The sequence below is a fragment of the Panulirus ornatus genome, chromosome 52 (genome assembly GCF_036320965.1).
Source record: "Panulirus ornatus isolate Po-2019 chromosome 52, ASM3632096v1, whole genome shotgun sequence".
Classification (NCBI taxonomy): domain Eukaryota; kingdom Metazoa; phylum Arthropoda; class Malacostraca; order Decapoda; family Palinuridae; genus Panulirus; species Panulirus ornatus.
This window is the reverse complement of record NC_092275.1, coordinates 13,923,832-14,440,558: the sequence shown is the minus strand read 5'-3', so window position 1 is coordinate 14,440,558 and position 516,727 is coordinate 13,923,832. Positions and strand designations below refer to the sequence as shown.

The window sequence follows — 516,727 nt, the reverse complement described above, 5'->3', positions numbered from 1 at the left end:
GTGTGAGAGTGATGGCGCTTGAAGGTTTTTATAAATTACTTAACCATCGACATAGTTAATATTGTCTGAGTGATGATAATGTCGACGCCATGACTCGACCGTCGTCATGAGGCTCACTCGACCGTCACAGCGACTCACTAACTGGTTTACCAGGACGAAGCTGTCGACGAGGAGACGACGACTATCATCATAAGACGGTGGTGGTCAAGACTGGGTATCCCTATAAGGCTCAGTGTCGTCAAGAGGACTTCATAGGGATCGTTGTCACCCAGATGGCTGTATATAAGACTGTATAAGGCTGGCTGACGCCCTCAAGACTGCATTAAGGCTGCACAGAGTTTTATGTCCCTGGTTGCACCATTAGTATAATTTGGTCTGGTGTAAAGTTACATGCTATTGGACGCTGTGGTAAAGTTTGAGGTTTGGTTTAGTTCTAACATTTTTCTTTGGTTCGATATGATAGACAGACCATATGTATGACAGTATGGGTAAAGAGTTTATGGTCAAGGGTAGGTAAGTGGAGCCAAGTATAGGCCATGTAGTGGGCACAGTGCAGTGATACAGAAGCGAGACATGTGGGTCCCAGTGACCCAGAGGTTCCTCTACCCGTCATAGGATATGAAATACAGATAACCAGGGTTCGATCCTCGATGCTCCGTACCAATATTGCGATGGAGCAGATCATATACTGGGTCTATAGTGTACACGTAAACCTGACGCAGTTATGGGTCAGGAGAAGGACGAGGGGACATAAAGTACATGATACATGATAATCTACAGAACGATGTGTAATGCTGACGGTTACATGTGAACAGTTATATGATCTCGGTAATCACAACACCAGTCATGTTGGCATGAATGAAGGGTACGTGGCTGGCAACAGGTGGAGGTCAACACAGGACGTGTACAGTGAGGTGGTGGTGCAACATAACTGGGGGAGGAAGGCTCATGTGTGTGGTCTGCCATCTAAATAAAGTATTTCACCATCAGGAAAATAGTCTCCAAGTTCTCAAAACCTCAGTCCTTAAACTGGAGACCACAAGCTTTATGGACTGTTTTATGAATCATACAACTAAGAATGTTAGACCATAAAAGCTCAGAACAGTGTTATCTTGAGGCAATGTCCGTACAAAGTACTTTGATAACCCAGGATGATTTAGCTGCCAAGTTATCGTATCATCACAACCAAACCTCTACATCGTCGTGGACCTAAAATCTAACAACAATTTGTGAGAGGTTATGGTTTGTGTGACGGGACGTCATGTGTGACGGGGCGTCATGTGTGACGGGACGTCATGTATCACGGGGGTATATAAGTGTGACGGGGCGTCAGTGTGTGACGTGGGTACATAAGTGTGACGTGGGTACATGAGTGTGACGGGGGGTCATGTGTGACTCCAGACCTCATCCAGGGCTGGGTCGTGACCACCCGCCTTAGAGATGTCATGAGGGGTCACAGGTCACGTATCCCCCTGCCCAGGAAGACAGACATACTTCCAGCAACAGCTGAACATAGATATCCATCAGTGATGTTAACAGTTATCATATTCAAGATAGTTAACGAACATAAATTAGTTCTGACCTAACTCGACCCAGCCATAAGTAGGTCACTTCACAATACAGGGTAGTCAGGAACACTCTAACGAGCGTCGTTTGTAAAAATACTGGAAAGGCCAATCGGGAAACAGATGGATGCCTTCTTGTGAAAGAGAACCACATTAGTGGGAGACAACACCATCTCAGGAAATGCCACGAATAACGAACTTCTAATGAGAAAGTAAGGTCCATGTTCAAGAAGGCTGGAGGATCATGTGTATCTGGAATACCAAAAGCATTCGATGCTGTACCAAACAGGAGGTTAAGGAGTTCCACTTTGCCTCCTGGCAAATGCTAGATTGCATTGGATTACATGATTGAGAAGATATTCAGCAACTCTTCCCATCCTACTTTATACAAAACCCTAAAATATGTTTCGCAGGTTCGGGCACGGCTTTTAAAGAGGAGAAGGTCTAGAGAAGAGACTCAAAGATGCTACCAAAAGTTGAGTTACACGGGAAGACTAAAAGTCTTAAATTAGCCCACAATGAAAGTTCTTAAACCATCTCAGTGACGTAGATATTGAAAAGTTCTTCAACCTGAGGACATAACATGAAAGTAAGCAAGAAACTTGTTGGGAAATATCTAAAGAAGTTCTTAGATAGTGTATAAGAACAGCGGATGATTGGAATAAACTGAGTTATGGGACTGTGAATGTAGAGAACATGGAGAAGTTTGAAAAGTTGTATGATTGAGAAAGTTTATAGATGGGGCCCCACGAGAGAACTCTCTCCCTCATACAAACCCGACACAACTCAGCCTAGCATACGTCATGTAAGTCGCTGTGATCAAGAACATATCATGGAGAGAATCTGAACAATAATAGCCAAAAAGTTCATAATGAATATTTGAAAACGAACAACATACTGGTAATGTGTCTGATTATTTTGAAAGCGATTAATTCAGTTTTATTATCATTTCATTAACAGAAAGAATACTCATCATAATGCCGTATATATAGGTGTTGCGTTTGTAGATGTTCATAATGTCCGTATGTAAAACAATTATTGATACTTCAACAGTTGGATATAGGATTTATGCCAAAAGTCACTACAAATGATTGCTATTTCCTTGGTAAACGTGTTCATCTTTCTTGTTGATTGTGATGTAACGTATGTTAACGTTACGGCAATCATAGAAGGAATCTATTTCTTCTACTTACAATTCAATTCTATATGAAAGAACAACTTCAATATCAATATCAAGAACTAAAGTAGCTTTTAAAGAAATACTTATGTTTACCCGGTAAGATTTTACATTTTCTCTCATTCTTATTCGTTTTTTATGATACTCTCTCTGGCCAAGGTTATATGTTGTGTAACTAACAAGGGTCGTTCGTATAATGTTTACAATCACTAAAATCAAACTGTTGCTCACTTTCAATGATTTTCTGGTTGGCAGTTGATGTTGATCGAAAATCCAGCAAATAGAACGTAATAGCACATTATGATTTTTTCTTTATATAGTAAAGACTAGAGAGTACTTGTCCAAGAATCTGATCTCTACACGTAAAACCTTAGTTTCTGTGGGTTCAGGATGAATAATTAATGGATACTTAGGTAGTATTGTTGTAATTAGGAAAAGATAAGAATCAAGAAGGATATGTAATGTGATGAAAGCACTGGAATGAAAAGTGGATGAAAAACTTTCAAGATTCCATGGTCATGTGAAACACATGGCATACGTACAGTTATTTTGCTTTAATATACAAGTAGAGGAGGTAGACAACCGACGACATGAACAGCTGCAATTAGAGACTTATTTAAGCTAGGGATAACTGAGATAGCGTTAAACGAAAGAGTTTGGATGGGATGCGATGGAGTAGTCTGATTGAATACTTGTATACAATGATCTGCCTTATGTATATGGAAACTGAATTGAGAATAGACTGATAGATAGAAATATGAGTTGATGCAATAGGTATACAGACAGACAGACAGACAGATTAATAGATAGATAGATATAGATAGATGATAGATTAGAAAGGATTACTGAACTTTATATATCTATTTGGCGTTGATTTCTATAGTTTGTCGAGAAGAGGACACTATTAATCTAAAAACACTTTTTAAGCTCCTGTTTCATCAGCTGTAAGATATTCAGATACCTGAGTTTTAAGATATTGTGAACGAGCTCGGTAATAAAATGTGAACGCGTCCACAAAAACACGAGTCCCACTAGTATAGGCTCATGGCTAGCTTAACTGAGAAGAAACTGACACAACTATATAATTCTGATTTACTTAAAAAAGAACGGATAAATTATATGGATAATTTTAGAATAGACAAGTAAAATTTTCATGTTAAAGGGAAGAGAATGTAGATAGTTTCAGAAGACATAACAACGAGTCTATCGCGGCTAGTGTGGCGGGAAGCAGCGAATTGTTTACAAGCTCACAATGGCAGCCACGCAAACCAACCTCCATCAGTATTTCAAAGCTAGAAAGAGTGCTCGAGAGAAAAATTCAATTAAGAATGTTAAGAAGACTATTGTCAGTGATGGATCCGAGAATCGAAGGCTATTGGGGATCTCCAGGAGGAAAGAGGTGGAGAGTGTTGAAGAGGACAGGCCGGGTGTGCTGGGCTTGTTAGTGTCTAAACCCTTGGCCCACAGCCAGGATCAACTTGACAGTGGACTGTTGGCCACCAGAACCTCGGCCCACAACCGAAGTCAACCTAAAGATGGGTTGTTAGCTCCCAGGACCTCGACGCATCCCCTTGATCAATCTGACGGTGGTCAGCTGACCACCAGAACCTCGACCCACCACCACCATGATGCTCCTACAGATGATGATCAGGTATGCCAGGGCCTTATTAAATACAGTTAGTATCCAACTTCGTGCCCTTTTGTTTGTACAGAGACTGCAAAGTTTATGAACACTCCTGGGTAAATATTTCACTTTCAACCATTTGTAAGAGCCTCTTAATTCTTACCAGAGGGAAAGACTGACTTTGTCACCGTGTAGGACATTGGTCATTACTGATTTGTTTTAGTTGGTGTTTATATCAAGATATAAAAAGCGTGAGTTGTTTCATTTCATATCTTTGATAAATACTTTATATTGTTTCATGTATAAGATCAAGATTTTCTGACGGTTTGATTTTTAAAGATTTTGGTTTTTAGTATGCATATTACTGTACATGTTTTTCGTTTGTTTACCCTTTTAAAATGTTTGTAAGGTGTTTACTTGAGATACGAAACAGAAATAGGCAATATTACAAATGTATTGTACGTCTTCAGTGATTTTTTGATAAACTCTTTTTAGGACTTTCAGAGCTAGGATTTGGGCACTTAGTGGATATTGTTTGGGGTCTTATAAATTTACACTCGATTATGCTTGGAAAATAGTTCTGGACTTCATCATCTGTGGTTTTTAAAGATATGTATATTTTCACAGAGTGAAGCAGAAGAGAACTCATGCACTCCAACCAGACATTTGAAAGTGGAAGAAAGTGAAACACTGCCTTTAACGCCTAAACGAAAAAGGGACGAGGATGAGGAAACCAAGAGAAAAAAGAGAAAGCAGGTTGAAGAGAATGATGGATCTCAAACTCCTAAGGATTCAGAGAGCAGAATTAGTGTACATCCACAAACTGCTCCAAGATCAGCAAAGAAGAGGCTCATCATGGGGTCTGAAGGGGAAGAAACAACAGCAACTAGTATAATTAAGGTGGTGTTCGAGTTCTTATACTGTTTGCTAATATGGTAGATGCAAGACTTTCAAAGCTGCATATATTTTTTCTTTTCTTAGAGACTCATTGTGAGAGAATTAGCAAGTGTCATGTCTTTTGGTATGTATTCCTGAGAAAATTTTCTTTCATAGATGTTTTTCATTTGTTCTGTGGCTTGATTCATAGTGCTGTGGAATTTTGTTTATTCGTTAAGGGTACCTGTAAACTAACTTAGGGATGAATTAGTTCACAGGTTGATCCATTGTATGATATGTTTTATATAAAATTTAGGTTACCCAGTGATAAGATACTATAGACAGCCTTTGCTGGGGACACTTGCTTGTGTTTATATTGTCTTGAGTTACTAGTGTATTTCTAGTTGGCTGCTCTCATTAGTTCTGAACTTTATTAGAAAGAATGCTATCCCTCATGTTACCAATAACAGTTAATGTGCATGTATAGGTTGACCATGAAGCAAAATCATGTGGTAAGTATTTAGAAGAGAATTAACATAATAAAGTGTGGTGAAAAACGATGAGCCTAGTGCTGAAATATGCTTTGGGCTTGACATAAGTAAGAAAATTTTGGGTAGTAGTTGGTAGGCAGCTAATGACTGGGGAGATATATTACCAGTACTCCCCACCTGGGTATCAGGAGTGACATCTGCTTAGTGCACCAGCACTTTAGTGGTTGTCAAGTTGCACTCGTCTGACCCGGGTAGCTGCCTTTTCATTCTGTCTTACTAACATGGGGACTATTGGCATTCTGTCCACAAACATACAATCTCTCCTTGTCATATGTAACACTTGACAACACTTTACTCTCACAGTTCATTCTTCGTAACTAGATTTTCCTGTGGTGAGCACTATGTGCTACCTCTGCCTTTTGGCAAAATGGTTGGAGCAGTAGATAGAAGTAGTTGGTAGGAACATTTAGGCATAATTATTAGGTAGGAACATTAGGTAGAAGCCGTAGGTAGGAGCATTAGATAGAAGTAGTCATTACAAGCATTAAATAGGATCCTCTACAAACTCTGTGCTTGACTTGCCCTGTGCTAGTGACCTGTTAAGGGTGAGGCACTGAAGGCTAAGTGGCAGAGGAGTTCTTTAGTTATGTAGACTGTTGCCATTGCAGTCATTTAGAATACTCCAGTTATTCTTCACTTTTTCTTTGCCTATTGCCAGTTCCCCATCCACTTCCATTCATTCTCTTGGTCTTTCAATATATTCATCTATGGCAAAACATTTTCTTGCTCTCACGCTATGACTCATGTACCCTCTTTTTCAGCCCTTGCAAAGAAAAATTCTAATTTTTTTTTCAAAATATGTACTCAGACTTTTCTTTTGCTCAAGTCTGAATTTCTTCTACAGAAGCTTACACCAGAGGAGATCAAAGGGCACTTGGGGAAATGTGGTAGACTGGATGAACTACGTGCAAAACTTCTCAAAGTAAATCAGTGTGCTGAGAAACTTCGACAATTCAAGGAAAGTGCAGTTGATGATCCACGTTTAATTGAGCCACCTTCTCCACGTAGAGGGGTTGCAAGCTTGCAGTTAGAGAAGTTTACTTCGCTAGATGTTGAAGTTCTTGTTAGGTAAGAGAACTTTTGGTGTTCTTCAAAATGAAAAATGTCACAGTAAATCCTGTGAAGAGTACTATATAAGCATTAATTCTGTATATGAAGTGTCACTTCAGATGAACATCTTAGGGACAAAGTGTGAGATAACAGGGAGAGTGAGAGATAGTCATGATGAATGGGATGGCAAAAGTTCAGGAGAGGATGAGATTGCAGTTGCTACTCAAGCAAGTGATAATATTATTGTTTGTCAGGCTGTTCAGCATATGTATGGCATATGCATGATGTTCATTGAAATATTTTATGATCCTCACCAGCCCACAGAAAACTCCTGTGAAGACACCTTGCAAGACACCTGTGAAAACTCCTGCCTGTGAGCGTTATCGACACCTGGTTGAGAAGCCATCTGAGGAGTTGGTGTTACCTTTTAAGTACCGCTTTGTGAAGGAAGTGTTTAGAGCTGTGGATACGGTTGTCTCTCTTCTCCATAACAGACAAGAAGTTATTACCTACAGCAAGCTAAAACCAGCAGTCCAGGAAATGTTGAGAAGGTATGTAATGTATGTTAGAGAAAATTAGCTTTGGAGTTACAAGACTTATTTTTGTAGTGAAGGATTTTTGTGTTACATGTGCTTATTATTTCTGTTGTCATAGCAGTTGTTTCAGAACACACAGTTTCCAGCTATTACAGTAAAATATCCACATCCAAAAGTACTTCATTCAGGGTCAGTCAGTCAAGGCTTTCATTTTGCTTGCATATGTTTGTTATTCTTGTATATGATATCTTTTTTAGAAATATAAAGGTAAGAAGATTTAGTTTCTCAGATTTACTGTAAGTTGAAGCTCAGTGTATTACACACCCTGATTCTAAAATGCCATAAGTTCTAATTGTTCATAATGTTCTAAATGGGTAAATAGAGTGGAAGTGAAATAGTACTGAAGGGAGAGAAAAAGGGGGAAAAATGTATTCAAGAGGTGTGTAGAGACAAACATTAAAGGTATGGAGGATTCTGCATATACTGCCTAGCTGAGTTGATTGGAAAAATGCATAAATGATACAGATAGAAAGATTTCTGTCATTGGTTTTTGTATCATTCACTTATCGTTAACTTATTCCCAATTTCAAAGGGTGGATAAAGTGCATGAAGTATATTAAACAAATATTGGAATATAGTTAGATTTATATTACTGGAAGGAAGATCCCATGGTTAATTAAACTGTACAAAGGTTTTCTTTTTTACTGTATTATTTTTTCCTATATTTGGTACTCCAACAGAACACTACATGAAAGGCACCTTGGACAGATCAAGACTGTGTTTCCACTTGCATATATCTTCAAGCAAGAATGCAATAAGAATAAGATAAATGCAGGTACAGTTATCAGCAATTATATTGTATGCTTGCCATGGTTAGGGCATAATCTGTTTTTTTTTTTTTTTTTTTTTTTTTTTATACTTTGTCGCTGTCTCCCACGTTTGCGAGGTAGTGCAAGGAAACAGACGAAAGAAATGGCCCAACCCCCCCCCCCCCATACACATGTACATACACACGTCCACACACGCAAATATACATACCTACACAGCTTTCCATGGTTTACCCCAGACGCTTCACATGCCTTGCTTCAATCCACTGACAGCACGTCAACCCCGGTATACCACATCGCTCCAATTCACTCTATTCCTTGCCCTCCTTTCACCCTCCTGCATGTTCAGGCCCCGATCACACAAAATCTTTTTCACTCCATCTTTCCACCTCCAATTTAGTCTCCCTCTTCTCCTTGTTCCCTCCACCTCCGACACATATATCCTCTTGGTCAATCTTTCCTCACTCATCCTCTCCATGTGCCCAAACCACTTCAAAACACCCTCTTCTGCTCTCTCAACCACGCTCTTTTTATTTCCACACATCTCTCTTACCCTTACGTTACTCACTCGATCAAACCACCTCACACCACACATTGTCCTCAAACATCTCATTTCCAGCACATCCATCCTCCTGCGCACAACTCTATCCATAGCCCACGCCTCGCAACCATACAACATTGTTGGAACCACTATTCCTTCAAACATACCCATTTTTGCTTTCCGAGATAATGTTCTCGACTTCCACACATTCTTCAAGGCCCCCAGGATTTTCGCCCCCTCCCCCACCCTATGATCCACTTCCGCTTCCATGGTTCCATCCGCTGCCAGATCCACTCCCAGATATCTAAAACACTTCACTTCCTCCAGTTTTTCTCCATTCAAACTCACCTCCCAATTGACTTGACCCTCAACCCTACTGTACCTAATAACCTTGCTCTTATTCACATTTACTCTTAACTTTCTTCTTCCACACACTTTTCCAAACTCAGTCACCAGCTTCTGCAGTTTCTCACATGAATCAGCTACCAGCGCTGTATCATCAGCGAACAACAACTGACTCACTTCCCAAGCTCTCTCATCCCCAACAGACTTCATACTTGCCCCTCTTTCCAAAACTCTTGCATTTACCTCCCTAACAACCCCATCCATAAACAAATTAAACAACCATGGAGACATCACACACCCCTGCCGCAAACCTACATTCACTGAGAACCAATCACTTTCCTCTCTTCCTACACGTACACATGCCTAACATCCTCGATAAAAACTTTTCACTGCTTCTAACAACTTTCCTCCCACACCATATATTCTTAATACCTTCCACAGAGCATCTCTATCAACTCTATCATATGCCTTCTCCAGATCCATAAATGCTACATACAAATCCATTTGCTTTTCTAAGTATTTCTCACATACATTCTTCAAAGCAAACACCTGATCCACACATCCTCTACCACTTCTGAAACCACACTGCTCTTCCCCAATCTGATGCTTTTTACATGCCTTCACCCTCTCGATCAATACCCTCCCATATAATTTACCAGGAATACTCAACAAACTTATACCTCTGTAATTTGAGCACTCACTCTTATCCCCTTTGCCTTTGTACAATGGCACTATGCACGCATTCCGCCAATCCTCAGGCACCTCACCATGAGTCATACATACATTAAATAACCTTACCAACCAGTCAACAATACAGTCACCCCCTTTTTTAATAAATTCCACTGCAATACCATCCAAACCTGCTGCCTTGCCGGCTTTCATCTTCCGCAAAGCTTTCACTGTGTGAAAAAATGTCAAATTTAGTTAGGTTCTTTTAAACTTTTTATGCTGATTGAAGCAATACTTTCACAGGAACTAGAGATGGATCCAAGAATTCTTATGAGTTATCAGTTGCTGCTAATTTGGATTACAAGCCAGCGTCCACCCAAAATCTTACAAAGAAGTTTGACAGCATTTTAAATCCTCAGACTCCAAAGGTTGGTGTACTGCTGTATTGTAGGAAGCAGATGGTGTCTCGGACTGTACATGAAGACTCATGGGAGAAATTTAGGGATAGAAGAAAAGTTTAAAGCCTTCCTTTATCAACTCTTAGTTTATTTTTGTCGTTTGTATTGCCATTACAGTTACACTTGTGTGTCCCATTAGTTATGAAACCTTTACCATGAATAACATAAATGTAGATATTAGGCATGAAAACCTGACTATAGATAATGTAAATGTAGAAATTTTGTCATATATATTTAAGCCATTTTTCTTCAAAACTCACCCCCATGTTTCCTTTGTCTACATTGATGGGTCCAGTTCTTTTTGTACACTTCATTATTCATAAGCTTAACACTAGATAATCCTTTCCTGTTAGAGCAATTGAATCTAAATGCAGAAACTACAGACCAAGAAACTAAACTAATGCATTAAGCCTAATTTCTGTAAGGCTGTACCCTGCCTGTCAGAAAGTAGTAACAAGCTGTTGTTGCTTTATATTTTGAAATAGATATAGAAGAATATAAACATTTGATTACTTTTTGTATGTATGTATGTATGACTCACGGTGAGGTGCCTGAGGATTGGCGGAATGCGTGCATAGTGCCATTGTACAAAGGCAAAGGGGATAAGAGTGAGTGCTCAAATTACAGAGGTATAAGTTTGTTGAGTATTCCTGGTAAATTATATGGGAGGGTATTGATTGAGAGGGTGAAGGCATGTACAGAGCATCAGATTGGGGAAGAGCAGTGTGGTTTCAGAAGTGGTAGAGGATGTGTGGATCAGGTGTTTGCTTTGAAGAATGTATGTGAGAAATACTTATAAAAGCAAATGGATTTGTATGTAGCATTTATGGATCTGGAGAAGGCATATGATAGAGTTGATAGAGATGCTCTGTGGAAGGTATTAAGAATATATGGTGTGGGAGGCAAGTTGTTAGAAGCAGTGAAAAGTTTTTATCGAGGATGTAAGGCATGTGTACGTGTAGGAAGAGAGGAAAGTGATTGGTTCTCAGTGAATGTAGGTTTGCGGCAGGGGTGTGTGATGTCTCCATGGTTGTTTAATTTGTTTATGGATGGGGTTGTTAGGGAGGTGAATGCAAGAGTTTTGGAAAGAGGGGCAAGTATGAAGTCTGTTGGGGATGAGAGAGCTTGGGAAGTGAGTCAGTTGTTGTTCGCTGATGATACAGCGCTGGTGGCTGATTCATGTGAGAAACTGCAGAAGCTGGTGACTGAGTTTGGTAAAGTGTGTGAAAGAAGAAAGTTAAGAGTAAATGTGAATAAGAGCAAGGTTATTAGGTACAGTAGGGTTGAGGGTCAAGTCAATTGGGAGGTGAGTTTGAATGGAGAAAAACTGGAGGAAGTGAAGTGTTTTAGATATCTGGGAGTGGATCTGGCAGCGGATGGAACCATGGAAGCGGAAGTGGATCATAGGGTGGGGGGAGGGGGCGAAAATTTTGGGAGCCTTGAAGAATGTGTGGAAGTCGAGAACATTATCTCAGAAAGCAAAAATGGGTATGTTTGAAGGAATAGTGGTTCCAACAATGTTGTATGGTTGCGAGGCGTGGGCTATGGATAGAGTTGTGCGCAGGAGGATGGATGTGCTGGAAATGAGAAGTTTGAGGACAATGTGTGGTGTGAGGTGGTTTGATCGAGTAAGTAACGTAAGGGTAAGAGAGATGTGTGGAAATAAAAAGAGCGTGGTTGAGAGAGCAGAAGAGGGTGTTTTGAAATGGTTTGGGCACATGGAGAGAATGAGTGAGGAAAGATTGACCAAGAGGATATATGTGTCGGAGGTGGAGGGAACGAGGAGAAGAGGGAGACCAAATTGGAGGTGGAAAGATGGAGTGAAAAAGATTTTGTGTGATCGGGGCCTGAACATGCAGGAGGGTGAAAGGAGGGCAAGGAAAAGAGTGAATTGGAGCGATGTGGTATACCGGGGTTGACGTGCTGTCAGTGGATTGAATCGGGGCATGTGAAGCGTCTGGGGTATACCATGGAAAGCTGTGTAGGTATGTATATTTGCGTGTGTGGACGTGTGTATATACATGTGTGTGGGGGTGGGTTGGGCCATTTCTTTCGTCTGTTTCCTTGCGCTACCTCGCAAACGCGGGAGACAGCGACAAAGCAAAAAAAAAAAAAAAAAAAAAAAAAATCTAGTAGCTTTCTTGAGATGTTGGTTTTCCTGTGTGCTTTGGGCTCATATTGTTAGGCATGTTTAGCAAGGTGGCTGCTGTGTTGAATAGGTTTAGGTACATATTATTTATGTTCAATTCTGACAGGTCAGGATACTTTAGTGTTCAAATGAGAAGTAATTTGGTAAAATTTTCTTTTTCATGTTTGCTTTGTTACTTGTTTGCAAAAGTTAAAGGTCTATAATTCTGTGGCAGCATGTAGTTTAAAGAACCTGATTTAGGAAAACTTGCATAGGTATTTTTGTTTATTAATATCATTTGATAATCATTCATTCTTTTCAAAGATAAATGTTTGCTGGTGCAGCACTGTTAAGCTTGGATAATTATGCAGTTGTTATATTTTCACAGAAGCAGTGATTAACGTAAACTTGTTTTCCAGTTTCGCAAAATGGATTCCATTGTGTTGGTGGAGCGTCGTAACATATTCCACAACTCTTTAGTGGGTATCGTACAGGATCATCACGACCACTTTCTTCAGGTAAATATGAAAATGTTAAAGATTTTTAGTAGAATTCATGAATTTCTACCTATAACACGGTTATTCCTTTCATGGAATCACTGTTATCAGAATACTTCAAAAATAACTTTCTTTTTAGCCATAGTATTATCTCATTACCATTAAAGGTTTGCTACATTCAAGCTCTACACCATCATTGATTAATTTTTTTTTCAATTGTCCCTTTCAAATGGGGAGGGTAAGCATGCTACTTACATGTCTGTTTGTCATATGAGGCAACTGACATGGGCAGGATTAGGGAGCTGGAAGCCATTCTCTCCAGTATTATTTCTTCATAAAATAGGAACAGGAGCCAAGTGAGGATTCAACTTCATGGGCTCAGGCTGGGGTATCTTAGTGTGCATGATTGTAATCAGATTGAAAAGAAGGGAGAAATAGTGTTGTTTTTATTGAAAGAAACCTGGTTGCTATGGCACTGAATGAAAGGGGAAGGTACAATGGTTCAGGGGTTAAAGTTTGGGGTTAGTGAAGTGAGGAACTGTGTGACTTTTTCAAAGAGTGTAAGAAAATGAGTTCAAGAGTTAAGTGAATCACTAAGTGGGTGATAGCCATCAGGTGACTGAGTCATGAATGTGTGAAGTTTCAGCCAGCAACTGCATTAGTGCAGCATCTTGCAGGTCCCTGCTGCTATTTGATGGTTGAGGCCGGGATGGCAAATTGTGTGTACAGAGCTTGAAAAGTTTTTGATTTTTCCTGCTATCATGGTGAAACAATTAATTTATTTATGTAGAATAATTGGTAAAAGTAATGATTTTTCGTCGTTACAGTCCCTAGACCCTCCCATCATGAACTCCTCTGGCATGAATATTAAGAGATGGCATCCAGCATTCCCACTAGAAGATGTACCAGATATTGAGCCATCTGCCTTACCCCAGCCACCCATTACTGAAAAATTTGAAACTGCTAGAGATATTCTTGGTGAGTGTATTATTTTGTTTGCTTTGATGGATAACAGTTGTCTCCATGTGCATTACGTTTATGACTTTAGATCAAGACTGTTGATCCCTGTGTACTTGAAAATACATTATTGAATGTATTAATTGATATTATTTTGTATTTGCTATTTTGCAGACCTTTAGATTAGTAATTTGTTGTAGTTGCATATTGATATTTTTTATTTAAACAAAATGGAAAGAGGTTTCCACATAGGGCATCTCATGATTATTTGTTTTACCTTCAGAGGAGAATTATAAGGTTAGATTTGCATTTATGTTAACCTTTCATCCTTGTTTTCAAGACGGTTCCACTGCAGATTTTCATGTCAGCCTGGAAATGAAATATATGTATTCTTTGAGTGTTTATACTCTGTCCATTCTTCCTTGTCTTCACATCTCCCTCTCATACTTTCATCAATACTACCATGAATTTTCACTTACTTATCATCTGCCTTAGCATCTTTAAAAGTTCTCATTTATGTGTCTTTCAAATGAGGCACTCAATATCTCATTTTTATAGTCTGATTCACTAACTTTTCTTTTAACTACCAGTGTTGACAGTTTTGTCTTATCTTTTGATTTCTGAACTGTTATTTCTACCTGAGAATACTTTGGTGTAATGCCAGTACTGTAAGGGTGAGAAAATTTTTCCATCATATTGACTTACTGAACACTGTAACACTTTACCAGTCCATTCCATGAAACCTCTTAGAGATTTTCATACTGTTTTATTGTATGCTCAGGTTTTGCTTTTCCAATTCTGTTTTGCCTTTAACTGTTAGATAGTTAAACACCTTTACAGCTTCAAATTATTGATCCAGAAGTACACTGAGATTGATGATTTTTTTTTTTTTTTTTTTATACTTTGTCGCTGTCTCCCGCGTTTGCGAGGTAGCGCAAGGAAACAGACGAAAGAAATGGCCCAACCCCCCCCATACACATGTATATACATACGTCCACACACGCAAATATACATACCTACACAGCTTTCCATGGTTTACCCCAGACGCTTCACATGCCCTGATTCAATCCACTGACAGCACGTCAACCCCGGTATACCACATCGCTCCAATTCACTCTATTCCTTGCCCTCCTTTCACCCTCCTGCATGTTCAGGCCCCGATCACACAAAATCTTTTTCACTCCATCTTTCCACCTCCAATTTGGTCTCCCTCTTCTCCTCGTTCCCTCCACCTCCGACACATATATCCTCTTGGTCAATCTTTCCTCACTCATTCTCTCCATGTGCCCAAACCACTTCAAAACACCCTCTTCTGCTCTCTCAACCACGCTCTTTTTATTTCCACACATCTCTCTTACCCTTACGTTACTCACTCGATCAAACCACCTCACACCACACATTGTCCTCAAACATCTCATTTCCAGCACATCCATCCTCCTGCGCACAACTCTATCCATAGCCCACGCCTCACAACCATACAACATTGTTGGAACCACTATTCCTTCAAACATACCCATTTTTGCTTTCCGAGATAATGTTCTTGACTTCCACACATTCTTCAAGGCTCCCAGAATTTTCGCCCCCTCCCCCACCCTATGATCCACTTCCGCTTCCATGGTTCCATCCGCTGCCAGATCCACTCCCAGATATCTAAAACACTTCACTTCCTCCAGTTTTTCTCCATTCAAACTCACCTCCCAATTGACTTGACCCTTATTGATTGATGATTGATGATATCTTAGATATTAGGGGTATACTTCTTAATCGAGGATGTAAGGCATGTGTACGTGTAGGAAGAGAGGAAAGTGATTGGTTCTCAGTGAATGTAGGTTTGCGGCAGGGGTGTGTGATGTCTCCATGGTTGTTTAATTTGTTTATGGATGGGGTTGTTAGGGAGGTGAATGCAAGAGTTTTGGAAAGAGGAGCAAGTATGAAGTCTGTTGGGGATGAGAGAGCTTGGGAAGTGAGTCAGTTGTTGTTCGCTGATGATACAGCGCTGGTGGCTGATTCATGTGAGAAACTGCAGAAGCTGGTGACTGAGTTTGGTAAAGTGTGTGAAAGAAGAAAGTTAAGAGTAAATGTGAATAAGAGCAAGGTTATTAGGTACAGTAGGGTTGAGGGTCAAGTCAATTGGGAGGTGAGTTTGAATGGAGAAAAACTGGAGGAAGTGAAGTGTTTTAGATATCTGGGAGTGGATCTGGCAGCGGATGGAACCATGGAAGCGGAAGTGGATCATAGGGTGGGGGAGGGGGCGAAAATTCTGGGAGCCTTGAAGAATGTGTGGAAGTCAAGAACATTATCTCGGAAAGCAAAAATGGGTATGTTTGAAGGAATAGTGGTTCCAACAATGTTGTATGGTTGTGAGGCGTGGGCTATGGATAGAGTTGTGCGCAGGAGGATGGATGTGCTGGAAATGAGATGTTTGAGGACAATGTGTGGTGTGAGGTGGTTTGATCGAGTAAGTAACGTAAGGGTAAGAGAGATGTGTGGAAATAAAAAGAGCGTGGTTGAGAGAGCAGAAGAGGGTGTTTTGAAATGGTTTGGGCACATGGAGAGAATGAGTGAGGAAAGATTGACCAAGAGGATATATGTGTTGGAGGTGGAGGGAACGAGGAGAAGAGGGAGACCAAATTGGAGGTGGAAAGATGGAGTGAAAAAGATTTTGTGTGATCGGGGCCTGAACATGCAGGAGGGTGAAAGGAGGGCAAGGAATAGAGTGAATTGGAGCGATGTGGTATACCGGGGTTGACGTGCTGTCAGTGGATTGAATCGGGGCATGTGAAGCGTCTGGGGTAAACCATGGAAAGCTGTGTAGGTATGTATATTTGCGTGTGTGGACGTATGTATATACATGTGTATGGGGGTGGGTTGGGCCATTTCTTTCGTCTGTTTCCTTGCGCTACCTCGCAAACGCGGGAGACAGCGGCAAAAAAAAAAAAAAACTTAATGGAATTTACTCATGAACATAAAAGTGTCGTGCAATTTTTTCCTGTCTCCCGATGATTCAAGGTGTGTAGCAGTATATTATGCATAGTGACTTTGGTAACATTTGGTACATATCATCATGTTCATTTGTACCCCGTAAACTCACTACCTTTTTCTTCGTATTGAGATAGCTCAGTGGTGGTGATTATCATGTGAAGGTAAGGTCTTTGTTTCATTTTAACCCACTGGACATGAGTTGAGGCTTTTCTTGAGTGACTATATTTACCTGTTCCTACAAATGGAATTTGAAATGGTTGCTAATTCAGTAAGTAGATTCTCCATCAAAAGTGTTGCCTTAGAATTGTTTTCAACATACTTAATTTTGGTGTACTTTCAGTACTGATACGAATGAAGGAAATTTTCATAGCAAATTGTGTTAGTACCTTAACCTATTTCTCCACTTTTCATGGAGCATTGAAAAGTTTGTTTTCATGTTTTGAAGATAAACATATTTGTTCTTACTTTATTTAGTTATTTTCTGTAGCTCCTTTAAGAACTTTAGACACATTGAACAGAAGCATCTTTCTGATGTGAAATATCTTATATATATTCTATCACTGAATTTGTTATGCTAAGGTTTATGAGGATTTCTCTTTATTTTAGACAAAGCACAAGACCTTTTCTCTGTCAACTCTCGTTTAGAACGAGCTGTTGTAGAGGCAGCAGCTAAGACACCAGTCAAAGTTGATGCAAAATCACAAACAGCTCCATCGTCGCAACCAGCTGATATCACTGCAGCCTTGAAGGGTGTTTCAAGTTCACTGCTTGAAAAGGTTTGTCTTACCCGTAATGTTTTTAAAATGCTATTCATATTGGAAACTGTACAGAAATCTGTTAGTGTGGAGAGTCTAGTTTACACATTCTAACTTGAGAATGTACTATTTTTGTCACTTAGGCTGAAGGAAGTGTTGGATGTGAAGGCAGGAAGAGGATGTTGTTAAGAGATAATTTTATTATTGTTATGATAGTGAAGGTGAAGATTATTTCAAGGGAGGAGCATATATCTAGGGAATAGGAAAGGTGGAGGTGTGGGTTAGCTATGGAGAGACCGTTCAAACTGCATATAAGGCTTGATTACCTTAAGAAAAAATTGCAGAGAATGGATACAAAATGAGGATAATGTGGAGGGTATATGAGATTGTTGTAGGAGGAAAGTTCATGGATGTAGGAAAAAAATTATGAAGTCTTTGTGAAGTGGATGATATGTCAAGTGCAAGTTTTGAGATTTGCTTGGGCATGAAACAGGATGATGTAACTGACTTTTAAAAGTAATGTATGGATGGGACAGTTGAAAATTAGTTACCACCATCTTATGAAACTGTCTTCTCCAGTTATGAAATTATGATAACGATTTCTTACTGAGCTTTACTTATGGACTCGGAAGTACTCTTGGAAACACAAGTTAACAAATCCCTTTAGTGATACTGTAGTTTTATTAACTTTCAGCTTCATTACCATTGTGCTTCCTTATGGTATGTCACTGCATCCATCCAATCCTTCAGTACGGTATATTGAATTTTTTCCAGAGATCTTACATGCATTACTTGAAAACAGTTTATGCAATGTTGCCTCTATCTCAGTGCAAGACAAAGTGAGTTCATTTACTTAGTACCTGCTCTTTTGTTTTTAGGTGTTGATTGGTTATTAACAAATGTTGAAGATGTTGCATTAACCTTACTTGTAGTGTAGTAAGAAAGGTTATAAATAGCCTTGTTTGATATTGTTTTACTTTTGATGAGATTTTGAGAATTGCAGAAACTAAGTTCTTATCATGATTCTTTAGATTCGTGCACGAGAAGCAGCAAAAAGTGCAAGGGACATGATGAGAAGCAGGGTTGAAAACAAGGAGTTAGAGATGCTCTCAAGGTTGCCTGAAATATCCAGAATCATCCGCAACATTTTCATCACAGAAAAGAAGGCTGCCTTACCGTGGGAGCTTGTGGCTGCTAAAGTTGCTGCTAGCTATACATCTATGATTGGTGGAAGTATGTTTGGTTTCAGTTTTCAGGCTCATGTTGTTTCTTTGCTATAGGTAATGTTATGTTTAAACTACATCTTTCTTTGTACTTTTTTCTTTCTGAGCAGGGTTTGATTTATCAGTTAATTTTTTATGTTGGTGCAGTGACTATCACTGTTAGGCCTCCTGATTTATTTACTTACAATAGTGAAAAGAAAGAAAGCAAAAGTTTATGAAAGTTCAGTAACCCAGGTTTTTTATTTACAGAATTATCTTGTACTTTTCAGGTGAGGTTGACAACCACTTGCATCTGCTGATAAAGGAAATTCCAGGGTTTTGTACTATCCATAAAGTACGCAGTGGCACATTTTTGAAAATTAACAAGAATGAACAGCTAAGCTGTGTAATGGACAAACTTCAGGCAATTATTAAACAGCGAAGGTGATTTACTTTTGTGAACTGTGGCATTTTTGTATCCTGCCAATGTTGAGAACAATTTGTTTAGATTACAGTAGGAACATTACAACTAAAATTTTTGTAATGTTTTGCAAGTGAATGATAGCATACATAAGGTACTGTTGCATGTTTGCAAGGTTTTAGTTGGAGTACATCAGTGTAATCATAAATTTTCAACTGGAATTGCTTGGACGTGGTACTCCATTGTACCAAAGATTTGTTACTTTTATGATTTTTAGCTTATTTGAATTTTTAGCCCAAGGTAAATTTATACAGCATATTGTGCTCAGACAAAAAGTATTCCATTTAACCATTATACAATAGTCCTTATATATGTTTGTTTCTCAGTAGAGCTATTTTTGTGTTGAGAATTTGTTTAATTACTTTATTAGTTCTCTGAGAGGGTATCAAACTATCCCTCCAACCAAAATGCAAGCCATTTTATGTCATTGTGGTATTTTTGTTCATTATTTGGCATTTCTGTGATGTGACTTGGGGAAGATCAGTGTTAAACTTTAGTGTATAAATAAGCTACTGGAGACCTCTCACTGTAGCTCCATTTGCCAAAGTATAGCATTAGTAAGAAAGTTTTTATGTTATTTCATTCCCAGTGGTAAAGGATATGTAAAGAGTAGTACTGCGATTTATGGTTCTTTGAATACAAGGGGTTTTCTTGTATGGTATGGTGAATAGATTATAGATACCCTATGCATATGATTAACAGTGTTCTTATCTGTCAGTGTAGGATTATTAGTCATGCAGTGTGTGTAGTCAGCCTCCTGAAGTGTTACGAGAAGTGCTGATATCTCCTTACTTTAAGGGATGTTTTATCAGTGGATGAGAAATTGTCAGAATTGCACAAATTTTATTATTGAGATTATTGGTAAATGATGTTGAAAAATGGGAAATTGAAAAAATCAGTGCACTTTATTTTTTGCCTTTATGGAATTGATCTCTTTATCTAAACTTTTACTTTTCATTTCTGTGAAATGTTCATAATCTATGCTCCAGAATTTTTTTTGTTTTAACATTTGTTGAAGTAAGACAGCTTTTAGGTGTGAGCACAAGAACAAAATATGTAGAAGTGTAGAATGGTATTGAGAGTATGCAAGAATCCCCTTACTTAGTAATAGAGCTATATTAGATGAATCTTATTTAATGTATATGGATTATTCAGTTTGCTCTTATAGCTTTTCAGTTTTACTGGGAATTTTAATGCATTATAAAAACTTCTGTCCTTTTTTACTACTGAACTGGTTTATGTCCACAAGTCATAAGTTGAAAAAAGTATGGTTAAGTGATATTATAGGAAAATGAGGGTGCTGAATTTGATATAAAGATTATTATAATTTGCTACATTGAAATTTGCACGCAAGATTCTTTGATGAAGAAGCATATTTTATGTAATTGTTATTACTTTTTCAGTTGCTCCCTCATATTTATTTTTCTTGGAGGAGTTTGCAAATAAAAAGTTGTTTATTGCATACATATTTTCAGTACAGGGAGTGCCTTCAAATAGTGCAAGATGAACCATGTAGTTTTTGTGACCTGGCTGTGGCTGCTAGGTGCTGGTTTCATTACATTATACAGGACATAATCCTTCTGCTATTTGGTGGTGTTGCTTAGAAAAACCAAAATACAGTCTACGTAACAGATTTCATATACATAGTATGACTTTCTCCCCTATCCCTAGGGATAGGGGAGAAAGAATACTTCTCACGTATTCCCTGCGTGTCGTAGAAGGCGACTAAAAGGGGAGGGAGCGGGGGGGCTGGAAATCCTCCCCTCTCTTTTTTTTTTAATTTTCCAAAAGAAGGAACAGAGAATTGGGCCAGGTGAGGGTATTCCCTCAAAGGCCCAGTCCTCTGTTCTTAACGCTACCTCGCTAATGCGGGAAATGGCGAATAGTTTGAAAGAAAGAAAAGTATGACTTTTGGATGTTAATGTGCTGAGAGGTGCAACTGGAGGGATGTCTGTTCATTATCTTATGGAGGCGAAGGTGAAGATTTGTAGAGGTTTTCAGGAAAAAAGAGAGAATGTTGGGATGAACAGAGTGGCAAGAGTAAGTGAGCTTGGGAAGGAGACTTGTGTGAGGAAGTACCAGGAGAGACTGAGTACAGAAAGGAAAAAGGTGAAAACAAAGGACGTAAGGGGAATGGGGGAGGAATGGGATGTATTTAGGGAAGCAGTGATGGCTTGCGCTAAAGATGCTTGTGGCATGAGAAGTGTGGGAGGTGGGAAGATTAGAAAGGGTAATGAGTGGTGGGGTGAAGAAGTAAGATTATCAGTGAAAGAGAAGATAGAGGCATTTGGACGATGTTTGCAGGGAAATAATGTAAATGACTGGTAGATGTATAAAAGGAAGAGGCAGTAGGTCAAGAGAAGGGTGCAAGAGGTGAAAAAAAAGGCAAATGAGAGTTGGGGTGAGAGAGTATCATTAAATTTTAGGTAGAATAAAAAGATGTTTTGGAAGGAGGTAAATAAAGTGCGTAAGACAAGGGAACAAATGGGAACATCAGTGAAAGGGGCTTATGGGGAGGTGATAACAAGTGGTGGTGATGTGAGAAGGAGATGGAGTAAGTATTTTGAAGGTTTGTTGAATGTGTTTGATGATAGAGTGGCAGATATAGGGTATTTTGGTCGAGGTGGTGTGCAAAGTGAGAGGGTTACGGAGATTGATTTGGTAAACAGAGAAGAGGTACTAAAAGCTTTGCGGAAGATGAAAGCTGGCAAGGCAGCGGGCTTGGATGGTATTGCAGTGGAATTTATTAAAAAAGGGGGATGACTATTGATGACTGGTTGGTAAGGTTATTTTATGTATGTATGACTCATGGTGAGGTGCCTGAGGATTGGCAGAATGCTTGCATAGTGACTTTGTACAAAGGCAAAGGGGATAAAAGTGATTGCTCAAATGACAGGGATAAGTTTGTTGAGTATTCCTAGTAAATTATATGGGAGGGTGTTGATTGAGAGGGTGAAGGCATGTACAGAGCATCAGATTAGGAAGAGCAGTGCAGTTTCAGAAGTGGTGGGGGATGTGTGGATCAGGTGTTTGCATTGAAGAATGTATGTGAGAAATACTTAGAAAAGCAAATGGATTTGTATGTAGCATTTATGGATCTGGAGAAGGCATATGACAGAGTTGGTAGAGATGCTCTATGGAAGGTATTAAGAATATATGGTGTGGGAGGCAAGTTGTTAGAAGCAGTGAAAAGTTTTTATCGAGGATGTAAGGCATGTGTACAAGTAGGGCACCAGGGCATGTGAAGCGTCTGGGGTAAACCATGGAAAGTTCTGTGGGGCCTGGATGTGGAAAGGGAGCTGTGGTTTCAGTGCATTATTACATGACAGCTAGAGACTGAGTGTGAACAAATGAGGCCTTTATTGTCTTTTCCTAGCGCTACCTCGCACACATGAAGGGGGAGGGGGTTGTTATTTCATGTGTAGCGAGGTGGCGATGGGAATGAATAAAGGCAGACAGTATGAATTATGTACATGTGTATATATGTATATGTCTGTGTGTGTGTATATATATATATATATATATATATATATATATATATATATATATATATATATATATATATATATATATATATGTATACGTTGAGATGTATAGGTATTTATATTTGCGTATGTGGACGTATGTATATACATGTGTATGTGGGTGGGTTGGGCCATTCTTTCGTCTGTTTCCTTGCGCTACCTCGCTAATGCAGGAGACAGCGACAAAGCAAAATAGATAAATAAATATTATTTTTTTTATTATTTTGCTTTGTCGCTGTCTCCTGCGTTTGTGAGGTAGCGCAAGGAAACAGATGAAAGATATGGCCCAACCCACCCCCATACACATGTATATACATACGTCCACACACGCAAATATACATACCTATACATCTCAATGTACACATATATATACACACACAGACATATACATATATACACATGTACATAATTCATACTGTCTGCCTTTATTTATTCCCATCGCCACCTCGCCACACATGGAATAACATCCCTCTCCCCCTCATGTGTGCGAGGTAGCGCTAGGAAAAGACAACAAAGGCCCCATTCGTTCACACTTAGTCTCTAGCTGTCATGTAATAATGCCCGAAACCACAGCTCCCTTTCCACATCCAGGCCCCACAGAACTTTCCATGGTTTACCCCAGATGCTTCACATGCCCTGATTCAATCCATTGACAGCACGTCGACCCCGGTATACCATATCGATCCAATTCACTCTATTCCTTGCCCACCTTTCACTCTCCTGCATCTTCAGGCCCCGATCACTCAAAATCTTTTTCACTCCATCTTTCCACCTCCAATTTGGTCTCCCACTTCTCGTTCCCTCCACCTCTGACACATATATCCTCTTGGTCAATCTTTCCTCATTCATTCTCTCCATGTGCCCAAACCATTTCAAAACACCCCCATGTGCTCTCTCAACCATGCTCTTTTTACTTCCACACATCTCTCTTACCCTTACATGACTTACTCGATGAAACCACCTCACACCACATATTGTCCTGAAACATATCATTTCCAGCACATCCATCCTCCTGCGCACAACTCTATCCATAGCCCATGCCTCGCGACCATACAACATTATTGGAACCACTATTCCTTCAAACATACCCATTTTTGCTTTCCGAGATAATGTTCTCGACTTCCACACATTCTTCAAGGCTCCCAGGATTTTCGCCCCCTCCCCCACCCTATGATTCACTTTCGCTTCCATGGTTCCATCCGCTGCCAGATCCACTCCCAGATATCTAAAACACTTTACTTCCTTCAGTTTTTCTCCATTTAAACTTCCCTCCCAATTGACTTGACCCTCAACCCTACTGTACCTAATAACCTTGCTCTTATTCACATTTACTCTTAACTTTCTTCTTTCACACACTTTACCAAATAAATAAATAAATATATTCTTCAAAGCAAACATCTGATCCACACATCCTCTACCACTTCTGGAATCACATTCCTCTTCCCCAATCTGATGCTCTGTACATCCCTTCACCCTTTCTATCAATACCCTCCCATATAACTTCCCATGAATACTCAACAACTTATACCTCTGTAATTTGAGCACTCATCTTTATCCCCTTTGCCTTTGTACAATGGCACAATGATACATTCCGCCAATCCTCAGGCACCTCACCATGAGTTATACATACATTAAGTATCCTTACCAACCAGTCAACAAAGCGGACCCTCTTTTTTAATAAATTCCACTGCAATACCATCCAAACCGACTGCCTTGCCAGCTTTCATCTTCTGCAAAGCTTTTACTACCTCTTCTCTGTTTACCAAATCATTCTCTCTAACCTTCTCACTTTGCACACCACCTCGACCAAAACACCCTATATCTGCCACTCTTATCATCTAACACGTTCAAGAAACCTTCAAAATACTCACTCCATCTCCTTCTAACATCACCACTACTTGTTATCACTTCCCCATTTGCCCCCTTCACCGATGTTCCCATTTGTTCTCTTGTCTTATACACTTTATTAACCCCCTTCCAAAACATCTTTTTATTCTACCTAAAATTTAATGATACTCTCAACCCAACTCTCATTTGCCCTCTTTTTCACCTCTTGCACCTTTCTCTTGACCTCCTGCCTCTTTCTTTTATACATCTCCCAGTTATTTGCACTATTTCCCTCAAAACTCATCCAAATGCCTCTCTCTTCTCTTTCATTGATAATCTTACTTCTTCATCCCACCACTCACTACCCTTTCTAATCTGCCCACCTCCCACATTTCTCATGCACAAGCATCTTTTGTGCAAGCCATCACTGCTTCCCTAAATACATCCCATTCCTCCCCCACTCCCCTTACGTCCTTTGCTCTCACCTTTTTCTATTCTGCACTCAGTCTCTCCTGGTACTTCCTCACACAAATCTCCTTCCCAAGCTCACTTACCCTTACCACTCTCTTCACCCCAACATTCTCTTTTTTTTCTGAAAACCTCTACAAATCTTCGCATTTGCCTCCACAAGATAATGATCAGACATCCCTCTAGTTGCACCTCTTGGCACATTAACATCCAAAAGTCTCTCTTTCGAATGGCTATCAATTAACACGTAATCCAATAACGCTCTCTGGCCTTCTCTCCTACTTACGTGTATATACTTATGCATAACTCTTTTGAAACCAGATATTCCTAATCACCAGTCTTTTTTCAGTACACAAATCTACAAGCTCTTCACCATTTCCATTCACAACACTGAACACCCCATGTACACCAATTATTCCGTCAACTGCCACATTACTCACCATTGCATTCAAATCACCCTTCACTATAACCTGGTCTCGTGCATCAAAACTACTAACACACTCACTCAGCTGCTCACAGAACACTTGCCTCTCATGATCTTTCTTCTCATGCCCAGGTGCATATGCACCAATAATCACTCATCTCTCTCCATCCACTTTCAGTTTTACCCATATCAATCTAGAGTTTACTTTCTAAGACTCTATCACACTCCCACCACTCCTGTTTCAGTAGTGCTACTCCTTCCCTTGCTCTTGTCCTCTCACCAACCCCTGACTTTACTCCCAAAACATTCCCAAACACACTTCCCCTTTACCCTTGAGCTTCGTTTCACTCAGAACCAAAACATTCAGGTTCCTTTCCTCAAACATACTACCTATTTCTCCTTTTTACTGATCTTGGTTGCATCAACCCTCATTTAGACACCCCAATCTGAGCCTTCGAGGAGGATGAGCACTCCCCGCGTGACTCCTTCTTCTGTTTCACCTTTCAGAAAATTAGAATACAAGGAGGGGAGGGTTTCTAGCCCCCTGCACCCATCCCCTTTAGTCGCCTTCTACGACATATGAGGACTGCGTGGAAGTATTCTTTCTCCCCAATCCCCAGGGATAAAGAATATGTGGAGAGAATTTTATCTCGGAGAGCAAAAATGGGAATGTTTGAACGAATAGTAGGTCTAACAATATTAAACAACCATGGGTACATCACACTCCCCTGCCACAGACCGACCTTCACTAGGAACCAATTACTCCTATCTTCCTATTTGTACACATGCCTTACACATGATAAAACTTCTCTGCTTCTAGCAGCTTACCTCCCACACCATATACTTTTAAAACCTTCCATAAAGCATCTCTATCAACCCTCTCATATGCCTTCTCCAGATCCATAAATGCAATATACAAATACATCTCTTTTCTAAGTATTTCTAACGCATTCTTGAAAGCAAACACCTGATCCACACATCCTCTACCACTTTTGAATCCACATTGCTCTTCCTCAATCTGATGCTCTGTAGAGGCCTTCACCCTCTCAGTCAATACTTTCCAATGCAATTTTTCAGGAATACTCGACAAACTTATGCCTCTGTAATTTGAACACTCACTTTTATCTCCTTTTCCTTTGTACAATGGCACCATACATGCATTCTGCCAATTGTCAGGCACTTATCTATGATCCATACATATACTGAATATTCTTACCAACCAATGAAAAACAGTCACCCCCTTTCTTAACAAATTCCACTGCAATACTACCCAAACCTACTGCCTTGCTGGATTTTATCATCTGCAAGGCTTTCACCTCTACATATATATATATATATTCTATTTATTTGTGTCAGCAAGATAGTGCCAGGAAACAGACGATAAGAATGGCTCATCCACCCCTATGCATGTATATGTACATAAACACCCATACACACATATACATATCAACATATATACATACACAGACATTCATATATACACATGTACATATGCTTGCCTTCATTCATTCATGGTGCTATCTTGCCCCACAGGAAACAGCATTGCGTTAGCGAGGTAGCATCAATAACAGAGGACTGAGCCTTATATGTGTGTTTATATGTACCTTTACATGTATTTATATATGTATTTAACTTGAGAATTCCTTCCAGAGAGAACAAGTCTCAGGGGAAAACACTTATAGTCACTGACAGAATATTTAGCATAATTTTGTAAAACAGCATGTGAAACTTCACTCTCATATGAAGACTCCAGGCACTGGCCAAGGAATTTTTCATGTGAAACTCCTGTTCAAGGGTTAACAAAGTTCCCTTTTCACACCGGAATGCACCCAGGACTTTAACTCCCTCTTCTATCATATGACTCACTTCAGCGCTCATGGTTCTGTCCACTGTCATTCGCTCTCAGTTACCTAGAGCATTCCACATTCTCCATGTCTTCCCAACTGAAATTTGCACTTGTACCATCCCGTCTCACTCCTCCCCTCCCTTTATAACTCACTACCTTATGTTCATGTATGATCTCAGATTTCTCCTTTCATATGCTGTCTCAAACTCGTCACCGGCTTCTGGGGTTTCTTCAGTCTCTTACTAGAATCATGTCATCCTCAAATGATAATTGATTTACTTACCATATATTCCCAACCCCAACACACTGTAGATCTACCCTTCACTCCCAAAATCCTCACATTTACCTCTTCCACTACCCTGTCCATGAACATCCATATATGATACAGACTTTACTGCGAATGACTTTTCATACCTTCCTGCTCATATATATGCCTTATTCTCTTGGTAAAAGCAACTTGCTGGATTTAGTAACTGTGCTTTTTTGCTTCATGTATCTGTAGCACCTTCCATATTGCATCTCTGTCAACACATGTTTTCTCCATATCCATAAATATCACAAACCACTCTCTCCAAGGATATCATAAGTTCTAGGCAAACACCTGGTTCACACATCCTGTAACTTTTCTAAAACACATTGCTACTTCACGTAAACTGCTCTGGGCATGACACCATCCCTTTTTAACCCTAAAACAATTTGAATTGGGTATGCCTTGCAGGATACGCCACTCCCATACTCCTTACAAAATATATTTAACAGGCTTATACCTCGGTAATTTTAATTTATTTGTACCTTTATTTTATGCAAGGGCAGTATATATGCACCTTGCCTGTCCTTGCGCACCTCATAATGGTTGGTCCTTGTGTGGCCAACTTCCAAACAAACTTGGGAAGGTCCGGTGTGTGCCATGGGTCCAATCTGTGGTGGTAGGAAGACAAGCAAGCATCTCATGAGAACAGCAGTTGAAATAATACCTGCAAAATATGGAGATTGCATAATGTTGTGCCAGACAGAGGGATGGATGGAGAAGGATAATGCAAGGAGGATGAATGAGATTGAAGTTGTCTGTGCTCCACCGGCTACTAGAGAGATCGAGAAAACCACTCCAGATATACATGCATTACTTCATACTGGAACACAAAACTAGTGGATACGAGATAGCTGCTCACAAAAGTAATTATGTCTTGTCTAACACCCTTAGGATTTAGGAAGATTTTGTGATGATTGGGCAAGAGAGGATGTAGGTATTCCCAATGTGTGTATGTCATTGCAGGGATGAGTTATGGTGTTTTGAGTTAAGGTCCAAAATTAAGAGATGGTATATTCTCGGTGTAAGAAAGAATAGACACACTTTGAGGAGAGAAGGGAAAGTAAGATTAAGAATGTGGAGTGGAAGCACTTGCATAAGAGTGAGTAGGGTTAGAAGTTGCGAGATCATTTATGGAGAGAAGAGTCAATAAGACAGAACTCGGAGGGACACCATTGTAGGTAGGATAAGTGGGGGAAGATGGACCATTGCAATGGAATGACTTGATAGGAACCTGTATATTAAAGCAAGAGAACCAAAGGAAGAAAATTTATAAAGCAGACATTCCACACTGAAGTGCTATGATGTTAGGACTACTTCAAAAGATTCATCTACATCCTTGATAGAGGAGGACCATATCCGAGTTCCAAGGAAGAGATCACCAGGGGAGAGGAGAAGGAAGGTTTGGCAGGACTTCATCCCAGCCTCGATAATTGCTATAGGGTTAGCACATCTGGGGTCACCCAGACTAGTCAAGTAGTACCTGTTCTAAGGAAAGTTAGTAAAGGAAACGTGCAAAGATGACCACTAAGCTCTCCCAAAGTGCCGGAGTTGGCACTTTGAGTGGGAGATACAAGGTGGACATGCTCAATCAGGAGTGACAGAGATGAGACTGGTTGGAGGACCCAAAGATGGCTGAAATAGTGAGAAAGTAAATGTCTTGACGTTTGACTTCATGCTGGGTGCTTGATTATTTGCTTCAGATTGTTTAGGAAGGAAAGAGAAAGAGCCTTGAACGTCTTAAGTAAGGCCTTATCAATCCTCGTAGTGTACGCTGAAATCCTCTGTACAGGGAAGAGTGGGAAGCAATGTATGGAGTAGAACATTCAATATGCACAGATGGAGTACATACAATCATAGATGGATGGGGAGGTACATATACCTGAGGATACAGTACACACGATAGGCGGACTTTTGGAAAAAAATACAGTGGAAAAAAAAATATTTTGCTCTGACACTGTATGTAAACAAAGTCAAGTCAATATTTTGTACAGCAGGTTAGGGAATGCACCAGTGGTAGCACGACTGTTCCTTTATGTAAGTGAAATGTGAAGTGTCTGGACAGTAGAGTTATGGGGCATAATCTTTCCCTCGACCATTTCTTTCACTTCTCTTCCATCATTTCACTATATATCCTGTAAATACCTATCCTTTAAATGTTCATATACTTGTTGGCGTAATCCTGTCACACACACACATATATATATATATATATATATATATATATATATATATATATATATATATATATATATATATATATCCTTATTACTCTATCGTTGTTTCCATCGATGACTATCTTTCCTTTCCATGTCATTATTTACACATTTGCCTGTGTGTACCTTTCTAACTCGTCAACGCACACACACACACACACAAGGCAGGTCTTGGTGTACGTGTACAAGTGGAAGGTCTCCTGCTCCAGGTGGTTGTGGAGTGGGTCTTTGTTCTTACTTTTCTGTACCGCTACACACTCGTCTACACCCACTCTCTCAACACACCATCTCGAAAGCTTCAGTATTATGTAGGCGTATATGATCTCTGCAATTAACATCTGTTTTTACTGTTTATATATATAGTTTGTACCATGATACACTAAATCAACAACCATCTTTACATCTCCCTACAACCTTTGTACCCACTATCTTATATAATAATTAACATTTTTGAGATCTTTAATCCACAACCTGCACTCCTCGTTACTACACATGAACTATAACACAGCCACAACCTGGCCACCACTAACACAATGACGACCGTGTACAATTATTGTAAATTTCTCCACATTATCTGCAGGTGCTTAAGTCTGGAATGTAAAGGATCTCATAGCAATTCATTTTGTCTACCATATTTTTTGTAACGTTAAGAGTTTCACAAAGTCTTGTTGACCTTCATTCCCAATGTTCAACTAGAAAGCACAAACACTGCTAAAGCTAAACCTACACATAGTTGACATAAGAGTTCCAACCTCGACCGTATAACACCAAGACTTAGTCGAAAACATCTAAGGCGAAATAAGAAACTATGAACCATAAGCCATATTATTCAAAGGCCACAGGTAACCGTAGGTAAACCATGGTATACTATAAAGGAGGTTTTATACAACGAAAAACATATCAAACCAGAGTGAATGTCTATAATATTTGAAGCAAACGACAAGTCTGTAGAACCAAAATGTTTTAGTCAAGAAAAACGTATAATCAGTCAAAAGTAAAAGACATTATTCTACCAACTGAAGGGTAATCAGAATATGATTTAACGATTTTTTCTTTTTGAGTTTTTTTCGTTAGAGAGGCAAATTCTCTTGATAATAACCTACGATCAAAGACCAGAGTAATATAGAAGACATTAATCATCGCTATTTATGGTCAGACTATATAAGAATCTCACACTCGTGATCAAGTGGCTGCTTTCCGTGTTCACTTTACTAGAAACAAGTTTGAAGTCAACATCTTCCTATTACATAACCCCCTGAACACGACAGTACGACCCTTGAATACGACAGTACGACTGTTCAGTACGACCTTATGAGTACGACGGTAAAACCCTTTAATATGTCAGTGCGACTCTTCAGCAGTACGACCCTTGAGTAGGGCATAACGACGCTTGAATGCAACGGTGGCAACCCTTGAACAAAACGCACAACCCTTGGGTACGACGATTCGAGAACTGTGATCACATCTCCAAGTGTTGAGCATCAGATGTTATGTTGTGAACAGTTTCCTAACAACGTGCGACTCGATGCTTCACTACGATCCTTGTACCCAGCTGAAGCTCGGGCTGTCGGCTTAAGGGTCATACCGTCTTCTTCAAGTGTCGTAAGACTGTGTTAATTAGTCGTGCCGTCATGTTCAAGGGTCGTACACCTTTAGAATACACTGGTCAGTAGAATTCAAGAGTTTTTTTTAAAAAATCCAATTACATTCAAGCATGAACAGTTCGTTATCGTAACCTACTAACATTTTGTATCCGTTCCTTATCAATATGTTCGTTTCTCTTACCCTTTTATCAGTTTCTACGTCGTCTTTGACTATCATCTTATTCCTTTCTCTATCATCCATGGTCATCCTCCCTCCTGCAATATATCATCTTTGTGTGCGAGTCGTTCTTGCTGTTTCCGTGGTAGGTGTCCTCGTGAGGTGGGTATTCCTCAGTAACGCAAGGAGGAGAGCGACAGCCTCTCCAGGGACGTGGGTCCGCATCTCTGGACTCCAACAACTCACTTATCCTCATCTCCAAAAAACTTTTCAGGCCGTCTGAAAAAAAGAACTCAAGTGACACGTACCTGACAATTAATATTAAGAAAAAAGTTATAAACAAGAATGAAAAAGAATGAATTACTCCGCGTCTTTAATATATTCCCGGGGAAATGTCCATCGCCAGGGAGTATTCCCATTAGGCCAATTCATAAGGGTCGGCGGCGAGATTAACATCAATCAAACGGGGGAAAGTCCACTTGAATGCACTTTTCGCTGCAAAAACGGCGTAAGTGAACAGCCATCAAAGCGACCGGCGCTCAATAAGCGTGCAGGAGCTCAGCTCAATGGTTTAAACCAAGTAGATGAGAGGATATAGTTTACTGAAGATCAAACTGCCAATTAATGTCGTCGGGACGTAATGCCGCCAATTACAATCAGGCTTGTATTCAGAGCAGTCCCTGAGTGGCTGCTTTCAGCTGGCGCTGTGGGCGGGGCGGAGCGGCGGGGCGGGCGCGTGGGCCCGGGGAGGTTACTCAGTGAGGCTCCCCGGGGGTAGGAAGGCCCGTCAGGCGCGGCCTTACCATTATTTTTCTACGACAAAATTTAAACATTTTCTGTAGAAAAAAAATATATATAATGAAAACAGAGTCCTCCTCCCCTCCTCCTCCTCCTCCCATCGATGTAGATGATATAAATACGGACGAAAAGCGAGGCTTTACCCTACGATGGATGAACGTTGCCTTGATGTCAACAATGAAACAAAAGAGCGCGGAGCAGATTGACGTGAGAGAGGTCTAGTTTGTCAACACGGGGAGGAGTCGTACTTTGAGGGTCCTTCCCGGCGGATGTATGGTGGAGGGCGGGTGAGTGGCTCCTCTTGTCCAGATCAAAGGCCAGCCCGACGTAAATTAACTATTTGTTCAGAGATCTTACCCTCCTTCACGAGTTAGGGCGCCAATTTACCAACTCGGTGTTGTCTGGTAGCGCTACTCCCGCCTGCGGATATACGCTGTTCACTCTTACGCATTATTCTCCTTTCCCTTTTTATATTCACTACAACGTATGGAGATGATGACGTGTTGCAGTATACAATGCGTACCGAATTTACCGCGGTGTGAAGGGCTTGCATGTCTTGCGTTAGTTTCATACAAGCATTGTTCTCTTCTGTATGGCTGAACATTGTTCTTCTCTGTATGGCTGAACATTATTCTCTTCTATATGGCTGAACATAAAGTTTCTGTTCATCTTTTTCATAACCATCATTACGTCTTCTCACCTGACACAGACACAGAAGGAACAGAAAAGGGGACCAAGTGAGGATATTCCCTCAAAGGCTCAGTCCTCTGTTCTTACCGCTACCTCGCTAGCCTCATGAAGAATATATAATCAAGCTGTTCTATAAACGTGTTACACTTGAACTGATGTCACATTTATCGTCTTTAACAGATGAGAATCATCTTACGAAAGCTTACGACAACATTTTAGCCAATAGGTAGGACCAGCGCGTACGACTCACCGCATAAGAATGTAAAATCACGACGGAGTAGTGCGAGTAACGTGTGGTAAAACAGGATCATATGTTTGCGGACTGAGATCCAACGGCAGAACAAAAAGACGTCTACCTGGGTCAAAGGAAAGACACTTAACAGTCACTGAAGTACTGGCTAACCGCGCAGCCGTCATGAATCCACACCGGGACCGAGGAGCCCAACCACAGAAGGACAGACTGTGGGACGTTCTCTCTCTCTCTCTCTCTCGCTCTCTCTCTCTCTCTCTCTCTCTCTCTCTCTCTCTCTCTCTCTCTCTCTCTCTCTCTCTCTCTCTCTCTCTCCAGGATAGTAATCCCTTGACTCTCAGGTGCTTCTCCCTACTCCTTGATGAGATCTAGACCATATCACATCCCACTAAATGAGGAAACATAAATCTTCTGCAAATATTGGGACGAGCAGCTCCTCTCCAGCCCCCAGGCGTGATCAAGATGGTGTACATGAGACCCACAACTGCGGGAGTCGTCGTCCACAGCCTGGGAGAGGCAGCCTAGAGGACAAAGGAGCCGCCCTACTCCCCGGGAGGGCTCCGTCAACCCTCTGCTGATCCGATCACAAGGAGAACAGACACACATCCACACATCCTGGGAAAGGGTGAGGAACCTCTCGTCGCTTCAGACTCTCCTGCCACCTGGACGATATATCTGTGTGGTAAAGGGAACAAGATCATCGTCAGGATGATTCTATCCACTGGATGAGGATGCGACCAGACAACAGGAGCTACAAACAGAGCCAACAGGACGGGCGTTGGTGAATACAACAGATGACGTTTTCTGTAGAGGCGATCATATACACACTAGAGGGAACATCATTTCCAGCCATCACGACGGAGTGAAACTTCTATAACATCTTCCTATACTCTCAAAACTTACTGTAGCAAAGAAAACATTTTGTGAAGCAACACTTCAGGTCTCCTCCTTGATGAAACGTAAGATATACAACCATATCACCACAGCAGCAGCGAGACTAAGAGGGCGCTCCTGTGTGAGGCCTGGCTAGTCTACATTCCTGAATGAACCCATGTTTACCTCCACCAGGATGACAGACCCTCCTGCCTACCTCCACCAGGATGACAGACCCTCCTGCCTACCACTACCAGGATGACAGACCCTCCTGCCCACCACTACCAGGATAACACCCCCTCCTGCCCACCACTACCAGGATAACAGACCCTCCTGCCCACCACTACCAGGATAACAGACCCTCCTGCCCACTACTACCAGAATAACAGACCCTCCTGCCCACCACTACCAGAATAACAGACCCTCCTGCCCACCTCCACCAGGATACCACACACACACACACACACACACACACACACACACACACACACACACACACATACACACACACACACGCATGAGAGGGAATGTGGATGAGAGTCGTTCGATGGATAAAAAAATGACATCACTGGAAGGAGGGTACAAAGGACGCATGCCAGAGAGCTCTTTGGAAATGGGGTGTTGTCAGCAGGGGAGTGGGCCAGCCCTGGGACCACTGCTCTTCTTCATCTATATGAATGACTCACCAGGTTGACAGGACCACCCCTCACCCCACCCTCACCTGGATGTGATGCAAGGGAGGTAAAACATGGGGTGGGTTTCCTCAACATACGTGAGAACATAAACAATATCACAAAGTCTGTACGTGTGATACATGGAGGATGAAACTGAATTACTGTAGATGAAGAGGAACGTGAATGGGATTCGATACGACTGCACTGCCATGTGTAATGATATGTAGGAATCTGTGTGGGACAGGGACTTGGGATTGGGATGTATATTTAAACGTACAGTGTTGTAATAACATAAGGTGTGACAACCACACAACATAAGGTGTGACAACCAATAACATACAGCATACATTACCAAAACAGCAGAAAATACACCATAGAGTGTTAGAACAACTGAACATACAATATTAGAAAAACAGAACATACAAGATACAGTGTTCCAATTGAACATATACAACATACAGTGTTCCAACAGAACATACAATATACAGTGTTCCAACAGAACATACAACATACAGTGATACAACATAAAATGCAACATACAGTGTTACAACAAAACATACAACATACGTTGGTATACCAGCGAGAGAACACAGGCACCAGTCTGAAGATCAATGAACTCAGGAAACTTAAGAAAAACTTTACAACTTAATAAAGATGTTGTAGAACTTTCTTGAACGTCTTCACAACCACCAAGTGTACAGGGACGAGGTAGACGTGCAGACGTACAAGTGTACAGGGACGAGGTAGACGTGCAGACGTACAAGTGTACAGGGACGAGGTAGACGTGCAGATGTACAAGTGTACAGGGACGAGGTAGACGTGCAGACGTACAAGTGTACAGGGACGAGGTAGACGTGCAGATGTACAAGTGTACAGGGACGAGGTAGACGTGCAGACATACAAGTGTACAGGGACGAGGTAGACGTGCAGACGTACAATAACCATCCTGAAGAAAGAGAACACATGTGCCAGACATCCCACACGGAAGCTAGCGTGCACCAGTAACACACGGGAAATAATTAGTTTGGTATCCACCGTACACGGGAGGGAACGAACACGGGAATCACCGTCAGACAAAATGCCATCAAGAAGCACCGTATGCATACGGGAGGAAAACGTCTACCTGTTATACCGCTGGTGGGGAGTGATGACACGGTTGATGAGACAAACGGATGGATCAGTACACGGTAAAGTACGTGTACGTAGAGCAAAGTACGTGAATCTCAGACAACAAGTACACCAAACCTCCGGATGTAAACAACACGTCACCAGGTTACTACGAACACGGCGAGGAACACACGGGAGGAGCACACACGGACGACGGCGAACAAAGGAAACGATCTCCATGAAAAATGTATACGGGAAATTACGCACGCTGTGTACGCATGAGGGAAACCATGCACACGTAGAACTACCATGTACTATGGACGCATGTGGGAAAGTATGCGCCTACACGGGAAACAACGATGACGTCAAACTACGAATGAATTAATCTACTCTGCAAACTATCTTCACGAAGGCCTTGGAAGCCCTCGGTAGCGGAACTATGTCTTCTTAGACCATCAGCGCCTCCGCTCTCCCTCCCTCCCTGAAGAACTAACAGACAAAGACGGTCCGCCATCTTGGATCACCACATCAAAACAACATGACAAAAAACTGATACAAATAACCGTAAACCTGCTTCTCTCCAGCTTCCAACATGAACCTAAATACATGAGAGGTAGGAGCGGTTCACGCAACACAACCTGATCAATTCGCATCAAATTCACGACTACGAACGCAAGCGGCGAAGGTTAAAAATCCGGGGGGGTGTTGGCGGCGGCAAACTGCCAGCCAATAGGAGGCCACACTTGCGGGCCCGGCCAATGAGCGGCGAGGGATTGAGTGGAACGGCTGGCCAATCAGACGCCGCCACCGAGAGGGTCCCGATGGCCCCCGGGCCACTTGAGGCTAATTGTAAGAAATTTCTGGAAATGTCGGCGTGTTGAGAGATGTGAGCCCCGACATTGTTAGTGTTCAAGTGAGCGCTAGAGCGCGCGCCCGCCCGCCACACCCCTAACTGCGTGCCGGTACGGTCGTGACGGTACAGTGCGGCTGGTCCACTAGCGGTACAGTGAGTTGCTAAGGGAATGTGATACAATGTGCTCAAGAGAACGACTGTACAATGTGCTCAAGAGAACGACTGTACAATGTGCTCTTTAAGGAGACTACGGTACAATGTGCTCCTCAAGGGAAGGTCTGTACAATGTGTTACATGAGGAAAATACGTTGATAACCAGGAAATAATAAGCACAAAATATAATAAAAACACACAACAGGCCGAGACTACAAGTGAATATTGTGGATTTTACTGTAAAAGTGTAGAACTGAAAAATGAATAACTGATGAGAACAGTGACCAAAAATATTTTGCACGATGCGCATAAAATACAGTTGTAGTTTGTGTTGTTGTTGTGAATAATACAAGGAAGGTGATGATTATAACGCGGTTATGTAAGATGATGATGAGTTTTACGGGGTCTTCAACAGCCAAAGAATTATTATTATTATTATTATTATTATTATTATTATCATTATCACTATTCTATCTTTTTTGTTAGCGAATGTATTATGTTAGATGTGAGTGAGATCTGTAATGGTAAACTACATATGAACTAAGAATATGTAAGCCACTCACATATAGACATGTGCTCGCAGAGGTACATATCTGTACACAACACCAAAACTCATGGTTACATAACTCCAGTTTGTTCTCCCACCACTCTGCACTACACTGTACTACACTGTACTATTCTGTACTACACTGTACTATTCTGTACTACACTGTACTATAACTTCCGTCAACTGACGATGATACAGCCTCGACCATGGCGCCTGTATCAGAGTTGTACCCACAAGCAGGCGGAACCCCAGTGTACATGTATGTGCGTATGTGGGCGGTTATGTATATACATGTGTAGGTGGGTGGGTTGGGCCATTCATTCGTCTGTTTCCTTGCGCTACTTCGCTAACGCGGGAGACGGTGATTAAGAATGACAGAAGATAATATATATATACATATATATATATATATATATATATATATATATATATATATATATATATATATATATACCTGTTCATCGTTTTTTGCGTTAGGGAGGTAGCGCCACGACCAGGCCAGACTGATTCCCTCACATCAGTTCTCTCGCTGTCATGTATAATGCACTGACGCCAGAGACCCTTGTCCTCACTCGAGCCCCGCTGACCTTTCCGTGGTTTCCCCAGAGCACGTCATAAGCCCTGGTTGAGCACGCTGACAGTACGTACATAGACCCCTGTATACCACACAGTGCATAGCCCCCTGTTTACTACACAGTGCATAGCCCCCTGTATACCACACAGTACATAGCCCCCTGTATACCACACAGTGCATAGCCCCCTGTATACCACACAGTACATAGCCCCCTGTATACCACACAGTACATAGCCCCCTGTATACCACACAGTACATGGCCCCTGTATGCCAAACAACACACAGCCCTCCTTTATACCACGCCGCTTCAAATATATTTGGTGTTCCACTTGTAGGCAGAGTGCAGGAGGAAACATACATATATACATGTGTACACATTCATGTGTATATTAGTGTTATCTGACTCTGTCTGCACGAGGTTACACCGCGAGTGAAAAGTTACCTATAGCGAGGCTGTACTGTTGGCTATACAGAACTTCTCATTCCAAAGTACTCAGTCATTTCCCTGCTAGTGTAAGTAGCTCAGTCTTGAGCTGCACATGATCTTGGAAAGAGATACTGGTTAACACAAAGACTCTTAGATCCTGAGCTGTTTATAAACACACACACACACACACACACACACACACACACACACATATATATATATATATATATATATATATATATATATATATATATATATATATATATATATATACTACGGACTGGCTTGTGGGGCCTGAATGTAGACTGGCTTCGGTGCATTACACATGACAGCTAGAGGATGCATGTGAGCGAATGAGACCATTTTTCCCTCTGTTCCTGACACCATCTTGTGAACGCGGAAAATGGCAAACGTGTATGAAAAAAAATGATTACATAGCCCCAAGACGCCTTTCACAGGGTTCCTGCAGCTTCAAGGCTGCGCTACAATCAGTAGCAGTTGAATGATGGGCTCCTTTGCAGTGAGAAGTTCCTGGACTGATTGTAATTCTTTTCGTTCCTTGACGGTGACACAAGTGTCCGGACAGACAAACTTCTGGTCAACATAGCCATTAAGTCCCCCGACTCATACTCGAGTCCTATAAGGATATGACGATCGTGGCCGTCACACTGAAGTCTGACCTGGTCTCTTGAGTGACGTCGTACGTGATCACATATCCTAACTCGACGTGGGATGTTATTATTGAAAAAGCGGCGACTTTTTATTTATTCTTATTCTAGAAAACAAATTCTCCGGGTCTTGTGTGGAGCAGTGTGTGTGTGTGTGATGAGGTGGAGCAGTTGTGGGTGCGTGTGTTATGAGGTGGAGCAGTGTGTGGGTGCGTGTGTTATGAGGTGAAGCAGTGTGTGGGTGCGTGTGTTATGAGGTGGAGCAGTGTGTGGGTGCGTGTGTTGTGAGGTGGAGCAGTGTGTGGGTGCGTGTGTGGTGTTGCGAGAAGAAGCAGTGTGTATGTGTGGTGTGAGGTGGGTAAAGAGGCACTTACACGACGCGCGTGAGTATCTCTGGAGACACAGCTGAGTGTATTGTGTACGAGTTACCCGACCCAGTTTCAACCAACCCCCATACACATCTATCATTATAATTCAACTACTTTCCTGGTACAACAGAAATAGGCTTCTGGTGGGGTTATATATATTTCTGGAAACATTAGCACTGAGCGGGGACGTTGTGCCGGCAATACGTAAGGTCTGAAGAGGGAAAAATAACGGAAGTGAGTCGCTGGACGACTGAACGGTTGGGGTTTATTTGTGGTGCGAGAGAGCTATGGCAGCCCTGGGCACGATCGAACAGACAAGGGCACAATTTGTTAGTTTTCCTAAGTTTCGTAGCGATATCACAACATTGTTACTCTATCAAGCTGGTTCAAACACAAGTCGAAATGATCCTTTTCTCGCTTTTGCATGTGCCATAACTCGACATTAGTGGGTGGAGTTGGCATACGGCCTGGCCCAGCAAGATGATGCTCAGGCAGGGAGACAAGTATGTACCTACACACTACCAGGATTCTGGTGTTCAAGCAAGGAAGACTGCAAGTCTACCTGTGGCCAAATTTCTTAATCTTCTTTGGTCAAGCAAAATGTAATATAAAGAACCAGAAGCAGTGGAAAAAAAATAAACGTACGATGATATAAGGGGGTGGACGTGCTTATGAATATGGAGGAGTCGCGTTGATACAACGATGGAAGGATCATTAGTCTATGGCATGTTGTGTTTTGTTGCTCAGACCTGCCCATCTGTATGACAGAATCGTCCTGGCATTGATCTCTCAAGATCAATATCATATATAGTCATGTTATCACATGTTCTGTTGCTCTCGTCCTTCCATCGCGTTGCAGCTAGTGAATGTTCCTTATCATTTGTATATCTCAGTCGACGGTAAAATGTCCCAGAATATACTACTACTACTACTACTACTATTACTACTACTACCACTAACAATAATGATAATAATAATAAAGATAAATCAACAATAATGAATGATAATAATAAATGATAATGATACACGCCATCTGCCCTGGGTTGACCACCACCCACACATCAACTTAATACCAGTTTATTTAATAAATTTTGCCCGGCTTGATGTGAGTCACTTTCTCTTGCACGCTACGCTGGCTTCTTAATGGTCAAAGGTTTATGCTCGATACTTTCCATTGTTCCTAATCATATATATATATATATATATATATATATATATATATATATATATATATATATATATATATATATACACACACACACTCGTATCTACTGTGTCCTAGAGAGACTATAATCGGCATGAGTGGATTTAGGAGTGAGATGTGCTGCGAATGTTTTGGTATTTTCTCTGTAAAGAATCAAGTCATCGTACTATGGGATCTGAAGGTAAGACTGGGGCATGTGGCATGTGTGTGTATAACTGTGGGGCATCGGCTCACTGGTGTATACAGGAACATGCTCGTTATGTGCTGACAGGAGGATGGATGCACGGAGGACAACGTGTGAGAAAAGAGGATATTAATATACGTGTGTGGATGGGTGGGTGGGTCAAGGATCAAGGGGCGTTAGTGCATTGTGTTGGTCAATAGGCGTGCAAGGGACACAGCGTTAGTTATGAGTGAGAGGAGCGGTAGGTGGAGTTTCTCATCATTTCTTGGTGGAGGTGAGGGTGAAAATCAGCGGCACTTGAAGACAAGGAGAAAATGACGTGTCGAAGAATTGGTGAAGTTGAGTGGGATCAGAAAAATACTTTTTGTACAGACACAACAGGAGAGAGGATAGGTGGAGCCGGGCGCGGGTTGAAACCAAATGAAACTATGGATTATGAAGGATAAGGGTAATTTTTGAGGAGGACATAGCGTGAGTCGGCCTGATCGTGCCAGAAATGGTTGTGTCACAGCGAAGTGCGGTAGCGAGTGTGGTCTAAGAGAGCCGATAAGGGCCTGTTGAGACGGCATAGCCAAATTGAGAGGACAAGTGTAGAGACTAACGTAGTGGATCTATGTGTCACAAACAGAGGAAACGACCAGGAGGCGAACCGAAGGTGAGGCTGCAAGGATGGAGGAAAGAAAACTTTGAGGCATCGGGTCTGAACGTTGCAGAGGGCGAAGAAGCGCGCTTTGAACAAAAAGATTGGGGTATTATGGTATACAGGGAACGACTTACTATCACCGGGTGAACCAGAAAATAAGAAGCGGTTTAGGTAAACTATGGAATAGTCTGCGGGGCTTGGCTGTGGACAGTAAGCTCTGGATTTGGTATTCTATACATAACAGCCAGAGTGTAGTGGATGAGTGCAAGGGAAATCACTATTCGTCCGTTCCTGACGCTACCTCGCGAGTGTGGGAATGATCACATTCTAAGGTAATAACCAAACCCAAAAAGAATTAGAAGTAACAAAACTGTTGACGATTAAGTAATTTTATGAACGTGACACGATGACTTCTTCTTGAATGCTCTAAGGTGTTCTGAAGCTTTGGAAAAGAGACGAAGCAACATCTTCGTGGATAAAGGTTCAGAGGATTCAGAAAGGACCTTTACTGACCCGTATGACAAGAGGTGAACCACATAACATTAAGGTTCCCGACCATCTTGAAGATACAGCCTCAGGAGGAACAGAAAAGTGGTACACAGACATAAATGACGCAAACAGACGACACAAACATACACATTACGGACGACACACAGACATACACATTATGGACGACACCCAGACATACACATTATGGACGACACCCAGACTTACACATTACGGACGACACTCAGACATACACATTATGGACGACACCCAGACATATACATTATGGACGACACCCAGACATACACATTATGGACGACACCCAGACATACACATTATGGACGACAGACAGACATACACATTGTGGACGACACACAGATACACACATTCCTCAAACTATGAGCATCTTTCTTTGAAGAGAAGAACCTTCCTCAGTTACTTTCAAATGCCTTCCACAGATACGAAAGTTCCTCCACAAAGACGTCTTCAGAAACCTTCATCTTCAGAAACATGAGACCTTACCAAAACACTTTAGACCCTCCACAGAAACTTTATACATTACAAAGACTTTCTACACGTTTCGTCAGTATCCAACTCTTCCCCTAACCGCTCAAAACTCTCAGCAGACACTTAACACCTTAGAAACTCCACCCTCAAATCTGGGAAATCCATAAACGTTAGATTCTTTTACGAACCAAACTCAAACTGACCCAACTTACGAACCTAAGACGAGGCACTCTACACCTTTATGACTCCATTACGTCGTGTCTCTACCTTGTAATAAGGCCAGTAAATGTATCTCGTTTGCCCTGAACTTCAAGTCTCTTCCTGTCTATACTCAACGTTCATATTACCTTGCCGGTAAATCTTTTTAGCAAGTCTCAATTTTCATTATAATTTTTAGTACCTTGTCTTCCTCACCTCCTCTCCTACCTCACACCATCTCTCTCTCTCTCTCTCTCTCTCTCTCTCTCTCTCTCTCTCTCTCTCTCTCTCTCTCTCTCTCTCTCTGGATTCTTTCTCCTCCTTCCCCTCACACGAGTCGATGTATTCAAGGTTCAGTTATCGTACTTAAGAGCTCACGTCAAGGACTTACGTCATCGTATTTGTGTGGCTACGTCAGCATACTGAATAGATTGTGTCATCATACTTAACGAGTTATTGGAGAGGCCGAGTATGAGACGTTCAGGGAATGAAGACAGAGTATGGTAGGAAATGAAGGCAGAATATGTTGGTGGTCAATGTATTGTTTTAAACGTCCTTAATGTCCACTACACTCGGCTGGTTGCTGAAGGGGTTGAAATGGTTCCAGGGTTGTTGATAACCCTTTGACCACTGGTTCGACCAAAGTATTTGAACTCCAATTAAATTACGGAGCAAGATCCGCACACCGGAAGCCAAACACAGTGATTAACTTTACCCGGGAATCTTGTGTCTTACAGCCAACGGGAATAAGGTCCAGGCGTCCATAATGTTCTGGTAGGGGGTGAAGACTGGTGAAACCCAGAGCAACACTCGCAATGCTCAATAAGTCATACATAATTGAACAGGTTGCATGAGCGGTACACGTGGAGGCAAAAACCACAGGATAGCAATTATCATATGCGGATGCCCGGCTTCCAATACAAAAAGGAACCCTGGCTGGAAAGGCAAAAACAGAAAGCTTAAATAATCTTGAATTGTGGAGAGGTTGGTCGTTCATTTGCATTTTCCTGTCACTCGGGTTGTGATCGCGTTTGTTGATGTCAAAACAGCAGCGGCTCATGATAGCCTCCTTGGGGAGCTCCAGGCCGGTCAGGACCTGCTCAACGTATCATAACACTTACAAATCTCTTCATGATAAATCATCTTTTCATACCCACGCATAATGAGCCGAGGGACGGTATGATGAGACTAGCCAAGCTGGTCATTATCCCGTAAAACAGAACGAAACAAAAGCTAACAGATGAGCTGGTCTGAGGAGGTCCATTACTGTGGCAAGCAGCTGGGCGCTGGAGGGCTCAGTGATGCTGGTGGTGGTGGTGGTGGTGGTGGCAGTAAAGGCGGATCCTCGTGCTCCGGGTTAGGGCTGCCTGACAGCTTGGTCTTGGCATGCTGCTGCTCCTCTCTAGGAGTGGCTCAAAGGTAAAGAAAATATATTTTTCATGGAGACGAGACATATACTAAATCATAAAGGTCATTGTCGCGCCCGTGGTCTGAAATTTGTATACGTCTGAGTCGCAGGGGACCTGATGATGCGAGGGTGGATGGCGGGTGTTGATGGTGGTAGACAGAGATGGTGGCGAGGATGGTGAGAGAGTGCGGAGGTAGGGAGTAATGGCGGGGGGTACTGAGTGAGCAGGAGGAGTGAGTGAGAGCGGGGGTGATGAGTGAGGGAGGAGGTGGTGAGTGAGGGAGGGATGGGATGGTCAGAAGAGTGAGGGGTAGTGGGTAAAGGTGTGGGTAATGAGTGAAGGTGGGAGGAGTGAGTGAGTGGGTCGGTCGTAAGTGAGGGAAGGAACAGTAGGTTTGAATGGGGGTCCTACGTTAAATTGGGGGTCGTACGTGAGAGTAAGGGTCGTACGTCAAGTTGGAGGGCAGTGACTGAGCGGGGTTAAGGTGCGGTCAGCGGGCGCTGAGATAATACGGTCATGCTCAGGTGGTACCCTTGGCCTGCCCGCACGGTCGCACACGCGGCTCCGACAGTGATGAGCAACGGTACACATTAGGCTCAATTAAGTGGCCGGATCGGGGGCGTCATCTCCTTGCGGTCGGCCGCACTTCGAGCGCCAATTATTTGCGGTACCGTGGCGGACTACGGCGTGTCAGGGGCGTCCAAGTGTGGATATTTCACGCCGGTTGGCTAGAAGGTGTTGTCGGCAAGGATGAATGTGTCGGAAAAGTGCGTCGTTACGAGCAGGTGTGTGTGTGTGTGTGTGTGTGTGTGTGTGTGTGTGTGGGTGTGGTGGCTACTCCCAGACGTCCTACGGACACAGGCTACACTCCTCCAGTATGCTTCCAGGTGAGGCGAAGGTGTAACGCGGTGCGGAAGCGTCCTCACCGACCGCCCCCGAGGACCTGTCTGTACAGTGCACGTCGCAAAGTGTGTGTTTAGTCGAGAGTGAGTGAGTTAAGGTCATGATGTGTGCTGGTGTAGCGCCCTCTCTGGGCTTCTAAAACCGAATATATCCTCTCCAAACAGTGCCCCGGGAAAATCATAATCTTCCAGCTCATCCAGATCTTCTGCCAGGGTTTTGGAATGTCTCTTGGACTCAAGAAGAGGAAGAGACCGTAAGAGGCTGCAGACGAGGAGGGCAAGACCTGACGTAGCTCAAGACGATCCCGTCAACCCTTAAGGAGGCCGCCCAGGTCCCCAGCGCCCGTCCAGCTCCCCAGCGCCCGATCCTCTGCTGGCCAGCATTTCCGTGGCTCTCGGACATGAGTGTGGGAGGAGCGAGGCCCTCTGAGGGCGTCCGGGAGCCTGGCTCAAGTGGACGCTGAGGAGGATAAGTCGCGGCATGTAAGGCGGACGGCATCATGTGGTGGTGGGAGGCTAGGGCGGCAGGTCTGGCCGTCCTGCAGGTGCTGGCCTTGCTGCTCCTCTCCCTACACCCCGCACACGCTACCTGGTGGTGAGTACCGCCTCTCTCTCTCTCTCTCTCTCTCTCTCTCTCTCTCTCTCTCTCTCTCTCTCTCTCTCTCTCTCTCATGGCAAGCTCCACGCGCTTATCCTTACTCATGGCATAATTTTGTGAGCGTTTGTAGGTAGGCAGCTAGGTAGGTAGCCTCTCTTGCCCTGCCATCATGGCATAAGTACTGGTAGTACACACACACACACACACACACACACAGGCCGCTGTTAATGGTGATAATGATGAGTGTTGGGATTCAAATGACCGCGACGGCGTTTGCTAATGGTTGTGGTGGTGCAGGGTGTGGACGTAATGGTTGTGGTGGTAATGATGGCGTGGTTATGATGGTGGTGGTAAATAGTTTATTGCTTTATATGATGGTGGTGGTGCTCGTGGGTGATGGTGGTGCTAGTCCGTAGTGGTCGTGATGAGAGCCACTGTTGTTGGTGATGTGGTGGTGATGAGAGCCACTGTTGTTGGTGATGTGGTGGTGATGAGAGCCACTGTTGATGTGGTGGTGATGAGAGCCACTGTTGATGTGGTGGAAGTGGTGGTGGTTGTCTGTACTCCTGGGTGAGGTGGTTCAGGGGAGTGGTCAAGAGAGTGTGGTGGCGGGTTGCGTCAGTGCGGTCGGGGTTGTCGGTGATGGCGTCATCACCACCTCCAGCAGGTGTTGGGGCGATGACCATGATGATGATGGTGATGGTGGTGGACATGGCAGGTCTTTAAACACGACCGTAGCGACAACAGGAGAAGGTAGGCGGCAGTGTAGCATCTCCCTCACTTATGTTGCGAGGAACAGGAGACTCACTGACCAGAGGAGGACAAGATGGAAGTCTTGCTAGGCATGTAGTGGCACCGCGCTACGTCTGCCCGCTGGGGACGGGTGGGGAAGTGAACTGGAACATGTAAGACTATGAAAGACAGAAGGACCTGGAATGTTGATGTTTGTTGATGATGTCGACGGAGGAGGATGGCAGGAACGTCGTGGTAGCCGGTGTGTGAGGAGGAATGTTGGGAGGTCCTGACCACGGCGGAGGATCGCGAGCCTTGTTGTTGTTGTTGTGGTTGTGCGTGCAAGAATGTTGTAGCAAGTTGTGGATGATCTCTACGAGGAGGAGGAGGACGCACGGCAGGGGTGGAGGAGGCGGTCCAGGGGAACGACGGTGTTGGGGGGGCGAGGGGCATGTTGAGAGCAAATGAGACCAGTCTTCCTATGCTGGGGGTAGCGCTGGGGTGGTGGGGTCGCTGGGGGTAGCGCTGGGGTGGTTGGGGGTGGTGGTGGGGTGGTTGGGGGTGTTGGTGGGGTGGTGGAGTGTTGGTGGGGTGGTAGCGGGAGGGAGGTGGGATCGTGCGGGGTGGTGGTGGTGGTGGGTGAGGAGTGGGGGAGGAACCTGTTTGAGTCGGCGTCTTGTAAGATCTGGCCGGATCCCTGGCTTGACGGCCATGATGGTATGTTCAGATATGCTGAGCCCGACCGCTGATGTGCCCAGATATGCCGCAAAGTAGGACTTATTTACCGGATAAGGAGGAATAGGTTGAAGTATACTGAGGTATGCTCAGGCAACAGCAATAAGACCAAAAGTATAATATGCTCTACAAAAACTCCGTTGAAACATACCCAAGAAACCACTGATGTACCATGATACAGCGGTGTAGCGTGATGTAGATATACGTTATATCAGGAGACAGATAACCAAGATCCTGGGCTACGACACTACGACTCTGACAAGCTGTTGGCCAGACTGGCCAGGTACACGTCGTGATCAACGCACGTCTCCTGCTGGTGGTGCGCTCTCAAGCGATGCACATCTTGAGATCTGGCTCAAGTTAAAATCACCTCCGCATATTTGCTCCTCATTAAACATTATATCGACTTCTCAACAAAACATTATTCTCAATATATCTCACAACACAGAGATAATGAAGGTGATCTTCAGGATATTATCTTATATATTCCTTGGCTAAGTTTCTGATCAGACGACCATAGTGACAAGAGACTCTTAATGAACCTTCACTCTACTGTAATTATCAAATATTTTCGCCAGCAGTTTTACTTTGAGACTTTTAGAAGTGCATATTTCAGGATGGAACAGCTTCGTTGAACTACGGGTATGATGTGGGGGAAGGGTGTTGTTGTGGTCAGGTTGTGTGGTTGTGAATATGTGGAGATGTTACAGGATAAGTGCTATAAAGAGGGGTCTAAAATATTATTGTAGTGCTGTGCTTCTCGTAGTGTCTTATTGTAGGGTTGTAGTGGTGTTGTATGTTTGTTAGTGGCTTTTTTGTATGAGTGTAGTGGTGCTGTATGTCTTGTAGTGGCTTGATTTGTATTTCATGGTAATCATTTGAATGGATGATGCATTTGCTTATACTATTGGCCCATTGTTGACCGTCTCTCTCGTAGTAACGAAGGCATGCATGTTGTGGTGATATACGCTACAGATGTAGGAGTTCTGGAAGCGTCACCCAGCGTACGGTAGTGTTGTGCATCCCTCTTATATCGTTGGTAAAAGACCTATTTACTAGTATTGCGTAGTGGTTGTGAGAGGTAGATATGGTGCCATGTTGTAGGTAGTTATGATGCCTGTTGTGGGCAGTTATGGTGCCATGTTGTATGTACTAACTGTTCTATATTATATGTACTTATTGTGCCATGATGTAGATAGTTATGATGTCCTATTGTGCACAGTTATACAACCCAGTGGTATGAAGTTATAATGCAGTGTTGAGTCAGTTATGGTGTCATGTTTTAAGTAGTTATAAGCCCTACAATAGATAGTCACATTGCCGTGTTCAAGGTTGATGTAGTGCCCTATTATATGTAGTTGTCGTGCCCTTTTGTAGGTAGTTGTGGTATGACACCTGTTGTAACGACGATAGAGTTGGTTGTGGTGTCATGTTGATCATGTGTTACACAAACATTGTTATGTTGAAGGGGGAACAACGCAGATTTGCGTCAACATTTTCCCTCGTCGTAAAACTACTGTGGCTTTGACAACTTGTGGAATGTGAGGGTGGAGGAGAGCGAGCCTCAGTCTCCTGTATCTGACACTGTTGTCACCAGTTGATGACACTCTGCCCTTTAATGATGTCTGTGCCGCAGGCGTTGGAACTGCTCATACTAACTTTTAAATCATAGCTTAACGTGCTATACATGGTCGAAAGTCTTGTGGTATAATGATATATTCTGAACTGTACTGCTATGTGGTACTGAGCACTGAACTGGCCATTTTTCATAACAGATGAACTGAAGTAATACTAGTATGTACTGAAGTAACACTAGTATGTACAGATGTACTGAGGTAATACTATGCACTGATGTACTTCTCCACTGTTATCATACGTATGTTCTGGTCAACTGTTATGTACCTTTAAAGAAATACTATGATTTACTGGTGAAAACGTAGACGGGTTTCAGGTCGATAGTTCGATATTAAATTTCATATTACAAATTATGCAAAGCACAACTAATTAACCTGCTAATCAATAAGTATCCTGTACGTCATTAACTTCTAAACATTTTCCATGAAGCTTTGGTACGCAACCATACAGGTGGTATAGAGCATTACAGAATACAGCGTTGTTACAGCGTAACTTATATACATAATTAACATAATGTAATCTGAGGTGTGTAAGACACTATGGTATATGGAATCTTCTTTTGACTCTTGGTCATTAATGACAGCCTGGAAGATTATATACCATAATAAATATAACTCTTCCTTCTTCTTCTTCTTACAACCATGTGGTGTTATAATCGACCCAAGAAAAGTTATATCATTTTATTCCAAAATGTCTGAATTTCTGTTTCATTTCTCGTTTTCTTCAGTATCTTGACTTCCAGTCTCACTTCATGTATGTGGTTCTAGAGAGACTGGATCAACATCTCATATCCGTTGGTCGTCAGCACCTCGTACGAAGAGAGGAATGTTCTGATTTCAAACCTAACTGATATTTCGAAGACTCTCATAAGCAATAAGTGATCATAAAGAATTATGATGCAGGTTTAAGATCATTAGAAGAAAGTTACACATAGTTCCAGGACAGTTCCAGACCTGCCAACAGTCAGCTTTCAACACTTCCAGTACGTAAGCAAAGAACAACAACGAAAAGTGTGACATGGAAGTTTAGGAAGGTGGAGAGAGTCCGCCTCAACCCAGCTATGAAGGTAATAGTCTCCAGCGACAACACACACACATGAACTCGCTGCCAGATGCCGCCAAATCTCCCGCTCAAGAAACCCTCTATTTCTTCTCGTTAACCTTCCAGCTCTCATAACACTTCCAATATTTACGAAACCAGTTTCACTCAAACCACATCCAGTTCCTTTCAACTTAATTCTGTTCCTCTCAAACCCCTTCCAGTACATCTCAATCCCGTTCGTACCTTTCAAACCCCTTCAGTAACTGCATCATACTGGTACAAAAGTTACCAACACAGACTTGAGGGACAACGACCCACAATAAGTGGTAGAATTGTTGGTCTCCTACCGCCAACTGCTTCTACCTCACAAATATTTTTTCTACATTAATAATAATAATAATAATAATAATAATAATAATAATAATAATAATAATAATAATAATTAAAATAATAATAATGATAATGATAATAATGATAATAATAATTAATAATAATAATAATTATAATATTACTACATTTGTTCTTAACCTACATTCTCCTGAATGCTGGGACAAAAATGAAAAAACCCCAATAAGACACTGTTGTGATGAGGGGCACCGTCCTCCGGGGTACTGATGTGCAGTGTTTAAAATAAGAGGAATAATATACGACAACCCACAGACGACCTGCCTGAAGTTGGGGCACCTGCCTGAGGGTGGGGCACAAGCCCCCTGTACACTGCATCCAAACATAGTCGACGCTGGGATGACGAGTTTCCATCATTTCTCACTAGATAAAGACTTACAAATGGAAGCATGAACTCACTGGCAATGACCTGGACGCGAGAGAGAGAGAGAGAGAGAGAGCGGCACTCACAGCATCATTCTCCTGGCGTGGCCTCCTTCAAGCACACCTCACATCACATACATAACTCACAGACTTATATATATACACCCATACAGACATTGAGCTAACTGTCGTCCAAATAGTAACTTCACGGAGACCTGGAAGGGAAATGTGTGTTATGGTCGAGGGGGAGAGAGACGCGGCAGCCAGCCTGTAGCGAGCTAGGGACCTTCCAACCCCGTCCGTCCATCCATCACACCTCAGACATCTCAACCATTGACCAGGAACCTGATAATTCAACCTCCCACATGAATCAAGGCACAAAAAAAGACTATCCATTCACACGAGAAACCGTCGGGTTTCTAACGAGAACAACCGGCCCTTATCTAATATAGAAACTAGCTATCACTGGAGGGTTCCAGCCATCCCCAGAGGCTTCCAGGTATTACTGGAGGGTTCCAGTCATCACCTGAGGGTTCCAGGTATTACTGGAGGGTTCCAGTTATGACTGGAGGCTACCAGCTATCACCAGGGGGTTCTAGCTTTCACTGTAGCTTTCCAGCTATCACTGGGGGATTCCAGTCCTCCAATCAGTGAAGATATGCAACCTTCAGTCATTGTCACTGGCGCGTCGTACAAAGAATACAAAGAAATACGAACAACAACAGACCACTGGGTCTTTTCCAGGTTGCCTCTGACAGTGGCAAAGGTCAGGAAGACAGAACTTAGTGAGGACAGAGTAAAACCACAAAAAAAGGAAACAAAGGAAAAATGTCTGGAATTACGCTGCCTCACCAGAGCTCATAGTGGAGTTTGTATTTTCGTTTCTGTTGCCGGTGTCCAAAGATTTACTCTTATCGATATGAAAATTCAATTGCCACCTGCGGGTCCAATGTACCGGTTTGTCTATGTCCACTTGCAGCTGTGGATGTTCAGTCTCTGTTGTCGCTTATTTTCCAGCTTTGTGTTGTCTCGAGTCTACGGCTCATCCCATCACCAGTGTCACTGGCTTGCATCAGAAAGACAACTCGCTCCAGGAGTAACCCTTGTGGCACGCCACTTGTTACGTCTATCCATTCAGAGACCTGATCACCGATCACTACGCTATGTTCACGGCCACTCAACCATCGTTATAAACCTCAACGTAAAGCTCATCTCTACCATGTACCTTGATTGTTGTTGATAATCTATGATAAGAAAATTTGACGAATAATTTCTGATAACTGATATAAATGACGTCAACCGCTTTGCTTCCACCATCCAAATTCCTGATATCAAGAGAGAGATCAAGCTGACGTGTCAGATATGAACGATTGCATCGAAATCTGGGCTGTGAATCGAATCGTTAATTAGATGGTGATCATGAGCCTCATTTATAATCTCGTCTCGAACGATGGTTTCCATAAGTTTAATAATAACTCCGGACGTCAAGCTAATTGGGCAATTTCCCAGCAGGGCATTATCATCATTTTTGAATGACTGTATCATAATGTCAGATTTCCATTCCGGTGGAACTTTCCCTGTGGAGAGTGACTTATCTAAAACAGACGTCAAGGACTCAATCATCTTAGACTTTACTTTTTTCTTTGTTCTCGGATAAAACTTATCATGTCCTTACGAGCTGTTAGCTTACCCTGCAGTGAACGATGACAGTTTATCTTGATTGTGTCTGTCAGTATGTGGCAAACTGGGACTGGAGCCAGGTGGGACATGAGCTGCGTCTGCAGTGGTTGATATAGATTGCAAAAAATCACTTAAGATATTTATCATTTCTTCATTGCCATGAGGAAAGTTGCAGTTTTTTAAGAATAATGAACCAGTTGTTTGGATAATGAATCTTTTGACTGTAACATAACTATGATGTTCTTCAGCGTCTCTGTTGACATTTCTAACACTCTACATATTGACGTACTTTTTAAGGTATATATGTTTTTCCTACGCATATTTACCAGATTTTTCTTGACCCAGTTGGTTCTTTGAATGTCTTGTGTGTTGTACCTCGGACGTGGAGACAGACATCCTCCTCCGAGACAGGAAGAAGAGCCGTGGTTCTCTAGGAGGAGGTCATGCTCTTCCTCCCGTCCTGAGGCGGAGTGAGCCAGTTGGGACGTGAGTTTCTTGCAGTAAATCTTGTAGTGGTCGGAGTCGTTAGCTCAGCATGATGGATCTGACAGGTAAATGATTCTTATAAGTGTTGCCAGCCGGATGGCCACTAGTCTTCACATTCAAACTCCAGACGTCAACTGAATGACGCAGTTAAGAATAGCTCTTAATGCAAGACCTGAACAGACGCCAAGATTGAGTTTATCGTCTCGGATTTATATTGTAGTCTGGACCGTAATGGATCAGACGGAGGATAGTTGGATTTTGCGTGGAGGCGGCTTCCCTCGCCCACTTCAGGTACAGGAGCTACGTATGCAACACAGCGGGACTCTGGGCACAAGGGAGGCGTCCGCATGCTGTGAACACTTGCCTTAGGAGGTCATGGATGATTCCCTGAGCATGGCGGTAAGTCCCTTGTGTAGGAAGGCCTGACCTTTAACCTTAAACTCAAAGGTCGTATCGTCGTGTTTACTGGTCGCACCGTCGTGCTCAGGAGATTATGTGTCGTCAAGGGAGTCCAAGATTTATTCTTCCACAAGCCTTTAGGTCCAGGAGATGTTCTTCCATTGTGAGTTCTCCTTTGTGATGCAAATCAAGATCTGAGGAAAAGTCAGTCGGGTTTTGTTCAGTCCAGCGCTTGTTCTCGACGGTGCGTGAGTTGTGGTTGGTCGAACTGCTTGTTGGAGGGAAGGTCCTGGTCGGAGGCGTCGTCTATATGTGCCCTGTATCAGCAGATGTACTTTGATCCACCGTGAAACTATGTTTATGGGCCCGTTTGCATGTTTGGTGGGAATCATTGTACTGGTGGGTCAGAGTGGGCATTATGGTGTAGACTCGTTCATAATGGCAACATCAATCTGTCAGGGATCACCTTTACTTATCTAATCAGTCTTCTTGCATGAGTCAAACTTTTCTTCATACAAAAGATAAGACTTTGTAAGGATTATTTTGCCTGATTTCATGCATCACACTCACTCGTTTCTCCTCGCAATTCTGGTGTGCATCAGGTGAGGTAACTCACTCTCGTCCTCCAGCGAGAACAACTCGAAGGTACAGTAACCCACAAACCTTCTCTCTCTCTGTGTGTGTGTGTGTGGGATTCTAATAACGGAGTCTATATACGTCCCAGTTATAGCCAACCCGGTGATGCCTGGGGCAGATCCCTACTATGGGTTGAACCTGAACGTAGTAAGTCAGGAAGGAGCCAAACTCTGGTCGCAGTGACGTGTCCACCAACCACAGAGACCAAGTCTTCCCACTGGCGCGCGAGACCAGATGGAACTTGGTGTCGACAGGTGGAGGAAACACTCGAGACTAATCATGTAGACCACAGAGGATGGGCCAGGTACGTGGGGGCAGCCCATCCTCCTCGGGTGTTAGCGTCTGAAGGAGTATTTCAAGTCCTTCCGTCTGTGGTGGTGTCTTCCTGCCGTGATGTGGTCTTCCTCGATGGACTGTGGTGTTCCGACGTGTTACGTCATAAACTCTCCGGCAGAGAGAGAGAGAGAGAGAGAGAGAGAGAGAGAGAGAGAGAGAGAGAGAGGCGCGGATAGACAAGATTTTACACGAATTTTGGAAGAAATCCTTTAATGTCGTTGTATAAGCAGACGTAACAAATATTCGGTCACAGTGTTACACAATTTACTACAACCCTTTACACAGGTTACTACAACCCTCTACACAGGTTACTACAACCCTCTACACAGATTTCCTCTCAGTTGAGCCACAATCTCCCTGGTTCATGCCCGGTGCATGGAGACAATTAGTAAAGTGTTTATCATGCTATCCAGACTGCTGGGTTTTTATATTCCGTCGATATATTCAAAGCAAATAATCAAGATTACAGGAGCATCCTTCTTGGATTATCGTGGTAATTACAGGTTGTCAGGGGACGTGATAGCCATGCTTTCAAAACAGGTTTCCTGGTGGGTGAAAACTTCGAAAGATTGAACGTGGATGTTACGGTATGGGTGGGAATGTTGAACTTCTCTGATCATACGTACAGCTAAGAGTTCAGAAATAGAAAATATATTCCAACTGTACTAAACCTCACATATGGGATTTTTATGTATATAACATATATCTAGACAGAAAATCTCGTAAGAACTGATAAAAGTTAATATATATCATACAGCGAGACGTTGTTATAGTCTTTACAGCAATACTGACTTGCTCCTAGTACAAAATATAGGATACTTAATCACTCAACTGTTCAGAGCCATTAAACTAACCAATAGATATACGTCAGAGAAGACTTCAATACTGTAGTTATGTGGGAAGAAGGTAGATGTTGTACCGAAGACCGTTATTTTCCCCCCCTCGCTTAGCTATCAACAACACAGCACCCGACATCACTGGACTCAAATGAAAGCCCATACAACAGCCATCACTGACGACCCGGTTAATAAACTGCTGACCAGTTCATCAAAGTACCGGAGAACCTGACTGACTAGCTACAGGAACGTTCAGTTGATCCACTGACATCTCGAACAACACAGTTCTGGTAGGGTGTTCCTCATGGTCCAGAAAGGTAAAAACCAGTCAAAGTTTCTGTAATAGACTGGAATCACGAGGCAATAATGTATACCATTAGAAACAACGTCATTGATCCTCTCACCTCGCCACAACGTCTCCACCAACAAGACTCCAGGAAAATGTCTTTATGGACCAGACGACACTACCTGACCTCTTGAGCAGGTCGGTACGACCCTTGAGGTCGATGACACGACCATGGAGCACGAGAGGAAGACCTTTGACCACTGTGGTACGACTGTCCAGACTTTGGCGACCCTTGAACCCGACGATACAGCCCTTGAGCACGATGGTACGATCCTTGGGCAAAACAGTGTGACCCTTGCGTGTGACCCGACCATACAGGTCACGTCAAAGACCACACCATCATATCTAATGGTGGTATCATTGTGTTCATAGAGTCCACTACGCCATACTGCACGTTGCCTGACTTGGTATCCTGGGAAGCAGGCACCACATACAGAGAACAATGAAGCTGTGAGATAACCATTATGAACATCACTAACGAGTGTCATTATGAAAGTGATGATTACGTGTGGTTGGCGTCGCATCTGATAAAGTACCTGGATTAAGTTGCCAGCTACAGTTAGTGTACACCCTGGTAGGTAGAGCATATCGTACCCTGTGTACCTGTAGCGATGTAGCAATGTAGTAATGTCTGTATGTTAGGTGCAGGATGGGGAACGCCATGTGTGAACGGTACCATCTTTTCCCTACCATGAACAATATGAACAACGTACTACTACCATAACGAACAGGGAAGAACATGAAGGAGAACTGTACCGTGTAACACCTGAACCTTACCTGTAGAATAATACATAACCTTAGTGGTAAGGTTAGGTCCATTAACACACACACACACACACACACACACACACCACTGGACTGCCCTGCCCTCTGTACCATTTCCTACACCTCTGTATAAATAACCCAGAATATATTGTCCAGACTCACATATGTATATCCGCTCGTACATCTCCAGTAAACAGGCTTAAGGTATCTTAAGGTATGGTAACAAGTGGTAAGGAGTTGAGAATAGTGATGGATTACTTAAAAAGATCCTTACATATAGATATCACAACAAACAGATCTATAACAACTTAGATTATCAGCAACAGATACTTTTCATTAAAAGTAGATTATCAACAGTGGATGAGATGGTTGCATAAAGTGGACAAGGTTCACCACTGTGATATAGAGAAGTAGAATGAATGAAGAGGAATCAGAAGGTCAAAGAAAACGAAAAAGCCAAAGAACGAAGAAGAAGAAGAAGAAGAAGAAGAAGAAGAAGAAGAAGAAGAAGAAGAAGAAGGAAAACTATGATGAAAACGGGTAAGAAAAAGTTTATTGAACGAGACGAGCAATGAAAACGATGATGACAAAGAACGAAAGAGAGAGAGAGAGAGAGAGAGAGAGAGAGAGAGAGAGAGAGAGAGAGAGAGAGAGAGAGAGAGAGAGAGAGAGAGAGAGAGAGAGAGAGAGAGGCGTCTGGTAAAGGCTGAAGAAGCCTTGAAGGAATAAAAGTGTTAAGGGATTACAGACTTTTTTATCATGGTCGATAATCCTCTTTAAAGTCACACTTTACTCATCTTTACGAGGGAGGCGGTCACCCCACCTGCCTAAACAACGGGTCAGGATCTTCATCAGTCCAGCTGGCAGGTTCACCACATAAGGAATGATGGTAATTAGCGATTACCTGAAGCTTACCACCGCTCCCTCTGCCCTCCCTTCCCCTGGGATAACTACCCTCCCCTCCATTATCTCCTCCCACCTAACCCTCTCCCACACTCCCACAGTCTCCCACACTCCCCGAGAGACCAGCCCCGCCGCGTTGGCCTGTGACTTTTGGGTAATAAACAATATATTTATGATGGAGAAATCCTTGCTGGTGGTAAGGGGTGAGGGGTGGTGGGTGAGGGAGAATAGCAGTGGTGGTGGTGGTGGAGAGTGGTGGTGATGGTGAGATGATAGCAGTGGTGGTGGTGGTGGAGAAGGGAGAGTGGTGGTGATGGTGGTGGAGAGTGGTGGTGATGGTGAGATGATAGTGTTGTGGTTGATGGTGACGGTAGCTACGTTAGGTCATCATGATGGTGACCGTAAGACGTAAGTGATACATAACTCTGATGGTGACTTGCTGTGGGGGAAGTGATGGTGACTGGCTTGTTTAGGGGGGGAGGGAGGTTGATGATTGGCTATGGGGGAAGGGATAATGACTGGTTGTGGGAGGGAGGAAGGGATTCCTACAATCAAAATGTTATTAGTTTCTTAAACTAAAGAACATTCGCATTAAGATAAGACTATACTTACGAATGATAATTCTAAGTTATTCTTACAGTCAAACATATATTGAAAACCAATTGACGGTAAAGAAAACAGAGTCTGGTTCATTCGCAATTTCAGCAGTGTCTCCTAATGATGTTTTCTGTGACAGGAGAAAATGATTTAAAAGCCACAGGGTTTACTGACCCATGTGTTTGAATCTAACCATTTTTAACTTTATTGTTTCCGCGTCAAGTTTTGTCATATTCACATGGAAGAAAATGCAACGTGCACTTCAACGGAACATAAACCAAAAGATTAGAACATGTGAACACGTTTGACGATATGATAACAAACGTGACGAAATTACAACTTAACATCTTATTCGACTAGAAATCTCAACTCGTTATATCTTTTTCTTTTTCAAATGATCAACAGAAAGTATAATTGTGAATGGTATAAATATACTACTGAAGTACCATATGTTGACTTGAAAACCATTCTTCATGGTATGGAACCAAAGGTTTGTGTCTCTTGTTTCACACGTCAGACGAGTTATATATATACATATACATACATATATATATATATATATATATATATATATATATATATATATATATATATATATATATATATATATATATATATATATATCTGCTTATTTATCCGTTTTTCTATAATCAAAGAAATACAAGACCTTTACATGTGTACATATGTCAAGGATAACTGGTACTTCTCATGTAAACAACTTCGTTGGATACATGGGGCTCGAACCCACGTTGAGAACTGCCGAGTGAGGTGGAGGGACTTGTTTATTTGAATATGTATTAGGACTAGCTCTCACTCGTCTGTGTATCTTAACTTTATCAGTAAACCATCTCTTGTTTACGTAAATCCAAAATTATTATTCATGAGTGATGCACAGGTAAAAGAACGTAGCATAATTTAACACTATGTAGGAGATGTATGTGTACATCTATATATCTACTTATCTCATTTTCTGTTCATTCATTCATCTATTCGTCAATGTATTCAGACATGTCTTTCTATCCATTTATCTATCTATTTACCACTTCTGTATCTCGCTACTAACAGATTTGTACCACTAGTCCTGTACATCCATCCCCGAACCTTTACACCCAGACCTGTACACCCACACGAGCAGCACTGTACAGTGTTCTGGTGAAGATGGCGAGGTGAGGTTGTACGTGGCGCTGTGTGAGGTTTGATGATCGGTCGTGAGGTGGGTGAGGCTGGGTGGACACCACCTCGTCGTCAACCCCAAACCCCAGCTTCAATATACATCACAGGAATTATATGAAAACTTGAAATATAATTTTTCCTTCCTCTCTCCGCCTGTAACCTGGAAAAATCTGAGTCAGACGCCTGTAAGGTCTCACATTAAAAGATCCACTTCATCTTTTTTTATCTGTCTTCAGTGGAAGGTAAAGATTCTGAGATTATACCCGTCCAGCGCACCGGCCGGTCTTTGATCTCGACCGAAGTGGAAAATGTTAGAGTTGCTGTACAGACGGTCCACACCTGGGGAGTGATTTCATTAGCAAGACCAGCTCACGTATCATCCAGCAAGCAATCTTCACTCATAACAAACTGGACATTGCCAGATCTACGGTCAGTTGAGGCGCAACACCATCTTCATCAACGCGGCGGAGTCTGCTCCAGTCTCCATCTATCTACTTAATACAACGACTCCTACTTTCCTCATCACCATCAGCCGAGAGACGTAAGACCTCCTCTAATCAGTATGATTCCCGACTCAAAAGGTGCGACTAAATGGATGCGAACCAGAGATTCAAATATTCACCACAGGTTCAAACTGCAATTGTTTTTTTTTTTTTTTTGCCGTTTGATTTAACTTTTTGCAACGATATAGGTAGGGTGTTGGCCATGCTAAGAACGAAGAGTTAGTCTTAATCTGTTTATCCCACACATTATATTGTAATTAATCTAGATATGAAAAACGATTTATAATTGCTTATAATTATGTAATGATAGGTGCTGGGTATTGCAGCGGCCATAATTCATTTCTAGTCATTTAAATATTAACGAGATTTTATCTATCTGAATTATGTAGCCAGGCAGCCTAGACTCTACGTAACATATTGCGCAATAAAAAGATATTAAATTGATTTAATGGAGTAAGATAAATGGTTAGTACTCCATGTCGTGGATCTGGGATGGGCCCAAATATATCACCCACGGATTCAAAGCCATATTACATTACACCAAGAATTTATCGAAGACTCAAATCTACGCAGGGAAAGAAAGAATCTAGAAATGATGTTCTCTTGTAAGAGTATCAGTAATACAGACTCTGACGTCTTGCGTCCCGTACAACTCTCGGTGAAGGAGAGCTCGTGAGTGACTGGAACAGTCCAGCTATGATGCGCGACAACTGCCACATGCAAGACAACGTCGGAGAATTGGATTTCGAAAAGTATGAGGGAATCACTTGGCGCCTCCCTCACCCCACCGTATGTGACTAGCTCTCTGCAGCGTCTTCTGCTTCACTGTATCCATCTATGAGTTGGAGGGAGCGGTGCGTGGCACGAGGCAAATGCTTGAACATCCCGTATCTGCCCATATGGATTAAGAATCTGGCTTACGATTACTGTCCTGCAGCACATATTCTCGCAAGTGACCCTCTGGTATCTGGCTCCAGCCTTGTGTTTTACCAGCCTCCAGGATACGTCGATGCTTGGGTTCACACGGCCGCCTTAGCTACACTGGCCGCCCGGACGCACGTATCGAGGCGAGGACACGGTCCCACCGTCATAGGTCTGGGGTGAGGGTGACCAGGAAACACTACATTCAGATATGTTGTCACAGGCTGGGAGGCCATCTTGCCGAGCCACGTACATGGCGAGAACAGTAGATAAACCACTCTCATTGGATTACATCTTAACCCCTCCACTCGAGGCACACAGCCAAGCGATGATGCGTAACTAAGACACCGGAAAACTCTTGGTGTGATTGGCCTTTACTTTGACGAGATAATAACGGAAGGGACATATATCATACGATAAACTTCAGCCGGGAGCACTCGGTGAGATCCACCCAGAACAGGTCTGTCAAGATATGAGCGAGGCGCGACACCACGGTTATCTTGTAATGATAAGCGGACACCAAGACATCACTATATTCGGACGCACTCGGTCTCAAGATCTGAGACACTTGCTAAAGATCGCTTGACATCGCACCAAGCTGCTGAAGACGAGATTTAAGCTGGTGATTACTAGTGAAGGTAGACTACTGTTTCACATAAATACGACGTCTTGTGCTCATCACAAGAACAGAAATCAAAGTTAAGCTTGTAACCACATCATAAGGGTCTGGCAAGGACGTAGTCAGGGGTACAACAACTTCCTCACTGCTGTGGACATGACACACAAAACAACTCTCCCCAGACCTCACACAGTAAACGGCCCATCATCACCAGCGAAATGTCAGCCGTACACCCAAGACCTCCACACATCGTCAGGCTCAGCATGTCTTTGGAAACTCGCCCCATCTTAGTGACCCTCCCGCTTACTGGAAGCAAAATGTGTGATAAGTGAGCGGATATGTATAAACCACAGAAATAACTGTCTGTATTAAATGAAAATAATTCTTTTTGAACGTACCCAAGGTCTATACTTAGTGCTGATGAGTCAGATAATGACTTATAGGGTAATGATCATCAGGGATTGCTGCCAGTGTGTTGTCATGCATCTTATCTGGGAAACTGATAGTTGACATCTGTTTATCAAGAATCCCTATCCATTCTTCCCTATCTAACATCCACTGTCTTCCTCAATACATTTAGCTCTCCACCATCCACCATTTATCCATGCAACTCCTATCTATCTAGTAGACCCAACTCGTTAACCACACCTTACGTATCAATCAACAGTAAAACTTTCCACCAAAGTCTCATCCATCCACCTGAACTTCGTCCCTCTACCACTAACGACTTCATCATCATCTGAAAAACCTCAAACGAAAACACACGCATCATGTCTTCAGCTTACCAGAGCAACACAGCGCGGCAACGAACAGTTGTGTGATTTATATCTGGCGTGCTGATGAATTACTCTGGCACCCTCTGGTTCGTTGCCAAATGCCAGACTAATTAGGGCACGAAAAACTCATGGTAATCAGCTCAGCCGATGTCCACTTCATTAGCCCAGTAGACGAGCAAACCAGTTTTTTGGGGGCACTTGCGAACATCCCTCTAATGACGGACTCACTAATGGGTCGACTGCAGCGCTACAACGCATGAGTGACGGAAATATGAAGCAGCACATGTACTCTGCTAAGACTGTACCATGACAACCTCAAGGCAGACAAAGGAAATGATAAGTGTAGTATATGTGAAGATATAAGTAATTGACACATGTGAAGTAGACGGATTAATGGTCGAAGATGCTGTCACACACACACACACACACACACACACACACACACACACACACACACACACACGCACACACACATACATACACACATACACACACAGTGAGGATGCGGGTGTAGTGAGATGAAGTTTGATCTACCCTCCAGCATGATCCAGGCTAAGTACTAACTCGGCTGCATAACATAACGACAATAGTGGAGGTTTATAACGTTAGTATATAACGAATACCACCTATCGGAATATCGTTGAAGGCCAATCAGATTATCGTAATATGAAAGGCTATCAGGAAATATAAACCATGAAGGTATATTAGACTATTAGATAATGAAGATCCTCTGATTAAGTTACAAAGGCCAACCAAATCACCATAGTCATTGTCTATCAGATTATTACACGATGAAAACCCATCATATTATATGACGAAGTCTATCAAAGCATCACACAGTCAAGGTCTATCAGCCTGTATGATACCGGACCATCATACTGTAGGATGAAGCCATGTCAGACTGTGTGAAAAAGGATGTATAATGAAGACATACTAAGGCCTAATAGACTGCATAATGAGTGCCCATCAGACTGAGTAAGAATGGTTTATAAGACTGTAATGAAGGTATATCAGACCATATGATATAGTCCGATTAGACTGTAAAATGGAGCCCTGTCAGACTATATAAGAACAGCTTCTCATATGATATAATGAAGGACTACTATATTGTGTAATGATATCCTATCAGACATCCTACGATGAGATCCTACAATCAAGGTGTTCAGGTGGACGGGTTTTGGTAGACTGGGAGACCGTAGCAGAGAACTGTGACGTTGATAACTTCTTCAATCTTAGCCACTCAACTTGTCCAAGTTGATCATCAACTTGTTAAACTTGATCATCATCAATTCGTCAGACTTTAATACGATTGTTGGCTTGTCTTGCTCATCTGATCCTTAACTTCATCGGTTAATCTGTCACGCTCTGGCCAGTAAGACTGTAATAGAGTTTGAACTGGCTAGTAATAGCCCTCAGGTAGCTACTGACAGTGTTCAATTGGCTAGTAACAGAGTTTGATTGGCTAGGGGGGGTATTCATTTGGCTAGCGAGAATGTTCAATTGGCTAGTGATTGTTTAACTATCAAGTAATAACGTTCAATTAGCTAGTAATAGTAATACAAACAAAGCCTTCTCATGGGTCAGGGGCGTCTGGGGTCAGGGGCGTTTAGGGTCAGGGTCATCTGGGGTCAGAATCACCTGGGGTATGGGTCGTTGGGGTCAGGGTCACCTGGGGTCAGAGTCGTGTAGATCCAGGTCGACCGACGCAGAGGGTTCCAACCCTGTACACAACCTCAACTTGTACAGGGGAACCCCTTCCCCCTCCCCCAGGAGCGCCCCCCCCTCCCCCCCGACAAGCTACGGTCACGCCTCACTGGCAAAGTTATTTTAATCTTTTTTTTTTTTTTTTCTGGCGCGCTGGGAGGACCTGGCGAGCAGCGGACAGCCAATCCCAGCCTGGGATGCTGCTCCGTTGTATCCAATGAAAAGCCTGCTTGATGGTCTTATTCAGCCAATAAGAAATCGATAACGACATGCAATTGCCTTAACCAGTTCTCAAACAGTCGTCATGTATATTATATTTATATACGACTTTCAACAATATATATTTTTCCTATTAATCAAGTTTTATTTTCAAGTGTAGAGTCGGCTGGCTGGTTGGCTGGCTGGCTGGTGTTGAGTGTACGTCGGTCGGGTTGTCGTCTGTTATCGCACGATAGATTACGTTATCTTATCGTCCAGTAGCTATCATTATGTTTATATTGGATTGGTTATATATTGGGTTACTGCAGAGATAAGCATTCATTTCTCTCATGTGCCTCACACACACACACACACACACACACACACACACACACACACACACAGACACATATACATATATATATATATATATATATATATATATATATATATATATATATATATATAGCGTTAATGAGGCGGCCTTGATTAGGACCTTAGTTGCCCTTGCCATTTCAGATAACATAAAAAAGAATAAATATAAACACAAGGAACCACGAGAACTCATCATGTACACAGTAAAACAAGATGTTCCAATCCAGTCACAGGTGAACACGCTCGGCACTCACTGCTCTGCAACAGCGTTAGATCATTCTCATCCAGGCTTCTCCATGTCTGACCTAAGTACATATAATAAGCTTACCTTCCGGCTCACACCTCAAGAACTTATTCTCACACATCCCCCTCCTCCTTACCCACCCACTCAACAAACACAAGGCTGTCATAATATACATATCCTGAGATGACACAAAACAACGACCCTCCCACATCGATCCCAAACACCATCCCACCAGACATATGACCACCTGAAACTATGTTCCCAAGACAGCCTTACACTTGTCCCAGTTACACTTGTGGTTGCTTGCCCCCCTGCGCCTCACCTTACCAGAGATAATTCCTCTTCTAAGAACCTACTTCCGAGATCAAGAGGACCAACAAGGGATTGGGAAGGCTTTCGGGGAATCGAGAACGTTGTCAGGGGATCGAGAACGCTTCTGGGAGATTCTGAGGGATTCCAGAGATTGAACGAGTTTCCAGGTGACTGAGAGGACTTCCAGGAAAGTATGGGGGCCTTCAGGAGACTGTGAGGCTTCCAGAGAGTGGGAGGGTTTCCGGAGACTGAGAGTCGTCAGGGATTGGATTAATAGTTGGTTCGAATCACTTCAATTTAGCATCTGCCTGTCACATCTCCTGCAATGTCCTTTCCTTATGTATAACTGACTCCAAATCTGCAACTGTCAAGCAGCGGTCATCGTGGTCAGACCTTTGGAATTGTTCTTGAAAGCTAAAGGCATGTTCTTCAAGGCTGAGGGCATTTTCTCCCAAAGGCTAAAGGCATGTTCTCAGAGGCTGAGGACATGTTCTCAGAAGTTGGAGGTAATGTCTTCAAGAGCTGAGGAATAAATCTTCACACACACACACAAGAATCCTTGACATCTTAATATCTTATAAAGTTTTGGTCGTCCAAATATACGAGTTAGAGAACAGGTCTCACAACTCTGACTGGGACTTTGTGTAAACAATCGAGGAAATCTTTAAGGCGGATCCTTGAACATATAATAAATGCGGTCCAGATAAGATTATGAATGTAGGTAAATAGATAATAGGATAACGATTGCAGAATATATATATATATATATATATAACCTATACTGGACAAAACATATATTGCTGATCACAGATCTTCCTCATCTTTGACTATAATTGGAAGATTATGACATCACCAAATTTACCGAAGTATTCGTCATAAACAAAGGTACAGAAATCGTATGAGAGCCGGCCAGACGACTTAACCTTATCTAGCTAAATAATGATAAAGTTAAGCGGTGATTCTAATGCAGATATCAAAATCATCAAAGGATTTGATAATCTTGATCAAACAAGCTGCTTGAGGCTACATTTTTCTGATCACCTTCGAAGCAATAGATACAAACTCGTGGGCCAACATTTTACGTCGAATGACAAGAAGTGATTATGTTTCAGTAGTACTGTTGATAACTGAAATGGTGATGTACCAGCCACAGTAGCTGATAACGCCACTATAAATACTTTTAAGAATAAACGACAAATTATCTTCCACTCTGAGTCCACGACCGACATTATCTGTGCGTCTGTAGTTACATGTGAGGTGAACAGGTATTTCTCCACATATCACCTGTTCGCTTCTGTACTCGTACCACATCAATCTGCGTTTCTGATCTGTACCACCATCACAAACTGCCTCTAAATGACCCACTGACCTGGCTGCTCGTATTCCTTTGTATTGTCTTTATTCAGGAGTATGTAACATACACCTGACGCTATAAGATACACTTGAAGCGTACAAGATACACCTGAGGCATATACGGTATACCTGACGCAAATACGATATACCTGACGTTTGTAAGGTACACCTGACGCGTATAAGATACACCTGACGCGTATAAGATACACCTGACGCGTATATGATACACCAGACATTTGTGGTGGTATGGTGTGTGGCAGACAGCTGGTGGTCGGGCCCTGGTTTTCTCTGAGGTTTACTCAGGTTTACGGAATACCACAGTTTACGAGCAGGCGGGGAGGTAAGTGGTGCTTACTCCCCACCCACGTAACATCATCATTAACCAGCTAACGACGCCACTAATTGCTGTATCTCGTATCTCGACTCACACTCATTAGACAACAATGGGAATAACATTGTGTAATTATCATCATAAAGTACTCATTAAGACGTCATTGACAATTAAGACCTAATCCATTAAAACATCATTGACAATTAAGATCTAATCCATTTTTCGACAAAATACTTTACACTAAGACCTTAGGATTCGTTGCCATGGTGTCTATAGATGATAGGACAAAAATATCATCAGGTTTTGCTCCTATTGAAAATGTCTTGTCCTCATGAGACGAAACGATGAGGCACAGTATGAGAACTGGAGTTTATATCTTACACTCGAGTCTAATGTTTATGGTAAGTCTTCCGTGTATACAAGCCCAGCCTTTTATCTACTTATATTCAACGTAAAATGTCTTCGTTGCATCGGTAAACACTATCATATTGCGCCAGACCTACTGTGTCTGTTGATCACTTGTCTGTACAGATCCACCACCTCAATATCAACATGTACCTCTTGTCACTAGCCATCCTCCTCATGTAGATTAATATCGGCTACTTGTGTGTAGAACATATCGGACATTTACATATAAACATGGGCCACAGGTAAATAGTTTTTGATGCTGTATCAACAACATGGAATCGCAGAGTTTTAGCTGAGTTTTGGGATTCTGTTATTTTGGTAAGGTTTTGTGTGTTTGCTAGTCTTGAGGTTTTTAACTTTCGAAGGAGTTTTTTTGTTTATTTTCCGTACAGTTTGGTAATTATGTTAATTTCAGTGGAATGTATATAATTATCTACTGACGAAATTATCATTTTGTTCCTTAATACAGAACTTTAGCAAGTTTCGCATTGGTTACTTTCGTCGTAATTTTGTACTTTGACAATTTCTTGGTCATTTTGAATTTCTGTAATTCAGGATTTTATATTTTCACAAAGTTTCAGGCGAGTTCTGTGTTTCTGTAACTCTCTCTGAAGGTCTGGATATTTTGTAACTTGCAGCGATCACACCTGAAGTGTCTAACTTGTTCTGCTTCAAAATTTTCGTGATTTCCGGTAGAGTTGTCTGTATCTGTACTGTTATAATGGTAGAATTATCACCTGTACCGTTAAAACGGTGGAATTATCTGTACCGTTAAAACGGTAGAATTATCTATACCGTTATAACGGTGGGATTATCTGTTTGTCTTGTGGCCACAGCTGGGCATATCAATCAATCCACTGGTGGGAAAGATCAATATTTGGTCGTCTTCACTGAACTTTTACTTTATTGTGTCAAGAATGTGAATATTGTCTTTCTTATACAAAACAAGTTTTAGTTCTCAAAATGTCTAGTAATTAATGTATTACGTATTATCATTATCACCGATTATTATTATCATTATTACCATTACTATTATTATTATTATTATCATTATTATCATTATTATTATTATTATCATTATCATCACCACTACTAGCATTATTGTTTTTGTGTTTGTAGTATTCCTATGATCATTATAAACATTGGTAGAGCCGTCATATACAAACACAAGAACCTGTTTCTGTCTTGCTGGCAGTGAAGGCTTCGTGGCGCGCACACAGCCATACACTGTGTCTGGCGGTATGTAGTGACGCACTTCACAATGTCTTAATACACAAGTAACGAGGCTTTAATGGACGACATGGTGTATGCCTTCGCCAGCCTGATCATCACGAGAATCTAGGACCTTCCAGGTGTTTAGAGGGACGGGTATGGTACCTTTGTGACAAGCAACACGAAATTCATGTTGTACACAGTGAATACTGGCTGGTAGATGTCCATGTTCTTGACTGCCTCCAAATCTGGATTTCTCGTTTGTGAGCCTCGTTACATATGGTTCTGATGTGATTGTTTATGTGGGATGTTTTCAGTCACCTTGGAATGATGAAGGTAAAGGAACCCCATAGAGAATGGGCGGCATGTTTGCCCCACCCATGTTGTGGTGGGTTAGTGAGGCCCCCGGCCGGGGGTGGGTGGTGGGCTGGCTATTACCATACCCTCCTATAATGGTCCTGGGCTGACCCTGTAATTATGAGTGTACTCCCATGTCAGACGCCACACGGACGGGTTCGAACCGCTGCGCTAGCCAGCAGCAGCAGCGCCGCCGATCATACGTGGATTACACTGTGATCATCTCCTTATATTCACACCGCTGGCCTCTACAAACATGAACACTCTCATGGTTTACCAGTAGGTCACATGGTGGTTACCGAGTGGCTCTTGGCAGCTCATAGGTTCTCTGTACCTTCTCATGTCTTCCTTGACAATCACAATCTGAACCTCTTTCCAAAAGTCTTAGATTATTTTCCTCTCGCTCTCTTTACCTCTGTCTTTCCATATCTTGTTATATTTCACTAACAGTTTGGACTTGACGAGGAACCGTCTTCCGGACCAGGGCTGTTCACGTAGGAAAAAAGTAACCTGTGAGAGAGAGAGGGGCAGAACAGCGCCATAAATTTGTAATTCATTTCTCAGTCATCTGGTTACATGGCGGTACCTGGGATAACCAGACAACACAAGACCTGATCCTCTATGAAGAGGTCTTCTGCAAGGCAGAAAATAATAGCATCATAAATTCTTAATCTATAGAGATGTAGGTAGGATAGTAAAGCAGAAGGTTCCTCCCTCCTTACGCACCACTGCCCCCCGGCACGTAGATGTAGGCACGATAGTAAAGCAGAGGGCTCCTCCCCACCCATCACTCCCTCCAGCACACGGATGGCGAAAGGATAGTAAAGTACGAGACTCCTCCCCATCCACCACTCCCTCAGCACATCAACCAGCAGGGATACAGCTAGGAAGGAACACAATGTGGCGGGCTGGAGACGCAATATACACACATAGCAACTGCTTCCTCAGAATGTCTCTCTTTGTTTTCATATTCTTGTGATAAATAAACTACCGAGATCATAAGAATTCAGATTTTTTTCTACAAGTCACTAGCGCGAGTTCCGCGGTTAATACTCGGAAAAACATTACTGAATTAGGAGGAGAATGATGCAATTTGCATAGTAATGTGACCCGGAGATAATGGCCGACACACTAGCTGGAGGCTAGTACCACTCCGGCTATGTTACGGTTCCTGCGAATATTTTACCATCTAAAAGACAATGATTAGTTTTATATCTTCAATCTTTATATCGTAGATGATTTCCGCAAACAAAATTCAATTTGTGACGTACATTCAAATGCTGTTTTCTGAATGTTTGCGAATTTTCACTGAAGGAATGACGTAAGGTGATCGGAGGAACTTCACACACTTTCGCAAGTCTATTTATTTCCCTTGTTATTGTTACGATTTGAAGAAAATATCGTAAATACTCGACAATAACGATTAACTCTTAGAATATCGCAGTGTCTAGCCATGTATATCGGGAGTTTGAACTTCACCAGCACTTGAAAATAACCTGCCAAACACTCGACATTAAGTCACCCAAATCTCGACATTAACTTGGTAATTATCAAAAATTGTCATGGTTTAAAAGCACGGCTCAAATGCTGTAAATACTTTATCATTTCTATGAATAAAGATCACAAGGTGTAACAAGTCTGTTCTTAGCTATCTTCATGATCAGATGCCGGGGGTCTGCCCTTTTGACAACAACAGTGGTGGTGGTGATAGTGAAGTGGTGGTGGTGGTGTGTAGTAGTAGTAGTGGTGGTGGTGGTGTGGTAGTAGTAGTGGTGGTGGTGGTGTGGTAGTAGTAGTGGTGGTGGTGGTGTGGTAGTAGTAGTGGTGGTGGTGGGTGGTGGTAGTTGGAACCTTTAAGAACCCGTTGCCTCATCGTTGAGCAATGGTCGTACATCAAAGATCACACCTTAACCCGAGTTCAGGGTCACATCTTGAAGGTCAGACGGTGTACACAGTGTGGTCAGTATTGCGTGACCACACCACTGAACAGTGGTACGCTGTACGCAGTACTGACCGTATATACGTCACTATAATGCGTTACAGTTGTATGGTAAAACCAGAAAACGATCATAGCTCATACGTTTCTGAGCATGATGGTACAAGGTCATTTATGTCATTAGACAAGTAATGACAACCACGAGTGGTACCATCGTCCTCTAGGGTCGTAACGTCTTGCGTACGGGTCGTAACGTCTTGCCTACGGGTCGTAACGTCTTGCGTACGGGTCGTAACGTCTTGCCTACGGGTCGTAGTACCTAAGCTCGCAAGTATCCCAGAATCTTCCCGTCAGGCCCAGAGGGGTCGTGGGTCGTGCTTCATGGTCGTATCATCGTACCCCAGATCCGTGCGGTCGTCCTGGAGGGTCGGTCCGTCCGTCGTACGTGGGACTCCGACCACCCCAGGAAGCAACATGATACAACGCCACGTATTCTAACACCGACGTTTATGACATTTTTTGTGTGAGTAATGTTGGCGGTAAGAGCATGATGGTGGCTATGTGGAACATCTGGGGACCCCAAGTTTATGGCTCCTCCAGACGTTCTTCGTCGCTCTGGGGTAAAATACGAGCATGAGCGGAGCACGAAGTGTTGCGCCTCTCCATAAAGGTATCTACGTCTGATATATTCAGAATATACTCTGAATATGTTGAATGGCATTATACTACGTAACAGCCATCTGGACTACAGAAGAACATAAAAGCGGAACTCGAAAAGAAGTTTTGTTGTATATTAGTCAAAGGAGGATTTTGATACCGTAAATGTCAAGTTTAGTGGTAAGGCTAAGGTCCAGTGGTAAGGCTAAGGTCCAGTGGTAAGGCTAAGGTCCAGTGGTAAGGCTAAGGTCCAGTGGTAAGGCTATATACATCAAAATTACTAATTCAAAATAATTTTCCATGTATGAAAACAACTGCGCATCGCTTGTACGATGGTTGATCATAAAGAAGACGGTGAACTCGAATTTCGAAGTCGTTTCGGAATGGTTGCTGTAGCGCATCAGCGGCGGATGATGGTGTATCATCCTCAGTCTACACACAGGATGATCAGCATCCGTTATTCGTCCGGACAGATATCTGCGCGTTGATGGCAACACAAGTAAGGATGTACCAACATGTGTGTGTGTGTGTGTGTGTGTGTGTGTGTGTGTTGTGGGGGTCGGGGGTTGATGACGCAAGGACCTCCCGAGTAAGCGTGGTATGATATAGCTATCATACCTGGATCATGAACAAGCGGATGGTAGGACAATACCTTCTGGAATCTAACACAAACATCATCATCTGTTTGTCACAGATTACATCAATCATCCTGGAAATATTGGTGGTGGTGCGTGAGAGCCACAATCATCCTGGAAGGATTGGTGGTGGTGTGAGAGAGCCACAATCATCCTGGAAGGATTGGTGTTGGTGTGAGAGAGCCACAATCATCCTGGAAATATTGGTGGTGGTGTGAGAGAGCCACAATCATCCTGGAAGGATTGGTGGTGGTGTGAGAGAGCCACAATCATCCTGGATTGACAGGACGAACCCCAGCGTTGCCAACAATGTCTGATGGAATGTAATCATTCTAATACGATTACTCCAGAATACTAATTTCTTGAAGATAGAATGAAATGCTCTGGAATAATAGACAGTTCCTGGAATTATATATCATAATCTTCGAGACCTTTAAGATTCCATAGGGACGACTTAAAACACCCTAGAAGGAGAGAAGCTCTCAAAGAACATACCAAAATATCCTAGAAATTCTTAAGAATAATAAAAGAAATGTCTTGAAAATACACACAGGAAACCTCGATTTACAGGAAGTTTGAGACACAAACATGGATGGATGATATGAGAGTCTACGAGAGGCTCAGTCATAAACATAGTGGCGTTCCAAGATCGGCCACAGACGAACAAAGGAGGAAGTCAGACCAAGTAATCAGTGCATAAAAGCGGCCATTCTTATGCCTGGTGTGGCAGCCTGAAGTATTATTGGAGAGCTTGAGGAGAGTCGTTCAGGGAGAACCACATGGCCATCCTGGCTTAGTTAGTGGTCATTTGTAAGCTGGTGTTCTGGTAGAGCGGAGGGGCACCGCCAAGGTCGGCTGGGCTCGCGACACGTACGTACATATATCGTTGGAAGGTTCGAAGCCTCGGTCTTCGGGTTTGGAACGGAGAGTCGCGAGGTATGACCCAATGCGCCATCAATGTTTGGTTAGCTGCTTATCTTGGGCTCTGGTCCCATCAGTAGACCACGTCTTTACGGGCATCACTGCCATGTTATGACCAACATCAGGAAAACCTTCAACACCGTCTTATGTGTTATTGGTAAACATACACGAAAATACGAGGGAATATCTATATCGATGAATACAAAGTTTTATCCGCCGGCAATAAGAAACATAAGACGAATTATATTATGAACCTTATTATTTACATAATGTAAATGACGTGAAATACATATGGGAACACCAATGAAGCAACACATGGGAGCAGTGGAAAAGACGAACAAAATTGTAGGCTTCAGAGAAACGAAGGATATTTGAGCTGCAGGTTAAGTTGCTGGTCCGTTCCCACGTTAGTTACTGTGTTCAGTTTTGGTCACTGTGCTGAGAACACTGAATAGATCGGCGAACTACCAAGATGATTCCCTGACTGATCTACAAATCATGTAAGAGCCGGACAGACAACTTCAGCTTATCTAAGTTCGACATGAAAAGGATCAGAGACGTTCTAATTCAGGTATTTAAGATTATGAAAGGTTTGGATATGCTTGACTTAAGCAACTATGTGAGGCTGGATCAGTCTGATATCACTCGTAGTGATGGAATACAAATTCGTGGGCAAACGTTTTACCTGGTATGAGACAAAATACGTTTACATGAACAAGACTGCAGTAGGTCAGACCAGCGGTGACCACACAAACTTTGCCTCAGCTTCACGACTGATGTTATTATTTACACTTCGTACTGTAAATAGTTTACATTTATATCTCGTCAAATCACCTGTCTGCCTTCCCACTTCCTGAAGACTGAACTATATATTTCTGATTTTCTGTTATCATGAACTAACTGCAAAGAGCATTCCTTTGGAAGCGTGTGTGTGATTGATATTTGTGTTACGGAAAGTTCTACACTCGCGTGTGTGTGTGTGTGTGTGTGTGTGTGTGTGTGTTATGAGTGGGTGCGTGTACACGTTCCAGGGAAGATAAAACGGACCTAGTCTCGCCACGCCTCCAGCGGCTGTCCACTGCACACACGCCATCACGCGCACACACACACACAAAAACACGCACATGAAAACATACAAACATGTATCTAGGATCGAACCCCGACCTTCATTCATCATTGAGTTAGATAAACACGAACTGACATACGCACGCACATGCTGATACTGACACACACACACACACACACACACACACACGGTGTGGACCGCGAGGGTCTTCCAGAGTTCCCGGGGTGGAACAACCAGACGGCGTAACATGAAAATGAATAAGAAATTTGTTTACAAAGTTTGATGAAGTACATCTGTGATGTAGAAGGTAGTCGTCTGGTGGAGTCAACGGAGGTAGATCATGTTGTGAACGTGGACAACACACACAAGTTTCAAAAGTTGTTCGATACCCGAGATCGTTCAAGATATGGTCCGGCCCCATGAGGGTAGAACTCCTTCCCCGTACACTACACATGAGGGTAGAACTCCTGCCCCGTACACTACACATGAGGGTAGAACTCCTTCCCCGTACACTACACATGAGGGTAGAACTCCTGCCCCGTACACTACACATGAGGGTAGAACTCCTTCCCCGTACACTACACATGAGGGTAGAACTCCTGCCCCGTACACAACACATGAGGGTAGAACTCCTTCCCCGTACACTACACATGAGGGTAGAACTCCTGCCCCGTACACTACACATGAGGGTAGAACTCCTTCCCCGTACACTACACATGAGGGTAGAACTCCTGCCCCGTACACTACACATAGATATTGAACTAAGAAAACCACCACAAATCTAGTGAGAGTTAAACATGCACTGGTCTACAACAAACACTTTACCCTGTTTGAGCGTACAACACAACTTACAAGCTGCAGAAAGCGGTCCAGAGGTTGTGAATCTCTCAGCGTTATTTTGCATCTTCCGTGCCACAACCAGTGTGTTGGGAAATGGTCGTCCTACCATGACATGAGGAAGACCCCGCAGGTTTACATACATTCTGACATTATCTTGATCATTAACGGGAAATTTAAGGCGATGAAGAATGCGATGATTTTCCTGCATTTGAATTTTACTTTTGTACTTGAATAATCATAAAGTCTAATAGCAAAAATGAGACGACCACGTAATTAATCAGTCACTATCTTGTGGTTGTATTCTATTCGTACGCAGGTAAAAATTATTGAAGTAATGTTTGAGTCGCGATTGAAAGAAGTATTTGGTCTCTCTCCTTCGTTCTTAAACTCACTGTGATGGGAAACATTGTTTACTTAGAAACGTGAAAGAAAGTATTGTATTTGTTATAAGTTTCATTGCCATGTTGTTCATATCTTGTCTCCACTTTAAGCCTGTATCTGAAGGAGACACTTCTATGGTATTCTTGTTGTCAAAACATTTATAAAGAAAATCTACAACCCTCAGCAACACAACCACTGATTTACAACATTTTGTAGTTATGGAAACTTTGTGTTCCACGTCGCCGACCTGTATGTTCTACCAAAAGCACGCGTCCCACAGGTACAGAAACACAGGCTTACAGCAACACTACTACTACTACTATCAAAAGCTTTAGCGACCACTTTAGATGGCTCTTGCTGTTTCGAGGTAACTCTCCACACAGGAGCAGGGTAAGGCGAGCACTTCATACGCGAAAAAGTTCAAGACGACGCGAAATTTTGCTGTTGGTTGACGATGGTACGGCCCCAGCCTAGGTGGCCTCCTCTCGCTCTTGGTGTCAACACTCGTAGGTGGAGTCCGGTAACACCGTCATGTAGCTACCCCAGGGCCTCCTCCTTAAAGGTCCTGTCATTACCCAGGAATCTTTTTTCAGGGTTCCTGCAGCACAAAGGCTGCGCTACACTCAGTAGCAGGGAGAGGATGGGCTCCGCTGAAGCGAAGTGTTCCTAGGCGAGATTACTCTCATCATCATCTAACGATGACATGGCCTCAGCCAAGGTGCTTTTCACAATCCGTTTTCATATTTCACTTCCACAGTTTTCTTCTTTTGGCTTCGACCGCCCAAGGTAATGTTTTGATTTCTACCACCATCACCGACGCCCGAGGTGGGCCTCATCTTGTGAGATTTGTCAGTAAGAAAAGGTTTTATCTCCTGAATGACTCGGAAAAAAAACTCTAAAAATTGTGTTCAATCTTGTGGGCAGCGAACGTTGTGGAAAGCAATTTTCCCGCTGGGTCGTATATCATGACTTGTGGGTAAAGCAGTGAGGATTTACGTGGGGGTTTGCTGGCGACCTGTACAAATATAATTTATGACCTAGCGGCCGTCCTCGTAGCAGCCGTCCATAAAAGACTTAAGATGTTCCTTGATGTTATCTTGAAGGTAAGCAAAATAATCGATACGTAGAAAAACCCAGGGTTGGCCGATCATGCCATTGGTTTTTCGTCGATGTAATATTACGTTTGGTGTCGGTTGTAGGTTCTTGTGGGACCCCTGAGGGCATCTGGGGCTTGTAATTGTCCCTTGTAACAAGCCGTGACGGGGAGAGTGTGACTGTAGTACAATCAGCGACTTCGATAAGAAAGATTTCCTCGTGGGTCGCTAACAGATCACTCTCGTGTGCTGACGGACCCCCACGATTACTCGTGCACGGAGGCCAGCCATTACCGCTTGTGTATTGTAAGGCTTCGTCTCGTACAAGTGAAGAAATTGCGGATAATTAAGCCATGTTTTACGACGCTTTATGAACGATTACACGGCATTTGCATAGGAAATCATAGGATAAGAGGGATGGCTTTTTGTTTAGTTTCTGCTGAGCGAGGCACGGCGTCGCTGCCGAGATGCTGTTTCGCGCATCAGCGACTCTCCCAAATATTTTCGTCGGAGTAATATAATATATTCATACTCATAATCCCCGGACCTGCTTAGTGTGTAATCTGGTGAATATAAAGACAAGATATAAAACCTGCCAGTCGTGCCAGCACATACACACGAGTGGTCGAGACAAGGTCAGTGTTTGGCTCGGGTTCCCACCAGGCAGGAAAAGTGCCGCGCGAGAAGCGAATGAATTCGCTTCTCGTCCTGGCCTGTTGCCATCTGACCTGACGCCGTAAATTGCGTGTTTAAACAATACTGATCACATAAGTTGACTGAGGAAATACAAGGTTGGGAGGTGATTAAATGGCTGGGTTACACCCGGAAGCGTTTGATGAAACCATTCCTGTGGTTAGCCAGCCAGTAGCCGGCCTGCTGGACCAGGTTGGGGTCGGCACTTCAGTCGTCCACGCCACCTGACTCAATTTGCATCAATCGGTGGGTCAGTCAATCTTCCCCAGTGATAATTTTCGTCTTAAAAGCCATTAAGAAGACCAAAGAGACCATCATGGCGGCATAACCCATAAAACGTGATTAATAACTCATAATTTGCCTTGATTACAACCCACTACCACAATATGCTTTGAAGTTTTGCGCCTCCGCCTATAACACCTAAATACACATACGAATTTTTCATCGAGATAAATGAGCCAGATATTCAGGCACTCTCATTTTGTGTATTTATTAACAGCATTAACGTGCCATCATTTCAGGGCATGTAAACATAGGATTCTTAAGCTCATAAATTGTATGTGAGAACATGACTCATTCCTCCTGACCGCTTCGGTTTCACATCTGTGTCTCGTTCAAAACTTTCCCCGTTATCTTTATCTTTACATCTTTTCTACGGAACTACTTTCATCCATTTATAGGATCAAGATGTAAAATATAGATATTGATAGATATACGATGAAATAATTTGATATACATCAAGATATGCGTTGAAATATCATTACAATAAACCATTTATCATCGTCATGAATATTCGAAAATTGTTCGTTTACATGGTATTGCTCATGTCTTCTCCTGGGTTACCACCGGCCCCAGTATACTAAACTTCACGAGAACAGCGGTTCGACTCCCCCTGGGTATGGCGTCTTTTTACCTTTAACCTGACCATTGAGGTTCGGGTCAAAGGTCATGCTATCAGACCCACGGGTCATATCATTGTGCTTCAGGGGGTCATCTGCCCTATACTCTTAGTAGTATAAGATGTCTATGTTTGTATCTACCGTTCCGATTTCTTAATTCATTACACTATAAGTCATGCAACATTTACTGACTGTCTCGCGAGGTAGATATGACTTACGAATATAAGTTTAGTCGACCAAGGTGTCCAAATGGTCAACATGTCATAATAAATCTACCTTTACATCTACCAGTTTTCTCTCTTCCATTCTTCATACGTTCACTGTAACTAATTCATCTAATATTTTTTTCGTTGCTTACTTATATTGTACATATGTTTACATGTTAACAAGCTAAGTCTTATCAGTCTTCGGGAATGTTAAATTTCCCCAGCTTACTCCGGCTTCTTCGGAAGTGTGATTGTTGCTGTCACAGTTGTCCTGGTATGTAGTAAGAGAAGTTGGAATAGGTTTACTATATTCACATCATTGTGCCACTGTAAGCTGTGACAACAGGATTGAAATGCGATCTATTTCCCTTGAACTTACGTGGACAGTCACCTGGCATCACTGCTGCGTGTCATCGCTTTCTAAAAATACTTTTGTGAATATATCAAACTAGAGAACAAGTTTCTTTGTCTGTAACTTGACTATACTTCAATAGTTCTTCACGTCGTATGACACCGTGCCCAAGATTGCTCTCTCTCTGCTTGTTCAATTATCGTATCAGTTGTTCTTGCCAGCCATGTAGGTGCACAGCGAGAACGTGTTATGTTCTACGATCCTCATGAACGCCGGAGGAAGTGTTCAAGTTCTCGACTGGTGGACATAACGAGACGTTTTGACCTGACTGACCCTAACAGCTGATGGATTTAACCCTCATAACCGACCAGCCCAACAACCCTCACCCTGCCAACCCTGTGCCCTCACCCTGCCAACCCTGTGCCCTCACCCTGCTAGCCCTATGACCTTAATCTTGCCAGCTCTGTGGCCCTTACCATACCAGTTCTATGGCCCTCACCCTACTAACCCTGTGCCCTCACCCTGCCACCATGCATACCAACGAGCCGCTCAGTCCAGCCCATACCCCTGAGGGCTAACGCCATTACCCACTCACCTTCGCAGCCGCTGGCCTCCAGAACACAGGCCTTAAATTACCTTAATGTTATGATTATATGGATTACGTTTTACTGTATGACAGTGTAGTGTGCATACGATTACCGGAGAGAGAGAGAGAGAGAGAGAGAGAGAGAGAGAGAGAGAGAGAGAGAGAGAGAGAGAGAGAGAGAGAGAGAGAGAGAGAAACTTTTTCTCTGATGAATATGACAGACACTCATACCACATCCAAGTCAATGGTCCTACGCCAGACTGAGCGGGTGACATAGATTCTACACCTGAAGATAAAGTAACAGTTAACAAGACTGACCGATCAGCAGGACTGTGTGTGTGTGGGCGCTGCTGCCACCGACCTGGGGAGGAGGAACGTCATCTTCGCGGGGGAAACTGGCCAACACTTCCACCTCCTCAACAACAACTTTGTAGTAGTGTGGAAAGACGCCTCCACCACGGTAGTGTGGACAGACGCCTCCACCACAGTAGTGTGGACAGACGCCTCCACCACGGTAGTGTGGACAGACGCCTCCACCACGGTAGTGTGGACAGACGCCTCCACCACAGTAGTGTGGTCTGACGCCTCCACCACAGTAGTGTGGACAGACGCCTCCACCACAGTAGTGTGGTCTGACGCCTCCACCACAGTAGTGTGGACAGACGCCTCCACCACAGTAGTGTGGACAGACGCCTCCACCACAGTAGTGTGGTCTGACGCCTCCACCACAGTAGTGTGGACAGACGCCTCCACCACAGTAGTGTGGTCTGACGCCTCCACCACAGTAGTGTGGACAGACGCCTCCACCACAGTAGTGTGGACAGACGCCTCCACCACAGTAGTGTGGTCTGACGCCTCCACCTCCACCGCAGTAACACTGTCGTCTGAAAAAGAGATTTTAGCGCCATGACAAATCATGATTACAAAATGTTTGTTTACAAAAAAACCTGTTTACAAACGATCTGTAAGTTGAATGTTCAGTTAGGATCATTTACACAAGTAAGTACGTATTACTGTCGCTCTTATTTTCGAGTACATCCCACCCACAGTGGATGTCTAGTTTCACACAGCCAGACCCACGTTAAGGGGTCAAGCCTCTGCCACCTCTGGAAGGAACAGATTAATGTTATTGTTCAAACTGTTCTTATGTTGACTCTTGTCTCATTACTACCAACTACACCAACAACAACAACAACAATAATGGTATTAATAACAATAATGATAATAATAATAATAATAATAATAATAATAATAATAATAATAATAATAATAATAATAATAATAATAATAATTATGATAATAATCTATGAAGACATACCCAATCTATCGATAGATACATTATGTAATAGTATTGTCTTATGAATTGATATCGTCATAGAAGGAAGTCTGGGTCACTATAGGTATACAAGGACTTTTGAATTTCTATATATCTATGATTTGGAAGTATTCATTTCAGACTTACAAGTGTATACATACTGAGTATATTCCTATACTCCTACAGGATATACAGAAATCCAAAGGATTTTATAAATCCTTATATACTTTAAGTGTCACTTCCATACACAATACACTTAGTAAGACTATGCTCAATGTAAAGGTTTTGAATTTGTTTATAACTTCGCAATAATGCGCGCGCGCGCACACCTACACACTGTCTCGGGTGAAAACATACAACACACGAACACACGAACCACGAATATCCCAACCTAATCTTGTATTCTCCTCATGCGTTTATTTTCGTTTATATAAAACTCTGACGAAATTAAAGTATTGGACACAGAAAATACAGGTATTGAGCCAAGTTGAAGAAAATCGCGAGACATCATATTATTCGGTCGAGAGGAAATTCAGTCATTATGCAAATGGACTTTTTTCTTATATCTAAATTTACCAAAATTACAAGTCCATATGATTATATATGATAAAGTTATTATGTATCATTATTCATATTAAACAATCATGAGACGAAGGAAAGAATTTACCTTAATGTTACTGATAATATTACAACTATAATTATCATATAACTATAATATTACAACTATGATTATCATATAACTATTTCCACAAGAATTATCAGTGTATCAGTCATGATATAAATGTACTCATACATGATCATGTTATAAAGTTATCATTGTGTAATGTGGCGTACGATAACAAACATTTAATACACAATTCTTTAATCCAACTAAATCTCTGATACATATCATTGAAAAATAATATTTTTGAAACAAAATGGTTAATAGATATAAGTAAATGATTTTTGAATCAACGAAAATTTTTGATGGGAGTTAATGATAGATGAGAAAAAGTGAATGAAATGTGAGATAGACATAAATATCATAAAATCTCTAAGTCAAATGATATCTGATAGACATTGATAATATGCAGAACTTTTTGACATATTCATCCATAATGTGCCGCTTGTGTTAGACGTAACACTGATAATAATCAACACTAATTCATTCTTATGACATCTGCATTAACGTAAATTAGTAAGAAAGGTTTAGGAACACTTAAGTCTACTGTCAATATAATTTTTTTCCAGAAAATTAACATGAGGGAAATCAGTAAACTTGGGGATTTTATTTCGGTGCTGTGTGTGAGGTGCATAATGATCATACTATATGTAACTACGAATCTTGAGATAAGACATTACGATGAAGGACAATTATGTACCACATATTACGATGCAGGATAGTTATGTACCACATATTACGATGCAGGATAGTTATGTACCATATATTACGATGCAGGACAATTATGTACCACATATTACGATGCAGGATAGTTATGTACCACATATTACGATGCAGGATAGTTATGTACCACATATTACGATGCAGGATAGTTATGTACCACATATTACGATGCAGGATAGTTATGTACCACATATTACGATGCAGGATAGTTATGTACCATATATTACGATGCAGGATAGTTATGTACCACATATTACGATGCAGGATAGTTATGTACCACATATTACGATGCAGGATAGTTATGTACCACATATTACGATGCAGGATAGTTATGTACCACATATTACGATGCAGGATAGTTATGTACCACATATTACGATGCAGGATAGTTATGTACCACATATGTAGCATAATGTGGCTGAGTGATTGATCATCACATTACCCGACATGACGAAATTTCAGGATAAAGTCTTGGCCTCTCAAATTATCATCGATTTTGTGGAGAAATTCCGTCGTTTCAAAATGAATCACATTCAGATGATCTGTAACGTCGCTACGTCTATGTTTCCAACGAGTCCTCCAGCTCCGCCACCACCGCCGCCGGGACTCTATCATACACATTATGTCATGATACAGTTAGCTCGTGAGTACGTGGACCTAACTTAACCAGAGGTTCAGCTCTCTATGAAATGAAAAATAAACTGAAGGATTTCAGAGTATCAAAGCGATTCGAATTCTATTTCGGGGCGTGTAACGTAGTTTCGAATACAGGGGTCCCGGGTTCGATCCTGGCTGTTGGAGGTTTGTATGATATATATACATAATGGGACATAGAGAGGTGTATCAAGAATTCTGACTTAGAAAAATCGTTAAAGGCTTTGCTATTTCCGTATCTGTTGAAGACAAAGTAAGATCCGTACCATATAATCACACTGATCTAGGCAATAAACACATTCGAAAGTAGAAAACTTCTGGTATGACAAAGAAAAAACAAAAACGGGGAGTAGGAGGAGGAGAAGGAAAAGGAAGAAGAATCCATACGTTTTCTTCAAGAGAAAATGCCATATTAAGAAGACAATAAAAACGGTTCACAAGAACGTTCGTTGATGAACAATCATAGAACTATCTGATTTCCTGATGGATCACGTTTCCCCTGTACACAGGGGAGTAGGGGGCAGGGGGCAGGGGTAGGTTAGGTCTCATTTTACACACACGACCATTCAGATCACAGCTGCCGGGGGTCCTCTGTGATCTCTGAACGACGCGCTCTTTTGGTGCTGTGTGACGGTTGCTGTGTGACGGTTGCTGTGTGTTGGGTGCTGTGTGACGGTTGCTGTGTGACGGTTGCTGCGTGTTGGGTGCTGTGTGACGGTTGCTGTGTGACGGTTGCTGCGTGTTGGGTGCTGTGTGACGGTTGCTGTGTGACGGTTGCTGCGTGTTGGGTGCTGTGCGACGGTTGCTGTGTGACAGATGGGGTGTTAGGCTGTGCATTTCCGCCATCATGAATCTGTTGTGATGATATTCCTCCAGTGTTCAGCAGGACTTAGTGTTGGCCGGCGGATATACTGCCATGTTTTCGTGTCATTTTGATGAGTTTTAGATTCCTCTTACCGCATCTGTAGTCTCCTAAACCCTTTCTGCTCTGCTTTCCTCTCAAAAACCTTCTTTCTTGCTCACAAAGAACGGTTATATGTATATAGTATTTTCCATCTATCAGCACAGCCCGCCACTCGCAGTCGACCAACTTTGCCGACGTTTTATCTTATGCAGAGATTCATTAACTGTACGAGAACAACCAACGTGTGACCCTTGAGCACGACCGCAACACCTTCATATATCATCGCCCTCAAGGGTCGTACCATCATGCTTAAAGGTCGTACCATCATGATCAAGGGTCGTACCATCATGCTTAAAGGTCGTACCATCATGATCAAAGGTCATACCATCATGATCAAGGGTCGTACCATCATGATCAAGCGTCGTACCATCATGCTCAAGGGTCGTACTATCATGTTCAAGGGTCGTACCATCATTTTCAAGGAGTTAAAACTCATTCTTTTATCTCATCCCTTAAACAGAAAATGAGCGTCACCATCCACCCCCAGCACCGCCTTACAATTCTTCGTCCACATATGACACCCTAACAACTTCCCTCTGCGTCTTTGTGACACCCTAAGACCCTCTTCTCCGTCTCCTTCCTCAGGTTTGTGTCACAGCTGAGCGCATCGTACTCCTCGACACGGATCCACTGTGAGAACATCCCGGGCCTGGTGCGTCGCCAGCGGGTGCTCTGCAAGAGGTACCCGGACGCCATGCTTGCGGTCACCGAAGGCGCCATCCAGGGCGTCCGACACTGCCAGAAGCAGTTCCAGGATTCCCGCTGGAATTGTTCCACCATCCCCCGCGACGCCTCAGTCTTCGGCAGGCACGTCCTAAGAAGTACGTCTTGAAAGTCTCTCTCTCTCTCTCTCTCTCTCTCTCTCTCTCTCTCTCTCTCTCTCTCTCTCTCTCTCTCTTCTCTGGACTAGTCTCTAACTTCCCAGCTCCTGACTGGAGAGCAGCCTCGAAGCTGCAGGAATCCTCTGGAGTTGTATAGCTACACTGACAATATATACTTACATGACCAAGGTATCCCTTCAGTGGGGGTCCAGCAGCGAACAGGAAGCTGGCCAAGTCCACCGGATTGGACCACAGATCAAGAAGTTTGGTGATGCTGTATGTTTGTGTTCGACTGTGTGACGTGAATGCAGGATGGTCAAGAAGTGTTCAGTGTCTCCAGAATCGAAGTTGCAACTCAGGAGAGACAAGCCCAAAGGTACACTAAATGTGTGTGCGGTGTTGTCCTCATGGCTGATGCCTAGAATGCACAGAAGAGTCACTCGTGCATGCCTGAGGAGTGAAGTTTCAGATGGGTGTATGTGTGGTGGGGTTGTTTAGTTATTGTTGGGCCATCACCACTGTTACCACATCACGACCCAACTATTACCACCATGACACGAACATTACCATCAAGACCACTGACACCATAACATGACCACTGCCACCATAACATGACACCACTGCCACCACGACCTAACCTCACGAAAACAAATGCCATCATGGTCTCTCTACTTCATAACAACAACAACACCAACATCTGCCCCACACAGCAGGCATTGAGGTCTCGGCTGCGGCAGCGCGTAGCGACGCCCGACCCCTCCTCCCTGCACCTCCGTCGTTTGACAAAGTCTTCCACGTTTCAGCAGGTACCCGGGAGTCTGCCTTCGTGTACTCCATCAACAGTGCGGGCGTGGTGCACGCCATCACCCGCGCCTGCAGCCGTGGAGCCATCACCAACTGCGCCTGTGACCTGACCAAAGAGGTAAGAGGTCTCCTCCCTCTGGTGAAGCCGAAGAGCTGTTGTTAGCTGACGTAAGGATGGTTGTGATGGCTAGCTGACATTGTAAGTATGAGTGTGATGGTTAGCTGGAGCTACAGCACGTGAGACACAGCTATAATAATAGGCGAGAAGCTTATCTTGCCTTCAGTTATAACTGAATAACAAACAGCCTTCATCTACAAGGGGACAAAGCTCAGCTTTCAGTTATAAAGGAACAAAGTTCAGCCTTCAGCGATATGGAAACAATGCTCAGCTATCTGTTGTTAAGGAGACGAAGCTCAGCTTTCCACGCTGTTTAGCTACTGTGTGTCCTGCATATCACATAGCCATGTATTACTCACTGGGGAACCACAGAACCCTATGTATATCATGTCTATGCACGTATCTTCCTACAGGGAACCACCCTCTGTATCCTCGTGTTTTCCCACAGGGGAGCCACCGGGACCGGGCGGGACAGTTCACGTGGGGCGGCTGCTCGGACAACATCCGCTACGGCACCGCCTTCGCCCGCAAGTTCATCGACGCTCGAGACCGACGTCAGCGGGACGCACGAGCCCTCATGAACCTGCACAACAACCGGGCAGGACGTAAGGTGAGGGGCGGCAGGCGGCGAGGGGCGGTAGTGGGCGGCGAGAGACGGTAGTGGGTGGAGAGGAACGGTAGAGGGTGTAGAGGGGCTGTAGTGGACGGTGAGGGGCTGTAGTGGACGGTGAGGGACGGTAGTGGTTGGAGAGGGACGGCAGTGGGTGGAGAGGGAGGGTAGTGGGTGGAGAGGGACGGCAGTGGGTGGAGAGGGACGGTAGTGGGTGGAGAGGGACGGTAGTGGGTGGAGAGGGACGGCAGTGGGTGGAGAGGGACGGTAGTGGGTGGAGAGGGACGGTAGTGGGCGGTGAGGGGCTGTAGTGGACGGTGAGGGACGGTAGTGGTTGGAGAGGGACGGCAGTGGGTGGAGAGGGACGGTAGTGGGTGGAGAGGGACGGCAGTGGGTGGAGAGGGACGGTTGTGGGTGGAGAGGGACGGTAGTGGGTGGAGAGGGATTGTAGTGAGTGGCACAGAAGGGTGGGTGACAAGGGGAGGGTAGTAACATCAGTCATTACACCAACACCATCATGACCCGTCAGGCCACACGGGGCGTCTTACCAGTGTTCCTCCCTCCCCCGCGTCAGGGTGTACGGAAGAAGATGCGTCTAGAGTGCAAGTGCCACGGGGTATCTGGCTCCTGCACCGTCCGCACCTGCTGGCAGACCATGGCGCCCTTTGGAGCCACGGCACGCTGGCTCAAGAGCCGCTACGACGGTGCCACGGAGGTCACCGTCTTGCCCAACGGCGCCGGCCTGGTTCCCCGACACGGCGACCACAAGAAGCCGAGGAAGAAGGACCTCGTGTACCTGGAGGCTTCGCCCGACTACTGCGAGGCTGACTCCACGTCCGGTAAGTCGAGAGAGATAGAGAGAGAGAGAGAGAGAGAGAGAGAGAGAGAGAGAGAGAGAGAGAGAGAGAGAGAGAGAGAGGGAGAAGAGCCAGCCTCACCCTCAGCACGTCTACTAACATTCCTCTCCCGCAGGATTCACGGGTACCGGCGGCCGCCAGTGTAACCTCACGTCGCAGGGGATGGGTGGGTGCGACCTGCTGTGTTGCGGCCGCGGGTACGATACCCGCAGGCGGCTCATCACCAGCAAGTGTGAGTGTAAGTTCCAGTGGTGCTGCTCCGTCGACTGTAAGACCTGTGAGACCTGGAGGGACCTGCACTTCTGCAAGGCATGGCAGGAGCCCTCTCCGCGCCTTTGACCTGGCTCTGTGTAATCATGTCATTACTAGGACTCGTGCTAGTGGTATCTAACCTGGCACCAGCAGGTCAGGTCATCACTGTGACCCCCGCTAGTGGTGCTGCACCTCTGACCTGGTACCATTTAGTCAGGTCATCACTGGGACTTCTGAAAGTCATTTCCTCGAAGCATGTGGAAGGATGTGCTTTTCTCAGTGCGCTAGTTGGCACCAACGCCAGAACCAGGTACTGGCTCTCCCCTCCACTGATGTCCATGATACTCGGTGCTGTAGGCGAGTCTGATCACGTTACCACAGACTGGAACACGGTAACCACGGTGACACATTTCTCTGTGGTCCGTTGAAGCCAGCAGGAGCCAAGACGTGACAATGTGAGAAAATTGATACTAATTTCTCACTGTGAAGCAACAGAAGGAAAAACTTTTTACGAATAATGATAGAAACTATAATTCCTGTGTCTTTAGTGAGTCTACAACCTACAACTTCCCTTTATCAGTGATGTCTTGAAGGAAATAACAAAACTGAACGTGTACCTACACGCTAGCAGGAAGAGATGGGTTACCGTTCAACGGGGAATTCATTCCACTCTCAGTACACTGTTGGAAATATACCGTTACCAAGAAAGAAAACGAACCGATTCTCTGTATCTGCTGCCCTGTACTGGAATCAGATGATCACACTTTTTGTATTAATAACGCGTTTCCAAACAAAAGAAAAAAAGAAAAAGGAATTGAAAGGCTGACGGTCCAGTTTGGTGATGTAGATGTGATAAAGAGTATAATAATGTTTCATGGACGTTGAGAAAATCAAGAATGGTTGTTATGGAAGCCATCGTGGTTCCACAACTTTGTCTTTCGCTTTTAAAATTTCCACATCTGTTCCGGAAATGATAAATTACAACACCAAATCCGAGATTCATTCACAGAAATTTTTGAATATTGCCATTATCATAAAACCTATATTTGTATCACTAAATCAAATCTTCAACATGAAGTAAACATTAAAAAAAGGGCCAAATATGAACAAATACCATCAAAAACTGAATTACCTGAACATGAGTGTCAAATATTCCATCATATCTCTATAATGACCACAGTATATCATTACATAATCGCTACCAAAATTTCGAAACCAGTATTGATAAATAACATTGAATGATAAATTTGTTGTCAACTTTACTCTTACACTTTTTAAACACACGAGCCCTTCCTCCACTACACACGTAATGCATGAATCAAAGACTTTCATAGTGCAAGATACATGTGCAAGACTTTCATAATGCAAGATACATGTGCAAGACTTCAAGACTAACAAACCCACAGAAAATGCACATCACAGGCCACCGATGGCCAGTCTGCTCCGCCATGACCTTCGTCAGGACACACCCTCCTGAGGGAGCAAGGAAGGTCGGGAGAACAACACAAGTTATCATCCACTACTAAAGGGCTGAGGGAAGTTGTCCTCAATCCCAAGGGAGACTACGAAACAGTAGCGCCTTGTACACCCTTTCCCTTAGTGGGAACAGTAGGTAGTACATCCCTTAATGGGAACAGTAGGTAGCACACCCCCTAGTGGGAAGAGAAGGTAGTACACCCCTTAATGGGAACAGTAGGTAGTACATCCCTTAGTGGGAACAATAGATAGTACATCCCTTAATGGGAACAGTAGGTAGTATATCCCTTAATGGGAACAGTACGTAGTACATCCCTTAATGGGAAAAGTAGATAGTACATCCCTTAATGGGAATAGTAGATAGTACTTCCCTTAATGGGAACAGTAGGTAGTACATCCCTTAATGGGAACAGTACGTAGTACATCCCTTAATGGGAACAGTAGGTAGTATATCCCTTAATGGGAGCAGTAGGTAATACATCCCTTAATGGGAGCAGTAGGTAGTACATCCCTTAATGGGAGCAGTAGGTAGTACATCCCTTAAAAGATAGAATGGCCACATATGAAATCATGTCACGTATGTGTACAAATGTGAAGAACATTATCATACAGGTGCATGCGTGCATGAGAGATAGACCATGCAAATCATCATGCAGGTGTACTGTAATGTCTTAAAGACACAATTACTCCACTTTAGCAGTGGCGTTACTTATCAACTGTTTCATAAAAAGATAAAACCACAAATAAGTCTGATTTTAATTTCTCAGTACACAATACACAGACTAAGTCAGAACTCAGTAATGAACCACACGAGAGCTGGCCTAGTAACGATGCCCATGACAGCTCACAGAAGCCAATTATCTCGTTCAGACTGATCACGAGTTGAACACTGAATCCTAGATAGAGTGGATGGTTTCGACCTGCTTCGAAGCGATGCCCCACATTACTCCAGTGTAAATATCATTTATTCCATCAAGAATATAACTGTCAAGTTACAACAGTGTTGTGCTTATGTGAAGTTACAACAGTGTTGTGCTTATGTGAAGTTACAACAGTGTTGTGCTTATGTGAAGTTACAACAGTGTTGTGCTTATGTGAAGTTACAACAGTGTTGTGCTTATGTGAAGCTACAACAGTGTTGTGCTTATGTGAAGCTACAACAGTGTTGTGCTTATGTGAATAACTTGACTGAATATCTTAGAAACTAATGTTCTCACCTCCTCTCGTCTCTGGTCTGCCTACGTCTATATGTGAGCCAAGATAATGGTGTCCTTACGTGCGTGTCCTGTGAATTCCCCGTCTTATTATGCATATGTAAATAGCTTAGTGATCTCCAGAGATGTACATATATAAAAATGTATATATGTGTGTGTGCTCTATAATCAGTGTATTATAGAATGTGGAAGTATAATTTCCCTCGAGTATGATGGTACGACCCTTGAGCACGACGGTATGACCCTTGGGCACGACGGTACGACTCTTGAGCACGACTGTACGACCCTTGAGCACGACGGTACGACCCTTAAGCACGACGACACGACCCTTGAACACGACATTCAAATTCTATGTCGTCATACCCAAGACTCGCACCATCGGTCAAAGGTCGTACCGTCGTGCTCAAGGGTCGCACCGTCGTGCTCAAGGGTCGCACCGTCGTGCTAAAGGGTCGTACCGTCGTGCCTAAAGATATTAAGATAATAATTATATGTACCTTACGGATAAAACTGTATAATGTAACCAATGACAGATATGTTTACAGTTGGTTCCATTATATGTCTAACTTATGTCTTTATATAATTAACTTATTACTTATGTTGTTGGGTCTGTGTTATTACATACATCCAGCTAAGATCATTTCAATTGGTTGAACTACAACCACATCTTGTAAGAGGGGTTCGGTTCCCCAAGTTACTTCTAAGGTATACATACGTACATACAACAGTGTATATACAGATACAAATATACATTACCAGATAGACAGGTAGAAAGACTTACACCACTAATACACATAATATAAACCCAAGATGAAGTACGCATATGCTACGGATAGATTAATCCTTTGGTCACACAGGAAGAAGATATATCTGTTGTGAGAAATATCTTACAAATGGTTATTTAGAGAACTAGTAATGGTTGTCAACTTTGCACTTCTGAACTTACGATACAGAACTTCTTGGCTGAACACCAGTTTCTCAGTTCATAAGTTCAGTGGTGAAGTTAACGGTATACGCTTTTCGTCCATGGTCGAAGGATTTTACTTACAATTATAAAGTACATTCCTTATTGCCATAAAGTGATCCTTAAGATGTTGCTCACAACTGTAAGCTAAGGATACACTTACAACCATACATAAATCATACATAGATCCTTAGAACTTTACTGACAAGAAGAAACAATTCTCAAAAACTTACAATCATAAATAGATCCTTAAAATGTTATAGTCATAAAGTAATACTTAGACATCTACACAAGTAACCCTTCACTTTACAGTCAGCTCTTACGATCATGCACTTAACCTCACCTAAGTATTTACCAACACCAAAATAGAGATGATATCTACACTTTGGTCTGTACAATCATAAAATATTTCTAAGGTAAAATTTCCACACATGAACAACATACAAACAAAAACATCGTCACCTCGTTTCGTACATACGTTACACAAAATCATTGTAGTGGTAATTCCTCCTTCTCCTCTCATGTCGTTTTCTTTTTTCTGTTTTTGAGAAATCGTTCTTCTGCCCCTGAGAAATTCGTGTATAATTTATTGTTTTCCCTCTACAAATCTCACTAAGATAAGATCTTCATCTTTACTTCTTAAGCTAAAGCTTTCTACCTTATCTACTGAAGGATGTAGAGATAACTTCTTATCTACTGAAGGATGTAGAGATAACTTCTTATCTACTGAAAGATGCAGAGATAACTTCTTATCTACTGAAGGATGAAAAGATAACTTCATATTCTTTTCTCTCTGAAGGAAACCTATGCTTCTCCTACAACCGAATTATGAACTAACTTAACAATGTCAGATTTACTTCTCTGTTGAGGAGTATGTAAGCAATTTCATCTTTGATTCAAAATTTCTTTCTTCCGCTATAGATTGTAAAGATAACACTTTATCTGCGAGATAAAGTTTTTATCAATTACTGAAGATCATCACAATAATTTCACATGCTGATTAATGCAAGAATGATTTCATCATCATCTCGAAATAAAAAGATTTCAATTACGTATAAAAGTATAAAGGTAATTTTACCTTTACATCTGAACTATATTCTACTTTCCAGCATCAGCAGAATATAGAATTTATTTCAAAAATATGTCTGAAGCAAAACTTTCTTCCTTCGTCTAGAAAGTTATCGTCTGAAGCAAAGGTTTTCTTCACCTGAAGAAGAATATGAAGATAATATCATCTTCATCACTGAAAGAAAATTTCTTTCTCCATTTATTGAGGAAAAGCATTTCTTTCTTCATTCATTGAAGGAAAGAATTTTCTCTCAGCGTCCGCAGGGGGTGTTCCCCTCAGCTCACAAAACTAGTCAGCCCCTACTTAGCCCCAGTAGCCTTCCCTCTCAGGACTACTACTGTTATAGCCCCGTAGCCTCAGCCCATCCTAGGCTACAACAACCAGTATAGTGAACCCCTACATAGCCCATTATCATCTACCATCCAGACTACAACTACTTTACTCCTGCTTTGTAGAGTCCGGTAGCCTTAACCCCAGCCAGGCTACAACTTTATAGTCGGTGTTAAAGAAGTATAGGTAGAGCCCAGTAGCCCTACCCCAGCCAGGCTACAGCAGTACAGTCGGTGTTACAGATCCACATTGTCAACAGCTTTTGTGTTGTGAGGTTGACTGAAACAGGACAGACTTGAAAACAATTTTTGTTTAGCAAAACTCGAAGGATCAATACTGTATCGAAGGATCAATACTGTATCGAAGGATCAATACTGTATCGAAGGATCAATACTGTATTTCCTGAAACATGAACTTGATGTATGTATAACTGATATAATAAATCAAACATGAAATCTGGTCTTATAAGTAGATCTGTCCTGTCAACGTTCCAAACCTTACAAAAATCAAAAGTTTTGTCATTGTGGTCGATTATGTGTTGTATTTGATAGGTTCTTCGTCTTTAAGACGAAGAGAATGTCTGATCAAGATTCTCCCTAATGGGCCTTATACATGTAAGTCATAAGGCACACTTCAATGTATTGTAATAAATATGCAGAATGGGTCCATTATTTTGTGTTACTCCTTATGTGCATCATGACGTCAGAAGACTGACACACATATACATACATACATACACACTAACTGAGCTATACACACACACACACACACACACACACACACACACACACACACACACACACACACACACATACAAAGTGTTACCGGACCCCGCCTGCACTAGATTACACTGAGAACGAAAAGTCATCTTTAGCAAGGGTGTCTCACTGGTAGTACTGTCTCAAAGATCATCTGTCTTTAATGGAATCCATCATTTCCCTGCTACTGGAAGTAACGCAGCCTTGGAGCAGCAGGAACTCCAGGAAAGAGGACTTGGGTAACATCCATCCCACTCCACCTCATCAACCCCGTCCCACCTCCTCATCCACTCCGTCCCACCTCCTCATCCAGCCCACTCCACCTCCTCATCCATCCCCCGCCCCACCTCCTCATCCACCCTTGTTCTGTTTTCTTTCAACCCAATTTTTTTTGGCATAAATTGTTTCTACACAATTACAAACATGTTTTATGTCACTTTTTACTTACGTTTTTCCTTTGGTTTTTCGAGGATGAAATTGTGCGATGAACCGGTTCCTCTTGTATGATGTGGTCAGGCGCGGGGGACGTATGGCTCCTGCCTGCCTGGAGGAAGATAAAAAGCTCACTTGACAAACGTTCTTTGCTTCCTTTCAACATAGGAACAAAAATGCAGATGTATCCAAGTATTTGTGCTCGGCAAAACAATCAAGAGACTAACCTCAGACCAAAATGTGACCAGTGATAGTAATCTAAGTCAGAAATGCATATAAGAAAAAAATATCGAAAAGATAAGTTAGTCTTTCAGAGAGAGTGTGGCAAGGTGAGCGTCCAGTCCTGTTTGGCGGAACCCAAGACGAGAGGTGTGGGGGTTGGGGTGGCCTCCCGATAAGCCCCACACACACGTCAGACACTCACGTCGGGACCGATTACACACCTGGGCTCACCTGCCGACCCGACCACGGTAATTACCTGGCAAGGTAACATTTACATCACTTGGCCGGGCATTACGAAAGCCTCTTATCGTAGAGTTATCACTGCGAATCAATCCAGCAGAGGCTGGCTGCGAGGCGTCTGGGTGGCTGCACGTGTGGCCAAGGAGGAGGATTAATGTGCAAGGCTGACTGTGGCTGCTGAGAGTTGGCCTGCTATTATGACCCGACCCCACCACATCATCAACCTGGTCTCACAGCATGGTCCTGACCCCTCTACCACAACATGGTCTTGACCCCTCTACCACAACATGATCCTGACCCCTCTACCACAACATGGTCTTGACCCCTCTACCACAACATGGTCCTGATCCTTCTGACACATGACACTGACCTCTCGACCTCATCATAACCCCAATCTCTCTACCACAACATGAAACTGATACCTATACCACAACATACTAATCACTCTACTACAACATGACACTGATCCCCTACACAACCGTGCATGAGGAGGACCCCTGCCTCCACAACCACAACATACCCACACCATGACTATTAATGGTCGTGTCAACCAGGGTGAACACTTCTCTGTAATTTTCCAGCCACCGTCCAGTATGGTCGACGCAGATGTACTACCCCTGACCAGCCATCGACACGCACTCTAACCACCTCCTCCAGTTCCACGGTAAATCCACCCAAGACACGAACTCACTACTGGTATATAGAGTGTGTGTGAACTCATACCACCCCAAACATACACACTTCACCCCTACCACCACACACACCTAACTACCACACACCCCAACCATACACACTTCACCACTACCACCACACACATCCAGCTACCACATACACCCTACTAACACCATTACATTCACACACACCTCAGTACTACAGTCTTCATACCAAGCATTTCATAACTACCACACATTTCTCTGCACACTATTCACTTCACCACCACTACCACAACAACCACATCCTCTCTCCCACCACCACCACACAAGCCTCAACCTCTTCACCACACACACATACATCTCACCACCACCAACACATAAATTCCTTGCCGCATCACCACACACGCCTCGCCATTACTAGCACATCCCCTCCACCCCCCACACAGCCCTCCTCGCCACGTCTCACCTGCCAACCAACCACTCCAATGATTCTCACCAGACACGAGGGTCCTGATGTAATGGTAGGTGCCGAGACGTGTAACAAAATACATAATAAGCACATATGTACATGTTTGACTGGAGAGCAGCAGCAGCCAGCTGGTGGGGCTGGGTCGTGAGCTGTTCGTATGATGAGTATTCCAACCTCACCAGAGATAACTTGAAGGCCACCAGCAGCCAGCTCTCCTGTTTTAACGCCTTGAGCGCTACGGTACGACCCCTGGTATGATGATGATGCCCTGCACGACGACGGTACGACCCTTGGGAACGATGGTGCGACCCTTGAGTACGATTGTACTACCCTTGAATACGATGGTACGACCCTTGAGTACGATGGTGCGACCCTTGAGTACGATGGTACGACCATTGAGTACGATGGTGCGACCCTTGAGTACGATGATACGACCCTTGAGTACGACGATACGATCCCTTGGATATGATGGCACGGCCTTTGTCTTGATACCTTAAGATGATGTCAAGGATACGCCATCATATATCTGAGAGTCATATGGTCGTGCTCAAGGAGATTAAACGCGGTCTGGGAAGGAGACATTACCATGTCGACCAGGTATCGTCTGGTTGGGTCGACCATAGGTAAGGCCTCTGCTAAACAATGTGACTCATTGACAAAACACAGACACGTCAATTTGACCTATGCTGTACTGTTTGTTTCTTCTGTTTCAAGAATAAACAAAACGCGGTTCGGTCAAGGGAAACATCATATAAGATGGAATAAGGACATAATACTACAAGCCAAATAATATACATTATATGAGAAATGATAATCAAATGTCTAGCCAAGCACACAAACAAGCTTTAATTATTGAGTAATTTTGTTCTGAAATGGTATTGTTATGTTTGAACAATATTACAAGAATCACAAAACGCGATTCGGAGCATCATAGTCTGCATTATTAGGCACAGCGATAGTGGTGAGGGTTAGGCGAGGGAACAAGTGAGGATAATGAATAAAAAAGAGGATGTAAAACACTTGTAATAAATCAACAGAGATTATGTAAACTTCACCTAACCCTCACAACAGTCGAGATTTACTGTAATGTTCCAAAATCATTATCGAGTTAAACCAGTATTACCCATCGTTAAGCATCGCGCTAACTGCAAACTACGTTAACACACAGCTGACAGACAGACACACCACCTCCCTCAATGCTGGCATTCCATGTTATTCCCAGCAGCATCACAGTAACTTAATGTTGGTTTACGTCACCGACACACCTCGGCCACCAGCTGAGGTGATCACAGGACAGATCAATTTCTCACAAGTGTATTACCTACTCTTACATTAGTTCAACCCACATTTTTCCTTGATATATATAACTCTACTTGTGTCACATCTAACATCGCACAACAACATATGATGCCCCAAATTACGCCAAACAACTGTTGTTGTTCACTTTAAACGCTAAACGAACGTTGCAAGACGAAAACATTCAATATCCAATGTTACGTTTCGATGCACAGCTAAACGGATCATTTAGCAGATAATGATTACGAACGTTGTCCACAAGAAGAGGATGACGAATTGGGTTGGCTGGTGAAGGGGGTCGAACCCCTGGTCCGTAAAATTCATTACATCCGTGACCGGCATCTTCAACGTATAAACAAGGAAAACTATGTAAACAAAACTGAGGAGAAGCGGGAAGCGCAGGGACCCGTGACCATGGTTGACCAACCTGCTGTATGTAACCTGGCGAACGCGTCACGAGCACCGTCACGTCACGTCACCAGCATCGTCACATCACGGCGGTGAGGACCAGATGTGACCAGCCCTCGCCGCTGGTGACATGGGGGTGTGTGTGTGTCTACCCTGCACAGGGGCCGGCTGGTGACTGAGGCAAGACCAGCGGAGGGCAGTTTGTATGGTAGTTTGAGCGGGTAGCACACTCACTCACCACGTTCACAGTACACTTGAGAAGCACATAACGTTATACATACTCGAGATCTGAGGAGTAATAGTGAGCCAGACGCACTTAATAACAAAAACATAGAGAAATTGCACGAACTACGTAATGATCGTTTGTGATGTTTACAGATGAAATTCTCTATATCTTACGGACACCGCTCGACAGATCTGAGAATATATATATATATATATATATATATATATATATATATATATATATATATATTGTTTTTTCATACTATTCGCCATTTCCCGCTTTAGCGAGATAGCGTTAAGAAACGTGAGAAATATGGAGGGAGGTTCATAACTGTGCGTCATGTGTCATTCCTGGCGACGTAGTAGCATCGCCTGCGTCGTTATAACAACAACTACGTCATGTTATAACAGCAACTGCGTCATGTTATAACAACAACTGCGTCATGTAAGGTGATGGAGTCTTATTAAGGTTTTGGGCACTAACGCTGAAGCTACGGGAAGAATACACTGCAGAGGAGACTAAATAGTGGGGAGGGTACAGTATGGGGAGACTGCAGTGAGGAGACTACAGCGCAGGGAGATTACTGTGGAGGAGAGATTACTGTGTGGGGAGAGTACTGTGTGAGGAGACAGCAGTGTGGGGAGATTACTGTGTGGGGGAGACTTCTTCATACGAAGACTATAATGTGGGGAGAGTAAATATCAAGGGTAATACACTATGGGGGGAGGGGAGAGGAGGGGAGACCGCTACCAGGAACATTCAATCATTGGGAAACACTTTCTAGAGAGAACAGATGCTGTGAACACATCATGTTCAGTGAACAATGAGTACGTCATGGGATGAACACATCCTGGTAACAAATATAGAACAATCATACCAAAACTTTACGTACGCAAGGGGTACAACTAGACTTACCGACAATGTCTTTACGGTTGCTCAGTAACAGGAATTAGTGCAGGAGTGTCGCACTTACCGCCTTTTGTGATCGGATGGCAAAAACCTAACACAGTGGTCATGCATGGATGGCACCACTGCAGGTGGGGAGGGACTGGGGGAAGGGAGGCTATGGAGCACTGAGGTCTGTTCTGATGTTGTTGTGATGGTGTGTGGTGGTGATGGTGTGTGGTGGCGATGGTGTGTGGTGGTGATGGTGTGTGGTAGTGATGGTGTGTGGTGGTGATGGTGTGTGGTGGTAATGGTGTGTGGTGGTAATGGTGTGTGGTGGTAATGGTGTGTGGTGGTAATGGTGTGTGGTGGTGATGGTGTGTGGTGGTGATGGTGTGTGGTGGCGATGGTGTGTGGTGGTGATGGTGTCTGGTGGTAATGGTGTGTGGTGTTGTGTGTCATGTATGTTGACGGGTTGTGTGGTATAATTCATACCATGGCATGTTGTGTGGTATAACTTGCCTTTCGTTCTGTCCTGTTAAATTCCACGCAGGATTACTCAACAAATACATGGCTTTTCTTCCATTTTCTTTTGTTCTGCTAAATGTTGTTGTAGTCTGGGGGCTGGGGAGAGACATCTAGCATCCTGTCTTATCCTTATCTCATGCAGCTCAGATAAGAAACACGAATATATCTCAGCTATAAACAGATAACCAAAACCTGGACTATCTCTCCTTGTGTCATTTGTTTTTCCCATGTATTGCCTCGTACCCTAAGCCCACACCACCCCCTCTCCCTCCTGCACTCTATCAACTCTCCCTCCCTCTCACGAATGCTCTCCCTCCCTCTCACGAGTGCTCTCCCTCCCTCTCACAACAAACCATGTGAAAAACTCCGTCTTTTTTTTTCTTCTCAGTTTCATTTAAACCTTTACTTGGTCGTATCAGTCCTGGGCGTCGTCGCTCATCGCGTCCGTCCGACGTTATCTCTCTCATCAAAGCGGCCGCCATTGTATCTCCCAGTCAGCTGATACGTTCCTCCGACGTCCCTTAAGCCTGGTATTCTCCCTGGAAAATCAGGGAACATCGCCCATATTGGTGGAGGGAAAAAGGGTCCCTCTGAGTCAGTATTGCGTCGGACAAGCAATGGATTGGTGGACAGTTTCCGCCTGGCTGGCTGGTCCGGACCATCAATGGTCTGACGATGGTATCTTGTTGGTCCGTCCCCTACCCCCCCACCCCACCCTCCCTCCAGCCAGCAGGGGAGGGGGAGTGGGGGGGGGGGGGGGACCTGCTCAATGCCTCACTAGAAATAATCCCTCCATCAAACGTCCCAGTGGATGAAGGACCCCAGGTCCCCCATGCCACGTCCCGTCTCCCCCATGGCCCGTCCCCAGGTCATCCCGAGCCCCGTCCTCAGGTCATCCCGCGTCCTGGCACAGGGTTCCGCAGTAACCCGTCACCAGGTCTCACTGTGCCCCTTCACCGCGTCAACCCCGTGCCCCATCACCGCCCCCTCGTGCCCCGTTTCCAGGGCCTCCAGTCTCAAGAAACCCGCCCCTGAGGGCTGTCCGCCCCGACCCTCCTGCTCTATAGGCTCTGAACAGACAGACTCCGCCCAAGGGGCGTCCGCCTTTGGATCCCTGTATTCAGTAAGGGTTCGGTTTACACAACCTGACTGTAAACATGTACTTACACATTTGCACAAAACGCGACCAGGTGGAGAGGTCATTGTAAATGGGTACTGTCTGTGGGGTTACTGGTTTACAGGTTATGGCAGGATGTCCTCCGTGTTTCCTTCCAGAAATGGGACGAGATCTGGCTGATTAGATGTGGGAGAGAGAGAGAGAGAGAGAGAGAGAGAGAGAGAGAGAGAGAGAGAGAGAGAGAGAGAGAGAGAGAGAGAGAGGAGACTATTCCACTACCATGCCCTGCAACTTTACCAACCTACCTACCTACTCTAAGCAACATTTTCCTGTAGAAAAAATATAACAGAAATGTCATGAACATAAACCTCTCTCACATCATGAAGGTTGACAATTATTGAAAGTTTATTATTCTAATTTTTTTTTTCCTCGCTGTATCTCTCCAGGATGTTAGATCAACATGATGAGGCAAGACCAGTGTGAAGGTTTCTCTAGCTGCCTCTGTGTACCGTGTGGCTGCCTGTGTCGTATCTTTCAGCCGTCTCTGTTGTACCTTCCTTGTGACTCACTTAACGTGCAGTCTATCAGTGGGAAAACTTCGTGCTTTAGAAAACGTATTATCTCAGCGTCTAACAAGCGGTGTGTAATCCTTGACCTGCAGAATACAGACACGTCACATTTATCTGATAAATGAGTCAAGGAAATATCATATATTCATACGATACCTACATAATGAGAGCAAGGCTACAGGGGTTTGGTGATCCCGTATGTGAAGCCTGGTATCGAACACTGCTATCATCTTATTTTCTTAGTAGTCACTTGTTGAGTATATCGTACTCTGGTGACTATATTGTTGTGCTCACTGGGAGACGATCACTTGCGTAAAGAATTTAGTTTTTGCTCCAGTGGGAGTGACTAATGTCGGTACAGTGCGGGGTAATGATGATTCATTGATTACCTTCGTTTAAGGAGTTTTTCGTTCTTGTTAACAACTCTTGTTCATTTGTCTACTGAAGACTGACATGTTCCTCGTTATCATTTGTCCCTTATCTCCCCAGGGAAGCTATATTCTTTTCTGCTGACGATGAGAGACTCTCTTCCTACACCACAGGTTCTGCCAGGGGATCTAACTTTACTCTCCTGATGCAGGAGCGCCAACTGCCGGAGTCGCCAGGGTTTGAACCCCGCCCGTGGGGGAACCTGGTGACGGAAATAATCCCAGGACGATTATAAACCTTTTAGTTACAAGAGGTCGATCAGCGGAGGAGCGGTACTCAGGCAGGGCCCCTGGAGCTGAGGCAGCTGGGAAACAGGATAAGTTCCCACCTGCAGACCCGCCATAGGGAACACCAGTTCTGAGGGATGCTACGTCTAAATGACCGAGTCTTCTCGTGTTCCATGCTCAGCCTCGCGTTATAATCTCACTATAATTACTTGATGAAGCAAATATAATCTTATGATGAACCCGTTAACGAAAATCATAGCACATCAGTTGTGGATTCCTTTATAAGTATGAATAAGGGGCAAAGAAATGGGAAGAACATAGACATATAGATTAAGTATATAAAAAATCAGAAAAAATGAACTATGTATAATTCTCCAGGGGGTGTGAGAGCAAATGCCACCAGTCATCAACCAGTGCAGGTGTTACAACGATCCTTACATCACTAACAACTTAAGCGAGCAATGACCAATCGTCTTGATAACTACATATAAACATCATCATTACGGACATTCATCACAACAATTACAACCAGCCAGGGGGTTTCTGCTATTATGATATAGCGTGTTACCATCCAGTATACAATGCGTGAGACAGCATGGTGATTTAAAGCAACGAATAGAATTTTATTAACCAAGAATTTACGTATAATGTGACGATATTCTTTGGAAAAAATAAAGTATATGTGATGAGGTTGCATATGCAAATGAGACCGCATTTACATAACAATATTATTATTAACACTTACGACAGAAAGATAAATCTTAATTGCTATTTCTTACACTACTTCTGAGGACTAGAATATAAAGCAAGGATAACTTCATATTATATATATATATATATATATATATATATATATATATATATATATATATATATATATATATATATATATACATCAGCACACGTGTGAGGGTAATTACCTTTTATTATAAGCTTCAGATAATCGCTACTTGAACCATGAAGGTTAATTAAGACCTAACCAGTTTTTGACCACACGACCAAATCTGACCAATTATAATTTTTTTTGTCACTCTCTCTCTCTCTGTCTAGTAGAGAGAGAGAGAGAGAGAGAGAGAGAGAGAGAGAGAGAGAGAGAGAGAGAGAGAGAGAGAGAGAGAGAGAGAGAGAGAGAGAGAGACTCACAAAACTACCAACGTGTTTTTTTTTTTTGTGTGTGTGTGTGGTAAAATCATGATGGCAAGATGCGTTGTGAACACTGGTGGAGGAGATGGCCAGTGTAGGCAGCAGCCTCCAGACCTGCAGGTGGTGCACACCTCCTACCTCCGTGAACGATACAATATGTCAACATTCTCCTAAAGTTTCAAATCTTTCTTTATCATTTTGACTCTTTCCTGTCTTACGTTTTCTTTAATATATATTTTGTTCGACGTTTCCTCTACTTTGAATTCATGAATTTCAGAGATATTTGAAAACAAAATGATCAAATCATCTTTTGTTATTTCTTTTTAGTAATTCATTTGAGGAAATTGTTTTATAATTCTTTGACCAAGCATGTGCCGAGCCCACAATATATATATTCATATATATACATTTTTTTTACAGAATATAATTAGAAGTTGATATATTCATGATATCAGCCTCCATCGCACCATAAATATTCATCTTCAAAAACTATTTCCTTAACTTTTATAATATTTGCTAACCTTCACTCTGATGTTTTTGTTGATCCTAGATAAAAAAACAGAATCATTTCTCCGTTTGAAGACGTGAGATAAATTGTCGAGATATAACACGTCGGTTATATGATGTTTTCCCCGTAGGATGAAGGAAGAAGCTTGTTCTGTCCAGCTCTTAATGATTACGATGGAAATTGAGATTGATGGAGTAATTAGTTGAGGCCAACGCCCGGCTCAGCTTACCTGACCCTCACCGTCTAACCTGACCTGCCCTTCAAATTCAAATGTGTCAAGGGTCTCTAAACTGTTCTAATCCACTGGTACTAACGCTTCACACATCAAAGGTGTCAACATACTTCTAATTCAAAGTTGCTAATGTGCAGGTTCAAGGATGATAAGCGTAACCCGAGTATGTCATACGAGTGTGAGGATCTTGTATATATCCAAGTTGTATATACCCAAGTTGACGATATTCTCGTACAAATGTACTAATGATCTGGCTCAAAGGTGATATGGGTCTATTTCAAAAGTATCAATGGTCCACCTATGCTCTAATTCAAAGCTGCATGATATCTGATCCTAGGATTTTTTATCCTCTAAATCTTATGTGCTAATGGCATAGTTCTGAGAGAGAGAGAGAGAGAGAGAGAGAGAGAGAGAGAGAGAGAGAGAGAGAGAGAGAGAGAGAGAGAGAGTGGGAAAGGAGAGGGCAACTTACCTCCTGCTCGAGGGCGACTCAGGCCTCTAGGATCGGCCTCCACACCTGCTCGAGAAACCTTAAGATGTTGAAGCAGATGCCGGTTATCGACCCATGAGCCACACCTGAGGGGCAGGAAGAAGGTGTATAAGCGAATATACGATACACACACACACACTCTCTCTGTGAGCTGTACGACCCATGGCCATCACCCTCACCCTCAGCTGTCTATGAAACAGGTTTGTAAGTATCTAGGTTCGACAGACATTGTTAGCTGTACAGCATTTCAACAGTGGGGCAGAATAAGTATTTCTTCTACTATCACCAGCCTCGTTAGCTTCCTAGACTTTATTTACGACAACCTGGGGAGATTTTAAGACCTTTTTCGTTCTCCGTTGATACAACAAAGCTTTGGACCTAGTCAGACATACCAATCATCAACAAAGCTACCACCCCTGGGCTGCAGGGAAGTCTCATTCTATGGCTTGACTTCCTCTGTGGGTCATGCTAGGCTGTAGGCTTCCACCCTCCAGTCCCGCACCTGCAGCGTTCCAGGGGACACACTGGTCCGATAGAAACACACAAACGACTCTACCACATCTGCCTCCAGCAGACATCTACTAGTCTCTTGACCTGGACTATCGCCAACCAAGTCACTATCAACCAAATCAAGATCTTTGCTATGTACGTTCTCCTCCCATCCTCTGTGTTCCTTCCATCACTATCTGGCTACACACAAGCCTCTACCTACCCTCTTCCTCCAGGCTGGTCAATCCATCAAACTTCTCAGAGTTATTCTGAACACTAAACTGTTGCCTGAAGGAACAGGTCAGCGTCATCATCAGGTACTCCACGTTCTTTGTCGACTCAAAACACTTGGGCTCCCACCACCTGAACGTTCAGTATTTACAGGTTCAGTGGACAAGAAATATACCAGTTTTGAAAATGTATTATGGACAGCTACAGATTATGGACAGCTACAGATTATGGACAGCTACAGATTATGGACAGCTACAGATTATGGACAGCTACAGATGATGGACAGCTACAGATTATGGACAGCTACAGATTATGGACAGCTACAGATTATGGACAGCTACAGATGATGGACAGCTACAGATTATGGACAGCTACAGATTATGGACAGCTACAGATGATGGACAGCTACAGATTATGGACAGCTACAGATTATGGACAGCTACAGATGATGGACAGCTACAGATGATGGACAGCTACAGATTATGGACAGCTACAGATTATGGACAGCTACAGATTATGGACAGCTACAGATTATGGACAGCTACAGATTATGGACAGCTACAGATTATGGACAGCTACAGATGATGGACAGCTACAGATTATGGACAGCTACAGATTATGGACAGCTACAGATTATGGACAGCTACAGATTATGGACAGCTACAGATTATGGACAGCTACAGATGATGGACAGCTACAGATTATGGACAGCTACAGATGATGGACAGCTACAGATTATGGACAGCTACAGATTATGGACAGCTACAGATGATGGACAGCTACAGATTATGGACAGCTACAGATTATGGACAGCTACAGATGATGGACAGCTACAGATGATGGACAGCTACAGATGATGGACAGCTACAGATGATGGACAGCTACAGATGATGGACAGCTACAGATGATGGACAGCTACAGATTATGGACAGCTACAGATTATGGACAGCTACAGATTATGGACAGCTACAGATTATGGACAGCTACAGATTATGGACAGCTACAGATTATGGACAGCTACAGATTATGGACAGCTACAGATGATGGACAGCTACAGATGATGGACAGCTACAGATGATGGACAGCTACAGATTATGGACAGCTACAGATGATGGACAGCTACAGATGATGGACAGCTACAGATTATGGACAGCTACAGATTATGGACAGCTACAGATGATGGACAGCTACAGATGATGGACAGCTACAGATTATGGACAGCTACAGATTATGGACAGCTACAGATGATGGACAGCTACAGATTATGGACAGCTACAGATTATGGACAGCTACAGATTATGGACAGCTACAGATGATGGACAGCTACAGATGATGGACAGCTACAGATGATGGACAGCTACAGATTATGGACAGCTACAGATTATGGACAGCTACAGATTATGGACAGCTACAGATGATGGACAGCTACAGATTATGGACAGCTACAGATTATGGACAGCTACAGATTATGGACAGCTACAGATTATGGACAGCTACAGATTATGGACAGCTACAGATTATGGACAGCTACAGATTATGGACAGCTACAGATGATGGACAGCTACAGATGATGGACAGCTACAGATGATGGACAGCTACAGATGATGGACAGCTACAGATGATGGACAGCTACAGATGATGGACAGCTACAGATGATGGACAGCTACAGATGATGGACAGCTACAGATTATGGACAGCTACAGATGATGGACAGCTACAGATTATGGACAGCTACAGATGATGGACAGCTACAGATTATGGACAGCTACAGATTATGGACAGCTACAGATGATGGACAGCTACAGATGATGGACAGCTACAGATTATGGACAGCTACAGATGATGGACAGCTACAGATGATGGACAGCTACAGATTATGGACAGCTACAGATTATGGACAGCTACAGATGATGGACAGCTACAGATTATGGACAGCTACAGATGATGGACAGCTACAGATTATGGACAGCTACAGATTATGGACAGCTACAGATTATGGACAGCTACAGATTATGGACAGCTACAGATTATGGACAGCTACAGATTATGGACAGCTACAGATGATGGACAGCTACAGATTATGGACAGCTACAGATTATGGACAGCTACAGATTATGGACAGCTACAGATTATGGACAGCTACAGATTATGGACAGCTACAGATTATGGACAGCTACAGATGATGGACAGCTACAGATTATGGACAGCTACAGATTATGGACAGCTACAGATGATGGACAGCTACAGATTATGGACAGCTACAGATTATGGACAGCTACAGATGATGGACAGCTACAGATTATGGACAGCTACAGATTATGGACAGCTACAGATTATGGACAGCTACAGATTATGGACAGCTACAGATTATGGACAGCTACAGATGATGGACAGCTACAGATGATGGACAGCTACAGATGATGGACAGCTACAGATTATGGACAGCTACAGATTATGGACAGCTACAGATGATGGACAGCTACAGATTATGGACAGCTACAGATTATGGACAGCTACAGATTATGGACAGCTACAGATTATGGACAGCTACAGATGATGGACAGCTACAGATTATGGACAGCTACAGATTATGGACAGCTACAGATTATGGACAGCTACAGATTATGGACAGCTACAGATGATGGACAGCTACAGATGATGGACAGCTACAGATTATGGACAGCTACAGATTATGGACAGCTACAGATGATGGACAGCTACAGATGATGGACAGCTACAGATTATGGACAGCTACAGATTATGGACAGCTACAGATTATGGACAGCTACAGATTATGGACAGCTACAGATTATGGACAGCTACAGATGATGGACAGCTACAGATTATGGACAGCTACAGATGATGGACAGCTACAGATTATGGACAGCTACAGATGATGGACAGCTACAGATTATGGACAGCTACAGATGATGGACAGCTACAGATTATGGACAGCTACAGATTATGGACAGCTACAGATTATGGACAGCTACAGATTATGGACAGCTACAGATGATGGACAGCTACAGATTATGGACAGCTACAGATTATGGACAGCTACAGATGATGGACAGCTACAGATTATGGACAGCTACAGATTATGGACAGCTACAGATGATGGACAGCTACAGATGATGGACAGCTACAGATGATGGACAGCTACAGATTATGGACAGCTACAGATTATGGACAGCTACAGATTATGGACAGCTACAGATGATGGACAGCTACAGATTATGGACAGCTACAGATGATGGACAGCTACAGATTATGGACAGCTACAGATTATGGACAGCTACAGATTATGGACAGCTACAGATTATGGACAGCTACAGATGATGGACAGCTACAGATGATGGACAGCTACAGATGATGGACAGCTACAGATTATGGACAGCTACAGATTATGGACAGCTACAGATTATGGACAGCTACAGATTATGGACAGCTACAGATGATGGACAGCTACAGATTATGGACAGCTACAGATGATGGACAGCTACAGATTATGGACAGCTACAGATTATGGACAGCTACAGATTATGGACAGCTACAGATGATGGACAGCTACAGATTATGGACAGCTACAGATGATGGACAGCTACAGATGATGGACAGCTACAGATGATGGACAGCTACAGATTATGGACAGCTACAGATGATGGACAGCTACAGATTATGGACAGCTACAGATGATGGACAGCTACAGATGATGGACAGCTACAGATGATGGACAGCTACAGATGATGGACAGCTACAGATTATGGACAGCTACAGATGATGGACAGCTACAGATTATGGACAGCTACAGATGATGGACAGCTACAGATTATGGACAGCTACAGATTATGGACAGCTACAGATTATGGACAGCTACAGATTATGGACAGCTACAGATGATGGACAGCTACAGATTATGGACAGCTACAGATTATGGACAGCTACAGATGATGGACAGCTACAGATGATGGACAGCTACAGATGATGGACAGCTACAGATGATGGACAGCTACAGATTATGGACAGCTACAGATTATGGACAGCTACAGATTATGGACAGCTACAGATTATGGACAGCTACAGATGATGGACAGCTACAGATGATGGACAGCTACAGATGATGGACAGCTACAGATGATGGACAGCTACAGATGATGGACAGCTACAGATGATGGACAGCTACAGATGATGGACAGCTACAGATGATGGACAGCTACAGATGATGGACAGCTACAGATGATGGACAGCTACAGATGATGGACAGCTACAGATGATGGACAGCTACAGATGATGGACAGCTACAGATGATGGACAGCTACAGATTATGGACAGCTACAGATTATGGACAGCTACAGATTATGGACAGCTACAGATTATGGACAGCTACAGATGATGGACAGCTACAGATGATGGACAGCTACAGATGATGGACAGCTACAGATTATGGACAGCTACAGATGATGGACAGCTACAGATGATGGACAGCTACAGATGATGGACAGCTACAGATTATGGACAGCTACAGATGATGGACAGCTACAGATGATGGACAGCTACAGATTATGGACAGCTACAGATGATGGACAGCTACAGATTATGGACAGCTACAGATGATGGACAGCTACAGATGATGGACAGCTACAGATGATGGACAGCTACAGATGATGGACAGCTACAGATTATGGACAGCTACAGATTATGGACAGCTACAGATTATGGACAGCTACAGATTATGGACAGCTACAGATGATGGACAGCTACAGATTATGGACAGCTACAGATGATGGACAGCTACAGATGATGGACAGCTACAGATTATGGACAGCTACAGATTATGGACAGCTACAGATTATGGACAGCTACAGATTATGGACAGCTACAGATTATGGACAGCTACAGATGATGGACAGCTACAGATTATGGACAGCTACAGATTATGGACAGCTACAGATTATGGACAGCTACAGATTATGGACAGCTACAGATTATGGACAGCTACAGATTATGGACAGCTACAGATTATGGACAGCTACAGATTATGGACAGCTACAGATTATGGACAGCTACAGATTATGGACAGCTACAGATGATGGACAGCTACAGATGATGGACAGCTACAGATGATGGACAGCTACAGATTATGGACAGCTACAGATTATGGACAGCTACAGATTATGGACAGCTACAGATTATGGACAGCTACAGATTATGGACAGCTACAGATGATGGACAGCTACAGATTATGGACAGCTACAGATTATGGACAGCTACAGATTATGGACAGCTACAGATGATGGACAGCTACAGATTATGGACAGCTACAGATTATGGACAGCTACAGATTATGGACAGCTACAGATTATGGACAGCTACAGATGATGGACAGCTACAGATTATGGACAGCTACAGATTATGGACAGCTACAGATTATGGACAGCTACAGATTATGGACAGCTACAGATTATGGACAGCTACAGATTATGGACAGCTACAGATGATGGACAGCTACAGATTATGGACAGCTACAGATGATGGACAGCTACAGATGATGGACAGCTACAGATGATGGACAGCTACAGATTATGGACAGCTACAGATTATGGACAGCTACAGATTATGGACAGCTACAGATTATGGACAGCTACAGATTATGGACAGCTACAGATTATGGACAGCTACAGATTATGGACAGCTACAGATGATGGACAGCTACAGATTATGGACAGCTACAGATGATGGACAGCTACAGATTATGGACAGCTACAGATTATGGACAGCTACAGATGATGGACAGCTACAGATGATGGACAGCTACAGATGATGGACAGCTACAGATTATGGACAGCTACAGATTATGGACAGCTACAGATGATGGACAGCTACAGATGATGGACAGCTACAGATTATGGACAGCTACAGATTATGGACAGCTACAGATTATGGACAGCTACAGATGATGGACAGCTACAGATTATGGACAGCTACAGATGATGGACAGCTACAGATTATGGACAGCTACAGATGATGGACAGCTACAGATTATGGACAGCTACAGATTATGGACAGCTACAGATGATGGACAGCTACAGATTATGGACAGCTACAGATTATGGACAGCTACAGATTATGGACAGCTACAGATTATGGACAGCTACAGATGATGGAAAACTACGATTATGGCGCTACAGATTAGGACGCTACGATGATGGACACTGTAACTATAACAGCTAGGTCATTGGTCTCCCCCAATTACATAACTGGAGAGAGGAGAGGAGAGTAGCATGTGACAGGATATGGGGAAGCCAGAGGACAGGCGGCCTGATGGTGTAGGATAAGGTCACCTGCTGGGGAAAGAAACAATCGGGAATAAAACCCAGGATTTTAAGGGATGAAATATCCGGTGAGAGAAAAAGATACATCTGAACTTACAATCACAGTATTCATGTTCCTTCAGAATATACATATGTATTACTGGTTAGGGCAGACTGGTGACGTGTCTGTAGGTCCAGTGTGTGTGTGTGTGTGTGTGTGTGTGTGTGTGTGTGTGTGTGTGTGTGTGTGTTTTGTCTCTCCTTATCACGTCACTTGAAGGTTAAGAGTCATTTAGAAAGTATTATTATGATATTTGTTTCTCTGGCTTATTATCAGAATAAACACACGACGATAACTGACAGAAACACAGGTTAGTGTATTCAATAACATGATAAATATAATAATGAATATTACATGATTGAGTTCATTATACATTACATAGTTTCGATGCAAATGACATGAACATTATTTCACAGGAATGAACATGAACTATATTTCACAATAATGGTTTACCAGAGATGAGTCAGAAGTTACATCTATAAAATACAATGAATATGTTGACTTCTCCGGAAACTATCCTCATTTGACACCATAATAACACCACATCTCCAAAGTTGCTGACATCAATTTCGTTTATATGTTACTACATTGTAAACACCTCATTACCTGGCCTACATGATGATTTTTTTCTTTGTGTGTGTAGGACAGAGAAGTGCCAGTCATACATCTTGGATTTTGTTCTGAGAGACAGTGGCAGCGTTGGTGATGATGACAACACATGCAAAGAGGATTCCTACCATTTCGTATTCATTTCCTTGGACAGATTAGCTCACCTTTGAATGAACAGATTATCAAACAGTGTGAGCCCATAAGCAGGTAGAGTGAACCCTTAAGCATGACATCACACCTTGAATACGAAGACAAACCACGAAATGTGAGTTAATCTTGAGGTTATCGTTCTAACATTAATGATCCAACAGGTACAAGCCTGGCACGCGCGCTCGATTTCTGAAGTCCAGTCTCTGGACTGGATGGATCTCTGTTTATGATCAAGATTTACGTTCTAGTTTTGGAGTTTGACGAACTTTCAAGTAACTCAGAAACCTCCAGGTGAGCTCACCGTCCTCCTACTGACGCGTAGGAGCACGAGAGGTTCAGGCAAGGATGCAGGGAGCAGCACCACGGTGGGGCAGAGCCTCCTGGACGAGTGGGGTTAGTGAAGTCTCTTTCTCTGTCGGACATGACTGGAGTATATGGTATGGGTCAAAGCTTTCTCACTGGGAATGAGATCTCGGTTTTGCTTTCTGCTGGCAACAGGTGAGGATCCTGGTGAGGTTCAGTGTTCCTCTGTGTGGTTCAGGCTTCGGTTCTGCCCTCTGGTGGTGCGGAGTGTAGAAGCTCCTGCCGGGCGTCAGGAGCGAGGGTGTCCGTATCGATGATCTCAGGGGCGGAGGCAGAACGCTCCGCCGGGACCACTTCCTCCCTCAGAGGGGAGTGCGGGACAGCTGGGACTGGGGTAGAAGGCTGCAAAGACAAAAACAATTTCATCACGGGACTTAACAAGGAGAGACGCTACCCACCCAGAAAAAAAGAGAGAACAGAACCAAGATTATTAGCGCATGCGATCATGCAGTATGAGAGGCGAGACAAAGTACATTCGCACATGAGAGGGAAGCATGCAAGGAACTAGAGACAGACCTTGATGCTGAAGGTGAGGTGGTACTTCTTGTTCTTATCGAGGATGTCAGTTGGCAAGACGATCTGCTGTCGCGCCAGCCCATGCTGTCCAGGGAGGGAGACGAGGGCATTACAGCCTCGGAAAGGCCTCGAACGTGTAAGTGTTTGTCGATCTTAACCCAGCCTCACTACACCTCTCCCCTATACCTACACAGCAAGTGTCTAGCGACGCAGACAAACCCTAAAGGAAGCTTCATCCTAGGGAGGATTTCGCTGCCAGATATACAACAACAACAGTCTGATCTGCGCTGCCAGACTTTCACATCTAACAGATATGTTTGTCCCCAGCCACTGGCAGCGCAAAAGACAACCATCAAATTTCCGACAACTACAGCTCTGGCGACTACATATGGCCAGCAATGATACGTTATCATTCATGATAGTGCTAACTCATATCGTGCTTGGTGCTGTGCCTCTCGTGCAGTGTTATCGTTAGCATTCTAAGGAGATAAATGGTCCGATTTAGAGAACCTGTCAGACTTCTTTAATACACGAATAATCAAACAGAGAATGATGGGTGCTGTCCACAAATGAAGATCAAGACTTTGATACAGAGTGCTCATTCAACTGTACTTTGAGGCTAGACCTCAGTGGGCCGGCGCTGACGTTACGACCCTTGGATACAATGGACTGGCCTTTGACCTAGCTTGCCTGACGTTCACATATCACTCCACCGATGGATGAAGAGGAGGAGGAGGGGTTCTGGACGAGGAGGAGGAGGGGTTCTGGAGGAGGAGGAGGAGGAGGAGGGGATCTGGACGAGGAGGAGGAGGGGTTCTGGACGAGGAGGAGGAGGAGGGGTTCTGGACGAGGAGGAGGAGGAGGGGTTCTGGACGAGGAGGAGGAGGAGGGGTTCTGGACTAGGAGGAGGAGGGCGGGTTCTGGACGAAGAGGAGGAGGGGGGGTTCTGGACGAAGAGGAGGAGGAGGAAGGAGGAGGAGGAGGAGGGGCTCTGGACGAAGAGCAGGAGGAGGGGTTCTGGCGTTCCTTGGTTAGGTTATGAGCAGAGCCAGACTCTACTTGAGGGTATGCACCTGACGCAGAGTCAAGCCCATTAGCTCTGGAATGTACGTGTCTCCTTGTTCACCCAGGGTAAGTGGAGATGTCAGTGTCTAGGGTTCTGCACTGGCGGGATCTCTCAGCTGTCAGTATATAAATGACACAATATACGCAATCAGCCGCGAAACTGTTAAGTGCCACGTCAAATGCCAGACCATCACACCAAGGGTGGTCGTGCTCGATGGATTAACGTACTCCTCAGGTTTAAGATAAAAACAAATAATTATCCTAGTTCTCCTTCCTTGTAAGGAACTGCCTGAGGTGCTTCGGTGTGATGAATGTCGGGGTAAGGAAGCCAGCAAGACGCGTTTAAAATAAATATTAAACGTTGTAATTGGTTTCTAATGATTTCGCATTCTTCCTACTGTCTGATGTAGTTACAGGCAATTGTAGGTAGCAAATGGAAACAGTATCATAAAAGGAAAATTGCCCAAAACATTTCATATTCAAACCCTTGTGACACCTTCACAAGACATTGATATATATATCGTGGTGCTTCCATAGCCAACCCTCACTAAGGTGCTCAAGACCAACTCTCAATGACGTGTTCAAGTGGAAGTGGTTTACTTCTTACTGACACTACAACCAGCTCCATTACGTTCATATATCTATACATCATTACTCACAAGACGACGAGGATGATATTCCTGTTGGGATAGAAGAGAATTAGATCTCTATGTGCCAGACTTTACCCTCTTACACATCCAAGAACAGCTGACACTCAGAGGTGATCTTGTGCCTTGAAAACATAATCAGAAAATAACATCAGTGTAAGATAACGTGACCAAGGCATGGAAAGTGTTATTATCAGAATGCACGTGTTATCCGTCATGTGATCACGCAAAGAAATTATCCCATAAGATAAGGATTTTCTCATACACTAACAACCACACTTGTGTTTATCTCATCTTCAACTGACTTTTGAGTTTCATGACCTGGTTGTCTGGAGGAGCATGTCTAATGAGCCATGCAGAGGATGTTGACATGCAGTAAATACACATTCGACAGCTGAACATCCACATACGCCAGACATACTGTGGCTAAAGGGAAGGATAAGAGTGTCTGGTGGAAGTGTCCCTTGACTTGTCTGCTGTGGTGCATGTAACAAACCAGTGTACATTATGTTCAAATGTGATGGATAATATAAGAATCCCTGAAACATTTTGAATCACGAGATTATCACCTTTAAAGCGTGTATTATTTCACTGGTAAGATAAAGCTATGTACAAACTTAGAGATGGGGGGGTGTAAGTGCTTAAAAACCATATATTTCTTTGTGTCTATGTTCAAAGAAACTATAGCTTTTGTGTTTGTACATGGAGTCTGTCAAGTCCCATTATGAGGTAACTCTTCTCTATATATGTAAAAGGCACCTTAGAACCTAGTGAGAATCTTATTTAAGACTACAGAGTACATTATTTAACGCCCCTTTTGACAAAATCCAACTCCAAATTATATTTGCGATGAAATGTTTAGTTTTATCTACTTAGACTGAATGACTCATAAAGAATTTTAACCTTTAAAAGTTTTCACCTTTAACAAACCCAAAAAAGTTTTTCCTCTCACTGTAGCAATATTTATACGAGATACAATGTGTTTACAGCAAGAGCTGATGTTATAATGTCTCAAATCATAACACATTTTAACCTTAAAAAGCCTCAGGTTGGAAAGCAATATAGATTTGATTCATATTTTATTGATTATATCATACCTGGTCATCTTTCCTGCTTTACCAGATTGCGTCAGGAACAGACGAATAATGGCTTCATTTGCACACATTTACTCTACCAGTCATGTATAATTTATCGAACCAGGAAACTATCATGCTATACCACATCATAGGCCTTGGTTGACAGCACGTCGGCCCCCATCTATCATACTACTCCAGTTCTTTCCACTCTATGCACGCCCTTTACCCTCCTTCTTCTAGGTCTTCCGCTCCTCCTGCTCCCTCTGCTTTGGACACACGAATCCTCTCTGTTAGTATCTCATCACTCATCCTCTCCATCTGTCCGAACCACACCAGCACACCCTGGTCGGCGCTACCATGCATAACATTCACCATGACACCTTTGTAGCAGTGTTACTTCGTATGGTCAGACTTCCTCATGTCACATAACGTCCTCAGGTATTTCACTTCCATGACATTCATTCTCTTCGGATCCTTAGCATCTGCAGCCCAAGACTCACATACCTACACTACTGTCAACACTACTGTACCTTCATGTATGCTTATGTCTTTCCTTATAGACAGTGACCTCTCCATCTTGCAACTCACTTCAGTTCCCATACCAGCACGTCCCCCACATTTATCACAGCAGCTCTCCCTATATCCTCCTGAATTGAAACTCACAGTCAACTCGTCCTGGCTTACCTTCCTCTACAGCATTTCATAACCTTCCATTTTATCATATCACTTCTCAACTTTCTCCTTTGGCACACTCATACCCTGTCATCCACCTCCGGAGTATCTCTGGAGAGTCTGCCACAACAGACAGCAGCGCCATCTATGATGCTCTTCAACATACAGTCCACACATTACATGACCAGGAATCAGCTCCCACACTGATGATGACATTGAAGACCTCGCCATCAGCTTCCCTGTACTAACCTGGCCAGAGGGACACCCAACATGACCACGCTTCATGACCTTTGGTGTCCAACGGTGGACGTGGATGACTTCCCAAGCACTGCGAGAGTTCCTTGAAAGGGAACTTGGTGTTGTAAAGTTCAAAGTTCAATGTTCTCCACTATACTAACGCAAGAACAATTCACACCCGCACAAGTCATTTCACACGAACTACAAGCCCTACAAGCAACCAACCCTCCTCAGGTTTACCTGTAGCTCTACGGTGAGGGGCTTCTTAGGGTCATAGTTCCTGAGACCAATGGGTTCCCCGGGGGCGACCCTGGCACCATCTTGCGGCGGCGCAGGGGAGGCGCCTGCGGTCCCTCCTGCGGTGCCTCCGCCTGCGGTGCTGCCCGCTATCCTCGGGAGGGACACCTGCTTGTTGTTGTTGTTATTGTTGTTGTTGTTGCTGGCTTTTCTCCTCCTGTGGTAGCCAACTGTGGCAGAGAAGATGGTTGAGTGTGAGGAGGACGCGTCGGGTGCAACACATGACGACAGATGTAAGATAGTAGAACATCTAGACAGACAGGAGGACCAGAGGACGAGCTGAGGTAAGAATGACACTTGAGGCCACAGCTGAGTGACCAGCCAGTCAGGCTTGCTGTGTGAGGGGAGAAGATATCGTTCGGGGAAGAGAAGGAAAGAAGATGGATAAACAGTGATAGGAAGAAATGGGTCATAAAGTACAGAGATGGGGAAATAAAGAAGTAAAGAGATTGGCAAACAATGAGGTAGGGAGGTAATGGACGAGGTAAACTATGCTCTAAAGAGACAGGTAAACAAAGATATAAAGAGATAGGTAAACCATGAACGACAGAGCTGCACGGGTGACTCACTGTAGGCGGCGCAGGGGACGCCCGTGTAGGCGTGGGCTGCGTGGTGGCAGCGGTGGGTGGTGTGGTTGCAGACGGAGGGGTCCCGGTGAGTCATCAAGGGTTCAGGAAGTTCCTTGATCTCGGCCCTGCGGATGGCTCTGCTCAGCTTCTCCACGTCGTCGGAGGGGCGGAAGGCTGGGATCTTGACACCCTGGGAGCTCTGCAGGAACCTCAGCTGGTCTGCCGGAGGAGAGGAAGGAAGGTAAGATATGTTCCTCTGGGGTCCGACGAAGAAAATGAACTCATGGACACCAAGTTAGGGCCAGATTATTTGATATGAAGATAAAGAGAGACGTTCTAGCAAACAAAATGTAGATAAATGAGGCGTCCTTGATACTAGCCATATTGAGAAGTGGGGATGCACACATCCCAAAAGTACGTCAGGGTCAAGATGATGCAAAAGACCAAATGAACATACTGAGTACCTCAAAAACATGTAAAAGAACGTCATTAAGAAAACCACGGTAAAGTGGGATTCTCAGAAACAATAAAACTAATTCAGATCTCCCGATGCATGCAACAACAACAACATCTACGAATAAAAAGTAAAGGAAAAAACTGATTTCTTTCTAACTTTTATTCCAAACCCATGAAAATAGTGGAACGAAAGGTCTAAGCAACGCCTTACGGCTGAACTGACCGTACAGGTACTTCTCGTAGCTGGAGAAGCTATAAGGGCCACCGTAGCCTCTTATCCCGAGTAGATTTCCTTCCTTATGGAACGAGTCCACCATCCTCTTGATGAGGACGTGCTCGTTGGCTCGTGTGTTGCGGATCTGCATTCGCTTCAGCTCCAGTAGTTGCTGGAACAGCCTCCGCTCCAGCGCGTACCTACGACAGACACAAAAAAGTCTCAACAGCTTGGAGAGCGAGGGAAATATTTGGTACCAAGAGGCGAAACTTTTATCAATGTGAGTTCAGGAAAATCCTGTGACTTTCAAATGTTGCTAAGATGTCAACCTTTCATAGATTTGTTTTCCTTGAAATTCGCCTGATTTTATTATGTAAAACAAGACGTATGAAGACGGATACTTTGCATAATGATAAACTGAACATGTTTAAAAACATGGGTGTTTGTTGATATAGAATTTGAAAGTGGATTATTTAGACATTATGCAAAGACAATTCAAAATATTATTAACATTCTTTATTTACATATGAAATACTCATCACAAAATAGTTAGCATAATACTTGCTTAAGTTATAACAATCTGACTTACGGTCCAACCTGCAGGGCCTTATGGTGCCAGTCCTCAGTGAAAAGACGCAGAGCCATCATTAGTTGGCCTCAGGACCCTCAGTGCTGCAGGTCTCAGGACCCTCAGTGCTGCAGGTCTCAGCACCCTCAGTGCTGCAAGTCTAAGTTCCAAGACTCGAACCAGCCAGCACTCGGGGTCCTTCCGTTCCAGTACCTACCCGAGCGTTGGAACTAAGCCTCCTAGTACCTACATATGGACGGGAGCCATGCATTGTATTACCTACCTGGGCACAAGACCCCTACGTTCTACTGTCTACATAGGCATGGTACCCATGCCATCAAGAACCTACTTGCGCATAGTGTTCTGCATGGCCTGAGTGATGGACACCTCGGTGGAAGGCGAGGCGGCCTTGCGGGATCGTCGTCTTAGGCTCGACTCCATGTTCTCCACCTGAGGCACAGGAACAAGTGTCACCTCCAGCGGTGGTACAGAAAAATACAAAAGACACGAAATGTGAGCAGTAGACATACTGGCTGAGGGTATGGCTTTGAGTGAGGACTACAGATCAGGATGTCTCCACTTTGTTAGAGTTGTTACACTCAAAGTAAGAGTGATAATGTGAGGTTCATTATATATATACGGTAAGTATGTAAGGGTAAGACAATGCAGCAGAATCTATCAGTCTCTTACAATTGGAGAAAAGACAAAATACCGTGAAATCTACTTACAGAAAATAAAGTTTATCATAGAGAGATTTGAAGAATAAGAAAAAGGCTGTACAGATATGTGTGTAAATGGTGATTAACAGAATAGTAAATTGGTAAACAGATTGCAAGGTATAAGTATCTTTGTTCCTACCTATCTGTGTATCTATCTGTTTGTTTGTCTGTCTATCTTTCTATCTATCTATCTATCTATCTATCTATCTATCTATATCTATCTATCTATCTATCTATCTATCTATCTATCTATCTATCTATCTATATATATATATATATATATATATATATATATATATATATATATATATATATATATATATATATATATATATATATATCATTATCATAATACACACTAGGGCTCTTCATACTGGGCTGCTACGGCTCTAGGTTGCGCTCCACGCAGTAGCAGGGTAGCTATAGACTCCTCGGGCGACAAGGTCTTTGACCAAACTGTACTCCTTCCCGTCCATCTGAGATGATGCAGCCATGCATCTGCAAGGCTGTGTCATAGGCTAAGGACCTTTTCGCTCCAAAGGAGTCTTTCATTACCCTGCTCCTGTCTGGAGTTCTTTCATTACCCTGCTCCTGTCTGGAGTGCTGCAGAAGCCCCATAATAAGGGTCGTGGGACTGTATAATCACATTTACATTAGAGATACAAAACATCAGAATACAGTAGCTATATACAGTGACATACAGTCAAGCTTACATTCCAGCTTCGCCAGTCAAGCAAAATACGTCATTCCACAACCACAATAACATTGATCTCCCTGTAAGCTTCACAACCACGTAAGTAACTACACATTACAGTCTGTGGCTTGTTAGTCAGATAATGATGACATAACTGAAAGCTAAGAGTACCATAGAGTGCTGCAGGGAACGATGGTTACAGAGAAACGGGGTACAGAAATACAGTTAGAAATGAATATACGAAAAGTTATATAAACAGGAATATTAAGGTCATGCAGTTCTCATAAATGTAAACAACTGTTCTCGTGTTATCATGTTGCATAAGTTTAGGTATGGCGTCGACTGTAAATGTTTTGTAAATGTGTTAAAAAGAAAGAATGTGTAAATCTTTGTGATGATCTCTTAATAGCTAGAGCACTACGAGGCTTGTGCCAACTGTGTTCATCAAGTACTTAGTGATGATAATGTTATGTGAGGTTGGGCTTCTGACCTACTAACTCAGCTGGCATTAAAGTTATCATTTCCTTATCGTCTTACCTTCTTCGGGCCGCCACTCATGGCCCCGCTCCTGACCTGACCTCTCCTAACTCCGGGCCGCCTGTGTGACGTGACCCCGAGCTTTCGTAGGGCGTCTTCGTCGGCCTCCTCGTCGTCTTCGTCTTCGTCAAAAGTACCGGGAGGAGAGTCGTCCGTTCCCCTACCAGCCTCGTCTGTGGCGTCGACTCCCTCCTGACGGGCCCTGAGGTCACGTTTCTTACGAGGTCCTCTCTCCTGCAGGATGCAGAAGGACAAGGTGAAGGGACAAGAGAAGGACTGATCACAGGAGACCTAATGGTTCATGGCAAGGTTATCTGATGGAGGATAGTAACAGTGTCGTGAAGTCAGCCTTATTTCTGGAAGAGGCAGGTTAAGATGGCACTGGGCTCCTCCTCGCCCACCACCCCTTCCGGCTCAACAGCCAGCGGGGAAATAAACTGAAAAGGATGACCATGTCCTACAGAGAGTAAAGTGCTACTGAAATGTTGATGGGGAGTGTAACTGGAAAAGTGCCCTACTCTAGTGGAAGGTAAGGTGGACAAAAGGAAGGTGATGGAGAGAAATGTGGTGAAAGGAAAGATGAGAGAAATTGAATATAAAGGAAGAGAAGACAAAACAATGATGGGGAAGGACATGAGAAGAAAAATCATGGAGAAATATGAGAGAGAATAAGCTGATGGTGAAGAAAGGCGGATAAAGACGATCACAAGATGATGGGAAAAAAATAAGGAGGCAAGATTGAAGTGGGCAACGAACTCATCAGAGTGGAGGTAAAGCAGGAGTTATTATCATATTTTCTTACTCTAGCAATAAGTACTTTTACTATGACTTACTCTTTCGAAATCATGTCGTGCTGTGGCGATACCCAGAGAGCTACATCTAACCAAAGAAGCTGACGACATGTAAAAGCCAGTAGAACTTACTCTGTTGCCAACACGATATCCTTTAAAGTCAGTAAAACTTACTCTGTAACTGAAACTTTCATGTACCTGTCAGTCTGCATAGGTCACGGAACTTTCTATAGAGTTTCTGGCACTTACCGTGTCACCTTTTGAACCTATCGCTTCTCACAACGTACATAGAACTTAGTTCATTTTTCATGGATCTTACCGCTTGATCCGTGACAGTACCGTATTGCCCGTGGAACTTGATACCTTTTTAAACTTGGTGTGTGTAACCTGCAGAACTTACTAGCCTTTGGAGATGACTGTGTTACCTGTGGAACTTTCTACCCTGCAACTGTTGACTGTGAACTTAACACATACTCTCACGTGCGTTACTTACGTCATCGTCGTCTCCGACGCCGTCGCCCCTGCCCGTGCGTGCAGCGCGCCCGTCCTCTGGCACGGCGCCAGCGCCGTACCTCTCCTCCCGCTCCTTGTTCCGTCTCCGTCTCGTCTTTGTCTTCTTCCTTGAAGCCTGGGGAGTGTCCTCGTCCTCGGTGTGTCTCTCGGGGTCCGTCGGGCCGTCTACATCGGAGTCTCGCTCGACGGCCAGAGTATCGCTGTAGCCCGACTCCTGTAGAGGACGCTGCGTGAGAGGGATAGGAAACGTGGTGTTGGCCTGACCATTCAGACAGTAAAGTGCCTCAGACGTGCATAAGCTCAGTGATATCCAAACTCTACAGACTTCTACCATTATCATCAAGGAACAAAATCATGCGGAAAGACTTGTATGCATGCATGACCAGGAACACTGGGTTGCTCTACATGACTACAAGTATTTGTGTCCAAAACTGATTTGCATACTGGGTTTCCACGAAGGGTCTCATGACTCGAGGTAGGGGAGGGAGATCGAGGGGCAGTATGAGAGTATGGCTCAGAGGACGACCGTACCTTGAAGCCAGAGTCGCCGGTGTCCCTGCCGTGGGTCGAGCTTGGCGAGGACAGCCCCGGCGGTGCGGCGTCCACCGTCAGGAAGTCTCGCCCGCTCGACTCCAGCAGCATCTCGTGACTTCGCTCCTCCGAGGCGGTCCCCGGAGGCCTCTCAACACCTTCCTCATCGTCCTCCTGTGTGTCACGTAGGCTGCCCAAGTGGGGCAGGTCCCTCGAGATACTAACACGTCGGGTAGTGTTCTTGTGTACGGGTTCGCCATTATCGCCTCTAGAGTCGTCTTGTGTCGATCTTCTCTTCAGGACTGAGGCCCTCTTCCCGGCGCCTCCTCCCTTGGTCTTCCTGTTCCCTACCTTCTTGCTTAGGGTTCCTGGGCGAACTGCTGACTTTGGGCGCGCTCGCACCCCGGCCGCTCTGGTGGCTCGTTGGCCATTCTGACCTTCCTCGGTCTCCTGACCATCATCTTCTTGATCTTCATATCCTTCTTCATCGCCCTCCTCTTCATCGAAGCTTACATCTTTACCTGATAATTCCTTGTCTCCATCATCACCTTCATTGTTGGCCTGTTTGCCCGCACTTTCCTCCTGTTCAGTTGCACTTCCTCCGTCTACTTCGGTCTCGTCCTCGTCAACTTCAATCGTTTTTCCATGTTCTCCGAGCATTGATTTCTTACTCTTAATCTTGGAGCTTCCCTCTTGCTCCTCCTCCAGCGATGACTGTTGCTTGGAGGTGTTGCTGATGACGGTGTTCTGTGCGGACGAGGCGCTGCCTTCTTCTCCAGGGCTGAGGCTGGCGTCCTGATCCAGGGATCCTCCTTCTCCGGATCCTTCACTCCCACTCTTGGCGATGCTAACTTTCCTGTCGCTTGTCTTGACCTTCCCATCTTTAGTGTCTTCTTCATCACCATTTTCTTTGTTGCTGTCTTGTACACTTTGGTCAGACTCAATATTCTTATTATCTTCGTTCCCGTCGACACTATCTTGTGTTTCTTGGTTGCTGTCTTTCTTATCGCCATCAGTTTCATTATCTTCAGCTTCTTCTCCGTCTTTCTTACCTTGTTCAGCCTCTGCGTTCTCGGGCACAGAGGCGTCAACATCATTGTCATTGTCTTTAGCATCTCCCACGTTCTGTTCTGCTGAGCCGTCACCCTCACCGGCCTTGTCTTCCTCACCCACCTGTGTCTGGCCTCCCTCCTCTCCCTCCTCTTCACTTTTCCTCTGCAGTGCTTCCTGAGACGTCCTGTTGGTGTCCTCACTTTCCTCTGTCTTTTCGTTCTTTCCGGCATCTTCACCGTCACCATCATCAGCTCCTTCGTTCTTACTTCCTTTGGTCTTCTCCTTTGCTCCTTCCTCCTCCACGTTACCATCGCTGTCTATGGACCCTTCGCGTGATGACGCTTTACCGCCAGGCTCACCGGAGGCATCCTCTGGCACGCTTCCACTGGCGTCTGGGTCCTCCCCACCCTTTTCCTCCGACCCTGATGCGCCGGCACCATCTTCTGATTCCTCCTTCTTTACTGAGTCTCTTTTACTCTCATCTATTTCCTCTTCATCTGCCGACGCTTTTTTGTTTCCCTCTGCGTCTCCCTCCGTCTGTGACTCCTCTTTATCTACAGACTGTTTTCTCTTGTTCTCTTCCTCGTCTGTTTCCTTGTCTGTAGTCTTCTGTTTTCCCTGTTCTTCCTCCTCTTCATTCTTTTCCTCGGCTATCCTCTGTTCCTCCGCCTTCTTTCTCGCCAGTTCTGCCGCCTCCTCTTCCAGTACCAACTTCCTGATGTTGACCTCGGAAGTTCCAGTCTAGCAGGTGGTGGTGGTGTGTCGGGTCAGGTCAGGTCAGGTCCCAGCCGACCGGGAGAGGTCACACAAGGTCAGGTACACATAATTCAACTTTGAAGCAAAGCTGGGAGGATATTCATTCTTTCTATACTCTACAAAGAAACTGTGGGATGTTGTGGCCAATTTCTCAGTAGGAAAGACTTGCATATCTTCTATTATTGATATTTTCTTAATAAGAGGTAAAGATACACGATTGGGGAAGGTGGGGGCAACTGGAGGGTTTGATCAGAATAGTCAAAAATCACAAGAAGCCAATCAGAAGGTTATGGTCTAGATGCTAAACTTATCAGTAACAAAGAATACAAAATCTGTGGCAGGGTCGGGGAGGAATGACGCGTTCGTCAAATATCAGATACACAGTCGGGGCGTAACTGGAGTCACTCACCAGTGGAAAACGGTGCTTGTGGCTTTACGTACGTATGACTGCTCTAGATTCCCTGGAACGTATGATTAGGAAGAACTGGATGCTGAAGCAGAAGCACCATTTTCCCTGAGGAGGAAATCCTCGTACATGACCACAATGATTATCAAAGAAAAATAACAGTAAAGTAAGTGTGAGTGAGTTCAACCAGGGCGGCGTGACATCTGCGGGAAGGGAGGGAGGCACAGACAGGGTGTCAGGGGAGGGGATGTCAGGGCAGGGGAGGAGATGTCAGGGCAGGGGAGGAGATGTAAGGGTAGGGGAGGAGATGTAAGGTCAGGGGAGAAGATGTAAGGGTAGGGAAGGACACGGTGAGCAGCAGGAGTGGGTGGGGAGATAATACCCAACATTGATGCTACACAGAACCAGCCAGGGACATCATCAGGCCCTGGTGTTGTCCTCTTAGTTAAGTGCTGGGCTGACCACGTGGGACTAACCTACCCACTCCCCACGTGGGTGAGTGGGGAGTGGGTAGTGCTGGGGGACTAACCTAAGGGGAACTTGTCTATTCACTCCCCACAAGAGTGAGGAGGTGAGTGCTGAGGGGGACTGACATATGGGGTTTTACCTACCCACTCCCCCTGCAGGGTAGTGGGTAGGTAGGGAGACCTGTGAAAGGAAATGGGTCATGACTTTTTGATGAAGTCGGTCATGATGTTGATATTGATCTGGAACGAGACTAAATAACTCCAGGACCAAATGTGAGGGATGTATCAAAACCTCACTGAAGCTCAACACGTATGAAAACGGAATGTGGTGAAAATGATACATATAGTTCCTTGTAAAAAAAATGGAAAAGAAAAAAGCTCTGGCAGTATGTGTATTGAATTATGTACTACTTGAACAACAGGGCAGTTCAAGAACCACGACACATCTAGAAACCAGACCACTGCTTAGAACCAGGACACGTCTAAATTCCGGGTCACTTCCAAACTCCGAGGCTCGTTTGAAACCCATGACACGTCTAGAAGGACTAGGTCACGTCTCAGAACCAAGTCTTGCCTCACAACCAGGGCACATGTTAAAACTGGGGCACATGTAGAAAACAGGACACATGGAAAACCAGGGCAGTTGTAAGAACCACGGCACAATAAAAGACAAGGTACATAGGCACATGTAAAAAAACTAGAGTACTAATGAAAACCAGGACACACGTAATTCTTAAGACCAGGGCACACAAAAATAAAAAGTCGTAAAAACTGTCACACATAAAAACCAGGACTCATAAAAACCAGGGCACATGAAAACCAGGACACATAAAAACCAGGGCACATAAAACCAGGCCATATAAAAAACAGGGCACATAAAAAACAGGGCACATAAAACCAGGCCATATAAAACCAGACCACAAAAAAACAGGGCACATAAAACAAGGCCATATCAAACTAGGGCACATAAAGACCAGGGCACATAAAACCAGACCATATAAAACCAGGCCACATAAAAACCAGGGCACTCACTTGTCAAAACCAAATCATAAAACCATAGCAAGTTTTTGACAGTAATGTCCCTTCCCTTAATACCATTTTTTGTTGTTACTGAGAATTAGATTGTGATCATCATCTTGAATGCAATAATAAAAATGATATTAATAATGATATTTCATTCTACATTCGCCCTATTGTTCTACTTTTCTACCTTTCATTTGACTTCCTGCAGCTTTCTCTTGTAATTGCTGCAACAGTTTGGACTCTGTTCCTTCGGAAACCGTCCATTTACCTTTCTTTCCTCATTCACTAGTAAGTTAATTTCCTCATCCAGCCATTCACTAACCCATCCACATCCCATCTACCTGCTACACTGCTTCTCCAGATACCTTTCACTCATCATTTGCCTGGTTTCATTTGCTCACATCCTTCACTCAGTCCTTTTTGGTATCTCTATACACAGACCAGTTTACCAACCTTGCTCACTTTCACTACTTGCTTTCACGCATATATCATATCTTCTTTCCCTGAGCCCACCACAAACTGTCACAATCACCTCCAACAAAAAAAACTGATTAGATCTCCCACAAGCTGCCCCTCAGCACAGCCAGCACCCACCAACCTCCCGTTTTCTCGTCTGTCACTGACCACAGCCTCCAATAACCCCAGATCATCCCGAACTCTCCTCACCAGCGTATACTTAAGTATACATTACTTCCTTTTAATAATGTATTCCCGATTATCATTTCCCTCTCAGCAAACAATTCACCAAACTCTTCCCCAATAACTTATAAAAGGAGCAGGGCATAAATCAAGGTTCAGGAAAACAATCAGAACTGTTCTTGTTTCTTACCCTACACCTTGAAGCTTTGGAACCCGTTACCCTCTCATCTCTTTCCCAATCACTATGGTCTGTCACTTTTTAAATGACAGGTTTTTCACTTCATCCAGAATTCATGAACACTTTCCCTTGTCTCTTTTTCTTTCATCAACCTCTCTATATTTCAGTTAAGGCCCGGCCTTGATGTGGACTTTGGTCTGTGCTTGGCGCCTCTAACGTAACAAAACAAGTCAGCAACTATCAACTACCACCACAGACAGAAAACAAGAAGCGGACTGACCTGTGCATCCCTCTGAGTGACCTTCCTCTCCATATTTTCTTTGTTCTTGAGGTCGACTGTGTCCGTCTGAGCCTCTGTGTTGACCGGCGAAGCAGTCATAGTCGATCTATTAGACTTGAGGGCTGAGGAAGCCGACGAACTCACCAGGTCGTCGGCTGTGAGCTCGGAGGGCGTGGCTCCCGTGTTGGAGTGTTGCTTGGTCTCCAGCGCCCTGAGGGAGTACGGCAGCCATGATGATCTGCGTCTGGACGCAAGAATGGTGTTTAGGAACACATGATGTTGTCATTGATGTGCTCTGTTATGAACTTTTGATCTGAAACATCTCTCTCATCACCACTGGTGAGTGAGGTAAACCAGACAGCTGTCTAGTCACGATGCGAACGTTAGAAGACACACGTGTGGCTGAAGTTAGAGGTGTGGTACACTAAATTTAGGTTAGGACAGTAAAGATGGATATACGAATATTCGAATACTCTCATAGCCAAGGGAAGATATTCCTAGCTGAGTCTGATGAAGGTGGAATTTCAAGGATCATCGTAAAAAGTGGTTTAAATCTGCTTCTTGAAATATTTGTAGAGAAAAACATGAATCATGTGGTCCTCGGATGTGAGGAAACGAGAGTGCAATGTCTGGAGGGCAGCGTGACCCTGCATGACCACTTGCATTACCTCAGCTGATTTCCCTCACTATAGTTTCATGACCTTTTGTTCCGCCTATGCTACCCCGTGACCTGTCTCTACATGACCTGTTGTCCTTCTTCAGCTTGACATTTTCCCCTGTTGACCTATCTCTGCCTCACCTGACCTGCCTTGCGTGACCTTCTCCTCCACTGCCTGACCCACCTGCAGTTCACCCTGTGCATGACCTCCTTCCTCACCTCTGCATAGCCTTCTGGAGGGCGTGCTTGTCCGTGAGCTTGGAGGCAGCCACTCCTCCGTGCAGCTGAAGGTACTTGGCGCAGCCGCGGTTGCCCCGCGCCACACCGGCGTCCAGCGGGGTCAGCAGCTGACCTCGGGAGTTCCTCATAATGGGGTTGACGGCTGCCTGTAGCAGAGAGGGAGGGAAGGTGGTGACAAGACAACAACATCTCAATACGACCTACACACACACACACACCTCGACCAACCCTACCAACTGCTCCTCCCATCACAGTACGACCTAAGTCGTGCTTAACCAGTCGAATAAAATTCTTAATATAATAACTGGTAGTTCAGACTATCCTCAGACTGTTATGCACTTAGACTTTCAAAAAGCCTCTGACGCAGCAGCAAAGACAAGATTACTAATTACTGTTATCAAACTTCACGACCAGCGAGACCGGATCTGCTGTGGGAAGCAGACTGATTGGATACAACGAGTCTCCTGTTATTTGTCCCTCTCATGTACTCTCCCATCCACCCTCCCAACTGTTCCCAGGACTTCAACACATCGCTGCTATCCTCCTCACCACGACCACCCCGCCCTCCCTCCCTCCCTCCCTCCCGTCTTACCCGCGCTTCATACCTGTTTATCCATCAGTATTTTGCACATCTCGATGTTGTTGTTGATAGCAGCTATATGCAGGGGGCAGCGGCCGTCCAGGTTGGGGGCGTTCACGGTATCCGGTCGCATGGACAGTAGCCACCTGGAGCGACACGAGGCGTGAGAACACCAGCTCTCGGGCGATCAAAACCAGAGGTGAGTAAATCAAGGTGTATGACCACCACAGCTACACAGGTATCCTAGACTAGGCTGAGTGTGGCTAGGGGAGGTGACAGTATTAGGGGACTGTAGATATGGTAAGATATAGGGCCAACCATCGCTAAAGAGGTTTAATGATCGGGTCAGGTCAACAGTCGTTAAATGCAACAAGGTGTACAAGAACAGATCATGAGTCAGGTCAGAGGTCGGTTTGTCTAACAGGACAGTAAGGAAAGGACAGGTCAGCAGAGGTTAATGGTCAAGTTAGTACTTACAGGACGAGGTCTTTACGGCCGGACTGGCATGCCTCGTGGAGAGGGAGGTCACCCTTGACGTTACGCTTCCAGAGGTCAGCGCCCTTACGGTGCAGCAGCTTGAGGGTCTCCAGTTGACCCTTGGCTGCCCCGCAGTGGGCAGGCCTGCAGGAGCAGGGGAGCAGGAGGAGGAGGAGGAGGAGGATCGGTATGGTGAAGGATGAAGGAAGAGAAGAAAGAATAGGGTAAATAATCCACATAAGCTTCCTTGCGTTTGTATGTGTAGTGTATGAGATACATACACTTGAACATACACTCACGTTATACACATGTTAGTGTTGTATAGGTTCATGTTATCAATGATCATACAATAATGAGTCATGAACAAATACAGTTCATTGTTCTCATACATCATGGATTTATCACACAGTTCATTGCTCTCATACATCATGGATTTATTACAGTTATCAAGAAATATATAAAGATCCAGCTGTAGATGTCTCACTGTTATTAGTTATTAGTTATTAGATGATAATATTAAGAATGACTAAACTTAGCAGCTTTAGCTTTGTCCCTAGCGACATCTATCGTCCCTATCTTTCTATCCTTTGCCCGTAGACAGACCCCCAGTATCCTACTATCCTTACGTCCGTCCTTTGCGATCCTGCTTGTCAGGATGAGCGCCGTGGTGGAGGAGGAGCTGCGTGCAGTCGGCGTGGCCCAGGGTCACGGCGTAGAAGAGAGGAGTACACCCGTTCGAGTCCAGAGTGTCGACCTCGGCCCCGCAGAAGTTAACGAGGCAATCCAGGCAGTCCAGGTGACCACGTGAAGCGGCGCAGTGTAGCGCTGGTGATGAGGAGCAGGTGTGGGTGGTGGCCAGCAGGTGTTACGGTGGGCAGGTGTAGTGTGGCGGGCAGGTATGGTGCTGTGGACAGGTGTAGTGTGGCAGGCAGGTATAGTGTGGTGGGCATTGTAGTGTGGTGGGCAGTGTAGTGTGGTGGGCAGTGAAGTGTGGTGGGCAGTGTAGTGTGGTGGGCAGTGTAGTGTGGTGGGCAGTGTAGTGTGGTGGGCAGTGAAGTGTGGTGGGCATTGTAGTGTGGTGGGCAGTGTAGTGTGGTGGGCAGGTGTAGTGTGGTAGGAATGTATAGTGTAGTGGGCAGGTGTAGGGTGGTGCTTGGCGGGTGTAGTGTGATGGACAGGTGTAGTGGAGTGAGGCAGGTGTAACGAGCAGGTAGGTGTTCAATGCAAATGTTACATCCTGTACAATACACACATATGGTAACAATGTGAGAAATCGACCTGAATCTTCTAAGAAACAAGTGTAACCACCTGTACAGGTGTGCAAACCACCTGTACAGGTGTGCAAACCACCTGTACAGGTGTGGATACCACCTGTACAGACGTGGAAACTCCTGCAGTTGTTTGCTTGCATTTGTGCAGATGTGAAGTGGAAGTTCCTACAGGTGTCTTACATGATACGTGAAAGATACTGACGTGTTATAGAGGAGAACAACAACAATAATAACAACAACAACAACAACAACAACAACATGTTAGGTATGATATTGACATTCCAGCAGCAGATGTTGTGAATCATTATAGAATAAAGGTAATGCAGGAAGGTCGTTACTGGAATAAGGATATAAAAGTTAATGAATGTGTTAGGCATAGACACACACATACACACACACACACACACACACACACACACACACACACGTACACACACACACACACACACACACACACACACACACACACACACACACACACACACACACACACACACACACAGGTAGAGATATCTTTCTCTGTCGCTCAGTAATGTTACTACTATCAATTCCTTGCAGTCTCAAGAGGAAAATTAGGGTTAGTAACCTGTTACACCTTACATACTGGATGAGCGAATACTGAAAATAACAGAGGCAAAACATGTAATATTTGATGAGGGTAACTGTATGGGGGAGAGAGAGAGAGAGAGAGAGAGAGAGAGAGAGAGAGAGAGAGAGAGAGAGAGAGAGAGAGAGAGAGAGAGAGAGAGAGAGAGAGAGAGAGAGAGAGAGAAGTACTGATGAAATTACAAGATTTTACCAAAATGTAGGAGTAACGCGTAGCGCACAACGCAGTGAAATGGAGTTGCAAGAAAGATGTTATGTGTTTTATCATTTATGTGTGAGACAGAAGGCGGAAAATAAAGATAAGAAAATATCTGCTTCATTAGGGATAATGTAAAGATGAGAAGTTTTCGTTAAAGATACTGTATTGATATCTGAGGATATGACAGCTAGTAATCTTAACAGAACACAAGGTAACAACTCACTGCACCTGTCATTATTAGCAAACCAATTTTCCTGTAATGTGTTAGAACAGTCAAGGAAAAAGGTTGTAATTCATCTGTGGAACAAAGATATGGTACAAATCGTAGCTTCCTTGTGGAACAGAATGATCACGTACAGGTCACACTTCCCCTGTGGAACTAAATAGTCAAGACAAAGGATCTGTGTTACGTATGGGACAAATCATAGTCACACGCTACACTATTGCTGTGGGACCTGCGTCACACGACACACTTCTGCTGTGGGACCTGTGGAGTGCAAGAGTCAAGACACACAACATGAATCACCGTCGTACTGGAACAAGACGTTGCCTACCTGTAAGTCCATCCTTGTCCTCGGCACTGACACTGGCGCCAGCGTTGATGAGGGCCAGGATGGCGTCGGCGCTGCCTGAAGGACAGTACACGTGAGACGGCCGCACCTCTGCCAAGACAACAGCGGCTGCGCCTCAACACACACACACACACACGGGCCCCTCCCTCCCTCCGTCCACCATGCAGCCCCAACCCTGGCCCTCCCTCAGGTCTGACTAAGGGTCACCATGCAAGCCCAACCTCAGCCCCCTCAGACCGGCCAGCAGGCCGTCATACAGACCCAGTTCTGACCCTCCCCCTCACATATTGCATATTGGGCCCTTACACGGCTAAGACGCAGGGCCATCCCTAGTCCCCTGAAACCAGCCTGTGGGCCATCATGCTGGCCTAACTGTAGCTCCCTTAAACCAGCTCAGGGGCCTTCATGCAGACCTACCCCTTCCCTCATGACCGGCCCCCTGGCTACCATCATGTTTCAACTGAACAATAATCATGCAGGCCAACCAATACCGCAGACCGAGCTGTTTCCAAATACCGAGTCATGCAGCACCGAAATGAATGCATGCACGAGTTATGCACAAGGGAAGCGGGGCGGGGACGACAGATCACAGGTACACAGGTGCGAGGGACGCGAGAAGACGACAAGTGATGTACGCACGATGGTGAGGGGGGAGAAGGGTCGAGCAACACGGACAAAGGGAGGGTCGTGCAATACGGGCAAGGGAGGGTCGTGCAATACGGGCAAGGGAGGGTCGTGCAATACGGGGAAAGGAGGGTCGTGCAACACGGGGACGACAGCATGTTATGTCCAGCAGCAGACGAGAACCTGGCGGGTTATGTTTATAACAGGGGTGAAGGTGGAGCACACGTGTTAGCAGGTCACCCCACACACACACCCTCAACACAGACGTGTACACATGATGCGCACGTGAGGAAGGAGGAGTTCTTGAATCAAATCAACACGTGAAGAAGTCCAGTGTCATGGAACAGCGAATCAAAACATCTCAATCATCTTGTGAACTCCAATTTTTCGAGTCAAAATGATGTTCTGTCTTAAGATAGGAATAGACTTTCGTCCAGAGATAAATTCATCTCGTTCATGCTCAGTGTCTCGCGGTAAATAAATCTACGAAAGTGTTTCTTTTTGAAGATAATCACAAATTTGTGATAAAACGGAGTGAATCTGTTGGATGAGACTGGGGTCCATTGGCATATTTCCGTCTTTACAGCATTAATGTTACATAGAAATCACTGGCTACGTCACACATAAGGTTGAAGAAGGATGGTTGGTGGTGACGGTCGTAACAAAGTTTCTGGTTAATGGTGACGAAGATTTCGTTATCTTATGATAACGAGGTCAAAGGTAATGTTGCTGCGAGGTCAAAGATAGAAAACGTGTGATGTCTCAGGCTGATGTGAATTATGATGGCTTTTTGTTTATGGAAGATTCCGGGTGTTGCAAGCTGGGCAGGCACTGCTGATGGACGGCTCGTCCAGTGCAAACACTGAAGGCACTGCTGCTGTATTGATTTATGGCACTGAGGGAAGGCCAACAACACTGGCACTGCTTGGAAGGTGGAGCTGCATGGTGGACACTACCTCCTAGTCTTAACATTAATATCTTAGAGAATATCAGAGCATGGGAAGTGTGCAGTGAAAATGTAAACAGACTGGTCATTGCCATGACGCTGCCTGGCAGTGAAGTACCACCGAACAGGCCGAGCCAAGGACGCCACTGGCTGCATCCTTGGGTGAAGGGAAGGATAGGAGGACGTGATGTTTGGAGGGGGAGTTGAAGGAGCTGGAGGAGCGGCGGAGAAAATCTGGTGGAGAATGTAGGGGAGCAGGGTGAGGAGATAGAGTTGTGGATTAAGGTGGGAGGTAGAGCGTGTGTGGCGGAGGGCGCTGGTGGAGATGGATTGGCTGGTGGTGTTGCCAAGGACGTGACGGTACTAATTATGAGGGCCAGCCGTGTGGTAGTGAGGATTAGGGAGCATGTGGTAGTGGTGGTGATGGTGCTGAGGTTAGTGATAGTGATGGTGGTGGTGATGGTGGTGGTGGTAGTGATGGTGAAGGCAATGGTGACGGTGGTTTAGAGAGTAAGGATGAAGGTGGAGTTGGGGGTGTCCATGGTGTTGGTGAGGATCGTGGCACCTGGTGGTGATGCTGGTGTGAGAGTGAACACAGTGGCACTCCACTCAGTGGTGTGAGAGTGGCTCTCCCTGGATGGGTGTGGGGAGAGGAAGGTTCAACACTGTAGTCATGAATGCTTAACGTGGGATCAAGTGCTACGGCAACACCAGGTGTGATCAAGACGACAGTAATATAGACACGTCTCCTGGTTAGGTTCTTGTCACGTATGTAACATCGTCTGTATGTATACACGTCTAGCTAAGTGTGTATGTGTGTATCATCAAGGAGGATCAGTTCAAGTATTTTTCAGGTATGACCCATGTGTTATTCTGGTCTTCCTTCAGATTATATAGACACTTATCCTATCGAGGAACATATGAATAAAATATAAGCCAAGGAACTTCTGCTTCGTGACAGTCAGAAGTGGGGACAGAATTACCTAGGAAGACTCCTTGTCGTTGTTCACAGCCAAACTGCTCTGCAGAGTAAGGAGTGTAAATGAGGTCACGCGAAGTAAGGTTATAGAACAAGGCTACTGAAGAGTGACGTCAGAGGTCACTCATAAAGCTATATATAAGATGCTGAACTGTGTCACAGTATAGATTTTCAATAATATCCACTCTCACAGCGGCTTCAAATTACTGGCATATAGCAGTGCCAATTAAGTCTAATTCGTACAGCATATTTTAGGCAATCAATAAATCTGTGTGTGAAAGTGATGCAAGTTCCTTTCTATGAAGTAGTGTGCATGTTTCAGTGTGAAGGGAAGGTAACAATTCCAAACGTGTTGAGAACGTGTACTGAAACGTGACTACCTGGATGAAATACGAAAAATACTTATTTCAGGTTAGGCCCAGGAAGCAGCGTGCTTACAGAGAAGGTCAGGTCAGGTTAGAACACTCATGGACAGATAAGGTCAGGTTAGGTTACACAGGTTTATGCTTACATAGGTCGGGTCTATTTAGGGCAGGGGTGCAGCGTGCTCATAAAGTCAGGTCAATTCAGGCCAGAGCCAGGGCGTGCTTGGCAGCCCAGAGAAGGTGGTCTTGAGGGCAAAATGCAGCCCCAAATTGCAGTGAAAGGGTTGAGCACTCACACTCACGTTCATAACACGTCAAAACCAGATTATTAGGAAAGTCTTTTTATATACTAACAAAGTATCACATTCAAAGTGCTGTGGAGATTTTAGATGGGTATTTAGAGACACATTTTAGAGATTATTCAAAGTGCTTACAGCTTTTACACAAGGCAATACATACAGTGTCATAGTAACATAAATCTGTTATCTTATGATGCTGATACTTTGACAGAACAGGCATACAATGGAGAATATATATATATATATATATATATATATATATATATATATATATATATATATATATATATATATATATATATATATATATATATATATATATATATATATATATATTGTGCATTTTGAGTGATATATTATCAAATTCAAGACAACAATTTCATCTGAACATAGTGATGTCCTGTCGCTCTACTTATCAAGTAATTTCATGACCACAAAACGAATTTTGTGACTTTCTCTATTGATCAGTAAATCCTTCAGTGACCCTGTGAGGTCTGGAGTAAGGTTAGGACCACTTAAATGAACCTCTTCAGTAACGCATGGCGTACTGGAGTAATCCTGTGAGAAATGGAGTAAAGCACAACTCTTTGAATGACCTAAACATTCTAGAGTAATCCCATGATCCCTCTAGTAACTCATGTAAATCCCAAGGATTACATTCTAAAGTAAATTTGGGATTAAGATTGTAATCCTAAAATCTTATCCTTTCATCCCATGACATCAGATTATCTCTGTAATTCCCAAGGAGGAGGATGGGGAGGGGAGATCCTAAATCACGAGTAGGATGGTCACAGGAGACCGTGGGAGATATCCTACCGGCGCTGGCCGCCCACAGGAGGGGCTGACGACCATCGTGGTCGGTAACAGAGACGTCGACGCCTCGCTGGAGCAACTTGCGGAGCACCATCAGCCCCACACGAACATCGTTACCCATCTCGCTGTTTGGGCCACACATCTGAGGCGGTGGGAGACAAGGAGTTAGAGAATCATAGAGAAAATACTATAGATACATGTGGCAGGTGTTGAACATGCCATCTCTCGAACACGACGGTACGACTCTTGAGCACAAGAGAAACGACCTTCAGGACGACCTCGTGAATCTTAAGCACAGAGGAACGACCCTAGAGCACGACAGCACGACTCTTGGATATGAGAAGCCTTTGGTTTTGAACCTGGCCCCATCAAAGGCCAGGGTAGTCATGTTTACGGGTCATCGGTCGTGCTCAGGGTCACCGTCGACCCTAGGATCGTACCGACATGTTCAGTGACTTACACTATCAACATTCAGAAGGGGAATGGGTCTGGTATCAGTGTGAGGGAGGCCAGGCAGGTCAACAGGTGATGTGAACGAGGTCAGGGGAAGATAATAGGAAGCGATCACCGAGCATGTTGAGGCGGCATCTTGGAAACAGTTTCTGATACAGAGGGGACAGGTAGAGACTGGTGAAGACAGAGGAAAAGCCAGGAGGTGTGTAGGTAGAGGCAGGAGGTGTGTGGGTAGAGGCAGGAGTGTGTAGGTAGAGGCAGGATGTGTGTAGGTAGAGGCAGGAGTGTGTAGGGAGAGGTAGGAGGTATGTAGGTAGAGGTAGGAGGTATGTAGGTAGAGGTAGGAGGTGTGTAGGTAGAGGCAGGATGTGTGTAGGTAGAGGCAGGAGTGTGTAGGGAGAGGTAGGAGGTATGTAGGTAGAGGTAGGAAGTATGTAGGTAGAGGTAGGAGGTATGTAGGTAGAGGTAGGAGGTGTGTAGGTAGAGGCAGGAGGAGCGCAGGTCGGTCCTGGTGTTGAGGACAGCTCACCTGGGCAGCGTAGTGTAGGGGGTAGGCACCATGGATGTCTGGGGTGCTGGGGTCAGCTCCAGCCTCGATCAGAAGGTCCAGCAGCTCCACCTCCCCACACACTGCAAGTACACCATCAGGATATAGCAACACACACATGAGTACACCATCATACAGACGTGTCCCAGCAGTGACCATCTGGGATGTAAGGTAAACTAATTAGAGATGGAATACAGTTGAGGTCACCTGGGCTGGCGGCAATGTCCACAGTTAAACAGTATCAACTCTGACCTCCAAGTAGCCAAGCTACAGTACATTTTCAGGTCATGGTCAGAGGTCAAGGTCAGAGGATCGATTAAGGGTAATAATGATGATGATACCACTACTAATCTATGATTAACAATGATGATGATGATTATGATGATGATGATCATCATCATCATCATGATAATAACAGTTTCTCAGTTAGCCACCACTTCTCTACTACAACCCTTGCTCCATTATCAGCATTTTTTTTTCACACTTCTCGTTTTCTCTACCTCTCGAATGTAAAAATGGTTGTGGCGTCACGTGAACCTCGTAAAGTAGGCTAACCAGAGACCAGGAGGCCTTTGACGAGAGTGTAAACATTGGTGTGTGGGGAACCCAGGTGAGGAAGGGCAGGAGTGGTAAGTGTATGTGATGGTTCTGTGGTGAGCGTTTCTGCCTACTACTGGGTCATGACACGCCACATTGCCTCCAGCACTACCTCCACCAGGTCCCCTACCCCCAAACACACACACACACACACACACACACACACAAACCTCCTGCTCCTTCGTCTGTAAGTAATGATAATAACAGTTCAAAAAGTAAACCAACTGGAACATGTTACTGCAGGGTAAGACCTTACACTTGCAAAACAGTCACCGTCCCCTGCAACCTTGCAAACCCGAGCTACAGACAGACTATATACTGCAACAGCAAACCCACCAGAGCGATCCAAGATTTGACACACTCATTTGCATACCTCAGACCACTCAGCCAGCCCCAGGCGACTCATATAACCTCTCAGACTTGGACGAGACAAGCAAGAACATTCTACCATGGTGCCACGCCTCCATAAGTCAGTGACGGCAGCCACTGCCCACGTGTTGACCTAATATAACGAACTCCTTAGGAATGAAAGGTCATGGAGAGGTTTGCGTGACTCTGATTGGCTGAGGAGTCGACACCGTTCGTCCAGTCACATGCACCCAGGAACTAGAGGTTCTCAGAAGTACCTGTACATCATACAAATGACAAAGGACAAATTAACTTCCAGACTTACGCCTCTGTGGCAGGAAAATATGAACAAATCTCAAAGACTGCAAGATAATGATTGCATAATGCACGACCAACTCACTGTTACTTAACACTTGTTGCTTGTTAAGTCAGTAAAGTAGCTGAAAATTGGTAGTAATCATTGGTGATAATTTCTTGCTGCTGCTGCAGTAATACCCCCACCCCACTCCCGGGTGTGTAGGAGTTTCCTAACCTCTCACTCGAACGTGAACACAACATACAAAATGGGATTTGATCAATCGATCAAACTTTCATAACAGAATCAAGATTGTCTCCTGTGGGCGACTGGCCATCATGAACATGGTCACACGTCCACAATGACTTAACTTGGGACGTTCTGTTCTGTCCTACAAGGTTGGCACTGTATAAACTTACCTGCGGAGGAGTTTAGGTTTTGGGTCAGTGTTGTAACTTGGTGAGAAGAAGGTTAAAAGTGGTGTGTGTCAGCTGGAAAGTGTTTAAGTTCGAATGTAAGAATCTAATTCCTACTTCAGATTCCAGGAAGTAATAAAGGAACTGGATGAAAATAGAGTTTGATAGAGGAATAACATCAAATAAATCTATGCTGGAAATTTTTTTCTTTAACAGAAAGAAGACTTTATTTGTCTCTTGCGAAATTTGATTACGATTATGTAGGAACATGGAGCAATAGCTGAGATTGATCGTCTGTACACCAAGAAGTGGTGAGACACCCAGTTCTTCGTATGATTTATGAATCAATTCGGAGAAAGTTTAAAGTTCTTTGACGTGACACAGGAGGGTCACAGATACGATACCGGGCGAGTCACCAAGTGAACTGTCAACGGTAATGACTGGTTCAGTACATAACAGGAGACCTGGACATGGGCCAGGTGGGGGTCAAGAGGACAAGGGAGGAGACATTCAAGAACTGAAGAAATGGGAAGCAGAACTTGGTGAAGATTTGATAGAAAGTTAAATATCTTTTGGGTCAAAAACATTTTATATGGACCTAAACCAACACACAGACACATGCATACATACATAAACAAATGCACATCCAAACACTTACAAGTATAGACTTACATTCTCATCCAAACAATGACAAACAACATAGATAATCCACAAGCATACACAGACGTGCAAGTGTTTACATACTCATACACATCTGAACGAAAACACACACACACACACACACACACACACACACACACACACACAGAGCCAACACTAAGCCATTACTACGTTCTTCCGTCGTTCGTTAGTGGTGTCTGTTTTATCGATAACGCAGCAGCTGGCGGGGTGTCCCTGCTGGACAGCTCACGTTACTGTCTTGATAACGGAACGTGAAGCCTCGTTACTACCTTCATAACGATACACGTCACTGGGGCCGTAATAACACTTCGTGGTTTGCATAAGAATAAACGGGTAATTTCGCTTATAACGACCTGTGTCTTAAGGGCCAAATTACACTATCGCTCGTTCTGTAACAAGAATAATTTTGTCCACAACAAACTACGTCGTAATGGCCAATAATACTCCTCAGCTTTGGCGATCATTTGATGATTCTCTTCAATTTCCTGATTTACGACATTTAACGAGGAATCAGATAACATATTCCTCTCTTATCATCATGTAAACAAGTAATTAAAATCCCAATTAGAGCTAGCGCATCCAAAGAACTTAATTTTCTTTTGTGTTTTGTGGTGGTGATTGTGGTAGAGTGCGTGAGACATGGAGAAACATACTTATGATAAGTCATTACCACAAGGTACTCACAGTGATAAAAAAGAGGTCGTGTTTTAAGTGCGTCGCTACCTGACATGACAGAAGAAAATGCATGTTATAGATGGAACAGGAAATGATAGAGACAGCGAATCTGTTATGAAGTTGCATGGTTTTAGGGACTTAGATCAAGTTGATTTATGATGAATATTAAGTCAAAGTGCAGCACTGGAATACTGGACTTATGATGCCATAGATACGACTGTACGACCCTTGACAACGACAGTACGACCCTTGAGCACGATGACACGATCCTTGGGTACCTATGACCCACGACCTGACCCAAGGATTGCACCGTCGTGTTTCAGGGTCGTATAGAGGCGTTGAAGGGGTCAAACCCACGTTCCAGGCAGGGGGCTGGAACAGACGGTGGCCAGACTTTCAACAGGAAGAGTCCGAGCCAAGTGCTGGAAGGACAGTTCATGTATCCAGTCAGCGCCCAACGCTGGAATGGTCAGGGCCAGATCCTTCCCTGTGATTCCTTATCTCTGATCAACACAACCAGTGAAAATGAAGGTCTTAGGACATAATGATACGTTATGTGAGGGGCGGCGATTGTGGCGGGCTGGAGGAAAGGGAGAGTTTCAGGTTTGTTGTGTTCCAAGAAGAAAAGAAAATGTTTTGTGTATAAACCAGAAGCTACAGTGTTGATGGTAAGATAACCAGAAGCTACAGCGTTGATGGTAAGATAACCAGAGGCTACAGTGTTGATGGTAAGATAACCAGAAGCTACAGTGTTGATGGTAAGATAACCAGAGGCTACAGTGTTGATGGTAAGATAACCAGAGGCTACAGTGGTGATGGTAAGAGAACCCGAGGCTACAGTGTTGATGGTAAGATAACCAGAGGCTACAGTGTTGATGGTAAGATAACCAGAGGCTACAGTGTTGATGTTACATCCCTAAAGTCTTTACCGCCAGGCTGGATGTGACTATCGCACGTTAATCATCAAACATGTAACAAGCACCACTTTCGTCTGGAGTATCACCCTTAAGGTACGTATAACACTTTCTTGTCAGATAAAACGAAGGCTGTCATGAACCCTTGACACGAATTCTGATGCTATAAATTCTCTTACAAATTCTCAAACAAATAAATGCTCCAGAAATTTACAAGAAATTTTCTTAACCTGGAGGAGCGTGTATCAGGGAAATTTAAGATTCTTTATTTCTCATAAATTCTTGATACATTTCGTTGAAAAATTTTGAAATAGATGTTTTTTCTGTAAGTCCAGATATATTTCTTTGCCCAACCGCATCACAGGTTCCTCCATACAAATACTCGACCTTTTTCTTTGTAACTTCTCATACGAATTCTTGGTGACATGGGAGACTGCCTCCAGGTCAGCTTGGAGAAGGAGGTCAACAATTGTGTCGCATTACATATTTGTAAGGTCATTCACACGCACTCCCGCCACCTACACATTTTAATAGGTCAACACAAGTATGTAAGAAGTGTGTGTGTGTGTGTGTGTGTGTGTGTGTGTGTGTGTGTGTGTGTGTGTACAGTCCACTGTTTTACAGTAAACATTGATGCAAGTAACAAGGTGTAAAAAAGATATTAGTGTTTTTTTACACTCCTGTGACTACTATTTGCGCGTTACTGGGAGTGTTTTACACCAGTGTTGCCCAGTCTCTTAATATTGTATATACGCTCCATGTCTTTACTACTATGTGTACACACACACACACACACACACACACACACCAGTACAAGCTATGTACATGTTTATCAAGTATCCCTACGGGAAGGATAAACACCTAAGTTGGATGCGGCCGACTCCCGCTCTCATAATCCGAACCCATGGTCAGTAAAGTGGTTGTCAGTAACACTAACCACTTCACCACGGAGGCCCGCATGAGAGTGGTTTATATCTTTCCTCACTGTGTGTTAACCTCGCGTCAACACGTTCGCTATTTCTGGACGTTATCAATATTTTACAGATGCCATGACTCACGCCACACAGGTCTGTCCGTGGAAGGGAAAAAATTGAGGTTAAAAACGCTCTGTTACCAGTCAGCTTCACAGAGCATGAAGAGCGAGTCTGGGTTTTGTTGTGACGACGTCGTGAGGTCTGGTTTAAATCTGTACTGAAATCATATGTTATACGACCGAAATGTCGTTGACACACACACACACAAACATAAATATGTATATATATATATATATATATATATATATATATATATATATATATATATATATATATATATATATATATATATATATATATTGTTAAATACAGATGCAGTGTAGTGACGTCATGTGTCAACATAAGTATTGATCCAGGGCGTAACAGCGACACAGTCAAGATAACTGTGCAATCTCCCGCCAGGGTTGACAGCACCTCCAGCGGTGGTAATTTTCCCCCAGGGTTGTCTTATCTTTCCTCTCTCCCCCTGAACACCCCAGTGGCAGCTGGCGGTGCAGAGTGTCTCTGTGTTCGTCAGTGGACACACATGGAGAAGTGTGAGTGAGGCTGGACAACAGACACTGGTCAAATGAAGTAATACAAATAACAATGTTTTTCCTCAGGTCAGCGGGGCGAGCTGGGAGATACACACCCTGTCCTACACGTGCCCAGGGCTGGGAAAGATACCCACCCTGCCATACACACACATATATACATAGGCAGAATTACACACACACACACACACACACACACACACACACACACACACGCTTTGATCATAAGAACGAAATCCCAGCTCTCCCTCCCTCAAGCAGTGGCCAATTATTGAGCGCAGACCAGCCCTTGCTTCCCACATGATCAGCGACGACAATGCTGGCCCCTGAGAACCTGCACCCCCCAACCCCCCCACCTCCTTAAGATGACGTCTTAAAACTTTCTCTTATTTACGTCCTGGATTTAGATTTTCGTCTCGTTCATCAACAACATTCCCGAGAGTGTAAAGGTTCACATCACATATTCTTCACAGTTTATATGTTATGGTATTTTGGTTAACTTGGTCTTTAATACGAGTAGACATAATCACAAGATAATTATATAACATTGCATTCTTCCATAACGTAGATAATATGGCAAAGACACGTCTCACATGCCCGAATGTGTCACTGATGTAGACCACAAGACATTGTGTCAGGCGTCGCGTGGTTCTTCAACAATACAGACAACTGTATCATGTCCCGACCTTCAGTGAACTTGAACACTATCATTGTTGGTCAGTTCAAGATGAAAACGTTTTATTTCTCTAGTTGATTCTGATTCAGTAGTTTTTTCTTTTATCTCATACCTCTTGGCTTCCCTCCATTAATGATCTCTGTCTTGTGTTTCTCTTCCTCTGCGTTTTGTGTTTCTCATATTTTTACTAATTTTTTTTTCTTCTCTCCCTCATCCTATTACTCCTTCTCCTCCTCCTACTTCTCTTCCATTTTCTCTTTCTCCTTCACTCTTCCATCTTTCCTCACCCCCTCCTTCCCCCATCAACACACCACAAAGCCACCCCTCACCAATGATGGCGTCTTATGAAAGAGGGTCAAGGTCACTTCTCTCTCTCTCTCTCTCTCTCTCTCTCTCTCTCTCTCTCTCTCTCTCTCTCTCTCTCTCTCTCTCTCTCTATGCCTTACCCCTGCTGCAGGCGAAATCCTGTTGTAGGTATTAGGAGATATCTATCTATTTATCTATCTATCTATCCATGCTGCTCCCGAAACCATGAAAGATAGACTTAGCAGCAGTAACCTTCTTGTCGCCAGTGCGACCCACAGACACCACCAGATGGTTGACGTCAAACCACACAGGTTCCAACACTTCCCGTAATGCCATAACTTAAGTTGTTCTTCATAAAGGAAGGCAGAAGTCTCGCTTATGTTTACCTGACTTGGTAAATCTATATATAGTTCTGCATGAAACTTCCTCATCGTCAGTTTTCATATGATTTGCTAAAATGAAGTTACATTTTGGTATGAAATTCTTTCATTATATTCCGTAGATTTTGCGTACAGTTCTTATTATCATGGTTGGAGTGTCGAAAATCTGTGGTGTTTTGGTTCGCAAGTCTGTGTCTCTTATTTTGGGTGAGAGAGAGAGAGAGAGAGAAAGAGAGAGAGAGAGAGAGAGAGAGAGAGAGAGAGAGAGAGAGAGAGAGAGAGAGAGAGAGAGAGAGAGAGAGAGAGAACAGGGGGGTGGGGGGTTGCCTCAAGATGACAGTAAAGGTCTCGTGACGAGGTTGTGGTCCAATCCTCTGCTCGTCTTGGCTCCGACAGAACCAGAGTTGCCTCGCGTGCTGATACCGACCTTGTCTTACCTATACTGAAAACACCACACCCACCCTGACACCAGTGACGTGCTACATACTCCCTCTCTCGCTCCCACCCACGTCAGTGCCACATACTCCCTCCCTGTCTTCCACTCTACAGTCCAACGCACCTTTTACATCCGGCACATTGAACATAACGCTACCGCACCACCGCACCACACACACACACACACACACACACACACACACACACACACATCTCCCATGAAATGCTAACAAAGTAGCGAATAAACAAACTAAACTCTTGGTCTTCCTTGACCTTGACACTGGCGGAATTCGATTGACGAACCAGAATTGGCGACACAGTAACCTCAGCTCCTGCTTCTCTGTCGCATTCGTGCTGTCTATCGTGCTAAGCTGAGGATAAGCTGTCCATCGTGCTAAGCTGAGGATAAGCTGTCTATCGTGCTAAGCTGAGGATAAGCTGCAGGGCTTTGAGAAAAGCTTAGCTTTAAATAAGAAGGTAGAATACGGATTAACTCGTCATAGAAATTTGGAAAAGGACCTAAAAACTTAGGAGACTAAATTCTTTTGAACTTTTACGTTTGCCAATCTTAGATAAGGCAAGTTAGGCACAATTACCAATCAAAGAGATCATTAATCAAGATGATTAACATATGATACTTTATATATATGTTTGACATACATTACTGACTGTGGCTGAATGACCTCACATTGTTGGCAGCCATCACATCCAACAACGTACACAATTCTTGTTTACTGAGCTTTGAAATATGTGATAATTCGATTCAAAATTGGATTCGGATATCAAAGTAAAGGTGACATGTTTCTGGATCATTTCTGGTTAAAAAGTTCGACTAACTGGGTGTTAGTCGTACCCCATTACAGCTGGGCGAACAATAAGCTGCGGCTGTTAGTTCTGGTAGTTACGTGTGGTCGTTCCGTCAGAAGAGGCTAACTGTTCTGCACGACAGTTACATGATGAGGAGGTCGTGCTCGAGATAACGACCCGCCTGCACGACAGAGTCAGGAGTTCGTCGTGTAAGAGAGGCTGACCATCGCTTGAGAGGATGACTTCCCGCATAACACGACTGTCGTGTTGACGACACAGTCTGCGTGTGATGCGTCGTGGCCGTTGTGAGGGACATGTTGCTCACCAGATAAGCAGAGTGTGGGAGGTGTGCGTGGGAGGGAGAGGGAGAGTACAGCACGGCAGGAAGAGTGGGGGAAGCCAGAGGGAGAGGAAGATCACGAGGGAGTCTGTATGAAATGCCAGGCGAGATGTGAAGGTCAACCTCAGGTCTAAAGTCACACAGTTAGTGACGCAACGCGCTGCCACGACGGAGGCCTCCATACCTGAAGAAGTCTGGCTGGTGGCGTGTGTGCGTGAGATGCCTGTACGTATAGACGCATGCGCAGTACACCACGTCACAATTTCTCCAGTTAATTTCAGTCATCAAGAAATATGATTCATCAAGAATACATCTACACATTCTTGCAAGGTTCTTGTATAATTCCATGTCATGGTCTCTGGTTTTGTTATGTCCTTGTGCCTCTCAAAGAACTGGTTACTGATGACACCCAGAAGTTTATTTGTAAACAAAAGTTATGCTCAATGCACCACTTACTCCTCTCTCTTCCATGATAGACATATCTATGGCTTCTAACCTCACAAAGTCAGTTAGTTTAGGTACCATCTTTGTTGTCCTCCTCTTGACCTTCTCAGTCAGAAGTTTGTGCGTCTTAAGTTCGGTGACCAAGCGTCATCTTGTGCCAGTAGTGTGAGGTGAGAACAGTGTGTTCAGTTCTACGTTATCTTCACAGTGTACATCAGTGTCCATCATTCTGGTGGTATTAACCAGCAGACACTTTGTCTTCCTTGCTGCTCCCTTGCACTGGCAATATTGGCGACAGGTTCGGCATGATGTCGACTTCCAAGTTCCATCCCAGACATTCCTGCAGCTCGGGTGATTACCCTTGTATGTGTTGCGGAGAGTTTGACATTCACACAGCCTCGTGAATCAACCTTGTATATGTGCACCAGACACACACACACACACACACACACACACACACACACACACACACACACAGGAATGATAACAACACACACGACCCAACAATTTAACATATTGGAGGGAGTCATAGTTAAGAGGACCTGCCTCTCCTAAATCATACTCTACGTGGGAATTACAGTGCTATTCTCAGATATGCAGGGGAATTACGGTCATATACCGAAATATATATGTAACATTCTTGCCCCCAGGTATATTATATGCAGATATATACTCTACGTTCAGATGTGTTTTGGTGGTCAGTGTCTCGTGGTGTAAGAGACCCGTGTGGGGAAAAGTGCTGTGGATTGCTCTAATTTGTGTGTGTGTGTGTGTGTGGGAGAGAAAGAGATAGATAGATAGATAGATAGAGAGAGAGAGAGAGAGAGAGAGAGAGAGAGAGAGAGAGAGAGAGAGAGAGAGAGAGAGAGAGAGAGAGAGAGCCACCTACATATTTCATCCACCAATATGATATTCACGAACATTATCCATAAAAAATTGAAACCCAAGATCCTGAGTGTGGTGCCTCTGCTGCTTGTGAAGCGATGTGTTACACAACCATAACAGTACAAGTGTTGTGAGTGTAGACCTAAGGGTTGCCACTGACAGGTCAAGTAGGGAATGAATTATATGATTACATTAAACGATATGATTACATTAAACGATATGATTACATTAAACGATATGATTACATTAAACGATATGATTACATTAAACGATATGATTACATTAAACGATATGATTACATTAAACGATATGATTACATTAAACAATATGATTACATTGATGTACAAAGTGAAATGTTTGGGTTCAGGGATGGTGCATCTCCTGCCGCCAATCCCAGTCCCTCTTCATCTCCCAATTCTAATCCCTCTTCCTCTCTAGATTCATTCCCTCTCACTCCTCCCTCCTCTCCCAGGCGCTACTCTTCCCCGAATCCCTGCCTCCCTGGCCACCCACACATCCATCACCTTGCCAACCACCACCACCAGCTGATCTCCTCACCTCCCCCCACAGGCCAGACGTCGCTTCCAGGAATCTTGTCTTTATTTCTTTTTTCCTCAACACGTCTCTTGCACTCAACCGTTACCTCACATTTTCTGTTCCCTACGACGCTTGCTATTTTCCCCATTTCTATTTCTTTTAAATCCAAGGTGTGTTCTGTTCTTCTATGTCCCCATATTGTAAATCATCTATATTTTTCTGAGAATTCTTCATAATGGTTTTCAATTTTCCATGACTTTCTTCCATGACATTATCATAGGATCCAATCTTCCTTCAGTACCACTTATGTTATCATTATCTTCTTCCAACGACATTATTTTCTGAAACTCATCATTCTAAGATCATTAGTCGTTCTCTTTACTGTATCATTCCCTCACTCTATCCACATGCATCATTTCCTTCCTCTATCTATATGTATCATTCCCTCCTGCTATCCATCTATGTTTATCTATTCTCTAAGCCTGTCACTTCATTACGTCTTTTTTCTGTATTTTCTTCCATATTCTCTAGCTCCTTATATCAACCCAACGTAAAATATTCCTCTTCTTCCCTTATCCACTTTCGTTCTTTTGTCCTTCTATTATCTCCCTCAATATTCTACCTTCTCTATTCTATCCTCTGTCCCCTCCCTCCCACTCCTCACACCACAGCTTTTCCATCCCTTCCATCACAATCGATCCATCAATCGATCTTGTCATTCCTGCTGGCCATTACCGTGTGTGTGTGTGTGCGCGCGCGCGCCGCTGTGCGTCTCTGTTTGCCCTCTAATGTAATGGGAGTTCCGTGAAGAGGTCGATGGTATGGTGGTGCTGGGTAACCAAGTGGAATGACACTGATGATCCTCTCTCTCTCTCTCTCTCACCTGCACAGAACCTCTCACTGTGTTTACAACCCCACCTCTGTATGTTGTACGTCGCTTATGGTTGATCTAGACGATGATGATGATGATTATAATGAGTACCCGATGTTGTAACTTAGGACATGACAGACCACGTATGGAGAGAGACATTCTCTACGGTGTTGTGGTCTGACTGGCGGTTCAGACGGGTTCCTGCCGCCGCAAATGAGTGGCTGGCAGCTCAGGTGTGGAAACAGTCGTGAGAAAACGACACACCAGTACTGACCTGTGGCCCAGTGGACGACCGTGTGCTTCTCATTGTCGAGGGCTTTCACGTCAGCGTCCTTGGTCAGCAGATACTTGACTACGGTCCTGTTGCCCGCGATGGTGGCCAGGTGCAGGGGCGTGTACCCATCCTCGTCCCTGGCCTTCAGCAGCGACGGGTCTGCCTCCACAACCTGCGGGAGGAACGTGGCTATAACCCAGGCACGACATGCAAGGAATCCTTAAAAGACGATTGAGGGATCTGTACAGGATACGAGGAGCTGTGGGGATTCTAAACACATGAAGTACTATGAGGAATGTTAAAAACAACACATACACACAAAGAACTGTGAAAAGCGCTTAAGTGAGGCATGAGAAGCTGCATGGAGTCCCGTCAAGAGACACATGGTATCCTCACAGCACACATGAGAAACAATGAGGAATACTTACAGAGTAAAGAAGGGAGGGAGTGTGGAGAATCCCCAGTGGAAAAATGAGGAAGTGAGGAATTATTACGAGGAAAATGAGGAACTCTGAGGAATCCCGGAGCAAAATGACGATTCCTTAAACAAATATGAAAAAACAAATGTAAATGTATGAAAAGTGAAATAAAATGAGAGAGAGAGAGAGAGAGAGAGAGAGAGAGAGAGAGAGAGAACAGTACCATGTACCCCTGCACAAAGTGTACTTTTATAAAAACAAAAATCCATTAGCACTTTAGATGTTTCGTGAACAAAGTTGATGTACCTGAAGGAAGGCTTGTGACCAGTGTACGTTTTTCCTTTTTTTCTTGGAGTGTATGATAAAGTTCTTCACTAAATGTATTTTATTTATATGTGAGCGACAACTACAGTTATATATCGTAAGGTATTAAGGATATACGAACGTTTTGACTTGGGTCGTGTGATGACTATCATCTGGAGGCACTCGGTCGACGATGACCATCGTACATGCTAACTATTATTGTTGTGTAACGTACGATATAAACAACATATACCCTGGCAATAATTAGAGTCTCTACCTTACATGTCGCTCTGTAATAAGTATAAAAGAACAAAAAAAAAGTAAAAAAACAATCTAGTGATGATCAAACTTGTAGCAGTCCAAATCAACCGTGAAATAAATGGTTCGAACCAGCAAATATTTGCTCGTATCTCACAAACAACACGTGAGACGCCAGCACGGAAAGGCGCGCAAATGAATCCGTGGAAGTGTACGTGGCTGGCGTTCCTCTTTAACGAGGGCGTCATCACTGGAGTCGTTATGATAACAGACCAGTCTGAATAACGAACAATGTTCACGACTATGACGCTGTGGGTTGTGAGACACAAACAAGTTGAGGAGAACTTGTTAAGATGTTATGATAAAGTTGGATCAAGAGATACGACTTAATCACTCCTAACAGTGTGTAACGACGAGGAGGACTTGGTGTCCCTCACATATGTAAGACAGATGACGAGAACAGACACTATGTTCTTTATGAGAAGGTCAACCACTGAATCCAGTAAATGGAGCGTCCTTCAGCAATGTGGTAGACGAGTTTATTACCGAAACACAGGCAAGACACAGGCCTTAATGATAATGTCCCAAGCAGTTCAAAGAAGGTAAGCAACTAAGGGAGAGAGAGAGAGAGAGAAATAAAAGGCCGAACAGGAGATACAGACGTTAATAAATGTCCCCAACACGAACAGTCAATCTCCTCCTGACGTGAAGCAGACGTACAGCAGTTGATATCAGCAGATAATTCCACGACGGTATAACACCATGGTCACAAGATGGCAAAAGATAATATGACTATACCTTAAGAAAAATAAACTGTCTTAAGAAACTATATAAACACGAGACTTGAACAAAGAACCGATAGACTTGGAGTAGCTTTCCCTCAGAAGTAGCTAAAGGTATATGACACAAAGCTAAACTGGTTTCTTAAAACCCCCATCAAACAGCCCTACCAAAACGCACCTTAGGCTTCACAGACCAGGTAGGAATAACACCCTAACGTTAAGCTTTTGGTCCATAGTGGCTCAGGTGGGTTAGCACTGTCTGCCCTCTCGTAGTCATGAATATTGTAGCACTAGTGTTGGCTGGGTGAGGCAGCTGGGCTGGTCAGGAGAATCAATAGTCCAGGCTCCAGGCTTCCTCCTACCTGGCCCCAGGCTTCCTCCCACCTGGCCCCAGGCTTCCTCCTACCTGGCCTCAGGCTTCCTCCCACCTGGCCCCAGGCTTCCTCCTACCTGGCCTCAGGCTTCCTCCCACCTGGCCCCAGGCTTCCTCCCACCTGGCTCCAGGCTTCCTCCCACCTGGCCCCAGGCTTCCTCCCACCTGGCCCCAGGCTTCCTCCCACCTGGCCCCAGGCTTCCTCCCACCTGGCCCCAGGCTTCCTCCCACCTGGCTCCAGGCTTCCTCCCACCTGGCCCCAGGCTTCCTCCCACCTGGCTCCAGGCTTCCTCCCACCTGGCCCCAGGCTTCCTCCCACCTGGCCCCAGGCTTCCTCCTACCTGGCCCCAGGCGTCTGTGGACGGAGATCGAGTCTGTGGCTCTACAGAGTCTGTTGTTCTTGCTGGTGCCTCTTGTCTTCTACAGGTGTACGTATATCAGCCGTGTTCACCAGGTTCACTGAGGTACCTAGTGGTACCATCAGTAGTACTTAGCATCATGAGGACTTTGTATTGTGATCGTTCAAGGTCATGTGACTGTGAAGGGGCGTCATTATCATTCTGTGGTATTACAATTCTATTGATTCACGTTCGTGGTATAACTCTTGATATTTTTGCATTTCAATCCGTTAAAGGTAAAGTTTTTTTTGCATCTCCTGCCTCATCTTATCTAGATACCATGAAAGCCCTTGGTATCAGCCAGGTCTCTGGGTGCCGTAACCCTGACCTTACCTCTGTACGATACGGAATTTCTTGCAATTTTCGACAGCGTCTGAGTCATTACTGAGGGTTAACACTTTGTGGATGACGATGCGACCCTATTGATGAAGACACCACCCTTGAGCACGAGGGAACGACCCTTATGAGTCAAGCCAAAGCCCATGCCATTATGCCCAATGGTCGTATCATCGTGTTCAATGGTCGTACGGTCGTTCTGAAGGGTCGTACCGTCGTTCTGAAAAGGTTAAGTACATATACCCGAGCTAACATAACAATCATGGAACTCTTGTGACCACCAGATCAATGGGACTCGAACCCAGGTGCTCCTCAGGTTCTAGTGAGATCTGCCTGACACTGAGGAGGGAGGGTCTTCAAGGTCGAGTGTCATCTGGCTCAACTTTCAGAGTCGATTGTCAGGGTCCAGTGTTGGGGTCGAGTGTTTGCTTCAAGTGACTGACAGCAATTTTTCCTTTTATTCTTTCGCCTCCATCACGCTGTCGATCATTACAGTCTGTGTTACGTTGCAGTTATTTTCCTGTCGTCTTTCTTCCGTCTTCCTGTTGGTCGTCGTGTCTTAAGCATCGTCATATTCCTTGGCATCGTCTTCACTCTCCTAATGCTCACTATTTCTGTTTTTTCCTTGTCTGTGAAACGGCTTAATTGTTCTCTTGTTCGCCTGTTTGTTTCCTCTGGCTCCCCTATTTGTTCGTACCTGTCATTGTTTGCCTTCTAGTTCGTCTGTTTGATAGTGTTTGTCTGTATTTGTTTCTGTAGTTGTATATTTTCATTCTGCCAGTCTTTTCTGTAAAGGGCGAGGATCACTTTTTTAAAACTTGAATTTGAAATCCTTATCTATGAATCTTTTCAGTGCTGTTGTGCACCGCTAACTTGACTCTAGGTCACGAGAGATTATTATTACACCTTAATCTCTTCTCTTTCCATACCTTTAGTGGCTCGAGGTAATGATTCATAGTGCAGCCTACCTTCTTGTGTTTGCTGCCAGTGTGTACAACTTTGCTCTTACTGATGTTGACAATCATTTACCAACCGTGAACACAAGTCCATCACTTTGTATACGTCAGTTGCAGCTGCAGATATTCAGACTATGTTTAGCTACCTTTCCCAGCTTAGAATCGTCTGCGAAGTTTAATATCTTACAACACAACACATTCATGTTATTGTGTTTAGCTTAGCTTGGATTACTTTACCTTTGGCTTATTGAGCCAAGCTTATCTACAGTTAGTATTACCTAAAAGGCAAACTTGATGTTAATGGAACCAAAGTTGACCCAAGTAGGTTAGGTTACGTTAATTTTTTTCTCAGTAAAGTTAAGCGTGAGTGAAGGTCGTATCATTGACCAGGTAGAGAAAATCACCGCTGCTGGTGTCAATATCAAATGATTTATGCTCAACTTTGTTATAATAAATTGTGTCTATGTTTCTTTCTCCTCTATGTCGGCTTCCTCTTTCCTTGATTACTTTCTGTTAGAAACAAACAGACAACTGAAGGAGGAAATAGCAAAGAGTAACAGTAAGGCTCACACAAGCACATAGTAAACAGAGACAATATGAGAAAACCTTAGGACTATAATCACAATTCAGGTCCAAAACCTTCTGTTGTAACGAACAATATGAACATCAGCTTCACCCTTAATCACTTTCACCTACGATCACTTTCCCCTGTAATCACTTTCAACTACAATTATCTTCACCTATAATAACCTTCACCTAAATTCACCTTCAGCTATAATCAGAGGTCATACCTTCCCTATAATTGCCCCCAGACACCAATTACACTTTCCAATTATGGCGAAACCCAATCTTGGTGTCTCCCGTTACACAGGCGATGGATCGTTTGGTGAAGAATGTAAAGTTAATTAGGAGAATGGATGGGTTCAGAGTGAAGGGATAATGACGAAGGTACAGTCAACTCTTGGTGAAGAAATAACCCATGGAAATTGTATTTTCAGAAGCTGAGATTCAGAAAACTATTACTAAAGTTGTTAGTGAAGATTGTTGTCTGGGAAATGGAGATGAGGGAATGGCTGATCAGTGTTGGAAAAGCAGGAGAGGCGGTTGTGTACTGCTGCTGAGGTGAGGTTGGTGAAGAATTTTTTTATTCTATGATATATTATGGATTTTTTCGTGTATCAACTAAATGTTTTGTGGTATTGTGGATTTTGTAGGGTGTAGACTGAGTTTTGTGTTGTGTATTGTGGGTATTGTTGGGTTTTGTGTAGTGAGCTATGTAAGTTTTCCGTACATAAGTTATAAGATAAACCATGTATGACAGTCATTCTTGAAGTGTTGTTATAAGATGATACAGCCTTTCCTACAGAACTCTTATAACGTGTATAAAGCAGTAAGTAGTACACATATAATTCACAAGTACAGAGTAAACAGGAAATCAACATAATGATGTAATACAGGAACCTAACAACATGTTCAAAAGTTTACAAGAAAACTGTGCAAACATATTACTATGATGAAAGATTCCAAGAGAGATCTTAATTACAGTAAGCTAATCATCGCTAATGACGTTATTTCTCACCTATTAACACATAATAACTCTAGATTATAATGAAATAAGCAGAGGAATATCAACGTCTTAATGTATCGCAGTGAAGAAGGAGCCACACGAGTGTAGGATGCCCTCGAAGGCTCCTCAGTCGTCTGTTCCTGACGCTACCTCATTGATGCGGGAAACGGTGACTGGTTATTTAAATAGATGAGAGTATAAGAACTGACCTGGTCTATACAGGCGAGGGTGGGGTTCTCAGCGCAGTAATGTAGAGCAGTTTTACCCGTCCTGTCCCTCTCCTGGATGCTGTTTGGCTGTTCCAGGAGAAGTGAGAGAGTAAGTGACCCAGATGAGAAAGTGATCAAGGTCAACACAGTCACGTGATCAAGGTCAACACAGTCACGTGATCAATGATAAATGATAAACACACAGGAGGAATGTATAGTGTATGGTTATACAAGACGTGTTAGGTAAACTGTGTATGAACAATGGTAACTGATTAATATAGAAATATAAATTGCAAGAAATCAGAAAGGCAATGCTGAATGAATAAGCTATATATATATATATATATATATGAGAGGGTGAAGGCATGTACAGAGCATCAGATTGGGGAAGAGCAGTGTGGTTTCAGAAGTGGTAGAGGATGTGTGGATCAGGTGTTTGCTTTGAAGAATGTATGTGAGAAATACTTAGAAAAGCAAATGGATTTGTATGTAGCATTTATGGATCTGGAGAAGGCATATGATAGAGTTGATAGAGATGCTCTGTGGAAGGTATTAAGAATATATGGTGTGGGAGGCAAGTTGTTGGAAGCAGTGAAAAGTTTTTATCGAGGATGTAAGGCATGTGTACGTGTAGGAAGAGAGGAAAGTGATTGGTTCTCAGTGAATGTAGGTTTGCGGCAGGGGTGTGTGATGTCTCCATGGTTGTTTAATTTGTTTATGGATGGGGTTGTTAGGGAGGTAAATGCAAGAGTCTTGGAAAGAGGGGCAAGTATGAGGTCTGTTGGGGATGAGAGAGCTTGGGAAGTGAGTCAGTTGTTGTTCGCTGATGATACAGCGCTGGTGGCGGATTCATGTGAGAAACTGCAGAAGCTGGTGACGGAGTTTGGTAAAGTGTGTGGAAGAAGAAAGTTAAGAGTAAATGTGAATAAGAGCAAGGTTATTAGGTACAGTAGGGTTGAGGGTCAAGTCAATTGGGAGGTGAGTTTGAATGGAGAAAAACTGGAGGAAGTGAAGTGTTTTAGATATCTGGGAGTGGATCTGTCAGCGGATGGAACCATGGAAGCGGAAGTGGATCATAGGGTGGGGGAGGGGGCGAAAATTTTGGGAGCCTTGAAAAATGTGTGGAAGTCGAGAACATTATCCCGGAAAGCAAAAATGGGTATGTTTGAAGGAATAGTAGTTCCAACAATGTTGTATGGTTGCGAGGCGTGGGCTATGGATAGAGTTGTGCGCAGGAGGATGGATGTGCTGGAAATGAGATGTTTGAGGACAATGTGTGGTGTGAGGTGGTTTGATCGAGTAAGTAACGTAAGGGTAAGAGAGATGTGTGGAAATAAAAAGAGCGTGGTTGAGAGAGCAGAAGAGGGTGTTTTGAAATGGTTTGGGCACATGGAGAGAATGAGTGAGGAAAGATTGACCAAGAGGATATATGTGTCGGAGGTGGAGGGAACGAGGAGAAGAGGGAGACCAAATTGGAGGTGGAAAGATGGAGTGAAAAGGATTTTGTGTGATCGGGGCCTGAACATGCAGGAGGGTGAAAGGCGGGCAAGGAATAGAGTGAATTGGAGCGATGTGGTATACAGGGGTTGACGTGCTGTCAGTGGATTGAATCAAGGCATGTGAAGCGTCCGGGGTAAACCATGGAAAGCTGTGTAGGTATGTATATTTGCGTGTGTGGACGTGTGTATGTACATGTGTATGGGGAGGGTTGGGCCATTTCTTTCGTCTGTTTCCTTGCGCTACCTCGCAAACGCGGGAGACAGCGACAAAGTATAAAAAAAAAAAAAAAAAAAAAAAAAAAAAAAAAATATATATATATATATATATATATATATATATATATATATATATATATATATATATATGTGTGTGTGTGTGTGTGTGTGTGTGTGTGTGTGTGTGTGTGTGTGTGTGTGTGTGTGTGTGTGTGTTGCATATGATATTTGGAACAACAACAATAAAATATTTATTAAACATATTTCCACATGCCAAAGACGCCAAAACTAACATCATTCAAAGACCAAGGAAATTATTCTATAAATATCTAAACATAAAAGAGACAATCATTAGTAAAATTATTAGAATTTTCTGTTGCATATAGAAAACGGACCGAGGGTCATTTTCAAGATCATTTTACAGTTGTTCCACCTGGTAATTAACGCAGCACCTGTGGTCATTTGAGGTTAATGGTCTTGATCCAAAATTGGTAACTATGGCAGATATTCTTTATCTGTTTCTCAGTAAATTTTGGCCGAACAGAAAGATATCATTATCTCATACATTTACCTTACAGTTATTTCCTCTCATAACTCACATAACAAAAAAGAAAAAAAATCCAATTCGTAAATAAAATTTTCTGGAATTTTGTCTTGTGATTTTTTTTTTTGGAAAATGCATTTGTTTTTAAGTCTTATTGTGTGATGATCTTCATCCACTGGATGAAAAATAATGACCATTATTCTCAAGATAATTATAATCATTATTACATCATCACGTCAGGTATATGACTATAAAATCCTATCAATATATATTTTCCGGTACATTTTTGGCACATTTGTTTAATGATATAAATCGTTGATAATGAGCACAGTTTATGTACTCTCTTACATCAAACTACAAGTCTTGATATGAAGTTTGCGTGAATCTTAATTACGGGTTGTGCAGGAGAGGCGACGCTTGAGGCATGATATATCAGAATTATACTTTCTCGTTTACGTCACAGGAGTCGTACATACATATGACATGACCTTGAAAGTCACCTCAAGCAAAATTACAGTCTCGTATCTTTTGCCTTAAATGCTTCTGATATTCATAATATGACGAAAGTACGCCCTGGATATAAATCTTTCGTGAATGTTCATTTAAATATTCAGATTTTCCAAAGGCACAACTTCTGTCCCCATCTGACTATGAGCCAACATGAAGGTTAAATATACCTTACTTTCAGCCCAAGGTTCCTGGTCACGTGCCAAGATGGATGATAAGAACATAATGAAACACGTAACATATGACTGATCAGCTGGATGATTGCGGTAGCAAGAGAGAGAGTGGGAGAGAGAGAGAGTGAGGACGTAGACTGTCATGCTACACATTTAAGGACAGCAAGGTTCTCTTTCTTGCTTGGGGAAGATCCTGGACTCAGACGTAAACCTAAATTATAATTTCTTGGGCAAAAATGTGGTCAATATTGTACGACGACGAGGGGATTTAATATTCGTATTTTGTCCAATAATTTCTCTTTACGAGCAGAGGGGAGCGGGGGGTGATTACAGGAGAAATTATCGGGGAGGAGAGGGACAAAGAGAGAGAGAGAGAGAGAGAGAGAGAGAGAGAGAGAGAGAGAGAGAGAGAGAGAGAGAGAGAGAGAGAGAGAGTGTACCTACAATCATATCACATCAGGCAAGACTTGCACACACAAACTATGACGTCATTTATTCCCTCATTTTGTGTTCTAAGAAAAACCTTTATGTCCACTAATGGACATTTATGAGCCACAACACCGTCGTATTAATAAAGCACTTCAACCCAACTGCGCCCTAGGGTATACTTTAAGCATTACAGTGTTATGTAACCATTACAGACTACTGGCCTTAGAATAATTGCAACCGGGAAAAATATATGAATTTCAATACATATATACATAACCGCTTGCTTACATGTGTGGATATACAGACCCATCTCGTGGGAACAGTTTTCTGTATGTAACTTACGTATATGTGCATTTATAAGATTATATTTATGAGTATGTTTTTATTATTAACATATGTGAATGTGTATGTTATCATCTACTTTTGTGTGCGTCTGTCCCATGATGTGCGTGCGTATATATGATCGTATACAATGTAGAGAGGCGTATGCTCATGCTCCTCCCGCCACACGTGGAAAATCCATAGAACGTTACTGAAAGATGGATGGCTGTGGAAGGTGAGGGAGGGAGGGGGGGGGGGGGGGTGGGAGAGGTAAAGGGGGGGAAGTGGAGCAGGAGGGGTTGGGGGAGGGGGAGGGAAGGAGGGTGGTAATACCAATTTTGGAAGCGTCCACTTAACGAGTCGTGGGAGTCCCTTGATGCGAAGATAATTGTCTCTTTCTGTAAGGTTGACCTTGAAGCTAAGGTCCTCCTTAGGTGTGGTGATGGAAGGTGGATAAGTGATGGAAATGGAAGGATGGGCCAAGAGGTTGACGTGGAAGGGGGTTGCTGGTGGAGGATGAAAGGAGAGGGTGGAAGAGGAGGAGGTATATAGCCGGGAGGACTTAACACAGTTGTGCCAGAAGTAAGAGAGAAGAGTAAGTGTGATACAGGTATATATATATACAGGTATATATATATACTTTGGGAGACAGAATACCTAATATTACCTAACATTACCTGTGTACCAACGTGTATGTGTCAGGCATTACTTCATGTACAGGGAACTGCTGTATACACACACACACACACACACACACACACACACACACACACACACACACACACACACAGCCAACAAACTAACCAATGGTAGATATTGAAAAATAAAGAACATTGATGAAAGACGAAAATTATATAAAAATATCTGAATCTAAATTTTTGTCTGGGTAATAGTTTTAGTCCTACCAGGTAACCACATGTCTATCTTCCAGTATGTCTACCTTCCAGTACGTCTACCTTCCAGTACGTCTACCTTCCAGTACGTCTACCTTCCAGTACGTCTACCTTCCAGTACGTCTACCTTCCAGTACGTCTACCTTCCAGTATCAGGCTCTTTCGTCAGCCATAACAAAGTTATATAGAGCTTTACACACGCACTACTACCACGAGGCACATATATATATCCCATACTAACACTATGTGATGCTTGGTCACATGTTTCACTCAGTAAGGACACTTGGGAGTTGGTTGTTTTCGAAGACTTCCTGATACGCGACGTCACATCCACTATGTTGTTTCCAAAGTTCACACACAGTTGCTTGAAGAACATCTTGGCGGTCTGGTTTTGGCAACACTGCTGTCTTCTTTATGGTTATTCTCATCTGGTTGTGGTAACACTGAGTCTTGAGGGGAAGGGAGATTAATCCGATGTTTGGCTATGATGAGGCAACTTTGTGGCTGGAGATAAGGAGAGTATAACAAAATAGATGTCTAATGCGACGATGTGTTAAACTGTTCCTATATAGTTATATGAATATAGACATGAATAACTGTGTCTACATAGAAATATAACAAGGCAGGTGTGTAAGTGTATCTAGATAGATCTACGGCACAACGAAGGTGTGTAGATATATCTAGAAAGACGTACGGCTGTAGCTAGACAGATATGTAAGTTAACAGATGTGTGACTGGAGGCAAAAGGGTAAATGGCTGTAACTAAGCAGGTGTGTGGGTCTAAATATACATGACTGTGTCCAGATGGATGTGTATTCTGTAGGCATGTGTACACAGGATGGTGTTCTTATGATGTGGCTATGTGGAAATGTGTGCGGCTGACATGTATAAAAGTGTATGCATGTTTGAAGACACGTAGGACTGTGTATGTACAGTTGTGTGTGTGTGTGTGTGTGTGTGTGTGTGTGTGTGTGTAGCAAGTCACAGCCCCAGCACCTATGAACACTCCAGGGTAACTGCCTCGTTCCTCAGGCCCACCACAGCTTGTTCGTCCGCAAAGTCTATTGATAGGCTGCCAGGATTATTGGCCACTCCCTGGTCCTGTGGAGGGGGTTTGGGGGTTCTCTGGCATGTTCCAACCCCCCCACCCACCTCCTACATTCCTCTGTAGTCAGCTTCATTGCTTCCTGACATGGAGAGTGTGCAAAGATGCTCAGAGGTCCGACTATATGCTGTTGCATATTGTCAAATTGACATCAGGGCTCAGGGTTCGATACCCGATCTCCGTCTCCATGTTGTTAGGAAGTGTTTTAACCAGCAAGGGTTGCCTCCGGACCCGTGTGGACGTAGCTGGTCGTATTCTATCGCCACACTGGGAGTAACTTTGATAAAGAACAAGAAATCCGATTTGAGGCTTCGTCAACAGGACGCACCGACCCAACGTGTGGCATCAGAGTACGACGGACGAAGCAGGAAACACGGTACAGTGAGGTAGGTACGTGCGGGCGGGGGGACATGCCAGACGACGAAGAAAAGAATCTGAAATCGGATTCTGGGTCGAACTTAGCACCCACATGCAACCGGATTCACTCCCTGGAAACCCAGCGTCCCACAGCATCTGTGGACGTCTGTGGCTCACTCTGGGTGTGTTGCTCTGCAGACATTTGGAAATGTTTTCCAGACGTCTTGTTAACCTCAATGATCCACACCGTATGTGGTCGACTTGAGAAAATAGAAGAATTCTACAGTAATGCAGGAATTTCACATACAGAGCAATATACATACATACATATATATATATATATATATATATATATATATATATATATATATATATATATATATATATATATATATATATATATATATATAAAAGCACTAGATTCACAAAAATTTTCCCCAAAGAGAATTTCAAACTATTGAATTGTTGTATTTATCTATCATTTAACTAAAAATATAAGATTAATCATATGGTAATGTTAATAACAGTATGGTGAAGGACATATTGTAAGGAATTTACAAAGTGCATTATAAGCCACCAGGTTTCTAACCCTCCCGTAAGAAGCATACACAACTTACATCATTCTTTACATAAGCAATTTCTGCAATTTTGGCCAATTTTGTAGTCGACTGACCTTGAATATCATGGCTAACTTGCCCAGTTTTTCACTGGTAAGTCTCTCTCTCTCTCTCTCTCTCTCTCTCTCTCTCTCTCTCTCTCTCTCTCTCTCTCTCTCTCTCTCTCTCTCTCTCTCTCTTCTGTCATGAAAATCGTAGGTTGATCTTTTTCTTTGCATAGTGGTTGGCATGAGACGTGTATGACTATGCTCCACTCGAAGCTATGAAGCTTAAAAAGGCTAAATTATGGGTTTATCAAAAAAGAATATTAAAATGGAGATTAATTTGAGCTCCCAGGTGACTGTAGACCAGACTCTTGAATATGGAAAGGTTATAGGAAGAAGGTTAGACCAGGATGGCGTATCATAAAGGTCACTTCTCGTGTGGCTGGTCGCTACACAGAAATTATGGGAAGAAGCTGCCAGTCGAGTGCTGAGGGTCCAGGTGTTAGGGATAAGGACACACAGAAACCCTTCATGAGGAGAAAGACCCATAGAACACGAGCGAGCGAGCGAGCGAGAGAGAGAGAGAGAGAGAGAGAGAGAGAGAGAGAGAGAGAGAGAGAGAGAGAGAGAGAGAGAGAGAGAGAGAGAAAGCAACATCAAAGTGGACAGAGATGGATGCCTGAAAAGAGGTGACAACAGGAGACTTAATAAAGTGCTGAAAAGGGGAGAGGTGACGAAAGCTTTGCATACGATGAAGTGTGGCAAAGCGGCTGGAGTGGATGGGACTACATGTGGGGTAATCTTCTTACCTTCCTGTGGAGTATTTGTCTGACGGTGTGGTCGCGGCCTTGCTGGCAGGCATACATCAGGGGGGTGACGCCCTCGCTGGCCCCAGGACCCCCCGGATCCTGGGGTTGCTCCTCCTTCCCCAGCCCTCCCCCAGGCATACCCGCAACAGCCGCCGTCATCCTCCGACCTGCGAAGAGAAGTGGTGAGAGTTAAGGAGAGGAACAGTGGGGGGGAGAGTGGAAGACGCACTGAGGGTATTATCTTTGGAGAGAGAGAGAGAGAGAGAGAGAGAGAGAGAGAGAGAGAGAGAGAGAGAGAGAGAGAGAGAGAGAGAGATTTATTTTTCACTCTCTCTCTCTCTCTCTCTCTCTCTCTCTCTCTCTCTCTCTCTCTCTCTCTCTGTCTCTCTCTCTCTCTCTCTCTCTCTCTCTCTCTCTCTCTCTCTCTCTCTCTCTCTCTCGTACGTCCAGCAATGCGCAGGTTTGACAGTTAAGCCGTCAAGACCAGTTATCTAACTCTGGTATAAAAAACAAATCAGCAAAAAGCGCCAATCATTTCGTTGCAAGGACAACTATTTCAAAATTCACCAGCTCGTCGTGGCAATGCTCATACTAACATTTTCTAAGCATTTCAACTGCATTTCAAGAACAAATAACATATTCCTAAGACATAATATGGTATTGCACAGCATTTTGTCAAAGACTGCAATGTCTCGACACTCTGCATCATTATAGAGTCATTTGCTAAATCGTATGTCCGAATGATTCCAGTCTGTGGTCATCTGGGCTACATAGTATATCTTTATAAAATAATAAAACATTATCATCACTTACTTCAAAACTGATAAACAGATGAAGTGGTTCACTTAAACCCCATGTGTGCAACAGTTTGACCCTTAAGCATGTCGGTACGACCCGTATGCGCAACAAAACTACTTATGAGTACGACGGCACGACCCTTAACCATGCCAGCACGACCCTCATGCACGTCCTTGGGTATGAGGGATCTCGCCGTTGAGCTGAGGCTGAAGGATCCACTCATTCATACCTGCTGGTCATACCGTCAGAGGCGTACTGCCATGCTCTCTGGTCGAGGGATCATGCACAATAATATTGACATCTCATGATGGAGACACAGACCATTATCATCACGCAACATAGTATGACCAAGTGCTATAAATGTAAAACAAAAATTGTTGCCTGTTAAATATTATTGGTTTTAAGACGTCGTACAATTCAGCTGTAAATTTAAGCCTCGAGTTACGCGGAACTCAGCAACACATCTGTGGCTTCGGAAACTTTGACCACATCCAGATGTCTTCGAAAGCTTTGCCTGGTCATAACGTGGGTCAGAGGTCATGACAGAGGATCAGGTGAAGTCCTTGTATGAGTCAGGTTTTCTAAACAACCTGCACATTTATTTTTCACTGGTGTATGACCGAAGGTATTATGACGGGAAGGAATACATCATTGTGTGTGTTGATGCTACAGCTGTGGTCCTGCCACTGACGTACTAACTCCTTATCATCGTGTCATACATGCTCTTCATTCTTGAAGGCAAACTCCGTTTTCCATTCGTATTCTTCAGTCCTATACCTTCAATATAAACAACGGAAATCATGAAAGTAAATCTTTCTTTCACCTTTTCCAGTGAGAGGCAAGGCTTGGGAAGTACTTCGCTGCTGACGCCTTCGATACTGCCGTGTTGCTATGCTGTACCTGCTGTGCTCAGCACTTGGGGTCTCCATGGTCACCAGCAACCTGCACTGCCAGAAACTCCACGCTACCTCTGCTTCCTAACTCCCTCGTACACGTCGTCAGCCACGTCTCGTACGTCCTCGACAAGAAACTTGAGTAGAATCTGATCCAGGATTATCGTCTGTGGTTCCTCGGCGAAGGAGTGGGTATGGCCTGACCTATGTAGCTACGAGGCATTGATTAATGGTCTGTCCCTGTGAGGGCTTGCCTGATCTTACAGAACAAAAGGTCAAAGTGCAATCATCTACATTAGCCTCACGGAACAGGTTTAGGAAATGATTGAAGTGGACAGTTCATAACAGAGGCTCGAACGCAACTTTGCTACTTGCAAATTTCACCTCCTGCAAAAGGATTACTCTATTCTCCTTCATCAGGCATCCTTCTGAGAGGAGCTTCTCGAGCACGCTCACCAAGGAAGCGTCAAACGTTCCATCATGATAGCTGAGGAGGTGAAGATGTCTTGAGCCTCCAAGATCTGAGGTGTCCAATCACTCCAAGAACTGGCTCTTCCTGGTTCCTTGGGCGTCAACGAGAGCCAGGTGTGGGACGACCTGACTGACTGCATACCTGGCGCTGCACGTCTTAAAGGTTCAAGAGGACATCATTGCCTCTTCTACAATTCGTACTGCCAAACTCTCCTCACAACAAAGTTCATACAGAAATCTTCTTATCACATCCTGAGGGATGACCTGTTCCAGGATTCTGCCAGCAACAGATGGCGAAGATGTGATTCTGTGAACGATTACAACTGCTGCAATGTTTTTCCTGTGAACGGGACTACGTCTGGTAATGTTTACACGACTGTGTCCTTCAGCCGTAACAATGGATCACCTGAGAGCATTGTTAAAAGCAGTCATCTATAGTTTTTTCTGTATTCAAAAACCCGATCATTCCCATAATGTTAGAGAGAGAGAGAGAGAGAGAGAGAGAGAGAGAGAGAGAGAGAGAGAGAGAGAGAGAGAGAGAGAGAGAGAGTGCATCAGACATCGTCATTTTTTATTGAGCTATTGTCAGTGCCTCTGTCAATATCCGCTGGCTCCGTCCTTTTCCATTAACGCCACACCCATTCTCTCTCTCTCTCTCTCTCTCTCTCTCTCTCTCTCTCTCTCTCTCTCTCTCTCTCTCTCACACTTAAGAGCTAGAGTTAGGAACAAAGAGTCGTGTGAGTTACGTATCGTGGAGTTTTGGACGTAAGGTGGAAGGAGCGTGTGTTTGTGGGGTGAATTCCAGCAACCCACGTGTACATGAGACAGAAAGAAAAGACAGTGGCTTTAGCCAAAAAGAGGAACCTGACAGCCACTGCAGTGTTGGCTCACTGTCACCAACGCTTTCAATACCTGGATGGTAATCCCTCCCTGGTCGATGGTTGCCTGGTACCTCCTGGTATATTGCTTCTGTTTGTGACATGTTTACAGTCTTCATAAATGAAATATGAATATCAGATTTTCTCCATTATGAACAGTCTTACTTCAGCTTTAAAACTCTAATAAAGTGTTGTAATCAGCAGGTACAATGTACATAGTTGCTTTGATTCTGTGTAAATTGCTGATTTAATAAAAGTGATCACGTGGGCCTGACGTCCATACCGTTGTGTTCAAGGGTCGTTCCATCATGCTGATGGTTCGTGTCGCTTGGATTAAGGGTCGTTTGGTCGGGGTCAGAGGTTAAATCTTTGTGTTCAGTGGTCGTACCATCTTGCTGAAGGACCGTACCGTCATGCCGAAGTATAGACTTCAGAAAAAATTCAATGAGGAAGTCTGTGAGAGCCTGGAAGATTCCAGCTACTGGAAGCTGTTCCAGTACGTGCAAGGAACACACCGAGTCATTAGGACTCTCTGGTGTCCGCTTCCTGAGGAACCTCCTGCAGGAGACTGAGTTCATGAAGCCAGACACTGGAGGCATTCAGGAGGGAGCCGGGTACTTCGTGGCTTCTCCTTAATCTCTGTCATTAATGAAACTTCAGCCGGAGTTCAATTATTCAACTTTCAATTGCTACTGTCCTCTGTCTGTTTTTGGAGGACGGATGGAGTAACATTTGGTCGTGGTGATGATTTTTTCATGAGTTCGTCTATTGACCCAAACATTCATTATGAATATTTCAAATAACATCATCAACTCCTCGACCCAACACTATACCACCAGCGTCACCCACACTCAACCATACTGCCCTACACAACATTCTCTACCACACACAACACACTGTGCTGACATCGTAGTCTTATCACAACAGTCTTGTCTGTATAGGGAAACACTTTCTCTCATCACTGTAGGTCTATTGTACTATAGGTCTAAAAAGTCTCATATGTTCAACAGATTTGTTCATTCATTCTTAACACACCATTTTTTTTTCTGAAGTTTTACTAATTGAATTAAAAAAAAAAAAACCGTCCATTCTGGGAAAGTTGTTCTGCAAAGAATAAATTTTCGCAAACATCGATGATGGAACAGAATCCAGAAGTCATATTACTCCATGTCTTTCTCCGTCATGATAAGAGAGACTAATATGGCAGGAGAAAACATGGAGAGCCAACGAGGCGGCCCAACACGCTACACAAATCCGTGGAAGGCTTTTGTGACCTAAATGGTGATGTGTGGCCCAGATGGTGATCAGTTATGGCTGAAGGTGTGATCCAGATGGTGATGGGTCATGTCTGAAGGTGTGGCCCAGATGGTGATCGGTCATGGCTGAAGGTGTGGCCCAGATGGTGATCGGTCATGGTTAAAGATGTGGCCCAGATGGTGATCAGTCATGGCTGAAGATGTGGCCCAGATCGTGATGGGTCATGTCTAAAGGTGTGGCCCAAATGGTGATGGATTATGGTTGAAGGTGTGGCCCAGATGGTGATGTGGTTGGGATGGGCTATGTTGTGGTGAGGTGGGCTGTGTTGTGATGGGGGTGGGTTGTGATGTGACGATCAAACCACTACTCACAACGTAGCTGCCTGTGTTCATCGTCTTAAGAATATCATACACAATCAATATGATCATCTGGTCTACAACCACTGACGAGTTCGTGTTATTTACTTACATAACAACCTGGCTGGATGTTATGATTGGTCCTGAAGACTGTGTGGGTGGGCAGCTGGTTGAGCCGACCCCACAGGATATGTGGGTAGTTTGTGGGCTTCCATACCCCGTAGTGTTTGGCTAGCTTTGGCTACTTGTGTTATGACCACAATGCTTTGTTAGCTTAAGGCACCTGTGTTATAATTACAGGGTGTATGGTAAGCTTAGGACGGCTGTGTTATAATTACAGGGTGTGTGGTAAGCTTACGAAGGCTGTGTTACAGCGACATAGAGCGCTTGCCTTGTTAAAAGAACGGCTATGCTATAGCCACAGACAGTGCCTGGTTTGTTTAGGGCCACATAAAGTGCTTGGTTACCCAAAGGCAGCTGAGTTATAGCCACATAGAATGCTTAATGAACATATAGCGACTGTGTTAACGCCAGGCAGTTGTGTGGGTGGGTCAGTGTGTGTCTTGGTCAATTGTAAAAATCTATTTTGCAAAGACAAACAAGTATTTGTTATCTGACCTACTGTCCCACTTGTCCGAATAGGTCTTGTTGTGGTTTTATGAGTAGTTATTGATTTACTCTCTCTCTCTCTCTCTCTCTCTCTCTCTCTCTCTCTCTCTCTCATGGGTCGCCATGAATCATGAATGCTACGCTCTATTCCTTTGTGTACATATCACTAGGGAGCCCATGGTCTGCGCATGTGCGGCCCACTTTCCTCTTTTTCACACACGTACTTCTCTCTCTCTCTCTCTCTCTCTCTCTCTCTCTCTCTCTCTCTCTCTCTCTCTCTCTCTCTCTCTCTCAAAAGTGAGCGAGTTGACCTGATCGAAGGTTTACCTGTGGCGCGGGGGCGAAGGAAGGTAATTAGTCGTCATTACTGAGAGGAGTAATAAAGTAAGGAGGGAGAGAGAGAGAGAGAGAGAGAGAGAGAGAGAGAGAGAGAGAGAGAGAGAGAGAGAGAGAGAGAGAGAGAGAGAGACTCATCTAAGGCTGGTCTTAACGTGCAACAGATGACAATCATACATACATTCACAACTATGGTCACAAACTTCCACCTACCCTACCTTACGATCTCCTCCAGGCTCCCTACCTTACCTTACGATCTCCCCCAGGCTCCCTACCCTACCTTACGATCTCCTCCAGGCTCCCTACCCTACCTTACGATCTCCTCCAGGCTCCCTACCCTACCTTACGATCTCCTCCAGGCTCCCTACCCTACCTTACGATCTCCTCCAGGCTCCCTACCCTACCTTACGATCTCCTCCAGGCTCCCTACCCTGCCTTACGATCTCCTCGAGGACACGTAAATAAAGGTCTCCTCCTTCGGGCTGTTTACCCCGCCTGGGAGATCGACTTAAGGATCCACATCTAATCACTGACTATTACCCAGTGAGAAGAGAGGGGATCCTTCCACCCCCAACCCGACCCCACGCCCAGCGCCTCCTCTCCCCTCGTAACATCAAGTGCCTCCCACAAGAGTTGTTAGAAACCAGAAACGGAAAAAAAAAGATCAAATGTAACATTTACTGGAATAAGAGGAGTTAACAACTATAACATGTTAACCTTTGGCGTTCAGATCCTAAGTCATCGATAAAACCAGATATTACCAAGTTTATATATGGAGCTCAGGACACGTCCCCCAGTGTAGATCTGTCTAATCATAAAGGACGAGATAAGATAACTGGAACAGAGAAACACTTTGTGATAACTGGAACAGAGGAACACTTTGTGATAACTGGAACAGTGGAACACTTTGTGATAAGAGAACTGGAACAGAGGAACAATTTGAGACCGGAAACGACAATTGTCACTAACCCTGTAGGCACAGACTCATGTCCAGGTCTTGGTCTGGTGTCTGTCTGTACCTCACCTTCTGTCTCTCTGGCTCCATCAATCTGTTTTTCTGTCCACCACCATCATAACTATCCATCAGTCTACCCATATTCCTACTCATTCATCCATACCATACATGCGTGTGTGCGTGTGTACAAGCTTTATATACCTCCTTACATACTTAGCTACCTGTCAATTTACTTATCTATCCATACATCTGTCTAATTACTCCCTACTTCACCTTCCATATGTCTGTTTACCTACCTACCTATCCACCTATCTGACTAAATTTATGCTCCTTACCTATCCCCCTGTTGATTTCCTTGCCTATCCACCTGCCTCCCTCACGTCACATCCACCTGTACATTCCTCTTGCGCTCTGGGCGACCATCGGGTTTGTAGACCAGGTTGTGTGTTTCGTTCGTGATGATTCGTGTCGCAATGCACCACACTGACAGATGACTGACGAAATGATAATAATAATTCCAGCTTTCCCTTGATTCCATGACGGATTTTGGAACCTTTAGGAAATGATAAATCTGATGATGGTAAATTTTTTAGGCATCTATAGTTATATTCTAGGTTGAGGGGAGTGGATATCTTATGTGGCTGGGTGAATCCGGATTCTGACTGTTTGTGACTCCAAACGTGACGTCATCTTTCAAAACATTCCGTGTTAGGAGAACATAAACAATGTCGTGTTTTACTTTGTGTACGTCTCGTCTCATCACACACACACACACACACACACACACACACACACACACACACTATTTTCATCTAATCAACTTCGTGTTTATGACAGTAAGTCAGGTCAGGAGAGATATATGGAAATAGATTTTTTCAAAGACTTGCAAAATCCAAACTCCAAAATCTGTCTGTAATTATCTTTACATAAACACTTTCCTTGCTACACAAAGACTTCCGGGAATACTCAAAATATATGTTGAGGGCAATGTATGAGAGGGATTGATGGAGGCAATGTATGAGAGGGATTGAGAGAAGGCAATGTATAAGAGGGATTGATGAAGGCAATGTATGAGAGGGATTGATGAAGGCTACCCACAAGATTGTAATCTTGATATATGCGACTGCTACACAGGTGTATGAAGATGTATGCGTTATCCTGTTATCATACATTGACCTACATTATATAATCATAATAACACGAGGGACGAGGTCACCCAGTTGTCCGACGGAGCATGAGTTACACAAACCTAGATGACTGGCCAAGGTAATTACTTTCTGCATCGTAATCAAAGAGGCAGAGACCACAGGCCAACGTAATTACCATGAGGTACATGTGACCCAGGGACACACACGACCTGATCCCCCTCCCCTCACATCAAGCCACGTAAGCGTCCTGAGAATTGTGGTGCACAGAGCCAGACCAGACGGGTTAGGTGCACAGAGCCAGACCAGGTGGGAGTGGTGCACAGTGCCAGACCAGGTGGGTGTGGTGCACAGAGCCAGACCAGGCGGGTGTGGTGCACAGTGCCAGACCAGGTGGGTGTGGTGCACAGAGCCAGACCAGGTGGGTGTGGTGCACAGTGCCAGACCAGGTGGGTCGGCAGTAATGAGACACGAACTGCTCATCAGGATTTAATTCTCAAGGATTCGCTCGTTGTCTTCCTCAAGACAATATCCTGCCGGGGAAGACAACCTAACCAAACCTTGGGAATTGAATCTTGATTACCAGCTCGCGCTCGTCTCATTCCTGCCCTACTCCGTGTCTCACAGGAGGCGGAGCATGCAAGACCAGGTCCTTCATGTCACAAACGCTCATCATGGATACGTTCTTGGAAATGACTGGCTCTCGCTGTGCCTCTGTATCTGTGGATGAATCGACTTACCCTGAGGAAGGAGAATACTGGAGTCATCATGACTCTTACAATTATATAATGACACAACCATAAGCAGGATTTTTCCTTTTCATTAGATATTTGGAGTTCAACAGCATTCGTTAACTCTTAGGAAAACGTATTCTTCTTTGCAAACATTTGACCAAAGAAACGTTTCAATCTTGATGCTGGCAACTTCTCTGACACTAAGGTTAGGTGATACAAATGAAACTAAAAGAGACAAGTGGGGATGGGTTTGAAGTATGGGATAAATGGGGGGATTAAAGCAAGAGAGAGAGAGAGAGAGAGAGAGAGAGAGAGAGAGAGAGAGAGAGAGAGAGAGAGAGAAGAGAGAGAGAGAGAGAATGTGTAATCACTAATCATGAAAACCTATTTGTACTATACAGGGATGGAAATCTATACTCGTAGAACCCCCGTCTGTTGAACCTTATCATACAGCTTATAAAACTAACATTCACATGTTCATCATCATACTGTTTACTCCATACATCCACAGTGTCAAATGCTTTCTGGCTGTCCAGACACGTACATAAACGCTGTTTTACAAAAGAAGGAACAGAGAAGCGAACCAAGTGAGGTGGATTTTTAGGCCCAGTCATCTCTTTTTCATGCTACCTCGCTAACGCAGGAAATGGCGAATATATATATATATATATATATATATATATATGATGGGACGGCCGGTGAACATGACAGTGATCATGGTTTGAACGCGATTGCCTTGCCTGTGACCCGACCTACAAGGGTCAGGTTACAAGTTAGGTCCACGTCACAGCTCAGCTCAAGTGTCGTACTGATGTGTTCCCCGGGTGAGACGCAGTTATCGCCTGATCATTAAACTCTAATGGCTTATAGTAACGAGAGAAATTGATCGTAGAACAAACAAGTCTGGTTCTCAGTAAGGAGGTGACCGCTATAAACGAGAGACCGCTGTAGATAAATGGTCGCTATAAACATGTGGTCGCTGGAAGCATATGATGGGTACAGAAAGGTGTTCATTACTGACAGGGGGTCGTTATAGAGACGTATCTCACACGGAGAGACACCAATAGGGAAAAATATCCCTTGAAAGCAATCTGGCCGCTATAGAGAGGTGGCCTCTGCAGCGAGCGTCCACTGGAAGCAAGTGTCTGCAGTACAGGGTCGTCTGTTGTATTCTATCCACCTTCAACTATGTTAGAGCGGCCGCTATGCAGCGCCAACACCTACATCACTAATTCAACCATGATTACCCATTATATTATTAACTTATAATCTTACATTATCATCACAAGACACTACTATCAAATATGTTCTACAAGTATTCGCTACACAGGGAAATATAGAAGCTTTCTATACATATAGAACTATGACAACCTGATATTTGCATCCATAAACAACTGAGTATAGACCGTTCTTCTCAGCCCAACATAGGCAACCATCAGTGAACGATATACAAAATATATAGACATATATCACTTATACAACATCAGGTCCCAGCTTCATACATATCATTAGAATACATATATGATAGTTACTATGTATACGTTTTGCTCATATACTGATGGTTCTGACGACATTCATATATGACTCATAGTCCATCAAAATATTAGAAATCTTACAGTCATCGTTGGGCCTACCTGTGTCTACGGGTACATATCTTCCGTGGAGACCATCACTGGTGGAAGTCTTATAGTAGTTTAATTATTAATGACACTTGTGTTTATTGGCTTTTCTCGCCCCTCCAGAGCAAACCACTCGTTAACCTTCTTCTTAACGCACTGACGAATGTCTGTTGTCTGTACCCCATCCACGCACTGCTAACTCGGCCCACCATTTCTTGGATCTGGACGTCTGTACTCGACAGAACCAAACCTGGCAAAGGAGAACATGTACCCGAACGTGGGTTACTCGTTCTTATACATATAAACCGTAAATGGAAGAAGTGATGATAATGCTTTGGTGACAGTGTCTGTTGAATCGTACGTCTGACACGGTGATACCTGGTCGCGTCTATTCGTTGCCATGGAAACTACACTTCACCAACACGTCGTAACGAGCGAAGTCGTGAATAAGTAATCGCATTGCCGGGAGTACCTGTGCTGCATACAGGTGATGACACAGGATTCTATGGGAGATCCATCTGAAGTATGAGTAATAACCCATCTCTCACTCTGAGGTAAAGCTCCGGCATACATTGGTTGTGAGACTATGGCATGACGAAGGATAGTGTAGATCACCATCATCACAAACACGATAGTTCTATGACAAATAAGCCTCGTACTCTCTAATACCATCAGATCCATCACTCCAAACTAAATACACAACAAGTGTGGACATTCAGCTACGCCTGTGTAGGTCATGAATTCAGACTAGACGTAAGCAGGACAAACGCTGGGGTTGAATTCATATCCAAACATGCAGGTTTACTTGATGTGCAGAAACCGAAATAAAAAAGGTTTTATGGAAATACAGAAGTATTGATTCATGTGACTACAGAACCAAATACTATATACATTGCTTCTTGTAGTCACAGAAAGCAAGAGTAGTACAAGTGGTGACACAGTTAAGTAGTTTTATCTGTAATGGTATCCACGTAACCCGTCTATACCGTCAGCGTTTAAATACCCGCAGTTTAAATGTCTTCCCGCGTTTTGTTTACATTTGTGCCACGCTTACTATACTACCTAGACTCGGTAATATTGCGAGACGTGTCATCATTAATGTTACCATTTATTAATGCAACTCTTCATTGGTACAGAGGACACCTCATGCCGACATGGATTCCCGTGGTCAAAATGTTTTATGCAACATGATGCAAGAAAGAAAACAATTTTCTTTCGCGCGTTCAATTTGTACACATAACGATTATCATGGTGTTGATAGGTTAGCCTCTCTCATGGTTAATTAACAGATTTGGCAATGATGATAATAGATATCACTCGTCCCTTACTGGAAGAGGAGCTTCTAACCAACCCATTACCATCGTAACAATAGAACTGCCCTAACTAGACGAGGTATCTATTGTTGCATTAAAGTTTCGTCTTTTTAGAGGACAAATGACACATTGCCACACAGACACACTGATTTTCCAGGATGACCACATTTTGGCAAAACTGGCCTTTCAACTCTGGTTATATGGGAAATACAGAAATGCTCCGACCATCTTATATATTCTTTTATTAATATAAGTAAACCTAAAAATAGTTGATGTAAAACAGGAGAATAAAGAGCTTTACTCAGTTCTATAAACATTCACTCACGAAACACAAAGATGTGAATCATAAAATATAGAAAAAGATGTAAAGTGTTCATAGAATATAGACTCTTAGAATGTGCACATAGTACACAATCAAAACATACAGTGAATAAAAACAAGGGTATAAAACCATAGTACATAAAGTACACGTACACCAAGTACTATATCACATACAGAGTACATAAAATACACATACACTAAGTGCTATATCACATAAAATTACATAATGTACACATGCAACGCCACTGGTGATCGTCGCAGCCAATGACGTGGGGATCAGGTGATCGCTGCGTCACCAGCTGGACTGAATGCTCCAGTACAGCTGGCCACCCGCTCCATCTGTAGAGCGGTTGTTCTCAGAGAGGATGAGAGGCGTCAGCGGCGAGGTGCCTGGCCTGACCAGCGTCTGTGGGTCCCACGTGTGGCGTCGTACACACTGCGTTGTGGGTCCGACGTGTGGCGTCGTACGCACTGTGTTGTGGGTCCGACGTGTGGCGTCGTACGCACTGCGTTGTGGGTCCCACGTGTGGCGTCGTACAGACTGCCTTGTGGGTCCGACGTGTGGCGTCTGCTGTGTGGCGTCGTACAGACTGCGGTGATGGTGGCAGTGTGGCGTCTGCTGTGTGGCGTCGTACAGACTGCGGTGATGGTGGCAGTGTGGCGTCTGCTGTGTGGCGTTAACTGAGCTTGTTGCTGTAGTGTACTGTGTGCTTGATGCTGTCGTGTCGCTTGTGGTTGTTGTGTCGCTTGTGGTTGTCGTGTCGCTTGTGGTTGTCGTGTCGCTTGTGGTTGTCTTGTCGCTTGTGGTTGTTGCTGAGATGTAGTGCGTGGCTGGTGCTGTGCTGTCGTGTGTGGTTGCCACTGTGGTGTCGATTTCTGTTGTTGCTATGCTGTCGAATGCTGTTGTTGCCGTGGTCTCGACGGTTGGTGTTGACTGTGTCGACGGTGTCGACTTTAGTTGATGTTCTCCTCACTTGTGGTTCCTGTGTTACGTTAATGGGTGATGCTGTGTTGATCATATCTGGTGTGCTGCTGTGTTGACTAGCTTTGTTGTTGTGGTGTCGATGTTTGGTGCTGTTGTGGTGTTGGTGACTGGCGTTACGTCGAACGCGGCTAATACTGTGGTGGGGAGTGATGTTATGGTGGGGAGTGATGTTATGGTGGGGAGTGATGTTATGGTGGGGAGTGATGTTATGGTGGGGAGTGATGTTATGGTGGGGAGTGATGGGGTGGTGGGGAGTGATGTTATGGTGGGGAGTGATGTTATGGTGGGGAGTGATGTTATGGTGGGGAGTGATGGGGTGGTGGGGAGTGATGGGGTGGTGGGGAGTGATGTTATGGTGGGGAGTGATGGGGTGGTGGTGGTGGTGTTGACATATTCTCCGGTGATGATTGATGTGGTGGTGATGGTGGTGACGTATGCTTTGGTGGAGACGTTTGCTCTGGTGGTGATGGTGGAGACGTTTGCTCTGGTGGTGATGGTGAGAGCAGATAAAACTTCAGTACAGACAGCGACTGAAGTTCTGGTGGAAACAGTGGCTGAAGTTCTGACGTCAGAGACTCCAGCTCTGGTGGTAGTGGTGGGTCTGCTGGTGGTGCGGGTGACGGTCGATCTGGCCGAAAGGAAAGCTCTGGTGTCGACTTGACCTGGTGCTCTGGTGTCGACTTGACCCGGTGCTCTGGTGTCGACTTGACCTGGTGCTCTGGTGTCGACTTGACCCGGTGCTCTGGTGTCAACTCAACCTGGTGCTCTGGTGTCGACTTGACCCGGTGCTCTGGTGTCGACTTGACCCGGTGCTCTGGTGTCGACTTAGCCTGGTGCTCTGGTGTCGACTTGACCTGGTGCTCTGGTGTCGACTTGACCCGGTGCTCTGGTGTCGACTTGACCCGGTGCTCTGGTGTCGACTTGACCCGGTGCTCTGGTGTCGACTTGACCCGGTGCTCTGGTGTCGACTTGACCCGGTGCTCTGGTGTCGACTTGACCCGGTGCTCTGGTGTCGACTTGACCCAGTGCTCTGGTGTCGACTTGACCCGGTGCTCTGGTGTCGACTTGACCCGGTGCTCTGGTGTCGACTTGACCCGGTGCTCTGGTGTCGACTTGACCCGGTGCTCTGGTGTCGACTTGACCCGGTGCTCTGGTGTCGACTTGACCTGGTGCTCTGGTGTCGACTTGACCTGGTGCTCTGGTGTCGACTTGACCTGGTGCTCTGGTGTCGACTTGACCTGGTGCTCTGGTGTCGACTTGACCTGGTGTTCTGGTGTCGACCTAACCTGGTGCTCTGGTGTCGACCGAGGATAAATAATAGGCATCGACAATGGTTGGTCTTCTGGTGTAGACTGGGTTTGGTGCTGTGGTGTCGACTGGGTCTTTTGCTCTAGTGTTGGCTTAGGCTGGTGGTGTGGTGTCGACCGGCCGCGGTGCCCTGGTGTCGACCGGCCGCGGTGCCCTGGTGTCGATCGGCCGCGGTGCCCTGGTGTCGATCGGCCGCGGTGCCCTGGTGTCGACCGGCCGCGGTGCCCTGGTGTCGATCGGCCGCGGTGCCCTGGTGTAAACTGGGTGCGATTCCTTGGTGTCAGCTGGGTGCGGTGCTCTGGTGCTGACTGGGTACGGTGTTCTTGTGTTGATTGGGTGCGGTTTCTTGGTGTCAGCTGGGTGCGGTTCCTTGGTGTAAGCTGGGTGCGGTTCCTTGGTGTCAGCTGGGTGCGGTTCCTTGGTGTCGATTGGGTGCGGTGCTCTGGTGTCGACTGGGTGCGTTGGTCTGGTGTTGACTGGGTGCGGTGCTCTGGTGTCGACTGGGTGCGGTGCTCTGGTGTCGACTGGGTGCGGTGCTCTGGTGTTGACTGGGTGCGGTGCTCTGGTGTCGACTGGGTGCGGTGCTCTGGTGTTGACTGGGTGCGGTGCTCTGGTGTTGACTGGGGTGTGTTTTGAGATGACGGCTCTGGATAGATGAGGGGCATAGACAGTGGGTGGTTTTGTGTTGGTGATGTATGTTGAGGCTTTGATGGAGAGAGTGAGTGATATAGACGACCTGTTGGTGTTGGTGGCTGAGGGGAGTGTCGTGATGGGGATGGTGACTCTAGTGTTGGAGGTCGAAGACTTCGACTGTATGATGATGGATGAGAGTGATGTCGTGGACGTGATGACGTCTTGGGCAGATATGGTAGCGCTGCTGTTGGCTGGCGACGAGAGACGGACCTTCCCCCCTCCGCTGGTGAGGAGTCGACTTCAGATGGCGTTGGTTGTGGTGGTGGTGGCATGGACTGCGCACCAGGTCGAAGACGTCGACCCTCTACTCGTTTTGGTCGACTATGACGTGGTGATAAACGAGTTGGAAATGGTGGTGGTGATGGTGGTGGTTCGCGTCGAGGACCTGATCGTGGTAACAGTCGAGTCGGAGTTGTTAAGAGTTTGACAATGTTTGGGTGTGCGAGTGCGAGGCTGCCAGGAGGGGTGAGTTGCCGTGGTGATGTTGGCGAGGGAATGGGTCGATTTTGGCGTGGTGGCGATCGTTTCTGATGACAGGTGGAGGTTTTTTGCTCATGATGAATCTCAGGAAAGTGTAGACCTTCTGTCGGAGATAGCTGTTGAAGGCCCCTTGGTGGGGTTAACTGATGCTGTTCTGATGGCGGGAGTTTACCTTGAGCCAAAGATAGCCTTTGTAGCATCATTGGTGGCGACTGATCGCAATCCAATTTTTGTCGTGGTAGACCTTTCGCTGACGATAGTTGCTGGGGCCGCCGTTGTGGCGGTACTCGTCGGTTCAGAGACGGTGAAGTAGGCGGCAGTTGTGGCGAGGTTAGCTGACGACGCTTCGATGGTGACGTTTGTTTATATGTTGCTTGTGGTGAGAGATGGACGCCTTCTAATGTTGAGATCTGTGAACACTGCGTGGGTGATGAGGGTCGATCATCTGGCGAGGATTCCTGACGACGCTTTGATGGTGATGACTGACTGTGCGTGGGTGATGACAGGGGCTCAAGTGGTGGAGGATTCTCTCTCTTTGGTGAGAGGAGGCGAGACTGTGATGACTCCCAGGTGGTCGATGGGTCGCTGGGGCATTGTGGTGAATGAGAGGGTTGTCCTCCCTCGATCTTCCTTCCTCCTGTGGTAGCGTTTGGTTTGCGATCACGTAGCTGTGGTTCTCGCAAACCTTGGCCTGGAGAACGGCGGGACGAAGTGGCCTCAGATGTTACATGGCGCCAGACATCCTCCCAGTATGGACCCGCCAGCGCCTGTAGTGGCCACCGGACGGGCTGCAGTGCGATGACTCTGAGAAAAGCTTCTTGCTGGGACGTCGGGTAGGTGGCTCGTCGTCGGTGAAAGTATCGAGACGCGACAGGCATGGAAAAAGCGTGTTGGAATATCGAGGAGGCGGTGGCTGTGGCGAGGGTAGGGTCCCGGCGTCGTGTTGGGAAGTCCAGCACGTTCAGGTGGTTGTGGGTGGTTGTCGAAGAACCTGCCTTGGTCCCTGTGTGAAGAGACTTGGCTGTTAAAGGAGCCGTCCTTGAACGGAGGAACATCAGTGGTCGTGTTCGAGCGGCTGTCGTGGTGATTCTCTGCCGACTCCAACTCGAGAAATTTAGATTCACCGAGGTATGTGAGGCTGGGATCTTGACCCTCGTTGCCCTGGCTGACGGGAGGAGACACAGCAGGCTCCTCTGGCAGTGTGAACCCCCCCAGCGGTTCTGGCGAGTCGCTCCAATCTTCATCGTCACCTGACAACGAGAGCAGCTGCATTATGATGATGACGAGGGAAGAATTACAACGAATCTAGCTAGTTTATGATGACAAGGGGAAGAATTACAACGAGTGCAGCTGGTATATGATGACGATGACGAGGGGAAGAATGACAACGAATCTAGCTGGTTTATGATGACGAGGGGAAGAATGACAACGAGTCTAGCTGGTTTATGATGATGATGACGCGGGAAGAAATGTGCAAACTGTCTCAATGGTCCCCTCTGGCTCTTGGCATCACACCCTACCTTACAGCCCCGTCCGTCCCACCATGTGTGTGTACAGTGTAGATTAAGGCAAATGGAGCGACTTGCTCTGCTACTACACCAAGTTTGTTACTATAATGATAAAACAAATCAGCCAGTTGACATGTATGTCTTTTGTGGTTTCAACTAGTATAAGTACATTAAAAATCTTTATAGTAAAATCATTTAAGAGTTCTCAGTTATGTTAGAAGTAATTATCCAATCATTTATTTACGGGAAGCAATGGTGAAGCTTGTAAAAGATTTTTTGCATTTCTATTTATGATCAAAGATACAACTCATGTCCTGAATCTAATTCCATAGCTAAGAAGTGAAGAGTTCCAGCATATCAAACAATGAAGATATACTGTCAAGACACTGTGGAATGATGACTAGATTAAACAGCCACTGAAGATATGTTTTATCAGTGGACAATGAAAGTTAAAGATCAGTCGGGACCTTAACTGCACATTTCAACATTGCTCTGCTGCTGCTGCACTAGATATTCCAGTGGAATGCACGTTTGACAATACACCACCAATATACGAAAATGTAATGAATCATGACCAGGAAATTATGGAAACCATCTTTCTGGATAAGATTGTATACCACATAAAGAACCACCACTTGAACGACTCTGGTGTTGGAAGAAATCGTTCATGTCTGACCAATCTGCTTGATTTACGATATAATCAACGTACAAGAAAGTCTGATTAGGTTTTCAAAAAACCAGTTGATGAAGTTCCTTATCAAACGTTACTAACAAAAATTACATGGTATAAATGAGTTGGGCTTCGTCGGTCAGGATATTGATTGGATGGTCGTAAATAAAAGTAGTGATTAATGGTCAAACTACAATGGTTAGACGTAACAAACGGTGCGCCACAAGATTGTCTTACAACCGGTTGTCTTCTTCATGTAGGTACATTAACGATATTGATAACGTTGTAATATAGCGAAATTTGCGGACGATATTAAGTTGGGAAATATATATACAACACAACCTGAACCTCTTCATACTGAGACAGATTGATGGGTCGGGGTCCAAAGTGGCAAGTTAATGTAATTACCAATAATTAGAAAGTTTGACATACCAGTAGTAAAACATGAAAAGGCAAGCTACAAAATGCACTCAGATAACCTGCAAAAGATAAACGAGGGAAAGATAAGATACGTAGACTTGTAGCAAGATCTTTTTACCATGATTTCTGTTGACAAGTATAATAATGTGTTCCGTAGAACCAAAGGTTGCTGGAGGCTGTGTGTGGCTGGCGGCTGTACATATAATTACCCTGTATCGCAAACGGTCGTTTGAACCATTGGGCTTCGAGGCCCGTCCGTTGACATTTCGTACAGGGAATATCACCGTTTATTTACGGTAATTCCAAAGGTTTAGTCAATCTTATTAATGTTGATTAATGATATGGACGGAAGCAGTTACCATCACATCGGGTTGGTGGCAGGGGTGAGGGAGTGGTGATAGTGGTGTGTCTGCACTTACTGCCGTCATAATCACATACAAACATATGTTTATCGATCATTCTGGTAATGATGATGCAACAGGGATATATAAAAACAAATCTGTGGATGGGGGTAAAATCTCTGAGCACGACGGTACGACCCTTGAACACGACGGTACGATCTTTGAGCAGAACGGTACGACCCTTGTGCACGACGTTACGACCTTTGAGTATGACTGCCTGACCTATGACCTGACCCCTGGGGGTTACGTCATCTATGAAGTCTTGCTAAACAACTCACTGAAAAAAAATAAATCCTTCACAAAACTCTTACCACAGTTCTATACATGTTAATGAACCTAAACAAAAATGATCCAAATTGTTATTTTTCTACAGTGAATGACACGAGAGGCGTAACATTCTTTGAAAGAAATAGCTAACCATCACAAGGTAAATCCTTGAAAAATAAACCAGAATAAACCAGCATGTCGATGACATGGTCAGGGTAGGTCGCGCTACCGTCTGGGGTGAGGCAGGGTGGAGACGCGGCTGGTCCACCGGTCACCAGGCAGCCGAGGTAATGTCCTGCAGTCCCTGCAGAAGGACGTGAACTTCTTAGTGGAGGAAACCATGCCTACACTGGGGCAACTTTGTCCCTAAACATCGACAGAAACCTCGCGATCACTGAAGAACCTGCAGCACATTTTCTCGTCCAAGAAACAAACACCAATTCGCCACTTAAGTCTACGAGACGACTCACCTACACCACTCTCGTCCACTAGTCCTGGCGGCGTCTGCAGGTCTTGAAGATACGGGTCCTTATCATTCCCACTGTCTCTGTTGTCACTCATGGTCGGATGTGAGGAACTCGGCCACAAAACTTTGATGTCTTGACGCCAATAGCCAACTCCAGAAGAGCCGGGAGTTAGTGGACAGCCCTGAGCGCGAGACACCCGTGCTGTCAGCAGACTCAAGAATAATTCCACTAAGACACGAAACTTTGCTTAAGATCTAGGAAGTAAAGGTTATACTAATATCGTTCTACTTGGTCAGTTTGGGTTTCAGTCGCTGGATGGCGTTGGTGGTGGGTTACAGTGTCTCCGTCACCATCCGCTGTACATTTGATCACTAATCAGCCAATCACAATGACACTCATTATAGAGGCATGATGAAGACTCTTAATGCAATACAATTGGTTGATTTGAAATGAAGGTTGACATATCTGGTAGGTGCTTCTCCTGGGATGTTCTGCTGTACTGAAATGGGAACTAGAAATGTACATTACTGTTGAGGAATCTCAGACTCTGAACCAGCTATACAGGAGGCTGCAGGTAACCAGATGCAAGCACCATGATTGCCGATATTACTGACCCTCCTCCTGATGCTAGATCTTCTCCCAGAAACATTAGGGAAAACATATAAGTGTGACGACCTCGACCAAGACCTCTTACGACGGCGTTAGATCAATGGTCCTGCTGCAGTATTGGTCTACACCAGCTGCTGGTGGACCTAACACCACCTCCATACCACGTGCTGTACATATAAAGAAATATCATACTTTTATAATTCATCACTTAAAACTTAGTTGTGGTAAAGGGATGACTGAGATGTGGTACAGTTGTGGTAGAGGGATGACTGAGAACATTGTGGTACAGTTGTGGTAGAGGGATGACTGAGGTGTGGTACAGTTGTGGTAGAGGGATGACTGAGGTGTGGTATAAATATATGTAATAATGAGTTGGGAGGCTAAGATGTTTCTATTTACTCTGTCTCAAAGTGATAAGAATATTCACATACATGTGTGCTGAATACATAGTAAAAGTACGACTATGATAGGCCGAGGCTGGGGAAGTAATGTGGGAAGGAGATACGAACGTGGGTCACCAGATTCTGGACATTTAGTCGGTTGAAACCCAGCGGACACACTGGGCACGCCAGGAAAGCGGAGTCAGGATAAGCTGGCAGGAAGATTTACCCATACAAGACGTGGGTTGGTAGAGGAAAGGTTGTACAGCCAGTGAGGGTGTGGGGACTTGCGACACTTGGAGGGAGGATACCATACGTTAAGGTAGGATACCTGATCAGCAGCCAGCCCGAGGTACAGTAGTTCCTGTGCTGAGGTTACGTCTCTCACTCCGAGCTGAGACCGTTTCCCGAGAGATGGACCTGGGGATATGATGACATGAGCAGTGTCATCCTCCAGAGGACGTATCGAGGTATACTGTAGTAAAGTCTCAGCTCCTGAGTCTGGGTTGGGTCGGTCCCTTCGCTCTGCAGTACCGGAGTTCGACGAGTCTGAGTTCTGGTTGAGGCTGGTGGAGGCTGGCAGGCCCGGTGGAGGGCCGAGTCTGGTGGGCGGATCTGGAGGTGGGTGACGGGGATGTTCCAGCTCCCACGCCACACGGAGGAAGGCACACCATAGCTGCCACCTGCCAAGGAGAGAGAAAGGAAATATACCATTGTTCACTACAAGAATACGACTCTAGAGCACAACGTTACGATCTTTGGGTATGATGGCGTGACCTTTGACCTGACACGTACGGGTTCAGGTCACAGGTCAAAGCATCAAATCCAAGTGTCGTAACATCGTACTCACGGATCTTACCATTGAGGAAGACGCAGTAGTCTTGAGGCCCATCATCGCCGAAACCTTGATTACTATGTTGATGAAAGGTCGGTACTATGATTAACATTATCTGTCTTTTGTATGAAAAAAAATATTTCCAGGAGCCATACTTACCAATCATGGGAAAGTTCCGTTACACAAACACTGATCACAAGGGACAAGATCAATGTAGAAGCTCAAATATGATATCATTTACTAAAACTAGGAGAACATTACCTGTTGACGCACACGCTCAGGAATACCCGTACACGTAGCACACGTTCATGAAAAGGTCCGACATGAACCAACAGGAACACTAACACCTTCCCTGTGTCTGCGGCGTCTACTATAGATCTTCTAACACCGTCTGGTTGGCAACATTAAAGTCAACATGTGTCACTGCCAGTGGCTCACCCATTTGTAAATCATACCACTAACATGACTGCAATCCACGAGAACTGGACACTATCCTAGGCAGCGGTGAGCAAGTGCAACTCCCGGTCAAGGAAAGCTGACGATGAACCAACCATATTAGTTATGAACGAGATCGTATCAAAATGTTTTGAGGCCAGACACAAACCTGCTCTCTAAGTCATGTAGACACCATCTGTGTCCCTCCATAAATTCTGTTACTTTAGAACTGATAAGTTAAAAATAACTTTGAAGTGCAACAGGGGTTACTCCCAGCCTTGTACTGCTCAGAGGGGAGGAAATCAAAAGTGACAGCACTACGCTGGATATATTGGTACTTATTTTGTACACAGTGTAAACAAACAGCTATTTCATTTCGTACAAAAATAGTGGTTGAAGTGCTGTCCTGCCATCTATACGACAAACTTTCACTTATTGGAATGACATTACTAATCAAGATTATCTAACTATTACTGTAGTCTCCCATCAAAACAACGTTTTCTTTAAGAGTTGTATAAGAGAGAATGTTCGTGGTGGCTATCTTATGTAAGTTGTCTTGAAAACATTGTGAACTTTTGTCCCTTTTCACTATTTTCATTATTAATCTGTCTTTGAAGGACAGCAGTACTAGCAATAATAACCTTATTTTGTTCCTCTGATACTATGGTTCTCTTTATCATTCATGTGTTTACATCATTTGCATTGCGAGAAGCAGACCACAGCGTCAATTAAAGCTTAGTGTAACTATTGACTGATATATCTAAGTTTTGATGTGACGAATGGAGAAATTAGGATGAAGTTACAGAACAACAGTCACTCACTCGGTATATATATATATATAAAGAGAAAAGGAGATAGAGAGTTAGCGAGTCGATGGAGAGAAAAGCAAATATACAGAATGTGTTAAAATCATTTAGATCCAGTCAAATCAACTTCATTAGATTTTATTCCATAACTTCCTCGTGTCGAGGCACGTACTGGCAACCTCCCCGGCGGCCAGCGGCAACCTTCCCTCCCTCCTCCTCCTTCTCCTCCTCCTCTTGTGCTCTGCTATTCACCAGGTTCAGTTACACAGGTCTAACTCTAACCTGTATTCAACCTTCCCTTCATGAATTCATAGCTTCTCCCGAACTTAACGCCATTTAACTGAGATTTTTCCTTTCCTATCGTCAACGTCTGTCCTCATCTCCCTCACATATTCCAGCAAACTTCCTGATAATATTTGGAATCTTTTTCCTGTGATCACCATACTCGTGGTCAGTTCACTTGTGTGACGCCTCCTCTGAGGCACGGGAACTCCCCTGTGTGTAGTTTACATCGGTGTGAACACTATCAAAACATGAGGCATTCCCACGTGGTAGGCGTAGTTCTGAGTGCCTCAAGGGCTGCAGTGTTGGCTGGTATAGTGTGTACGTTGGTGCTCGTCTCTACCGGAGGCCAGAACCAGAAGTGAGCCTCACCTCTCCCTTGACACTACACACCTCCCGTGGCAGCCACACACCCTCCCGCCAGGCGTGCCAAGCTATGTTTAGTATTGACAAGGGTAATTCCGAAACTGTATGGAACTCAGGTATGTTGATACCCAGGTTGTATTGTGTACAGAGTTAGACTCGTAAGATGAAATAGAAAAAGGTTGAGAAAGAGGCAGAAGTTGAGGCTAAGAGAAGGTACCAAGGTCAGGAGGGAAGGTGTTACCCACTGTTGACATGGCTGGTATCGGAGTGAGAATGCTTACTGTGGATGACAAGAACCAGGTTTCATAAAGATAGATTTCCAAGAAACATGCAGGGCCTAGATGTACCAGGTACTAGTTGTGAACCATCAGGGTTTGAATACCAGGTCCTAGTTGAGAGGAATAGGAGTTTGAATACGAGGCAGTAGTTGTGAAGATTCAGGGAATGAATACCAGGTACTAGTTGAGAGGTATCAGGGTTTGAATATTGGATAACACTGTTCATAATGACAAGTTTCAGCCGTACCAGGAGTCCTGGTAGTTCTGGATGAAGTACACAGATATTGTACGGGAACAGAACATATCTTTCGTACGTCTAGTGAGGTCAATATATGATGGTTTATCAGTCAAGACACGTCCGGGATCGTTAAGAAACTAGAGATGTGGATAGTTTAGTGACTCACCGGCGATGTGTGAGCCATTACGCAAGTGTGCCCAGTGGCTTGGAAATTCTCAAGTTGGAGGTGGGAGTCAGGAGGTCATGAGCCAGCCACTAACATGGTCTTATAAGATATAACTCTAGGATGAACTTGTGTGGGAAGCCTACGGTGTATACACTGTTCCTTATCAACATGGGGAGATCCATGGTCTGTGGCACGACAGCTTCAGCTCAGGTATTTGGTTTTGTCAAATCTGATGTTTCTTGTTCGGGGACCACAACAGATGCGACGCTTATTTCTCATATTCGTCCACCAGACGCGCCTTACACACACCTGAGCCACAAGCTTCCACCTCTGCTGCCTGCTTCCCAGGTAGTAGTCAACACCTCCATCAACACGGCACTCGTCGCTATGTACCCGGGAACAAGACTCCAGCTCCTGGGTGGCTCCGTCCCTTACATCCCCTGTCAGGTAGGTGTACGTCCCCAGGTGACCTGGTCTTCATCTCTGTATTGGTAACTTTCAGATGTCAACAGTATGGCCTCACCCTCACCCTGCCCGCCATGCCAGTCTGATAATCCAGCTTCAGTACTAAACACACCAACTGTATACCGTGTCTAATCACGTTTCAGGTCCCGTATGAACAAGTGTTCCTCTATCATATCTCTGAGTAACATAACTACAATACCAACGTGCTGTCTGGCTGTTTCGCTAGCCGCCATTTCAAATCGATTTTCATTCTCCCATGTTGACATAAACATTAGATAAAGATATTGATGACATCTTTTACTGATTCATCATAACCATATACGTATACGACCATGTCAAGCTTCCATCTTCTTCATTCACCTGACGTACTTCCTAAACGACACTTCTTTTGTTTCTCTGCTGTCTGAGGGTATGATATTATCATCCTTGACCACGTCTGACAGAAGCTTTAGCTCTTTATTCTAGTATTGTGTGATACAGTACGTCAGTGCGAGGAATGATGTATATCTGTGTGTACTGTTCCCGTCTGTCTGGTTCTTCTGTTCCCGTCTGTCTGGTTCTTCTGTTCCCGTCTGTCTGGTTCTTCTGTTCCCGTCTGTCTGGTTCTTCTGTTCCCGTCTGTCTGGTTCTTCTGTTCAAGTATGTGTGGTTCTGTTTGTTGGTTCCTCGCAGATGCAACCTCATCCTCGTCAGAGGACTGATTTAACAAATTCAAATAAAACAATTTCATGTTATGAGTTTTGTTCTTACGAACTTTTCTCAACATCAGCAGCATTTTCTGTACTGTCTTGTAATTCTTGTTATTATATGGTAATAGCTCATGTCTCATAACGTTGCAAAGACCAATATCTAAGTATACGGTCATCATATGAGTGTGGGTGGCTGCTGTCCTAAGCTGACATATATATTCACCTGGTGTGTGGACATCCAGGTTCGGCAGTACAACGCTACTGACGCTGGGAGATGCACGACGGCCAGGGCAGTCGAGGGACGCAAGACGTGGATCGCTTTCGTCGGTGACTCCAACCAGAGGCAGAAAACCCATTCATTCCTGGACTTCTTACCTTCTGATCTGATGTACACGTATTATCTCGGCAACAAGAAGGTAAGCATGAGAACGTGCAACAGATATTTATCTAAATTCTATTTTTCAAGTAACCTACTTAGAGTAGGGAGGGACCTCGTGTGTTAAATGTAACTGGATTAAATCAGATGATATGAGTGTGTGGCAGAGATGAATCTGAGGATAGCTGGAGATGTAACCTATCTTAGATAATGTTCAGCAGTTTACAATGAATTTATAGTTAGGAAGAAAGCAAATAATCTGTTGGATTTACATAAGAAATGCATACGAAGAAAAGATATTTCAAATGCCGTTATCAGGCATACTTTCATTAAGGTTTACCTATAGAAAGTATGTCTGACCTTCATGCTCCTGTCTTTTAATGTTTTGATGCATAAAAACAAGATGAGAAATAAATGTTTGCACGAAACTGAACGAGACATATTAACGCTACTGATACCGGAATGAGCATTACTGGATCAACATATAGCGGCCATATTGCCTATACTAGAGTCAAGAACGGTTGATGTATCTATAATACCTTCCCACCAGGTCGCATGGTGACCATAAGGGGTTCAGGAGATGACAGCTCCTCAGTCGCCTCACAGATGAAAGATCCAACCCACTTCCTAAGTCTATTACGTCTAGCCAGATGTGTCTCCTTGTTTCCCCAGGTGACTTTGGAGGACTTCACGTATGCTGTGGCTCATCACAAACATCGACCTCCAACATTTGACGTCATCGGTCGGCGACCTACCAGGAGGACCACTTGGCGTCACTCACCTGAGACGAGCGATGATTCTCACGGTGATGCAGGCGGTCCCTCTCCTGATGAAGCACTGAGTGATGGTGACCATGACGCGTACAACAAGCAGGAGGACAGGGACAAAGCAAACAGCAGTACTAAGGAACACAATCCTGATTCCAAACTTGATCAGCAGCTGTCGGCAGCCCAGGATGATAACGGGAGAGTCTTGAGTGACAATAATGATGGACATCCGACGGAAAGTTCCGATGAATCACTACTGGAGGAAGACATTTCGTGGGAGAACATTGAGGTGCGGGTCACGCTGGTGTGGGCACCGGCCGCCTCTGTGAGGGAACCTAATTTCGTGGAATCTAACACCAACCAGCCACGGGTGACCCAGCTGGAGGAGTGGGTGGTGGCAGAGGTCATCCCTGACGTCATTGTTTTAGGTGAGCATCTGACATGTAAATAATAGATACGTTATCGTCCATTTCTCACATATGTTGAAGTACTTGCTTGTTTCATAGACTTTCTGTTGATATACTTCAGTTTTCAGTGATCCTCACAGACCCAGTGTTAAGCTGCAACATTCACCAATATATGTGGGAGACAATGTGAATGTGAGTGCCACTCAGTCGAATGAGAAGGTTGCTTCTTGACACTGGGAGTCATTTAAACAGAGGTTTGAGGTCTTTGACATGGGTGAACTATATCACTTCTTGGATCATGATATCCTCATTCAACCTTCAACAGGTTTTGGGACGTGGATGTTGTTGATGCGACAATACCACGATGAGTTGGCCCCCTTCACTGAGCTAGACAATCTGGTTCAGCCCTTGGTGAAGCCTCTTACACTCCTCGCCAGCAGGACGCACCTTCTGGTCTGGTCTCAGAGTCGGTAAGTTGACAGTTTACCTAATCATATATAGTGGAAGGTACTTGTGTATGCTGCTCAGTGTAGATGTACAGATAACAGAGAATAGTCTCTGTTTGTACGGAATACAACCTTCTCATATATTTCTTCACTATACTGAAGAAAGTAATCTGAAAAACCTGGATGAAGAGGTTGTAGCTATTCCTTAACAGACCAAATTAACAAAGAGACAAATCGTGCTGGTCCAACTGTTGTTACTGTAGAGGTGGACAGTATGGGAGGGATCTGGGTCTGAACAGTGGACCCCGGGTATACGTTCTGCTGGGTCTAGAGTCTGTCCTCTGCCTCTACAACTCAATGAGCCCTCAAGCTTCCTTCATGCTGCTGTAACTCTGCTTTCATCATCTGCTGTACATCCTGGTTCCTCTGGTATTCCCTCCTTACTCTGTGTGAATACTATACTTATCGAGACAGACACTGACTGGCAAGTCGCTTTTTTTTCGTCTTTCAGTATTGTCATCACAGATCTGAAATATATTTGTTAAACAGTTTACTTGCATGGCGAAGGATAGACAGGCGCAAGATAGGGAGTCACAGGGGCTAGAACACCGTCATTTAACAGCAAATGACATCTTCATGACCACTATCTTCAACAAAATACATTGTTCCGTTAGATTTAAGATAACATATAAGATCTACAAAATTCTTTTACAGTTACCGTTGGTTTAACTTCGAAGGTGAAGTAGCTCCTGTCGAGACAGAGTACAAGGAGTTCTGGAAGCAGACACTTTACCTGAACCAGTTCCGCGACGCCATCCCCACCCTGGACACCTGGTTGTGGAGGATTCTTGGGTACGTATGTTTCAGGTTGCCCTCACCTTGCACGTCCAGACACACCACGGGGGTGGTGGTGAAGGTGGCGAACACACGTACAGAGAGTGTCATTACCCAGCAAAACATAACAAACTAATCAGTCTATCTGAGATACATAGATCTTTGATTATCTAATGATTATCTACTTTTATTCACTCACGGTTATTAGGAAGAAGTTTAGAAAATGTATATGATTTGTAACTTTCTCTCTACTGTGTCGAAGACATGGTGTACGTAATGTTACAAATGAACTTACACTTGATAACATTTTCCTCCTTCATATATTGGTTATCTTAATCTTATTCATAACTTTTAGGTCAGTAAGATCATTCACATCACCCAGGTAATTTCCTAATAATTATGAGTTTAAACTTTCTTCTCTTGTTCCGTTTTTCGACCAAAAGATTTTCATATTCATTGAGGATAGTTTAGCATTTATCATTCTCTCTATTTATCAACAGTACTATCTTGCACTATTCCTTTTCTAAACATTATTCATTTCACATTCTTATTCTTATCTTTGGCTAATAATCCTTTATTCAATTACCTTATCTTCTTAAAGAATGCAACTTGCTCACAGATGTCCATTTTGTTACTTCATGTATTTGGCTTAAGTCACCTTTAGTATGAGTAACAACTGAACACTTCCTCCAGTATCTGTCTAGGAAATTACCATCAGTAGTGAGGTAGATGTAGATGTCCGAGGTGGCTCGTGGACATCTAGTTTGGTGCACAGACGATGCTCACAACATCTGGTTCACAGGTCCACAGGGGCTTGGCGCTGGGATTCCACCTTACCCTTCAACCTGGCCAACATACAGGAGTGCCTTTTGCTGAAGGATGCCATGTTATGGGATAACCCAATCTACACAGGTAGAGTAACATGAATTACGAGGTTTGACAAGTAATGATCAAAATAGCTCATAAAATGAACGGTTTTATGATTAAGTTTGAACTGGTTATTCTCATCATATTAGAGATGAGTTCAATCCATACTTCCGAGCTACATAACACGATTCTTTCACCTGAAGTTGTTTACACACGTTGAGGATTGCTGTAGATGGGGGAGGTGTAGCTGAGGGTGGTTGTAGATGGAGGTATTGCAGATGAGGGTTGTTACAATAGTAGGTGGAGCAGACAGAGAATTCTTGAAAGGCTTACCATATCTGGAGGGTAAGAGTAAGACTGGCATCATCAAATATTTCTAATCACTTACTGTTGTTTCCTGCACAGGTACTTGGTGGAACTGTGCTGACGTTCATCATTCATCATACGAAACCAACAGTGTTGAGATCCAGATGTTACTCAACCTGCTGTGTAACTCATACTTGGCCGACGATCGTGAGTACTGCTGCTCAGGTAAGTAAATCGTCTGTGTCATCCCAGTGCGGCCACCTCTCATCAGTACTGCTGCTTAGGAAAAGGATTCGGTTTTGACAGACTAGTGAAGCCTGTCCTCTTGATTATGTCTGATGCCTACTGAAGCATAGCAGCATGTATGCTCAGAAAGGTCCCGAGGAACACGTACATAACTGCCTCAATGCATCAGCGGATTTCTTTGGCTGTGTTAAAAGGTAAAGTCTATCAAATTGTCGATCTGAATGAATTTGTGAAACGATGATGGATCTAGCGGGACTGTAAGATAATGATGGTACCGCGCTACTTATACCAAATCAGAAACCAAAAAGGAAAATGATGAGATGTAGTCAACACTATCATTTCATGATGAAGCAGAGATGGTTATGGTTACCACCCCATGACCTGAGTGTGGCCCTCAGCATCACAGACGGAGAATCATTCGGGCAGTCGGCTTGTCTCAGGCCACAAGTGTGCCGGTAGACGTTAGAAATTCTGGCAATGTGACTCCCAACTAGAAGCAGACCTTAGGGCGCCTCAACCATCAGTGGCATTCCATTACGTGACTCCTAACTTTCCACCATCTGCTTGGCACATTTCTGCGTTGCCTTATCACCCATGGCCTCCTTCGGTAGGATTTTAATGGGATTTCGTTTCCGCCCTTTAGGAGATGCAGCTGAAACTGCAGGACGTATGGCCACGCCTGTGGCGTTCCTTTACCACAAGCACAAGCAGAAACCGCCACTCACTCAGGACTTGCCTCGCACTACACTTTCCTCCTGCAGAAGCTCCACGAAGACTTTGCAGCTATGCACCTCTCTCGTGGACTCCTGACTCACCTCTTGCACCTTCACCAGCACCGCGGGACTCCTGCCAAACCTTGCTCCCCATTTCATCCTACCCACTCGACCCCTCTTTCTTACCACAGTCTTACTCCTCTACTATATCCTTGCCCGTGGGCTTCATCATGTCTGTGTATCATCCAATAAAACAGTTATTGTTATTTGTGTTTCCGTATCCTCCTCTCAGGTCCAACAGTAAACATGACTAGGAAGAGCACTGCCAGACTGATGACCCCTAAAGTTATTGAGAGGGACTTTTGGACGCGTTTATACAGAGCTGCTTGTAAACCTTCCTGAACCCCGTGTTGTCATAATCCTGCTCCCAACACCCACTCAGCGGCAATCCAAACCTGCCTTTCTATCCTCTTGTTTCTTTGTCAGATCCAGCCTGCTTCTCCAGCAGCCCCCCATATGACTCTAATGGTTCTCTCTGCCAGCAAAGGTCCAGCTGGGCATCGTCAAGTCTGTCTTCTGCCGTAGTACCTACAGGATCTTGGGTGATAGTAACTGACGTTAGCCGATGACTGATGTTGTGGGATGGTGATGGGTGATGGCTGATGTGTGGATGGTGATGGGTGATGACTGATGTTGTGGGATGGTGATGGTTGATGACTGATGTTGTGGGATGGTGATGGGTGATGACTGATGTTGTGGGATGGTGATGGGTGATGGCTGATGTTGTGGGATGGTGATGGGTGATGACTGATGTTGTGGGATGGTGATGGTTGATGACTGATGTTGTGGGATGGTGATGGTTGATGACTGATGTTGTGGGATGGTGATGGGTGATGGCCGTCTTTGCGGGATACTGATAGGTGATGGTGGTCGTTGCGGGATGGTAATGGCTGCGTCTGGTCGATGGTTTGTGGTTGTGGCTGCTCAAGGTTGTTGGTGGTTGATGGTGACAGGTGTCTATCAGGGGTGGCTGGAGGTGGGTGGTGGTGGTAGACAGCGGCACATCTGTCCTGGTAAGCTTGTGCTGCGGGCATGACGAGCCATAAGAGGAAGCAGGTGAACATGAAGGCCGCCAGTACCCACATTGCGGCCGCGTAACTGCCGGTTCTGTCGCGTGTGTATCCTGCGGCCCAGGAGAGGAAGCCATCAGAACCAGACATTGTTTGCTGGAGATGTCAACAAAATATTACGTACAATTACGCATCTCTCTAGATGATACTCTCTAGATGAGGTACACACTCACACATATAATTCTGTACAATTGTCACCTTCATGTGTCATTTACCTGGCAATATTGCTCAAAGATGTTGCCATAGTGTCTTCTCAGTGAAGCAAGAGACAGTCATCATATTGGAAATGTCTTTATCTACATACATACAGACGGAAAACTAGGATTAAGAAAGCAATAATAAAACGATATGAAATGGAGAGTGACCTTTTTAAGTCTTAAGCAAAGAGCTTCCATACACTATCAAACTGCCACTTTATATTACGTAATAAGCCTGTAAGTCTTCTACCACTATATAGCATGGCTGACGACGTGAGACCAGCCATCAGAATCTTAGATGTGGTTCACATACCTGCGAGAGGGCCGATAATAATGAAGGCAACACCGGTGAGCATCTGTGTAGTGCCCATGGTGGCCTGGAAGTATTCCAGACCCATGTACTTCACCATGAGCAGGTGTACTAGGCTGAAGCAGACACCACTCCCACATCCAATCAGCCCCATCGTCACGGTGATGACGGTGATGTCCCTCAGGAAAGTGAACGCTGAAAAACAATAATAAATTCGAAAACTGAAAGTAAAATAGTCTTATGATTGAGATGCTAAGGAATAGAAGACCAAAGGTATTTGGTTATGGTCTCAGATACTCTTTTTCAACCTGCCCGAGTCCATTTTCCTGTCTTAACTGAGTCTTTATTCCCGTCTTACATCTGTCAATCTTTCTTGTTTGAAACATTGTCGCTACCTCGTCCTACTCTGCCTCAGTCAGTCTCCCTGCCTTACCTTACCCAGTTTTCCTGCCCCAGTCTGCATCAGTATTCCTGACCCGTCTAAGGTAATGTCTCTCACCAGAACCCGTCTTCCCGCCCCGTCTACCATAGTATACCGGCTGCCGTGTGTAGAGTTTTCCCTCCTGGTCCGCAGATCATATATGACTTGGTCTTGTGTATTCTGGAGAATCTGTGGACATTGCGAGAGACTTCATTGATACATGTCTTCTTGTCTTCTACTGACACTTATCTCATGAGCTAAAATTTCTCCTCAAGTTTACCTTTTAATCTACCAGCAGACAATGTGGTAGAAGGTATCTATTTTGAAGAGCTGCAGTTTGGACTGAATGTCAGCTTTATTCAAACTGAAGGTTCTTGTTCATACTTTACCCATCATTTTGCGTCATATAATTTCCTTTTCCATCGTTCCAGTTCTAGCTCCTCAACCTATCTGTTCTACATTCTTGGTCATATAATCCTTTTCTTATGGCCACAGTTGGATATGTCATGTAAATATGGTGAAGGGTTGTTACTGGTCCATTAGAGCGTCTGGTCATGTCTTCCGTATGTACAGGTGACCCGTAGAAACATAGACGACCAAACAAGAGGACAAGAACCTTTACTCTCCACATGAGGCCAAGAACCCAGTCATCGACCAAGCTTGGTGGTACACAGACTCACTAGATCCTGTACTGGAGGATCCGGAATCACCTTTACGTATAACCTTATAAATCTATATCGCAGGCAAAAAAAAAAAAATCTCTTAAAGTGTATCAAACAGATTAGATCAAATTGGATTATCTTACAAATACATCTATAATTATTTTCACTTTCTCCGTAGAAGAAAGTAACATACAGTGATAACGTTTGACCCTCACTTATTATCCCTGAAGTTATTATGACGACTCCAGTCATGTAGCAGAGTCTCATGCTGAACATGGGCCAGTCAGACAGGATGGATACAGCCACCCGCATCACCAGGTTGCACACGGCCAGGGCTGATAAGCACAGTACTGTCTCCTCCTCTGAGTGGTCTCCCTCCTGCATGGCAAAGGGAACTAAGTTCAGGAAGTTGACGTAGCCACTTAAAACAAATGAAGCACCAAAAGCTATGATGACAGCCTTCGGTGACTTAAGGACGCTAAAGTTTACAATTATCGAGCGAACAATTCGAGTGAACTGATTGCACTGACGTCCTTCATGTTTTGTACTGGAGGAAGGCCCTTGAATCACTTCTTGGGGGACTTTGGCTCCCTTTTGACAAGGTTTCAGATGCCTCTTAACGGGATGGAACACAGCTGCCCCGACAAAGAAGTTAAGGAAGAGAGCCGCCAGCACAAGAGTACCTCCCACAAAGCCGTACTCCTCCTGCAGGAACTGAATCACTGGTGGTCCCAGGATCTGTCCCAGACCATCCCCTGCCATTACGATGGAGTTGGCGAGTCCTCGACGCCGTGTGAAGTAGAATGGGACGATCATGATGCTAATGTTGCTCAACAGCCCACACCCTATACCTGAAACGATCGTTTGAAACGTATGTAACTGAACATGATCAAAATACATGTATGAAACCAAATCTTGCAGCTTAGTACAATAATTGATCACATCCCACCATACATCTGTTACCACACTTATCTGTCTTCCCCCCCCCCCCCCACCACACACACACACACACACGCACACACACACACACACACACACACACACACACACACACACACTTCGTATGAATTTGCCGTGTCTTTACTCCTATGTGTAAGCCAGGTACTCATCCATGAACCAGCTCAGAAGGAAGGATTCGAATCGAAGCGGGTACGATCCCGGGTTAGCCTGTGCTGACTCATGGTCAGTAATGCTAAGCACTACAACAGTGGATATGATTATAGAGATCACTGAATTACTCACCAACGAGAAGAGAGAACGAGAACAGAAGAGAGACGGCAGAGACAGCGAAAGCAGAGAATATGAAGCCGGCCACTGGCAGGGTGGAGGTGACCATTGCTAGGGTCCGCCAGCCCATCTGTGTCACCAGAGGGCCCGTCAGGACGCCAGACGACGCCCAGAGCAACAGCGTCGTGTTCAGCACCCACGTGATGGTCGTCGACGCCGTCCTCAGCTGCAGCAACAGGTCCAGGAAGATGATCCCGAAGCAGTTGCCAACCATGGCGCTCAGCATCTGCTGGAGGAAGACCAAGACTTCATGGCAGACAAACACTCTTGTTATCATGTATTAGACACCGCAAACCACAGCCAAAACCCACAGACTTCTCCAGGTTTCACCTTGACCATAAGTGTATGTTTACATTCAACTGTTTGCAAAGAGCAACTTAATCCATGGTTTAAAGTGTGATGATGACCAAGTAGAAAAATATCAGAACTGCAAGTCATATCACCACAAGTGTAGTGACAGTTTACTAACTCCCACACCTCCATTGGTCCTCTTGCCGCATAATCCTCCCGTCTATCTCTTTTCCCTTCCTTCTTGTTTCTCCTGCCTTAGTTTCTAACTTCCTGCATGTACACAACTCCTGCAGTGGTTCTGATCTACCTGAGTCTCCTCAACCAGCCCTCCAGACTCAGCAACTCTGAGTGTATCACGACGAGTGGGGCCGCGTCTGGTGAGGCGTGGCATCATGTAAGCCATGACACCTTGTGATATTTGCTATTGCTGTGGCGTACATATTGCTACGTCACGCGTCAAGCAGTGTACATGATTCTATAGCCACACACACGATAGATGTCGTACACAACATCCCAAACTCGGAGGTGATTAACTATACCGTAACTGGCGCCTTGAACATTTCTGTCGCATTATTGTCATACGTCAAGAAAAAGTCAGAATCTATTCCTCATCTTGGAAGGGGACTGTTATCTTCTATTTCACTGTGACTTTATAACAGACTCTTGTGTTTTCTTTCCTACATTCTCAGTGATCACGAACCACACAGTTTTCCGTGTCCCAGAAAGTTCTGCAGAGAGACATGCATTGCCTCCACCGTCAAGTCATATTCTGAGTTTTATTGTTTTTCGATCAAACCGTTTTCTCGTCGCCGAAGATACAGTGAGCAACCCTTTCAAAACAAACTGTAAACACTAACTGGAAAATCTCATTTTCTCTCCAACTTCCTCCAGTGAGGGAAGATGGAATGTGTCAGTCTGTGTGAGGAAGATGATTAAACTCGGCCATTCTGGCCACGCCTTACACCTCCTCCCTGTAAGTATCTCCTCTGTGGTCGTGCCATGTGTGACGACTCTGTGAAGGACGTGTACTACAACTCTGCAAATAAAGATGACACGACAGATTTCTGGTGTTCGAACGCTCGACAATGTCACCTCTGCTTTTGATTGGCCCTCAAGTAACCAGTCCCAGTTTGATCATTATCTAATCTCGATTACCTTATTTACGTCAGCCAAATGTAAGTCGCCCAACAAGACTCTCACCAACCTAACCAAATGTTGGCATTGCCTGACCTGTTTACATCAAACGTTGTTCCGATGATAACCTAAATTAAACTACCTAATCTTGATGTAACCATCAGAAGTAAGCAAGAAGATATCTTAGCGAAACAACACTGTCACTTTCAACCATTTCAGACACGACCAGTTCATTCCTGTCAGCCTAACCTCTCAAGATCATCCAAACTATTCTGATCTGTCTCACAACATTTGTGGTACTCATTTTGACCGACCCATTAACAGTATCATCTGCTCCCAGCCACATACACCCATCCTCCAAGGTTGGCCATATTCACATAAGGTGACAGATGATGAAGTACAAGATAGTGGAAGTACACTAGAGATGTACTACAACGGGAGATGAGTGTAAGGTTACTCACCATTATGAGTGCTGCTCCACTTACGACGACCCAATCCCAGCCACCATCTGGCGTCCGGCTCTCCGCTTTCTCATCTCCTGTATTCTTGGCTGAAGTTGTCGCGTCTTCCTGTGTTCTATCATCTGTGGTCAGATCCTGTACACTGATGTCTTCCTCACGCGCAGCACATCTGCCTCCTTGCTCTAGGGTCCCATCACCTGCAGACTTGGTCCTCACTCCCGAGGTATGATGAGTCTTTGCTTCAGTAAGGGAACACACTAGCCAGCCTGAGTCTGAGACCTGCGTCTTTGTTTCTACATCTTCAGAGTAACTTTCATTGACGTACACGCACGACATTTTCACCTGCCAACAGTTACAACATCGCTGTCATGATGACGACACAAAATGGCGAACTTTTACTTGAAGGAACATTGCTGCTGTGACAGTCTTAATTTTTTTATTATGATTGTGTCGACTCTCGTCATGATCACTACCACAACCAAGGCATGGGAGAGAGTGGACCTTGTTCATGACCCACCATGTGCTCCACCTGTGACTGAGTCTCTAACATCAAAACTGATCAAAACGAAGGAGATTCAAGCATGAAAATGATAGTGTCATTCACAAAGCACTGCTTGCTGTGTGTTTCATCAAAGTTAACACAAAGTTAATGACGTCAAGGCATAGCAATCATTCATATTCATTTTCATCTAAGTTAATGCATATTCATAGTATGTAATCGATCAAGATATAATGGGACTAGCATGACTATGTTATTCTCTCTTAATTTTCTTTTTATCATATTTCTTATGTAAGGATGAGGAGAGGCGGAAACGAGGCTAAGCACCACCACTGTGTGAAATACATATTTACTCTAAGTTCACGTCAGCAATGTACGAATCATGAGTGCCCTCCAACAACAACAACAACAACAACAACAACAAAATGGAAAATTATTTTTCCTAAAATATTGAGCTGGAGTGACGTCACGCTGCACACAGGGCACAGGAATGGGTTGAGCCACAAAGACCTTACGTTGCTTTACCTTACCTTACGTGGCAGAAGCCAGACCCCAGCCAGCAGGTGTAGAGGGACGTGACGTGTGGACACGACGACCGTCACTTGAACACTAAGTTCTTCAGATGAGACGCCTGGCGGAGGTCGTGTCACGCCGGTACCTGACCCTGAGCTGGTGTATGCTAAATGTTTATGACTTGTTTACGTATTCTTTGGCTTTCGCAAGTGGTTAGCCGGCATCTGTGAAAGAAGCTTCGTGGATAATTTTATCCGCTGATCTCTGGGCTCTCCACGTGCTGTCTCCCAGGGGAAGAAAATAGAGTCCAAACACAAAGGTATCGTCCCTGGTCCACGATAGGAGCTTCGTACGAATCATTATGATCTCGAACGCAGACACGAAGCTTTTGAATTACCAATTTGCTCTACAGGTCACACAACGAAATGGAGAAAAGATGTTCATGTGACCTTCGTATGGTAATGGACTTCCGTGGTGTATCGGTTAGCGGTCCTGACCGGGTCGCATTCACGGACGCCAAGGGTCGAGCGCATAGGTTCGAATCTTGCTTACGACTGTCGGTTCACTGTCAAACCAGCTGTTCAGCTGTTCAGCCACCAATAGAGATCGGTCGAAAAAATTGGGTACCTGGCTGAGGCTGGTGTATATATGAATATGTATATAATGTTAATAGGATGACCTTGATTAGGGCTTCATATCCTCGTGTCGTCTCTGCTAACATGAAAAAGAAAAAGCAAAACTCGCACACGCTGGATGGAACGGAGACCGTGAAACAAACATTGAGTTTCCATAGGATTAACTATACAACATTTTCCTACTGGTCTCACGTGAGCTTGGCGACTTATCCTCCACAAGAAATGATTCAAATGTCTGCTGACCAGTTAACCTGAGAATAGTGTTACATGATTCGGCAATTCCATTTTCAAATATAAATTGTTACCATTACATTTGAATTTTGAATATCAAAGATTAAGATTCAAAATGATTTCTTTTGTATCTGTTCATATTAGATCTCTGATAAGCTTTTTCCATTATGATTAGTAAAACTGTAATATGTCAGATGCTGGAGTAGTTAACAAGTAATGAATCCATGAAACAAAGAATAAAGAAACAAGTGTCAAGTATGCAGCACAAAAACAGATAAACTTCCCCAACGAATCCTTGATCTAACTCTTGCCTCAAGTCTGGCAATGCTAACTGACTTCTTCAATGAAGAATATTTAAAATGTAAACATTGGGTGATCTGTTCATGTTTTCCTATTGTTCCTTCACCTCACTGCTTGGTTCCTTACAATCTGGTGTGGATAAAGCAATCTATATGGATAAGATACCTTGTGTTTCATTATTGCTTCACGAGTGTAAAGTGCAATAGCTTGGTATTATCATTTTGTCACAAGCAAATTTGAGGACGTTGGTGCATATTTCAAGTAAAAGTATGTCAGTATTCAGTATCAGCTGTCGAATGCAATATCCCAGTCATTATCATGCAATATCCCAGTCATTATCATGAAATGTCCAAGTTATTATCAATGACATGACGGGTGTAGATGTTGCTCATGTTCAGCAACAAACTTAGATATATTAACAAGACTGATTTTACACCAGGTACAGGCAGCTAACAGTAGTGAGAAACAATTGCTTGCTTAACGCTGAGGTGTGAGTGTGTTACGTTTTTGGTCAGAATTAGTCTTGGGACGTTTGATGAGGGATCAGATGGGAATTGTGAGGAGCGACGTCCTGGAGAAGGTGATTCTGGCAAGGTGAATCTGACCACTCATGTGGCAGTCTACCATACGGGGTGAGGTGTGCTAATCCTCCCTGATCACAACACGCTAGCAGCAGCCTGTGAATGGATTGCGCTATTCGAAGGCATACAAACAGCATCGGAAAGGTTGGGTCCTGTTGAGTTTGTGCTAACAAAAGAAATCAGAAGCAAAGTGTGGAATGCGCCTAGAGTAGAAAGTTAATAGATCAGTATGGAGAAGTGCTTTTCTTTTTTAACAGGTGGAGTCGGTGACATTATCATTGGAGGAATGCCGCTAACGGGTAGTTCATGAATTAGTTCATATGCTCATACAAGGTGACTATCTTTTGTCTTAGAAAGGATCGAATTCTATTCTATCATCTTCTTATCTATGATCATGTATTCTATTTTGTAATCTATCTATGTTGATCATAATTAATCGCCGTCTCCCGTATCAGCGAGGGAGCGCAAGGAAAAAGACGAAGAATAACCCATCCACTCATATGCACATATATGTACATAAACGCCCTTACACGCACATATACATACGTATACATATACATATCAACATATACACGTATACATACATATACATACACACGTACAGACATATACATGTGTGCACATGTACATACATACTTGCTTGACTTCATCCATTCCTGGCACTAACCTGCCCCATAGGAAACAGCATCGCTACCTCCCGCTTCAGCGAGGTAGCGCCAGGAAAACAGACAAGAAAGGCCTCATTCGTTCACACTCAGTCTCTCGCTGTCGTGGTCATATATTCAAATTTTTCGAACATTTTCAACTTTGAATGTGTGAGAATCACACGCAAGTATGAAAAGAAAAGAAAGAAGAAAAAATTAGGTTCTCGGTGTCGTCAAATGACTACACACAATGGACAACATGAAACTTGAGGAGGAGAGTTGGGCCTGTGTGACTTTCTGATCTTTACCTGTGGCTGTGTGTGAGGAGGATCTCACCTGTGCTCTCGCTGTGGTAGTACTCAGCTGTGTGATAACCTTGACCCAGCCACAACACACACACACACACACACACACACACACACACACACACATGTATCTCGACTTTCACATGTGGTAAGGCCACGGTAAACACCGACTCTCCAGCAAAACATACAGCTAATGTATCATCCATCAGTACACCTGCTGCAGCCTTCTGGAACACGTTGACAGCAATGGTTTAGTAAGACATACAGTAGGATGGTTTAGTAAGACATACAGTAGGATGGTTTAGTAAGACATACAGTAGGATGGTTTAGTAAGACATACAGTAGGATGGTTTAGTAAGACATACAGTAGGATGGTTTAGTAAGACATACAGTAGGATGGTTTAGTAAGACATACAGTAGGATGGTTTAGTAAGACATACAGTAGGCTGGTTCAGTAAGACATACAGTAGGATGGTTTAGTAAGACATACAGTAGGATGGTTCAGTAGGACATACCGGTGGCTGGTTAGCAGGGCATACTGTGAGACGGAGGCTCCTCAGTGCTGGTGTAATGTTCTCACACTGCAACACTTGCGCCAGGTTTGAGAGCCCCTTGTCTTACGTTAGAGGTCTGCATTATGGGAAATTCAGTTCGAATCTGAGTATGTATAGGTTGGTCCTTGTGACGATACATGATGTTGATCTGGCATATAAAGAAGAAAGGGTTTGACAGAGGATGGATGCAGCAGTGTGGGTAGTCAGGGTATGTATGAGAGCACTGTGCGTTATAGAAAGGAATTCGCTGACAGAAATACGGAAGAACATAATAGCCAGTGTATATCCCTGAGGAACATCACTGTTTGTAGGGAGGGTAAGTTTCATCCATCAACAGTAAAGTGCTTCACAATAGGGTGGTCCCTCCTAACATATCCCATACAAAATTTACCTCAGATTATATATATATTGTTCCTCTACTTTGCCAGAGTTAGTATCATGAAAACAATTGAGAATGGCCCACGATGATCCACTTAGCAGCCAAGCACGGTCCCAAGATAGTAAAACAATGTCCAATCTGAATACTTTACTACAAGGATATCATCTGTTCAATACAGCAATAGAAAACTATTCAGGTTCAATGTTTCATATGATTACAGTGAGCATTATCATTAAAGATGTGAACGTTACAAGTATAATGATATGATTCTGTCGAACGTTTTTTAAGGCTTTTGTGACAGTTTGTGCTAACCCCATCCCTCTCTATTGGCAAAAAGAAAATACACTCTTGAACCACTGGATGTTTTGAGAAGCATATATTACAAACAGTCTTCCAACCATCACATACATTGCTTCCAGAATACTCATACATTCCACTTACACAGATATCAAAACCATAAAAGTCATTCTGCTGAGAAAATCAAAATGATATTCGTGAGCGAAATCTTCGCTACTTATTATTTGAGCAAACCTTCAAAGCACATCTATTTCCCTGGAAGATAATGCAAATCCATAATCACTCTACTGATCTATTCAGATGTGTCACTACTGACTACTTTCTTATAAACTCAAGTAAGTTTCTTACTGAAGCTAAGAGGACGATCACCTGCGGGTAGAGATCTATCCACAATTTCAGGAATCAGGACTGCGCCATCTGTTCCACTCGACCTAAGCACGACGCTCAGGATCATTGATTTGTCGACCACATTTCCCAGGTGGTGACTAAACTCTTCCACATTCCTTGAAGACTGGCCAATACTCCATCAAATCCAGGAGACTCCACTGGCTTACACTTTTGGTCCTTCATATCAACAACAACAATTTTACGTACGTATATCCCTCGCTTGCTGTAAGATGTTGGTTACCTGGAGTAAAATATGATAGAATGTAGTTATCATTAATGTTTTACCCAGGTCTTCGTGACTCAATAACCTGCTCTAAGTTAGGTATTGTAGTTATAGATCTGAAACTACCTAGTAAATCCTCGGCAGCTTCCCCGTCCTTCACCTAACAACTTATAATTTCTGCTCTGCCTGAAATTACCCTTCCCAGCACTGAACTTGATTCATACACACAATCATTTTAACCTTTCGTGAGTATATGTTGTACGCTCTTTGGTCTCCATATGTGTCTATTTTCTAGCAGAGTAACATTCTTTTTCTAATCTCTCTTTTTCTTTTTCACCAACTTTCTTAATTCTTTATTCCTCCATGTTGTACCTCTCTCTCTCCCTACACACCTGCATGGCAGCTTCTGATGATGCATTTCTATACTGCCCCCACAAGACCTAAGCCTCATCTCGTACCGTGTTGAATCACGCCAGATTTGACCTCAACTTTTCCTGAAGGTTAAAGTTCACAGTTCGATCCCTCAACTTTTCTACCAATATCCTCTTTTGTTTTCATTCACATTTCTAGCGTACAACTCATCTACAACAGTCACCTACACTCGCCTTCTCCCTTACGTTTCCATAAACAATAACATGAACTGCACTCCCGAGTTGTACATGGGAATTATCAGGAGGAGGATGGGATCATCTTTGGCTTCTTGCAGATCCCCTGGTGGCAGCCTTCGCACATATGGGAGTTGTGTTCGTGCCGGGGACGCCCATGGCGACGGTCCTTGATGAGCGGTGGCGTCCGTAGCTTGTAGATGCGGCCGGCTACCTCGTGGTATAGGTTGGTCATCACCTGCGTAACACAACGACATGAAGATCACAGTCTCCTCCTCCTCCTCCTCCTCCTCCTCTCCCGCTTTCAACAGACGTTACAACATACGTGGCAGATACTAGGTTTTGTGAAATATCCACGACTGACAGATCTACATTAATGCAAGGAGTGTTCATAGATTTAATGATGGTCAGTTTAATCATGAATAAGATACTGTCAAGATGAATGACATGTCTTCATCAGATGATAATGATCGGATACTTAGACACGAACACCTCAAGAGGAGCTGTGTCGTCGACCTCACCTTCTGCGCCTCCTCCGGGTACCACATGGGCGTCTCGAAGCGACCAGAGGAGCAGTGGTTACACTTCTGTCCAGTGAGTAAGAAGCGGACGTATCCCTGGTTGGTGGTGGGGCTCCACTGGTAGTAGAAGACCACCAGACCATACATGCTGGTCCACCCGTGTGAGCAGTGCTGTAGACCAAGGGAATCCTCAGGGTCACCTCTGTCTCTCACTAAACATGAATTTCTATATATGAGAAAACCAACACACACACACACACACACACACACACACACACACACACACTTTCACAACCTAATGCACTGTACACAACAAAACAGAACATTTATATCATTCGTCAGACACCGTGGGGAAGATGCAGCTTACATATTGCTAGGAGGTTGTAAGGAATGTTAATCAAGTCCTTGAATGAATTAGTTCTTGTGAAGATATGTATTTCATATATGTGAGATAATTCTGGCTATGGTGTGTCTATGTAGAACCCCCTGTTTGTAGATAGAATGGAAAGAGTACAAAATGTATAACCAAAATAATGTTCGGAGTTGTGGGTTTATGTTGTACCGAGTGACTGAGAATACTGCTTCCCTTCTCTGAAATGTGGAAGGGAAAGAGGATGTCAAGTTGGGAGTTACCGTGACTCTGGTCAGACTAATCTAATCCGGAGAAGTTTTTCAGAACTGGTGTGGAAAGGACTAGAGGATTTGCTGATATATGATGATGGTCACGCTGGAGAGAGAGAGAGAGAGAGAGAGAGAGAGAGAGAGAGAGAGAGAGAGAGAGAGAGAGAGAGAGAGAGAGAGGAGAGAGAGAGATTTAAGGAAACAATAAATGACATTAATTATGTGAGGGGTCTAGTATGCACAAGGTCTCTGTATGTTTTCATAACAAGGCTGGGGCAACGTATGTGTCTGATGGAAGAGAAGTTGACATTCTCTCCAATGTATTGACTCTCAGTGTGGTTGACGGGTTGCCCTCCCCCTCTCTCTCTCCCTCCCTAGTGGTGTCGCGCCACTGTGGTCATGTCTCAGGAGCAGCCTTACCTCCCCCATGCGATCATACAGTAACATCTGCATGTCGCTGTGATCATGTGCATCTCCACCTTCATTTTACTGACATAACCTAACATGGGTGGAAGTTTCACACACACACACACACACACACACACACACACACAGCTTTTATAATATAAATCACATGTCAGTCCAAACTGTGAGCCTGGGACTTCGGGTGCATAAATAAAGCTGATTGTGAGGCAAATATTTCAGAACTGCCAAGTGAGGTCTTTTCACCTTCATGTTTTGCTTACGTTGTCAGTGAACCTGGCGATGCTAAACTAACGGTAACGTAACAAACGAAGTTACCGTTACAGGTGGTGTTCAGAACACTGATCATAACATAATATCACATAACCAAGAGAGTATTGTGTTACGTTGATCACTCACATCAGAACATAAGACAGTATGTTTACATAGGAATTTGTTTCTGGAAGATAATTCAACATCGTCAGTGAACTAGTGGCTTCCACTTCTTTAATTAAACAGAAAAAAATAACATTAGATTGTCTAGTGTTGCCTCTGCAGTATATAGTATGATACATCTGTGTACAGAGTTAGAGGGCAAAATGATGCATATTCAGTTGAGCTGTATAGTATGGTAGCAATAAAGAGCATAATAGAAAAAGAACACGATTGCAGAATTACGTGTAAACAGCACATTCACTGAAGACTGAGTCTCTCTACATGTAAAATGACCATTGAACAACTGCATAAAGATGAATTTTGAACTTTGACATTTGACCTCTACGTTGTGACTAACCTGGCAGGAGAAACGGACTTTGGCCATGTCTTTGAAGGTTATCCAGCCGACCGGGGTGGTTTCCATGGGGCCAAACGACCACAAGCTGGGCAGGTTACTGAAGAGTAGCTCGAAATGCTGCTTCCAGACCTGCTGGAGACCCCTGCGGAGAAAGCATGAGGTCAGGCAGGGAGATACATGAGGGCTGGACGTGGGAAGGATAGAAAACGGAAGACCTGATGGTCTGTGACATCATATGTTGAAGGATATCAATGGGATCCTGAATTCCTAATGTATATAGATGGAGACAGAGAGGTAAAGTACATGGCTCCTCTCCACCCACCACTCCCTCAGGTGACATATAGATGGAAACAGGATGGTAAAGAAGAAATTTTCCTCCCATCCCAACACCACCCTCAGGAGCACCATACACATCACATTTTCTATAGTACAGGGTGAATAGAGAACACTGGTCTGCGCATTATCCCCTCAGGGATGGTCAATGACTAGGCACCTGACTCACGCTGGCGTGTGTGTGTGTGTGTGTGTGTGTGTGTACATTCTTGTCCTCCTAGTTGTGAGGATAGGTGGTGGGTGGGTGGATGATAAGTAATGTTTGTGGGTTTCCTCAGAGGCTGGATTGGACGGGGAGCTAGAGAGGCGCCAACGCCTCCTGTGGGATGTTCTTGACGCTGCCTCCTCCTGCCTGGCCACCGGCAAGTTACTGTTAGCATATCTCTCTTGCAGGTAAGAAAACGACTTCTTGTAAATCAGATTTGAGAATATAGTCAGTATAGGTACCTCACCTGCAGAGATCGCCACACTGCTGCTGTTAACTTTGCTACCTATTGCAGACGTGGTTCTCCCATGCCCACAGTCGCTCCAGACAGCCTGCAGGAGACGTGACTGCGTCGTACACACGAGCAAGGTAATGAATGTAACATGTGACACCATCCTGGCCTTGAGCTGGAACATACTCACGTTGTTTTGCTCTAGTGTCACGCCTGGTGGCAGGTCCCAGGCAGGTCCCACGCTTGGTGGCAGGTCCCAGGCAGGTCCCACGCCTGGTGGCAGGTCCCAGGCAGGTCCCACGCCTGGTGGCAGGTCCCAGGCAGGTCCCACGCTTGGTGGCAGGTCCCAGGCAGGTCCCACGCCTGGTGGCAGGTCCCAGGCAGGTCCCACGCTTGGTGGCAGGTCCCAGGCAGGTCCCACGCCTGGTGGCAGGTCCCAACTAGAATTCAGCTTTCAGTTCCTCACTTAACATATTTTCCCTTCGCCAAAAACCTCACGAATTTCCCTTGGGTATGAGTATTGTTCAGCTCGTTCGTAGATCTTTGTTTAGTTACGTTTTCGTTACACGTTTCACTTCTCTGAGACAAACCTGGAGGAGAATCCAGACACTACTAGATGGGGAGTGAGGATGGCTCCTTCCCTACACTCACACACAACTTTGCTTCGTCAACTACACCTCCACAGAAGTCAAATGTTGTTTCCTCATAAGGTGGTCTAACCCGAATGTAATTACCGTGCAAATCTCCACTTAATAATAAAGAAACTGTGTTTGAAACATATCTTGTTTACCTGTTGATATAGATATATATACGAGGAGTTATGGTTCAAAGAAACGGTTCACTTCATAAGAATTTCTCATGGGACTGCAATAGGTTTCTCAAGTTTTCCTTTTATCTGGTATCTTCAATACATTATCATCTTGCATTATATAATTATCCAGTATATCAGTACGGGATGATAAAAGATTTTTCGGTGTTTATCTGGAACTTCCTGACCTAAGAGAACAGGATGCTTTGCGTTCACAGCTGTCAGTGTTCCTTTGACTGAAAAAGACAGGAAGACTCAGACATGAACAGCGAACATCTATCAATATGTTATCCAGACTGAGGAAAGAAGGTCGTTTAACTTATGTAGTTCAGACAATAATACGATAAGAAGAGATTTCATAAAAGCTATTTAAGTTTATCAAAAGTTTCGACATCTTAATCTAAGCAACTGTGTTCTAAATCTAAGTCAGACTGATTACACCCTTATCAATGGATACAGACTTGGGGTGAATGGTTCTACGTGAGGTGAGGTACTTTTTCCCCAGTACTATTATCAACATATAAAATGACTTGCTGTCAGGAGGAACTGAAAAGCACATACTGTCACCTCTGGTAAGTATCTGTTCCACGTGGTCTATTGAAAGTCCTCATGGCCAGGCGGTCGGTGGAACATGATGTCTCTAGATTCCAGGGTTAGAGTAAAGAGGGTATGTAGTGTGAAAGAAGGACACTAACGAGATGTCTAATATTAAGAAGAACGTCGTAAACAAAGTGGAAGATGGTTTCCTTAAGGATCTAAGACATCGTAGCAAGAATGTATAGGGGAAGAATTTTTGGATGAGTTGAATTTGTAAAAGTGATATGTTAAGGTTGAGGTGAGAGGGATGTGCAGGGGTGAGGCGTGAGGGATGTGTGGGAACGTAGAGGTATGTGTTAGAGGTGACTGTTTACGAGAGAGATGGGAAGCACGTGGGCTTGTATATAGATGTAAACATATGAACAGATCAAGAGAACTTAACGTGTATTCTTTATCTATTTCATCACAATCACGCAAATACTGATGACGAAGTTCGCTCTTGTTCTCTGTAAAGACTGACCTCAAATATTGACCTCATGGGCTGGTGGCGATGTCAGGTGTTGCTTCAGATAACTACCTCAGAGTATAGCATTAATTTGCGATGCCAGGTAATAAGGGGCAATTATCTAAAGTGTAGTATAGATTGATGATTCCTCGTGATAACTAGCATCATCCCTGACAATGTACTGGTTATGGGTATTAACATGTAAATGACTTACACTGTAGATACGAGCGGTAATCCCAGGTGATAGAAGGTAATAATGATAATCAGGCGAGGTAACTAATGTCACTCACTCACGACACATACTAAGGTTATTCAGCCAGGGAAGGCACCAGGGACGCTGACATACAAGGATCATCAGAGACACTACTAACCCAGGGATCTCACGAAGGATCCTCAGTCACAAGGCTCACCTGGGACACTGGTCCACACCGATCACCTGGGACACTGGTCCACACCGATCACCAGGGACACTGGTCCACACCGATCACCTGGGACACTGGTCCACACCGATCACCAGGGACACTGGTCCACACCGATCACCTGGGACACTGGTCCACACCGATCACCAGGGACACTGGTCCACACCGATCACCTGGGACACTGGTCCACACCGATCACCTGGGACACTGGTCCACACCGATCACCAGGGACACTGGTCCATACCGATCACCTGGGACACTGGTCCACACCGATCACCAGGGACACTGGTCCACACCGATCACCTGGGACACTGGTCCACACCGATCACCTGGGACACTGGTCCACACCGATCACCTGGGACACTGGTCCACACCGATCACCTGGGATTCTCACTCAAGGGTCACCCACGAGGGTAAACAGGACACTCACCCATAAGGGTCGCCAGGCTTCACAGAGGGCGGGACGTAGTAGCCGACATGGAAGGAGGCGCGAGAGAGCTGCGGCATCGGCACCGTCGGGCAATGAACGGTGTGACAGTGGGCGTCCGAGGGGGCACTCCTCCCTGTCTTCTGCAGGAGACTGACCACTGGGGCCCCGGACACGCTGACTGTTCTGTAGGGGCTGTGGTGGTGCGGATGTAGGTTTCGGTGTGTGATTGTGGCGGACCAGGAGGTGAGGGCATTGGGCCAGCTGGTGTGGCTGGTGACTGCCTGGCCTACAGCAGGAGGAGGCGGCAGCTGTGGCGGTAAGTAGGGTAGGGATATCATCTGGCAGCTCATCCCGCCCATCACTACTCGCCCGCCCATAGACATACTTCCTCCTCCCGGCAAGACCAAAGTAAGAACACGGACGAGTATGGACGCTGCCCACACCGCACTGTGGCTGCTTGCGTTCTTAGTACTCAATATGCTCACATCGCTTTTCTCACCGCACTTGCATATTCAGGGTAAACACTGCTGGCTCCACGGTCTCGCTGGAGTGTTAGATCTCAGGGGGAACGTCTTCCTGGGAGCTACCGTCGACGCCTGAGGAGTTAGCCGCCAGAGTGGAAGTCACCAGCCGACGGGTTACCTGCGGACGCTCGTAGGAACAGCGGGGAGGTACATACATCTGGAGCACGACTCGTGTGCTTCCCACACTAGGGAGGTGTGCGTTACAGGTCGACGCAACCTCACACTCGTCAGAAGGTGAAGCTAAGCAAGCAGACGGAGGCCTTAGTGCTTGTGGCGGCCAGCATGACGGGTGGCGGGATATTTGCTCTTGTCGACGGTGGCAACGTGAGGCGTAAGGGTCGAGTTCCGCTGCCGTGTTGACGATAGCAGCGATAACACAAGCATGACGTAGTGAGGCTCGCACACTGTGTGGACGTGTTGGCTCCCTGCTCCCCCGCCTTAGTATGATGTCACCTCTGGTTCCTTCACGCTGCTCCTGTGTCCCCGGGACAACATACTGTCACCTCTGGCAACTTTCTGTTCACGTGGTGTATCGAAAGTCCTTAAGATCTTACATGCAGAAGATGCTATGATCTTTTCTTCTCTCTTCATCTGATCTTAGAAAAAAAAAAAGAAATCAAGACTTCATTTTCTGACATCTTTAAAAAAACATGTATACAGGAGTTATGGTATCTATACAGGAGTAATAATGGTATGTATACAGGAGCAATGGTATGTATACAAGGGTTTGTGTCAAACTTAACAACTAGTCATTCGAAAACTGGTCGTTATGATGTCTCCTTTTCCCTCGTATACTGAAGCTCTGGGATCCTCTCCTTGCTTGTGTCTTTCCCTCTTCCTTTAAAAGCTAAGTCTGCGAACACCTGAGAGGGTCAAATGTTTACCAGATGGCGTCCTAGCTACGTCTCTTCGTTGTATATCAACTGACTGTTATATTTCTCTCTTGTGTCTCCCTTGATGATGTGATTATTACACGAAAGTGCACTTGGGAGCTTATAGTGTTTCATTTTCCCCGTGGATTGGATGGCAAGTAAACACAGGTGTGAGGAGCTTCTGAGTTTTATTCTTTTGTTCTCCTGCACAGATATATTGTCCGCCGTCTCTATCAAGTGCAAGATTATGACATAGGTCATAATTTCAAAGGTCGTGAACAAGACTGATTCACCAAATTTTGGGCGTGAATTTTTGATAAGGTCGGTGAATATCATTCAAGATACGAGGTAAAACACCTGTCGAAGGTCGGTAATAAAGATGATTAGTTATCTGAACTAATTATTCAAAGGATCACTGAGAGTTATGAAGTATTAATCATCTCCACCATTAGAAATGATCAGCACAGTAATGATCAATGTTCAACTCCCCATGAGTCGATGATCACCTCCCATGAGACAGTTGATCAGCGCTTCATATGAGGCATCGAGCAGCTGCTGGCCACAGTCGAGCTCAAACATCATAACCTGAGTGAGGCAGACCGGCGACGTTCACCTGGACGAAGGAGACGCTTTTATTATCTTTATCTTGTGATGGATAAAGGTGATGCACCAGGCTGGGGCAGGATGGAGGAGGAGGACCTGTACATCTTCTCCACGAGGAAAGCGAGGCAGGCGACACCTGACCCCAACACATACATGAAGAAGGCGCCCTGCAGGTGCTTGATGGTGATGGCTCCTGGCCCCACTCCACGTCTGGCCTGGTCGAGCCTGCCCGCCAAGGACGCAGCTTGACCCAGCTTGATGATCTCATCCTTCTTCCATTTGTCAACCAGCCCGGCTTCCACTATACGCTCCAGGCTACTGGTTGGAGAGAGCATTAGTGTTGTGCAAGTGGGGAGGGTGTTGGGTGTGGCTGGGGGCAGTGAGGTAAGACGGGGCCTGGGCAGGTTGGCCAGAAGAGGACGGGGTAGGTCTGTCAGGAGGCAGTTTGTGGATAAGGGCATGATAGGTGTGTGATGAGGATTGGCCCTCTTCTATGAGAAAGAATGGAGAATGTGACGAAGTAGGGGTAGTTCTGGTGTGTAAGATGAGTAATCAAAGGTATGCAGCGGGGCTACGAATGTGTGAAACTGTGTGGATAGGAGGTAAGGTAAGTGTGTGAGTAGGTGTGGTAGGTTTTTAAGCAGAAGCCAGGGCAGGTATATGAGAAGGGGTACGGACAGATATGTGAGAATGGTTGGACATATGTGTCAATAAGATGATCGAGCAGGTGTGTGGAGCTAGTGAGTGGAGAAGGTGTGTGGAGTAGGTGTGTGGAGTAAGTGCGTCAGCATTAAGCCGTGTTGTGTTTAAGTCCATGGATGAGGTCATCCACATCAAAGACTTCAGGTGATCTGGAATGGTGGGCTCACCTGCGTCTGCACTGTTTATCACTTGTGTCGTTCAGTAATATTGACAGACTTCAGGGGTTTGACACATCAGTAACCAGCAACCTCTCGTTTGATCAGTTGACATTCATAGTACGGAACAAATCTCCAAGACGTGGTAACTAGAGGCACATCCACAGTCTCACATCCTACACGTAAAAAATCAAGTTAAACGCCCCATAAAACAGCAGCTGCTATACACCTGTCTGAGGACGTAATACCTTCCCTTCGTTCTCAGTGATCATCCCCTAAACTGGCACATTTGCAGGACGTCTTACATGAACCAATCATTTTATCACTAAAACCACTTTAACACTACAACTGTTACCCAGGAAATAAGCATGTAAACCAGTTCCCTGTGACGTAATGCAATATATTCCAGAAGCCCCCATGGTACCCGAGACAGGACGGGCATTCTATAAAACCCCAACATCACCAGCAACACTTACGCAGTAATACTATGACTGATGTTCCACAAACCAACACTTACACTCGGTCGAAGATGGCCCTATGTGAGGTGCCTTTACTGCACGCGATCCCGTAGCTCTGAGGGAAGAAGCTCTGTCGACCGATGAAGAAATTATCTCGTCCTAGTGAGGAGACAAAGAGGCGGTGGTCAGTGGTGTGAGGCATCGGTGTTCACTGCGTTGTGAGAAACACAGAATGATAGTCTTAAAACCTTAGGAGTCATTCATGCATTTCAACAACAAATGTCCCGATCAGTAAGATGCAGTCCATCATTTATTCTTTCTAAAAGTACTTCAGTGTCATACATAGTCTCATGAGACGTCAGGTAAGACTCTTCATCTGCACCTTTCTCCCGGCACACACACACACAGCGCTGGCCACCAGTGGTCACCTGCCATATTTTCCTGGTAGAGTCTGGTTATCATCACACGTCCCGGCACACACATGATTCATCAAGCCACTCAACGTCTGTATCCTTTTTTATTATCTGTTTTTCCTCTGTTTCCGCAACATCATCATAACAAACCCTCAGCTTCTTCGTTAAACACTCTGTATGTTTACATCATCTTTACAGGTTTGGTCCTAATGTTTCTCTAAATGTATCAACATCACAAACATACACATTCTCTTCCCTAGCTGAGAGCAGTGACACCATACAGTGAAGGTGAGAGAAGTGACCAGAGTGGAGTCGAGAGTAAGACAGGAACTTGGCCCAGCAAAGATACCTTGTATTATGGTCTGTATCTCCGAGCTCAGACGAGCGTCGATGTAGGCAGCCTTGCCTTCCAGTACCTGCAGGGAGAAACGTAGTCAGTTTACTCTTCAGTTGTAAAGTTCTCGTCTGGTTCTTTCCTCTGACTGTCTTCTCTAGTTCATAATCTATTTTAATTTACAAATTTAATGTTAATAGTACAGTAGTGTTCCTTAACACTCCATCAGACTGAGTTTAAACTTGCATGAGTCTTACTGATATGCATGTGCATCTCTGTGGTCATTCCGGATGTTTTAGAACTTACATTTACCAAAACACACTACAGAAATGAGTCACTTATTGAGATCAGATCACAAATCAAGTTACATAACAAGTTCGCATGATCTGGGGGACTGGTCTATCTAGACCACGATGCATGAGGAGGAACCATCTGAAGGAATGGCACCACAGACAGAAGGTTTATGTTAGAGTTACTCGTAGGATGGAGCCATCTGGTGGAGCCAAACTACTGAAGAAAGCGTCCACTGAGAAATGACACATCGAAGCTACGTAACGTCTCCCCAGATCATCCTACAGGAAATCATCTACTACTACAACACTGAGTAACCTTCCCCCGGGGCCTGGCCATGAGAGGGAGCCATCCTCCCACACAAGACCAAAACAAAGAATCACGTATTATGGCTACGTATCGAGGACTGGGCAACCCTCTAAGGTCAATGAACTGGACGACACCAAGGTTACCGACCGAAGCCAGACTATAAAAGGAAAGCAACCACGAGGCTATACCACTGGGGTAGCCTGCCTCACAGGCCAACCACAGATAAGAGCCACCTACCGAGGCTACCCCGCTGGGTGGGGCGTCGACGTAGTTTCTGTCGCCAGTAATAAGTCGCCCAACGTCGTGGTAGATGCCAGAGGTGGCCATCTGTGGGGCAGATTATTTCCTCACATCAGACAATATATATATATATATATATATATATATATATATATATATATATATATATATATATATATATATATATATATACACATATATGTGTGCGTGTGTGTGTGTGTGTGTGTGTGTGAGTCCTTCACTTTGCTTACGATTCAGTTTCCATGTTTTTGTTTGTGAGTGTTATATTGCATGTGTATGTGTACGAGTCATGCACATGCACACTGGATCAAGACCCCCCCACCTGGAACATGTAGTCGACGCTGCTCTCCCTGATCACGACCGGGTAGAGGCCGTGTCGAGCGGCGGCCTGCAAGACGTCCAGCAACGTGTCGATGGGTTTCTCAAACACCGGGATGGCCAGGACCGCAGTCAGCCGCCCTGCATACACCGCTGAGGAGAGTCAACACACCATGCTACCAGCACCAGACGACCACGTCAGATACAGACATTAGCCACGTTGCCTCCACCAGAGCGAGAGCGTCGGCACGAGATACACACATGCAACCGACAACAGAGGAGCTAACAGCCCAACCAGGGCAAGCTTGTTCTCTCTGGCAGTTAGTGTCACGTTCATGAAGTTTAACTATCTTAGATTGTTTTCGTAACTGGTTTCTATATAAGAGCTATCTAAAGCAAAGTAACGCAGCATAGCCAAGCCTGTCATATGTGTGCGTCAGGTTTCTAGTGTGGCTACAGTTTGTGCTATCAAGTATGACGCGCATGACCCTGTTATTGTCACCCACAACAGCCACCACCTCTGCATTACCTTAACATCTTGTGGTCAGTTGTTGTTGGCCTAGCGACCACCGTCACTGGTATCCACATGAGGCACCACAGTACAGGGAGACTCACCGTAGATGTAGTAACAGAAGAAGTACCAAGCAAGGAGAACACAGCGGAGTGGCCACTCCTCCGTCGATAGTCTGTTGCCCTGGATGACCAGGCTGCGGTATGTGTTGAAAGTTAGATCATGGAGGGAGAAGGTTACGCCTACTTCCAGATACTGACCAATCAGGGAGCTCACCAGGAAGAGCACTAGACCAATCCCAATCACGTTGAGACCTATGATTATCCATACCTAGAGGAAATGAAGAGTTTACGCAGGTTCTTAAACATTTCGTATGAGAAACTATATCATACATATATATATATATATATATATATATATATATATATATATATATGTGTGTGTGTGTGTGTGTGTGTGTGTGTGTGTGTGTGTGTGTGTGTGTTATCCCTGGGGATAGGGGAGAAAGAAAACTTTCCAAGTATTCCCTGCGTGTCGTAGAAGGCGACTAAAAGGGAAGGGAGCGGGGGGCTGGAAATCCTCCCCTCTCATTTTTTTTTAATTTTCCAAAAGAAGGAACAGAGAAGGGGGCCAGGTGAGGATATTCCCTCAAAGGCCCAGTCCTCTGTTCTTAATGCTACCTCGCTAACGCGGGAAATGACGAATAGTATGAAAGAAAGATGTGTGTGTGTGTGTGTTTGTGTGTGTGTGTGTGTGTGTGTCTCACCCTGTAAGTGGTGGCATGTTGAGAAAGAAATTAGCGTGTCGTACCTGTGTGGTGAAGGGTGTGAGGACAGCGAAGGCCTGGTTTTCCTCCCTGGGAGCCTGGCTGACACAGGCTGACGACTCCATGAAGTAAGGGCGAGTGAAATCCACGACCCTGGCCCGCGCCGCTGTGAGGCAGGCAACACACAACATGAGGACGTGTGGTCCTCACTCCCTCACTACATTAGCTTCTCTTGTTTTGATTTTGACTATCTAAGTTCCGACTTTGATTTTGACTCGATTCTACATCAATGAATTTGATTTCATTTCATATCTTAGATTTAACTTCTGATCTTAATTTCTGTTTATTCACACTTGTTCTCTTTTGATATCAGTCATCTGGCAATGACAGCTTACGACAAAGCCTGGCAAGAGAGTACCATGGTGACTGGTGATGGTGGTGACTTAGCAGTGAGGGTGACTTACCAGTGATGGTGATCTCGTCAATAGCCAGGTGAACCTCCTGCCTGGCCACCATCCCTAACATCCCAGTCACGGTACCATTGGCCTGGGGTCCACCCCACTGACCGTCCTCCTGTACCACCACGCTGTACCTGCAACAACCGTACCTCCTCACAACACTATGGTGGTACCTCCTCACAACACTATGGTGGTACCTCCTCACAACACTATGGTGGTACCTCCTCACAACACTATGGTGGTACCTCCTCACAACACTATGGTGGTACCTCCTCACAACACTATGGTGGTACCTCCTCACAACACTATGGTGGTACCTCCTCACAACACTATGGCGGTCCCTTCTTCAACATAAGTACGTTTGAACACCAACTGGTGCAACGGTACCTTCCCATTTTATAAGCAATACCTCAGCTACACCTGAAGCTACAGCAACCGTACGACCATCAATGGTAAGGTAGTAAGACAACAAACGGTACACCAGTTAATGGTACGCTTTCACGGCGTCCATCATCCTATACAGAAAAGTAAATCAAGAGACCAACACATCTTTACACAAGCATATATATTGTCGTGGATGCAGCCCAGCCGGAGGTATACCCGAAGTGTGACCATGTCGACTGAAAGGTAAATTAGACATCATAAATGAAGGAAAAGAGCGTGAGAAGAGACCACAACATACACGGGTCTTATCTCCACAGGAGTTTGTAGAGTCGAGTCTTGAAGACGAGAAGGTTATAGGAAAGACGGAAGAAGGTAGAGAGTTTCACAGCTTCGCTGGACGTGGAAAGAAGGAGGCATCATAAAGTGAACCAGCCAAGAAGCGCCAAGAAAAAGGTAAAGGAACGTTTGAACGAGAAACTCTAATTGCTTCCTTGCTGCAGGAGAGGTCTGGGGGCAGTTATGTACATTACCAGACAACTTCTAACTCGCGTGGGAATCATTCCTGGAGATTCGCTGTGTGTACGATTCTATCCGACACTAATGCAGACGAAATGTGGGCCTAAAAGCACAGGATTTTTGAACACGAGAACAGAGGTGTGTTCAGTCTGGATATGAAGACAACCACTGGTGCAAATTTATGATAACTTTCTTTTTAATTCTACAAAATGTAATTATGTTATCAAGACAGTTGAGGCTTCCAGCAGAGAAATATCAAATGATGGAATATCCTAAAAATGGAATCAAAAGAAGGAACTGTATTACAAGCCCATCACAAACTAAACCATTAAAATGTATATAAAACATATATCGTGGTTACTTTAAACTAGCTCACAAGAACTTGAATAAGAAGCCATTACATATGCCGGACACAGACAACCTACTGTAATGACACAACGATAGAATCCCCTCGTATCACGTAAAGGCAAGCCTTACGGTGGCTGCTTGTTGGGCTGTGATGGTGTGTCTGGGAAGACCAACAGTGTATGGTGAGAGTAGCAGAACACATGGTAGGTCTGTGAGGTCAGACATGAGGCCGGGGTCATGGTACAGCTATGAGGCTAGAGTCATTGAGTCAGGGTCATAGAACTAGTCGTGTGGACTCACGTGAAGTTGAGGACGTGGCCCAGGGTGTTGAGGATGCTCACGTCTATACCGGAGTCCGCCACAGCAGATCCGTCATCCCTCACTCCCAACCCGAACCACGGCCAGTTGTCCACCGCAGCCACCTGGGGACACAACCACGTCATCATCACACGGAATAGTCAACTACGGTTAGCTACCTAGAGAGACACAACCAAGACATATTATCATCATATGACGCACACTGTCACGCCCAGTTGTCTTCAGCTGCAGGCTAAGGGTATGACTGAGTCGATCTCGGCTTTAGTGAGACATGAAGATGAGACATAAACTCCTGAACTCCATCAGCGTAACACATGTGTGATGTTGTTGGTGTTCGAAGACCATGTCTGCCAGTGTAGCTCCTCGTCTTAGTCGTGTGTAGCGCAACTCATAATGTATCATCTGAGGCAAATACTCGTGAAACTTGTGTACATTTCTATATTGTCATCGTCAGGTATTATTTGGATGAAGTTTTGGAAACATTTACGATAAGGAATTTCTTAAAGATCAGGTAAAACATGTTATATATATAGAGAGAAAGTCTCAGGCTTAGGAAAATAGAAATATCAGACAAGGAGGATTATCATGCACACAAGACTGCCAAATTAAGTGACGTTTCCACAAAAGGAACTGTGGTGTTGTGGGGCGCATGCGCACCCACCAGCAAGATCCCTGTGGCTGAGGTGCTGTGTATTGGGTGGATCTCAGAGGCTCAGTACATCTCGAGGGTCAGGTCATCCCCTCGCAGGAATATTAGTAAGTCTGTCATTACACACACACACACACACACACACACACACACACACACACACACAAACACACGCCCTTGGCCAGGGACGCACCTTGAGGTGGTTGCCATGCAGGTCAGTCTGGAGGTGATGGTGGAGTAGTGGATGCTCCAGCTGAGGCATCCAGCCTCTCTGGCCCGACCGTCGCCATCCAGCCACAACCTCGAGCCTGCACAACACAACAACACACAACACCTGATCATGATATAGACATTCTCTGGGTCTTTACATGAAAAAACTTATCAATAACCTAATTTCCTTTATTTTGTTAAGAAAGAAAAAAAAAAAAACAAAGAAATATGTACACTAATATGTCACATGATAAACAGACAACCACAAGTTGAACACATACAGCTCAGGGAAATTTCGCTTTGAACTTTAGGTTCCTTTCTCAAATATATTCTTCATTCAGCTCAGAGACAAGGAGGAATAAATGCTGGCATCCCACAACCATCCACTCGACCCACACTCGCCCGTAGCTCGCCTCCCCAGCCTCTGTCATGGTACAGTAGCTGTTGTTTACGCTGTAGCTGAAGCTTACAGTTTACCGTGATGATATGATGGCAGTTTTAGTCTCTGCTACACAACTCAGTATGAAACACATTTCATCACGTTTAATCAGGGAACAGTACACGTTCTCACCGGAGGAGAGGTCATCATAAGCCATCACCAGGTCACCTGCGGGTCATACTTGCTTGAGGAAAGTTAACAGTGAAGTCAGGAAGCCGAGGGAGGTCACGTCATCGCCCACACTGCAGAGGGCAGCACAATAGCAGTGAAATATGTAAACAAAGCGAGATTAGTCGACGTTACATATGAACTGCTGATGACCACTTCCTGGAACGTTCAGAGCTTCAGACACACCGACTCACTGATTCACGAGTCAAGAAACCATTTGATTCTCTCAATCCTTTATACTGTACAGAACAATGTCAACTCACTGAGACGCCGCTGGAGGCATAAAGCTATGGTTAGTCTTGAGTGTCTGGTAACCGTTAGCCAGCATTACTGAGCTGTGAGGAGAGGACGAGATCCATGTTTCTTCTGTCGGAGGTTGAAGGTCGTGGTCTAGTCTTCCCAGACTCCGCCGGGCAACTGGTGAAAACAAGATCAACATTAATACAGTGAATGAACCTCTATGCATCTGAAGTTAAAGATCAGAGCTAAGCACAACATATTATGACTATGATCTTTACGACTGGGGCTACATACTACATGTTATGACCATAATTTCTACCCTACGGCTCAGGTGGGGTGTAAGTGTTGAGATGAAGACGCGGGTGTTTTGATGGTCTGGATTTGCATGTGACGAGAAATTAGTTTGGTATGAACAGGAAAAATGATTTATGAAGTTTTGATCTAGATCCGTAAACTGCGAACTCACTCCAGATATGTTGGCTGGTACCCAGGATCCTCACCTCATTACCAGATGGCAGAGGTGTACTACTGAGGCACCACAAGTACTTACCAGCCCACCACAGTGCCAGCAACAAGGGTTTCAGGGTAAACATGTCTTGCTCCTCGTCAGCTTCTCTCTCGCACCTGAGACGAGAGAACAAAATAATAATAGAGTCTGTACATCACATGACGTGTGGAACATGTGTGGTTACGACAGCCATAGTCCTGGGTGACCTGTACTCACAAGAGTGTCAGCTTCGACTGGTGCGATGCTGAAGCTAGGTGGAGCTGGGACGTTTGTTATATACACATATATATGCCAGAGCCTCGCCTGCTCACGGGCAAGGCGACGCGTTATTTAGTTTGGTGGGGTCGTGAAGCAAAAGAACAACCGCTCGATAAGCTCTTGTCCAGTGACTTATTCAAAACGATCCGCTGCGGTACACATCCATCATTGTGATCATCAAATACGCATAGACTGAAGGAGGGCAGGAGCAATGATGGTCCAGTCACGAGTGAACGATTCACTGAATATGAATAAACTGGTCTGGCTAGTGTGAGGCTGGCCTGATGCTGTGTGAGGCGAGTCATGCAAGGCACCGCCAGGGTCGGCAGGGCCAGTGGTGAAAATATGATGAGGAGGAAGGAAGAAAACTGCGAGCCCCAAGGCGTAGCCTTCATCACACATGCACACGGTGATTATAGCAATATTGGTGCTGGGGTTAGGGGTTGGATGGGGCATGTTAGAGGTGGTGGGTGGATGGGAGGTTCGGTTGAGGTATTATCAGCACATTGCACTGATTTCATTTCCCAGGTATTTATATTCAAGAATGTAAAATGCTTTCCAATTCTAGCGTAAGACATAATGTGATAAGTAATGTTTGATTGAAAATTGAGTTATCTTTATGTTATTGCTGTTTATTTCATTACTGCATATACCAACATTCTTATTATTATAGCCTGGTGCATGGCCTCCCACAGTGTGGTCCACAATAACTGTGACTGTATAATCACAACATATTGCAGATCTACCACAGTTCCCAGGTATCTGGAGATACGATGATGGATACCTTTCTTGACTGTTAACTGAAGGGAATGGCTCAGGTTGAAGGGCATTACCATTACCATAATTAGTAGTATTATCACACATCATTGTTCTTAATCATACTGAATGCTGCAATAGGATCACAGGGGGGTTTTTTGTGTGTTTGCCTATTTTGTAATAGTTTCCCTTAAAACAATCTTCATTTTCTCTGGACCAAAAGGTGTCCATTTAATGATAAACTTGTCTATTTCTCCAAACTGTCCTCACGATGAGCACTAATACTATGTTTAGCCATCAGCTCTACTATCTGTGGTTACCCATCATAGCTTTAGCTTTTCAGATACACTCCTACATCAAATTACTTTAAGTTAAGAAGACGTCATCTCGAAAATATTGGTTTTATCATCTCTATCAACACCATTTTTTGGCCAGACAGGTCAAGGCACAATCATTTACAGATCAGTCAGCATTCCTTCGTCAAATAGCATATTGCGTCTGGTATTACTATACGTGTATTTTCATATACTGACACATGAACACTCACACATATAATTCCTGCAGCTAAACACAGATCAGGATAAACATGAGGGACAAGTCATCATTGATGTAAGTAGTATGAACACTATACACTTATAAGGAGACTTACAAGGACATTCACCCTAACGTCTGAAGAATGATAATAGTTCTGATGTAGCTGGACACCAGGGTGTTTGCATATATGCCTTAGGTATATGATAGAAAATACTACAACTGTGATAACTGGACTCTGAGTTCTAAAATGAACATTCCATTTAGTACTTTAAGATATAGTCTTCTGGATCACGAGATAATGATTTACAAGTGTTATTAAAAACTTAAACATCTAGAAAGAAAATTTCAGTGTATGATATCACATGACAGGGAACGGTGACTGTCTGCTGAAGCTACTGTAACATTACAGAAATTTCAGAAACCATAACTTATGTAAGAATCCCTCATGTATGATATGACGGAATATTACATTATGAAACTTTCTTATTTTATGATACCAACTCCTGGAGTCACTGAGTTACATACACTGTAGCGTGAATAAGAATTGCTTGTGGAGGTTCATGCCTTATACTGACCTACAAGTCTCGTACAGTGATGGATGGTACAAACTACATGTCACCTCAGACAGCAGTAGATGACTTCAACATGTCCTGTGTATGTCCAAGATACGGTATACAGACGACTTATGTCTCTAAATATGATCTCAGAGAGATAAGAAGCTATCTTTCAGATAATAAGGTGTTGAAAATTTTCCCTTCCTAAGGTACAGTAACTGGATCTTCCATCATCATTTACTTAACTTTATTTGAACACCATACTTAAATTTCTCCGTATTCTTTGAGATATTCTAACCAACTTCAAGACATTAGCGGAAGCAGAATAAGATGAATGACAACCTGTTGCTTTACGAATATTTTGGAACTCGCATCATTCTCTCTCTCTAACTAGATTCCTATTCACTTTGTCCCTCTTTGAATCCCCACATGCGCACTGCTTTTGTTCGACACTCGACAAAATTCATCCTCGTCGCTTACATTATTCATGTCCCGCCTTCCTTCATATTCCACTCACGCTCTCTGTTAAACAGGTTCTCACTATTTTCCTTTTCGTTACTTCTAAACCGCTCTTAGCACAGCACGACCCAAACTACCTGCTTGTATCTATAACTCAAACTCCTTGGATGTAATTATCCTGCAAAACTGCTGGGTTATATATATACCCTGCAAACTGTCGTCAAAAATCTAAAAGAAAATTCTATCAAGTGGTCTCCATTCTGTCTCATGATCAGCCGAGACTTGGTATAATCTGGTTTTACAGCGTGACCTCCGTGCTGTTCTCTGGTGCTGACATGTTGAACAAAACGAACATTGTGATGCTGCTCAAGGTCCTCCAGTACCTGCGTCTGTAACCTTGATAGGAGTACCAATGGGAGGCAGAAAGTCGACAGCAAGACACGAGTTTCGAGTAACTGGGACAAAGCTACAGTTACTGTATCTTTACCTACACGAAAATCTATGTGTACAATACCTGTCTTCAGAAATGTATCTCATTATCGTCGGTGTTTATGAACTTAGGGAAGTAAATATAGCATTTTGTTTTGAAGTTTTTTTTTCTCCTGAGACCCGCCTCTTGGTATACGAATACACTACATTAAGCGCCTCACGTGACATGGCTTACATCTGGGAGGAACAATGGCCGGGAACACGTCGCGAGACACACACTTGAATGAGGGACTTGGTTTACCTCAAACTTAAAGAAGTAAATTTGTGATGATTCTGTCTTGCATTATTGTTTCTCTTCCAAGTGAAATAGCTAGATACCAACCTTTTCTTCGATAGATTCTCTCTCCATAATAACATTAGTCACCAGTTATTCATCAACGTCTAAATCAAATGCGACAAACAGAAAAGCCCATCGATCTATCAAAGTGTGTCATCCTCTCACTCGTGAGGAAGCTGATGTGAGAGAGGTAAGTTGCAGTACCTCTCTCTCTCTCTCTCTCTCTCTCTCTCTCTCTCTCTCTCTCTCTCTCTCTCTCTCTCTCTCTCTCTCTCTCTCTCTCTCTCTCTCTCTCTCTCTCTCTCTCTCTTTCTCTCTCTCTCTCTCTCTCTGGCTGCTTTCGTCACCCATTTCTTGTCTCTTCTGTACTGTACTTGTATTTGTGGCGAGTACTTCATCCTAGACCCGCTATCATGGCAGAATCTCATAGTAGGTACTGGTAGGTAGGTAGGTAGGTAGGTAGGTCGGTACTCTCTCTTTCCCCTAACATGCCACCTCCGTCGCCTCCCCTCAGCTTTGCAATTACAGAGTGTAAATATTGTGCTGGAGGGAAGTCCATTAATCCATATAATCAAATATTGATTATGGATGAGAGATGCGTTCTATCTCATCACCTAACGAATGATGCAGACGAGCCCCAAGTGTCCTGGTGTGGTGCTGTGTGGTACGGTGTGGTGTGGTGCGGTGTGGCGCGGTGTGGTGTGGAGCGGTGTGTGGTGCGGTGTGGTGTGGTGTGGTGTGGTGTGGTGTGGTGTGGAGCGGTGTGTGGTGCGGTGTGGTGCGTCCTGGTGTGGTGCTGTGTGGTGTGGTGTGGTGTGATGTCCAACTCTCCGTGTGGCAAGCTTCTCGTTCTGGGCTGGCGAGAAGCCCCACTGAACCTCTTCATCAACTTTCTAGATGATAAGTGAAGAGCCTCCCAAGCCTGTAAGGATCGCTGATTACCCTCCAAATTACACGGAAAGTTTCTAAGTCTGCAAAAGATTGAAGGAAATCAACCAGACACGTGTGGTAGATCCTAACTACAGGAGTTGTGAGCAAGATAGGAAATAGAAAGTTAGATATACTAATGGTTCTCACAATCCCTAACTCTCAAACAACCTCATATGATGAGTTACATCTTTCTGTGTGTTGCTTTATCTGTAGGTGCTTGATGGTTTTATTTAGAGTTAGCATTATCTTTAAACGTTCATTGATATTCTTCTGTGCTAATGGTGTGTAGTTGAAGATGGCTGAGAGAAGAGTGAGGAAGGGGCTTGAAACCTTTCCCTTCTTGCATTCCAATTTCTTAAAGATGGAACAGAAGAAGAAGCCAAGCCAGGAATGCTCATCCTCCTCGAAGGCTCTGGCTAAAGTGTCTGAATGTATTCGGATGTAACCAAGACAGAAGAAGAAAGAGATTGGTAGTGTGTTTGAGAACAGGAACCTTGATGTTCTCGCTCTGAGTGAAACAAAGAGTAGGAGAGAAGAGTTTGGGAATGGCTTAGGGGTAAAGTCAGGGGATAGTTTGAGGGAGACGGCGAGAGATACGGAAGGGATAGCACATTTGCTGAAGATAGAGTTGTGGAAGTGTTTAAGTGTAAAAAGGTGAGCGTCAACTGATGTGAGTAAAAATGAGAGTAGATCACAAGAGGTAGGTAATCATTAGTGCTAATCAACCTGGCTACGAGAAAGGTGACGAAGAGAGGAGTGTGTTTTGGGAGTAGTTGAATGAGTTTTGATGCGAGAGACCAGGTATAGTCATGAATGATTTGAATGCGAATGTGAGCAATGTGGCAGTTGATGGTATAATGAGGGGATAGAGGGGATTCAGTAATGTAAATCGAAAAGGCGAACAGCTTGTGCAGTTGTGTGTTAAAAAAGAACTGGTGACTGCGAATACCTGTTTTTGAAAATAGGAACGTACTTAAGTATGCATGGAGTTGGAAAGATGATAAGCGAGCTTGATTGGATTACGCACTGACTAACAGGCGTGCAAAACAGACTCTTGGATGTGAATGTACTGAGAAGGGCAGCTGGTGTTGTCTGATCATTGAGTGGTGGAGGCAAGGTAAAGATTTGTAGAGATTTTCGGAAAAGAGGAAATAATGTGGGTGAAAGAAAGGGGTGGTGAAAGTAAGCTTGGCAAATAGGCTCGTATGAAGAGATACCAGGGGAGACTGAGTGTAGAATGGCTAAAGGTGAGAATAGATAAAGTTAAGGGAGTGGGTGAATAATGGAAGGTGTCTATGGAGACACTGCTGGCTTGTGTGAGAGAAGTGAGTGGTATGTCGACGCTGGGAGGGTAGTGAATGGTGGGAAAACGATATAAAGTTGCTGGTGAAAGAGAAAAGAAATGTGTATGGGCGCTACTCACAGGGAAGGAGTGCGAGTGAGTGGGATATGTACAAGAGGAAGCGAGAGGAGATCAAGAGAAGGTGAAGAAGCTGAAAAACAGGAAAAATGAGATTTGAGATGAGTATCAAGAAAATCAAGTAAGTATAGGATGTTTTGTAAGAAGATTAGTAGCGTGTGGAAATCAAGAGAATAAAGGGGAAAAACAAATGAGGAAGTGGTAACAGGCAGAGATGAAGGGAAGAGGAGATGGATTGAGTATCCTGAAGGAGTGTTGAGTGTATTTGATGACAAGGGGAGAAGGGGGCGGGTGTACGATGTGTTGGTCGGGAAGATATGAGATGCGAGAGAGTCATGGCAAATACTGTAGTGAAAGGAGAAGTGGTGAAAGCCGTGTGTGAGATGAAATGTGGCGAGGAGGCTGGAGTGGATGATATTGCACTTGAATTTCTTAAGTAAGGAGGTGACTGTGTTGTTGACTGGTTGATTAAGATTTTCATGGATCATGGAGAGGTCCCAGAGGATTAGTGGAATGCATGTATAGTGCCATTGTATAAAGGCAATGCGGACAGAGGTGAGTGCTCGAATTAGGGAAGTAACTGAGTAAATTGTACGGAAGGGCGGTGATTGAGAGGGTTGTGGCATGCATCGAACATCAGATCGAGGAAGAATAATGTGGATTCAGTAGCACTAAAGGGTATGTTTTCTTTGGAGAATGTGCGTGAGGAATACTTAGAGACGCAGAGGGATTTGTGTGTGGCATTTATGGATCTGGAGAAAGCATATGATAGAGTTGGTAGAGAAGTCCTGAGGAAGGTGTTATGAATATATGGTGTGGCAAGAAAACTATTAGAAACAGTGAGGAGCTTTATCAAGAGAGTAAGGAAAGTGTGTAAGGGGATAGAGGAGGGTGAGGGGTTCATGAAGAAGCTGGGTCTGCGGCAGGGGTGTGCGGCAGGGCTGTGTGTGGCAGGGGTGTGCGGCAGGGGTGTGTGGCAGGGGTGTGCGGCAGGGGTGTGAGTGAGGCAGGTGAGTGCCTGGTTGGGTGTGTGTGTGTGTGTGTGTGTGTGTGTGTGTGTGTGTGTGTGTGTGAGGGAGATGAGTGCGTGCCGGGGTGTGTGTGTGTGCGTGAGGCAGGTGAGTGCCTGGCGGGGTGTGTGCGCGGCGTGGCGTGTGGAGGGCTGGCGGGCGGGGCGGCCAGTGTTGAGGTAGTCGTCAGGGTGGTGGGACAGCGCCGCCTCCATGCTCTGACCTGGCCATGCTGCACACGGCGGACACTCACAAGAACGGGTTCGTGCCCGGGGGGAACAAGGCTGACTCTCTGCCTGCCGCCCGCGACGCTGCCCACCCCAGCGAACTGCTGCCTCTCAACAAAGTCGACGGCAGCAACGGTGACGCACAAAACGATAGCGGCGAAGTGCGAGTGACGATCCACGAAAATCCCCTACAGGAGGTGGACGCCTGGGGCAGCACCAACCCCCAGCAGCAGCAACAACAACAACAACAACAGCAACAGCAACAACAACAACAACAACAACAGCCCGCTGTCTCTAAGGGATGTGGAATGAGAACTGGTCTGGAGCGTCACCTGCTGGCCCTCGTCCTCCTGCTTGGCCTGGCCTGTGTCGTCCTCTTCTTGCTGCTCTTCCTGCGCCCCTCACTCTCAGGTATGTTACGCACTCCCTTTCTTACGTACGTCACACTCCGTCATTGCCAGGTACGTCACACTTCCTCTCAGGTACGTCACGTTCCATAATTCTCAGGTACGTCACGTTCTATGATTCTCAGGTACGTCACGTTCCATCATTTCCAGGTACATCACGTTCGACCATTCCCAGGTACGTCACGCTCCATGATTCTCAGCAACTCCACACTTATAACATTCTTAGGCAGGTCAGGCACTCACCCCCCCTCAAGCAGGTCACGCACTCACCCCCCCCCCCTCAGGCAGGTCACGCACTCACCCTCTCAGGCAGGTCACGCACTCACCCTCTCAGGCAGGTCACGCACCCCTCTTGTCCGTATGAGGCAGATCAGGTGCCCATCATTGTCGGTATAGTCATATACTCACCTTCTCTCCTTCACTGTGTCCGTGTGTTGACCACACCTGTATAGCGTCCGTGTGGTGATAGTACCTGTGTTCGTGTAAGTGTAGGGACCTGTAGAGTGTTCATGTGGTGATAGCACTTGTGTCTGTGTACATGAGAAGACGGTACCTGTGTCTGTGTGCGAGTGATGATAACACCTGCCCAGTATGTGTGTGGTGATACCATCTGTGCAGTGTATGTGTGGTGAAAACACCTCTGCTTTTCATGTGTGATGACAATACTTGTAAGTGTATGTCTGGTACTACTCCCGTGTATGTGGAGTTGTCTGCGTATGGTCACAACACTTGTGACTATGTGGGTATGGCTATAGCAGTAGTATGGTGACGCAGGACGGTTGTGGCAGCCGTGTGGTTATAGCTGAAGGATAGGGAGCCAGGGTTGAGCAGGACCCTCCATTTCGTCCACACATGATCACTCACTAGTTGTTAACACCACAAACCTGCTCCTGCAATGGTGCATGATGTATTCAGCCTATCTGCTGTTGTCCATGGTCTGACCTCAAGGTAACAGGTGATACCCACACGTATATCATCTCCATTTTAGTGATTCTTTTTTATTGTTCATGAATTTATTTCATTAAGAATATGCATAATACTGAGCAGGTAGACCGACATACACTCCTCCATAATGTTGTAATCTGAAGTACGAAAAGGCAGGATAGACCAGAGGGAGGTACATAGGAGACTGCCTGAGACAGTATAAACTAGAGGATAATACTTAGGGCAGTGCCTGAGACAGTATAAAGCAGAGGGAAGTACCTGGGACACTGCCTGGGGTAGAGTCAGAGGGCGTAGCGGGCGGCAGTAGCAAGTTTGAGGAAGAACCACTGACCAGTGGCACTCGCGAGAGGCACATACCCCCCAGTTGGCTGCCTCTACAACGCGTGTCTCTCATTTGAATGATGTGGTGATGATGAGGGGCTAATCACAGCAGTGTACATACAGTTAATTGACAGAGCGTGTCAGGCAGACGTGATGGCGTGAGGAGAGTGGTATACTGGAGGTGTGGGGTGGCAGCAAGGCGGGGTCACGAAGCGCCAGGAAGTTGATAGCAACTCTGACTAGAGCACGCGTGGAAAAGTGCAATATGAGGAAGAGCTAATGCCTCCATATCCCCAGACCAAACTAAATAAATTTTAACATTTCCCACATTATGAGACACATTTCCCACATTATGAGACACATTTGCCACATTATGAGACATTTCCCACATTATGAGACACATTTCCCACATTATGAGACACATTTGCCACATTATGAGACATTTCCCACATTATGAGACACATTAAGAAAGGTACAGATAACCTGTTCTATGAGGACATGATAGATCCAGCAGGACTACCACCGTAGGGAGGAAGTGAGGACGGAAACTCGAGATGGATATTCAATGATTACGTCCTCCTTCCTCTCACCTGGCCTCTCCCTGAACGCTGAACATCATATTATTTCCTGTGTGTAAATCACGTTGTCTTTGTATATTTTCTCCAGTGTAGGATACTCCGTTGATAAGTTATTACTTACTTCGGTCATGTCAATATATATCTATGGCTCACACGTCGAAGCTGACGCTCAGGACGTTTGCACAAGAAAGGTCGAATTTCCGTCAAAATAAACTTTCGTATCAGAGCGTTTTATTAGGCTAGTTAGTGTGTACCTCGAGAAATAAACCTCTTTTCGAAACCGAGATAATTTACGTAAGTTCTTCAAGTATTTCGTGTGACTTTAACTTTTGATGGAAGGGTTGCATCAGAGGCGGACACTGACCCACCTCAGCGTAGCAGTCCACCAGTGCAGTAATGTCAACCTCACTACCTTCCACAGCAACATGTTACTGTTATTTTAATTATCTCTTAATGATAAATCAAGAATCAGGGAGAATGCATCTGATGTTGTTGGATTCGCGGAAATAATGCGTACTACAGAGATGAGATCTTACCTGTTCTGCGGTGAGGGAGGAGGAAGAGGAGGAAGCACTGGAATCATTGCTTATCTAGAGAAGACAAACAGAGTAAGGCTGTTGTTGTTCTATGTAGGGAGGAGCTCAGCTCGAGGCTCAGACAAGCAAAATGGACATGACTGTAGACCCCCTGACAATATGGACATAGTTACTTGACTTGATGGTTGTATCTCTCGGTGAGTCTTGCTCCTCCTCCAGCAGGGGACACACCATGTACAAGCTGCATCCTCCTGTGATATTCTTTTACGTGTTGAGGTCCTGGAGTAAACTGTCTTAGTAACCCGCTTGGATTAATGGACGTCTTAAAGGTGTTCTTGTCTTTTCAAAAGGCCACTAAAGTCGGACAGCCATAACTTCTATTTGTCGGTCTCAAGAAAACTTCCTCGCAGCTAACGAACCAGTTAACACTCGTAATTTCGCTCCTCAGAATGATTTCTGGGTCGGAGGGCGTTAGGTAAGGGTATGGTTGGCAATGTTGCTGGTGAGTGCGTGGGTCGCACCGGGAGAGGAGCCTGACGGGTACAGTGCAACTACTCAAAATCACTATCTATACAATCCTACTGTTTGAAAACATGAATATATATAGAAATTCACACCACACAGACGTCTGTACGTACTTGTACTGTCATCTACAAAGCGCTAGATACCGTATTGTCTGTTTCCTTAAGGTTTTACCTACATATATGGCTTTACATTTGTCAGTTTGTTCGCTGTTTATAACGATGGTCGGTCACGTTCACATGCAAAGGATATTACGCTCTAAATGCCTTGTCGGAGAAGAGGCAACCCCTCTCCCTGTTAACCAGGCCGTCACTCCTCCTGCAGACAGTTTATGTGTACTCTGGCTCACCACCGACTGAACAAATGGTGCCAATCAACCCTGGCTTGTTCCCTCCCCGAAACAGAAGATACCCGTCAACTTTGCCTTTTTCTCAACCTAGACAGAAGACATCCGTCAACTGTAGCTTGTCACAACCGTAGTAGACGGTACACATCAGTAATGAAATCACATCTGAGGAAGGTGGTACCCTTCAGAACTTCATTACATCCCAGCAGATGTTTCCTACCATCTGTCGCAGTTGCCCAATATGTTTGCCTAGTACAGATGGTGTCCGATGCGCCTGCTAACGGTGATGCTGCCACCATCTGTGGCAGACGGTAGATTATGATCTGATCATCCTGATGCTGAAAGTTGAAGCTTTCATATGTACGAGTAAATAAAGGTAAGCTAACAGCAAACTGGCACATTTATGTTACATACAACTTACTCACAGCTAATCACCAAACAATCACTCACATATACATGTAGACTTAATCACATAAGTTTCCGTATGTAACTAAACACAAAAGAAAGAGGGACGTTCATGCGATAAACTGTTGTGTAGCTGTAACACAGTTGGGTACGCAACAACGATAACACCTAAATCAAACAATGATGTAGTTACCTGGACCAGATTACAGTGGAGGAGAACCTCGTCATACATGGCAGTGGTAGCAGCTGGTAGCTTGATGATCATTAGCAACACTGAGGTGCCTGTTGCCCTAGCGTGCTGCAGTACAGCCAGAATAGACGACCCTTGCTGTCATGTGGTCGTATGTACACTGGTGCAGGGAGATCGGTGGTGATCATGACGGGTGAAGAGATTTGGCACGTGACCTTGGGTGTGAGAAACCCAGACGGAATGACCCATGTAGGAGTCTTCAGTTGTGTGAAGATGTTGTCCAATGTTATGTGTGGGAAGGAGGGACTGTGGGCCGTTTTCTCTCGCTCGGGAGCTCCTGGAGGACGTTGTTAACTATGTACCTCCCAAACTGAAATCAGTTTCTTTACAGCTAGAGATAGATAGATAGATAGATAGATAGATGATAGATAGATCAAAGGATTGAGGCTCGTTGTGATTTCTTGAGGACGCTGGCATCAGAGGCGTTACCACGTCTCCAGCTCTTCAAGACAAACTCTTATCTGGGACATGTCGTCGAGATGTTGCTGGCCGAACTTACCACATGTGTCGTCCTTAGTCTCGCCTGCATGATTCCACCCTTCATTAGGTGTGGATAATGCCAGAAACACGCACTAACATATGCACGTAAATAGACGACTAGATTCATTTCACTATTCTCCAGCTTGACGTAGAATCTAAGGCTGTGAGGTCAGGGTTGGTGGGAGGAAGAGAGAGCCGTGTGTTAGGCTACAAAGGCAACTTACCGAGTTCGCCTGCATCATCACAAGCTCCGTCTGTCTGGATCACCTAACTCTTTTTTCATGGACTCTATGTGGAAACAGAGCTATTCGTAACTCTACGTGGAAACAGAGCTATTCGTAACTCTACGTGGAAACAGCTATTCGTAACTCTACGTGGAAATAGAGCTATTCGTAACTCTACGTGGAAACAGAGCTATTCGTAACTCTACGTGGAAATAGAGCTATTCGTAACTCTACGTGGAAACAGAGCTATTCGTAACTCTATAGTTACATACGTAACATAATACCTGTTAAATATAAAGCTGAAAATGACCTTAAATAACTCCAGCCATGTTTTCATCAGCCTCTATACTAATGATTAACTGTATCAACTGCGTGGCCAATAAGGACGACAACATCAGAGACCCTTTGAACACCAACACAAGCTGATGCTTTGTTGTCTTCATAGAACAAAAGGACGCAATTAATGAGAATTATAACCTATGGTCATTGTTCAGCTCAACCTCATGAAATGTGGTCTATTAGTCCCTTATACTTGTTTACTTCAGAGGTCAGTACTGGAAGAAGTAAGACGAGTTGCAGGATTCTAGGACACCAGTGGGAGGAGCTGAAGCAAAGGGTCTCAGGTCCTTCTCTGGATGGGTGAAGGAAGAGGAGAACGGTCTTAATAAGTATGATTCTCTGGTTCACTTGCCTAGAGGTAAAACATCGCAGCAGTGAGGAGGTAGAAGAGCGTTAGCTTCAGAGATTCGTTAGTTAACACAGTTAAAACGTCTTAAAAAGTTTGAGGTGTTTTAAGGTAAACAATGCCTTAACATGTATGTGGAGAGCAGGTGAGAGTCTGCCAGTCTTGGCGAAGTCGTGACTAAAGCCACCGTAAAATCCAGCGTGGGACGGACCTTGCTTCATGTACAGACGTGAAGTGAGAAATCTCTCACTTGCCTTACCTTATCATCATATTATCGGACACCTTGATAATCAAATTCATGGCATTTATTCCAAGATGAAATATAATTATAAGCCTGAACTATCAACATGCCGGAGTTTACTTGTCAAAGAAATGATGTAGAAAGAAGAGGAGGTTGTCCAGGTAAACCTTCCAGTAACATCTACTTTTAAAGTCATTATTTGCGAGTCTAGAGAAAGGTACGGAAACATAAAGTCTCGGGGGCATGTGAAGTAATCCATAGTAGACACAAGGGATTTAACAAGAAGTTAACTGCTTGCAGGAGAATTATTTTCCAGGTATTAACAGAACGAAATATTCCCGCCAACATAAGAACTCTTGTGAGGGAAGCATTTCAAGAAGTACTAAGTGTAGTCACGAGAGTGTTAAGCATATCTTGTATTGATTGAACTGCTCCCTCAAGGCCAGAGTTTGGCAGTCGATAAGCGGGAATGTGGACGTGTTAATTATTCTTCACAGGTGGAATGATATACTCAGGAAATCCGGTCTTTCGCAAGGGTTCTCGAGGTCAAGTTATATTATGAAGGTACAATGAAATAGGCACAAAAACGTTTGCCCAACTTCAGTAGAGTCCGTTCCTGTAACAAACACCTTCAGGTGATTTTTGCTGATAGTTCTGCAGGTAAAACTGAACTTTCTATGAGGAAACAGTTGACGGTATTGTTGACAATGGACACCATAACTGGAATGAGATCAAATCAGAAACATTAAAGCGTTTAGAAAGAGGAATATCCATAATGTACGTGTTAACCGAGCAGGCTTGCATCTGAGGCAAAGAATGTACGATTTCATTGCGGTAGAAACAGTTCTGAAGAATACAGTTTTATCGGAAGATTTTACACGAAATCCTGAAGATAACAAGAGTAAGAAAAACGTCAAATAATCGAGAGTTCCCGGCCAGATCACCTCTGACTGTCTCCTTGCTCCTTAATGATTTACATAAGCTGTAAGAAGAGGAAGGGGAAGACTAAACCTGGAAGTATAAGAGGTAATAGGCATCATATTATCAGAATGTGGGGGGCTGAGTACAACGTAACTGTTCGGATACTTTACCGATGGAAACGAGTCAATCCGAACGATAAATTCTATGAGAAGGATGAGGGAAAGCTGCGATGGGAGACGTCAAGAAAGGACAAGATGTCTGTGTGTGTAACTCTGTGGCAAGCGTAGTGAGAGACTGGAGCAGCATAATCAGGGACATCTGTCGTAAGTACAAGAGAGGATCATGCTTTGATTTTGCACAGAACGAAACTCAAGGAGAACGTCACCTTTTGAAGGAACCTCAGGGATTATAATGAAGTTGTCTATTAGACAACAATTGCTCATGGGCAACATCAAGTGAACAGACTAGTAAACACAGAGGAGGGTACCGGAGACGCCACGAAGTGTATCATCATCCCAAGATGGGCTACTCTTTCTCCCGCCTTTTTTGTGAGCGTTTAGACTTTCCAGTGTGTGCCATAACAATTCACACCACAGATGAATAGTGACACAAAATAAGGGACACAAAGTGGAAGAAGTAAAAGTTGGTGAAAAACTTTTAGGGAGCGAAGCGTGGACAGACTAACAACAGGGGCAGATGTACTACTCGCAAGGCAGCTGTAATGACACCCCAGCAGTGCTGACTACAGGGGCAGCTGTAATGACACCCCAGCAGTGCTGACTACAGGGGCAGCTGTAATATCCGGCTGGGATATATAAACTGCAGCGTTCTGTGTTTAATCCCAGAGCAGTTACCAACAGATGGGACAGGTGTACTAACTCTCAGGTCAGTAGGAGTAGCAGGGGTAGCAGGGGCCGGTGAGCAAGCATCTACCAGCATGATCGGGGGAGGAGGAGGCAGGCCAGCCTTGTCGTTGGCACAGCAGTGCCAAGTGTTTTATGGTTCCACTGGTCCCCTGTTACCCACTCCCGTACCACCTGCTCTGCTCTGTGTTTATCTTTTCTTTAGTTTGTTATCATTTATCCCGGATGTGTGTCCCAAGTATACCTCTGACCGTGACTGATGTTTAGGCTGATCACAATAAAAAGAATAAAAACATTACCGTTGGAAATCCTCTTGAAAGACGCATCCACACAGCTTCATTTATCCGAAAACAATCGTCACGAACGAAAACCATTGTTCGCTTGCCTTAGTGTGTACAAATCAGGTCATAAGGTCACAGGTGTGTCATTTATCACGCAGATTAGTGTCAGCAAACTTAACGGTACACGAGACAGGATATCGCCAAGTACAGTCGTTGCTGATACACGTGTGTGACCTTAGGTGATGCTTGATCAATGATACAGTCATGGGCCGGTAATGCTGCCGGAATGATGTGAAGACACACACCACAGTAGAGCCAGATGATGCGGTAACAAATACAGTGGGAAGTGCAGGTATGAAGTGAAACTACGTGCCATAGGGAAGTGCAGGTATGAAGTGAAACTACGTGCCATAGGGAAGTGCAGGTATGAATGACACTACGTGCCATAGGGAAGCGCACTTTGAAGGAACATCACGTGCCAAAAAGCCAAGTGACAAAGACGGTAATGACCTGACTATCATCTGAACCCAAGGAAGATCATATCACAGCGAGGGAGGCAGACCCTTGCTGTGTATCAGTGAGCCTCTGTCATGCAGGTCGTGACCTTGAGGGTCGATATCTGGTCAGTACTGTGTCGTCGGAATTCCTACTGAACGTTGCTTCTATATAGACGAGACGACCTCATGAATCTTCTGGAATCAATCGCTTGTCGATTGCCTTCGCGTGATGGTTCACTACATGGTGGGACACAGCTAGTGTGGTACAGTCAAACGTGGAGCTCCACACCTGTACCAGCGACCTTAACATCACCCAACACACAAAATGTTTCTAGGACATGTGATTCCCCGTCGTTCGTCTAACCTCTTCGTCAGTAATAGCCTCAGTTCTAACCGATTCTCTCAGTACATGTCTCCAGGTCTTCTGTGGTCTGTCTCTTCTCCTTGTATCCTTTCTTGTACCACTCTGGTATTCAACAACGTCTCATCTGCCATAAGTTCTACGTGACTACACAATCCTGAAAGACTTCATTTCTGCGCCTTTCTATGATTTATCTACACAGTGTAATTACGATTCTCGCATCTTCCATCTTTATTTTGTCTATGCTCTTAAGTATAGCTACGCTACGCATATAATGAATAATGCCTTATTTCTTTCACTTATCTTGATCTATGTGAATGTGGACATTAGAGGTGGGACGAGCTTTCCCTCATGTAAACTTCGTGAACACGTATTACTTGAATCATTCCTGTTCTCCAGAGCTGTTAACGCACCTCCAAACTTTCTCCCTCGTGTGGTGTCTTTTTACACCTTCGGCTTTCCCCCTAACGTCCGTACTAATATAACCAATACATCCATGTCTTCCTCAGACATTTAACAACACAATGTCAGCTGTATATGGCAATTTTAGGATCTTCATCCCTCGTATCCATGGGTCAGTATGACACGGCTATCACCCCATTCCGTTCTCATCTCAGGTAATGCCCCATCCATACAAACATTAGATACCTGATGTAACGCCATACAACCTTGATGCATTCCTACATCATCTCAGGAAACTCAGTCATCCTCACACCAGTAACTCAATACTGCACGTCTTCCATTATGAAAGCTCTTGATAGCAGCAGCTAAGTCTTCCATACACATCATCTAAAGTCAGAACACTGGATCAGTTATTGCACTCGTCATAACCTCCTTACCTCTCCACTATGGATCAATGATTGCATTGATTAGATAATGATTACCATCCTTAGTCACGAGCATTTTCCCAGACTCGACTACATTTAGCGTTATCTTACCTAAGTATGATCTTGGTAGATCAAATGTAACTGATATAGCTACAGTCTGCTGTGTGTGGCCAGAGTCTCCTCAGGCTGAGTGGAGTTCTGGACTGGCTGGACGATCCGTCTGGAACAGATCTCAGGACCTCGGCCATGGTCAGGCTACAGACTTGTCACCCGCTCATTGAGGACTTAATGAAAATTAAAAGGAAAAAAAAATAATCCCAGAGACAGCCTCTTTTATACAAGAAACCAAACCCACTTGTTGTGAACTGCTATTATGGTGACGAGTTACATCAAGTAAGATCACTTAAGCCTACTCAGGAAGGCTGTAGTAGGGTCAGATTCAGCACACTAGAGGATCCGGTGACACGGAACGCGAGTGGTTCTCACCACAAGGTGGTTAGTTGATCCTCGCCTGATGTGCAACGCTTAGTGATAACTCACTGCGCGGTACAGGGCGAGCTATCATAACTTGTACCAAGAAACTACGTTAGTTCCAACTTGGTTTTTGTTATGAAAACCAAGAAAAGCAACTCTGATATATTGCATTTTGATACAGTACGGAAGTATACACATACAGGTACAGCTATGTATACCTAGCCAGCCTTGCAGATGCTATTACTGCCTGGTGTGTTAAAGATAAGGATGGACTTCACACTTTTAAGTCGCTTCTTCCTTTTCTATTTGCTCACTAACTTGATCAGTCAAGGGCGGGCATCGTCCCCATTCATGCGACCTCCACACACACACACACACACACACACACACACACACACACACACACACACACACACACACACACACACACACACGCACAAACTGCTTCCAGTGCGTCCGGTCCCCGGTCATACACCATGGCATCATGTGTAGCAGCTTCACCTCAAGCCACTTCCCTCACCACATCCATGTCGTACGTGGGTCTGTATGTCCAACTGCTACATCTCACCTTGACCGACCTATTTATCTATCATCTTCCTTATCGTTTGTATGATTTTTTCATGCCATCTCCATTCTTTATTCATTTTGCACTTACCTACACCTTCTACGTTAAGCAAGGTAGTCATCTCCATTGCTCTTATTGCTGACCTAACCTGTTTATACGTATGAACTGAAGCCTACGTTTCAGCTTTAGTTTGGCTCATCAGCAAGTTTCTGCTAAGACGAACACTATATGATTCATGATTGACCTACAGCATTGATTCCTAGGCAACTAGGTCATGGGCCATTGATCGCCAATTAAGCTAACAGCAATATCTATCATCACGTCGCACAGCATACCACCAACCTCTTCCGCTGTGCTGGCCCAGGTCTGGCCGTCACGCGACTGCTCCTCCCTCAAATACACTGAACAAATTTAGCGGATGACTTGTTGAAGGACCCCAAGTCATGCCACAGCAATCACCTCCAGCAACTCCCTCCTCCTGAATGGTGCAGAACTTAGACATCCTCCACCTTGAAGTGGATGAAACGAACATCATCATATCCTTGACTGAGTAATAGTTTGTGACTGGAGTGTAGTTCTGGGTGGCTCTCACCGAGAACTTATGGGTCAGTGGGTGCTGCTGACACACTAGTGGGTGCTGCTGACGGAGCAGTGGGTTGTACTGACAAAACAGTGGGTGGTGCTGACAGAGCAGTGGCTGGTGCTGACACACTAGTGGGTGGTGCTGACATATTAGGGGGTGCTGCTGACGGAGCAATAGGTGGTACTGACAAAGCAGCGGGTGGTGCAGACAGAGCAGTGGTTAGTGCTGACAGAGCAGTGGGTGGTGCTGAGAGATCAGTGGGTGGTGCTGACAGATCAATAGGTAGCGCTGACAGAGCAGTGGGTGGTGCTGAGAGATCAGTGGGTGGTGCTGAGAGATCAGTGGGTGGTATTAAGTGATATGTGAGGGTAAGCAGACATACATATATCAAACTCGTAAAATGCTCTTGTAATTGTATGTCGTCGTGTCATAACCAGATAATATAAGACAAGTCAAGCCAAGTCATGGGGTAAATTAGAGAGGAGAAGGTTGTTGTGGTGGTGGTGTGGTGGCGGTGGTGGCGGTGGGTGTACATAGCAGTGTGGTAGTGGCTGGCCACGGCTCTCGCCCACCCTTCACTGACCCGCTAAACAGGAAGATACAATAATCCTCCTTCAACACTTGTGCTCAGCCAAGGCTCTGCCTCACTGTCATCACCTTCACTCTTATCACCACTACAGCTGTCATCACCATCCCACTCACTATCACCACCACAGCTGTCATCACCATCCCACTCACTATCACCACCACAGCTGTCATCACCATCCCACTCACTATCACAGTCACTATAACCATAACTGTAGTCACAATCCCTCTCACCATCCCAGTCACTATCACTGTTACGAGTATCATTATCCTTACCACTTACGATGTCATTGAATACTATCATCACTATCGGCCCCAACACTATTGATATCATCACTATTACACTACTGTTTCTGTAACTACTACTACTATTACTACTGCTGCTGCTGCTACTACTACTATTACTACTGCTGCTGCTGCTACTACTACTATTACTATTACTACTACTACTACTACTACTGCTGCTGCTGCTACTGCTACTACTACTACTACTATTACTACTACTACTGCTACTACTACTACCAAAAAACACCAATATCAATTACCACCATTTCACCTCAGTAACCTCCCGTTAACCACCACATCGCGCCGAACACGTTCCCACCACCATCATCATCATCATCATCATCTCCACCACTATTACCACTCTCACACCACCACCAGCATTGCCACCATCATCACCGTCACCACCAACGCCACCATCACCACCACCATCACACAGCTCTGAGGCAGCAGTTCAAACTCCATTGTCGTATGGCCAGTACATCATTAGGGAACACGGGTCGTGAGGTAAGCAACCAGTGCCTTCCCTGCAAGGACATGGGTAGGGCAGTGTCAGGTACTTGGACAGTGTCAGGTACGTGGACACTGTCAGGTACATGGACAGTGTCAGGTGTAATAATAGACCATATATACATAAGAAATCACAATGGAGAGCCACCTCTACGTACAATCCTGGCTCCTAAGCTTGATGAGCGAAGCTTGCCATACTGGGTTGGTGCCCAGCCCGTACCAACCTGGCCCTCCCAGGTATGCTGGTCAGCTTCGCCCCTACCTGAGTGGCTTTAATCAAGGACGAACACACAGTGCAGGTGTTGGTCAGGGTTGGAGGGGACGCTGGTATGACCACCGCTCCCTGGTCATCATCATAATGACTGAAGCACTGCTAAGGTTGTCCCAAACAATAACTGAACCATTAGTAGAAATATTGTTGACTCGTCTCTTATCAAACGTAGCAGAAATATCCGTGCGAATCAAAATGTTGGTTTATATAACGATCGTAAACATGTTTCCCAGAACATAGGTTAGATTGCTTGTGTTCGTTGTGGGTGACACGTTCTGTAATCACTTTACCTGTCTCTACATTCACTAGTCTGTCTTGTCAGATGACGGTTAGCATATCACATTCTGGTTCTCTATACCTGCTCTCAGTCTTAATGATGTACCATACGAGACCTACTGACGCATCATGTGTGCTAGACATACGTTATGAATAAGATAATCAGGACAAGTACTGAGCGTTGCGGTGCACCATTAATCAATTTTACTAATACGGGTGAGCAGAAGGCTGGGCTGCCGTGAGGTGTGGATTTGGTGTTGATCTGAGAGACTGAGTGCGGACACCAGACGGCACGTTAGAGGTAAAGCTCAGGCCATAGCAAATACACCAGACGTTACGTTGCAGATGCGCGCTAAACTAGAAACCCAACTGTACACTTAGAGAGCCATGAGGCTAGAACACGTAGACCAGACTGTACACACGAGGGACACCACAGTACACACACCACACTGGGTGTACCTCTCGCTTACAGGTCCATATGCCATCATACGAGGGACTGAATGCAACTGTTATGAATCTATTGATTTCTGGGATATGAAATACCACGTAGACTTTGAGGATTTTTCTCAAGAAAGAACAAGAGCTGGTGGAGGAAGAACTCCCAGTCCACAATAGGTTCATTATTGTTTACTCCCTAGTAAGAAATATAAGATCCTCTTGTTACCACTGTTAGGATTATGAGGACTACTTTACCAACCATAGAAAGTGAAACATGCATGAAGTGTTGGAATCTCATAAGTTCTTTCTTTAAGCCATGTAATATGGTCCTGATTCTTGTCAAAGTGTAGTGTTATAATGAAGATACCTGTAGTACGGAAGATTACAACAACGTTTCTATGTTAACTTGTATCAAGACGTCAAGAGAGAGAGAGAGAGAGAGAGAGAGAGAGAGAGAGAGAGAGAGAGAGAGAGAGAGAGAGAGAGAGAGAGAGAGAGAGAGAGAGAGAGAGGAGCACTGCAGTTCACAGTCACTGACGGCGTATCCTAAACTCACCCAGTTTTCTGAGGAACATAAACCAAGATTCCCGCGCGTAATCTCATTAGATCTTGTCTGGTGTGTTGAGTTAAGGCGAGTGTTGAGTGACGAGGCTTATACGTGTTGCTCTTTGGCAGGTACGTAGGATGGGGTACCACAGTGGACGTGCGTGCCAACGGATCCAGACCAAGGTAAAGTTACCAGTATAAAAATCTTCATTTAGTATCTAGTTCTGAAACTCCACCAGAGAACTGACAACAGTTGTCTGGAAGTACCAGCGATACAACATCACGGAAGGAACAACATGGCTTGCTAACGCTTGGCCGATACACCACGGGGGCACTGAGCTGCAATTTTCAACTTGTTTATCTTCCTGTTATAGACTGTTTGTGCTGGTCTACTCAGTTGCATGCAAGAAATTCAAATATTTATTACAATTTTACATCCATTGCTCTTTTCCCAGTTTATCAGTTTTGTTACTTTTTATGCCTTGCCACAACAGCCTTGGGTATTTGATAATCTCTCCTCGTTGCACACAACACTCTCTTTAAAGGACTCGACGCCAAGTAGAACAGTTTTGTCATGCTTTACCCAGAAGATATTCAGGGTACAGACGTGACACATCAGGAGGAATTCTTGTATTTATTGTACGACAAGTTTGTCTCTGGGGATTCATTACGCTTCACGTCTCGTGAGGCACCTCGTCCTAAAAATCTTCAACTCTCGGAAACACTGATTACAGCATATCTACGAGTGTATACTGTACGAGTATACACTGTACGAGTATACACTGTACGAGTATACACTGTACGAGTGTACACTGTGCGAGTGTACATTGTGCTGACGTCTTCGTACTTTTTATTCTCGTCAGACATGTACTCAGCGTTGGTACGCAATACACTCTTCAAGAAGACCTTCTTTTTCGTACGAAAGAAAAAGCCACATCGATGGTATAATTAGGAAAATGCCTCAACGCTACAGTTGGATTCCTGTAAAGATTTTCACTTTTCAAAAATGTTAAAGAACCAAACAATCCGTAGTTGTTGTCCATGTGAGGAAGAGAACCTCATGTTGTCATAAGCAACAACAGATTAGTTTTAGCTTTGAGTAAACAAATTCTGTAAAGATATATTTCACTGATAAAGGAATTGTTTGCTGTAAATATTACCAACAGAGAAAAATACAATGACCATGGAGGAAACAAAGATACGTATCTTTGTTTATATATTTCTGATATGTATGACATACAGCAAAAGAAATACTGTGATATTACCCTTAAGTGAAACACGGACAATACTACGTCAGAGATGAAAAAGCAATATCCTCGTGTTGGTTATGACAACACGTAATATCCTTACCTTCATATAGCATTTGGGCGACATTGTCTGCTGGAGTCTATATCCCGTCTACGTCCCTGAGTCCAATATGTTGGGTCTGTCTATGAGGGAGAACGTCGTCCCACAACGGTGCCCTTCATACCTCATGGTGACTGCTCGTGTCTCCCTCCCTCACTGTACCTCAATCACCAACTTCTGTTCTCTCTCTCGTTTGGTATTTCACGTTCCCTGACGCACACGTTCTTCTGACCTTCTAAGTATACCATATCAGTTCCTAGTCCTTCAGTACATCGATTTCTCTCTCTCTCTCTCTCTCTCTCTCTCTCTCTCTCTCTCTCTCTCTCTCTCTCTCTCTCTCTCTCTCTCTCTCTCTCTCTCTCTCTCTCTCTCTCTCTCTCTCTCTCTCTCTCTCTCTCTCTCTCTCTCTCTCTCTCTCTCTCTCTCTCTCTCTCTCTCTCTCTCTCTCTCTCTCTCCTACCTGTCACCCTTGGCCTAATATGACCGTCCATCTCCCTCTGCCTCGCGTTTATGATGCCGGCATTGCTTCCGACTCTTACCTCCTGTCTCAGCTGAGAACCTCGTATTGGAACATTAGGTTTCCCTCCTTCCCACGTACTGCCTCATCCCTCAGTACCCTTCCTCACCCGCTCTGTCTCTTCATATAATGCCTAAGTGTCCTTCAGTCGCTGAGTCTGATCATATAACCCCTCAGAATCTTCCCTCAGCTGATGTGTTCCTGGATATAACCTCTCAGTATCCTCCTTCAGTCAGTGTGTCCCTGTCATAACACCTGACTGTTCCGGTTAAATCATTTGTTGAAGTTTATGTCACATTTCTCAAGCACTATTGCTGGTCACTTCTCGTCTCATCTTCAGCATTTCTGTTCTTATTTGTTCATCTTCTCTTCATATCACATCCGCCGAGCCGGTAGATAAGGATATAATGGTGCTTCTTGAATGATCCTTACACCATTCCTTTCTTATCTTGCTCATTTCTCTCTTCTGTCCTGCACAAGCCTCCTCTACCACACTTATAGCCAGACCTCACTCAAGGAGCTACTCATCCACCTAAATCTTGACCCTCGACCTTTACCTTAAAAAGAGCGCAACTATGATGTGAACATAGCTGGAAATTTTTCCAGGAAATAACTTGACCCGTCTTACCTTCTCTGTTAGTGTTCAGTTCTGATGCATTATTCACAAAGTGACCTTAACTCCTGAAGTTTGAAACTAAAGATTCTATGTTCAGACACACACACACACACACACACACACACACACACACACACACACACACACACACACACACACAAACACACACACACACACACACACACACACACACATACACACACACACATGTTCACACACACAGACATATATGAATGTGTGTGTGTGTGTGTGTGTGTGTGTGTGTGTGTGTGTATGTGTGTGTGACCATTTTTTCTGGAATGAATGACAATGTAACAAGAAGATTGGTCAGGGCAGCACTAGATGTCTCCACATACTGTTTACCTTTCCTCCTTATCTCTTATCTTGTCACGTCTTACTGAGCGCTTCGGGTTCCCCTTCTGTTGGCTGCTGTATCAGGTCCGGGTGCTGGCTTCCATACTGATGGGAATCTGCCAATATGAGCCCCGGGATGTCTGGGCCAAGTTATCCTCGCAAATAAATACTTACTAACTCTAGTCAGGGATGAACCATGGCATGTTGCAGGGAAGAACCTGTTCTGCGAGACAGTTCTGGGGAGCCATATCACACAACAGAGTGATCATCATAATGCTAAACATCTGTGTGATATTTGAGACAACATCGCACACGTGGGGGTTTCCACACACAAGGTACAGAATAGTCGAAATCGATATCCAACATAACACTGAGAACTGAGAGTTAAGCAAATCAGGAAGAAAAAAGAAAATGGATGTTCGCATAGATTAAGAAAACAAAATACCTTAAACTATACATATCATAAAACATTACGAAGTCTTCCCAATACATGGTGGAGTTAACCTTTACCCTGGTCTGGCATACGTGTGAGTGAAGGCTGAAAAGTGTGGTCGACACTAGGCAGGAGAGCGATCATAGGCATGCATACAGCTTCAGTGAACGGGACAAGTTTCATATGAATATTTGAGCAAGTAAATGTTTCTTTGGACGACACATATCTACGTTATGTAACTGTGAAGGGAAAGTATCTGGAGAGCTACTTCCCCTGCAATACATTCGCTTTTGTCACCTGATCTGTTCGTCCACCTGAGTCTCATACTAATTGAAAGAACATCCTGTACCCTGAGCCACGTCCTTATGGGTCTCAACCAACTCGTGTCTTCTCTTCCAGTTGCTGTAGAGTCTTCTTTTAGAACCTCACAATGACCCCATTTTCCCCAGTTATTCTCTCAATACTCTTCTAAAACTGCCAACAATCTTTCCTTTTACATCCATTTTCCTTGAGCGGGAAGTATCGGAGTCTCAGTCATTCATAGCCAACATCACATAACACATGTTGCAACCTCCACGTCTTACCAGGCTACAGTATTAGAGATTCTGTGTTCAGATCATCCACGAAGATACAACTGAAGAATAAAGAAATTCTGAAGAAAATCACGGGTGATAACTTCTCGGTTCAGTGTGGCAGGAGAAAGCTGTGTTGGGAGAGAGGGGGACGTGCAACGGGAAGTATTCAGTATCTCGTAGGAAGTTTAGAAAGATGCGTATCAAAGAAGCAGCGAGGGAGTTGAAACTACAGAGACAGGGAAAGCAAAACGAAGAAGAGATAACCTCAATAAACTTTGAAAAGAAAGCTTCAGGAAATGGTGAAACTGCGTCGATGAGGACGTCAGAAGATAGACATATGATCAGTCTGATAAAAATAACTGTGACATATTGAAATCTCACTGAGATAGCGTTTTACCTCAGCCATAAGTTGAATGCTGGAGTCCCTGGGAGGCTTGTCCATCGAAACAGTTTAGAGGAGGAAACCAGGAAACACTGGCACATTATGTGGTCGGTTAATGTTGGAGAAGTAGTTAGGTCAGGGTGAGAGGCTGGAGTGCAAGAACTGACCTAGAGAATGTTAAGGGTGACAGGCCAAGTGTTGCACGTATCTTTTCCTACACTATGTGCTACACTTGCAGCAACACCTGCAGCAACACCTGGGTATGGTCTGACTTTGAAGCCAGAAGTAAGACAGGAATATGTCATGCTCTCATGAATGTTTAACATCTACGTAGATCAACTGATAAGGGAGACACTACCATGAAATGTTGCGAGGTGTTCCAAGCCCCACAGGGACAGGGAAGAGGATACTTTAGCATGTAGTGTGAGGGACAATATTGTTCTGACGACGGAGGCACTGAAGGATATAACAAGGGATAGTTTAAAGAGGTGAAAGGATCGTATCACTTATTCTGCAAGTGATCATGAGAGTACCTGTGAGAGAATAACATATCGTAGTGTTGGAAAACCGTAAAGAAGTGAAAGGTTTCATGTTCTCGCTATGGAAAGAATGAGTCTGACTTTCAACTCACAGATCAGGTAGAGAATGTAAGACATCGAAGTTGTAACGAAATATAGACGAAAGTAAACGTAGCTGAATCCGACGATGATACGTGAATAGTGACAAGAGGTTATATGAAGATATATGGAAATGATTGGGGCCACCACAAACTGGCTCGTACATTCAGATGACGAACGGAAAATGTAGACAAAGAAGGAAATGGTTGATGAAGTAAGGAGGGGAACGAAGGTGGTCACTATATATACATGTCTACGGTTATCGTTCAGACACAACGTATAACATGGAAAGTAATTTTTCCAAAACGATGAGGAGAAGCAAAGAAGCAAGGAGAGAGAGAGACCGAGGGGTGAGGTGGCAGGAGAGGTTCGGGTGCGTGTCAGTAGGGGTGGTGGCATGCAGGAGTGCTGGGAGATGTGAATAAGACAGGATTCTGCAGGAGCCACCATGCTCCTCTACTGAACATGACCGAAATATCTCTGATACCCAAACAGTTCCTCTTTTTTTATCTGGTTTTGTTATCTTTTATGGTAATAACCTGAACCTTACTTCACACGACCTTTGTAGAATGATGCGGTGCTTGAGCTGGTCAATGCAAGGTGGCTATGGTCAGGAAAGAAAAAAGACTATGTTTAAAAACCTCTGGTGACGTTCATTTATTCATGTGCAGACGGACTCTCTTACAGGAACTTCTTAGATGCCTTGTTCTAAGTGGAACTGAGTAGCAATATCAGCTGCTCAGTGTTGGAGTATACCGGTCATGGAGTGCTAACTCCGGAGATGTACACCATGGCTGGGACCAAACTGGTTACCTCATGATGGACAACTCACTTCACAGCATCAAATGGAATCATACAGTGTCATGTAGCTTCCCAAAGTTGGTTTACGGATGTGTTTATACGAAATGTGGTAATATTTGGCATCATGTGTCATACAGCAGGGAAGACCTATCTTGGTAACATGCTATAACAATGTATTTTGTTGTCCTCGGCTGTAGGGGCAATTGAGCCTTGTGGTTTACGATTACTGAGCTGTTTTAATGACCACTTGGAGCATCACTGATGATTGAGTCTGTCATACCAAAGATCCTCCATACCTACATGCATTTGATAAGACTGTATATAGGAAAGGATAAGTTTCAGTTCTTACAAGGCAAAAATAGAATTCCTGCAGGTAAGTGTTAATGGCTGAGAGGGAACGTACCCTGGGGCAGCCAGCAACCATCCCCTGTGATAACAGGGACAATACACTCCACCCTGGGCGCCCTGGCAACACTTGGATGTTTATCTTCCCACGGCAGCAGTATCAGGGCCTCGCGCGCCTGCCATCTACTGCCATGGCTGTATTGTGGTCAACAGATCCCTCACTCCTCCTTGTCTAGGATATGTAGACGATGAAATTACATCAGTTTACTGATAGATGTATGATGGATGTTACGACGATGAGGAACGCGTGACATTGGAATATATCACATGACGTGAGTGTTGTAATGGCTCTCCCAGGTCACATTAGGCATTCCTAGAAAGAGAGATATTGATGCACGAGAATTGGATAACAAAAGTCTGTAATGAAAGATTTTCTTCACGAGAGGATGCAGAAGTTCGTCTCAATATGACAAATGTTAGTAAATGTTTGTAACTGTAACAAAAATATTAGACCATGTATGAATTAGTGTATATGATCAACATGGCACTACTGCAGGAAAGATGGAATAAATGAATCACTATTTATGATGACAATGATGTAATCTTGTCACTGGACGTCATATGTGTCTAAAAATTAATATAAATTGCTTGAAATTTTTCGGTAAAACAGAGTAAAGAACGAGTCTCCATTAATTTGTGAAATATGAGGCTGTCAACAGCTTGTCAAGGGAATCACTTCAGTAATCTATTGCAAACTGTATTTTGCCGGCTAGATGAAGAGAAATTCAGATTAGCAAGAGAGAGAGAGAGAGAGAGAGAGAGAGAGAGAGAGAGAGAGAGAGAGAGAGAGAGAGAGAGAGAGAGAGAGTGAGAGAGAGAGAAAGAGAGATGTGGGTGGTGGTACAGGTGTGTGGCTCACCAGTGGACATACTCAAGTCAGGGAAAGTGATATCCAGTTGTAACGTCGGCCTGGGTCCCTCCTGCCCAGCAGACGTGCCCCACATGATGGCCTCCCATCACTCCAGACCTGCTAACGTCCCACACTTCCCTCATCCCGCTCAGGACAACCACAACTCCAGCCGTAACCTACCCTACCCACCCACAACCTTGACCCCATAATGCGCTCCTCTCACAATTACTTACATCTCAGTATCCACTCCCTTGCCCACACACCACACTATAGATCATCACTCACGGTTCTATTTCTAACCAAACAGCCCACACCCTTGTCCGCCCATTTCATATTGCCAACGCAACCTGCTCCACTCACCCAACTCATCCTCATTTGTACCCATTCTTAGCATCATTTTTATATTTGTCATGATCATTACATTTATCATTATCATTGGCAATGATATTATCATAATCGTTTTGGTATTAGATTCCAGAGGGACACCACAGGTGCTGGTGTCATAGTCTGGCAGAGTGTGAGAGGTGTAAAGTGAGAGTAAACATGAACAAAAGTGAGGTAATGAGGTGCAGCGGAGTCCCACATGAGACAGGATAGTCTAAGTTTAAACTGGGGGAGCCTGGAGGAGGTGGAGTGCCTCACCTTCCTGGAACGGGACGTGGTAGTGGATGTAACTTGAGGACCGAAGTGAGTCGTGAGGTGAAAGAGCGGAATAAGTTTCTGGGTACATTGAAGAATGTGTGGAAGGTAAGGTTAGTGTCTGGAAACGCAGAGATGAACATGTTTGAAGGTACGGTTGTCTCAACAGTCAGGGAAGTCTTGGGCCATGAATACAAAGGCAAGGAAGTTAGGTTGAATGTGTTGGGCATGTGTTATGTGAAGGACTGAATCATCGAGTAAGGTGAATTGATGAGGCAGGTGGAGCAGTCTGTGTAGGCCGATCATCGGGTACTGATGGGGTTCGGTCACATTATGAGGATAAATGGAAGAAGAAGAAGGATTATGAGGATCTTTGCCTCCAAGGTGGAAAGAGCAAGGGTGAGGAGACACGGGAGGTGGAGGGATGGAGTAAAGGAGGCTTTGTGGTACTGGAACGTGAGCATTTAGGTGGATCGATGTGGCATTATGTGGTAAGTGTGGTGGATCGGGGGTGAGGGGGGGGGGAAGTGTTGTCAGTGGACTGAACCAGAGAATAGGCAGAAGTCAAGCTAACCATGGACGCCGCCCCTCAGGGCGGAAGAAGTTGTTAGGTACACATACATACGCCAAGTTATGAACACTACTTCTCCTCCTCCTCCTCTTCTTCTTCTTCTTCCTCTTCATAACGATCATTATCATCGTTAATAACATGATACTATAATACTAGTGCCCCCCCTAACTACCCACACCCCAGCCACCACCCCCCACATGCCCTTCATAACGCCGCTTTGACCAGTGTGGAGGAAGGCCAGCGGGTGGAAACTGTTCAGTTTCTATTCTAAACAATTTTGTTGCAACAATAAAGTTGCCGCGATGAAGGCTTTGCCTCAGTCCTTGAAAATTATTCGCGCATGAACTGGACAGAGAAATAATGGTCGGTTTAAAGATTCCAGGAAATCTGAGCGAAATTATAATACATTTTTAATTTGTGTACTGACATCCAGCAGACCTTCCAGCCCGTGTGTCTTACCCTGCCACACTCGTACTTGCTCAGGCACAGTCACTACACAGACTTGTTCCTCCAAGTCCACATGGAACCTCTCCTTCTTACCCTCCCTCCTCTCTGCCCTCGAGGAAAAGTGTAGCAGCGAAGGAATAAGATAACCAAAGGAAAATATCGCCGATAAAACCTTACTTCCGCTGGAAGTGAGGACGCATTAGGACGACCTTCCTGGAAACAGCAGCCAGTGTGACCTTAGTCACACATGCCAGACACGGTGGCCAACAGACAGGATGACAGTGGCCGGCACCATGACGGGGTTCCTGCGTAGTGTGGTCAACAGGTAGTAGAAGGATGCGGTGGATCCATTACTACTGATGATGGTAGTGATGATGTAGGTTGTAGTGATGGTGATGGTTGTAGTGATGGTGTAGGTTGTAGTGATGGTGTAGGTTGTAGTGATGATGTAGGTTGTAGTGATGGTGTAGGTTGTAGTGATGGTGATGGTTGTAGTGATGGTGTAGGTTGTAGTGATGGTGTAGGTTGTAGTGATGGTGTAGGTTGTAGTGATGGTGTAGGTTGTAGTGATGATGTAGGTTGTAGTGATGGTGTAGGTTGTAGTGATGGTGATGGTTGTAGTGATGGTGTAGGTTGTAGTGATGGTGTAGGTTGTAGTGATGGTGTAGGTTGTAGTGATGGTGTAGGTTGTAGTGACGGTGGTGGTTTGTAGTTATAGTGATGGTTGTAGTGATGGTGGTGGTTTGTAGTTATAGTGATGGTTGTAGTGATGGTGGTGGTTTGTAGTTATAGTGATGGTTGTAGTGATGGTGGTGGTTTGTAGTTATAGTGATGGTTGTAGTGATGGTGGTGGTTTGTAGTTATAGTGATGGTTGTAGTGATGGTGGTGGTTTGTAGTTATAGTGATGGTTGTAGTGATGGTGGTGGTTTGTAGTTATAGTGATGGTTGTAGTGATGGTGGTGGTTTGTAGTTATAGTGATGGTTGTAACTGTGTCAAGGATGATGGTGGCGGTGATGGCCGCCGTGGTGTTGTTGACGCTGTTGTGGGGATGGTTGTGATGGCTGTGGCAGTTGTGGTGCTACTGGTAATACAGACATTTGTGCCACCAACAATCCTCACGAGATAAAGTGATAAATTCACCCCAATAAGATCAAGGTCAACAACCGTCGACCGAGTAGTGAACCCGACGCGTTCAGGATGCGACACGTCCACACCACAACAAGAGCAAGAGTCGTGCCTTTAATAGTCGACAAACAGTTTAGATCGACACACTAAACGTTGAGTAAACCACAGATAGCTGTCCCGCTTCAACTGATACATTTAGGAATGTTCAAACGGATGAAAAAAGATTTCCTCTTTTGATAATACTGAACACTACTGCAATGGCTCAGGTCATCCACACTTTCCTTACTCAGTGAATGATGAAGCTTTTGGCTTGGCTGTGACACAGAGTATGTACTGCCCTGGGGTTGGCTTGGCTGTGACACAGAGTATGTACTGTCCTGAGGTTGGCTTGGCTGTGACACAGAGTATGTACTGTCCTGAGGTTGGCTTGGCTGTGACACAGAGTATGTACTGCCCTGGGGTTGGCTTGGCTGTGACACAGAGTATGTACTGTCCTGGGGTTGGCTTGGCTGTGACACAGAGTATGTACTGTCCTGGGGTTCAGCAGGTTATTGAAAGTCATTACCACAGATGTAACAAACTCAGATCTGGACACAAGAATACGGAGCTTGTTGAATGGTTCACTTTGGGCAGATCTCCCCCTCTCTTTGTGCTCTCGTTCGGATGACGCAGGAAAGGTACACACACACACACACACACACACACACACACACACACACACACACATACACACAAACACACACACACATGAATATAAGCATACTTACACAGGTGCGTGAGTATGGCCAGACGCACATGCATAAATCCTACACACAAAAATGGGTTTAGTCACACACTCTCCCAAAGTCGCCAACACAAAAGAACCAGGAAAAGATGATCATAATGATCATAATCATCACATCACAGTCATGTTTAGGAAAAGAAACGTGTGTCAAAGGGAACAAAGTTCTGTCTCTCAGATAATAATAATAGGAATATTATGGTGACTTGAAGCGTCTCCTTCAGTGGCCTTACACGAACACTAGAAGTAATTCACAGCGTAGTGTATAACGATATCATCATAGGCAACATGACCCTACGCTAGATAACAGACGAAACAAATGAAAGTATAAATGATAAGATTAGATTCCTGATTCAGATTATCAACACAAAAAATTTTTAGTCGTGCAAGAAATATAACCAAACTACAACGTTACACAGCCGAGGCATTGACAGTGGAGTCATGTGGTCTAAATATAGTCAGAGGAACATGTAATGATGAGCGTTACACACAGACATAAAGGAACACATTAGTTGCACCGTTGAAAACAGACAAAAAAAATTAGAACAGAGAAAAATTGGGTAATAACAAAAAGGCTAATAACACTATTTACACGAGTACATTACAAGGCAAAAATTGATTAATTATACACTATAATTCCTGCTTTTCTCCTGCAAAGGAAAGAAAGAGTAGAAATCATGGACAACCATAACACACAACCGAAGAACAACAAGTATAAACAACCAATTCACAATGTTACAAACATTGGCGTTTCTGCAGAGCTTTGAACGCCCCTTGTACATGTGTCTGAAGAATTAAGGCAAACTTTAGCAAGGTATGAAGACCACAGAAGAACCACACACTTGTGAATATTGTTTATATACAAACATTCGATGACCAGTCACTGTAAATGATCAAGTTCAAAGGGATTCCTGAAGGTTTTGTGAGTGTAAAAGAAAGAGAATTTATGATACGGAAGAAGTTGTGAGGAATAATAGTTCTGCACGTATGTAGACAAAGTAATGTTAAAAGTTTGAAAGAAAAGAACAGGGAAGTATAGGCTTCATTTACAGATTCAGAAAATGCAAATGATGATAAGAAAGCACAGCAGGAGGTCCTGACAGCAGAGTATTCAAGGCAAGACTTATTAATGATGTCAAGAATTTTTACGATGGGAGAAGTGTGAGGGTACACTTGATCCATTATCTTGTTTGGCCAATGTATCAGATAAATGAAGGAAAAAAAAAGACAACACGCAATTGGAGTACGAGCACGACAGCTAGAGTTAAGGACTGAGTGATGACTGGATGTACCGTGCATCGTAACTTCAAATTGTGGAGCCACGTAAAGTTGGCGAGGGTGTGATTTTCTCTTACCGTGTCATCCACGTCACTGAACCTGCATGGGTGATGTCAGCCTAGGGACACTCACAACGCCAGCCACCACAAGGACCCTGATGCCCGACCCTCGGGCACGGTGGCTATGGTCGGTCTCTCGCTCAGGATGGATCCTACATAAGTTCGAGGATAGCCACAGTTCTGGGACTACAGCGGGAAGTCACTCGACTAGTTTAGCTCCACTCCCTCATGATCTCGACTAAGTGTCTTCGATACGTTTGTATAGCATAACTGTCTCATTATTCTGTACACATGAGGCATTCCAGTAGCACTTGCGATGATGGTGACTCATGGTTCACAATTATGAGTGGATCAGGATAATAAAACAAGAGGAAAAGAATCTTCGTTTCTTGCACATTTTAGATCAGGAACGTGGGCTCTGTTGTGACCTTGTGGGCTGGAGAGGATGACAGAGGCTAATGAGGGAGCCTGGGTCCGCCTCGAGGCAAGGAGGATGTCAACTCGATCTTTAGCTTTTCTGTTTCTGCTGCAGGAGAAGACACACGTAGAGAGTAGCTTCAGATGTGGACAAGGACGTCAGAAATGTACAGGAAATGTCTCAACGGATCCCAGGCCACCGAGATGGATGGAGTTGAGTAGTAGCAGTAATGGCATCTCCTCAAACCCCACTCGGAGCGCTGGTACAATGCGACTCGTTTCCATTCGGTTTACCAAGATTTATTGTTATTCTATTAATCTTTTTTCTTATTCGTACTTCTTGTATCTCCTCCTTTCCTGGAACCACAACTGTCTCGTAATGTTTCTACAAGTTCTTCACATTATGACCTGTGACTTGCTCACTCTCACTCCTCCACCTCACGCGTCCTCCTAAGGAACACTTGCCAGAAGTGATAACATCAACGAAAACAATAATAAGTTCATTAGAAATCCAGGAACCGAGGTAATGAACGAAACACATTCGTCAAAGAGATCCGGAAAGGAAAATAGATCAAAGGTATGTGAACCTTGCAGGCGTCGTAATACTATATCTAACGTGAGATGTTAGGGAAAGGACAAAACTATTTCTGAACAACAAGGCCAATATTCTCCTTATTTGTCTTTCTTAATTCTCTCTTCGCCATCTGGGGTGATCTTAAGACCCATTTATCATCGGTTCTGTTCCCTCGCACTGCCCCTTCTAAACACCAACTTTGATAGTGATGTTTATCATTTCATTTTCATTAATTTTGTGAAGGTTAATGTGGTCTTCGTGATAGGCTTCCGTCTCCTTCAGAAGGACAGCAGGAATTATTGATGTGGGGATGGAGGCCCACAAGATGCAGTTACTTCTGTTGTAAGGCACTCCAGATGAAAGAACTGGCCTCGACCGACCAATGCTCGCACGGTAGACGCTCATTCAGCTTTGATCTCTGTCTGTGAATCTCTCCAGATCTGTTCAGTCTGCCGGGTCTACATCTACCTCCATGAGAGTATACATTTTCATAAACTTTTCAGGTGCGTCGTGCGCACATTGAACAGAACTTTTAACGTGGACAAACATCCTTTTTTGTCCTTCACTGCCGCTAGCAAACCGATCATCTGTATCAACATATTTATGTTATTTCTTTCTTCGCACAAGTGGCGACTTATCTGTCTTCTTTAACTCTGGAAGTCGTGCTTCACCTGACACATACGTTGTCGTGTTTATCACATTTAAAAATCTTACGATATTCTTGTCTTTTTTTTTTTACGTATGATCGTTAAATGAAATATTTTCTCGAGCAGCTAACAAGGGGGTACGACACGAGGCGTGCATTACTCCTCCAACCCAAGTTAACAAGCGAGTCCCACTGACACGGTAGGAGGTAGAGACGGTGAATATGTGCCGCAGGTTTAGGGAAGCAGGCAGGGGTAGTGTGTGCCGCAGGTTTAGGGAAGCAGGCAGGGGTAGTGTGCGCCGCAGGTCGGGGCAGCAGGTGGGGGTAGTGTGTGCCGCAGGTCGGGGCAGCAGGCAGGGGTAGTGTGCGCCGCAGGTCGGGGCAGCAGGTAGGGGTAGTGTGTGCCGCAGGTCGGGGCTGCAGGTAGGGGTAGTGTGTGCCGCAGGTCGGGGCAGCAGGTAGGGGTGGTGTGTGCCGCAGGTGGAGAAACATAATAGGGTCGCCAGCGACGTGCTATGTCTGGGTATATGTGGCATGTGTGACAAATGTTTGGGTTCAGTCACGTCAAAGAACATAACACTGAACTGGTTACTATTTTTCATAGCGTCACGGAAGTCCCACGCATGACTTACAGTGCCACGCGAGTCACATGCATGACTTACAGTGCCACGCGAGTCACATGCATGACTTACAGTGCCACAGGAATCACATGCATGGCCTGCCATGCCAAGAGAATCACATGCATGACCTACAGTGCCACGGGAGTCACATGCATGAACCACACTGAATCTCTTGGTATTCTGAGATTGTCACTAAAGATTTCCACGAAGTATTTCGAGGTTTCTGAACACAAACTTGTGTGTGATCTTGTTTGGCTCACGTGTCTGCTGAGTCACACGTGCTTGTGTAGACGCACGTCCTCTGTGTCAAGCAAGACGTCAGCTCATAGTTCTTTTACCCTCGACACAGATGTTTCGTCCTCGAGTTTACCCAGAATGACCGACCGGTTCACACCCTCATTCTTCCACACGTATTCCCTCACGTTCTCTGGACACATACGTATATAAATATGAACACAAGACGCAAGAATGTTTATCTATCATACGATAACACATGTGAGCAAATTTACCAAAATAAAACATGACTATTACGACCAAACATGGCATCTAACCAGAGTGCCTGGCAGCTGTGTAGCGGGGAGGGTAATGGGGCCATAATGGACCAGCTGCAGGAGAGCTACCATTACTGGCTTCCATAAATCAACACCACGCCAACACCATTCTCACGGTCTTTATCAACCTGAGAGGCCATTTGCTGAGGACAATTATTCCCCAGGATAGTACGCTGTGCAAGAATTACGGGATAATGTTGGCGTGTGTGTGTGTGTGTGTGTGTGTGTGTGTGTAAGTACCTATTGTGTACCGCACGAGGAAGGAGTTCCTCACTCGTGGGCCCTGTGTTTTGAACCTCCTCTACAATCATAAACCTTTTCAAGCTTTTGTTTGCTGTCGTTTATTATAGTTTCATTCAGCAGCTTATTCCATTTATCATTTGTTCTGATACCATACAAGAACTTCTTTACATCTTTTCTAACAAGTTTCTTTGTTCGAATGGCTCTCGTCACCGTGTCCTTGTGAGTTTTGAAGAATCGTCCGCAGTTGACATCGTCAAACTGGTTTAGCAAGTGAAGGTTGTGAACGTGTCACCCACTACTCTTCTCTCCTCCATGGATGGCAAGGGTCTTGCCTCAAGTCTCTCAGTGTAATTCATTTCCCATAATTCTGGTTCCATGTTTTTCTTGTCCTCTTTTGGAACTTTCCTGTTATGTATTCATGATTTTCCAGTGTGGTAACGAAACTTGAGAAACAAATTACACTTTTGTCTTATCATACACTGTGTATACTTATCATACGCTGTGCATACTTTGTTATCATACGCTGTGCATACTTTGTTAAACATTTTCTTATCTCTGTCCTTAATGCGCTTCTGTATCGGACTACAGACAGTTTGTATTCTTTTCTCTCCTCCTGAGGTGGAGTTCTTGCGACAGGATTGGCACAACGTCGACATTGAACTCCCTCTCACACACAGGTTAATGCAGTACAGTATTTCCAGCTGAATGATACTTTCACCGACTTTTTCTTATTCTGTTTTCCTTTGTCATTACTTCACCTTTAGTCGGGATGAATTCATGAAGCATGTATTACACCAACCTCGGACTCTGTCTTCATCTCCCTTATAATAATATGATGACATCCTGGCCTCCACCGTGAGCATCGTATCGTGCGTAAACATAATCAGGGTTGAATCCAGTCCTTCTGGAGAATCTTTGACGTGGATCAAGAGAATAATGATCTCAGGAGTCAGCCCTGTGGCGCGTTGCACCTTATCTCAACTCTTGCTGAGGATGGTTCTGGCATGCGTCCTGTTTTCCCTCATACTGAAGTAATTTTCTGTCCGTAGAAGTATAGTTTCCGGCCTGCAGATCCAGCTTCTCTACCAGTCTGCAGTGTGTGAAAATATCAAATGCTTTCTGGCAGTTCAGGAACATACTACAGTCCTTCTACTCTCCTTCGTGGTGTTGTGGTCAGCGTTTCTGACCGTGACGCGTTCATAGGCCACTCAGAGTCGAACACATAGGTTCGAATCCTCGTTGCAGCAGTCGGTCCAAACTCAACCCAGTGTGTGTGTGTGTGTGTGTGAAGAATGTTATGTTGAGAAATGATTATCTTGGTATGGGCTGCGAGTGGCTAATAATCAGGGACTTCAAATGAGACTGATGGATCCTGCATGGACATTATGATGAGACTGATAGAACTTACAGGAGCATTATAAGTGAGCTCGAGTGAGCTAGATTCATACCATTAGTGCAAACTGTGGCTGATTTATGTAGACAAGATTTGATCTGGACTGTAGGGAAGATGCTGTAGTTGGTACCAGCTCGAGGACGATATGTGGGAATGTAACCATTTGCCACATTGTGTTTTACCCTCACTCCGCCCACAGGGGCTACGTGCTAAAGGACAGACCCTCATACATAACAAACATATACGTTGGACATATAACCTGCCGCGGGAGGTCACATACACAAAGGAAACAAATGACAAAATTTCTCACCAAGAACTGGCAGACATCACGTTAACAGACGTGGACTAATTACTCGTCACTTACTCCAGACAGACGCAGACAGACACCCACCAAACACTTGTGTCCTGCAACAGACAGACATGACGTATAACAAACGTTTGTATCCAACGTTGGTTACGTCCAAATGATATAAATATTCTCATCCATCACCGTCATAATGACGAGAAAATGACAGACTTGTGGCACATGCTAGTCCTTTGTACACCTACTGAAAACCTGCTTGCGCGTCATGCAACCGTCTCCAGTCCCTCACATCCACTGCTGTCCTCCGTTCTGAGTATCATCGAAAACATCCTGTTGTCATATTGAGAGAAACTGTTTTACATTGTTTGGAAATGAGGAAACATGAGAGAAAATGTGAGAAAACAGGATAGCAGAATCCGCTAGTACCATCACTAAGATTTCTTCTCATCCTTTCCTCATATCATGAAAGATCTGAATATGACGTGTCTGAACGTGACTGTGCCTCCCTGCTGTGTTGTTCGTTGCCCGGGAAAATGCTCTGTCCTTGACCTGACTTGCTAATTAGAGCAGAAACGCGGTTAAAACCTGTACAAAACGCTGTGGTAAAGATAAGGGATTCTACCTATTAACTCGTGTACCGCCCTCAACTGATGTGCGTGTGTGTGTGTGTGTGTGTGTGTGTGTGTGTGTGTGTGTGTGTGGAGGGGGGGGGGAGAGAAAGCTGAAGGTAAAATATTCAAGCACTTTTGAGAACTGAGAAACGACTTGATACAAATCAGGTAAATGACTGGGAACACGGAAGTACAGTTTCTCTGTCTGTGTCTGTCTGTTTTATCCCTAACTCTCTTCTCTCTACTGCCATGTGTGGAACAGACTTCCTCCTTCTTGTTCATGTTAACTCTTCTCAACCAGAGTCATCCTCCTCACACCCATCCTTCTCATCCACACTCCTGTTCCTTTTATTCTCTTTTTCATAGATTTAGTTTTATGTTCCAACAGTCAGGCCAAGGCTAGTATTTTCGGCCAGTATCAAGGATCCTTGATAATTGCTTCAAGTACAGACGAAAACTTAGTTTCCATCATTATTTGTCCAGCAAACTTTCTTATATTCTTACCCTCCTCATTAACGTTCACTCTCCTCACACAAACACGTCCTCCTCATCCACACTCAGTGTGTCTTTCACACTCAGTATTGCCACCCACACTGGCCCTCCTTCCCGACACTGGCCAGCCTCACCCACACAGTCATGTGGTCCATCACCTTTAAATCCCCTGAGCAGTCCCTCGAACACATTCCCTTCAAGTGCGTGTGAATATGTGTAAAATAGTGAGGGAACTAAAGCTCTGCATCGGAGATATGTAGGTCAGGCAGGTGCCATGGACTCTGCTTGGCCTTTCCACTGTCCTCAGGCAAGTACTCATAAAAATTTCATGTGCATCCCATTTTCTATGTGTGCCTCCTCTCTCTCTCTCTCTCTCTCTCTCTCTCTCTCTCTCTCTCTCTCTCTCTCTCTCTCTCTCTCTCTCTCTCTCTCTCTCTCCCCCTCAACACCTGTGTCCACCTTCCACCATAACCTGCGCTTCGCCACTGTCATCTGGGAACTCTGACGTGGTCCAGTCCATAATACATCAACTTACGTGTATTCATTTTTCCCCTTGTTCTGCTTTCCTCATTCCTGTGTTCTGTCTGGAACCAAAGTTTCTGTTACCACTAAGATGTGCACATCACGCCGTCAACAGTGTGGCACAGTTTACCTCTCCAAACAGAAGCATATCTTAGGAATGTCAAAATGTCAACTGTTAAGGAATTTCGCTTTCCTTTATCGGCTTCAGTTGCAGACAAGACATGAATGATATTATGTTCTTGTGGTATTGGCAAGAGAATTCCATGACACACATGAACACACACACACACACACACACACACACACACACACACACACTCCATATTACGTTTCGTGAGTCTGTCCTGTGAACCAGAGGTTTGCTGAGTTCGTATGTGGCGAGATGTGCAACGTGAATGAAGTGCTCAGGATAAGAGGAAGACGTGTACCAGGAATACACGTCATTAGAGGTGGCTGAAGGTCCTCATTATAAGGCTAAGGCGTATCTCATGGCTGGCCTCATATATGTCTCCTTCTCTCTCTCTCTCTCTCTCTCTCTCTCTCTCTCTCTCTCTCTCTCTCTCTCTCTCTCTCTCTCTCTCTCTCTCTCTCTCTCTCTCTCTCTCTCTCTCTCTCTCTCTCTCTCTCTCTCTCTCTCTCTCTCTCTCTCTCTCAGAAAAAGCGTTTTGTGTATTTAGTTAACAAAAACATTTGAATATAAAAGTTATGCATAAATAATTCTAGAGTGTAAATTCATAGTTCCAACTGCAAGTAATACACTTCGCGGTTTTCCAGGAATATATCCGGCCTGGAATATATCCGGCCTGGAAAAATGTATATTTAACGCAGCAGCTGAAAGACAGGTCGGCCTCTCGTGAGGTCGGGTACTGGACCTCATTCTGTGAAGGAATTCATATTTACACTCAGCCTTATCCAGACCTTCCAGCATTACACTCAGCCTTATCCAGACCTTCCAGCATCTCAAAGTGGTGAAACTCTTACTGAAATATTTGACTTCCAGTGCATGTTGCCTCCGATAAGATATATCTTATCTGGTTATATCTGGTGTGGTTATATCTGGAGATGGTGACGGGAAGGACCGGAATATAAAAGAAAACACATCAATCAATAAACACAGGAGTAACCTAAGTCTCATGTGGTGTTGGAGAAGCTTTATGTGTACATGGTGTGAGAAACACAAGAATGAGGAAGATATGACTGAACGTCATGGTCGAATGAATAAACCCAGGAAACATTTGAATAAACATGAAGCACATTAGCTCATGAGGAAGCAGGTGAGTACTTGAGAGAAAATATGGCAACGAAAGATATACTTTGGGATATAGTAATTATAAAATATATTATGAATGCAATCATTAGACTGTGTACAGAGAATCATCAACTGGCACGTGTACACATGATTATCTACCGGCACGTGTACAGAGGAATATCTACTGGCACGTGTACAGAGGAATATCTACTGGCACGTGTTCAAAGTATTATTCTTAACGAATTTTTTTTTCCTTAGCAGAAAAACACTTCACCAGACCCACATGACCACCTTGCAGCACCACCTCACACGACCCATGCACGTCCCTCTCGTAGGCTGATGGCTTCCTCTTGTCATCGTCTTGCAACTTCTGGCTGCTTATGAATAGTTTGTTTACCATTTTTCTACTTCATCTCAGACACCAACTCCTGCCTGGTTTTCCTGCATGACTACGTTCAGTCGTATGTTCTAAGGTCGCCCATTGTTTCCATTACCTCTGGTTATCACGATATCAACAGAAGGCAACTACAAGTCTGTGGAGTCCTGCAGCATGTCACTACAACTGAGTCTGGGTGGCTGTGGGAGGCCGGGAGGAAGGGGTGGTTGAATGGACGCCCTGCCAACGATAGTCTGGTGTCCAAGGTAACCATGAGGGAAGGGACTGACACTGTGGGTGTCACATTGCCTCGTGTCGAGTGCCAAACAGTACCAGAAAGAAGTTGAATATTCACCTAGGCTCTAAATTTGCACAAACACGGTCGTGTCAGTTGCATGGAAATGTATCAACCAACTCCAAGGACGACATCCATTTCCATGAAGTGATTGAAGTGATTCGGTTTCATCACGAGTGAATACCACGGTCACGTTTCAACGAGGAGAGTGAGGGAAGGACCACAAGCAAGGCCACCACACACCACATGCTTCATATTGACATAAACTCGAGCATGAGGCATGGATAATTCATGGCAAGAGGCGAGCCCCTGAACGGCGAGGGACTGCCCTGAAAAATGACCTTAGAGCCAAGCTCACGGTACACATGCATCAAGTACACAGACGGGAAATTATCAAAACACCAAATCCTTGTAGATGACACCAGGTCATGGCAGGGCTTGGGTTAACAAGAGCTTGTTGCTTGAGTCGTCTTGGACTCTGGAAGTACTTCTAGTGGTGCTGGGGCGACGTGGTATATCACATCGTCTGGAACTTTGATAGTCATGCTATCTGGCAGTTACCATGACCTTTGCATAAATGGCAATACAATGAACTGATGTTTGTACAATTTGATATTCATCTGCCTGTTAAGGAGCAAGGCTAAGGATGAAGTATCATTATGGACAACATACTTAACATTCTACTGTCATCGTGTGCATGAAGTGGGTAAAATGGTGTTCCTGGTAGATGATTACGGGCCACGTTCACGTGCCAGGACCACAGAATCTGAGACTTATCGCTTAGGAGGACGGGAAGATAATGTTATGTCCTCAAATGTTGGTCAGACAAGTTGAAGGTTCTGAGGGTATGAAGCAAAGCTGTTGTTAACACTTCCACTTGTACGTACATCACAGATGATGAATCTCGAGTATTGTGAACACTGGTGAGAGAGTCCCTTGTAATGCTACTATTATGTGTATCAAAACAATGGTGGTGATGTGCCTTGATCATATTACACGAGAGGGTACAGTATTTTGAGGCATCTGTTGGATCACAGCATAGATAGTGTTGTGGAAGTGCTAATATTCCCGACGTGTCACGGATACTGTTCGTGTACTGGTAGTGTAAAGTACTGGATACTTTATTATGAAGTATCTGTGGTACGAACCACGTGTGGTAGTGGCGTGCTACAGTGCTAGTGGTGTCCTGCCACTGGCATTACTGATGGTACTGTGGCGATGGTACTGTTATGGAACTGCTGGAGGTGTTGTGGTCATGGAGGGGATGTTGTGGCATTAGTGGTGATGTTGTGGTACTGGTGGTGGTGTTGTCTTACTGGTTTTGTTGGTATTTTGTCGTTCCCAGCTGTGTCAAGCCCATCTGTGCCAGGCCCAGCTGTGCCAGGCCCAGCTGTGCCAGGCTCATCTGTGCCAGGCCCAGCTGTGCCAGGCCCAGCTGTGCCAGGCCCAGCTGTGCCAGGCCCAGCTGTGCCAGGCCCAGCTGTGCCAGGCCCAGCTGGACTCAAAGTCGCATAACTTAACCTCAAACTTGGATGGAAATTCACGGTCGTCAGCGTCTGGGGAAATGATTTTCTGGCCACAGATATGCAAGTGCCTGCAGTGTAGGAACGCTGAGGCCATCAAGCCTGCAGCGTTGGCACGATGAGGTCATCAAGCCCACAGAGGTTCTGTTGGCAGCTGAGGTTGTCCAGCCTGCAGTGTTGGCAGATGAGGTTCTCCAGCTCGCAGTGTTGCCAGCTGAGGCTCTCCAGCCTGCAGTGTTGGCAGCTGAGGTTCTCTAGCCTTTGGTGTTGGCAACTGAGGTTCTCCAGTCTGCTGCGTTGGCAGCTGTGGTTCTCAGACATGCAGTGTTGGTAATGAGTAATTCAAAAGTCACATACCATCTAGATCACTTGTCCTGGTAATGCATGACCTCATGTTGCAGAAATCACAAAGGTAACTACATAACATTGTGATATTGATCTTCTTCTTCATCTTCTTCCTCTTCTTCTTCTTCCTCTTCTTCTTCTTCTTCTTCTTCTCTCTCTCTCTCTCTCTCTCTCTCTCTCTCTCTCTCTCTCTCTCTCTCTCTCTCTCTCTCTCTCTCTCTCTCTCTCTCTCTCTCTCTCTCTCTCTCTCTCTCTCTCTCTCTCCTCTTGATCTTATCTCAGAGGGAATATTTTGGTCAGTGAGTGAGGACAGTTGGCTGGGACGGAGGATGTGTTCGGGATATGCGATCGAAGAATAACATGACGAGAGGAGAACTTAAAGGTGGCCAACAGCTGGAACTGAGAGCCTTGGTTTCTGTTGCGAGCATCCCAAGTTAACTTGGTGAAATTTTAAAATGTTTTCGTGCCATCGAGCAAGAGAGAGAGAGAGAGAGAGAGAGAGAGAGAGAGAGAGAGAGAGAGAGAGAGAGAGAGAGAGAGAGAGAGAGAGGATAAATTGATGGTGGGTAGAAGTAGCCAGTATCAAGGGAAGGTTGGGGAAATTGGTTTGGTATTTGGCGGCCCCCGCGAGGCGTGGGATGGTGGCCGCGTCAATATTTACTCCGCTTCGAATCATGCGACTCTAACCCAAAATTACTTTATGAGGAGGAAAGTGGCCGAGAAGAGCTAGTGAGGAGAGAGAGAGAGAGAGAGAGAGAGAGAGAGAGAGAGAGAGAGAGAGAGAGAGAGAGAGAGAGAGAGAGAGAGAGAGAGAGAGAGAGAGAGAGAGAGAGAGAGAGAGAGAGAGAGAGAGAGAGAGAGAGAGAGGCTGGGAAAATGCAGCAAAGAATATGATTCCTAAGGAATACAGAGGTAAAGAGAAATTAAAGAAACGAAACAGGAAGTGGAAAGATGTAAAGAACCAGTGAGAGAGGAGGAGAGCCACAGAAGAGGAGAGGAGGAGAGGGACAGAAGAGGAGAGGGGAAGAGCCACAGGAGAGGTGAGGAGGAGAGCCACAGAAGAAGAGAGGAGAGGAGGCACAGAAGAGGAGAGAAGAGGAGGCACAGAAGAGGAGAGAAGAGGAGGCACAGAAAAGGAGCAGAGACACACTGGTGGAAGCATAACATAAAAAAGTAAAATTCTCAGAAAGTTTGCCAAGTCATGATTTAAGAGGAAGACCAAAGACGACAAAATGAGAAGCAAACAGTTGAGGCAAATGTGTAAAGTGGAGTTTGTAAACTGGGGATCAGATGAAGACATTACGTGACGAGAACAAACAGTAAGACTTGTGTGGGTATCATTATCCCCAGCTGCCCACAACATCTTGATCTGATGAAGTGGCGGTAAAGACACGACCACTGAATAAGTGGGTAATTCACCGTGCTCAGTGAATAACATCTGAACGTATACAGTGACTCATCCTGGATGACGACTCACCTTCATCAGTGAATGGATCACCTGGAGTGTTGTGGGTCTCACCTGGCTGAAGCCAGCTCTCCTGAGGTACCCGGACCAAACTAATGCATAGTCAATGTTGACTGAATTTTTCCTGGTGGGGCGGGCCACTCCTGCCCCGAGGTGGCTGGCCACCCCTGCCCCGAGGTGGCTGGCCACCCCTGCCCCGAGGTGGCTGGCCACCCCTGCCTCGAGGTGGCTGGCCACCCCTGCCCCGAGGTGGCCACAACCATCAGGAGGTCGGGGAGGTAGACGGTCGGTTAACAACCAGAGATCAAATATGAAAATACTGGTGAGGAAGAAGGTCGCAGGAGAAGATACAGATGACGAAGAGGTGAGAGAGAGAGAGAGAGAGAGAGAGAGAGAGAGAGAGAGAGAGAGAGAGAGAGAGAGAGAGAGAGAGAGAGAGAGAGAGAGAGAGAGAGAGAGAGAGAGAGAGAGAGAGAGAGAGATGAGGAGGTATGAATGTCGAGGAAGAGACTGGAAGGAAAGGCAAGCGAGGATATAGGTCAGGGGAAAAAAGATAATTAAGGAAGTAAGCAAGATGGTTAACTAACATAAGAGGAAGCGCCACTCTCTCTCTCTCTCTCTCTCTCTCTCTCTCTCTCTCTCTCTCTCTCTCTCTCTCTCTCTCTCTCTCTCTCTCTCTCTCTCTCTCTCTCTCTCTCTCTCTCTCTCTCTCTCTCTCTCTCTCTCTCTCTCTCTCTCTCTCTCTCTCTCTCTCTCATCCCAGGCACAGCATTACCCTTCCCCCACACATCTCTCCTGACACGGCGTTTCTCACTTATCTCCAACGTCAGGTTCACCTTGCAAAACAATTACCACTCTTGTCTGTTCCACAGTTGTTTACAGACATGACGTTGTAATGTATTAACCTCCGTACAGCAAGACCGGCGTAGGTGTTTACATCTACGCATGATGTGGCGTCATGAGAACAGACAACCTAAACACAGCCAAATATGCGGCGTATCAAACAGGATAAACACATGAGTGAATTTTGAGGAAGGTCTGCTCAGTTTCAACATCCAGTCAGTAACACTGTTAACTGCTAATTTGTTGAACTGTCGAAACTACTGTGAACTATTTTAAACATTCCTCATAATGTTTTATCTGGTACATTGTTGTCGGAAATTTTGGTCCTGGATGATTCTGAACACAACAGGTATGGTTTGGTCTACAGTGCAATATCCCCTCGTACCTGGTCTACATAAATGGAGTCGTATATGTAATACAGAGATTTCCTGGCGCGGATTCTGATCACATTGCCCTCCACTCACAGCTTCTCTCTTCCCTTAGAAACCTTCCTTCCTTCCTTCCCTCCTTCCTGCCTTCCTTCCTTCCTTCCTTCAAACGTAAAGTGAAATATGTTTTCAGTCTCAAGACTTGACTTTCTCTCGATGCCAGTATTCATGAATCTAATTCATTATCATTCTTTATCTACGTGAAGCAGTGCTATGGTCAGATACGAGTTTCCTTTCAAACACGTACACGTTGAGGTATACCATTGCTAATCTATTTCCATGCATTTCTGTTTACATCTTCACAACCCAGGTAACCTACCCTGAGCGTCCTCCCTCCTGACGTAAGAAATCATTCATTTTTCCCGTTATTTCTGTTCTTCTCAGCTCTGCAGACCCTCGCAGTAATTGATTTCACTTTCCTTTCATCATCTGACAATGGAGGAGTTCCAGCCCTTTCTCCATCTTGAATTCTACAGTTTTATCGAACGTGACGTTTTGCTTGCTTCAGTGTCATGCTTTTTTTCATGACGTCACCATAAGCCAGCAGGCCTTTGACACTTCAGCACACACCTACACAACCAACATTATGAAATTTCTGGCTAAATGACCTTTAGCTGTTGGAAAGCATTATGTCCACCAACACATATGTACATACCACTATTGACGAAACGCCTTTATTGAACATCAAATGAATCAGACTAAGCTGCTCTTAGGTGTGAGAACAGCCACTAAACGGATCAGAATTATCAGAGTACTCATGAGTTTCTGATGAACATCTTCTATTACTTTACTGTACAGATCTAACACATATAATGTGTTAGTATCAACAAACTACAACACATTTTTCTCCTTATTTTTCTCCCGCGTTTCGCAGCACAACGCCAGTAGGACAATCTCCTCCACTGAGCTAAGTGGGTCACGTCAGCAAAGTCCCCAGTTGCTCCTATTCTAAGTGTGTCAATATTTGAAGGTAAACCCTTACACTTTGAGTCTGTTGACGCAAAGAACCTGCTCAAGTTTTTACAGGAAATTCATACAATGATGATATGAACGACGTCATCTTGTCTACAATCTGTGTGCTAAGCCCTCTTGTCTACAGTACGTTTATAGGTACTTTTGTTTACGAATAACTCGTGTCTACAGTGTCTATATAACGGACTTTGGTCTATAGTGTATCAGATGTTTATTGGTTTAAGATACTGTGTGGTTGATACATGAAGCCCAGAGAGAACATGTATCCATTGCCTGTGTTGAAAACCTCGACTATACATATATAATCCATTGTCGCTACCGCTTAGAGGATGACCCTGTGGTGTATAACAAATCAGCCACTGCTCGCGGCACAAATCAAAACGTTACAGTGAGGGTCTGGATGCATATACACTGGATCCGTCCGAAAGCCAACGTAGATAAGTTCGTTTTCATGATGTAACTATTCCAATGCCTCCCCTGTTATCATCTACACAACAGCGAAGCACGACCGAGAGAAATGATTCTGGTGGACCTTGTAGCCTACACAGGTCGGCATCTAGTCACAGCTCCACACACACTCCCTGCCTCAGTTAAGTAAACACTTGCTCTTCGATCCTTCCACCTTACCTCACGTACTCTAGTGCTTCCCTCACGTCACTTCAACTCAGTGGTACGTCCTCTCCTCCTCCTATCACCATCCATCCTTTTTTCGATGTTCCATCATCTCAAAATTCTTTCTTATTATTTTTTCTATGATTTCTGTCTCTCCTTTCGATGTCTCTATGCCATTTCTTTGTCTCTTACTTTACCCAGTTTGGTTTTTGCACTAGGCGAGTCTTGTGCCACCCACCTCCACTGCACGTGAACTCTTCCTGCAAACTCATTTTCCACCGTGATGCATCAAGCTAACCTGTACTGTTCCCTTTAGTCTCGCTTAAGTTTCAAACTCACATTTTTTTTCTCTGGTACTTTAACCAAAAGCTCTAACCATAAAATTACTTACTAACATTATATATCTAATTTCAGCATCACCCACTCCTCACTCCATCTTTAAACATACGTCCACGAAGTTTAAAACCCCATATTTCTTTGCCAGACTCCTACACACTAACTATTCTTTATCTACTTTCCAGTGCATTTTTTTTTCTGGTTTCTGTTAGTAGTCACTTTCAACCCCTCCTCCTGACTTAATGAACATCCTAACATGACTGTGTAAGTTTACTGTTACACTCATCAACACTGCTGCGTAAAAAGTTTTCCCCCAACCTGCACCCTCTTAATCTCTGTCAAACTTCAGCTGTAATAGTATCAACTAAAAAGACGTAAAGGAGATCTGTTTCAGTGTGAATGTGGTAAATGTTTGGAATAAACTGAGCAATGAAACTGCAAATGCCAATGGTATATACATCTTTAAAACGCTACCTCATGGTAAAGAAAATTTAAGAGATGGGGTCCCACTCTCTCCCTGTACTGTGAAAATTGCATTTACAGATAGGTAATGGCACACCGTCTTTGGGCCATTGCTCTTCTTGATCATATAAATGGCATGCTATAAAGGTTAGACTCGTACCTCAATATGCTTGTGGATGATCTCAAGAGCATGAAGGAAATAGAGTATAGTAGAGAATGCATCAACTAACAAGAACATCTAAATAAACTCCAAAGTTGGTCTGATACGTGGCTGATGAGATTCATCGCAGGTAATGTGAGGTGCTGTGGATGGGACACAGAGATATAAGGCGTCGATACAGTCATCATCCAGCAGGATATAAGCAGCAGGAATCTAAGGTATGGACTCGGGAGTCGACACTGTACCAAGCCAGCCTCTCAGCACAGTTCCCTCCCACTGGGGACTGTATGGCAAACAATGTTTTTGTTAACAAATATTCGATTCGGATTGAAGTCCAGGGATTAGGAAACGTTCAATATTTAATCTGCAGCAAATATTATGCCCATACTTGTATATACGCTGGGCCACTGCTCTCGTGAGCTTACTATATCCTTGGCACCTAGGCTCAGACCCGTGAGAGGGGCTTGAATACTATCCAAACTAGCAGTGACCATTGCGTCCCCTCCTTCTATCGTCAAACAGCCAAACTGTGGAATTATCTTCCTTCCGTCGTCTTTTCTTCTCCCAGTAGCCTCTCTGCCTTGAGTCAGGTCTGCAAACATCTGAGGAGATCTGATTACATTGATTACATTTTTCAAAATCTTTTTCTTTCCCTCTAGATGGCTATGGCTGTGGCATGTATACCGATGCTGTGTCGACCAACATAGAAGCAAAACAAAAGAAATACGCTTGGACTTCAATTAATCCTTAGTGACCAACACAATAAATGTAAGCTGGAGTCTGTATAGTCGTAGAGCCGGGACAACATCCCCATATAGCCATATGCGTCCAGCATACACAGCACACGTCAGTATACCCTGTCAGCGTACGTCAGTATACACTGCCAGCACACGTCATTATACCCAGCCAATACATGCAGCACACATGAGCACGTCTGTCCAGCATAAATCATACATCAGCATATTTTCCCGGACGCTAAAAATGTCATAAGTTCAGACATGAAAATATAGAGAGGGTCAGTCAGTTCTGTTTCAAGGCAATAATAACGTAACCTTGATTTAATGCGACCATCATTGTCTAAAGGCTAACAAGTCAAAGTCAGTCTTTCTAATATACATTATTTTCTGTCATTCTTAAATCTTTATTCGGATTATATAAACTTTGCTCATGTTTCACACAGCGGCCACACCCCAGACACACCAGTTTGAAGCTCGGGAAATAACGCACTGACATCAGAATCAAAATTCATCATTAACAGGAGAAACTAAAGTCTGGTAGACGGATGCACTGTACGGTGGTATAGTGCATGTCGCATGAGGGGCGTCTTAAGAGGGGAGAACGGTCATTGGGTTGGTGAGTGGATACAAAAAGTTCAGACCGATGAAATACAGAATAGTATATGTGTATTGTGATCTGAATGAACTATCAGAGTTAATGAAGGTACTAGGAAGGTAATGAAAGAAGCTGTTAGAGTTAGTAGAGAAACTGGGGTGGCAGATGGAACACCAAGTGGCCACAATGCCAGGCGGGAAGTGAGGTACAGACCGACCTTACGTACGTGTGTATGACGGGCGTCGGGCAGAAGGTGGTATACGACGGAGTCAGGTGATCGCTGCTGCCCGTCCTGGCTACTGACATTGTTTGTTTATGTTATGCTGAGGCATCCATGGGTGCGGGGAAGGAGGGCGTGTCGTGCTGAGGCATCCATGGGTGCGGGGAAGGAGGGCGTGTCGTGCTGAGGCATCCATGGGTGCGGGGAAGGAGGGCGTACGTGTCAGGTGGAGGATGTGGCTCTGCAGGCAGGGTTGACACAGAACCTGGAGGCAGATTTGCAAAACAAGAATATGGACCTGTTCATCGTTGACCATATGACCACATGTCTGTTATTCGCTTTGAATATAGTGTTAACCAACATTCAGGCAATATCTGGAGGCAGTATATTCCAATGATCTGGACGTCCACTGTTGAGGGAATGTCTGCCTGTGTTTGTATTGCCTAAAGTTGAAAAATAATCGTAAGTTATATTATCGAGGTCATTCAGTATTCTGTTACTTTTATCAGATTTCTCGCAAAATTGTACCTTTTCAGAAAAAAAGAAAAATAGATCCCCAGGTAATTTACTGCTATGAAATATTCATAAGTAAACTAAAAGCATTACAGAACTGAAGGATTGATTTCCAAAGCAACAATCTGATTGTAACCGATTACATTAACGGATTACGTGTGTGTGTGTGTGTGTGTGTGTGTGTGTGTGTGTTGATGCGATGTCTGTAGTGACGTGTTTTAGTTGGTAGACAATAGCATGTTCAGTCTTTAGTGGTGATGCAGCTGTTTGGTATGTGCGTGTGGTGTGGAGTGGTGTGGTGTGGCGTGGGTTTGCACGGCGACCATCAGCGGGAACACAATGACATTGCGCTCGTTTTCCATAGTGGAAAACATTACAACTCAACCTCTCTGTAACATAAACACGCTGGGCATAGCCATAACATCCTCACTCTGTCCTCGAGCTCCTATATCAGCATCATAAAATCTGCATCCCAGCCGGCCGGCCGGCGACGTCTTTGTGAGGATTCTGATAAGCGGTTTGGTGCAGCAGGATGTGGTGCAGTAGAGTGAGGTGCGGTATGGAGTGGTGCAGTAGAGTGAGGTGCGGTATGGAGTGGTGCAGTAGAGTGAGGTGCGGTATGGAGTGGTGCAGTAGAGTGAGGTGCGGTATGGAGTGGTGCAGTAGAGTGAGGTGCGGTATGGAGTGGTGCAGTAGAGTGAGGTGCGGTATGGAGTGGTGCAGTAGAGTGAGGTGCGGTATGGAGTGGTGCAGTAGAGTGAGGTGCGGTATGGAGTGGTGCAGTAGAGTGAGGTGCGGTATGGAGTGGTGCAGGAGGCTGTGTTGCAGGTGTGGTGCAGGCTGGCAGTCTACTCTCGCTCTCACCCTGAGAATATCTTTGCCGATGCCCGCCAACGCCAGGCTGGGATGACAGTACCTGGATCACACACTACCGTCGTCTATGAGCGCCAGACTGACGCCCTTCGTCCTCCTGCTGGGAGGTTGTTTATGTGGTCTGATTGTGGTTTGTTGCGTTAGTTGTAGGTTGTTAAGTCTGTCTTCTTTGTGTGGTGGAGGTGTTCTGTGATTGTCTAGTCTAGTCCTCTTTATTGTCTTCAGCGTTTTGCTTAAACTTGACCTCCTGTTGTCATTTTAGTCAAAAGCTTTCTGTACAGTTATATTTTGGCCTTCTGGTTTATTTGAAGCTGTTCTGTATCATGTGGTGTCGTTCATGGGCGATATTGTGTAATCTGATATGTTTGCGGTCTCCTATTGTTTGTCTGTTGTTGATTTCATACTGCGGTGCTATTTTGGTGGTCTATTGTTGGTTTGAACCCTGGTGTTTTTTTTTGTGTAATCTTTTGTTTCGTTTCTATGCTACCATATATTTGATGTACTCTTGTCTTTGTGGTCCATTGTTGTTTGTGAGATCTTGCTGTTTGTGACTCCCATTATCATTGATACTGCTGTATTTTGTGATCTATTGTTTATTCTGCTTGTTTTTCCAAGTATGATCCCGTCTTTGTGTGATCTATTTATGTGAGGTCTGTTTTTGTTGGCGTGGCCCGTTGCTCATACCATGCGTTGATGTGAATATAGCATGACATTCTTGTTGATCGATCAGTTGTGCTTTATTCTGTCGTGTTACGACAACAGCCTCGATTTTGTGACCTATACTTTCGAAGTGGTGACGCGCTGTTGTCTTGTGAAGTTTCATGTCTCTTCTCTGGTCTGAACGATATGATCTTTTATCATTCCTGTAACGCGGTGCTTGTCTGACGTTCGCTGCTTCAGTCTGCTTATGCTTTACCACTGGTAGATTTCCCTTGTGGTTGGTTGTTTCTAGATCTTACTTATTTTTGTGGTCCTGCTGTTGTATCTGCTGTTGGCCTCGGTTCTCCTTGATTGCTTGTGCAGTGCTCTCATGTATACTTTGTAGAGATTCTGACGCAACTTCTACTGACTATTATTTGTTGTGGGGTTAAGTCCTCTGTTGGTACTTTCGTAGTCTTTTGTTTATGCTTATGGTTTGCATGGCTCTGCTGTGGTATTGCTACCTCTTTGTTAATGTAGTTGTTGTTCCTGTGGTCATGCTGTTATTTCACTAGTGGTACTATGACTCTCCTGTTGTTTCTATAATTGTGATTAACCTGATTATGCTTTCGATTATTTGATGGTGCCATGGCTCTACTGTGATCTGCTTATGACAGCCTTTGTAAGACAAGAAAAGTTAGCAGTTTAAGCCACACTGTTTCAGTGCCTCTGACAGTCTGCTGAGTGAGCTGACTATGCTAAGTGTCAGCAAATATTGATGACTCTCCCATGGTATCAAGGATGACGACTCACTTCTGCGTTGTTCGACTTCAAGCATCAACTTCTGCTTGTATCTTGAGACGTTACTGATTACTGAACTCATCTTGAGGCACACCTGTCATACATATATTACAAGACGGATCGTCAAACCCGGGCTGTCACTGCTCGTAACACAATACAACAAGAGAACTGTTGTTATCAATAACAACTTGCTACACTCTGTAAACTGCTGGAAATTAAATTCTTGCCACTAGCAAAGGATTACACACTCCTCGTTCTCGCCCATGGAATATGTAATTGTAATCAGACATCTCTCATATCATTATCTCTACAGTTTTTGATGTAAAGTATATACATCGGTTACATATAATCTATTGAAAAAACATAATGTAAACTTCAGGAAAATTACACATCCTCCTAACTGTCTTGGTCCCCCGCCACAATCCATCATATCCGCAACATATCTGCTGACTCATTTGAATTCACAACAATGTATTAAAGGATTGCTTGAGGTGAGGGTCTTCCTGCTTCCTGTCCTCGTCGTCGTCTGGGTCAGGTGGAATTCTTGGAAATTCAAGACGTCAGGTCTGCTGACGGAGGCTCCTCGTCCCCTGACACAACAATCAGATTCTGATTCTTCCTCGTCTGATCCTCAGCTCTGGCTATCCCTGATTGCCTCACGTGTGAGGTTTTTTCAGAAGAGATTGTTGTGAATCTTACTCATTTGTTCACCCTCGTGCATATCAATCTGTTGATGAAGAGCATGAGTGAGTTACAGAGGCTGCTGAGGTTCACTGGCCAGATGATTTCGTGAGGCCTTTCTGACAGGCGACAGTGCTGACACCAACCAGACCCAAGCACTTCTCATTGGTCGGTGCTGACACCAGCCGGACCCGAGCACTGCTAACTATACTCAATATATGATGAATTCCTGGTCAGCAACACGAGAGGTCATGCAGGGTCGGGATATCATGCTGTCAGGCATGACTTAGGAAAGGTTTAATAACGAATGTGGACTAAAGGTGCCAGAAACATGGAGAGAGAGAGAGAGAGAGAGAGAGAGAGAGAGAGAGAGAGAGAGAGAGAGAGAGAGAGAGAGAGAGAGAGAGAGAGAGAGAGAGAGTCCTTTAGAAATGCTGTAGGCTGTTATCATGGCGAGAGTGAAATATACGCAGTTGATGTACAGAGCTGGTACACGGAAGACCAGTGACCGACGCACTCACTTTCTCTTGACTCCACTTGAAAATAGAGTCGCACTATCCTCACTATTTTCCCTTCATCTGTGAAACCTAAAACTGAACTCAGGGATAAAAACAGATACCAAGAACCGTCAGATGGTGTCCACAATTTGCCCAGCATTTCACCAATAGATCCACCTGCAAATGTTACATCCAACGTGTAATGACTGAGCATGAGGGAGAGTGAAGCTGGATGCTGAGACAGACATGTTGATAACCCTCCACCATCATAAGAAGGTTCTCATCTTGGTCCAGCAGGCACTACGCAGTCAACCTACACAGATCATGGTGTCTAATAACAATATCTTAACGGAGAATTTATCATCCGTCTTCGTGTAGCTGCTTAATTGTCTCACCTCCTCTCGTGTAAATGCTGGGTCTCACACGCTAAACGTCGCACTGGTCAGACACTGACATAACGCTGGCAAACAGTGGAGAAATTCTTGTTCTCTCTCTCGTAAATGATCTCTGCCATAGAGTCGAAAAAGATCTTGCCAGAGTGGCGCTGTTGCATACTAGGCGATACGGGTGACGCAACAATAGGAAAAAATAGAAGAAAAAACTCATAGTAGCAATTAGGAGTTTATTAGTAGTGACGAACGTTGATTGGCGGCACTTAAATGTGTCCATCATGTGTGGGGCGGCACACCCACTCACAGGGGGATCCCACGCCTCGCCCTGCCGTCCTGCCACCACGCACGCCACTGCCCTCCTTGCGACGGCCGGGTTCGCCCATACCGCAGGTGGGCCGCCAGCAGGAAGCCCCGTCTGGCCTGACGGAAGAGAAGAGTAGAGGTGATAGGTTGGATGCCCGGCCACACCATGGTCAGGAGAACACCGCTGCCCTCCACTGGTGGGACAGGAAGCTTGAGACACCCCATCCAGGGCGGTGAGGCAAGGAGGAGGCGGGAGGGCAAGCCTGAGAGAGAGCAAGGAAATGGCGGAAAGAGGGAGGCAGGAGGCCTGAGAACCGTGCTGGTGATGGAAGGATGGAAGGATGAAGGTTCTGTTGGTCATGTAACAGTGATAGACCTGTACACAGGACGCGAGTGAGCAAGCTACGTACTGCCGGTGACAAGCACTACGGTGTAGAAAGCCAGGAAGTGGATGCAGTAGATGGAGAAATGAGACAAGAGCGAGAGAAATGCTCTTATTTATCAGGGCGTACGGAATCGTGCTATCTGGAGGGATGAGAAGCAATACAGATAATGAGTTGCAATTAAAAGGAAATGGAGCGAATCACGGACGAAGATTAGAAACAGCAGAAGGTAAGAGTGACAGAGAAGCTCATGAAGGTGGTAATAACATATGGATGAAACGGGAAGAAACCATTTACCGACCTTTTCCATGAAGTATTGTACGTCGAGGTCAAAATTCATTGTATCATTAAAGAATTCCAACGTTTTGATGCCCAGGTACCCTGGCCGTGTGACCTGACCTGTTAGTTTGTCGAAACTTTACCATTTCTGACGCATCGAAAGACTTCACTGATCTCACTGGTTATGATCCCAACGAACTGAAACAGTTCGCAGCGTAGATCGTCCTCAGATAATGATCTTGTCTTGTTTACTGGTAACTCAGTCTAGTCTGGCGTGGGGGAGGGATGCACTCACGGCAGCACAGGCCACTCACTCCCCAGGGTCAAGTGTTGAGGACCATGTGGCTTCCACACTTATTGATTACACTGAAAGTATTGTAGATGAATTTCCAAGAAATAATCATTTTCTTACATTGCGTAGTTGAATCCTTTTCCTTCAAACTATATGTTTTGCAGGAAGGATGAAATTCAGCTTCTCAGCTATTACTTCCTGAGCTTTCTGCCTCCAGAAACTTATGAAACATTGTGGAGTAACAATATTTTCCTCCATCTCATGACCCCACAAGATCGATGATGTGAGAGCTCTACTGCCTCAGCGATCGAGTGACAACTTGTCTTCACTAAAAAAAAAAAAAAAACTCCAGACTCTCAGCTTACACGACCGCTTGCTCCCCTGACAGTCTGGCATTAGTGTGAACTCCCATGAGTCTCTTGTAGGGAGGGAGACCTGCTGTTTAGTAGAGAGGGAGACCCATTGTTTGTAGGTAGGGAGACCTGTTGTTTAAAAGGGGGACCTGCTGTTTTGCAAGGAGGGGGACCTGCTGTTTTGCGGGGAAGGGGACCTGTTGTCATGGCTGTCCTCGTGGGATGATCGACCTGAAGGTCATTGGTGACACACATCAGTGTTTCCTTCATTCTCAGATAACACTATTGAGAGGCTGAGGCGCCAAAGGTTATTGATCTTCTCTAGGTACGACAAAACTCTATGGCATCGAATGCGATGACTTCACAGTGAGGTACACTGGCGAGCTGTATATATCCCCTCACCTGTGTTGGCATAGCGTCACTGATGCCATCAAACTGCATCAATCAACCGAAAAAAATTCCTAAACATCTTCTTTAGGTATTGAGGATATTTCTAACCCCACCTGTGCTCACACCACCTGTGCTCACACCACCTATGCTCACACCACCTGTGCTCACACAACGACTGTATGTGAGCCATGTGTAGTGGTGTGAATATGGGAGGAGAAGGAGGAGGAGGAGGAGGAGAAGGAGAAGGAGAAGGAGGAGGAGGTCAAGCATTATTGTTGAGGAAATGGTCATATCTTCGCTTCATGTCTGACTTTTTTCCATGAAGAGGATTTGTCAGCTTTACATCGCAAACAAACTACATATCTTTTATGTCAATAATGATTATCTTATTGCCTATCTTTTATTGAAGTGATTATTGTTATTTCGAATTCATGTTATCAGTTTTATCATATACATCATATCTTGTGTAATGTGTTCCATACACACAATATTCTTGCGTCATATATTACATACACACAATATGCTTGCGTCATATATTACATACACACAATATTCTTGTATAACATACTTACCCTCAGACCTATGATGATGTTTGCTGTATTGTTAGGCTGTCATGTCATGCATTGTCATATCACGTTATGTATTGTCATATTATGTCATGAAGATGATACGCCGTTTCATCTCTTGTGCAAAATAACTTTATTGTTACTATTACCTACGAACAGTTCACCATGTGAAGAGTGGCGGTAGGAGGGCCAGCGTGGCACGTTCCCCAACACAAGCCTCCGGGAGTGAGTCTGAAACTTGTCTTCTAAACCTAAACTCAGACATCGAGGCTAACAAAAGCCAGTTCTGACAAGTGTGAGGGAGTCAGGTTACTGGCTTCCTCATTGAGTGGGTTGTTGACATGTGTTATGTTAATGAAACCTGACCACAGCCACAGCCAAAGAGGAGCTGTATCCTTGTTGTGTTGGGTTACGTTACCTGATTAACTACGCTACCTGGTCGACTTCGTCTCTCTCGCCTCTGGCAGATCCTTCCACCAGCCACAAGACCATTACTGATCTCAATCCTTTCTCTGTGTTCATCATCCCTAACCCGTGATCACCTCCTGCTTCATACACCTATGAGTCCAGCGCTTACCTGCAACACTTGGCTCTGAAATCTCATCCTAACATTCTCTAATGACAGCTAACATTCCAGGCAACACCGCCTGCTGTGGTCGGGTTTATCCTTCCTAGAATCATCAAAACAATATGAAAGATAATGATTACACGATACAGGAGCTCGCTGGGGCAACCACAATATAAGATTAATGGAGACGATCCCACAGATACATCACACAATGTTCTTGCAACAAGTAGAACATTGCGACACCAGGAATATTAGAAGAACCACGTACGTATGTCGCCCTCCACCGCCCCCTCAGTCAACCTCTCCCTGATACCAACACACAGATCATTAGAGGAACATGTCTGTAGGTCCGTCATGTCGGCGACCTTCACTGCTCGGTGAATATTAACTCCCGGAAATCTGTCTTTTATTTCATGAGCGACATGAACGTCGTGCGTTACATGGGCGTCATGAATTCCATGAGTGACGCATCTTGACGCGAGGAACGCCAACGTATGATGTACCTAAATATACCGACCCGGATCTTTGAGTCTGTTCCTGATACATTTTCCACTAGTCCTGGCGGAGGTACAGAGAGGTTTTCCACTAGTCCTGGCGGAGGTACACAGAGGTTTTCCACTAGTCCTGGCGGAGGTACAGAGAGGTTCCAGACCATTTTAAGCTTGACATTCTGTTGTTTTCCTGAGAGTCATGTTTGTCATGAAAAATCTGTCCAAATAGTACAAAGTTTCAGGACATCCTGTTCTGTATATGATCATTATTCTATTCCAGTTGACCTGGATCAAGTGCACAAGGCTCTACACTTCAGTTTTCCTCATCCTCACTTACCGTCCAGCGCAGAGAAGTAAACAAATTTTCCAGACAACTGGAGACCCATCATAGCTCACACTGGAGGCTTGGTTGCTTTGTCCGATGAGACGTCTCTGGAAACTTGCTTCCTTGTTTATAAGCCCTTCACCGCAAACGACCAAAAACCTCATGTGACATAATGACTCCCATGCAGTTTGTGATTCGCCCTCAGACTTTGTTCATCTGTCGTCCTACTTATCCTACTGCTTGACTTGCAAGCATCGCAACACAGACTTGTGCCAATCATTTATCCATCATTAAGTTCTACATGGCTGCACTATCTTGAAAAGGCTTTCGTCTATGACCATTTTCGGTGACTTCCATGACACATACCTCGTCACATTATTCTTTAGTCCAGACGTCCACTCTCTTCTTGCTCTGTACCAGGTCTTATCTGTCTTCACTGTGCACGTTACTTACCTCCTCCTTTCCAGGTACATTGTAGGTTGTCGTGATCTGTACATGAGAGTCTGGATAATGACTGCAACCTTCAGTGTAAGTTTTTGTATATTCTTCGACGACTTCCTCTTATACACCAAGGTTCTTAAACTTTAGCTCTCATCTGTAGCTACCGCAGTGGCCCGTGGCTCTCATCTGTGGCTTCAACAGACTGTGGCACTCGTCTGTGACTACCACAATCAGTAGGATTCCTCTGTGACTACCAGTCTGTGGCACTCGTCTGTGACTACCACAATCAGTAGGATTCCTCTGTGACCACCAGTCTGTGGCACTCATCTGTGACCAGCAAAGTCTGTGGTATTCTTTGTTGGTTACCACAGGCTTAACGCACCTTCCAGTCACAAGAAATCTCTGTGTTTCTCCTTGTGCAATATGATGACCCAGCGTTCGTGTGTCGCCAGGGAGTGTAGGTAACGACTGGAAACATGCCGACGAAGGAAAGGATCAGGTTCTTCACGAAATGTAACTTTAGCTTTTCTGGAAAGTGCCGGAATCTGTTCAGGTTTGTTAAGGCCGCATATTTCCTGGAGTTTCTCCTCTGTTGATATGATATATTTTTCTCTAGCCAGCTCGTCTCGTCTGAGCCTCAGACCTGACGGGTTTATGGTGAATATATTCCTGACTCTGGATCCTCTTTCACTTAGCGCCTGGGAGTCTCAGAACTGGACTCTTCTTCCTCTACATTCCTGTGTTCTGTGTTCAGATTATTACCTGTATCTACTACACTGTATCTCCCTCATACGGCAGTGTTCACTGTATACTCTCAATAGCCATCCATGTTAGTGTACGCCAGATACCATAATGGGTCACATAGATATGGAAGCTTACAGAGAATCCACAAGACCTATCGTGACAAGAATGAGCTTCAATCTTGTAGTAAATACAGTTTTGTAGTGTTGGCTTCCTTTTACGTGTGATGACAAACGAGAGAGAACAGGAAGGTAAGAGGTGAGGATCCCAGTGACAACCATGCTAACATTTCCTGGATCTTAAGTGAAACAGGATCGTGCAGAAGGAATATTATCACAACACAACCCGAGGCAGTACGAGCTGCGCTGAGAAAAATAGGAAGACGTTCGTCCGAAACTTGGTCGCCAGAATAATGATGCTTCCCATTAGTATCATTATGAAGACATAGGAATGTATATGGGTTAAGATTTTTAAAGAAACTGGGTTAAGATTTTCGAAGAAACGGAGATGAGAGTGTGTTTGCCATTGTAAGAGAAGACGTTTTAAGCCTTACCCGCCATTGTCCTCTTTCTTCTCTTCCTCCGTAGAGAAAGCTATCTTTAGTTCACTCTATTCTGCTAGTGTTCTTACTCAGCTGTGACTAATAATGTAGGGTGATCATCGAGTGTTCCCAGCCTCCCAGAATCCCTGGTACTCTCCTACCTCACTGCCGGCAAATATCCCACACCTCCGACCTCGTCAAATTGCTTTCAGTTCCATTAACCTCTGGAGAATTACCTGCGGGAGACCAGCAGTTCATGCCACTAATCTGTCACTCTCGCGTATGTCAATTTCTTCAGTTCGGAAGTTTTCCAGGAGTTGAAAGCAGGTCAGGGACGTGCTGTCCTATTTCTTCCTGTCATTCCCGCTGGAGTATCTTTCTTCATAAATTTTTTCCTGGTCTCGTGTTATCTTAATTCATTGCTCTATCAGCTTATCGTACCCTCAGAATTGTGTTTATTTCGCGTTCTTTTTTTTTTTTTATCTCAGTTCATTCTTAAATGCGCCCAGTCTTGCTTTAGCTGGACTACGTTCCCCTGAGCATGCCACCCTTGCTAAATGTGTCCTCAGTTATCTTCCCTCAGGTCGCGACTCATCTCAGTTCCCAGTCAGTTAATCCTTATTATTTACCGAGTTAAAACTTTGGTCATTTTTCAGGAGTCACTGAATCTCTGTCACACACCTAGACGAAAATCACCTTAAACGATTTGCCTCACTTAATGCAGCACTTTACACCATCGAAGTTCACTTTAAAGTAAGTTTAGTAATGCCATAGTAAGTGTCTAGGAAGTGGGAAGGACTTGGATGATTATAACGAATGGGAAGCTAAATTACGTAAACCAGACGACAATACATGAGAATGAACAAAGCCTACGAAAGCTTCATCTAACCTTCCCTCTGGCCACCATGGACCATACGTTCAGATTTTCATGAGCAAAACATCAGTGTTATTGTCATGTGTCTGGTCCACGTGATGCAGGTGTGTAAACAAGTTGTGTGATTAAAATGAATATTTCCGGAGAATTGTGTCGACTGAATGTTCATTGATGAAAGCAGACGAGCACACCAGTGAGCTACGTCTACAACAACGTTATAAAGAAGGTAAATGTCTCTCACTATGGAAAGTAGGTGAAGTTTACATTGGTTTTGGTCAAATGTAAACATGTCTGGTATTCTGGTTATGTGTAAACATATCTGGTATTGTCGCATTGTTTGCTGTCGTTGAGGAAGAGGAAAAACAATACTAACAACTACCCGGTGGTAGAGAGAGAGAGAGAGAGAGAGAGAGAGAGAGAGAGAGAGAGAGAGAGAGAGAGAGAGAGAGAGAGAGAGAGAGAGAGAGAGAGAGAGAGAGAGAGAGAGAGAGAGAGAAGGAATGTATATATATATATATATATATACACATACCACATCCTTACTCATTTATGTACACATGCGCACTGATCACCAGCTTAAAACAGGTAATCATTGATCGAGCAACACCTTCAGGAAGAAGAACACTTGGGTTGGCTGTGAATCAACTGCTGCACCCAGGATTCTAACTTGGATGTGGCCGTGGTCAAATCATGGTCAGGGACGCCAACCACTAAACCACGAAGACCTGTGCTTGTGTGTGTGTGTGTGTGTGTGTGTGTGTGTGTGTGTGTGTGTGTGTGTGTGTGTGTGTGTGTGTGGACCTGATACAGGTTCGCCTAAAACTTAAATCATTTAAAAAGAAGACCCAGAGCGAAGCAGGTGCTGACGTAGCCAGTGAACAAACACAGCATAATGAGTCGTGAGCCGTGAGGGTCCCTCCCGGCTCACTCTCTCTCCTGCTCTCCTTACACACTCACCAGACACTCAAGCACATGCACTCTAGACACACTCTCGAGCACTTACACACTCAGCACCTCTGACGTGCAAGTAACCAGTGCAAAATTTGGCCTAGGTTACGCCTCGGCACGGACGTGGGGGGCTTATGGGAAGCTGGGTAAGGCCTGGGGTGACTGGGACGTGGGGGTCGGGTGACGAGGCTGGGTAAGGCCTGGGGGGGATGAGGGACCAGAGACCAAGGCAAAGGGATAACGAGGAAGATGTACGTATGAGGAGGGTAAGGGGGAGCGGGCTGACGCAGGGCACATGTGAAGACTAACCGGGGCGCGTCAGGGTCTAGCAACACTGTGGATAATGGGGAAATGTTGAAAATGTCGATCTTGAGATACCAGGCTGTTTGTGGCTGAGATATGGTGCAGCACCAGACTGACACTCGGGAAGCTGATGAATGAGCAGGTTCGTCGAGTGAGTTTACTTCGCCAGCCTCCAGGTGGGTTGTGATGACCGACTGCACTCGATCTGGAATGGTTCGACTCCGTGTAGAGTACGAGAGACTGAGAAGTGCATGACTCCCAACTAAACCAAGATGATGACTGATCCAGCAGACTCAGGCTGGCTGGTGCTCGAACTTGGCGAGTGGCGCTGTCCAGTGCAACGAGGGAAGAAGCAGCTGGCGTCTTCCCATGGAGATATCGGTGTTAGGATGGTGGCATCAGGCGATGTATACTTCTGCCTAACTACTGTCGCCGGATCTTCCTGTAATACTTCTTGAGCATCTAAGATTTTCATGAAGGTTGTAGGGGACGACGCCCCGTGTTCTGCCAGCTATCACCATGAAGTGATGGAAGGTCAGTGACCGCGTATGTGGACGCCTGTTTGCCGAAGTGTATCAGAGAGGTCAAAGGTCGAACTCTATAATGCAGGCGTCTGTACAAGATATTTGGTCGAGATACCCACACACTTCCTGTGACCTGCTCTATGACCCGTTCTGTGACCTGCTCCGTGATATGTTCCAAACATGAAATGAAAGGATTAAGTATGAAAAATTGTACAGAGTGATATACCAATAAACATTGTTAACAAACATATTAGATGAAGAATAATATCACAATTAATATTGGATGACATAAACTGAAGCTCATCTTTGCATAAAGTGATCTCATCGATCCTTCGATAATAATCTTGTTCACTGTTTAACCCTTGCCAGACCTGCTCTGATAGTGTCTAGAATCATGGAGTGGGGTGTGTACTGCCGCTCCTGCTGGCCTGGGGTTCGTACTGCCGCGCTGTGCTGCCTGGAGTACGTACAGACGCCCCTGCTGGACTGGAGATAAATTAATATCACCCACGTGAGGGTAATGTCCAGGAAGGAATGGCATGATAAGACGTCTCTACGGCACTGTAATCACGTCTCTCAGAGAAATCCACTTGCGGATTTTCCTGGATTTGTGAAACAGAGAAAAGACATTAATTTGCAGTTGTCGGATATTTACTGGTGAGGAAGAGAAAGAAGACGCGAGCATAAACCTCTGTCTCACTACATCATCAAGAATGCAAGATACGTTCCACATACGAATATGTACATACATATGTACATACACAGGGTTTCTCTGTGCTCGCAAAAACATATATTCTGCAAGATAAATAAGAAGTAATCTCATTCCCATTTTATGTCGTTCATTTTCTCTGAGGAGGACGACGACAGACACATTCTTTACAGGAAATATAATGAGGAGAACCAGGAAAGTGAGGCGCGCAGCTTGTCACCATCCACCGCCACATCATCCACCGTACTCAAGTAATATTTTAAGTAACATGAACTTTAGACGTATATGAATTAGCAATGGTTTCCAGTGTGGCCATCACATCCGTCAGGTCAGACCAGAACCTGGCTGGTACAATCATCACACCTTCCAGGTCAGCCACCACACCAGCCAGGTCAGTTCAGGACCTGGCTGGTACGACCACCGGCACTCATAGCTGCCCTCCTCCCTCTCCCACCATGACAGTAACAATCAGAAACCCAGTAAAGTCACGTCAGCTCTCCAGGACGAGTGGAGGTACGTGTCTCTGGTGCACGCATCTACCTCCCTGACCAAGGTTTATAATTATCATTATCATCATAGTTATAATCAACATAATTATCATCATTATCATTACCATATCTATCAATAATCGTCTTTTGTTTTCGTTTTTCATATTTCCATTATGATCATCGTCGATTTTGCACATCACTTGAGGGAGCAGCAGCCACAGTGGTCACGAGAAGACTTGTGCCACAGTAACCTGGGAAGGCCATGCCTATGGCTGGATCAGTTGCCTCACACCTCAGCTATCAGTCGCCATGGTCAGCTTGTGGTGTACCAGAGTCTCCTAAGTTTATTCCATGATCTGTCGTCCTGCTGGGGTCACCTCAACATCGATCAACTTTCATAAGGGAAAACACTAGCATGGCGGATCACACATCATCTATACTAATAAAGGTGAATCATACTCCACACTATTTGAGGTCAAGAAAGGTCACACTGTAGTTTGGCCTGGTACTAACTACGAGTGTGGGTGTCAGAGGAGATCAGTACTTCAATTAATTTTGCTTCATTAGTGCACAGACCATATTTTGGTTTCAATTAATCTCGTCAAATGGTATAAAGGTCACAGGTCAGCGGCGGGAGGGCCAGATTTATGCTAGCATGTTATTATGATGGTTGAGTGTGTCCAGCAGTGTCGCAACCACCCACTCACTCACCATCTATGGCCGCACGGGGGAAGGTGGGAAACTTTATTTCAATTGTGTTATTAAACTTTTTGATCCAAAACTTGTCGTCTATAGAGTTTTAATTTCATTTTTGATGGAAGCTTCTCCTTCCTTCCAATACGTCGCAGATGAAAATGTTCTTGCCATCAGTAAGAAAATGACGCGCTGATGTTCTGTTCTATATGTAAGTTGTATCTATATTGATAGACAGTTGTACCTTTCTGAAGTAGACAGGTGTCCTTATATGAGGTAGATAGATACCTGAGAAAAGCAAATATCTAAGGTAGACAAGGACCTGAGAAATGTAGGAATTAAGGACGATGAATGTTTGAGGTCAAGATACCAGAGGAAGGTCAGTCAGGTCAAGATACCAGAGGAAGGTCAGTCAGGTCAAGATACCAGAGGAAGGTCAGTCAGGTCAAGATACCAGAGGAAGGTCAGTCAGGTCAAGATACCAGAGGAAGGTCAGTCAGGTATTAAGGTATTTAGGGAAAACAATTACCAGTTAATTACCATGATTATATTAAGGTTGCCCACTAGTCAGGTACACTTGAGCCAGACCACATGTGTCCAGTCCTGGTAACAGAAGTTTTCATAATCAAGTGTTTGAATTTGATCTTAAATATATATACACAGTCTGGAGTCACTTGGGTCTTACAAGTATTTGTCTTGATCCAGGAAGAGTAAGAATTTCCTGACAATTATGCAGACGTGGTGTGGCTACGGTCAGAACCAGTGTATGGGAGGCTGTGGCTACGGTCAGCACCAGTGTATGGGAGGCTGTGGCTACGGTCAGCACCAGTGTATGGGAGGCTGTGGCTACGGTCAGCACCAGTGTATGGGAGGCTGTGGCTACGGTCAGCACCAGTGTATGGGAAGCTGTGGCTACGGTCAGCACCAGTGTATGGGAGGCTGTGGCTACGGTCAGCACCAGTGTATGGGAAGCTGTGGCTACGGTCAGCACCAGTGTATGGGAGGCTGTGGCTACGGTCAGCACCAGTGTATGGGAGGCTGTGGCTACGGTCAGCACCAGTGTATGGGAAGCTGTAAAATGTTTAGCGTTGTGTTGGATTGGGGCCCAGGCGGCCAACCAGACCGACCGCACCAAACGCCACACAACTAAAAGGGTTTTGATGTTTGTGGCCCACAAATGGTCAGTCTGGCTGAGTAAGCCTGGACACCTGGAGACACCCGGGCTCGCTAGAAGCCGTCGGCAAGGGATAAGAAATCCTCGTACTTGAACAAAAAATTGTCGAAAAGAATTTGGAGAAAAAGTTTATAGACCAACGAGAAGGATGTTGACGATCATATCAGTATCATTTACATATTGCTGACGGTCTACTTGAAACGACTTCACTTTATTGAATGACGAATATAAAGTCTGTTATCAAACCTAGTGTGATCTACACCTCTTGTCCTGAATCCTATGATCACCTCTATCAAGTCTCGTATAACACAATCCTGGCTGGTAGCCTTCTTCATGTCACTCAAATTAGTTCTTCTGTTTCGTGAGAGTCATATCTGTTATGCTCCCTTATGTGAGTCATATTTATCATTCTACCTTATGTGACTCACACGTGTGATCTTGCCTTATGTGAGTCACATCTATCATCCAACCTTATGTGACTCACACCTGTTATCTTGCCTTATGTGAGTCACATCTATCATCCAACCTTATGTGACTCACACCTGTTATCTTGCCTTATGTGAGTCACATCTAACTTACGGCTTAGAATGATTCACATTTGTTGTTCTGTTTCTTGTGATATCAGTTATCGTGGTTAGTGTTATCTTCATCCCTCATTCTGTATATTATAGTTCATACCTGTCATCTTGCATCATGTGATCTGTATCTTATCATGAACCATCTGAGCCTCACTTATCGTGTGATCACACATGTAATGCTGCACCATGTGACCTGCACTTCTTATCTTAGTTCACGTGACATCTTCCTAGAACAACACACCACCACTCTGTCTAGTGCTCCTACATTATGAGCTACCACTGTACTTTTCCTTCCCTATGACCGCAGCTTACCACCACACTTTCCCTTATCACCGTCACCGGGGTGAGGCAGGCTGGGGTTCACACACCAGAGGCTGGGGTGAGGCAGGACTTGTGACACCAGCCAGAGGTTCACACACTCAAGAATATTACTTATCGACTCGGGTCTCCAGCTACGGTGCTGGACCCGTGGAACATCCTGGATAACTATGCTGTCGTGTGAGGTGTTTGCGTATCATTATGAGTCTATCTGTATGTTTTTATGGATGGTTGGTAAACATTACGACGGATGGTGTCTATGTGTATTCTGTGTAATATCGTCAGCGTACTTTGGTGAACGGACCTGTGGGCTGTGGTTGGTGGTGTCTGTTCACTGTGGTGGACGGTATCTGTAGTCTGACGATGCTGGTCACTGTAGTGTGTGGAAGCACACGTTTAGTTCCATACCAGCTGCCTGCTCCTGTTCCAGATATATGTGTATGTGGTGTGTCTTTTTCTTTTTAATGATATCACTGTCATTGAATGGTAGGGTCATACGCAACTCTCGGTTCGCTAAGCCCTCGGCGTCCGAAGCCCCGGTTCTCTCCCACTGCTTTTGTCTACTTCCTTTACACATGAATGTCTGCGCTCCAGCAGCTACAGTTCATGCAATCTCAGTTATCATCTACACCGAAATTCACAAATGTTTTACTGAGGTCCTTCTCCTCAGACTGCGTAAATCTAACTGTAAATTGGTAAAGCGTTTGGTCTATCATCCGTGTTTATCAGATAGGAAGCAAGATATTCATCACCGTCCTTGTGATGCTGTCAAGAGAAGAAGCGTAAACACGTTGACAGATCTTCGCCAGAACGCCAGCAACTCAGAGTCTTGCGCCATAAATCTTAGGTCTTCGCACGATGGTCTTCACACCACACGGTCATCATCAGTGATCAGGTACCCTGGGTTACCAAACATCTGCCGCTCAGTACCTTCTTCGTCACTCATTCGTCGGAACAGACACACTCTCCTCCTTGCCCCAGCCCTCACGCTCTTCCCCACTTATACTAGAGTATACATAGTTACCTCCTCACCCCCCCCCCCCCCAACTCCTCTCCTCTCTCGTACAGCAGGACATAAACATCTCCCTCCAACTGCCTCTTCCCTGGTGCCCCTCACGTCTAAGTGTTCCCCAGCACGCCTCCTGCCCGCCCCCCGGCACCTGACTATCGATCCAAGTCTTCCACCTCATTAGAAATTTTTGCTGGTGACTTTGGCCCCTCGTCCAGTGGTACTGCAAAATTTCCTGCTGAAAGCGAGTCTCTCCACGTCGCTCGCTGCTTCACGGGAAGTTGCCATTGTTAATCTTTTTCACCGCTGTATTTCTTTGCCGTTGACGTGATTAATGCTTCGCATGTCACTGTGCGTTGAGCGTAGGTTCCCTTCTCCTGAACGTAAAGATATGCTTATCTTCTGAACGTACAGCATCGTCCTTTGTTCCTCCTCACACCCGGTATCATGCAGTGTGCTGACACCGCCATCTGTGTAACAGGTCGGTGTGGACACCGGGCTTGAGGCAAGCGAGCAGAAACGTAATTCCAATATTCGAGATCCGGTTTGCCAGAAATGTGGTTATCTCTTATTCACTTAACTCCAACTTCAGCCAGCCAGGAGGCAGTCAGCCAGAATAACTTGTACCCACCACCTCCAGAGGCGTAACTCCTGTGGAATAACCTTTCTGGCTTGACTCTCATAGTCTCATATGTTGTCATGTAAAGCAACTTATCGAGTCTAGCGATGATGTGTATACAGATCAGAGTCGACTTAACCAGGTCACTGACAACTGTCGTGTTATCAGTATGACACTCGTATTTCAGGAGTCTGCCTGCACCTTACCTCAGGAAGGAGGGCAGTTAATGCCACAGCTGATGTCTGGATTAATCTGTATGGTACAAAGCTATGATTCACTGTCCATACTGTCATGACCAACCTCAGGTTCAGCCCATCATTCCCACACACACATCTCCTCCACATCATCTTCTACCATGTTCCTTCCACCTGTGTTTACACCGTCCGTTGTGTGTTTCCTGAGCCCCAGTGGACTGGACCCCATTTCTATTTCTCCTCTCAACCCGACCTTTCCTTTTTGTCTTATTACTCGCGTTCTTTCTTTGCCTGCTATTCCTGCTAGCTTCTGCTATACCTTCCAGCTCTTCCTAACTTATACTTATTTTTCATTCACTTATGTTTGCTTCACCTGTCCTTCACATCTTATTGATACTTTCTTTCATTCCCTTCTTGCTACGTTCTTATTTTACTCATCATAATTACCCAACATATGTCTTCGTGCACTATCTCCCTGCCATTCTATCTTTCACCACCCTGTCATCTGCTATTTGTCACATTCTTATTATTTTCTTTCATTTCTCTCCCTCTCACCCCAGTGTCCCCAGGTCCTCCTACATTCCACGTGCACATTGTACCTGTTACCTCTCTCTTACAACCTCCTCTTACTTTCTTTCCTCCTGCTGGATACCATCAGCTTTTCCTCTTTGTCAAGCTTCGTTTTTCCCCATCTCCCTGTATTCATCTCCTGATCTTTGACCTCTTACACTTCCTCCCTTTCAGCCTGCAGCTGTGACCCCTTCAAGTTTTCTCCTCTCCTTTCCTGTCCCTCTGACCCCTGTCCCGTCTCCCTCGTACTTCACCATCCACCGCCACCATCCTACCCGGAAGCAAGGTTGTACATCATGTTAGTTCCCTGTGGCACAACAACGGCGTCGCTCGGTAGGGGAATGCAATCCTGCGAGTCATTATAAGTGAACAACATTATCATTCTGGAGGGAAAATGTTGACTTGGTAAACATATTCTCAAGATGGAGAGATGGAAGGTTTTCCCAGAGAAGTTGACTATGACGTAAACATTAGTTAACAGGAAGTTACTGATGTAGACATTAATGGCCAAGGAATTGGATGGTAAGGAAGACATTAGTGGATAAGGGAGTTGTACTATCAAATGATTTAGTGAACAAACAACATACGTATATGACTTAAGAAAGAATTACTTGACTTGTTAAAACATTATGTATAAAACTATACTTAGATATACATCATGAGTACGATCAGACGTGTGTCTGAACACAAACTTCAAAGATCATCATCGTCCTCCAGAGGAAGAAACTGTGTCCTTCCTTTCCAATTTCTGTGGGACAACAAGACTGATCAGACCAGACTGGAAATGACAGAGGTTGACAAAGTGTTATTGGAATTTATTACGTGGACTGAGTTGTACCTGTGTTCAGTTTGGCTTACTGATTCCTGCTTTAGGGTCAACTGTTGTCATTTCTTATCTTTCTGAGAATATGGAACTCACATCTCTCTGTAGTGGGTCTTGCTGGGCAGTAGTTAGCTAGACGTACGAAAATGATCAGTGAACGAGAGAGCGACTACCTACCTACCTGACTTCAGGATGATCCTGGTCACCACTGCTGGTCAAACATGCCTCAAGTTTCATAATCTGTTGTGGAATTATATAAATGCACGTTCCTGATTTTCTATTTTGCATAATTAGATAATATATAATTCCAACAGCGCAGTTCGCTGACCCATTACCAGGGAAAACAAATAAAGGAAAAACCTAAATGAGACAAGATTGGAGCAGTTTGTCTGGTCCGGTGTGTGGATCAAGAGAATTTACTCTTCCGTCAAGAAAACACGAAAACAACAATGTTTCTTTCTTATCTTCGTGAGGTTGCTGCTCTTGCTTCCTGCCTCGACACAGGCTGAAGGACTCGGCTTTGAGGGTCGTCATTGTATCCTGTTTATACACTCACTAGGAAGATGCAGCTGACGGTTACAGAAGGCGGGAATGATAACGCTACATCCACGTGAGAATATGAATACATTCTTCATCATCTACCTAACGTGGGTCTCTGGTGTCAAGTTAGGGACTAAGTCTCCTCCCAGGTATCTCGCACTAGCTGGTGTCTCAAGCTTATTTCTTGCTACATCATATTCACATCGAAGTCATCATTCGCTGTGATCCATCTTTATTACTTTACATTTACTCAGGTTGTATTTTGTCAACAGTGTGTTGTGTGTGTGTGTGTGTGTGTGTGTGTGTGTGTGTGTGTGTGTGTGTGTGTCCAATTATTATACTGCATGACTTAACAATTTACAATCAAAGCTGCTACGTAGAGGTCTTGAACTTAATAGGTAATTCATTGCATTTGGTATTATGAATTCTGGTGGCCGGCCAGTTTGAAGGTACGTACGTACATACTAGTGGCAATCACTCTGACTCCTCATGTGTATCATCCATCCCTGTGGACATTGCTCTCCTCTCATCACGAGAGGTTCTATATGTAACAAACTATCCATCTAAACATGACTCAGAAACAAGTGAGTGATGGTTTCAGTATCGGCCTCGAACCTATCCCATGGGTCGAACTCCTTTCAAAGAAAATCAAATGATTTATGGGAAAGTATCTTACATCAGGATCCTACGTAGATCCAATTTTCTTGTACACTGATCACATTCACTGGCTGATGAATAATGATGGGTGGAGAGTGATGAATGGAAGCCGTGGGGTGAAGAATGGTGTACGGTTGGCGAGTGACGGGCTGCAGGTGACGGGTGACGGATGGCGCATGACGGGTGGCAAGTGACGGTTTATTACGCGTTTTGGACGGTGAATAACGTTGGCGTGTTACGGGTGGTGAGTGATGGGTGATGAGTCATGGCTGGAGGACCAGGGTGAAGGGTGGTGAGTGATGGGTGATGAGTTATGGCTGGAGGACCAGGGTGAAGGGTGGTGAGTGATGGGTGATGAGTCATGGCTGGAGGACCAGGGTGAAGGGTGGTGAGTGATGGGTGATGAGTCATGGCTGGAGGACCAGGGTGAAGGGTGGAAGCAGAGAAGTAAAGCGTAGCTTACGGGAACCTTGAGAGTTAGGAGGAGTGACGGAGGTAAGGTCGTGTGTGTAACGAGGAAGTGAGGGTGACGTGAGGTGGGTGACGGGAGGTGGGTGACAGGAGGTGGGTGACAGGAGGTGGGTGACAGGAGGTGGGTGACGTGAGGTAGGTAACGGGAGGTGGGTGACGGGAGGTGGGTGACGGGAGGTGGGTGACAGGAGGTGTGTAACGAGTTGAGACTTACAGGTGGGGAGAGAGGTGGAGGGTGAGAGCAATATGGACTCTGATTCTTTGGTAAGATGATCGCTGATGTTGCCCTATATTTCCTAAGATGCTGGTCATTATTGGCTCACTGTGGCAGGTTATATCCTTCCTCCCTCCTCCACCACCACTACATCTCTGACCCTCTGGTCTTGACTGTCAACAGTCCTCCCCTCCTGTGGTGATACATACATGAGGATACATGTGTAGAACTGAGGCGGTGAAACATCCTGGTGAGGTGGTGACAGGTGAGGTCGTGACGGGTGAGGTCGTGACGGGTGAGGTCGTGACGGGTGAGGTCGTGACGGGTGAGGTCGTGACGGGTGAGGTCGTGACGGGTGAGATCGTGGGTAATTACATCTACTGGTGTCTCGCTGATGAGGAGAGGAGACTGAAGAAGTGGAGGAAGAAGTATGGTAATAATCGAGGGAAGAAGAGAAAGGGGCAAGAGCGAAGAGCAATGTGAACAGAAGTAATCTCGTAAAGTGAATAAAGAGTAAATGAAATCAAACAAAATGAGAATACTCTTGAATATCAAGAGAGAAACACAGGAACATCCTGTACTTCATAAAGTCAGAGAAACACAGGAACATCCTGTACTCCATAGAGTAAGAGATAGAGTGAGGTGAGGGAAGGACCTAATGAGTAAGATACTCCTTCTGTACAAGGAGAATGGTTATGATGGTAGATATGGGGCAGAGAGAGAGAGAGAGAGAGAGAGAGGGTGTGTGTGTGTGTGTGTGTGTGTGTGTGTGTGTGTGTGTGTGTGTGTGTGTGTGTGTGTGTGAGCGTGCCTGGGCATGCATCACGCCTGGTAGACATCTGGTGCATAGTTAGAATTCAGATGGGATTTAGTGAAGTAACAAGTACACTGACACAGCTTCTCGCTATCTGTATTCCTGGCGCGGCACAGTTGATGACAAGGTACACAGAGGGGCGGGGTGAATTCAAATAAACTAGGCTGTATTACAGGCCGGGGATGCTGCTGTATGCTGATGAACTGTGCATCCAGTTGAATTCGAAATGTAAACACGAGCAGCTAACCCTTTGGTGAAAGAATTCACGAAATATGAGGCCGATATTGGAGGTTGAACATATCTGCATTGCTTTCTGTTCCGTGATGTCTACCAGCCCTTATGACCAGCCCTGGGCTGGATCCGTGTATCAGACTTAACCTTTCTCTTCACGTGGGTCATCTTGAGGCGCGACCTGTGGCTCGCACGTCCTGGGTCGAGTGCATGATAAGCAGGCCACTGACGGCCGGGCTGCAGGGTGCAGGGGGTGTTGTGTGACTCACAGCTCGGCACGTTACCTCCACCACCAGTAACGCTACACACACACACACACACACACACACACACACACACACATATCTGTGGGGCAGTGTGGGCATTCGCTGGTGTGGTGAGGGGTGTGTCGAGAGACAGTCTTGGCAGGGAGGTGAATGATGTAGCTGTAGGTGGTGCGGGTGTGAGGTTGACAACGGTGGGTGTAGGATGAATTGAGCGTGATGGTGTAGGTGTAATTTTAGCAGTGGCGGGTGTGAGGTGAGCTGAGCCTGGCAGCGTGGGTGTAAGTCATAGGCCATGAGCGGTGTGGGTGGAGGTAATGGAGGAACACTGTGCGTGTTGGGCTGCACTCAGTAACGATAGATCGTGATACAGTTAATGACTCCCACGCCCACATGTTTACAAGCTCATAACTACAGACACACACACACACACACACACACACACACACACACACACACACACACACACACACACACACACACACACACACACACACACACACACACACACACACACACACACACACACACACACACACACACACACACACACACACACACACAAGTAAATACATTATTTTGATTCTAAGAATAACTTTTCAGTGGTAATATGACAGATGTCTCAAGGTTGAGTATTGATAGATGACCAACAGTTGGCTTGCCGCCCCACATTGTGACCGATCAAGCTTGCTGTGGGTGGAGACGTGTGACGTGTGTCTGTAGGCTGCTTGTCAATACTATAATTAAAAAATAATTGGCATGGGTAAGTTCCAAACCACCTGTGTTATCATTTCAAGGTAATAAAAGAAAATTAAATGTCAAGCGCAGGGGTTCACGTATTTAGCATTGGTAGGGTAAACACAACTGGACGCAGGTGGGAGGAGAGAGTGTTCAAGCCTCATTGATGAGACAAGATGAACCATACGTTCGATCCTGCTCGGTGTGTGGGTCATCCCGAAACTTGTAACAGTAACACGTGACTTGAAATGAGGTTTTGACCTCAACCGAGTTCAGCATCTCTCAGTAACATCCGCTCACCAAGTAACACGTAACAAGAGGAGACGACACAACAATTATTATTGTTTTCTCTCCAAGAATCTGAAAAACATCGCGTGAGTAGCAGCTTTGATCAAGACGTATGTGAGTTTGTTAAGTAAGATTAACATGTATCTCATCGTATCACATGAAAATCTAGGTTAAAGTTTGTCGTGTATCAAATTGTTATGTATCAGAGGCCAAGCTGGGAGTAATGGCCTGGGATCAGAGGCGAGGCAGAGGGTTCGTGTTTACCATGAGCCCCAGGGTTGGTGTGTCAACAGAAGGGCCCCACAGCGTTGATCCGCGCCTCCCTCACTGACTCCAATACCCGGCTTCTGTAAACACTTACACAAAGTAAACAAGCTTTTCTTGACGAATGTTGAAACAGTGATTTTATATGAGTAATCACCTTGAATCGACTGCAACTCGTTGTCATGAAAATATATAGTTATGATGGAATTTGCCTCATATACCACTGGCATTATGCTTCACTTCTCACTGTTAACAAAACACAAGAGGAAGGAGCGGCCGTTCGCTCATCCTCGAGTCATTTAGTCCCACCATTATAGAGGGAGGCGTCTGTGCCACTCATTACAGGGGGAGCCGTCTGTGCCACACCTCTGGGCCACTGCTGATGAGCTGACGGTAGGAGCAAACACAGTGAAGCGGAGGTAGGAGTAGTTAGTCTACTCTGCTATTTGCCTTCTACCTTCTCAGTGATATTGTGCGTCAGTGTCCAACACCAGGAAAGTCACACTGAAGTTCACTTCTTTCATTCTACACAAGCAAGTACCACCTTGCTATGCTCTCGCAGCTGTCATGCCTTTTTCACCAAGGGTCAGATGCTCTACTGAAGACAAGTCCAGAGATGCGTTGCACATAGCAAGTAACTTCACCTGTAAGACATATCCAGCGTTGCTGTCCGTAACATGGAGAACAACGGCTTTATAACATCCCTCTTTATATATCCTCAACATGGAAAACTGTGGCTTTACAAAGTCTTTAAGTATATATATCATCATCACATACCATCACAGATATCATGACGACGCAAGCCATGTATGCAGTAGATTTGTATGTAGTCGTTTTCCCTCTATATACTTGAATGACGAAAGTTTCACCAACACATTTGTTATCCATCTGCCAGCTCAAGTCGTCCCCTGAACGCATTTATTTTCTTTAATTTTTTTCAGACACAATAGATATTTTTCGCACTATGCAAAAAAAAGTTTCTCTTGCAGTGTTGATCATTAGTGACTTATGCCACCATAATGATACACAGTGGATCAATTATTGCCTTTGATCATTAATCTCACATAAACCCACATTACTGAGGCAAACGACCCCACCTTGTGAAGAGAAACGCGACCATCGATCTTGCCATACACAGTCATCATGTACTCCATGTGTGACCAGAGGACGCGGCTGTGGAAGATAAACTGACCTCATCGACCACACAGGCAGCAGGTGGTACGGAAAGTGAGGGAGGGAACTACGTGGATTCAGGATTACTGACAGTGAGGAATCCTTCACTATGGACATTTTCATGTGGCTGTATCTATTGTTCCGGGACTACTGTTGATACTACTACTGTTGCTTGTGTGTGGAAAACTTCGTCTTGCGAGACACGTAAGACTGTCTCCAAGAAGGTATGAGTATTGCTCAGGCCTTCACCCTCAGCCCCTCTATCCAGATGAACTTTAGTATATAACAAGGTCGTCGATTTTCCTTTTTTCTTTCAGACAATGGTCAACGGGTCACCCCAGAGTCCCAGCCTTTCCTCCTCTTCAAGACTCGCGTCGTGCCATTAATCCCGACTTTCAATTCCTGTTCGCTCACTCTGAGTTCGACTCTCACTGGATATTTGCTGCTCAAATAACGGGTTGTGTGATGTGTCGCAGGGGACCAGCCTCTGCTCATGGTCAACACCTCAATGACGGGACACAGGACGCTCCCTCCTTCCCTGCACCTGTCGCAACCAGCATCCTACTTTACAGCAAACTGTTCTTACAATGACAGAGGGAAATCTACGTCCTAGATTCCTATTCAATGAAAAGTGACGTTATACTTTACAAAACGGACGGCAGATTCGGCCCAGTGAAAATCACATTTCGTTTCGTCATGCCAATCATTTCGATCAACTTCAGGAATTTGGTCGATAGATAAAAGAAAAATAAATTAAACTATAATTGATCTGCTCCAGTCACATGTTCCCCAGACCAATTAACGTCAGATGTACTCACAGTAATGATGTTTTTTATCAGTCCTCACTAACAAAGGGGAAGCCGATGATTAGCGTAGGTGTCACTTTACGTAAATCTTTAACATAAAGGCCAGAGAATCATCCACCCTAACTCCTCCATATTTTGCTACACTGACACTGCTACAGGAACACGTGAACCTCCTCTGGTGTCAGGTTCATCGTCCATGAAATAAAGAACATATCCCAGAGTAACATCTTGCAGTCTGCTGTTTGATATATCAACAACACGACGGGGGAATAGGTGGTGACGTTCACCCACTTGTTCGTGTTGGTGCCGTACGCAGGAGCAGTTGGCTGGTGCAGCGGTGGACCAGATACGTTGATAGATGATAGGGTAATGTTCAATGTAAACCTCTATGTAAACTACACACTTGCATTACACGTATAGATATTGTTGTTTACATCAGAGTAGGCTGCAACACTTATCTTTAGTCAACACTGCTAACGTTTGTTTTGATATGATTCTTTCCTTAAAGTCACTTCGTATCTGAGGACCAGTTTGAGTTATCATTTAGGCAGATATAAACACCAGCAACATCCTCAACTAACACACGTGATAATCCTCACCAGCATCATTACTTTCTGTCTTCTCAAGATCAACGCAACAACAAACAGGGAATTGTATTGCGAAATGTATTCAGAATCCAAGAATTAATATCTTATCTTTGGGCAGGAGACTTAGTCTGTAGCGTTCCTTGTCGTCCAGTGCACAGGAGTGTCAATAAGGTAATGAGTGTGTGGGCAGACAGAGACAGCATCATCAGGCAATCAAGACGTGTGTGCTCACCTGGCGCTGGCTTCGCCTATCGGAAGATCTCGTAGTCGGAACTCGCGCTCGTTAGCAACAGACCTGAAATAGCGCCTTCCCGTGGTATATAGATAGCGTTATGAGCATCCTTCCTCATCAGAGATAACAGGATCAAGCCTGTCTATCGCCCCTTATCCTCACACATACAGTATATGTGCCACACCTCCGTCTACAAGCAGAAGTGAGGTGGCCTCTGTCAAACCTCCCCTCACCAGGGGTGGCTTGTCTGGTGTAACTGGAACACACACCCCAGACATTCCAATTAAATCTCTCTCTCTCTCTCTCTCTCTCTCTCTCTCTCTCTCTCTCTCTCTCTCTCTCTCTCTCTCTCTCTCTCTCTCTCTTGCTCGCCCGCCCGCTCGCTAAAGTGTTAATAGGCTTAAACTGGCAGCGTTGACGAGGATCTGTACTGCCAGGCCCCACTCTGCCGGCAGTCTACTGACCCCGGGAGGTAAAAGGTCAACAGAACATGGCTGTTCCTCCCGCTGTCCTCACGTACCAGCATCATCATGTTACTACCATGTATGGTGCACCGACTTCCCTTAGTGGATATACAGATATCTACTTACCTATCTATTTACCTATCTGTCTGTCTCTCTCTCTCTCTGTTTGTCTGTCTGTTTGTCTGTCTGTCTATCTGTCTGTATGTTTGTTTAAATGTTTGTACATATAGAAGTAAAAGTGCAGGACTCGTGTGATCACCTCACTACAGCCAACACTCCAGCTGGGAACACCAACACATGGGGACACACAGCCAGCCACCACATGACCAACACATGGGGACACACAGACAGCCACCACATGACCAACACATGGGGACACACAGCCAGCCACCACATGACCAACACATGGGGACACACAGACAGCCACCACATGACCAACACATGGGGGCACACAGACAGCCACCACATGACCAACACATGGGGACACACAGACAGCCACCACATGACCAACACATGGGGGCACACAGACAGCCACCACATGACCAACACATGGGGACACACAGCCAGCCACCACATGACCAACACATGGGGGCACACAGACAGCCACCACATGACCAACACATGGGGACACACAGCCAGCCACCACATGACCAACACATGGGGGCACACAGACAGCCACCACATGACCAACACCCGAGATAGGAACACGAACACCCCAGACAGGAACACCAGCACATGGGGACACACAGCCAGCCAGCAGGGGTCGTGATCGAATTAGCCAACAGATCCACGAACACATTCTGTAAATAGGCCCGTGCCAGTTCCTGGTGCTAAATTAATTATAAGAGGCAAAGAAAGATGGGTGGACTAGTGATGAGATTACGTGGTAGGCGTTCAAGCTAAGGAGAAGAATTGACACTGATGGAAAATGAGTTTTGTACTGGGGAAGAGAAAGTATACAGTAGGAGGGGCAAATGTACTGGAAAGGGGAATTGCAGTGAAGTGTACTGGGGAAGGGCTAGTGTACTGGGGAAGGGCTGGTGTACTGGGGAATGCTAGTTTACTGAGTAAATAGCTAAGGAGAAGAGGAGGAAAGTTGACAGTGTGTTCCATTTTGACGGTGTCTGTTATCATCTTTCACTTACCAGATAATCATTCTTGTTTCCTTGTTACCTGGAATCATACGTGTGCATGTGATTAGCTGTTTATCATCGCTTCATTACGTGATATGAAGAGGGAGTAGTTCTCGAGTCCTTCCTTCAGTATCTCCCATCTTTATTGCTCTGAATTTTCTTGCGTTGAGTTTCAGTGGTATGGCAAAAGTCCATCATCAGACATTGTGGAGGTGATATTTATGTTCATTTCAGTATTTCTCAGGTCATCATCTGCCATTCCTATTAACACATTATTTGTTTTCGATTTATTTTCACAAACTCAGTTGCGCTTCAGCATCCAGTATTCCATTAAGGTTTCAAGTAGCGTCAATCTACGGTAATGGATTTATCTGGATTATCGCATCTGATGAAAAATGAATAAAGTATCCGGTCTGCGTTGGTGAATACCAATCAGGGAATTAAGTCCATCCGCTGCTGTGATTTTCCATCCGCCCTCCACCCAACTCTCCAACCCCATCATCCTACCCAGGATAGTCCAGGTCTAAGTCCAGGAAATCATTTCATGATTTCAATCCATGACAACGAGAGTGTTAACATTATATGCTTAGTCTGATACTGTCATGCTTTGTATATATCAGTGACATATGTGTGTGTGTGTCTGTGTCTGTGTGTGTGTGTGTGTGTGTGTGTGTGTGTGTGTGTGTGTGTGTGTGTGTGTGTGTGTGTGTGTGAATTATTAACATTTAGATGGATAAAGGCCAAACTTCTCTGTGTCCGAGACTTGACCATGTACAGGTCAACCTTCCAGGTCAGGGAACCAACCGTGCGACCTGGCGAGTAAACTGACCTGGTGCATCGTAAAATAACCTTAACAAATTTAACCTAATTTTCCCCATTGTGACCCAGCGTAACATAAGTTAATATACCTTAATTTAGCTCGGCCTGTTTTCTTTCATAAGTTGCATTCTTTCTGAAATAGATGATCTAGCTCAACATATAATCAGATAAAGAAGATTTGGGCTTTTCCTTCTTATTTCCTTTCTTTTCTAGCCGCTCAAACCAACACAGACGAAGGTGTTCAGTGATGGGAGTTGATTTGACTTTTGAGTATAATAATGTGAGCGCTGTACTGCGTCTTACACACATAATCCCACGCAGTTCCTCAGACGTCCTAAGACTGTGTTGGGCAGCAGGCTACAGGTGACCTCTTTCTGGTGTAGCTAAAGCCATTCGGCCCAGCTGCACTTCAGGACCAAATCGAGGGGAAATTGGCCCGATAACAAGCAATTCATTAACGTAATTAGACCCAGGGGGACGGGGTAGCAAAGCAGCAACTGTGATTATATAGGAGGGGAGTGAACTGCCAAGCTGGGTGAAGACAGAGGACGCCTGCTGGAGGACAAGGTCATGGTCATGGTCAGTAATCCTGTCGCATTCATTTGTCTGTCATGATCGCCACCAGACATACCGTGTTAGAGAGATAGGATCACATGTGACTGGGGAAGAGGGTTCCGGCCCTATACGGAAGCCTGGCCTGATCTAATCCCCAAACTAAAATAGGATCCAGCACTACCGGCGGCTCCTCACCCACTCCTCATCTCCCACGTTACGCAACCTGTTATTCGCTGGTGTTTTTGCGACTCACGGCCCGAGTGTGTCTCCCATTATGATGTTGTGGAACCATAGTGATACCTTAATTTGTCCAACTACAACTATAACTCGTGTTTCATTCGGTTACTTACTTTGTGTTTTACAACCATACCGATGTGTGTTTTGTTGTTTAACATCATTGTTATCTTGTGTTGTATATTGGAAAGGTGTTGTGCATCATGGTCACGTTCATGCGCCGTGTTGTGCGATGATGTGTTGTTGTGATGAACAGCCAAAGAAATGTGGTGTAGCGTAGAGTTATCCGAATTTGCTCTAAAACAAAGCCCAGGTGAAGTGTTGCAGTAACCATTACCTAAAGCCAAGGGCACCTGACCTTACGTGAGTGTCCCAAAGCTTTGTTGTTCTCCAGAGAGTCTCATTGGATCTAGTTTGTGCGTAATTCATAATATATGGAGTACACTAGTGGACACTAGTATACACTAGTGTACAGTGTTGTTATTCAATATTTCCTTAGGACTGATATGACTCAGGTATCCCGTCTGACAACACAGTAGATCAACACCGGAGATACTGGGGCCACTGTCATTGAGTTTCCAGTAATACACTCTAACCAGACCATCTCACTCGATGATGAGGCCTCTCTGCCATTCACAATCTGCGGTGTGCAGTAGGCATTTCAATCTTCACCAATTTCTTCACGTATGTTATACAAATACTCACACAAATATTTCCTCATCCATGATGAGTGTGATGTTACGAAGGACAGAAACCACCATTTTGCCGGCACTGACGGTGCTAGAGAGGGACATAATGCAAACCCTGGGAAGCAGTGAGGTTTGGGAATTGCTGCATCTGGCCCTATTGATTACTGTAAGTGCGCTACAGCAGGAGAGGAAGAGTCTTGGTAGATAAAAGGCAAGTGTTCACTACACCAGTGATGTCAAGTGAGAAAGAAGGAAGGGGAGGCTGAGGCATAATGTTAGAGAGTTCATAGTAAAGATTATAACTCCTGGTTGGCGAGATCACGTACTGTGGCGAGAGGAAACTGTTGTCAAGTTCGAGGACTTCCTTGTCTCCTGTCGTGGCCGACCTGTGGTTGAGGGAGGGAGGAAGTGAGGGAGGGAGGTTGCGACTGCTGCTGCGTGTCCCAGGCCGCCACACCATGGTTGCTGTGTGACCTCCACCACACCCGACACGTGCTGCTTCTTCACACATGTTTTTCATTATTGCTTCATTCTCACATTTTGTTAATCATGACGCTCGTTAGATCTTTCTCATTTTGCTGGCACACAGGCACTACTGAAGTAGATCTTCCACATGACTGGTGGTTCGACAAGGGTCTTAGCTCACTCTCTGAGTACAAGCGTTGTGCCGCCATTTGGTCTATGAGCTCTGGGTTGGTCTGGTTCCTTCATGAACCTACTTACCTCCATTTTGATATTTTCTGGGTCATGTTTCCACTCCTGACTGGTTGGAAGGGTAGCACTGGGTCTCACTGTGTAACCACCTTCCGAAACTGGGCGGTCACACTCTTCACGTAAATCTTCAACTTATCAAAAGTTTCCCCTCGTCATATTCGTCATCAGATCGTTTATTCCTTTCAATCTGTCCCTGGTCAATTTGTAGTACAATAGTTTGCGGTGTTCCTTCAGCTCATCACCCATATCCTTCATACCTCTCTTGTTCTAAATTACTAGTTTCCAATTAGTTATTTCAGACCTTCTTGAACCTTTCATATGGAGCCTGATTCCTGTGTCTCTTGCGATATCTTCGATGTTATGCCTCTGTACTCTTCCCTTTTTCCACCTGTTAAACACTGATTATTTTCCCTGTTCCCTCTCTCTGTAAGCCCTTGCTGGCCCACAGTATCCCAGTCACATTCTATAATCGCTTTATATTATTTGGAAAATGCTATTTTTGTCCAGGAATTACCTCTGGAAAAATCTTAATGGAAAGTGTTACATGTGCTTTCCATACGATCAGACACTGTGACCTGACCTGACCTGACCATAGATTCACAGTAGAGTTAGCATTCCAAACTTCACCAGGTATCGCGAGGATTTCCAGCTCTGAATACAATCATAAACTGCAAAGACCTGACCGAATATTGGAGAGATGGTTCGTGAAGAATATGGCTCACTGCTGGTGATGTATCAGAGTGTTGGTGATGTATCAGAGTGTTGCAGATGTATCAGAGTGTTGCAGATGTATCAGAGTGTTGCAGATGTCTCAGAGTGTTGGTGATGTATCAGAGTGTTGGTGATGTATCAGAGTGTTGGAGATGTATCAGAGTGTTGCAGATGTATCAGAGTGTTGGTGATGTATCAGTGCCGGAGATGTGGCTAGAGGGAAACTTGCACAGTATCAGTGGCAGCCACAAACTCCCACGGGAAACTTCTTGTAATTTCCCTAGGGAAATCTGCCCCGTCAGGAGACACGCTATACGTTCAGGCGATAAGTGACTCTACAGCATCATTCAAGTTTCCTCACGTGAGAGGCAAATGCGGAAGTGAATATATATATATATATATATATATATATATATATATATATATATATATATATATATATATATATATACATAAACCAATGCGTCTTAGCCAAACGTACCCAGGGATAATCCCTCAGCTCCAGGCTCTCTTGTCTGGTTGTATCGTGTTTATGCTGTGCTTGCAGAGCAACTGTCATTTTACTACGTAATGTTTGTTTCTGTCTTCGCCTTTAATCATATGGTTATTGTGTTGTGCGTGTGTAGTGCACGTGATCTCCTTGTGTTGTGCTTGTGTAGTTCACGTGATCTCCTTGTGTTGTGTTTGTGTAGTGCATGTGATCTTGTGTTGTACGTGTGTAGTGCACGTGATCTTGTGTTGTACGTGTGTAGTGCACGTGATCTTGTGTTATGCTCGTCATCTTGTGTTGTCGTCCTTTGTGTCTTACATCCAATTGGGTTTCTCTTGTGTTGACTTTCTCTTCATGTGTTACTTTCTAGTGTTTACTTTTTTGTTTTACTCTCGTGTTTTGTTTCTGTTGTGTTTTGTATTATCTTTACATTAACCTTTTCCTGTGTTGGGATCGTGTTCAGGTCGTACTTGTGTTTACGTTTTGTGTTTCTCGTTGTGTTGCGCTTTTGCTGTACATTTGTACTTTGTTCTTGTAGGCATCCTGTTCTTGTGGTGTGCATGTATAGCTATTATAGTGTACATCTACTGTTAATGTGACTTCATACGCCTTTGTGTTGCATTTTTTCTGTTTATTTTTATGATGGGGAAATGTTATCTCTTGATGTGTAATGTATGTAATCCCTTCCTGATAAGACTGGGTTGTAAAGTTGATCAGCATCGTTTACCCTTCTTGGCATTTTTGCTCGTGTTATACAAAATAATTTTCGTCTAAGAACTTGTAAAGAAATTAATATTTTTTCAGCAGCTGGTTGCTGTTCAGTACCAGCTGAGACGACTGGTTATTAACATCCAGCACCGGCTGAGACAGCTGAATGCTGGCGACTATACCAGCTGAGGCAGTAATATGAAGCTGGTGATGTATCTTGCAGGCAGAAAATGGAACAATGTGGCTGTTTAAACCCTGAAATTTATCCAAGAGAAGCGAACGTAAATCCTCTTAAAACTGATAAGGATTTCTGCTTATCCTTTAGAGCCTCGAAGAAGGGCGGCTGGTCTCCTACTTTAGGAAATTGTAGTGGAGGGAGATGGGGCTGGGGTTGAGTGGGGGGATGTGAGTGAACGAATACTTAACAATGATAATAGGAAACAGCTGAGCAGGGTAGATACGACTGTATATTGTCACATGAAAGTATGTGCAGTAAATAAATAACTCACTGGAAATAAGTTTGTCTTCATTTTTCCTGATGACCTTCTGGCCTACTGGAGAGATAAGACATATTGTTGCGTCTGAGGCAGACGATCCACCTCCCTGATGATAAAACTGTAGTGCCAAGGATGAGGAAGACAGAGGGAGAATGAGAACTACTGGCAGACTACGAGGACTAAGGGAACCGGGGAATAAGAGGGAACAGGAATAGTAGAAAATTCGGGGAAGTAGAGAGAACAGGAGAACAATGGGAAATAGAAAGTTGGGGAAACAGAATTACCGGAGGCAGAACTCCCTCGATCGATCCATTTATGTCTGTGTCTTTTCCTCTTTTCTGTTTCATTGTGGAACAAATCAAGAGAAAGACAGGCTAGGGATGACTGATATGGATATGGTTTTCATATAAGAAATTATATTCCTTAAGCTTCTTTTGACTGTCAACCCTTGAACAGTGTTGGAACCTGCTGAGGCCATAGTTCTTACAGGAACCTCTCATGTCGCGACCATAACATAGCCCCTTCGGTCCATTTGTCCTCAGAGCCACCATGAGGCCAGAAGCTATGTATAGGTACAGCAAAGACCCTCATCTATGTATATGTACTGAAACACCCGTTTTCTTTGGATCCTTAAGTTATTTCAAAGTTCTACAAAATCTGACTTATCGCTGACGCTCTACAGTACGTATTTCCTGTACTATGTACATAATACCATACCGAAAAATGGGGTCAGGTGGTAGGTCGTGGGAGAAGAATGACGAGATCATGACGAAATCAACTGATAAACAGATGAGGGTTACTGCAGTGGACATGGCTGAGGTGGCGGTATGTAGCGTGTCCTCCTGGATCATCAGGGCTTCCAGACACCATCCCCATCACCTCCAGCAATATGCAGCTGTGTCTATACTCCTTGTCCATCTGACATTCATTCACTCAGTCATAACGTGAGGTCAGTTCTGCCTCAGTAAGATGGCTCTAAAATTTACTTTCCACCTAGTATGACACCACTGTATATAAACAAATGAAAAATCACGACCCAGTATGGGCCTGGTAGTGTTCAGTGTTCGACCGTTCCTCCAGTAACAAATTTATCGTCCTCTGGAGGTGAGTCAGCGCCAGGTGTGACCTCGCTTGGGGTCAGAGGTACATAGTCTCCCCCGCTGTCCGTCCTTCACCGGAGAGGAGAGATAACATATCAGTGAGGTGCAAGTCATGCTGGGACCTACAGTTCTTGCCTACGCCAGTGATATATATATATATATATATATATATATATATATATATATATATATATATATATATATATATATATATATATATATATATATATATATATATATATATATATATATATATATATATATATATATATATATAGATAAGGACATCAAGAGAGTGAGAGCAGGAGATGGTGTGGTACAAACAAACTGACCACAACACAACGGTGCGTTGCTTCATAAGTCTCGGGTGACCACACCCCAGAGTTGACTGTCACTCCCCCTCCTTCCGAAAGCTGCCAGGGTGACATTACTACTTATCTCCCCCAACTCACACACCGTCTCCATCCTCCCCACTGACATCAACACTAGTGGCCTTTACACACACACACACGTTGGCTCCCATCTGACCTAGATCCACACTGTCACCGTGCCTCTATATCTGTAAGAATTGGGTTTACCGCAGAGTTAAGTTTCCTGCACTTTAACAAGTTTATCGTCTGTATGATTGGCTAGTTGTTTTTAAGACTATTTTTCCACGTTGCAAAATAAGATTTGTTCTAACTACATCGGAGAAGACTTCGTCAGGTTATGTATATATACATCTCTGTGGGCAGGCCCGAGTCTATGCTGCACCAAGTGTGTATTTTATGGTGAAAGAAATGTGTCGCTTCTTGGGTCCCCAGTGCACTGCTAACTCTCGATTACTCTTTCATTCTATCATTCATCATGTCGATGCCAAGGCCAGCTGACAGGCGCAAGAGGCGACCCAGGGTGACTGAGAACCGCCCAGCCACCCAACGCGGGCGGCGGGTGGGCAAGGCGTGAAAACAGAAGTCCGAGGTGCTCCCCTTTAACTGGCTGCTCCCAAGGGACGGCGTATCAAGCCGCCAGGAGGAGTCCCCCATCCACCCCTTCCCTAGTGCTCCTCCTGCGGCAGGCACTGCTCATCCAGGACACCAGGGGATTCCTGGGGACCGTGTTGACGCACGGACCGACCAAGGGCTCCGGGACTCTACTGAGAACAACGCTGACGATGGGGTTGACTGAGGGAACCTAACTCTTGCTCAGCACCAAGCTGACGCAGGGCACCTAAATGCTCACTAACAAGTTTGTGGACACAGTGGCTGTATCAGGACACCAGGAGTTCGCTGAGAACTGCAGTGGTGCAAGGATAGAAGGAACCTGCTGAGAACCATGTTGAACCAGACACAGGTTCAGGACACCACCAGGGTTCTGCTGAGGAACACAGTGGTGAGGCTGGAGGAGGAGGAAGAGGCTGATATCCTCCTGTACTGGACTGTACGTGACATTGGCTGATGGTGTGGTCCTACGTGGGGGTCGTCTGTGGTCGTGAGGGTAATGGCTGTCATGGTATGGACATGACGGTGCCTATATGGTTATGGTCATAGTGGTAGAAATAATAGTTCTGGTGTCAGTGTCTTGTTATGGTGGTGTCAGTATGATCATGGTGGTGTTTTCTTGGTATGTTCGTGGTAATGAAAGTAGTTCAGTAGTGGGGATAATGATGGTTTAAGTCTTTATGGAAGCATTTAAGTCGTTATGGAGGCGTTTTCTTGTAGTCATGAAAATCATGAAGGAATTGTAGGAAACGAAAAACAGAAAGATAAAACTCACTGACAGAATTGTGGTTGACTCTGTAGAGGTTTAACAGAGTAACAATTGGTGATCAACAACTGGTAACATTTACGTTCACATGACAACATTTGGCAAGGTTTTTTGTATATATTCTAAGGTGATTTTGATATAGTTATAAAATGAGGAAAAGGGATTGCACACGGTCAACCGCCATGGTACAAGATAAGTGGAGGCCACAGCCACGATAGATTAATCTTATGTTGTCGAAAGTAAAGCTTAACATCCTACTAAGGGCGACTCCATCGACACGACAGAGATAAAGATTAAACCCAACTTCTCTTATCTACAGCTCTGCAAAACGCACGTGCATGATTCAACTGGTTTTGAGAATGTTGTGTAAATCAAAGATTTGATTTCCACAAGTATTCAGCTTTACATCAGACTTGGTGGAAATAAGAGGAGGATCACTTTGGAACAGCATGGAAAACGTGGCCATCCACAGAATTCTTCATACAACTACGACTGAACGAACATGTCGAAGGCAGGGACACACTGAGGTATCCAGGAAAGCATTTAGCATGACACCAGATAGTCCGAGTGTGAGTGAGGAGAACCCAAAACATTAAAGATGATCTCGAGAAAAGATTATCTTCACCTACGGCAGAATAACAGCTTTACCTGGACAACATGGATGGCCAGGTTGTCAGGCAGGTGCTGATAGGATCTTTGGGCGGCTGATCACAAGATTAATAACCAGAATTAAAAGTGAAGTGATGCAGGAGTATCCTGAACTGGTAGCCACTGGATTGTAAACAACATTGGCTAAGGGAAGTAGTGCTCTCCTGACCAACGACGAATGTTGAAAGGATGGCCAGAACCATCTCACAGCCTCCGTGGCACGATATCTGGTCTTATCTCCCGGGCCATTAAAGATAAGATAACAGGATTGAATCAGTATCTCTTTTCTTCACAATCGTCGTCTTGCTTCTTATTCATTTAAGTGTTTTCCTTGAAAAGGAAAAATATCAATAACTGGAACCATTTTTGTTTAAAAGAAAAAGATCATTACAATATAAAGGTCCAGTAGAGCCAATCTTTAATTGGATTGGTCCAGATTCCTTACAGTTTCTTTCCTTCCCAATTTATTTCTTAGTTTTCAAAAGTTACAGAAAAACAAATCGTGGAAATTGAATACTTCAGAACGCGTTGGAGTCGCAACAGCCAGACGAATGATTAAAAGCCACTTGGTTAATTTCGAAATTTCTTTGTTTTGTGTCTAAAATTAGCCATCACATGTCTTTAGTGACACTTGTAATGAGTCCGTCGCAGGGCGTATGGGAAGGAAATGTTGTTCAGTCTTTCACCTTGAATATCCAATAATAGCAGGAATATAATTAGGTCGCAGCGTAGCCAAGTTTCGTCCTATGACTCGCGTTTCGTTCCTCTTGTTCACCTTCACACAGAAGCAAATTAAACAGAAATGTTTGAGTTCTAGAGCAAACGTTTGCTGCCATCTAACCTTAGATGCGATTTAGAGAAAATGACATCGATACTTATTTGACGGGAGAACTTAACAATTCCACATGTATCAAGGACCATCTTAAGGAAGCCATATCTTTAGGGTAAACCTTCCAGTTATAAACATCTGTAGAGGTAACTTGAGCGTTACACGGAGTGTTACAGTCATCATAATCAGTCACGTTCATCAGTGCGTGCAGCCAGTACCCTGCGGGCGTCTGCTGGTGTGAGGTAGAGCCAGGTACATGCAGTCTCGTGTGACAACACCTCACCATGTGTGTCAAGCATCCATCATCAGCGTCGTGAGGTATCGCTATCACCGACCCCAGGGCTTCACCCTGATGATTATTTCTCTCTCGATATTTGGTTGTGCAGAAACTTCCTCTACAGGTCAAAGTGTTTGAGAGAAATGTTTACTTCACTACTTAAATCACACTGTAATAGGTAAACCATGTCAAGGTTAATATACCACTAGAAATTGTTAGGTAAACCATGTAGAGGTAAATAAACCAACACACAGTGTTAGGTAAACCATACTGGCAAATATGAATCACATTGGAGTAGCTAACCACAATAGGTGAATAAACCACACATGGTCAAGTGAAGTCACCAGTACAAGTAAACTAAACCAGGCAGTTCTTGGTGCAGCGCCAGACTTAGAGCAGCAAGAGGCAGGACCTGGGCCAGGCTGAGGTCTTTGTGCTGCCAGCCTTTGTTCCTGGGCTCATGAGGAAGGACAACACTGATGACAATGAACCAGATTATGAGGGAGTTGCACCTTCATGATCTCATATAGCACCAGATTATGATGGCAGTAATATAGTGCCAGGCTTGGGTACTAGTGATATAGAACCAGGTTATGGTAGTGTTAACATAGCACCACGGTATGATGGTACTGATATAGCACCAGGAAATGGTGGCACTAGTAATACAGGTTATGGTACTAGTAATACAACATCAGGTTATGGTACTAGTACTATAATAGCAGGTGTTGGTACTGATATCATAGCAACCAGGTTTTGTAGGACCATAGTTCTTACCCAACTTTATCTTGAAGCAAACAAGGCAGGACGTGTCAGTAGAGTACACTAGTCTGGTTCTTAACTAGTCTCTATAATATGTTTTTGATCTTCCATTATGATATCTCTAGCGTAATTATGCCGTTGGGTGATGTTGGCTTAGGCTAATGATGAAGTCTTGGTTGCCTAAGTTCTCCTTGCATTGCCAGCGCGGGTTTAAAGACTCGGGTGTTTATACACTTGTGTGTATTCAAACTGACTGTGTGTTTTAAGTCTGCTTCTTTCGAAGAAAATATTTCGCTCGCTCGTAGACTTCCCTGAGCTTTATCCTCAGTCTTCTGTACTGGGTCTTGATGATGTCTTTCCCGTGTTCTTAGAGTTCAGGATCTTCTCTGAAGAGTCCACGACTGTTGTTGTCACCAAAACCACTGTGCCACCTTCTCTGTTACGGTCAGTCAAAACATATTCATTCTAATTTCTGATTATTGCTCAGACACACTATAATGCATACCAACTATCTCTCATTTTCAATATTTCTCATTCTAGTATATTCTCTTCTAATGATATTATTCCATACTTTCAGTACATATTAAAGCAGTATATGTTGTTCTAATTGATGATTATTTTTTCATTCCTTTTACTAATATGTATTTTTCTATTTCTTTTCAGATACATCAAAAATATGCTTAACCGAGGAATGTGTGAAAACAGGTATGTTTCAAGTCTTACTGTTTATATCTTAATGAATATCTAAACTATACTCAAATTACTCGAATCAAAATCTGGAAGACGAGAAGTGTTAGCTAGTTAGTGCTAAAGACCTCATACGAGCCATAACAGAGCATGTGATGCGCTGATGAATTATGGTGAAGCAATATATAATGAACATTTTTTTCGCGCGAAGTAAGTTACGTCAACATACGACAAGCACATCTCGCGTGAAACAGAAGAACAATGTATGACAAACAAAATATCTATAACAAAACAGTTTATCAACATATTGATGAATATATCTCAAATGTAACGTGTTAATACAACATATCATTAACGTATTGAACATGTAACATAGCAGATTAATGTGTATATGTTGCACCAAACCTAAGATGAACATATGTAGCATATTGTCAACGGCCGCACAAGTTTAGCATCTAGATGGCTAGCAGAATTTGCTGCTGGGTAGCTCACGGGCGTGGCCGCTAGGTGGCTGATGGCCCTGTTCTCTGGGTAGGGAATGGCTGGCTGCTGCGTCTTGCTCCTGGGTGCATTTGAGTCTTTACATTCGAGGTATATGATTGGTCTGTACATACGAGGTATGTGATTGGTCTGTACCGTCGAGGTATATGATTGGTTTGACTACTGGATGACTAAGGTTCCTAGATGTCGACGGGTATTCAGTCATGGTAGTGATGCAACCTCGACGTCATGTTGCTGAAGATTCTACAATCTTGGTTGTGGTACGTAAGACTCTGATGTTCCTACCATCTTGGTAGGTGGTGGGGCAGGCGATATTTGACCCGACGTCAGTCTTTATTACTGGCGGGGTGTTCCTAGCCATGTTGGACCCTGGGGGTGGTGGCGCTTGTCAAATCATGTGGGGTGACGGGCGGCCACATATTGCCTCCCCTTCCTGTTATTACTCTCGTAAATAACCCGCTGCTTGTATAATGCATGAGTTGCTTGCCTTGTCTTGACGCAGGACGACGGCTCATATTTATTTTATGGATGAGAGAAACACCGCATTTATATTTCCTATTCTTCACAGCTTTAATTTTAACAAAGCTTCGTCCTGCACTGTCATACCTCAGTCCAGGTCGTCGGGAGAGAATGTAGCGTACTGGCCTCTGGTACTTCCGACCTTGCTTACATCCCTTCAAGTTTCTCATCAATTTTTGTGGAAAACCACTGGTTTTAATCGCATTTGGTGAGGTTAAGTGATTTCATCGATCTTCGGCTTAAACTCGGGAATAAAGAGGAACCATGCATTCCTACGTTTGTGTATATAAACATTCCGAGCGTAACTTGCTAATGAAACGCCTCGTGGGTTCTTTGAGAGTTTTAATCCAACTTGTTGATATCATTATCTTCAGGAATGTAAACCCAAGTTTAATGATGAATGGAATTGATACCATAGATACCCTTGGACTGTTGACATATAATGTGACATCGTGACCAGGCTCCATTAGTTACCCATGACCCCAACCAGTTGGCCACCGTATTAAATGTAACTCATTCTCTTGATTCTAGTTGCTAACTACCTTATGATATGATCCTACTTTAGGAGGTTCTCATCTCCGTCGTTACCTACTGGATTCCACCACTAGATCCAAGGTCATGACCTGGTCCTTAACTTAGAACTCGAGACAAAGACTGTAACCCTCAGCGTGACCCTCAGCGTGACCCTCAGCGTGACCCTCAGACACTAATCACTTTCCCCTCAACAGCCGCGTCGCTGCTGGCAGCGATGGACCAGACGGCAGACCCTTGCACCGACTTCTTCCAGTTTGCGTGTGGCATGTGGAACAAGCAGCACGTCATCCCAGAGGATCGTTCCTCCATCAACACCTTCGAGGTTATGGCGGACCAGCTCCAGAAGATCCTTAGAGGTAGGTTTAACCCCACTCCCTACCGTGAGAGGTAGGTTCACCCTCGCCCCCTACCGTAAGAGGTAGGTTCACCCTCGCCCCCTACCGTAAGAGGTAGGTTCACCCTCGCCCCCTACCGTAAGAGGTAGGTTCACCCTCGCCCCTGACCGTAAGAGGTAGGTTCACCCTCGCCCCCTACCATAAAAGGTATGGTCACCCTTCACTGTCACCCTAAACAGCAGGCTGACCCTCATCATTACATCAAGAGACAGGTTGCTTTTAGCCTACATCCTATGAGGTGAGCTGCTCCTTAGTGAAATCAACAGAGGTAATGTTCACTTTACTATCACTGTACATATATAGCTTAGGCGAGGGTATACGTATATGGCATGAATATGATGTCCTTGATTAGGGCATTCAGCTAACATGAGAAGAAAAGATGATAACAATCAGAACCTTGACAAAGGAATATATAAATTGTGGATGCCTTGTTTACACCCTCGCCATCATAACGGGGTAAATGTCATATTTCTACATATCTAATTATGATGTAAAGTTCAGTCTTAACAAATATCTGTAAAAAGAGAAGACCCTCTTCTTCGTGGGAGTCTTAACCTCAGAGACAACAGTATAGAAAGAACCAAGAAAACCCTGGAAAAGTTAAGAGAAACACTGGTGCTCCAGACAGATAGAGACAGAGACTCAGACAGAGGAGTGAAGAAGGAATCAGGTCTTCGTAAATTTCATCTTTGCTGACACCAAAGTTTCTCATACCTGGGCAAATTACCACACAGTATATATGATAACAGCAACGTGATTAACGTTATGCATCTTAAAATGATTGTTTCCTTAAGCATGGATATTATATCGAAATACACATACCTCCTCCCCAGTCTTCTGGGTAAAGTCTAAGGCCTCTCTACTGCAAATACAATGTTAAATTGTACTCTGGGTCCCCTCTGCTTCAGGCTCAATGACTAAAAGTGGTGTGGGTTTTCAAGCAGCAGATGTACTGGCCTCTCAAGCTACGAGGGTGACCAAATATGCTGTGGGGTCGCCATGCTGATACCACAGTGACTGGACACGTCGTGGGGTATCCACGAAGTAGAAACAGCATATCAAAGTGCTGTGTGATCCTGCTCCTCCCACTATTACTACTGATACCATAACTAGACGTGCTGTGGAGGTTCTACATGCTGCTGGTACAACTGCAAGACAAACTACTTGTGTTACGCTGCATAATGACCGACCTTTTGATTTCCACAGGTTTGCTAGAGTCGCCAGTGACGCGAAATGAGGGCGAAGCAACAAAAAAGGCCAAGTTATTCTACGCTGCTTGTATGAACACAAGTAAGTTGTTTGTGGTGGTGGACTGGATGGGAGGCACTTGTAGGAGAGGTGTTGTGGTGGTGTGACGGGGGCACCAGTGTGAGGGAGAGGGACTGGAGACCTTGAAGGACTGAGGAAGGTGTAGGACGAAAGGTACCATGAGCATATGTTGCAGAACTCTGATTCTGAGGACAATGGGCAGGATTGTGCACTAAGATATTGCACAAAATTTAGAAGAGTGCATCTACCACCCATGAAAGGTGTGGTAGAGGATATGGTACAAAAGTGAGAACGTGTGGTTGGATTTCTGCACGGTATGCATGAGACATATCCCTGGTGTGGTGTAGGTATATGTGAGGTATGGCTGAGGTTCAAGTAGGATGCGATCCATGCATGGATAAGGCGAGGTAAAGACTTAAGCAACTTATAGCAGATATTAGTTGGGTGGGGTAAACACTTCAGTCAGGTGTAACAAGGCTATAACCAGGTATAGCAGGGATATAGCAAGGTTTTGCTTGGTGTGGTAAGGACCTCATCCAGGTGTGGTGGGGTCTTTGAACCAGAGACCTGAGTGTGGGTATGGCGAGGACCTGCGTCTGATGTATCAGCGACTGAGTAGTGTGTGTTGTGTCAGGTCAGATCGAGCACACAGGCGAGGGTCCGCTCGTGGCTGTGCTGGACTCCCTGGGAGGGTGGCCCGTCACCACGACCAACTGGACTTCGCCGGACTTCTCCGTTGAGACCCTTATCGGCAGACTCCGGGGAGAGCTGAACCAGGGCATCCTCATCGACCAGTGGGTGGGACCAGACGACAAGAACTCCTCCGTCAACATCATACAGGTGAGGAAGTCATCTGATAACACATGAATGGCACAAGGGATAATGTTAACATATGTACATGACTCAAAATAACAACATCTGACCGTAGCAGCTGGTAAGAGTCGGTCTACTGAATCTCAATTATTTTCATTTGATGTGGGAATACGAACAGCTATTGAGTAAGAAGGTAAGGTGGTGTGAGTTTGCGACCAAAGAACACATATCAAGATTACTGAACTTACAATGACTGTAGCAAGTGTATCACTGCTATTATCATCTATATGTTCATTCATTCATTGACAACATGTGTTCGTGTCAAGGTAGGTCAGTGGTCGTTATTTTGGTCCGCCTTCCACACATCACCATGGCCTTCTATCCTGGCTTAATACCAGTGATGAACGCGACCTCGTACTTCACTGTTGTTAGAGACAACATGAATCAGAGAATTCGTGTGAACCATTTCCAAATGTAAGATTAATGTATCTGACGCACAGTGTCCCAACAGCTGAAACTACATCAGACATGGGGAACTATTAGTCAAAATATTTTACCATCACCAATTTCATGGAATAGTGATATTACGTTTGCTTCAAACCAACCTTCAAACTAAGTTGATAAGTCAAATGAAAAAATCTACCAACTGATTCATTTCTGTTACGTCTTCATGGAAGGTGAGTGTGTGGTCACGAACCAAGACACTCACGTAAGGTCATACAAGTAGTGTAGACTCTATGATTGCCACACATTAGCCTCTCGTCCCCTCGTGAGTTCACGGTATGTTCGTCGTAAGTTCTCCTGGGCTGCTATGATTAATGACAAGTTCATGATATCCTGAGTGTATGATAACTACGGAAATGGAGAATTACAACTATGAGATATTTCATTCGATCTTAGATATGAATATTCTTTTGCAGAGTATACAAATATATAGATACAAATGTTCTTTAGTTACTTATAGATAAATCTACATATATATAGTGGTTTAGTTCTATGAGACCAGTTAGACTCCTGGTCAAGTACAATGGTATGCTTGCCGGTTCTGTTGGTCATGTCCAGGATCAACGGATCTGTCATCTTACATCTATCATAGTTGCTGGTTTCATACCATGTATTGTCCTTCTTGTGTCATTTGTAAGATCCTTCCATCATGAGTCTTCAAGACCAGTGGCAGCCACGAGAACCACTGACCGTGTCCTTGTGGTGTTTGTGCTTCCTGGTATATCCTCTTTATGATGGTGGCTACTGTTGGAGCCTGCTCCTTCCATGCGTATTTTAGGTTCGTTCCTACTGACTGACGTGGTGATACATACTCTTGGTAATGCTTGCTTTTGGTTATCTTGTACATAGTGCGATGTGTTTTCTATGGGATTCATTGCATAATACTTCTTGGAGACGTGTGTGGCTTGGTATAGATAGTGTACAGATGATAAAGCTTCATTACTGAGCCTTATACCATACTTTTCTTTCTTCTTCTTGATGTTGTCTCTTTTCGATGACTTGAATTCTTGGTGAAGTGTATCCATTTGAAGACCTCTCCTGTTGCTTAGTGTGTGTGTGTGTGTGTGTGTGTGTGTGTGTGTGTGTGTGTGTGTGTGTGTGTGTGTGTGTGTCTGTGTGTGTGTCTGTGTGTAAGGTCTTGGTGACCTGTGGTCCACGTGAGGAACTACTGGTGTAACTACCCGGCTATGAAGCAAGGGTCGAGATGGTTGCCGGTCGAAAGAAAATTTTTAAAACAAGATTGTGTTCAACAGACAAATTCTGCTTAACTTGATGCTCAATATCTCTAAATGTTTAGTAAGTGTTTTGCAAAGATGAGGTTAGTCTTATGAGTCTGGCTGGCGTCACAAAGACACAGGTACGGGAGGCTAACAAATGAGACCATTCCATGGACATTCAGCTCATTTCATTTTCCCCATATATTCATATTATCCTCCGTTGGAAATTTTTTGATAACAATGTAATCAATTGATCACATATGAATGGAGATTATGCTCCGCATTCTCTTTTTCATTTTGTATCTAATCTAGACATGAGCATGCTAATCATACAGTTGACTTGCAGTAACTTTAATACTGATAATTCTAAACTTAGATAAGCGTTTGTGGTAAAACTTATTCAACTTGTGGTCGCCTCATGTGACCTACGGTGTACTGATCTTGTCTTACTGTGGTAAACCTTCAAATGTTATGGTTTCCTTATATAAACTGTAGCAGCATTATTTCAACCTGCTAAAATTGTATGAACCTGGCCATTTCATATTACCAGCAGTGACCTGGTTTAACCTGGACTGACTATATTTCACCTGTATCGAGTATTATTGATCATATCCCCTTGACTGATCTTTATAGACGCTGTGTGAATGAGATAATCTTGTGTAAGTTTAGCGAGATGGGTCAATCCCTGCATCAGTTTACATGACTTGTAAACATCGATATTCCCCCTGCAGCATTCTACATGATCTGTGTGAGCATTAGTTGGTCATATGCTGCAGCACATGTGCCACACGTGGCAGTCTGTATGACCCGTGCAAGTATAACCTTATGTAACATCATGTGACCTCTAACAACCAAGTATCATGATTAATGCGACTGACCTCCACTGACTTTGTACGATTATGTTGAATTGGTGTCATGTTTCATTGTAATGAGCTATATTACTCTGAACGGCCGTGTGTGACCTGTAATGACCTGGGGGCGGCCCTGTTGTCCTTCTCTCCAGCTAGACCAGATGGTTCTGGGTCTCTCCAGCCGGGATTACTTCCTCCGAACCAACTCCTCCAGACGGGCGCTTGACGCCTACCTCAGGTACGTATCCTCCAGCAACCTTCCCGCTTAACATGTCGACATATATACCTCCAGCTCGCACGGCTGTTTTCTAAGGAAGAAGCTAATGAAAGAAATATACATCCACCAATATATAGCAGATCACATTATCATATGAACACGGGGAAGGGAATATGAGGCTGAGGAGTGTGTGTTGGCAGGTTCATGGCGGACGTGGCTGACTTGCTGGGAGCAGATACTGACGAGGCACAAGAGGAGCTGCAGGAGGTCCTGGCCCTGGAGACTCGTCTGGCTAATGTGAGTTACTTTTTTATACTTATGTATATAATATATATATATATATATATATATATATATATATATATATATATATATATATATATATATATATATATATATATATATATATATATATATATATATATATATATATATATATATATATATGGCTAATGTGAGTTACTTTTTTATACTTATGTATATAATATATATATATATATATATATATATATATATATATATATATATATATATATATATATATATATATATATATATATATATATATATATATATATATATGGCTAATGTGAGTTACTTTTTTATACTTATGTATATAATATATATATATATATATATATATATATATATATATATATATATATATATATATATATATATATATATATATATATATATATATATATATATATATATATATGTATATGTATTTGTATGTATATGTATATGCATGAATCTCAGTCAAAATCTCCGTGATATCTGTGTGAATTTTCCAATCTAAATACTGATGCACACACACACACACACACACACACACACACACGATCAGATCACTTTGGATCTTACGTCACCTGACATGGCCGACCAAGGGAGTCAGTGGCGTCCAGAGGTCATAACATGCACATATCGGGTTTATGGTCCGCCTCTCCTACCACGACCGGAGGTCTGGGGCAGAACGCCAGGACATATAGGCCGGTTACCGATACCGCAATGCGTCACTCCGGACAGTGTATTGCTCGGTGTCCCTGACCTTAAGATGACATCGTGGATAACAAAGAAACCAAATGGGATGGTTAGGTGTGTAGCGACACGGCCTTGAAATGGATCACATCAGGAGGCTGATGTAACACTGGGATCCGTCCTTCTAATTTCTCCCTCACAAGACACTTCATAAACTAATTCGCTATATATTCGCTGCAGAGTAATTTCATTACCTCACCAATTTCACTATCCTTCCAATCTGCAACACCTGGACCAAGATTTAAGCATAGTTTTGACGAAGGAAAGTCGAGGTAACGTTTTTAATGCACTAGTAAGTGAAACGTGGCAATGCGCGACCGTAGAGTTTTTCGCGGCCGAGCCACGGGAGGAGGTGGTGGCGGAGGGTGGGTGCTCCTACCTCGCCCTACACCGGCGCACGGATATTATTGTGAGGTAGGTCACTGTAGGACATCCTTACAACAGTAGTAGGCTGTAGTATTTTAGTGGACGATATGGACTGTAGTAGAGTGACCTATTGAAAGTGGCTCATGAAAAACAAAAGACAACAGTTGTCCACCATTATGGTAAACATGTACACGTGTTAAGATGGTCACACGGCAATGTTTCTACAGTTGTTACAATGAACAAGGTAAAGGTCAGTGTACGAACACCATGGTGATTATAGAAAATCTATTGCCAGGATTGTTAGTGTGATCACATACAGTAGACACCCCGATAGTCCGTGAGGTGAAGTGACCCAGAATTGTTAGGGTGACTTTTGCCGAGGTACTTAAGGTAAACATTGTTGGAACTGTTAAAATGAACCCCGGAAAGTGAGGCAGTAGTGGCGTCTAAGAAGGATGATGTTTCAAGCGAAAGCTGAGAATTATTTTGTTCTGAAGAACTTTGTATGTTGTGAACAAAGTTTCTTTTTTAGTATTGTGTATAATGTAAAGTGTCGTAATTGACGCTGTTTTGTTTTCATTTAACCACCCTCCCCGTGTACACACTAACAAGCTCATTCCAACAAACTGTCTAAGGTTCACCCAGACAGACATACGCCTCTCATTGATCACCTCAACAACCCCACTGATCTCACCAGCGTCACAGTTCTCATGTTAAGCGTCACCCTGCAGGCGACGATGCCCGAGGCTGACCGTCACGACACTGGCAGTAACTACGTGAAGCTGAGCCTGGCAGACCTGGAGGGTGAGGTGCCTGAGTTCAAGTGGTCCGACTACCTCTCAGCCTTCCTGCAGGAGGAGCTGACGCCAGAGGAACCCATCGTCGTTTACTCTATGCCTTACCTCAAGCGTCTGGCTAAGATCATGCTCAACACCGATAAAAGGTTGGTTGGTCATGAGGTGGGTAGGCCATGAAGTACATAGGCCATGATGTGGTTGGGTCATGGGGTGGATATACCATTGACTGGGTAAGTCACAGTATGGGTAGGTCATGAGGTGTACTGAGCCTACCATGTTGAGGTTACTGGCTTCAGGCTATCAATTCTACTTTGGTTATTGCTTATCATCTGTTGCCACAATGTACAGACGAGAATGAAGAAGCATAGGCCAGACACAAACGAGTAGTGAATATATGAGTGAGGGATGAAAGAACAATGCAAAAACCAAGAATATGGAGTGAGGAAAAAATGAGAATAATGAGGAACGAATGAGGCATGAGGGAGTACTGAATGATAATCAGGCATATGTAAGTGGTAAAGAAGTTGTTAGGTGGAAATATTGAAGATGATATGAAGCATAGAAGAAATTAAGTATGCAAGAATAACAAGGAATGAACTACCTTGAGACATTTGTGAGGTGTGTATGTGTGTGTGTGTGTGTGTGTGTGTGTGTGTGTGTGTGTGTGTGTGTGTGTGTGTGTGTGTGTGTGATGAGGAAGAAGTGAGGTGTAGCAGCGTCAGGAAGAGAGTGACGTGGATCTCTCTCATAGGGTACTATGGAACTACGTCCTCTGGCGGCTGATCATGGACATGACGCCGCACCTGAACAAAGCGTACCGGGCCAGCAGACACGAGTTCCAGAAGGTGCTGCTCGGGATCCAGTCTGACAGGAACCGCTGGAATCTCTGCGTCGACTGGACCAACAAACGTCTGGGCATGGCCGTGGGAGCCCTCTTCATCAAGGAGAACTTCAACCCAGAGAGCAAGGTGAGGAGAAATCCCCTATCACTTGCCTGTTGTTGCCAGTGGTGGCGGGGATCATATGCACATCCTTGCTAGTGTGAGAAGCTTCTATTGATGTAAACACAGGCGGCCCATCCAAACCTCCTTACAACACTAAAGAATTCAGAGATAAACAGACTAGACACGAGAATCATTCTATAGGGAAAGATAACCCACTGGTTATCAGATATCATGACTGTACAATATGTAAATACTTATACTTTTCTGTTTCTATACAAGTCTCTCATGTGATACATAACACCTTTTAGGAACGATTCGGATGATAAGATAACGGGTGGTTGACATACGCTTCCAACATGACCTCATCTGTTTTTCATCCAAACCTTACTTTTTCTTTCTGAAGCGTTTAACGTAAGTATTTTCCTCCTAGTATTGTTCTACATCTTTATACAACGAATCTGTTCTTCTTGTTACCAACTCCTGTCCCTTACAGGCACAGAACATTCTGTTCTTGCATCGACTGATGCGTTCTCCAGGGGTGTGTGTGTCATCATATTGGAGGTTGGACCTAATGAGGTCAGTGGTCAAGGAAGGGTCACCTATACTTTAGAGGGAATCATTCTAAATTTCCTGTTCGTCCTGTCTCTTACAGCCAACTAACACCGGTCATCCTTGCAGGAGACGGCACTGGAGATGATCCACACGCTGAGGTCTGCCTTCTCAGACCTGCTTGAGGAGAATGACTGGATGGACGATGAGACCCGCTCTGTGGCTCGGGAGAAAGCCAACGCCATGAACGAGAAAATTGGTTACCCGGAGATGCTCACGAAGCCGGAGGAATTGGCCAAAGAGTACCAGAACGTGAGTCCTTGTGCAGCCTGGCACCACTTGACGCATTAACAGGGAACCCGAGGAAGAATCTCTTAGATGTTTTGGATGTAACATAATCTAAATATTTTCTGCAAAAACTTCCTTAGACGAGCTCCAGATATACTTTATTCTACCATCCTTTACTCTATACAGACAGAAACAGCATCTGATTACCTTATATATTCACGTTCATCATCATAACGAAATGATGGTATGATCTCATGAAACATGTCTCAAGCATAAACCACAGACGACACAGTATGACTCGTGTTTATGTTGGGAGTGTAGTTTGAGGTGGGTACACGAGCGACTACCTTGGCGTGGTTGTTTAGCGTTTGTCAAGTCATTTTCGTATGAATGCTTTATTAATTACTGGGGAGGGAGGAGGGTATCTGTGACTACATGTGGTTGAAATATGAGGCTAGAGGGAGGTTAGAATGAGGCTAAAGTGAGTTTCTTTTATTTTGCTAGTGTTGGTGAGTGCTTATGAATTGACCCTAATGAGAAGCAGTGAATGCTGTTTCAGAGTACTGGATGTCAAACTGGTTGTTATGGGACTGTACTGGATGTACTTTTACTTCCTTGTGTAGCTGGTGGAATGTTGTGGTTGCTGAGCAGCCAATTATTGTTGTGAGTGCTGTTCTGTGGTTCTATGGTTATGTTATGTTTGCTTATAAAAAGTGGATGATGATGCAGGGGAGGCATAGTTTGGGAACTGGTTATTTGTAGTAGAGACTGAGGAATTCTTGTACTTTCACTACGTGTATGAAACAACTGCCTGGGTCACTGTGGTCACAAGTCTGACACCTTCCCATCATCAGTATCTACGACACAAGTCTTCAGATCTACGAGACGTGCGCTGTCATGAGAACTTCAGTTGCAGTCATTCACTTGCTGTGCGCCATGATCATATATCTTCTTATCAAGCAACGTATGTATGGTTTCCACTCTACATCAGTATGTTTACATGATGAACGGTATCGCCAACAGCAAGAGAGACATCCTGAGAGCATGATAGATGACATACACGTTGTTGTAACGTGTGTGTGTATGTATGTGTGTGTGTGTGTGTGTGTGTGTGTGTGTGTGTGTGTGTGTGTGTGTGTGTGTGTGTGTGTGTGTGTGTGTGTGTGTGTGTGTGTGTGTGTGTTTAGCGTCATGTCGTCAATAACGTGACCTAAAATGACCTTCCTCAGCTGACCATCGTGAAGAACCAGCACCTACAGAACGTCTTCAACTGGCTCAGGTTCGACGCCACCACGAACCTGGGTCGCCTGCGGGAGGATGTTAACAAAGCCAAGTGGTCGACGACTCCCGCTGTGCTCAACGCCTTCTATAATCCCAACTTCAATGACATTGGTGAGTCCTGACGACGGCAGCAGACGCCTCGGGTAAGGCGATACCTCCAGCACAGACGAAGGTGTATCGATGCTAGTTACTGTTTTAGATGGCTTGTAAGATGACCATATGGTATCAGAGGGATCCCTAGGAGGAGTACGAGGGAGTGTGACTGATCCTCACTGAGTTACAGGTGATTCATGTCGTCAGGGATGTGGGAGGTTGAACAGAAAACAGGTTGAAGGAACGCTATAAACATTTTCATTATCGAATCTATTAATAGGCATACCGCAACTTCGCTCATTAGTATACGAATATATAGCAGACATTGCAGATATGTGTACACTCCAGAAGGTTTTAATCTCTAAAAGCTCGTTAGCTAAGCTTTCGTATTGGATTGTGTAAGGTCCCGGATCTTCAAGCTTCCCATGTAATGCAAAATCTTATCAACACAAGTTGCTTGTGCTAGAGGGAAACACTACACAACACTACACTGTATAATGTAATCCTGGATCACAGTCGTGGTAGCATTTGTCTGGGATAACTTACAGTAAAGACGAAAAAATAAACGTAATTACGTATACATACAGAAGCATTCACAGTTCCACAGACAAAAGAAACAACACTTTGATTTAGTGAATCAAGATTATTTGAACAACGTTGGTGGAGGCAACACTCGCTAGATTAACTCCAGGTTGTAGGGCTCCTGTTATTTGTTCACTTAAACTTCCATTGAAAGCGAACTATTATACAAACGCATCAACTACAGCGGCTCATCTGCAGTTTACTAATCATAGTTTCCATAACGTGGAGGATGTAGGTCACGGAGGTCAGGGAAGCTCTGTCGCGTGTTTGTTATGGAGGTTAGAGTGTGTTGCAGGGGCGGACGCGTAATGGTAGGGCGTGTATAAAGGTGCAGGAACGGTGATTAGGAATGTGGGCTAAGCTGAGACACCTGACGTGGACAAAGCTCCTGGAGCAATCAGAGGGGACAGAGGAAAGGGAGAAGCTGGAGGGAGGGAGGGAGTGGTGAGGTAAAAGTTCTGTGGGGGGGGGAGTGGTGAGGCGAGAGGGCTGTTGGGAGGGAGTTAAAATGACAAGGCTTGAAGGAGAGGAGTTGTGGCGGTGCAGGAGAAAAGCACCTCCACGGGACAGTCAAGCAAGACCAGCTCGATAATACGTACAAAAGGTTGTGAAAAATAAAGCAGGAGCCTGAGGGTCGTTCGTTTAGTGAGTACAGCAGGAAACGTACGAGATGATGTGATCGGAATAATCAGGAGGATCGTAAATAATGATCGGTGAGATGAGTAAGCTGGAGTGGAGGTCAGGTTGGCCTGTGTGGACCACAAACTTGCTTTAATCAACTACATAAGACAAACTACTGTAGAAGAGATAAATATGTATCGTCAGTATTCATATATTTCTTAGAAACAGCATAGGATAGACTTCACAAATATGAGCCACAGATTGTACTGTATATCTTATGGAGTAAAGTTAACAGCTGGAAGCTACAATGGTCTGGACAGACAGAACACGAGAAAACATTTAACTTGATGACCTTATGGTCCACGGAGAGGTTGTCTGTTGGAGGCCAGTACCATCAAATTCCTAATTTATGTAGATGGAGACAGGACAGTAAGAGAGGGCAACGCCCAAGCCAGTCCTCCCTCCGGCACATCAGTCATCAGAAAAATATCTATGAAGAAACATTTGGGGAGGAAAGAAAATGGGAAGTGAGATCTGGGTGGCCGGAGGCAGGTTCCTAAACCCCTAATAGTTCAGAAATTCATGAAATATTCTCAACAAAGACGGAGAAAAGATTGATGGAAAATATAATTGGCTCGTAAAAACCCTACCAAAACAATAGGAACCTCGAGATCTTGGTTTTTAATCATTTCCTTCATAGGTGATCAGTCTGCTGGAATTATGGAATGTATTCTGAAGTTACGACGGTATGGTTGATGTTCACTCTGTACCCTGCTGGGTCCTCCACAGTGTTCCCGGCGGGGATTCTGCAGCCGCTCTTCTACTCCCAGCACCTCCCCAAATCCCTCAACTACGGTGGCATAGGAGTGGTTATCGGACATGAAATGACCCATGGTTTTGACGACAAGGGTCGCCAGTTCGACAAGGAAGGCAACCTCAAGCAGTGGTGGAACAACCGCACTATACAGGCTTTCAGGTGGGTTCTGAAACCTTCAGGTGGGTTCTGAAACCTTCAGGTGGGTTCTGAAACCTTCATTTGAGTTGTGAAACCTTCAGGTGGGTTCTCAAACCTTCAGGTGGGTTCTAAAACCTTCAGGTGGGTTCTAAAACCTTCAGGTGAGTGCTGAAACTCTCAGGTGGGTAGTTGAAATGATATGGAATTTATACATTTTCACTATATATTGAATAACTAAGTTGGTAATTCACCTTAGAAGGAGTTGAAGATTTTATCTTACCTCAGATAAGCTAAGGCATATGAAACGACTGATTGTAATTTGTTACTTAACTGATGATATGCTTCTGATGAATCTATGAACCTGCTCTGGATTTTCATTTGCCTTTCGCATCGTTCCTCTCATACAACTCTGTTTCTTCTTCCATATTCTAATGTATTAATTCCTTGTCATCTTATACTTCACAAAATAACCTGGAAGCTATTGTAACACTGATGTACACTCTAACTCCATATTGTGTATTTCTGTTTGTCTGTGTGTGCGTGTGTCTGAGTATGTTTCTATTTATGCATCTAGGTTGTGTGTATCCTTACGTATTTGTGTGTGTGTGTGTGTGTGTGTGTGTGTGTGTGTGTGTGTGTGTGTGTGTGTGTGTGTGTTCTTCATGGCAGGTAAACTAAATCATTTCGTGTTAATATCAAGTGTACTTGTGATGAAGTAAGTGCCTTGTTCACAGGGACCGAGCGCAGTGCATCATCGACCAGTACTCTGGTTACAAGGTCGACCAGGTCAACCAGTACATCAATGGGCGTATGACCCAAGGAGAGAACATTGCTGACAATGGTGGCATCAAACAAGCATACAGGGTAGGTCAAACACGGGTAAATAATTGGTCAAAGCTCTGCAAAATATATAAACTCAAAGGTCAAGTACGTGCAAAAGGTAGTATAAAATGTCTAAAGATGGATCTAATTCTAAGGTTCTTGAGTCTCATTCTGTCTCGACCTCATGCTCGGCAACCACACTTCAAAAATCACATCAACAGTGTCTGGACATTTTCTATCTTGCTGCTTGTGCAAGCTAACATTACATACAGCCATAACAGGATGTGAAATGTTCATTCTAACAAAATGTGTCACATTGTTGAATCACATTCATAATCCTAAACACCTTTCCTGTTCTCCAGTAGCTTTTTTAATGTCTCAGGATCCTTTGCGCTATATTCACAGCAATGTTTTTCAACTACTTGGAATTCCAAACCTTTTCAGTCCTTGGCCATCATTCCTAGTGTCCATATCTCACACACTTGTTCAGGTTTTCTAAAAATATCTGTAGTTAGGCTGTTCAATACTTGTTTGTCTTAACATTATGCACCTCAACAACTGGGTCTTCCACCTCCCACTCTTAACAAAATTTGTAAACAAACACATTCTGGTACATCTCTCATGTTCAGTCATGGTAAACCTTGAATCAACTCATTCTCTTGACCTAACATGTGGCTATCTTTCTCGACCAAAACTGTCAACTATCTTCTTAACCTTCCCCACTTACTCATAAAATTTCAACACTTTACTCACTTCGTTCCTATAAACACTGTACACACATAGTATTTCCACATAATCAGATGTTTAAAGCACGCTAATTTCTTATACGTAAGCTTTCTTGAGCAAGCTTGCACATTGATAATATATCCCGTGTGACTGAAACAGTAACATAGTGTTGGTCTTAATTCTGGTTGCATCTGGAGATCAGTAAAGTGTGTGTCATCATCATCCTGCTGTTATGTCGTCACTGGTGTGACAGAGTTTGCTTGATACTAACCACAGACTCAGTCTGGGCAGCAAGTGATGCAACACCAGCCACCGTCGGCACTAGAATGGCAGCCCAAATGTGATGACAGTCAGGAAGCGTAGTGTCATCAAATCTGATTTTCATTCTTAAACTCTCCATCTTCAGGCGAAGAAGAACATCAATGATTCAAAAAACACTGTTTCATGTGTTTAAGTCTAGTCATTTTAGATTCTGTAAGGTAAAACTTTCTCAGATTTCATTGTTAATTGGAAGGTAAAGTGTACAAGATTTATCTTAGACTGAGGTGTATTTGAAGGGATTATTCACAGGCCATCCTTCATTTCAGGCGTATCGGCAGTGGGTTGAGAGGAACGGAGAGGAGAAACTCCTGCCGGGTATAAAACTCAACCACGACCAGCTTTTCTTCTTGAACTACGCGAGGATCTGGTGTGGTACGATGCGCCCGGAGGATGCCCTCTCCAAGATCCGCTCCTCCGTGCATTCCCTGGGACCAATCCGCGTCCTTGGTCCCCTCTCCAACTCCGAGGATTTCGCCCGTTCCTACCACTGCCCCGCTGGGAGCAGAATGAACCCAGAGAAAAAATGTTCCGTGTGGTGAAGAATCAGGAGAAGGCAAATCTCACCTGTGTTCGTTTTATAAATCTCTTTAGTAGGAAAGGAGATGCGACTGAGAGTAAGTAAGCATCTAAGGCAGAGGCATAATGAAGGTAGTGAGCGAGGCAGCGGTCGCTGGGGGCCGTGAGAGAGAGAGAGGCAGGCTTGCCCAACCTTCTCGTGTCTCCTCAAGAATTTCAGGTGCAAGAGAACGGGAGAAAAAAAAATATTGTCTAAGGAAGGATGAATATTTGATAATGGTTTAGGGGAGAGAGAGAGAGAGAGAGAGAGAGAGAGAGAGAGAGAGAGAGAGAGAGAGAGAGAGAGATGGTAGCAGGTTATAGGAGCACTGGCAGGAGAGTAACCCATAGAGGGAACTCTAACAAGGCAGTGCAGGTTATCTCTGAGTCCGACCATCTCACAGGACAAGTGGAACATCTTAAGTCTAGCAATGCTGGGTGTGGTTAACGATACAAGTTTTCTCAACATTTATCGAGTTAGCATTTAGCACTCAACAATATGAAAGTATATTTCAGGGGCTAGGTTTTAACGATGTTAAACTAAGAATACAGAAACTATGATGATAAAAGCGTTTGCTCCTATTTAGCAGAATACTGAAAAAGAACCTTTCATTTTTCTCATCAGAGTTTTCATGAAAGAAACTTCTCGTGATTGAAACTAAGTGTGATCAATACTCTAAATGTGATCATCAATATTCAAAAATTATATTCTGAATAAAATCTTGCTGACTAAATGGGATCATACCTTTGTACATATACATATCTCACGGAGAAACATTTTCTATTTTTATGTAGTTATTTCTTCCAAATAAAGTTAAGTGTGTTGGCCATGATGTTGTGTGTCAGCTTTGTCTTGATGTAGTCCCACCAGCTGAGTTCTCCCACAGGTTCATTTCTCTCGTTGTGAGTTGGTTATTGTGACTTATTAGAAGTTAAGTGTTGGGCTGGTGTGGTCTCCGACTCCCATCTTCATGATCCCAACCGATATATTATTTTTCGCACATTTCTTCATACGGTTTTATCTTCAAAATCTATTGAATGTCTCAACAGAGTTTTACTGAAGATACATAATGATGATTTTAACAATAATATGTATAGTCTCCCTATCAGTTGACATATAAGTGAAAAAAAAAACATATTTTGTGAAACAGAATCAGTGTGTGGGAATGTTTTCCTGGGTCCATCTCAACCCACAAGTATTATGATATTGATAATTCCTCCCTCATCAGACGCTACTTCTGTGGCGCCTTTTCTCATATACCAGCACCCAGCCATGTCACCACCCATCACTATCCAGCCGTGTCCAAAATCTTGCCAAACATAATTTCCTTGATATTTTAACTGAAGTATAATCTTACATGGGTAACAGACAAATGGAAAAAACCGTAGATGTACATGTAACACACATCCTTAAGCTCGTTTGCAATGTCACTAATAACAAATGTTGAGTAAAAGAATATCAGAATAAAGACGCATTCATGAAGTAAACATTTCTCCAACTCCCTGCTCCAGGTCGGGCAGGGACAGGTGTAATGTGGCTGGGTGTCAGAGAGCACTCGCCACGCTTGGCCAAAACTTAACCCTCCCAACTGCCACCCAAGCCGCCCGGGACGATATTTACCTCCGTCTCTTACCATTCCACTGCATCTTCAGCAATGTCTTGTAACCCGTTGTACTCACCTCCTCGCCCCGTCGATCATGTCTGCACTGACGCTGTCTCGAGCTGGAGGACACGTAACTGGTGTATCCTTTTGATATTTTGTGTTAAGTGGGCGCAGTATATGGCCTCCTCGGCTGATGCAGTCAACAACATCTCTGGTTTAAAGGATGGATTGCATGGAACCTCCTCCCAGTTAGTTATATCAGTTGCTAGGTATTGTCAAACTTGGACAAATCTTTCCAGTTATCAGTTGTCCTCGTACTCTCAAATGAGGTCTGGCGTTACTTACCTCCTCCCTAACTCTGATATGCATACAAAAAATTGGTTGAGTTTATCAACCTAGAGCAAAGGATGCAGTCATGATGGAAGCTACATCCTCTCTCCCTACCTCGACATCACTCGCCACATATCCGAATGACTGAAAAGTCTTGTATTGCAAGACCATTGGTCACATATTGCTATCTTGTGAATTAAATCCATTTCTACCAGTATGGCAGCCACCGGGGTTCACTATGAAAGAGTGATGTGCTGACACTTCAGAAATGTGAGGAGAGGATAGTATGTGTGTAAGGGACTAGAGCTTTCATTGCTGCCACATGTCAACATACACGAATATAGACCTTACTTCCTCGCATTACTGTACGTTACGTTTTTCATAGAATTTCCTTGTATACCTACCTACATGATTTCGTTTTCGTTGTACAAAGGGAACACTATCGTCATTCTCATTCTGAAGAGCTCATACCCTCAGGGAGATAATGTATTGCAGTCAGAAGGATCTTCATACTTGAAATATGTAGTGTAATGCACTCAGAAAGGTCTATGCCCTTAAGGGAGGTAGTGTAGTGCAGTTAGAACGGTCTATATCCTTAAGGGAGATGATGTAAAGCAGTCAGAAAGAAAGGGATATTATATTTGTCTCAGGAAGACAGAAATATTTTCTTCCTTTTTCCATCTTCTTTTAAAATTTACTTTAGTAATAAGAAATATTACTCAATAAAAACATTTTGATTCATTGATTTGAATTATAGGTTATACGTTTCTCAAGTCTCCATTGCCAGACCACTGGTGACAGTGCTGCATCTTGCATTTCCTCTGTGAAGAGATTTGTTAAGTCACTGAAATTCAAGACTGGCTACTGTCTCATTCTTGATTAACCCAGGAACGAGGTCATTAGGCTACGGAAGGTCGTCGAGTCTCAAAATGGACTGGAATGAAAATGCACTGTGATTCAAGGGCCCCTACATTTTGTACATGCTTGCGGTTTCCAGTTTTTTTATAGTGCTGTCTTGATTGTCTGAAGTGCTTGCCATAAACATATCATCAGCCAACATATCACGTAAACAAGTATGTACAGTAAGGCAGGGAGGAGTACTGTTAACATTCGTGACGTCGCAACCCTGATATAGGGATTGGGATGATTCATTTTGTCACCTCATATAATGGTTCTCATTCCTTACCCACTAACCACTATACTCCATACTTCTTACTTGTTGCTCCCTCGATTTATCGCCTCTGATGAACACCGTCCTGAGTTCCTCCTTCCCAATTCTCTCTACAATACCTTAGGAACTGCACCTGGCATGTCACTGTCTCCTTTTCTACCCTTTCCCTGTGTGTGTGTGTGTGTGTGTGTGTGTGTGTGTGTGTGTGTGTGCGTAAAATGTTGAAACCATACTTTTTTCAACAAACTGAAATGATTGCAACTATGTATTTTAATCCTGTGACTGTGTTTATGTTCATACTGTTAAGATTTGATTGGCCAGATTCCCGTTGAAGCACATTTCTGCTGTGATAAATGTTCATGTGGGAAACATTAGGAACGGATGTTCACAGTAGTTCTGGCAAATCCACAGTTATTTTCTAATCATATTTCTTTTATTTTCTTGATTTCATTTTATTTCATTTATCTATTAATTCACTTATTTATCTACTCTTTTTTTTTTTGGGGGGGGAGCTGTCAGTGTGGGAAGGCCTTGTCTAGTCAACTCACCCCTCACTCCATCTCTCACCTCATGATCGCCTCATGTGGTAATCACAAGTTTATCGCTTGCACATTTTGCCTGGCTTCTGGCTTGTCTCTCCAGGTCAGGTGATACCCCTGCCTGGCCTGGCTCTCCAGGTCAGAGAACACACCCGTCTGGCCTGACATCTCTTTTCCTAGTTCAGTTTGTGGGGGTCTCATGTTAAGTACGTTTCTCTCAGGGTTTGCTTTGTACTCAGAGACGTGTCCCTCACGGTTCCGTCGTGTGCGGGATGATAATCCTGGGTGTGCTCTGACTGTCGCCGGTATCGCTTGACAGTCACGGATATAACATGGCACTCCAGACTCTCCTCAACACTGTTGAATGTGGCTTGATAATCCAGAACCAAACCTGACCATCACGGACATGGCAGCCCCCCCCCCCCCCCCCCGCTCCTGGGAACAACTTGGATTTCTTGGGCAGTGAATGACACCACTGGTCACTGTATGCCTTTATAGGTATGACATGACAGATATGATATGACACCGATGATAATAAAGTTACCTATCACACTTGCAGAAATGATGTGAGGTTGGCAGGCAGGCTTGACACCGCTCTCGGACGTAGCAAGAGACCAGCGGACATGACATGACATGACACCTCCTCTGATACGACACTCAGACTATTTAGGATTCCTGGAAATGACTTTACCTTAACGGAAGGATATCACAACCTGGCTTAACCCTGCTCTCCAGGTGTGGCATGATCTTCCCGGGCCCGGCTCCTCCTCCTCCTACTCTCGTCATAATGATATATTATAACCTGTTGTCACTAATGTAAGATGTCCTCTGCAACCTCCCTCCTCTCCTGCAGATTATCAATTTGTACAGTGAATTGAACTTCGTTGCTGTTATGATGTTTGCTCCATCTTGTACAATATCTTCGGTTAATTGGACCATTATAACCATGGGTGTGTTTTCATATATATGTATATATATATATATAAATATATATATATATATATATATATATATATATATATATATATATATATATATATATATATATATATATATATATATATATATATATATATATATATATATTCTCATTCGGATAATTCGCCTTCTGGTCACGAGCTCGCTGATTGGTCCAAGCACATCTCAGATGACCAATCAACAAGGCTCCCGACGTCATGGGCCCAGCAAGGGCGTCATGGATCAGGTGATCAGCTATCCATCATCCTAATCAAAACCACAGAGTCATAAGGTTGCCAGAGTCATAAGGTTGTCACGTCATTTTGGTCTTTGTTTACAATGATGCACTTGGTGACTGGTCTCTGTTGACGATAAACAGACTCTTAGGATCTAGTTATATGTGACGTCATAAAGAGTAATATTTTCATTTTATACTGATTTATATCATGAAAAAAAACATACAACAAAGATTTTTATTGCACAAATTACTGCTTTGTAAATATTTGATGCAATTATTGTCACCAGTTTAAAACATTCACAAAATAAAACGTCAGACTACTTAACCATTGTTTCATTGTCACCAACTTACCCAGCACCCGAGTGCTGCTTGGCAGGGCTGGCCCGGGGCTACGCTACCTCACTCCACACACACACACACACACACCAGCCAGGTGACCAGCCCTACAAGGACGCGTTCAGTGTAACAGGTGTTCTGGAAGTCGTCAGAACGGCATCAGAGGTTCTCGGACGTGAGGTGAGGGAGGCTGAGGGGGAGTAGCCAAGATGTTGACAGACGAACCTCCACATCGATCCACACTTGAGGACGGAGAGGCAGTCGTTGTTTCCCTGCCGACCCGCTGGCCGGGACAGAGCGCCACCAACCAGGCGACACACCACATATCATCATAGACCTGTGATAACACCCTCAAGACCTGCTTTGTGTACGTGTTTCCCATTGGCTACTGTATGCATCATGCCAATGTGTCTCCCACGTACACACAGTTCTTGAGTTGAAAACTGATGGATAGAGAGCGGGCAAGAGATAGCTGATATACAGTGAAGGAAACTGTTTTTGTCACTGCAAATTAGACCAATTTTCTCAGTGATTTCTCTACTGAGCGGCAAATTCACGTGCACTGATTTTTGGTCATTCAGAATTTCAGTGTTGTTTTGCAGTTGTGTATTGGTCATCCTTGGACTGCTGAAATCGACATCCACGAATTTACGCTTCAGCAACAAGAACGTTTGGCCAGACTGAGAAAGATCAAAGTCACAGGTGCCAGGAATGTGGAATTATCAGACGCTAGAATGTTTTAACGTCAGCAAGTCGTACATACGAAGAGCCAGAGCCATGTGCAGGGCTGAGTGTGGCATCAGTGATGACAACGCGCACCAAGTTAGTGGATACATGAAGGCATATCTGTGCTGGCAGTGACGATGGATGTCTGGCATCTCATTCCACTAGGTACAGGAGGTGGTACAGTACCTGGGCTTTGTGTTACGGTCGGCAGCTTTCACTAAATTACAGGATCTGGTTAGACTAGAAGAAGGTTCGGAACCTATGAAGCAGGAGTTACAGGTGTAGTTTAAGTAGCAGGTACAGCGGCAGGATCTGCAGGAAGAACAGGTGAAACAGAACAGAGGCACTAACCGTTCATCATCACCTGTTTAGAGATGATGATGATCAGTGAAATAGCTATTTTCTCATAGAACAAGGGATGAGCTTAGATAATCTGCATACGATGTATCATTCACCTTCACAGGTTGTGGAGCCATGTCTGCTGACGTTGTATCGCATTCTTGTAACGCAAGTGAGTATTTGTTATCACAAGTAAAATGACAAAAGATATCTACAACAGTTAGGCATTAAGATTTTGAGAGAGCTGTACAGTCTTATAGAAAATGATATCTTCTTTAGGCATGACTTATATATAGTTTTAGACTTCGACATCTTGGCGGATCCTCAGTTAAAATCAGTTTCTTTTATCATCGAAACCCTGAAGATAATGAAAGTCAGATACAAACAGTATTTTACTATTATAACAAAAGAGAGACAATATTTACATGTTTCACTACATGGATATGAAACAGCTGTTAGCTTAACAAGCAGTTAGCATATGTACAAGGCAAGCAGTATTTCACATGTTTACTGTTGCTTCGAAAATAACTATGAGGGCAATGACTGGCAGAACTTTTATCTATCATACAAACAAGAAAATAATTACAATCTATTGGGCATAAACAAGCTAATGTTGAAAAATATCTGTTCACTATCATCTTGAACGTCTCATACCCAGGAATACATGAACGTTCCGTACCCAGGAATACATGAACGTTCCGTACCCAGAAATATATGAACGTTTCGTACCCAGGAATACATGAACGTTCCGTACCCAGGAATACATGAACGTTCCGTACTCAGAAATGCATGAACGTTCAGTACCCAGGAATGCATGAGCGTTCCGTACCCAGGAATGCATGAACGTTCCGTACCTAGGAACTCATAAACGTTCTGTACTCAGGAATACATGAACTTTCTGTACTCGGGAGTACATGAACGTTCCGTACCCAGGAATACATGAACGTCCTGTGCCTGGGAATACATGACAACATCAAAAGGTGCAAACATAAGATAACTGTACAATATTTACAAACGAACAGTGTTCTGCTGGGCCGAGAAGTGGGCCGAACTGTGGGCCGGGCAGCAGGCCAGCAGCAGACCAGCAGTAGGTCTGCAGCAGACCAGCAGTAGGCCAGCAGCAGGCCAGTAGCAGGCCAGACGGCCGACAACAAGCCAGCAGCAGACCAGCAGCAGGCCAGCAGCAGGTCAGTAGCAGGCCAGACGGCCGACAACAAGCCAGCAGCAAGCCAGCAGCAAGCCAGCAGCAGGTCAGTAGCAGGCCAGTAGGAGAAGTGCCAGTCTGGAGTCCTGGCACTTCCTCAGCAGAGCCCTGGTCAGCCTGGCAGCCAGGGTTTACTGCTCGTACACATTATAAGAAAGTAACCAAAATATCGGCTTCCTGAGGTTTAGGTAAGTGTTTTATTATTCAATAAAGCAGTCAAGTTCTGAATCAAGCAGTCAATAAAGCAGTCAAGTTCTGACACTAAAATGAAAATAATTGTGTTAACCAGTGAGGAATGTCCGGACGTAGCTCTTGTACTGCCAGCTACCACAGCTGAGTTATGGTTGCTACCATGACTGAGGTATAGTAGCTACCATGGCTGAGGTATGGCTGCTACCATGGCAGAGGTGTAGCAGCTACCACGGCTGAGGTATGGCTGCTGCCATGGCTGGGGTGCAGCTGCTACCATGGCTGAGGTGTGGAAGCTGCCATGGCTGAGGTATAGCAGCTATCACTGCTGAGGTGTGACAGCAAATATGGCTGAAGTATGGCAGGCACCATTGCTGAGGAGTGGCTTCTACCATGGATGGGGTACGGCAGGTACCATGGCTGGGGAATGGCAGGTACCATGGCTGGGGTACGGCAGGTACCATGGCTGGGGTATGGCAGGTACAGTGGCTGAGATATGGCAGTTACCATGGCTAAGGTATGGTAAGTACCATGGCTGGGGCACAGGAGGTACCATGGCTGGGGTAAGACAGGTATCGTGGCTGGAGTATGGTAGGTACCATGGCTGGGGTATGGTAGGTACCATGGCTGGGGTATGGCAGGCAGGTAGAGAGCAGGTCTGTCAACATGTCAAGATTTCCTCAGCTTCACTGTTGGACAGCCCAAGTCACGACAGTTACCAGACTCCAGCTGAGCAGTGGTGCTCACTACACCACAGTGGTGCTCGCTATACCACAGTGGTGCTCACTACACCACAGTGGTGCTCACTACACCACAGTGGTGCTCACTACACCACAGTGGTGCTCGCTATACCACAGTGGTGCTCGCTATACCACAATGCAGCTCAGTAAACTAAAATAGTGGTCAATACACCACATTGCTGCTCAGTACACCACAGTGCTGCTCACTACACCACAGTATCCCCTGAAACAATGTGATAATATTAGTTTACACACAACATATACTTTGAGTTGGTAATTCTTATTTCTCTTCATTAGATATGTTGTGGATCTGATCACTCCTCCCTCATTTTCTAGACTTGTGTCATGAAGGTGAGCAACGTCCCAGTAATGTCGAAACACAAATCACATTCTCTTGTTAAGGTTTCGGCTACATGATAACCCAACTCTTAGTGATATGCATTACTTTATATGTTTATTTAGAATATAATGATCAACAACGTCGCCTGGATGACCCTTGCCCAGCAACGTAATTAATGTTGGAGGTCAGCTGGGCGATGCGTGGCACCAGAACCATGCAACATAAAGAGGTGTATAAAATGCTGACACACACACCAACATTTCAAAATGTTCGCGAAAATGAAAGAAAGTAACAATGTTCTGATACATCCAGGGTCAGCGTTCTAACGTACAGCATTAATACACCCAGCGAACCTCAGCAGCGTTCCCAGAGTTCTTATTATATCAGTAATATACAGTGGTTACCCCACACATACCATCACCCACTTTATCTTCCATCTTGTGACTCTCTCTCTCTCTCTCTCTCTCTCTCTCTCTCTCTCTCTCTCTCTCTCTCTCTCTCTCTCTCTCTCTCTCTCTCTCTCTCTCTCTCTCTCTCTCTCAAACTATGACAGTTCTTCGCTCTTATGATCCAGTTTCTGTGCCGGGTTAATCCTCTCCTTCATCACTTGGGCCGTTATGCACTTTTACTTTCCCAACATTCCGCCAAGAGTGACTGAACATTTTCGTGGTCACCGGGCTCAAAATGTTTCAGCAATGGACCGAAACAACGTGGTATTAGAAGAAGGATCAGAGACTTAGGTCAGCTACAGCGGCAACATGATTGTTGCCTGACGATGATGGAATAGATAGACGGTTCGGTATCTATGATACTGAAGACCATCCCAGGACCACATGCAGCACAGTGTGGTACTACACGCACCCTCGACTGCCTCCCTGACTTTCCCAGGACAGAGATGTCGGTTGAAGTCCGTGACCTGTGGATGGACTACACTGGAGGACTGTCTCAGAGACTCTCCCTGACTGATGGCGTTGGGTGATGTCCATAGGGGGTCTGTCTACACTTCGTTCCCAGACAATATGTGCTTTATGGACATCTTTCATATGTGGATGTTCTTCTGTTAGAGCTAAACCCGACCCCACTGATCATCTTGGACCACAACTGCCCTCGACCACAAAAACACTGAGCAGAGACCATAAGCAAACAGGGATCTGTTGTCCACAGACGCCCTTGACCAGGCAATCATCCCACAGATATCTCTTTGTTTCAGTGATATTCCTGGCTAAGGGTCACTTTTGGCTGATTGACACACAGTCCACGGACACCCTTCCGTCCCCAGACGTGTAAGACTCTTTGACACATAGACACAGCTGTACTCTCTTCCTACCCCGCCGTCCCCTCCCTCTTCTTACCCTTCCATCCTCTCTTCCTCTCACTACCATTTTTCTCCCTCTTCCTACCCTTCTGTTCCCTCCCAGTCCTCCCTCACTACGTCCTCCCTCCTACTGGTCATCACATGAAAATGGCTGAGGCCAGTTATTCACTATACTCGTTACTGGACGAGTTGTTTAGGGCCCTCGTTAGCCTGGACTTGGTCATTATTTTTGTTAGGTAAATCTGAAGAAGGAGCCACAAGTTGACGATGTTAACGTCTCCACGAGACTCCCTGGCCAGCACCAGCAGAGGACAGACGCTTCATCATTTGTGCAGGATGACAGACTTCAGATATCTGCTTTCTTACTAACCTCTCAACCACGGATACTCTCTCTCTCTCTCTCTCTCTCTCTCTCTCTCTCTCTCTCTCCCTTTGAAATATGAGTCAAAAATTAATAGTGTGATGATAAGAAGTTTCCCTACAGGAGGGAAAAATGTAGACGAAAGTGGTTAACTTATACACAAGAAGGAAAATTAAAACCAGTGTGTTGCATGGTTACCAGACAAACAAACTGAAACAAACATGGAGAAAAATTTGAAGTTCTTAACGAGCGAAACCGAGGGAACGGAACACATGAACCTTCATTAAAGGCTGAAAGAAAAACTTTACAACGAAGAAAGAAACGAGGAATACATGAGGGTTGAAGTACGATAATAATTTGAAGTAGTAAAGGAAGATATCATGGAATTATAAGCTTCTCAGTGAGGAAAACAAGGAAAAAATAGTTCATAAAGTCTACAAGAATATCTTAGACTATACCAAACAGATGTCAGACAAAACCACATGAGAGCACTGCAAAAAAAAGTCAGGGAGATGATTCACTGTACTTGTTCTTATGTAAAATCTCGACGTAAGTGTTTGTGGTTAAGCTCTCAAATACACTGTATCTCACACCAGTTTGTTGAAGTAAGTCTCACCTTTGTTCGCTGTTTGTCGCTTGTTGCAGAGGAAGAGTGTAGCCACGAGCACGGCCACGGTAACCAGAGCCACCACACCTCCTACCACCATCGCCACTGGAACTCTTCCTGCTGGAGATAAAGATGATCTCAAGAACACGTTCTCCTGACTTACCATCAGTCTCATAACCTATAACCCGTGTTCAGGTGTTGTCAAAACACATAACGTAAAAACAAAGGACATATCGAGTTTCTAGGTTCATATCTACGGGAACAGATGTTTATGGTCTAAAAGTAAAGAAAAATGATAGTCTGATGTAAGAGCTCCATGCACAGTCATTACTAACCAACTTTACACACGGATGTATGAGTAAAGTTTTTCTTATTGTTTCAAACAGTCAACAACTTGAGCATGTCAGGCAGCACGGTCTTCTGAAGAGGCGGTCAGCACCTCCGATGGCCAAAAAATCGACAGGAATAAAAGCGTATATAGAACATGGGATCCTTTAGACTCTGGCGCCCCAGTGAGGGTTCAAACTCCCTATACGATACCAGAGGATGAGGCCAGAGGATGAGGTAGACGAGGAACAATCGGGAGAACTTGGGAGAACAGGAGGAGGACACCGTATGAACCCATCATCCATTATACAGCATCACCTCACGAGGGATCAAATGGTGTAGAAAATCAAGAGGATCTGTGAGAGCAACACTTCCTCAAGGTGACACAGATCCCTAATCATCACCAGACCTTCCTACACACGTGGGAGTCGTAATCAAGCTCGTCAATTAACTTTATAAAGAGCGAGATGAGCTTCACGGACGGATGCTCGCCTTCGTTCGTCCAGAAGTTTAATGGAAATTTAATGGTGCTGAAGATTCAAGAGTTAGACTCAACAGATGACGGAGGAAAAGTTAAGATATAGGTGCGTGTGCGCGTCGCTGAGGTCCCCTGACGGGCGTTCTGTGGGCGCCCATGTCCTGAGGCTGGACCTGTGAGGACACGGGACATTTCCCGTGATCACGTCACTACCATATCCACGACACACCGACCATATTGTCACACTTCCTGATACGTGTTGATCTGAACGAAGACAAACAAATGACATGCCTGGGCTAACACCACAACCGTGCCCACAACACATGAAACAACCACACTATAACCAACACTTTTCTTCTCTTTATTGATAATATTTTCTCAAACAATAGTGTTACTCAATCTTTGCCAGTAACTCAACTCTGCCAGTAACTTAACCCAGTAACTCTACAATTTCCCTATTTTACGTTCTAACCTTAATTACTCCTCACCATGTATTGCTTTCTTTCCTCACTTTGCCTCAGGGTTGATATGTACTCAGCGGAGCAGATATCACATACTCACGTTTACCGGGTCTAGAACTAACCTTTCTCTCTTACTCTTCCTGAAATCCTCTTGACTTCGCTTTTTCTTTCATGATTCTGTTGTTCATCTTTTCGACTTGATCAACGTACCTGGCAGTCATCATTACTTTGATCTATCCTTGAACGTTAGCTCGGACAATCCGGGATCCCTCTCAGGTATCCAATGTATTCCTCTTCAGGGAAGCAATCTGAGCCGTCCTGCTGACCCACCCTTGTACAAGGTCCCACTCATTCGCTTGGAGGGCGACTCTTCCTTTTTCACAGAGTTTCGTCCACTGTATGGATAGGGTCGTCTGGGAACACCAAAATGGACTTAGTCGATGACTCCTTCTTTCCTTCCACTGCTACACTGTACAGCTGTTGATCTTATGTGTTTTTCTCGACCCTGACACTACGTATGTCTACCTCACCGAGGCAGGTCTTATGTTATCTGAGAATGGATGACGCATCTTGGATATCTGCAGTCCTCCTCAACGCTTCATGTTATCGCTACTCGTGATCGCTACTTAGAACAACATCGAACCATCTGATTCATCGGTACTTACCACCACGCACTAACAAACCACACCACAACGGTGCTCAAAACGCACCAACACACCACACCACTGCCGTACCCGCCACACACCAACAAAAAACATCACAACGGTAGCCACCACGCACTCCCGGACCACACCGATATGGTACCTACAACGTATCGATCATATTAATACCAATCACACCGACAGCTAAACAGGGTCTGGGACGACTGACCTCTTGTGAAATCCTGGGATATTGGTGTGAGGTGTGGTGACATCCAGCAGTGGGAGGCGAGAGTCAGGCGTCTCTCAAGTGTTATCTGATCATGACACAAACTGACCAGAGGCTTATAGCGTATACGTCAGCAGATGATGAATAATGTATTTAGTGTTGTGAGGCTCTCAGACCATATCTTTTGGGTACAGTCTTTCTATGAGGCGCAGGAAACACAAGTGTTATACAGAAGTAAACATATGACTCCCTAACGAGTTGTTGTTATTGTTGTTGTTGCAGAAAGAGTGGATATTTGTCTTCATGATGTTCGCTGACTCGATTATCATATGATTTCTAGTAAGCAAACGCTGGGGTTTTCCATATAATGTCTAGGTATAATGCAAACTGTACTTGAAAATACTGTATGTCAAAAAGATATGTCAAAACTTTATTTGGTTCAGTGGAACTTAAGGCAGAAGTGATAGTAATGGCAGAGGGAGAGAGAGAGAGAGAGAGAGAGAGAGAGAGAGAGAGAGAGAGAGAGAGAGAGAGAGAGAGAGAGAGAGAGAGAGAGATGGGAAGCAGATCATGGACACAGCAGAGGAGCTGGTCAGGCAGGCCTGGGCAAGGAGGGAGCAAGAGGGAGGGAGTCAAGACTAATCTTCTTGTGGTCATCCTGGCTGAGGAAAACGAGCCATCAGTCGACGTCTGGTAGCGAGGCGGATGCTGGCAGCAACGAAGAGAGGAAAAGGAGGTGAGGAAAACTCTAAGGAAGGAGCAGAAAAAGATTTATCACATTCATAGTGTGCATATTAGACTAAAGATGATAACAATAGATATGCTATAAATCAAATGTTGAGTAAAAAGAAAAAGATGAAAAAAAACCATGAAATTGCTTCAAGTGAGACTGATATCTGGTGACTACCATGTGATGCCTGATAACCTGACAACTGAACCAAACATTCAAGTGGTTGTTGAACGTAGTTTTCAAAGTATTTCATCTTCCAGAGATAACAACCTTACGATTAACCAGATCATGTCCGTAACTGAAGTGTGGGCGTGAACATAGAGGGATTTAAAATGGAAGGACGATGTACAGAATGACTATGGTAGATATTTAAAAAAGAGGAATTGTGATGAAGAATATGTAGAAGACGAGTCATCTAAAAGATGAAGGGGAGAGAACAGGACACCAGAACTTATGGATAAAATGGGAGCGTGTGACGTGACCCCTGGGAGCTACAGAGCTGGGGGAGTGAAGGTCAGAGCGAAATGCTGCAAAGGTCGGACGAAGGTTTGACCTCATTCACCAGAGGGAGGGGAAGGGGTGGAGCGAGGTGTAAGGGAGGGAGGGAGGGAGGGAGAGAGGGAGGGAGAGAGAGAAAAAAAAGGGAGACGGCAGAGTGAGAAAGCATGGGAATTGAATCTAAAAGGGGGAGCCACTCCTTCCCATCTGAAGGAGAAGATACAACATATATGTATTCTTCCTCGTGGCCAATATGAATATATATCAGATCTTCACAGGAATCATCCACTCGCCATATTGATGTACAGTATGTATGAAACACAGGAAAGATAAGAGATACTTACATACCTGTTGGACGTGAGCGATAAAGCTATAGATACGTTAACACCAAGAAGAAGACCTGAGTATAAGTTGATCTAAATCCACACGTATTTCATGAACACATTTCCTCTCTGGAATTATAGGAACAAGTGAATGTGAAACGCTCAGATCCAGCAGTAAATGGCCTATAGATTAATTCATTTGGAGAGTCAAGTTTGAGCTGCTCAGCTTAACGTTGGAAGGCATTGATCATTTGCATGAATGCCTCGGGTAAACTTCTGATGATCACAGCTTATAAATGAGTCCATTTTAGTTCGTCTCATTTAAAGGAAACACATAAAATGAGGCAGTTACGATGAAACGCCAATTACCGAGTCCATAACTTGCGTGCACAAGTAATAAACAGATTATAATTTCTCGTCTTCTGAGCGACATATTGTTCTCGAGCTCTGGCTGCCTTAATAACTTCCCAAATGAAACTCTCAACTCCCGGTGACCCGTTTTTGATAACCCATTCTGTTGATTACGAGAGGAAACATAACAATGTTACCTCAATAAACTCCGGAAAAATAACTTGCTTCTCAAGCGTGGACGGGGTCCGGACTGGCCTGGAGAACAGATCATAATCACATTCAACAAAGCTGGCGTAAAGCTTACCTTGGGCAAGATATATTAAAGCTTTTACAACGACGATCGTATAAAAGACTTTTAGATGAAGGAACGAAGTGGATAGGCTAAACCTGGCTAATGTGCAGAGTTCATTTTCTAAGATAAGTATAAAATCTAATGAAGTGAAAGATGAGAACATTACAGACGTGAGTGTCTGGGTTCGACAGTCATTCAATTTGGTTATGAAGGCAGAGGTGGGTAATTCTAAAGTCTATTTGGTGCTTTAAATGTTATCCCTGGCTTTGTGAACGACTGATGCACACGAAGTTTTCAGTATAAAACCATGATAATGAATATCTATGATAACACTACCACTAGTAACGCATCAGCACCACCAGCACCACGCCACCAACACTAGCACTACAACACTACCACTAGCACCACACCAGCACCACTAGCACCACGCCACCAACACTAGCACTACAACACTACCACTTGCACCACACCAGCACCACTAGCACTAGCACCACACCAGCACCACTAGCACCACGCCACCAACACTACCACCACATCACTACCACTTGCACCACACGAGCACCACTTGCATCAGCGCCACCAATACCTGTGGTACCAGTTCCACCAGCAGCACCACTCACAGCAGCAACAAAGCCTCCTCCTCCTCCTCCTCACCACCACCACACGCCACTACACACTAGGAGGCTGCCAGAGACGTGCCTCAGCCCTAAACATCCCACAGCCATCGGGTTGATCCCGTCTCCCCTCTCCTACCCCCGCCTACCAACACCCAGGTGGGGAACCACCAAGAAAATAAGCCTCGAGAATGACCAAAGAAGAGTAATCACTAAAAAATCTCCCCAGATTTCCACTGCTGGCGATCTAAGCCAATCAATTTCCTGACCACCGTGGTAAGGCAATTCTCTCCTTGAGCCTCACTGGGCGGCCTTCAAGGGCAAACTCACCAGAATTAACAATTTTCCACTAGCCTGCACTGGAATCCAAGTTGGTTGGTAAGTTCCTTCACTGCTGAGCGGGAACACGATGAGACGGGCCGCAGGAGCGGAGGGCTGCGCTGGAGGTTCCTCTCCGCGAAAAGTCCATAGTTTTGTTGGACGCAGAGAGGAGACATTCCAGTCCGGTGGCTGGAGAGGAGACATTCCAGTCCGGTGGCTGGAGAGGAGACATTCCAGTCCGGTGGCTGGAGAGGAGACATTCCAGTCCGGTGTCTGGAGAGGAGACATTCCAGCATCGTTAGCTTTCTCTAATACCTACTTACATGCAACCATTTATATATATATATATATATGTATATATATATATATATATATATATATATATATATATATATATATATAAATATATATATATATATATATATATATATATATATATATATATATATATATATATATATATATATATATATATATATATATATATATATATATATATATATATATATATATATATATATATATATATATATATATATATATATATATATATATGCTTGTACGTGTGCATGTAAGTAGGTATGAAACAAAGTCGTTGATGAAAATAGTCTTATGAGGGAAGGTGGAAGTAGTAGGAGGGAGGCCACAGGGGCCTTTGTTTGAGGTTTGATCTTTTATTCTTCTTGATGAGAAATTCCGTGGTCCGCTCTGAGCTACCTGGCAAGTGAATTACTGGTTGGGCGAGGGCCCGCTCACACTCCCCAACTGCCTGGGCGAGGGCCCGCTCACACTCCCCAACTGCCTGGGCGAGGGCCCGCTCACACTCCCCAGTTGTCACATGAAACGCAGGAAAACATCTGCTGCTGGAGGAGCTGAGGGGACAGAAAGAAAACGTTGGCTAGGACGTGAAACTATGAAGAATTCAAATGGAAGATATGCGTTGGTCTTTGTTTCTGAACAATCGTAAGTACGACGTACGTAAGATCACTAAGAAAGGAAGAAATGGAGGGAGGATTCGGAAATGGATGTGGGGAGTGAGTGGTGGGTGAGGGTGGTGAGTGAGAGGTGAGGACGAAATGAGAGAGGTGAGAGTGTCACTGGGAGATGGAAATTGTGAGGCAGAGTTCTGGACACCACTAGAGGCATGGATCTGGTGCTGGGAGGAGTGGGAGAGGGAGGTTGAGGCTGATAATGGATGATTGATAAGAGATGTGAAACAAGGGCAACAGTGTAAAAGTATGGGACGTGATGGCATAATGGAGAAGAGATGTCCCTGATAGGGAGGAGAGCACTTAGATTTGGAGGTTGGGAAGGAGGCAGGGAAGGTGGGGAGTTTGGTGGGACGTGCGGAGTAGTAAGGTGGGGGTGTGGATGGTGAAGGGACCGAGGTAAGATGAACACGGTCTGGTGACGGTGAACGATGATATGAAGGGCAGGAGGTGAGGCGAGGTGAGGTGACCGGCGTAAGAAATAGCGATGGAGTGACAGGAAGAGTGATGGAACTATAACGGTGGAGGTGTGGATGGTAGGATGGGTGAGGAGGGAGGGCATGTTGTGCGACGGTAGTGAGAAGTGAGAGGGAGGTGGGAACCATCCCCGGGAAAGAGGGACTGTGAGGAAGAGGTGAAAATAAACAATGAGGGGCGGGAAGTGCAAGGCAAAGGTAGACGATGAGGAGAATGTTGGGGCAATGAGGGGAAAAAAGGACTGGGAAGTAGGGGGTTAGCGAGGAGGAAGTGGATGAGGAGGCGTTGGAGGCAGGCGTGTGGAGTGGGAGGTGAGGCGATCGAGGCAGAGATGAGGCGATGCAGGAGGTGAGCTACGTGATCACAAGGTTAGGGCAGGGTGGGAACTACTAGGTGTAGGGGGTAGGGTCCTGGAAAAGGTAAGGCGAGTGAGTGGCGGGAAGGAGGGAGAAAGAGGAGGAGGAAGGTAGACAAGGTGAAGGAGACAACGGGACGGGAGATGGAGAAGACATTGAGACTAATGTCAGGGAGCGGCTGCCGGGGCTAGGACGCTGGGGGGACGCTGGGGGAGGGGGGAAGCATCAGGAGTTTTATTGCCCGTTTCAATTAAGGAGAAATTCGAGAACAGTTCTGGGAACGGCTGTGGGAGAGGGACCAGCAGCAGGAGGTACAGGGGAAGATTCCGACGACCATAAAAAGTAATGAAGACGTGAGGCACGATGTGAGCGGTGAAGGAAAGGAGACTTGAGGACCAGAAGAGAGGCAGTCGGTCGGAGGAAGGTAGATTAGAATATTATCTGTAGAGGAGGGTGGCGAGAGGATGGGGGAAGGAGTGTTGTAACTTGTAGCTCGTATAATCAGAACTTTGGCTGTGAACAACCAGCAGCCGTCCTTCCATTTCCAGAACCCAGGTGAAGTTCTGTCCACAAGAAGGTTTAACTGAGTAATAACACTTCGTGGCCAAGCAACATGTCCTGTACAAGATAGGGGTCTGTTCGTGAGAAGGTCCCCCAGTGCTCAGGCTAGGCGAACGCCCAACCCAAGAACAGAATCTTGCTAATAAATGACCCACCAAGTGAGAAAGACGAGGCAGAATGGAGTATTGAGCCCTGTGATGAGCCTCTCTCCTGAGAAGAAATTATGAGTTGATTCCTTTAGCCGCAGACGACAGTGGAACGGCGAGTGACAGAGGTCCAGTAAGGGTGAACATCGAAAAAAAAAAAATATTCCTGATCGGTACGATATTCTGGACCATAATCTACAGTCGAATATTCCACATGAATATCAAGTGTTGTTTTCAAGGTTTGGCCACATGATACGTCCACGCAAGGATGTGATAACGAAGTTTTTACTAGGATTTTCAAAGAAATTAACTAATGGGATTTTTACGATGATCCTGTACATTTAGATGATATGATCAGTCTGAAGAGAACTTTGTCATCATTATTATCATTATCATTATCACTCTTGAGGCTGTCAGTGATAATGTAATTGCTTTCACTATAATTAGAATATCATATGATTCCTATCAAATCATTACAATGATCACCAGTGTCATTTTGCAGAATCTCTGTTGTTCTGATAGATCCTCAGTGTTGTGTGTGGTCGACAGATCTGAATTTTTAGCTCTCAACTTTATCGGAACAACATTTCAATCCAGAACGAATAATATGGACTCACGATTTTTTTAGGGCATTTTTCTCTTGCCCCCGAGTAAACTTGGACATGTGCCTGGAAAATTCAGTGCTTAACAACCCATTTCAATACAAATGTTATATTTCCATGCGAGGGTTCGTGTTATGCAGGTGTTTGTGTACATAACGTGATACACTTGTCACGTTCACTTGACTCCCCTTCACCAAATGACCTTTATACACCAGAAATTAAACAGCATTTGTTTTCATTATGTGTTTCCTTTTCCATGCTATGTTGTTCTCTCTGAAGCTTCGTGAAGCTTATAAAACTTTATATAGTGTTGTACGTTAATCAAAAGTAGTGCAGTAATCTCCTTCTGTACTGTTCTACAGTCGTGTGGCAAAAATCTATACATAATTCATTAACTACATAAGAAAGATCATGTTATGGGGGTCTGACTTTCTGTTTTCCAGTATTGGTGACACAAGCATGTTACATAATGGCTGGGAAAAAAATGAGGAAATCCCCAAACAGCGAGTCCATCATTCCAACTGCTAGCTGCCAGTTCCAGCCATTGTCGTGGTCTAGAACAACGGTGATCATTGTATATAGAATAGCCAGAGACAGGTAGAGATTACCGGACCTTACTTGTTTATTTGTAAACAATATTTGTCCTCTTTTAACTCAAGGTTTTATGCTAAATTAACAAATAAGATATTGGCCGGTGCTACGAACAATCTACAGTTGCTAGCCAAGTGAGCTGTGAATCCATTGGTTCACGCTCGAAGCCTGGCCCGAACACCCGCCACACATGAATCCACACACTGTTTACTTTCCCGCATCAGAACAGTTCATAAATGATGATACGGATGTGTGTGTGTGGAGAAGTCCACCCACCCCCATGCTGACACCAGCTTCCATGATCCATGATCCTGGTGAGCAATAACCTCATTATTCTGGCACTGGATTTATGGATTTCTTCTTCTGGATGTGGAGTCGTTCCTGTCTCACACAGCATTCGGAGCAGCCTTGGTACCTCCTCACCAGCAGCGGTGGTGCAGCCTGATGGAGGCAGAGCAAGCAAACTGTGATCACTTCAGACTTCCCTGGCCAGCAGTCACCAGCACTCCTGCCTCTGGTGTGGGAGCCATACGAACAGTATCAATATTCCTGCGGTGTGGAACACGGGCCGAGCCTGGTGATAAGGACAGGAGGGTGCAGGAAATGTGACCCCTGAGGGGTGTGTGGCGGGCCATGTTTAGTGCATGACAAATATACAGTTCCCTCGTCGGCCATCACCAGCAGCGGCCCTCCAGCCACATGTGAATTGTTCGACCGCGATATGAGTTTTGAAGGAGTTGGAGTGAGAGGAGGAGAGCCGTGTACTGCTGCCAGTGTGGCTGCTAAGGTGTAGTTACTGGTGTTGCTTTGCTGAGGTGTGTGTGTTGTTTTGGGTGAGGGTGTCATCATGGGTGTTGGCGTTGGGTATGGATGTTGTTTAACGTGTGGGTGCCACTACAGAAATGGGTGTCATTAAAGAGGCGGGTGTCATGGGTGTAGTTTCTGGTTTGAGGTCTTTACCCTGGGTGTAGATGACGCCTTGCCTTCTACGAGCCAGATACCAGGGAGAACAATGACTTGTCATAATTCACAACCATGCATTATGTTACAGCGTGACGTGAGAAGAGATGCAGATATTCATATAGGCAGGAGAGAGAGGGATGAGGGATACATCTCCTGGTGGGTGGATCGTGGTCGATTATGGTCCACACGTCGTGGCGGAGGCCTCACACTAGGGACTCTGCCTCTACATCCTCACAACAGTACAGGAGGAAGTTATCCTTCGCTCCTGTGGTCTCGCGGTAAATTATTCAGGTAAGAGTCGCCCCAGCTGTCTCCTCGTGCCAGTGATGGATATGCAATGTTTTGATCACAGAAAATAAAGGCAAAGTAACGCCTGGATGAGTCGCCTCCACGAGTCTGTGCACTTCATGGCTTCCTCTGTCATGTTCATATATATAAGAACTAATTCAATCAATATCTGGGTGTCATCATACATTATTTACACTTATGTGTGTGCTAGCATGTATACATGCATATAGATATACACATGAATGACAAACAAAGATACATAAATACATATGCACAGACAGACAGACAGATGATACAAACATATACACAAGCACACAAAAAAATCCCACACACCAATTCACACACACACGAACAAAGACATACCTGAATGCACATTTATGCACACACACACACACACACACACACACACCACCCAATACAAAGTGCATAATAAATCATGGTGTAGGCGTGCAGACCTTAGCGAGAGAGAGTGTGTATAAGAAAGGTGTGGAGAGTGTGAATGAGACCAGCGCCAGGGACAGGTGTGGCGGTGTCGCGTGTTCCACCTCCTGTTTATCACCCACGGTTTGCCATGAAGCTATATTTACGGGCGTGTGAGGCAGGTTTACGAGCCTGTCTCCCGCGGGTGAAAAGCGCGGGGGACATACATCGCAGCCACCCACCTGACATTAGCCATTGCAGTTTGGAAAACGGCGTCCCTTTCGTGATGGTCCGTAGTGGTGCGGTACTTTGTGTGTCTGAGGGATCAACGTACGAGTTAGGGAAACTCAGAGTGTAGAGATCTGTCCAGGTTATGGGAGTGTGGCTCATCAGCTGGCTATCGGTGAGGTGGAGAGGTGAGTAGCGACCTTACTGACGTGAGGAACCTAGATTTAGTGTGAAGCAGAGCGGTAAGCAGTTGAAGCCAACATAAAGAATCCAGTTAAGAGGAGTAGAATAATGAGCAGAGAAGAAACTGATATCTTGCTTCACCTCAGGGTCTCGTGTCATCTTTACTGGTTGATATCAGGTATCAGTTCCGTTTCTGTTTAAAAACCAGAACTTTTTCTTCTTGGAAGCAAGTGTCATTTCATCCCATCCTTAAGAAGGGTGACTATTCTAACTCTCTAACTATCGTCCTGTTGCTCTGGCATCTACTATTTCCAGAATCTTTTAATCTGTCCACAACTCCATACCCTCAGACATCTTGAATCTCGCAGTCTTCTCTTTGATCGCGAGTTTGGCTTCCAGTGGTTCCGTTTATACAAAGGATTAATACGTCCTTGTATGGAGTACTGCTCTCACATTTAGGGTGGTTCTAGCTCCGCATCATTACATGACACTTAAGACGAAACTGGTCAGAGTTATAAACTCTCCCAGCCTAAATTCCAAACTTGACCATTTTGTCCAACGCAGCAATGTTTGTTCTCTTTCCCTCTTGTATAGGTATTACTCTGATTTTCACTCCCTGTAGCTGTCTGCTTGTGTGCTCCCACGACAAGCTACACCACGCAATGCTCGTTAAGCGGTTGCGTCACATGATCACTGTGCGGCCGTTGGCAGCTCAAAGGTGAGCTGTTTGGATTCTGTTTCTTTCCCAATACCTGAAAGCTTTGGAACTCTCTACCCTCTCATCTGTTTCCCAGTAACTATGACGATGCACATTCTAAAAGACAAGTTTTTCACTTCCCCAAAATTCGTAAATACTTTTCCTCGTCTCTTCTTTCTCCCTTTCCTTAACATCTTTATAATTCAGTTAAGGCTCGGCCTTCATGTGAGTTTTCCTGGTGAGGGAGACGTCTGCACATAGTAAACATGATGACCATCATTAATGTCATTAAATTGGGTTTTTCCTGCCTCACCACCAGCCGGTCAGACCCAACACCAACCATTCTGCTCCACCTGCCCTAAGTTTGGGTTAAAGGCTTATATCAAAGTGTCACAGCAACTTAATACTGAGGACGCTTAGGCTTGTCTGGTGAGAGAGAGAGAGAGAGAGAGAGAGAGAGAGAGAGAGAGAGAGAGAGAGAGAGAGAGAGAGAGAGAGAATTGGCTCTATCGGAAGTCGATTCGATAAGGGTCGACTAAAATGAAAGACAGAGCCCGTGTCCGGGTCTGGCTGGGAATGTGAGGCCTGTGGAGATAAGGAGTGGACCTGCTGCACGAGGACACAGATTCAGGATGGAGGAGATTTTTAGAGCTTTGGAAGATGTCACTTTACTGGGTATGGATGGTGACGCTACCACACACACACACACACACACACACACACGTGATTTGGTTGTTAGCGTTCCTGACCTTGAATTAGCACGGGCCCATTCGGGGCTTTGAAGAGGATTTTGCTAAACTGTCGAACGAGCTGATAAGATTAAATTCCCAGGAGAGGATAAAGCATCCCTCTGGGCAATGAAAGAGTGTGTGAGGGAATTTACCGAACGTTTAGAGATTATATTGGAAGAGTTGATCAGAAAGTAGGTCTTCCAAACGGCCTGGCAACACTGGGATAGCTTAGATGTACAATAAAATATAGTTCTCTATACCATGGAATGGTGTCACTGACCAGCAAAGTATACTGAGGTATTGAGAGTAGAAAAAAAATATTGAAGTTTCATGATAAAGATTTGATAAAAGTAAATCAGTCTCATAACATGTCACAAGGGGCCAATATGGTTTCTATATGTATAAAACCGCCTCGCGGAACCTATGTATACTGGCCCCTGTACATTGTGAGGAGCAGCTTCACGCGGAACATACATGGTCTGTAGCACACTACATACCCAGGTCCAGCCCCAAGGGGAACATAAATGGGGCCGCTATACTTACCAAGGAAGGTAAGAGATGTTAATATTTTTATTCGCTTAGCATTTTCCTGTGGTGCAGCCATAATCTCTGAAGCCGAGGACGTGTTGAGAGCCTTGCCAGAGAGACTATATCTGCTGCTGCCTCAGCCACAGCGGCTCAGATGTTTCCTGGTAACGTAGCTACACTGAAGATGGTGAAGAGGAAGGTAGTGGTGTCGGATAGGGTTGTGATGTACGCCTCTTCAGGTCAGCAGGAGATGAAGTCACACATCTACTTTCTTGAGGATGGAGAGTCGTTGGAGGATGGTGGTGAGGGGAGGGAAGATAGGCATAGGTTGTGGATAGGTACGACGAGGAGGATGGATGGTTGGTGGATAGAGGGAGAGGTGAGTGCTAGGGAGCGGGGAGAATGGGGGCTGGAGAGCAAAGCGGTGGTGAAAGGATAACTATGAGGCAAGAGTTAGTGACGGGAGTCTGTGATGCATGGACAGACGTAAAAGGCAAGGAGAGGGAGAGTACTTAGGAGGGATGGTAATGGAAAGGGAGGGAAGGTAAGGGACTGGGAGATGGGGAGAGGAGGCAGGAGGACGCCGTATATCAGTGTTGTTTACCGTGGCTGCGCCAGAGTTATATCCCAAGTTGCTAACTCGTAAACTTCCCCAGATACGGTTGCCAGGTTTTCTTTTTCCCGGTGACGAAATGCGTGTTTAAGGCGCCTTGTGGGAGGGCTCTCTATCTGTTTCATCCCGGCTCATGCTAATATGTCCGCTAGCAGACAGGTTGGCAAGACCACAACAGACAGTGGGGGCGAGAAGATTGGTATGTGGGTGACGACGAGCGATGGGGAAAGGACGGGCTTAACAGACGCGGGAAAACGGGAAGTGAGGACCTGACTCTGTGAACATGACGAGGAGGATGACGAGAGAGAGAGGGAGAGAGAGAGAGAGGGGGAGAGAGAGAGAGAGAGAGAGAGAGAGAGAGAGAGAGAGAGAAACTAAGGATTGTGTTGCCACCAAGGGTGTAAGAAGACAAGACGCATGACACAGAGGGCCTGCCCCTAGGGGTCTCCAGCTATTAGACTGATGAGGGCACCAGCAGCGGGGGTGGCTGGAGGCCCCGTCTGTCTGGTAAAACCTTTGATCAAAGCTGTAGACACAAGGGGTCCAGCCAGGGCCGTGCCCTGTTAACCTGATGCAGAGATAACCGTGTGCATGACCCAGGTTAACCCACTGATTATAGTGATGGCCTCTTGACCCCGCAAAGGAATCTAAGTGAATCAACATTTGATATGATTTGCTTTCAGAAATAGGTCAATGAGGCGGAGATAATGAATCTGCGGCTCAACATATCTGTTTATCTCGGTTACAAATTAATGGTTTCCTCCAACAGTGGCTCTGGTGTCTGCTGTTGACAGCCCTCACATCGCCCGGTGTATCGACGTATTCTACCTGTACAAAAACCGAGCATTTAAAACTAATGACACTCTCCTGCCCACGCCTGCAAACCTTTACCGGCGCGCCAGCCTCGCTCAACGTATAGTCTTTCAGAAAAATATTTGATTAATCTGCTGAGATAAATCCTGTAATTCTCTATGTAGTCACATGGAGAGAGAGAGAGAGAGAGAGAGAGAGAGAGAGAGAGAGAGAGAGAGAGAGAGAGAGAGAGAAGTAAACATGAATACAGGTCGTACAAACCGCTAATAAAAGCAGCCAAGTGGCTAGTTTATATCAATTCCCACAATTGGCTCTCACAAAAGACCGTTTTCCTGCCTGTTCTCTCCTGCTATACGCAGCCCTTGTTCAGAGCTGTAAATGTATATATATATATATATATATATATATATATATATATATATATATATATATTATATATATATATTCCACTCTCCTGTAGTAGTAACACTTTTACACGATACTTAAAAACGCATTTCAATCTACTACACACACACACACTCGTGGATGTTTATCGTCAAGATGTATTACAAGAGATCTTAACCTGGAACACCGATGCTTAGAAGTGAAGACACATGGCGACCCTCGCAGCCTTGCACTAGGACCTGTAGCATCTGAGCAAGTCTTACAGTGGGTGCAACTTGGGCGAGATATTTCTCCTGGACAGGCAGCTGGAATGGGTTCAGAAGACATCAGAGGAGCCTGAGAGGCCTCCCTCACATTGGTTCCAATCTCGTGTCAGCTGATGATGGCATTTTCCAATACTGCATCGTGAGCATTTCTTCAGATCATGACCCCATCATGCGATCACATTATGTGAGGATGCAAAGCACTGTCTCTTGGTGGCAAAGAATTCGGTTTGCCTGTCACTGGAAACTCGATATGCATCGCTGCGTCATCTGGATCTCCTCGGTTCATGTTGTAAAACTTTTCACACAAGCTTTTCACTTGGTCCTACATACGTTGCTGGGCCACGTCCCTAGGGCCATGACTGGCCACCTAGTGTGCCCAGGACGTGTCATCACGCCACGTTATGACACCAAGACTCAGCACAACTGACCCGTTTTTGTTTTCTTCGTTATGAGCGAATGATGATCGATGGGAATATGATCTCCCGTGACGTTATCCACATTATACGAGAGCAGGTGTCAGATTACCATCTGTGTGTACTATAGTTACAACTACTATATCTATAGTACTGCTCACGTCATATGTTCCAATTATGGCACCAACTGTCATTTCGATAATCAAACGTATGAACCGTTGTAAAGAAAATGGAAAAAAAAAGAAAATCTTTTGTGGTGCATTTGGAATCAGCTCCTCAGACAAGACTCAAGCAGGATCACCATTAGTCTCCAGTAAAGCCAAGAAAGTTTGCCACTTCTCAGACAGGGACACAGGAGGTCCCTCTGCCATACGTCTTGGCCTCGTAGTCTCAGTATTGTGCTCATCTTGACTTGCTCTTCTTTGTTTAGTTAAAATACCACACGTGTCGTCTGGCCAGGTGAGCCAATTGTTAACAATAACTCTAAGATTATTCTGTGAGAAATGACTGCCATCATATCTTCCCTCGAACACTTTAGCCTCGGGAATTCAATTTCTTCAGTTGTCTTTTTCTTTTCCTATAACACCTCTATTTTTCGGGGCAGATCTGCAAACACCTATGGAGCCATAGTTAACGTCTCTCTTTTCCTCTGGCTTTCTTCCACACAAGATGGCTTATGACAGAAGCATGTTATCCTTGTGTCAAGTTGATCGATATAAAAAAAAAAGATGTTATAACGTGGGTCATCACCGACATCCGATGATCAAACCTGATCTCTTATTCCATAACTCCTACCTGGACGCTGGGAAGACAAAGAAACCCTCAACAATGAACATGTTCAGCACAGACGATACTCATTTCGTCAACATATTTGCCTCGGATGTGTACACAACCTACCGTGGTAGGGACAGTGGGAAGCGTCTCGGAGATATTCACGATATTCGCTACTATTCAGCCAAGGAAGATCCTTAATTTCCTTTTTATATTTCTATTCATTATGCCCGGCCATGATATGTGACCCGCCGTCCACGAACGGTGCTACGGGCTGTCGCCTTACACCACTAGTGTTTCAGGAAGTTTTAAAGGGAGGTGCACACGTCCCGCGACGTGCAGTCCAGACTTTGCAATGATCAGTTGAACACTTCCACGATGGTGGATGTTTTCATTCCCTTCATGTGTAAGTCACATCCTCGTCATTTCTTCCTCAGTCTTTGATCGAACAACACAACCTGCCTTCAATCAGTTCAGCTTGGTTTAGTGTTTGTATAATGAACGTAATGTTTGAGGTTGACCAGCGTCATGGTTAGGTCGTGACCTGCACGACCTTGTGAGCCTGACCCCACACACATGGACCAGAGGCACCAGGCCTGACAGAGGATGTTCCATTTCTTGAAAAGATTACTTGATCCAAGATGGAGGATTTCTTATGTTTTTCATGATATTCTCTCAAAAATAAATAGTTCCCATCTCTTCCATAAGATGGAAATTCCCACAGACATAATTTATCATTTCCCTCCATCATACCAGCCAAGTTTCAGATTAATCTGATCTTCAGTCTAGTGATAGATTTTGAATATCTATATATCTCCAGTTCATGAAGTTCACCAAAACTCTGGCCATATCACCGTCACAACCCAGGAACCATCACTTCTAACAACCCTAACTAAACAGGAGGGAATTCGACTCAGTCGCTGTAGCAATTTTGAAATAATATTTTCCTTTACAAACATCTTGCAAAACAATACGAACAGAAATGTTCATAACGTAACAATAGAGTTCCCCCAACCCCCCCTCCCGCGGGCCAGCCATCTCTGATGATAACATGAACAACAACAAGAATGTTCCTTCCTCCCAGGCAGAAACACTAGCTATTGCAGCGAAGAATGATAATGAACAAATATATATATATATATATATATATATATATATATATATATATATATATATATATATATATGTTGGTACGTATGTTACACACGCAGATGACGTAGTAGAGCGAAGCGTGGGTATATGACAACCACAGAGGGTCGAGTTATGATACCTGAGCCTCAAGGTGAGGTAACCTAACCTAGGAGGACACGAGGACGGGAAGTGAATATATAGAATATATCTAGAATATCGGTTAAGAGAAATATAGATGGCCCTCTGAGTCATGCAGTTAAGCAGAAAACATGAGGATGAATGAGATGGATAAAGTCACCCCAGGAACGAAAACAGAGACATCATGTGGAGAGGGACTGACTCTCGAGCACCTACAGAGAGAATGAGGCAGGGCCGCAGCCCAGCACTCACCATACAGGCAAAGAATGAGAGAGAACGTGAACATGAGGAAGCCACATGAGCGATTTAAGGGATAGTAATGAGTGTCACTGAAATCCTGCCAGCTGGAAGCCAGGCAGGTTGGTGGAGGAAGCTCGGATTAGAAGACTCGGGAAGAAGGAGTTCCTCAGGTATCCTCAGGCACGCTTTTACTGACATATATTTGAACTACATCTTAGTGGGGCTGTGAGGCTGGTGGACGCTGATGCAGTCCACAGATGGTGAACTCTTTGATCCTGGACCGCCGGGGCTGAGCCTAGTAGCCACCTTAATGCTGCCAGAACCCACCCACTACCCCAGACTCCGACCCTCCCCCAGCCTCTGAGTGAGAGGTGGTGAGGGGGTATCATCACAGCTTCAGTCGATCTCGCTTCCCCCGCTGACCCTTGACCGGTTCAAAGCCAGGTCATCCAAGCGCTACATATGACCCCACCAGTCTCTCCTGATCTCCATGTGGTTGGTAGTCATACGTCAGCCAAAGGTTAGATTAACCTGGGTTGTGAGGGCGAGCGATGATGGCCCACCATATCATTCCATACTTCGAGAAATTAATTCTAAAATTCTTGTTTTTTCTACAAGTTTGAATTTTTTTTTTTTTCAACATCTTCAAGCGTATGTAATAAAGATCAAGTGACTTTTAAAAGACTACAACACAAAAGAAAAATTACACATATCTTCAAATATGAGAAGACCACACATTGCTTGTAATTCTTACACGTATGACCTGTTCTCCAGGTGATAATTTTCTTGGACACGATCAATATTTTCACTGCCACTCTGCTTTACCCAGGACGACCCCCACACCGGGGCTTCCACTTACCCTGTACGTACTACAGGCACAAGACGTGCACATCACACACGCTCTCAGCACTTTGAAGATAAAAAAGTGTTGATCTATATTTTGATATTCAGTAAGTAACGCCATATGAAGATGCTTTTAAAGAAAAAATTATTCGCAAAGTTCTAAAGTATATCAAATTTCATACAGCTTTACAAGATACAGGAATTTAGTGATTATAAGAGTCAATAACTCTTACACTATGAAACCTCTCTAAAACTACCTAATGTTTGCCTTTAGACCATGACAGCCACATTCATACTACAGGGACGGTAAATTAAATCTTATATTTCATTCTTGCATTAAACAGATACGACAACACAGAAGAGAATGTTAGATAAGGAGGACAATAACTGACGTAACCAATACTGAAGACATGGAGATGATGTTTGCTCAGAATGATGTAATGATGAACTTACTATAAGATTTGGGTGATATTTCATGTCCTACAATGAACTGTTGACAGACCAGAGACCGTTAGACTTACATATGGTTAGGTCTCTCTCTCTCTCTCTCTCTCTCTCTCTCTCTCTCTCTCTCTCTCTCTCTCTCTCTATCTATCTATCTATCTATCTATCTATATCTATCTATCTATCTATCTCTCTCTCTCTCTCTAGAGCGCCATGAACGCGAAGACCTTATTCCTTCATATTCAGTCTATAGCTCTCATGCATAATTCACCTCACAACCAGGCCCTGCAAACCTTTCAATGGTATCCCCTGACCTCTTCAAATGCCCTTGTTTAGCTCATTAATCGTACGTCGCCTCCTGTATACCACATCGCTCCAATTTGCTTTATCCCACGCAGGCCTCACACTTTCCATCACGTTCATTCCCCAACACCTCAAAGCATCTTCCACTCCACCCCTCCACCTTCGCCTCAGTTCCCCCTTTCCCCTGTTTCCTCCACTTCCGACATGTATATCCTCTCTGCCGTCCCCTCCATACGTCCGAACCATTTCAGACAGAAGCTTTCATTTTCTTAGAGTTTCTTTGTTTATTTCGTAGAAGCCGGTGATAATGGCGCACCGGCATGTGCATTCAAGCCTCTCCCCCCCCCTAACACACACACACACACACACACACACACACACACATATGTTCGTAAGGGTGAGAGTGCCCTACATAAATGTTCATAATTTTCTTTACCTCAACCTCTGAAAAACGAAGTTTCAGACGAAGAAAATATGTCCTTGTGGCAGGTCCCAGTCGAAGAAGTTTTTTAAAGTTGTTAGTTGTTCTCAGAGAAGAGTAATGCTCTAGATCTTCATAATACATATACTGGACATCTTACATGCAACCATGACACATATAATCGTTTCGAGAAAACTGTGAATAACGCACAGAGCAGATGAACGTATCATATCACACGAGGCACAGCTGAGGTGATGATCTGATATCGTAATGATAACCTTCATATTAAGGCAACATCGTTGTACACTTACTCTCCTCGTTCAGCCGGATCTGCTTCCTGGCTACGCCGTACTCGTTGACCACAGAGCAGTTGTACGCGCCAAAGTCGTCCGTGTCCGCGTCGTGGATAAGGAGCAGGTTGCGCAGACCTCCCTCTTGCTTGTCCTCCATCACCTCGTACCTCGGGTCACCTGACGGAACGCCAGTATCACCATCAGCAGGTGTAGGTGAAGGGAAGAGACAGGTTTGAGAGGTGAGTGTAGGAGCAGATGTAGGGGAAGTGAGTGTAGGGAACATGATGTAGGAGGTGAATGGAGGGACAGATGTGATGTATAGGGAATAAGTAAGAGCAGAGGAGACGGGAAAGGAGCATTATAAAGGTAGGTGTAGGTGAGTGTTCGTGTAGATCAATTGGGAGAGAACTTCATGTATGGGAGGTGAGCACACTCGACAAAGGGAATGTTAGAAGCATTCATGAAAGCACAGACACGAGTCGGGACACAGAGAGTGAAGCAGAAGGGAGGTGTTGGTATACCCGGGTGGCAAACCCCGGAGCGAGTGAGTGTATTAGAGAGAAGGAAGGACACAGACAAAGGCGAGGTTGCCGCCGTCCCCCCTGTCGTGTGGCCCAGGGGAAGCGGGAAGCAAGATGTGGAAGTAATTTTGGAGAGGCAGGGAGACGTAGGAGTAGCAACTGCTGGAAATATGGAGGGCCTCTGGAAAGAACAAAACGTTCCTAAATATTTCCCTCCTTACGCTGATGAAAACGTGATGAAGGAAAGAGAGAGAGAGAGAGAGAGAGAGAGAGAGAGAGAGAGAGAGAGAGAGAGAGAGAGAGAGAGAATGACGTACAGAAATGTACTTAGTGTTGGGTTTTTAGACCCATAACAGTGTCCCATACGGGTTTCTGCCTCAACCAGTTATAGATACCAAAGTTAGTGGCCTTTCCTCGCGAGCAGCGACCTTCATGATTGCGGTAAGTGAAAACCTTGTTATTTACAAATTCGCAGGGCCCCACTGCTGCTTGCCTGATCATGGCTGAACAACATCGGTGGTCGCTGGAGAAAATGTGAGAGCCAAGTAGCAGAATATTTCTGTTCAATCTAATTTATCATAAAGTGAACAATGCTTGATATAAAACTTTCCCCCTCAGTTTATGTATTATAGTGAGTCATGATAAAAAGGTTAGACTGTTTATATCATAAGTCATAATATAGAAGACTTACAGCAGGTCTAGGAAGAGAGATTCTGTTGCAGCAAATTGTCGTTAGCAGTTTACAGAACACCAGGCCATTCCCAGTTACTTTATTTAACGAAGCTCAAGTCTGTATCCTTAGCGAAGCACAAGGTCAGCAACACAGGCAAAATAAGAAGCTCCATCTACGTCACAGTTAAGGTTGGAGGTACATATGACCTGTATATCACCACATGAAACCGACTAGTGTGTACACACGCCCGTACTGGATTCAGAGTAGGTTGTGAGTCAGGTAGGAGGTAGTGAATGAGATAGTTAAATGGAAAGGGGAGCCATAAGAAGAAAGGCTATGGAAAGGACATGTACTCTCTTGAAAAAATATTTTCGTGTTATATGTTTGGAAAGTAATGATGTGTCGTACTGTGTTCAGGTCAGTGGATTAAAAGTGACTGTTAGAAACATTTCTAAGAAGATGGGATTGTGTACAGCCGGTATTTGTGCTTGCTTAGACTCCAGATAAAGCTTTCAGGGAAAAGACGAAACTATATGTAGCGTCTCTATTGTTGAAGTGGGTATATTGTTCTGTCAACAGTGGAGAACCTTGAGAAATTTGGACTCTTAATGGTGTGTTTACGACACAATTGAATGATTGTAGGCATCACTCTAATGGAGGCACAGCTTAAGGAAAAGTAAACAACACGTTTGGCTACATGATCTGAGGTAAATGTGTTGTTGCCTGAAGACTTTATGTGAACATGATGTTAGAGCCTGGGGACCTTATGTGAACATGATGTTAGAGTCTGAAGACCTTATGTGAACATGATGTTAGAGCCTGGGGACCTTATGTGAACATGATGTTAGAGCCTCAGGACTTTATGTGAACATAATGTTATGATACAAACCTTCAAGTGCCATTATGTAGCTTTACTTGCAAACTTGATATTTAGACAATTCTTAGACGAACACCGACACTTGCCTCTTCTCACACTTACATTACGTTCTTGCAAATGTGGCAATAGGTCACCATAAGGTACACAGTGTACTGTGGAGCAGTGTATGATGGATGTACTATCCTGGCCATGACCTGCCACCTGTATACAAGAGGTCAACTATACTTACTAAGGTCAATTTCCCTGCCCTTGTAGGTCCAGGTGATCCTGATGGGGCTGGGGATGGAGACAGTGCTACACTCGAGAGTGACGGTATCGCCCATCCTCCCTTGCTGTTCCCCGGCACTCACGATCATGGGAGGGCCCTTCACCAGCACCCTCAGGTGGCCCTGCAGGTCTGGAAAGCCTCTGACGGAGGCCAGGCAGGTGTACAGGCCGGCGGTGGACGGCCCCACTACCACCCGCAGCTCACGCCCGGATCCCAGGATCTGCCACACACAGGAGTAAGTATGTGTCACTGACACGGTCATCATGACACTGGCACGGTCATCATGACACTGGCACGGTCATCATGACACTGGCACGGTCATCATGACACTGGCACGGTCATCATGACACTGGCACAGTCATTATAACACTGGCATGCTCGTTATGACAAAGTCTTTGACACATTGTTTTGAGAAAACATAGAGCGGTAAACATTTAACATAATATTCATATCAGACAACAAATTTTACATTTTGTAATGTATAACGTACTATATATATATATATATATCATTATTTTCATGCACTATACTCGCCATTTCCCGCATTAGCGAGGTAGCGTTCAAGAACAGAGGTCTGAGCCTTAGAGGGAAAACTCCTCACTTGGCACCCTTCTCTGTTCCTTCTTTTGGAAAAACAGAACAGGAGGGGAGGATTTCCTGCATTTCTTTTCTCCCTCGTCCTCAGGGTGAAATTGTCGAAGAATTTGTACCCTTTTCGGCCATAAGTATATATTACAAACACCTGTAAGATGAGGTTCTCTTCAACCATAGCCCAAGGTGTGCCACTACCTTGTTAACACAGCCCCAGGTGTTGTGGTACCTACTAACATAGCCCTAGGTGTTGTGGTAGCTGTTAATACAGCCTAATGTGTTGTGGTGCCTGTTAACACAGCCCCAGGTGTTGTGGTACCTGCTAACATAGCCCTAGGTGTTGTGGTAGCTGTTAATACAGCCTAATGTGTTGTGGTGCCTGTTAACACAGCCCCAGGTGTTGTGGTACCTACTAACATAGCCCTAGGTGTTGTGGTAGCTGTTAATACAGCCTAATGTGTTGTGGTGCCTGTTAACACAGCCCCAGGTGTTGTGGTACCTACTAACATAGCCCTAGGTGTTGTGGTAGCTGTTAACACAGTCTAATGTGTTGTGGTGCCTGTTAACACAGCCCCAGGTGTTGTGGTGCCCTTCTAACACAACCGTGAATAATGAGGTTCCCCTCTACCATAACCACGGGTATTGAGGTGCCCCACTGACAGACGAGGGTGTTGGAATTTCTTAATAATACAATCTTGATGTCCTCCATTACTGCTGCTCCCTGTGTTATGGTGATCTACTGACAGTTGGCAATGTTAGTTGTGTTCTGAGTGCTCCACTACCTCACCAATACAACCATCGGGTGTTCTGAGTGCTCCACTACCTCACCAATACAACCATCGGGTGTTCTGAGTGCTCCACTACCCCACCAATACAACCATCGGGTGTTCTGAGTGCTCCACTGCCCCACCAATACAACCATCGGGTGTTCTGAGTGCTCCACTACCCCACCAATACAACCATCGGGTGTTCTGAGTGCTCCACTGCCCCACCAATACAACCATCGGGTGTTCTGAGTGCTCCACTACCCCACCAATACAACCATCGGGTGTTCTGAGTGCTCCACTACCCCACCAATACAACCATCAGGGATCATGATCCGGAGACACAGAGCTTTATGTGAAGACCTTCTCAGACCCGTTGCGGAGCCAGACTATGGAGGAGGGCGGGTTGGAGTCGACGTCGCACTTTAGAACCACCTTCTTGCCCGTCTCCGCCATGACGTCACGAGGTAGTTCATGGAAGACAGGGCCATATTGGACGTGTACCCCCTGGGTCTTTTTAGACGTGCCCACCTTGTTGGATACCTGTGAGAGATACGGGTTATAGTTGAGGGTGTTGTCTTCTAAAGGAAGTCAAGCCGTATAACATGAGTCTACATGTGTCGGCTACAACAAGAAGCCTAACTATAGACTGTTGTAAGAAGGATGAGATGCAACAAGATATCTGTGTTGTCTAGGATTCATATCTATGATATTTAGTACAAATGTAATCATCACTTTCAGGATACACACCAAATGTTGAATTCAGAACTTTGGAATTAATCCCGAAAAGAAAGTCATTTTGCTACCTACATCTTTCATGGAAAAGAAGAATGTTCATAGAGTCCTCGGCATTTAAACATACTCAAGCTTACTGTCAGGTTTATACGTTCATCCTCGCTGTTTCAAGTGTTGCAGGAAAACGGCGCAGTGTAAACACCGTAAACAACTTGTATAGTGTGTACACCCAGACTAACTTACAGCGGAATTTTCAAACAAGAGTAAACTCCACTTGCAACATGAAGATTAAACCATATCTGGTGAGGTCAGATCATACTGGCCTATTTACTGTACCACGCATACTGATGATTCTACATTCACGAAGATCAAAGATCTCTGTCTAAGGATGACAAAGATCCACTGCACTTGCCTCGAGCTTTTACCATACTTTGTTTACATTCAAGAATAAACAATGCTAACGTACAATGGAAACCTTATCCATTCAGTGCACTGACAGCCGTCTGACCAGCAGTACGGTAGCTGGTAAAGTAAATCTATATAGCACATTATCTTGCCTGGTGGCAGCCTGTGTTGTAGTGCTGCTCACGTACACAGACCCAGCCGTCCTCCCCTCTGGCAAGTGCACACAGTCAGCCTCTACCACCAGCTGACAGCTGGCACGTCCCATACACAATACTCAGTACATTGATGAAAGAACAACATAGCTACGACACGAGACAACTGTAAGGGTCATAGTTTGTACTGGATGAGTGGGTATCACAGGCCACCGTGGGGTCTGGGTCGAGCACTGTTCACCACCTAATATTTATTTCCAGTGGGAGCATTACACTGCAGCTACGTGTGTGGGTTGACTCCCCGCCTTAGTGGGAAAAGTGTGTGGAGGAAATGTGTCCGAATGTGTGGCGGGTTGCAGAAGGAGTGTGTCCGAATGTGTGTGTGGCTGGTGGTAGAGAAATTGTGTCCGAAAGTGTGGTAGGTGGTAGAGGAATTGTATGGCAGGTCAAGGGAGAGCGTGTGGCGGAATTGTTTACCGGCAATGTGTGGCAGGTAGGATGTGTGTGCGTGTGTGGCGTGTGGTGTGTGGAGGGAATGTGTGGCGGGTGTTGGTGCTGGTGGGGACAGCCGTGTTGGTGAGACACAGACACATAAGTAACGAGCACCAAGCATACTCTACTTGGTGCCTCATCCAAGTTGGTGACAGCTACCGGAAGGAAAGGCTCTCTCATCCCCCTCTGCACTATCCACACTTACCTCTCACAACCCCAGCAACACTGCCTCCTCCTCCTCACCTCCTCCTTCCACCACAACAACTCACATTCTAACGTCACTAAACTACCTCCCTCCCCCTTCCTAAAAACCCAACACCCCCTACATTCCCACCACCTCTCATAACCCCAGGAACCCCACTACTCTCGCCCTGCAACGTAAAAAAAACGATTTTAGCTGTGGTTTGCAGGACCATCAAGGGGAGTCTGAGCCCGGAACTCTCTCATGAAACACGTCTGAAAGTTTTGATTGAGTGTTGTTATTGTTGATATAATTCTTTAGTGTTGGTGGGCCGGGCGAGGCGAGGTGGGGGCAGCTGATGAAAGATTTGAATCACGAAACAGAATGGGTTCGTCGACTATTACTTCTTGTATATACTGATGAGTACCATGGTACTGTAGGATACGAGGACACATACTTTGCACATCATTAGATCAACATTTGCATCTTTCTTCTCTTTGTTAATCTTGTTGAAAAAAAAGTTTATCTTCCCGTGGCGTCATTTAAAAGTTGTTAGATATGTTTCAGGACAAGTTAGACAGTGAAAATCAACTAAGGAAAACATGTTCGAATCAGATTTTCCGGAGCTGGTTTTGAATACTTTGAGGTTGTATATATATAAATGTCTAGAGATTTAACTGATAGCCTGTCCTTGCTGATACAAGGATATCAGACACTGTTGATAAAACTCAGAAATAGATAAGTAGGTCAGGTTTTCTTCTGGTGAAATGTAGAAAGATGGAATCTGATTTTGTTGTCTTCTCACAATCCTGAGTTTACCCATGTATTTGTGTACTTATTCCACTAACATTCTTAACTATTTTCTTTTTCCTTTTATACAATTATTTCACTTTCATTGACGTCCAATTTTCCCCAAACCTTTCTTAAACCTTTGCGCCCAACATGTTGTCCTACATCTTGGTTTCTGATATATTGTGTGACATGTTGTACCCTAGACCTTGGTATGTGACATATCGGATCCTATCCTATATATGTGACATGACGTGCACCTATCCTTGATATGTGACATGTTGTGTCCAAACCTTGATATGTGAAATGCTGTGTCCTAACCTTGATATGTGACATGATGTGACCTATGTAAGTAATGTCAGTCAGTCACCTCAGAGCTTCTTCGTTCTGCTCTTCCTCACGTAAGGCTGATCCACAAAGCCAACACCAGGATCGCCACCTCTCCCGTACATCCTCGCAAATCAGTCACTTGCCCCGTGGTCACACTCAATACAGTGTTCCCAATTTTCCAGTCCTTGCTTTGTGTAATGAGTGAGAGTTTATATATATTGCACTGTTTTTGTGATATATGTTCCAAAGTTATAGTATACTGCAGCTATATAAAAATATGTAGTGCTATATATTTTGGTTGTTTGTTTCAGTACATCAAAACTTGATCACAGTGTCAAACTATTGGTGAGAGTAAACAAATATTTGTTGTCGTGAAATAACCTTAAATCACAAGCCAGATCAATGCTTATACATTCCTGTACACACACACACACACACACACACACACACACACACACACACACACACACACACACACACACACGTCCTCCAGCTGTACCTCACAGTCAGATGGTGGCAGCACCGGCAGCAGGACTCACCTCACACGATATTGTGTCTTGATGAAGACTCCTCGAGATCTTCTGTATCGTAAAGCTTCTCGAGGTCTCGTTCTGGAGCAGCTGGCCGTTGTGGTACCATCTGCAACATGAGACATGCAGTAAATAGTGAAGGACATTCATCATGAATCAGTTATAATTCATTTCTTATGGTCTTGGAAGCCATCACAACTCACCGAGTAGCATCAGTTAGCTTCAGGGCGTAACTCCCCTCCTCCCCAACCCCAACGTTATCACCGAGGGTCACGTTGACTACAGTACCCAGCAAGGTTGGTGTGTGGTGTGTGTGTGTGTGTGTGTGTGTGTGTGTGTGTGTGTGTGTGTGTGAAGTCATTACCCATGGTACCTACTTGCTTCCTGATCGCCCCTGTATAACAATAACCTCAAACTTCTCTTCGTCAGCTCCTCAGAAACATCGCTGACACATCTCTTCACTTGGTTAGTGCTGAGCTTCAAGCATCACGGATGAGATTCTGTAACTGTTTCTCTCTATTACCTTTCCTGATCCAGTCCTCTTACGTGTATACCCTGACACACTTGACAGATATGGTCACCACGTTCAGCTGCGGTAATCGTACATAAGCAGAGGACACAGTAAACTTCCATTTAACAAAGAACAAGTTGACGTCATGAGAGAAAACGTCTCCGGCACCTGCCGTCCTCAGGGTCACCTATCGTTATTAAGGATCAGTGTAGCAAAGAGAAATGTTTCCTTTTTATATATATATTATTCAGCCTCCTCTCGTGGTGCAGTGCGTCACACAGTGATGGGGGCCGTCACACGACATGTTCGTGTCGGGTCGACACCTGCAGATTCTAAGTGCAACAACAAAATGTCAGAATCGTATGCAGAAAACGTGTTGGGATACTTTTCTTAACCCTACGCAACGTAGTGATGATACCAGGGCATTGTGCCCCGGAGGAAACTACCATATACATTACATAGTTGTATCTTGATCCGTCATACATCTTGAAGTACCTAAGATGTCAGCATTTCATCCATCGTTTCCTGTTTTACCTGAAAGCCATTATTTTGAATCTTTGGCGATTATAGTCAATCCTTTTTCTTAGGTTTTGACCGTTCTGACCCGACCTTATGCATGAGACAATCATTATGACTAACTTTACACCAATAAGTATCATACTTCATATATAAGTGATAGGATATGAAACAACGCGTGGATATCTCAGATGCTCAGACGAATTCCTTCATCAAGATATCTATGATGTGACACAAGCAGCGGTGATCTCTCAGGCCCAGTAAAGTTCACCAGCACTGGTGTTAACCAGGGGACTCGACCTGCAGCACACTGGGTCTCTGAAAGGATCGCTTTGATGAAAGAAAGAAAAAGTGGGAATTACTCTGTACGAGAAGAATGTCGCTCCAAGGAGATAGTACCGTGGTACTTTACGTCACACGCTGACACCGCATGCCACATGGTGACACCACATGCCACATGGTGACACCACATGCCACATGGTGACACCACATGCCACATGGTGACACCACATACCGTATGGTTGCACTTCATGCCACATAGCAGGCGCCACATAGAGCCACAGTCACAAATTGTGTGTAATGACTTTTCACGGAGAAATATGATGTGTCGTAAAGGTGGTTGACGATTCTCCTCCCTCCTGCTCCCGCCACATTAAACACAAACCCAAAAACCAGTACGAACACAAGCCCCGGAATAATGTCCTCCAGTATGTGTTTATCTTCAGTCAGATAAACTGCGCCTCTCACTCTCTCCTCAACATACTTATTCTTATATCATTTATCGTTCTCTCAGCCTCCTCTTACTGCTTAAGACAATGGTCACTTTTACATTATTGACAGAGCAACATTATATATATATATATATATATATATATATATATATATATATATATATATATATATATATATATATATATATATATATATATATACAAATGTATGTGTGTGTGTGTTTGTATGTATTGCAAGATGTCAGTGGTGTGCGTGATCTAGTATATGCATAAAACCACGAGGAAAATGAAACACGGCAAGTTCCCAAGTGCACTTTCGTGTTATGATCACATCGTCAGGGGAGATACAAGAATGAGATGGAAAACGTAGAACAGTTGATATACAAGGATGAGACGTAGCTGCGACGCGATTGGTAAACAAACACGCATTGTTGACGCGTTACTTTCAATGACAACATATACTAAGGCGTATGATGAGGTAAGATGCAGGGGTTTATTAGATAAAGAAACGAAACAGAACATAAAAGAGAAGCTAGGGAGATGGATCACAGGATTTTAACAAACAGAAAATGCAAAGTATCTATAGACAGAACTATGTTTGGAGAGGCAGGTATTATATGAGCGGCTCCGCAGGACAGTGTTTATCTACAAGCTGGTCATTACTAATTTCATCTGCCATAAACAGTTAAGTAAAAGAAATCGTAGCCTGGTGTTCTGTCAACGAGCCAGTAAGAGCAGGAAAACTGTTTCAGGATATGGTATAGAGTCAGAGAGGAACGTAATGGAACTGAGTGAAGATATATATGAATGATACAGTCGAGTAAAGGTTGGCCACCTCATTGGTTACATCTTACTATAGACCAAAAAAAAAAATCTAAATGACAAAGTTAAAGACTTAGAAATACTCACGAACACCTTTAAACAACAATATCGAGGGAATAGAACATAAGAGGTTAATAGAACTTCAACTTCTACAGTTTAGACAGAAAAGAAAGACATGATAGATTTTGCATGGCAATAGATTGAAGGAATTAAAGAAGACGTGTCTCGTCTAAAACCTTCACAACTTGGAAGAAATTAATTAAGTCTGCCTCCAGGATCCCCAGGAACACAGCAGAAGATCCGGTGCTAAGATGTATGAGAGCAAGCAAGAGGAAAGTGACGAGGGGGCTCTTTAACACTGTGACTAATAATATAGAAGTAAGCTTGGAAAAAAGACAGACATATTGAGATGTACTCCAGATGAATGGCTATAAAGATTCTTAGATGAGATCCAGTATGGCAGCCTCGCTGTGTGTGTAGCTGCAGACAACACCAGCGTCGTGGAAGAAGTGCGTGTTGGTCCCAGTCCTCTGGTGGCTCCTTATAGGTATGCACTGCCAGCCATCCATCTTCCGCCCTCTCCCACTATCATCCTCCTCCTTCTCCCACCCTCATCCTTCTCCCCCTCCCCCATCCTCCTCCTTCCTCTCCCACCATCATCCTCCTCACGTCTACATAACTGAGAAGCGAAACAGAAACACCATTAAAACTTTAGAGCCCCATTTTCAAGTACGCTTTCAAAAAATTTCATATATATATATATATATATATATATATATATATATATATATATATATATATATATATATATATATATATATATATATAGATAGATAGATAGATAGATAGGTAGGTAGATATGCCCTTTCCTCCCAAAAGGAAGAGGGAGTCAGGTGTGATTGCTTTCCTCCCTCGCCCTCCACCCACCATTCGCAGTGTCATCCGTTGGCTTTCCCCTTTGCTATGGCCGGCCCTCCCCTGCACTCGAGCCATCTCATCGTCTTCAATGTCTCTTGTTATGTCAGTCGTCTGCATCAATTCCCCGTCAGGTCCAGCCTCTCCTGTGGCACACTGGCCTTCCTCACACCTCCATTATTCCCTTAGCTCCTTCACATCTTCTATGACTACGTCAACTCCTCCCTTACCTCTAACGTTATGAGCCCTTATTCCTTCCAATCATGTTACTATTTCTTTCTTAAGAATTATCCATCTGAATCATTTTAACACTTTAAGTCTCGTTCTGGAAACTGACGTTGTTCTAATATAATTCACGACAGAAATTTCTTCGTGTCAGAATTCATTTCGTATCTCTCACTGATCACAGTCCTACAAACCTCACGTGTGACACTCTACATTCAGACGACTGGTTCACTGTCTTAAGTTTCTTGATATGCATTAGCTAGGAGGTCAATCAGTCTTACGTAGATAGCACTTGGTGACTCTCGTATCCTTACTCTGGTTCCACGGACACAAACATTCATACAGATTCTGCAAAACACTTCAGTTTTAACTCCCATTGTGCTGCTGTTGTCTGCTGGGGACGAGAGGACACAGATCAGGCTCGCCCAGTGAGCATGGCTGTGGGTTATCCCGGATTCAGTTCCTCTTCAGCAGATGCACCGCCGCCCGACCCCAGGATAATGGCCTGGGGAGACCTTCCGTCCCTTGTTTACTTATTCAGGCAGCGTCAGCGGCCGCCCTGCTGGCCACATACTCCACTGGATTTCCACTGGGCTGGAAACAGAGATTTGTGGATGTTTTGTTCCCCGCAGAGAAAACTTTAAGATTTACTCAAGTGCGGATATCAATAAGATCAAGGCCGCTTTATCCGACAAGAATCGTTATTATTCATCCGGACATAAGAGAGACACGGAACAATTTTTGTCATCGTTATATTCTTGACGTGGAAGAATGATCTGCTCCTCTCCTGAAAATGCCATCATCAAAATAGATTTGTTGTTCAGCTGATATGGCGCTAACGATCCTTGTATGTCTCAGCAGGTCACCACGAGACACAGCTCTCAGTCTGTGTCTCAGCAGGTCACCACGAGACACAGCTCTCAGTCTGTGTCTCAGCAGGTCATCACGAGACACAGCTCTCAGTCTGTGTCTCAGCAGGTCACCACGAGACACAGCTCTCAGTCTGTGTCTCAGCAGGTCATCACGAGACACAGCTCTCAGTCTGTGTCTCAGCAGGTCACCACGAGACACAGCTCTCAGTCTGTGTCTCAGCAGGTCACCACGAGACACAGCTCCCAGACTGTGTCTCGCTGTCGTCACTGTCTGTTGAACATTATCTCCCTCACTTACCCTTTCTTCACCTCTCTCTCTCTCTCTCTCTCTCTCTCTCTCTCTCTCTCTCTCTCTCTCTCTCTCTCTCTCTCTCTCTCTCTCTCTCTCTCTCTCTCTCTCTATCTATCTCATTACAGAATAAGTTTATTTATTCAACAGTTGTGTTTGTTTACTATTTCAAGAAATGTATGCATGGTATGGTAAGCTGCTTGTTTGTCCGTCTGTGTCTGACAGTTAACGTAGTGACTTCAGAATGCCTAGAATTATGTGTTTCAGGATTGGCCGTACGCTGAACAGCGTCGTGTATCACTGAACCTGCTTCGCCTGGTCGGCCCTCGGATCAGATATTGCAACGTGTGAGCAATGCTGTCTCGAGAACGTATCGCTACAGACAGATCATGACACCAGCGGAGTGAGAGCCCCACTGTTCTCACATATTTAATCACCTGCTGAATCATTCAGTTGTGAGACTCCTTGTGTGAGTAGTTGCACAAAATGAACCGCGTAAAACCGTTCTGTCTGGGACGTTCGTCAAAGGCAATCTCAGGAGTAGTAGAGCAACGTGTGAAATCATTCGTATCAAAGACACTTTTAGATTACGGTCACCCATACCAGGTGACCGTAATCCTCGTCTCTTAACATTCAGTTGAGTTGGCATTATATAGAGACTCAACCCTCTTGTAAACGGGTTTACTAATGCTAATGTAGGATGAACACCTGTCCAGCGGTGGTAAGACCGTTCACTTCCTCACCTTAGGTCTGGACGGGTCCTCGTCAGAGCCCCGTCGTTACCCTCCGCTGTGAGGACCATACATGCCTGACAGGTAACGTGTGACAGGCGAACTCGGCCACACGGGTGGTGATGGTGGCTTTCAAACGATGCGTGATGATGGGTGGAAGCCGATGTGACTTGGGATGGGTCGTGTCTGGTCGTGATCTGTCGTCCCAGTAACCCCAGGTCTACTTGCGACCCCTCTTTCTGCAGCTCCTTCTGCTCCTACTTTTGAGAAATACAAGCACAGAATATTTTCCTATGTTTATTTCGACGAAAACTTGCATTCTCGTTTTAGATCTTCTCGATATCTTAAACTCTGCTTCAGACGAAGATTATTCTAAAAAGGAATAAGGTTTCTCGGGACTATATGTGGCGTCTTGATAACCGTCTGATACGATGAAATTGCAATGATGAGAAATTAGGACTATCATTTCTCTGTCTCTACAACAGGGCCGAGGCTGGATCTGCAGCGTTGCCAGTAAGGATACCCCGTGACCCTGGCCACACTGCCTGATGGATGAATCTGCTCTGTTTACCGTTCAATGTTTATGTCAGTCAGCTGATGGTGTCCTCGTTGAAGAAACGCTAGGATTAAATCTAAATCTCTACTCCAACCTCTGCGTATATATATATATATATTTTTTTTTTTTTTTTTTTTTTTTTTATACTTTGTCGCTGTCTCCCGCGTTTGCGAGGTAGCGCAAGGAAACAGACGAAAGAAATGGCCCAACCCCCCCCCCCCCCCCCATACACATGTACATACACACGTCCACACACGCAAATATACATACCTACACAGCTTTCCATGGTTTACCCCAGACGCTTCACATGCCTTGCTTCAATCCACTGACAGCACGTCAACCCCTGTATACCACATGACTCCAATTCACTCTATTTCTTGCCCTCCTTTCACCCTCCTGCATGTTCAGGCCCCGATCACACAAAATCTTTTTCACTCCATCTTTCCACCTCCAATTTGGTCTCCCTCTTCTCCTCGTTCCCTCCACCTCCGACACATATATCCTCTTGGTCAATCTCTCCTCACTCATTCTCTCCATGTGCCCAAACCATTTCAAAACACCCTCTTCTGCTCTCTCGACCACGCTCTTTTTATTTCCACACATCTCTCTTACCCTTACGTTACTTACTCGATCAAACCACCTCACACCACACATTGTCCTCAAACATCTCATTTCCAGCACATCCATCCTCCTGCGCACATCTCTATCCATAGCCCACGCCTCGCAACCATACAGCATTGTTGGAACCACTATTCCCTCAAACATACCCATTTTTGCTTTCCGAGATAATGTTCTCGACTTCCACACATTTTTCAAGGCTCCCAAAATTTCCCCCACCCTATGATCCACTTCCGCTTCCATGGTTCCATCCGCTGACAGATCCACTCCCAGATATCTAAAACACTTCACTTCCTCCAGTTTTTCTCCATATATATATATATATATATATATATATATATATATAAACCTCGTCCTGCAGAGAGAGTCTCCACCTGAAGGCTGCTTTACATCAGTGTCGGTAGGAGGGGTCTGCAGCCAGAGGCCCCCCCCCCCCATGTCAGTGACCACCACAATATATAGCGATTGTTTTGCGGGCTTCTTGGCATGCTCGGTGCGTATTAAGGCAGAAGTTGGTGTAATTTTTTCCCCCAACTTGGCGCTTGGTGTTAGAGTATTCGTGGCACGAGTTTGTGTCCTCGAAAATTTAGGCTTTAAGACGCCAAACTGCCTTAGTTTAGAAGTTTTGGATCTGTACAATTTCAGAACCATGAATTACCAACACTGAGGAGAAACTGTTCAAGAAAATACGCACCTTTTGTGAAGGGAACGAGGGTGTATTGTGGAGCTGACCGACAGACGGAGGAGGGTCTGGCTAGCCCAGTGACAGACGGAGGAGGGTCTGGCTAGCGCAGTGACAGACGGAGGAGGGTCTGGCTAGCCCAGTGACAGACGGAGGGTATGGCAAACCCACTGATGAACGGAGGGTATGGCTAGCCCACCTGAGGACGGAGCACCCAAGCTTCCTAGTAACAATAGCCATCAGGTTTGGCGGAAGACATCCAACTGTTGCCGACAAAATCCTCATCGACACAGTGGTCGCGAGCAGCCGAGGGTTGTGGTCGATGTCAGAAGATACGGCAGGTGAGAATTGCATGGCAATTAGGGTGCTGCAGTGCACAGCAGAGGGAGCTGGGTCATAGTTTAAGTCATTTCCCCTTTGTGTGGTAGCAGATCTATGCTAACTGGGTCCTCTGAATTCTTAGTAAGGTTTTCGGTATTGTAACTCATACAGCCCGACGCGTCGTGGAGGTCCAGAGTGTGTTATATGAGATAAAAGTTTTTCGTTCTCTTGCACAAGACGTAGAACTTGATTAATCATATGTTGAGAATAATCGTACGTCGAGACTAATCATATATTGAGTCTTTCAGCCTGTAAACACCTACAATACCTGGCCAGTAAAGTGATATCCAATAAGGCTTTCATCATTCAGTAGGTACTAAAAGATCCACAATTCTCTCTTTTCAACCAAGTAGAAATCCAGTATTGGCCAGCAGGGCGGCCGCTGACGTTGGTTGAATAAATAAACAAGGGTTGGGAAGGTCTCCGTGGGCCATTATCTTGAGGTCGGGCGGCGGTGCATCTGCTGAACACAAACTGAATCTACGACAACCCCCCAAGTGGTGAGTCTCCTCCTGCTTGGGGGGAGGCGACGACCACCACGGGTTATGATCCTCACACAAGAAAACTCACACATGAAGACTTGTACAGTGAGTCTTCATCCATCCACGATGTATAACCTCCCGTGCACGATGGTTAGAGAGCCATCTGTGCACGGTGTACGAATCAGTTATCAACTGATGCACGACATGTCAGTGCGTTATCAAAGACGTTCTGTATTGTGCTGTGTGTGTAGATTGAGCTGATGTACTCATTCATGATGTACTCATCATGTTGTCTAAGATACATCATATGTTCTGGATTACAACATCAGCGAACATCAGACAGTAATGCGTGACATCACACATCATCACTTGTGTCACCACATAACACCACTTCTTCCCTGAAATATTGTCTTTCAGTGAAATATATTCTCCTTAAGTCTCCTATGATTCTTGTTTTCTTTTTCCAGCATCTAAAGAGCAGCATATGAGAGGTCAGGCTTCACACCCAGAGTTCAGATGATCACCGAAAGGTCAAAAACTGCTGGCACTTTCCAGCCACACACCTAAACAAAGGCAGCAGTGAAAACATAAACATATCTGCTATTAATGACTTCTTCAGTGATATATATATATATATATATATATATATATATATATATATATATATATATATATATATATATATATATATATATATATATATATATATATATATATATATACGTATCCTTAGGTTTACTAAATCTGATTTGGAAAATAGTTGTCAATGACTTAAAAGAGACCGGATGGGATAACATGTCAAGGCAATACAGGTGGAAATGTCATGTAGCGATGATATGTGAATACAGAATGTGGTGCAGCCGTGCCCTGCAGAAGCAAGACAATCTTGTTATCATGTATAAATCTCCGGCGGTCTGGGGCTGCACCTCTGATGCTCCAGCTTCGCTAAGCTCCCACGAATATAAATGGATCCTTCACGAGCGCAGAGCCATCCATAATTCTTCAGATAGATGTGACGTTAAGTTTCAGAGAGACAGTCAAACAAATTCTTACCTGATTTTGTTAGATTTAGCTGAAAATCTTGATGTACTGCAGATCCGCTTGAAGACGACTATCTATAATGTTTACGAAAGATAATTAGGCCACAAAAACGATTTTAAGTAACTAGTTTCTCTAATCAACCTTGAGATGATTAGTCCAATTAAACATGTCAATTCCTGGCTACTTATACAACATCTGCATGTTTATTAGGATGCGAAAAATAGAATCAAGTGAAAAACTCCTTCAACAGCTAATTCTAGTTAAAAAAAAAAAAAATGATGGTTCTAAAATACTTTGAACCACTACTTCTTTGCTCGACATATTTCAAAACTTTGTTTTACCATAAAATCCCATCATACGTCCCGCTCAGCTTTCTTATTATAGATACCGGGGCCGGAGTTACACCTCAGATAATCACTCTTGCTAATGGATTCTGAAGCACATAGACCAGGAAATTAAAGGTGTTTATGACCTGCTACCAACGTATCACTGACACTATTTGTTTGAGGAAATTAAGGAGTAAATCAAGGATGAATACCAATCCAAGAAATTCACACCTTATGCTCCAGGTTCATTGAAAACTAGAGGAAATATGCCAGAGACCACACACACACACACACACACACACACACACACACACACACGCTGGTCTCTGCCTGCTCGTGGTTACAATATGATTACATAGTCACTCTGCCGATGTTGATTCATTGTCAGTGGACTTGAGGAGTACATTCCAATCGAAAAAATTCTTACCCCAAAGGAGTTACACTTCCCTGCTACTGAACGTAACATTGAAGGTGCAGGAGTCCCGTGAAAGGGATCCTGGGGACATATGATGAGTTATACACTCACAGCCAGCGCGCACTTAGATCCCATTAGTAAGATCAAGTATCAAAGCCTGTAGACGTATTGCTTGCCAATGTCAAAGCAAAAAAGATATATACATTTAAGATCCATTTTCTTGTGTTCTTCTTTCTATCCGTCATTTGACTGATGTTACAGTGGCATCATAGACGATATCTCTCTTGATTATCAAAGACGCCAAGACTGATGGTAGTATTCCAGGTCATCAATCTTTCCAATGTCTCTTGTAAGGATTTGTTTAGGTGATCTAGTCTTGATTACCAACGTCTTGCAAGTATTTGATAGCTCTCTTTTTTAGAATATAAAAACATTATAATAAAAGATAATGAACGCATATTACTTTATAATTTTAGGGGGAAAAATTCTAGGTCCTTCAGTACATGATTTCAAGTTTCAGTGCACGAACTATGTGCCAGTGCACGAACTATAACATGTGTCAGTGCGCGAACTACAACATGTGTCAGTGCACGAACTATAACATGTGTCAGTGCACGAACTACAACATGTGTCAGTTCACGAACTATAACATGTTTACAGAATCCAATATGGAGTGGGGCAGACGTCTTGACCTAGTTTCAATAATTAGGTGGCGCTGACTAATTGGGCTGTTATAATGACATCGATTTTATTAACGAATATATTCTTAGACTTATAAACATTATAGAATGGATCTAATTGAACCACATTTGTTCCTCGATCAATATTGTTTTACTTACCCTATCCCCCCACACACCTACGTTCCTTCTCTTTACTTTTATCATAGAACCTTTTTCAACCTTAGCCAGAATATTCTCTTTTCTTTTTCTTTCATTTTTCCTTCATTACTCAAGGCCTTGCTCCCACAAAGAAATTTTCTCATTATTAAGCATTAGACAAGAAAAATGAGGATCTTTTTCTTAACAATTCCTTTGAAAAAGGAATTTCTAAACAAAATGGCCAGGACATTTCTATGTTAATTCTTGAAAAGATTTGCATTATCAAAAGTTGGATACCTTAGGATCCCTAGCTCTGAAGCCAGGCTTACTGTATGCTAAAACATCTCTACAATGATCTTGGTCGTACAGGATGTATTGTAATGCAGTCATAAACGTCTCAGAATAAAGGTAAACATTAAGATGATCAGATGATGGGCTGCTGCTTCGTTTTCTGTAAACTTATTGTCTTAAAAGTTAATCGTTATGAACTGAGCACTATGATATGAAGAAGGAACATAGCTGTCTTGACACTGTCATATGTAAAGAGATCATATTTGTCATAGAAAATTCTGTTTAAAGAACTCTTCCTTACCAACCATTACGTTCTGAAGTCAATGATGTTAACATATTCAAAACATCTAACCTGTACTTATGAAGTGTGCAGTTCCTATGGCTCTTGTAACATCATAAGTTACCACTCTCACCAACGAATTCCATTTTCACTATACAGTGCACTTACATGTTGCGTTCCGTACGTATGAACACACTTCAGTATGCAAATGCTGCTGATTAAGCCAGCCTCGTTACTCAGACTTGATGTCTGCTTACGGAGTTTCCAGCAAGTCTGCATAAATGAAAGTAAATGTCGCAGTTTTTCACGTTTTCGGTGTATTGGATGGGTTACCTTGAGTCTACACACGCACACACACACACACACACACACACACACACGGGTGTTCCCGTCTGAGTGTCTAGTGTTCGTGAGGATGACGTAGTGAGCTAACATTAGTATAGTGGCTATCAAGTTAACGTTCTCTACCTGGTTGTGTTTCCTATCTATCTCACATGGACCTACAACCTACGGCCGTTCAACCTTATAAGTACATCAGACCTATTACTTGCCAGGTCATCATCACACGCTGTACGGGAATACGAATATCATTTTGACGAGGCGTAATGTCGGGTAGCGAGTATTCCACCCCACCATGACTGATGCTCAACCCTCCACTGCCCACCTCAGGTACTGTGATTGCGTCAGCCGACAAGTTCTGAATACGTCTTTAAGCTCAGTTGACTCAAGTCTCCTCACTTCTCTCAATCTACCCATGATAGTGATGGTCATCGATGGACATGCCAAGACTGCTGAACGAGTTAGAAAACTGTCAGGCGGTGACTTACTCATGAAAGTTAAGACGGTTTCCACACTACGACGTGGAGACTTCCTTTCTTACCACCAGGAGCCGCCCCTGCAGGAGGTGGGGGTCAACCACAGGAAAATGATGGACTTGAGTCAGAGCAACATTGTTGAGAAACTGTGGGGTGAAAAAGTGATAGTCGTCTGTTATCTCATTAACGGTGAGCGACGTACGTACAACTTTGTAACTTTGACCGTTAGAGGATCGAGACTCATTCAAGGAATTCTCTTTCATAAAATGCTCTGCTCCTCCAGACTACATCCCAACCCGCTGACATGTCAACTTCCTGGTGGCCGTGCAGCAAACTCCAGCCTACTCTACAACTCGGTGTGGTAGTAACACGGCGAAGACACCACCAGAGGGAACTGGTCGTTAGTGGCTGAACATTGTTTCCTGCGATCATCCAAGCAGGTATGAAGACAACTCTCACATCAGGTTGAGGGCGGAGATGTGTCCAACTGAGGTTACTCTCACATCAGGTTCAGGGCGGAGATGAGGTGAAGCAGAGGGAGGAGAGAACTCGCGAGGCTCTCGTACTCAGTGAGTCTCTGGCTTCAACTTTGAAAATTAAGCAGAAAGTTATGTATTAAGGCTATAGACTATGAACCTTCCTGAGCCACGTCCCGTAACACACACTGACCCGGTATCATTGGGGTCAGTGGATACACTAGTTATTTGTGTGTATATATATATATATATATATATATATATATATATATTTTTTTTTTTTTTTTTTTTTTTTATACTTTGTCGCTGTCTCCCGCGTTTGCGAGGTAGCGCAAGGAAACAGACGAAAGAAATGGCCCAACCCCCCCCCCCCCCATACACATGTACATACACACGTCCAGACACGCAAATATACATACCTACACAGCTTTCCATGGTTTACCCCAGACGCTTCACATGCCTTGCTTCAATCCACTGACAGCACGTCAACCCCTGTATACCACATGACTCCAATTCACTCTATTTCTTGCCCTCCTTTCACCCTCCTGCATGTTCAGGCCCCGATCACACAAAATCTTTTTCACTCCATCTTTCCACCTCCAATTTGGTCTCCCTCTTCTCCTCGTTCCCTCCACCTCCGACACATATATCCTCTTGGTCAATCTCTCCTCACTCATTCTCTCCATGTGCCCAAACCATTTCAAAACACCCTCTTCTGCTCTCTCGACCACGCTCTTTTTATTTCCACACATCTCTCTTACCCTTACGTTACTTACTCGATCAAACCACCTCACACCACACATTGTCCTCAAACATCTCATTTCCAGCACATCCATCCTCCTGCGCACATCTCTATCCATAGCCCACGCCTCGCAACCATACAGCATTGTTGGAACCACTATTCCCTCAAACATACCCATTTTTGATTTCCGAGATAATGTTCTCGACTTCCACACATTTTTCAAGGCTCCCAAAATTTTCGCCCCCTCCCCCACCCTATGATCCACTTCCGCTTCCATGGTTCCATCCGCTGACAGATCCACTCCCAGATATCTAAAACACTTCACTTCCTCCAGTTTTTCTCCATTCAAACTCACCTCCCAATTGACTTGACCCTCACCCCTACTGTACCTAATAACCTTGCTCTTATTCACATTTACTCTCAACTTTCTTCTTCCACACACTTTACCAAACTCAGTCACCAGCTTCTGCAGTTTCTCACATGAATCAGCCACCAGCGCTGTATCATCAGCGAACAACAATTGACTCACTTCCCAAGCTCTCTCATCCCCAACAGACTTCATACTTGCCCCTCTTTCCAGGACTCTTGCATTTACCTCCTTTACAACCCCATCCATAAACAAATTAAACAACCATGGAGACATCACACACCCCTGCCGCAAACCTACATTCACTGAGAACCAATCACTTTCCTCTCTTCCTACACGTACACATGCCTTACATCCTCGATAAAAACTTTTCACTGCTTCTAACAACTTGCCTCCCACACCATATATTCTTAATACCTTCCACAGAGCATCTCTATCAACTCTATCATATGCCTTCTCCAGATCCATAAATGCTACATACATATATATATATATATATATATATATATATATATATATATATACATATGAGAGCGTAGGCGGAGGAATTGATAAGAAGAATCTTTTCAAATCTTGTAGAGAAATGATGAGGTACAATATCTGGTCACAAGAGGAAGTGTGAAGCGTTAAGTAGAGCCACCGTCTGGTTGAGACCCTCATATGTGTGACAGCAACAGGTGGTGAGCGAGGAGCGCCTCAACGCTGGGTCATATCAGGTCGCAGGCACCACATAACGACACCTTCCCTTCCTGTACTTGTCTCGAGTATGAGACACTGGTCCTGCCTGTGGTGCGTGTGTGTGTGGGGGTGTCTGGGCTGTGTCGGGGATGGAAGGGGTGGTTGTTGATGTGTGAGAGGTGTTGTTATTGTTGTGGGTGGAGACGGTGACGTACGAGGAGGATGTTCATGTGACCAGGTTGATGGCAGTGTTGTTAAGAGGATGGTTATGTTCGTTGATGAGTGAATGGTATTGTAATGATGGTGGAGTGTGGCGATGCTACTGAGGTGGTGGCCGAAAGGATGCGTCATCATAGATAGAGGAAGACTTCATGTCGATTATAGGGGAGTTGGTGTTCACTCACCTGTAGGTAAGTAAGCTGGGGTTGGCGTGGGCGCTGCAGATGAAGGAGGCGTCATCTCCCTCCACCAGCTGCGGGGGACGAACTCTGAGTCTCACCTCCGGAGGGAAGAGAACACTGAGGCGCACCACACTGTGGAGGAGGCGGAATGTGGTAGTACATGTGCACGGTCGGAGTGTTGCTGGGCTGGGAGCGGTACTGCTGAGCTGGGGAAAACTCTCTCTCTCTCTCTCTCTCTCTCTCTCTCTCTCTCTCTCTCTCTCTCTCTCTCTCTCTCTCTCTCAAGTCAGTAAAACTTTCACACGAAAGATGCAAACATTGGTTAGGAAAACTCCAGTAAGGTAAACAAAGTCCAGAGCCTAAACAAACAACTACAGGTCCTTGGAACTGGTTAACCGAAGGTAAACTACCATAGATACTAACTACCAAGGTCATAGAAAATGGGAGAGCGTATGTAAACAGCCGTAGATTATACTAAAGTCCACATACCAAACAGGTCCGGCAATTACTAGTCCGTGAAATACATCACAGATCCAGCGATTACAAGTCAGTCACCTAACTACCTCAGGTCCTTAACCTTACGATAGCTGGGGCAGATTAGTCGAAGTTCGTGGGAAGGGCGGGGAATTACCAGGATGGCTGGGTAATTAGGGCGTGACTCACCTCGTTAGAGGGGAGCTGAGGGCCTGGTTGGAGGTGAGACAGGTGATGGAGGAGTTATGGTGGGACCTGCGTGGGGTGAAGATGAGGCGGGACCTCACTACTACACGCTTCCCATCCGCCATGCTCTGGGTCTCCACTGTGGAACCCGTCCGCACAGTCTCCCGCCGACTGTCGTCTACCCACTGGATCTGACGGAGGAGGAGGACCTTAAGCGAGGCATGTCGACAGATGGTCACGTTGAGTGAGGGGTGATGATGGCAGCGGGAGGCGCTCACCCAACTCCTCTCTAATGTCATCAACAAAAGCTTTACCCACATTGAAACAAACGAATGGCAAATATGAGGTAAATATGTGTGTGTGTGTGTGTGTGTGTGTGTGTGTGTGTGTGTGTGTGTGTGTATACTCAAGATCTGGACATGAGTGGAGTTTCTGAAATTAGAAAATACTAGACGTAGTGTCATGCGGTTGTCTGAGCATATTCTCCTGTTGCAGCTCTGCACCAACATCCACATTTACCATTAATCTGTTATGAAGAGGAACATATTGCCATCGGCACACTAAGATCTGACAATATCCTGCTGGAAACGTACTTGTGTACAGATACTGACAAGGGCGACAACACAGTCATTATAGCCAGACGAGCGAGAACCCCCCGACCCATGTGCTGGGGGCAAGCCTGACTGCCCCCGTGACGCTGTCATTTCTTTTATCTCTGTTATCATCATGACCTGCATGTCATGTGCAGGTATGAAGGCTGCTCGCTGTTGGTTATCCAGATGTACCATATTCAGTCCGGGTAAAGAAGTAGATATTGTAGTGCTTCATGTTTACTGTTTAACCGATCGTACCAATGTTTGGTCTTTGAGATCATCCAAGATTACCTCACAACAAACATGCCGTGCACAACACATACGCAGATGAGACTTTTGAGCAGTACTCACAACGTGATATCTTTCGGTTATAAAACATGGAATGATATATGTCAGTTTAGATTCATTTGCTTCGTAAAGAAATTACGGCATTGTGTTCTTCACCCGTACTTCACTGCTGGCGACAACATGAGTCGTGATGAAAAGCTGAACATTTGAAGAGACTGATATAACCCCTCGGAAATAGATACCAGTGTGATACTTAACATTAAGCACCGATAACTGTGTCACAACTGACAGTAGTAAATGACAGTATTGTAAGTGATGGTGCATCAGGTGAGAGTGAGTGACCAGACCAAAGCAACGAAGGACGGGAGCCGCGATGACATGGTTTGACGGTCGTCCTTTTTCCTTTACTTCCTTTGGCCATCCCTTTATGTTTGATCAGAACCTCATCCTCGATGAAGGCTGCTCTCCCTCACTAGACCCTTGATAGATAAAGATAAAGATATGAATTGGATGTGAGACCACTCGTGTGCAGTATAATTCATTTCCAACGAAAACACTCAGAAATCATACTCATATCTTGAGAGTGGAGGAAGTCGACCCATATTGTGCCAAGTCTAATCTACTTTATCTCTAACTACCACCTCTTCACCACAGACAAATATTAAGAACACCCAGGCCAATGCCGTAAACTTTTCTCTGTAAACTTCATCCCATCCAACCCAGTTCACTCCAGGTGTTAACTGACAACCTTGATCTCTCAGCCCTCTCCCTTCAGTACTGGACACTTTTGAACTGTTCTTTCTCTTGGACACAAGTTTTGATAGAGGTGGCCATTTAGCCTAGACTCATGAGTTCGACTTCACACTTTGTAGTATGCATCAGCTCTCTCTTTCTCTAGAGCCGTCCGCTCTCACGCTCTGTGCAGTTTTCTGGCATCCTCTCTCACTCTCATAATACTGCCTTTTCTTACGACTCCCATACTCTGCTCCGTCCTCATCTTTCTTGGTATCATCCATAAAAGTGACTCTCCAGTGGTGTTGGCATGTGTTAACCAGGAGCTCTATTCATATATGTTAGATTACCAGTTGGTATAACTCAGTTGTTACCTCGACTTTCCACACAAAGGAACACGTCGTTTACACTCTGCAACTTCCTCTCTGCCTTGCATGTGTGATTATCTTCATGCCTTTGTTACAGTTTTCAGTCCTTTTAGTCATCTTTCATTGTCATTGTGATGCTTCAGCTTCACTGAGAAATTGTTTTCTTAACTTCACCACCACTTGCGACTGTCCACAGCCTGATCAAGCCGTGCATCACGCTCCCATCTGACCCCAGATTAGACCACCGACACAGGAGCCTTCCCCTCGGGCCCTCCTGACACAGGGCTGTCCGCTGTCTGCCACTGCTGACATCTTGTGATCCCTGACGCTGGACACCGTACCTGATGATCCAACACGCGGGCCCACACCACTCAACAACACTTGGTAAGTGACTCTCACTATCAAACTTTGGTTACTAAACTTAGTTCTTCGAATCAACTTAATATTAATAATCGATTATCAGGTGAAATCGGAATCCAGCAGCCGATATCAGCGTTAAATGGCATCGGTTTACGTGTCAAGTTTGACGGATATTGATGTTTACAGTTTTCATGTCGATTTTTTTTCTGTACTGATGCTTTCTGAAATCCACTTCCCTTCTCAAGTTGGTTTCAGACGTTATGTCAGTTCTTATTAACAATTACTATATACTTATAAAAGTTTATTCATTGTATTTTGTTTCAGCAAACTGTCCAGTTTTCAGTAGACACTTGATTGCCTTATTGCCAATCCATGATCAATAACACACGACTGTGTAATTGTGTGTTTATTTGTGTCTGTAATTGTATTTGTGTATGTACGAGTGTATAAGGTTGCCTGTATATATCCCAGTCTGTTACTTCACTGTCTAGGTTCTCTTCCTGCCACTCAGTCTTTTTCATCCCAGTATCCAGCATTACTCACGACTCGAGAACCAACATTTACTCTGCCATATTCCTGAAACCAACAAATTCACATAATGTGAAGATAACGTATCTCTGTGTCGTATCTAGCTCCCTTGATATGTCCTATCTTACTAATCCTTCATCCTCCTTTCCCTCATTCCCTCCCGCTTCTATGTCCCTCACCCTCACTCACTTCTGGAGCAGGTCGTCCTCCAGTACTCTCGCACTTGAGGGTGACGGCGACGCCGGCGGTGGTAGTTAACGCAGGCGGCGTGACGGTGGGTGGTTCTGGCGGGACGTAGACGGTGAGGCGAGCAGCGTGGGACCTGATCCCAGGCACACCGTCGCTGGCACTCACCTGGCACTGGTACAGCCCATCGTCCTCCAGCAGCACAGGCTTGATCCTCAGGCTAAAGTCTCCTGCATCAACACCAGTGAACTCTGGGGTTAGTAAAGACGAAGAGAGAGAGAGAGAGAGAGAGACGGAAGGAATTGCAAACACACAGACAGACTCAAGAGAAAAGTTGAGAAAGAATGATATAGACAGACGGACAGATATATTACTAAAGTCATAAACAGAAAAACAGAAGTACATATCAATACACATATAGACAGATAAATAAAAAGTTCAGAGTAAACAGAGTAGGTAAACTACCAGATTAACATTTCATTCAACCATTTCAGTGATTTTAGTTATAGCATTGTTGACACAGCATCCCGAGTGCTCACCATCTGCCCCTGTGTGTTTCATGAGGCACGTTTAGTGTTTAAAGGCTAGTGACCCATTTAAGGCTGACTCGCAACGTTCCTGTGCCCCACGGCTCCCAACACATTGCAACAAATGCACATTCCTTCACATTCATGTCTACAAAGCTCAACTGTATTCCAATGAGATATACGCTTTTGATCACTTCCGTAACTAATTTCTCTCTACCCTCACATTTTCCCAACATTTTCCTCCTCTTTATGACAGGCAGGAATGCCTCATTCATTTCCTGATTCGTAGTTTTCTGTTAATCTCCTTGGCTACCCTCGCTAATCCCCACCCTCAGGACTTTGCCTTAGGCATTACGATCCTACTGCACTCCTGCAGGTGTATGTCCTCCTTCTCCCGCACCTCCTCCGTCTCAGTCTTCACCCTGAGTGACCTGAGTGAAGCTTCAGCCTCACAAGAAATGAGTTAAAAGAAACAGATAGAAATTCTTTTATGGAAATAGAGCAGTAAATGAGCAAAACACAGTAAACACAAAAGGTGATGAAATATATCAAAATATTCTGTTCAAAACATAGGATATCTATGAATGAGAAGGTGACGTGTGAGGTGTCAAATATACTCTTGGGGAATTGTAAAGTGCTCATAGCTCCTGAGAACAAAACCCTGGATGCATGGCAACCATGTTGTGGCTACGCCACACACGTACACGTACACGCACACGTACATATACACGCACACATACACGTACATGGACACGGACGCTAACGTTACAGGTACGTGTTCAAAATGATCCATACATTTTATAACATCGATGTAGGCCGCTATTTCAGGATATTTTTTCTCTAATTTCACTTGTATTGATGGATACGAACTTATAAACAAACGTACATGTACACACGGTAAAAAACTATCTTACCACTTTCAGTATGAAACAAAATGACACCATAGACAAAGGATTTTGAAAAATGACCATTGGTCTGGTTTCACATTTGTAAGCTCGCTTTCATGATATTGTAATATACAGATTGCTGGCGCCATTCCTGTCATTTACAATAAGAAATGTTGCTTTCATATTTCGATGATGATAACTATAAAGTGGGCTACCATCATTGTCAGGAAATTGATTTTACATTCAGGCTTACAAACCCCATCAAGACAACACTAGTCCTAGTGATCATTTTGAAATCAGTTAGACTCATCTGGGAAGACACGTCTTTTACCGGTTGTACATACACTCATACATTCATACATACATACATACATACATATGTACATATATACATACATGCATATACATAAATTCTGGTATTCTGTCGGGTCAGAAATCAGCGTTTCTGATGGAAATGAGGGAACAAAGCTTTATGCAAATCATACAGTGGCAACAATTTCCAAAAGCGGATTGTAATTGCAAAGGAGCGAAGGTTTTATTTCATCATTTCATTGGTAATAATAAGAGAGCTACGCACTTATATTTGCCGTCAGCCGACGACGTGTATGTCTACTGGGTCGTCTTATCTGCGATACCTGAACACCGTCGATGTAACATTCATAAATCTAGGTGTATGTGGGACAACACCAGGTTGTTTCACCGCTCGCCAATATAAACTTCCGCGCCAAAAGATTGTCAAAGTTGGCAAGTTAATTGAGTAGATCCTCAGGACGAAATGATTTAGGAAATTATGGTTTCTCTCTCCTGATATTACTTTTGATCAGTTGATTTGACATTCTTATGTTTTTCACTTACCCAAAATGTTTCGCTAACTTTTTAGGTTTTCATACTGTGGATCTCCCATTTTGATACTTAACTGTCTTTTCTCGTTATATCGAGGTAACGCCGGGAACGAACGAACACATTAACCTCAGTACATCTAGTCTCTCACTGTCTATACAGCGTCAGGAAACCTGAATCTACCGTCTACAGCACACTAGCAGCACGTAGCCCCGTGTGCCACACATCGCACCAACTCCCTCTATTCAACACACAACTCTTGTCCTCTTAAATGTTCACACCTCTCTACCATATGATCTCGTTTACTCTATTCTTCTATCCTTCTTTCCTGAGTCTCCCTCTCCATTGAGCCCTTCGCCTCCTATACCTAAGCTTCCTTTGTCAGTCTCTCTTCACTCATCCGCTCCATAAGTCCAAACCATTTCAGTACATACTGGTCGACCTCTTCAATAAGACTAAGCTCAATGCCACAACCTCTATATTCCACTAATACCCTTAATTCCCCCTTCACTAACTCCTACATAACGTAAATATGGTCAAGGTCGATGTTCAACAGTTTTTGAGACGTCGTATTAATGAATTATGAGAAACTAACATTCTATACCACATTCCACGTAAGATTATTATTGCCATGGTTTGCTGGGGATGGATTTTCTCTGCTACCTGGAAGTAGGTTGGTAATCTAGATTTAGCTCTTTATAGAAGTACCTATTTTTTGTGGTGAATAATATATGATGTATTGAATTCTTAGAGTTTCTCTCTCCTCTTTATAAACATCCAATGAATTAGGATATTACTTGGTACGAGACATATGTTCAAACACATTTGGCAGTAGAAGGGATTCTTTTGTATATTTCTGTAAAATAAATGTTAAAATCTCTGAGAACTGAGGAAGACAGGAGGGAGTGGAGTGATGAGGTGAGTGGCTGAGTTATTGACTAACCTTCGTCGTCGGAGCCGATCATAGCGTAGCGGGAGAAGCCGAAGAGGTCACGCTCTGTCCCCAGGCCGAACCCATCCTTGGTCCACTGTAGGTGGCCCACCTTGTTGATCACCCTGCGGAGCCGATGATGGAACGGAGGAAGGAATGAAGAGTATGTCAGAAGGATGAAAAGGAGAAAGATCATGAAAGAAAGGATCCTAGAAGAGCAAAGAAAGGGAGACACACGTAGATAGAGTTTTGTGATACGTAGGAATGGAAAGCAATGGACCATGGCTGAAGTAATAACGCAGATCATGTACTTTGAAATTTTGATTTATAGATTCTCGTTTAATGACCAATTGTTGATAGTACTTAGATAAAACCATATACAATATCCATGGCCATAGAGAGAAAACAAGGAGAAAAGAGTGGTAAGGAGAGAGAAAAAAGTGAATGTAAGGAATAAATGAAAGAAACGAAAGCTTCACGTATACTGAGGAAAGATGAGAAAATTTAACTCTAGAAGATACGGAAAACAATAAAATGAAGGAGAATTTAATACCAAAACCAGACCCCACTACTGATAACCAATCCCAACAGAGCATTCTGTGGTTTCCTCTGATCGTTACATATACCCTAGTTAAGCCCACTACGAACACTTGCCACCTGTCTGCCACTTTGATCCAGTTCTTTATCCTATGCACGTCTCTCACTCTCCTGCATGTCCAGGCACCAGTGACTCAAACCCTTTTTCATTCCATCTTTTTGTCTCCTTCTCAGCCTCCCTATCCCCCTGGCTTCCTTTACTTTTGACACGTATATCCTCCTCGCTCTTCCTCTCTCGATGTCTAAACCTTTACAGCACATCCTGTGCAGTTCTTTTAATCATGCTCAGCTTACCATCATATCTTCCTCTTACGTTGTCATTCTTTACTCGATTAACCTTCCTCACATCACACATATTGTACTTATGCATTTAAGTTCCGACGCATGCACCCTCTTCCGTCCTATAACTGTAATTCGAGCATTTGTATCATCCAACCACCTCAGATCGCGTTCATAGCACCTTAGATTAATCTCCTCGGATGGTCTATGTACATTCTTACCAGAGGTCTCACCTGCAGGGGAGCACCACAGTGGAGCCCACCACGGCAGTCTGTGGCGTGGGCTGTGTGGCGAAGTGCTGGGCTCCTTCCAGCCCCATCAACTGCACAGCCGAGCCGCCCATGCCAGGCCCCACATACACCTCTTTATGCCCTGCTGCAGGAGCCCCAGCCTCAAGACCTCGAGGAGGCTCCTGGTTTATTCCAGTCTCCCAGGCGGCTCCAACGCCCTCTCCTACACGCGTCCACGATGACGACCACAGTAGCCACACCCAGAGCCAGGAGATCCACCATGTGAACATGGCCTGTGGAAGATGAAAAAGGTTAGGATTCTAAACTATGTCATTGTAATATATGGTATCACATGTTGCTCTGATAGACTGAAAGGATTTTACTATTAGCGTCTCTCGTTTCCCTTGTTTCTACTTTTCGTATGATTCAAGTTGTGATTTTTCTTAGTTTTATCGAGGTATTATTGCAAGGCCTAGGCACACGTGTTGGTCTGGGCCACATCTACAAAAAGTGAAGTTTGGAAAGAGAAAAGTTATCGTGTTATAGATATATAAACGAGGAATCTGAATTTCAATGCTGCTTTTTTGTTGCGCTCAAGATTTATATACACTTTTTAAAGTTATCTCAAAACGAGAGAGAGAGAGAGAGAGAGAGAGAGAGAGAGAGAGAGAGAGAGAGAGAGAGAGAGAGAGAGAGAGAGAGAGAGAGAGAGAGAGAGAGAGAGAGAGAGAGGGAACAGATAAATCAGCAAGAAAAAATCTTATTTTACGGCCTTCATCTTCCATGACAGACGGCTGAAGACCCTCCACCTGTGACATGGTTGCAGACTCACCATCTGTGACGTGATTGCACACTCACTACCCCTTGTGACGTGGTTGCAGACTAACCATCTGTGACGTGCTAGCACACTCACCACCTGTGACGTGGTTGCAGACTAACCACCTGTTACATGGTTGTATACGAGTCACCTTCCAGTCATCTCAAGTCATGAAGACAGTGACGTTTGGTATAGTAGCAGTTGGAGACGTAGGTAGTGGGTCTTGGTACTCGACCTCACGACCCCTGATGAACCACCATCAGTAACCCCATGCATCATCAACTGACCTACGTTGATATACTTAGCTTCAAGACAACAGCTGATATACTTAGCTTCAAGACAACAGCTGATACACTTAGCTTCAAGACACCAGCTGATATACTTAGCTTCAAGACAACAGCTGATATACTTAGCTTCAAGACAACAGCTGATATACTTAGCTTCAAGACAACAGCTGATATGAATAGTCTGCATAATGTAAACAACATGGCAGGGATAAGATGGGGTAGAAATACGGGAGACGTATAGGGTGAGGATACCCTTTAATACCCGGATGCTTGAAATCCAATTGAGACGTTGTTGATATGTCGAGTGAATGACACACGACGACGTTTTATGATTCTACTTACGTTGAGCAGATGTGGACGGACGGTAGACGAGTGGCTGTCTCCGTGGAGGTGGTATAGATTGGTACATTAATAAAAGACGACGACTGCAGGGGGAGCAGTGATTACTGTGGCAGGCAGGGTGGCGTCTTGGAATAAGTAGGACGGACAGCTCGATGAAGATGCGAGTCTACCATGACAGATTGATCTAGTGTGCAATATGGCCAGATTTACAAACATGATGTTTAATATGGAATACTTGACTCATTTTGTCGCGCCGCAATATAATGCAATATACTTCTCATACTAAATGGTTGGAGCTACGGATAATCATAATGGAAAGTAACATTTTTTTGATATATGCCACAATTCTTCTGCGTTCGTGTGCAGGAACTGTAGAAAAACGAAGGAAGTGAGTGCTATGTGTCTGACACGGCGTTTTTTACACTCATGAGACGAAATACAAAATGTAGAGTTGTAAGTTCCTGACATGAACAGGAGAGGTGGATGTCATCAAGGTAACAGTCCCTCCTCTGGACGTAGTAAATGCACACGTCTTACCTCATCCGTCTCTTTGTATGGACTATCACAGAGCCACTTGCTGTACCCACTTATGTTTACATAGATCAAGATATTGAGGAATAGCTGGGAAGGAACACGAGCAAAGCAATAATGACCAGTTTCTCTTGTAAAATCTGACCACCTGCCTGTGTGTGTGTGTGTGTGTGTGTGTGTGTGTGTGTGTGTGTGTGTGTGTGTGTGTGTGTGTCTGTGTGTCTGTGTGTCGTTGTCTGAAGGGAGATGGTATAAGGAGAATCATATAATCGAGTCGGACGACCCTAGTCGATCTTCGTCGATAAAGTGAGTCAGTGAGTCAGTGGGTCACTGAGCAAACCAATGTGCAAACTTTTTCAGGTCAGGAATTCTATATCAGTAGATCGACCAGTCATACGCTTATGACCTGAGTCATATGACCACTGGTCACGTGCTTCATAGGCAATAAAAAAAGGTCATTTTATTATCTAGTTTATTCTACCTAATGATCCGACTGAAGACTTAGATTGGAAAATGTAAAATGAATCAAGTATCATGAAGGAATTGTGAACAATCAGCAGCTCCCTATCCTCAGTAAACAACAGAGTAAATAAATCATGAGCCAATAAAAATGTTAACCAAGATGTGCATCTCACAAACAGAGAAATGAAACATGTCCAACCATGGCTATGACCTTGAGGGTTTGGTTCATGCCATCAAGAATATATTCCATCAATCTTCGGTCAACGTCTGAGACCTCATGTTGGTCTCCGCCATCAAGGTACAGAACCTTCGTAAGGTACATCATCCTTGACTGAATCTTCACAATCTTACCTGAAAATCTTCAACACAATCCCTACCTACTGCTCTGTTAGTGGTCACAGATTCCCTTGATCTGATGGTCATCCTTAGTCACATTTCATTTATGTTTCCTGATCGTGAGCGAGTCTTCTGGTCACGCCAGAAACCTACCAGGCCTGGTCGCCGCTCGAACACATCGGAAAGGTCATTTGCAAGATTAAGGTTGGCGTGAGCACTGACTGCTGAGGACATGGTCATCCCCAGATGTTAGCCTGCAATAATGATGTGTGATATGCTTATAGCCTCTACATGAAAGGTTACCTAGTGATTAACGCAAAGCGACATGACAACTTGCAGCAGGGCATTATGGGGTCGAGATGCATCGACTGAACCAGAATTAATAGATTATCTTGAATGATTATCTGATACTGAGAAAAATGTTATACATCAAAAGTAATGTAATATATGGAGTATGTTTTCATCTTTATGCCAATCAAAGAAGAAGAAGATGACCAGGACAAAGGTATGGAATGCATACTGTCAAATCTGTTTCCGTGGAACAAGAGTGACCTGCAGTCTGCCACATAATGCAGATGACCTCGTCAGTAAGACCAGGTCGTCTGGGTGAGGGAAAACACGTTATTGTCGTCAGAATAGATTACAATTCTCCCATGATAAGGTTCATAAGTCAAGTACTGGTCATTTATTAGTTCACTAACCGGTCGTGTCTGAGCAGCACTGTATCCGGGCTGGAGACAGACAATCCATCATGTATACTTGTGTTTACTACCGTGGTCTACTTCCTCCTGTAGTAGGTTACTGGGTCACCCCGACCCACTGGCTAACTCTGACCAGGGAGAGTGGGAGAACCGGACATTAGTTACCTTCACAGTCAACCTCCTGTCTCCTTCCCACTCCCCACACTGCACAAGGTACCTTCCACAAACTGGTTGACAACTCTGGGACCTGTGGCAGGACCCTAACTACTGAAGCTGATTCGACTCGTCAGGTTTTGTGGGCAATTAGACCTAGTAATCAGTTGGACGTCAAAATATTGAAATCAAAATATTCAAAAAGCAAATATTCGTGAGGTAGGCAAGGTTCTGTGGTCGTATGTTGGATTTTACTGTCTGCCAGTGCCTCAGGCCGGGCCTCGTTGGCCACTTAACTGGTACATTATCGGTCCACCTGGCCACTGTGTTGGCATTTAGCCACTCAGGAAGGACTTCAGAAGACGACGTGGCCCCTCGAGGGGCAGCTTACTGTTCAGTTACCATGTAATCTTCGAGGTACTGGATGTTCTCTGCTACCACTGTCTGGGTGAAGACAGGTGAACAGTTCCTTAGTGAATTTCCAGAGGTCTGTACCGAGGACGTCACTTGATTCCTGACACATCACATAATTCCTCGCTCAGCGGCACTGTAGCCTCGGTCCTCAGACCGGCGGTATCTTGATGAGAACACTAAGATAAGGTTAGAACCTTCGTGGAATCGGAAACGTTAGACGCATCTTTGTGCAGCGAGTCACGATCAGTCCTGAGGTACACGAAGAGTTCAGTTTTGGCCTCATGATAATGACATTTAAGACTTCCTGGTGTTCCCCAGTAACCTAGCCTCTGACCTCGAGTTTAGATATGTGTGGTCTACCGACTGGAAGCTGCAAGTTGCTGAAGTCCCTCGTCTCAGACCCAGCTACACTGCCCTCAGACCTGCTTGTATATTCGCTGTTTCTCTCGTCTTTCGCAGCACGTTCATGACGCCATCGTTTGTCTTCTCCCTTCCGCCCTTTGCATCGGTGATCTTTTATACCCACCAGACTCCCTACACTAGAATCTTCTCACGTTTCGTCCATCCATACAAGATCGGTTTACTCTCGTAAGGAAAGCATTACTAGTCTCCTGCCTATATTCTCTTCCTTAGAGATGTCTACCTTAAAGTAAACAACTTCACTACTTTAATCTCGCCAGGCGGCTCCTTGACATTTAGCTTGACATCGAGAGATCAACACTCTACCTGACAGCCTCCATCGTCCATACCTCTACCTCACCCTCAACCTAGGTAGCTGGTGTTTACCGATCTCCTCCTGGCAAAGACGACACCTGGCGGTCTCCAGGAACGCTCACACAAGCTCAGAATAGGCATCCGGCGACGTTAACACGACCAGCGCTTTAATCCATCATGCCGGAGACTCTGGGTAACACGTTCATCCACGGGTTCTCTGTATAAACTTTACTTCTCTGCCACCTCACACTCACACTTGCAGCCCTTCATATACACAACACATAACTTTAGCCTCAGTTTCGAGTTCATTGTATATGCCTCGTGTTGTGTTCGTTTGTTGGCAGATGTTGGCAGGAGGTCAGCTTAAACTAATGTGTGATCTCGTTCCTTCGTTGCATCTTATAGTCTTCTTCACAGTTTCTTATAAGACCTTTCATCAACTTTTCTCAACTTGTATTGATAATGTTCCAGTTAGGTTGACAGTGTTACCACATTTGCCACAGTCTATCGACGTATCTTTTCCCAACACAAGGTTTATTATCCCTTCATCAACCCGTGACAACATGTGCCTCAACTCCTCAGATTGAATTTAAGTTGATGTCTGCAGGATTTATCAAGCAGGGAGCTGTGTTGTGTCGTGTGGGTGGTGTCAACTCCCGCCCCAGGGGAAGGCAGGATGCAATACCAACCCTTCCAGACCCCAGACTTATATTCCAACAATGTCATATCATTTGCACAGAAATTTGCTATTTTTCTCCCGATTTTCACTTTACTATACATAACAGAACTTACAGCCTCGCCGAAGCCCCGTGGCCTTCAACATTCTCTTGACTAGTTCATTTTGCTGCCTCAACCACCTGACCCCCACCCAGCTCCTCATGAAGCGAAGACTGCCACCCATCCAACCCCTCATGAAGCGAAGACTGCCACCCATCCAGCCCCTCATGAAGCGAAGACTGCCACCCATCCAGCCCCTCATGAAGCGAAGACTGCCACCCACCCAGCTCCTCATGAAGCGAAGACTGCCACCCATCCAACCCCTCATGAAGCGAAGACTGCCACCCACCCAGCCCCTCATGAAGCGAAGACTGCCACCCATCCAGCCCCTCATGAAGCGAAGACTGCCACCCATCCAGCCCCTCATGAAGCGAAGACTGCCACCCATCCAGCCCCTCATGAAGCGAAGACTGCCACCCATCCAGCCCCTCATGAAACCAAGTTTGCCACCAATCCACAACTCCCCAGGGTTATCACACAGATGTTGTTGTTGTTGCTGTAACAAACACAAGCAAACAACAGTTTGATGCCATCATGACCTCTGATAGCCGGGGTTGGACTCTTTGATTTATACAGAAACATCTGATAGAGAGCAGTTTAGACAGGATTTTCTTTTCTTCTAGGAATCATCAGAAAGCTGTGATTAAACAGGTATAGAGCCAGATTGATGTGAATGCATTACTCTGTTCATAGTGACATACATACAGAAATGCACAAAACCTTACATAGACACAGACACAGACATACACTGTAACTGTTTACAGTACACAAAAGCTTAAAGACATACATGACAGTAGAGAAAGTTTGACAGATGGGGACCCATGAGTGTGGAACCCCTTCCTCGTATAGCAAAGATAGGTAATTACACACACACACACACACACACACACACACACATACACACACACACACACACACACACACACACACACACACACACACACACACACAGAGGAGAATAATAACGTAATCTTCAGCGAGAAATACAGACTAGCGAGTATTGTTCAGACGGGCAGGGTGTATAATGAAGCAGCTACACCAGGATTTAACACTAGGCCGAGCATTACATGCAGCCGTTCCACTAGTGGATTTATTAATACAACTGATGTATCATTTGCATGCCATGCTCAAAGCGGCAAGCGGCCGATACATTGCCCGAGGCAGCTGGCATCATCCAGATGTAGTGGAAGTTCACTTTCCACCAGCTGATGCCTCCCTGGCTCACTTTATCCCAAATGTTTCTGTATTTGTAGAAAGTGAAACGAGAAACTTACAAGTGAGTAATGATTTATGATGATGGTACAGTGTTTCATCGGTGGTCATGGTGTGTGTGTGTGTGTGTGTGTGTGTGTGTGTGTGTGTGTGGGTGGGTGTTTGCTGTTGTTATTATTGTATGATCAACACCATATGATCCATGCCAGTAGAGGGTAGGGGTTGGGTATATGTCGGTCATACATCACTAATATGTCGGTAATATTTCCGTCTCCTTACGTTATATGTAGCACACGTTCTTCATGTCTGGTTGTACTGCTATCTTGTATCATCATCATTTGGTAGGCCAGCAGAAACAAAGGTATAGATATGGTAGGCGAATCTCATCAACTGGTTGGTTCCACCTTACATACATGTGACCCAGGTGCACAGTATCAGCTGCACTAAATTACATAAAAGGTTCGTGGTTAAATTTTCTCCTTCATCTCTTTTTAAACTCAGCGGATATAGGCCTCTGCCATCTTTCCCCAACCTATTACGGTCTTTACAGAAATGCTTCTCCGTCAGGAGGTGTAAACAAACAGGCTGAGGCTGTCTAAGGTAAGCAGCACCAGTACTTACTGACGACCTCTCCATCGGCTTCAGGCGAGCGACTACGTGTGTCGACCTCCAGGTGTGTTGAGCATCACGTAGCCGGCCAGGTGTGGTGAGCTCCAGCGAGTCGGGCAGGTGTGTTGAGCTCCAGGTGTGTCGAGAATATTTGTAGTTCGCGTTATACAGCCGAGTAATGCTATCATAACTCACCATCTGGCATGCAGGGCCGGCCAAAGAAATAGCTTTACGAGCAGCACTTGCTGACATCCTCTCGTTCATCCAGCGGGCGGCGAGGATGCTTTATTGCTTTGATTTTGGTGCTATTAATGAATGACTGTCTACCGTGCTGGAGCATCCATCACAGAGGCCATAGCGGCGGGTCTTGCCCACTGGAGAGTACAGCAAGGGCTGAGAGAGGTAAAGTGGCCACTTACTTTAACACAAACCAGACAGAGATAAGCTCCTTACAGAGGAGTTGAGTTGGCTCAACATTTGCATCACTTTTGCCGAACTTCAACCATAAGTTCTGCCGATACAGGAGGCAGCAAGTCGTGAGACGTAGGCTGGCCATAATGGCCGGTGCTCTTCAATCTTTTGATTACCTGCTTATTCATCCCATTCACACACACACACACACACACACACACACACACACACACACACACACACACACCATGGTGAACCTTGTTTGTAGTAGCCATGGTGCGCCGTGGCTGCACTGTATACTTGGAGCCTGTAGCTCAGCGTGACCAACGAGGGTTGTAACACGCAAAAGCTATAAAGAAAATTTGCTGGATGCTGCGGGTGTAGGGCAGTGGCACCAGTGTTTGGCATCACCCCGGGGTGTGCCTGCGTGACCTGCATTGTTAACAATAACTGTGGCAGTGGCCAGCAGACCATCCTCGCCTCCCGCTACTGATGCTACCTAAACACGTATACCTGAGTCAATTTCCTTTACTGTCTCTGCTTGTAGCTGCCTAAAATAGACGAGATTTTGCAGGAACTGTTAACACCGGCTGAATGCGTCTGTCCATCTCCAAAAGCAAACTGCCATCCTCTCTGAAGGACCTCTTTGTGCAAATGACAGTCATCTACCGAGGTTTCTTAGCACAGATGAGCAAAGCAGAGAAAATCAATGGAACACCTAAGAATGATGTTATTTGCACCTCTCCATCTGTAAAGTTTACAGGCATTTCTCTGAGTCTTATGACTCCTTTTCTACCCACTGCACGCTAAGCTCTGTGTTTCAGATCTCCTCTGTGATTACAGACGGCCTAGGAACGAACCAACCGTCTACTGCTGTGCGTATTTCCTTGTATTCTTCTCCATTAACAGTCCCACTGACACTGATCACTACAGACGCTTCTGACAGACAGTGACAACATTCACAATGATCACAGACACTAACCCCACAAACAGTAGCATCACAGACACTAACCCCACAAACAGTAGCATCACAGACACTAACCCCACAAACAGTAGTATAACAAACACGGACACAAAGACACTGGAAATTCAAACAGTCATTGTCAACACAGACGCTGATAGCAATGGCTGTGCCAAAAACACAATCTGTGGCAACACCACAGACCGTGGCAACACCACAGACTGTGGCAACACCACAGACGGTGACAGCACCACAGACCGTGGCAGTAACAAGGCACCAGCACCACAGCTGGACTGAACCGGAGAACCAAAGTTATAATTGGACTCTGAATGTTGAGGATGCCAGTCATTGTAACAGACGCTGGTGCTGACGGTCACTGTAACAGAGCCTGGTGCTGACGGTCACTGTAACAGAGCCTGGTGCTGACGGTCACTGTAACAGAGGCTGGTGCTAACGGTCACTGTAACAGAGCCTGGTGCTGACGGTCACTGTAACAGAGGCTGGTGCTGACCTCACTGTAACAGAGGCTAATGCTAATAATAGTGGCTGTAACAGTTGCCGGGGATGACAGAAATATATTCGAATATTCATAGAACGGGATAAATACTTACTCAAGAAAATATCTAGAAAAGTATTTGAAAAAAATACAGAAAACTTGAGTTATATTAGTCAGTGTCAAAATTGCTTCGCCATAAATAACACAACCAATATTTTGATATTCGTTTTTCCACATATTTGGAAACCTGTCAAGAGATTTATGTTCTTAACTACATACAACTACACAAATAATCGTTTTTTAGGTAAACTTGATCTGAAGTCACGTTTTCCCGACTTATATACGTACTAACTTTTGGACAATTTCCATGAAAAAGTTTTTCAGCTTATATATATGTTGGGCAGCTTGTGAGGCTGAACATATACAGTGGGACAGATTGAATAGGAGGGAAACAGTTTGAAAAAGATCTGGGAAAACTGCAATACTTAACAAAAGAATAATGTTAAGATAAATAAGGAAATTGTTTAGTTTAAAGATGAAAGATAAAGTCTGAGAACTGTTTGAATAGATATCTAGAAACTGTAACAAAAGCAGGAAAGGAGAATGGAATTTCTGTTGCACAGTAAACAGTAAGAACAGATGTGGTGGAAAAGGTACACTATTTTCAGGGTTGATATATGTGTGTATGTGTGTGTGTGTGTGTGTGTGTGTGTGTGTGTGTGTGTGTGTGTGTACATAAGTTCAAATCACAAATGCAAGGTATCATCCTTGCTGAATGTGTTGTGGGACAGCCCTGTCATCATGCATGAGTATAGACCACAGTGTAGACCAGGACAATCATCGTTTTTTACTGAGAACTTATATCAATCAATGAGAGAGGTTCCAATCATTTTTTCCCGAGGAGAGAATAAAGCTCTTCCACTCCGTCATGCACAAACCCACACACACACACACACACACACACACACACACACGCTCGGCCATTTTACCAAGATGTAACAAAACATCATCACTTCATGATAACGATCTGCAGGTTGCCACCAGGCCAGGCCAGCAGCGCCCCGCTTCGCTCATTTCATCATACTAAGTTGAGTGAACGTCGGGGGGGTTGGTTGCTTGCCCGCCAGAGAGAGAGGAAGAATAACATGTACCAAGAACAACCCTCATCTTACTTTTCGTGAGATCCATCAACATGATTGCTCGCTGCACTGTGGATGCTTGTGCTTCTGCCGCAGCAGCGATCCCTGTTATTACTGATCAGTGATTTAGAGAGAGAGAGAGAGAGAGAGAGAGAGAGAGAGAGAGAGAGAGAGAGAGAGAGAGAGAGAGAGAGAGACCATCAGTGAATACCTGTTCTCGGTAGCAACTGTGTCCCTTACATTTATGAATCATTTAATCTCCAGATGTTGGTGAGAACCAGTCACTGATTCATGGCCAGAAACGGACTGTGAGGCTGTGGTGTGGTGGTGTGGTTGCGGCTCATATGAGGAGGTGAAGGCCAGAGTAACAGCGCAACACAACTATAGGAAGGTAACTGGAGGTCTTCTGTAAGACACCTCACTTACCCACATTTTTCCTCTAGGTCTGGGGGAAGAGACGTCACTTGAGTGTGTGTGTTTGGAGGAAGTGCTCTGTCTATGCAGAACATATCTAACTGTGTGTATGCAGAGGGAACGCACCCCACTTCTTCCATCACAGGACTATTCCCATCATCACTTAGTACGTGTTGCTGCAGGATGTGGTCTCCACACTCGGACATTGTAGTCGTTCACAAGCAAGAGACCCACTTAGCAAGGATTATCGAAGACGTGTCATGAGGGAAGTGTCTGGTATTGCCAGGTTTGCACTCTGCCAACCAGCAGACATCCCACCATGTATTTTCTTTTTCCTAATCCTTATTATTCGCTACCCACCGATTGCACCTTGAGTTTCTGTTGTTAAAAACAGTAAGAAATGTGAGTATATAAAGGTGGAGATATAACACGTGATCACAACTCTCCAACATTCCAAATATCAGTACTTGATCCTTTATGCCCACGATAATCTTCTGTTGTTACGACAACAACATCTCCTCAACTGTCCTAGACTCACCTGAGGCACACACACACACACACACACACACACACACACACGACGATACTACTGGACATGTTTCCCTTGGGGGATGCGGCCAGCATCCTGGGAGATACAGGAGCCCCAGATAAGGTATATATATAGTGATCCTTCTGTGGGTCCTCCAGTACGCCTCCTGCCGGGACGTCCTTGAGTACATCTAGGGTTGAGAGCCTCTACTGTGTCTCCTGCTGGGCTAGGGACAACCCCTCCCCCCTCTCTCTCTCTCTCTCTCTCTCTCTCTCTCTCTCTCTCTCTCTCTCTCTCTCTCTCTCTCTCTCTCTCTCTCTCTCTCTCTCTCTCTCTCTCTCTCTCTCTCTCTCTCTCTCTCTCTCTCTCTCTCTCTCTCTCTCTCTCTCTCTCTCTCTCTCCTCGGGAGCATCCTGCAGTGGTGGCAGGACCAATAACCCTTGCACTTTTCCTACGTCTGTATAACGTCAATGAATTATCCTGACCATTAACTCTGTACTAACAAAGATTAATGAGTGCGGATCCGTCCTTCTCGAGGGCCGCCCCCAGTCGGGCCAGCACTGCCACAGGCCGCTATGTGCAATTAATAGACAATAGACAAGCATTGCACAGTCGCCCTCTCGTTGTGATACTCTGTAAAAGACAATATGACCATCAACCTGTTCCATTAAAACAGATCAACTCCTGTTTTACAGGCTCGATGGCCATCCTATGAGTTTTTCAATGGTTTTACAACCGTGAGAACGACACACATACACAGATTTTTGAGTTCGTCCGACCATTACCTACTGATTTACCTGGTACGATGGCACATGTAACTGTCCTCTGCACCATCACGATAATCCCATTTACTTTATATATATATATATATATATATATATATATATATATATATATATATATATATATATATATATATATATATATATATATATATATATATATATATATATATATATATATATATATATATATTATCCCTGGGGATAGGGGAGAAAGAATACTTCCCACGTATTTCCTGCGTGTCGTAGAAGACGACTAAAAGGGGAGGGAGCGGAGGTCTGATAATAAAAGATTCAATATTCCTTGTGGTGTAGAAGTTAGCATTTGATTCTTGTCCTGTTCTACTACTATATTTAGGTTGCTTGAGTCCAACACCACAGACTGTTCTGAATAACCTGCACCTCAGGGGTCATGAAACAGAATAACAGAATGTCCTCCAGTTTTTCCTTCATACTTACCATTGTAAATACGGCGAGTATGTTTACATGACACTGAAACTTGTCTGGGGTTCTGTCCTTGTGATCACAGCTGGTCGATAAGATACTGGGTTATAATGATAACATCAATTCTAAAGTAAGAAAAAGTGCTTTCAGAGAGGTTGTTTAATAACCGGTAACGATGATTATGCATGCCAGCTTACTTAATAGGAGCAGACATTATTTATGTTAATTGGTGCTTCCTATTTTTTTTCTCGGCTTACCCAGTTATTTCCCGATGCAGATATTTGAAAAATACCGAGGGAAACTCCTGGCTAGAGGGTATGCAGGACAGACTATTTGGAGCAGGAAAGAAATTACAAGAAAGTGGATGAAAAAGCAACTACAAAAACATAACAAGCATTACTGCAACAGAATGGTTGGTAACAGCCATAGCGGGAAATAGCAACACAAAGGAAGACAGACGTGACAGCATCAGACATAAAGCAAACTGGCAGGAGATCATGAGACAGAATATCAGCAGACGGGACAGCATCAGACAGGACAGCATGAGAGAGGACAGTAGCAGACAGGACAGCATGAGAGAGGACAGCAGCAGACAGGGCAGCATCAAACAGGAGAGCAGCACACCGGACAGCAGCATATAGGACAGCAAAAGACAGGCAGAGCAGAGCTTACACATACAGCAGAAGGTGGTGGTAGGGGCAGGTGGCTGGGATAGGGGGCCGTGCTGTAGACCAGGCACCTCCGGATATTATCTTCTGCTTTAATGATCCTTCTCCACAGTAATGATCCCGCTACCTGTATCATGAGGGTATTTATCTGATGCTTTAATTGACTAAAACAACATCGTCATCATACTGTAAACTTGATACACAGGAAGAATGGATTAGAAAAGAGATTTTTCAGTACGATAGGATACGATGTGGTGTGCTTTAGACTCTGATGTAATATAGTGGTTAAGACTGCTCAGCGATGAATGCAGGTTCGTTTCCTCCAGATTTTCATGACACTTTGTCCAACCGATTATTCTGAATCATATGTCAATAGTCGGCAGCTTGACCTCAACACAAGATTTTCTGAGAGTTAGACCCCCAGGCAGTATTATTGTTCTTCATGTATAACCTCGGCAATGTTTATCATGATCCTACAACGGCAGTAATATGTATCATGATCAGGAACCAAGTAAATGGTGGTAAGAACCATACAAAACATCTTCACTACAATGTGCAGTAAAATGTATAAAGAAACTTTTTCTTCTACAAACGAGGAGACGGAAGCAAAGCAATTCACCGGAGTACGTAAATAAATTCCTAATAAACAATGTAGTTGGCCTTGGTGTATTGGGAGGAGGAGATATTTCAGCATTAGGGGAGACATACATCACCTGTAATGTCTCTTATGGGACGCCTGACGTCTCAGTGATACCAAGTATGAAAACTGATGATGCAAATTATGACAATGGACGAGCAGGTTGATGAATATTGATGACCCATGGGAGGACTTACAGACGAGGGAGACGAGGATTTATGTGGGAGTGAACACCACATGTGGCTCCTGAGTCCATCATCATCACAACATGAGACCCTAGACAGATATGCTGCTCCTCCTGCCTGGCTTTTGTCCCTCCTGCCGCTCCTCCTGCCTGGCTTTTGTCCCTGCTGCCGCTCCTCCTGCTCCGGCTGCTGCCTGTCTTTCGTCCCTGCTTCTACTGTTGTTCTTGCTATTGCTGCTGCTGCTCCTGCTGCTGCTCATGCCGCCGGTGCTGCTGCTGCTGCTGACTGGCTTCTGTCCCTCCTCCTGCTGCTGCTGCTGACTGGCTTCTGTCCCTCCTGCTGCTGCTGCTGCTGCTGCTGACTGGCTTCTGTCTCTCCTGCTGCTGCTGCTGCTGACTAGATTCTGTCCTTCCTCCTGCTGCTGCTGCTGCTGCTGCTGCTACTGATTCTGTTGTTGCTGCTGCTGCTTGTGATACTACCTGGTTATTACTGTTACCATATACTTACAGTTGTTAACGACCATCGTCAGTACCACTACCTCTACTTCCATCATGAATCTCGTCCCCTGTTACCCTACCATCATCATGACCACCACTTGTATCAGGCCACTACCATCACCATCAGTAATGTCACCTACACCATCACCATCAGTAATGTCACTTTCACCAGCAGCATCAGTACCGTCACCTTCACCAGCACCATCACCATCACCTGTACGTGACATCATCACTAACATTACCACAACATAACCTGCCACGACCTCAGCACCACCTGGCCACATGACCCACCTCACACAACTGCTGCACTCGGGCCGTTAGGACTCGGTAACCAGACCAGACTCCCCTCCTCCTCCTCCTCCTCCTCCTATTGCTACGCTACAGAAACATCCTACAGGATACCCAATGTGTAATGTCGAAGCTTGATATGTATGACTCTGGCTTCTCTAATGATTTACCACTATAGGCATTTCCTCGGCAGGCCACACTAACCGTGGTCTTTTCACGGTATGGCATGTTCTTAATCTAAATGAAATTAGTTGGCTGGATAGATATGTAGTTCGAAGACTAGATAGATAGATTTTTTCCTTTGGGTGTTTACGAAAGTCTTTCCATGAATTTCACCTTTCGCCCCTTCTTAGTTGTAGCTGCTCATCTGAAGTCTTTCCCTCCAGCTCTCCTCCTCTCATGCAAATTCTGTGAAGCTGGCCGGCTAGAATACGCTCAGATATCTCTTCCTTGCGTCTAGTTGAATCCTGATCATCAAATCTACTTCATGGGATAAACAAAGGCTTTATAATAGTCTCCAAAGTACAGTATGAGTTGAAGCTGTGACATTGTAAATGTGGGAGCTAATATGCTGATGGAAAACTGTGTTGGGGATGATGGTGGTGTGTCATCAGTCAGAGTGAGTTAGCTAACTTGGCGAAGCAGTTTGACAAGAACACAACACTGCTGACGTAGACATCCTTTTAAAACAGATAGTTGATGGGGTATTCACTTATCCACTGTTGGCGTGGGAAAGGACAGAGAGGGGTAGTAGATAAAGTGATTTTCAGAGAAAATTATTTTCATATTGCGAAAGATGTACAAGGCTCAGTCATAGAGAAAGGTTTTGAGATATGATAAGAAACGATGGTTATGAACTGCTAGATATTTCTTAAAATGATTGGAGGCTGCAGAAGTGTAATAGAAAATATAGTCCACTGATGCTCTTAAGATGCACTGAAGTATTCATGGACAAGAGAATCGGACAGCGTTTGTCTCTAGGACACCTTTAGGTAAAAGTCTTTAACCCCACTTGGTTCTGGAACAGTACTGGATAGCCATATGATCTAAGGTAACGCTGGAACAACAGACAACATATAGGATGTAACAATGAACAACAGACAACATATAGGATATAACAATGGAACAACAGACAACATATAGGATATAACAATGGAACAACAGACAACATATAGGATATAACAATGGAACAACAGACAACATATAGGATATAACAATGGAACAACAGACAACATATAGGATATAACAATGGAACAACAGACAAGGTACAGAATATAATAACACTAGAACAAGACGAGTCTGAGATATCATAGGACAATGGATCTTCAGTGCAAAGAAACTTATCAATCATATTCAACGATGAAATTTGCATGAGAAATGGATCTGTGTGCTGGAGTGTGAATGGATTTTCCCGGCTGAATGCGAGATTGCCCGGCGGAGGCGGTTGTCATGCCGCTCTGACGCTACAAGACCCGGAGTACCGTTATTCCCTGTATTCTGATGTTCCATAACACCTACCGTAACACCACTGTATTCTTGGGCTGACGTCACAAAACTCTCGTAACTGAAATTTCTGTATTCTTGTGATGTGGTGTTTTTAGGATGAAACATGTGCGGTGTATAATCAACTTAACCCCCACGTCAGGAAGATCTGGATATCAGTTCTTCACATAAACATACCACAGTGTGATTACTCTTACTTTAGGTGGTCGTCAGGTGATATATATTCCTGAAGTAAATAATTTCCACATCTTTCCTCTGATGTCCTTGGTTCGAGGCTGGGGACCCTGAGAGAGAGGTGTCTCTTTCCTGAGAGCAAAATCCCCGTGCGGATTACCTGCTGAAGGCCCTCAGCAGTGACTATAAATATCCCTTGTTGACAGCCAGATTACACATGTGAGTCATAATGAAACTTCAATGACATTCTAATCTCAAGCACCAGACGCCAGACTTTTATCTTGTCTACTTCCATTACTGGATGGTGTGGGTTTACAGACTCCTTTGTTTAACGTCATCTTTAGATCCATAGATATCCAAGACTACGTAAGGCATGACTGAGATAAGATTATTGTAATCCCAGTGGTCGTCAAGAACACACTATATCATTACACTGACCGTCTTATAACATGTTATAGTATGGTGTTCATATATCAGGACACTCTGTATACTTCAAGGTTATGTCACATCATAAGAGACGCACATCTGCTGTCATTTCTCACTCATATTTCGTAGTATATTTCCATATACTAAACTCAGCTATATCTTACCACTCATATCGCTCTTTTCCCTTTTGCTTAACACAAAATATTCTTTTGTCACTTTCCCAGCATCCATTTACCTTTATTACAATCTCTCACAGCCTTAAAACTTTATTTTTTCTCTTCCAAACCACTCCTTCCCCAGCACTCTGTATCTCTCACAAAACTCCCCATTCCTCACTCTGGTCTTTCTTACACACCCACATTTCCAGATCTGTCTCAGAAACTGAGCCATCTTACTGTTGTGCTGAGCCATTCCCTTGTTACCAGCAGTTAATATATTACAACTTAACTAAATACTCGCAGCATGGTTTTCGACACAGTCCTTCATGCCTGACAAATCTGTATAAGTTAATTAATGATATTATCGATATGCATGATCAAAGCATAGCTATTCATATCATGCATTGACAGTTTTCAGCGTCATGCATCAAGATTACTTGATGCGTTGTACTTAGGTTACCTGCTGTACTTCCGTGGTTAAGAATTCTGTTGACTGGCTGTTGATAAATAGGACAGAACTACGATCAAACCTCAGAATGGTAAGACGTAACAAGAGCTGTGCATTAGAGGTCAGTCTTGAGTGCACTTCTCTTTCTAACATACACTGATGGCCGTGACGCTGGACTGTGCTACAAGACCTAAAGATTCGCAGACGTCCTAATACCAGGAATTATAGTTACATCAGTAATTGAAGTTTACAACTGCAAACCTACATGTACAAATCGATAGACTGGCTCACCGGCGCCGAGTGATTTCTAATATTGACAAGTGACAAGCTAGTACATAATTGCTGCTGAGACACGTTCATGACTAGATAAGATAAAACATAAAATGTGACTCTTGTATCAAGGTTTGAGGAAGTTAAGAAGTTGTGAGGTCACTTATAGCAGCCATAAGAGGAGCTAATGTATGCAGATGTGATAATGTCAACACAGGCCTCCCACGTCTTCCCACTAGACAACATTTTCTAACATATGCAAATCCAGTTTTGGCAGACAGATGCGTTAGTCCATCTCCAAGAAGTTTCTGAGCATAAATATCGCTACAACTTCTGCTTCACAAGACAGACTCCACCAAGGGTCGCCATGAACCTAACCTACGTGCATCAGGAAGGTAGAAGCTGCAACAATTTTACTTTCACTTGGGCAAGTGTAGAATACAGTAGTGTAGTAAACGTTGCTACTGATGATGTAGTTGTCATGGTGTGTGCTGTAATCCCACCCACCATAACTGACTCACTGTATACTGTAGTCATACCCACCATGACAAACTCCTTGTATATTGTAGTCACACACACCATTACTGACTTACTGTATACTGTAGTCACACCCATTATAACTGACTCGTTGTATACTATAGTCAAACCCTTCAGTACTGACTTAGTGTATTTCGTCCTCATATGTTCAGCTTTGGTCATTGTTGATTCAAGAAGGAGATGCCTCGAGGGTTCGTCTGTGTTTGGTGAGCCCTCGTTTCAGTACATGATACACGCTAGCTAGAGTTAGATGTGTAAAAAAGAGGCCATCGTTCGTTTGTTCCTGACGCTACCTTGAGAGGATGGGTTGTTCTCGTCACATCATCGTCATCTACAAGGAGCTACTGTTATGACAGTCATGATAATCGTGTCCATTATCATCATCAATACGCCAATCTATGCCTGGGGTAGCTTCACACGATATACAACCAGAACCTCATTTCCTATTTTTCAAGATGTACCATAAATGACAACAAATACTTGCTTATCACTAGAAACATTCATCAGTGTGTACACTGTGCCATCACACACAAGACCATCATCCAGAGATCAATATTGAGCCACCCTGGCCAGTGGGTTGTTATGACGTACATTTGATCTTGTTGTTAATTAATCCACAGATATAACGTGTATATTCTTGGCTGCTGTGCCAGTTATAGCAGCCTGGTATGCCATTACTAACATCATTCACATCCGGTGCTACAGGGATCAGGCAGTGAGCCATTACTAACATCATTCACATCCGGTGCTACAGGGATCAGGCAGTGAGTGTAGAACGTTCGCCCACAACACCACTCGTAGAACTATCAACGTTACGGATACACTGGTCTGTTATGGACACCAGACTTCCACTGACCACGGGCCACAGTGAACAAGCAGTCAGTCGTATCCAGGCCGTGCTAGCCAGCCTAGAACTGAAGCCTTGGTTTATACATTATATAAACTGAGGAATTATTAGCATGGAAGTTAATTTTCCCGGCGGAAGCCGAGATGAATTATGTATGGCTGTATGAGGAGTGCACCATGGTCGGGGCCCGCTATACTACCGCTTGGGTATACATCATAAGCCCCGCTTCCTGCCACTTACACTCGTCTTACCCTCGCCTCCACGGCAGATCTTCTTAATCTGTAAAGATCCTGGTCTACAGTGATAAATCTCTTTTTCTTGACATATACATGTGTGTAGTATGTATGTATGTATGTATATGTATACTGCCCACATATCTCCTGCGTGTCGTAGAAGGTGACTAAAACGGGTGGTAGCGGCGGGCTGGACATCCTCCCCTCCAGTTTTAAATTTTCCAGAAGAAGGAACAGAGATGCAGCCAAGGGATATACAGGGACGAGACGTAGCTGAGACGCCGCTGGTAAACAAGCGTCAGCGGTAGCGATACTAACTGTGACAGGATAGTGTGGTGTCGGGAGCCCTGCCCACGCCTCCTCCCGGGTGGCCAAACAGCCAGGTTCCCTTGGTGACCGTGGTCGTGTTGTGTTTCCCTCCTGGGTGATCAAATGTTGATGTTGTCACCTGTCCTTGTTGTCAGTTGTGGCTTTTGTTGTCACCTTGAGCTATTTGTGTCACCTGTGGTTGTCTCTGTCCCCAGTGGCTGCTGTCTCCACTGGGTTTGTCAACAGTGGCAGTTGTCGACAGTGGCTGTTGTCTCTAGTGGCTTTTGCTGTTGCCTGTGGCAGTAGTGGTCAGCTGTGGCTGTCAGCTCTGGTACGTCACCGCAGGCCAACTCGGGATGAGATTCAGTCATTCTACATACAATCATCAGTGAGTCAGTCCTTAAGATGCTCTTTTGACGTTCGTCTGAACGAGATGACAGTGTATAGATCACACCTGATGCTGTATTTCAGACATAGTGTTATAATCTCAGCTGTACCTCTACGTGCTATTGTTCCTGTCAAAATCTCTATGGCGTCCGCCCTTACTGGCCTCCAGGAAAGTCTCTAGTGTTAAGACTCTGATATGTCCCCCCCCTCTGTGTCCTGTCTTCCCTTCTGAGTAAGGTGAGGATATTCATTCCTCGAGCCATCATCTGTCTTCCTGTGTTTAGCATAATGTCTGTACCCAGTACATCCTTCTTTCCCTCCTCCTGCCACAATTTGTCCTCCTGACCTAACGTCTTACTCGACTCCTTTCCCTCTGTCAGCGCAACAGTAATCACTCACACCCTGAACTCCTCCTGATCATCACCTTCCCTCGTCACAAAATCCCTCGGCTACGATTTACCCCAAACCTCAACCTTCAGTAGGCCTAATGTCCAGAAGTCTCCAGTCTATCCTGTTACTCGTATCCTCCTCTCCATAACCCTAAGAGAGAGAGAGAGAGAGAGAGAGAGAGAGAGAGAGAGAGAGAGAGAGAGAGAGAGAGAGAGAGAGAGAGAGAGAGAGAGGATGGTATTACCTCTCCGCCAACTTTAATCATAAAACCATTACTCACAATTTTAGTAACGAAAAGAAAAAGTTTCTTTAGCATTTCATAAAGAATTCTTCAAAAATGCACAACTGATACGTGTTGTAAACATGGCACTGCGCTATGTGAGAGGTAAACCAGGCCAAGCCTTATGTAAACTCGCTTCGTAGTGATAACGTCTTCGTCTTAGATAAAGTCATGACTGCTTAGAAAGAAAGAAAGGATAAGATATCAGGGTGGTTTTCTCAAGAAACTTTCTCAGAAAACATTCCCTGTGTAACCGCGGTCAGCACTTGACTTCTAATCAGCACATCAGTAATGAGGTGAAGAAACAAGGATATCAGACACAGTTTGAGGCAGCCGCAGCAGTCTAGCCTTCCAACATTTCCAAACCCTCTCGCTTGCCTCTATCGGACGCCAGTAATTGGCAGGGAAGCACACTGACTCAGATGTGTCTTATGTATGGCTCCTGAATGGTAATATTGAGCGACGCATTCCACCCTATATAGGCACAGCCTACATGGCCCTCAGATCCGTTATGGACACACTGTATCTATCATGACCATCGTCAACATGGCCATGGTATCTAATATAAACACTGTGCATCCCTCAGTTGCTTGTTATAGATGTTGTTAGCCTTGCCAGGTCTATGTCTAGTACGGACCCTTGCCGTATGACGGCATCGTTCTCTGGGCCTGTTATAGACACCCTGTTCTGGGTTACACATATTGTTATCGATCACAAGAACTGTTAAGGACATTACTACACTGGCTTCAACCGTCTGGTTCAACACATTGTGGAAATATCTATCACAAACACTGTTCTTGGCCACATTATCTACTATTGCCACGCCATACCGCAATATCTGCTATAGCCACACTACGCCAAAATATATGTTATAGCCACACTAAGCCACAATATCTGAATAATACAGGTCCGCGGACGAGGACTCATGAAAAACACTGTAGGTGGTTGTCCAGGTAGATTTACCCCATATCTGCTAACCCTCAGATTTGTACCGTTCATCCAAGTCTTAACACAGTTCAGGATTTCGTGCCCAACTTTATGAACCTCGACCTTCCTTATCAATCATCATTTGACACCTTATCAAAAGCCTTATCAGTAATGGGAAAACAATATAATCTTTGTTGGAGTCCACTGTTTCGACTAGTCCTGATAAAACGACATTAATTTTTGTGATACATGAACGTCTCTCGGTGAGGCATGCTGTTCATACTGTGTCGATTTATGTTTTTCCAGGTGAGTTAAAACTGGTTTAGCTATGATATCCTCCAGTGGTTTTCCAAAGTCAGACTAATCAGTCGATAACTGGAGACAAGCCACCTTTCCCCATTTTTAGATATTGTTACAACACTAGCAGCTTACTCGGCTCCAGTGCGTCATTGTGGAACTGAGGATTTATTGCACGAACTAGAACTTACTATCTTTAGTCTCGCAAGATTCTTGGATACACCTCGCCAAGACCTGGGAAATTACCCAGTTTTATTGATGTATTCTGCTAAACTTTAGATGCGACTTCTTTATTTGCTACTGATTAGCAAAACCTATTTCCTATATTCCTCTGTAGACTTATACGTAAAGAATGTATTCCATTTCTTCTAAGTTCAGAGGAAATAAGAGTCTGCCTGAAACCGTTTCAGAGGCTCTTTCCTCTCAGATCTTCACTGAATATTTCGCAGATATCGTTAGGAGTTAACTCACGTCCTTTGCTACCGTTATTTCATAGTCTTTCTGGGGGGTTTCCTGGCTTTGTAATTTGCCCGTATATCATGTAGAATAGCTCCCTTAAGTAAACTTAAACTTTTTTATATCTCTCTAAGCAGGCATTTACTTTGACTGAAATCAAATCTTCAACTTTCATCGCTCTAGCATCATTCTTATTCAACCTTGTTTTCTGTTAGCGTACGGAGTGTTCCTGAACTTTCCTTAGGACAGCCACAAACCTGTTGTGACGATTCTCATTTGGATAATCGCCTAGATGGTCACTTGCGTCAGGTAACTAATACCTTGCCCTCCTACTGACGTCAGTGCTTCCATCTTTCAAAAGGGTCGACCATAATCTGCAACACGAATTTAGTACTAAATGTTATCTTACTACTGACGACACTCCAGGTGATGTTAGCTCGGATTTTTACCATGTTCACTCATTCATAATTTTCTTCCAGCTTCAAAATATCCTTTCAAGTTTTCTCCGCTGCCAAGCACGACATCGAGTAGTCTATGTACAATATTGATTCACGTAGAGAAAATGAACATGGCGTGGCATGGTATAGCATGGCATGTCAAAGCATGGCATAGCATGTCATGATGTTATATCTTCTTTCATGCTTTCCTTTAACTTGTAAAACTTTTGGGAAGTGTATATTTTGTGACGACACTTGTGGGAAAGTGGCCCAGTATCTTGGCTTTCCATTTTCTGTATTTGTCTCAGCTGCTGCGGAGCGCAGTTAGAGGTGTTTCAAACTGGTCACCAGTGGTAGAGCATCATGCCACCCTCGCACCAACACCACATATCGTAACTCATACAACTTGTTATGTATATGTATATATATATATATATATATATATATATATATATATATATATATATATATATATATATATATATATATATATATATATATATATATATATATATATATATATATATATATATATATATATATATATATATATATATATATATATATATATATATATATATATATATATTTGGAAGGTTTGTTGGAAGAGGTTTGTTAATACATGATGAAGGAGATAAGTTTGGGAAGTTTGAGGAGCACAACGTCTGATCAAACTTATCAATATGTCAGGAAATTGAATCCAGAGAGATAAGACAACTGAGACGGAACAGAAGCTCGAGGGACGCGTCATTGGTGGTGTGCAGGAAATCTAAAGACTCACAAATATCTTCGCCAGAAACCAATTATTTTGGAACGCTGATAACTGTTGAAGACACGCAGGTGCATGGTTAAGATATACGAGAGTCAAATATTACAATAGAGGAAAATATAAGAAAGGTTTGGTTGCATCATGTACTGTGATGAAGAACTGTTAAGGGAAGCAGACCATAGTTTAAGCAAGTGCAGAAGATTGTACCCACGGGATAACAATATAATAGTCCCAAAAACACGCTGGAGCATAGGTCAGGACCCATTACCAGATATAAGCCGTATTGTTATAACTTGATTGTTAGAAGTCTTAATGATTTTGGCAGCCAATAGGACTGAAGCCCACATAACCAACCCAGTCACTGGGAGCCAGCCCTGGACAACCATACTCTTACAAGTCAAAACTCAACGGGAAAGATTCATGTACAATGCATGAAACTACAGAAACCTGAAGACAACTGACATCTGATGGTGTCATCTGCCCTCACTCTGAGCACGTACTTACTGTGCTGTTGTTGACCCATCACCACGTAACTCAAAACTGTTGTTCTTTGAGTAAAATTAAGTTTCACTTCAGAAAATACCTGTCGTATAGCTAGTTCATGCGGGAAGCCACGGTGCCGCTGACGGCCCGATGGTTGATTTTGAATCATGAAAGTCGACCCGATAAGTTCTGTGGGAATTGTTCCCTGGTGGACCAGAACTGCTTCAGGTAGGGCGAGGTTCCTCAGCCACACCGTCTGCATCCTCACCTCATATTGGGAGGTGTGCGTGAGACGGTTGTTTGTACACAGGGACGTAGGTTATGAGGAGTGCTGGGAAGACGAAAAACATAAATTAGATGACGTGTGAGAAAGCAGCAGGAAAACAAGATCTCTGCGACCTAGTCTGTCCTTCAGAGTGAGGTGACCAGACCAGGTGCCGTGAGCCTGGAGGGAACACACTGGACCGACCTACTCGGGAAAACAAACAAGATAACACATGAGATACGGTATATTGGTTGGCTGCCAGGATGACCACCGGTGCTCAACACCTCAGTATCACCATTCCTTACCTCAGAGACACTCACACCTCACCTGAGACGTAACGAGCAATGACAGTACTGTCTGTGGCTAGGCAAATACAATTGACGAAAAGTTTATATATATTATATATATATATATATATATATATATATATATATATATATATATATATATATATATATATATATATATATATATATATATATATATATATATATATATATATCGTGTATGTATGTATAAGCTCCCAGTTATTATTGTTATAGAACAAGAATTAACCAGGCAGCAGAGCGGGAGAGGCAGCGACGTAGTGAAACGTGGCAAAGGATCACCGTAGAGTTTGTGCGGCCGTTGCTCGCCCGGGTCGACGTTTATGGTTGCTCTGTTCTACATTTCACTTTAGTAAAGGTTCTCTCCCAGGGAACGGCACTTGTCCTCCAATTGTAGTTGGGATTTTCTACCATTGTACAGTAGGGAATAATTCTGAATATAATATATTTTTGGTAAATATACGGTATAGTATCTATATGCGCATACTTGTATGAATATCATTATTATTATTATTATTATTATTATTACTATTATTATTATTATTATTATTATTACTATTATTATTATTATTATTATTATTACTATTATTATTATGATTATCATTATTATCATTATCATTATTATGATTATCATTATCATCATTATTATTATTATTGTCATTATAATTATTATTATTATTATTATTATTATTATTATTATTATTATTATTATTATTATTATTATTATTATTATCATTATCATTATAATCAGTAGTAGTAGTAATAGCTGTTGTTGTAGCACTAGTGGCAGTATCAATAGTATGGTTATCAGTATCTGTTCAGTCCTCAGGTCTATACTATTTTCCTTGAGTTATCTGATGGTAGTGATAGTGTGGTGTAGTGACAATGGATACACATGCGTTACCTACTGACCAACAGCCACTACCATCCACACTGTAGGTGTTTCCTTTGAAGGCCACTCTGGCATAGACTCGTTTGTTTACTGCCATCTAACTTGCACGTAAACTCACGACCTGATAAACAATAACAATAAATGTTGCCCAAATGTGGCGGTTGCCGGGCGGGATTCCGTTACTAGGCATAGTTCAGCAGCTGGCCACATGAACTGTTTGCCTTCCTGGAGGCACAGAATGCTATCTGACAGACCTCACTATCCTCATCTGACTGCATCAATGCACAAGGATAATGGTTTCACTCCAAATGATCTCATGCAATTAGATCATCTTGGAAACAAAAGCAAAAATAATGGAGAATATATATTATATATATTACTTACGGCAGCTGCACACACTGTCAGATCAGGATACAGGTGTACTGTACCATACCCTGGAGTTCTGGTGATTACAGTTTTATTTACCATCATTTCACGTCTGTACCGCAGCTGAACTTTGTAATTACTGGATAATGTCAAGTAAACTACCGGAAGACGATGTCATTTGCATTATATCCTCACACGATGTGAACTATACGATCATCATTAGATGTGGAACATGTTATCATAATATGACGTCGGCCATGTTATCATAATACAGTGTCAAGCATGTTATCATAAGATGATATGGGACTGCAGGTCGACGTCTCATACATCACGGAGGGAAGAGATGTTAGTGAACCGTATGCATATTCTACAGAGAAAAAAGTTGAGAATTCCAAGATTTTCTGATAAATACTCAAGCAAGACCTGGGAATTACCGTATTCCTGTAGAAACAGCGCAACACATGAGCAGGAAGAACTCAGTAGTGTAAAGGGTGAGGGTAAGATGGGTCGAGGAATGAGTGACCTCTACCAGAGAGCGAGGATGACTTACACACAAAACACAGCAACACCCAAGTTGCTTTTTCCACCTCAAAGTAGTGGAAGGAAAAAGCAAATGTGATCTTAAATTTCACTTGGAACAAAAGTTGGATATTGGTAAGGGTGGAGGCAGCAAGACTCGCTGGGAGATGGAAAGAGGGTACTTGCCTGGAATGTCTGTCTGGCATGATCTGGAAACCTTCTGCTCATCTCACTCTCGAGAGTAGACAGTCATGGTCAAGTGAGTGACATGATCCTCGTGCAGCAAACAACACGATGGTGAGATGCATCTCTGTCTCAGAATACCCCAGCAATACTCTAACATCATCATTCATTGGTAAAAGAAAAAAGAAAATTGTCCAATACAAAAGAGAATGGTACATCGTCCTTCTTTGCGGGACGTTCTGTAAGGGTCGGTATGTTCTGTGGTGGCGCAGTTTCCAGTCTCATAAACAAACATTGTGTATTTTACGGCAGAGTTCAATATTTCATACACAGCCACTGTGTACATACTACGTCTAACCTCCTGTATGGTAGTAAACTATGCCAAATTCCAGCACTTAGGTGCTGAGATTATCATAGGCTGAAAAGGTCGTTTTAGAAATATCAAAAAAAAAAGAATAAAGGTTTCCTTGTCCCTTGCAAGTAATTTCCAGAACGTTTTTAAGGCTTCTGCTCCACACAGACAGGACGCTCACACAGAGCCTGCCGGGGTCTTGGGCCGGAGAGTGTGAGGACTCCCGCCACAGGCCACCAGCCACCTGTACTGTCCACACGCTCACCACAAATACTTTTATCTTATTACACACATTCTTTACAGTCTCATGTTTACCACAGTCTTCCTCGGCTGGGCTCTCTCTCTCTCTCTCTCTCTCTCTCTCTCTCTCTCTATATATATATATATATATATATATATATATATATATATATATATATATATATATATATATATATATATATATATATATATATATATATATATATATATATATATATATATATATATATATATATATATATATATGTGTGTGTGTGTGTGTGTGTGTGTGTGTGTGTATGTGTGTGTATGTGTGTGTGTGTGTGTGTGTGTGTGTGTGTGTGTGTGTGTGTGTGTGTGTGTGTTTGCGTGTACACAGATACATCCTTTCCTAAATTTTCTTGCAAGATTTAGATGATATAAGTCTCCATGCAGTCTAGGAGACAGAGCGGAGTGTGTACATGAGCCAAACAAACATTCCAAGTGCAGAGTTCTCACCTACCTGTGTACAGAGAGGCACGTCAGCCCACACCTCCTGGAGTTTAAGTGCCTTACGTAAGTGGAGATATCTCGTCAACTGTGAAGAAGAAAACACGTATTGTAGGATTACTCTTAATGGGAGCTGCAACTCTTGCGAGTTGAGTAATGTTTGAATGTCTTTATTTACATGAAAATTCTAGGAATCTTTATTAGTAGAATGGAGCTCGAAAGAAACCTATTTACCTTTCATGAAGATGTTGAAAAGATGAGTATTCGATCATGATGTGTTTATAACTTTTAGTAACCTCTGTAACTGTATGGTTAGTTAGTGTCTGTATTGACTATGAATTCCTGTGCACCACTGCTCGCCAGTTACGTTTGCTCAGATGCGATAAGCTTCCTGATTGAGGACGTCCTCATGGTATGAGTGTTATGCCACCGGCCCCGAGGACGAGCGTCTCCTGGGATAATCAGTTAGGAATAAGAAAGTTACGGTTTCAGACGATCTCTGAGAGGGGGAGTTGCAAGCAGAAAACTGTTGAATCAAGGATGTCACTATACACACATCACTAAGTACAACATACTCCATGAACATGCACGATTAACTATTATTGTACGTTTCGTTATTCTGACCTTGTTAATCAACAATGAAATCATGTGAAGAAATTTACACGGGTACGAAGTGAGCCTGTAGATGCCAGAGGAGTGTTTGAGTATCACAAACGAGTCCATACGAGGCAACCACCGCCACCAGATCCTTGGCTGAGGCACAGCTGCCATCGGCAAACAAACATTTCTCTAATGACTGAGTGAAGTTTACAGAGTGTGAATATCTAGTTTAGTTCCAGCCTTATATCTTCTACCAGCCTCCCTCCACATGTTATGCAAATGTTCATCAACTGACCCTTGTTAAGTTTAGTGGGTGTGAGCAGCCGTCTCTCTTCACAGCATGTACCTTCCTTTACCCTGCCAATATATCGCATGATGCTGCTTAACTGCTTGCCTCACGGCTTACTAGCCCATCCAACAGACTGGTCACCTGAAGGGTTTACAGTCGTTCCTTGTCGAACACAAGTTCTCTATCATCACTAGCCAGACTCGTAGTTCTATTTGCGTCCGACTTTCTTCTTGAAAAGAACCGATGTAAGGAAATCACTTCTCCTACCCCAGCCTGCTTCCTCTCCTGTGGTGACTGACTCACCCCTTCTTACGTCAGTTCCTGTAGTCATCCGGATGCGCAGCTCATCTATGACCAGTCTGTGCCATATCTTGCTTCTGTGTCCCACTAGGTAATAACTGTTACCTCCTGCCCGGTTTAGCCCGAGTCTCTGTAGGTATCATCTACTTCTCCTCCATTTTCATCACCTGTTCTTGTTCACTACCTTCTCAGAACTCGCCAAGAATACCTTCCCAAATTTCTCATGTAAAACCCATTTCTCCAGCCAATAATCAGAAGGGATAATCATAATTCTAGCCTCCTACAGACCCTTATTGTTCCACTGGGTCGTGAACAGGGAGTCACGTAATCCACTACAGTTATAACTCTTGAATATAACTGAGTCAAGGCTTCTTGTATGGTAAAGAACAGACCTGATTTCGTCTGATACACCTGAATAACTAGATCCTGAACCCTCTAAAGCTTTACCAGACCCGGTTTATATAATATCTAAACCTTCTGTACAACACAATATGGATGATGGAACCCGCATGGCTCTACACAGCTAGTATAATACAGTGCTAAACCCTCCTTACTATACAGCCTGGTTCAGCTTCGACTGCTACTCAGTGTTTACCCTGTAGTTTAGCTTTGCTTCCCAGGAAGGTTTACTTTCTGTGTTAGTAAGTGCCATCTGAATGTGGTTTACCATCTTCCTGGGGTTAACTGTGTATCAAGTTACATGTTTCCCATCTTGTAAAATTTTACTTCGTAAAATTTTCCTTTCTTGTTAAGGTTACCATTCTGTAAAGGGCCGCCACCTCAACCATGATGTAAATGTTCACACTATATCTACAATATGATTATAAACAGTAAACTTAACCTCACAGGAAACTCATCCAGACTCTGAGAGAAGCATCTTGGGTCCTGCAGCTGCAGAACTAAACGTGACTTGCGAAATTTGCCTTTGATACATCTGTGCATTCATCATAACTTGTCACATCCAACGTCACATCTGTTCCCAGGACGCCACTCCATAACCAATAGTGACGAACTTTGAGGAACCAGGGCATAAAGACCAAAACAGCCTGGGCCTCGAAGAACCATCTATCATATCTGGTAAGCGAGCACAATGAACCTTCAGCATCCCTGGATAGGGACTACGATGGCCTAAGTCTGCCAGAACTTGCACCATCAGACAATCAATCAGCCTCAGAATCACCAAAAGCCGCCGTGATTAATGTGACACTGCAGATGGTCCTGATAGTGATTACGGTAAGAAGAAAAACCGGAAGATTCCATCTTGAGACACCATTACTGCTTTATTACTAACTAAACATAGTACTCACTTCTTTCTTACTACTTTCTTCATATATAAATTTTCTTTCTCTTCTTCTTCTTCTTCTTTGTAGCATCTTCCCCAGAGTTGTTCTGGTACACTGGACATGAAGAACATGACACACTTGTACATATGTGATGATCCTCAATGATAGATGTGGTTAACTTTAGCATTTGGAGGCAGCAACTCATCATGGTATTCAGGAAGACTTCCTCTCCTCCTTCTAAGGATGAAGACAGTAAACACGTACGTGGCCATTGTGTCCAGCCTCACCTCTAGGTCCAGCCACTTTTAAAAAGACAGATAAGGATTGTCCAGCACGGTCATCCACGTTAGTTTAAAAAGAAAATTTTCACCGGGTTATATATTCTTTTTCCAGTATATGTCTGTTGACGGATGTGGTATCCATCTATTGCTAGATGATTAACAAACTCCTTTAACATACACTAACCCTGAAAGCCTCTAGATATATGGTTCTGAACAGGAAAGTCACCAACTATGGCAAACACAGCAACTGCAGCCACAAACAACCATTGGCACGATGATCACTAGAAATAATATCTTCCTCAGAACGAAAAGTTTGGTGGGCGATACGAGGTATGGTGTTACGTGTTACAGTGTTGTGGTGCACGACCATCAGTATCATGGTACGACAGTATCATTACCCTTTACTTACTGACGACCTCCGGGTCATAACGAACTATAAACTCACAGATGACATGATCTTTACATCTGTCATCCCTTATGTAGTACTTGCCAGGGCTCATTCTTCCCCCAACACACCAACTCACTGTCAAATCCATCTCCATTGTAAGTTTCCAGCGATGGTACACTGGGGAGGAAAACTGTTATCTAAATCATCCACAGTAAGATATTAGCCATAAGTCACCGGCAAGACAATTTCCAATACTTCTGCTCTTTGACGACGCTCACATGGCATCATCTCCCTACATCAGTATTCTGGACTGCCTACAACCAACAATATCTCTTACAATCCTCACATCTCAGAATTTTTCATTTTCCCGCAAGTTTTGAATCGTCTGCGGGCCTGATATATTTTTCCTCCTCAGTTGCTTCTTCTCTTCCAGAATCATTTCCTTCCTCAAAATGAACTCTGCTCTCACGTTTAGGACGGTACATTCCGATGCGTCTTGGCACCAAATGACGACATTTAGTGTTAAGTTATGAGCCTTAGAGAATATCCAGCACTTTCTTCCACTCTCTCTTCTCTCTGGATGCATCGTCCAGCGCCTGGTCTTCCACAACTCTGATAGTCAGTGTTGCTGTGATGAGATTCAGGATAAGGTCATACAACTGACTCATTCCAGATGTTGTACTTGTTTTCATACATCGCTCATGCCTTCACACAAACCATAACATCTCTTATAGTTATTGCTCGCATATCTCGTGGGTGATGATCCTCGCGCTACGTGATATCCCTTAAATACTATCAGCAGTTGCCAAATATAGAACATGGATACATTATACATAATCTCACATTAGTAACACGCAAATATAGAACATTTCTGCTCATAATACAACACCAGCTGTTGTTATCCTGCCAGTTCACATGACACAGTACTTGCTGATATATTCCTGCCAGTGTACATGACACAGTACTGGCTGTTGGTTATTATGGAGACTTTTCTTGGATTCTAATACTTCGTCCTTCACGATGGGGTTAAGTCCATGGTACTATATGTATCCGCGCATCTAAGGGATTATTAGAATCTATGGGATTAGTTTGTCCTCGAAGAAATCTTAGATATGATCAAGTTTTTGGTCCAATGATGCATGTTGTTCGTGTTCTGATGTCAGCAACAAGACATGCATGAAATCTGTCCTGCCTCATTGATGACTTACCTGCGGAGAGTCCTCTGTGTTGCCGGTATGTGGTCATAGGATGTTGAAGCCTTTAACTCCATGATAAGATACTCTTCGTTCTCCTTTATGGAACATAAGACCTGAGCAGTGAATGCCAGCATGAATGAGAAAGCTGGAAACTCTCAACGTATGTATCAAAACAAGATGATCGGATGTTACTCGAGATATTATCCCTTAAGGCCAAGGAATCAGCCTTGGAACTTTCTACTGACTTAATAACGTCACCTGCGACCCTCCGACATTGGAATTATGTGCGAAGACAGTTTCTCAAAAGTTGATGCTTATATTAGGAATATATTCTGAGAGGAAGACTACCAAGAAAGTAGACTAAAAAGACGAACTCAAGCTTTTCTTTTTCGACAGGTCGAAGTTCTCCGAAGAGGACTTAGGGGGAAAGGAAGTCGGTCGGAGCATTCGTCTGCACGGAACCCTCCAACACACATCAGAGGCTTGTCGACCTTTAGGACTCTCCAACAGTTGTATCTGACGAAGAATAAAGACAACAGTTGTTCACTGTTGTAGCTTGCAAGATTGACGTTCCTACAGCCAAGCCAACCATCTGAGTGACACAATATTCAAACCACGATAGCGACACGCCCCTCTCCCTCCCTACTCCTGTGCCAGGGACACGGGGCAGTACAAATCTCACAGTATAATCCTGGTCACAGCCTCTTCTCTTCCTCACCATCACAGCAGTGCGCCATTTGCTGTAATTACTGGGAGAATGAACACCATCTACCAAGGACTAAACTCTCTCATAAATCTCGTCAGGGTTAATTGTGTAGTGGAGTGAATTGCTGGCTCAGAGAGAGAGAGAGAGAGAGAGAGAGAGAGAGAGAGAGAGAGAGAGAGAGAGAGAGAGAGAGAGAGAGAGAGAGAAGTGGAGAGACAGGCAGAGAGACAGACAGAAGAACGAAGAAAACATTACGTACCCCACAGTGCAGGCGAGAAGCCACAACAACAGTGGGTGTATGGCTCCTACTACAGAAGTTGAGCCAGCCAGCCAGCCAGACATATAGCCAGCCTCGCACCGAGATGGTGGTAGGCTACATGAACCAGACACTCCGGCCCAGCTGTTCCTGTGGCCAGACAACAGGCACAGCTGACGGACTCACAACTTCTGCCGCTGTTCTCGCCTTGTGTTTATACCAACGCTTCAGACGACACATCTGCTAACCGACAGGCAGGGCTGCGTCACCGGGTTTAAGAGGACCAATAAAGCAGTAGGGCTAAGTAACAATTTACCGTTCTCTGTTTACTGCATATTATACATATATATATATATATATATATATATATATATATATATATATATATATATATATATATATATATATATATATATATATATATATATATATATATATATGATATAATCCTGCCCTCTAAGATCACATTAGGCCCTGACTTCAAGCTTGACTGTGTAGTGACATACGATGGTTTAGACTGGAAGAGTCGTGTCATCACTATCATCGAATCTTTCTCATACTGTCTGTACCTTACTAGACGTCCCACTAATTGAGCCCCAGAAATGTTTATACGATCTTCATTCTCCCTAAGTTCACGAACACCTCCCCAGCCTGGTTCTCCTCACGGACAGCTACACAGAGGGACCAGCTATAAAAAGTGCAGAAAATTGCATTCAGAATTATCCTGGGTCCTTCTCACACCATCTGCCAAGAGGCCCTCATCTTGCTGAACCTGTCCACTCTCACCGACCAACACCAGCAGCTCACACGGCAGCTTGGCAATAAAGTGCTGACAAACCTCCATCACAGAGATCTCCTCCTCCTCCTCCTCCCTCTCTCCTCTTCCCCCGACCCCGACACCCCTCCATTACAGACAGCCATTCGTCACTACAATCGACTTGTACCAATTAGGGTTAATACCGAGAGAGATAGAAATAATCCTTTCCATACCATTGTGAACGTCATGAATATAATCCATGAGCAAGTGCATCGTTGTACAAGTGAACAGCTCTGTTTGGTTAGGTTGTGTGGTGTATCAACCACTGTATTACTGTAACTATTCATCACTTAATGTTCAGCCAAATGCATGATGTATAAACCATACTATTTACTCTGTAAACACCCCTGTATACCTGCTACTCTGTCTACCTAAATGCGCCCCAAGTATGTGCTTATCCCAAGTGTGGATATATCCAGTTACCTTGATCTTAAACTCGTATGTTATTAGTTAACTAGTAACTGCTATGACCTCAGTCCTGTAGTATCCGTAATACCGCCACTGTGTATCATCAGGCATATGGCTGCCTGAATCCAAATAAATGTTATTGATTTTATCTATTTTACAGGCACACACGCACACACGCCAACCTTCCCTGTCAGATCACTCTTACACGCCTCATCCACACCCACCTCATCCTAATCCAACCCTTCCCCCGGATAAGCCACTGTCACTGACGCTGCTGACGGACGTGCCCAGCCCCCTGTCTGTCCGTGACACAGATGTAGATGTACTGAAGACTCACTTGACACATGAAGAACCAATCACAGTACATAAAGATCGATTCATTTCTACGTTTAGGAAGCAAATTTCGAGCAGTTACTCTTTATTCTACTGAGATGAAAATATAATATGAATAAATTCTCACAACAAAAGTAGCACATGCAAACAGCAACTATTGTTAATGTATATGAGAATGATGTGATATAGAATACGGTGTTAAAGTAGTCAACTTGCTGTGTACAGGGCTGGGTGTTTAGGAGGAACTTTCTTAAAAGACGAAAATATCAGAGGTTGATTGTAGCAGAGCTCAGCTCCCAGGGTTTCTCCACATAAACATCCAGTCTGAATGCGGCGTTCGCAATGCACAAAAGTTCAGCGAGGATATATATACACAGATTTCCTCACCAGATGGCTGGTGAGGAAATCAAACTGGCCATTTTGATTGTATGGATTTTTCCGTTTGCTTTCGCTCGACAAAATCTTTCTTAGTGAAAAAAGAATTATGTATATTGAGAGGAACATAAACAGGACCTAGGACTCAAGGAAAAAGGTTATAACATTTCGTGAAGAAAAGTTATAATTCAAAGCGCTTAATATCATGCAAATAAATCTACGAGAAATAGATTATTAAAAGATCAGAATAACGCAAAATGTAATCATCTATTTATTAAGTAGGTGAGTTATAAAAGTTGCGGACTGCCACAGGATTGAACAATCAGTCCGAAATTATCCAAAATTTCTGAGAATCTTTGATGGTAAGAGGATAAGACACGCAGTGATGGGACAAGGCTGAGAGAAGCAGTGATGGGACGAGGCTGAGAGAAGCAGTGATGGGACGAGGCTGAGAGAAGCAGTGACGGGACGAGGCTGAGAGAAGTAGTGATGGGACGAGGCTGAGAGAAGTAGTGATGGGACGAGGCTGAGAGAAGCAGTGATGGGACGAGGCTGAGAGAAGCAGTGATGGGACGAGGCTGAGAGAAGTAGTGATGGGACGAGGCTGAGAGAAGCAGTGATGGGACGAGGCTGAGAGAAGCAGTGATGGGACGAGGCTGAGAGAAGCAGTGATGGGACGAGGCTGAAGATAACAGTGACAGTTCATATTTGCGCTTCTGTCATGGAGTGAGGGAAGCACAGTATGGTGAGTGAGGTGTACATCTGTAGTGCTGCTTCAACATGACTTAAGCGGGGGTAGAATTAATACAAAGCTCTGATGAGAAGTTTCGAGGAATGTTGGAGATAATAGTTACATTGAGGGAGATGGAGAGGAAATGATGGAGGAAAAAAAAACGATTTTGGTAACTTCATTACACGATGTAAGAAATAGTGAATCATATGTCATGCTGGCTGGCAGACAGATCGTAATGTGTTATGCTAGCGTGTCTGTTTAAGGTCACTTCCCAGAAACAGAGGCAGGTGACCTGAGATGAGACGAGAAGTGAACTGAGGAGAAGTGAGAGGTGACTTTAGGCTGAGGTGATCTGAGGGTTTCAATAACTGACCGAGACAAGGAAACAATAGTATATCATGGATACTGTTATGTATAACTGACCGAGACAAGGAAACAATAGTATATCATGGATACTGTTATGTATAACTGACCGAGACAAGGAAACAATAGTATATCATGGATACTGTTATGTATAACTGACCGAGACAAGGAAACAATAGTATATCATGGTTACTGTTATGTATAAAGAAGGTCAAACTGACGATGTGATTCACAATATACTGTGATGAAAATATGTGAGCAATTGTTACAGAATGATAAGATGAACGTCACCATGTCTATATAAAGGACTTGTGTGTAAAACAATGCGTCTCTGCTACATTCAGATAGTTTGAAATAAGTAACAAATGGATGGAGGATGATACATGAATTATATATTCTGATGTGAGAGAAATGATTCGTGAAAGCATGAAATGGAGCAAGAGAGTCTCTGGGGCATTCAGAGGACGTAATTATGCAAGAATATCTGGCGCAGTTTTGGTACACGAGATGTGAGGGAACAGGTGAAAGAGAGAACGATGAGGAGAGTGAGTAAGGAAGGCTCTGGGAGAGAGAGAGAGAGAGAGAGAGAGAGAGAGAGAGGAGCTGGGCTGGACCAAGACGTGAGAGGTGTAGTAGTAACACGGGTGTTTACAACATCTGAATGGCCCATAATCATTTCAGCTCTGGAAACTGTGTATCGGGAATGAATAAATTCTATGCAGTATATATATATATATATATATATATATATATATATATATATATATATATATATATATATATATATATATATATATATATATATATATATATATATATATATATATATATATATGTGTGTGTGTGTGTGTGTGTGTGTGTGTGTGTGTGTAAGTAATAGCTGATAAGTCAGGTTACATTGACCAATACCGAAGATCATTCGAAAGAAGAGGTTTTATTTCTTCTTTATGATAAGATTTTGTCTGGGTGCTGGATGATACAAGTAATTACTCTCAGTATTAAAGCATAATTATCTCTGGAACATTACCCCAGCCTCCTGATATGTGTGATAAACATGGATTGTGTCGCGAGGGCAGCTATCAAAAGCAAATTACCTCATCCTTCAAGATGGAAAGAAAGGCTGAGTGAAGCAACCTGGTAATAAAGAAGTTTATTGGATATATCCCTCAGCGCCTCAGAGCTTAATTGGCCGTGTGTCAGGTGGTCGTGTATCAGTGGTCGTATATCACATGGTCGTGTAGGACCTTACTGTGCACTGACCCGAACCTGTGGTCGTGCAGGACCTTACTGTGCACTGACCTGAACCCTTGGTCGTGTAGGACCTTACTGTGTACTGACCTAAACCTGTGGTCGTGTAGGACCTTACTGTGCACTGACCTGAACCTGTGGTCGTGTAGGACCTTACTGTGCACTGACCTGAACCAGTGGTCGTAGAAGGTATCACTGCTCTACATCATAAAAAGCTCAGATCAAGACATGCATCATAGCAGTCATGCAGAGGGCCAGTCACACTTGCCACTGTTCACATGCCCTGTGGTTATGATCTGTTGACGGGTATTGAAGATGTGTTCTCAGTCTATGCTCTCATTTGAGAGGCTTAACGTATTTGTTATCTAATGGAACCTGTTTATCACTACTAAGCAACTTATGGATCATATTAGAGGTCAGGTAGATAATCTGTCGAGAGTCTACAAATGGGCCGTCTATAATGTTCTACCAATGGATTATTGTAGATGCCATCCGTACGAGTCATCTGGTAACTCTGTAAGTTAAGAGGGTTGGTATAACCCAGACCTAAGACGCGTTAAAGATATCATAGGGAGATGGTCCTCGAAGTTCTAAAGGCGTTTTGTTTTGATAGTTCGTTGAAGCGATCCTACAGGTTGGTCTTCTGGGAGATTCTACAGGTGTCTCGTCCGAGATGTTCCACAGGTGAGTCGTTTGGAAGTCCTTATAGGTGAGATGTCTGGGATATCCAGCAAGGATGTCGACTGAATGGTTCCTACTGGGTAGGGAGATTCTGAGGCCCCTTTAAAGGGGCCTTTTAGTGGGTCATTTGGGAGGTCCGAGAGGTGGCTTTCAAAGAAACAGGTAAACTGTCCAGAAAATCGAGACCTTTACAGAAAGAGTCATAAAGGAAATATTGAAGAAGACTCGTTACCATAAAGGCAAAACAGCTGAAAGTATCCTGAGTTCACTTGACCAGAGGTCAGTCTTAGGTGACACCAGGGATCTAATAGTGACAGTGGTTGACAGTCACAACACATACGTCCTGTTCTAAGACATCAACCCAATCTTAAGTGTCGCTCCTGAGAGCAGATGCTGTAATGCCTGACGCACAGATCATGTTCTAAACAATGATGTGCGTTTGTAGGATACAGACTCATTATCACAAATTTTGATATGTGGTTGGTATGAAGGTCATCTTTCATCTCCTGCATTCATGTCATCATAATTTTCATTTGATCTTGCTTTACAGACAAAGCATTTGCTCAGAAGATGACGATGTTGGGAATAGTTCGTGCACAAGTTAGACAATGGTCTTCAGCAAAATTGATAACTTTTATAATTTGAGTAAGATTTTGATGGCAAGTTCCTCCTCGAATTTTCTCTGGAATTTCCTCTAGTCTTTCAGCTGCCATCAGCCATTAGTTCTATCGCTGTTGACTAAGTAATAACAAACAATTCACACACTTGATCATTCTTCGTTGTCTAGCCATCTTACACTGTCATGTTTGTGGATATTTTGTCCATAAAAGCATGGAGTTACGCACGTCGCAAATTGTTCGACAGTCCTGCTTAGCAGAGCTCACGTCCAGAGGAGAGTGTATTCACCAGAACATGAAGATAAAAGAGAAAAAAAAAGAGAAAAAGAGTTTTTCAGCAAAACTAACGTGTGAAAACTTAACTTTAGAATCAATTCAAGCTCAATAATCGAGCTGGGAAACTTAGCAAATCTATACTAACTTTACAGATTACACATTTCCGAAGTGATTTACCAAGATTCTGCGCACAGACTTCATCTGCAAGTTTTATTCCATCTCTGAGAATATATTACGTAGGAATTCTTACTAGGAGGAGGGGTAGGGGAGGGGTTAGTAGTACTAGATCCTAATCAACCATGGTAGCTAGACGGAGGATTATTGATGTCAGAACAGAGCTGATAGTATTAGTGAGCGGGAAAATCGCAAAGTCTAGTCGTAAGATTGGTTCCTGAGCCTCAGGCCCAGTCGACATTAGGAGAGGGAGGGCAGGCCACAGATTCTGAGGCAGGGTAGAAGCCTTTGGAAAGCACGGGACGCTGGACACAGGCAGAGACTGTGCGACAGAGGCAAGTGAGCGGCTGGCCGGGAGGGGCCCCAACCATCACTGTTGTAAGCAAAGCTACACTTGTCGGCCTTTGTCAAAAATCATCATTTTATGTAGATGTGATCTAATCTTATCTGGTCATTCATAATACTGTTAGCGATATATTATCAACATCTTCAGGTCAGCGCTGTAAACTGTAGCAATGTTACAGTCATGGTGTAACCCAGAAGTCTTGCCCTGCTACCTGCTACGTGTTGCAACTGCCTCAAGTGTATATGATGTGTTCAGGATGGAGAATTATGTTCACTTCATTTCATCTCGGAGAATTTCTTACCCCTATATCATATCCTATTACAATATCTGTTCTTACTATGAATTACTGTTAACTTTAAGATGGAAATGTCCGTAGTTCCAAAGGCTTGCTAACGTGGAGAGCTCCACGATGATTTGAATTCATTAAACTTTGAAAACTTCAATGTTCCCACCAGCAAATGATGATGTGATAATCTCACATCAGCTATGTAGTCTTGTAGCAACAGTTGCTCCGCTGGTCTGGCACTATATTCACCCGTGTTGAGGGGGTCCGGGGCCTGAGGCTGCTGCCGCTATGTGCTCTGAACCGTTAAATCTGCCTTCAATACCGCCTTTGTTACAACGCTCCCCAGTCGTGTTATGAAGCTAACAACGGCTCATCCACTTAACAACCACTGTCACTATAGTCGGGAATACCACCAGACTACGTGAGTGCATCGACCTTTATCCCGTGCGTGGCGAAGCACTATCTCCCATACCCTCGTGTCATGTGCATGCCTCTGATATCAGAGAAAATTATTAATGAAACGCAAGGCCACTCACTCCCTCCCTGGGAGACGTTGTCGTGCGTGTCACAGAGGCAACTTCAGCCACACGCGGGAATGACAAGGTAGTTCATAAAAAAAAAAGAAAAAATCCCCATTAAAGTGAATATTTCAAACTCGTATGACGTAAGATATTCAGGAGAATCATCTAAGAGCGTGCTGCGGAGCAAGCTGACACGAACCACACATTCGTGCACGATGTTACGGAAGAACCATCCAGCGACCGTGAACACGTAGGTGGCAAGCCAGGCTACGAGACGGTCTGCCAACCATCCACTGAACCTTCTCCAGCTTGAGGACACTTCCATCAGTTGCTGGTCGTCGTGAAAGATTCACATTCCATCGTAAATCCATATTCCCCATCGAACACAGGCGGTGGGGGCGGGACCTGCCTGCTGGAGGCTCCCTGACGCCTGTTATCAACCACGGCGCTGTACTATCAACGACCAGTACTGTGGTCTATTACTGCTAGAGTCCAGACGTAACTACAGATGCGAAGGAAAAAAATATATCATTTAAGAGCTCTGCTTTGGCTACGTTGTCTTCAACCAAGTCATTGTTTTACATAATCAGTGAACCAATTGTCTGGATAACGAATCTCTTGCTTTTAACACAACTACGAAGCTCCTTATGGTCTGCTGTGGTATATTCAGCAATATACGCATCTTGCTAACCTTGATTTTGGCTACAAGTCTTCCAGTTTCCCTACGCAAATTTACATGACTGAGTCTGTCGTTGGTTATTGGTCTTTTTCATCTCTTATGCGTTACTTTCCTACAGAAGAGCGATGTATTCGAACCCTGGAAATATTTCTAGATCTTTAAATATTCCCTAAACCGTTGACGACCAGGTCATAACAACATCGATTTTGGGTAGAAAGCTTTCCGCTTTGCTCGAGCTACGACCTGACCCTGATTTGAAAATCTTTCAGTTAATCCATTAGATATCCGCTCAGTAACTTAACATTCCCAGAAATGAATATTCTAATATTCCCACGTTGCTCTGAGTATCTCTGCGAAACGTGTAGTGATTAGGAAGACGAAGATTCATGAGTAAAGGGGTTAGTTGAAAGGGCTGATGGAGCTGGATTGAAATTGTGGGTTGAATAGGAGGATTCATGAGTGTAAGATGGTAGCCGAAGGTCCCCAGGATAAGGATGGGAAGCGCTGGGATAAGGATGGAGGAGTTGGTGGAGCGACGGGGGAAGGAATCTCAGGAAGGGCCCCTTCCTCCTGCAGGGATAGACGCTCAGAGGGATATGTTGCTACGGTAGAGGAGATCCTCCCATCCTGGGATAATGACGGGTGATCCTCCCGTCCTGGGACTACAGGACAGTGGAAGGGGTAGTCCCATCTTGGGACTGTAAGTCCAGGAGGCATGTGAGCTGAGAACGCCGGTCCCTGAGACTTGGTAGATGTGACGCAACCAGTCGCTGTGAAGCAGCTGACCCTGGGACAGACAGTCGGTGGGACCACCTGACCCTGGGACTGGGAACTCGAAGCCGTGGTGTGGGTGGTTACCATCCTGCTCGGGTGGTCTATGGATCCCACATATTCCTCATAATATCGCATTATGATTGTCTTTCGTCATGTTTACTTTAGCGGGCCACTTAGACCACAAATGAATCATTGTAAAATCCTATTTAGAACTCTTTCTAAAGTGCTAGTTTCTGGTTAGGATTAATTATTAAATATTGTATCTCTTAATTCTGTCAGATGTGCAGTAGCAAATGTGATTCATATGTACACTTTTCCTTGACTGTTGGTACCGTTCCATATCATGTGTACATGGGTCGTTAACTGTAAGTACCATTCCATATTATTTACTTTTAATTAATTAGGTCATAAACAACACGTGTAGTTAAAGCTTCGCTGTATTATATTTCTGATATACTGCTGAATATTATTGGTGATACATTCAGGGATTCAGCATATAATGTAAGGGTACAATACATTTAAACATTAATTATATAGATATATACCAAAGTCAGTCAGAATGATTTATACAGTATTATAGAAACTAAATATTTATGCAGACAGGTACATGCACTCATAGGCACATGCAAATATAAATACACAAATAAACACACACACACACACACATATATATATATATATATATATATATATATATATATATATATATATATATATATATATAAGGTTCAAGAGATAGGATACCAGAGGTGTAATGCATTCATCTTTCAGCATAACCAATTAATGATCGTGTGTGAAAAGTTACCTTTGATGAGGCTGGATTACTGGCAGTACAACCGCGCCTAAAAATTCCCACTCCAAGGAGTCAAATATCCCTGCTCTATATATATATATATATATATATATATATATGTGTGTGTGTGTGTGTGTGTGTGTGTGTGTGTCTGTATGTGTTGAGAAATACTTTTCCTACATGTGGCTCATCATGTAGGTAAACGCTGACAGAAAAAGAAACGATCTTTTATTGTACAGAAGAACGAGGATCTATAATGCAAGTTATGCAAATATATAATACCGGTAAATTATGCTCACGGAACATAGCTGAATAAGCTGCAACATTTTCACGGTAAAAATGTTATCAACCCTAAAGTTCGGCAATAACCATTCAGTAGATCTCCCTAAAATATTCATTGAAATTTTCAATTCTCGTTATTTAAAGAGTTAAACAGGCAGGCGGGAGTATATCTGGGACAGGGGGTCCCGAAGGGATATAAAAGAGAGGGTTTCTATACACTTCCAATGTGGAAAATTGTGCATTATGTGACTCTTTGTATACTAATGGAGAATACACTCAGTGAGAGGAAGTCTGAGTACGATTGTTTCTGAGAGTTGGTAACTGCATGTCATCCATCTGGCCTGGCTCAGGCATGCCCAACGATGGCTCGCCTGACTAACTGCATGACGTCTGGCCCAGGGCTACCTGCACGACTTGTGGACTAGGGTTATAGCTGCATGACGTCTGCCAGAGCTTAAGGTTAGCTGCATGACGCCTGGTTTGATAGTAGCTGCATGGCGTCTGGCTTAAGGTTAGCTGCATGACGCCATAGAGAATCATATAGGAAGGCGTCCTAATGAAGGCCATATAGAATTAGATAGAAGCATATAGAACCATATAGCAACATGTAAAACGGTTCTTTAATGAAAGCCATATAGAACCACACACAACAGTACTGTGATGAATGCTCCACCAAGGAAAAGATCTGAGTAAAATCCTTGTGAGGAGTCGTCCTGCACTATATTCCTCACCTGGCTCCTCTGCTTTACCTTCCCTTCTATCAACTCGTAAATCAACTGTGCCGAGCAGACACGGGGACAATAATAGAGCTGAGAAGAATGGAGAGAGAGAGAGAGCAACCTGAGGCAAGGCGGCAAGTTTTGGGGTTGTTTCCCAGACTGGGTGGCCTGGGGAACCTGGTAGTAATATACAGAGTCTGGCCGACGGGTCTTCGCCTACCACCAGACAAAAGGCGAGAGGCAGGTCTCACGGGAGTCAGAACCTGCCATAATGGTGACTCTCTCTCTCTCTCTCTCTCTCTCTCTCTCTCTCTCTCTCTCTCTCTCTCTCTCTCTCTCTCTCTCTCTCTCTCTCTCTCTCTCTCTCTCTCTCCCCTTTATTCTCTTCCATAAACCAGTCCCTCTTTCATTCTTCTACCCCTGAAGAATGAGAGACAGTGGCACACAGAGAATTACTTCAATATAGTTAGTTTAACAATCTGCTTTTTCTTCGGTACAAACTGCATGGGTAACATTCATATAGATTTATTATTTGTATCATACATGATAGTGATGGAACTATGATTACCATTAACTGATTGCAACACGTAACACATATCTAGTAGATATCAACACGGGCCAGTCCTGGGTTGAACCCACATGGATTCGAGTTCTGGGCGCGTCAGTAGACCCACACTCAACCCAGGTGTTCATCATCTCCTCGGGGCTGGTCGATAAATGGGTATCTGGAGTGGGTATGTGTGTGTGTATACATGTGTATGAGTAAAGACATGCTACGTATAGGCAAGGCTAGGAGACGGAGCAACTCTTTCCCCATAGAGTACAAATAGGTAATTACACACACACACACACACACACACACACACACACACACACATACACACACACACACACAAATACAAACACACACACACACATACACACACACACACACACCCACACGTGTGTATCACCAGTGTGATCACTTCGTGTGCAAGCGGCTGGCCTGATAGTGGCGTCTGTGGGTGTAGCGTCGCTCCTACTGAACATGACAGCATCTGCAATATCTACCCATGGCTCTATATCCCTGCACCACCCCTTCCCCCCCCCCCCCAGCCCACCCGCTGTTATCACCCCTGTTGTCTCTGTTGATGCAACAAACAGAGGTCGTGGGTCTTGCATACCCGGCGTTGAGCCTCGCTGGATGGGTACCGTTGTAAACAGTTATCGACAATCGAAGATCCAGAATCACTATCAATCGTGCTTGCTAGTGGTACTGTACTGCGTGAACTGGTAATTCTACTGTTCACTCACGCCATGGTGTTGCCGAACCAATGCTATCATCCAATGTGGCCATGACCCCACTGTTATCATCCCACTAGTAGTGGCACCACTGTTATTATCGTACGAGACTGTGTGCTGTACCTCTTCTGTCTACTGTGTATGTAGTTAGATGTTAACTGACACACACACACATACACACACACACAAGCACACACACACACACACACACACACACACACACACACACACACACACACACTACAAATAAGTAACTATGCACACGAGAGATGGGTCCCCATAAATGTAAAACTCCCTCCACGTACAGTACTAAGGATAGGGCCCCCTCGAGTGTAGTACTTTCTGCCTCCCTGTGCAGTACAGATAGGTTATATCACACAAGTCCCTACGTACCCAAGGAACTGTTACGTCCAGCATAACGAACACTGAAATTTATGGAGGCAATTAAATCACATAAAGGTTCCGTATTTTCATTGTCATAATTATTCATTTTTAATCTACAGTTTAAACATGAACTTCAAAAGACTATTATTTATGACTTAACGTGAGCTCTTCATACGGCTGCTAAATCTAATGACTGTTTTGCTAATTATGAGACGCATCTTTCCTGTATGTTTGTCAAAATTACAAAACGTTCCCAGAAACGTCTCACACATTGGTAAGCTTTGGCCAGCTTGACGTAAGCTTTTGACAGCTTGAGGCTCCTGCCGGAGATGGAACTCATCTAGTGGTCCCTGGATGGGTACTTCTCACTCAGGTGAACCTCAGATGGTAGACCCTGGACACCCGTGAAGGAGGACATCAATAAATCGATCCACCTCAGCCACAGGATTACTTATAGTGGTCGCCCAGTGAGAGTCCCTCAGGAATACTCCCTCACACGAGCATCATTCATTTGTTTACTTCGGCTCAGCAGCCGCTCTGAAGTAATCAACTCGTCCTTGAGTCTGTCACGCCTTTGTTGTCCTCTCCTTATCTTGTGAACCAGTCGAGGGACTGGCATAACAGTTTACACAGTTACTACTCACCGCTAGATTGATAGGCCGTCGTGAATCATTCCCAAGATTATAACACCAAGGTCAAGGTCACAGCAGGGGTCATTGGTATTTTCCGTGACCTCACCACACCTTTTGAAACAATGGAGAAATCAGGATGTATTCTGTACAAGTGTTACCCACACGCAGATAATGTCCTCTAACTCATTCCACGGCCGTGCCTCCAAGGCCAAGCAGTGGGTGGTGGGTCACTCGGTTGCAGTCTGCTTATACTATAACATCTGATTTAGTTCTGGGAAAGTTTGCCGCCAATACTCACCACTAAAGATAAGTTTTAACCCACTGCCAAGGTTGTACCCTCACGCTCAGGACCACAGTTCGTGTAACTGTTTTGTTTTGTTTTCATTTTTTCATCTGCAGGACATCTTTTGAACCAAAAGAAGGATTAGTATGATACTTTAAACCATAAGCATCATAACCTCCTCATCTTAAACAAATACTTTTCACTTGTGTATCTAAAACTTAATGATGTAACGATCATAATAAACTAGATATAAAACAATCGGTTTCATATCACTCTTCGATCTCATCCCACACTCGGTCCACACTCTCAACCTAACCTAACTTAAGCTGTTTCCTTACCTATTTGCTTAATGAAGCTAAACCTAATGCTGCTGTCTACATGGGGGACGGTGACTGTCCATCACGCATTCCAGTTTCTTTCCTTTTGAATTTGCCTTATTTGTCTTCGGTCGAGCTATAGATATATGTTTAATATTAGTAGTAACAATATTGATAAAAGCTATTTTGAATACAGATAGATAGAAACACAGACAGATGACAATAAATGTATTCAATTTGAAAACGAACTAAGTGGAAAAACTCAAGATACACTCTAGGGAGTTAACATTTTGGAAGAAAATTTGAAACAGACGCTGAAATGACCTCTTGTAGGCGAGCAGCATATGCTAATTAGCGTTCTACTTAGAAATTAAGCCATTCTGAGCACTGGAATGTGGCGCCATTGAATATAGTTATGCACCCAAAGTTCTCAGGAACTGCATTAGTAAGGTCATCCAAAGTTACCGACTGCTGGTATGGCATGTGTGAGGTCAAGTGTCTTGCCTGGTTAAAAACGTCAGCTGAAATTCAGAACATCTTCGATAATACCATTGTAATTATAACCTGCTTGATGAAGGACAAACCTTTTGACGCCCAGCTCGCTATAGTGACAGTATGATACAAAGGAGTACAAAGAAATACAAAGGAAGTTAGCAGCAACAGATCACTGGGTCTTTTAGGGGCTGTTTGTGATGGTGGTAGATATCAGAAACTCACAGAATGGTGTAGTAAATGTTACAAAGCCTACAAGTAATCCAGTAAAAACAACCTGGAAATTGTCATTTTGACTAAAGAGGCACAAATAATGAGAACGGTGACCTTGAAGTCATTTATCAAGTCTATTCTTCGACGTATCTGTAGCACTGCTTTCAATCACTCTACCTGGTAAATCGTCCCATATGTTAGCAATCGTTTGCTCAGAGGTTTGTATTTATTCTACGAGTAAAATCAAAGCATTTGATCACTTTGCATACTGGTATTAGATCAGATCTTAACCTTCTCTTGTATAAGGTGAATAGATTCAAGTCGTTTAATATCATCTCGTAAGATTTGTTTCTCAGTCCGGATATCATGACAGCTCGACGCTATGCCCTCTCCACTCTGCCTATGCCTTGTCCTCAGTAGGTTGACCAAACCTGAACGCAGTGTTCAAGATGTGGACTAATAGTGAACTGTAAATAGTAAGGATGATTTACCTAGACGTAGATTCGAAGGCTTTATCTATAAAACCAAGGATTTTATTCGCCATTTTCATTGCGTTTGTGCACTGCTTACGTGGTTTTAGATCACCAGTCACGTTTTTGCTTCACCGTTCTGGTCGGCACTGGTACGTATGTTCCCTCCGCTGCTTTGAAGGTTTTTGAGAGGCTTTTCCAAGCTACGTTCACGTTATTTTCGTTAACTATATTATCATCTCAGGTGGGCCTATCGAGGGCAAAACGAAGATCATTAAAATTTTCACGTTTAAAATTCGGGACTTTTTCGCAAGTAACATTTTTTTCTACGGGATTTAAATGGGCTTCAACAACTGTCGTGGTAATGACGAAGGATCATGATGATAATGATACTGATGATCATAGTGATGGTGATGGTGTGGTGGTGAGGCATTATGGTAACCACAGTGACAGTGGTCAAGATGGTAAATGTGATGGTGATCCCACTCAGTGGTGATTACAGTGGTGACAGTAGCAATTGTAGTTATGGGAGTGGCTATGATAACGCTGGGGAGGTATCCATTAACAATCATTGACATAAATACGTGAAGTATTTACACATATTGACTCTGGCTCCTGTGATAATGTTCCGCACTCAGGACAGCTCACAGCCCACGCTCTCAGCTCCACCTATTGACCCAGTGTCAATATTTACTTCAGTTCGTGACCCTGAATCAGTTTCGAACTGGAATCAAATTTTCAAATGTTGATTGTGTTTGTTCATTATCTAAATAATGTGGAAAGATAAATCCAGATTATCTTCACGTATGTCATCGGTATGCCATCTTTATTGAATATTTACATTCCATCATAATTCTCGTTTTCTTGTAGAAGTAATTTGCTGAGAAAATTTTCTCATCTTCTTCAGATAGATAACGTCCAACGACCCTTCAGATAGATTACATAATACGACCCCTCGGATAGATAACATCTTACGACCCTTCAGATAGATTACATATTACAACTCTTCTCACTTCTCTTGTGTACACATTTTCGTTTCATTTCTAAAGGCCCAACTTTTCAGGATAAGAATACCATGAGTACTTAAGTCACTGTCTATCTACTAACTTGTTATTGATACATCTATCGAGAACTTCTGTCAAGTGATCAGGAGATGGGTATAGTGCCATGCTAACTGCAGCATCCAATGTTGATACACGATTCTGTAAGACAAAGACCTAAGCTTGGTAATCATTAATGATCAAAATACAAAAAGCAATGATTAGCTGCATATGATAACCATGCTGTTAAGTTTTATTGCTAGCTATAGCAATCTATCTGTCTATCATCATCACTCCACACCTAAATCAATGGTGTGGATCAGATAGTGAACAACACGTACCCATCACAACACCAGACATACCATCCACAACCCATGCCCACTGTGTTAGACTCGACATGGAATGCCACATTTAGAACAACGCTTCTTACTATTCATGTTACATCACTTTGATTTTTCATGTGAGACCCCCGTTTCATGTGAGTCCCCCGTTTCATGTGAGTCCCCCGTTTCATGTGAGACCCCCGTTTCATGTGAGACCCCCGTTTCATGTGAGACCCACGTTTCATGTGAGACCCACGTCTCGTGTGAGACCCACGTTTCATGTGAGACCCACGTTTCATGTGAGACCCACGTCTCGTGTGAGACCCACGTTTCATGTGAGACCCCCGTTTCATGTGAGACCCCCGTTTCATGTGAGACCCACGTTTCATGTGAGACCCATGTTTATCTTAAGATCACCTTCGCACACACAGTACGTTCGCAACACATTCCTCAAACATAATTTAACAACATTTGAAATGCGGTGTTCAATTGTGGTGCACGGACTTCATCAAAGACGAAGGAACACCAGAGGAAATACAATAACGAGCAACAAAATTACTTCCCTCCCTTGGGAGGAAAGACATAGAAATGTAGAATTATTTTCTCTCTTAAAAAGCGTTGACTCAGAGACGATGTAACAGTTTCCAAGTATCAAGCAGTTTCAATGTTGTCTCATGATAACTCCTTCTCGTTAGCTGGACATGTAATAACCTACGTTAATGATATGTTGTTAAAGGTAAGAATACATAATGCCATGGTGGGCAAAAATAACCTTCACTTGTAGAGTCACAGAACATTAACATAAGCTATTATCAAACATTTTCAAAGAGAAGATTCATTAATGCATGCTATAAAGCTCGGCGACATAAACACTTTAATGACACCAATTAACAATGTAAAAGTCGGTTTCAAAACACCAAAATAATGCAGGGAGGACCAGACAATACCCCAGCACCAGAGGAGAGCCTCACTGGGGTAGGTGTTAGCGTTCTTGACCATGTCGCATTCACGGGCCGCCCAGGGTCAAGCACACCGGTACGAATCCTGGTTGCGGCAGTCGGTACACAGTCAACCTAGCTGTTCATCCACCCCTATTGGCTGGTCAATACATTAAGTAACTGGCTCAGCTAAGGAATATATATATATATATATATATATATATATATATATATATATATATATATATATATATATATATATATATATATATATATGACCATAGCAGCAGCAGGGGGGAGGGCCAACAGTAGCGCAGCGGCAGTGGAGGGAGGGTCAGGCAGTGCCTCTGGTGGGTAAGCTATGCACGTTCCAGCTCAGGTGAGCCTCATCAGGTTAGCCCGGGCAATATTAGATTACCTCAGGACTACGAGTTCCAGGTGAGGGAGGTCCATACCTCGCCCATGACCTGGTGGGTAAGGTCACACGGAGGTTTAGAGTAACAGGAGAAGCAGGTCAAATCAGGTTCCCTTAAGTGCAGTCATCACCCACGAGGCATAGAGTGTACAACTCCCCAGCTGCTGCTGCCAGCTGGTCTTCCGCTGTATCATTGTCCAAGCCTTCTGCAGCCACCTGGACACCTACGAACACGCCTAGTGAACAGCTGTCTGACCTGTGTTTGTCAACTGACAGTCACACCCAGCTGTCTACACGATGATGATGTGTGATGAACGTCGACCACATACAAGATCACACTCCAAGCTGGACAGTAACCACACACACACACACACACACACACACACACACACACTCCCACCCAGATGGACAACAACCACATGCAGCAGAATCATTAGAACTGCCCCTAAAGTATGTACTCCCAGTGTCTATGTTTGCAAACTTATCTAACACAGGAACTGTCATCAGGTGAAGAAGATCTGTCAACCAGCACTATGAGTCCCCAGACCAGTGACGTCTCACGTGGGTTATATATAACATGATAATATTACCAAGACGATGACCTTAGTAATAATATCGTGTTATATAAAATCCACGTTGAGAATTCTTAATAAAGTGAAACATTAGAAGCAAATTATATTTAATGGATAATAATAAAGAGTAAAGGAAATGGATGAACTGCCTCGTATATTCTCCTTGTGGCAGTCTTGCCCCGTGTGTGAGTATATTATTTTCAAGAAAGGCTAATGTGTGCAGTATTGCACATCTTTCACGATAATCTACACGGAAAAGTTCTCTTGCATCCACACCTGTTTATATATATATATATATATATATATATATATATATATATATATATATATATATATATATATATATATATGTATGTGTGTGTGTGTGTTTATATATATACATCCCATTCTTTAGTGAGCCACAATATCATAAAAAAGTTGAGCACCCATTTTTTTTATTTTTATAATAACTGAACAATGAACGTGCAGTCGACCACCATCTGGTAATAACATGGAAGAGGCAGAGTGGATATTACACCTCCATTATACTCACAATATTTGGTTATTCAGATCATAAAACGAGTGAGTCAGGTCGCGTCTCTTCATCTGTATCTCCAGCTGGGGGTCAGGAGTTCATCCTCATATGATGTAACGGGAATATATGGAACTCCTCAGAAGACTTGTTGACTGTCACAGTTTATGAAAGACTTTAAAACTACGAGTAATGGCTGAAGGTATTCAAGATTATATCTTGTTAGATTCAGAATCTGGTCGGTTATACTGACACTTGGAGTGATACAAAACGAGGAAACTGAAGTAATACCTTAAACTAGGATTGGTTCTCCGACATGTGTGTGTGTGTGTGTGTGTGTGTGTGTGTGTGTGTGTGTACATAGAAATTGCAGACATCCCCTTCTGTCAAAACTTCCGTTTCTATCACTAGTTTCTAAGATTTGTCAAAGTATTTTCATTCTCTTTCTACAGTTTCAGATATCCCCCTCTACATGTTCCTCAATGGTTAGATTCCCTTAGCCTGTATGTACACAGCCTCCACATAACTTAAGTCGTATATTACTCACACCGACGTATCATTAACCTTGTTGGCAATGCCTCACATTGTCAATAATTTCGCAAAGCCGTAAGCAATTTCTCAACACTCTTTCAGCAACAATGATCAAACACGAGCGAGCCAGACAACAAAAACCTCATCTCCAGCTGTCAGCCTGTATTAGACAGACAGCTGGCTGTGTCTTTTCTCTCGTGGTTCACTTTCTTTCGTTCGTTTCAAGCAACATGACCTTTAACCTATTCGAAAATTCCACCACTGTGTACCAGAGCTGTTCAGTGGGATGTGTGAGGGGGGAGGGAACGGTTAACATGACAGTGGAAGAGGAGTAATGCAGCAGGAGGAGGAGGTCCAGCCCGAGCACGGTGGTTGACACTCGAGGATGACTGATGTTGCTCGTATTGCCAGTTAACCTCCTCGAGTGTGTTGGTAGTTGCCAGCAGGAGAGGTACCTGGTCATAAAGAGAATTTGGTGGTTGGTATACGAAGCTTGGTGGAGTCGTTTGTGTTGTAGAATAGTACAAGATGTTTATGTAGTCATGTTGTAAGGCGGTGGTTGGTGCCGAGGGTGGCAAGACACTTGAACAACTGAAGCTAATACTGCAGCATTTGATTCAGTAGTCACGTGGAGCATGCAAGAAAGAAATTATCTCTGTATTACCCATAAACTTAAATAAATGGCAATTTCAGAAAATTGGACAGCAAGCCGGGGGGACTGGAACAGCATTGTAAGAGCATTAGGCGGACAGGCAGGAGAGAGTTCTCGGGAGGGTTGTAATATGAGACCAGACCAGAGGTACGGTGTTCACGACACCTGAGATACACTAACAAGAATGTCTGTTATGAAGAGGAGGCCAAGAAACCTGCTGGTGTGAGGCTGTGAACACGTTACTCTCTGTCGTGACTTATCTTCAACACAGCATCAACAAGCGGATGGTGTCATCTCCCTGTGTATCGTAGGAATTGCTTAAACATTTAAAGCAATAAATCGTAGCAGCGATATTCTTAAGATTTTTTGGAGTATGTTCATCTGCCACCTGCATAACAGGTATATCATGATGGGTCTTGCTCCTCCTCCTTCTTCCCGCTGTGAGAGAAGATGATGATGAAAATGAATTAAGTGGTTACTGGGCGAGTGACACTACTGGTGAATGATGGTACAAATGTAACTTACTGAGTCGTGAAGATACACGTTACCCAAGGTCATCAAGACCACAAGTGACACGCGAGGGACACAAACACTGACTCAGGAAGTTGACTGAGGTAAGGTAATACTTATGGAGACATACTACTGACTATATATATGTGTATAACTATACTCTGAAATATTTGAATATACATATACATAGGTACTGCATGAGACATTTACAACACTTCCACTAAAACAGTTCCGCACCCTGACTGAAGTTAGAAAGAATATTTATGTCTGCAAAAATGCTTCCATCACCGCTGTGGTCACCTCCCACACGACGTTTACCTCTGTTTCTGCGGTTAGCATGAACCAACCTCCAGCAGGCGTGAGGGAACACGAGTGTCGGAGGAACAGCTGCTGCCTCCCGTCCGCACCTCCTCATCAGCTGATCACTTGATTCTTAGTGAGTGTGGGCTCAGGATGCTGGACGTGTGGGAATGGGTTAGGGAGGGGAACGAGAGAGAGAGAGAGAGGAGAGGAGGACAAGAAGTAGATCATTGATGCGCCATTGATGGGTGATGATCACGGGCATTGTGAACATAGGTACTCTTCACCTGACCCATGACCCTTCATGTCTCATCACGTACCACACCAACAATGACCAACTTGCTTCTCTACCTCCACGTGGCCGAGGCAGCCAGGCGCCCTAGCCAGGAGGAGGAATTGGTGGTGTTGAGAGCAGTATCATCACTGGCCTCGGGACTACAGCAAGAGCGTCCAGTATAGAGACAGCTGCAGTGTCTGCCGCACGAACCAGGCTCGTGTTTATGAGAGGAGGCGAGGCGGGTGTGCCTTCGTCTCTGCTGCAATATTTTACTGCTCGACGTAGCAAGTCTTGGCAGCTTTATGTTTCATTCAGCAGTTCTTGCCATCTGTGAGTCAGACATGTGTGCCAGGTGTGTCCCGGCCGGTGCACAGTGTGTCCCGGGCGATGCCAGATGTGTCCCGGGCGGTGCATGGTGTGTCTCAGGCGGTGTAAGGTGTGTCCCGGGTGATGCAAGGTGCGTCCCGGGAGGTGCTACCCCACCGCGGCCATCAACCGATTTTCTAAGCCACCCTGTCTCCCACCTCTTAGCCACCTTGCCTCCCACCTCTTAGCCACTCACCACCGTTAAGTAATCCCACCTCCCACTCCCCTACGTCACCCCACCTCCTACCTCCCCACCGTCAGGTGTGAACACGCCTCCCACCTCCCCACCGTCAGGTGTGAACACGCCTCCCACCTCCCCACCGTCAGGTGTGAACACGCCTCCCACCTCCCCACCGTCAGGCGTGAACACGCCTCCCACCTCCCCACCGTCAGACGTGAACACGCCTCCCACCTCCCCACCGTCAGGTGTGAACACGCCTCCCACCTCCCCACCGTCAGGTGTGAACACGCCTCCCACCTCCCCACCGTCAGGTGTGAACACGCCTCCCACCTCCCCACCGTCAGGCGTGAACATGAAAATCAATCCATGATTAGGCCAGAGTGTTCGGCTCCAGATTAATGACGTTAGAGGCATCTGGTGATTGATTCACCTGCCGACCAATGAGCACGCCTCTTATCTCTCCGATTAAAACAGGGATTAACACGGCGATCAATCAGCTGTCGGCGACAAATATTTTTCAAATTATACTGTAGTACCAGACAGCCTCATACTTCACTCTATACAAATTGTATTTTGATATATGTAATCTCGCTGGAAAAATAAACACAGAAGCTTCAAGCTTTTGACTGTATTTCAAGCCATTTTCAAGGAGGTCGAAAGCTTGGAGCTTCTGTGTTTGTTTTTTCAGCGAGTTTACTGATATGAGGTGTCACGTGTGTGTGTGTGTGTGTGTGATCTACACAAATAAATCAAGTTTATCCGACTTATAGACGAAATCAGATGTTCTCATGAAGGATACTCGTAATCCAAACTGACGACGTAAACAGTTTCAAGCTATATTTTCTGACCTTGAGTCTTTTTACCAGGATTACCGTCGAGTCTCGGAGGTGAGGTAAGGTGTAGATGTGGCACTGGCTGGCCTGGGGGGTTGCTGTGGCACGGCCAGGGAGGATATGCGACTCATAAGCAAGACGGTGTGCGGTTACTGCTGCTGTCCCGGATATTGCAAGACTGAGATTGTTATCTCTCTCTCTCTCTCTCTCTCTCTCTCTCTCTCTCTCTCTCTCTCTCTCTCTCTCTCTCTCTCTCTCTCTCTCTCTCTCTCTCTCTCTCTCTCTCTCTCTCTCTCTCTCTCTCTCTCTCCCTTCTACATTTTAGCAGTGAGTGTGGACGACTGTTGGCAGGGTCTGATCCCTTGCTACCCCCAGAGTGCCGTGTCTGGAGACAGTGTCCCAAAACCATCCCACATCCCGATCAAAGGAAAGTTTGGGACAGTGAGTTATCGCTGTTGTGAAGCGCACATGTCACTGTTGGCAGAACAGTAATTTTCGGCCCCTTAAACAGTCACCAAGTGTAGATACAAACCCTCGTTTAAACGATATTGCAGAAGAAAACCTCCAAACCTCCAGCAGCAGCCGTGTGCATCACACAACTCACAGACCTGAGCTCGTCAGCGGATCCCATGTCTTAGAGTCGAGATCCGCCTCAGGCGCTCATCATCGAGCAACAGAGATCATGGGGCTGGCGCCTGGCTCCTGGTCTGGGGTCATCACTGGCCAGGAATAGAACTACAGGAACTACGAAACTACTACATGTCTCTGAAGAAAGACAAGACGCCAGTAAGCATATACCATACAAGAAACTATTTGAGAAACCAGAGGGACAGAAATCTGTAAAGGTTACTCCGAAAAGGGTTGAGAAGACTGCAGTTCCGTTTTCTTTATAACAGATCATTATTCAACATAAACAAATCTTTTATACGTGAGTCACAAAACAGATCAGGCAGACAGGCATGGTGTGGTGTGGAGGCAAGAACTCCTCCTCACAAACCAGCGTCGTGCGTTGTACCTCAATTACTCCACTTCCAAAGACTGTGTTCTCCGTCAATTCTTTAGTTCCGCTTTCAGACACGAGGGATATTTCATAAAGAAATATTCCAGAAAGTCTTTTGTGTTTTTTACGGTTGTCAGCTGTTGTCCACCGCCGCTGTGGCTGCCAGATGCTGATATTCAACATATAAATTTCAAACTTTCTCGTCAACATCGCTTGACTGACAACACATATTGTTGCAACGATGGACACTCGATGTTTTGTGTTTCTTCTTAGAGAAGAAGTATTAACGTAATCATATAAGACGACCCATCTTAATACTAAATACCTCAGACGACCCATGATAATGCTGTGTACCTCAGACGACCCATGATAATGCTGTGTACCTCAGACGACCCATGATAATGCTGTGTACCTCAGACGACCCATGATAATGCTGTGTACCTCAGACGACCCATGATAATGCTGTGTACCTCAGACGACCCATGATAATGCTGTGTACCTCAGACGACCCATGATAATGCTGTGTACCTCAGACGACCCATGATAATGCTGTGTACCTCAGACGACCCATGATAATGCTGTGTACCTCAGACGACCCATGATAATGCTGTGTACCTCACCCGACCCATATCAATGTTGTAAACTCACACGATCCATGGTAATATTTACAATAATGCAACTCATCCAAAATACATAAACACACGGAACTTTCACCAAGATACACCAGCAATACAACATGACTGCATCATTCATCATGAGTGTATTACACAATATGAGTGCATTACACAGCATGAGTGTATTACATAACACGACTACATGACACAAAAGTTTGCGTCACACAATATGACAGCATCAGACAATATGACTGCATCACACAATGTCATTACCAGCTTGACGGGAGTATATCACAGCACTCCTCCATCATGAACACAAGCCACCAGGAACACACCCTCCCTGGTATGGTAACGGCTAGTATGACGACGTGTGTGCAAGAACATGACAGTAATAACCCACAATGTGTCAACCACCATGCAAGAACAACATAGCTAAAACGAAAGACATAAACAAAATGACGTAGCACGTTTTATCAACACACACACACACACACACACACACACACACACACACACACACACACTCCAGGCCACTTCATATAAAGGCAAGGAAGACAATTAGAGCCAAGTCAACACAGCAACACAAAAGTTAGTGGCAGAGTACACACGGCGGTGAGGGACCACACCACGCTGATTAATATGCCTCTCTCTCTCTCTCTCTCTCTCTCTCTCTCTCTCTCTCTCTCTCTCTCTCTCTCTCTCTCTCTCTCTCTCTCTCTCTCTCTCTCTCTCTCTCTCTCTCTCTCTCTCTCTCTCTCTCTCTCTCTCTCTCTCTCTCTCTCTCTCTCTCTCTCTCTCTCTCTCTCTCTCTATCTATCTATCTATCTATCTATCTATATCTGGAACAGCGGGAGCAATGTGTGGTCTGTAAGATGACGTAGATTCCATAACCTGGAATTGTGCCACGCCTCACCAGAGGGAAGATGTGGTGTCAACTGACACTGTCAGGTTCACCAGGCTGTTGATGACAGCACGACCCATAGTCTTACCTGGAGACTCATAAATGTACAGAACATGACACTTGAAGGAGAATATACCGATCATCTGGTAATGACTTAACAGTCAGTAATGACCCAACAGGCAATAATGACCCCTGGCTGATCCGTACTGGAAGGTGATGTTTTCATCATCAGATATAATAAAGCAATGTAAGTAAACATATGATATGAAACTCAAGAAAACCAAGAAAAATATGAAGACTTATTATCGTATATTGTCACAAACTTCAAGTAAGAATGAACCATCCTCTGACAGATTTAACATTATTAATAACAGGCTCAACGCCTTACAGTAATACGTATGTCACGTCTGAACTTGACAACTCATATCCATCAGTAGCAACAAACATATATATCAGAAAGTAAACTTAAATACAAAGTAATACTATTTGTGATCTTGCTGTAACTTTCCTAATTTATGTACTCATCACCAGTGGATCATATCCAAGTAGCTGGTCCAGTCACATTAAAGGTAAACAGAGCAGCTTACATAGTTTCCTATTCTCTGTAACAAGGATTCGACCCCGAACCATCACAGACGTGAAACAAATCACAAAGTTACCTACTTTAAAAGTGTTGGGGGCCTACCGCCCTGGCCAGCCACATAAGTCGCTCCTCCTCCTACAGTTTAAAACAATATCTGAAAAAGTATTATTCACATAGACTTGAAGAGATTTGCAACTCCCGGAGTTCCTACAATGTCAGCGGTGCACGATGAGGACGGTGAGTGTGTCTGTGGGCTATCTCCTCACAACAGATGAATCAGCAAACACCGTGTAAAATCTAGGCAAAATTTTTCCGAGAAACGATTTGAAAATGCAGAGTAAATGCTGACAAAAGAATGGAAGTGAATTTGAGAAGAGACGCCCGTAAGTGATACACTGCTGAGTGGAACTGAGACGTATTTCTTGAGGAAGATGGAACAGAAGGTCAAAGCTTTGCGAAACAAGGAAGTTACCGGAGCCGAGGCGAAAATAATTAAAGGAAAACATGTGCACGTTTGGGTGAGGTGAGCTTCTGGTAGGATGTGGCGTGGCCATCTCTCTGCCGGCAGAGTGAACAGGAACAGGAACTGAAGGATGTTTATCAACAGACAGACTGGTGGCTCATGAAGATAGGGTTCTTTTTTCACTTAGATTTAAGCTATCAGGTTGGTTTAAGTTCAGCAGCTTTGATAGAATGATGAGTAAGGACCTCAGAGTGGCATGCGCCTCGAAGACAAGAGTCAAAGGGAAGTAAATGTTGGAGGGGTGTAGGAAGACAGAACATGATGGGAGAGACGCTCTCATGAGGGAAGAATAGACCGGTGTGCCCAACAGAGCAGGATGGCCAAGCTGGCGGAGTGATGTGAGCCACAGCAACAGAGAGAAGGTTGCACAATGATCACGAATTTTAAAGTGGGTTATTTTCTGGAGATTCTGCATAGTGTGGCGGTCAGCATTGGCCTATGATCGGTAACAGATCCTGATCATGAACGTGATAGATTCAACGAACGTGACAAATTATACTCTGATTCAGGTGTCTATCCAGAACGGTCTAATTCGTCTTTTGCTGCCTGCACCTTCATCACGCATCTCAGGAACAAACTAGAGCCACAACAAGGCCCCATAGTAAGGTACAACACTCACATAAGTAGTTCTACAAGGCACTACACCAAAGGAAGACAGCGAGGGACCACTCCGTCCTGTAAGTAAAGTGGCACTTGCTGCTACGTCTGACGAGGTTGAAACAGAGGACAGCCAGATGTGTGCGGCGCCTGGCTCACAAACGTCTGTACACCACACGGAGAGTCGCTCCTCCAGTCCCTCTGCCACTTGGCCGACACTCTCCGTGTTCCCTCTGGATATTACTGCGCTGCCTCACACCTGATGCGATGCAAATATTGAAGGAAACGCTGGATAAGCATGGAGCAGTCTTTTCTTGCCTCCTCTTGTATTTCCCTCAGTAAATGATTCTGTCTTATGATAGCTCTCGCTCCTCCTCCTCCTTCCCCCCTGCTCCCTCGTACATCACAACATCATCATCAAGAGATGCATTTCCTTCACATTTCGCTTAGGTATCTAGTTACGTTTGTTTGTCTTGTGTTATCAAGCTCTCTCAGCCGCACGAGATATCTTACTGGAATGTAGTCTACTCAGAGGCAGATTAGATGGTTTAGCAGAAGAGAAAATAATAACGTTCACCTGCTTTATTTACTTATTTCTTTATATATGAAACGAAAGAAAAACTTTTGATATGGAAAAGTCGTAAATAGCTTCTGTCTCGTCGATCAACTAGCATTCTTTTCAAGTTAGTCTCGCCTCTTCATAGTTATGCCAATATGAAGTATAAGCAGCATTTCCACTGACCTCTTTTATGATATGTTCATGAAAGGAGCATCGCTTATTGAGTTCAAATGTATGTGTGTGCTGTCAGCATTATGCAACCATTCACTGCTTAATAAATCCATCGATTCGGACACTGACATACTAACATGATAATCTTGGAAATAGAAAGGCGGGGTTGTGATGGTGAGATACTACAGCACAATAAATGGTGCATATCTGATGAGGATTTTATGTCCACACTTCAAGATTCTTTGTCTATAACTGTTGTTCCTGAGGAAGCTTCACAAACTCGTGAGCAGATTTAGCCCAAACTAATTCCACTTTTCTAGCACAAATTTCTTGTCTCATTTTTTACTGTGTTGCTTCGTTCTGCCGTATCATATCATCCAACATCTCTCTCGTCTACCGTGATTAATTAACTCATTAATTTTCACCATTATTTTCCGAGTCCTCGTTCGCCCAGTGCAACTCTCTCTGCCCGACATAGCATCATGTCCGCAGAATAACGCTTCTGTTGTACCCCAAGCCTTCCCCTCCTGTTGTGCACCAGGCCTTCCCCTCCTGTTGTGCACCAAGCCTTCCCCTCCTGTTGTGCACCAAGCCTTCCCCTCCTGTTGTGCACCAGGCCTTCCCCTCCTGTTGTGCACCAAGCCTTCCCCTCCTGTTGTGCACCAAGCCTTTCCCTTCTGTTGTGCACCAAGCCTTCCCCTTCTGTTGTGCACCAAGCCTTCCCCTCCTGTTGTGCACCAAGCCTTCCCCCTCTGTTGTGCACCAAGCCTTCCCCTCCTATTGTGCACCACCCTTTTCTTATTGAGAGTTTCGTCATGATCCTCTTCCTTCTGTTCACTTATTCTCCCTTTCATATGTTCTATAAACATTCCTTTCCCAGGGTACATCAACCCTGTCATTCCTGATGTAAATTAAGACTTATGCCACAGTCAATGCCTGACCATACTGCTGTGCTCAGCTACGCTACTGTACAGAAGACCCACTTCTCTACATTCTGGTGGATGTATGAAGGGCATCTACTTATTGGTTTTCTCTCGTCGAGGCAGATGAACTCTAACATAGGAAATCAGACTAGTCGAGCGAGACACCCGCCTCCCTCGCTATAGTCATACAGAACTCTGCCCGAACATTGCGAGCAGCTGGGAAAGCCCTACCAAAAGCGAAGTTGTGTTGACTGATGGGAAATACTGGTGAGGCAAGATATATTTTGTTTCGATGATCTGCAAATTGTAAATTTTTCTGTGGAAGGCTGAGGACAATGGACGATGATGTTTCTCATTTAGGTCATCGAGATCAAAAGCCTCATCCTCAATCACCTTGGCTCCAGACCTGATTCATGTTTTGGATTATCCACCTGAGCGACAGCAATCGCGAAAAGTATTCTGTTTTGAACGCTACAGAATAATCACAACCTTAACGTTATCAAGGTTCGAATCCTCTGAGGATTGGTGCTTCACTTGAGGCGCCTCCTTGTCAGTGTGAAGCAATGATGAGACACACAGCTCAAAAGGCATTCTATTTGCCTAACCCAGATATCTCTTCTACATCACGGGGTTATCACACCTGACGATAAATGATTAATCTTTCCTCAGGGGGAAAGAGACTCTTGATAATGATATTATCAGAGTCTATGATCAAACTCAAAAGTTAAATCTAATCTTTGCATGATATCAACCTCCTGTCTGGCTTCATAAGTTGAATTCTGTATCAGACAACCACGATTTTTTCTTGGTCAGAATATGGAAGTCTGACAACAGTGGTGGATCTGTACCAACATCATAGTCTTGCCCACTGATCAGTCCAGGGGACAAGTTGGTCTAAATGAGGGATGAAACAGATGGTTTAGTTTCCATAAAGATCACTTACAAATATTAGGAAAGATTGATCGATAGGACTTTGAGCACAGCAGCACACGCTTCCACCACCTAGCCATCTACTTCCACTAACCACCTCCACAACCCACCTAAACCACTTACTTCCACCTACCACCTGCACCTTACTTTTGTATATTACACACACTTGGATATCCCCAGTGTTATAAACCTTGCTCTTGTACGTTACATTACATACGCTGGGATATTCCAGGCGTATAAAACCTCACTTTCAAAGTTTAAACAAATTTCAGCATTTCATATTGAGTTCCTGTTTATCTAACGTCAGGGTAAATTATGGTGAAGATATTATTCTGAATTCAAACGAGTTGACCTTGATCCAAACTGTTCACTTAGCTGGGGTATTTAGCTAACGAGCTGAATATATAATGGCATAAACTGAACTGCTGAGCTCCATTATGCCGGAGATAAAAGTGAATTGATTTCTCTCCCATAAAGAAATCTTCATTTACGAAAGCAAATAACGTGTTCTTGATTCTAGCGCAGATAACCAAAACTTCCATAACGAATTATAGGTAAGGAAACATTAACATGATTAACTTGAACCATTTTTTGTCTGTTCTGAATACAACGTTTTTCTGTTCGAAATGAAACATTTGTGTAGCCTCAAAGAAACTTTTGTCTGCGCTGTGAAACATTCATTGGTTCTGCATGACATGCTTGTCATTCCTACACGAAACCTGTGTCAGATCTTCATGAAAGTTTTGTTGGTTTTGCAGGAAATGTTTGTTTGTTCTCCAAGATAGTTTGTTTATTCAGCATAAACTATTTGATTGTCTACATGAAATGTGAAAAGTATGCTTTTTCTTCTTGAAATGATACTGTATTCTACGAAATGCTTCTCTGTTCCACATGAAAACTTTCTTTTTCATTGTAGTTATATATGTTCTACATAAACATGCACATAAGGACTACATATGTAGAACAATTGACTACCAGCTAATTGGAGGAAATAGTCATTGGATTCAGACATGGCTTGTACGGTGGGCTGTTACCATCTGGTTAGAAAAGTCGATCAGTTTTAGTCTCTTTTTAACAGTTTTTATGTTTTCAATTAACTGGGTAACGAACTGAGTCAACAGAGGTCAAATGAAATTAGCGAGAAGACTGGCTTCTGCTTCTGCACCTGCAATCTCCTGTTTGTTTAGTACACCCTATAACATTATGATCAAATGTTATCTTAAATATTCCTCTCTGTTTACACACACACACACACACACACACACACACACACACACACACACACACACACACAGACACTAAGGAAGTATCAAGACCAGTGACGAGTGATTAGATGCACAAGGGAAAAAACGAGACGATGAATCACCAGAAAATGAATGTTTGAGGACGGTGTTCGTAATTCTAAAACTAATTGAAAAAAAAAGGATCATAAGCTGAGACAATTAGAGGAGGAAATAAGAAAATGAGGAAGCAATTCAAAGATAACAAAAGGTGTCATGAGATGAAGGAGGAACTTACGAAATTAAAGATTATAACAAATGATCATGAACGCAACTCAGGGAGGATGAGAGGTTGCATTACCAGAGGCCAGATGATGCAATGGTTACATAGCATGAAACATCAGTCGAGCTTATTCCAGCGATCCTTGAGACTCTTCAAGAAATGGAAATGTCCATGATATAAACTAATGAAAACAGTGGAGGACGGACGCAGTGTATGGGTGGCCATGGGATTGTGTGAAGCTGTAGTGCGAGTGGAATATGTACCATTAGAGAGAGGACAACAGGCAGATCCTATGTTCCGGTAGACGAAAAGTTTAACAAAATGCAGAGCAAACAGGATCAGTGCTTGTTGGCGAAATAGGAGATTAAAGGGAAAGCCAGAGGCATAAGGAGGTTAATGAATCAAAAATCGTAGGAAAAGGAATCATAATTACAGGTAAAAAAAAAAAAAAGGAAGCAGATGCTTGGTATGTAGCAAGAGCCGCATGTATTGACATGCACGCGCTCTTGTGCAGAAGCAAAAGAAGACCTCACCATGTTCTTGAGGACCTAAGTGTTGAGGTAAGTAAAACGTGTGCCGTAGTTCCTAGGATGAGGCTGTAGGTGAGTGGTAGAACGAGAGAGGAAGGAAATACTGTGTTCTTCAGAGGTTTCAGACTGAGGATTGTCCACAGTTGTATGATATGTTTCCCTGGTCTCACTTCTGTGCGTGTGCGAAAAGCTGTAGAGAAGAAGTTTGGTCTGGCACAAGAGCATGGTGCTGAGCGCGATGGCAGTCGCCTCACATGTGGTGTCCTATAGTGCTGCTACTCCTCCTGTTGGCGGGGAAGCAGGACAAGTCATCAGCGTGGCTGTTGGTGATCCATCTTCAACACGGCGCCATCAATCTCCGCCTGGGGGAGATATGTCCGGGGATGGATCAGGTCTTCCCATCCGTGATGATTGTTTGATAGTTACAACGTCTGGCGGCGTGACCTGTGTTGTCGTTCGTAGTGGTGATTCGGTGGTTCTGTGGTTCTACTCTAAAACGGCTGTCATGGCCGTGCCTTGCACTGTCATACACTGCTCCACTGCCACGTCCCTGGGTGGCCAGTTGATTGCCAAATACGCATCTCGTCCCCTAAGATTTTCCAGGCCTTTGCTTAGGTTTCCCCTCGTTCTTGTCAAGCTCCATCGACAAGATCTCCCAGTGCCAGCCATATAGCCTGGGGCGCCGTAGCCTCTCACAACATACGTACATACACTGTTGATACAGAGTGGCTGATCCTTCACCGCGACCATCAACGAACGCCCACGCGCACTTGTAACTACTTACCCTCCTCCCTCCCTCGCTACTTACACACACACACACACACACACACATCTTCGATGGACTGAATAATACTTCAGTGGTGGGAAAAGAAGGATATATGTCAACGGTGCTTTCTCGAAATCCTATATCATTCCAAAACTAGAATGTATTTCTCAAGTTCGACCACATCTTGTTACCCAGGAAACTTCCTCCCACACAACCCCCCTCAACCACAAGGCACCGCCCACATTTCCCTTCACAGTCAGGCCAGTGTGTAGTCGACAGTGACACAGGAGAGACGGAATTTTTATGTTGGTGTTGGCATTTAAAAAACTTTACAAACTGTTTGCACCTGATGGGGAGGATTGTCTCCGTGAAACATGCAGTGATGCATGTATAGAAAAATTACATGTTGAATAGAATTATATGAACTCCTGAATTGCGATTTCACCTTCATGTATATATATATATATATATATATATATATATATATATATATATATATATATATATATATATATATATATGTATATATATATATATATATATATATATATATATATATATATATATATATATATATATATATATATATATATATATATATATATATATATATATATATATATATATATATATATATATATATATATATATATATATATATATATATTCAAATGATGCCACTGGCTGAGGGGCAGGAGGTTCTTGTTGCAGCTGTGGCAACCCCAGTGGAAGACAAGCCAAACATAACGAGGTTAATGACATCGTCCCCAACAGTCTCATCTCCACCAATTGCCGGGCAGAAAGAGGGAGCCAGTCCTCTCCCCGTGCCCCCAAGTGTGGTAGGGGAGACATCCCATGTGCTTGGGGCAGGAGGATGAGGCATCTGGTGTGACACTACACAACAGCTGCACTCTGGGTGACACTTCACAGTACCTACACCCCTGAATGACACTAGGCAGTACCTCACCTTGGCAGTAATAACACCCTGGATGATACTACACAGTAAATACACCCTGGATGATGATACACGAGGAATACATCTTAGTTGATACTGTACAGTAAGTACACTCTACATTGCACTAGAAAACAACTATTTCCTGGATGATACAACACAGTAACTACACCCCGGATGACACTACACAGTAACTACACCCTGCGTGGCACTACACAGTAACTACACCCTGGATGGCACTTGCCTGGAGAGGAGGAAAGAACAAAGGTTCCAGGCTCACTACAGAGAACACTAGAGGTATTGAGAACCAGAATGTGGAGCTGCTGGAGCTCTGTATCATAAGTGGATCAGGAACGCATGGCTGCCTGGAACAGAAAGACTCCTCTGTTCCTTAATGACCTTGTCGCCTGCCTCATCGAATCGACCAGTCATGGGAGAATATTTGGGTGTTTCTTTCGCAGTAGCATTAGAGCGACCAGCGAGGGATGGCGGCCTGCTACGCTCTGTAGCAATACGGTCATTGAGAAGCTATAAAAGATGGACAGTTTTAAAGTGCTAGAACCCCTCTCTCTCTCTCTCTCTCTCTCTCTCTCTCTCTCTCTCTCTCTCTCTCTGTCTCTCTCTCTCTCTCTCTCTCTCTCTCTCTCTCTCTCTCTCTCTCTCTCTCTCTCTCTCTCTCTCTCTCTCTCTCTCTCTCTCTCTCTCTCTCTCTCTCTCTCTGTCTCTCTCTCTCTCTCTCTGAAAGTAAGTATTCTCAGGCAATAGGTGAAATACAATCTCCTCTTTCTTTTTCTCTGGTTAGGGAGGTTATACACCTCGTCAGAAAATGACTATTTCATTACGTCATTCGCTGCCACGAGTTAGCGTTAGTGTAGTTTGAAAAGCAAGAAACACTGTGCCGTCATTATTTTCAAGTTCAAGGATGATATTACTGCGGGGTGCAGTTGTCAGTTGTCTACCAGTACTAGTGTGTGTGTGTGTGTGTGTGTGTGTGTGTGTGTGTGTGTGTGTGTGTGAATCCATGATAACAAATGAATGAATCAGAGTGACTGGGGAAAACATAGGACTGAGCTGAAGTTTTAACGTGATATAATAGTTCCATATTTCAAAGGAGGCCATGTGTGTGTATACGTTCTTGCAGAAGACCCGGTTGAATATTGCAGATTCATCAGGACAAAGATAGATGATATGATGAAAGCGAAACAGACGAGACAAACTGTCAACGAACACAGCGTAGTATACGAGATTCCCTGTCAAGGATGTTCTGCTGTTTGACGTGGTGGCGGCTGAGGTGTGTTTATGACGAGGTGGCATGCAAAGCGAGAGGGAGGGATGGTGGGGAAAGATGAGGTAGTGAAATTCTTGTGTATTTACTAGTGGCGTGTTGAGAGCGGAGGAGATTGTGGTATGGTCTCACAGGAAAGAGGGTGACGGTATTGTCCACTGGTAGATCAGGTTGCTCGGGCTATAGATGACGCAAGGTGTTACCTCTCCTGCCATAGGTGTTACCTCTCCCACTACGGCTGTTACCTCTCCTACCAAAGGTGTTACCTCGCTTTCTGCAAGTATTACCTCTCCTACTACAAGTATTACCTCTCCTACTGCAGTTGTTGCCTCACCTACTGCAGTTGTTGCCTCACCTACTGCAGGTGTTGCCTCACCTACTGCAGGTGTTGCCTCACCGTCATCAGTTTGGCCCCTTCAACCAGCCCATCTTCCGACACTGACTGATAATCGGATCGGAAACTTATCTTGAAAATCGACAATTTCGGTTCACATCGAAGTGTTGGGGTTCAGTATCCTCTCCAGGCTTATGGGATTTTCGCATTAGAATATCTTGCGGTTGGTGAATGAGAGGGAGGAGTGGAGGTAGACCGTTGGACGTGCTGAGAGAGAGAGAGAGAGAGAGAGAGAGAGAGAGAGAGAGAGAGAGAGAGAGAGAGAGAGAGAGAGAGAGAGAGAGAGAGAGAGAGAGAGAGAGAGAATGGAAAATGTGTGTTGAGGCAGAATGGTCTTCATGTATATCTATCACTCTACATAACCAGCCAGAAGCGCAGAGGCTGGTGATAAGCTTGTCTTACTTATCACTTGAGTTCTTTCATAAATACGTAACGGATACTGAAAGGTTTAGGTTGTGTAGTGATTGTGTGTCGTCTATAGCTTGTATATTCACTTACACATTTCAACAATGATTTCATTAATATTTTGATGTATCGGCTACTACAGACTCGTCTTCGAATTCCTGGAGAAAGTGCTTAGCAACAGGGAACTGCATGTAGAGCAAATGCATGTATATGTTAGTGTATACATATCATCGTCGAATATAGAGCAAAAAGGATACCTCCTACGCATCTCCTGCATGTCGAAGGCGACTAAAAGGGTAGGGAACGCGCGGCTGGGAATCCTCCCCTCCTGCATCCTCACTTGACGGAGTTGAGTCGAAAGTGGTCAGATTTATAAGACCTCCATTGCTACCTTCCAAACTTGACTCGTATACCCTACACCACAATGTTAGTTCACTTTCCCTCTTCTATAGGTATAAATATGATTTTTTGCTCCCGAGAACTGGCTACCTGTGTGACGCTATATTTCAATAGGCTTATCCTTGACTGGAGTCCTCACCGTTATAGATCATAAAAAGAGGTGGTGTGAGAGGAAGATCACCTGTGACAGGGAAATAAAGTGGAAGAGTACTGGAGGGAGAGAAATGGTGGAAGGATGCGTGGAATAGTGTACGGGAGGGAGGCATGTAGGGATGGGTAAGTGGAGCCTCTGTTGCCATGGCCACCCCTTTGATGGGAGTTCCCGGCGGGCACGGGCGTCAATGATATAGATATAGCTTACAGTTAAGACAATGGGGCTATAACAAGGGGGAGGGAGTGTCAAAGAGACAGTGTCTGCGCAAACATTATCTAAAATGTTGAAATGGTTGGGATGGGACGGTTCTGGTAGCGGCCTATACGAGGTCGAATGAACCCGAAGCACTTGTGATATACGTGTGTGTATGTGCGTGTCTGTGTGTATACGTGTGTGTGTGTGTGTATGTGTGTGTGTGTGTGTGTGTGTGTGTGTGTGTGTGTGTGTGTGTGTGTGTGTGTGTGTGTGTGTGTGTGTGTGTGTGTGTGTGTGTGTTTATTTGCAAGGAAAATCAATCAGTTTACTTTAATTGAAGTGGCCATAAAGCTAGTTGATCCAGGGGGGCAGCCATCACCCCAGCTACACTACTCCCAACTAGTCACCCACCTGAACATACAACACACCCCCACTGCTTCTGATGATGGTGATGATGATGATGATGATAAAGATGATGATGAGGGTAATTGATGATGATGATGATGATGATGATGCGTCCCTTCTTCCTCAACCTCCGTTGAGCGTAACCCCCCTCGTTAGGGGAACTGGTTTTCCCTCTCGAAGAATTTGTGGCGCCGGTTGCCTGTGTTGGAACACCGTCCTGTATCACGGGTTAAGTTCTTTATGCCGGCAATATCCTCGCTCTACACGCCTCGTATATTCATCTTCGATCCATTATTTGGTTCTTAGTAGCGTAAGTACTTCACTATCCTTACTTCATCGGGATGTATTGCTTATACCATGAAACTCTCTCTCTCTCTCTCTCTCTCTCTCTCTCTCTCTCTCTCTCTCTCTCTCTCTCTCTCTCTCTCTCTCTCTCTCTCTCTCTCTCTCTCTCTCTCTCTCTCTCTCTCTCTCTCTCTCTCTCTCTCTCTCTGCAGTATCCTGGACTATGATGCCACAGAAACATCCTTTGGGTAATAAAGTGCGGAGATAATCTTGATTATGAAGGCTGAACATTCTTAACATAGTCACCTCGGTAGTTTATACCAACAATGATTTTTGTTTGTTAGTATATCAGGTTTCACAGGAATCCATTCATTTGTTGATCCTCAGTTTTGATTTGAAAAATCGGTGCCAACCGATAACAAAACCTTTAGGTCCCAAAAACAAAACAGAAACGTGTTATAAAGATAACCTCCAAGTTGATATAGAAGGGGTTATAGCGCAAGTGAACGACATAGATTACAACAGAAAATGGCATTATCTGTAATTCATGAAAGGAAAAAAAAAAAAGACAGGGAAAGTACTTACAAATTCAGGAGGAACTGAAAAACTTGTTAAATGAAATATGTCAGGTCATAGTTCTTGGGAAAGACATGAGATGGTAGAGTTCCAAAGCTTCGAGGTGTATGAGAGGGAACAGTTATCAAAACGGCCCACCATATGATCTTGTATGTAATATGTTTGTAACATTATACATTTTTTCATGATCCCATTAAAGATAATTCACTTTTTTCCTGGAAATGATGAAAAACCGAATAAAACTATTTCGTTGAACACTTCTTAAGGAAACGTTTTTTCTGCAGTAAATCAGGAAAGATCTTGTGTGTGAAGCTGGAACGCTGAGGGCTTACTCTCCCACGTCTGCCGTCAGCCACACTTCCTCCAAACAACAGTAAACCCCATGGTAAAACCATAATGTTTTGACAACAGTAAACCCCATGGTAAAACCATAATGTTTTGACAACAGTAAACCCCATGGTAAAACCATAATGTTTTGACAACAGTAAACCTAACGGTAACAACCCAGTTGACAGCTATTGATGTATCTTCTGTTAACGCAGGCGAGGTAATACCTTATCATTGTGTTTGTTCTCTTAGTGTGAAAATACGTCTTGAAGACGAGTTGTTAATGGAAAATAAAACAATTGATGCCTTAAAGAACATAGGTGATCTTATGTCTCACCATCATCTTCAAGGTTCTTCATGGCAATTTCATCTGTGTTATTGAAGTCCGTCACTATAAACGCAACACGGAACCATCATTGTGAACGTATGACGGAAGCACCAGTTTAAGTGCATGACGGGGAGCATCATTGTAAATGCATGACAGAAGCAACACTGTGCAAACATGAGGGAAGCATCATTGTGAACGCATGACACGGACCATAAACCCTCTCTGTTCTATAGACGTAATGACCCAGGCTGGAGGAGAGAGAGGGAGGAGGAAATCCTTTACACATTTGCGTGACGTTCAGTGAGGCGCGGGAGCTGAGCAGCATCAACAATAGCTCGTGCTGAAGGTAAAGACACGTCTCTATATTTATTACGACACGTCGCACGAGGTCCTAAGATAAAGAAAGTAAAGACGCGTCCCAGTATTGTTTGCCACACGCCGTAGGTCCCAGGATACACCAGGCAACACACACTTGACACAGTCGTTGTCCTTCATCATGGCTCCTCTGGACATCATACACATCGAGTAACTATATTTTTTTACTTGTTTCTTATCGTATATTTATAGTGATTATTTCTGTGCATGCAAACGCTGTCATGTATGATACATGATCATGATATTCCCATGAACGAGGAACTTTGAAACCGGACTGCTAAGATCACCAAATCATGGATTCAAGAGAGAAATCTCATCACAGAATCTAAGGAAATAAAGTAACTGAGACAATGACCGGGTAACATACTGACCTTAATGCTGGAGACGATGGTACCCACTACTTTCAGTGCGAGTCTCAATCTTGCTTCCTGTGATGTGCTCAAAGCAGCAGCACCACCACCACCAGCTTGGGGCGTCTACAGTATAAGGGCCACAGTGTCAGCTGGCAGGAAACACTTCACCATCTCTGTTCAGTCACATTCCCACGTTCAAATGTTTATGGAACAAATATGTCAAGTAATGATTATCTTGGTTAAGATATGAACAATGTTACTCCATCTATGATCACACACACACACACACACATACACATGTGTGTGTGTGTGTGTGTAGATAGGTGTTTGTGTGTATATGTGTGTGTTTCTAATTGTTTATATGTGTATGAGTGTTCTCTCTCTCTCTCTCTCTCTCTCTCTCTCTCTCTCTCTCTCTCTCTCTCTCTCTCTCTCTCTCTCTCTCTCTCTCTCTCTCTCTCTCTCTCTCTCTCTCTCTCTCTCTCTCTCTCTGGGGCTGTATGTGTGAGTGTGTGAGACAATGTGTATTTGAGTATACATATGTATCGTCTCTCCTGGAAACTAGACAGAAAGTTCGTATCCGGAGACGGTAAACTTCATGAGGCAATGCAGGGATAGTTCATAGCAGGTACAGTGACGGAGAACAGTGCCAAGTGCTTTACAGCCTCACACGTCAGGTACAGTGACGGAGAACAGTGCCAAGTACTTTACAGCCTCACACGTCAGGTACAGTGACGGAGAGCAGTGCCAGGCGCTCTATAGCCTCATACGTCAGGCAGAGTGACGGAGAGCAGTGCCAGGTGCCCCACAGCCTCACACGTCAGGTACAGTGACGGAGAGCAGTGCCAGGCGCTCTATAGCCTCACACGTCAGGCAGAGTGACGGAGAGCAGTGCCAGGTGCCCCACAGCCTCACACGTCAGGTACAGTGACGGAGAGCAGTGTCAGGCGCTCTATAGCCTCACACGTCAGGCAGAGTGACGGAGGGCAGTGCCAGGTGCCCCACAGCCTCACACGTCAGGTGTCAGGCACCACAAGCATGATGGATGTCGCGCCCGCCTGCTCTCTCTGACACACACACACACACCCACACAAACGGAGCGCTACACCCACAACTCCACACCCATCAGCGGCCGCGGCCACACTGACTGACTCGCCCGCCCCGGCAGCCAGACACACACACACTCACTGCCAGTGACCCAGGCTGGCTGGGGTAGACCGGGCCTGCGGCGAGGAGAAGGTTCTACTTGGTCAACAATATACTGTGGAACAACAGTAATGGGTATATGATATATGTGACATATGTGGTATATGATACGTGTAATATATGATGCATGTGGTACATGACACATGTGGTATATGATACGAGTGGTGTATGATACATGTGGTATATGATGTATGTGGTACATGACACATGTGGTATATGATGTATGTGGTATATGATGCACGTGGTATAAAATGTATGTGGTGTATGATGCATGTATCATGTACAGAAGCCACACTATCACCAGCATCCGAGCCCCTAAGATTACTTCATGGTTTAGTTCGACCTACTCATACACAATGGTTCAGTACGTCACTCTCCATACCATCTGTGTATATATATATATATATATATATATATATATATATATATATATATATATATATATATATATATATATATATATATATATATATATATATATATATATATATATATATATATATATGTATATATAAAGAGAATTGAACACAATCTAAAATATAGCCAAATGAAAATGGATACAAACTTTGCTAACTTCAAGTCATCATAGAATAAGAAAGTTAGCAGGATTAAACAAAAAGTTAGACAATATCACAGAACAATGCAGGTACAACGCTTCCATCTGAATTTTCCTGATGTTGCATAAACACGGTGAGGGAGACCCCACGGAGGGTCGAGGAACAACGGACGTTAGGAAAAGTGCACGACGGAAGGGTGAGCCTTAGCTCCTGCCACTCTTGTGGATGACGGACGCTGCAGACTGGAGATAATGTATACATAGCAACAAGAAAATGTCCTCATTTACCTAGTGATGATGGATCACTGGCATCATTGTCCCACTGCTGGGATACAGAGAGAAATTCTGCAAGAATAACCAAAAATTACGTCTTGTTAGTTGAGCGAGACATATAATTGTGAAAGCTGCAAAAAATGGCTGAAGCACTTGTGATAGATGAAGAAGAGAGAAGAGTTATAGGAGAAAGCGATTGTCTAGAACATATTCTTTCATTTAAGGCAGATAGCGGATTTAGCCTTAAAAGGACAGTAAGTAACACATTGGCTTGCTAAAGATGACAGACAAGTAGCAGAAGAAACCGAAATGATTTCTACAGAAGAGGGAAAGAGAACCATCAATGGTGTGTAGGGCAAGTGAGTGACGTTTTGAGGTTAATCAGAGAAAGTTCATAAGTAGGACTATAGAGCAAGAACCTTCCGAATATCGAGTCTGTACGTCTTACGAGGACAAATGAATCCTTTGTGTATTTGGAGCAACTACTGGAAAGGAAAAGATAAGTATTTCGCCCTCTGAGTATGACTCCCAGTTTTTGTGAAGACATCCATACCCATCAATGTAATGCAGGGTTTCTAAGCTAGATTACATGTTAGGTTACAACAAAGATGTTTATTGTGCTGAGTGGAGGAAGTATACAACCATCAAAGGAGATGTAAAAGTTGAGGTAGCTTTAAGGCGAATAAATGAACTGATATTAAGTTTGAGATGCAATGAGCTATTCTAGGCTGCTCCACTGAAACATCCTCTCCAAATTCGAGTTAGTAAGGTTGGTTGTACCTTGACCAGACTCAGAGTGAACACGAGGTGGGAAGACTGAGAGAGTAGTTAAGAAACTGCAGTAAATCATGTCATGGTGCCAAGGTAATAACTGCTGATGGTTTACAGTGAAATGTTAATGATGGCGAGGGAGGGAGGGAGGGAGGTAAACAGAAACACTTCCTAACAGAATACTCAACGTGTTATGGAAAGTCAATTATTGCGAAAACTTTTTATTTCTGGTCATTGTTCACACTGATATATAAAGTCATAAGCTGGAGGATAATAACAGAACCCAAAATTTTTGTTATATTGATATAGAATAATCAGCCACTATATGGGGGTTTAGGATATATCATTTTAGCTGTCAGTGGGATTATTCTCATCACCTGTATATATGACAATAGTTTTATGATGATGGAAATACATTTTGATATTTAAGTAGAATATAGAAATACATATCTTAATATGTAAGTAAGATGTAAACTTTTTGTTCTTGGCAAACTTCCCAGTTTGGTATTTCTCTCTGGCTTGTTTTCTTGTTGGGATTACATTATGAAGGTAATGCAGAACACACCAGAGATAGCGCTGTAGGGTATATACAGGCTTGCTGCCCTCCACCAACACGGCTGACGTCATGCCTTAACATCCGGGAAGTTTTACGAAAATGAAAAGTTTGTTGACGGACGCGACCGTCGTCCACAGTGCGAACCTGGTGGTGTGCCACCGCTTGAGGAGGTCAGCGTTGACAAGCTAAGATTTATTCTAATTTGTTTTATTCGTTGGTAGGTTTCCATAAGTTTCCAGTTGTAACATCACTGTCAGTCCTACTCCTTATATATATCTTTTCTCAATAGTTTCCCAAACAATTTTCCTGCATATCATAAATCCTGGCGTATGGTCCTACTTGTATGAACACGACCTGATAAAATACGTATACATCAATTAATTCACTTGTCTCCATTTGATGTTTACATTGATGTGGGATGACCTGGTCCAGTGTGCACTGGAGACACGTCTCTGTTGTCCTCGTCTGGGTGTTACATATGTAAGGATTCTTCAAGACGGCAGGAGGGGCGAGCGTCCTCCTGAATATTCAATCTTGGCTGAGGATCTTCAAGCAGGAGGGCAAGCCTGCAGGATGGCAGGCATTTTCTTTTTCATCTTTTTATGATGGTCAGTAGTGGGTTGTGGCCACCTCGTACCACTGTACTGTACACTCGCCAGGTACGGCTTCATCTGCCGTAAAGTACGTTTGATTCCCTTGTTGGAGTTTGGTCAGTGAGGGTCCTGCTAGCGTCACCATCACACGCTGACAAACATCTACAAATTGCGTCGCTCATTTTCGATGCTGAAGGTGTAATGAACGATTAACCTCCCCCGCCGCTGTACATCCTGGTTCATGGCCCGGAGGTCGTAAGAGTCGGAGCCGTGACTGACGATGGTAACTTGTGCGTTCGTCCACACAACATTTATCTCCCGTCTTTTCAGCTGACCTTGAGAAACTGAGAAACAGGTTAAGCCTTAAGGTATGTCATCTGCCAAGGTCACTAAGACCGTCAACATCAAATTATAACCACCAACCACATATTCTTTAGGTATTAAGGTAAACTCTAAGGCCACATACGTTCTCACTATTTACGGGGATCATTGGAGACAGGAAGTAACACTGCTTTGCCAAAATCCTCATCTTGATATGAGTGGGTCTTGAAGCGGTCCTTTCGTATACATATGTTCCTTGACGTGTTCATCTCATCTGGTTATTCCCGTGTTCCAGCGACGCCGGATCTAGGCGACAAGTGGTGTGCCACAGAGCTGGATGGCACTCATGAGAGGTGCAGAGAGAAAACAGTAGATCTGAGCAGACAGTAGTCAGTTCAGAACACCCTTCCTATGTTATCAGAGGCTTACTTTGAGCTACTGGAATGTGCCTGTAGAGTCAGAAACGTCTTCAAAATAAAGCCTTGTGGCAAATCAAGGAATTATAAAGTTACGTTCGCTAACGTTAACTCTAAAAGGAAATGACTTTGTGAACGATCTTTTTTTTCTTTTTTGTGGAGCTACTGGTATGGTATTGGTACATCCTGGTATGGTATACGTATATCTTGGTATGGTATACATACATCCTTATATGGTATACCTGCATTCTAACCTTTCCTCCCGCTCATCACCTCGATCTAACTCTGCGTTACCTCCATGTTTTATGGGTCTCGTTTCTACACTAATTACTTTCCACTCGTCTTCCTGCCACTTCTCGCCTTTTCGTCTTCCCATTTTCTCTCGTTATTTCATTTGTCACATCCTCTCATCATTTTCCTTCGCTATAGCCTTCCATTACTCCCATGTCATTTCCACCCGTCACTTTCTCTCCTCACTTTCTGACTCTCCTCCTCATTGCTTCACCAACGAAGAAGGTTCTCTCATTAATAACTCTCCTCAGTAGTTCACCTCGCCACTTCTGGTGGCCGGTTTTGTACTCGAGTTAACAAACAACTGGAAAAATTCCCCTTGCATCTTCTGCTTACTGGCTTCTGCATCTTCAGCAGTCTCGTTTGTCAAGTCTCTTGTCTCACGTGAGATAATCTTGTTTCCTTTCTTAAATGGAAGAGAAGAAATGTTTTGTCCCAGTGGTGATAAAGATCTAATCTTCTGACCCGTGGGAGACTGGAACCTGATTTGTTTTAGGTAAAACCAATGTCTGGTCCCCCGTCTCCACTGGGACTCGCATCCAATCTCCTGTGTCATGCAACAAAGATGTGATCAGTGTTTGGTAGGAGACTAAATATAGTGCGATAGACACTTTGACTACTCTCAAGTGAGGTATAGATCTGTTCTCTTGTATTAGATATGACAAAGATCCATCCTATCCATAGGTAGGTAAGAGGAAGGATATTTCATGTAGAGGTACAGAATGTGACTATTTCGAGGGGAATAAAGAATTTGGTTTGCACCAGGGTGGGAAGAGATCCGATCTATTGTTTCGGGTTGGAAAGAGATCTGATGTCCTGCCTTAAATGGAACAGAAACCTGAATCTCTTACACCAGGTGGGAAAGAGGATCAGATGCCCTGTGTCAGGTGAAAGAGGAAACTTTTTTCCCCGCCAGCAGTGGGAAAAAAAAAGAATGATTTTCTGTCTTATTCGAGACAGAGGCTCGGATCTCCATCTGGTGCAGTGAAGAATCAGACACGTTGTCGCAGAGAGAAATGCTTATAACAAAAGGTAAATTCGATAAAAGACGAAAATACCGATATATGACTCCTCCTCAGGCGTGTTCATTATCCACCAGGACCGGAAGAACTCAAGTAGCATACATGAAAAGTCATCAGGACGTGTAGCGTCCTACAATCATCCTCAACAAAATCCTCAAAGTCAAAGCCTCAGTGGAGCGCAGGACGACACAGGAGGAGGAGTCTTTCATTTGCAGGATCCAACTACCTCACAGAGAAGTCACTGACCATCGTCTGCATGCGCGCAACAGTCGCGCCGAATACTTGAATAACTTTCCATCACACACAGTCACGTATATCTCTCTCCGTGGGAAAGAAACACGTCCTTTTTTTCTCTCTCTCTAATGTCTCCCTTCGAAGGAGTGAAGGACATTACCTTTTCTTAGTTTATACTTTTTTATCCAGTCGTTTCAAGAATCGTTTTATCTCACCCGAAACACAAGTTACGTTTAGCTTGACCAGTAGGAATCTGGTCAAAAGTATCTGTGCTGTATCAAGTATATGTCCTTTGCCAGTGGTATCGAAGCTGAAGTGAAGATAAAGATAATGGTGCCTTTATGCGTTAGGTAAAAGGTTGATAATGTCGAGGACGCAGTAAACATGATGAGACTGTACTGATCTCAGTGGTGTTGAGGAAGTACCGGATATGTGAATAACATTGTGGTAAAGACTGTGATTAACCTGACTAGTAAAGGTGCAATGGAGATAAAGGTAAGGTAAAGATAAGAGTATAGTGAAGATAAGGGTGTGATGATGATCATTCCCTGATTCAAATGAATGAACTTAAGATGTGGGTTTAGTAAAGACAACTGTCAGGCCAAAAGCCACTGGCCTCGAAACGGGAATGAGGCTGTAATGAAGATGAGGTTGTAGTGAAGATGAGGGCAAAGAAGATGAGGATGTAAAGATGACATTTAAGTGTCAGGTCAAAGGCCAGTGGTGTAGAGAGGGTAGTGAAGATAAGGGTTTATTGAAGATGAATGTATAATGAATCTAAGTTTATCAAGGTTGCATTGTACCATTTGTCGGGCATGGAGATACATTTGTATGTCAGAGAGAGGGGGAACAAGATACATATGTAAGATGTAATTCGTGACAAAGGACATACACCAAGATAAAACAATATACGTCAAAATCGAGGGAGCTGAGTTACAGAGAAAGGCAAGAGGCCTTACATTTTCCCGCTATGGAAGAGACAGGAATGAGGGTGCCCAGATCACAAGCTTTTTCGAAACCAGGTTGATGACGCAGACAGTGAACAGACGTGAAAGATACACCAGAAGACATAACGTAAAATCAAAGCATTTTAGAGAGGATTTATAAGAGGACTTTTACAGTATAAGAACAGTGGATGAGTGAAACAAACGGAATGAGAAAATATCAGCTGCGAACAGGACGCTGAAGTTTCAGAAGTACATGAGATTGGGTCCCATGAATGTAAGACTCCCTCCCAGTACGGGACGACTGGATAATTGCAAGATCTAGTACACAGGAGGACTGGGGATGTGTAGAGGCTGTGGATGTGCAGTGGTTGTGTGTGGAGGTCAGACCGGACGATGGAGATGTCAGGGTATGAGTGGAAGTCAGAAGGATCATTTCTAAAATATCCCAGTGTCTAGCAGGAGAGCCCGAAGGCTGCATCTATACGTTCTTGATTGTATATCTTCTTTGTCTGTTATGGTAGGCGTATTTATTATGTTTTTGGTTTGTTTTTTTCCTGATGTTTGAGGCTCCACTTACTGTCGATTCATGCCGGGCCTCAATGTGAATATAAAGAGGCTAAAGAAAGGGAAGAAGATGAGACGATGTTTTAACGTATTTAAGAGTAAATGAAGAACCTGTCTTTTAAGAGTTCTAAGTCATAGTTACTGGGATGGACATGAGAGGGAAGAGAGTCCCAAAGCTTCGAGATGTAGGGCTACAAGCTGTTATCAACATGGAGTAACAACAAAAAATCTTTTGGTGTTTATCAAACACCTCTACTCTTCTAACACCGCTGTAGTTCCCTTGTAGTTCTGCAACAACCGTCAGAATCGCCTCAGATTTTGTTTCCTCTACGTCCAGTATGGGGTTGTTCCCACTGACCCAGAGCTGCTGGCCCATCTCACGTTCCAGTGATTTCCAGTGTGTGGTCCGTGCACGGTCGGGCGGGCGGAGAGCAATACCACAGGATCAGACTCGTATCATAGGCCAACTCTCTCCATGCCAACGATCGCAATAAAATAACTCAGAACAACAAAGGATCTAAAGGAAGTACTCATCCTACACAGAGAAAAGCTTCATACACGGCATCTCTTTCTCTTCTGGCAGTTGTTGTTATGCTGTGAATGTGAGCTGAATATCAAATGGCTATTTTGCCAGTGGAATGCCGTGATTGGATGATTGTAATCAAGCTAAACTCTGGTTTGCTTAGCGAAATAACCTTTCTGTATGCCAGTGGCTGGTATAATAGCCTCTCACAGATGTACGCAAGCTGCAACTATACACACTGGACAGTCTGATGTACCGGCAGCAGCTGGCCGCTGTCAGCCATGCAAGAGAAATACTTTTCTTATTGCTAGACTTATCCAAGCCTAACCTAGAGCCGATGTATGCTAGGTTAACTTGATCCTGATCTGTGAGTAGTTCAATCTAGCCTAGACCTGTATGTAACCCTAACCTAGCCCTGGCATGTGCCATGCTAACCTAACCGACCCCTGACGTGTTCCAGGCTAACCTAACCCTGATCTATGTGCTACACGAACCTATCCCCGACCTGTATAGTGTGATCTGTGTGGTATTGGTACTCACAATAAGCACAGACGGACAGTTTTATTACATTGATAGTATAGCCGCCAACCTACCCGAGCTAAGGCAGCGTGTGTCACTAACACAGTCGGCTTCACTCCAACCTGAACAAAAACATTCGCACTTCATCCTCATCGAATCCATCTTCACTTCACGCTCGACACCACAAGCCTCTACTTGACCTTAATGTGTCGGGTCCCCACACCAGCCGTAATGGGCACAGGTCGCCACACCAGCCGTCATGGGCACAGGTCCCCACACCAGGAACAGGAAGGAACAAGTGAAGACCAGGGAGGTGGCGGTGTGGCAGAGCTAGTGTTGGTCGTGTAGGATGACGACAGTGGAAAGTGTCTGCCAAAATAGTGTTAGTCCCAGGACTGGATGCTGTAACACGCTGCCACCAGGTTGATTTCTGTGTTTGACAAGAGTACTGGTGATGTATCTGCAGTATACGCTTATCATGCAACGATTTGTACTATTTTCCTGGCTCGTCTGGAAGAGCCATTGTGTTGTGATGCCGGTAAGGTATGCCCTATCATCGCCCATCACGTCATCCATCATCAGACACAGACGGAAATGTATTGACACATCATTTTCTCAACCTTACCTACATAAAGGCGACTGAGTCTGCCGACTGGGATAACCTTGGAATTTTGTTAGTCTCTTCTGGTGAGTGACACTGCATCAGTGTGTGTCCTGGTGTGGTGGAGAGGGACACTGCATCAGTGTGTGTCCTGGTGTGGTGGAGAGGGACACTGCATCAGTGTGTGTCCTGGTGTGGTGGAGAGGGACTGCATCAGTGTGTGTCCTGGTGTGGTGGAGAGGGACACTGCATCAGTGTGTGTCCTGGTGTGGTGGAGAGGGACACTGCATCAGTGTGTGTCCTGGTGTGGTGGTGCATTCTGCATCACTACGTGTCCTGGTGTGGTGGTGGACATTCGGTCACTCTCCTCTCTGCTGGAGGCTCAGAAAAATCAAGGAAACTAGACTACGTCTCCCTCTTTTCTGCAGAAAAGCAGAATGTAGAGTCACAGAGGACCGAATTACCGGAAACTTTCTCTGAAGATCAAAGAAGAACAATATCAAGGAAACTGGCAGAACCAGAGTTTGGTAAAGACGAAAGTTGTGGTTAAGATCCGTCAAGAAGAATATCGTTTATATATGTATCAACAGAGGGAGACAGTCAGGAGGCGAGACGATGCTATTCATAGGTAAAGCTTCGTGTTCATATGGATCCCAACAGGGACACAAATACTGTACAGTGAAAAGATAAGTCACAAACGTTTACAATGAACGTATGTAACGCTCAAGCTCAAACTTGGCAACATGCCCAGTGAAGGTGTATTGAGGAGAGCGGTGCTCCCAGTGACAACTGAAAGACTATATTTGAACAATTTCAGAGAGTTATGGACACTAGAAAAACGGGATTACAAAAATGGTGACACACTTTTCGTCTGGGTTCACCTGGAGCGCCATAAGAATTCAGGAAAAGTTTGTGATGCTAACACAACAACCCTCACTGAACATATAGAGTAAATATCTATATTCAGACATCGTATTGCTTTTTCCTGGACTTCTTAGTCTATCAGCTAAGTATAAGGTGGTATAGTGGTTAGAGTTTCTGACCGTCACGCTTTCACAGGCCGCCTGGGGTCGAACCCGCATATGTTTGAATACTGTTTGCCTCAGTCGTCCACGGTCCACCCAGCTGTTCATCCTCTTCTAGAGGCTGGTCGATAAATTGGGTAACATAGAAAGAGTAAGGACTTAACTCTTACAGACCTTCTGGTGTGATTCCTTGATCTTGATAGATCAAAACAAAAGCTGTTTGTGGCCGCGCACCTGACCTAGACCCGTGGACACTCCTCTCGTTCCAGTGCTCTATGGGAGAAATTCAGCAAGTGACACTCGGAGTCAAGGCAGCAAAAGCAGCAGAACAAAACAACAGCAACACAAAACTATTCGCTTCACTTCTACACCGGGATAAAACCCTTACCCCAGCACTGGCCGCTCAATAGTTCGTCAGCATGAAGGAAGATTTACATTTAAATTAAAACCATTCGGCAACTCGAGTCCAGATGTAAAAAAGAAATCAGTATCGATGGTAGGAAGCCTTAGCTCTGCTCACCTTGGAGGAGGGAAGGGTGTGGGTTGGCAGTTCTTCCATCATAAAAGGATCTATTTTGTACATGTCTAGACTGATAGTGAGTTTGTCATGAAAGCTGTGTTGGATAATGCTATATTCCAGGATATTTCTATCTACAAATGAATGACAAGATAGAAAGTTTTGGCAGTTGTTCCAGTTAAAAGAGTGAACCGAAGATATGAATGATCCGCCCTTTCAGAGTCATAAACATAAGACTGATAACAAGAAATCAATCAACTCTATAACGGTACAAACCAGAAGATAAGCACGTCGACAAACATTAATGAGAATGATATGTGGAGCCACCGTGACTTTGGTCTGCACCAAGTATTGGACCAAAGTTTGAAACACAGACGAGAAACCAATCATAGCTGGTACACACCGTAATCCATGACTGAAAGCCTTCCACTGCACTAATCAACACACGACAAACCAACGCAGATGACAAGTGAATCTTTCTTCCCGACTGAAACCTGACTTCATTGAAGCTCTTATTGCGAACATCGGTAGACAGCTGAGGGGAATTCCGTGCTAAACGCCCTCCTAGTTGGAAAACGGAGGCGCCCCCTGGACTGACGGATGTTGTGGAGGAGGAACCCCGGACGCTTCCTCCTGCCTACTGACAAAGTGGAGGCGAATAGGAGTTGTCTGCTGACTGTCTGGATGTGTTGTACTGCCGATCTACCGTCAGGAGGCCACAGTGTCTCGCTGCCCACTATGAAGAGACTTAGTTATTCCTATTAGTCAGGATGGCTGTGGAGGTTCGTAGGCGTCGACATCTGATGATATGAAAGCTGATGGAGATCAACTCCCGACAGACTGAGGGCTGGTGAGTGGATCGTACTGACTGTGTGCAGGTTTATGGGTGTTTTATCCTGTCTATAGGCTGAATGGATTTCCGCCAATAACTGTAGACATTAGGAATGAATCTCGATGAAATCTGATTCATAAGCCATCCACCCAAATGTCTCATAATGTAGACTTACGGTAATGGGATCTGAGGTTGGATGAGGTCAAAGGTGAAGGTCGTCTGGGGGTTTTGTTTGACAAGAACACTGGTATCAGATCTTAATGCTAATAACTTTTCTCACGTTGCACCAACCCGTTTCTCCTGGTACCTTGGTCACTGTTTGTCAGTAAACCGAATCATGATAAACATCTGGACTTGCATATTCTCGCGATGATATACGCATATGAATAATTTCTTTTAAAAATATGAACATTATGAACAATTGTAAGAGTTGCTTGTAAATAACATTCTCACCTTCTGGAACAGATATCTAGTTTATCTTGCCTCTTCTGCCACTCATATAACGTCTCATGGACGCCTCAACCCAGTCATTTCCTGCATGTGTCAGTCTCCCTCCCAGACACCTTCCTTGATTACATCAACAAGGCCCAGCTCAGCCTCACGTCCCTCTTTGTGTACCTCCTGACTCCACACTGCCTTCTCAGCAAGTGTATTACCCGACGGATCTGATGCTCCCTCCTTCCTCTCTCTTGGCTGGCTGTGCCTCACTACCTCAAGCTAAAATTTTCTTGTTCCTTCTTATTCGTAAATATGTTCCTCTGACTAATTCTCTGAGGCATTTTCTTCTTTCTTCCTTCTGACTATATGTCCAGCTAACTCTGTCTTTGTATGATCAGGAATATGCTACTCCTGAATATTGTTTCCCGTCCACTGGAGCAAGAGAACTGCACGCTCGCAGCTAACTGCCCTGTGCATTCATAACACAATCCAGCACACTTCCTCTGCTTCACTTTCCCTACACTCTCTCAAACAACTTTGCTTTGTGTCTTCACTAATAGGGGTTAACAGCATCTAAACTCCATTTTCTGTCCATTTGCTCACTGGTGTGTGTTCACCTTCAATACTCTCTTCAGTTTGGGTTGTCTTATTAGAAGAGAAGTAGTTCGACTAGAAATAGTGCAGGGGTGAGCTAGCAAGATAATTCCAAGACTGAAAAACATTTTCAGTGGGAGTAATGTGGACGATCCAGTTTCATTAACTTACTAAATAGGTTAACATGTGGTTAAACACAGGTATTCAAAATTATTACAATTTGATATTCTTGATCTGAGCAGCCAAATATGAACAGGTCAGACTGATTTCAGCCTTATGTCGGACGCAAACTTGTGAGTAAAAATTATATATCGAATAAGGCTCTATAGTTCTCCTGTACACCAAGTTCTGTGGTTCCTGCTCTCCCCACTCCAAGCTTTATGGATCTACTCCCTCTGCACTAAGCCCTATGGTTCTGCTCTTTCTACATTGAGCTTCATGGTTCTACTCTTCTCACAGCAAGGTTTATGGTCCTACTCTCTGTACACTATGCTCCATAGCTTTACTTCCTCCACAGAAAGATCTAAGACTCTGCCTCTCTACACCATAACTTCAGGACTCGATGGTTTGTCCTCGTTTTGATTTCCTTGCATTCCTTTGTATTATTATACAGGTACTGTGTGTCTTCCCTCCCTCCCTCCCTGAAAGCTCTCTCAGGCTGGTACTTTCTAACTTAATTTCCTGTCGGCTCAGGAGAAGAGATGCTCAGCATTTGCCATCACAGGCGAGGATCCAGAGTGATGACTGAAGGTTGAGACTCAAGAGTATGGGTCGTGAGAGTCGAGGAGGGAGGGACTTTGCATCCATCCGCACTGGGTGGATGTGGGTGAGTTCTGGTCATGTGCAGCAGATGTTGAAACATTCATCATTATGGCAGTGAGAACATCAAGTGACACATCCATCATTAAACTGGTCCATTATTCTTCATTAGCCTATGTGCACATACTCTTTTTCGGAACGGATCGTTCGATATCATTTTGACGAGCAGGTCGTATGTGCACCAATAATTTCAAGTAAACACACTTTAGTCATCCTGTCATTACTTATTAACTGCAGAAGAGGAACATGGGATTCCCTGGGGAAAAAAGATCATAAATTATCTTCAATCTAAGACAAACACGTCCAACACCCGGCTGTTTCATGATGAGAATCATTTCATTAACCTTTCAGTTTTTTTCGTCTGACGAAGCCTTAGTCTGCAGCAGCCGCCAGGTCGCCCATCAACGTAGCCCATCAAGCGCCCCATCTCCCTCCCATCTTATCTCAGGCAATCCCATCATCGACACCCGCGCTGCAGGGTCGAAACTTGACAAACAGGCAATACAGCCACCACCTCTCTCGACGGTGCGGATCATTTCATTAACAGAATCAGGTTGCAGACGCAGTTTACAGCCTCCGGACTACGTAATGTTATCACTTTGATTATGAGAACCTGATGGAGGACGTCTAGGCGGCAGGTAGGGTGAAGGAGGGATTTTTAGATTGGAGGTGGCCAAGTGGTTAGAGAAGCTGGAGGGACGGGTGGAAGTGGAGGGAACCAAGGGAATTAAGGAAGGTCGGAGAAGATGATGATGACTGTCCCTTCGCCATTTCAGGACAGAGGGAACGTATCATTGACCCACCTGGTCCTGGACTACGAAGGTCAGAGAGAATCAGACGATCCCAACCTGACCTCAGCTCCACATCCGGACAATGAGGGTCTCGCTTGACCCAATATTTCATATTCAAGTTGTATCTCATACAATCCGTCATGACACTGTTCGCTTGTATCGCTTGTGGTGTCGTCCCTTGCTTGTAGTGTTTTATGTACTCTGGAATTTTCCTGATATGTTTCTTGTATACATCTTGCTTGCGTTTTACATATCCTATCCAAGTTCTGTGACGCAGGTTTTTCTCATTTTTTAGATTCCTGATGATGCCTCTGTAAAGGAGAAAACTTGATTGAAATAAAATGGATGATTTTGGACACATGGTGCTGGAACACCCACCTAATGGTAGCATAATACCGAGAAACTTAGAGAGCATTAGAAAGATGATAAATAGCTCTAAGCATGCTGTCGTATTCAATTCTACGTGAACTGAAGAATACCTGCTTCAGGCTTATAATGTTATATGTATAGGTTGATAGATAGATAGATAGATGGACAGACAGATAGATACATAGAAAGTAACTGGTACCGCCTGCACTGGAGTCATCTTAGGTCATCACACTGGAGTCATCTTAGGTCATCACGCTGGAGTTATCCTAGGTCATCATGCAATCACCATAGTGTCAGTACGTTTACATTTCATGATCTCCATGTTTCGTGCACGACACATAGTTACACCAGTGTTCATGATGAACACGACACAAGTGATCATTAAGATAAAGTAGGGGTAAGAACAGCCATGAACACGATATATTTGGGTATAGGAACAAATCTTTTGAACATTACATAAAACATGTCATGATCCAGACAGTAAAGATGACTCAGATTTTCAAATTGATTCTTGTTACTGTTGGCATTATTCATGATTTACAAATATTATTCAGAAACTAAACATCTTATACATCTGTAAGATCTACAACGACCAGCAGCCTGCACAGAGCTCAAGACCAAATCACAGTAATCCTGGACGTGGTGTGTGTTCTCACTGTACCCCTTCAACCCTGTGCTGACCTGTAAGTCCGTCCGTGTAGGCTGACACAGAGGCGTCTGAGACGGTCATCGTAGAGAGTTGTAATGTCCTACATAGTCTGTGGTCACTGCCATAGTATGTCTTCGTTGACCACTCACCAAGCCGATACCTTCAACCTCCTCACCAACATTGTGTGTCACCGCCACCACTGCCATGCACGACCCGTCCCTCCCACTTGACCATTACCTCTAATTAGAGTTTCTTCCTCCAGGGGATCCATCCTCACGAAAACAGATGGATATTTTGGTACCCTAAGAAGAAGATGGAGTGAAAAATGTTTTTCCTTTTGATTTAATTTCCCTCATAACTCTGTTTGACTTCTTGTCGTCTGTCCGCCATTATTTATATTCTTTCGTGCTTTCACCATTATAAGTTCTCGTTGCTCTTGTCAACACGTCTTCATGAGTAAATGACAATTCTGTTATCTCTTCGTTTGACAACTTAATGTTGTATGCAGTGTCCTCCGCCACTCTGGCTTTCCCCCACCCACCCTGACACACCACTCTGGCCAGTCCCCCCGCTCTGGTACCCCACACTAGCTGGTTCCCGCCCTGTTACGACACAAGCGACGGTTCACCACTATGGCTAGGGACTCCTTCATATATCTAGGGACATCTCTACATAGCCGGAGACATTCTTACACATGTGGGAACACCCTCACACAGCCAGGGACACCCTGATACACCCAGCAACTCACTCACATGGCTGAGGACATCTTCACACAGCCGGGTGACAACTTCACACTTCTAAGGACACCCTCACATTGTTGGGAGCACTCTCACACTGCTGGAGACACCCTCACACTGCTGGGGACACCCTCACACTGCTGGGGACACTCTCACACTGCTGGGGACACCCTCACATTGTTGGGAGCACTCTCACACTGCTGGAGACACCCTCACACTGCTGGGGACACCCTCACACTGCTGGGGACACCCTCACACATCTGGAAACACCCTCACACAGCTGAGAACCCTCACAAAGCCGGTGGACACCCTCTGTCTTTAAGAGATACCTTCACACTGCTGGGGACACGCTCACATGGGGGAGACAGCCTCTCAATGCTGGGGACTTCCTCACTCAGCTGGGAACCGTTCCAGTATCTTCTTTCCTCCCTCGTCTTTATTCTTCATGATTAAATTTTCCTTTTTATTCGGGGTGATTGCAGACAAATTCTTAAGATGCGTTCGTTATAAGATGATCTTGATGGTTTAATTTCATGTGAAAAAAGAAAAAATTCATACATAAAACCAATTTCTTTGAAATGCAGTTTTATGACGTCTTCCCGAGATATTGTTCTACATGTGACATCCAGAGATCACCTGTTTTCCTTCCTTCACAGTGATCAAGGATGATTATAAATCCGTCCATGCCAGTACATCATATATGTGGGTATTGTCACCTTTTAGGGAAAAGCTGAATGGACCTTAATTGAGAATCGACGCAAGAATAGCGAGCAATTTAGCCTAACAGCCTGGGTTCATATGCTGATAAGACCATAATTGAGTCGAGCAGCCGACAAAAGACTCTGAGGGCTAAAGTTAGCAGAATAGAGAGAGGCAGAGTGGTGTGAATATTAATGTTGTCATGAGCATTGGCGAAGCTGTGCAGGGCCAGGTGTGGCCATGAGCTCTCTTTGGGCAGAAAAGGGCCAGGTATGGCCATGAGCACTGGTGAGGCTGCAGGAGAGCTAGATGTAACCATTTGCACTAGTGAGGCTGTACATGGTCAGGTGTGGCCATGAGCTCTGGCGAGGCTGAGCAGGGCCAAGGGCGGCCATGACCTCTGGTAAGGCTTGGCAGAACCAAATGTGGGCCATGAGCACTGATGAGGCTGTGCAGGGCAATGCCTCTGTTGCCTCCATTGTCAATGCTGTCACTAGTGCCCCTGTTGCCACCAGTGCTACCATTCTCACCAGTGTCCGCGGGGCTCCGTGTGAGCAGGAGGTAATGACAAACACTCGCCAGTAGAGACACGAAACAAGCGCGATGACTCCCATGAACACGAGGACCTTTGATGGCTGAGGATAAGTTTGTGTGTGCAGTGATGACGGAAAGTCTATCTAGTGTTAACTGCCTGATAGTCTTGCTACCAAAGGCGTTGTAGTTATATTTCTAGAGCGTTGGACGGTAGGATATGTATAGTATGTGTTGTATGTGATGTACATATGAATAATTTCATACATTATCCTCATGTTTCTAACTCGATATCTCATAAGTACTTACAGGTTTTGTATCTCAGGATTTATGTTGATTTTGGTGGCCTACAGCGTTTCGAAAGCCCATGGCGATTACGTCAGCAGAAGGAATGAAGAAGAGAAATAAAGAAGACGACCAGAAATAACGTAGCGAATTTAGACTTTCCGGTGACCAGAAGCCGACTACGTCTAGACTTTACAAATCTGAGGATGTGATGTTGTCTGCTACAGACAGCTGATGACCAGGGAAGTACCCCGGGGCCACACCACCAGCAGATGTGACGTGACCTGCTTAACCTTGCCGATGACCAGGGGGCCTACTCCGAGGCTACGCGTGATAAGATAAAGTAACATTACACATAATGTGATAACCTGTTCACTTAACGACGCATAACTAAAGAATTTATATCACAAGTTTAAATGCTCATTGTGCCTTGTTTTCTACATCAGTAAGTCTCGTATCTTTTGAAGCGATGTTTGTAAACATCACTTTCTATCAAGTAGACTACTGTCAAGCTGGAAGATGGTGAAGAACATCAGTCTTATGAAGTTGGTCTTGTAATGCAGGTTTCTGTCCATCATCCTATTGTACCTTCCATCACCAGGTCCTGCTGTCGAGTGGTCGGTTGATGGTGTAGGTCGAGTGCTGGTGGACTTGTAGGTCCTGTCTTAGTGCTGTTGTTGGCGGGTGGATGATGGTTCAGATGGGAAGGACAGATAACATAAGAACTGATTATCTATGACGAGTTTATCTGCTAGATCATCATGATAGTATCCTTATCGAGAGGATGATAGAATAGAAGGCATTTCCTCACCCACCACTTACTCCAGTACGGCAGCTGATAAAAAGACAGAACAGAGGGATCAACGTATATCAGGTTGGGAATACTCAAACGTAAAGGTTTTATAGAAAAGAGTAAAGATGAAAATTTATCAGATAAAATGAAATATGAAGCCGAAAGAAAAATTATTTGTTTTACAGAAGTTAAGATATTGATTTTTCCGTCTTGAGCAGATTTGTCTATTCATAATTATTAGCAATGAAGTGTGAGTTTAGTCGTTATCTGAGGAGCTGGTGAGAATTGATTCCGTCGTTCTCCACATCAACATCTAAAAATATTCTTTCCCCAGTTTCATGCTGTGCCACTTTCCTTATAGTTTCATATTTCTTTTCTTTTCGTTGAATCTCTGATATTAGGAAATTAATGTGTTTTGTTGTCGTAATTATTTGGCATTTTGAAAAGTTCTATTTGATCTCTCTTTCTCGAGTTATTCATCTTTCATTAACGCTACCACATCAGGTTTGCCTGTCCAGATCATTGCGAAGATCATGAAAAGTTGCAAGCTTTAGATCTGGGATTCTTTCGAGACTTTCATGTCAACAAGCATCACAAAGCAGAGTTGAATGTGAAGTAATTTGCCAGTGATCGCCTGCAGAAAACTTTCTCTGACATCAGCATTATCGTCAGGATTCTCATTTGTATCTAGAACTACGTCTGGCACCGTGTCGTCATCCGACAACAACATAGCATGACGCAGGAGTGTCTTCCTCCCTCGTTGTTAGTGAAGTTATCGCCTCCAGGGAGTAGGTCAACTTAGCACAAGTGTCAACAGAACTTCCGTTAGCATAAATGGCTGGTTATCATATCGATTATGACCCTCGTAACACAACAGCAAGCTGAATTATGATCTTGTGGTTCTGTCCTAGATGTCTGTAGTGCACGAAGAGTTGACAGACGTAAACTATGCGCTAACAACCTAATTGTCTGATGAACGTGGACGTTTTGTTTACACTAGTATGCTACGCTGCCAGACGGTCCACGGTCGTATCTTGGAAAAACCCCATCGCCTGTTCACCCTAACTCGTTTACCTCAACGTGACCTCCTCGTTGGACTTTCCTTGACCGCTAGAGTTAGTGGACACGCCAGCCGATAAGGAGTACGATAGTGGAGATTAAATGATCATGGAGAGAGGGAGACGTGTGGCGGGGCGCTGGGAAGGCCACACTGTGTGTTGCCTCCGCGTTGTGAGCAACATGAAGCTGCTGGTGCTGATCTCCTTGGTCACCGCTGCCTCCGCCTCAGGTAATGTCACTTCCCACTCGTCACATAGTGTTAACTAGGAAGCGTCAGCAACAGACGAAAAGCATACTCGTTTGCTCACATCCACTTTCTCTTGCCATGTGTGACACACCGACACCCAGCGTCTCATATCCACAGCTAAGCCTCACAGACCACTCTGTGGTTTCCCCCTAACCACTCCATAAGCCCTGGTTTAATTCAGTGGCAGCACGTCGCCCTCTGAGTATCTAATTACTTCAATTCGTTCTATCTTGCGTACACCCCACACTCCTGCATAATCAGGTCCTGAAAGCACCTTTTACTCCATCCTTTTATCTCGTCCTTGGTCTCTTCTTCCCTGTTCCCTCCAGTTCTTACAGTTGTATCTTTTTATATAATCTATCTTCATTCCTCCTTTAGATATATCCAAACCAGTTCACCATACCCTCCTTAACCCTCTCAACAACCTTCTTATTGCCACATCTTTCACACGCTCATTCCTTACCCGATGATCCCCCTCACATCACATATTGTCATCAAGCATCATAGCCAGCACACATCTACCCTCGTCTATACGTTCGCATCCATGTAACAATGTAGGGACAACTATACCATCAACCATGCTCGGCTTTGCCCTCACAAACACTGATCTCTCTTTTCCATACACTTGTTAACGCACCTGGGAATTCTGCCACCTTCACTTACCGTTTGGTTCACCTCAGCTTCTCAGGTTCCATCCACCGACATAACTACTGCCAAGTATATAAAATGCCCAAACCTCTCTCTCTCTCTCTCTCTCTCTCTCTCTCTCTCTCTCTCTCTCTCTCTCTCTCTCTCTCTCTCTCTCTCTCTCTCTCTCGCACACACACACACACACACACACACACACTCCCAAACTTAGAATCCGACTTCTGCAGTTTCTCGCTCGAGTCTGCCTCCAGATCCATTTCACCAACAAACAACAACTGAATCTACCCTCAGGCCTACCCACCGCCAACTCACTGCAAACCAACCGATCTCTCCAGAACTCTCGCAGTTACTTCCCTCACCAACCCACCCGTAAGAAGATTAAACAGCCATGATGACAACGAACAACTTGATGGAGACCTACCTTCGCTTAAAACCACTCACGCACCTTACTTCCTACTTGTGCACACGTCTTATTCTCTTCATCAAACTTCTTATTGCTCCTTGAAGGAGGCTTCCCTCCTGCACCAAATATTTGTAACACCATCGAAATGGCATCCTTATTAACCCGTCATACAATTTCACCAGTTCCATAATTGGTACATAGAAATCCGTCCCTTTCCTAAAGTACTTTTCACACACATTCTTCAAGGAAAACACCTAATCTTATCAACTTCAGTCACCCTTAAATCGCATAGTTCCTCCCCAGTCTGATGCTCTGTGCATGCCACCACCCTCTAAATCACCACTCTCCTTACAGCGTACTAGGTGACAAACTTACACCTCGGTGATCCAAATATCCACCTTTGTTCCCCTTACCTTTATACAGGAGCACTATACAGGCATTCCGTAAGTCCTACAGCATCTTACCTTGAGAAATACGTAATTTGAAAATCCTGACTATCTAGTCAACAACACTGATTCTTTCTCTCTCGGGAAACCTAGCTACAATCCCATCCATTTCGACCGCTTTGCCACGCTTCATCTTACACAAGGCTTTCACCTCCTCTCCTCTTTTCACCAAACTATGTTTCAACCCTCTCATTCTGCATTCTTTCAAGCACCAAAAATTTCACAGCTACCAGCTTGTCACTTGACACAGACAAGAGTCCTTCAAAATACTCAACACGTCTCCCCTTCACCTCTTCTCCATCTGTTACCTTGACTGATACTTCTATATATCCTCATGTTCTTACATCCTTCATCTCTAACAGTATCTTCTTATTCTATCTGAAGTTTGCCGGTACTCTCTCATCTTATTTCTCATATGCTCTCTTTTTCAGCCCCTGCACTTTCCATTTGACCCCGTCGCTTCCTCTTGTCCATTTCCCAATCATTCGCACTCATTTCCTGCAGGTAGTGCCCATTCAACGCACTTTTCTCTTTCACCAGCAATTTAGCCTCCACGTACACCGTTTATTACCATTCAGCATCCTATATACTTCTCGCGCACATGTAAGCAATGTTTTCTTATATAACTCCCATTTCTCACAGACTTCCCCTAATTTTGTTTATTCTTACCCTTTGCCATTCTTCATACAATCTCTTCTTACAAAAGCTCCTTTTCCAACCCAACATATTTTAACCATCCTTTTTCCACCCATGACATTTCCTCTTTTCCTGAATCTTCAACAAATCTTCACCCTCGTCTCCACCTGGAAGTGATCAGACGTCTCACCAGCAGCCCCTCTCAGCACATTTACATCCAAGAGTCTCTCCTCATCACACATAATAATATATACTTAACCTGGTGATTCCTGATCACCATTAACCCCATCCAATCACGTAAACTGGCAAGGCACCAGGGCAGACAACAGTATCAGGCTGGCCGGAGCCTCAAGTGGCTGCTCGGCCCACCAACATCCCTGGCAGGTACTTTACATGAAGTTAATTTAGCGACGTTCGAGTTCTCTTTGCCTGCCGATCTCTCCTCCGACCCTCTATAAGGACATTAACGCCGAATGGTGATCCATAAGACAGAACTACTTATATACAGCCGTTGATCCCATGAATTAGGTTAGAATACGGCCATGTGTCCATTCACCTGGCCAAGATACCAGTATAATCATGGTAAAACAAAGATGGCGCCTCAAGGGTTTCTGTGTTATCACGGTCCTATCATCAGTGGTCACGAGAGAGGAACGATAACACATGACGACTTGCTGACCGCTGCTGATGTTTCATAACTTACCAGAATGAATAATGGGAGGCAACCTTGAGCACTGCTGCTGCTGTACCTTGAGCACTGCTGCTGCTGTACCTTGAGCACTGCTGCTGCTGTACCTTGAGCACTGCTGCTACTGCTGTACCTTGAGCACTGCTGCTGCTGCTGCACCTTGAGCACTGCTGCTGCTGCTGTACCTTGAGCACTGCTGCTGCTGTACCTTGAGCACTGCTGCTGCTGTACCTTGAGCACTGCTGCTACTGCTGCACCTTGAGCACTGCTGCTGCTGCTGTACCTTGAGCACTGCTGCTGCTGCTGTACCTTGAATTATAGTCCAGTGCACTCGCAAAAAAATGAGAGAGCTTGATAAGTGATTATAGAATAGGCAGTAACTAATGCTGATACAGTCACGGTCCAGCGTGACCCATCATGATCTTGCGTCCTGTGGTAGGTGGAAACCCTCATTCAGTACTGTGCTACATGGTAAAGAGATGATCCCAGATGTGACTACTATGTCTGCTTCCCTCGTATATTTCACAACTTAGTGAAGAATATCTCTTAACAGGAGAATAAGTGAGGCAGGTACACCTACAGCTAACCGAATGGTTTGATTAATACAGGAATGTTATCTCTGATAGGAACATATAATGTTATAATGATTCTAAATGTATGTATGTAAAGATTAGAACTGAGGTCAGGGATTACCAAAACGTGGGGAAGTTTGTCGTATTTCACGTGTTGTCTGCAGGTGGCAAGCGCGCGGCCCTGGACGAGGAGTACGGCTACGTGGAAGTTCGTCCTGGAGCCCATATGTTCTGGGTGATGTACCACGTGGACCAACCAGGCGACTATAAGGAGTTCCCTCTCATCATGTGGCTGCAAGGCGGCCCTGGTGCCTCCAGCGTGGGCTATGGTAACTTCGAGGAACTAGGCCCTTATGACATCAACGGTAACCATCGGGAGTACGCCTGGGTCAGTAGTGTCCTCCTGTTATTGGTCATGTAACATCAGTTCACATTCTGGTTGGGACCATTATCAAGATCTGTCACTTATGATCATCACTCTAGCTGTACTTAACCGTCTTTTGCACGTGCAATGTGGTCACTTTATCTGTACTTACCTGCCTTTTGCACGTGCAACAAGTATTTCTATCGTCTTAGGCTTTGATCGTATTTATTGACCAGTCTCTTCTGTATGTCGTTATAATGAGTCATCATTAGTATTGTTACCATGAGACTTCAGTCCTGGGACTCATTTCAGTACATGGTTCATATTGCTCACATCATCACCCATCCATCACTGACCTGCCACTTATTGAAGAGTTTCACCAACGATTCATGTCCCTTCCTCTTCATTCATGTTAACTGATGATAAGCAAAATCCCGCTGCACCGGTTCTACTGCAATGGAAAAGATGTTCTTCATATGTGTTCTTGATGACGTACCACATATTAATGTTTTGTAAGGGGAAACGGACATATTTCAAGACCAACATCTATTTTTTTCTCTCCATTTATGTAGACGAAGAAGGCCAACTTGCTGTTCGTTGACAACCCTGTAGGCACGGGCTACAGCTACGTCGAGAACTATAATGATCTGGCCACAGACAACGCCCAGATTGCTAACGACCTGGTAGCTGTGGTCAAAGCAGTCTTCTCCAACAACACCGACATGCAGAAGATGCCTTTCTTCGTGTACGCGGAGTCATACGGTGGCAAGATGACTGTTGACTTCGCTCTAGCCTTCAATCAGGCGAGTAATAAGTACTGGATTACATTGTTGTAAGTGTGTGTGGGTGTGGGTTTACATATAGAGATTATCTGGTACGTACTTTCCCATCTCACACAAGCTTCTGCTTGCCTCACACAGGCGATACAAAACGGCGAGGTGGTGAGCGACTTCCGCGGTGTGGCCCTGGGAGACTCATGGATCAGCCCGATGGACTCTGTCAACACCTGGGGCATGTTCCTCTACCAGATGGTCAGTTCCTCTACCAGATGGTCAGTGCCTCTACCAGATGGTCAGTTTCTCTAATAGATGGTCATTTCCTTTAGCCCTTAATGCACTCGTGTACTAAGTAGAAAGATCTACCAGATGATAACTACCGCTAACAGATGATTAATATCCTACCAGATGGTGAGTTCCTCTACCAAATAGTAAGTTCATATATCAGATGGTGAGTTCCTCTATCATACTGTTAGTTCCTCTACCAGATAGTGGATTCCTTTACCAGACGATGAACTCTTTTATAAAATGATAATTTCTCGCATTCAACATGATTAAGATCGCTGTTTTATTTCTTTGGTTTTAATTTTCATGAGAACATACAGAGGAGAATGGTACCTACTTTTACATTGGAATTTATAATTGTGTTCCTCAGAAAGACGTAGAGTGCGGGTGATGTGATCAAAGTATACAATCGGATGAGAGAGATGAAAAATGAGAACATCATTAGAAGACTCAGATCATCCAGTCAAGGATGGACTTGGAACAATTGACTTACATCTGATCAATTTTTATTCTTTAAGAATTCAGTAAGACACTGATTTCGAGAGTTGTTGATGAGTGGAATAAGTTGCTAGATACAACAGTAAGAGCAAAAATTATAGAAAGTTTCAAGTTTAAATTCGTTGGCTGCTTGAGTGAGAGTGTATGACTGTGAAGAGGAACTTCCTCACATGGGTCAACTGTCTTAAAAGCGTCCTTCTGTTTTCATAATGTCGCGTTCGCATGTTGTTCATTTCGCTTGGTAAGAACTGGTGGAGACGCTCGGGTCAGTAGCACCTGTCTTAAGATATGTATGAAAGGAACATTGAAAGAGTGAGGTGATTTTCAGGTCCCTGAAGAAACAAGTGGACAAACAAAGGCCAAACTACTAAAACCTCATGATCCTCATTAACTTGCTTATCATTTTCCCCAGTCGTAGTTAACTATGGCGCATTGACAACCTTCAACACGACCTGACGATTTCCGGGTATGGTCCTCTGTCTTGGAGCGGTCTGACGAGTTTCTTGTTTTCCCAAGGGTGACACAAGTATGGGAATATCTTGCAGGGTTTCGTCAACCGTAAAGGCCTGCAAACCATCGATGCCGCAGCGACCAAAGCCCAGGACGCTGTGGACGCCGGACGCTGGGAGGACGCAACCGAGGAGTGGAGCAACACAGAAGTTGTGGTAATGAATGTGGCACACAATGTCAACTTCTACAACGTGCTGGCCAAGGAGGACATCTACATGATGAAGACCAAACCCCACACTCGTGATCTGTCGTACATGAAGCCAGCCATCCGTTAGTATCCAGCCTGGCTTGGGAGCCAAACCATACCTCATGTGACTGGAACTTTTATTCTGGTCCAAATTTGTTTACCCATTATGGTTCCTCCAATCTTAGACTTGTTCCAAAAGCAATACGAACTTCCATCTATTTTTCCCCTGTACGCTTTGCGTGCTTCATGATATTGTTTACAAACTGTACATATTACTCAGAGTTTCTCGAGAGTTAAGTTGCGTAGTAATGCTGGGTGTTGGTCGTCAGGAAGGTTGTATGAGAACCACGTCGGCAGACTCCAACAGGCGCGCGACGCCCTTGGCGACTTTATGAACGGAGAACAAGCTGCCGCGTGGAACATCCCCAGCAACGTGGTGTGGGACTCCCAGGGTGACCGTGTCTTCAACCACCTGGCTGGTGACTTCATGAAACCTGTCGTTGATTCAGGTTTGTAGTGACCATTGTTATAACTAGCACAGTGCTGTGACGAACACTGTGGTTGTCGTAGCCATTGTATTGTGATGACCATTGCGTTGTGATGACCACTGCGTTGTGGTAATAAATGGGTTGTGCCAGCCACAGTGTTGTGACAGCTCTTGTGTAGTGATGACTACTCTTTTCTAGGAACATCTATGTTGTGATGACCACTATATTGTGGTGACCATAGTTCTGTAATAACCATGGTGTTGTGATATCCATTGTGGTGTGGTGAACATTTAGGTTGTAGATTGCAGGTGAACCTAGACATATCATTAGTACTAAGAAAAGACTGGAAATGATATCAAGTGAAGACATTCCTTCACTTAGAAACATTGTCTCACCAGCCATCAACGACCAGCTGATGATCCATCTCTCCCACAGTTGTGAGACTTCTGACGGAGACTAATGTGCATGTTGCAGTCTTCACTGGTAACCTGGACCTGATCTGTGACACCCCAGGTACGTAGATGTCATCAGTCCTGGTCCAACAAATACTTGATATTCAGCTTGTGTATGGATCATGGTGAAGTGCCTGAGGATCGGCGAAATGCATGCATAGTGCCATTGTATAAAGGCAAGGGGGATGAAGAATGTGTGGAAAGAGAAAATGTTTTCTCTGAGAGCAGATATGGGTATTTTAGAAGGAATAGCAGTCCCAACAATATTATATGGTTGTGAGCCACTGACCATAAATGTAGTTGTGCGGAAGGAGGGTGGATGTGTTGGAAGTGAAGTGTTTGAGGACAGTATGTGGTGTGAGGCAGTTTGATCGAGTAAGTAATGAAAGGGTAAGAGAGATGAATGGTAATAGAAAGAATGTGGTTGAGAGAGCAGAAGAGGGTGTGTTGAAATGGTTTGGTCACATGGAGAGAATGAGTGAGGAAAGGTTGACAGAGAGGATATATGTGCCAGAGGTGGAGGGAACAAGTAGAAGCGGGAGACCAGACTGGAGATGGAGGGGTGGAGTGAAAAAGATTTTGACCGATCGGGGCTTGAACATGCGGAAGGGTGAGAGGCGTGCACTGAATAGAGTAAACTGGAACGATGTGGTATACTGGGGTCAACGTGTCGTCAATCGAATAAACCAGTAGATCACAGTGATGTACGTGATCAAGTAATTGTTCATGGCATGTGGTTCCCCAGGTACGTACAGGTGGATCGAGGACATGGAGTGGCCGGGTAAGCCTGGCTTCGTGGAGGCCGACACGACGCCTATTTACATCAGCGATTACTCCGCTCCCGCCGCATTCGTGCAGTCCTCGGGTAGCTTCTCAGTCTACACCATCCTACGGTCTGGACACATGGTGAGTTAACCAGCCATTTATCATGTGTTTCTGGCCAGAGGTGAGCGGCAAATGAGGAAGAACAGTAAAGGTGGCGCTCTTCTTGCAGAGGTTAGGTTAGGAAGGATGATGAGAAGGGGACATAGTCGTATGTAGACCACCATGTTGCCATACCTGCCACATGACCTGTGTACTGGGTAGTAGGTAGACCACCATCTTGCCATCCTTTCCCAGCTCCCTCATTTTCATCAGTTTCTTCCCACTCATGTCATTTCTTCTTTTCTGAAAGCCTTGACAAACTTTTACACTCGCTTTCACCAAGATATGATCGGACAACTCGCTAGTTGCCCCTCTCAGCATAGTCGCACACTACAGTCTCTTCTTTGCACGACTGTTTAGTGCTTATTACAAAGCTGCCCATTGACCCCGAACCCCACCAACCCTCGTATACTTATGTATACACCTTAAGAGACACATGATAATAATAATGGTAACTGACGATTATCAATAACAACAGTAATGATAATTATGACAATGGAAAGGACTATGCTAATTGTTGGTAGTGTATTAAAGTGCAGCATAACCTCGTACTCATATGTTGCAGATTCCCATTGACGCTCCTGTGACAGCTCTCAGGATGATCGATATGATCACAGCTTCCTCCAGCAAGTCTAAGCGGCAGGAGACTCAACAGGAGATATCCACTCATGAGGCTCCCAAGCAAGAGGCACCCAAGCAAGAGGCACCCAAGCAAGAGGCGCCCAAGCAAGAGGCACCCAAGCAAGAGGCGCCCAAGCAAGAGGCACCCAAGCAAGAGGCGCCCAAGCAAGAGGCACCCAAGCAAGAGGCGCCCAAGCAAGAGGCGCCCAAGCAAGAGGCACCCAAGCAAGAGGCGCCCAAGCAAGAGGCGCCCAAGCAAGAGGCACCCAAGCAAGAGGCGCCCAAGCAAGAGGCGCCCAAGCAAGAGGCGCCCAAGCAAGAGGCGCCCAAGCAAGAGGCGCCCAAGCAAGAGGCGCCCAAGCAAGAGGCACCCAAGAAAGAGGTAACAGTACCGGAAACGCCTGAGAAAGAGGCGCCCAAACAGGAAACACAGAAGAAGGAGGCACCTGAGAAAGTGGTTCTCGAGAAGGAAACAAGACTCAAGCAGCGGGTGGCGGGTAAGCACAAGAGCTTGCCACTGAGAGCGGTCAACAAAGCCAGGTCAAGGGTCGTGGCCGCACACTTCAACCCCGCCACACCCACTGGCAGGCGCTACCCAAAGTCGGTGCCCCCCTTCCTGAGGCACGGCATGCACTAACTTCCTGGGGTTCCTCAGGCCCTGTTCTTTGTCACTGCAAAGGACTCTTTTAGTTTTCTACATTGATTATTGTAAACATGTGTCCTATGGATCTAGCATCCTCAACCAAGAAATTTTATCGAAATAAACTGCACTGTCTGTTTTTCTCCTGGATGTATTCACCACAGACAGTAATCGCTATAATTGCTAATCGTCAGCTTACCCGTGTGAACACCTAGAAAATGTACCATGTTCCATAGTGATTTTTCTCGTCTCAGTGAAGTAATGGAAACAATACATATCAATGTTTGCAAGGAATTAACGAAACATTGTTTACTCTGTAAGAATGATCAAGTACACTTGAAAATGTTTGCTGATTGTTCCTCACCAACATCCAAGTGACATAACATTACCTTATCATTTACAGTATCGATCAAAATATCGAATGCAGCCCAGCACACCTTACACTCACTCCCTGCTTTCTCTTCTCTTACCGCTGCTCCAGCTCTGTCGCAACAGAATCACCCCCTGTAGTAACAGATGTCTTTACTTGCCACGTCTAGCTCTAGCTAGGATCCCAGACACTGGTTCTGATCTTACATCAGAGGGAATCCCAACTACTGGTTGTACTACAGGGCATATCTAGTTGTACCAGAGGACATCTCTGCTACTGGTCCACACCAGGGTATATCTCTACTGCTGATCTATACCAGAGGACGTCTCTCTTACTGATCTGGGTTTCAGTATATAGTAAGATGGTGTGGACGACAGCAAAACAAACACAAGACACAAAAGTCAGCCATTTACAGGTAGCTCGGGACACCAGGGATATAGGTTGGCCAGCTAATGTTTACCGTCACCCACTCCAGTATTCTCCCCAGTCTCACACACTTCCTCCCTCCCCCAGTATTCTCCCCAGCCTGATACATTTCCTCCCTCCCCCAGTATTCTTCCCAGCCTTCTACGCCTCTACCACTCACGTATTTTCCTTAGCTTCATACTTCTTCCATTTCCACTATTCTCCTCTGACATCACACACCTTTCCCCATTCCATTATTTTACCTATGGTCACACGCACCTCTCCCCATGCCGTTGTTTTCGCCAGCATCATGCACCTCTTCCCACTCCATTATCCTCCTCAGGATCACACACCTCCTCCCACTCCATTATTGTCCCTGGCGTCCTACACCTCCCCCTACTTCATTGTTCTTCCTGGCATCCTCTGCCTCCTCTCACTCAATTATTCTCCCCAGCATCACATACCTCCTGCCACTCCCCCAGCTCCTCAGCAAGATACACCACTGCTTCTTCCTCATATTACATTTCTCTGTTCATCTGATCAATACTGATCAAGGAACACATCAGTGTTCACAAGATAACGGTGAATCATTATCGTTTGTCTGACCTCTAAAGTGTATGCCATACATGTAAGATGTCTTCTGTATCGTCTTGTTAACTACATTATAATTGGTAAACCATTCTAGTCGACCCGCTGCCGCAGGTACGTACAAGAAACGTCATTATTCACAGCTCACAGCGGGAAACCTGCAAACTAAATTACACTCCCCGGGCGGCGGGAAATGTATTACAATGAACCTCCATTAGTGTCACCCAGGAAGAAACTTTCCGCTGATAATACTTCACACTGCATAATGCTCGACACACACACACACACACACATACACACACACACACACACACACACACACACACACACACACACACACACACACTACAGATAAGTAATAGGTAATCACACAACAAAGACATTCCATGCGTTGTGTTTTCAAAGTTAGAAGAGAATCCCTCGGGCAGGCTGCGCTAGAAAGAGATGACTGACGAAAATTCAAGGGAAATATATCAAGTACAATGATGGTTCGCTTAGACACAACTATGAACCTCACACGGAAAGAACAATATGGTTTTTGCCCTCTATGGTCATATTGTACCTAGGATGGACAGGACTCAGGAGTAGTTTAGACAAGGTCTTGGACACACTGGACACTTTAACCATGAAAATGACGAATGAACAGATAGAGACGGGTTAGAATGGCAAGGATGTGTTATACACGAGAAATAAAACGCCCGCTGAAAATATGACAAACAAAATTGGAGGACACAATGATGGTGTGTATAGAGATAGGGAAGGAGTTGAAGAAATACAGGTTGGTGGTGTAGCGGGGATATGCTCGATCACAAGATATAAGTGTACGTAAGGCGGAAGGATTCAGCAGAAGGAGGTCCGTGTTGTAGATCATGTGTGCAGATGCAGATGGCCTGGTGGGGAATAAAAAGGAAATTAGATTCAAAGATGGACGAAGAAAAAGTAAACCGGGCGTCATAAGCATAGCTGAGACCAAGCTCAATAAAGATGCTACATCCTATGTTGTTTTCTCACAGGTATGCGAGGTAATGAGAAAAGACAGAGAAGGTAAAGGAGCGCAGGTGTAACCCTACTGAGAAGTGAAACCATATGATTTTAAAACCTAACTGTAGACAGTGAAAATTCTACAAAGACAGTAACTGACGAACTATGTTTGATAACCTTACTGGTTCCTGCAGGAACATCACAAGAGCCAGATCGACTTTTTGATGAGAGTTTGAAGGAACACTTCGGAAGGTACAGGAAGCAGTGAGAATAAGCAAGCAAAGCAGCAGTGATGTTCTCACTTTAAGGGACATCAGCTACAAGGAAACAGACCGACATACACGTGGAGATTAAGGTGTCTATTACGAATGTTTTGTGCCATCACATATCAGAAGGGATAAGACGGATCTACCATCAAAGATGGATTTAGTTTTCTTGTAAAGCAGCCTTGAAACGAAAACAAATGGAATGGTGGAATGGAAAGGAATCATCGTTGTACAGACGTTCCAAGAAAGTGACAGAAAAGTACCTCTGAGTCATGGCTAAATATCCTTAGATGATATAACCTTCTAGATGGTGTGATAAGTCATGAAAGGGTAGATAGAGGAGTACCTGACTGTTACAAGCTGCCTAAGAAGGAGACAGCATGAATTCAGAAAGAAAGGATCTTGCACGAAGAATCTGCTGGATTCTTATGAGCAAAAAAGCAACATAAAAAGAAAAGATTAGTGAATGAATTGTTTATTCTTAGACTCCCAGAAGACCACTGATGCTAACCCCTACACAAGACTCTTGATAAACTAAATATTCAAGTTGGGGTCAAAGGAGGGGTGAGTGGAATGAAATATAGAGGAAAGATGAAAACCTTCCATCTGTCCTTACTGGAAGAAATAAGAGGAGAGGGAAGCAAGAGAACTACATATTACTAACTAAAAAGTCATGACGACGTTAACATAAAACAGATTTTTGATGCTGAAAGAGAGGTGAGAATAAGTGGGCAAAGCTAGAAATTGAGTAGAAGTTTACAAAGGAACATAAGGAAGCATTTTTTCAAGAACAGAAAGAGGTGTGGACATGTGGCACAAGCTGAGGGAAGGGGAAGCAAAAACAAATACAATGGGAAAACAAAAAGACAACAGATGGAAATTAAAAAGAGGCAATATCAAACCGGGAGACAGAAGTTAATCTAACGTTAACATTCTTTAAAGTCATCGTTGCAGGTGAAACAGTTTTCAGTCTAACAAATTCATTGATATGATTTTCCTTCTTATGGATGATGAGATCACCGCACCATTTCCTCCCAGCTAAAGATTTGGTCCAACACCCCATAAAAATTTGAGGAATATCTAACCCAACAATTTCCTATTGCCTTCAAAGCCATCCCCATTTTTTGGTTATTTGCAGAACAAGAAAAAAGTCTGATATAAAAACGCAATTACCTGAAAATGCTCTTAATTGAGCCCCACGTTCAATAGATTATCGTCTATTTACGTAAACTAATGAACACACTTAAGATATGTTTTCATTAGTCTATGAAATATGAATAAATTTTGTATCAACAATGCAAAGGAATTTCTACGTTTATCAAAGTCATACATCAACATTTATTCGTTTTCTTATAAGCCCTTTTGTAAGAAAACGAAAAATTATGACGAACTAGTGTATATAAACCAAGGTTGAATATTACGTCTAAACGGAGAAAATACATTTATTGCATCGAAAATTCTGTTGTGAAACTTATTCCTTCGCTGTATTATAGAAACGATATTCTTACCTTGATCTCTCGAATACAGTATGAAATATGTAAGTGAGATTTTGCACAATGAGACTTTGAGGACCAAATCGGAAATAAGTGCTTTTATGTACTTTACGTGTTATCCTCGATCAACAAAGTAAACAAACAGTTTTTATTGCCAATGTGTCATTATACAGCTCCAGTAAGAGACCATCCATCTATCCAACACATCCATTGCTTTACTAGAGGACCATCCGCCTACGCAGCACATCTGATGGTAACAGAGCAAACCATTGTTTAACCACTCTACTGGTATGAATGGGGTAGTTATCTTGAACTAATATTGGCCAGCATGGGGGCAGGTGAGTCAGTATAGAGGCAGGCGAGTCTCGGTCAAAACGGGGCAGGTGAATCTCGGTCAGTATAGAGGCAGGTGAGTCTCGGTCACTATGGAGCAGGTGAGTCTCGGTCAGTATAGAATGAGGTGAGTCTTGGCCGGTTTGGGGACAAGTGAGCCGGCCTGACTCATCCTGGCCAGTGACGCAGGTTGACGGAGTAACACACATGGCACATTTTCCGTCGCTATAAATACCCACCTTTTCCCTGCTCCAAAGCTGACCACATCTGGTGCCAGATGTCTCCACCACATGTTCGCTGTAGGGATGATGAATGATGTTGTCTGGGTACCAGGCTTTTGTGTGGGGAAGGAACGTTGACGTCATGGTGACGCAAATGCTGGAAATGACACAAGTGTGGCTCTTACACTTAGAACTCACTTGAGACTTTACTTATACTTACCTAGTACCGGCAAGTGCTACAACTGGTGCCTCTGGCTACTGCCGTTGCTTCTGTGTCAGATGATACCCCTACTTACCGCACCAGCAGTCACTTACGCGGGACCACAAGGCTCAAGTGGTTGCAGAATCCTGGCCCTGATGTTGTCCACTACCAGTTTCTCTCAGAATCTTTAGTTCTGACGAATGAAAGTTGTTCTTCATTGTTATGGTCAGCATCACTGTAGTCATGTCAGCTTCATTATGCTCATCTTAGCTTCAGCATTGTCGTGTTAGCTTCAGTATGCTTATGTTAACTTTATCATGGTCATTCAGCTTCAGTTTGGCCATATCAGCTTCAGAATGTTCATGACATCTTCATTTTTTGGTTATTTGCAGAACAAGAAAAAGTCTGATTTAAAAACGCAGTTACCTGAAAATGCTCTTAAATGAGACCCACGTTCAATAGATTATCGTCTATTTACGTAAACCGATGGATACACTTAAGATATGTTTTCATTAGTCTATGAAATATGAATAAATTTTGTATCAACAATGCAAAGGAATTTCTACGTTTATCAAAGTCATACATCAACATTTATTCGTTTTCTTATAAGCCCTTTTGTAAGAAAACGGAAAATTATGACGAACTAGTGTATATAAACCAAGGTTGAATATTACGTCTAAACGGAGAAAATACATTTATTGCATCGAAAATTCTGTTGTGAAACTTATTCCTTCCCTGTATTATAGAAACGATTTTCTTACCTTGATCTCTCGAATACAGTATGGAATATGTAAGTGAGATTTTGCACAATGAGACTTTGAGGACCAAATCGGAAATAAGTGCTTTTATGTACTTTACGTGTTATCCTCGATCAACAAAGTAAACAAACAGTTTTTATTGCCAATGTGTCATTATACAGCTCCAGTAAGAGACCATCCATCTATCCAGCACGTCTATTGCTTTACTAGAGGACCATCCGCCTACGCAGCACATCTGATGGTAACTGAGCAAACCATTGTTTAACCACTCTACTGGTATGAATGGGGTAGTTATCTTGAACTAATATTGGCCAGCATGGGGGCAGGTGAGTCAGTATAGAGGCAGGCGAGTCTCGGTCAAAACGGGGCAGGTGAATCTCGGTCAGTATAGAGGCAGGTGAGTCTCGGTCACTATGGAGCAGGTGAGTCTCGGTCAGTATAGAATGAGGTGAGTCTTGGCCGGTTTGGGGACAAGTGAGCCGGCCTGACTCATCCTGGCCAGTGACGCAGGTTGACGGAGTAACACACATGGCACATTTTCCGTCGCTATAAATACCCACCTTTTCCCTGCTCCAAAGCTGACCACATCTGGTGCCAGATGTCTCCACCACATGTTCGCTGTAGGGATGATGAATGATGTTGTCTGGGTACCAGGCTTTTGTGTGGGGAAGGAACGTTGACGTCATGGTGACGCAAATGCTGGAAATGACACAAGTGTGGCTCTTACACTTAGAACTCACTTGAGACTTTACTTATACTTACCTAGTACCGGCAAGTGCTACAACTGGTGCCTCTGGCTACTGCCGTTGCCTTTGTGTCAGATGATACCCCTACTTACCGCACCAGCAGTCACTTACGCGGGACCACAAGGCTCAAGTGGTTGCAGAATCCTGGCCCTGATGTTGTCCACTACCAGTTTCTCTCAGAATCTTTAGTTCTGACGAATGAAAGTTGTTCTTCATTGTTATGGTCAGCATCACTGTAGTCATGTCAGCTTCATTATGCTCATCTTAGCTTCAGCATTGTCGTGTTAGCTTCAGTATGCTTATGTTAACTTTATCATGGTCATTCAGCTTCAGTTTGGCCATATCAGCTTCAGAATGTTCATGACATCTTCAGTCTGGACATGTCAGCTTCAGCATGGTCGAGTTAGCTTCATGCACTAATGTCAACTTTGGTATGGTCATTTAGGTTCAGTTTGGTCATGTCAGCCTCAGTATGGTCATATCACTTTTAGTATGGTTATACCAGCTCCTGTGAGGTATATCAGTTTCATTATGATCATGACAGCTTCGTAAAGGTTGTGTCAGCTTCAGCTTGGTTATGTCAGTTTCAGTATGGGCATATCAGCTTTAGTACGGTCATGTCTGCTTTTGGTTTGGTCATGTAAGTTTTTGTATAGTTATGTCAGTTTCAGTATGGTGAATTCAGTTTCTGTATAATCATATCAGCCTCATTATAGTCTTGTCAGTTTCAGTATAGTCATGTCAACTTCAGTATGGTATTGTTACCTTTAGTATGATGTTGTGTCAACTTCAGTATAGTCATGTTAGATTTAGTGTCATGAGACACTTTACCTGTCACCATAATGAAGTGTTGAAACGTAATGTTTTATAAAATTAATGACACTGATTTGTTAGCGTAAAGCATGATGACAACAATCATTATTTATATTGTCATCATTATCATTATCATTAGTAGTAGTAGTAGTGTTACCATCATTATTATTACTATCATCTTTACTATTATTATCATCTTATTGTTATCATCAGTAGTAGTAGTAGAAGTAATATCAGTATTATCATCATGATTATTCTATAAGCAGTTGAAAATATTTTTTTTTTCTTTTTTCACGTAAAATGAAGTTTAAGATCTGTAGACGTGCCATTATATGGCAAAAGTACCAGAAGTTCTAGAAGGCAGTGAGGAACTTCAAGCGACCAGCTCTGCATGAGACAAGTACTTTAGCTCGGTTGGGAGACTGAGCGACCGTAATAGCAAGGTTCGGTATTATCTAAGTATGTGTGGAGAGCCGGATGCCAGGAGTACAGGTGAGCGGGCACACCTGTGGCCAACCCTATATAGTGTTCCGGCTGGAACCATGGGCGGAGTGACCCGGCAGCAGCACTGGTGCCATCACCTCCCAGGGAGACCAAGTCTGACGGTGGTGTCTTCCTGCACACCAACACGAGACCAGCCCAGGCCAGCACACCCGCTTCAAGACCAAGTCCCGCCACTAACTGTACCTGCCAAAGACTGGACTTGTGCCAAGAAGACGACGCAAGCGTTAAGACGGAACGCTCAGTTTATGCCAACTGAATCTGTGGCACCGATCATCATTGCCACAACAGGGTATACACCTGCGTCAGTCCTTGCACTTACCGCCTTCGCTACCTGTGTGAAGAACCAGAACTTAAACTATATGTAAGTTTCTCTCGAGTTTGCTTTAAAATGTAAACCTTATGTTTACCCATTTCAGTAGCTTTGCTCCTCCAGAACACGCTGGATGTATTATAACTGCACAGTCGCAACCCAGACTTGACCATCTGGCTACACTTTTGCACATATACCTGCACTGATCGCACCTCCTCACCTCCGGCTGTCCTCCTTTAAACTCCAATATTGATTCAGTAAGTGCGATGATTGGACTAACTTGTGGTTCTTTCTTTCTTGAGGAGAATACTGTGTGCCTATATTCGGATCATGCTTCTGTTTCCTTTCAAAATATAAGATATGTCATTGTTACGAGGATGAGGTTTAAAAGTCTTGTTCTTTAGACTTTATTTTCTTCAACCACTCCAGTTCTGAAGCCATCTGAGCAGTGGACCTGGCATATTAGACTTGGAAAAATTTTCCTTCTTCCAAATCGCATTCAGGTTTCATCCTCGCCCGAAACAATTGCAAGAAGTTATTCGTGAGGCAAAATGTTCCTTTATCCAAAGTAAGAGTAACGTTTCCTACTCTCCCTCCACAGATACGCCTTTATGGTCTTTGAACAAATGCATCTTGAACAATTCGTGTCACGTGATTTCATGTTACTGAAGCTGTCTCCCCTAATGCTACTGTAACTGTCTCTCCATTACTAGCGGTGCCCCTCAGGGTTCTGTCCTGTCTCCCACAATTATCCTCCTGTTTGTGGACAATATCCTGTTATTCAACAAGTGATGAAATGCTCTCATACTCTGACGACTCAGCGGCACGTCCCTCAACTTATCTTATATCTGCTATGTCTCTTACTCGAACTACGTCTCATATCCTCACAACTACCCTCTATAAACTCAAATTCGGGTGGGAATGGGACGGACGCAACGTAGTTCTCACAAGCCTTGAGCATCAACGATCGCGTGTTCGTTCTGTCACAAGGCTTGAGCACCTTCAGTTATGACATGAATTCTTGACCGTCTCAGATCGTCCGGTACTGTCCACCGGGTACTGAGTTGCTCACATCCTTGTAAGTAAGGATGTTCTTAAATCGAAAGCAATGCAGCGAAGAGCAACTAAATTGATTCCTTACTTACATAAACTATATGAGGACGGACTACAAGAACTGAATGTATTCTTTACGAGGCATGTTGATAGAATGTTTCAGAATGCTAAATGGATTCAACAATGTCGATATAGACAATTTCTTTACGGTCGCACCAGGGTACTAAAGAGAGAAATGGACTCAGACTTAGAGGTCACCGAGTTGATTTGGATTGCAAGATATATTTCTTCACCAAAGACGTTATCGGCGCTTGGAGTAAGCTCCCGAAACATGTTGTTCAAAGCAACACTATCAGTATGTTCAAGATTAGATTTGATCGTCACCTGTCATTCTCTGGTACTGAATACTTTTAACCGATTATCATAACGTAGTGGTATAGCATGCTACCTTCTCAACGACTGATCTCGCCTTGGCCATGGTATGATGTCGTACCAAAATTGATTAACCGTGTAGCCTCTGTTTAAAGGGAACAAGAAGGAATTATTGTATGATCTGTCCACATCAGAAGTAATATAGACTTGGTAAGTCCCGAGGCTGAAGCTCAAAGTTTATCTTTATCTTTATCTTTATCAAAAAAAGATGAAGGGTTGCATGGCTTTGGTTACGGAATCTCCTAAATATTCACGTTCATTGTAACTTCTACGTCCCAATAAAGTCTCATAAGGTATTTTTATCTTCCTGTTTCCCGTGCAGCGCGTTGCCGGAGGGAGTGCAGGGTGGGGAGAGAGCCTTTGATTTGCTTTCCTTTTCTTCTACTGATTTACAGGGGACTGCATCTGTTCCAGCAGTGAAAAGGCCAGACACATCGTCTTGGGCTTGTGTATCTAAGTAACTCTCATGTAACTCACTCTTTCTGTCCTTCCCTCAAGATAAAATGTTCCACGTGAACATCATCAAACCTTAGGCATTTACTAACACATATTCTTACAGTTCTTGAGTGTCCACACAAAAGTTACTTCCATTACAAGACTGTCCTTACCACTAGCATCCTTGGTTTGATTTAAATGGTCATTATCTTCTTACGGTTACAGAGATTACTGCGTGACAGGTCGAGATGGCAAGGATGCTGGTGACGATGTTAACTGTGACGGCAACGGTGACGGTGTGGCCAGCCGAGGGCGTCACCATCCCTGCACATCGACCAGACCTCGTCACCAACCTCAGGTACTGAATACTTGCACAAGGGCCCTTCACCATCCAGACCCTGGCACATAGACCACACCTTCCTACCACCCAGACCCATGCATACAGACCACACCTTACCACTCGGACCCCCAGTACACAGACCTCATCTCCTTACCGCTCAGACCCCAACGTACAAACCAAACCTCCACACCACCCGGACCCCAGAACATAATAGACCTCACCTCCTTACCACACAAACTCCGGCAAAGAGACCACCACACTTCGTTACCATCCGGATCCCAGCGCACATAACACACCATGTCACCACCACCTGGAGCCCGGCTGACTGACGAGCCACGTCAACACCCGGACTCCAGCACATAGAGACCACACTCCCGAACCCTCCACCACTGCGAGTATATATTGACAGCTGCTTCTTCGATTGACCTACTGCCTTCCACAGACCAACAGGAAATATTACCTGGAGTTAAGGAATAACAACTGACAGTTTAGATGAAGGACCTCGACTGCTTACTTTGAAATAATGTTAATGTCATATTCCCAAAAGATGCAGCTTTTTCTATTTATGTGTGTGTGTGTGTGTGTGTGTGTGTGTGTGTGTGTAACTGTTATTATCATCATCAGTGACAGAGACAAACACGGCTAGAGTAGCACAAGTAGGTGTGGTAAGAATGCTGCAGCGACGGCGTTATCATGGAAGATAATATTGATAACGTACGGAGTTCTGATGGCAGGACGTGAAGCTTCGTATCTACCAGCAGCAACAACAGCTATAGCAGTACCTACATCAACCAGTAGGGATGGAACCTATGACAGCAGCTGAGTTAACAGTAGCAGCAGCAGATGGAAGCCTTTCTTTACCTACCCCACACCGCCGCCACCCGTACATCACAACCACACAGGCCTCTGGGAATATTCCACCATGACAGACCACTGTCATAGTACACTGTGGACCACAATAACAGCTGCTCTAATGCATGGCGTACATGATGGAGTAGGAGTGAGTGGGTCAATGAGTGAGGAGCCTGGAGTGGCCAGTGTGTAGGTTACTCAGGGAGTGAGGTTCCTAGTATGGCCATTGTGTGGGTTAGTCAGGGAATGAGGTGCCTAGTGTAGCCAGTGTGTGGGTTAGTCAGGGAGTGAGGTGCCTGGCGTAGTGAGTGTGTGGGTACGTCAATGAGTGACACACTTGACCTGCTGCAGGTGGCTCCTGGGAAGGCACTACTATCCGACGGAGACACCAAATTCACACAGGGACGATCTGGCTGCCAGTGTCTGTCTGGCTCACTCTGCCCTCACGCTCGCCTCCACACACACCTGGAGTTACACAAGTAAGATTTATTTGTCGACGTCATCACACTTCCTCTTCACTCTCCTCCTCCTGTCAGTTTACAAAGTTGAATATATTTCATGTTTCCTCTCTGTCCTATATAGCAAGTCGTCAAAAGAGATTGATAATAGGGAAGCTTATAAAAGTATTAGAAGAAAAAAGGAGCAGAGTTTTCAATTAAGGTGGGAAATGTAAAGAAACCTAAAGTAGGGAGAGAAGGCGCGAGGACTAATATCTAGAAACAGACTTCTTGTACAAAAAGATGATACGAACTGGAGGACCTGACCCCAGCTAACCTGGAGGATGAGTTTCCACCACAGAAGATTGTACCACAAGAGCCTTACCTCCCTCAATGTCGTATTGACGTTTTCTATACCAGCGACGGACCTCCCAACCCCTGGACCTTCCCCAGCCCAGGACCTGCTCCACCCCTGCCACTTCCTTATTCCCGTATTCCTCCCCATTTCTAGACCTTTCCCAGTCCTTGACCCTCCCAATTCCTGGAACCTCCCCCATTCCTAGACCCTCCCCAACTCTTGATTTTTTCCATCCAGGACCCTCCCCATTCCTGGATCTTCTCCAACCCTGGGGATGTCATGTCGTCCTGCCTCCCCCTACACACACACACACACACACACACACACACACCTTGTGTAAGGCCGCTCTACTGAGAAAGTCCACATCCCTGACAGTGTGGGACGCGAGCGGTAAACTATCTGACGGAGTGAGTGTGGGAGGTACAGAAGCTGTAGGTCACCCTGGGCTGTGTCAGAGTGTGGACGTCTCCCTGGCAGGTACTCTCGCCTCACACCTCGTCCCCTACCAACCTCAGTTGGCCTCACACAACCTTACTCTACAGGGACTCCACCCGGAGGCCCTCCTTCAGCAGAACACCATCCTCAGGGGCAAGTACTGCCTCATTACTGTCAGGTAAGTTATCTGGGACATGTTCATTGCCACCAAGTTCATTCCCTTCCATTCCTCTCCCATTCCCTTAGCTTTGTTTACTCTCAACTTTTATCATTCTACACTCAATCTTTCCTGATATTTCTTTACACCCGTCTCTTTTCTCAGCTCATATACTATCATCATCCGCTTCTCAGTCATATAATTTTCTCTTTTCCGAAAATCTCTACAAATCTTCATACTTGCCTCCACCAGATGATGGCCAGACATTACACCAGCTCCATCCTAACCCCCTCACCCCCAGGCACATTCACATAAAGAGTTTCTCTTTGCACGCCTCTCAGTTAGTATGTAATCCAGTAATGCCCGCTGACCATCTTTCCCTCTCACCCACGTATACTTATGTACGTCCCTCTGTTTAAACCATACCCACAACTGCCACAATGATTCCTCCATCATAATATATTCGTCAATTCTTCCTTCACCATAACAGATTCCCTCAACATATATTCCTCTGTCATAGTGGATTCCTTCACCATAGCATGTTGACCCATAGCTGTGTCGTCCTAACCCAGGGATGTCGAGGAGGACGGAGGAGGAGCTACGGGAGGGTCATGGCAGATCATCAGGTCACTGGCTGGCAGGTTCCAACACACCTACGCCACCTGTGTCCCCGACTCCTGCTCTTCCCAATTTTTGCAGGTAAAGTATCTTTACGTCAGGTGGAAAAGATGTTGCTAATGGTATACCTTGTCGGTGACCAAAATGTAGAGAAAATTGATATAATCTTGAGGTGTGTGTGTGTGTGTGTGTGTGTACACTTACCTTCTTGCGTGACGCAGGAATCCCTGGAGCGGCAGCAGGAGGTGGGCACAACTCTCAGTGTCACCTGCCACGACGACGACCCTCACCTCACCTGGACCAGCCACGACCTCTCCTTCTTGTAGGTGTCTCACCCACCACCCTCACCTTGCATGTAGGTGTCTTAACCACAACGTTCACCTTGCATGTAGGCCTCTCCCAATACCCTCATCAGTCCTGGAGATGTCTCTCCCAACGTTGACCCTCACCTAATTCTATAGGTGTCTCACCTTTCTACCCCTCACCTTGCACGTAGGTGTCCCATCCACCACCTTCACCTTGCATGCCGCTGTCTTAACCATTACACTCACCTTTCACGTAATTTCCTCACCCACCACCCTCACCTTCTACATCGGTATCTCCCCCCACCACCTGTCACCTTGTATTGCACTGCTCCGTATAGGGTGCTGTGTTGTACTACAGAATACAGCACTGCACTCACTCCTTCCATACATTACTGTTAGGTATAGCATACTGTTCTGTACTACAGAGTACCGTACTACATTTTATTATTCAGCACTGTACTATTTTCTCTTGGGTACTGTACTGTAATATGTCATACTATACATTACTGTACTGTATTATAGGATACTGTAGAGTTCTGTATTGTACTATACCATAATGTACAGGCGTCAGAGAAATAGATACATAGATAGACAGGCTGCCCAGTACTATACCGAATTACACTGCACTTTCGTATATCACACTATGCTGTACCGTACTGTTCTAAGGCACACAGTACTAAAATATACTATAGTGGGCTCTACTGTACCATAGCTTACTGTAGTACAGCTTAGTTGTAGTATGAGGTGTTGTTCTGTAGTGTTATGGTTACTGTAGTACAGTTGTAGTATGAGGTGTTGTTCTGTAGTGTTATGGTTACTGTAGTACAGTTGTAGTATGAGGTGTTGTTCTGTAGTGTTATGGTTACTGTAGTACAGTTGTAGTATGAGGTGTTGTTCTGTAGTGTTATGGTTACTGTAGGAGTGATGTTGCTGCAGGTGGGTGACGCTGATGCTGGTGACGCTGGCAGCAACGGCCACTCTACTGGAGGTGAGGCGACCCTGCTCCGCCACCGCCCCAGCCACCTGCCGCTGCTCCCCAGGTATGTTTCCACCATCCTACACTCCACCACAACACCACGCTCACCACCCTACACATTACAGAGCCACGTCCACTGTCCCACCACACCTCTGCACGCCCACCACCCCGTGCCACAGCACCATACCCATCACCCCACACCACATCAGAACACCACTTCACACCACGGCTCCACGCCCACCAGCCCACTATATCACCCGTCACCATTCACAGGTCTCCGTCTTCTGCACTGCTTTTCCGTCAGTCAGAACTGGAAGAGACTCACGTCCTACAGCACTGCTGACGCCCACCTCCAGACGCTGGACGGTCTAAGGTGAGTGCCATAGTAATAATGTAGGGGGACTGTAATGTTGTGGTGATAGTAAGTGTAGGGGCACTGCAGTGTCATGGTGGTAGTTGTGCAGTGAGTATTGTGGTATCGTGGTGATAGTGTAGGGGTTATTGTAGTGTCATGTTGGTACTTAGTGTAGGCTGTAGGGGGATACTGTAGTATCATGTGGTAGTTATTATAATGGCTAACGTTGTCTGGTGTGTTACAGGGTGGTTAACACGGTGTGGGTGGTGGCAGCACATCGCTACATGCTCTTCCTAACCTCGGCCGCCAACCCAAGCGACATACTGCAGGTGAGACACAACCCTCTCTCTCTCATACTGCACGTGAGACACAACCCTCTCTCTCACACTACACGTGAGATAACTCTCTCTCACACTGCAGGTGAGACACAACCCTCTCTCTCACACTACACGTGAGATAACTCTCTCTCACACTGCAGGTGAGACACAACCCTCTCTCTCACACTACACGTGAGATAACTCTCTCTCACACTGCAGGTGAGACACAACCCTCTCTCTCACACTACACGTGAGATAACTCTCTCTCACACTGCAGGTGAGAACAGACACAACCCTCTCTCTCACACTACACGTGAGATAACTCTCTCTCACACTGCAGGTGAGACACAACCCTCTCTCTCACACTACACGTGAGATAACTCTCTCTCACACTGCAGGTGAGACACAACCCTCTCTCTCACACTACACGTGAGATAACTCTCTCTCACACTGCAGGTGAGACACAACCCTCTCTCTCACACTACACGTGAGATAACTCTCTCTCACACTGCAGGTGAGACACAACCCTCTCTCTCACACTACACGTGAGATAACTCTCTCTCACACTGCAGGTGAGACACAACCCTCTCTCTCACACTACACGTGAGATAACTCTCTCTCACACTGCAGGTGAGACACAACCCTCTCTCTCACACTACACGTGAGATAACTCTCTCTCACACTGCAGGTGAGACACAACCCTCTCTCTCTCATACAGTTCCTCGCTTATGCTCTCATCGTTGTCATCCTTTTCCTCTGTTTCTTCAACATGATTGGCTGGTCTTTGAGACACTTCACTCCAAGTAAATCCATGGAGCAGTTTTGGATTCGCACTTCCCTAATCCATAATTTCTATTTATCAAAGACTCTGTTCCTCCTTGCTTGTCTCGCTACATTCGTTCCTCGCTCTGTGATATCTTTCGAATGTTAGATGAATGTTTTATCGTCTATATCTTCTCCATGATACACCCTTATTTCATTTTGCTTTTTGACATCTCTTACTAAAATGTATCTCCCTATCTTCTAACCTCCTGCTCGCTACTAAAGATACCTGTATACTAACCCCCTCACCACAGGTTCCATAGAACCTTCCATAACATGTTCTGCATATAGAATGTTCCTTAACATTTCTTGTGCATATAACCTTCCATAACAATAGTTTGTGTATAGAATCTTCCTCGGCACATTCTGTATACTGAACTTTCTACATGTATTGTATATAGAACCTTCCGTAACATGACCTGTATGTAAAACATTCACTCATGCTAAACACACACACACACACACACACACACACACACACACACAAACACCAGCCCCGAGAGAAGGATGAACACCTGAGTATGGTGCGGGCCGACTGCCACGCAAGGATTCGAACCCATGCAGGTTCCTCTCCAGGCCAGGCCGTGCTGACTCATGTTCAGTAACACTAGCCACTACAACACATCTGTGTATGTGTGCGTATGTGTGCGTATGTGTGTGTGTGTTTGTGTGTGTGTGTTTGTGTGTGTGTGTGTTGTTACTTGAACCATACAGTAAGACCTGTGACCATACAGTGTAGCAGAATGTGTAACTTTAGTACATTGCCCGCAGCACATGGGAGACTGGCATTACTGGTGGGTCTTCAACGCCTATCCTTCGGTCGACACATTCTTCTTCATATCCGCCTTCCTCGTGTCCATATTCCTCAAGAAACGCATCCAGGAGTTCACCTTTACTAGCTTCTACCTCCAGCGGTACCTCAGGTAAATCTCCCGCCACATCTCCAGCATAATATTATGTTTGAAAAATGTTGTATCTTCAGAGTTTATTTCCTTGACAGCCATAGCAAGATATAGAAATAACAATCCTTTCTATATTGACATTTTCTAGGCTTATGTCCATGTTTGTTTTCTAAACATATGCAGGAATCATTGATTCAGAAAACCTACGTGGGCTGTTGAATCGCCATTACTGATTAACTCTTACAAGAGATCTTTACGCAAAGGTACATGAAAAACTCAGAGAACATATGTAGAAAAACTTTATATGATATGAATTTATTCATAAAATGTTCGTATAAAACAACTGCTTGTTATTGAGAGGTCTTTAAGCTTGACTCAGTCTTAAACAATTTTTGATAGAAAAGGGAGATTTCGTTCGCTGATGATAATCATTTTCTCCTTAATGATCAAGCCTGAAATATTTCTTACATCTGTTGAGGCTGGTTAATGTGTTTACTGCAATTGCACTGCGTTGCAATGTCTACTGCTAGTGTCTGCTCCTAGGACACTACAGAAGTGCCTCAACGCAGTTCTCAAGTGCACCTTCTTGTGTATTTGCGATGGCGAATGTAGTTATATGTACACACACAAACAATGCTGTTGCTAAGGTACATCACTTTGAGTTCAGTTTTGATTACGGTGGTCATGCATACAAACGTCCAGTTAGAAAATTACTTTCTTGGCTTTTTTGGAAAAAAAAAAACTGTAGCATTATCTTGTTATCTCTGATTAATGTTAAGAACGTTGACAACTTGGAAAATATTGATGAATCAAGCTGTCGTTTTCTCATGGGAAAAATCTGCGACGGTTCTATAGCTAACGATCTATTTGGTAGACATGCTCAAGTTGTGTGACAAACTTGCTATTTGTATCACCAAAGTCAAATTGATTTCACATATCTGCTGATCTGGTCGGCCTGGCCTGACTCTCCTGGTTTGGCTTAGCCAGGCCTTAACAGCCGATATGGCTTGATCGAAATAGCTGACATTGCATTGTTTGTCTAGTTGGTTGGGCCTGACCTAGACTGGTCGAAACCCTGGATGGGCTGGCTTTACCTTACCTGCTTGACCTGGTTGGACGTAACTGGTGACACACTGGGATAAAGCAAGATGTCTGGTGTTGCAGGTTGGCTCCCACCATGATGTACGTGACGCTGGGAAGCGCCAGTATCCTCCGGTACCTGGGCTCGGGACCCGTCTGGATGAGGACCTACCAGGCCCTCTTTGGTCGCCCCTGCGCCAACACGGCCTGGACTAACCTCCTCTTCATTAACAACTTCAATGATTCCAACGACATGGTAAGACAATGTCATCCTAGACGTAGAGTTGTGCAGAAAATGAAAGCTGGGCCATCTCGTGTTTCAAGACTAATCAAATATTTCTAGATAAGACTGTTGTTATACAGGCGGGAGTCGACTGTCATTCTAAGAGTGTAGTTTCTTTGCAAGTACAGGTGTCCGTAGACACAGAGGGCACGACAGATATGACGAGAATATGGTATGGGTGTTGTCCGTTGTGACATCAGTGTTATTGTCCTGCAGTGTATGGGTCACCTGTGGTCTCTAGCAGTGGAGTGGCAGCTGTACGTGCTGGCGCCGCTCCTGCTGGTACCTCTCTACCGCTGCTCTACCTGGCGACTCCGCTGGCTGCCCTTGGCTAGTTGCCTCGTCCTCTCCATCCTCATGCCTGCCATCATTACTGTCCTCTATGACTTGCCACCAACTGCTACCTTCTGGGACCACCGTGCCACACAGTAAGTTTTACCTTCATCATCTACCACCGTAGCACACCACATAGTGTTACCATACCCTCTAGAACCACATCACACCACACAATGGAAAGATATTCGACTCAAATGAAGACTACCCAGAGATCCAAATAGATTTAGATAAACTGGCAGAGTGAAAAGAGACACAGCAGATGGATTTCAATACAGGAGAATGCTGTTGTGCACGTTGATACCGAAAACTACAAACCATTGGCACAAAATGCTTGGTAAACCTCCACCTCAAATATGGTAAGTAATACTTAACTGCATACGATAAAACCAACAGGATCTTGGTATTGATGGAAACATGAAATACACAAAAAAGATACGACACTCACTCCTAACATACACTTGGTTAGACTTTACATTGAAAACACTGTACAGCTCTGGGCACCAAATCTGATCAGAGATATAGAGAAACCTGAGCGAATTCAAAGAAGGGCAACTAAACGAATCCCTTCACTCGTATGTAAGCTTTTTAAGGAAACATTCAAAGATTTGAAATTATTTTCTTAAAAAAAAACTGCAGACTCTGAGAAGTCCTTACAAAAGTTTTCACAGTATTAGATAATTTTGATAACATACGAAAATTACTTCACATTAGACAAAGACTCAGTGACTAGAAATAATCGTATAAAGGTGAAAAGAAGGTGTGAGAGGAATGTTGGCCAAAGTATCTTCACATACACAGTGGTGAAGCAGCGGCATGAACTACTTTCCGAAGTAGTAAATGTAGTGACTTCAAAGTGAGGCAAGACAAGTACTTCACTGACATCAGTCATCAGTAAGAAATCCATACTGCCATTATTAATTCATTAGTTCCATAAACCATCCACAGGGAAGATATCGACCAATTGGTATGGAACTTTTTCTGGTCAATACTTTTCCGTAAAAGTTCCATGGCGTTGTTGTACCATTGTACTGCATGGTACTATTTTCTCATCTCTTTCTTGCAGGTAGTTGAGCCAGAGGGACAGGTGGGTAGCTAGTTTACTATCCTTCTCTACCACTATATTCTGACTTTTATTCTTTTTACGTATAACTTCGTTATGAACCATTAGGTCTCCTCTTTTGCATTCTGTTAACTGAGACGTCACAGGCAGGTGAGGCCTTACTCAAGGCCATCCCATCAACGCTACATATATATACCCTAGCCTGAGCCAGGTATGTGTTCTTATGTGTCCTTTCCATGTATACCTTCCTGTCACCAGCGTGATCCTTGCTTCCCACCCTCAGGTTGTACTACAATATGTACTACGTCGTGCCATGGTGTCGTGCAGGACCGTACCTGGTGGGGCTGGCTGCCGGCTCCCTCTATCACTGGATGAACGAGCACAACCTTATGCTCGCCCCGGTGAGAATGTCTACCTTTACTTTGACGCACTTTTACATAAGCATTCATGACTAAATGACCGATATTGCTCTGGCTACAGTGAAGGTGATCATGGGTATATGTGTGTGTGTGTGTGTGTGTACAGGAGTGCATGCGGGTGTGGGGAGGAGTGTGCTCAGCTGTTGTGGTGGCCGTCCTGGTGGCACCAACTTACCTGACCGGCCAGGGATCTTACTGGGCAGCACTCTACTCCTCCCTCGCCAGACCTGCCTGGGGGGCTGCCCTCGCCTTCTTCGTCATCAACGCCTTCAAGGGCCAGCCAGGTCGGTGCCACACTCTCTCTCTCTCTCTCTCTCTCTCTCTCTCTCTCTCTCTCTCTCTCTCTCTCTCTCTCTCTCTCTCTCTCTCTCTCTCTCTCTCTCTCTCTCTCAGCACCGGAATCACCTGTCACTCTCCGGTACCGAATAATTCTTTTCATCAGTCAGTGTAACGTAGCAGTATACTATACTGCCTATTCAACTAATGATCTTGCTTTGGCAATGTTGCGATAACTCACCAACATTGACTAACCCGCACAATCTGTTTCAAGGGAACAGGATGAAATTACTGAATCATCCTTCTTCATCAGAAGTAATATAGACAAGGTAAATTCCGAGGCTGGAGCGCAAAGTCTACTCTTTTTATCGTCATCAGAAAGTTAGAACAGGCTGGGATGTCCAAATGTGTGTGGATGTAATTAAGATGAGAAAAGAGAAGGGATAGTTGGTATGTTTGAGGAAAGAAACCTGGATATTCTGGCTCTGAGTGAGGAAAAAAGAAAACTCAGGGGTAAGAGGGAGGAATGGTTTCGAAATGTCTTAGAAGAAAAGTCAGGGAGTCATAAGAGGACTAGGGCTAAGGAGGGAGTAGCAGCTTGTGGAGCTGAGTTCTGAAATGAGAGTGGTGAGAGTAAGTGAGCTTGGAAAGGAGACATATGTGAGAAATGCTGGGAGAGATTGAGTGTATAATAGCAACAGGTAAGAGTACATGAAGCGAGGAGAGTTAGTGAGGAAAAGCAGGTACTTAAGATAGCAGTGATGGCATGCACAAGAGATGCACGTGGCATGCGAAAGGCGGGGTTGGGCAGATTAGAAAGGGTTGTGAGTAGTGAGACAAAGAAGCAAAGTTGCTAAAGAAAAAAGACAGACATTTGAGTGGTACTTACAGGGGAAGAGTGCAAATGATTTGGGAGATGTATGACAGAAAGCGGCTGGAGGTCAAGAGGAAGGAGCAGGGGTTGAAAAAGAGGGCAAAGGAGAGTTGGGATGAACGAGTATCAGTAAACTTTAAGGAAAACAAAAAGATGTTTTGGAAGAAGATAAATAATCTACGAAAGACAAGAGAACAAATGGGAATATCGGTGAAGGGAACAAAAGAGGAAGTGATAGCAGATAGTGATGAAGTGAGGAGGAGGAGTGAGTATCTTGAAGGGCTGTTGAATGTGTCTGATGATACAGTGGCAGATGTAGGATGTTTTGATCGGGGTGGTGTGCGAAATATGAGAGTCATAGAGAGTGGTTTGGTGAAGAGAGAAGAGGCGGTGAAAGCTTCCGAAAGATGAAATGTGGCAAGGCGGCTGGAGTGGATGGTATTTCTGCTGAATCTATCAAGAGAGGGGTGACTATTGTGGATCCTCGATTGTGTCACAGTAACCATCAGGATCATCCATTAACACACTTTCTAATTTCTTCTTTTTCTGTTATGACGTTTGGTATAGATTCTGACTCAAGAACGCACTGAAAGAGGCGATACATGGATCATATTTTTGTTCGAGAAAGCAATGAGTACTGTCCCTCAACAAAAGATAAACCACATTTAGTTGAACCTTATTATACATGACAGTATTGCTGAAGATCATTGCTGTCTTGAGATGAGGCTCTTTCAGGCTGCAATGCATTAGAAGGCCTTAATTGTGTTATATGACAGGAGGCTAATGACAGACATACTGAACACCATGACAACACCCTCCTCACTCCCATGTAACCTGTGGTTCGTGTCGGCAGGTGTAGTGGCCTGGTTCTTCTCTCGCCCAGTGTTCGCCCCTCTCTGCCGCCTCTCCTATTGTATGTTCCTGGTGTCGCTGCCACTACAAACCCTGGCAGCCACTAGGCCCCACAAGCTACACTATGACCATCTCACTGCGGTAAGTTGAAGCTTGGGAACTGATGGTCGCCAAACTCTCCTCAGGTAGTTTAAACGATCTATTCTGCTCTATGATTAGTGACCTTAATGCCCTATGACATTTGCTTTCGTATTCAAACCTTATAAAGATAATTTTGTAAAGACAACAGCTGCAAAACTTGTGGTTGATATCATGTTAAGTTAGGCAAAATGTTCCTCTAACTCCTTAGTCTTACAGACGCGGCAGCGACAACCGACGGCCATGTTGCTATTCTAACTACAACAGAAGAATCATATGTTGGTAATAGTTTGAAGACCTGACTATATCCTTAGGTCAATTTGTTCCTGGCTCATTATCCATTTATATGTCTAACTTTAAATTTTGTCAGAGTCTCTCTGAAAGGTGATGCAATCATTTTTGTTCCCTATTTCTCTCATAACCTTGGCATCATTTGCAAACCTGAATAAGATACGAAGCTAGTCCATCTGGCATGTCATTTAATTACACCAAGAATTGTAATAGACCCAAGACCGAATCCTACGACATCCCACCTGTAGCCTGCCTGGCTGGGGAATATGCCTCTTGCCTGCGTCCTTTGTTCACTTTCACATATTAGATAGTTATCGGTCCATCGAAGACGTTTACCTATTACTTCTACTCGTAGCATTAGCCTTTTAATAACCTTCCGATTGGGTAGTGTCAAAGGCTTTTTACCAGTCTAGGAACACATGGTCTACCCATCCATCTCATTGATCTAAGACCTAGCTTCACCTATCTTTAAAGTCTGACAGGTTCGTGACGCAGAACCTCTTTTCTCTGAAGCAGTGTTGTCTCCCGGTTAGGAAGTTTCTCCTCAATAGGAAGTCATCTGTTTTCTTTTTAATATCTTTCCCAGAGTCTTACAAACCGGACCCCTTTCAGAAACAGGCCTGTAGTTCAGCGTGATATGCCAGTCACGTGTGCCCTCTTACACGTTTGTGGAACAACTACTTCCTCTAGTGTCCTATCAAACAGTATTTCGAGAGGCGCAAGAGCCTTAGCGCGTCCCTTCAACACAAATGAAGAGATATCAGCTGATCCATGTGCCATATATGGGTCAAGTTGTTCAAACAACTTGACTATATTATTTCTGTTAATACTTTCCAGGACTCCTCTCCTTACCTACCTTTCTTACGCCGGCGTAGTATCATCCTCCCCTGTAACAACACTTTTGAAGTCGCCATCCAGCCAGTTCTACACGTATATCCTTGTCTTCTTCGTGTTCTTCCCCGGTTTCTCTAGTCTGGTCAGTTGTGCTGTAACTGATACTTCGCTCCTTATGGACTTATGGTAAATTTCTCGTATGTTAAAACCTTGTCCACGATGCTCTTTTCAAAACCTCTGTTCTCCTCTCTCTTTACCTGACGGTACTCATTCCTTGCTCTCATGTAACTTTCTGATTACTATCTGTGATTAATATTTGTGAGTTACTAAGAAAACCTTTTACACGAATGTTGCCCCGTCTCTTAACTCTGTATATATCACCATGTCTCTTTACCCTTGTATGTCTAAACACACACACACACACACACACACACACACACACACACACACACACACACACACACACACACATATCAGCCTCAGCCATTTATCGACCAGCCCGGAGGATAGAATGATCAGCTGAGATTGGCTTTGAGCCGACTGCCGACAAGATTCGAACCTATTAGGAGTCCGACCCTAGGCAGACCCGTGATAACTCATAGTCGATAACGCTAACCAATATACCAAGGAGGCCCGTGTGTGTGTGTGTGTGTGTGTGTGTGTGTGTGTGTGTGTGTGTGTGTGTGTGTTTTGATAGATATCTATGATATTTTCTTAACGTTGTGCAGGTGTACTTGGTGGTGGGTGACCTGGGACTGAGCTACGCGGCCAGCCTGGTACTGACGCTGTTGGTAGAAGCGCCCTTCGCACGCCTCTTTAGCCTGACCATCTCAGGTAAACCTCATCTTAATCATATTATCGGCTTTGTGCAAGACTTTGTGAATCTGCCTGTCATAAAGTGTGTGATAAGAGATCTTGCTGTTTATCTTTACAACTAATGGGTTTCCTTGCTATACTTAGGAAAGATCTACGCTCAACACAAAGTTCCCAAGACAACGACAAGCAAGATGAGACAAGAAGAGCCCAAGAGAACGTCCTCCACCCAGGAGCTCCTGAAGGCAACACTGTCTTCTTCATCTAATGCAAGATACCGGAACATCTGAAACATGCGGGATTTAGAATAATTCCATTACAAGAAATTCGATTTCAGGAGTCATCTTTACAGCAAATTCAAGCGATTCGTCATTTATCTTTATTTATTTACTCATTATCTCCGTCGCTTCTTTCTTTTCTCGTCCTACTTGGTATTTATTCAGGAGGATATTCACATACGATGCAATCAGTCGCATGAAACTGTCTGTTATAGAGAATTTCGCCACTCCTGCTCTAGGGAATATTTATTGACAGGTGCTTGAAGTACCGTACCTTCAGGTTACTGTGCTGTGCAACGAAGAGTAATTAATCAGTTTCTTTAATTAATCATGTTTAGCACTTTCACCATTCATTTATTAGAGTTAGGAGAGGAAGATGTGATAGTTAACTTCTACCAGACTGTGACAATATGTACCTGCCTTTATCTGTTAGTTATGTGTTCTGAAGAGTTGGTTTTCCTGCTTTAGTTTTTCGGGATGTAAAACTTTTGCAATGAATTGACATTTCAGTGTCATGTGCATAATTTGTGTTTGGGTTTTAAGAAACAAGTAATAACAGCTATCATCGGAAACTGAATAGTTCACTGCTGGCTGTGAGGCAAGCTTTCAATAGTGATTTGCATTAACTGGCAGAATAGATCTTCCTACTGAAGTTCTATGATTTGTGATAACTGTCAGAATAGGGCCTCCTATTGTAGTGCTTCGACCTGTACTGTACTCTTCACATATATTGATTATTATTATGTTCATTTCATAGGTTTAAGCAAAGCAGTATTTAATGTAACGAAATAACACTAAACTTTGTACCATTTTCCATGTTTTCTTTTGCTCACAACTGCATTTAGCTGGCTCGGCTGACTACTGCTAGTTCCTATCAATGCCATATCTTTAATCACATTATCTCTGTTATATCTGTGGTTACTTACAGTAGCTATGATATCGTATTTCTTTCACTCATTCCTCAATGCTGCCAGAACCTTAGTCCCTTCACCCACCTCATGACTCACCTCAGCTTCCATGGTTTCATTCGCTGCCATGTCTGCTGTCATATATCTAAAAGGGACATATGGACAAAATGAGGGGAGGTTGGCTAAGAGGGTATATGTTTCAGAACTGGCTGGAGGAAGGAACAGGAACAGGAAAACCGATCTGGAAACAGGACGAAGTGGATAGGGTTTGAAGTGCTCGGGGTCTGATCATGCAGGGGGGTTAAAGGGGTGCATGAGATAGATTGAATTGGAGAGATCTGTTGTATTGGGAACGACTTGCTGTCAATGGACCGAACCAGGGCATGTGGAAAGGTCTGTTGGGCGTGGTTGCGATCAGGGGGCTGTAGTTTTGGTGCCTTGCGCATGACAACTATAAAATGAATGGGACGAATGTGGCCTTTCTTTGTCTGTTCCTAGCACTACCTCGCTGACCTGGGAAACGGTGGACAAGTTTGGAAGATAAAAGAAAAAAGTAAGTATGTGTGAAGGTTACGAATATACAATGGCCAGTCAAGATGTAACACTACATGTATGAAAGGGAACAAGGGAAGAAAGGCTTAGGTATTTGGATCAGTAGTGACTTGAAACCAAGTATACAATGTGCAAAAGCTGCAGCCAAGATCATGAATGTCTTTGGACAGATCGGGGAATCTTTTACATATTTAGATTGTAAATTATTTATGATCCTATACCAAACCTATATTAGACCACACTTAAAATACTGTGTCCAGGCGTGGAACTCATATCTTACCAAAGGAACTCAGTGTTTGAAGACTATGGGCAAAGGGCACCAAGTTAGATCCCATCCTAAGACAGTTATAAGAAGAGACTCCACCGTCTAAGCTGATATCCCTTTCAAAGAGAAAAGTGAGAGGTGACCCTATCAAAGTTTTTAAAATACTAAAGGTTTGGAGAGTGTGAATAAAAGTTTATTTCTTGAGCCCATCAGCATGCAATCTCTCAAGCGTTACAGTCAAAAACTGTTATGAGGCTTCAGAGTAATAAGTGGTTGGAACTCTGTCCCAAGTTGTGCCATTAATGGGGTTTTAAGTCAACCCCATTGAAGCATGCCAGGGTATGGATACCACTTAGTCTCTGATCTGTAAATCAATCCAATGATATTCAAGTGTATGTCTCGTTTCTTAAGTTACACATGTGCATTATCTTGGGAAAGGGAAGCAATATCTCAATTAGATCAAGTGTAAAAACATCGATTATACTTATTTCTCTTTCTAGATTTAACTCGTTTTCTTCTGTTGAATTTGAAAGCATTACAGATCCACTCTGCAGTGACATAATCGTGTTAGACACAACCATATCATCCTCTCTGTCCTGGACACCACATAACCACCACAGAATGTATACCAAAACCTTACCGTTTTGCTTGAACTCTCGAGGAGCTGCAACTTGTTTCTGCGTTCCTTTTTTATCTCAGTTTTCCTCGTATCCAAGATGATCATGATTATGTTCGTATCATGTCGGTTGATATACATGGAAAAAATTACATGTTATTACATGAAATATATGCTGTCAGTGGATTGAACCAGTGCATATGAAGAAGTTGGGGAGAGGTCTGTGGGGTCTGGTTGTGGAGGCAAAGGAGGCCTTTTCTTCGTCAGGTCCTGGCGCTCTCTCGTTACCGCAGGAAACGGCGAACATGTAGGAAAGAACAGCATATATGAAATTATGAAATCCCTTTTACTATAACCTCAAAGTTTTGATAGAGAAAATGAAAATAAACTTTGTGATTACAAACTACATAAATTTGATATTATTAGATGAAAGTATGTGTGTTTGATAGATAATGTCAATGTTTTGCTGCGTAGTATTTGGTGATGCGAGTGGCGGCGCCACCAGTAGTAAACATCAGCTGTGATTGTGTAAACTGTCCCTTCTTGCTCAGTGTACATGTACACATCATGAAGTTTACAGAGACTTATAAAGTCTTTACTCACAAGAATAAATGAATTTGTAGATATACCGTTGTTTCCATGGACATAGATTATCCCAGGATATTGTAGTAACGTTGTTCACCTGTTGCTGTGTTGTTTCATCTAACGTTTCTCTACCCCACCACGTTGAGTATGATTTGATTAATGACTGCAGATCTGCTATAATGGAACAAGAAGACGAAAACATCTCCCTGTTGCTCAACATGGGATTCCCTGACGTGCGAGCCATCAAACGAGCCCTGAAGCTAAGTAACGGGGACGTAAATGAGGCTGTAATGTTCCTTACAGAGCAGCCACTGACCTCATACAGCACCGTGGACGACCTGCGGGACGTACACATGGCTGATAATCCTCCACCCACCTATGATCAGGTCAGTACTACTCTTATATGCAGAACTTTAAATGCCTACTTACCAGTTTCCCTACGGGCGCCGCCCCTGTAGATACTGTGGCGGTTGATTCAGGATATCTGGGGTATTGAGGACTGCACTAGCTCATCTGTCATCCTTCCCCCCAGTTGCCAAAGTAGCAGTTTAGTTTTGTCCTCAAGATTATTCACTTTTTTTTTTGTTGAAAAAAGAATGAGCATTTTTTGACATTGTCTTGATTTGTTTTTGTTTGCAGATCTTGTATCCATGCTTTCTTCTTGTTTCAGTAATTGAGATAAGTCCATTGATCATGTACAGTCTTGCATGCATGAGTCAGATCACTGATATAGTCACTTATACTACTATCCGAGAGTCTTATTCGTAAATTTTTAGGACATGGAAGCATATTTCCTAAGTGATATAGTTACGTGAAATTGATACAGTACATCTCTTACAATGTGTAGAGTTGATAAAGAGTGTGAGATTTTAGATGTAGCATTTGCCACTCCATCAGTTGTAAGTTTTAAGTGGTTTGGGCTTTAAGTAGAGGGAAATTGTTAGATTAAAAACACTCAAAATGAAAAGTTTAGAGTTTACATAATTCACTAGTAACACTTTCATCTAAATTTAGGAATTAGTGAATAAATGGGAGGCATTCTGTCCTTTGTAATGGCCTCATGCTATGTGCACTGACATTAGAAAAGTGACCTTCCAGTTAACGGCAGATAAGAAACTCGTAATGCATTTGTTCAAACTCTGCAGAGTTTTATTTGGTTTGTATGTTAATATGCAAACTGATTGAAGTATTACAAAAGAAATTTTGCCTGTAGGGACTAGAAATAGTCATTTTTCTATATTAATGATGCATACCATTGAATGCTGCCATGCATCATATCATTTGAATCTCACTAAGTATGATTTTTGCAAATATGTTTAGTGAGTTAGATGTCTATTGAAATATAGGAATTGAGTTAATGCTAATAAAGTCTCTCTCAGGTAGGGTCAGATCCCTGTAACTCTATAGACATATGAAGTCACTGTTTACATTACAAATGAAATGAACCATGCAATTTGAGTGTGTGTTTAGATAACCATGAAATTTCACTGGGAATAGAACACGCTAGACATCGGTAATGTTAAAATGTATAGGCTATCTTATTCGTTTTATATTTATTTGTACTGTACTTATTTATTAAAATCTAACCCCACATTTTCCCTCCCTTACTTCCATATTACAAGGAGTTGTTATCTAAAGATAGGTTTTACTAATGAAAAGGAAAATGCCAAACTCATATCCTTATATCATTCTATGCATTCGTAATAAGTATTCCATTAGAGTGGGCATACTTTTCACCTTCTTATCCATGATTTCCTCACTCATCCTTTCCATGTGTGTGAACCATTTCACCACACCCTCTTCTGCTCTCACAACCACACTTTATTTCCTCACAACACTCTTACCTTTTCATTGCTTACTTGATCAAACCACCTTCTACCACATATTTATTTATTTTGCTTTGTCACTGTCTCCCGCATTAGCGAGGTAGCGCAAGGAAACAGACGAAAGAATGGCCCAACCCACCCACATACACATGTTTATACATACACATCCACACATGCAAATATACATACCTATACATCTCAACCTATACGTATATATACTCACACAGACATATACATATATACACATGTACATAATTCATACTGTCTGCCTTTATTCATTCCCATCGCCACCCCGCCACACATGAAATAACAACCCCCTCCCCCCGCATGTGCACGAGGTAGCGCTAGGAAAAGACAACAAAGGCCACATTCGTTCACGCTCAGTCTCTAGCTGTCATGTGATAATGCACCGAAACCACAGCTCCCTTTCCACATCCAGGCCCCACACAACTTTCCATGGTTTACCCCAGATGCTTCACGTGCCCTGGTTCAATCCATTGACAGCACGTCGACCCCGGTATACCACATCGTTCCAGTTCACTCTATTCCTTGCACGCCTTTCACCCTCCTGTATGTTCAGGCCCCGATCACTCAAAATCTTTTTCACTCCGTCTTTCCACCTCCAGTTTGGTCTCCCACTTCTCCTCGTTCCCTCCACCTCTGACACATATATCCTCTTGGTCAATCTTTCCTCACTTATTCTCTCCAAGTGACCAAACCATTTCAAAACACCCTCTTCTGCTCTCTCAACCACACTCTTTTTATTACCACACACCTCTCTTACCCTATTATTACTTACTTGATCAAACCACCTCACACCACATATTGTCTTCAAACATCTCATTTCCAGCACATCCACCCTCCTCTGCACAACTCTATCTATAGCCCACGCCTCACAACCATATAACATTGTTGGAACCACTATTCCTTCAAACATACCCATTTTTGCTTTCTGAGATAATGTTCTCAACTTCCACACATTCTTCAACGCTCCCAGAACTTTCACCCCCTCCCCCACCTTATGATTCACTTCCGCTTCCATGGTTCCATCCACTGCCAAATCCACTCCCAGATATCTAAAACACTTCACTTCCTCCAGTTTTTCTCCATTCAAACTTACCTCCCAATTGACTTGACCCTCAACCCTACTGTGCCTAATAACCTTGCTCTTATTCACACTTACTCTCAACTTTCTTCTCTCACACACTTTACCAAACTCAGTCACCAGCTTCTGCAGTTTCTCACATGAATCATCCACCAGCGCTGTATCATCAGTGAAGCAACAACTGACTCACCTCCCAAGCTCTCTCATCCGCAACAGACTGCATACTTGCCCCTCTTTCCAAAACTCTTGCATTCACCTCCCTAACAACCCCGTCCATAAACAAATTAAACAACTATGGAGACATCACACACTCCTGCCGCAAACCTACATTTACTGAGAACCAATCACTTTCCTCTCTTCCCGCACGTACACATGCCTTACATCCTCGATAAAAACTTTTCACTGCTTTTAACAACTTGCCTCCCACACCATGTATTCTTAATACCTTCCACAGAGCATCTCTATCAACTCTATCATATGCCTTCTCCAGATCCATAAATGCTACATACAAATCCATTTGCTTTTCTAAGTATTTCTCACATACATTTTTCAAAGCAAACACCTGATCCACACATCCTCTACCACTTCTGAAACTACACTGTTCTTCCCCAATCTGATCCTCTGTACATGCCTTCACCCTCTCAGTCAATACCCTCCCATATAATTTACCAGGAATACTCAGCAAACTTATACCTCTGTAATTTGAGCACTCACTCTTATCCCCTTTGCCTTTGTACAATGGCACTATGCAAGCATTCTGCCAATCCTCAGGCACCTCACCATGAATCATACTTTTTTTTTTTTTTTTTTTATACTTTGTCGCTGTCTCCCGCGTTTGCGAGGTAGCGCAAGGAAACAGACGAAAGAAATGGCCCAACCCTCCCCATACACATGTACATACACACGTCCACACACGCAAATATACATACCTACACAGCTTTCCATGGTTTACCCCGGACGCTTCACATGCCTTGATTCAATCCACTGACAGCACGTCAACCCCTGTATACCACATCG

At 44.1% G+C, this 516,727-nt stretch overlaps 13 protein-coding genes and 1 long non-coding RNA gene across 29 annotated transcripts in view; 7 read left to right on the top strand and 7 right to left on the bottom strand.

The window, feature by feature from the left end:
• Nucleotides 1-3,834: 3,834 nt before the first annotated feature.
• dup (double parked) lies at nt 3,835-20,681 on the top strand. The gene is made up of 11 exons (XM_071692280.1): nt 3,835-4,393; nt 4,994-5,266; nt 6,638-6,861; nt 7,161-7,394; nt 8,120-8,214; nt 10,065-10,189; nt 12,767-12,865; nt 13,672-13,822; nt 17,390-17,559; nt 18,570-18,771; nt 19,031-20,681. The coding sequence occupies exons 1-11, from the start codon at nt 3,995-3,997 to the stop codon at nt 19,186-19,188; spliced, it is 2,130 nt and encodes a 709-aa protein (XP_071548381.1). The 5' UTR covers nt 3,835-3,994; the 3' UTR covers nt 19,189-20,681.
• Nucleotides 20,682-28,078: 7,397 nt separating this feature from the next.
• On the bottom strand, nt 28,079-95,829 carry LOC139765103 (uncharacterized). 2 transcript variants are annotated; one of them, XR_011716571.1, is made up of 5 exons: nt 95,684-95,829; nt 92,393-92,488; nt 78,673-79,238; nt 31,619-31,873; nt 28,079-28,228 (listed from the first exon to the last, which is right to left on the bottom strand). It is a non-coding gene; the product is annotated as an uncharacterized lncRNA (long non-coding RNA). The 2 variants fall into 2 exon arrangements; XR_011716572.1 differs by lacking the exon at nt 31,619-31,873.
• LOC139765102 (protein Wnt-2b-A-like) lies at nt 36,880-91,327 on the top strand. Of its 5 annotated transcripts, none has more exons than XM_071692278.1 (7): nt 36,880-36,948; nt 45,323-45,704; nt 83,257-83,492; nt 84,296-84,414; nt 84,863-85,024; nt 85,599-85,863; nt 85,997-91,327. In XM_071692278.1, exons 2-7 carry the CDS (start codon nt 45,610-45,612, stop codon nt 86,218-86,220), a joined length of 1,101 nt encoding a protein of 366 aa, XP_071548379.1. In that variant the 5' UTR covers nt 36,880-36,948; nt 45,323-45,609; the 3' UTR covers nt 86,221-91,327. The 5 variants fall into 5 exon arrangements, with proteins under 5 accessions (XP_071548379.1, XP_071548376.1, XP_071548375.1 ...); XM_071692275.1 differs by having other exon boundaries at nt 36,881-36,948; nt 45,275-45,704; XM_071692274.1 differs by having other exon boundaries at nt 36,881-36,992; nt 45,275-45,704.
• Nucleotides 95,830-109,118: 13,289 nt separating the features above from the next.
• Nucleotides 109,119-169,584, bottom strand: LOC139765100 (uncharacterized). 5 transcript variants are annotated; one of them, XM_071692268.1, is made up of 21 exons: nt 169,335-169,584; nt 159,269-159,435; nt 151,815-151,901; nt 146,214-146,385; nt 134,748-134,848; nt 133,769-133,907; nt 129,722-129,829; nt 127,718-127,916; nt 127,092-127,235; nt 126,640-126,760; nt 126,014-126,180; nt 125,137-125,380; nt 120,335-122,128; nt 119,784-120,029; nt 118,500-118,733; nt 116,899-116,999; nt 115,991-116,181; nt 115,312-115,530; nt 114,686-114,912; nt 110,749-110,832; nt 109,119-110,574 (listed from the first exon to the last, which is right to left on the bottom strand). In XM_071692268.1, exons 2-21 carry the CDS (start codon nt 159,425-159,427, stop codon nt 110,407-110,409), a joined length of 4,905 nt encoding a protein of 1,634 aa, XP_071548369.1. In that variant the 5' UTR covers nt 159,428-159,435; nt 169,335-169,584; the 3' UTR covers nt 109,119-110,406. The 5 variants fall into 5 exon arrangements, with proteins under 5 accessions (XP_071548369.1, XP_071548370.1, XP_071548373.1 ...); XM_071692269.1 differs by having other exon boundaries at nt 119,784-120,017; XM_071692272.1 differs by having other exon boundaries at nt 129,722-129,796.
• Nucleotides 169,585-170,858: 1,274 nt separating this feature from the next.
• Nucleotides 170,859-178,382, bottom strand: LOC139765099 (uncharacterized). Its single transcript, XM_071692267.1, has 2 exons — nt 178,156-178,382; nt 170,859-175,669 (listed from the first exon to the last, which is right to left on the bottom strand). The coding sequence occupies exon 2, from the start codon at nt 175,661-175,663 to the stop codon at nt 172,289-172,291; it is 3,375 nt and encodes a 1,124-aa protein (XP_071548368.1). The 5' UTR covers nt 175,664-175,669; nt 178,156-178,382; the 3' UTR covers nt 170,859-172,288.
• Nucleotides 178,383-181,223: 2,841 nt separating this feature from the next.
• On the top strand, nt 181,224-187,937 carry LOC139765098 (uncharacterized). Its single transcript, XM_071692266.1, has 8 exons — nt 181,224-181,981; nt 182,840-182,994; nt 183,944-184,117; nt 184,750-185,272; nt 185,577-185,721; nt 186,412-186,549; nt 187,334-187,443; nt 187,804-187,937. Exons 1-8 carry the CDS (start codon nt 181,936-181,938, stop codon nt 187,935-187,937), a joined length of 1,425 nt encoding a protein of 474 aa, XP_071548367.1. The 5' UTR covers nt 181,224-181,935.
• On the bottom strand, nt 187,440-195,660 carry LOC139765097 (monocarboxylate transporter 12-like). The gene is made up of 6 exons (XM_071692265.1): nt 195,586-195,660; nt 194,557-194,898; nt 192,626-192,896; nt 191,599-192,234; nt 190,304-190,495; nt 187,440-189,846 (listed from the first exon to the last, which is right to left on the bottom strand). Exons 2-6 carry the CDS (start codon nt 194,890-194,892, stop codon nt 189,227-189,229), a joined length of 2,055 nt encoding a protein of 684 aa, XP_071548366.1. The 5' UTR covers nt 194,893-194,898; nt 195,586-195,660; the 3' UTR covers nt 187,440-189,226.
• A 3,671-nt stretch (nt 195,661-199,331) lies between these two features.
• Nucleotides 199,332-207,529, bottom strand: LOC139765096 (uncharacterized). The gene is made up of 4 exons (XM_071692264.1): nt 206,516-207,529; nt 203,047-203,188; nt 201,231-201,401; nt 199,332-200,947 (listed from the first exon to the last, which is right to left on the bottom strand). Exons 1-4 carry the CDS (start codon nt 206,896-206,898, stop codon nt 200,774-200,776), a joined length of 870 nt encoding a protein of 289 aa, XP_071548365.1. The 5' UTR covers nt 206,899-207,529; the 3' UTR covers nt 199,332-200,773.
• Nucleotides 207,530-208,082: 553 nt separating this feature from the next.
• On the bottom strand, nt 208,083-213,557 carry LOC139765095 (glutamate receptor ionotropic, delta-2-like). Its single transcript, XM_071692262.1, has 8 exons — nt 213,497-213,557; nt 213,077-213,198; nt 212,371-212,596; nt 211,760-211,908; nt 211,414-211,503; nt 210,592-210,658; nt 209,889-209,988; nt 208,083-208,829 (listed from the first exon to the last, which is right to left on the bottom strand). Exons 1-8 carry the CDS (start codon nt 213,555-213,557, stop codon nt 208,553-208,555), a joined length of 1,092 nt encoding a protein of 363 aa, XP_071548363.1. The 3' UTR covers nt 208,083-208,552.
• A 10,533-nt stretch (nt 213,558-224,090) lies between these two features.
• On the top strand, nt 224,091-329,350 carry Nep1 (Neprilysin 1). Its single transcript, XM_071692261.1, has 14 exons — nt 224,091-224,595; nt 307,402-307,443; nt 309,174-309,335; nt 310,581-310,664; nt 311,278-311,483; nt 314,181-314,266; nt 314,446-314,542; nt 316,384-316,595; nt 317,201-317,417; nt 318,072-318,254; nt 319,460-319,622; nt 321,597-321,783; nt 322,497-322,626; nt 323,898-329,350. The coding sequence occupies exons 1-14, from the start codon at nt 224,187-224,189 to the stop codon at nt 324,168-324,170; spliced, it is 2,451 nt and encodes an 816-aa protein (XP_071548362.1). The 5' UTR covers nt 224,091-224,186; the 3' UTR covers nt 324,171-329,350.
• A 1,457-nt stretch (nt 329,351-330,807) lies between these two features.
• Nucleotides 330,808-457,807, bottom strand: LOC139765092 (irregular chiasm C-roughest protein-like). Of its 4 annotated transcripts, none has more exons than XM_071692257.1 (14): nt 457,732-457,807; nt 456,638-456,792; nt 413,355-413,429; nt 385,576-385,865; nt 384,479-384,591; nt 381,285-381,511; nt 378,230-378,417; nt 377,570-377,698; nt 362,595-362,694; nt 359,335-359,514; nt 357,578-357,836; nt 355,296-355,454; nt 335,192-335,302; nt 330,808-332,782 (listed from the first exon to the last, which is right to left on the bottom strand). In XM_071692257.1, exons 4-14 carry the CDS (start codon nt 385,860-385,862, stop codon nt 332,766-332,768), a joined length of 1,770 nt encoding a protein of 589 aa, XP_071548358.1. In that variant the 5' UTR covers nt 385,863-385,865; nt 413,355-413,429; nt 456,638-456,792; nt 457,732-457,807; the 3' UTR covers nt 330,808-332,765. The 4 variants fall into 4 exon arrangements, with proteins under 4 accessions (XP_071548358.1, XP_071548361.1, XP_071548359.1 ...); XM_071692260.1 differs by having other exon boundaries at nt 335,192-335,299; XM_071692258.1 differs by having other exon boundaries at nt 457,706-457,791.
• An 18,401-nt stretch (nt 457,808-476,208) lies between these two features.
• Nucleotides 476,209-485,660, top strand: LOC139765089 (retinoid-inducible serine carboxypeptidase-like). 2 transcript variants are annotated; one of them, XM_071692251.1, is made up of 10 exons: nt 476,223-476,379; nt 479,955-480,178; nt 480,727-480,957; nt 481,075-481,185; nt 482,259-482,493; nt 482,740-482,919; nt 483,334-483,411; nt 484,096-484,256; nt 484,840-484,977; nt 485,023-485,660. In XM_071692251.1, the coding sequence occupies exons 1-10, from the start codon at nt 476,253-476,255 to the stop codon at nt 485,530-485,532; spliced, it is 1,995 nt and encodes a 664-aa protein (XP_071548352.1). In that variant the 5' UTR covers nt 476,223-476,252; the 3' UTR covers nt 485,533-485,660. The 2 variants fall into 2 exon arrangements, with proteins under 2 accessions (XP_071548353.1, XP_071548352.1); XM_071692252.1 differs by having other exon boundaries at nt 476,209-476,379; nt 484,840-485,660.
• Nucleotides 485,661-492,942: 7,282 nt separating this feature from the next.
• Nucleotides 492,943-510,794, top strand: LOC139765088 (nose resistant to fluoxetine protein 6-like). The gene is made up of 17 exons (XM_071692249.1): nt 492,943-493,576; nt 495,671-495,803; nt 496,989-497,116; nt 497,808-498,045; nt 498,597-498,723; nt 498,864-498,964; nt 499,884-499,987; nt 500,197-500,296; nt 500,523-500,607; nt 502,189-502,340; nt 503,484-503,655; nt 503,899-504,110; nt 505,362-505,479; nt 505,604-505,781; nt 507,501-507,640; nt 509,491-509,596; nt 509,723-510,794. Exons 2-17 carry the CDS (start codon nt 495,694-495,696, stop codon nt 509,863-509,865), a joined length of 2,214 nt encoding a protein of 737 aa, XP_071548350.1. The 5' UTR covers nt 492,943-493,576; nt 495,671-495,693; the 3' UTR covers nt 509,866-510,794.
• A 1,888-nt stretch (nt 510,795-512,682) lies between these two features.
• The window catches only part of LOC139765085 (ubiquitin carboxyl-terminal hydrolase 24-like), a 255,707-nt gene continuing 251,662 nt past the window's right edge, over nt 512,683-516,727 (top strand). The window contains exon 1 of one of the 3 annotated variants that reach the window (XM_071692245.1): nt 512,683-513,165. In XM_071692245.1, coding sequence (XP_071548346.1) covers nt 512,959-513,165 — 207 coding nt within the window. In that variant the 5' untranslated portion in view covers nt 512,683-512,958. The remainder of the gene's footprint in view (nt 513,166-516,727) is intronic. The other 2 variants (XM_071692246.1, XM_071692247.1) reach the window with 2 other exon arrangements.

Excerpts from the sequence above, each read along its gene's own strand:
- dup (XM_071692280.1), top strand. The coding sequence starts at position 3,995 with ATGGCAGCCACGCAAACCAACCTCCATCAGTATTTCAAAGCTAGAAAG. Across the intron at positions 10,190-12,766 it reads TAAATCCTCAGACTCCAAAG|TTTCGCAAAATGGATTCCAT; the intron begins GTTGGTGTACTG and ends CTTGTTTTCCAG. Across the intron at positions 13,823-17,389 it reads AACTGCTAGAGATATTCTTG|ACAAAGCACAAGACCTTTTC; the intron begins GTGAGTGTATTA and ends TCTTTATTTTAG.
- LOC139765102 (XM_071692278.1), top strand. The coding sequence starts at position 45,610 with ATGTGGTGGTGGGAGGCTAGGGCGGCAGGTCTGGCCGTCCTGCAGGTG. Across the intron at positions 83,493-84,295 it reads CGGCAGGCACGTCCTAAGAA|CAGGTACCCGGGAGTCTGCC; the intron begins GTACGTCTTGAA and ends TCCACGTTTCAG. Across the intron at positions 84,415-84,862 it reads CCTGTGACCTGACCAAAGAG|GGGAGCCACCGGGACCGGGC; the intron begins GTAAGAGGTCTC and ends GTTTTCCCACAG.
- LOC139765100 (XM_071692268.1), bottom strand. The coding sequence starts at position 159,427 with ATGACGGCGGCTGTTGCGGGTATGCCTGGGGGAGGGCTGGGGAAGGAG. Across the intron at positions 134,849-146,213 it reads GGTCGTCCACTGGGCCACAG|TGTGTGGGGAGGTGGAGCTG; the intron begins GTCAGTACTGGT and ends GTGTACTTGCAG. Across the intron at positions 127,236-127,717 it reads CAGGATCGCAAAGGACGGAC|GCCTGCCCACTGCGGGGCAG; the intron begins GTAAGGATAGTA and ends CTGCTCCTGCAG.
- LOC139765099 (XM_071692267.1), bottom strand. The coding sequence starts at position 175,663 with ATGAAGATTGGAGCGACTCGCCAGAACCGCTGGGGGGGTTCACACTGC.
- LOC139765098 (XM_071692266.1), top strand. The coding sequence starts at position 181,936 with ATGTTTAGTATTGACAAGGGTAATTCCGAAACTGTATGGAACTCAG. Across the intron at positions 184,118-184,749 it reads ATTATCTCGGCAACAAGAAG|GTGACTTTGGAGGACTTCAC; the intron begins GTAAGCATGAGA and ends TTGTTTCCCCAG. Across the intron at positions 187,444-187,803 it reads GGATAACCCAATCTACACAG|GTACTTGGTGGAACTGTGCT; the intron begins GTAGAGTAACAT and ends TTTCCTGCACAG.
- LOC139765097 (XM_071692265.1), bottom strand. The coding sequence starts at position 194,892 with ATGTCGTGCGTGTACGTCAATGAAAGTTACTCTGAAGATGTAGAAACA. Across the intron at positions 190,496-191,598 it reads AATAACTTCAGGGATAATAA|CGTTCACTTTCCTGAGGGAC; the intron begins GTGAGGGTCAAA and ends ATTGTTTTTCAG. Across the intron at positions 189,847-190,303 it reads TATTATCGGCCCTCTCGCAG|GATACACACGCGACAGAACC; the intron begins GTATGTGAACCA and ends CCTGGGCCGCAG.
- LOC139765096 (XM_071692264.1), bottom strand. The coding sequence starts at position 206,898 with ATGTCTATGGGCGGGCGAGTAGTGATGGGCGGGATGAGCTGCCAGATG. Across the intron at positions 203,189-206,515 it reads AAGCCTGGCGACCCTTATGG|GGGTCTCCAGCAGGTCTGGA; the intron begins GTGAGTGTCCTG and ends CTTTCTCCGCAG. Across the intron at positions 201,402-203,046 it reads AAGTCCGTTTCTCCTGCCAG|CACTGCTCACACGGGTGGAC; the intron begins GTTAGTCACAAC and ends CTTGGTCTACAG.
- LOC139765095 (XM_071692262.1), bottom strand. The coding sequence starts at position 213,557 with ATGTTAGGGATGGTGGCCAGGCAGGAGGTTCACCTGGCTATTGACGAG. Across the intron at positions 212,597-213,076 it reads TCACACCCTTCACCACACAG|GTATGGATAATCATAGGTCT; the intron begins GTACGACACGCT and ends CATTTCCTCTAG. Across the intron at positions 211,504-211,759 it reads GCGTCGACTACATGTTCCAG|ATGGCCACCTCTGGCATCTA; the intron begins GTGGGGGGGTCT and ends TCTGCCCCACAG.
- Nep1 (XM_071692261.1), top strand. The coding sequence starts at position 224,187 with ATGCTGCACACGGCGGACACTCACAAGAACGGGTTCGTGCCCGGGGGG. Across the intron at positions 314,543-316,383 it reads TGGAGACTCGTCTGGCTAAT|GCGACGATGCCCGAGGCTGA; the intron begins GTGAGTTACTTT and ends GTCACCCTGCAG. Across the intron at positions 317,418-318,071 it reads ACTTCAACCCAGAGAGCAAG|GAGACGGCACTGGAGATGAT; the intron begins GTGAGGAGAAAT and ends TCATCCTTGCAG.
- LOC139765092 (XM_071692257.1), bottom strand. The coding sequence starts at position 385,862 with ATGTTCACATGGTGGATCTCCTGGCTCTGGGTGTGGCTACTGTGGTCG. Across the intron at positions 359,515-362,594 it reads AAGACACAATATCGTGTGAG|GTATCCAACAAGGTGGGCAC; the intron begins GTGAGTCCTGCT and ends TATCTCTCACAG. Across the intron at positions 335,303-355,295 it reads GATCCGGCTGAACGAGGAGA|CAGGAAGAGTTCCAGTGGCG; the intron begins GTAAGTGTACAA and ends CTTTATCTCCAG.
- LOC139765089 (XM_071692252.1), top strand. The coding sequence starts at position 476,253 with ATGATCATGGAGAGAGGGAGACGTGTGGCGGGGCGCTGGGAAGGCCAC. Across the intron at positions 476,380-479,954 it reads CACCGCTGCCTCCGCCTCAG|GTGGCAAGCGCGCGGCCCTG; the intron begins GTAATGTCACTT and ends TGTTGTCTGCAG. Across the intron at positions 482,494-482,739 it reads GTACATGAAGCCAGCCATCC|GAAGGTTGTATGAGAACCAC; the intron begins GTTAGTATCCAG and ends GTTGGTCGTCAG.
- LOC139765088 (XM_071692249.1), top strand. The coding sequence starts at position 495,694 with ATGGCAAGGATGCTGGTGACGATGTTAACTGTGACGGCAACGGTGACG. Across the intron at positions 498,046-498,596 it reads TACTGCCTCATTACTGTCAG|GGATGTCGAGGAGGACGGAG; the intron begins GTAAGTTATCTG and ends GTCCTAACCCAG. Across the intron at positions 507,641-509,490 it reads ACTATGACCATCTCACTGCG|GTGTACTTGGTGGTGGGTGA; the intron begins GTAAGTTGAAGC and ends AACGTTGTGCAG.